The sequence below is a fragment of the Gopherus flavomarginatus genome, chromosome 4, assembly GCF_025201925.1.
Source record: "Gopherus flavomarginatus isolate rGopFla2 chromosome 4, rGopFla2.mat.asm, whole genome shotgun sequence".
Lineage (NCBI taxonomy): Eukaryota > Metazoa > Chordata > Testudines > Testudinidae > Gopherus > Gopherus flavomarginatus.
Genome location: NC_066620.1, coordinates 143,075,614 through 143,652,329, shown reverse-complemented (window position 1 = coordinate 143,652,329; position 576,716 = coordinate 143,075,614). Strand labels below are relative to the sequence as shown.

At 42.3% G+C, this 576,716-nt stretch overlaps 5 protein-coding genes across 15 annotated transcripts; 2 read left to right on the top strand and 3 right to left on the bottom strand.

Annotated features, from left to right (window-relative positions):
* Window positions 1–16,187: 16,187 nt before the first annotated feature.
* On the bottom strand, window positions 16,188–68,552 carry GPR63 (G protein-coupled receptor 63). The gene is made up of 3 exons (XM_050949311.1): window positions 68,454–68,552; window positions 27,566–27,682; window positions 16,188–18,736 (listed from the first exon to the last, which is right to left on the bottom strand). The coding sequence occupies exon 3, from the start codon at window positions 18,590–18,592 to the stop codon at window positions 17,333–17,335; it is 1,260 nt and encodes a 419-aa protein (XP_050805268.1). The 5' UTR covers window positions 18,593–18,736; window positions 27,566–27,682; window positions 68,454–68,552; the 3' UTR covers window positions 16,188–17,332.
* A 54,126-nt stretch (window positions 68,553–122,678) lies between these two features.
* NDUFAF4 (NADH:ubiquinone oxidoreductase complex assembly factor 4) lies at window positions 122,679–128,060 on the bottom strand. 2 transcript variants are annotated; one of them, XM_050949344.1, is made up of 3 exons: window positions 127,879–128,060; window positions 124,940–125,037; window positions 122,679–123,242 (listed from the first exon to the last, which is right to left on the bottom strand). In XM_050949344.1, exons 1-3 carry the CDS (start codon window positions 128,003–128,005, stop codon window positions 122,958–122,960), a joined length of 510 nt encoding a protein of 169 aa, XP_050805301.1. In that variant the 5' UTR covers window positions 128,006–128,060; the 3' UTR covers window positions 122,679–122,957. The 2 variants fall into 2 exon arrangements, with proteins under 2 accessions (XP_050805301.1, XP_050805303.1); XM_050949346.1 differs by lacking the exon at window positions 127,879–128,060 and adding an exon at window positions 126,556–127,568.
* A 42,706-nt stretch (window positions 128,061–170,766) lies between these two features.
* Window positions 170,767–393,858, top strand: KLHL32 (kelch like family member 32). Of its 10 annotated transcripts, XM_050949274.1 has the most exons (11): window positions 170,767–170,922; window positions 215,592–215,652; window positions 218,146–218,326; window positions 267,091–267,198; window positions 292,274–292,372; window positions 326,723–326,938; window positions 355,419–356,145; window positions 366,169–366,227; window positions 377,377–377,569; window positions 379,915–380,009; window positions 383,475–384,117. In XM_050949274.1, exons 2-11 carry the CDS (start codon window positions 215,630–215,632, stop codon window positions 383,634–383,636), a joined length of 1,863 nt encoding a protein of 620 aa, XP_050805231.1. In that variant the 5' UTR covers window positions 170,767–170,922; window positions 215,592–215,629; the 3' UTR covers window positions 383,637–384,117. The 10 variants fall into 10 exon arrangements, 8 of the variants coding, with proteins under 8 accessions (XP_050805231.1, XP_050805232.1, XP_050805233.1 ...); XM_050949275.1 differs by lacking the exon at window positions 292,274–292,372; XM_050949276.1 differs by lacking the exon at window positions 326,723–326,938.
* On the top strand, window positions 385,298–387,474 carry LOC127049057 (uncharacterized). The gene is made up of 2 exons (XM_050949327.1): window positions 385,298–385,963; window positions 386,584–387,474. The coding sequence occupies exons 1-2, from the start codon at window positions 385,408–385,410 to the stop codon at window positions 387,054–387,056; spliced, it is 1,029 nt and encodes a 342-aa protein (XP_050805284.1). The 5' UTR covers window positions 385,298–385,407; the 3' UTR covers window positions 387,057–387,474.
* Window positions 393,859–397,160: 3,302 nt separating the features above from the next.
* On the bottom strand, window positions 397,161–555,296 carry MMS22L (MMS22 like, DNA repair protein). The gene is made up of 25 exons (XM_050949231.1): window positions 555,074–555,296; window positions 552,412–552,602; window positions 550,986–551,111; window positions 547,060–547,112; window positions 529,934–530,021; window positions 529,644–529,821; window positions 528,236–528,329; window positions 520,927–521,057; window positions 519,128–519,241; window positions 516,133–516,312; window positions 499,394–499,456; window positions 494,492–494,611; window positions 493,828–494,054; window positions 489,549–490,058; window positions 432,570–432,760; window positions 426,737–426,887; window positions 421,956–422,098; window positions 421,015–421,157; window positions 420,669–420,828; window positions 418,005–418,174; window positions 409,008–409,219; window positions 404,317–404,483; window positions 403,124–403,220; window positions 401,961–402,128; window positions 397,161–397,740 (listed from the first exon to the last, which is right to left on the bottom strand). The coding sequence occupies exons 2-25, from the start codon at window positions 552,585–552,587 to the stop codon at window positions 397,659–397,661; spliced, it is 3,744 nt and encodes a 1,247-aa protein (XP_050805188.1). The 5' UTR covers window positions 552,588–552,602; window positions 555,074–555,296; the 3' UTR covers window positions 397,161–397,658.
* Between the last annotated feature and the right edge of the window lie 21,420 nt (window positions 555,297–576,716).

Genomic DNA, 576,716 nt, shown 5'->3' with positions numbered 1-576,716 from the left:
ACAAGCCTGCGAAAGCAAACATGTACTTGGTTATAGTGAATACAAGAAAATATTTACGTTGATTCATCAGGGAGACACTAGAGGCTATGAATTTGGATGCCTAAGTGCCACTTTAAGTGTCCAAGTCTAAAATTTAGATCTGAAACCTCTACTCAGCTAATACCTAACTCCATAGGCTTCTGAAGTCCATAGGCACCTAAGGGTATGTCTTCATTACCTGCTGGATCAGCGGGCAGCAATCAATCCAGCAGGGATCGATTTATCGCATCTAGTCTAGAAGTGATAAATCGATCCCCAAGCACTCTCCCATCGACTCCTGTACTCCAGCTCAGCAAGAGGTGCAGGCAGAGTCAATGGGGGAGCAGCAGCAGTCGACTCACCGCAGTGAAGACACCGTGGTAAGTAGATCTAAGTACGTTGACTTCAGCTACATTATTCATGTAGCTGAAGTTGCATAACTTAGATCAATCCCTCTCCCCATCCCGCCTGTACAGGGAGATACTGGCAAACCAGTAAAGTGCCTGAAACCACTATGGCTTATTGTTAAAAGCAACCTATTAAGCAGTCTCAGCTTGACCAAGGCAGTAGGGGAGGGGGGTTTGGGGTGCCACAGAAAGGGCAGCTTGACGCCGCATCCTTCCTGATAAGAATTGTGTTGAAGTTGCTGATACATGCATTTTAAAAGAGCAGGACGTGCCCCAGGAATGTCTATTGGGATCTCCAGGCTGCAAACTCTGGAAAAACCCACACCTGGTTAATCAATAATCAGAAGGAACCTCTTGCTTGACCATTGAAACTGCTTACTTAACAAGTTTTCTTTAAGGGACATGTCATTCTATTACTAATGTATAAATAAGGGGAAGAAGCTTGAGATAGTTGGACTCGTTTGGGCACTCTTTTTGGACTCTCCCTCTGGATACATTTTGTGGTCCCCACCAGCAGAAGGAAGATTTGGCCACCGGAAGCCTGCCGCTGTGTCACTCAAATGCCATACTCAGCTTTGGTAATTATCAAGGGTTGGGGGTGCTTTACTAACTTGTTGCGGACGTGTGTAAGTGCTTGAGACTAAGTAAAGTTTAGCTTTAAGTGAAAGCACCCTTGTGTTGTCCTGTTTGTGCCAGCTATCTATTGGTCAGACGGCCGTGTCTCCCCTGATTTATTTCCTGACACCACCTCGCACAGAGTAAAAGTTACCAAGAGCTTTGGGTTGAAAGAACCCCAAGTAACACCCCCAAGCGTAGACCAGGCCTGAGTTTCTGCCAGTAAAGTCCCTGAGGCACCTAAATTTCTGTCCACATGCATGTGCACAGCCACCTGTATCCTGACCCTGTTGAGGAGCGTGGTGCCCAGTTAGGGTGACCAGATGTCCCGATTTTATAGGACAGTCCTGATTTTGGGGTCTTTTTCTTATATAGGCTCCTATTATCCCACCACCCCCCATCCCAATTTTTCACATTTGCTGTCAGGTCACCCTATGCCCAGCTCCCAGTGGGATCCTCAAACGAGGTGCTCCCCCACCTATCTTGCCTACAGCCCCTGGTCCAGCAGGCATTCTCAGAGGCTACCTACTAGATTAGTGCCTGCACAAAATAAGGAGGCAGTAGCCACCTCTTTATACCAATAGCCCAAAGGTTAGAGGATTCACCCAGATGTGGAAGACTCAGGTTCAAATACCCACATGGCCCAGGGACTTTAACCCAGGTCTCCCACCTCTCAGAGAAGTGCACTAATCACCGGACTATGGAGTATGCTGGGCTCAGTCTCTTGCTTGTTGAAGCTTTTCCATTTTTATGCATTATTTAAATATTTATTGGGCCAGAGAGAGAACAAATGTGAGAGATTGACTCCACAGCCTGGTGGTTAGGGCATTCATGTGGCAAACTCAAGTTTAAGTCCCTGAACTATTGAAAATATAAGGGGAGAGAGGTCTGGTGGCATTGGCAGCTCCTTTTTCTCATTTTTTTAGGAGTATGGCATGACCTGGCTAAGGCTCCTAACTCCAGGAGAGGATTCACAGCTGAGGCCATGCTCTTTCTGCCTTACCATTGTCCAACTCATTACCTTATAAAGCATTTTGAGATACACTAGATATGAAAGACAACATAAAACCAGATTCTGTTATATATACATATACCCTACATTCTCTCCTAAACTACATTACATATAGTCTTCTGATGTGCACTTAGTTCAGCAGGACACAGTACTGGTCAAAGCACATGGTTTATGTGGAGGACCGATGAGTACTTAGATAAAATATTCCTGAATAGGAACACAGGGAAAAAGTTAAAATATGCTATCACTATGATGGTGTACTCCAGTTAAAGGAAAATAAATGTAAATCTCTTATTTATCAAAGCTTGTCATTAAGCAGCATTCCTGAATTCTGGAGAAGAAAAGTGATCCACAGCTCATGAATACATTATTAATCAAGCCTTGGTATTCAGAAGGTCATCCTAGTCTGTGTTATTTATTCAGACTCATCCTACAAGCATGCTTATTTTTCTTTCAGTCTTGTACAGTAATTTGCTAGTCAGCCAGCAATCAGGACAGTCTGGCTTTAGAGAACAGTGTGATTTAAAGCTGTTGAAATGGAATAGTAAAGGCTGCTTTTTTCCCCAGATAGCTTTGGAATGCTGCAAATCTGATTATGTGAATATGCTGTCACCACTCTGTTTGGGGCAAATTGTTAATATGCTGTCATTAGAATTATCATCATGAATATTCTCTTTCACAGCCTGCATGACAAGGGAATTCTCCCATAAAACAGATAATTAACAAATACATTGATTATATATTAGATCTGTAGGTACACAACATAGGTAATTGTAGGTAATATCCAATTGCACAACTAGAGGAGAAGCTACACCTTTGACTTCTCCACTTGCACTCTGCCCTAAAATCTTTTTCAGCTAGTACTACTTTTAACATCCCAAATCTTCTTCAGCTTTGAACAGTTGCCTTTATAACAAATAAAATAATAAATAATAGTAATAATAAAAGCCACAACAAGTATTTCCTTCTTTTCTCCAAAAATTACACTGGCCTGATACGGAGGACTGACCATATTTAGTTCTGGACCACAGGCACATTTCATGTCTGATCTATCAATATTCACCAGAACCGGAAAAAGTAGCAACATGCTATTGGATTTGATAGATTCCCTGCTTCCAATTAAATAGATAGAATTTGCTTCTAGCCCTGAAATGGCTTGAGGTATCAGACCTTAAAACTGGAGTACTAATATACATAGAGCTAGAAAAGGTATGTTATGTATTTTAATGGTATTTTAAGTTTTATTTACTTTTCATCTGCCTCTGAGATATAGACTAAACTGAACTCAAGGGGCCAAATCTACTGAATTATACCTAGGTACCTCCAGAGCAATATACTGAAATCAATTAATTTGTTCCAGATTTATACTGCTGTAAATGAGCAGAAAATGTCCCATTGTAGCTAAGAAATTCTGGCTTTATAAATGGAAATATACACAACAAAAACACCCAAATTTTTACACTTCTCTAAAATATTTCTAAAATCTTTTCCTATAGAGTAGGTGGCATACAGAGAACGAGTGACGCTGTGGGATGGGATCATCTGCATAAGTCATTTGTGGCATGGATGAAGCCAGGATTTTAAAACATCCAAAAACTGAGACTATATTTTCTCTATGGTGCTTTCAAAACATCCTTTAAAATTTCATATAATGTATTACATTTTAAAGGATGGTTTTGAAAACAAAACAAGCCTAGAGAAAAATTATTCTCTCAAATTCTAAAAAAGACTTCTCTATATGGGAAAACAGGCAAAAAAAACCAAACCCTTTACGCTACCGCATCCTATTAAGCACTCTCAGGGTATGTCTACACTAAGAAATTAGGTCAAATTTATAGAAGTCTTTTTTTAGAAATCATTTTTATACAGTCGATTGTGCATGTCCCCACACAAAATGCTCTAAGTGCATTAAGTCGGCGGACTGTGTCCACAGTACCGAGGCTAGCGTCAGCTTCCGGAGTGTTGAACTGTGGGTAGCTGTGAGTAGCTATTCCACAGTTCCCGCAGTCTCCACTGCCCATTGGAATTCTAGGTTGAGATCCCAATGCCTGATGGGGCAAAAAGCGTTGTGGGTGGTTCCGGGTACATGTCATCAGGCCCCCCTCTCCCTCCCTCCATGAAAGCAATGGCGGACAATGGTTTCGTGCCTTTTTTCCTGGGTTACCTGAGCAGATGCCATACCACAGCAAGCATGGTGCCTGCTCAGCTCACTGTCCCTGTACATCTCCTGCATTGGACTGCATTGCTACACAGCAGCAGCTGTGACGAAGTGGGCCTGTTCTTAATGTTTCCTCTGAATACTGTGGGTGCCTCAGTTTCCCCTATGCATTTCCTAAGTCTCCAGTGTGCATAAATGGCTGCCACTCTGTATCCTGGCAACAAATGGCTGGGGTCCTTCCCACTGCAAGGGAATAGCTAAAGGTGAACAAAGAGATCAGGTGACTTCCTGGACCGGGAAAGAGACAAAGACCAGAAAGGAGGGGCTGGAGGGGGTTTTCAGTTTGGAGCTGGCTGGGAAGTGAGTGCAGACGGGATTGTCTGGCTGGCTGGGCCCCAGAATGGACCCAACTGAGGGATCCCGTTCTCTGTACCTATAAGCTCTGTTTTAGACAGTGTTCCTGTCATCTAATCAACCTTTGTTTTACTGGCTGGCTAAGAGTCACATCTGACTGCAAAGTGGGGGTGCGTGCAGGACCCTATGGCTTCCCCAGGACCCTGCCTGGGCGGATTTGCTGTGGGAAGCACATGGAGGGGCATATGCTGAATGCTCCAAGGTCAGACCCAGAAAGGTGAAGCCATGTGAGCTTCTTGTCCTGAAGACAGTCTGTTCCAAGGGAGAGGAGGTTCCCCATAGTCCTGACTGGTATTGTGGGGAGCAGGTCCAGAGCATCACCTGGGGACTCCGTGACAGCAGCTCATTGCCTTTTGGCAGCAATGGTGCATTACAATTAGTAGCCATCATTGTCATACTCCTGGGTGCTCTTTTAGCCAACCTCAGTGAGGTCAGTCAGGGGTGCCTGGGCAGACATGGAAGTGACTCAGCCAGGTCATTTCCATTTTCTGCCGAGCAGCCAGGAGATGGTGATGGCTAGCAGTCATACTGCACTGTCTGCTGCCAGTCTAAGATGTAAAAGATAGATGGAGTGGATCAAAACAAGAAATTGACCCAATTTGTTTTGTGAAATCAAAGGCCTGCTAAACCCAGGGTTTTGAGTTCAATCCTTGAGGGGGCCATTCTGTGTGACAGTTGTTTGAGTTTCTCCTTCATGCAAAAATCAACAAAAGGGGTGGCTTAATTCCCTGTAAGCCATGTCATCAGTCGCCCCTCCCTCTGTCAGAGCAACAGTAGACAATTGTTTCGCATTTTTTCAGCGCAGAACCAGAAGCTGCAAAAGCAAAACCAGGCGAGAAGGCAATGGCAGCGCGGTGACGAGAGTGATAAGGACATAGACTTCTCACCAAGTATGGGCCGGGCAATGTGCCCCAGCAATGTGCACATCATGCTGATGAGCTCTGCATGGTCACCTGTACTGATGAGCTTGCCATTCTGGCCAAACAGGAAATGAAATTCAAAAGTTCATGGGCCTTTTCTTGTCTACCTGGCCAGTGCGTCCGAGTTGAGAGCGCTGTCCAGAGCGGTCACAATGGAGCACTCTGGGATAGCTCCCGGAGGCCAATACCGTCGAATTGTGTCCACTCTACCCCAAATTCGACCCAGCAAGGCCAATTTCAGCGCTAATCCCCTCGTTGAAGGTGGAGTAAAGAAATTGATTTAAAGAGCCCTTTAAGTCAAAAAAAAAAAGGGGGGGGGGTTTGTCGTGTGGACAGGTCCAGGCTTAAATCGATGTAAATTAAATCGATGTAGGCTTAAATCGATGCTGTTAAATTCGACCTAAAATCATAGTGTAGACCAGGCCTCAGATGTACAACAAAATCTTACTCAGACTTAAATGACTCATGTACCTATGAGCCATTTAAGTCTGAGTAAGATCTGTATAAGGCTTCAGATCCAGAAGCTTGTTTTTCAGGAGCTTAGTCTCATCTCTAGATTTTATATTATATTCACCGTTTCAAACATCATCGTGGATTTCAGGTTACTTTAGATCTAGTGCATGAACATACTCTGTAACTGATTATGGCAATTTACACTTGGAGTAATAAAAAGGGACAGGCAATATCACAGTTATTTTCAGCATGCCGAAGCCTACGTAACATGTTAACTGCTCTCTGATTAAATCCAACACACAATGTCAAAAGGAATGTCTCCTTCTACTTGCTTCTTTGAAGTCAACGGACGGAACCACTAAATTATGTAGATACTGTACATTTTTTAAAAATGAAGAAATTTTCCAGGTATTTGTGATCCAAACTTCTCTGCAACAGGATAACCAAAAGCAGATATTTAAATGATCTATAGCAGTATTTTAAAATTTTAATTGTGCCAGGACTGGACATATAATCTGTGTGGCCAATTAATCAGTGAGCATATCTTACAAGCTTTGGATCCTTTTAATTATGAAATAAGAAGAGGTAACAGACTGATGATACATTCAAGAAGAGAACTCCTGATTCTTAGTAGCTCAATAATTTTTGAAAAGTTAATGATATTTGGCATACATAATATATCCAGCAGATATAGAATGTGATCTTTAAATAGAAATGAGCTGTGAAATTCACACAGATGTAGATCTGAACTCCTCTAACGTTAGTAGGGATTCAGATGCAGTCATTTCCAGAAGTGACTAGTGATGCTGAGTGCCTCAGTTTTGACTGACTTTTCCCAATGTCAGAAACCGTAAAAGGGCCTGATTTTCACAGAATAGGTATGCTGCCCTTTCTGAGGACTGAGCCATAAAGTTTGGATCCAGGTCAGACCTGAACTTCCACAACATTTGGGCCTGTGGTTCAGGATCAAGCCTGCATCTATTATTATATTAAACAAAATATTGTTTGAAAGATCAACATATTGAAGCATATCTGAGAAGACAAGAAGTCAGTATTTCTGCTTTCAGAAGATAGGTATGTTTACACCAGCTGGAGTGCTAGGCTTGGCTTAACTTTATGCCACTATTAATGCCCTGTGGGTTTGAGTCTGGTTTTCTCAGCCTAGTCCTTATAACTGGTTTCCATATAAAACACACCACCCAGCCTGGAACAATTTGTCATAACTGGCAGGTGGTGCTCAAGAGGGGCCCAGTATCAAAGTAGCAGAGTGTTTCAGACATGGGTGTGTTTGAATTTGTTTGTTTGTTCTTTGCTTCAGAGGGGTCAGAAATATGGTAAGAGTCTAGCTTTTTTCCTTTGTTGAGAGCATGTTGTATGGGAAGATTTTTCAGGGACTTTTCAGCTGAACAAGGCAGTAGCCTAAGTGAGATCTGTCTCCTGCTGCTTAAGGGCATGACTGGATGTTAGACTGGGAGGAGGCATCATAGAACCAGGAGCTTTGATTACTCATTGATTCATCCCATCACTGGGCAACCACTAATTTGACAAATGTACTGAAGATTGCCTCACTCTCTCTGTCTCCAGAACATTCATGACTAGACTGTGATATGCTTGAATGTACTTATTATTCAAATTTGTCAGATCTGTCTTTTAGAATGTTTTACTGCCTGGCTTGATCATAGTCATCCAAAATGCATACTGGACAGCTTATCTGGCATTAATCACCTAAATCACATAGTATTTTTTTTTTACCTGATTGGATTACTATGTAAAACATTTCTGCCATGAATACTGAAATTCACATAATGCAAATTTGTGCCAGTAATCTGGACAGAGCTTGAATGTTTGCTCAAACTGAACACAAAAACAACACGGACAAGGTCAAAACAAGTCATGTAAAAATTCAAATATATATTCATAGGGAAACTTGGGGGAAGGGGGGCGCTTTTGTTTAGTTTTCTGCATGCTCACCTACTTCTAGTATCTAGGGTGGCCACTAGAACAAAGTCAAACAAAAAGTACACAAGTGTTAAAGGCTCTAGAAATTTTGTCATAATTCCAGTCATGATGCGTATATAAGGTTCCACTCTAACATAGGCCAGGTCTATACTGGCAAGCTTACAGCGGCACAGCTGTATCGATACAGCTGTGCTGCTGTAAGATCACTCATGTAACCGCTCTATGAAGACAGGAGAGAGTTCTCTCATCGACATAATTAAACCACCTCCAACAAGCGGTGGCAGTTATGTAGGCAGGAGAGTGTCTGCTGCCAACATAGCACTGTCCACACCGGCATGTCTGTCGGTGTAACTTATGTTGCTCAGAGGGATTTTTTTTCACACCCTTGAGTGACATAAGTTATACTGACAAAAGTGCCAGTGTACACTTAGCCATATTAAAACCAGACAGCAAAACCAATATGGAGAAGTGACATTATGCTTTACAGCCTAAGCAGCAAGCATTCCTGTATTCTATTCTAGTCTGTACAGATTCCTATACCATCCTCATCACCATAATATCTGTGTGTCTTCCAGCAGTTCATTAAGCGATGCAACTATTAGGTGGCATGTGTGGTTCGCTCTCCTCTGTGTGTGTGTTTAATGTAATGCTTTGCTTTGGGTTTTTTTTAAGTGTTTATGTTGCTATGTATTTATGTTAGAGAACACAAGGTCAAAGAAATGCACCTTGCACTTAGAGCAGAGATGGTGATGGTCCTTAGTTCCTGGAGGAGTTCATTTCACAGTATAAGACTGGCCTCCAAGAAGCCTCTCCTGAACAGATATGCTGTTTGTGATATTAGGTCTATCTAGGATGGCATTTTATCAATTATTTTCCCTGCTGCTTCTGGTACTGGAATTTTCTTTTACTTTTTGTATGTACTGTAGCTTCTATCCCTCAAGAGACACTCCACAGAATCTGTTGCTTAGTAATGGTATCCTTCATGGAAGATAGTTGAACTTCAAAGGCTAAAAACATCTCTTATTAGGCACAGGTTTCAAGGTAATGAATTCCTCTGAGAAAGTTGATTAAGAAAATCAGCCTTCCACAATCAACACCACTAAGACAGACCTTCAATTGTGCATACGAAGACACTGAAATTTCCTAGTGCCATTGTCAAGGTGAGCCAATGAATAGAAAAGAATCTCAAAAGTAAATTAAGAGGTATAAAGAAATGGCCTTTTAAAGACCATTACTAACCATATAATTAAATTTATTGTTGATTAAAGTTGAAACAGTAAGAATTAAAAATAATTCCTGCTATCTCAGAACAAAAAAATTGCCATACAAAAACAAGCCAGAGGTCTGTCCAATTCAGTGCCCTGTCTCCTACAATGGCAACATCAAGTATTTCTGAAGACATTATAGCTATAGGGAACCTACCGAATGGGGTGGTGATCTGTTAATTTTGACTACAATAGGATGCTAAGGGATGAGCTTGATTATGGTGTTTAGAAACATACAAAACTGTACAGTACAATAAAATTGATAGCCGGGCACCTAGATCTATGGACTAATGCCTCTTGGTTTTCAGAATCTGAAATAAATTACAAATGTTTATTCTAAAGACAAAAACAAAACAATGATCCAAAAATTTTACTCATAAAAAAAAAATCTGCAAAAAGCCTCACACCATTATGGTAATAATTGGGCTCTGAAGTTACTCAGTTGCATTAAAGGCTTCTCTACACAGAGGCACTCAGGAAAGTTAAGACCAATTAACTAATGGTGTGAAGTTAAAGAACATTAAACCTCCTATGTGGATGTTCTCATATTCAGAAGTAAAGTGGCCTTAGTTTAGGTCTGGTTTGCACTTAAAAATTAGGTTGACCTAGCTAAATTGCTCAGGGCTATGAAAAAAATTCACGTCAAGCACAGTAGTTAGGTTGACCTACCCCAGGTGCAGAGACAGCTCGATCAATGGAAAAACTCTTCTGTCAACTTAGCTACTGCCTCTAAAATAGATAGATTAACTACATTGATGGAAAAATCCCTTTCATTGATGTAAGAAGTATCTACACAACAGTTCTACAGTAGCACAGCTGTAGTCCTGCAGCTGTACTGTAGACAGGCCCTTAATACCAGAGGAAATTCTGGGATTAAACAAACTAAGGCCTGGTCTATACCTAAAATTTAGGTTGATGTTGCTACATCACTCAGGGCTGCAAAAAAATTTGTGCCTTGTGTGCTGTATTTAGGTCAAGCTAACTCTGATGTATACACAGCTAGATAAATGAAAGAAGTCTTCCATCATAGAACCATAATGTTGGAAGGGACCTCAGGAGGTCATCTAGTCCAACCTCCTGCTCAAAGCAGGACCTAATCTGCAACTAAATCATCCCAGCCAGGGCTTTGTCAAGCCTGACCTTAAAAACCTCTAACGAAGGAGATTCCACCACCTCCCTAGGTAACCCATTCCAGTGTTTCACCACCCTCCTAATGAAAAGATTTTTCCTAATATCCAACCTAAACCTCCCCCACTGCAACTTGAGACCATTACTCCATGTTCTATCATCTAGTACCACTGAGAACAGTCTAGATCCATCCTCCTTGAAACCTCCTTTCAAGTAGTTGAAAGCAGCTATTAAATACCCCCTAAATAATCCCAGTTCCCTCAGCCTCTCCTCATAAGTCATATGCTCCAGCCCCGTAATCATTTTTGTTGCCCTCTGCTGGACTCTTTCCAATTTGTCCACATCCTTCTTGTAGTGTGGGGCTTAAAACTGCACACACTACTCCAGATGAGACTTCAGCAATGCCAAATAGAGAAGAATGATCACATCCCTCAATCTGCTGGCAATGCTCCTACTTATACAGCCCAAAATGCCGTTAGCTTCTTGGCAACAAGGGCACACTGTTGACGCGTATCCAGCTTCTTGTCCACTGTAACCGCTAGGTCCTTTTCTGCAGAACTGCTGCCTAGCCACTCGGCCCGTAGTCTGTAACAGTGCATGGGATTCTTCCTTCGTAAGTGCAGGACTTTGCACTTGTCCTTGTTGAACCTCATCAGATTTCTTTTGGCCCAGTACTCTAATTTGTCTAGGTCCCTCTTTATCCTACCCCTACCCTCCAGCGTATCTACCACGCCTCCCAGACTAGTGTCATCTGCAAACTTGTTGAGGCTGCAATCCACGCCATCCTCCAGATCATTAATAAAGATATTGAACAAAACCAGCCCCAGGACCGACCCTTGGGGCACTCCGCTTGATACCGGCTGTCAACTAGACATGTAGCCATTGATCACAATCTGTTGAGCCCGACGATCTAGCCAGCTTTCTATCCATCTTATAGTCCATTCATCCAATCCATACTTTTTTAATTTGCTGGCAAAAATACTGTGGGAGACCGGATCAAAAGCTTTGCTAAAGTGAAGGAATAACATGTCCACTGCTTTCCCCTCATCCATAGAGCCAGTTATCTCATCATAGAAGGCAATTATGTTAGTCAGGCATGACTTGCCCGTGGTGAATCCATGCTGACTGTTCCTGATCGCTTCGCTCTCCTCAAAATTCTTCAAAATGGATTCCTTGAGGATCTGCTCCATGATTTTTCAGGGACTGAGGTGAGGATGACTGGTCTGTAGTTCTCCAGATATTCCTTCTTCCCCTTTTTAAAGATGGGCACTACATCAGCCTTTTTCCAGTCATCTGAAACCTCTCTGGATCGCCATGAGTTTTCAAAGATAATGGCCAACAGCTCTGCAATCACATCTGCCAACTCCTTTAGCACCCTCAGATACAGTGCATCCAGCCCCATGGACTTGTGCTCGTCCAGCTTTTCTAAATAGTCCTGAACCACTTCTTTCTCCACAGAGGGCTGGTCACCGCCTCCCCATGCTGTGCTGCCCAGTGCAGTAGAATGGGAACTGACCTTGTTCATGAAGACAGAGGTGAAAAAAACATTTTGTACATTAGCTTTTGCCACATTCTCTGTCACTAGGTTGCCTCCCTCATTCAGTAAGGAGCCCACATTTTCCTTGACTTTCTTCTTGTTCCTAACATACCTGAAGAAACCCTTCTTGTTACTCTTAATATCCCTTTCTAGCTACAACTCCAAGTGTGATTTAGCCTTCCTGATTTCACTCCTGCATGCCTGAGCAATATTATTATACTCTCCAGTCATTTGTCCAATCTTCCACTTCTTGTAAGCTTCTTTTTTGTGTTTAAGAATAGCAAGGATTTCACTGTTAAGCCAAGCTGGTCGCCTGCCATATTTACTATTCGTTCTACACATCGGGATGCTTTGTTCCTGCAACCTCAATAAGGATTCTTTAAAATACATCCAGCTCTCCTGGACACCTTTCCCTCCTATGTTATTCTTCCAGGGGATTCTGTCCATCAGTTCCCTGAGGGAGTCAAAGTCTGCTTTTCTGAAGTCCAGGGTCCGTATTCTGCTGCTCTCCTTTCTTCCTTGTGTTAGCATCCTGAACTCGACCATCTCATGGTCACTGCCTCTCAGGTTCCCATCCACTTTTGCTTCCCCTGTAATTCCTCCTGCTTTGTGAGCATCGGGTCAAGAACAGCTCTGCCCCTAGTTGGTTCCGCCATAATTTTTAAAAATTATTAGCAGAGGTGTAGTTCATTTGCTAACTCAAAATTCTGATAAAATCACAAGATGCTTATCATCCAATTCACCCCAATTCTTATTTCTACTACTGATGGAAATAATCATTTACAAATAGGCAGGAATTGAGTCATAAAGGTTGTTGTCGTGTGTGGAAATGAATCACTGTACCACTGCCTGTGGCATATGTTCTATTTATTCCACACCAAGTTGATTTTAATTACTCAGCCACAGCTAAAGGGCAGCACATCTACTTTATATGGAAATAAAGAAAGTTATGTATCCTCCTTTAGGCCTTCACTCTTTCCTTCATTAAAAATGCTAACATATGTTTCAGATATTTTGGCACCATCTCCATAGCAGTTTTAGCATTACTGCATTTTGTTGTACAATTACTGTAAAGGAAATAATGTTTTGGGATAAACAAAAATAACTACAAATATAGGAAAGTTTTTAATGGTGCAGACATCCGTCTTCATTATATGAATTATAAAGGAAGCTTTAAAAGTATTTGAAATGATAAAAAGCAGATATTAAAATTATAGACATTTTAACAGGCCTACATTTGAGTGTGAATATAACAATTTCTTAATGTCAAGGACTTTTCCCACATTGTTGAAGAATGTTCATGTTTATTTAGCTTTTTTGTTTTTGAGTTATTTTCATGGGTGTGATATGTACAGAAAATACAACACAATTCTACTTAACAATTTGTTTTTAAAACAATAAATTCAAGGTTTTTCCACATAGGTAAATTACTGCTGCTCAAAAAGATTAATCCAGTTCATAATGACAAAGTAGTGGCTCCAGGAAAAACTGACTTTTAAGAAATTCTTCACCATTTTCGCTGCAACAAATTTGTGTTCTTGGAGTTCTGCTTTCACATAAAAATAAACCAATAAATCTTTCAAGGAGGGAAATGTTGCATGACTTGAGAGTGAAAAATCTCTCACGTTCTTAGAAAGAACATTAAAATCTGGCAGTGTTTAAGCATAAAACCAAATAAAATAAATTATAAAAGTATCAGGCATAAAAGTGAAAATCAACAGAGGAAGAAAAGAGACACAGCATTTTCCTCTCTATATACCCAAATACCTTTACATAAGGTAGCAAAAACTATCCAAGAATATGCAACATCCCTTAAGAGTATAAAAATATCATTTTAGCAACAGATTTGTACACATGAAAGTTGTGAAAGCTTCATGCTTTGACTGAACAACACTGAGATAACTGCAAAGTAATAAAAATACATTCATCTTCATTTTCAATACCAAAGAATCTTCAACATATAATAGAAGGGAACACAGTTCAGTAATGAGTAAAAAAAAAAAAATCAATCATTTTTGGAGAGGAAGAATAATATTGTAATCTCCTAGAATTAAAAGGATCCAATTTATTTAAGATTTTAACCCCCCTCTCCCCAGCTAAAATTTCTCTTACACAATTGCGCTAACTTGTTTTATAGGATCATAGCCAACGAGAGTAAGCAGTTTATCAATCTTTATCTTGATCCTAAGAATTCAACTGAAATTAACAAGGCACTGCTCTGTAACAGCCAACTGAACACAATAAGCCAACTTGTTCTGAAAATAACACATTGGGGTAAACTGGTCTGATTTATATGCTGAGCAAGTCACCTTTACTTTCTTGTACTCCCTCTTGGTTAGCTGATTTGTATTTTCTGCTAACTTCCCAATCCCCAAAGCCTATTCAATGTGTATGTTTCACCCTCGCTTTAAGACACCTCTGAATTTGGCCCAATGCAGAGAGTTGACATTAACAGTTCAAGCATTGAGAAGAGAACATGCTCCAATGTGGGCTTAAACACTGCATTACCAAAACAAATCAAATTTTTGACAGATGCAATTTCTACTTCACAGTTTTCACAGATCAGAGATTACAAAATCCCCAAAAGGTCATATTCCCCCTTCAAGAAATCATTTAACCAACCTCACTGGATTACTCATCCTCTTTCCTACTTGAATTATATTTTTATTACATCCACTCACACCAGTTTTGTTCCTCTGGAAGACAGAGCAAAAATATCTGTTCCCGTCAGTGGCAGACTGTGTGTACTCCCATTATATGACTTACAGCACAATTTTTCTGTTTTCAGAGAGAAAAGGGGTGAATAGCTCTGAAATACAAAATTTATACCAAGCCCAGCCATAAACTGGAGACACAGATGCAAAATGAATTAGAAATAAAAGAGTTGTACTCTGAGAGGAACACAAAAAACAAGTTGTTTTGCTATAGAACTCCATTGCTGCCTGTCATCTGATCAGAGGATAATTGTTTCAATTATGCCACCAGAAGAATTAAATGTGGATATAAGAGCTGACTTCAAGGGACCTCTTTATTTTAACAACACCTTAGCCCTGGCGCCTTGGCTTGAAAGCCCACAGCCTTGTCAAATTGGCATTGAGTGGCAGTGCATTTACATGTTCAAAGCAAAATACTCTTTAAAAATGAAATAAAAATCAAGGCAAAGTTCCTCCTTTAATATGTTCAAATAACAAATACCCTTTTATCAATATTTTTAGGTGAAAGGAATAGAGATTACACCTCTACCTCAATATAACACTGTCCTTGGGAGCCACAAAAATCTTACCACGTTATAGGTGAAACCGTGTTATACTGAACTTGCTTTGATTCACCAGAGTGCGCAGCCCCGACCCCCGGAGCACTGCTTTACCGCGTTATATCCAAATTTGTGTTACATCGGGTGGCGTTATATTGAGGTAGCAGTATACGTTGAGAGTGGTTTTAGCCCTTCACTAAACAGTTTCATAAAATCTAATCCAGACATGCTCTCCAGATAGTGAGTAGTCCCTATGCATTCATACAGAACAAGAAGCTTCTTTGCACACACAAGCCTTATGCAGCATGCACGCACACACACGCTTTATGCAGCTCAGAAGGAGAAACTTGGAAGAACTGACACTGTTCTCTGGAGAGCACAGGGACTGCTTATTCCTGGAGAGCAGAATGCTGAAAAAGGGGGTAAGAAGGAAGTAGGGCGATGACTCTATCCCCTACTTGGAGCAGGGCTGGTGCAATCTGCTCCTTCAATTTGTAGCCAATGGGATTCTGTGTGGACGGAGCAGGCTGCACTCCTCCCATGCACAATGGGTGCTTTGGGGGATGCATCCACAGACAAGGGCAGTGCATGGAGCCCTCTGTGCCCCCTTTCCAGGGGCTTCAGGGACATGGTGCTGGCCACTTCCGGGAGAGGCACAGGGCCAGGGTAGGCAGGGAGCCTGCCCTGGCCCTGCTGTGTGCCACTGCCACCCCAGAGCTGGTCCAGGTAAGCAATGCCAGGTTGAAGCCCGCACCCTGAACCTCTCTTGCACACCACACCCCAACCATCTGCCTTGAGCCCCCTGCCTGCACCCCAACCCCCTGCCACACCCCAACCTCCACCACACTCTGAGCCCCCTCCCACACCCCACACCCCCGCTGCATCCCAATCCCCTGCCCTGAGCCCCCTCCCGCACCTTGCCTGCCCGGAGCCCCTTCCTGCACACCGCACCCCCGCCCACACCCTGCACTCCCTTCTGCACCCCATCCCTACATTCATGGCCCTGCATGCAATTTCCCCACCCAGATGTGGCCCTCAGGTCAAAGTTTGCCCACCCCTGCTTTAGATGAGGGTGTTTAATATTGCCCCAGTCCAAAACATGTTTCATGTCCTTTTTTTTTTTTTTGACCCAGAAACACTATTCCAATTTTCCTTTGGCCACAGACTCTCCCAGGCCTTGATCCTGCCCATTTAGAATGCATGGGTGCAGCATTCCACTCTCACACTCTCACTGACTTCCTTAGGGCTCTGAATGGGAAAATCTGTCTGCCCACCTGCTGTAAATCACAGGATCACAGCCATAATTTATAACTTTGACTTCTGGACAAAGCAATAGATTTTGGAGTTCCATAGCCACTAAAATATTAAAATGTGTGCAATGGTCAAAAAAGATCAATTTTTGCCTGGGCCCATTTCTCCAGAACTTATGTTAGCCTTATATTTTGGGCATGATATTTTATCTTTTCATTCTGCCTCCATTTCCTCATTCACCAGGATTAAGGAGTTAATATCCCATTAGGTTAATTTTCACAAATAATTTCTAGCAAAATCAGTAACTGTAATTTTAGATACACCAATGTAAATCTGCCCTCTAGAAACTAAACATATCTTTCATTAAACTACCACCATAAAGTTTAAAAACCTTCTCTACAGGCATCACAAACATTCTGAAAAACAGATTTTGTAGCAAGTTTTGTAAAGTGCACAAAATATTAATGGAAATATTTTTAAAAAGGTTCTAATGTCATCATCAAAACTCTTGAAATTTTGTTAAAATTAAATAGAAGTTACCTAAATGTGACTTTTTGGTTCTAATGTCTTGGTAGAAAGCAGCAACATTTTCAGAAAAATTACACCACCTAAACATACTGTACCATAGCAGCATAAAAAACCCTACAATTAGATGCAACTGCAGGCTTAATAAGCAGAAAACTGACAAAATATTAGAAATCTAATAAAAAGAAGTCTGGGTTTCCACTGAATCCTGGGAGGTAATATTTGTAATTTTGTTTACATTTTTTCTGACAGTAAACCCAGTTCTAATAAATCATGTTCTTCCTTAAAATTGAGTCAGATTTTGGAAAACATACTCGAGATATAAGATATGGCAGTTGAAGGAGCCATATTAAAATAAAACAATACATAAAAACAAATAATCCCAGAAAATAATCGTCATGTCAAATAGCTGCAATTTTACACAACCGACCGGTGCTCCCCACACACATAGATGGCACTTGGTCGAATGCGTCTTCTTGTGTGACCAGGAAACTGTGGCAAAAACTTGAAGTACTTGGGCATTAAATCTAAGCATGCATCATGAAATTTCTTAATCCTCCAGTAGTAAATCAACGGGTTCAGTGCAGACTTGAGGTAGCAGAGCCAAAGGAGCCAAGTGCTTATCTCAAAAAAGTTGTGCTTGTTGTAAAAGTGACTGTTGAATGTAGCAATAAGGCTGTAGGTGGTGAAGGGTGCCCAACAGACTATGAAAACAATGAACAAAATCAATATGGTTGTGAAGGCACGAGTTTTAAAGCTCATATCAATGTTCATTTGAAAAGGTCTCTGAAGGCTCATGAGACCAAGCTTGCTGGCCTGGCTGAGGCATATGCTGTCGGGATGGCTGTGGATACGAACTGCATTGTGGCGTACGGTATTGAGTATGCCCATAAAAGAGTATAGCATTACCATGAATGGAATAAAAAAAGAAATTAGTACAACTAGTATTACATACGCCTGGTAGCCAGGACTAGTGGTGTAGCCAAAAACACACTGAGGTGCTCTAGAAGGTATCTGCAGGTTTGGGTTCCCCACAGATAATGGAAAAGCCACAACAAAGGATGCAGCCCATGAAACAGCAATGAGAATCTTTGCACGGTAAGGATTCAGCTTATCTTGTCTCTGAACTATAATAAGGAATCTATCAATGCTAATAATGAGTAGGATGGCCACTCCCTCTATGACAAACAGCCAGAAAAACATGGCAGAAACTCTGCAGAAGATATCTCCAAAAATCCATCGCGTGGTAATGATGGTTATCAGAGCAAAAGGCATGTTCAGCACTGCAAGCAACATGTCTGCAAAAGCCAGGCTTGCTAAGAGAATGTTAATTGCAGATCGCATGGCAGCTTTCTGGTAGACCATGAGGCAGACAACAAAGTTTCCAAGAAAAGAAACCAACAGTATAAATATCATAGCAGCAGAAAGAATGATCTGGAGTGGCAGACTCAAGCTCTTGAAAACGTCCTTTGTTGGCAGGATAGCTGTAGGGTTCACTAGTAAAGTACTTATCTCAGTGGTGACCATGGCCCCTGAACTGTGATTCAATGGCTGTGTTGTGCCACTACGAAGCAAAAATTGAGGAGTGGTAAAATTCATATAGGCGTTTTCATAGACAATAAAAGTAGCATTCAATGTCCTAGAGTGGGCAGATGTGAACACTGCGGAGAAAACCATTGCTTCAGGAGGAATGAATTCAGAGCCAAGGTCCTCAAGGCATTTCAGCTTGTAAGGGTAGTATCATGTTCCTTGGCCATGGACCAAATCAGGATTACACAACTGAAAACAGCAGAGCTCCAACTTTCATGCCAATATTTATGCCTGAAAAAAACAAAAACAAACACAAACATAGGAATGAAACTTAAAATGAGCAGAAAAAAATTTGGTTCTTAGACATCACTAAAGGACCAATAATGTAATACGTTTGAGAATCCCTATCTTCTGATATTAACTGTCCGATAATTCTGTAATTGTTCTCCTCCTTCACCCACCTCCAGTCCTGGACTATTAATTTAAATGTTCTGAATGTGTTTTGGAATCTGAGTGAGTCCGACACTGCTAAGATTTCGAGCCTGAAGGGAGATGGAGCACCACACCCAGAAACAGTCTTTGGCTTAGTTTTATTTGGCATTGGTTTTAGGTACACTTTGAAGTCACAGTATAATGAGGAAGCATAAGTAAGAGACTATCCTACCTGCTCTGAAACACAGAGGGTCAAAAATGCAATCCCTTCCCAAAGCTGGAATTTATTAACAACGAAATGAACAATAATAAAAACAAATCATGAACAAGAAGCCCAAACTTTTATCCAGGCTAACGTTCTTAGTTGTCTAGGACCTCTCAGCCCTCAAGTCTGCTTCCTCCACTTCACATGCCCTCAGCAGGAGTAGCCTCCCTCCAGGCTCCATATTGCTGGCAGGTGTTGCAAGGCAAGGCCACTTTCAGCTTCTGCTTCCTCTGACAGATCTTTAACTTCTTCCTAGTCTGGTCCTGTATGGTGTTTGTTCACTCCCTCACAGGAAGGTACAGTCTTACCATGAACATAACTACACTGTTGATTCATGAGTTTAATTATTTCCCCTTACTGCTTGAAGGAGGAGGATTAATGTTTTATTTTTCCCTCCTACCTTTTACATTTCAGAGCCCTGCTGGTAGCTCAGGGAAAGCAGACTGTCCTAAACTACGTAGGGAGATTCTTGCAAAAATGCCAGATAAGCTAGTTACCTTGTTCTAGATTTCTTCTTCTCCTTACTCCTCGCCCTTCATTTTTATTTTATATTAACTCCTCTGCAACAAGCACTAATGATAATAATAAACTAAAGCACAAAAACAGTAGACCTACAGTGAGAAATTACCCAGCATTTATTGAAAGAAAAAGCCAATTTAGAAATCTTTCCTTTAATAGTCTTCCCCACCAACGTTAGAATTCTGTGTATAAACAACACCTAATAGGAATTTATCTCACTCTTTTCTGGTTCAGATAAACAATAATTTTGACAGTGTGGAGTATCAAAATCCTGTTTAGGAGACCCACAAAGGCCTATTACTCAATGAACACTGTAAGCAGTGAAGACAGAAAGTAGCATCAGTGTTCCGTAAGGAGTGATTTGAAAGGCAGCATAAAAACAACAAATAATTCATGATTCAGAACTGAAAATAAGGTCTTACAGGTAATGTCTGGTAGGCTTCTCTGGAGAGTGGGAACAGGAAGCCAGGGTGGATAACTAGGAAGGGAAGGAACCTAAGCCTCAGTATTCATTATGAGCAGCAAATGGAGGAAATCCTGCAGATATTCTGATAGAAAGTGAGGGACAGAACTCAGTATGAGGGTGCTGGTAGGCCCATCTCAAGCTTCAGTTCAGCAAGATACTTAAGCACATGCTTATCATTAAGCATTATCCCACTGAGGACAATGGGACTATTCGCATACTTAAAGTTAACCATCCAAATCTGCAGGATCAGGGCTTTAAACATCTTCATAACATCTAATCTAGTGCTGATGTTTTAAATTTAAATAGCCTTAGGTGTCCAGAAATTATAGCAAAGAATGTTTCACAAAATGCTAGACAGAAAACAAACTAATCAATCTAATGTGTTCTTGTTTAGAGGCAAGGGATTTAAAAATATATGGCTTTTATGATTCATTACCCTTTAACTACAGCAGAAAACAACTTGGGGGAAAAGTACGAACCACAAAGCTTATTTGACATATGCTATACCAACTCACAAGCATACATGCACTGTTTCTTCATTTCTATTTAAATCCCAGTAGCTAATATATGCAACCCAGAGAATGTGAAATTCACTCAGGCGCAGAGTACCAGTGAAAGGTTTTGTGCACCATTTAATCTGTTCTGACAGGCTGTGCTGGGGGACCTCTGAACCCTCTAGGTACTGGATCTGTGCAATTGGAGACAGAGGAAAAATGTTCCCTGGAGGAATTGCTATTCGTTGACGATGGGACATCAGAAAAACAGGCAACACAGAAGTTAGGCTGGGAGCAATTCAGCCACATGGACAGAGCAATGCACAGGGCTTAAAGCAGATTCATTTGTTCAATTTAATCTGCATTCAGCTTCACTCCTTGCAAATGAAACAGGTACGGAGGACAGGGTCTCCTCACGGATTCCAAATAACTTAGCATTGTGGATGAGCTCCTAGGTCCATGAGTCAAAACAGCCATATGGTGGTAGATGCTTTCCCAGCCCATTGGGATAGAATAGAGAGCAAGGAAGGGCTGAGCTTCAGCCCTCTGCCCTGTCTGTGAGTTGACGGAGTGGATAGGATTCCCTTCAGCCAACCCCACAGAGTTCCTCCCACAAAACCTGAGCCATCAGGCTTTTTGCACAGACAGCAAGTTGCAACAAAAAGATGTTTCAGTTGCTCTCTCCTCCCATCATCAAGCACACAATCTTTTCTATGATCCATCCTGTGTTTCCCTCCTCCAAAAAAAATTTGGAAATATAAACAGAGGTTGAAAAGAAAATCAGAAAGAACGGAGCTAAGAGGAGTTCACAGTGGTTTTGTTTCACTCTTCAGTTACTAGCTGCGAAGGCCAAATCCTACCGTTTGAAACTGAGACAGACGCATTGGATAGCAGTTATTGAACTAAGCATTAATGAGCCCATAGATTGAAGATAATCTAAATCGGCAAATTTGTTTCTGAGCAATGTGGAAAAGTATGACGCGGATACATTTTGGTCACTGTATTCTCATTTTTGGAACATGCACTCTCGTTGATTCTTTTCAAATGCAGAAAAGCTAGAGTCCAAATTACTTTTTCCTTTTCAATGCAGAAAATTACTGGGTACGCACATTTCCTTTGAAGCAAATTTCTCACTCAAATGCAACTTTCTTTATATAAAGCATAATAGACATAATTGTTTCTGATGCAGTGTAAACTCACAGCTAAATATCTCACAAATTTCATTCATCAAATATAATTATTGCTAGAACTTTGTTTGAATTTAGCAGATTTTTAAGCCAAGGGCAAAAATCTGTTTACAATTTGGAAAGTATACTCAACTGTCAAAGATTATGTCTCATATAGAAAGCCAATAACCATCAAAACCAGAACCTCCCTTATAGCCAAATGGTGGAGGATTTTTCTTTATACAGTACTTGTAAATACAGTATTACAGCAACAGTTGTGTTCAAGGCAGAGTAGGCTAGTCTACATTTGGCTGTTGCTCACATTTGCATTAAATTTAAAGTTTTCCTTTTTAATTTTACCTGTTTCTGTGCCAAATTCTAGCCACCTACCTTTGATTTTCTTCAAAAGCTTAAAAGTTGACAGGTGATTTAAATACATAGAAAGGAAGAACTTTAACATGCCCTTTTACATGGTCCCACTTGGGTTTTGCTTTGCTTTGTTTTTACAATTATCATGAATGGTTTATTTTAATTCACATTTGGTTGGGTTAAAGATGACCTGTAATGTTAATTTTTTTACCATGTTTATTATTACATAAGCCCTAAATAACCAGGGTAACCAATACATTTAGCACAAACAGGGATATACGTAGGTAGTACAGATTAGGGAAACATTTTTAAATACAAAACCAAAATGTTATAAATAATGTAACTCACTTTGTATCCTTTCTTTGACTCCCATATCTGTGTAAAGGGGGGCCTGGGAGATTTCTCTCACTACATAGGAGGGAGAGGATTTCTTCAATGCCTTAACATTCAATTCCCTGCTTCAGATAGAGCAAGAAGTGGGGCATAGAACCAAGGGGAATGGGCAATTTACTTGTTAACTTACCTGATTTTCCACTCGTAAGACAACTGAATTAGCTAGTTTCCAATCATGCAGACTTGCGTGTCCAGTATCACCAACAGAACCATTCATTCATCTCTTTTTCAAACACACCAAGATTGGGTAGGACCAAGGCTATGAACAGATTCCATCCACATCTGTTTTGATTCACCATTCCCATTTGAGCCTGTGAGGTGTTACCTGGTTGGTCTTATATACCATGTTATACCACTGTCTCCTTGGATATCCAGCTTCTGCCTCCATGCACTCTTCCATAGTGAACAGTTTTAAGCAGTCAGTATGGGGTCAATCTAACAACATAGCCAAATCATTGTAGTTTGCATCTTTTGATGACTCTAGTCTTGCATTATATTTTCAACCCTTTATGGATGTCATCATTTCTTAATCTACTTAGCCATGTCATACCTAGGATATGGCAAGGGAATCTTATTTCCAATGTTTGCAGCTTTTGCTCCAGACACTGTCAATACTCAAGTTACATAACCATAATGAAATGTGGGTACAATGAGTGTTGTATATAATCTGGTTTTAGTTGTTATGGATTTTACATTCCAAACATTTTTATTCAGTTACATGAATGGTCTCCTGGCAGTAGCTATCCGCTTGTCAATGTCATCTTCCTGGTAGTTGTCATATGTTATAATGGAATCCAAGTAGCAGAATCTGTCTACTTGTGAGAAGTCTACACCATTAATGACCAATTTAGTCAGTTTCTTGATTTCTGATTCCACTAATTTCACATTAGTTTGCTCTTTTGTTCATTCATTTTTAATCCCCATTCTCTGGCTTGTGTAGACAGGTTAATCTGAAGCTGAAAGCCAGTAACATTTGTTGCTATGCTCGGGATTGCAGTGCTTGTAACGCTAGGCCGTGATTGGTGCACATGATGCAAGAAGCGGCCTTAACATAATTGTATGTTGCTTTGCAGTGCTATTTTTGTTTTCACTTAATAGAATAAATATTGCTTTCAAACACACACAATTCTTTTATTAAAAAACAACAACCGGAGGAGAGAGTCAAATGAAAAAATTCATCAGCAGGGAGGGGGAGGGGGCATGGGGGAAGGGAAGTTCTCAAGTGGAGGAGGGGTCCCAGGACAGCTACAGATTTGTCTGTGTTCAGGGATCATGCTCAACCTTCTCCTTTGGAGTACTATGCACCCACTGCTGTACTTCAGCAGGGCCAAGTTGCGGAGGGATGAGTGTTGAGTGCAGTGGGAGTCCACACTGCGGGACTGTGAGGAGGGAGGAGTGGAATGCTGTGGGTACAGAGTGAAGCCAGGAGGTTGATAACAGTGTGTTGGTGGTGTGTGGAGGACGCATGGGAAAGAGTTTTGTGACAGTGGCTGCAGGGGAGGGTGAGCATGGAGCTGCTTGGTTTGAAGAACTAGTATCACCTAGAGTGTGTCCACTTGGCACTCTATAACTGTTAGAAGCCGCTCTGTGGCTTCTTTCTGGTGTGCTGAATTCTCCTTTCGGTCATTCTCATTGCTGTCCCGCCACTCCTTCAATTCCTGTTTCTCGGCAGCTGACTGCATCATAACCTCAAGCAGAAAGTCCTCCATAGCTCTTCTTGGATCTTTCTAATTCAGCGCATCCGTTCTGCTGCCGATAAGGGAGACTGGCCTCCCAAGGTCATTGCTGAAGTTTAAATGCAACATTTTACAGAAGCAATATTATTTGCAACACAGACAACAGTGATTCAGTGCTTTAAAAACACAGCCAGTCCTCACACACCTGTCACTAACTGGCTGACCCCAGGCAAGCACACATGAGCCACAAGACCCCCAAAATGGTGAGCAGCCGCAGGGGGAGGGCAAATCACTCTTCCCAGATCCTACTGTACGCTTGGCACATGGCTCTTGGGGAGAGCCAGCACCGTAGGGTTGGCCTGACAATCATTCCTGTTCCCACACTTTCCATAGGAGGGGATCATTATGGAAGATATTTTGCTGCTGAGAGTGAGCAGGGAATCAAGGGAGGGTCTTCTCCAAGCCTGTGGCTTCTACCCTGGCACCTATGCGGTTCGTCTGTGTGCGGCAATAGTCCCCCCACCACCCGTCACAGCAAATTGGTGCGGGAAAGTTACCGTTAATGGGGCAAGAAACAAAGCAGCTCTGCCGAGGAACCTGCAGCAGTGGATCTCTGAGGGAGATTCACGTGAAGTGAGGAAGTCAATCAACAGCCTGTTCCGCCGCTGAGACTAGGCATGTGGTTGGAGACAAGCCTGCTTCTGCAACCCTCCTGCAACCGCCAACAACTTGCTTCATCAATTCCCAAAAATCAGATCCACTTATCAGGGGCCTCCTCTCCTGTTTGCGCTTCGCCAAGATCCTATTGCTGTGACTGGCTAGGCTCCTCTGGAGTAGAAAAGAGCACCTGACTGCATGCATCTCTGGCCTCTGAGTCATCCTCTACCTCTGAGTCCCCTCCACACTTTGTCCAAGATTGCCTCCCCCTGGCTCAGTCCACTCTCAACTGGCACTTGAGTCAATGAAGTATCCATAGTGGTCTTCGCAGTGGAGGTGGGGTTGCCAATGAGGATCGCATCCAGCTCTTTGTAGAACCAGCAGTCCATGGGCGCTGCACTGGAGCAGCAGTTTGCCTCCCGCACCTTTTGGGAGGCATTCCACAGTTCCTTCACTTTTCCCCTACACTTCAATGTGTCCCAGTCACGGCCCTTTTCGATCAAACATTGTGAAATCTGTTCGTAGGTATCATAATTCCTATGGCTGGAGCGCAGCTGGGACTGCACAGCTTCCTCTCTCCAAATGCTGATGAGGTCCAGCAGCTCGGCAGTGCTCCAAGCGGAGGATCACCTGGTGCGTGGCGCAGACGTGGCCACCTGGAAAGATGCACTGAGACCACTACATGTATTATTGAGCAAACAGGAAGAGGACTTTCAAATTTGCAAAGGAATGTATGGGCTGGGGCTGATGGTTGGTCACGTAAGGGAAGAACAGTAGAGTTCAAACTGATGACCAGAGAGGTGAGAACAAGCATTGTGGGACACCTCCCGGAGGCCAATCACAGCACTGTAATCACCATGGTATCTACACTGGCACCACAGCACTGTAGCCCCTGCGCAGAAAGCTCTACGCCTCTCATCAAGGTGGCTTTTTTATAGCGCTGCAACTGCGTAGTTTCTGCACACTAAATGCCTTGGCAGCATGTTCACTTTGGGAGTTACAGCGCTCAAAGTTGCTTTAGTGCGCAGAAGCTTGCCAGTGTAGACGGGGCCTAAGGGAGCTAAACAAGATGTTTTCTAATGCCACATCTATACTACAGGGGCACAGTTAGGGTGCTCTAGCTATGCTGTCATAGTTTAGATCCTTACTAAAGTGACAGAAGGGATTTTTCCATTATTGTAGAAACTCCACCACCTGAATGATCGTAGAAAGATCAACTGAAGCATTTTTCCATCAACATAGCTATGTCTACACTGGGGCACAGGATGACAAAGACACAGCACTATGGCATGTGGATTTTTCACACCCCTGAGCACTGTAGCTACGTCAACCTTTTAGGTGTAGATCAGGCCTAACTGTAGAGCAAAAAATATTGGATTTAGTATGCATCCCTGTTTGACTTCAGTTTTCACTTCAAACCACTATGTCAGCTCACCGCTGACTTGCATTGCATGTCAAGCTATGCTATATAGAATCTGCAATATTTGAATCAACTTGCTTCTAAAATCGTGCCTAATCAGGTCTCTGAAAAACAGCCAGGCACTTGGTCCAGATGGTATCCACCTAAAGTGTTAAAACATGGCACAACAGGCGTAATCATGCTCCTTTGCAAACTATTTAACCTCATTTGGATGTAGGGTAAAGTCCCTGAAGGCTGGCAACGCTCAATCACTGTATTACTCTTTTAAACAGGTGACCCAACATATTGCAACAGCTACAGAGAAATATGTCTAATAAGTATTCCTAGCAAGGTATTCTGTTGAGTGATTCTCAACCAAATGCAAAAAAGAGCACAGGAAATCCCTTCTGATCCCTTCACTAGCTGGTTTTACGCCTGAACCTGGACTCTAGATAAGATATTTGTTTTTTATCAAATCTTGGAGAGATGCAGATTTCAACAAACCTCTGTCTGCACATTCATTGACTTAATGAAAGCATTTGACTTTGTAAACAGAGAGGATCTATGGAAAGCACTCAAGCTGTATGATTTTAGCAGAACTATTCATAAACAGTTTATTTAAAATTGAAGTATTTTTCTCTTTTCCTCTTAAAACTAGAACTATATATTTTAAAAGTGAAAAGTACTAAAGCAACAACCACCAATCTGGATTGAGCAATTAGTGACACTTAATTAAGGAGAATGCCTTCTGCCCTTAGTTCAGCTGATGGTTAATGGCCAAAAAGTGCTCAACATGGAAGTCATATTGCAAACCATGAACAGATATAAAAAGAAAAGAAAAATAGCATTTACTTAGTTCTTCAGAAAGAGCATGGTCTAGTCTTTAGATCACAAGAAAGGGCAACAGCATTCTGGGTTAAATGCTGGTGCTGCCACTGACTTGCTGTGCCCCAGTTTCCTCATTAGTAAAACAGTTATTATTCACCTGCTTCGCAGGGATGTTGTGAGGACTAGCTAGCATTTAGGACACCCTTCAATATCATCAAATGATAAGCACTAAAGAAGCGCAAAATAATGCTGAAAATCTGCAGTGCCAATGATGTTCCATGGTCTTTGCCTAATTGTTAGATTAACCAAGAGAAAGAGCCATTTCTAACTTCACAACTTCATTCTCAAATTTCCATTGCATTTGTATCCAGTGTACCTAAATTGTATATTTAAGTTTAGCATCCATTTACACCTGCAATAACACACACTTTCCTGACACAAAAATCCAAAACATACCAATCCAGGCAGGATCCCTTGAACAGAATAAGGAACAGTCTGAATAAGTCATCTTTCGGTGCTCTTTGTGAGGTTGCATGCGCTGATGTTCAGCAGAATCTTCCCTTTTCGAGCAGCCTGTTAAAAAATAAGTAAGTCAATACTACTGACACAGATATGACAAACACAAGCCTCTCTTGAGGCGACTGTATTTATCGTTATGAATGTTATCTGAATGTTTGAGCCAGCCTTGAAAGTATGAAAACTTCAAAGACCATTACATTGAGATGTGCCAGATGATACAGACCTGTAGAATATTCATAGCCTTTTGTATCAATACATGTTATATGTACTGTGTATTCCTGGTCACTGGGGGAATATGGAATCACTAGAGGGTGATTAATGCAAAATTCCAAGGCCGATTATGCAGCCTTTGAAGTCTGCATAATCGGCCTTGGATGAACCAGAAATGCCCCAGGGGAAGGGGCATTGACTGGTTTTTACCTATTTTCAGGAGGCTGGGAGACAACAGTTTTGGGGATACAAAGGCTAGGATTAAACAGACTAAGCAGTCTGCTTTCTGATCCCACAAATGGACATGACCTTTCAACCAAGGTAGCACCCTACTCTGCTGAAGGTTTAGAAAGACTGGAACCTGCCAGAGTCCACACAGGATTAATGGGCAAATCCTGGTACAATTAGTATGCATTGAGACCTTTTATTTTGTTTCATATGTTTTCTCTGTACGTTTTTGTTCTTAAGTAAATGTACTCTGCTAAGAAAGAGCTGGATAGTCACTTATAACCACTGCTAAGCCACTGTCATTGTCCTTGAAGAGAAAGCAAAGTCCAGAGGCTGAACATTAGTCAGACCTGCTTAGGGAGAATCTGAGTCCCTGCCCAGAGAGGGGACAGCTAGAGAACCGAAAGAGCATTCCTGGAGCCAGCCCTGGAGGTTGTCAAAGAGGCAGTTATTCTGAAACTGTAACAACTAAGTCCAAACATAAGGCAGAACATGGGCAGAAAGGCAGCAGTTTTCCCTCCAGTAAAACTGAAAAGATATTTTTTGTTGGATTGGAGTTAATATTCTGTTAAGTAGAACTTTTAGGCCCCAATTCTGCAAGGTACTTAAGCATATACCTAACTCTGAAGTCAACGGGACTACTCACGTGCTTAAAGTTAGGAACATGCTTAGAAACCTAACTGTGTTAAGGGCCTGATCCAAAGCCCTCTGAAAACAATGGAAAGAAACAGCATTTAAACACACAGGCTGCTGTGGAATTTCATAAGGAGGGTTAATGAAGTTCGCAGAAAGTAACAGACATCAACCCAACCTATTAGAGAAGTGAAAATGATTGAACAGCTGCAACAGGGGTCGGCAACCTCTGGCACGTGGCTTGCCAGGGTAAGCACCCTGGCAGGCTGGGCCAGTTTATTTATCTGCCGTGTCTGCAGGTTCGGTCGATTGCAGCTCCCACTGGCCACGGTTCACTGCTCCAGGCCAATGGGGGCTGCAGGAAGGGCAGCCAGCACATCCCTCGGCCCACAGCCCCCATTGGCCTGGAGCGGTGAACCATTGCCAGTGGGAGCTGCTATCAGCCGAACCTGCTGACACGACAAGTAAACAAACTGACCCGGCCCGCCAGGGTGCTTACCCTGTTGAGCTGCATGCCAGAGATTGCCGACCCCTGAGCTAAAATAATAGAAATGGCCCATCTAGTCACCACCACCACCCAGTCGTCAACAGGATATTGCTCTACTTTAACAAATATCTAATGTGACATCTGTCAAACAGGCTAGGCGGCCTGAGTATTACTTTTTCATATGGCTCTAGTGAATTCACACTATCCATTTTCAAATGAGCACTTTGGCAGATTCTTCTATTTATTCTCAAAGGAAAATGAGGGAGTATCAGCGAGCCTTGAAAGCTGAAACATCTTAATGCTTTTTGGCAGCTCCAATGATCTCCATTATTTACAAATATTTTGTATACATAAAAATCAAAGTACAAGATAAAATTGTTTATGGACACTTGTCTCTCTTTCTGGTTTTTAAAAGGCTGGAAAGGCTTTGACTTGTTTCACAATCACTCTGTCACAGTTTTCCCAAATGGTCAGAAGTCAGTACTAACGGATGTTATTTTGCAATCAGCTCAAAATTAACAATTTGTTTATTCCAATAAATAGGATAAGAGGGAATATTATTGTCATGTAGAAAAAACACACAGATAAAATGCAGTGCTAAGATTATGATAGGCATTCATCACTAAATCTGCTCCCCGTTTAACAAGATCAGCAACATAAACTGTTAATCTTTTCTCCCAGCCTCAGTGAAGCATCAGCTAAGGAAACAGGTTTGCCAGCAGGCAGAAAATAGTGCCAAGAACTTGGAAGGATTAAATTCAAATTCAACTTGTCAGATCTTCCCACAAGTAAGCATATTCTCTGAAATATTTTTTCATTTCTTCTCATTACTTGCATGCTAAGTAAAGATGCCATCAGTAAGAGCTGGTAGTGTTTTTAAACCCAACTAAAAAAGTAATCTAAAATATCTGTGACATCTATGAATAACTTTAACCTCAAGCTGCCAAGCAGGTAGATAAATATAAAGCATTTTTTAAAGAAATGAAAGTGAACCAGAATAGTCTGTACTGTGTCCAACTGGTATTCCCCATTATATGTATTGAGAAACTCTCTCAAATCAGTAGAATCCATCAACATGAAAAAAAGTTGTCCTGATTCAGCAATGAGTTCTGCATGGCTGGAACCCCATGCATACACAGAGCTGAGTCAATGGGGCTCTGTGCAGGCACACTTGTCTGCCCACACAAAGCAGCTTGCCTAACTTCGGCCACTGTATATTAAGGAAGGCACTCAAAGAAATTATAATACCACCCAAACTATTTTGATTTCAAGGTCAAAACCAATACCTTACTGCACCACGAATGAGTACTGCTTTGTGAGATACATCACTTCACTTCTCCTTGCTCTTCAGGATAGGGACTGTTCCTTAGGATATGTCTACACTTAAAATGTTACTGATAGCACTTCAGTGTAGACACTCAATGAAGCGATGGGAGGGGTTCTCTCATCAGTGTAATTAATCCACCTCCCAAGAGGCATTAGCTAGGTTGATACAAGACTATCTCCGGGGACTTGCACTGTCTACACCGAGGCTAGGTCGGCATAGCTATGTATCTCAGAGGTGTGGATTTTTCATAGCTATGCTGATGTAAGTTCCCAGTGCAGACCAGCCCTTAGTATGTGTTCATACAGTGTCTAGCACAAAGGGGCCCCAAACACAGATGAGGGCTTTAGACACCACTGTAATACAAATAATACATGCAAGTATTCAGAATCATCCATCATACAAGACATACCAGCATGCTAGTGACTCCCTCAAAAGGCTGCAAGAGCTTTTCAAATACTTTGAATACCTTAAACTGCACAATCAGGGTCAAATACACCTTCCATGCCCCAACTGAAAACCTGGTCTGCACGCTGAGAAGGTGGTAAGCATGGTTTAGGACAAGCCCACTCTAGATTGCAAAGCAGCTGCAGAGCTGTTCTGTTAAAACTACTTCAGCCTCTTGGCTGAGGTAGTTTACATGTCACCTATCACACTGCTTTGTGGCATGGGAGGATCAGAGGATCCATGCAGCACACTTTCGGCTGTGTCCACTGGGCAATGCCAAGCAGAGAGAACCTAGACCCAGGCTCCGTGCAAGGAAGGAGGTATCTCTCTTCCATGGTGCCCCTCTACATTTTTACCCATTTACATCTTCGAAATGTACCTATTCTGCTGCCAGGGAAGAGGGACCTGGCTGGATTTGTTCCTTAGTCATTAATGGTTTAACAAAACAATAGCAACTATCCATGAATGGAACTTAAAGCACACACACAGTTTGTCATTTTTATGAGGTGACAAATCATTACTGAAATGTCTTTACTTCCATTACTGACAGAGCTAGGCAAAATATGCCCACTTATCTCATTATTGCTTTCATAGATACTTGCCTGACTGTGAAAGAGTAAGAATTTGTGATTTGGCGGGGGGGGGAGGGGAGGGGGGAGGAAGCATTGAGGTAGAAATGAGGGTAGAATGAGTGGAAAAAATGTGACAATTTTGTATTCTTTACAAATTGTAGGCTAAGTATGTTACTCACATGGTATCTAGTTAGGATGACCAGACAGCAAATGTGAAAAATCGGGACAGGAGTGTAGGGTAATAGGAGCCTATATAAGAAAAAGACCCAAAAAATCGGGACTGTCCCTATAAAATCGGGACATTTGGTCACCCTATATCTAGTGACTGACTGAGCCTCCCAGCTGTGGCACAGAGTGTTTGCAAAAGCCTTTGGCAGTACCTTTACTAGCAAACTTTGCAGCCACAATGCTCCACCAGAGGTAACAACAGTGTTAACAAGTCTCAGCTGTTTTTATCACCATGTTGATGACTTTTTACCCATTTTATAGTTTTAATCCTTGTCTATTATTTAACTGATTTTCCTCCTATTGCCTATTTTTACTTTTGTTTTGTTTTAAATCTGCACCTGTTATTTTTTTCAATTTTATTCTTATTTATTTATACATTTCTCTGTTGATTTACACCCACCATATATTTTGATTTTAAGTCTTTATTAAAAGATCCCCGTTTCCTAGGCTACGGTTCTAACCTGATGGTAGTGTCCAGGTTTGGAGGTGCTGAGGTTGGAAGGCAATGCCCCAGCCCATGCCATTACCATTCTTACTGCAACCCTTACTGCAGCTAAAGTTCTGCTACTTCCTAGGACTTTTACCCAACCCCTACCTCCAAGGAAATAGATGTTAGGATTCCTGCCCCTTGTGAATACTGCAGGCCCTATAGCATTTGGGTCCAGAAAGTGGTTATGGCTAGGGTGGTTATGGCTAGCAAAGTAGCATAGGTAACTGTTTCAGCGATAGAAGAGTACAGCTCACAGATTGGAAAGTACCACTGAATCCTTCAGGATAAAAAGGGGACATATTAATATAAAGTTGGTTATTTATTTTGTATCAAATATATAGAATTTTTATTTTCAACTAATACAAAAATACTCTAGCAAGTCATTATTATTCACTTGAATTCCAACATTTACCTTCTGCTTAATTTGCTGAATTAATCTAGGATAATCTACCAAATCAGATACATACTGGGACATTAACCTATTTGTCTTAATGTAAAAAGGTAGAATCTAAATAAAACTAATAGGTGTTAAGCCAAGCTATCTAATTGTTTTGAATAACTTGTGAATATGTTTCACTTCTCAAACCAACTAATAAGAATTATTCTCTCAAGATAGTAAATTTTTAAAAAAAAATTGCACAAAAATGAATCCATTTTATGAGCAACAATTCCAAAGAAGTGTGCCCATACAGGAGGAGGGTTAAGGAGAGTTTCCATTTGCCTCACTGTCAGAAATGACCCTTACATACTGGCAGCTGGACAAAAACAAAACCAGTATAATACACAAAAAATGTCTATGCAGTCATGATTGGTGGGGTCTTAAAAGTTATGTTGTTCAATGAGTCTTGAACAACAATATGCAAGCAGAGAAAATAGGACAGAAGTTCCTAAGTAGTACCAAAAATGTATGTTTAAAGCAACAAATCACATGAACAGGTTAGAGAGTGGGGCTCAGACGGTCCCAGAAAGGCAAGATCCTTGCAGAACCTTCACATGAGGGGGATGGCATGGCGGGGGGGGATTCACATGGGAGCACACAAGGGGGTCAGAGACTGGCACAGACAGGCAGGGTGCCCCCAAGATCCTTGCACACATGGGGGGGCAGAGAGGGATCAAACTCCACTGGGGGAGCAGAGACTCATAGATCCCCAGCTTACATAACGGGAATAAAGGAAAGGAGCTCAGATACTCCAGCTAGGCAAACCCCCTCCAGAACCTGACTCACATGAGGGAGGCAGAGAAAAGGGGATGCTGGTGGCCTCGGATCATGGCACAGATAGAGGAAGGTAATATGGGCTAACAGGCACTCCTGTCCCTATTCTCCCCCTCCCTCATCCCCATGACCAGTCCCAGTGTTCCACACTCCCCTCTCACTCTCCATCGCCTGATACCGAAACCATTTCCGCCTACTCCTCCACCCCAAATCACCCTCCCCTCCCAGCCAGCATTTGCTTGTGTAGTTTATTTTCTTCTCAAAAAATAATCTCAGTGCTTTCTAAATATTCTGCTGTACCTAGGTTACATTTTCCCAAAATAAAAATCCCCCTTTGATAAAGACAGTTTGGAGCAATACACCTGGTTTTTCTAATTCAGATTTCCACCCTGGGGCAGATTTGAACTCATAGTGCTTGGTGTGGAGCTCAGATTCAAAGCACAACAAATCCTCACAGCCACTCAAGTCCTGTGACCTAGAGGTAGTTTCCCAGATAGGTAACCTCTCTTTCTGAACATGTTCGGTATAGTCTATTAGACATGCAAATAGGCGTGCAAGCCTTCTCAAGTGCCGAACAGGAGAAGCAAACTGCTTTTGAAATAACATTTTAATCTGATTTCCCCTCAAAGGCCTGGTGGGATCTATGTACTCTGTTTGGAGTAACCCTTGAGAGTCTGAGATGCTGGTGTGATGATTTGAGCATTGGTTTAATCTCTATCTGTGAGCAAAAATAAGCTTGACAAATTCTGGCAACCTAAGAAAAGTTGTTTATTTTGAGGGGCTGTGTCTTGGGAACCCCTTGGTCAAATGGCCCCAAATTAGGATCCCTAATAGAACTCTGGGCCCCCAGAAGGCACACCAAATTTCAAGGAAATCAAAGTAATCACGTACATTTTAGAGCACTTAAAAGAATATAGCTTTAAACAGAAAGCTGGTCTTAACTGTAACTATAGAAAGCTGCTGTTCTGCTCTGATAAACATCTACCAATATGAAACATTTAACATATTGCTGTAAATTGGGCAAAACATTATGCCCATTGGTTTCCGTAACTAAAGCCCTACCAAATTCACAGTCCATTTTGGTCAATTTCACAATCACAGGATTTTTAAAATAGTAAATTTCATGATTTCAGCTATTTAAATCTGAAATTTCATGGTGTTGTAATTGTTGGGGTCCTGACCCAAAAAGGAGTTCGAGGAGAGGAGGGTCACAAGGTTATTAAGGGGGAGGGTTGTGGTACTGCTACCCTTACTTCTGCGCTCCTGCTGGCAGCAACACTTTCTTCAAAGCTGGGCAACTAGAGAGCAGCGGCTCCTGGCTGGAAGCCCAGCTCTGAGGGCAGAGCCATTGTCAACAGCACTGCAGAAGTAAGGATGGCACGGTATGGTGCTGCCTCCCTTACTTCTGCACTGCTGCTGCCCGCAGAGCTAGGCCCTCAAGTCAGAAGCTGCCACTCTCCTTCTGCCTATCTCTGAAGACAGCAGTGCAGAAGTATGGGTGGTATGATATAGTATTGCCACCCTTACTTCCGCGCTGCAGCTGACCGAGTGCTACCTTCAGAGCTGGGTGTCCGACCAACAGCCACCGCTTTTCAGCCGCCCAGCACTGAAGGCAGTGCAGAAGTAAGGGTAACAATATCACAACGCCCCTAAAATAAACTTGTAACCCCCCTGCAACTCTCTTTTGGATCAGGACTCACAATTTGAGAAATGCTGGTTTCCTCAGTGAAATGTGTATAGTATACGTTAAAAGCACACAAGAGACCAGATTTCATGGGAGGAGACCAGATTTCACAATTTGTGATGCATTTTTCATGGCCATGAATTTGGTAGAGCCTTAGGTGTAACTGCCACTCTTCATTTAAGATAGCTGTAAGAAACAATTACACTCCTTCACGAAACAGTAGTAACCTCCACCCTAAACAAAGGTACATGCCACCACCCAAAACCAAGGCACATAGTGGCTGCTCAGGAATTTGAATGATGAGGGAGAGGGGTTTGGCTGAGTACTGCGTGTAGTAGAAGTTTGTGTGCGTAAGAGAAGCAGAAGAGAAACTCCTCAGAAGCCGAGACAGAAAGCAGCATGGAACACCAGATACAGCCTGAATAAGCACTGTGTGATGCTGGAAAAAGAGAGAGGAAGAGTTTTGAGGCTGGGTTCTGGCTGAAAGGGGGATTCGAATTGTGAGCAAAGAAACTATATCTCCTGTTTGTTTTCTCCTATGTTCAGGAGGAAAAGGTCTTTGTACAATTTCTATAAACAAGCAGAATTGTATCAAATATCAGACTTCATCAGCAATTTATCCTCCTAAAGAAAACAGCCTGCAGGGCTCCAAACTTTCTCAAATATCCCACCACATCTCCTTTAACTCTTACACAGATAAAACCAAAAGAATTTTCAGACTGCTTTCCAGAATATTAATTAAAATTCTGGAAAGGTCAGGATTACATAATTAGAAGCAGTTATATATTAACTCGAATTACTAACGTGTAAGAAAACATAAGATCATATTTCTCTCACTAATTCAAAAACGTTTCCCTCCAAGAGCTTAAAGATATTTCAGTTAACTCATTTTGCTAACATTAAAATGAGTTTTAAGTTAAGGAGAAGCTTATTTGGTTTTGAATTTAACAACTGCTTCTAAGGAGATAATTTCTACAATTTATTGGCTTCTTGTATCTGGTATAAATTATAAAACAGTAAAGCAATATATGGTGTCAGATTATGGGTGCTCATCATCTGCTGAGATATCTAGCCACAAATGACTCAAGTTGGACCCTCAATTTCAGTGGTTACTTGAAAGTTATGGCCAAGAACGACTGGAGAACAAGTGAAATGACATCACAAGAAACAAGGGCTTGGCTACACTAGAAACTCCGAAGTGCTGCCGCGGGAGCGCTCCCGCAGGAGAGCTGCACGTACTCCACCTCCCCGTAGGGATTAGCTTGCAGCGCTGGCACTGGGGCACTGTTTACACTGGCACTTTGCAGCGCTGTAACTTGCTGAGCTCAGGGGTGTGTTTTTTCACACTCCTGAGCGAGAAAGTTGCAGCACTGTAAAGCGCCAGTGTAGCCAAGGCCCAAGAGAGCAAACACATCATCTTTTGAGCAACTGAGAGGAGAGGGGAGTTTAAAATCTCTTTAAAACTCTATTTATGTTAAAACCTATTTTAAAATCAAATACATAAATTAACATTTTGGAAAAAGAAAGCTTTTGTTAAAGATATCTCCCACCCATTCAATGAAGATGTTATAGTTAATAATAATATGCATCCTGAGACCCCCAAAAGGACAGCCCTGCAGCAAAACCAGAAGTGACATCCTGATATTTCTTTTAAAAAAAAAAAAGCACAAATCCAATTACATACAGCTTTTTTGCAAGTCATCTTTAAAGGAAACTTGGATTTTTCAAAAAAGCAGCAAAGAATCCTGTGGCACCTTATAGACTAACAGACGTTTTGGAGCATGAGGTTTCGTGGGATGCACGACGAAGTGGGTATTCACCCACAAAAGCTCATGCTCCAAAATGTCTGTTAGTCTATAAGGTGCCACAGGATTCTTTCCTGTTTTTACAGATCCAGACTAACATGGCTACCCCTCTGATACTTGGATTTTCCAGTATGCTGCAGAACATATTTTTACTTTAGTTCAGTATGTCACCACTGTTTACCATTTCTGTGCCCCTCTAGAATTCCCATTATTTTCATTTTATGTCTTTTTTTATTCTCTAATTATTTTTTCTTTGTTTCAGTTAGACACACTTATCTAACTCTGGCCATAACAGAAGTCTAGCTGGTTACTAGCAATCCATACTTGTATAGCTGATCAAAACATTTTCAACGCAAACGGAGTTTTGTACAAACAAAAATAATTTGCAGGAACGTGTCTTTAAAAAAAAAAAAAGCCAAAGACAGTAGAAATTATTTGCTTTGACTTTCTCCTTACGTTTATATCAAAACTATTCATTTAGACCAGTGTTTCCCAAACTTGGGCTGCCGTTGTGTAGGGAAAGCACCCTGGTGGGCAGGGCTGGCTTGTTTACCTGCCGCGTCTGCAGGTCCGGCCGATCGCAGCTCCCACTGGCCACAGCTTGCCACTCCTGGAAGCAGCAGCCAGTACGTCCCTTGGCCCACGCCGCTTCCAGCAGCTCCCACTGGCCCGGAGCAGCAAACTGCGGCCAGTGGGAGCCGCAATCAGCCAGACCTGTGGAGTGGCAGGTAAACAAACCAGCCTGGCCCGCCAGGGGCTTTCCCTACACAACCGGCGTCCCAAGTTTGGGAAACACTGCTTTAGACTCATTTTGTGTTAAAATGTTTCATTTTGAGAATGTAAACATTGGGGGGAGGGATACTCAGTGGTTTGAGCGTTGGCCTGCTAAACCCAGGGTTGTGAGTTCAATCCTTGAGGGGGCCGGTTGGGGATTGGTCCTGCTTTGAGCAGGGGGTTGGACTAGATGATCTCCTGAGGTCCCTTCCAACCCTAATAATCTATGATTCTATGAAAAATGCTACATTTCAACCATAGATTTGTTTTAACTTTCTCTCTCCACACACACACACACACACACACACTTAATACAATAATGTTTTGAGGTTATCAAAATGAAAGTTTTAACTTATTAAGAAAACATTTAAATGTTTCCCAATTTTTTTCAGAATCTTTATTTCATGAGAAATTTTGTTCCAATCTGGAATGCAAACTAATGTTGAAGAGTCCAGAATCTCCTGCAGAATGGAAATTCCATCTTCCAACAAGTTCTACATACCTGAGACTCTTCTTCAAATCCTTCACTTCATATTTTAGTTCACGTATTGCCTTTGCTAGACCAGCCCCAATAATTTTTAATTCTTCAACAAACATTTTCAAATCTGCTCTTGAAATCTCTGCAGGAGCCTCCATTGCCAAGTCTCCCAGCTCCACAGGCCCAATCAGCACCATATTATTTGCCTGCTAAGAGAAGAGGCCTAGCTACCTTTCCCTGCTTCAGACAAATAAGATTTGTTAAGTCATTTCCCCTCACCCCCTTCAGTCCATCCATGGAGCATCTATACTCAGAATCAGATTCCCATCCTGCAAATATACATGTGTTGAAGCACGGGCACACTCCCCATGAAATCAAACGGTCAACTCATATACTTTAAGTTAAGCACATATATAAATATCTGCAAGATGGAGGCCTTAATGAGGTAGGTCTCAGCTAAAAGAAGGTGAGCCTTTCAAAAAGTGTTTTAAAAGCGCGTTTAGTATCATCTCTCTTTTTATACTGCCTTCTTACAACCTGGTCCGATTCAGTCACCAGTCTGTTGCAAGTGCACCTAATTGCTGGATCTCGTTCGCTTCCAAGCCAACTGGGTCTGAGCAGAGTCTAGTCATAATTTCTAGTTCTGGGTCTATAGGGCACACTCCCAGGTTCAGACCCCTTGACACTCTGCAAACCAACCACCCCAGACTCTGAAACCAGTGCCTTACAAGCAGAGCCTCCTGAGTCCACCAAGTCACTTACACACACTCCCCCAGAACTCCAACTAAGCAGTAATTCAGGGGTCGGCAACCTTTCAGAAGTGGTGTGCCAAGGCTTCGTTTATTCACTCTAATTTAACGTTTAACATGCCAGTAATACATTTTAACATTTTTAGAAGGTCTCTTTCTATAAGTCTATAATACATAACTAAACTATTATTGTATGTAAAGTAAATAAGGATTTTAAAAATGTTTAAGGAGCTTCATTTAAAATTAAATTAAAATGCAGAGCCTCCCGGACCGGTGGCCAGGACCCGGGCAGTGTGAGTGCCACTGAAAATCAGCTTGCATGCTGCCTTTGGCACGCGTGCCATAGGTTGCCTACCCCTGCAGTAATTCAAGCTGTTTGGGGACAACGTGTCAGGAAAGACAGGTACAGAAGCCTAGCCAAGGAGTTTATTTAACCACAAAGACTTTACTCTTAAAAGCATCCAAGAGTTACAGATCTTTGAAAAAAACAGACAACGGAGAGGAACCCTCCCCATGTTTGATCTCACCTCTTCGGTGAGTTGAGGCAGGGGCAGCCAACCTGAGCCTGAGAAGGAGCCAGAATTTACCAATGTACATTGCCAAAGAGCTACAGTAATACGTCAGCAGCCTCCCATCAGCTCTACGCCGCCCACCCACCAGCAGCTCCTCTAATCAGCGCCTCCCACTCCCTCCCCGCACTTCCCGATCAGCTGTTTCATGGCATGCAGGAGGCTCTGGGGGGAGGGGGGAAGAGGGAGGAGTGAGAGCATGGCAGGCTCAGGAGACGGGGTGGGAAGGGGTGGACGGGGCATGTGGCAGAGCCAGGAGTTGAGCAGTGAGCACCCTCCAGTACATTGGAAAGTTGGCGCCTGTAGCTCGAGCACCGGAATCCGCGCCTACACAACGAGCCGCATATTAACTTCTGAAGAGCCGCATGTGGCTCCAGAGCTACAGGTTGGCCACCCCTGGTCTGAGGTTTATCAGCCTTTCAGGCAAGGCAGTGTCCCTCCTGCCTTCTCCCTCTCCCTCTTCTGACATGCAATGATGCTCACAACAGCATGCTTTCTTAAGGACAGTCTCTCTCTCTCTCTCTCTCTGTCATCCTCTCCCCCAGCCATTCACATCACCATGCAGAAAAAATATTGTTCCATGGAGGTAGGCCAGTATTTGAGAGTCAATCTAAGTCAACGGCCTGAGATTGCAGATTTGATATCTTCCCAATGACAGTCCTTCAACAAGGTGTCAAAGTCCTTCCCTGGGCAGGGCTGCTGTCTGGAGTGTAGTTTGACAGGCTGTTATGAAGACCAAACAGTAACAAATTGTGATACAGCTTATCCCTCTATCATCCTCGCTAGTAGCTCTATCTCTTCCACACTTAATTACCTTAACTTCTCCTCCCACCCCAAAGGCATTTTTCCATAGGACCCTACCATTGTTTGGTTTTTATATCTTTACTCATCCATCAAACAGTTCTGATGATTCTTTTTATGGTAGATCTTTTATTGTAGTTTAACGTTTAATTTTATCATTTAATTGTAAACCGTAGAAAAGTGCCCCATGTACCTTTGTTGGCACAGTAAGGAATTCAAGTACCTTTAGTAAATATAAATGAGCAATAAAAACTAATGAAATGTAAAACCCAGGAAATTAATATTTCATGATTGTATCTATTTTATCTATCTGTCTACATGGGTTAAAAATACCAGCTCCGAATAGTCTGATATTCTGGGGACATTCAGCTACCACTACATTCATAGTCTGTTTCCTTAGCAACACTATACAAGCCATCTGGCTGCACACAGCTAAATTCTAATACCATATTTCATCTATATCACAAATAGGCTAGAAAGGCATTTATATTTTAAAGTGTGTAATCACTATGATAATTGAGTATGCTAATAAAACAAAAACGTTATTGGTATTCTTGGAGGTGGGGGGAAGAATTACACACACTGGCTTGATCAACTGGATGCCTCAGAGGATTGATAACAGGATACACAGTCTTTCACTGGGCTGCCTGAAAAATCCAGCTCCTCTCACTGCAATCAGCAGAGCTGCTCAAGATGATAGTCCCTTGGCTTGAAAGGGAGAGAGATGCTGGCAGGTCTTTTTCCAAGAAGGATTTTCAATTTTAGAACTTTTCCTTCATCTTCATCCTATAGAGCTGAGATTTTACAGCCTTCAGGATGCACTACAATGCTCATTTGTTTTCTTGGGCCTTTCTGGGCGAAGCAGTTGGAGGAAGTTGGAGTCTGGTGCTATATATGGTGAGCTATTAAATGTAATACAACTAACCAGGCTATAGACATGAGGTGGCTTGGCAGCAGAATTATTTATGGTAAGGATATTTCTCCTTCAGTTTTTTGGATTTGGGGGGTGTTTTTTTAAGATAACTGTACAGATACCTAGAGCTTGATTGGATAGACAACTTAAACAAACAAAGAAATAAATCCAGCCCAGGTCAGTATTGCCCATATATTGCTAAGAACTGATGTTTCTTAGCTAGTCTCTGTGAAATGAGTGAATGGATACAGTCCAGTTCCTGGTAGACAGGTTCAACATAGTAACTGCAGTGGAAACATCTCAGGGTAAAGAGAGAAGGTTTCCCTGCCCTCTTACAAGTTAGGCACAGTATATTTCCCTGCTCTCATAAACACTCTGAACTCACTGAGGTGAGTCAGTACTGAGTATTGCCAAAACTCTTTCAGATGACATCCGCCTTCACATCACAAACAACATTTGGAGTCTCAGGGCTGGTCTACACTACAGTTAGGTCATCTTAACTACATCTGTCAGGGGCGTAAAAAATTTCATGCCCTGTGTAATGTAATTAAGCTAACCTAAGCCCCAGCGTAGACACTGCAAGGCTGACAGAAGAATTCTTCTGTCGACCTAGCTACTGCCTCTCACGGCATGTCTACATTACAAACTTTTGGTGATGCAAGCTGCACCAATATAATGTCACCACAGTTAGTATATCACCTGCACATGTGATACTTGGCTCCCTGCACTGGTGCGATGTGTATTCACCAGAAGCACTTGTGTCGATGCGGTGTGGTACACGACGGGTAGGTATCCCAGAATGCAACTCACCACCATCCAGTGGACTTTTGGGGAAGTTTTGGCAATGAAAGCAGGAAGGCAGAAACGAGTAATGCTTGGCTGCCTGGGAGCAAGGAGTCAACTTCCAAGCATGCAACTTTCTCCATCTTGTAATGTCATCTATATCCCATAATTTTTGCACCTTAAAAAAAAAAACAAACTCTCTCAAACCCATCTGGCCCTCCTCGCTGTCCACCATCTCTGACAGAAACACAGCGTGTACAGGTCTGCACTATTGTCATGAGTGTTGCAAGCACAGGACGCACAATACTTCAGTATTTGTAGAGCCACAAGAACCACTGAATCAGAGGGGAACATTCTGATTTTGTGGAGGACAGACTGATGTGGGACACAGCGAGAGCCAATTCAAGTTGTTGATGCCATTCACAGAGCAGCTGCAGATGGTGAAGCATTGCTTCTCAGCCTGAGAAACAAGCACTAACTGGTGGGATCACATTTAATACAGATTTGGGATGACGAGCGGTGGCTGCAGAACTTTTGGATATGCAAGGCCATGCTCCTGGATCTCTATAGCAAGCTTGCACCAACCCTCCAGCACAGAGACATCAGAATTAGAGTTTCACTGTTTGTGGAGAAGCAATTGGCAATTGCACTCTGAAAGTTTGCAACACCAGACTGCTACCAGTCAGTGGGAAATAATTTTGAAGGTAGAAAATCCACTATGGGGGCCCTTGCGATGCCAGCCTGCAGGCCCATTAATCGTCTTCTGCTATGCAGGACTATGATTCTCAGCAATCTGAGATGGATGAATTTGCAGCAATGGATTTCCTGAACTGCAGTGGAGCAACAGACAGAACTCATATTCCTGTTTTGGCACCAGACCACCTTGTCACAGACGCTGACATTTTTAAGAACACAGGACTGTACAGAAAGTTACAAGCAGGAACTTTCTTTCCCCATTGGTGGATTATCACTGGTGATGCTGCAATGTCAACAGTGATTCTGGGGAACCAGCCTACCTAATTCAGGAAGCTGTATACCCGCCATCTTGACAGCATCAAGGAAAAATTAATCTATTGCCTCAGCAGATGCAGAATGATAGCTGATTGTGCTTTTGATAGATTGAAGGGAGGCTGGCATTGTTTACTCACAAGACTGGATCTGAGTGAAAAAAATCATCCCAGTGGTTATGCAGGTCACAGCAGGCTGCTAGAACAACAGCTGGGGGCTTGTCTACATCAGAAAGTTGCAGCGCTGGTGAGGGAGTTACAGCGCTGCAACTTAGGAGGTGTACACATCTGCAGGGCACCACCAGCGCTGCAACTCCCTGTTTGCAGCGCTGGCCGTACTCCCGTTTTGTCTCGGGTGTAGAGGATCCAGCGCTGGTGATCCAGCGCTGGTAATCAAATATAGACACTTACCAGCGCTTTTCTTGACCTCCGTGGAATAAGCAGGTATCCCAGCATACCTGAGGAAGCCTCTGGTAATCAAGCTGGTCTCCTTCCCCGGTTTGCTCTCGCGTTCCCCGAACCCCGAGCAAGCAGGTCTCCTTCCCTGAGGTTTGCTGGGTGGTTCCGGGAACGCGAGAGCAAACCGGGAAAGGAGACCAGCTTCACCGCGGTTTGCTCTCGCGTTCCCCGAACCCCGAGCAAGCAGGTCTCCTTCCCTGAGGTTTGCTGGGTGGTTCCGGGAACGCGAGAGCAAACCGGGAAAGGAGACCAGCTTCGCCGCGGTTTGCTCTCGCGTTCCCCGAACCCCGAGCAAGCAGGTCTCCTTCCCTGAGGTTTGCTGGGTGGTTCCGGGAACGCGAGAGCAAACCGGGAAAGGAGACCAGCTTTGCCGCGGTTTGCTCTCGCGTTCCCCGAACCCCGAGCAAGCAGGTCTCCTTCCCTGAGGTTTGCTGGGTGGTTCCGGGAACGCGAGAGCAAACCGGGAAAGGAGACCAGCTTCGCCGCGGTTTGCTCTCGCGTTTCCCGGAACCACCCTGCAAACCGCAGGGAAGGAGACCTGCTTGTTCGGGGAACGCGAGAGCAAACCGCGGCGAAGCTGGTCTCCTTTCCCGGGTTTGCTCTCGCGTTCCCCGAACCACCCAGCAAACCGCAGGGAAGGAGACCTGCTTGTTCGGGGGTTCGGGGAACGAGAGAGCAAACCGGGAAAGGAGACCAGCTTCGGCGCGGTTTGCTCTCGCGTTCCCCGAACCTCCCTTGAAGCCGCCCAACAGCGCTGCAGTGTGGCCACATCTAACACCACTTGCAGCGCTGGTTGCTGTAAGTGTGGCCACTCTGCAGCGCTGGCCCTATACAGCTGTACTAATACAGCTGTAACAACCAGCGCTGCAAAATTTTAGATGTAGACATGGCCTGGGAAGCAAAAGGGGAAATGTTGCAGCCAGGCTGGAGGGTGGAAGTTGAAAAGCTAGAAACAAGGGCTATTAGAAGAGCTCAATGCAGAGCTATCCAACTCAGGGAGGCTTTGAAAGAGCACTTCAATAGTGAGTCATAGTAATGCATTGTGATGTACTGTGTTCTACCTCGCCCTGCTGTTCTGGTGCCTATTAGCAACTATGAGGTGCTTGGTGCCCATGCATGAAAGTAACACTTTCAATGTACCTATTACTTTTGTGGCGCTTGCTGTACATTTATGATCATTACATTGTGTTTGTTACTGATCCTCTGAGTTGTGTCACACTGTATAATGAGGAAGCGGATGCTTTCAATACTGCTAGGCATTCTGCAGCATATTTTGGGAGCTAATAAAGATGAATTATTTTCCAAACAATAGAATCTTATTGACTGACAGAAATACTGTAAAAAATTCTGTGCAAGCTAAAAGCAAGTACATAAAAAACTTAATAAATTTATGAAACCAAGCATAAGAATATTGATTTCCATTTTGGCAACCGCTGCTCTCACAGGTCAGTGTACGTGAAATTGCGCTTGTCCCAAATGACCCCTAGTGTGGAACGGCAGGGATAGGGATGCACCCCCAGATTCCATTTGGAATGTTGAGGGGAGCATAGGGAGGTGCTATAATGGAGTTCTCCAGAGGCGGAAAAGGAAGATGAGTCCATGATTGTTAAACCTGTATGTCCACAAGAGTTTGCAGCAGCTGTGTTTGCTGCTGGAAAAGCTCCATTATGGAGTGGTGCATCTCCCTCTCCTCTTTCTGCTGAGAGTTTCACAAGTCTGCTCTTTTCTTCTCCATACAGTCTGCAATATTCACCCTCAAGGCCCTCTGCTCATGGTCTGATACAGCACTGGCTTGCAGGATCTCACTGAACTTGTCATCCCGAGTCCTCTTCTTTCTCCTCCTTAACTGGCTAAGGCATTGTGTGGGTGTGGAGCAGGAACCCCTCAAGGTCATAACAGCAGCAGCTATAGATGAAACACACAGGTATCACTGTAAGTATAGTCACAGTAGAAAGCAAAAGTAAAGATTTCAGAACTCCCTTGCCTTGCTCCCCTAAAGTTTTAAACAAGACATGCTTAAAGACACTTCTGCTTTGAAATGCTTGTGCACCACACCACTCACTGCACCAGCCATGGTTAGCATGCCCTGCCAGGGGCGAAGGAAACGAGAAAGGAATTGCTCGGTTGCATGAAGTCATGAGTAGAGAGAAATGGTACTCAATACTGGCACCATTTTCTACAGGTAGTGGTGATTTTAACTAATATCTCACTCCTGAAGGTGATAAAGGCACCAAGAATACAGCTGCTGCTGGCATCCCGAAACCACCAGGACCTATATGCCGTTAGCCTGTTGACTGCAATGGTGACTACCAAAGTCATTGTGGACTGGCACAGGAAAGCGTCCTACCGCGGAGAAAGAAATAGGCATGCCATCCGTAGAAACCTTCAGGAAAGGATTACAGAGTAACTCCATAAAAGTTTTATCAGGATCTCTGAGGGACATCCCTGCATACTTAAACAAACTGCTCCACATGACCCTCTGCCCCCACCTAACTCTACAGGGGAACAAAAAGCAGATAACAACGCTACCTGTCTAGTTATACTGCTACCTCTTCTAGTAGTAAATTAGTGAAAAGTCAATAGCTGTGTCCTGCTAAGTTGGGAGCATCATCAGAACTTCATTGTAATGGAAAATACATGTACACACTTACCCAACATTTGTTCCCCTGCATTGGTTCAGATGTGCTTTACTGGACTGTGATGGAGTCTCAAACCGGTCTTGTCTTGTAGCATAGCTGGACCAGCCCCCTACAGTCACATGCTCCCCAGTCTCCTCCTCCTCCTCCTCGTCCTATTTCAAGGCAAGGGCCTGTGACTCCAGCTCCTTGGAGGTATACACCATGCTCTGTGGAGTGCAGGTGGGGTCTCCGCCAACTATGGCATGCAGCTCTTTGTAAAAGCAGCTGGCCTGTGACTCAGTGCCAGATCGACTGTTGGCCTCCCAAGCCTTCTGATATGCCTGCCACAGCTCCTTCACTTTCACTTGGCACTGTTGCTGATTTCTGTTGTACTCCTTCTCCTGCATCTCCTGTGCAATCTGCTCATAGATGTCCACGTTTCTATGGCTGGTCCATAGCTGTGCCTGCACAGCCTCTTCTCACCACAGGCCCAGGAGATCTAATAGCTCCCCTCTACTCCAGGTCAGAGTGCATCTGAAGCGTGTAGCTGGCATGGTCAGTTGGGCAGTTGCAGACAACAGTGGAGAGCTGCTCAACAAGGGGGAGGGATAGCTCAGTGGTTTGAGCATTGGCCTGCTAAACCCAGAGTTGTGAGTTCAATTCTTGAGGGGGCCACTTAGGGAGCTGGGGCAAAAATTGGTCCTGCTAGTGAAGGCAGGGGGCTGGACTCAATGACCTTTCAAGATCCCTTTCAGTTCTAGGAGATTGGTATATCTCCAATTATTACCTAATATGCTCGGTAAGATGGACAATCAGAAAAAAGCCTTTCAAACATTTGAGAGCTTGTAAAGTGTGTGTAGGGGGCTGGGGGTGGGGGGAGAGAGAGAGGAAGCTTCCAGTCCTGGTCACTCCTGAGCTGTGGAGATCACAATTGTGACCAGAGTGGTCATTGTCAGGCATTGTGGGATAGCTGCCGAAGGACTTTGAGGGACATGGGTAATGCAGTGTCTGCACTTATGCTATGTCACCCTCATTACATCAGCCATGGCTCAGGGAGCTGGTGTAACTGTGTTGCCTTAAGAGAGTGCTTACATCAAGTGTAGAGATGCATACAGCTAGGCTGATGCAAGGCAGCTTACATTGATTTAACTTTTTAGTGGAGACCAGGCCTCAGAGAGGCGGATTTACTACAGCACTGTAATAAATGTCTGCACTGGAAACGCTGTAGTGTTTCTAGTCTAGACGTACCCCCAACAGATACTCCAAATTCAAGCCTGGTCTGTATTTAAAAGTTAGGTCAACATAGCTATGTCGATTAGGGGTGTGAAAAACCCACACCCATGCCCGACATAAGCTATACTGACCTAACTCCCAGTGTAGACGCAGTTATGTTGATGAAAGAATGCTTCTATTAATGTAGCTACCGTCATTTGAGGAACTGATGGTGTTCCATAACAGAGTGCATAAAAATCGATAAAATTAAAAAATGTTTTTTCAAATCAAACACAGGTTTGTTTAACTTTTTAAATAAACCTATTTAAAACTAAATTTGAAATTAGCATTCTATGTGGAGATCTAAATTTATTATAATCTATTAAAATTATTTAAACAAAAAAATTATAAACAGTACATATTTGTTGCCAAGGTTTAAAGAAAATCAAACCACTGAACTAGAAGAAGTCATTGACTTACCACCTGGAACCAGAGTTTTCTGACATGCCTAATCCATTTTTATAGCAACAGTCTCTTCTGCAGGTTCATAGAAAACGTTTTCTTCATTTCAGTTTATTCAACTAGTTCAGTTCAATGACTAGCTCATTCAAAGTTAAGAAACCAACTGGGAGTACGTGAGAGGATGAAAACTACCAGTTCTAAAATCTTGAAGGCCATTAGGATAGGAATCTATCAGTTCAACTGATTAACTACAGATAATATTTCCTTTAAGAAATCAATTTTCAATGCAAAACTTTTGATAAGCTTTTTTCCCCTTCTGCATCTAGCATATTTCATGTATTTTTAAATAAAAAGATCTAAAATGCTGTTTTAGTGCATTTTTGATTTCCATCCAAATAGAACTTGAAAAATCACAATTAAAAAATTAATGATCTAGTCAATAAGAAATAGATCATCCATCATTTTCTAATTAAAAATGTAAAAATTAAGAATCTGAATTAATGTAAATTAATTTATATAATTACGTAAATATATACATGTATAAATATGGCACAGTCTCCTGTTAGCAAAAAGAAGCACCAAACTTAGAACAAAGGCTATATTTAATTGCAAATCAACGTTTTTAATGATTATCAACCAATGAGGATCAACCTTTAAGAAAAGAACTAAAAAGTACAATTGAAAACACGACTGAGATTATTTAAATCAACGTTTCCTGCTTTCTGATTTAAGTCATGATCAGTGATGCTGCTATGCCAGCACAGTCTCCTTAGTGTAGAGAAACCCTCAGTGGTCCTGGAGGCCAAACTAACTTTTCAGCTCTAATGGTGAGCCCTTCAAATCAAAGTTGTGGCATCCTGGGGACGGAGGCTCCTCATTTCCACTAAATGTGTTGATTCTTCTCTGTGAACAGAGGGATTCCATCTCCTGGGCTGTTACTACATATACCTTTCTAAAGCACTTACTTCACACACACACACAATCCTCTGATGAGAGATTGAGTGCAAGCATGCGCTCGAGTGCATTCTTTAAAAGCTTCAAGGAGGATTTTTGGTTAATTTATTAAAATTATAAGTTAGAATAACTTATTTGTGTACTTACATAAACACCTTTTTTTTTTAAATATATAATACAAGAAGTTATAACAAACAATACCCAGGGCAGGACAATACAACTTAATAGCTTCCTAGTTAGACACACCTATATAAACACTGACTAACATACACACCAACTCTTGTCAATAACAATCTAAATCACAAACAGATTTTGGGAGAAAAACCTCAAAAGTGACAAATAATACTGAAGACTTTAAACCTAAATGATCTGATAGAATACAAGGCTCAATGGAATAAGGCTAAAGTACTAAATAAATCCTGATGTTCTGCAGGTTAAGCAACACAAAATTCAATTTTTCTATTTCAGAATCATTTTCAACACTTTTTTAAAAAGCATCTTTACAACTTTTTTGAGAAATCACATACTTTTTCACTATTATAAAAACAGAACCTTAGAGATGCTCAAAAAGGTGTGATTTTATGAAATATAGTAAATCCTAAAGCAATAAACTGTTCCAATAGTTTTTAGAGTTTATCCAATTCAGCTGTCGAAAGATATGATTTTTACAATCTTCATATAAAAATCTGCTTTTTTCTTTGTACATCTGTTGCATAAATTTTCTCTCTGGAATTTAAAGTAACTCAAATTGAGCACCCTAAACTAGTGGACACTTTTGACCTTAATTTCTCTGTACCTCAGCTTCTCATCATAAAATGTGGATAATACCACCTCCTGGCCTCACAGTAGTGTTCTGAGGATAAATTAATTAACGTTTGTAAAGTGTTATGATACTATAGTGATGAACATTATAGAAAATTAATGATGAAATGAATAATTCTGTCTTCGGCGCAGGGTTTGAATAGTGCGCAGCACATAAGGCATGGGACCACACACTGAGCAATGAGGAGAAAACAAAATACGGAGTAGCTGCTCATTAAGTGAACACTGCCCATCCTATGCACTGAATGAGGAAGGAATCCTGTGGAAAAGCAGCATGTAATCATGTAATTAAAGACTATCATCAGGGCCAGCCTAAGACCAAATGGCACCCTAGGAGCATCTTCAGCACCTGCCCCCCATCCCCAATTTGTTAAACTTTTGAATACCTTATTTTTTATTGCATTTGTAGCCCATTTCACAACTTGGATGCACAATTTGTATGCATGATTTATCCCTGTCATATAAGATGCTAACAACAAAAATAGCACCCCAAGCCCAATGCCCTCCAAGCACGGTACTCAGGCAGTCGCCTGCCCCTAAATCTGGCCCTGTGTATCATAATGCATAAGCATAAAGGAGCTGAATTAAGGTTGCAGAAGCAACTTTAATTCTGGCATTTTTCCTAACTTTTGTGTGCTTGACTTTGCAACCTTAATGTTCTTTTAACACAGTTTTGTATGTGTAACATTATAGGCTGGGCTGTTAGCACTGCTGATTATTGAGGTGGCCAGTTACTTCTCATTATAAAACCCTGTTTTCAATTGCTTTTAACTTTGTCAAAAAGAAAAACCCACAACCCAGACACACTCAATATTTCTGGGGAAATTTCAGTGAAAATAGTTCAGCCACTTCCCAGAAAAAGGCTAAGAAAAAATATGTTGTTTTGACCATATTACTCTTGGGGAAACTGCAAAATTCTGCATTGCGCAGTGGTGCAGAAATTAACATTGTGTACTCAGAATTTCCTTGCCCCCACAGAAATGGTCTGCAGTGCTTCTGGCTGCCACTAGGGACTACTGGACCCAGCAGAGCCCAGCTCACACATAGAAGACACTGCTGCGGCGGGGGGAGGAGTTAGAGGGTTCCTGGCAGCTGCAGTTCCCAGCACCTCTTGTGTGAAGGAGAAGGCAGTGCACAGGAAACTCCAGAGCTCCAGGCTGTTTCTCCCTTTGGATCCCTCGGTTCTAGGGGAGGAGGGGGGTGGGTGTGTGGGCTAGCGGAAACAGCTAGGCTCTGGGGGGAAGAGGGGATGCGAGTATCTGGGCTAGGGGGGGCCCCACAAGGCTGGTCTGTGGGGGGATGGGAGTTCAGGTGTATTGGCAGGGCTCTGTTGGGGAAGGGGTTGTGGGTGTCTGGCCCCCACAGCTGGACTCTAAGGGTGGGGAGAAAGGGGCAGAGAAACAGGAACTGGGTTGTCATAGAGGTTTCTTTAACTCTCTAGCCCTGGGTGAAATTTTGTGTGTGTCTGTATTGTTAAAGACATATTTGCTGACAGGTATTTTGAAATAAATTACCAAAATAATTGAAAATGGTGTGATTATGTACTATTATCGTAAATAAATTGTAAATAAAATTAGCAGAATTTTAAAATATTGTGCACAGAATTTTTCATTTTTTGGCACAGAATGCCCCAGGGGTACCATATTAAAAAATTCCATCAGCCTGTCCTTTGAAAAGTTCTCATGCCACCATGCTTTGAAGCAAGCATTTTAAACTTGGCAGGGGTTTGGCCTTTGCATCAGTGATGTGCCTTCTGCTCTCACCAAGAAAATCCACCCAGATTTAGCCAAGCAAAAAGCCTTTGGGGGTGGGGAAGGCGCCATTTGCACATGCTCGGTAGAGACTTCTTATATTTTAGCAGCTAAATTCTCAAGATTCCCTCCACACTGGCTATGCTTCAGCCCAGGACTGAGTAGAACTTTCCCTGAAATTATACCTCTGGGCTGCTATAGGCCCTGCTGGGTTTGGGCACCAGAACTGAGAGCAGGGAGCCAGTCTCTCCTGTGCTTTCAATGATCCCCCGATGATACCCAGGCAGCATGGAGGAGGATAATGCCTGATTTGAATGCTGAGGGGGCAGGGCCATAGCAACAAAGAACGTGGCCCCCTCCGAACATATGTCCGGGGCCCCTTACAATGCAGAAACTGGAATGCGGTATTTATTTTATACAATATACAGGGTTCATATTATGTATACATAGGCCTACAGTGTTCATGTATTCCGTATTTACGCAAAGCGCTTCTTTCGAGCCTTGTTCTCCGCAAATTGGTTAATCAATGTGTCATAGTCCAGAGATCCGGCAATCTTGTTTTCGACTGAGATAACTGCAAGCGCAGAAAGCCTGTCATCTGTCATGGTTGAGCATAGGATATTCTTGATCAGTTTCATTCTGCTGAAGCTCCTTTCAGCACCAGCGACAGTAACTGGTGTGGTCAGAAGAATTCTGATGCAAATGCAAAGATTCGGATATATCTCCTGAAGGCTGTTCTTGTATATGTACGTTAAAAAATTGTTTGCCGTGACAAGTCCTCTCTCTTTCTCGATGACATAAATAAAATGATTCAATTCCATTATGAGTTCATTGGCATCAATGTCTCCCATTTTTCTTTCAAAATTTTTGCTGTGATTCTCCGGTTCATTTTCTCTGTGACACTGCTTCAGGCCGATAGCGTTGTACAGAAATCCAAACAACTTATACCACTTCACGAGCTGGTCAAATCACGACAAAACAGAAGATATGGCCTGATCAGTGAGAACAAGAAAGAACTGCGATTTAAATTTTTCTTTGGCAGAAAGACAACTCGAATCATCAGCACATTCGTAATCAAACATTCTCTTCTTACGTTGCACCCTGGTTTCTGGAAACACCTGCTCAATACCCATATGCTCTGCTATTTCACGTGCATTTGTGACCACGGAGTTATAGCCTGTATTTCGATAGTCTTCCAAAAACTTCATTGTAGCACCGACTTCTGCCTGCAGTACGTCAATTGACACATCTGGTGAATTAATTTGCTGGTTTTATTGACGTGAAATAGTATATCGTACCACGTGTACACAGTCAGAACAAAAGGCCACGTAGTAACATGGTCTAAAAGCGCACTGGCTTCTGTTGCTGTATTGCCATCTTTCTTTTCGAGCACATATTCTCATAAAGATGACAAAGCATTGCACAATTCTTCAAGGTGATAACGCAATGGCTTCACAGCATCAATTCTCGACTCCCAACGAGTGTCCGATAACCCTTTAACAGATATTGGCATATGTTCTTGAAGTATATCCCAATGTGAAGGTGAAGAAGAAAAGATAACGTATATTCTGTTAATCAGACCGAAAAAGTCAACGGCATATTTCGACGACTTTGCTGCATCTGAGATCACAAGATTCCAAGTGTGAGCTCCACATGGTACATACAAGGCACGGTCATTTATTTCTAGCATGCGGGCTTGAACTCCTTTATTCTTTCCTCTCATATTTGCTCCGTTATCATAAGCTTGGCCTCTCATGTCAGAAATGTCTATTCCTAAATTGTTTGCCTTTTCAAGAAACGGTTCCAATAAGCCCTCGCCAGTTGTATCATGAACATTAAGAAAACCAACAAACACTTCACGAATATTGACACCGTCTTCACCGTTGCATTCAACAAATCATAACACCACAGACATCTGTTCTTCATGTGACACGTCGGGAGTACAGTCCAAAATAACTGAATAATATTTTGCTTTTTTAAGCTGCACTATGTTGGCCTCTTGAATGTTACTGGCAACAAGTTGAATCAGCTCGTTTTGGATCTGTGGACTGAGGTACTGAACATGTGTCTCTGCCTTCTTAATCCTCTGTAAAAGTTCACTGAGGACAGTATCATACTTTGCAAGCAATTCAAAAAGTTGCCATTTGAAGGATCGCCGAGCTTTTCATTACTTCCTCGAAATGTCAAGTTTCTTTCGGACAAGAAAATAACGACATCAACCATGCGTTTGACGACATTTCTCCAGAAAACTCTTCCTTTCAGAAAAGCCTGCAATTCGAGTTGGTCAATAGATGTACGGTTTACTATGCCTGACTGAAGGTCAAACCATTTCACCATACAGTCTTGATGACCTTTGCCTGTTTCATGCTGCTGAAGTCTTTTTGACAGTGCTTTCCAAGCAGATGTTCCACGACGTAGCGGTATGTCGCCAGTGCCAAATAATTTACAACAAAAACAAAAAATGGCATCTTTCTGAACTGAGTACATTAACCATGAACGTCTTATTTTCTCGCCATTTGCCATGGTTCGACAGAAATGAGTACTTGTGAACCTCCGTCTTTCCTCGTTAAATGGAAATTCGTAACTTTCATTCTGCTGCGGTGAGCCACGTGCAACAATGTCACACACTTGCCTGTCCGATATTATAGACGGCCAATCTCCTGGATCATCAGTCAGTGGTTCAGATTCAGATACTTCTTTCCCGGCAGCAGCTGGAATATCTATCACAGTTTGTTTGGTAGAACAAGTGGCTTCACCTTCAACCTCACTTGAAGCACTTCTGGATACGATTCATCGCTGCTAGCGCTGTCCATTTCATGTGCCTGTACCTGTACGTTGGATTGCAGCGCAAAATACGTTGACAACTTTGGAATTTTCTCAAGTTCCTTCTCGGCATCTTTTGCTGCCTTTCGTTTACTAGCTCCGCTCTTATACATTCTCTTAGACATCACAAAGCACGCTTCTGCGTTGGAAACGATAAAAAACTAAACAACTAAATTAATAACATTTATCCGCCGACCGCCATTATGAACACAAATACACATTCTTTGAATGGGTCCAACTAAAATTCGAAACTGACCGACAGACAACTGATGTAGCCAATAGCATTATGATGTATCATAATGACTGCACGGTTTTGTCAGTAAAACCAACATGGATTGTGCAATAGCATCAATAAATGTCACTTACCTAGTTATACCTTACATTTTTTTTGCCACTTTTAGGGGTGTCATAAACAGATAGCTAAGGGTTAATGTCTCTTTCACCTGAAGCACCTGACCAGAGGACCAATCAGGAAACCGGATTTTTTTCAACTCTGGGTGGAGGGAAGTTTGTGTCTGAGTCTTTTGTCTGTCTGCCTGCTTTCTCTGAGCTTTGGAGAAGCAGTTTCTACTTTCTAGTCTTCTGTTTCTAAGTGTAAGGACAAAGAGATCAGATAGTAAGTTATATGGTTTCTTTTCTTTGGTATTTGCATGAATATAAGTGCTGGAGTGCTTTGATTTGTATTCTTTTTGAATAAGGCTGTTTATTCAATATTCTTTTAAGCAATCAACCCTGTATTGTATCATCTTAATACAGAGAGACCATTTGTATGTATTTTTCTTTCTTTTTATATAAAGCTTTCTTTTAAGACCTGTTGGAGTTTTTCTTTACTTCAGGGAAATTGAGTCTGTACTCACCAGGGAATTGGTGGGAGGAAGAAATCAGGGGAGATCTGTGTGTTGGATTTGCTAGCCTGATTTTGCATTCCCTCTGGGGGAATAGGAAAGTGCTTTTGGTTTCCAGGATTGGGAACGGAGAGGGGGAATCACTCTGTGTAGTTTCACAGAGCTTGTGTCTGTGTATCTCTCCAGGAGCACCTGGAGGGGGGGGAAGGGAAAAAGGATTATTTCCCTTTGTTGTGAGACTCAAGGGATTTGGGTCTTGGGGTCCCAGGGAAGGTTTTTCAGGGGGACCAGAGTGCCCCAAAACACTCTAATTTTTTGGGTTGTGGCAACAGGTACCAGGTCCAAGCTGGTAACTAAGCTTGGAGATTTTCATGCTAACCCCCATATTTTGGACGCTAAGGTCCAAATCTGGGACTAAGGTTATGATATGAGTGGCAGTGGTGGGAGGATAGACAGAATCCAGAAGCCAGTAGGAATATTATATTTTTCTTTTCTCTGCTAAGGGCTTTTTAGCAGAGAGAAACAGTTTGGTTTTAAAAGGGAACCAGAGAGAATTTTTTTTCTGCTCTCTCTGGCAGTTTGTGGCTTGCATGTTAAGCAAGAAGCCATTACCAGACTGTTAAGGGTCTTTTGTCACACAATAGCACTCCCATTGAGAGTCAATACCAGCACTATATGCATGCAAATAAAGTGGTTTTTCAGGTTTACTTAACATTGAAAATTAGCTAAAGGCACTGTTGCTAGGCAGACTTCAGGAGGCAACAGAGATCCTGCAGTTCAGAAGATAAACACCGGAGGGCACCCCAACACAAGAAAACAGGAATCATGACTTTTAAGGCAAAAATTGAGGCCGAAGAACAAATCAAAGAAGCTGAACACAGGCGACAACTGGAAATAAAACAAAAAGAGATGGAGATGAAAGAAAGAGAAGAACAAATCAAACAGGCAGCACACAAAAGAAAACTAGAAGAAGAAGAGTTCGCCCACCGAAGGAAACAAGAAGAAGAAGTGTTGGCCCACCGCCGAGAAATGGAAAAACAACAAAAAGAAAATGAAGAGAAGGAAAAACAGAGAAAGCATGAACTGGACTTGGCAAAAGCTGGGCTGCATGTGCCAGCCAACCCTAACAACCCGGCGCCAATTATTGCTCCACAGCACAGGAAATTTCCCACTTACAAGGCAGGGGATGACACCGAGGCCTTCTTGGAAAATTTTGAAAGAGCCTGTCTTGGGTACAACATCCCCGAAGACCAGTACATGGTAGAATTGAGGTCACTGCTCAGTGGACCTTTAGCAGAGGTGGCAGCTGAAATGCCTAAGCAGCAAATGGTTTGAAAAAGTTTATAGTCATTCAAGGCCAGATACAGAATGGGGATAACCCCAGATCATGCCCGTCGGCGCTTCAGAACCCAAAAGTGGAAACCAGAGGTGTCATTTCCCAAACACACCTACTACATTGCAAAAAACTATGAGGCCTGGATAACAGGAAACAACGTTCAAACCTTGGAAGAACTGCACCTCCTCATACAAATGGAGCAGTTCTTGGATGGTGTTCCTGAAGACATCACACGGTACATACAAGATGGAAAACCCAAAGATATCGCTGAGGCGGGGGAGATTGGAGCCAAATGGATGGAACTGGCAGAAAGCAAGAAAGCTACTGTCAAGGGGAACGATTACCCCAGGGGGCACACAGACCATAAACCCTACAACCGAGGACAGCCAAAGACCCCACATACCACCCAAGTAAAGCCACAGATACCCTACCCTTCAACCTCACCAGTCTCCAGTAACTCACCTCGGCCCAGTGACCCATCAGATGGAAGATGCTTTAAGTGTAATGAACTGGGACATATCAAGGCCAACTGTCCCAAGAACACCATGCGAGTGCAATTCATTACACCACCATCACCCCAAAGATCCCCAGGCCCGGATGCCTCTCAAATACCCTTGGAGCGAAGGGAAAATTTGAGAGTGGGCGGAAAGAAGGTTACTGCGTGGAGAGACACGGGGGCACAAGTGTCAGCTATCCACCAATCCTTCGTTGACCCCAAATTCATCAACCCAAAGGCCAAAGTTACAATTTACCCCTTCATGTCACAAGCTGTAGACTTGCCTACAGCTCAACTGCCTGTCCAGTACAAAGGCTGGTCAGGAATGTGGACTTTTGCAGTCTATGACAATTATCCTATCCCCATGCTACTGGGGGAAGACTTGGCCAACCAGGTGAGGCGGGCCAAGAGAGTGGGAATGGTTACACGTAGCCAAACCAGGCAAGCTTCCAGACCCATTCCTGTTCCTGAGCCGTCCACAGAGGCCCCGTCTGTGTTACCAGAGACCCAGACAGAGGTAGTGGACCCGGATTCCATGCCAACCACTGAAACAGCCACAGCACCTCCAGTCCCAGGCCCGGAACTGGAACAGCAACCAGCACCAGCAAGTGCAACCCCATCTTCAAACTCAACGCCAGAGGGCACCAGCGAGCCAGAACTGGCAGAAGCCAAAGACAGCCATACCCAAAAGGCTCAGCCAGAGCCTGAAATACCCACAGGTGCACCAGCGGAGAGCGGTTCACCAGCAACGGAAACAAACCCATCACCTACATCGCTTCCAGAGGGACCAAGTCCACAGTCTGAGGAAGAACTGATGACCCCAGCCTCAAGGGAACAGTTCCAGGCTGAGCAGGAAGCGGATAACAGCCTTCAGAAAGCTTGGGCGGCGGCACGGAGCACCCCACCGCCTCTCAGCTCTTCTAATCGATCCCGGTTTGTTATAGACCAAGGACTTTTATACAAGGAAATTCTTTCTGGTGGACACCGGGAAGAATGGCAGCCGCAAAAACAGTTGGTGGTTCCAACTAAGTACCGGGGGAAGCTCTTAAGCTTAGCCCATGATCATCCCAGTGGCCATGCTGGGGTGAACAGAACCGAGGACCGGTTGGGGAAGTCCTTCCACTGGGAGGGGATGGGCAAGGACGTTGCCAAGTATGTCCGGTCTTGTGAGGTATGCCAAAGAGTGGGAAAGCCCCAAGACCAGGTCAAGGCCCCTCTCCAGCCACTCCCCATAATTGAGGTCCCATTTCAGCGAGTAGCTGTGGATATTCTGGGCCCTTTCCCAAAAAAGACGCCCAGAGGAAAGCAGTACGTACTGACTTTAGTGGACTTTGCTACCCGATGGCCGGAAGCAGTAGCTCTAGGCAACACCAGGGCTAACACTGTGTGCCTGGCCCTAACAGACATCTTTGCCAGGGTAGGTTGGCCCTCCGACATCCTTACAGATTCAGGGTCTAATTTCCTGGCAGGGACCATGGAAAAACTGTGGGAAACTCATGGGGTGAATCACTTGGTTGCCACCCCGTACCACCATCAAACCAATGGCCTGGTGGAAAGGTTCAATGGAACTTTGGGGGCCATGATACGAAAATTCATCAACGAATTCTCCAATAATTGGGACCTAGTGTTGCAGCAGTTGCTGTTTGCCTACAGGGCTGTACCACATCCCAGTTTAGGGTTTTCACCATTTGAACTTGTGTATGGTCACGAGGTTAAGGGACCATTACAGTTGGTGAAGCAGCAATGGGAGGGGTTTACGCCTTCTCCAGGAACTAACATTCTGGACTTTGTAAGCAATCTGCAAAGCACCCTCCGACACTCTTTAGCCCTTGCTAGAGAGAATCTAAAGGATGCTCAGGAAGAGCAAAAGGCCTGGTATGACAGACATTCCAGAGAACGTTCCTTCAAGGTAGGAGACCAGGTTATGGTCTTGAAGGCGCAACAGGCCCATAAGATGGAAGCATCATGGGAAGGGCCATTCACGGTCCAAGAGCGCCTGGGAACTGTAAATTACCTCATAGCATTTCCCAATTCCTCACTAAAGCCTAAAGTGTACCATGTTAATTCTCTCAAGCCTTTCTATTCCAGAGACTTACAGGTTTGTCAGTTTACAGTCCAGGAAGATGAGGCTGAGTGGCCTGACGGTGTCTACTACGACGGGAAAAAAGACGGTGGCGTGGAAGAGGTGAACCTCTCAACCACTCTGGAACGTCTGCAGCGGCAACAAATCAAGGAGCTGTGCACTAGCTTTGCCCCATTGTTCTCAGCCACCCCAGGACGGACTGAGCGGGCATACCACTCCATTGATACAGGTAATGCTCACCCAATCAGAACCCCACCCTACCGAGTGTCTCCTCATGCCCAAGCTGCTATAGAACGGGAGATCCAGAACATGCTACAGATGGGTATAATCCGCTCATCTACCAGTGCACGGGCATCTCCAGTGGTTCTGGTACCCAAACCAGATGGGGAAATACGCTTTTGCGTGGACTACCGTAAGCTAAATGCGGTAACTCGTCCGGACAACTATCCAATGCCACGCACCGATGAGCTATTGGAAAAGTTGGGACGTGCCCAGTTCATCTCTACAATAGACTTAACCAAGGGGTACTGGCAAGTACCACTAGATGAACCTGCCAAGGAGAGGTCAGCATTCGTCACCCATGCGGAGGTGTATGAATTCAATGTCCTTCCTTTCGGCCTTCGAAATGCACCCGCCACCTTCCAGAGGCTGGTAGATGGTCTACTAGCTGGACTGGGAGAATTTGCAGTTGCCTACCTCGATGATGTGGCCATTTTTTTCAGACTCCTGGCCCGAACACCTACTACACCTGGAAAAGGTCTTTGAGCCCATCAGGCAGGCAGGACTAACTGTTAAGGCCAAAAAGTGTCAAATAGGCCAAAACAGAGTGACTTACCTGGGGCACCAGGTGGGTCGAGGAACCATAAACCCCCTACAGGCCAAGGTGGATGCTATCCAAAAGTGGCCTGTCCCACGGTCCAAGAAGCAGGTCCAATCCTTCTTAGGCTTGGCCGGATACTACAGGCGATTTGTACCACACTACAGCCAAATCGCTGCCCCACTGACCGACCTGACCAAGCCAAATGCAGTTAAGTGGACTGATGAGTGTCAAAAGGCCTTTACCCAACTTAAGGCAACGCTCATGTCTGACCCTGTGCTCAGGGCCCCGGATTTTGACAAACCATTCCTAGTAACCACAGATGCATCTGAGCGTGGTATAGGAGCAGTGCTCATGCAGGAAGCAACAGATCACAACTTCCATCCTGTCGTGTTTCTCAGCAAGAAACTGTCGGAGAGGGAAAGTCACTGGTCAGTCAGTGAAAAGGAATGCTATGCCATTGTGTACGCCCTGGAAAAGCTACGCCCATATGTTTGGGGACGGCGGTTCCAACTACAAACTGACCATGCTGCACTACAGTGGCTTCATACTGCCAAGGGGAACAACAAGAAACTTCTTCGTTGGAGTTTAGCTCTCCAAGATTTTGATTTTGAAATTCAACACATCACAGGAGCTTCTAACAAAGTTGCTGATGCTCTCTCCCGTGAGAGTTTCCCAGAATTCAGTAGTTAAAAAGTGTTCTTAAAATGTAGAAGTCTGTTAGATGTATACTTAGTAGTATATGTAAAGGTGCATGTGTTGTATTAATCTGTTTATTTTCAAGTTCTAGAAGGAAATCGCCACCAGTGAGCTTCCCCACTGTCTGCAATTTGGGGGGCGTGTCATAAACAGATAGCTAAGGGTTAATGTCTCTTTCACCTGAAGCACCTGACCAGAGGACCAATCAGGAAACCGGATTTTTTTCAACTCTGGGTGGAGGGAAGTTTGTGTCTGAGTCTTTTGTCTGTCTGCCTGCTTTCTCTGAGCTTTGGAGAAGCAGTTTCTACTTTCTAGTCTTCTGTTTCTAAGTGTAAGGACAAAGAGATCAGATAGTAAGTTATATGGTTTCTTTTCTTTGGTATTTGCATGAATATAAGTGCTGGAGTGCTTTGATTTGTATTCTTTTTGAATAAGGCTGTTTATTCAATATTCTTTTAAGCAATCGACCCTGTATTGTATAATCTTAATACAGAGAGACCATTTGTATGTATTTTTCTTTCTTTTTATATAAAGCTTTCTTTTAAGACCTGTTGGAGTTTTTCTTTACTTCAGGGAAATTGAGTCTGTACTCACCAGGGAATTGGTGGGAGGAAGAAATCAGGGGAGATCTGTGTGTTGGATTTGCTAGCCTGATTTTGCATTCCCTCTGGGGGAATAGGAAAGTGCTTTTGGTTTCCAGGATTGGGAACGGAGAGGGGGAATCACTCTGTGTAGTTTCACAGAGCTTGTGTCTGTGTATCTCTCCAGGAGCACCTGGAGGGGGGGAAGGGAAAAAGGATTATTTCCCTTTGTTGTGAGACTCAAGGGATTTGGGTCTTGGGGTCCCAGGGAAGGTTTTTCAGGGGGACCAGAGTGCCCCAAAACACTCTAATTTTTTGGGTGGTGGCAGCAGGTACCAGGTCCAAGCTGGTAACTAAGCTTGGAGATTTTCATGCTAACCCCCATATTTTGGACGCTAAGGTCCAAATCTGGGACTTCCTTGCAGGGCCCCCTCCGGTCGGAGGGCGCTCGCTACACCTCTGTGAGGGGGAAACAGAGCCAGACCTACAAAGCAGACAGGGAGAATAAACAGAACAGCTAGAGAAGGGGTGAGGGGGTGAGGAAAGGACTAGGAGCGGGAGCTGTGGAGACATTGAGACTGGGCCTGAAGCCAGGAGGGGATATAAGCAGGTGTTTTGGGATAGAGACTGGGACCGACTAGGCAAGAAGGCTGGAAATGGGAGTTTCGGGTGAACTGTGATTGGCTGAGCAAGAAGACTGGGATGAGAACCCTGAGAAATCTGGGCCTGCATAGACAAGGAGAATGGTATTAGGACGAGGAGTCTGATCTGGGGAAGAGACAGGTTGGAGGGGACGAGGAGGAAGGGTCACACTTTGGGAGGAAAATGGGCAGAAAAGTTTGTACCCACTAGAGCACACTTCCCACCACAGCCTTGAATGGAACTCAAGATTTTGGAGTTTCACCATTCCTCTGCTGCCAACACATATCTGTGAAATCCACTTGTAGAATGACAATCTACTACTGCTATCAGTTAGTCTGTTAGCTTAAGTGGCACAAGTCTGCATGTGGTTAAAGGTTCAAACGCTACGGAAGTCAACTACGCAGGCGTCAATAGGACGCCACATGATCGAATTTTTGCTTTTTCAGTATGCGTTTTAGAAAGCCTAGGAATTACACACACAAAAACTAAGTTAAAAGAACACAAGCAACCTTAATTTTGGCATTTCCTAACATTTACATGCCTGACTTTGCAATCTTAATAATGTTTATTTTGACAGTTATGTGTGTGCTATCTATCTATATCTATATATCTAGATAGATAGATGACAACAAATTATACCCAATTCAGGAAGGTACTTAAAAAGTGCCATTGCAGTCAGTTGAACTACTCCCATACTTCAAATTAGGCATATGCTGAAATACCTTACTTAATCAGGGCCTTAGACAGTAAACGATGCTTCAGAAAAGAAAGGTGTTGAAACATTTGAATACTGAGACACATCATCTGCCTGTATCTTATGCAGAGGCGGATTTACCATGAAACAAACAGTGCAGTGGCATGGGGCCCCCAATGACAGGGGCCCCCAAAATGCAGAACAAATCTCGTCTGACAATCTGCCCCCAAGTCCCAAACGGCGGCACAGAAGGGCTCAGACAGGCAGGCTGCCTGCATTCCGTGGCCAGTGGCCTGCGCTACTCCTGGAAGCAGCAGGCTGCTGGCACGTCTCTGCGTATCCCTGGTGTGGGGGTGGGAACGCAGCGCCGTGCACTGCCCCCACCCCAAAAAGAGCACAGAGACCCGCTGCACCCCTTTCCCCAAGGGGCATGCAGAGACATGCCAGCAGCAGGGCTAAGGTGGCTCCCTGCCCATGCTCCCTCCTTCTGCGCCGCGCCGATCCCAAAAGCAGCTGGCATGTCCGTGCAGCCCCTGGGGGTAGGAAGGTATCTACATGGGTAGCCCCTGGAACTGCAGCCAATGGGAGCTGCAGAAGCAGCGTGCTGAGGCCCCATGCCTCCCCGCCTACAAGCTGCTGCCAGAGGGGTAAGCGCCACCCCCCAACTCCTTGCCCCAACCCAAAGCCTGCACCCAAACTTCCTCTCAGAGCCTGCACTCCTCACTCCCTCCTACACCCAACGCCCTGCCCCACCCTAGAGCCCACACCTAAACTCCCTCCCAGAGCCCAACCCCCATACCCCCTCCTGCACCCCCAATGCCCTGGCCCAATCAAGGTACCTCACTTTGTTTTCATTTACTTCCTATTACTTGTAATATAGGAGGAGGATGAAGAAAAAAAAAATGAAAAATGGGGACGGGGGGGCAGATAAAAGAGAATGTTCTTTTTCTTGGCTGGGTCCCAAGGGGGGCTGGCCCAAAACTGAAGTGGCACACAGGGCCCCACTAACTCTAGATCTGCCACTGATCTTATGAGGTTTCTTTCAAGTAAATTTACATGGAATGACTAAACTGGGGCTTCAGCTCAGAAACTGCTTTAAGCACTTGCTGTGTTCCAATGTGTAGTTAAAGTTAAGTGTGTACTTAAGTACTTTTCTGAACTGCAACCTAAGTGATTAAAAGCTTCATGTCCCTGCTCCTCTCCTTTCTACTAACGAAGTGTTATATAGTATTTCTCCCTCGTTATAAAAAGTTCTGTGGAATTAGGTTAGTCTTGGGGTCTTGACTTGTAATGTATAAAACATATGTGCTGTGTTTTATAATGTCACGAGACTTCCTTGTTGAATTATTTCCTACATTTAAAATATCACTGTAATTCATCCACGTTCTTCTCTATTCAGGTTCATCAATACATGAGAAAAGAACATAGCAAGTCTAAATTCTTATTCGTACTACCAATTTGGATGGTAGTTATAGCCCAGTGATTGGCAATCTTTGGCACGTGACCTTCCAGGGTAAGCACCCTGGCAGGCCGGGCCAGTTTGTTTACCTGCCGTGTCGGCAGGTTCAGCCGATCGTGGCTCTCCAGGCCAATGAGGGCAGTGGGAAGCCACGGCCAGCACATCCCTCGGCCCGCGCCGCTTCTCGCAGCCCCCATTGGCCTGGAGCGGCGAACCACGGCCAGTAGGAGCTGCGACTGGCTGAACCTGCGGATGCGGCAGGTAAACAAGCCGGCCCGGCTCACCAGGGTAAACGCCCTGGAGAGCCGTGTGCCAAAGGGTGCCAATCCCTGTTATAGGCCTTAGCACACAGACATAGAAACAACACATGCTTTTTAAAATATATTGCTTTCCTGAGGGGCATTGTAGCCAACTGGGTTCTAGTCCTGGCTCTGAGACTGGCTGGCTGGCTAACCATGGGCAAGTCACTTTACTTCTCTGTATTTCTGTTTTCCGATCTGTAAAATGAGGATAATGATACTGACTTCCTTTGTAAAGCACTTTGAGGTCTTCTGATGAAAAGTGCTATGTAAGAGGCTAGGACTATTATCTAGACACATCAAGATATCTTCCCTCACAATCCCCCCCACTCCAAAAAAAAACATAACATAACATACGGTACACACACACAGTGTAGAACCAAGATGAGACCAAGAATCCAAAAAACACCATAGATTTGAACTAAGAAGCAAGATACATATTTACAAAATTCCAGACTGATTTCACATGCCTAAGATTTGTTCATAATTATGATGGAAAAGGACACCAAGAAAGCTTCTTGGACCTCTGCCATGATAACTACTTTAAAATCAGCTTTGAGCCATTTAGCCCAAGCATTGTGTCATGCTAGTTGCTGCAGAGTAAATAAATTTCCCATTGAGTAAAAAAAACAAAAAACCACTGTTCTATTGAAAGTGTTCCTCCACTTAAATAAAAGGCCTTGGCATAAGAATATTGGCAGGCTCTGGGTTGGATTCTCATACCCTTACTCACATTGAATAACACCTTACTAGACCAGTGGGTCTGCCCCAGAAGCAAATTTGGAGTAGGAGGAGGAAGTTGTGCCAGCCCTTTCCTGACACATCTTACTTCCGCCTCTGCTGCACTGGCCAGTGCATAAGGTGAGGGCATGGGGGAATGGAGTCAAGCCTTTTCCCACTCCCTGCCTGACCCCATATGCAGAAGAGAAGAGTAGCATCACAGAGACAGCTGCTCTCCCCAACTCTCCTGTGTAACTTGATGTTGTGGGTAGCCAACACAAGGGAATGCGGGAGAAGCTTGGGTTTCCTTATGCCCCCTATGCAAGTGAATTAGGCCACTTATAATTGAGCCCACTGAGATCAATGGGACTACTCATTGAGCAAGGTGTTACTCAGCATAGATAAGGGTACCAGAACGTGGCCTGAAATGAGCAAAGGCAAAGTATGTTGGCAGACATTCTACCCAATTATGATATTTAATTGATCACACGATCTTTTGTTTATTCAAGACAGTGGAATGTAATATAGATTGGAATGAATACGTAAAACGTCTACCAGTGAAATAAGGCACTAAGAAGAATGTGATAATCCCTATATATACACATTTTAATGCCCTCATCATATCTACAGCACTTCAAAGCAGGACCAATGTCTTACATTGGATGTAAGAGACTCCTCCAGATTTCTTCCTACTACAGTAAGTAAAGTTATCTTCACACAAATGGTTACACAAGAGTAACATCTGTTTCGAACTTCAAAACTCCAAGCCTCTTCTACTGTTTCATCACTTAGGGCTAGTCTACAATACCAAATCTACCAATGCAGCTGCAACACTGTAGCACATCTCGTGAAGAGCTCTCCCATCAGCATAATAAAACCACATCCAAGAGAGGTGATAGCTATGTCAGCAGGAGAAACTGTCCTGCTGACATAGCATTGTCCACACCGGTACTTAGGTTGGTGCAACTTAAGTCACTTAGGGGTGGGGAAAGGATGACTTATTCACACGCGAGCAACATAAGTTATATCAACATAAGTGGTAGTGTGCACAAGCCCTTAGCATGCTATGCCTCCAAACATCATCTACTCTTACTATTAAAGGGAGATTTTCAGAGTGGCGCAGGAATGAAATGTGAAAACAGTGTGACCAGCCATTAACCTATGAAAAGTGTCAACGTCGCTTAATAGATGAGCAGGCAATGGGAAATGAGTATGCTCCTGTCAGTTTTGTCCTGCTTGGTTAAAGTTGTTTACGTGCAGTTTTTGCATATGATCCACTAATATTTTCATGATTCATATTATTTTCTCAATTTACAAAGGCAGCTATCCATTTGACACACACTGTAATAATAAGGACACTGTCTAATAACTTATGCATGTACGCTTGCATAAGCAAAGCATCTGGGTTTCTGATGTGGGATAGTATGAGTGCAAAAATTCAACTTCAGTTATGGAAACCAGTAAAAATTATTCAAAGAATAAAAAAAAACAACCCTCAATACTACTGGTCAGTGTCAAATCTGCTTCTGTAGACAGGTTCATTACGATGAAATATTTTAGTCTAATATGATTCTGGGAACTTGACAACATAAGTGTTAAACCTGACATCACTGACAGTAAAGAGAGTAGAATACTTTGCAAACATTGAAGCAAAAACACACTGGAGAGCTGGCAGTGCTTGGTTTTTCTCATTCAAGTAACTGCTTTTTTGAAAAACAGCTTTTAACAGATATCCAGAAATGGTCTATTTAATCTGGGAAATTGTCCCTCATATCAGATTCTCATTCTCTCTGCTATAAGATCAGCTATGTACCATATGTTCCTCACAATAGCAAAAAATGCATTGTACAAAATATATTTCCCAGTATTTAAACATTAATTCTTCAATAAAAATGAACAATTTTTGACAGTCCCCTCTCCCACCCACACAACTTGCTTGTCACATCTTCTGCCCCATTTTTTGCAAATGGAGATGTTGCTTATATCTTTATGCATATATATTCCTTTGTTTCATTCCATTTTCATGAGGAAACAATTATACCTTAATTGATTTGCCAAAAAATGTCTTTATGAAATGTTTCAGTAAGTAGAATTGTAGTGTGTCTTGTATTATTTGTCTTTGTACAGTCATGTATGAAAGATGCTATGCACAAAGTTGCATTGTATACACAAATCCCACAAATAAAATTGTTCTAACCTGATGGGACACTTTTTTGGCTAAGAGTCACTCTTCAATCAAAAATATATCAATGGGTGTATATTAGTATTTTTGTCTAATAAAAAACTTTGCATAATCAAGATCTTAGATACAAAACACCGCAGGTAACTACAGAAAGTCCAAAAATAACTAGATAGATAGTGTTGCAGTTCTCACAGTCCAAGAATTCACAAGTCAATATTCCTTTCTTAGGCAATAAATAACATGCATCCTCTGGTAGAAAGTATTTTGGACTTGAAATGGATTTAATATATTTTAAAGTAGAAACCTCAGTCCCTAGCCACCCAACTTAATTTGCATTTCTACAAAGTGACAATAAGACAATTCATGAGAGAGAGAACTGGAAGGAAAAATAGAGAAATATAGATACAGTATAGGCTATAAAATCAAACTGTAAAGAATCACTATTAAAAAGGTAAGGGAAGATAAGAGATGACATTCAACCCTTAAAATATCTACTATGAATGTAACTCCTAGAGGATAATAGGGAGCTTTCATGTTTGGATCACATACTGAACTACAGCTTTTATTTAGCAACCACTTTAAAGAACAAGCCCACAACTCAGGCAATAAAAGAAAAAACATGGACTGCGTGTTCTCAGCACCTCTGCAAAGAGGCCGAAGACCACTATAAAAGGCACATGTTTCATGGCCAAGTTCGAGCAGATATAAAATAATGCCAGAATTTAAGGCACCAGATGAGGAAAGACTTTTAAAAAAGAAGAAGAAATACAGATTTGTCTGGGGAAATAATTGTGAGAGAAACCTAAAGCGCCTACCTTATGGCTGACAAAACCTCTACTTTTTAGCACCTTTAGTTTTGGAAAGAAGAGTTAGTTTCTTTGGCTGAACTCCACAGCAGTGCAACTGCTGAAGACTGTTATAAAACCCTAGTAACCACTCTGCCTATTAATCAACGGCTTGATAAATGGCTCCTGGAATAAACCCTGAAGATGAAGCTGATTTTTCCCACCTGGACGGCTGGCTAGAGACTATTTTCAGCTTGAATTGGGCCTGACAGCCAGTTGCCCTGGGGCCCAGGAATGCAAGTACTCTTCAGGGTGCAGATTTCTAAAATGGCCTAGCTGCTTAGAGACAACAGCCTGAGTAAAAGGGCACCAGGTGCCATGGAGAAGCAGTGCGTTCCTAGCTCAGCCCTCATCAGAAACGAGAGAACTAGTCTAGTGAATGGATTTCCACGTCGGTGCCTCCGCACTGTAAGTTAAAGAAAAAAAATGCACCTGGGATAACTGTGCAGGGCTCTCCAGAAAAGGAAAAACCCCAGCACAATTCTGGGGTTCACCTCTCTCCCATTCAGATGATCCACTCCCCTGGCGCGCGCACAGAGCCCCCCTCCCTCCCCCCGAACCCCCAGCTGGAGCAATCCACTTGGTCTGAACAGCTGGCAGAAGGGTGTTTAGGAAGAGAACAAAGTCTCACCTCAGAACACACACCACGCCTTGCAGATCCCGGCAGAGCAGAAGCCAGGCCCGATCCGATGCCTCCTGGAACTTTCCTGACATAGCAGCAGCAGCTCGCTGCCCCCGACTGGAGAAAACAAAAGGTTCAAAGCTGGGAGCAGGAGGAGGAGGAGGCGGCAGCACAGGCAGCCCGCGAGGCGCATTGCTTGCAAGCTGGAGCTGCTGTCTCTTCCTCAGGGTAGCCCGACTGCGCCCCGCTCAGCGCAACCTTCCCCATTGCTTTGAGGATGGATCTGCTGCTGCTGCTGGACAAACAGACTCAACGCCCGGTCGGAGGAGGAAACGTTTCCCTGCCAGCCGCCTCCTTCACCTAACTGCTTCCCTGCAAGTGGCTGCCGGCCGTCCCGGTCTATGCAATGCTGCTGCTGCTGCTGCTGGGGCTGGCCCCGGACCGGGAGGGGAGGAGACTTCGCGCTCCGAGAACGTGCACCAGTGGCCGCGCGCTCCCGCCGAGCATCCCTTGGGCGGGCCAGGCTCGCCGCGCCGGGGCGGCCGCTCCAGGTATGTGGTAGCTGCCTGGCGCACCTTGCACCTGCTTTAGCAGTCGGCCCTGGCCCTGAGTGCAGGCGCGAGCGAGCGCAGAGCAGAGGCCCGCTGCAATGGAGCGAGGCTGGTGCTTCCCAAGGGAAAGTGCTCGCTGCCCACCAGGGCCTGCTCAGAGCCGGGGGGTGGGGGGACCTGCCCGCACCAATCCTGGACAGGGGGAACGTGCAATGGAAAGTCTAGTCTGCTCTTGCGCTGGGCATGTAAAGGAACAGTTTATACAAACCAACTGGGATTTAGCACCAACCTCTGCTATGGAAACACCGGGGGGTGAGGGGTGTCTGTGATCCCGCTTTTTATTTTGTTCCTATATTTGCATTAAGTTCTTGCTATTAAAGTGGATGTTTAAAACGGATGCACACATGACATTTCCCTTAGGGGAGACAGATGTTGCTGCAGACTATTTACAATAAATCATTTCCCTCCCATTGGCTTGGCACATACATATAAATATGTTCCATTTCTCTAATGTTGGATTTTCCCCCGAATCCTTAACTCTAATTATGAACAGAAACATGACTGTAGAAATAACACTTCCTCGCTCCATAGATATCTGCTCCCTTTGTGGATTGAGTCATATCTGCTGACCTTAGTGACTAAAATAAGTTTTTATTGCTTTTGACACCCCCATAATGCTAATACAACCAAGCGGAAGAGGGTTGGATTCAGTTCTGGCTCATGTATCATCAACAGAATTGTTAACGAAGTCTAACTGTAGAATCTTCAAGCAAGGTGCATATTAATAGCATCAGTAACACAATTCAGGCAAGGGATGAGCTTAGCTTTCAATAAATTTGATTACATTGTATCAAGTGTATTAATTTTATTTCAATTAATTGTATTTTCAGTTAAAATAATTTGTGGAAGACTAGTTATTTCTTTATGGGAGCAGTGTCAAGACTGGAAGGATATAATGCCACTATGAAAACTCTTAATTTATCAACAGTGTATTTGATCTCCCACTCAGAGAAAGCCAAACTTAAAACTCCAGAATGCCATTTTTACTCAGACAAAGTGAGTGAGGTAATATCTTGTTCTGGACCAACTTCTGGTGGTGAGAGAGACAAGCTTTCAAGGCACACAGAGCGCTTCATAGTCAGACTGCACTTTCACTATTACAAAGAAGGTAGTAGTTTATTCAGCATGTGTCTCTATTCAATCCCCAAGTATTGGGCAATAACCCAAAATGAGAGAGAGAAGAAAATGAAGATTACAGGAAGCTTCAGGTTCTCTCATTAATTTCTTGAACACAATACAGATAGTGGACATTATGACAAAAAGAAGTCAAGGCCCATGCTTTCAATAGTAGCTACAAATATGCATCCAACCTGGGTTAGGTTTTTTGTGGGGGATGGGAAGGAGGGATATTTTGTTTTTTAGATGTTGAGCACGTGTATCTTCCATTGAGTTCAGCTGGGGCTGTGTATGCTGAGCACTTTTGAAAATCAACTTTGGGCAGTCAGAAATGAAGGCACCGAAAATCAACGACTGCTTTAAAAAATTGTGATACAGCAAATCAGTGACTATCAAGATGGAAATTAACTCCCTGGCTATTCTTAAAACATTTCTTCAAAGCTTATCTTCACTGCTCAAGATTAGCATTCCCAGAGCATTCTGCATTTATTCACTAGTTTTACTGTATGCATACACAGTTTGTGCTTTTATTGAGAAACGCTTCAGTTGAACGTACCTGAATAATTAACTTATCAGGCCAGCATGGATAGTGGAGTTTCATCCCCGAGAAAAAGAATAAGTCTTGCCATGACCTTTATATTTTCAGTTCATCTGGACAGAATGCAGTGAGCACAGTGTTTTCTTCTTTGTCCCCTGAATTAATGCACCAGCTTCACCTCTCTTTCTTCTTTGTCTGAGGGAAGAGCTTTGTCATTCCATGGAACGCTGTACATTGTTGGATCACCCTTTGAGCAACACTGCTCTCTGGTGAATACAAGCAGTGCACTTCAAAAGAAGGTTTCCCTTCTCACATGCATCTTTAAACACTAATACAGCTGGTCTTCCCAACTGAGAGTTCAAAGTGCCTAAGGAAACCAACTGGTAGTTCATTAGTCTTTCAGAACTTTGCTTAGGAACACAAAAAGACTGTATTATGGCAACACTGCGGCCTCTGTAGGTAAGCTGGCTCTTCATTAGACCAAGTATGGGGAGGGAGAGGGAGGGGCTTCACTTGTCTATGCAGTCAAGACCCACAGAGCTGGTCAAGAAATGCACACAAATGAGCCTTTTGTCTCCCTCACCCTTTAATGGGCATTGAACCTTTTCCCCTTGATGCCCATTCTGACCACACAGAACAACTCCAAATAATGAGAAAAGGATTGTAGCAATAAATACTTATGGCATACTCAGGGGTGGCTCTAGGGATTTTGCCACCCCAAGCAAAGCAGGCACGCTCTCTGAAGCCGCAGGACCAGCGGACCCTACGCAGGCAAACCACCGGAGGCAGCCTGCCTGCCGCCCTTGGGGTGCCGGCAGAGCACCCCACGCAGCTTGCCGCCCCAAGCACGCATTTGGTGTGCTGAGGCCTGGATCCACCCCTGGGCATATTCATACTTAGCTAGTTCAGGAAGGGATTACCAGACTTCCCTGGAATCAGGAAAGTAGAAAGGCTAATCCTGTAAAACTGCCCAAGATAACATACCAAGTCTGGAGAGATGGCCCTTTGACAAATTAACAAGTAGCCAAAACTACAACGGTGGGTTACTCTCGGCCCACTGCTGGAGGAAAACTTGGGTTTTTAGGCTGGTATGCTAGGGAGAACACATCAAGTTTCCCTAACAAACAAACAAACAAAAAAAGGACTGTCATGAGTGGCTACATCTACAAGGAAGTATTTTTGAAAATCTCATTGCCCCAGCCTTAGTACAGGTCCTTCACGGGTAGAAGTGAAAGTAAAGACTGTCTGTTGGCATTTTCACTACTGTTTCTTGTAGCACGGCAGGTTTAGACAACACAGTGGTTCTCAACCAATTTACCATTGTGGGCTGCATTTGTGGCCCCCAATGTGTTATGTGGGTTGCATCCAATACCACCTCTGTGGTGCTGAGGATGTCACATGAGTCACATCTCTGTGCTGACTGGGCCCCCGCATGCAGCCTGTGGGTCGCAGGCTGAGAACCACTGATAACACAATGGTCAAACTGCTAGTGTCTTTCTACACAAGAATTCCCACCTTTGCTAGCATCTGTAGAGCTGCAGCAGTGCTAAAGCAATGGAGAGATTTTTAGGAAATATTTCAGTGTGGACAAAGTCCTGGAAGCAAGAGTAGCCCAATTTGTGGACTAGTATGATAGCAAAGACTGGTGTGTATTAATTGCTGATGCGTGGGAACAGGCAATGCTGATGGCAGGGACTTATTTTAGATTTGGTTCTTTGCAGAAGCATACCCCGACTGTTAAGATCTTTGTTTACCCTTTACCTGCTGTGGTGTTCAGTGTTTTTGAGAGCAGTGGGTAACCATCTAAAATGTCATTGGCCTGTCTTACTCACAGTGCATAATACACAATGATTAGCACAAGTACTATATAATTTATTTCTTCGACTACAACTGTCAGAATCCTTGAAGCAAATCACTACCCACAAACATGTTACATGAGAATATTTGTGTTGTGTTTAGACTTTTTGAATTATTTTGCTCACATGAATATTTCTCTTTCATCCACAACATTTTCAACCCCATCTAAGAGGTGTCTGTGGGAGGGTGGCTTTCAACACCTAAAGTACTATTCTGAGCCAAATCCTGTTCAGATTTCCCTCCTAACAGAGCTTAATACAATTTTTAAAAGATTTGCATGCTTCTTTTTAGGTATCTGCATAATGTGCAGCACAGGCCAAAGTTTAACATAGGGAAGATTGGGAGCAGAAATCACACCCTCCCAAAATCTCTTTATTAATGGTAATTGTCAAAATGTGCAACACAGTTGATGGAATAAGTCAATTTTATTTATATATAAGCCAAATAGCACTGGATTTGGGAAATGGGCATACCAGATGAGATGCTGCACAGATTTCAGGCAAGAGCACTTATTGTATTATGAAGCAATTATATAACATTAAATATTCAGAGTCCTTTATAAAGTACCATCATGTGCTAACCAGAAACAGGGCCTGATCTGAATACTTGGTCTGGATCTGAACCTCTTCCCCCAAATGCAGAAGTTTGGATCTGGGGAGCTTGGTTCTAGCACATCTCTAGTACCAAGATTTTATGATGTCCACCCTCTTAATGCCTGCTTCTTCACTGTAATAGAGGATTAAACTTGAAGACCATGAAAAAAAAGCAAACACTCACTGCAACAATTAGGGTTCCAGTCCAGCACATGCACAATTACATGGACTTCAGTGGGATGACTCATGCTTAAAATTATACACATGCTTAAGTTCTTTTGCTGAATCTAGGCCTAGGATGCATGCAACCATATGACATTAACTGAAGCAAGTGAAGAAAGACTAAATGAATAAGGGTTATGTTGAAAAAATAGACTGCTATTTTTGCAGTGGAAGCATATGACATTTCTCTGTTAACTGATGCAGAAGGCTAGTGAACTGGAGCTGAGCTTGAAATGTAGCATGAAAATCATTTCACACCTTCCAAAGTCATCCTGTGATGTGCTGTGAAGCTGCCTCTGCTATAATGCAAGCATCCCATTCCCATGTCATTTCCTCACAGTTTTAGTATTCTATCTCCCTTACTAGCAACAGAATAGAAGGTAAGAGATGGTGATCACACCTTCGGAAACCTGAGATTAAAAAGAAATGGTATTGACAAACAAATCTTTAAAAAAACATAAATCATGCCCAATCCTTTTTAAGAATAGAGAGGATAGAACAAAAGTAACTTTACTTCCCTTGCCCTTAGACTCAAATTTCCACTCTGTTGGATGTTCCTGAAAAAAGAGTGACAAAGCTGAAGATGATATATGAAATAATATTCTGCCATCTATCTGTGCAGGGAAGTCAATGGCACCAATGATGGTAAGATGGTGACAAGCCTGTCAGCTAGCACCCTCTCAAAAAGGCCACTCATAGTTGGTGCAGTATGGATCTGCTTGCCTTTGAAGTAGGCTATATGAAAGAAATCCTGTTGCATTTGTGTGCCATCTTCATCTCTTTAATCCGGGTGAAATTCAAGGTGCCCTTTGTGATCTAGGAAGCCTAAAGGGCCTGAACCTCAACTATGTCAAAGTCCATCTTCCACTTCTATGCCCTTTAATGATGATGCTTGATTTTAAGAGGACTTGGGAGCCTATCTGCATCTCCTGGTGCCTAAATACATATACAAATCTGTCCCTTTGTTTGTAAAGAGCCTAGTACAACAAGCTTCTGTTCTTGATCCCGTAAGACAAATAATGTATGACCACATTTTATTTGCAAAAGGTTGGTATTGCTATGGCACAAGACTGACTCTGGGAAAAGCAGAATGTTTGATATGATTTGAAAAAGCACTTTCACTCACTGAAGCAATCACAGCTTAGTAATCAACATATGCTTCCTGATGCAAGCTGTAATCTATTGTGCTAATACCCTCATTAAATTCTAGTCTCACCTTTTGACTAAAGTGATAGGTCTTTTAGTGCTTCCAAGCTTAAGATAATTTTAGAGGGGCCATCTAACAGTTCTGATAGTTCAGAGGTGGGAAAAAGAATAAAATATTACTTAACTAATAAAGATTGGAGAAAGGATATATTTTATCACAGACACACTGTCAAATCCTTCTCATTTTATTCATACAAGTCTTGGCTTCGCTGTTGATATATGATGATGGGATAAGCAGAAATAGAATTTAGATCCTCCTTTTCCAAAAGCACAGGCTGCTATCACTTGATCTGAAGGAGAATCTCCAAGTCTTAGTATAATACCAACAGACCTCGGTTGTTGGTGGGCAGGATTAAACCTGGGACTTCCAGAGCTCTGTGCATGAGCCTCTACTGCAGGGGTAGGCAACCTATGGCACATGTGCAGAAGGTGGCATGCAAGCTGATTTTCAGTGGCACTCACGCTGCCCGGGTCCTGGTCACCGGTCCGGGGGGCTCTGCATTTTAATTTAATTTTAAATGAAGCTTCTTAAACATTTTAAAAACTTAATTTACTTTACATACAACAAAAGTTTAGTTATGTATTATAGACTTATAGAAAGAGACCTTCTAACAACATTAAAATGTATTACTGGCACGCGAAACCTTAAATTAGAGTGAATAAATGAAGACTCGACACACCACTTCTGAAAGGTTGCCGGCCCCTGCTCTACTGCATGAGCTAAAAGCCAACTGCCTGTTAGCTAAGACTGTAGAGCAAACTCATTAATCTCTCTCTCTAGTGGTCTTGGTGCCACTAGATGGGACAGAACACCACACCCAGAAGGTTTGTGGGTTACATTAGCACCAGTGGGACCATTCACAGCCTAAGAGGAAGAGAATTTGGTCAATAGAGCTGAAATGCACAAAAATTGTTCCTATTTGTGGAAACACTTTTGGGGGGGGGGGGTTTGTGCTTGTAACTCTAGGAGCTGAATGATGGAACATTCTCCAGGAGGGGTTTTCAGCTAAGAAATGAGCTTCTATCCTTGGTCCTAAATAGTCAGGAATCATTGAACTTTCAAACATACTGCAATGCCTATCTGTTTGTCTGTGAATGGATGAATAGATTGGGTTGCATAGAAGTTGGAGTTTTTCTTAGGGAGTTGCTGCTGATTCTGTTTATTGGATTATTTAAAATAATGTCAAAGGCACCCAGTTTAACAGGAAGGTACCCTCTCATGTGTTGTAAATTGAAATAGATACATAAAATAAGATTATTCTTCTGAATGCTAATATTGGGGAAAATTATAAATCACTGAAAACAACTATTAGAAATAAACTGCCTTTTACTCTTAGTCATAGCTACAAACACTGGAACTGTGAGGCTATAGCGTATGTGTGTATTTAAATATGCAATATTGTATATATCTTTCCTGTATCCATGAAGTTCCAAACAATAGAAGCAGCATAAGGGCTGGCCCTATTGCTACAATTGGAGCAAATGCACATCCAAGGTGGAGTTTTGCACTAATACAGTAAAATATTCTGCATTATGGTTTTCAAGTGAGGAATGAACCTCCAGAGGTTCTTTTCTAATAAGTTGAAATGCTTACCTAAGGGCTTGCCTACACTGGCACTTTACAGCGCTGCAACTTTCTCACTCGTGGGTGGAGGGGGTAAAACAAAAAACAAAAAAAAATCAACCAACTACACACCCCTGAGCACTGCAAGTTTCAGTGCTGTAAAGTGGCAGTGTAGAAAGTGCACCTGCACTGGAAGCCACTCCCCTCATGGAATTTTTGTTATTGTTTTTTGGCAGTTTTTTTAATATCAGTGCTGCAACTACACAGCCATGTGCTTTAGCTTTGCTGATTAAGACATACCCTAAGGCTTCCAAGCCATGTGCTGGATAGCTTGTGTTTGAAACAAAGGAAGCACAGGCTGCATGGCAAGGGGCTATAAAAGGCAGCTGCATCTTCTCCATTTTGTCTTCAATCCTGCTTCTTACCTCTGGGAAGAACTTTGCTACAAACTGAAGCTCTGAATAAAGGCCTGAATGGCCCATCCAAGCTGTGTGGCCCATTCCACTAGTACTGTTAGGAACTTGATATATGGACTTTGAAGTCTTTGTATGTATGTGACTATTTTACTTTATCTCTTCTTGTTCTCTTTTTTCTTTATAATAAACCTTTAGTTTTAGACACTAAAGGATTGGCTGGCAGCATGGTATTTTGGGTAAAATCCAAACCTATACTAACCTGGTAATGTGGCTGACCCTTTGGGTCAGAAGAACATTGTGTATAGTGAGCAGAGTTTTAAAATAACTTCTCACTGTACTGGACCTAGGTGCTGACTGAGGGCCAGAGAACTGCAATGCAATAAAGGGGGCTGTGAGATTTTCTCCCCCTCCCTTCTTGATAACCAGTATGGGGAAATCAAAAGCACAGTTTGACTGGTTGTGGAGTTGAACTTCAGTGTTACCCACCAGTCTTGGAAGTAGCTACTCCCCCTTTTGCAGCCTGCCTTGACCTTGGTATTTCCAGTGAGGGCTACCCCAGGTACACAGGGTCACAGCCAGCACATCAAGACCACTGCAGAGACTTTAATCTCTTAATAGATATCAGATGTAGAAGAAGAGCACAGAGCTACCTATCGGTGTAAGAAGTGAAAGAGGGAGGCCCTTAAAGAAAAATTACATTTTGGTAAATATCTAAGTCATTCATCCAAATTCCCATAGGCTTTTACTAGTTTATATGGAGCAGAAATAGGAAGAGCAGGCTGTTCATAGCTCAAGATGGAATAGATCCATGATTATATGTACTGAGACTTTAGTAAACAGATCTTTCCAGGAATAATTTAGTTTCTTGCCTGCTAATCTAGCACATTAATAATAGGCTAATATGGATTAGCCCAATTCTCAATAGCACTTTCATATTACATTTGTCTGATAAAAAAAAAAAAGGACACCAAAACAAAACTCTTTTTTTAAATGCCTAATGTGGGGAGTATTAAGAAAACTAAATTTTGGCCCTTGTGCTAAAGTTGCCCTGTATTCTTTAGCATACTTTTACAAATGCCAGAGAGAGTAAATACTATTTAACAAAAATCTCTGCACCCTTGTTATTCAAAACCTTAGACAATGCTCCACATACTTACTATGATAAAGAAGCAAACAGTGTAATGAAATGGATCACTGAAACATTGACAGTTCACAAATATCCTCTCAGACTCCTTGATCTAACCAAACAAAATCAGTTAAGTGTTTATTTATAATTGCAGGCCAGCATTACAGTAAATTAGGCAAACAATTCACCATCAAGAATAATTTGTTCAGGGCCCTGTTCTGTGAACTGGAAAGTAAACATTAAAAATCAAAGTTTTTCCTCCAACCCTGAGCAAAGAATGATGGAGAAATAGTGCATCTTGAAGCAATGCTCATGCTCCAAAACGTCTGTTAGTCTGCAAGGTGCCACAGGACTCTCTGCTGCTTTGAATAAGCAGAATTTAACAAAAATATAAATTTGCTATATTAGTACTGGCTACAATTTTCGATTCAGTCTTAGAAAGCTATTACCCTATTTAGGAATCAAAAGCTGTGCATGGGATTAGTTGCTGTCTTTCACTAGAAACGGGGAGCTTGACTACAAATGTTTCTTGGGATCCTTATAGAAAGGTACTAATCAACTTTCTGACAACCGAGTTTTTCCAAGGAGACTTTTCAACTCATACACTTAGCGCTAGGTGCCATGGAAACACTGTAAGGAATCTACATACTTCAGAGGAAGGGGACAAATCTAGCCAATTGTGCAATTCTGTATATTGGTAGGAGGAAGGGAGCATACCTGTGATCCCGAGTCCTGAGTGTGATCACTTTACATCAAAGATCAGATACGACTATGGATTGGCCATAGTGCAATAGCCCCTCCACATGTAGTACTCCCATTGAAGTCAAATGGCATTCTTAATAAATTAATCCAAAATTATCATCTCCACTCAGAGTGGAGGAGATGCAAACACAGTGGATTCCTGACTGGGATAGGGGGTACAGAAAAAAAAAAGAAGCAGAGTTATTTCTGCAACATCTTTCCTCTGGGCCCTGTGATAACCTTTCTTCGGGCTGCGGCATACACATTCTGGGAGGAAGTGAAATGGGGCAGGAGGAAGGCAAGGGGTGCTCTTACACAGTGGCATCCCACATATGAATTATTATTGAAGTAGGGGGAGTTTTTTTATTTCATTCCTATAAAGGGCATTGACTCATTCTGTATGCACAGTGGCCACTCATGGGTGGTGTTTAGTATTATTTTTGTTACAGTAGCATCTAGAGGCTCCGTCTGAATCAGGGACCCACTGAGCTAGGCCCTCTACATACACATCATGAGACAATCCCTGATCTGAACATCTAACCATCTAGATAGACAAGACAAACAGGATAGGAGAAGGGAGGTATTCTTATATCCATTTTACCAATGGGGAACGGAGGTACAGAAAGATTACATGATTTGCCCCCCCCCCACAAAGAGCCCCAGGGGGTAGATGACAGAAGCCAGAACTGAATATAGATCTTGTGAATCCCAAGCCAGTACCTTAATTACATGACCATTGGCTCCTCTACAAAGCTATAGTAAAGCTTTCTGGGATCAACAAAGATAGAAAAAAGATGATTCATTGTTTTATTTCTTTAGCTGTGTTAACATGGAGGGAGAAGGGAAGGATCCCTTATGGACTGAAATTAAATGGCATTACCTTTATGTTTCACTTTGCTCATTAATTCTTGGCCACCCATCATCCACACACAAGAGTAATGCTTGCTAATGAGACTTGTGCATAGGGAAAATACACAGACAGTTAATAAGCTAGTCCTATAGTATACATTGTTCCCTTTGTAATCTCTGCTTTAAAAAATTGGCATTTCAGAAAAACTTTCCATTAAGAAGAATATGGTGCCATTTTTTGTTTGTTTTGTAAAGCGTCCAAGGAACAGCCTTTGTTTGAAAAGAAAGTACTTTATAACGCTGTTCCAGTCTCATGGAAGGTGAACCCTCCAGAAAAACAGTGCCAAGGAGGAGTCATTTTTGCAGTCTCTTTTGAGGAGGAGCACATTTAATGTCCTTGTGTGACAAGTGTAAAGGATTAGGACTAATGCGTGAACAGCAAAAAAAAAGAAAAAGAAAAAGAAAAAAAGTTCTTTATCTTCAAGGTCCAGCAAAGCTAGACAGAAATGCTTGTCATCACCAGGAAGTTAGCAATCTGCCATAGAAGCAATCTGCCATAGAGACTGAGACAGGATATACACTATAACTGAGCTCTTCCCCTCCCAGACAGTGCAGTCTTCTAAAGTGCTGTACCCTCCACTCCCACAAACACGTAGTCCAGAGGTTCCCAAACAGCTAAAGTAAGTAATGCAGTTCTCCTAACTACGCCTGTGTAAGTCCTACACCTCTTGTGGAGTTATGATGTTGGTGTAGTAGGGCACTTACATCGGCAAGACAAGGCTGTAGTGTGCACTCTGACATAATTAGGTTGATGTAAGTTTACATTGACCTACCCGTGTAGTGTAAACTAGGCATGTTTCCTTCAGGTAATAGTGAAGAAGTAATGGTTTGCAGCAGGATTGGGACAATACACATAAATGTATTTCTCAATGTTTATTTGCAATTTTTAGTATATTTACTTCAAAGTTGTGCCTACAGGATCATAGCATCTAGAAATGGAAAAGATCCTTTAGATCACAGAGTTCATCTCACTGCAATAGAAAATGTTTATGTCACAGTTTGACATAATAGCATCAGTGTGCTTAAGAGAAAGAGCAAGTCCCAGAGCAGTTTGTAGTATACAAAACAACTTCTACAGCCTCTAGTGTGTTTCTGCTCAATAGGGAGAATAGGCTGGAATTCACATTAGGATTATTGCTAATATTCTCTTTTCTGGAGTAAGACAGACTTTTGTTGGGCCTGTCATTTTTACAACAGTTTTCGTTTTGCAAATGACTTTCCATTCTTGTTCACAAGCAGTAATTATTACACAAGTTACTGTATGTATGTATTTAAAGAGCATCCCTAGGCTATGACACTCCCTTCCGATATTTCACACTTGCTGTCTGGTCACCCTAGTTGTACTGAATAAGGTGCATGAAGCCAACAAATATCTCCCATAGCAGTGCTACACTGAAATCCAGTAGAATTGCTATATGAAGCATTTTAGAGCTTGATAGAGCAGCATAATCTTCTATTCTGTGGCATTACTATATTCACAGACTCTAAGTACATAGATGGGGAACAGAAATTTAATAATAGAGGGCTCTTTATTCTAGTAGATAAAGATATAACAAGATCCAATGGCTGGAAGTTGAAGCTATACAAGTTCAGACTAGAAATAAAGTAAGGTGCAGAGTTTTAACAAAGAGAATAATTAGCCTTTGGAACAAGTTAACAAGAGTTGTCTGTGGTGCAGTCTCCATCACTGGGAATTCTTAAATCAAGAATAGATGTTTTTTTCTACAAGATTTGTTCTAGTTCAGACAGGAATTATTTCAGGGAAGTTCTATGGCCAGTATTATTCAGGAAGTCAGATAGATTATCACAATGTTCCCTTCTATCTTTATTAATCTAAGGATAAGAGAATTCAGTGCATTAACAAATTGCTGGAAACAAAAATTTATCCTGTAATAATTAATAGAAACTAAAAATTCATTTAGTTTTCATAGAAAGTTCCTTTCTAGATATTTTTGTGTTTTTAAATAAAAGTTTTATACAAATACAAGGTATTACTTTTATCAGAGGGATCCCATAGTGATATATAGACTATATTCAGGGATTGCTTAATTCACCATTGCTCCCCCATCAGAGGTACTACCCCTCCCTGACAACCCCATACACCCCATACTCCTAGGAGTAGCTCATCCACTTTGGTCCCCACTTGACACCCAGCTCTCACCTGCGGCTCCAAGTAGCTGTCAGTATGCGACAGTGGCCACACCCTGGAAACCGTCTCAACTGGCGGGCTAAACCAAGTGAGGGTAGCCAATGAGTCTGAGACCCTCGGGGAGTTACGGCCTGTCTACCCATTGCATGCAAAGGCTGGATCCGGCTGACTGAGGAAACCTGTTCAACGGTCAGGAAGGTGGTGACAGCAAGCGTTGTGGAACGCTTAAGACCACAACAAGACACGTAGGCGTCCTGGTCATCCACTGCACCCTGCCCTATCTCCAGCCATCTTGACTCTTGTCCTGCCACTGGATACAGATAGGAACTGGGAAGAGAGAGTGAGGCTGACATTGCACAACTCTCCCTCACTTTAATCCAATTCACGCGCAAGTCTCGACATCATATCATATCACATCATATCAAGTCCTGTGACGATGGGAAAGCGACGAAGCAGCAGGTGTGGATACACTGGGAGCTGTAGCCGTGGACCTGCACACAGGTGGCTCAGGTATAATGGTCGTTCCTCACTGACCGAAGCAGCAGTGGAGCTCGGCATCTTCCTGAGCAACTGAGCAGCCCTATTCAGGATCACACTGCTCACCTCGTAGAATGAAGAGGGGGCTAGAAAAATTGCCCTAAACATTGCCTGCTTCACCTTACCCTGGCCAGCATACCGCGGCTGCTGGGGATCCCACAAAAGCAGTCAAACAAAAACAAAACTTAGAGTGACACCAATCACCATTGGCACATGGAATGTGCGCACGCTACTGAACAACATCACGGCAGACAGACTGGAGAGAAGAACAGCACTTGTTGCCAGAGAGCTCGTACGCTACAACATTGACATTGCAGCCCTTAGTGAAACTCGCCTTGCTAATGAAGGACGGCTGTCCGAGTCAGGCGGAGGCTATATATTCTTCTGGAGTGGCCGCAGCAGTGATGAGTGTCGCAAATCTGGAGTTGGCTTCACCATCAAGAATCATCTTGTTTGGAAATTTGCCAGTCCCCCCAAGGGTGTGAATGACTGATTCATGACAATGCAGCTTCTGCTTCAAAAAGCAGAAGGAAAGGAAAACAAGCTACTCTGATCAGCGCATATGCTCCCACAATGACCAACCCAGAGGATGTGAAGGATAAATTCTACAAAGAACTAGATGCTCTGCTATCATCAGTGCACTGCACAGACAAGCTGATCCTGCTTGGCAATTTTAACGCAAGAGTCGGATGCGATGCCGCAGCCTGGGAAGGAGTCATTGGGAAAAATGGAGAGGGAAAATGTAACAGCAATGGCCTGTTACTGCTGAAAACTTGTGCAGCACATGACCTTCTGATCACCAATACGGTCTTCCACCTCCCTACCCGTAACAGGACCTCGTGGATGCATCCCCGTTCCAAGCGCAGGCATCTGATGACTATGTCATCATCAGGAGAAAGGACAGACAAGACGTCAGGGTTACAAAAGCTATGTGCGGCGCTGGCTGTTGGACGGATCATAGGCTCATAGTATCCAAATGAAGCTCCGTATCATGCCGAAGAGACGACCACAAGGCTGTAAGGCTCTCAAAAAGATCAACGTGTTGAAGCTGAAGAACAGCCGCATCACTGAAAATCTAGCAGAAGACCTAGAGAATGAGTTTGCTGATCTTCGTATTGAGGATGACGTTGAGAAAGACTGGGAGCGATTCTGCAACACTGTCCATACAGCTGCATCGAAGGTATTGGGGCCCTCCACACGCAGGCGGCAAGACTGGTTTGACGAAAATGATGCAGAAATCCAGGCCTTACTTGCTGAGAAGCACTGCCTGCATTGTGCATATCAAAATGATCCATCCTCAGTGGCAAAGAAGACCGCCTTTATCAATGCTCACAGAACAGTACAGAACCGACTGCGCAAAATGGGGGACTTGTGGCTGAGCGCCAAAGCAGATGAAATACAGGTGTATGCGGACAGGAACGATTATAAGCAGCTCTATGAAGTCCTCAACACACTCTATGGTCCACAGTCTTCTAGGAGCTTTCCCCTCCTGAAGTCTGATGGCACTGTGCTTCTTACAGAGAAGACACAGATTCTCCAGAGATGGGCTGAACATTTTGAAGCAGTTCTCAACTGCCCCTCAGTCATCAATGATGAGGCCATTGACAAGATGCCTCAGGTTGCAGTCAATGACTCCATGGATGCTTCACCAGAAGAGGACGAAGTGAAGAAAGCTATCAACCAGCTATCAAGTGGCAAAGCCCCAGGGTCAGATGCCATACCAGCAGAGGTGTACAAAGTCGGTGGACCCGTGCTGCTATGGAAACTCACTGAGTTGTTTCAGTCCTTCTGGAAGCAGGGATCCATTCCACAGGAATTTAGAGACGCATCCATCGTGCACCTCTATAAGAGGAAGGGCAATCGCCAGGTATGCAACAATCACTGTAGAATCTCGCTGCTCTCTACAGCGGGGAAAGTTCTTGCACAGGTTCTGTTGAACCGATTGATCACTCACCTGGAGCAGGGCTTACTGCCAGAATCACAGTGCGGCTTTCGCAAGGGATGTTGGACTATTGACATGATCTTCGCTGCGCGTCAGCTACAGGAGAAATGTCAAGAACAGAATCGTGAACTCTACATAACTTTTGTGGACCTCACGAAAGCATTTGACTCTGTCAGTCGCCAGGGCCTTGGAGGATCATGTCGAAATTCGGCTGTCCAGACAGATTCATACGAATGGTACATCAATTTCATCACGGTATGATGGCTCGTGTCCTGGATGACGGTGAAACATCTGAGGCGTTCCCAGTTACCAACGGTGTCAAGCAAGGGTGTGTTTTAGCACTCACTTTGTTCAGCATGATATTCTCTGCCATTCTGACTGATGCCTTTCAACACTGCACTGAAGGAGTAGGCCTGAAGTACAGAACTGACTGGAAACTATTCAATCTGAGGCGACTGCGTGCCATCACCAAGGTGAAGGAAACTGTACTTCGAGACTTTCTCTTTGCTGATGATTGTGCTCTGAATGCTAGTACAGAGCCAGAAATGCAAGCCAGTATGGACAAGTTTTCATCTGCATGCAACAACTTTGGTCTCACCATTAACATCAAGAAGACTGAGGTCATGCACCAGCCAGCTCCACACGCTCCGTACTGAGAACCATCCATCACTGTAAATGGACAGAGACTTCAGGCAGTGAACCACTTCACGTACCTGGGCAGTACCCGTTCCCAAGCAGTGTCAATCGATGATGAAGTAAACTGCCAAATTGCTAAAGCCAGCTCTGCATTTGGCCGATTGCACTCCAACGTCTGGGAACGTCAAGGGATCAGCCTACCAAAGAAGCTGAAGGTCTACCGAGCAGCGGTGCTTCCAACTCTGCTGTACACCTGCGAGACGTGGACCGTCTATCAGAGTCATGCACGAAGGCTCAATCACTTCCACATTTCCTGTCTGCGAAAGCTTCTAAAAATCAGATGGCAGGACAAAGTGCCCGATACTGAAGTCCTTACCAGCGCCAGTCTGCCGTCAGTTCACACACTGCTGATGGGAGCCAAACCAGATGGGCCAGACATGTCGTGAGAATGTCAGATGAGCGCATTCCTAAACAGCTCTTCTACGGAGAACTCACCCAGGGAAAGCGCTCCCATGGAGGACAAAAGAAGCAGTTCAAGGACACGCTGAAGACCTCTCTGAAGTCCCTCGAGATCAACACCGCCACATGGGAAACCCTCGCACTGAACCGTCCAGCATGGCGCAGCCTCATTCATACAGGCAGTAATATCTCTGAGGCAAAGCATACTGCTGAGGCTGAAAGAAAGCGTGAGTTACGGAAGTCCAGGGCTGCCCGCACATCATCGACAGTGCCATCACATGTCTGCCCGACATGTGACAGGACGTTCCACTCCCGAATCGGACTGATCAGTCATCTTCAGACGCACAGAGTCCGGTCATCGAACGAATGAGTTGTTGAGGTCTTCATCAACAATGATGGACGAACATCATCAATTCACCATTGAAATGCAAACACTTCTGGTGTGGAAATGAGGCAGCTATCCTCTGTCCACAGAAATACACCATTTGGGATGTGGTAGTGTAGGAAATACAAGGGCATTTCAGATAGCTGGAGAGTGAATACCTGTGCTGGACCCTAGCGCTACTTCCTCTTCCCCTACATGTTGAAGGAAACATCAATTTATACGCTGAACGAGCTCGTTAGGCTTGATTTAGGAAGTGGGGCAAGTGGGCCAAATAAAGAAATCAATTTAAAGTTATCCCAGGATACATTTTTCTGGAATTACAGAGACGGATGATACAGGTACTATCTTAAGATTTGGGAGACCTGCGTTCATTTCTTAGTTCTGCCATAGCCTCAACATGTGACCTGGAGCAAGTCACTCTGGCCCAGCAGCTCCACAAAGGTACTTGGGTACCTATACCTCACCCTTAGGTTCCTCCTGAAATCCTTCAAATCTCAAACCCTCTTGGCTCCTAAACTCAGTGCCTCAGTTTTCAGCAGGGCCAGCTCCAAGCACCAGCTCAGCAAGCAGGTGCTTGGGGTGGCCAACAGAAAGGGGCGGCATGTCCGGCTCTTTGGCGGCAATTCAGTGGCTGGCTGCTAAAGAATGAAGCAGCGTGGTAGAGCTGCCATCGATTGAAGTTCCCACCCACCCCCACTTGGGGCAGCAAAAACCCTGGAGCCAGCCCTGGTTTTCAGGGCAAAAGTTCCTTAGCCAGCTAAGTTTCTGCTTTTGGCCATGCTCATGGCTGCCTTACCCTAGGCATTTAGGTGCCTATCTCCCACCTAAGCCTCAGTGTGGTCCACAAACCAGGCGAAGATAAGCAGTCGAATGCCTATCTCCCATAAAGGTCCTGATCCAGTAGGTGGACTCCGAGCAAGTCCACCAGATCAAGTCCCATTCAGTTTGTGCTGTCAGAACAGCCAGGCAGCCTGTCAGGACTACCAGTAGCTTGGAGTATTCCTGACAAAGTATTGACATTGAGCAGACTGGAGTAGCTTCTTGCATTAGGAGCCTATATACTTGCCTTGGGGTCACCTGGTTAGACCTTTGCTTGTGGATTGGCTAAACCCTTAACATTGAAAAGTAATGACCTCAGATGACTGAGGCTCAGAGCATTCATTACAGCTGGATGGAGGTGGTGGTGGTTCCACTAACCACCTTCACACTTTTAGCCCAATGGTTAGTGCATTCACCTGGGAGATGAGAGACCAGGGTTCAATCCCCATTCAAAAAAGGGAGTAAGGATTTGAACAGGGAACTGCTACCTCTCAGCAGAGTTTTGGGACCATTGAGCTATAGGATATTCTCATGTGTCACCTTCAAGCTCTCCTGTTTATTCTGTGTAGGTTCTTACAACAGGCCCATATTTATGGCAACTGAGTACACTGCTTTAAGTTATACAGCTGGTATAGTGAAAAGCTGTTGCTAGTTTGAAAATACTTAGCTGAAGCTACTAGACATTTAGTCTAAACCTGTTATCCAAAACTCATATCAGCTCAGATCTGTGTTTACTTCAAAATCCATGTTAACTTTTAATCATTAACTGGTACAGGTTACATATAACTAACTACAAAACTGGATTACTTATTCACATTTCAATTTACCTAGCTCACCTTTGGGTGTTTTTGGGTGCTTGGCAGATTTACATTTTTATTTTGTAATTTTAACAGATAATGTTAATTTAAAGCATTTTTTTCTATTTTCATCTGTTTAAGCTTTCACAGTTGTTGGAAATTATGAGAGAGGTCATAATAATTCATGTTTTGAATGTCAACATATACTGTAATTAAATAAAGTTTATTACCATTAACACACAAGTTGTCAATATGTCAAAATATACAAAGCAAATATACTTAAATCAAACTATATGTTCTCAAGTAGCATTTTTTCCTACTTTGCCTATCTGTAAATTTTGATGATTATCGATGGAAATATTTTTTTCATTGGTTTGAGAGTGTAGCCAGTAAAATTGATATTTACCAATATAAATCTAATCCTTCCAAGCCTGTATATAAATAACTGTAGGCAGCTCTAGAACTATTAATTGGCTCACAGGGAAGATTGACACATGCTGAGTCATCATCACTTTAGTACATTCCTTTTTCTTGGAAATCTCTTCCAGCACTGTACTTCTTCATCCCTACTTGGATTCTCATAAGATCACATTTCAAAATGTTATAGCTACTTTAGTCAACACGCATAGCTTACATTAATTGGACATTCAACATTTCTTTCTGGTAAAAATACTGATCCAGGTGTTTGTACACTACAGAAGATTTTTCCTAAACACAAGTTCTGCTATGATAATTATCCCTTTTGCACTGTAATTTCCTTCCCACAACTCAAAAGTTGATTTATTCTCCATGTGTCCTTTGTTGTGGAATTAAAAGGTTAGTGGTTGCAAAAGACTTATTTCAAGCAGAGCTAATCTAAACAATTGCAAAAGTGTTTGTGTGCTCATGAACCATGAGCACAATCAAATTGTCAACGTTTGCCAACATATACTTACTACAAAGTTACCACAGCCCTCAGGACAGGAGCCATTTCTTACTACGTGTTTGCACAACACCAACACAATGAGACCCTAATCTTGGTGACATTCTAAAACCAATCCTGATACAAAAAATAATGTCCATTCAAAACCCTATTGACTTCAATGAAATAATTTAGTACACTGTTTATAGCTATATGGGAAGCTACATGTACTCCATGAATCTCACAGGGAGTATTATCATATTCTGAGAAAAGTTACTATGACTCTAGGTATCTGTGTTCTCACAGACACACTCTACAAGGTTATTTGTATAAAATATGCCTTGTAGGGCATATTTTGAAAACTAATAACACATGGGTCAATAATATCTTTGTGAAATGTATGTAATAATGCTGTGTGTGGAATTATGGATACTAAATGGTCCTTAAACCAGGCATGTCAGAGGAAATTGATGAACAGGTTTTCTCCAGACAAAGGAAAGCGGCCAACACCTCAAACCAGATGTGGTCAAATTCAGTGGACTATTCATTTGTATCAAAGGTTGCAAAAAAGAGGACATTTACATTCTAAAACTGCAGCAGGAAGTATCACCTGGGTGTACCCCATGGGACACCTTAATCAAGATGAAGGCAGCCCCCTGAAGGAGACTGGAGACTGAAACCTAGGGGATCAATTTGACCCTGAAACAAAGGCAGACTTTGAGATAAGGACACACAGAAAGACTTGGGATTATCCTTCACCTGAGGAGACAAGGAAAACTAACTTCTTGGATTCCGTGGAGATCCTGGCTAAGAGTTAGTCAGCTACTGCTTAGAGAGGAAACCACCTTGAACGGAGACAGTAGTTTGTTAAGGTCTTACCCATTGAAAGCATATTTTTATTTTTATTTGTTTGTAACTGTTTCTATCTCTATTCTTTCTACTTGGTATCACTTAACTGAGGTAAACACACTCTTCCCTTCAAATCCAGTACTGAGTTGCTTTATAATAATAATAAACAAAACAAGTTTATTAACAAAAGACATAAATTAAGTTAATAAGCTATCATGTATTCACTCTTTGAAAAAGCAGCAAAATAAATATATTTTTTGAATGTACAGTGCTTTGTGCTGTGCATTGCAGACACATCTCTGAGGAGTTCAGGGGCTGGAGTTCATAGATTATTACCTGCTAGGCAAGGTTTGGGCAGGGAGAGCCTTGAGAAGTTTGCTGGTGAAGAAGACAGACTGGTGTGGAAGGGGCCAGATGCACAGTCTAATCTCCAGCAAAACTAACTCTTGCTGGGGCAGAGAGATAGCACAGTGGCTCACAGCTCTGGATGTCCTCAGTAGAATGTTACAGTTATATTGGAACTAATAATGTTATTTGGGGACCGAAGTACTAATTGGTGTGATTATATGTGGCAGAATCTGACCAAAGGAAATAACACAAGGGGTTATTGTATTGCCTATTATTCACCTTCATATTTCATTCATTATAAACTCCCCCGTACCTCACATGAAGTTTCTGCAGAATTTCCCAGAAGAATACCACAGACAGGGGCGGTGCAACCATTTAGGCAACCTAGGCGGTCGCCTAGGGCACTAGGATTTGCGGGGCGCCATTTTGTTCGGCAGCAACCGCAGTGGCTGGATCTTCGGCCGCCCCGGTCGCCACCAGCATTTAGGCAGAAGGAGCTGCGGCAGGGGAGCGCGGGGAGGGCTGCCTGCAGCAAGGAAAGAAGGGGGTCAGCAAGCAGGGGAACTCCTCGCCCCAGCTCACCCTTGCCCCGCCTCCTCCCCCAGCAGGCCGTGGCTGCTTCACTTCTTCTGCCTCCCAGGCTTGCAGCGCCTAAGCTGATTGGTGCCGCAAGCCTGGAAGGCGGGAGAAGTGAAGCAGCCACAGCGTGCTCGAGGAGGAGGCGGGGCAGGGGTGAGCTGCTTCACTTCTCTCACCTCCCACACTTGTGGCACCAATCAGCTTAGGTGCCGCAAACCTGGGAGGTGGGAGAAGTGAAGCGGCAACACCGTGCTCAGGGTGCTCGTGCGCGGAGCAGGAGTGAGCTGGGGCAGGGGGGAGCCTCAGGGCGGAGGGTGGGGGGTGGGAGCTGCTACAAGGGGGGCACCTCAGGGTGGGGGGGGAGTTGAGCGGGGGAGCTGCCGGGGGGGCGCCTCAGGGGCGTGGAGGGGGGGAGAGCGCAAGGTGGAAGTTTCGCCTAGGACACGAAACATCCTTGCACCGGCCCTGACCACAGAATCCAAAATCAGGATCACAACACGTAAACCCAGCTTGTGAGCACAAGGGGGCCTTGCTAAAGGGCAACATTTGTCAAGAAGACCCAACTCAGCCTTTAATTTGCTTATGCAGTTTTGCAGCTGTTCATAGGCTCAAACTCAGAAGCCATTTACAAAAAAAGGTATATCTCCTCAAAATTTAACATATTTGATCCCAAAATCTGTAACGTCTGCAAATCAAATATTGTACTTGGCAGGAATCAGTGTTTACCTATTAAAACCCTGCAATTTTAGAAGGGGGCCATTTCTACATTTTAGGATTTTTCACCAAATATATCTTTATACAGAGTTCTGTCATCATTGTAGTTGGTTGAGATTTCAGGGTTGTTGGAAGTTTCAGGCAATTTATTCTAGTCTGCAAGCCAATTGTAGATTGCGGGTGATTAGAAGATATTGTCAGGCACTAAATCTGAAATGCACAATCCATCAGCTTTCACAGTGAGTCATCACCTGCAATTTTCAGAAGACTCAGCACATACCACTCAGCTCTCTTTAATAAAAGGAATCTTTGTAACAGCATTTATTTTTAAATTCCTTTGGGGAAAAACCCAAGAAGATTCTATGCCTGTGAAAGTATAAATCTCATGTAAGAAATCAAGTCATAACAATGTTCCCATGCATGTTAGTTTGCAATTCTTTTTTTTAAGCCATTTAAAGTGATTTAAGTAATGAATATAAAATTAAGCTTAATTGTTTCCTTTCTGAGAGGGCACTGTGTCTGCTTGGAAACCATGGTAACTAGGAATATGCTGGTACCTTGTTCCTGAGTAATAACATTCCATATAGAGTAGGTTTTGTGCCTAGCAACAAAGCTTTGCCAACTGAGTTTTTAAATAGCCCTTTCCTCCTTCCCCCAAGCCTTTCTTGTCCCATGCTATACATATGCACATTCTTGGCACCCTTATGACTTCACTAAAGTGCCTCCCAAGCATTCAATAAACAGCATAAAATACAATTTCACACAAAAGAAAGCAATGCATTCACATGGCCATAGCTTTGAAAGAATACAAAGCTCAAGTCCCCTTCCCTGTAGAGCTGTTGCGAAGCATGACTCATCCTTGGCCAACATATTGGATGTTCACTTTAATTAAGATATGTACTTCAAAAGATTGCTGCAGACATTTGCTGCTAATAGCAAATCACTCCCTGTCACATAACAGAGTAAAAATGATTTCAGTACATTATGCTGTACATTTAAGTCATTTTAGGACATGTGGACAAAAATTAATTAGGGAAATGCATTAACTTGCATCTATATTGTCTACCACATACATCATGTTGGCATTGAAAAGTGCAAAAGAAGCAAGTTGTGCCACCAAGTGTTTGTTACATATTTTCTAAACACTGAATAATTTTACATACAAATCTGCAAAATCCAGTAGATCAGACTGTAACAGGGTCAGGACTCACCTCCGCTGTCACCTCCTGCTGGTTGCTCCGAGAATTAGCTCATCAGCTGTGGAGCGCCGTCTGCGCCTGGGGTCTTGCCATTGTCTGCTCATTTGGGAACCGCCTTGCTCCCTGCTCAGCAGTGTCTGCTTCAGGACACTGCCCTCCAGCAGCACCCACTACTCCATTCTCACCCACTTCTGGTGGGAGGAGGGTTTAAACAGCAGTCCTCCAGCTTGCACAGGTCTCAGTAGCCAACCAAAACCCCAAAGTCTAGCCCCTCACCTAAGAGGCAAGTTGTAGTCTGTCTCAGCCGCACTCCTCTGTGGCCAGGTGCAGTGCAAGAGACGAAGGAGGAGGGAAGCCAGGCTCACCCGCTACTCTGGGTCCCAACCCAGGGACCCTCTAGCGGCAGCCTCTCTCTGCCATCCTTCTCTCCCTTCTTGTTAGCCTATCTTCCCTGGGCTACTTCCTCTTTGGCCCCGTGCACCTTCTCAACCCTTTTTGTTTGGAGGGGAGGGGGAGGAGAGAGGGCACAGCCTGGCAGGTACCTGGGCTGGCGCTCTCCTCTGCTCCCCCAAGCCTGCCCAACACTGCTCTGTCCAAGGTGCTACCTCCTTACCTCAGGAGCCAGTTCTCCTCCCTTGCTAGTCAGAGAGAGAGACTACCCTCTCTTTTGCTAGGCAGACTTTACATAGGGCCCAGCTCGTCCCTGATTGGCTGACTCTTTGCCACAGGACTTTGCTGATTGGCTGCTGGTCTGCGCAGACTCTCTGGCCTGTTCCAGCCCTTTTTCTCATGGAGTAGGGCAGCCACCCCATTACACAGACAAATCCAGATGAGAATCCAATTTGTGTGTATAAAAGACGGTTACTCACCTTTGTAACTGTTCTTCGAGATGTGTTGCTCATATCCATTCCAGTTAGGTGTGCGCGCACCACGTGCACGTTCGTCAGAAGACTTTTACCCTAGCAACACTCAGTGGGTCGGCTGGGCGCCCCCTAGAGTGGCGCCGCTATGGCACCGGATATATACTCCTGCCGACCCAGCCACCCCTCAGTTCCTTCTTACCGGCTACTCCGACAGTGGGGACGGAGCATGGGTTTGGAATGGATATGAGCAACACATCTCGAAGAACAACAGTTACAAAAGGTGAGTAACCGTCTTTTCTTCTTCAAGTGATTGCTCATATGCATTCCAGTTAGGTGATTCCCAAGCCTTACCTAGGCAGTGGGGTCGGAGCGAGATGTGGCAGAATGCAAAACTGCTGAGCCAAAGACTGCATCATCTCTAGATTGTTGAACCAGAGCATAATGTGAAGCAAAGGTGTGGACCGAGGACCAGGTAGCTGCGTGACATATATCCTGGATTGGTACATGAGCCAGGAAAGCAGCCGATGAAGCCTGAGCCCTGGTAGAATGTGTGGTCAGATGGCCTGAGGGAACATGGGCCAAGTCATAGCAAGTGCGGATGCACACCGTCGCCCAAGAGAAGATTCTCTGGGAGGAGACAGGTAGGCCCTTCATTCAGTCAGCCACTGCAACAAAGAGTTGGGGCGATTTACGAAAGGGCTTCATCCAATCAATATAAAATGCGAGCGCCCTATGGACATCTAGGGAGTGCAATTGTTGTTCCCGTCGAGATGAGTGTAGCTTCAGAAAGAAGACCGGAAGGAAGATGTCATGTTTGGTATGGAAGGCCAATACCACTTTAGGGAGGAACGCTGGGTGAGGTCACAACTGCACCTTGTCCTTTTGAAAGACAGTATACGGTGGGTCCACCGTGAGCGCTCGAAGCTTGGAGACTCGCGTGGCCGATGTAATGGCTACGAGGAAAACTGTCGTCCAGGACAGGTATAGCAGCGAGCAAGTTGCCAACGGCTCAAATGGTGGAGACATAAATCTGTTTAAGACTAGGTTGAGGTCCCAGGTAGGGGCAGGGCGGAGTACTTGGGGGTATAGGTGTTCCAGGCCCTTGAGAAATCTAGTAACTATAGGGTGCGAGACCTCAGAGTGGCCACTCTCCCCTGGGTGGAAGGTAGAGATAGCTGCCAAGTACACCCTCAGTGAAGATACCGCCAGGCCCTGCTACTTAAGAGACCAGAGGTAGTCTAAGATGGTAGGGATCGCAACCTCAGTGGGAGTAATATTCTGCGTTCCGTACCAGCAGGAGAAACACTTCCACTTGGCCAGATACGTTGACCGAGTCGAAGGCTTCCTGCTACCCAGGAGTACTTGTTGTACTGAAGCAGAGCAACACAACTCCGACTGGTTTAGCCACACAGCAGCCACGCCGTGAGGTGAAGGTCCTGCAGGTCTGGGTGGCGAAGACTGCCGTGGTCCTGCGTTATGAGGTCTGGGTGAAGTGGCAGGGTAATTGGGCTGACTATCGACAGGTCTAGCAGTGTGGTGTACCAGTGTTGCCTGGGCCACGCTGGAGCGATCATGATTAGGTGTGCTTTGTTCCTGCGGAGTTTTAGCAGGACCTTGTGAACCAGCGGGAATGGTGGGAAGGCATAGAGCAGCTGGTTCTTCCACGGCATTAGGAATGCGTCCGAGATCGACCCCAGTGAAAGACTTTGGCAGGAGCAGAACATCTGGCATTTCCTGTTTGCGCGGGAGGCGAACAGGTCTATGTGGGGAAATCCCCACTTCTAGAAGACCGAATGAATAACATCCGGGCGTACGGCCACTCGTGGCACAGGAAGGACCTGCTCAGTTGATCCGCTAGAGTGTTCTGAACCCCTGGGAGAAAGGACGCTACCGGATCTATCGAGTGGGCTATGCAAAAGTCCCAGAGTTGGATGGTCTCCTGACAAAGGGGGGGGAAGATCGGGTCCCTCCCTGTTTGTTTGTGTAATACATGGCCGTTGTGTTGTCTGTAAACACTGAGACACAACGGCCTTGTACATGTTGCTGGAACGCCTGGCACGCCAGACAGACTGCTTTCAGCTCTCGGACATTTATGTGAAGCGCCAGTTCCTGAGATGACCAGAGGCCTTGTGTACGAAGGTGTCCGAGGTGAGCACCCCAGCCAAGAGATGACGCGTCTGTCATCAGGGACATTGAGGGTTGAGGTGGATGGAACGGCAGCCCTGCACACACCAGGGAGGGAGTCAGCCACCAGTCTAGGGAGCCTAGAATGCTCGGGGGAATGGTGACTATCGTGTCTATTGGGTCCCTGCCCAGGCGGTATATGGAGTTGAGCCAAGTTTGCAGAGGACGGAGGCGGAGTTTGGCATATTTGGTCACAAATGTGCAGGCAGCCATGTGACCTAGGAGACCGAGACAAGTGCGAGCCGAGGTCGTCGGGAAATTCTGCAGACCTTGGATGATTGTTGCCATTGCCTGAAACCGCGGCTGTGGTAAGGAGGCCTTGGCTAGATTGGAGTCCAGGGTAGCTTCTATGAAGTCTAACCTCTGCGTGGGAACCAGAGTGGATTTCTCCATATTGATCATCAGGCCTAGACGTGTGAATAGGTCCCTGATGATGCCCACATGCTGGGTGACTTGTGTCTCGGAGGTTCCTCAGATTAGCCAATCGTCCAGATACAGAAATACGTGTATCCGACGTCGGCAGAGATATGTGGCGACTACGGCCATACACTTTGTAAATACCCTTGTGGCCGTAGAAAGGCCAACGGGCAGGACCGTAAACTGGAAGTGCTGATGGTTGGCTACGAAGCGAAGGTACCTCCTGTGCGGAGGAAAGATGGTGATGTGAAAGTATGCATCCTTCATATCGAGGGCAGCATACCAGTCTCCAGGATCCAAGGACGGGATAATGGTCCCCAGGGATACCATGCGGAACTTCAACTTTATCATAAACTTGTTGAGTCCTCGCAGGTCTAGGATAGGTCTGAAACCTCCCTTTGACTTGAGGATTAGGAAATAACGAGAGTAAAACCCATTGCCCCTTTTGTCCTTTGGTACTTCCTCTATCGCTCCCATGGCGAGGAACGTCCACACTTCTTGCAAGAGGAATTGCTCGTGAGAGGGGTTCCTGAAGAGGGACGAGGTTGGAGGGTGGAATGGTGGGGTTGAAACAAATTGGAGGTAGTATCCATATTTCACTGTGCGTAGGACCCAGAGATCTGAGGTTAACTGGGACCACGCTGGGAGGAAGTAGGAGAGACGGTTGGAGAAGGGAGGAAAAGGATCCTGGCCTGTAACTGGTATGCCGTCCTCAGGCACACCTTCAAAAGTTGGACTTTGGTCCCGCTGGTGGTTTCGAGGGACCTTGGTTTTGGCCCCCTTGGGGTCCTGACTGGCGTCTACGCCCACCTCATCCGCGCCGCCTGCCCAAGTCTTGTCTGTGTCTAGACACAAAGTACGGGTGGTGAGGCTGGGGACGGAAAGGCCTGTGTTGAGTCACCGGCGTATGCATGCCTAGAGAACGCATTATGACCTTATTGTCCTTCAGGCTTTGCAGTCTAGGGTCAGTCTTTTCCGAAAAAAGACCTTTGCCATCAAACGGCAGGTCCTGGATGGTATACTGCAGCTCCGGTGGGAGGTTGGAAACCTGCAGCCATGAAATGCGTCTCATGGCAACACCTGAGGTCAGAGTCCTGGCTGCTGAATCGGCTGCATCTAGCGAGGCCTGGAGGGAAGTTCTGGCCACCTTTTTCCCTTCCTCCAAGAAGGCAGTGAACTCTTGGCGGGAGTCTTGAGGGAGCAGCTCCGTAAACCTACCCATCTCCGCCCAGGTGTTGTAATTATAGCAGCTGAACAGGGCTTGTTGATTTGCCACCCGGAGCTGTAGGGCACCTTCCGAATATACTTTTCGGCTGAATAGGTCCATTTGCCTAGCCTTTTTCAACTTTGGGGCTGGCGCCTGTTGGCCATGGCGCTCCCTCTCATTCACGGACTGAATGACCAGTGAGCAGGGAGGAGGATGGACATACAAATACTCGTACCCCCTAGAGGGTACCATGTATTTACGCTCGACTCCCCTGGCCTCAGGAGGGATAGAGGCTGGGGATTGCCATATAGTGTCGGCATTAGCTTGGATGGTCCGGATAAATGGTAGAGCCACTCTGGTGGGGGTATCCGCTGACAGAATGCTCACTACCAGGTCTTCTACCTCTGGGACCTCCTCCACCTGGAGGTTCATATTGAGTGCTACCCTCCTGAGGAGGTCCTGATGAGCTCCAGGTCAATTGGAGGAGGGCCCGAGGAGGATGTTCCTGCCACCGCCTCATCTGGAGAAGAGGAGGAGGAGATGCCGGGGACGAGTGGGTCCTGTGTGGCCTCTTGCTCTTGGGCCACCTCCTGCTCCAATGGGACCGGGAGACTGGTGGGTGGACTGGTGCTTCCTCTGTACCAGCCAGAGGGGGACGGCTAGCTGTAGCCTCTGACCCTCGGTGCTCTGATGGGACAGAGCAAGATGGAACTACTGGAGCACCTTGGGCCTGGTGGTAGGCCCAAGGTGTCCAGAAGGACCACTGATGTGGGCCTTGGTCCTGGGTCTGGGCCTCCTGAAAGACTCCAGTGGGCACATCCGAATCGCGGTCTGGAGCATAATAGCTGTCCGTGTGGGACGACACTGAAGTGTGTCTGGATGGCCATGGAGGAGCGGAGAAGCCCTGGGCAGAGTTTCTATCCCTAGCGGACCTTGCTCTACTCAGCACCGGAGACTGGTACCGGAAGGCATACTGGTACCGGGAACGAGATCAGGACCTGTGACTGGAGCGGTGCCAGGAGGTCGACCAAGATCTCGAGGCTCGACGTCAGGAGTGGCTACAGGAGTCACGGTGCCTAGAGCGGTGCCAGGAGCCAGAACGGTGCCGAGAGTAGCGTGCCGGTGAACGGGATGCTGATCGGTGCCACGAGTGCAACCGGTACTGAGGAGGAGAACGGTGCTGGAAGTGTGAGCGGCGTCAGGAGCGGGAGCGCCATCTGGACCTAGAGCATCTGCGGGACCGTGATCTTGAATGGTGCCGGTCCACTGTGCTGACAGAGGGTGGTCTTATCAAGACCGGCTTGCCTATAGACTGTATTACCCGCACCAGCGGTGCTGGGGGTAGAGGCAGCGTCGACTCTGTCATGGCAATCAGATCCCTCGCAATTGAGAATGTCTCTGGCGTGGAAGGGATAGTGAGCTCTACCATGGCGCGCGCCGGGGACCTAACAGGCCCCGGACTTGACGGCCCTTGTGGGATCGGAATCAACGGTGCCTACGTTGTCGGTGCCGCGGCAGGTGTTGGCACCGGGCGATCCAACTTAGACGAGCTCTCTGGCTGCAGTGCAGGCGGCACAGAAGCAGCAGGAGTCTTAGTCTTTCTCGACCTTGGGGAGAGGGAGCGGCATGGTGCCGGCGACGGCCGGTGCCAAGGTGCCTTGGTAGTACTGGCATGGTCTGGTGCCGAGGAGGCGCTTCTGCCCGCTGATTGACCAGCGCTCGGTGCCAAAGGCGGAGGGGTGAGAGCCGCCTCCATGAGGAGCTGTTTAAGTCTGAAGTCCCGCTCCTTTTTTGTTCGTGGCTTGAAAGCCTTGCAAATGTGGCACTTAGTTGTCAGGTGCGATTCCCCGAGGCACTTCAGACAGGAGTCGTGTGGATCTCCTGTCGGCATTGGCTTGCATAGTTTGAAACCTGGTGAACCGGGCATGGGTCCCGGTACCGGGTGCGGGGAAGGGGCTAATCCCCAAACCCCTCTGAACTATATTACACTAACTATGCTATAAACAGATAAATTAAGTATAACTATATAAAAAGTTTACAACTATGTACACAGTAATGAACGAGAGAACTATGAGTAGCTAGGGAACTGGAGGTCAGCTAAGCCGCGCTCCACTGTTCCAATGACCGACACGGGCAGTAAGAAGGAACTGAGAGGTGGCTGGGTCGGCAGGGATATATATCCGGTGCCATAGCGGCGCCACTCCAGGGGGCGCCCAGCCGACCCACCAAGTGTTGCTAGGGTAAAAGTCTTTCGACGAACGTGTACGCAGCACGCACACACCTAACTGGAATGGATATGAGCAATCACTCAAATAAGAACCTTGGTAGATAAGAGATAAACAAAGCAGTACAGCTTTCATTCTGTTGATGATGCAGGCTAAAAAGCTGACTTTAAACTTACAAACAGATACCTTGTTCTGCAGAGCCAAGTGAGAAACATGAGCAATTCATGTCAGGCTTTTGTGTCACTCACGCGGGGTCTAACAAGCTAGCACATATACATAATAGTGCTGCATCCTGGTAGCTGAAAAATTGTGAGCTGCAAATAATCCACATGAAACATGCTCTTAGGGGACTGGTCAGTGAACAAGTAAAAAGATCATATCTATTCCCACAGGTAGCACAGGACACCTGATATGGGTAAATCCTCACCCTAGTTCTAAGCCAGTCCAATGGAGTTAAAATGTTAATGTTCATAATTTATTATTGCTATGTGTGAGACTATGATAGAGTCTGGGATGGATATTCTGGGGAATCCACAGTGTGTCATGAAGACTGAAGAGGTCTAGTAGCTGGGGTTCACAGAAAATACCACATTCTACTGTCTAGTCACCGAAGGGCAGGAAGGGGCGGTAGGCCCCCCGCCCAAAGATGACATACAGTACATCAGATGTCTTTGTGCAAATTGGGGGTGAGAGGCAAATGGAGTTGTTGGGCAAGGGCAGCCTAAACAGATTTTGAGATTCAAAAGATTTAATTAAGGCCTTAATAAGCATCCAGGCTTTAGGATGATTACCCAGACTGGTAATATGAGGTTCCCTGAACATGCTTACGGGACAAACACTTTCAAAGCACTTGATGTATAACTGCATCATCTAGTTAGCCACTGATTCATGCATTCATTCTCCCTCTCTCAAGTGTGATGCACAAAGCTAAATGAACTTTTCAAGTTATCTCACTTTTAAAAGGGTATCTGTATAATAATGCTCTCAGCTGGCAGAACAACATTTAAGATGACTTTTTCCATTCTGAAAGTGGGATTTTGCTATATGGTATCACTATGGTTAGCTCTTGCTGTGCTGCATTGGGTCAGCTGCAACATGAGTATTTTGTCAAATAAAATTCATATTATTTATATATGTAATATACATATAAAATGACAGACTTGTCCCAGTTAGCACAAAAGTGCCTGAAATTCACACAGAGGGGAACATTTTGTATGTGATTTGGACACATGCCAAGTCTGTTCAGGAAGCTTTCTGTGTTTATCCATTGGGTGTGAAAATAACATGATACAGCCTTGCTTTAGAGTCTTAGCCATTGTTGCTCCACCAGCATTTTTCCTGCAAGTATGGTTAATGTGTAGCCAGTATAAACTAAAGCTAATGTTTTCCTAATTCATTTTTCTTGATCTGATCCAAGAATGACTCTCTACCATTTGAATTTGCTCAGAACCCTGGAAACAAAGTTACTGAGGGAAACATTGGTTTCTGTTAGTATAAACAGCAGCAGATATTCAATTCTCTTAATTGGCTAAGACGGTTTTCACTGCTGACAATGGCATTCTTATGAATAAAGCATAAATATATATGATAAGACAAGGTATGTTTTAGCGGCTACACAACTCCAGCCTAGTTTTGCCAATCGAAAAAGTTGCACTCAAAAAAAAAAGGGTGTTCCAAGCTAGGAGGAGTTATAAGTGCTTTGGCGGATAGGATTAAAATTCAAAATTATTTGGACAAACTGGAGAAATGATCTGAAGTAAATACGATGAAATTCATAAGGACAAATGCAAAGTATTCCATTTAGGAAGGACCAATCAGTTGCACACGTACAAAATGGGAAATGACTGCCTAGGAAGGAGTACTGCGGAAAGGGATCTGAGGGTCATAGTGTACCACAAGCTAAATATGAGTCAACAGTGTAACACTATTGCAAAAAAAAAGTGAACATCATTCTGGGATGTATTAGCAGGAGTGTTCTAAGCAAGACCATTATCGTCATCATCATCATGTTGCTATTACGCCTCTGGCGTTTAGGGCAGTGACGAAGCTCCTCCACTCCTGTCTGTTTCTGTCAAGTCTTTCAATAGTTTCTCAGATGTGCCCCAGGTTTTTCAGCTTAGTTTCCACAGCTCTTCACCATGTTGTTTTTGGGCAGCCTCGTTTTCCCTTGCCTTCCCTTCTCTTGTGCATCTTATTGCTACTCTGATGATGGAATCAGTTTCCTTCAGAAGCACATGACTGTCATAACTTTCCTACTCAGATCTGAACCTTAGAGTTCAGAATATGAGAAGCTAGCATGAAACCTCCAAACTTAATTACCAGCTTGGATCTGATATCGCTGCCACCAGCCAGAAAATTCCAGTGTCTGGCTCACTCTGGTCTCCCCAAAACCTTCCCTGGGGGACCCCAAGACTCAGTGTCTCACCACAAAGGGAAATAACCCACTTCCCTTCCCCCTCTTTACCTCCTCCCAGATTTCCCCACCCTGGGTACTCTAGGATATTCCCTGCTTCAAGTCCTTGAAACACAAGTACCGAGAGATCAAATCTCTCTCTCCCCTCACCCAGAGAGTATGCAAAGTCAGGCTTAGTAAATCTAACACAAAGAGGTTTTCCCCCTCCCTTCGTTCCTTAGCCTTAACCAATGAAAAAACTCAAACAGGTCTTAAAAAGAAAGCTTTATATAAAAAGAAAGAAAGAGACATAAAAATGGTCTCTATATCAAGGTGACAATACACAGGGTCAATTGCTTAAAAGAAAAAATGAATGAACAGCCTTATCCAAAAAGAATACAATTTAAAACATTCCAGCAACTACACACATGTAAATACAAAAAAACAATATAAACCTATTGTTTTACTATTCTTGTACTTACAACTTGGAAACAGAAGCTTAGAAAGCCTGGAGATAGAGAGATCACTCTCAGAGCCGAGAGGGCCACCGAACCAAGACAAAGAACACCCACCCAAAAAACTTCCCTCCCTTGACATTTGAAAAATCTTGTTTTCTGATTGGTCCTCTGGTCAGGTGTTTGGTTCCCTTTGTTAACCCTTTACAGGTAAAAGAACATTAACCCTTAGCTATCTGTTTATGACAATGACCGATCCATCTCCAATGTCTCCTGGCAATGATGGTGTCAGATCCTCTTGGCTGCACTGTGTCAATAGATTTTGGTTTGAGATTGTTCTGGGCCAAAAGATACAGAGGATTTTTCTGAGGGAGATTGTATGGAATGAAAACAGTTTGGACATGTCATACTTTCTCATTCCCCAGCATTCTGCACTATAAGTAGTGTTGAAAGTATGCAGCTCTGATAAATCTTGAGCTTGGTTTTAGTGTTGTACCTTGATGATTTCCAGACTATATTTAAGCTCCTGAAGGTGTTCCTGGCTTTAGTGATTTTGTTCCAGATGACCTGGCTTGTTCCACCATCATGGCTCATGGTGCTACCCAAGTGTGCGAATGTTTCTACATTGGTGAGAACATAAACCTCTATCTGTACTGGTGATGGTGAGGCAATATTAAAGGTCATGATATGTGTCTTATTGCGGTTGATTTTCAGTCCAATTTGCTGTCTGAATGCATTGGGTCGAGTTGTTTTTTCTTGTACATGGTGTTGGGTATGTGATAGGAGAACAATATCATCTGCTAAGTCCAGTAAGCAAGACACAAGAAGTAATTCTTCCGCTGTACTCCGCGCTGATTAGACCTCAACTGGAGTATTGTGTCCAGTTCTGGGCACCACATTTCAGGAAAGATGTGGACAAATTGGAGTGAGTCCAGAGAAGAACAACAAAAATTATTAAAGATCTAGAAAACATGACCTATGAGGGAAAATTGAAAAAAATGGGTTTGTTTAGTCTGAACTGGGAGGGGACATGATAACAGTTTTCAAGTAAAAGTCTGTTACAAGGAGGAAGGAGAAAAATAGTTTTTCTTAATCTCTGAGGATAGGACAAGAAGTAATGGGCTTAAATTGCAGCAAAGGAGGCTTAGGTTGGACAGTAGGAAAAACTTCCTATCAGGGTTGTTAAGCACTGAAATAAATTGCCTAGGGAGGTTGTGGAGTCTCCATCATTGGATATTTTTGAGAGCAGGTTAGACAAACACCTGTCAGGAATGGTCTAGACAATAGTCCTGCCACGAGTGCAGAGGACTGAACTAGATGACCTCCTGAGGTCCCTTCCAGTTCCATGATTCTTAACTTGGGTTAGCTATCCCACATTAGCTAACTTGGATTCAAATATCATTGTGAAGATATGGCAACTCCGCAACACATTTAGCTGCTCAAGTCCACGAGCTCTATGAGCTTTAACTCAAGCGGCTTTTAAGTTAAAATACAAAGTTACCACGTCTTCACTGTTATTTTAACCTGAGTTAAGAATACACTTGGTTTTTGGCAGTGTAGATATATCCTTAGAGTCAAGAATCCCGCCTGCCAGAAAACAGTGCTGAAAGCAAGCAACTGGATCCATGATGGGAGAGTGGCAAGTTAAAATAGCCCCCACTTCATAACCACTGTGAAATACCCATCTCAACAGTGCAGCACAGGAGGCTGAAGCCTGAAGAATCTATAGGTAAAGCAAGAGTTTAATGTGGGTTCATTTTAGGTGTTTAAATTGAAATACAGCCATGAAAGTAGAGATCAGCTCAAACTGGAACCTCAGATGCATAGCACCACATGAGTTGATTATATGACCCTCACGCTCCTTTGGAGAGCTTAACCCCTATATCCCCACAGGACAGTCCCTCAGATAGTTATACCCTGCTGACCAACCCTGAGTGGGACTGATTATCAGTCTGACTATTGAAGAGGATACCTTGGCTTGGGTATTGACACTCCTGGAGAGATCAAGCATCCTTATGGGACAATTTGAGGGTTTCTTTCGAGCTATGGTAGTGATCTTTGATGACCTGAGTGATAAGTATACAGCTGAAACCACACTTCAGGTGTTGTGGCAGGGACATATTGACCAGCTGCTAAATCTGCAGGCCACTAAGAAACCCTCCAGTTTTGACTAATTCGTGCACTGCATTCATCAGTTGTGCTTGGCATCCACTGGCTCATTGCCCATGACTAGGGCCCTACCAAATTCGTGGCCATGAAAAACACATCACAGGCCATGAAATCTGGTCTCCCCCCATGAAATCTCATCTTTTGTGTGCTTTTACCCTATACTATACAGATTTCACCAGGAAGACCAGCATTTCTCAAACTGGGGGTCCTGACCTGAAAGGGAGTTGCAGGAGACTTGCAAGATTATTTTAGGGGGGGTCATAGTATTGCCACCCTTCTGCGCTGCCTTCAGAGCGGTGGCAGGTCCCCGTCAGCAGCAGTGCAGAAGTAAGGGTGGCAATACCATACCATGACGTCCTTACTTCTGGGCTGCTGCTGGCAGTGGCTCTGCCTTCAGAGCTGGACTCCCAGCCAGGAACTGTCACTCTCCAGCTGCCCAGCTCTGAAGGCAGCATTGCCACCAGCAACAGCGCAGAAATAAGGGTAGAGTACCACAACTCCTCTTCAATAACCTTGTGACCCCACCTCCAATTCCTTTTTTGGGTCAGGACCACTGCAATTACAACACTGTGAAATTTCAGATTTAAATAGTTGAAATAATGAAATTTATGATTTTTAAAATCCTATCACTTTGAAATTGACCAAAATGGACCATAAATTTGGTAAGGCCCTACCTATGAGCACATATCGGTAGCACTCCCCATTTTGCCAACAATACTGTTTCCCAAGACCCAAGGCCGGTGCAAGGATGTTTCGCACCCTAGTCGAAACTTCCACCTTGCGCCCCTCCCCGCACCCCCACCCTGAGGCGCACCCCCCCCAGGAGCTCAGCCCTCCGCCTTGAGGTGCCCCCTTGCATGCCCTGCCTCCTCCCTGAGCACGCTATCACCGCTTCACTTCTCCCACCTCCCAAGCTTGCAGCACCAATCAGCTTAGGCGCCGCAAGCCTGGGAGGCGGAAAAAGTGAAGCAGCTATGGCGTGCTCGGGGAGGAGGCGGGGCAGGGGTGAGCTGGGGCGGGGAGTTCCCCTGCGTGCCGCCCCCCCCTTACTTGCTGCAGGCAGCCCTCCCCATGCTCCCCTGCCCCAGCTCCCTCCACCTAAATGCTGGCAGCTGAAGATTTGGCCACCGCGGTCGCTGCCAAAGAAAATGGCGCCCCCCCCCAATCCCAGTGCTCTAGGTGACTGCCTAGGTCACCTAAATGGTTGCACTGGCCCTGCCAAGGCCTGACCCAGGACCAGCAATCCTTTGCAGCTTACTTGGTCCTCCAAAGAATTCAGAAACATGGAGAGAGGATCCAAACAGGACCCCCACATCCTCTGACATCCCCAGGGATTCATGTTGAATATCAGCACTATGCCAACATGTTTGTCAAAGAGAAGCTGCCATTGTATCATCTCAATGCAGATATGATTCCCCTTTGACCTCCAGCTGGAAGAAGAGGTTCCCTTCGGGCACATTTACTCGCTCTCCAAACTCTAACTACAGGCACTGTGGAGTTATCTCGAGGAAAACTTGCAGAAGGGGGGGGTTCATTCACCCTTTCAGATCCCCAACAGAGGGACATGGCAAAAAAAGCAGCTCTCTCTGGCTTTGTGTGGACTATTGAGCTCTTAACAAGATTACATTCTGAAACTGGTACCTCTTTCTGCTTATTTATGCACTGTTTGAAAGACTCTGTTCTGCCAAGGTCTTCACACAGTTGGATCTCCAAGGAGGTTATAACTAAGGCTAAGATTTAGTATTTTTGGTAAAAGTAATGGGCAGGTCACGGGCAATGAATAAAAATTCACAGCCCATGACTTGTCCATGACTTTTACCAAGAATATCCCTGACTAAATCTCTATTTCTGAGGCCCCGCTGCTCCAGGGACCTCTGGGGGGGCTACTGCTCGAGTGCTGGGGGTTGACTGCCCACGGCCACTGCTTCCTGGAGACCACTCTCCAGACAGCCTTTGGGCACCCCTGGGGCTGCTGCTCTAGGCATCCCGGGACCGCTGCTGCTCAGCCAGTCCCCAGGGCACCCCAAGGACTGCTACTCAGGCACTCCCCAGAGCCAGCCGCACTGGCCACTGCTCAGGCAGTCCCCGGAGCCAACTGCCTGGGGCCATTCGAGCAGCAGCCAGTGTGGCTGGCCCAAGGGTAGCACCCAGGACTGCTGCTCAGGTGCTTTCCAGAGCTGCCCTAAGGACCACTGCGCAGGTGGTCCCCAGGATCAGCCACTGCTCGCGTAGTCCCCAGAGCCAGTTGCCCGAGGCCACCCAAGCATCATTGCTCAGGAGTTCCCTGGGGCTGCCCCCAAGACCGCTGCTTGGGTGGTCTGTGAGACCAGCTCCACTGGCCACTGCTTGGGTGGTCCCCAGAGCCAGCTTCCCGGCTTCTGAGCAGTGGCCAGTGCAGCTGGCCCTAGGGACTACCGAAGTAGCTGTCCCCAGGTCACTCCAGCAATGGCTGGTGCAGGTGGCCTCACACCAACCACTGTGGTAGTCACAGAGGTCATGGAAAGTCACGGAATCCATGACTTCTGCGACCTCTGTAAAAGAATTGCAGCCTTACTCATAACCTGGTGAGGATCCAGGAAAGAGGTGAATGGAAGACCACATTCTGTGCCAGATATGGCCTTTTTGAATATTTGGTCATGCCATTTGAGTTGTGTAATACCCTGGTGACATTGCAGCATTTCATATTGACCTTTTTGGGGACATGCTCAACCAATTTGTTGTCATTTACCTGAATGACATCATCTTTTTCTCTGAAAGTCAGACCCTCCATAATTATCACATGTGCACTGTCTAGAAGAGGATCTGCCAACCACCTCTACGGAAATCTCAAGAAATTCTTTGATAAGGACACAATGGAATTTTTGAGATATATCATCTCGGCCAAAGGGACTCATCATAGATTCACATAAGGTGGCAGCAATAATCAGTTAGGTCACACCCCAGGATGTATGTGAAGTGCAGAGATTCCTGTGGTCCACCAATTTCTGCAGGTGATTTGTTAAAGGATTCTCTAACCTTTGCACCCATAACAGCACTCCTGCAAAAGGGGGCCCAGTTTGCCTGGTCCACTGAGGTTCAGTTAGCCTTTGATCAACTGCAAGGGGCATTCACCTCAGCACCCAGATTCACCCAGATCCCACTAAACCATTTATGATCAAAGCTGATGCCTCAAATTTCCCCATAATGCAACTTTATCTTAACATGTAGCCCTCAATTCTGCCCTCTCTCTTTTATTCTCGAAGGCTAACCATGGCAGAAAAAGCTTACAATATTTGAGACAAAGAGCTACTGGCTATCAAGGTGGTTGTCAAGGAGTGGCACCAACTTCTAGAAGGAGCCTGATTCCTGGTCCAAGTCTTGATGGATTCCAAGAACCTGGAGTACCTACAGATTGCTAGAAGCCTTAACCAACACCAGATCCACTGGTCCCTCTTCTTTGCTTCTTTTGATTTTGTAGTAACCTAATGCCCAGGGACAAGAAACAGATAGGCAGATGTGCTATCCTGCAAAGATGAATATCATGAACCTAATGAAGAGCCCTCTGCCAACATGCTCCAGGGGTCCAACTCTGTCAACAGAATGATTGACATAAGTCTGACATCTTCCATCCACTCTCTGATGATCCGTTCACAATGAAGATCCATCAGACCCTGAATGATGTTGGTACCTGACCTAATTTCAAGTATGATTACAGAACCACCTTGTCTATTGCAAGGACTGTATTTATTTCTAAAGGGACAACCAAGGCTTCGGGTATTCAAACTATGCCATGATTCATCACTTGCAGGCCATTTTGGCCAAGTCAAGACCTGGAATCTGGTCCTGAGTTGACATCAAGGATTATATAAGGTCCTGTGACTTCTGCACCTGTATCAAGAACCCACAATCAAAATCCCGAGGTCTCCTTTAGCCTTCGCCCACACCTATACAGCCTTGATCTACTATATCAATGGACATTATGGAAGAACTTCCATGCTCTCAGGTATACTCTGTAATCCTGGCTGCCATCAATCTCCTAAAAAATATGGCACACTTCATCCCATGCCATACTGTTTCTACTGCACAGGAGATGACTCAGTTCTTCCTGGAAAATGTCTTCTGCTAACACGGATTACCAGTGGGCATTATATCAGACCAGAGACCCCCGTTCATCTCCCTATTCTGGAAAAAATATCTCAAGTCTCCCTAGCATCGAGTCCCTTGTTGCATCCACTTAACATTCTCAGTCTAATGAGCAAACAGAGTCAATCAATTCTTGGAGCAGAATGTTTGCTGCTTTCTGTGCTGTTACCACAAGGACAACTGGCTTCCCCTGCTGAATTCACATATAACAATGCAATCCACATCTTGACCCAACATAACCCATTCTTTGCAAACTATGGCTTTCACCCAGACTTACCCACAAGTTCCCCAGTACTGGCCACTGCAGATTTAGGGTATGTCTACATCTACAATTTTGCAGTGCTGGTTGTTACAGCTGTATTAGTACAGCTGTATAGGGCCAGCGCTGCAAAGTGGCCATACTTACAGCAACCAGCGCTGCAAGTGGTGTTAGATGTGGCCACGCTGCAGCGCTGTTGCACACCGCGGGGAAGGAGACCTGCTTGGAGAGGGGGTCGGGGAACGCCAGAGCAAACCGCGGGGCTGGATACCTGCTTGGAGCGGGGGTCGGGGAACGCCAGAGCAAACCGCGGGGAAGGAGACCTGCTTGGAGGGGGGGGGTCGGGGAACGCCAGAGCAAACCACGGGGAAGGAGACCTGCTTGGAGGGGGGGGGTCGGGGAACGCCAGAGCAAACCACGGGGCTGGATACCTGCTTGGAGGGGGGGTCGGGGAACGCCAGAGCAAACCGCGGGGAAGGAGACCTGCTTGGAGGGGGGGTCGGGGAACGCCAGAGCAAACCGCGGGGCTGGATACCTGCTTGGAGAGGGGGGTCGGGGAACGCCAGAGCAAACCACGGGGAAGGAGACCTGCTTGGAGGGGGGGTCGGGGAACGCCAGAGCAAACCACGGGGCTGGATACCTGCTTGGAGGGGGGGGTCGGGGAACGCCAGAGCAAACCGCGGGGAAGGAGACCTGCTTGGAGGGGGGGTCGGGGAACGCCAGAGCACACCGCGGGGATACCTGCTTATTCCACGGAGGTCAACAAAAACGCTGGTGAGTGTCTACACCTGATGACCAGCGCTGGTGATCCAGCGCTGGATCCTCTACACCCGAGGCACGACCGGGTGTACGGCCAGCACTGCAAACAGGGAGTTGCAGCACTGGTAATGCCCTGCAGGTGTGTACACATCCTAAGTTGCAGCACTGTAACCCCCTCACCAGCGCTGCAACTTTGTAGTGTAGACAAGGCCTTAGCCTCCCACCTACACCAAGTGCACCGGGAGCTCAAAGAACTCTTGCAGTCTGCCAAAGAAGCCTATAAACACCATGTGGACCAAGACCATCAGGGCTGTCACCAATCTGAACAGAGAGACAAGCTGTCGTTCTCTTCCCAGAACCTTAAATCGAGCCACCCATCTGCCAAACTAAACTACCAATATGTAGTCCCCTTCAAGATTATAGAACGGGTGAACCCTGTGGCCTTCACGTTACAGCTGCCCAAATTCTTGAAGATCTACCCTGTCTTTCGCATCTCACTTCTAAAGCTTTACACTGAGAACCCATACCCAAACCACTCCAACTTGTCATTACTAACCACAACTGTCCATGGAAATATTACTGAAGAGCAATTACTATGAGGCAATGACATTGCACACAGTTTTCTGAATTACTGTTCATAAAAATGTACTCTTGTAAACAGTTTGAACTATGGATTCTCATTGTCATTTTTTGTCCCTCTTCCCGCCTCTAGCTGCATGTCAAAAAGGTGTCTTACAAAAAAATGACTTCCTCCAAATAGGAATTGTAATATAACAGGACAGAAGATGCATTTGTAAAAAGCATGTCCAAGAAAGCTCAAGATTAATTTAATACATTATAGTTTTTTATTCACAAATTTGCCTGCATCAGATCTTAGAAAAACAGAGCTATCCTGCAAGGAACAGAGGAATATACATTTAAAAAACTATTACATCTAATGCCTAATCAGAGAGGCTACAGGGATAAATACTCAATGCTTTATTTGAGTGTTTATCTAGGAATCCAGGCCTGTCTCCTTGCAATAGATAGGAAAATGGTTTGCTTTGGCTATATTTAACATATCCATACTTGTTTGTAAGCTGATTTCTCACACTATGTATACAGATACAATCATCCTTCTCCTGAGACCCTAATAAAAACAGCCTGTTGAAGCATTACATGATTTGCCAGGTAACAGCACAAAACCAGGGGAAGGTGCCGACCACAGAACTAGTTTTGCAAATAGGGAATAAAAAGCAGCATGTTCATATCTACAGGGAAAAGTTGGAGTGATTCCACAAAACATAAATGATCAACACTGCCTGAACCTTCTATATAGCATGGGACCCCATAGTACTCTAGCAGCAAGTCATTTCTTATGAAATGACATGAAATCTCAGCTGCAAAACTGCTTCTAGTTTTTGAGCATACTGGCCTAAACTCAACCAAGGAGTTAGGTGTTGTCCTCTCCAGCAGCCACTCCAGCACCAGAAACAGCTGGATCAGTCTCAGCCTTTGTTAGATTTTATCTGCAAAGTAATCAAAGCTCCTTGTAATAGGAAAAACTTGAATAAGGCACTGAGTGAAGGCAATTCAGATTAACTGAGCTGTCTTCTACTTGAAACAAGTCTTCCAGTCAGGGGCGGCTCCAGGCCCCAGCACGCCAAGCGCGTGCTTGGGGCGGCATGCCACGGGGAGCGCTCTGCCGGTCGCCGGGAAGGCAGCAGGCACCTCCGGTGCACCTCTCGCAGGCGTGCCTGCGGAGGGTCCGCTGGTCCCACGGCTTCGGTGGAGCATCCGCAGGCACGCCACCGGACCAGCGGACCCTGCGCAGGCATGTCTGCAGGAGGTCCACCGGAGCCGCAGGACCGGAGACCAGCAGAGCGCCCCCATGGTGTGCCGCTGTGCTTGGGGCGGCGAAATGGCTAGAGTCGCCCCTGCTTCCAGTCAAGATCTTGCAGACACTTTGGGGGAAGCAAAGAACCTCTCCTTTGACTCCTGTACAGAAATGGCATAATGCATTATAAAGAATTTTTGAATTTGACGTCAGAACAGCTCAAAATTTCTGTCATTTAAGACATTTTCCCTCCCACGTTTTTTGTGTCGGGTCATCTGTAAACTAAGGTGATCTGTGTGGCATAAGCCAAAGGAGAGGGCATCTGGGAGCCAATCTACCACTGGTTAAGGATAAGGATTATTATAACGAAAGGCCCCATATACCATGGGGCAAGCTGGACCTATACTCTATGGGAGTAACCCTAATTCTGTGGAGATTTTGATTAATTCAAATAGGAAAAGAAAGAATACAAGTACAGAAGCCCTATGAGATCTGTTAGTATTATATTGCATTTATCATGTTACCACATTTACAGTTTGTCTTAGATTTTCATTATTAAGTTCCAGCATTAACCACCCATTAAGACAAAAGGAGCAATTCACAGCTCTCAGAGCTATTGTTTCAGGCTGCCTCAGACTCAAGGAGCCATCACTGTATTGGTTTACACGCAGGTCACATTTGCAAGCTTTCTTTGTATCCATGAGGTCAAGAAACAGACTTTGATAACATGAAAGTTTAGGTTCTACCGCACAATTTTATGGCAAAAAAATGGATTCTGGCCAATTCCACAGCAGCAGCACTGCAGAAAGCACAAGGCCCTGAATACAGCAACCTAATGAGGGTCTGGTAGAGTGGTCTGTCAGAGAAACAATATTTGTCCTAAGGGTCTTTCAGAAGTTTTGCGGTTCCATTAGTGTTCAAGGGCTAGACAACTATTTATGTGGTGGGGACAATATATTACAAACAGATATTTATAATATGTCTGGAAAAAAACCCAGAAAACTTTTCTTCAACACTACTCCAAACTTTTAATCATCAGAGTATAGATTGGACTGCATTTCAAATAATTTCTCTAAGAACAAAGAAAAGTAAGTTTTTTTCAAAAGATACATTACATTGTGAATAAATGTACATCAGTCTGTTAAAAGATTCACCAGAATAGGCACATTTCACAAGCTCATACACTAATGGGAAGGAATTTTACAATATAAAAGATGTCAAAGTGTGTGCTTAAGTGAACTGATAAGAATTCACCTTTGTTAGGTGAGGACAGCAACTGCGAATTGTTCCCACATATGAAATCTTAACTGCTGACAGCTTATTGCAAAAGGCAGAAATATAATATAAACCAAGAGAACAGGAGTACTTGTGGCACCTTAGAGACTAACAAATTTATTTGAGCATAAGCTTTCGTGGGCTACAGCCCACTTCATTGGATGCACAGAATGGAACATATAGCAAGGAGATATATATACATACAGAGAACATGAAAAGGTGGGGGTTGGCCTACCCACTCTAAGAGGCTAATTAATTAAGATGAACTATAATCAGCAGGAGAAAAAAAAACTTTTGAAGTGATAATCAAGATAGCCCATTTCAGACACTTTGACAACAAGGTGTGAGGATATTTAACATGGGGAAATATCTATCTCCTTGTTGCTATATGTTCCATCCAATGAAGTGGGCTGTAGCCCACAAAAGCTTATGCTCAAATAAATTTGTAAGTCTCTAAGGTGCAACAAGTACTCCTGTTCTTTTTGCGGATACAGACTAACACAGTTGCTACTCTAAAACCAAGAGAGTGACATTATTGTGTGTTAGAAGACATCTTCTAGTCTTGTTTGCTTTAATTCATTGCTATTTAATGCACTTACTTACCATTTATCCCAGTTTCATTGTAGCTTTAAGTACACAGTAAATCAACTTCACCCATTGTACACAGTCAATTAAAAAATCTATAAAATAGTACCAGTGACCTGACAGATGGCATTCAGCAGCAAACTACCAGGGAAAATTAAGAGCATTCAATGCAGTTAGGGAATAGTGGATGGTAATGGCATTGACTACCTCCACAGAAATGTAAGATCTTTTGCAGAGAAAATTTGAGATCACTGTGACATTTCCTTATTTTCTTCCTTTTAAATGTATATGTGATGTTACACCCCATATTCTTTATGAAAATATGTTTATGATATGAATATGACACAACTGAGATGCACTTTAGCAAGATGGGTCTTGTAGGGTATCATTGGAAAGATTATAATTTACTGAATGCGATTATCCAATTTGCATGCCTGTACCATTTCTGTATCTGAAGTTAGGAATATTGACTATGGGCAGGTCTTCACTACCTGCTGGATCGGCGGGTAGAGATTGATCTATTGGGGATTGATTTATTGCATCTCATCTAGATGCGGATAAATCGATCCCTGAACGTGCTCCCCATCAACTCAGGATCTCCAGCTTGTGACAGGCGGAAGCGGCATCAACAGGGAAGCGGCAGCAGTCAACTCGCCACTGTCCTCACGGCCAGGTAAGTCGACCTAAGATACGCCAACTTCAGCTACACGAATAGTTATTCGTATAGCTGAAGTTGCGTATCTGAGGGCTGGTCTACAGTAGGGGGGGTATCGATCTAGGATACGCAACTTCAGCTACGTGAATAGCATAGCTGAAGTCAAAGTATCTTAGATCGATTTACCTCGAGTCCTCATGGAGTGGGATCGATGTCTTTGGCTCCCTGTGTCAACTCTGCTACCGCCGCTTGCTCCAGTGGAGTTCCGGAGTCGAGGGAGCGCGTTCGGGGATCGATATATTGCCTCTAGATGAGATGTGATATATCGATCCCTGAAAAATCGATCGCTACCCACCGATATCGTGGGTAGTCTGGATGTACCCTTAGGTCGAGCCTCCTCCCCCAGTGTAGACTAGAGCTTAGTATCTGTATTTCAGTTATGCTACTTTGGGTGATGCCCACTGCTAACAATTCAGGTACAATGATGGAAAAGCCAGACAGGGCTGATAGCCCATCAGTGAGGACAGTGGACTGTGAAAAGGCTTGGTCTTCCTGCCGATGCTCCATACAGTTACCAACTCCTGGTCACTGTGATACTACAGAGTCAGGTGGTCTTGTCACCTGATACTAAACATTACCTGGGAATTCTTTTAACTGGGGTGGGGGGTGGGGAATGTCAAGTTTGGGAAACAAAGGATTCCTACCTTATGTAAATTCTGTTTAAGGGTGGGGACGAAGGCAAACGGGACTCCTCCTCTCCATGGTCTATCTGCCCAAGAAGAAAGACTGCTAAAGCCACCTGAAAGGAAGGCAGGGTGGGGGGAATCCAGACTGAGACAGGGGTCCAGTCTGAAAAGAAATATAACTGGAACTCTAAACCACAGAAACTTTGCAACCTGCCTAAAATAACATTTAGGGTAAGAAATTACATTTTGTAACCTGTTTCTTAAGTTCCTTGAGCTTAGCTGGAATACTTTGTCTATTTGCTCAGTAATCTGCTTTGTTCTCTCTCTTATATTCACTTAAAATCCACCTTTGATAGTTAATAAACTTATTTCTTGTTTATAATAAAACCCAGTTTATGCAATTTCTAACTGGAGATGGGGAGAGGGAAGAAATGTGCACATCTCTCTTCACATTGAGAAAGAAAGTGGATTTTTATGATCTTGCACTGTGCAGATTTTTCTATACCAAGCAAGACAGTATTATTTTGGATTTATCTCCCAACAAGGGGTGTGCACGTGCGTGCTGGGGGAGTCCTCTCGCACAGAGCTGACTTCCAGTCTGTGTCTGCAGTGGGGTGTGCCCTACCTGTGTGTGTGTGCTGCAAGAGACCAGTGAGCCTAATTCAGCAAAGCAAGGAGAGTGAACCAAGGCTTACTGAACAGGAGAGGCTTAGTGAAATCCCAGTACATCAGGTAGCATCCCAGAAAGCGGGGTCCAAACTGTCACAGTATATATCTGTTTTGTTAGGAATTTATGGGAGGAATGTGTACAGTAGGCAAAATTTTCAAAAGCACCTAAGTCCCATTTTCAAAAGTGACTTTAGGCACTTTGGGGCAGATTTTTAACAGTAGTTAGGTACTTACTTCCCGTTGATTTCAATAGGAGTTAGAAGCATAAGTACTTTTGAGGATTTGAGACCTAAGAGCTTAAGTTTCATTAGAAGTCATCAGAACTTTCTCAGAAGTGCCTGTCACGCTTGACAATTTGGTTGAAACTATAGTAAAGAACACAATTTTCAGACACATAGATGAAGACAATATGTTAGGGAAGAATCAACGTGACTTTTGTAAAGGGAAATCATACTTTACCAATCTATTAGAATTCTCTGAGGGGGGTTAAAAAGCATATAGACACAGGTGATCCAGTTGATAATAGTGTACTTGGACTTTCAGAAAACCTTTTTGACAAGGTCCCACACCAAAGGCTCATAATCATAATAAGAAGTCATGGCATAAGAAGGAAGGTCCTCTCATAGATCAGTAACTGGTTAAAATATAGGAAACATAGGATAGGAATAAATCAGCAGTTTACGCAGTGGAGAGAGGTAAATAGCGGGAAGTGCCAATATGTACTGAGCCCAGTACTGTTCAACATACTCATAAATTATCTGGAAAAGGGGTGAACAGTGAGGTGGCCAAGTTTGCAGATGATACAAAATTACTCAAGATAATTAAGTCCTAAGCTGACTGCAAAGAGTTACAGACGGATCTCACAAACTGGGTCAATAGGCAACAAAATGGCAGATGAAATTCAATGTTGATAAATGCAAGTAATGTGCATTGGAAAACATAATCCCAAGTACACATACAAAATGATAGGGTCTAACTGAGATGTTATTGCTCAAGAAATATTGCTTGGAGTCATCTTGAACAGTTCTCTGAAAACATCCACTCAATGTGCAGTGGCAGTCAAAAAAAGCTAACAAAGTTAGAAATATTAGAAAAGGGATAGATAATAAGACAGAAAATATCATAATGTCACTATATAAATCCATAGTATGCCCATAACTTGAATACTGCATGCAGTTCTGGTTGTTCCATCTCTAAAAAGAGATACTGAAATGGAACAAGTACTGAAAAGGGCAACAAAAATTATTAGGTGTATGCAACAGCTTTCATGTGAAGAGAGGTTAAAGTCTACAACTGTTCATCTTAGAAAAGAGATGACTAAAGGGGCATATGATAGAGGTCTGTAAAATCATGAATGGTGTGGAGAAAGTGAATAAAGAAGCATTATTTACCACTTCACATGACACAAGAGCCAGGGGTCACCCAATGAAATTAATAGGAAGCAGTTTGAAAACAAACAAAAGGAAATACTTCTTCACACAACACAAAGTCAACCCGTGGAACTTCTTGCCAAGGGATGTTTTAAGGCCAAAACTATAACTGGGTTAAAAAAAGAATTAGATAAGTTCACGGAGGATAGGACCATCAATGGCTATTAGCCAAGATGGTTAGAGATGTAACCCCATGCTCTGGGTGTCCTTAAGCTTCTGACTGCCAGAAGCTGGGACTGGACTACAGGGATCATTCAAAATTGCCATTCTGATCATTCCCCTGAAGAACCTGGCACTGGCCACTATCAGAAGACAGGACACTGGACTAGATGGACCATTGGTCTGACCCAGTATGGCCATTCTTATGTTCTTACATATAAGGGGACTAAAGCTCTTAAGTCATGTATGTGTTTTTAAAAGTTTTACTGACAGACTAAAACTGGATTTCAATATATCTCACATCTTAAAAATTCATGTACATACCCACTAATGCAAAACTATGTGCTTTCTTGCTGGGTCCATACCACAGTGTTATCCTATTTTTATAATTTAGTCCCCATATACACTATAGAAACTACTCTGTTATAAAAATAGGTTTGAAACCTATTTTTCCTATATTCAGCTAACACAGCTTTGCCTCAAGCATGGATGGTGACATACCAATAGAAGGCCCTGTACTACCGTGGCTCCAGTCATGCCTCTCCAAAAGAACTCAGGGAGTGGTGATGGGTAACTCCTCCTCCTCTCTGAAGGCTCTCACCTGCAGGGTCCCACAGGGGATCCAAACTATTGTATCCTCACTTCTCTTTAATAGCTACATGAGATCACTGGGGGGAGAGAACAAGACACCATGGGCTTAACGGTCAACAGTATGCAGATAAGACTCAGCTATATATCTCATTCTCATTTTTGGTATTTGCTACCCGGTCATCTAAAGTTGCAGGATCAGGCCATTAATTAATATCAAACAAGACTCAGTAGAGTCACAATAATTTAAAAAACAAGCACAGTATATTCATTTTATGGAGCCTTATTCTCAGGAAAATAAGCAAGGAATAAGGTTTAGTTTAAAGAATATGTTATACCATCTCTGCAGTCTCTGCCTTCATCTGCCTCCATTGGTACAGCTATTATCCTGGAACTGAGGGGTGATACACCCCAGAATTTGATCAAGCTAATTGCAGCCATATTGTGTGCATTCAGCCACCATGAATGAATAAAATAGAATACCATATAGTTAAGGGTTAATTTGCTCAAGCAGGGCTTTGGGAGGCAAAGTCAAATACTAGCTGCAGGCTTGCAGTTTCTGCTAATCATAATGAAAGGAGGGGAGAAAAGAGTCAACACATTATGAGACTGAAAGAAAATAAGTGGGTGGAGACCTTGAGTTTGGGCACCTTTGATATAGAAGATTATGGCTAAGATTGTTAGGAATGTTTTGTTGATAAGTAGATGATTGAGCTATGAGTTTTGTAAAAATTAGTTATAAAACCACTAGATAATAGAGTATACTTTGGTGCAGTTCTCTGAAGCTATCCTAAGAGCCTTTTTCCTGACACCATGCTTCCCAGCAGAGAAGCGACTGGCCATCACTGACCTGCTGCTAATTATGTGATACCATCTCAGATTTTAGGTAATTAGCTGGGGTAGTCTAAACCTATTGCTTATGTCTGTGTGTGCTTAAATCTAATAAACTAGTTTTAGATAAGAGCATGCTTACTTGTCTCAATCTTTCATTGGCCAGAAGTGCTGTGTTCCCATTGATTTATTCCTGAGTTGGCTTGGAGTGAAACAATTGTTACAACTGCTTTGGTTTCTGAAAACCCTGGGTAACAGACATCTATAATCTACTGTGTTGCTGCTGCTGCTGTTTTGTCTTTTCTGGAGCACAGACCTATCTCATGTATGCACAGATCCCAGCTGTCAGGTGTTGCTGCTGGTGGTTTCCTTTTTTACTTGCAGTTATGAGTCCAGCTTTTGCCAGAACTGTTTGCAGCTCATCAAGATTTTTGGATTCCCTTTTCTTTCAGCTCAGAGATTCACCCCAGCTCACAAGTGCTGTTGCTTTCTATTGCATATACATTTAAAAGGGATCAATTCCAGCAAATACAAAAGCATCTCCCTCACCTTCTGACACTTCCTCACCCAGGGACATATTCTAATAAACTGTTATGTCTTCATGTCCAAGTTCCTATCTATACACCTCTACCCCGATATGACACTGTCCTCGGGAGCCAAAAAATCTTACCGTGTTATAGGTGAAACCACGTTATAGCGAACTTGCTTTGATCCACCAGAGTGTGCAGCCCAGCCCCCTCCCAGAGCAGTGCTTTACTGTGTTATATCCAAATTTGTGTTATATCAGGTCACGTTATATCGGGGTAGAGGTGTACTAGACAACTTTGCCCCCACCTCGCTAACACTGGGTCAGTTGACTCAGTCTTTTGTAATGATCATTGGGAGCGCTAGTGTAGCCAATCTACATTTTATCTTAAATCTCACAATATTTGGTGTTTTTCTTAAAGCATCCGCTTCTGGAGCCATGTGATTATATGAGAAATTGAGATTTCATGTTTTAAAAAGTAAGTTTCTAGCCCTCCTGGTTGCAGAGAAAAAAATTGAAAATGTGATGGTAAATAAGAACAACCCAAAATATACTTTAAAAAAAATCTACAATATTTAAGCCAATTTCATGACTGTTTTGGGTCTGCCTTATGATTTTTGAATGCTTGGGGGTTAGCAATAATGTAGGACTGAGGAGGAAAGCCCCCACACCTTTTCCCAGCCTGCACAGAAAGGGTGTGCTCCGCAGTATAAGAAAATACAGCAGGTTTGGAGACCAACCATCCTCTCTCTGTTTGAAGCTGCAAAGAATGCTTTCCTGCTTTATAGATCCGATACTGCTACCTCAGCACCAAATGTGAGGGACAACTCACTGTCATGAATGGCGAGACTGCATGTGAAGAGTTTAAGGGTATGTCCATGCTGTAAACACACTCGCAGCTGGCCCGTGCCAGCTGACTTGGGCTTCCGGAGCTTGGGCTGTAAAACTGCACTGAAGATATTTGGGCTCAGGCTGGAGACTGAGTTCTGGGACCCCACCACGTGTGAAGGTCCCTGAACTCAGGCTTGACTCCAAGCCCGAAAGTCTACACTGCAATTTTACAGCCACTCATCCTCAGCCCACAAGCCTGAATCAGCTGACACAGGCCAGCTGCAGGTGTTTAATTTCAATATAAACATACCTTAAGATATTCTACCACCTACATCTAATTATTACAAAAAAATAAATCCTTATGGACAGTTAAATTAACCAACTCACCAAAATTAAAAAAAAAGAACAAAAAAAAAAAAACGGGGCAGATTGGGAGCAGTCTGTAACCATTTAATAAATTGTATTGGGCAATGCATTTTCTGAGCCCCATTATGCATCTCCCATTGGACTCAAATGTACAGGTCTGCAGGGATAATCAAGTCATCTGTATCTTGAGACCAGAAAGGGGCTAGCTCTTACATGGGTGTATAGCAAGGGGCTCGGGAGAAAAGAGGACGCACACAGGCTTGTACAGTCTGCATAAAAGTCAGGCAAAGTTGTCGTTCCATAATGTAGGAAGCACAGAGGGTGCCTGGTGCTCCAACATGAACAGGGGTCAGGTTGGGCCACACCATCCCCCCACAATGCACACATACACAGGCCCAGTAGAGGGATTACGCTGCACTACATAAAGGGATGGAAGAGTGTGTTCGCTCCCTTGTCAGGGAGAGATTCTGTTTCAGAAAAGGAGAATGCCTGCTGGTGCTCCTGTAGGGAAATGCAGCTCTGCAGCACACCTGATGACCGTGCATGAAGGCACAATCTAGACCACAGCCTACTTCCCGAATGCCAGGCAGCCCAACGGAATATCCATGTCATGTCCAACCAAGAGGTCCAAGCACTATTCAGAGTTACGAAATCAGTGATAGCCCTTTGGAAAATTATAACTTAATATTCTCATACAGTAAACACTTACAGCTGTTGCATTAGCACTCAGTGTAATTTTCCTCTAGAATGAAACAGGGACAGCAGTCACACAAAGTCACAAAGCACACACACCATAATGGTCACATATTCCAAGCTGATACAATGGTGACAGATACAATTTGATTTGACAACATACCTGCACCACTTTGATTCTGATTTCAGTGAAAGACAGAAGACACCTGTTGGCCAAGAGCAGGGAACATGTTGCATAACTGGGACAGTAAGTGTGCAAATTTTCACATTTGGAGGGTTCCCAAAGTCAGCATGTGTTGCACCATCTCCCAGACCTGCCACAAATAAATACCTTTATGTTTTCAAAACATTAAACATGTAACTGAAGCAAGAAGGTAATGAAAAAAAATCTGTGCAGTCATGCTATCAGGACAGAGGATATAGAAGCAAAATGAGTTGAAAAAATATAAAAAAAAATATGTGGAGAACAAAATTATGCATAATTAGAAATATATGAATATGAAAATCAGAGAGAATTTACTAGAATCTGATCAAAAGGCAAGATAATATAAATAAGTGTAAGACAGTTTACTGCACTAAAAGCATACCAAACAGGTAAGGAAAATTAACTAAGATACTTAGGAAGCTAGAGGTCACCAAATGAAATGAATAGGCAGCAGGTTTAAACCAAACAAAAGTATTTTTCCACACAACACAGTCAACTTGTGGAACTCCTTGCCAGAGAATGTTATGAAGGCCAAGACTATAACAGGGTTCAAAAAAGAACTAGATAAGTTCATGGAGGATAGGTCCATCAATGGCTATTAGCCAGGCTGGACAGGGATCGTGTCCCTAGACTTTGTTTGCCAGAAGCTGGGAATAGGCGACAAGGGATAGATCACTTGATTACCTGTTCTGTTCATTCCCTCTGGGGCACCTGTCATTGGCCACTGTTGGAAGACAGGATACTGGGCTAGATGGACCTTTGGGCTGACCCAGTACTGCTGTTCTTAAGAACTGTATTAGATCACTGATGTTTGCTTAGTGCAAGTAGTGAAATATGTTTCATTATTCTAGCAAATACCACAAAACCACATTTAAAAGTGAAACTGGAAAGGAACTCCAGCGAGATTAAACTCTAAAACCTTTAGCACAGACATGAGGTACACATTCAGCGTAGGCCTGCTCATTGGGAATGTTGCCACAAAGTTTTAGAGATCATTAAGACAGAGGCAAAATACTTTTTTTGAATAATAACTCAACAGAAAAGCAGTCCTTTTATGGTATACTCTAGGGCAGCTAAACCTAAGACTGAAGACCAGCAGGCTCCTTTATGGATAGACAAACTGAGTTAATTTTGTATGGAACAGAGATATTACAATACCATGTGCATTAGAAATGGATAACCTATTTAAATGCACTGAGGTACTATGCAGAAAATGGTTTTGTTTAGAATCAGCTAGTAATGCAAGTAGAAAGGATTTTGTTGTGAAATGGCAACGCTAATGTTAGTCTTGCTAGGAATTTTACTTGATTTCTGAACTCAAGAAGCCTGTAGGAAAAAAAACAGGCACGTTTTTAAAAGAAGCCTATTCTAGACGTGTTTGTATCCCCTTCTTCAGAATTTACCTGATTTTAAGTTCTAAATGTATGGGTGGTTATTAATCCTAAAGGACAGTATCAGTATTTTAAGAAGGCCTTAGGCAGAAGTTGAGCTGTAAATTGGCAAGGTTTCTCCTTCCTCCTCCCAAACAGAAAAGATACTAAACATAAAGTTTAACATTGCTCACATTACCATGAAAGTCCATATTATTCAATCACCAATACAAGACAGTATTTTTGCATTTTGAATAGCTATAGTAACAAAAGGTTTACAATCTGCAACTAGCCTGCATCTAATTTACAGCACATAACATACTTGGCTAAGAGCACTGAAGGATGCAGTTTACTTTCAACATGATAATATAGTAGCATTACAGTAGTGGGCTCTATAGAAATTTCTAGCCACAAATTGGTTACCTGAATTTCTGTTTTTAGGCTACTATATAAAATATAAATATAAAATAAAACAGGTGGACCTCCATAGATATTTCTATTTATAGAAAAGAGGAACCAGCTGAATTTGAAAGCTACCTACTAAGCATGCATACATGAGATGAGCCACTGTATCACACAATGAAGATGCGGGAGCCAAGGAAAGCTGCAATAGGTTCAAATGCTGCCACTTTACACTGCTGTTTATAAACTGATTGATGAATGACTTACAAAGTTAGCCCCAACAGTGGAGCTAACTAGAATGGAATAGATGCAGCTAAGCTTAACAGCAACCATTATAGCTCCATGGTTTAAAGAAGGTGCAAAAGCAATTTCCCCCACACAATTCACCTTCTTTTGCTTTTAAGATCTTGACATGCTTAAAAATTCTATTTCCCCGGCAATTATCCTTCTTTGTGAAGCAAACACCCTCTTCCATCATTTTTTTAATTATAGGAAAAGGGGCTCTGTTGTATTGTATACCTCTACCTCGATATAACGTTGTCCTCGGGAACCAAAAAAATCTTACTGCGTTATAGGCGAAACTGCGTAATATTGAACTTGCTTTGATCCCCCGGAGTGCGCAGCCTCCCCACCCCGCGGAGCACTGCTTTACCACGTTATAGCCAAATTCATGTTATGTCGGGTCGCGTTATATCAAGATAGAGGTGCATGTACACCTGCAGACTAGTTGCATGAATAAGAATAGGTGCCATGATAAAGATTTCTGCAGAATCACTAGAAAACACTGGTTGAATGAAGTCCAAAGACAACACATTTCCATTTGACTTCTCAGTAAGAGGTGATATTTATTTTAAAATAAAACTGTTTCTGAAAACAACTGGAACAATTTAAGTGGATCATTTATTATCCTGAACAGATTTCACTGATTGTCTCCTTATTTGGCTTAAATGAGACAGGTTATGAACCAGAATATATCAAATACATTATTTTCACATGCAGCAGTCACACAGAGAATGCAGTCATTTAAATAAAGCATTTTTTTGCTACAAGAGGGCAACCTTTAAGAGCATGAGACCAAATTCCCACACAAACAGTGTATGAGAAGTGTCAAATGAAGACACCAGTGGATCAACCAAGATTTCAGCAATCACTTTAGGAAGGTTATAAAACTTTTCTGTCTTTGGGAGGAAAGATCTCCACAGCAAAAGGTATGAAGAATTCTAAGAGAGAGGTGACCTCCTTCAAGTCTATACTGTACTCCTTTGCTATTTTCTCTGCAGTCCATGTTTGTGGAGAAAGTTTATGATTATTGAGAAGAGTCAGAACCTCCACTATAGAAATTTTGCCTTTAGGAATGCTTGGAATATCTTGATCTCTTAAATGACCAAGTTTTGTAAGTCTGTATTCCTGCTGTTTACTTGGGATAATTCCACCTTCATCTTTTACCTAGTGTGGGAGGAGAAAAAAGTTCAAGTCAATCAGAGTTCTGTTCTGTCTGCGTACTACATATTTCTCGCCTATTTCTTTTAATTAAAACGAAAACTTTAATTACTATAACAGGCTCTCCAGTTTTTCCATTGTAAAGACTTTGATCCCCATGGATTTCCTCTCTTTCTTAGACCATAAGCCAGTGGTTTTCAATCTTTTTTCATTTATGGACCCTTAAAACATTTCAAATGGAAATGCAGACCCCTTTGGAAATCTTATCCTGTGGACCCCCAGGGGACCACAGACCACAGGCTGAAAATTACTACCATAGTCCAACACTACTATGTCCTCAAAGCACTGTGTTCTATATAGACCACAGTTTTGGAAACAGTTACCATGGCCAAATGTTCAGCACCTAAATCAATAGCTTAGTTTTCTGAATAGCTGAACATCCACCATTCCCACTGACATCAGTGGGAACTTCTGGTGCTCAGCACCTCTGAAATTCAGTTCACAGATATAGGTATTAATGTGAATGTAGATGCCTAATTTCAGGAACAGACATATGAAAGTTTTGTCCCATATATTTCTGAGCAGCACCAACTTCCACTGAAATCAGGTGTTCAGCACTTTGCAGAATTAGGTTTTTAGATTCTCTATTACCAAAATAAAATGGAGATAACATTATTTACATATTTCACAGGGACATTATCGGGGATACATTAATATTTCTAAAAAATTTTTTGTCTTAGATGGAAGGCGTCATAGAAATGCCAAATTTAAGATAGAGACAAAGTGGATGAGGTAATATCTTTTACTGGATCAACTTCTGTTGGTGAAAGAGACAAGCTCTCGGCCTCCACAGAGCTCTTCTCCAAGTCAGGATATTATCTCATCCACCTTGTCTCTCTCATATGGCGGTACTGGCCCCAATACCGCTATAAACAAAAAGTGAAAACAAGCATAAGAGAGGCCTAAGACTAACTTTTTTTAATCTAATGCCAATATGTTGAGCCTTGCATGCAGATCATACAGACAAATGCTGTTAGTTTATCCATTTCATGGGAAAAAATCTAGATAATTGTACAGGAAAATATAAATAAAACATCTTACCATTTCCTCACCCAAACAGATACAGGACCTCACTGAAAGGGACACCAACATTTTAAGTGATATTTTAATAATTTCTTTACTCTTGGTACTAGCCTCTTTGCTCTCCAGCAGAACTACAAACCCTCTCCCACACAAGTCCCAATTTCTTCTACCACCTATAGCATTAGGAATTCTCTCTCCTCTCTAACATCCTATTTTCCATCCCTTCCACAGACTGGCTGCTTAAACTTCTAGAAACCCAAATCTGTGAGTATACTTTGGGGGCTATGGCACAAGGAAGGTGCACACAGATGCAGTCTCTATGTGATAGAGGAACATGCCTGTATAGACAGCTTCAATTAGAGGTAGAAAAACTGGGAGCATAAAGAAAGGTTGATGGCACTCTTAAATAAGGATGTGACCTTGAAATTAGACTTCTATTACACAACAACTGAAATACAAAACAGCAATAAAAAAAGCTCAGTTTCATCTATTAACAACTAGTAAGCTACTAAGACAACAGACTTCATAAAGCCTATTCATCACATGAGCATTGGTATGTTGCTTTTGTCATCTGAAAGGTGCTTGCTGCTATACCCATTACAGAAAGAAGACATGCTCACTTGCACAGGTGGATCTCTGGAATCAACATAAATCTCTTTTAATAAGGCGAGAAGTTTGTCATCTTTTCTGCGAATTTCCTCTTGGATTTCTGGATCATCTAAGAAAAAAGATTTAAAGCAGAAAATAACTCGCCCCCGCTCATATTATTCATGGTTTATAATGCCTATGAGTAGGGCCATACCAAATTCATAATCCATTCTAGTCAATTTCACAGCCCATAGGATTTTAAAAATGGTAAATTTCATGATTTCAGATATTTAAATCTGAAATTTCATGGTGTTATAATTGTAGGGGTTCTGACCCAAAAAGGAGTTGTGGAGTTCACAAGGTTAATTGGGGGGAGGGGGTTGCAGCACTGCTACCCTTACTTCTGCGTTGCTGCCTTCAGAACTGGGCCTCTGGTCAGCAGCCACCACTGTCTGGCTGCACAGCTCTGAAGGCAGCAGGCGCAGAAATAAGGGTGGCATGGTATGGTATTGCTAACCTTCCTTCTGTGCTGCTGCTGGCGGGGTGCTGCCTTCAGAGCTGGGCACCTGGCCAAGAGCCACCACTCTCTGGCCACCCAGTTCTGAAGTCAGCACAGAAGTAAGGGTGGCGATACCATGACCCCCCTGAAATAACCTTGTGACGCCTCTTCAGCTTCTTTTGGGCCAGGACCCCCAATTTGAGAAACACTGATCTCCCCCATGAAATCTGTATAGTATAGGGTAAAAGCACACAAGAGACCAGATTTCATGGTCCATGATGCGTTTTTCATGGCTGTGAATTTGAAGGGCTTTAACCATGAGACATCACACAACTCAAGTGAAAATGAAAGCGTGTGAACGCTTCCAGGCAAATCTCATTTTTGCATTAGTTCTGATAGTCACAATACTTAATGTTGTCTCGTACACAGGAAAAGGAGAATCTATTATGGCTATTCAAGAAAAGAAATTGCAATACTAAGCAACAGTTAGGCCTGGTATACACCTAAAAATTATATCAATTTAGCTACATCGCTCAGGGCTGTAAAAAATGTCATGCCCTACATGATATAGTTAGTTAGGTCAACCTAACACTCAGTGTAGACACAGCTGGGAATTTTTCCAGTGACCTACCTACCACTTCTTGGAGAGGTGGATTAACTACATTGATGGAAAAAACTCTTCCATGGATGTAGGAAGCACCTATACTACAGTATTACAGTGGCAGTACCACAGTTGTGCCACTGTAGACATGCCGTTATTTTTCAGAGTGCTGTGCAAACTCTGAATCCATCACAACATGCCTGCCAGGTATTGCAATAGCAGTTGCCCTGTCACGGATAGTGAAACAGACACAGAAGTGACTTGGCCAAAGCAGAGTGAGGCAAAACCAGGCACTGGTCCTGTGCTTACCTTAATAGGGTCACCTACGCCAGTGGTTCTCAACATTACCAGACTACTGTACCTCTTTCAGGAGTCTGATTTGTCTTGCATAATCCCAAATTTCACTTAAAAACTACTTGCTTACAACATCAGACATAAAAATACAAAAAAAGTGTCACAGCACACTATTACTGAAAAATTGCTTACTTTCCTCATTTTTACCATATAATTACAAAACAAATGTATTGCAATATAAATATTGTACTTACGTTTCAGTGCACAATATATAGAGAGCAGCATACATAAGTCACTGTATGAAATTTTAGTTGCACTGACTTTGCTAGTTCTTTTTACATAGCTGTTGTAAAACTACCCAAGAGTTGCTGCCACACTGCCAGCTACAGAACAGCCCAGAAGTAAGGGCAAGCAAGACTGGGTTTCTATACAAAGCCACAAAACCCAGAAGTAAAGTAACAGGTTGCGAGGTGTGGACTACACCTCCCAGCATAGGCCCTGGACCAGCAGCATCCAGCCAAGCAACAGGGCTACATGGCAGATATTCGCAACAGGTAGCAGCTGGCAGATCCAGACCCCAGGAGGCACCCAGAGGGCAGTGGCTGGTGAAACTAAATGTCACTGGCTACACCAGCCCGCATCTGCTCCCATGTTGTGGATTCGCACACATCCTGCAGTAGGACTCTTCACACAACCCCCTCCTCCCTTTAACTGCCCCCCATACATCCCCTGCATCCCAGCCCCAGTAACCTCCCACCCCGATTCCACCCCCTGCAACCCTCGCACACACACCCATACCCTGCATCCCACCCCCAGTAACCCCCACCCATACCCTGCACCCCACCCTCTGTAACCTCCCCCCGCCCATATCCTGCATCCCACCCCGTAATTCCTCCCCACCCATACCCTGAATCCTCCCCCATAACCCCCCCTGCACCCATAGCCTGCATCCGACCCCCGTAACCCTCCCACACACACACCCATACCCTGCCTCCTGTCATCCCCCACCCATACCCTGCATCTTCCCCTGTAACCTACCCTGCATCCATATCTGCATCCCACCCCCCTGTAACCCTCACACACACACACTCTGCATCCCACCCCCACCCCCTGTAATCCCCCATTAGGGTGACCAGATGTCCCGATTTTATAGGGACAGTCCCGGTATTTGGGGCTTTATCTTATACAGGCACCTACTACCCCGCACCCCATCCCGATTTTTCACACTTGCTGTCTGATCAGCCTATCCCCCATAGCTTGCAACCCACCCCCTGCAGCCCCCCACCCACACACCCCAACACCTCGCCCCCCATAATCCCCCGCATCCCACCTCCCCATAACCCTCCCACACCCACACCCCGCACCCTCCTGCCCCGCCCGAAACGCCCAGGACACCACCACTCCTCCGCGCACGCGGGAAGGCGCGCACCCTACTGCCCCGTGAGCCCCCGCACGCGCAGCGTGTACCCACCGCCCCGTAACCCCCACGGTTCGCCCCGCCCCCGTAACCCCGCCCCCCACTCTCGCTCCCGAGGGCCCCGTGGCCTTGGGGCGCAGCGCCGGCCGCGGGCACTCACCAGGCAGCGGACCCGGCCTGGCGACGGCGTGCCGGGGGGCGGACGTGGGCTTGTTCTTGCTGATCTCGCGGCTGGCCCGGCTCTCCAGGTTGAAGTTGCGGAACGCGCGAGTCACCTTGGCACCCATCTCCTCTGCGCGGCACCGGCCCGCGCCGCGAGCAAGGCTTTGCCCGTCCCGCGAGCATGCGTAGAGAGCAGCCGGCCCGCCAGCGCCCCACCTAGCGGGCAGGAGGACACCCCGCAGGCGCTGGGAGCCGGAGCGGGGCGAGGCGGGGCTGAGTGCTCGGACTACAGGGTGCCAGGGGGCGGGGATCCCAGCACGGTCCCTGCCTGCGGAGGCAGGGAAGGCTGCTCAGTACAGGCTGCTGGCTGTGCAGTGTCCTGGCCTGTGGACCATCTCCCACCAGTATATTGTGCCTGGCACGTGGGCCACCAGTGATCAGGAGTCTGGTCCTTGGGCTAGTCACGGCATCACTTTGTGCCTCAGTTTCCCCATCTGTAAATTGATGAATAATGATGCTGCCTTGCCTTGTACTGATGAAAAGGCAGTGTGTGAGGCAAGGTCGGATTATAATTATGCTTAAGGAGTAGGAGACAAAAGCAGAAGCAGCTGGAGCCCAAAAAAGAAAGAATCTGGATGACCCCAACACCAGCTCACCTTAGTACACTACCACTTGTCACGTTTTAATTTTTCACTAGCTTATTTCTTTCCCTTCACTTTTTCGCCTACTGCACAGGGTACCAGGAGGTTAGGTTATGACATCTCAGCAGAGGTGCCTCTTTTCAGTTTATTATACCTATAAATACATTGTAAGTATGATGTCTCCAAGGATTCAATTAATTTTTAAAAATAAAAAAATGTTCTCCCGCAGCAGCAGTAACTGAGATATCCCTTGTTTCACATGGGGATACTAAAAATGCATGAGATTACATATATCATATATGTATATTCTATATGAAAACTCAAATGCATTTTTAATGTTTTGCAACTATAATAATGGATCTCTCCATTATTTGTGCTATGGGAGAACATCTTTCTTTAGGCCTCTAAACACTTATGCACGAGTAGTCCTATGTTAGTCAACAGGGCTCTTGTGTGGGTAAAATCACAAGTGTTCATAAGGGTGTGAGAGTCCTGTTCTTTTTCTAATTTTTAGCTATGCTGAAAACCCAAATCTCAGATTGAAGTCAATCAATGGAAGCTCTGGGTAGTCACATAATTGAGAAACTGACCATGTGTTTGGCCATGGAGTCACCTCTCTTGGGGTACAGTTGGAAATATCCTCAAGGTGGCAGACTGGGCTAGGGTTTCCAACTTCCAGAGTTTTAATCACCAGAATGTCCACTTTTTTTCAGCATCTTAATATTGGCCATGGTACAGCGTAAGAATAATCGTTTTACAGGTGATTTATAGATAAATTACTTTTTAATTATTTGATTTATAAATTGTGTCCATCATCTCAGCAGAAGTAATAAAACAGAGATAAAGAAGAGTCTATAATAACACCAGTGCTACCTGCATGTAAAATAATCCTAGTCAATGACAATCTCAATCAAACAGAAACATATTATGCAACCCTGAAGTTTGCCAAACTCTGGTTAATGATCTAGTTAAATCTTTATGTGCTGAATGATCCTGATAGCAAGTGTAAAATATTACATTTACTTTCCCTCCCCCCTCAAACCGCACACATTTTAGGCCTCCTCCAAAAGTTATGGCATCATGATATGACATATCTACCATGTACCCTGCTGAAGAGTGGAACCCCCATAGAGATTATAAAAGCAGCAAAGAATCCTGTGGCACCTTATAGACTAACAGACGTTTTGGAGCATGAGCTTTCGTGGGTGAATACCCACTTCCTCAGATATAGAGATTATATTTATTATTATTTATTCCAGTATCTACATTAATTCAAAATATCTTCCCTGTGCTTTTTGTCTGTGAGTTTCTTTATTTGGATAAAAGTACCACATAAGTATATTTCTGATGGTCTCTCTTCTTACTGTTATTCTGTGATTAGAAGTGTGTATTTTTTCTTTATCAGTGCATCACCGTTCTCTTCAACGATACTGTGACTATTTTAGAAGGAGATATGCTGTCCATTATGTGCCCTATGTTGGAGCTTTACAGAACAATTAATCATTACAGGATGGCAGTCTGTGGGCTAGCTTGTGTCACAGGCCTGACTAGGAACAGTGTAGAAGCACGATCCCTCTCCCAGATCCTCTGCGACCAGAAGAAATGCAGCATTTTCTCTCAGCACACCCATCCAATTCTACTGACCAGTGCATGTGGGGAGGTGTATGCATCAAACCTGTAGATTGTAGTACCTGAAGCACCTGACCACCACTGACCTAAACATTGCAACCAGCTTGGTTCCTATTGTGCAAGCACTGTAATGACACATAATAAATGACAGTCTTTTCCCCAAAAAATTTACAATCTGAAAGACAAGACATAACAGGTAGATAAGACAAACCAACAAGGTGGCAGAGGAGACAGATATAACAGGATGTGCATCTGGGATTACTGAGCTTCCTCTGGGGTCCTGGAGGAATCAGTCCCTGCATAGTCTTCCCCCAGTTCAAAGGCTGAGATTGTCCATATCATTACACAAGGAGAGGGATGGAAGGAGGCTCTTTGAACCCTCTTATGCTGCTAACCTTCCCTAAAGCCAGATCCTATCTGGCTCTATTTTAGGAACCACTGCACAGTACAGTATGTGTGACAATAGGGATGTAGGAATTGCCAGCCTGGATCAGACCAATGGTCTGTCCAGTTCAGCATCACTAGGCAGTTAGTGGCTGGCTTGGTTATGCCTTGAAGCACAAGGATTTCTATCTCATAAATGTTTATCCTATTTAATGTAACTGTAATGTTCTTGTTCATGTGAATGCCTTTTCTTAGTGTTCATAGATCCTTGATGGTATGATGTACATTACCATCCCTTAAGAAGTTATAAAAAATCCATTTTGCCTTTGGACTGAAGGCACTAACCTTAATTTGAAACTAAAGAATCTCCCTCTTGGCTCGAGGAACTGCTGGCTGCTGGGATCAGACTCAACACAGTGACGCTGTTTCTTTAAAACCTGATGTGACTAACACTATTATATTGGTTCGCAGCAGATGAACTTACCAAAAGGCAGCCAGTTCGTTAAAAATAAAGAGTGATGTCATTTTGTGTCTGTCATTTCCCATCACTAGGCATGATACCAGGCTGTATGTTTTGCTGACTTTAAAGGACCAGGACAACAAGGTTTTCATTCTAATTCTGGAATCTTTCATACTGACTGCAGCAAGCAAAAGATTTGAAATTTTTGAATTGCAGATGTTTTCATTAATTAATTAGGCATTTTATCAATGTAGCTGTATCATTGACAGGTAATATTAACCAGGAAATGGAAACCTTTACCCAACCACATACCAGCATTCATAGTTATTAAAAAGTTGTGACTATATTTTTTCCTTGTAACATAAAAACTGAGGGTATTCCATTTACCCTGTTTTGTACGTGTGCTTCATTGTTACTGAATCAGCAAGCTTATTTGAATTGTTCTGAGATATTTTTAGTAAACAATGTGACTCCTAGATATCTCACATACCAAAATGAAGAACACAAGCACATAGGAATTGCTGTGCTGGAACAGGCCAGTGGTCCATCTAGTCTGCTATTTTGTCTCCAACGGTTGCCAGCACCAGATGCTTCAGAGGAAGGTGCAAGAAACTTCACATTAGGCAGATGTGGGAACTCTGCCCCCCATACTTGGTCTCCTAATCCCTCCACATCTGAGAGACTTCTTGAAACTGCTCGGCAAGTGTAGGAAGTAGAATTGGTTGGAGAATGAAAAAACACTGGTGAACATTTTCTTTCCCATTTTTCATCAAAATGTTTGTTTGTTGAATTTTTCTGGCCAGCTCTGTAGCTGAATGGAAAATGGATAAAATATTTATTTTGTGAGTTAACCAGCACATTTTCTTTATTATTGGTTGATCTATTGTACATTCTCCTGTAGGAATATAGGCCCACATTAGATTTAGGTGAACTACGGAAGTTGAGGGCTTAGCATGAGCAACAGGCCCAAAATATGGGACCAAAAAGTATGAGATTATGAGAAACAACAGTTGTTGTGTTAAACGTGTTGTGACCCTTTGGAATACCAGTGTTATCTTATTGAAGGTTTGGCTGAAGTAATAGAAATAAAACATGTTACTTGGGTACTAGGTGCAGTATGTAATTGGCTATATAAGGAACCCTGCTGCGTCTAATGTGAGGGCACTATTTACAAACTAGCAGTTGCCAGATGCACAGTGGCCTGCCCGGCCCTGTGCTGCCAGCATGCCCCTTCCCCTCAGGGGAGGGCCTATGCCATGCCACACAGCCCCACCGCCCAACATCCCTCGACTCCCTATGGTCAGAGCCCCCTGGACCCACTATGCCCAGCGCCCCCCCAGACCCACCCACAAATGAACAGCACACTGCACAACACCATCCCTGCCCACAGCCTCACCACTACTGCCCAGCACCTCCCACAGAACCCCCACTCTCTAGTGCCCCAACATACACAGATCTTCCCTGCCCCTTTACAGCCAGCACCCCTCCAGGCTCCCCACAGACCCACTCCCCCAAGCTTTGCATCCCTGCTGCACTCACCAGCCCTGCTGGGAGGCGACTGTGTCTGCCGGGCTGAGCAGGAGTGACACGATCAGCCAAGCCAGACCTGCCCCAGCCAGGGTTCCTCAAGATGCACTTGCCTGGAGGGGCCCAGCCAAGCCCTCCACACTGTCTCCCCTTCCACCTGGCTGAGACTGGCCAGGCTTCTCCCTCAGTTCCAGGCAGCACAGCTCCAGGGAGATGGGGGTGGGGGGAGCAGAGACTGCCCGGAGCAGGAGGTGCACTGGGGTCCGGACAGGGAGCTGAGAGGAACAGGGGGGTGGGGCCAGGGAGCAGAGATAAGCCCTCAGCCAGCTGGCAGGCAGGCCGAGAGGAGCAAGTGGTGGGTGGGGGAGCCAGCGGGGTCTCGGGGTGCAGCGCAAGCCGAGCAGGCCAGGGCCCCTTCTGAGCATGGAGCCATTGGAGCCACTGGAGCCATTGTAAACCTGGCACTACCATACACACAGAAACTGAAAAAAATATTTCCATTGCTAATAATCAAAATTTACACATAGGAAAAAAAACCAAAAATGCTGCTGGAGAATTTATAATTGTTTGATTGAGGGATATTAAATTTATATATTTTTACATGTGATGTTGACAATTTGTGTTTTAACAATTATAAAGCTTTAACTTTTTGAATCTCAACATCTATGGTCATTAAATAATTATTGTCTGACTCTCCCATAATTTTCTGCAACTGTGAAAATTTAAAAAGATACAAACTCAGAAAAAGTGCTAAAAACCAAACAATCAAGTAACCAGTATAATTAATACTTAACCTAAAGATTGGGCAACAGATTCTTTTTCAACTATGTGTACTTCATCCTCTAGGAAAAGAAAACTCTTAAGGAAAAAGTACTTCTGAGTAGAGGCAAGTGAATAAAGGATTTTTTCTGTTCAAGTACCAAACTGAAAAATTCCTTAAATTTTTAGTTTTGAATCAAACTAAAATGGATTTTTTTTGTTTTCCTCGCCAAACAAAAAGCTGAAACTGAAATGAAATATTTTGGGTTTTGTTTTTTTTTAGTTTGTGTAATTTTGGTTTGGTTTTGGGTGTCTTTTGCCCTTTTATTGTTTTATATGAATCTAGCTAATTTTCTCCCCTGAAACTGCAGCAAAGAATCCTGTAGCATCTTATAGACTAACAGACATTTTGGAGCATGAGCTTTCGTGGGTGAATACCTACTTCTTCAGATGCATGCATCTGAAGAAGTGGGTATTCACCCACGAAAGCTCATGCTCCAAAATGTCTGTTAGTCTATAAGGTGCCACAGGATTCTTTGCTGCTTTTACAGATCCAGACTAACACGGCTACCCCTCTGATACTTGACTCCCCTGAAACTGTTCACCAAATTTGACTTCAATGTGTGCATTTTTCTGCAAATAAGCTATTTACGCCCCCCCCCCCAAATTGTGCGGCTCTACTTCTGAAGCTAATCTACAACTGAACCCTCAGGCAGCATGTGTTTTTAAGACACCTACATTACTCTTTCAAAATACTGAACTAAAATTAGCCCAATATCAGTTTAAATTGTCCACCTGTGTATTTCTATCTCCTCTCTTCTTCCACAGAGATTAAGGGAGTTCTGTCATGTAATTTTAGAAAAGAGTCTACATTTAAAGTTCTTCAGTTTGTTTTGAAATGAATAAGTCCAATTTCCACCACATGGCATATGCTGTATAACCATTTATTATGAGCGAGGAGCATTTCAGACTTCCAGGCTCTTTTTATAGTAGCATTTTCTGCCTGAACCAGCATTTTTGCAAGCTTTTGTGTTTTTACATTCACTATTGTGATTGTTATTTGACATTCTAATTTTTTATTTAAGCTCTGTGACAAATAAGGAACAAGGGCATTCTAGAAAGCAGAAAATTAGATGTTCAAGGGTAATACACTCTGCTGGTGCATCTTGGAAATGTGCATTATTAGATTTGCAAGAGGTATAGGGACATGTCTTCAGTAAAAAAAAAAATATGTTAAGAAAAAAACCCAACAACTCTGAGGCTCAAAGGCAGTAGGCAGATGAGATGGTGTGCTCTTTGAGGCACAGCATATACAGGTACAGACAGGGGAAAGGCAGAGCAAAGATGGTTTTAATCCATGTTTGTATCCCTGGAATTCTGGGCAGGTTGGTGGCTGGTGTGTCATGGGAACCTTCCTCTGATCAGCTCCACAACCTAGAATTGTTCTGAATGGTCATATTAGTGATTGCTCTGGCCCCAGCCCTGCCACCAACTCACTTCCCACACTGGGGCTAATTCCACGGAAAACAGCCTAAACTTTCCCTTCATCAGGACTATTCCTGCTCAGCCAAGGGGCTTATATGACCCTCTCTACACTGCCACAGCATCCCACAGGCGCTAGCCCAGGAAGGAATATCTTTCCCAACATCTTTAAGACAACTTGTCTATAAGCCCTTTTAAGCAAGAAGGTTCCAGTGATAATGTACTTGGGTATTTTGTTTAGTTGCTCAATTTGTTTACTATCAGAATATTTCAAGGTTTTTATTTTAAATTGAGACTTTTTTTGATCAATTTTCACCCACTTTGAATATTGAAGAGCATGTGATAAATCCATAAAATCAGGGAATAAGAAGAACCCAATCCTTCAAGGTGCTGAGCACCTTGTCCAGGGTGCTAAACTACCTCAGCCTCCATGTTGAAACAGACTATTTGCCTAGCTAGTTTAGTCTAATATTCTGGCTCAGACTGTGGCCAACAACCAGTGCTTCAGAGGAAAGAGAACACCTTCCACATCACCCCATCTCAGTTAACAGGGGCGGCTGTTAGTGTTTGGTTGTTCACTCTGGGGGCTCAGAGGGATCAGACGTGCAACCAGGTTTCTCTCCAATCTCTCCGATACAAGCTCTTATAAGTTCAAAATAGTGAGTACTAGGTAGATAAAGTGAGTTAGGCTTATGGTTGTTTTCTTTATTTGTAAATGTGTATTTGGTTGGAAGGAGTTCAAATGTGTATTTGGCTGAAAGGAGTTCAAATTGGTATTTTGATGAAAAGATTTTAATTTGTACTTGTATACTTAGGCTGGGAGGGTATTCCCAGTGTCTATAGATGAAAGACCCTGTACCTATTCCATTTTAAATTTACAAAGATAATTTTTACTGTTTTTTCTTTCTTTAATTAAAAGTTTTTCTTGTTTAAGAACCTGATTTTTTTTATTATTATTATTCTGGTGAGACCCCAGGGGACTGGGTCTGGATTCACCAGGGACTTGGTGGGGAGAAAGGAGGGAAGGGGAAGAGAAAGGTTAATTTTCTCTCTATGTTAGGATTACTTTCTCTCTCAGGGAGAGTCTGGGAGGGAGAGAGAGAAGGAGGAGGGGAGGTAAATTTTCCTCTCTGTTTAAAGATTCAGGGAGTTTGAATCACAGTCATCTTCCAGGGTAACCCAGAGAGGGGAAGCCTGGGAGAGGCAACGGTGAGGGAAAGGGTTTACTTTCCTTGTGTTAAGATCCAGAGGGTCTGGGTCTTGGGGGTCCCCGGGCAAGGTTTTGGGGGGACCGGAGTGTACCAGGCACTGGAATTCCTGGTTGGTGGCAGCACTACAAGTACTAAGCTGGTAACTGAGCTTAGAGGAATTCATGCTGGTACCCCATCTTTTGGACGCTAAGGTTCAGAGTGGGGAATTATACCATGACACTCAGCAATTAAGAACATTTTTTCTCCCTCCTCCTTGTAACAACCTTCTATGTACTTAAAGACTGTTATCATGTCCCCCCCTTAGTCTTCTCTTCTCCAGACTAAACAAACCCAATTTTTTTCAGTTTTCCCTCATAGGTCATGTTTTCTAGACCTTTAATCATTTTTGTTGCTCTGCTCTTGACTTTCTCCAATTTCTCCATATCTTTCCTAAAATGTGGTGCCCAGAACTTGACACAATACTCCAGTTGAGGCCTAATCAGCGCAGAGTAGAACTGAAGAATTACTTCACTGTAGGGCTGTCAAGTGATTAAAAAAATGAATCACAATCACGCGATTAATCGCACTGATAAACAATAATACAATACCATTTATTTTAAAAAAGTGGATGTTTTCTACATTTTCAAATATATTGATTTCAATTACAACACAGAATATAAAGTGTACAGAGCTCACTTTATATTTACTTTTGATTACAAGTATTTGCACTGTAAAAAAACAAAATAAATAGTATTTTTCAATTTATCTAATGCACGTAGTGTAGTGTAATCTCTTTATCATGAAAGTTGAACTTACAAATGGAGAATTATATAAAGAAAACTACATTAAAAAATAAAACAATTTCAAATTTTAGAGCCTGCATGTCCACTCAGTCCTACTTCTTGTTCAGCCAATCGCTCAGACAAACAAGTTTGTTTACATTTACAGGAGATAATGCTGCCCTCTTCTTGTTTAGAGTGTCACCTGAAGGTGAGAACAGGCATTCTCATAGCACTATTGTAGCCAGCGTCGCAAGATATTTATGTGCCAGATGCGCTAAAGGTTCATATGTCCCTTCATGTTTCAATCATCATTCCAGGGGACACGCATCCATGCTGATGACGAGTTTTGCTTGATAACAATCCAAAGCAGTGTGGACCGATGCATGTTCATTTTCATTATCTGAGTCAGATGCAACCAGCAGAAAGTTGATTTTCTCTTTTGGTGGTCAGGTTCTATAGTTTCTGCATCGGAGTGTTGCTCTTTTAAGACCTGAAAACATGCTCCACACCTCATCCCTCTCAGATTTTGGAAGGCACTTCAGATTCTTAAACCTTGGGTCAAGTGCCGTACTGTGTTTAGAAATCTCACATTGGTACCTTCTTTGTATTTTGTGAAATCTGCAGTGAAAGTGTTCTTAAAATGAACAACACATGCTGGGTCATCATCCGAGACTGCTATAACATGAAACATATGGCAGAATGCAGGTAAAACAAAGCAGGAGACATAAAATTCTCCCCCAAGGAGTTCAGTCACAAATTTAATTAACACTTTTTTTTAACTAATGTCATCAGCATGGAAGCATGTCCTCTGGAATGGTGGCCGAAGCATAAAGGGGCATATGAATGTTTAGCATATCTGGCATGTAAATACCTTGTATTGACGGCTACAAAAGTGTCATGCTGTCAAGGTTCCTTCCCCACTCTGAAGTTTAGGGTACAGATGTGGGGACCTGCATGGACACTTCTAAGCTTAATTACTAGCTTAGATCTGGTACACTGCCACCATCCAGAATCTCAGTGTCTGGAGCACTTTCTGTCCCCCTAAAACTTTCCTCTCCCTGGGTTGCCTTGAGGGACTTCACCAATTCCCTGGTGAACACAGATCCAAATCCCTTGGATCTTAAAACAAGGAAAAATTAACCATCCCCCTCCTTTCCCCCCACCAATCCCTGGTGAGTCCAGATCCAATCCCCTTGGATCTTAAAACAAGGAAAAATCAATCAGGTTCTTAAAAAGAAAGCTTTTAATTAAAGAAAGAAAAGTAAAAATCATCTCTGTAAAATCAGGATGGAAAATACTTTACAGGATAATCAGATTCATATAGCCCAGAGGAACCCCCTCTAGCCTTAGGTTCAAAGTTACAGCAAACAGAGGTAAAATCCTCTCAGCAAAAAAGGAACAGTTACAAGCTGAGAAAACAAAAATAAGACTAATACGCCTTGCCTGGCTATTACTTACAAGTTTGAAACATGAGAGACTGATTCAGAAAGATTTGGAGAGCCTGGATGTACGTCTAGTCCCTCTTAGTCCCAAGAGCGAACAACCTCCAAAACAAAGAGCACAAACAAAAGACTTCTCTCCACCAAGATCTGAAAGTATCTTGTCCCCCTATTGGTCCTCTGGTCACGTGTCAGCCAGGTTTACTGAGCTTCTTAACCTTTTACAGATGAAAAAGACATTAACCCTTAACTATCTGTTTATGACACATGCAAATACCTGTTCTCACTTTCTAGTAAATAAGAAGAGGGCAGCATTATCTTCTGCAAATGTAAACAAACTTGTTTGTCTTAGCAATTGGCTGAAGAAGAAGTAGGACTGAGTGGACTTGTAGACTCTGAAGTTTTACATTTTTTTTGTTAGTGCAGTTATGTAACAAAAAAATCTACATTTTTAAGTTGTGCTTTCATGACAAAGAGATTGCACCTCAGTACTTGTATGAAATGAATTGAAAAATACTATTTTTTGTTTATTATTTTTACAGTGTAAATATTGGTAATAAAAATAATATTCACATTGATTTCAAGTACAACACAGAATACAATATATGTGAAAATGTAGAAAAAATCCAGAATATTTAATACATTTCAGTCAGTAGTCTATTGTTTAACAGTGCAATTAAAACTGTGATTAATCATGATTAATTTTTTTAATCGCTATTAATTTTTTTAGTTAATCATGTGAGTTAACTGCGATTAATAGACAACCCTACTTCAATAATTATTCAGTATAATTCAATCTTAATTAATCAAATAATTCTTAATCAAATAATTCAATCTTTGTAATCAATATAAGGTTTAAAGATTTTCTGTGCAAATGACTGCAGTGTCTCTGTGCAGCCAGTCACACATTCATTTAGTGTCCATAAAGTAGGAAAACATAGGTACTACTATAAAAGTGTGGTCCAGTAATATAAGGTTCTATTCCCAGTTCTGCCATTGACCTGTGACCTTGGAAAAGTTGTGGCATCTGACTGCCTCGGTTTTCAAGTCTTTAAAATGGGAATAATACTTACTTTCCTTTAAAAAGCACTTTATGATTGTGGCTTTAAAGAGCTAAGCATTTATTACAACTAATGAATATTATTAATATTGACAACACAATTACTGATAGTAAAAAGTAGCTGTATTTTAGTATATTGAAATAAAAAAATTGTAGTTAAAATCATATTTGTCCACATTTACAAATATGCTCAATAGAAATACATCTCTACCCTGACATAATGCGACCCGATATAACACAAATTCGGATATAATGCAGTAAAGCAGTGTTCCGAAGGGCTGGGACTGAAAACTCTGGTGGATCAAAGCAAGTTTGATATAACTTTCACCTACAATGCGGTAAGATTTTTTGGCTCCCAAGGACAGCGTTATATCGAGGTAGAGGTGTATATACATATTTAAGTCTCAGTTAAATATCTAATAAATACATAAAATCCTATAATATTCTCATGCTCCAAAGGAGCTTTTAAGACTTTTTGGAGTAGCAGAACTTTATTGTCATTCAATGGGGATAGGGAATAAAAAGAGACCAAAGACTAAAAGTGTTTCTTGTCATCCATATATTCAGCTGTAAGGAATGGTCATGGGAGCACAGCTGCAATTTACTAGGGATCTGGTTCTATGTAGTAACAGTCGCCATGGTTTTATTGCATTGCCACATTCACCAGCTGTCCCTTAAACTAACAGCTACTTGCCTTTTTCATGAAATATGACTAAATACAGTGTGCCAAAAGAAATGTAAGTGTTGGAGAGATGCTGCAATATTGATGTTTTCACCCTAAAACCAAAATTATTTTCACTATTTGTTTTTAGTTCGTGTTTGTGCATAAATATTTGATATGTATGTTATACAAAAATGTATATGGAACTGTCCAACTTAATCCTATTAACTGTGGTTCACTGTGACTTTTGAGATATTGTATTTACTTAACGCTTCTGCAGGTGGCTGAAAAACCATTTGCATTTACTTATTCCATTCATATTCTCATTGCAGGCTTGGATATTTTACAAATCGTACATTTGCATGCTGGGCTCTCATGAAAATTGGAATCTGTTCTGTTGGGAGACAGTTCTATTTACATGTAAAGAAGCTGAATCTTTGTAACCAGAAAGGGGAAAAAAAATAAGAGAGTTCCCAATGAACTCTTTTAAAACTGGTTTACATAAAAGGACAGGTTTATTGAGCTGTGTGAAAAGACAATCATTTAATATAATGAAAAGGATCCAACAAATAAATATTAATCCCCAAATTTATACAAGACAGTTTGAGCCATATCATAGAAAGATGAAGCTAGTTTTTATTCACATGAAAATTAAATCCCTTTAGTCAGGATTATTAGTCTATTTTCTCACAGTGAAATTCATCCGTAGAGCAAAGAGCCAGCAAAAGGCCCAGTGTACCACTTAGAGCTCACATAGGGTCCCCACAGGGATTAGGCTAACAGGCAGAGTCTCCATGCTGTCCTTGTATAGGTAAAAGCAGAAGGAGAGAGGCTGTAGAGCCATATTTTTGTACATTAAATGTCCCTGGAATCCTGTGCACTTGTACAGAGTGTATGTGACTGCTGTACTGTCTGGAGTAGCAGATAACTGGGGACAGTGGTGAATGAGGGGTGAACAGCAACTCTACACCCTGACCTTGGAGGTGCAAGGGTGGATTTCACTTTTTCATCTGCTCCACATTCCATTTGCAGAGAGTCTAAATGTGCAAGCTCTACACAGGTGGAGTGAATTTCTAGGAAATCCTTTTGAAACATATTACAAAATGTTCTAGTTACAATCAGGGACAGACAGTCTAGATTCCTGCTTGATATTTTTGGATTTGTCCCAATTCACTGTATGGTCTCAGACAACCACGAGATCTTCAATGATCTAAAAATCAAAAAAGAGTCCTATAAGAAGTGGAAACTCGGTCAAATCACAAAGGATGAATATAAACAAATAACACAAGTATGTAGGGACAAAATTAGAAAGGCCAAGGAACAAAAGGAGAGAGACATAAAGGGTAACAAGAAAAAATTCTACAAATACGTTAGAAGCAAGAGGAAGATCAAGGACAGGGTATGCCCATTACTCAATGAGGGGGAAAAATAACAACAGAAAATGTGGAAATGGTAAAAGTGCTTAATGACTTCTTTGTTTCAGTTTTCACCGAGAAGGTTGGTGGTGATTGGATGTCTAACGTAGTGAATGCCAGTGAAAATGAAGTAGGATCAGAAGAGACTAAAATAGGAAAAGAACAAGTTAAAAATTACTTGGACAAATTAGATATCTTCAAGTCACCACGGCCTGATAAAATGCATCCTAGAATACTCAAGGAGCTGACTGAGAAGATATCTGAGCCATTAGCAACTATCTTTGAGAAGTCATGAGATGGGCGAGATTCCAGAAGACTGGAAAAGGGCAAATAAGTGCCAGTCTATAAAAAGGGGAATAAGGACAACCCAAGAAATTAAAGACCAGTCAGCTTAACTTCTGTACCTGGAAAGATAATGGAGCAATAATTAAGCACTTAATTTGCAAACATCTAGAAGTTAATAAGGTGGTAAGTAATGGCAAGGATTTGTCAAAAACAAATTGTGTCAAACCAACCTGATAGCTTTCTTTGACAGGGTAACAAGCCTTGTGGATGGGGGGAAGCAGTAGACATGGTATATCTTGAATTTACTAAAACTTTTGATGCTGTCTCACATGACCTTCTCATAAACAAATGAGGGAAATGCAACCTAGATGGAGTTACTATAAGGTGGGTGCAAACAAGGCCGGCTCCAGGGTTTTTGCCGCCCCAAGTGGTGGGAAACAAAAAAAAAAAGCCACGATTGGCGGTACTTCAGTGCCAGCTTCACCGTGTTGCTTTATTCTTCAGCGGCAATTTGGTGGCAGGTCCTTCCCTCCAAGAGGGACTGAGGGACCCGACACCGAAGTGCTGCCAAAGAGCTGGATGTACCACCCCTTTCCGTTGGCCGCCTCAAGCACCTGCTTGCTGCGCTGGTGCCTGGAGCCAGCCCTGGGTGCAAAACTGGTTGAAAAACCATTCCCAGAGAATAGTTATCCGTGCTTCACAGTCATGCTGGAAGAGCATAACGTTTGCAGACGATACCAAGGTGGGAGGGGTATCAGACTGGCAGGTGCTTTGGATACCAAGCTGGCAGGTGCTTTGGAGGATAGCATTAAAATTCAAAATGATTTGGATAAACTGGAGAAATGGTCTGAAGTAAATAGGATGAAATTCAATAAGGAGAAATGCAAAGTACTCCATTTAGGAAGGAACAATCAGTTGCACATATATAAAATGGGGAATGACTGCCTAGGAAGGAGTACTGTGGAAAGGGATCTGGGGGTCATAGTGGACCACAAGCTAAATATGAGTCAACAGTGTAAAGCTGTTGCAAAAAAAGCAAACATCGTTCTGGGATGTATTAGCAGGAGTGTTGTAAGCAAGACACGAGAAGTAATTTTGCTCTATTCCACTCTGATTAGGCTTCAACTGGAGTATTGTGTACAGTTCTGGGCACCACATTTAAGGAAGGATGTGGACAAATTGGAGAGAGTCCAGAGAAGAGCAACAATGATTAAAGGTCTAGAAAACATGACCTATGTTAGGAAGATTGAAAAAATTTTGTTTGTTTAATCTGGAAAAGAGAAGACTGAGAGGGGACAAGATAACAGTTTTCAAGCTCGTAAAAGGTTGTTACAAGGAGGAAGAAGAAAATCTGTTTTTCTTAACCTCAAAGGATAGGACAAGAAGCAATGGGCTTAAATTGCAGCAAGGGCGGTTTAGATTGGACATTAGGAAAAACTTCCTAACCGTCAGGGTAGTTAAGCACTGGAATAAATTGCCTAGGGAGATTGTGGCATCTCCATCACAGGAGATTTTTAAGAGAAGGTTAGACAAGCACCTATCAGGAATGGTCTAGATAATTAGGCCTGCCATGAGTGCAGGGACTGGGCTAGATGACCTCTCAAAGTCCCCTCCAGTTCTATGATTCTAAGTCAATTAATGTTTCTGTGCCTGGATTTCCCTCTCTATAAAATAGGTGCTGTCACGCTTAACTGTAAAGTACTAGGGGATCCTCAGATTAAATGTGCTATTTTAAATGCAAAATTTTTTTATTAGCAGTAATGTCTCTATTCCGAGCAGGAGGGAATCAAGTTACCTTCCATTTCTTTTTATTTCAACACGTGGTAGTTTTACCAATAAATTGGCAACAATATCCACAAATGACCAAGTTAACTGATAGTGAGTTACAATGGAAATCTTACAGATCTATTTATGACATCAAGTGAGTTCATAGCCTCCTAAAGGGTTGCCATGGCTTGGGGTAGAACTGAGGAAGAGCTCTCAGGCCCGATAATAAAGGTTCCAAATGACCAATACACAGCCTCTGACAACCAAACTCCTACCACTTGTCTTCTCATATTGGAGGTGTTCCAAAGAAAAAGTGGCGATGTGAGAGGCAATGACTGTCTGGCCCTTTAAAACCAGGCTGATTGGGGCAAATGGGATCCTTTAGCTATGGTAGGTACCTCACCTAGGAGACAGAAAACTCTTGATTTAAAATCGTCTTGAGATTAACTTTGAAAAACAGTTTGGGAAATCATCAGTGTAAATGACTGTTTAATGGCTGTCTGAACACAAGAGAAAGAGTCCAGGTTACTTGTGGTATTGGTATAACCCCACACCAAGGCTGCCCTGAGGAAGAGAAGGAAGAATATAGGCAAAGCCTGTTGCATCTAGCAGAAATGGCCAGACTCGAGGAATTACTGGTCAGCTTGGGAGATTTCAGCACTCACATGCTCAAGTTAGTCAGACTATGAGCAGATACTGGGAGCTCAGAATGCACAGGGCACTGCCCTGCTTGACGTGTGTTTAGGCAAATAGTGAGTGACTGCTGACACTTTTAAGAAAAGAGGACATCATAATACTGAAGCAGAGTAAGCAAACAGATTTCTTGCTCATCTGAATGAACCAGAAGAACAAGGTAAAGAATTGTAAGGTTATCTCTAACAAAACAGTCACACTCCAACACAAGCTATTAGAGGCAGCGTGAACTTTGCTCCAAGGAGACATGCATCAGGATGAGGAGACTGCATGGTGCAATTGCAGACAAGTTTAAGGAGATAGGCATGAAGTTTGAGTTTAGATACACAAATCGGAGCAGCAGAAGAGATGTGGTATATCTTCAATAATGTATTGATCTTGACCAAGAGCCTGAGGTGATATGTGGATACACTAAGCTGGGTAGACCACAATCTCTTAAAGAATGATGGTGAAATGAGGAGGTACAAAAAGCAGTAAGAAATACAGGAGAAGCCAGAAAGGTGGTGGAAAATAATCCTTCAGAAGAAGTGTTTGCCATCTGTAGAGCCTCCACTTGAGCAGCAAAGCAAAAAGTCAGAAGGGTTAGAAACCTAGCTTTAAACAAGCTATATAGAGTTGAACTGCCCTCAATTTGCAAAAAGGGAATACAGTATATGCCATCAGGCGGACAAGAAACAAAAAAGGCAGACTAAGTGAACATGCCGTTTGTAAAGTTAGCAGGGGACAGATTGCTTGTGACAGCAGTCATAGCACATAATCAATGGCAAGAATACAGCGGAGGTCTCCTCAATGAGAACTGTTCAGATGCCACACTAGCATCATGTGAACTGATAATCATGGATGTCAATGATCTGACAGAGGCAGATATCCAGGCAACACTGCTGAAGATGGCACATGGAAAAGCAGCAGGTCCAGATGAAGTCATGATGAAAATTATCAGAGCCTTCAGAGAAGTTGGTGTGCGCTGGCTCATGCAAATCCTGTATGAAGTTTGGAAAGAAGAAAAAATCCCAAAAGAATGGAGAAAGTCCATACCGGTTCCAATAAACAAAGAAAAAGATGACATATTTGACTGTTCAAAATATCCAAGAATTAAATTGCTGTCCCAGTGCATTAAGCTGTGAGAGAGAATCCTGATAGTCATATCCACTGAATAATGGAGCCCATTTAAGGAAGAGATTAATTTGGTTTTAGAAAAAGAAAAGAAACTAACAATGGCATACTTATCACTAGTCAGTTGGTAGAAAAGGAGCTGGAGGGAAACACTGAGAATGAATGGGTTTTCCCCAATTTGGAGAAAGCATTCCATAACGTAACTAGGCAACTGCTGGTGCCTCTACTATGATTCTGTGGGGGTACCACACAATTGTGTCCAGATGGCGATGGGTTTGTATTACAGTTCTATGACAAAAGCACAAACACTCTTTGGTGTAACTTAGGGTTTCGAGGTGACAGTTGTGCTCCACCAGAAATCAGTGCCTAGTAGATTAATATTCATAATTGTGATGGACTTTATAAGTAAGCAAATCCAAATGGAAGATGGCATGAAGTAGATGTAGGAAGACATATTGTGCTAATGATTGATAGTAAGGGAAATTTGGGCTAGGTATCTAGAACAGGGAATTTAACAATCTGTGACCTCAAAATGAGGGAAGAAAAGAGTGAATGACTCTTTTGGATGACTCATGCAAAGTGAATGACTCTGTGGATGACTCATGCAGAATTAGGGTTTCTGCATTTAAGTACCTTGGGTGCTGGTTAGCGGCAAATGGAGAAAAAGCCCTGCAAGCAAGGCTGCTGAGTATGGGGGTGTTACCCACTCAATTTAGGGCATCCCGCCTATATGGAACCGAGGGCTCAAGGCATGACCCAATCAATTTAGGCACTCCCACCCTTTCCCTTCCGAGGGCTCAGGATGTAAGCCACCTACCTTACCCAGAGAGCTCAGGAAGAAACCTGGTCAATTTAAGTACCCGCCCTTTCCTTTGGGGCTCAGGGCTCTATGGGTCTGCAGAACCTTTTCCCAGCGAAAAAGCCGTACACAGTTGTGCTCTAAACATCTATTTATTAGCAACACACACAGAATACATATACCAAGCAAATCTCTTATGCTCATCACTCCCAATATATGGACAAATTTCACCCAATGGCCAGTCAGGCAGCATTCATTCATCTGGTGGTTACCAGCAACGCCTCTGTACATCATGGGCATGCAGAGTGGTCAGAGGTCTAGCAGCTTGATGTTGCACTGCAGTCCGAAAATGGTTCCCAAAGAGAATTGTTTTTCATTTACATTATATAGGTAAAACTAGCTACCTCCTTCAAATTGACTAAACCTATCACATTATTCCACATTCCAAAATAACACTTTTAACCAATTACACACTGGCACCTATGTGCCCTCCTTCCTGCCCAAGTTGTTTATATTTTATCTTTCATGCCCAAATTGTAACTTAGTTGTGACCTTCTCTATTTGTCCAGATGGTCAGCATAAAACACTGGTCAGAGCTTATCTTACCATTTGTTGAGTCTCTTTCTATATCCTACCTAATTTCCCAGAGTCTTTACAACCTTGGTGTTTATAACTCTCGTTAGGGACATTCCTGAGGTATTGTGCTTTATCAGAAGCAGAACATTCCTTTTTTCAATTTTAGTGATAAACTCCCTGAGTTTCACCCAAGGCTGGTTTAACAGGGGGATGGAGGGGTGCTGATCAGGTCTCAGGCCTACAGGGGAAGTCTGGCACAAGACAAGTGGAGTGATTTATGATAAACTGATGCCCAGACTACTTAAAGGACAACTATACAAAACTATGGTAAGACCAGATCTTCTGTACAGATCAAAGACATGAGTGACCAAAGAGATGCACTTGAGAAGTCTTGAAATGAGATGTTTGAGGCCAGTGAGAGAGGTGACACTGCTGGATCACATGCAAAATAATGTCATCAGGAATGAGACCAAGATCTGCAGTATCAGAGAAAAGCTGAAAGAGAGGAGGCTGCGATGGTATGGATGTGTATGAAGGACAGATGAAGGGAGGCATTTGAGACAAGTGTTTGAGGATGGAGAACAAGAGGATGACCAAGAAAATGGTGGATGGATTGTATGTGGGAAGATGGAGTTGATATAGAGTGAGTGTTGGACCAGCAAGCCTGGAAAAGACTGATCTGGTGACCTGACCCCAACTATTTGCGAAAAGGGAAAGAAGAGAGATAATAATGAATGCTATTGTATTAAAAATCAAAGGAATTATTTGTGATTAGTCCATTAATTGTAATTATAACTTAAATCATAACTTAATATATCATTACTTTACGGGCAAGCAAATAAAGGACCAAAACTGAATTGAATACTTCAGCTAAGATACTGTTACAAGTGTTTAAATAGGTAAACACCTCTCATGAATCTTTCTAAGACTTGTACTCAATCCTAAGGGATCTTATTTGATGTCTCCAATATATTTGTGTATCTTCTGTATATATGGTAATGGCTGGTTTTGATTTGATAGAAACTAGCACATTCAGAGATCCACATAACTGGCCCTAATCAAAACTGGAAAAGAGCAAGATATTATAGAGCTGATCCTGCACAACGCATGGGGAAGAGAGAATGGTGCAAAGGTGGCCCCAGTTCTAGGGCCAGGCTGCCTCTACATTTTGCCAGCTACCAATACTCCCCAGGGGCAAGTTCAGTGCCTGAGGATTGCTGAGGGTAGAGATATGCCTGCCAGCCATTTGTGTGGATTCTAGGAGGGGAATGGTGTAGGAGCCTATCATAGGGCATGTCTGTCCTGTAGCACCTTCCACTGAGCAAGTGTGGCACTGCACATATCCCTTGCTTCAGTTTCCCTTCTCAAATAGCCAATAACTTCACTTCAGGCACTCTTGACACTTGACTTAATAATACCTCCAAGTGGGACTTGTTTATTACAAAATTCCATACAATAGGGAAAAACCGAACAAAAAGTTGCAAATAAATAAAAAGTGTTCCAGGCTTATTGTTCCTCTGAAGCCTGACCCCTAAGCTCTGTTCCCAGTCACCTCAGGGTTATCCCTCAGTCTTTGTTTCTCTTAATGGCAGGAGCCCAAGCGCGCTTCCTGAAGCTTGAGTAGTTCAAGCGATTATTGTCCTTCTTCTTATCAGGAGCCCCCAGGCCTCCTCCTAGAGTTGGGTTTCAATTTGTCTTCCTAAACTGGCCCACACTCAGTCCTCAGGCTCAGGGAGTTTGGCAGCCTTCTCTTGCTGGGATCTGCTCCCTGCTAACTCAGGATCCTGCAGAAGCCTTTTTACTCCTTCAGTGCCTACAGGCATCTGTCCTGCTATGAGGGAGGAGGCAGCTTTAATTTCTTCCAGTTCATTTCCAGTTGTTTGCCCTACCCTTTCTGTCCTGGTCCTGGGCCCTTAAAGAAACAGTAATGGAGTTTCCTCCCAAACATGTCTTCCTCCCAGGTATCTAGAGTTGGACCTTTAAACTCTTAAAGAGTCATTCCAGGAGGAGGGTTTTGAACAGCTGCCACATGGAGAAAGATTTAAAAGACTAGGACTGTTCAGCTTAGAAAAGAGACGACTAAGGGAGGGGGATATGCTAGAGGTTTATCAAATCATGACGGGTGTGGAGAAAGTGGAGGGAAGTTTTTTTTTTACCCCTTCACATAACACAAGAATGCAATGAAATTAATAGGGAGCAGGTTTAAAACTAACAGAAGGAAATACTTCTTCACACAACTCACAGTCAACCTGTGGAACTTGTTGACAGGGGATGCTGTGAAGGCCAACAGTATAACTGGGTCCAAAAAAGAATTAGATAAGTTCATGGAAGATAGGTCCATCAATGGCTATTAGCCAAGATGGTCAGGGATGCAACCCCATGCTCTGGATATCCCTAAACCTCAAACTGCCAGAAGTTGGAAGTGAATGACCGGGGATGGATCACTCAATAATTTCCCTGTTCTGTTAATTCGCTCTGAAGTGTCTGGCACTGGCCACTGTCAGAAGACAGGATAGTGAGCTAGATGGGCTACTGATTTGACCCAGTATGGTCATTCTTATGTTATTGTCTTTGCTGTAGTCTCACACTCACATCTTCCTGATAGAGAATGAATCTACTCTACACACAGGGGAAAATTAGAAATAATTCTTTCAAAGAGATTACCATAGCTCAGTGTTCTGAACCTGAGCACAGACTTTCTCTGATACAAATCCGTAGGTGCATTTCTTCCTTTGCCTATTATTCATAATAATCAGTTAAGTATTAATCCTGCTCTCACGGAAGTTAATGCAAAAACTTTCATTACTTCAGTGAGAGCTGGGTTGATTGGACAAGGTTGATTGAAATGAGGGATACTTAGATTGTAAGCTCTTTGAGGCAGGGGAGATCTTTTGGTTCTATCTTTGTACAGCACCTAGCACAATGGGGTCTAGGTCCAGCACTGAGACACCTAGGTGCTACAGCAATACAAATAATAAATAATAATAATGGTGGGAAGAATCCAGGGCTATGCAGGGTTTTGAATAAAAACCCAAGAGTTTTGGAAGAGAAATAAATTTTCATGCTTTGGGGCATAAACCAATGGGGGTTAGGAGGAAACTTTCCGTGTGGGCAGTTATCTCATAAATGTCTACTACAGGGGTTCTTTCACCTTTCTCTGGAGCAGCTGGTGCAGATCACTGTCAGAGATAGGGTACTGGACTAGAGGGACCACTGCTCTGATTAAGTATGGTAGTTCTTATGTTCCTAATTATAATGTTTAGCCTTCTATCCCTATTGTTATCACAGTGGAAAGTAGCTTTATTCCCACTTTGCCTTACTACCACGAAAAGGTAGTATTAGATTTGCCTTTGAGGTATGGTAAGATAAGACTGATTGATATTTAAATAGATTAACAGTAACAAGGCTCATAAATATTTCATTCATCCCAATGAGATTTGGCATACACCTAGTTCAAAATATTTTGTTAGTAGTCCTCCCTAATGTATCCACAGGATATCTAGCGTTTCATTAGTCTCTAGAGTGGAATACAAATCTGAAAGATATTGCTGCATTATTACCAATTATTTATTATTATTGATGTACAGTATGCAGCAAATGATTTATTCCCTAATACTACATAAGGTGCAGTACAACATTAGACTGAGCCTACTTCCATTGAAATCAAAGGGAGTTTTGTTGTGTCTTTGCTGTCTACATTAAGGATATGTGAACACTATATGAACACACGTTATTTCCATATAACCATGTTTACTAATATACAAGGCCTACCTATATATGCATACTGCTGCTCTAGCAGGGTTATATGGCTGCTGCAATAGAAGACAGGGAGGCTCACTAGAGGCTCTCAAACTATTTAAAGGGATGCTATCCAGTTCTTATAGACTCAGCAATTTATTGTCTATATAATAAGAATGGGATTAAGCTCTAAAGCCCCAATACTGCAACTTCTTCACATGGGCGGGCTTCAATGGGACTTCACACAGGCACAGCTTTATGCGCACAAGTTACAAGACCAGGGCCTAAGTTAACTCAGTTTTCTATGTACCATAGTAGAATGCAGAACAAGATTTCATGAGTAGTATCTCAAAACTCCTTTATTGCCTGTAACATCCTTCATGACTAGTATTATTAATGAAATGACAGCTGAATAGATTTAGTTTGAGTAGATTCTCAGAGTCACCCATATACTATATAAACAGGATCAAGGAGTCTGATTCTCCCACTGCAGGGTCGGACAATGAATGAAAATAGGAAATTTTCATAAATAAGATCATAGATAAAATAAGGAATATATTTACCCATATAGGTAGTTTTCATCTGAGATAGATATAATTTGAGAGTAAGTGTAGAAACATGTGCTAGAAGAAAATTGAATTGAAGTGGCTTATAAAATGTGAAAGATGACTACATCTCTGTAAAGCATATCACCAGTAGAATGAGGAGTATACTATAGTTAAATATTTGGCTTTACCATACAGAAAGGAGGGTCCAGTTGTTAGGATGCTAGGCCAGGACTTGAAAGACTCAAGTTCAATTTCCTACTTTACCAGAGGGTTCCTGTGTGATCTGGAGCCAGTAATCTAGTCGTTCTATGTTACAGTTCCCATCTGTAAAATGGGTAATAGCACTTCACTCCCTCACAGGGGTTGTTATCTCAAAGGGAAGCCAAGATAACTCTGAATGTGTAAAGTGGTGTAGGTATCAGAATAGAAACAAGCCCCTTTTTCTCAAAAGAGCAGGTTCGTCCTCTGCCATATCTGTCAACAGATCAATTTACCTGTTTGTTTTGAACCTTATCTCTTGTCAGTTATATTTATTGTGCAGATCTCCAGCCCCCCTCCCCTTTGTGGTGCACAATAAATATAACTGACAAGAGATAAGGTTCAAAACAAACAGGTAAATTTATTAGGGGACAGAATTACACAGATAGGGAAGGCATAAATGTAAATGACTAATAGCTATAACAAACAAACCCAGTGACGCAGCAGCTCTTCCCTGCGAGCATGAAGCTCAGGACCAAGAATAAAACTAAACCCACCCTGGCATTCAAGAAATATGACCTCCAACTTAGAAACCTTATTGCTTTCTCACTCAAGTCCCAGCACATCAGTGGTGGGGGTGAAGTCCAGGACCTCTACTCTGTAGGTAATTGAAACCCTTGGAGGAGGAACACTGGAGAGTCCCTTGATGGATGTCAGGACAGAAGAAGTGGACCAGGAACTCTCCGGATGGTGACATTCTCCAGGTGCAGGACAAGTAAGATGGTAACATGTCTTCTTCTTTTCTTTTCACTCCGGGAACGAATGTTGTTCTTCGCTGATGCACGAGGGCCACCAAGACCTGGAACTGCACACACAGTCGCTATGATGGACTGCCCCATCAGCCTGTGATCACAGTTCTTTTATAGAGTCTAGGGCACGAAAACATGGTACCATTTGTAGAAAGGCAGGAAACAGTCTGAGGTGATGGAACCTTGGGGATTGCCCAGTGGCAGGAAAAATCTGTTCAGTCCAGTTTTATTCAGACCAGGCTGACAGTGTACAGAAGGTCACAAGATGGAGTCACAAGATGACAGTTTTCAGACTCCATCTTGGAATGCCAGTGTTCTTAAAATCAGTGATCATTGGGTCTGATACTCACACATAATTTAATAAATCATGTGTAATGAACCAGAGAACATCACAACAGTCCATATCCAACAGGGTGTTGAAAGGATAAATACATTGAAATTAGGAGGACTATGACAACAGGGGCCACACATCTTTACAAGTACAAATACAGTACTGGATGAGACAGACTACTTTCCAGAGTTTCAGATTTCATTTTGAAAAAAAAGAGTAAATAAATCTCTAGCTTTCATGGTTATGAAGAAAATCTTGGAAATGTAACCTGACTGTATCCAATGCAGAGATGTCTGTCTGAGTTTGCAGAGAGCTTGAAACAATACCTCTCTCTCCACAGTCCTTTACTTTGGGAAATGTTGCTCAAAAGAAACTATCACAAAATTACAGAAGCAACCAATTAGACATACTCCAAATCTGAGCAGAAAACAAAACAATGAAGAGGAATTGTACTATGACACCAAACTATAACAAGACAAATTCTGACGTGAAGTCAATGGTGTCGCATTGGTATAAAAGAGAGCAGTACTGGTTCATCATAGAAAAAATTAATTAATTCCTCTGTTTATAACATTTTGTCACTATATGTTGATGTATAAAGAATTAGGTATTAGGTAGTGTGACCCTGATCCTGCAATAAGCTCCATGACAGCAGAACCCTGTGTCTGCATGGAGCTGAACTGGACCCTGCATAGATGCACGTATCCATCCATGCACAGCCTCACTGAAGTCAACTGGGCTCTGTGCAGTTGTAAGGGTACCCTGCATGGAGGTCCAGATCAGGCCCTATATTTGTAAGGGGCAGTCATAATGCACAATTGTCTTACACTGGAAATAACATGTTTTCCACAGAATAATGTATAATCAATTGCTGAATTCTTCTTTATGGGTTGCCTCCTTTTATATACTATAGCTGTACAAAAAGTCATGGTTGGCTGCTTTCTATCTAGTATATCCAGTAAGATAATTGGCAGGCATTCAAATCAGAGGTGGTGGTGGTTGTTCTGAAGATTCTGAAAAAAAACTCAGTAGAGCAGCATGTAATTCACTTTGGCATTTAGTAAATTATGCATTGGGTACTTGATTATGAAAATATTCCATGAACATATATCCCCCAAGACTCATCTGTCTTTTGAATCTGTGCTATAATGTAGTTACTGGGGGAATAAGAATTATACAATTAGCTACAGTGTTGGAAAAGTATATAGAGCAATGTCAAACAGTTCTCTGCAAGAGATCTTTCATGTGAAAATATGTAAATGCTAAGTTCACAGTGACAGAAATTCTAGCTGACCATTTTGGATGTCTACCCCAGCCCCAACTCATTGAATAGACATGGGGTTTGGTCCTTGAAACATGCTCATTCCCTTAGATCAGGGGTGGGAAAACTATGGCCCATGGGCCAGATCTGGCCACTCAAGGCTTTGGATCCAGGCCTTGGGATTGCCACCCCCATGGTGCTGCGGGCCCCATGCCACTGCCTTCAGGCACCATCCCCCATAGCTCCCATTGTCCAGGAATGGGGAACCGTGGCCAATGGGCGCTTCAGGGGAAGTCTAGCGCACGGAACACTGTGCCCCCCATCTCTCAGGGGCCACAAGGATGTGGTGCCGGCCACTTCCCAGAGTGGCACGGGGCCACGGCCAGGGCTAGGGCCAAGGCCAGAGCAGGCAGGCAGACAGGCAGGGAGCCTGCCCTGGCACTGATACACACTGCTGCCACCCCGGAGCTGCTCTAGGTAAGCGGCGTCAGGCTGGAGCCCGAACCCCTCCTGCACCCTGCACCCCAACTCCCTCCCCGCTGTACAGTGCACCCCTCCTGCACCCCAACTCCCTGCCCTGAGCCCCCTGCTGCACCCTGCACACCTCCTGCACCCCAACCCCCTGCCCTGAGCCCCCTGCTGCACCCCAACCCCTCCCTGTACCCCTGCCCTGAGCCCCTCCTGCTCTCCGCACCCCTCCTGCACTCCAACTCCCGCCCTGAGCTCCCTCATACACCCCACATCCCTCCTCTGCCCCAACGCCTTGCCCTGAGCCCCTTCCTGCACATCATACCCCCTCCCACATGCCACACTCCCTCCCACACCCCAACCCCCTGCCCTGAGTCCCCTCCTGCTCTCCGCACCCCTCCTGCACTCCAACCCCCTGCCCTGAGCTCCCTCATACACCCCACACCCCTCCTCTGCCCCAACCCCTTGCCCTGAGCCACTTCTTGCATGCCATACCCCCTCCCACACGCCACATTCCCTCCCGTACCCCAACCCCCTTTCCCAGCCCTGCATGCAATTTCCCCTCCAAGATGTGGCCCTTGTGTCAAAAAGTTTTCCCATCCCTGCCTTAGATCATTCCTTTAGATCTACTGGCACCAGAGCCAGGTACAGATCCCATAGGTTTCTGCAATGCTTAGCAGAATAGCTTTTAAGTGGTTTGTTGTAGCCCTCCAAGCTCAAAAAACAGGAATACATACACCTCTTCCCTTTGTATTACAGCACTTCCTTTAAATAAAAAGGCCTGCTACAGATGAACTAGACAGGACTTCACATTTAGTATAGATTTTCCTAACTAAGAGGATGTAGCTGAGAGAGGTGACAGGAAATAGTGTTTATTAGAAGACTTCTAAGACAAAGTGAAGTCAGTAAAATGGTCTCGTATAGCAAGCAACATGCAAACACAGGGTCAGATCCTCCATCTCCGGAGAAAAGTGGGGTCAATTTACACCCGCTGAAGATCTGGCCCACAAACTTTATTTATTTAAGACCAGATCCAAAGTAACAGAAAGATTCCTATTAGCTTGAATGGATTTTGAACCAGATACATTCATCTGAAAATTCTGGCTGACATGACTGGCTACAGTAAGTCTGAGGTAGAAGCCAGATCTGGTGATCCCTATCCTTGTGTATATAAAATAATATTTTCTTTCTTACATAAGTACTGAGGCCCAGATATTAAAACTATATTAGCAGCAAAATCTACCCACTGTATCAAAAGGCTACCAGGAAAAATGCTTCTGTGAAAGTACCTACAACAACAGGCTAGAACCTGCTCCCTCTTTTGTACTAATGTTAGCTGGCACCTCTTAATGTCCCATGGGCCTCATAGCTATGTAAGTGCAGAGCTGAGATTTATAATTTACTGCTCCTTTATTTTGTCAAAACAAGTAAAATAAATGCCTGTGCCCATGTGTGAAAACAGCCTCAGTTTCAAGTTCACCCAAGCACTACCTTAAGGCTGAAGAAGGGCCATGTTTTGGCAGCTGGTAATGCTGCCTTCTGTTGCAGCTAGAAAGAAATTACATAAAATCCAGTCTCCAAGTCCAGTCAGATTTTTAAAAACATTTTAAAAAATATGTCTCTATTAGTGGCATATATGCCTTATTGTATGTGTGCGTGCACACACACACACACACTCCCAAAGGTCTGACAGATATATTTGTAAGGATAATTTGTCCATCTCTTTAGCAGAAGCATACACTTTGTAAATGACATAACTAGAAATTCATTATTGTTCTTGAGAGGAAGTGAGAAATAAATAAATCTATTCCTTCTCTCTGTGAACAGTGCGTTGCCAGCTGTCTAGCTTCCAGTTTCCAATAACCATAGGACAATTTAACTCTTTAAATAAATTCTTAACTATGACTGGCTTTCAGTGAGCACATCCTGACAATCAATAAGTGGATTTTTTTTTGTAGTCAATCAGGCCAGGCCTCTAAAGGAGAGTACTCCAGTGGACAGTCTGAACATGGCTGTTATATACATGATACATTTGCTCTCTCCTTTAAGATCACTTTAGGTCACAGCTCACATGAGTGAACCATCTTTTCAAGCATACCCCCTCTCCATCATTAATAATCCCCTCAACCTTCCTGTCCTCAAATTGTGTGTTTTGTCAGTCCCTGTCTGTGTTGTTTAGATTGTAAGCACTTGGGGCAGGGATTGTGTCTTAGCTATACTAAAGTGCTGGGCAAATTTATCATGCCACGTAACAGGTTTGTTAATAATCAGTTTTAGGTACTTCTACAGCCCTAATTTTTGATGGTAAATGCATTTGAGCAACTCACAATCTTTAATGCATTTACCATCAAAACACCTCTGTGTGGTAGGGGGGTATTGTCCCTCTTTTACAGATGTGGAAGAAACGAACTCCACTCTCAGGTTGGAACCAACAAAATCAGAGACAGCTTTATTCAGGATATGCAGGGAAGAACACAGCTGATAGAGAGCATCTCTGCCTCAGTTTCTCCAAAGTACAAACAAAATCACACAAGCATTTATACTTCCTCATGAGGTGCATTCAGGGCCGCCCGGAGGGGAGCAAGTGGGGCAACTTGCCCTAGGCCCCGCAGGGGCCCCCACGAGAATGCTCCGGCTTCTCCTCTGCCTTTCTCCATCCTCCAGCGCCTCAGCGCACCGCGTCCAGGAGTGACCCTGGACAGAGCTAAAGCAGTGTGGCTCGGGCAGGGCCTGAGCTCCTCCCCGCTCAGAGCGCATGGTAAGGGGGCGGGGCTGTGAGCTCTGGGCCAACCGGCAGGAACTTAGGCCCTCCTGGAGCCATGCCACTGCAGTGCTGTCCAGGGCCGCTCCTGGACGCGGCTTGCTAAGACTCCAGGAGATGAGGGAGGAGGGGCTAAGCAGCATGGCAGGGGGTTGGGGTCGGGGGGGGGCTGTTGGCTAAGGGGCAGGGAGTCCTGGGGATAGTCAGGGCACAGGGAGGGGGCAGAGGTTCTGGGGGGTTGGTCAGGGGATGGGGAACGGGGGGTTGGATCGTGGGCATTCTAGGGGTCTGTCAGAACTCAGGGGGTTGATAGGGGTCAGAGCAGTCAGGGAATGGGGGGGTTGGTGGGAGGGTGGGGTCTCAGGTGGTGAGGGGACAAGGAGCAGGATGGGTTGGGGATTCTGAGGGGGGCAGTTGGGGGACAGGAAGTGGATGGGGGTCGAATAGGGGGCAGGGCCAGGCTGTTTAGGGAGGTGCAGCTTTCCCTACCCTAAAGCTCATTCAGCAATTTGGGTTAATTTAATTTTAGAACCCTATGTCCATTCACATGCATGTGCTATTTTGAGCATTTCAATTTTCACAACATATGCTCATCCCAGATTCTGGAACAAGCTCAAATGCTCAGTTCGTGGAGTATGTACATAAGCTATTCTAAAGACAAACCCACAGTAACCATCTCCAGTTTGTGAGGGATCTCGTGGAACCAGTCTCTAGGAAACAGATACATTAATGGAGGTTAAGTCCATTAATGGCTATTAGCCAGGATGGGTAAGGAATGGTGTCCCTAGTCTCTGTTTGTCAGAGGGTGGAGGTGGATGGCAGGAGAGAGATCACTTGATCATTACCTGTTAGGTTCACTCCCTTTGGGGCACTTGGCATTGGCCACTGTCGATAGACAGGATACTGAGCTGGATGGACCTTTGGTCTGACCCAGGATGGCCATTCTTACGTTCTTAGCTAAATGAACCCAAAGTTATGGAGATAGATATGAGTCAAGGAAGCCAGCAGGGTATCAGAAACCTGGAAAAATCTCTGACTGGATGGGTTCAGGCATTTGGTCACAAGCTGAGGTGGTTCAAAAGTTTTAGATTTTTTTTAAGCAGAATTTTTTTATTGTTTCTTTAAACAAACACAGCAAGCAGCAAATATTTGGCCACACACTTCTGAAACCCCAAACCATGTTTAGGTTTTGGCAGACTAATTTCAGCTTTTCAATTAAAAAAAACCACAATAAATTTTGAAGGAAAGCAGACATTGTCAGTGATTTTTTTTCTGCTTTTTAAAACCCTCTAGTTTTCGATCCAAAAAAAAGTTTTGACAGAAAATATCTGTCCAACCCTTTTAATGAGCTTTAGTGCCTTTTAGCACTAGCTGATCCTTAGAATCAGTGATACCTCATAAAGGTGACTTGAAAAGTTTTCTCAAAACTGGGTTTGTGCCGAGATGCGGAAGGCTTTTAAATGTTTATTTTTCCCCGGGCTGCCGGGGGGGGAGTGGCAAGTGGGACAATTTGCCTCTGGCCCCACAGGGGCCCCCATGAGAATATAGTATTCTATAGTATTACAACTTTTTTTTTATGGAAGAGGCCCCTGAAATTGCTTTGCCCCAGGCCCCCTGAATCCTCTGGGTGGCCCTGTGTGCATTAATTAAAAACATCTGCATTTTATTTAGGCTATTTGCTATCTATTCCAGTATTTTCTCACTTTCTCTTCTCAAACATTGTTATCTCAAGGCTAAGTCACACTGACTATTCTGCTGTTTTCCACTTGCTTCTGATGTGAGCCCTGCTTCTATGAGTCTCGCGATATTAGGCTAAGACTTGACAGAACAGTTGCTCTGTCTCTGACACTTAAATGGCTGCACTTAAACCCTCTCTTTCTTTCCCTGCTTCCTCACAGATGAGGAACCTGGGCCCAGAGAGGTGCTGCAAATTAAGGTGTCATTATAATGAGGATAAGCATACCCACACTCGCTATAATCTGGCTAGCCCAGGTAACAACGGTAGTGGAGACATGGTGGCATGGGGTGTCGATGCAGGGTAGCTGCCCTCCAGTAGTTTCCCCAGGAATTGAAATTGGGGGGGGGGCGGTTCGAATTTACGGCGGGGCAGGGGGAGGTTTCAGGACCAATGAGATATTTCAAAGAGATATGAATAAAGTAAATGTTTTGTTAGGATGATGCAAATTTAACATAAGAATAATGCAAGTTACACCAAAACACAACAGGTCTAGATTTCTACAAAAAATATAAATTAAAAAAAAAGTATTTAATTTAAATTGGCCTTTGAAAAGTAAGCCATCATGGGATAAGAGGGAAGTCCTCTCATGGATCAGTAACTGGTTAAAAGATGGGAAACAAAGGGTAGGAATAAATTATCAGTTTTCAGAATGGAGAGAGAGAAATAGTGGTATCCCTGAGGGGTCGGTACTGGGACCAGTACTCTTCAACATACTCATAAATGATCTGGAAAAATGGGTAAACAGTGAGGTGGCAAAATTTGCAGATGATACAAAACTATTCAAGATAGTTAAGTCCTAGGCAGACTGTGAAGAGTTACAGAGGGATCTCACAAAACTGGGTGACTGGGCAACAAAAATGGCAGATGAAATTCAATGTTGATAAATGCAAAGTAATGCACATTGGAAAACGATCTCAACTATACATACAAAATGAAGGAGTCTGAATTAGCTGTTAACACTCAAGAAAGAGATCTTGGAGTCATTGTGGACAGTTCTCTAAAAATATCCATTCAATGTGCAGCAGCAGTCAATGATTCCCAACATTCTGTTTTCTTTTTTTAAAAAGAACAGGAGTACTTGTGGCACCTTAGAGACTAACAAATTTATATGAGCATAAGCTTTCATGGGCTACAGTCCACTTCATTGGATGTAGCCCACAAAAGCTTATGCTCAAATAAATTTGTTAGTCTCTAAGATGCTACAAGTACTCCTGTTCTTTTGTGCATACAGACTAACATGGCTACTAATCTGAAACCTTTGCTTTTTTAAGAAAGGGATAGATAATAAGACAGAAAATATCATATTGCCTCTATATAAATCCATGGTACGTGTACACCTTGAATACTGTGTGCAGATCTGGTCACCCCATCCCCAAAAAGATATATTGGAAATGGAAAAGGGCAACTAAAATGATTAGGGGTATGAAACAGGAGGATAAATTAAAATGACTGGGAATTTTCAGCTTAGAAAAGAGATGACTAAGGGGGGATATGATAGAGATCTATAAAATCTTGACTGGTGTGAAGAAAGTGAATAAGGAAATGTTATTTAATCCTTCACATAACACGAGAACTACCAGTTACCCAATGAAATTAATAGGCAGCAGGTTTTTTTTTAAAAGGAAGTAACTTCTTCACACAACATAAAGTCAACCGGTGGAAGTGAAAACCAAAACTATAACAGGATTAAAAAAAGAACTAGATAAATTCCTGGAGAATAGGTCCATCAGTGGCTATTAGCCTGGATGAGGAGGGATTCAACACCATGCTCTGAGTGTTCCTAGCCTGCTTGCCGGAAGCTAGGAATGAGCAACAGGAAATGGATCACTTGATGATTACCTGTTCTGTTCATTCCCTCTGAAGCACCTGGCCTTGACCACTGTCGGAAGACAGGATACTGGGCTATATGCACCATTGGTCTGACCGAGTATGACCATTCTTATGTAAAAAATAATTATAATAATAAAAATGTTTAGTACAGAAACTCTCCAACATAATGACCTCTCAAGATAGCAACAATGTGAGATAACAACCCTGGCAAATAATGCATTTTAAAAATCTCGGCCTACTAGGAAACATAGACTTAGACTCATAGACTTTAAGGTCAGAAGGGACCATTAAGATCATCTAGTCTGACCTCCTGCACAACGCAGGCCACAGAATCTCACCCACCCACTCCTGTAACAAACCCCTAACCTATATCTGAGTTATTGAAGTCCTCAAATTGTGGTTTGAAGACCTTAAGCTGCAGAGAATCCTCCAGCAAGTGACCCGTGCCCCATGCTGCAGAGGAAGGCGAAAAATCTCCAGGGCCTCTGCCAGTCTTCCCTGGCAATCAGTTAAACCCTGAACATGTGGGCAAGACTCACCAGCCAGCACCCAGGAAAGAATTCTCTGTAGTAACTCAGATCCCACCCCATCTAAGGAATTATTTAAGCTTAGTACCAAGGTGGACACAAGAACAAATGGATATAAACTGGACACTAGGAAGTTTAGACTTGAAATTAGACGAAGGTTTCTAACCATTAGAGGAGTGAAGTTCTGGAACAGCCTTCCAAGGGGAACAGTGGGGGCAAAAGGCATATCTGGCTTTAAGACTAAGCTTGATAAGTTTATGGAAGGGATGGTATGATGGGATAGCCTAATTTGGGCAATTAATTTGGCAATTGATCTTTGATTATCAGCAGGTAAGTATGCCCAGTGGTCTGCGATGGGATGTTAGATGGGGTGAGATCTGAGTTATATTTATGTAAGTTTCCATTCCCAGTCACAAATCTAGCATTCTGGAGCAAAGTCATTAAAATATAGTCCAACAAACAAATGTTTCTTTAACGCGACCCTCACTTTTCCCTCCACTGCACCCACTCCCCAGTGTTGTCTTTGGTCAGTGGAGACTCAGAGTTCAGAGGAGTTTTCACGTGAGTTCACCTCTCAAGTGGAGGGAAGAAGGCACCTTGCTCGTTTCTCCAGCTACTTACTGTTCACTCTGGCCATGACTGTTCATTGTGTCACTGTTCACTCCACCACTCTGTTGCCAATGGCCCTGCGCAGTCACCTTCTGCTGCCACCTGCCACTGTGACCTCTGCGAGTTGGTCTCTTGAGGTTCCACAGCTCTCAGTGATTTTAGCTGAGCTCTCAGTGGGGAAACCTTGCTGCTAGTGCAGTCTAGGCCGTCTCTTCCACAGAAACACTGTCCCCACAGCAGGACTAAGCACTTAGACCTGATTTCAGCTGCAGTGGTCACTTAACAGAACAAAAGACTATCTATGGAGCCTAATCAGCTCTGTCTTTAAACAGTGGAGAGGGACAGGTCCCCACCCTCTCTCTTGATGCCCTCAATCAGCACAGGCTAAGTACAGTTCAACTGCCCTTTATTCATACAATAAGAACAACAACATTTCATTCCCTGACCCCCATCCCCCACATTCAAGTGATTTGTAACCCAACCCCAGCCAAAATCTACCACTTGGGCAACACAGCTTTGTTTGCTGGATACCTAGGTAGATTAGCTGTGAATGTAAATACAATCTGGTCCTGAAGCCTTTCCCTCCACCTCATCATTAGCTGTCAGAGAGAGCTCATTTAGACTTTGCTTACAAATCATCATTTGAAATTATTAGATTGGCCAACATCACAGAAATGAATTCACTGACATTGTCATAAAATACAACAGCTGTATAAGGAAGCTAGTCTAAGTTCATACTTTTCAAATCTATTATACTTTCAGATACACATATTTTATCATACACTGTATATGCTTTCAAAGTGTGTATTAATGTTTCAATTTCAATTCAGATTTCCAAACAGAAACTAAATTGGCATGTTTCAGAGTAGCAGTCATGTTAGTCTGTATCTGCAAAAAGAACAGGAGTACTTGTAGCACCTTAGAGGCTAACAAATGTATTTGAGCATAAGCTTTTGTGGGCCCACTTCATCGGATGCATAGAATGGAACTTCTAGTGAGGAGATATATGTACAGACAGAGAACATGAACAGGTGGGCGTTACCCAACCAACTCTAAGAGGCTAATTAATTAAGATGCACTATTGTCAGCAGGAGAAAAAAAAACTTTTGTAGTGATAATCAAGATAGCCCATTTAAGACAGTTTAACAGGTGTGAGGATACTTAACATGGGGAAATAGATTCAACGTGTGTAATGGCTCAGCCATTCCCAGTCTCTATTTAAGCCTAAATTGATTGTATCTAGTTCGCATATTAATTCAAGTTCAGCAGTTTCTAGTTGAAGTCTGTTTCTGAAGCTTTTCTGTTGCAAAATTGCCACCTTTAAATCTGTTACTGAGTGGCCAGAAAGGTTGAAGTGTTCTCCTACTGGTTTTTTAACATTATGATTCCTGATGTCAGGTTTGTGTCCATTTATTCTTTTGTGTAGAGACTGTCTGGTTTGGCTAATGTACATGGCAGAGAGGCATTGCTGGCACATGATGGCATATATCACACTGGTAGATGTGCAGGTGAACGAGCCCCTGATGGCATGGCTGATGTGATTAGGTCCTATTATGGTGTCACTTGAATAGATATGTGGACAGAGTTGGCATCGGGCTTTGTTGCAAAGATAGGTTCCTGGGTTAGTATTTTTGTTCTGTGGTGTGTGGTTGCTGGTGAGTATTTGCTTCAGGTTGGGGGGCTGTCTGTAAGCAAGGACAGGCCTGTATCCCAACATCTGGGAGAGTGACGGAGCATCTTTCAGGATATGTTGAAAATCTTTGAGGATGCGCTGGAGAGGTTTTAGCTGAGGCATGAAGGTAACGGCTAGTGGCATTCTGTTATTTTCTATGTTGAGCCTGTCTTGTAGTAGGTGACTTCTGAGTACTCTTCTGGCTTTGTCAATCTTTTTTTTTCACTTCAGCAGGTGGGTACTGTAGTTTTAAGAATGCTTGATAGAGATCTTGTAGGTGTTTGTCTCTTTCTGAGGGATTGGAGCAAATGTGGTTGTGCTGCAGGCACAGAGGGTGCCCGAGGCAAGCAACAGTGGTTCGTTGCCCAGAGTGCGTAGCACCAATAAACACACCAGGGTGGAGAAGCAAGCAAAGTTTATTTGAGACCTCAAAGCGGTGCTGGGAGACTTAGCATGCCTCAGATCCAGCACCCCTACACAAGCAGCTTTTCCCTTTTTATAAGTTTTTTTTCTCTTTCTTCTCCCCCTCCTCCTCCTCCTTCCCCTGTAGCAATTATGTAAGCGCAGGTGCATTAAGTAATCTTGGCCGCGGCAGCTCGTTAGTAAGTTTTCCTTCTGCAAGTTATCTTGTCCTTCTGCTAAAGGTGCACAGGCCTCATTATTTCTGCTTTAGACCAGTTAGAACTGTTGCAACTGATAACGGCTGTTACACCTGGCCTTTTAGGTCGATTAAAGTTCAAACATGGAGGGACTTTTGTCTGCTGAGGCCTAAAACCAGGAAGGCTCCATACCCTTGTGGCCTTCCACCCTCCCGAGTTATTTAGGGTTATGCTTAGTGACACCAACAATTCCCTCCTTTGAGAAGACTCAACAAACTTTTGGCTGAGTTTTCTCATACTCTGAGGACAAAAAGCGATTAAGCTCTAGGGAGCTGGAGTGCTTTACAACAAGCAAGCAAGAGGAGAGTAACGATACACAACACCACACCAGTGAGCAGGAGGCAAACAATGCCTTCCCTTAGTCCTCCCAGGTCGGGTAACCAGCCCCAGAGGGAATCAGAAATAGTGGGTTCCCTTTCCTGGGCTTTCCACAGTTCAAAAGCCTGTTTGGCTGACAGGATATGCTTGTTAATATCCTGTGCACTTTCTGGGACATAAGTACAGCATTCATCCCCTATAAGGGCGCACACTCTGCCCTAGGAAGCCACACTTCTACCCAGAAAGTGTCCAAGTATGTCTTCATGATCACAGATCAGATGGTATTCCTGATGCGTCTGTAAGGGCAGTGGGCCAAATCTGGTACTCAAGATCACTCCGAATGGCCATCAGCTGGTCATTCAGGAAATCCCGAATTCCTAAACATACTAGATCCCACTGCAATGCCTTCCCAGCCTCAGTTATATTCAATACCATCTTTCCTTGGTGTAGTACTATATTACATCTGTTATTTAACTATTCTTAGGTACTTTCAAAAGGCATTCCAATTAATAGCATACATTATTAGTCACTGGAATGGTTTCAATATGGGTAAAATTTCTAGTAGCAGAACAAACTCTTTGGGTACTTGTTATTTAAAATCCATTTAGAGAGAGCTATACATGCTGAAGGATTTATCCAAAACACAGGGCGCAGCCTGTAGAATAAACCCCAAAATTCAATTAATACCACATTCCCAAACATGGGTCCCACAAATGTCCTCCCGTCAGTGTATAATTCTTTGTTTCTTCACCAGGGTCAGTTCTTAACGTCCTTTCTAGTCAGGAACCCCTGGACTTTGGCAATTTTAGTGGAGTGAGTGTGCCTTCTTCTTTCCCAAAACAGTCATGGTGCAGCATCCTACAGGGGAGAGGTTACTAGCACATCACCCTGTAATGGTTTTGATTCTTCTAGAAAAATTCAAAGGCACAGTAGATCTGTCAGTGGACAAGGCAGAGGTTACTAGCACTTCACCTTGTACTTTTTCCCTACTGTCCAGAAGGCACAGTGGAGTTAGAAGGCGAAATAGGCTAATCATCAGTAGGAGAATTCTCCCGATGTGGAGGGGTCTTTTTGCAGTGAGAATCTTGGGTCCAAGCAGTCAGTCTTTGGCACTTCACAGTGGTGTTGGTAGGTAGCAGGACTTAATAAGGGCCTTTCCAGGGTGGAGCCAGAGCAGTCTTTCTTTGGTGGACCTTTACATCAATCCAGTTTCCTGGTTCCAAGGAGTGGCAGGGCTTCTAGGGTCTTTGGGTAGCGCTTCTTTACCTGTGAGAAAAGAAACCTAACACATTTCATTAGTGCCTGGCAGTGTTTTGCAAATCTCATAGCTGCATGGGCAAATCCAAGCCCTCCTTTTCCTGGCTGTCAGCCAAGTCTTGACTGTGAGCAGTGTCCTTGAGTGGAGTCAGTGTCTTATCTATAGCCTTCGCTTGCTAGCTAATCTATTTTTTCCAGTTAACTCATTTTGTTCTTTGTCCTTTTTCCCTTCTTGGCTTCTTTGAACCTGCAAAGGGAACTTCCACTTTTCACTTATACACTTTTTTCCCAACAATGAAGACATAAACATTGTCATTATACAGTACGTTAGTTTTATTATTTAATATATGCCACACACACCCTTTTACTAAAATAACCTTATTACAGAGCTTTGGAGCAACAAACCAGGACAAGCACACCCACTTTGAGAAGTTCACTCAATACAACCTCTAGTCCAATAGCCTCCCACCATCCCCAGCCCGCTGGCTAGAAATCTGAGGTAGCCAGAAAGATCCCATGTACAATATGGGGAGTGGGTAAACTTTTCATGTCTTTGCTTCCAAAGACTGTTGGTATGCAAATTTTAACAACAATTTTTGCAATTAACAACTTGGCCAATGAAGTTTCTTTTTCTTAAGGAAATGCATTAGACCTTAGTATATCATATTCTCCTGATTTATCCAAACACTTTGTATTCCAAGTTGAACAAAACAAGTATCTGCATTTTAATGTAACTTTTTTGTTTAATTTTAAAATAGACTATTCTATGAAAATATTAAACACAACAATTCCGGCCACAAGACAAACACCACAGGACAGAACACAGAACACAAAACATAATTCCTATTGTGCCAGTAAATGCATGGTACGTTAAATGCTGTTCAGCTGGCCTCAGTTTTCTCTGGTTATCTGAAAGACAAAAAAACAGAGGTCTACCCACCCCTTCTGGGCAGACAATCATCGCTTGAAATATACAAATACCCTTGTTGACTTCAGGCAAAACAGAGGAATTACCCCATATTTTCTTGTATTTGTTTCATAGGCAGCCCAGGTTTTCAATTACATAACACTGTATACATTCTTCAGCTAATTTAACTAAATTGTTCATAGCCAAATCAAACTTTCTTCTTTAGCATTTTTACAAAGTCCAACTGCTGTTTCCTCCAGCAACTACAGAGTTAACCTCTCACTCTCCCTTAAATCACTTGCTTGTCTCCCAACAGCCACTTTTATCAACTTAACTCACCATTCCAAGTAAGTCCTAGGTATTTGAAATCTCCATGCTTACACTTACTGACTCCTTCCTTCCACTACACCCTTAAAGTTTTCCAACCTGTTTTCCAATCTCTCTCTGTCTGTTGCCTGCCCGCCTGGGCCCGATCCTGCTTTTCTTGCTGAACCGTCCCTTCCATGGGCATCAACTTGTTCCACTACCAGTTTAGCTAGGAGGGTGGGATTCTCAACTAGCCCCCACCCCTCCTGGTCTCTTCCCATAAACGTTCTTACTCACAAGACTACCCGAGTCCTCCCTCATGAGGCTTGTCACCTGGACAAAAACACATGGCCCATATAATCCAAACCCCTTTAGAGGGTTTACCCAGAGACCCATCAATCTGTCTGCTGACACTTAAACAGAAAAGAGAATTACACAGAGCAGAGGAACTTATAGTCTAAGCCAGGCTTTCCCACTTCTATACACTGACCGCTACAGGGGACGAGACAGAAGGATCTCAATTTGACCCCACAGCTTCCTCGCATGCATGGCTTCCACTCCGAGGAGTTACGAATGAGAGGTTCAGTTCTACCCACAATCCTAATACCCAAATGAACAGAGCAGAAAAACAACAGTAACCGGTTAAACAGAACAGAACCAGAACCAGATAGCGTTTCCTTACCCTTTAGGGCTCGCTTTTACTCATGCAGTTCTCAACATATAACACCAATAGTACCAAGCGAAGCAAACATAAAATAACAAGGGTAAAACAAATAGATGGTGTAAATTCTGCAGGGCTCCACTCTTCTTAATTGCTCACCAAACTGTGATAAATTTCTGTTACCAATCTATCCCTTGTGTCAGGTGATCAGGCTGACACTACAGGATCATTGGGGGAAGATAAAGAAAACTCACCATATAACTGAATTTTAAACCTTCATTAATAAAATAATAAAACGACAACGGAGAGTGTTGGGAACGCTCCCTCATCACTCAGGAAAATATTAATGCCCCAATCCCTAAGCCCCTTTCATACTCACACACGTACGTCCAGACTGGCCACTTCTCTGAATAATGTTCAGAGAAGGGGGAGAGGTGGACGGGAGATTATCCTGTATACAGCTTGTCCAGAATTTCCAACATGCTTCCGCTCTTGGGAGGGCTGTTCTCTTACACCCTGGAATCTCCTGCAGCGTCTCTTTCAGAGATTCCAGTCCAGGTCGGCTGCCTGTGGCTTCTTTGGTGTCACCAAGCCACACCGGCTCCGGGGTCACAAAGGCACACTGTTGGATCTTACTGGACAGTTAAGCTTTGCAAACGTAATCTCAGTTCTGTAACTTATATTGCCTTTGGTTTGCCTCTGTCAATTTTCCTTTTTCCACAGCCAGCTGGGGCCGAAAGCAGTTTTTCTTTGTACTTAGCATAGTCTGCATTGATTCTTGACCTTGAACACAGAGCAACTTTCTTTTTATCCCTGAGCTGAGCTGAATTTCAAATTAACCCATTCCTTTCCTCAATAGACAAATTTGTTCACGCTGTGTCAAGGATTTTTGGTGATTAAACGCTCCTCTTAGATGTATGATCTTATCTAGATTGAAGTACCTTCTAGTGGGCATTGTTTAGGTGGATTTTCAAGTTATTGAAATATTCAAGTAAATATTCCAGTTCTCTAAATACCTGCAGGTTGTTGAACCATAATGTACATACATGTAATATGGGATGGTACCCTTAGGGGGTGAGGTGGAATGTTTAGACTGCCCCCCACCCATTTTGCACTTACACACACTGGGAGGGTGCCCTGTCCACACTAGCGGCTCATAAACTAAGGATTTTTCCCTACAGGGTACTCACACAGGAGAGGCTAACGAGGATGGCCACGACCCTCCTACATCTCCCTTCAGCAAAGAGCGTCGGCTAGTCTCTGGGAGACGGCGCCGCTTACTCTGATTGCATCCAGTGAGATGACCAGACTGTCAGTAGCCCACAAGGAAAGGAAAGGGGGAGGGAAGATGGGTACACACACTCCTAGAGCCAGGTAGCTTCCTCACCGGACGATGCCAGGCCGAGTCAGCCCACCATGAGTCGGACCTCCTAAAGATCCACTAGTTACCGGGCTTGCGTTAGAGTAGTCCTGGTCACGAGCTTTTGCTTCACAGGGTACTCTGGGCGTCTTCCGGTAGCAGTCACTCACACTGGCCCCTAGTACCATTCTGCATCTGATCTTGCTTTTTAGCTACAACAGGGAGAGAGTGCACTAGGACATAGGGTCTCCCCTTTCTAGACAGGTCCCTCCTTTGTCCCTGCACTATCCCTAAGCTGCTTTTGAATCCTTGCACTCCGCCAGACAGGGGGAAGAACAGGAGCTACGGTGGGGTATTTTTTACAAGAGCTCTCCATACAAACAGCTTCAGAAGCTACCCGTTCGCTGACAAAACAGGAGTAATTGGAGGATCGTGTTATAATTAAGTGATCCTTCCGGTGGCCACCTTTTCTTGTCCTCTAGTTGATATTGAGGCCAGTCAACTGTACAGAACTTTTTCAGTTTGCTTTTAGTTAGTGGATCTGATCCAAGCACTTCCCAATTCGCTAGAATGCATTCTAAGGGTGTACACCATGCCCTGCCTGTACTCTGTCCCTGCCCCATATCCTAGGGTGACACTGGGCATCCCCAGGTCCTAACAGGCAAAAATCCAGACCACTGGACTGTTCCTACCTTATCCAAGGGACTGGTTCCTCACCGTCGCCCTCAACTGCTTCTCCACTACTTGAGCGCGTTGCACCGTTGTGCCCTCTGGGATCAGTCGAACTGTATCTCCACTGAGGCCCCCGGTGAAGTCACCGGTGTGCACTGGGCGTTGGTCATCCCTGTGATCCATTGACCTCCAAGAGGGGTTCCGGGCAAGGCTAATTTTCGCCTCCGCCTACCCAGGGACGCCAAAACTGTTGCAGGCACAGAGGACGACCGAGGCAAGCAACAGTGGTTCGTTGCCCAGAGTGCGTAGCGCCAATAAACGCAACAGCGTGGAGAAGCAAGCAAAGTTTATTTGAGATCTCAAAGCGGTGCTGGGAGACTTAGCATGCCTCAGATCCAGCACCCCTACACAAGCGGCTTTTCCCTTTTTATAAGTTTTTTTTCCCTCTTTCTTCTTTCTTCCCCCCCCCTTCTCCCCCTGTAGGAATTACGTAAGCGCAGGTGCATTAAGTAATCTTGGCCGCGGCAGCTCATTAGTTAAGTTTTCCTTCTGCAAGTTATCTTGTCTTTCTGCTTAAGGTGCACAGGCCTCATTATTTCTGCTTTAGACCAGTTAGAACTGTTGCAACTGATAACGGCTGTTACACCTGGCCTTTTAGGTCGATTAAAGTTCAAACATGGAGGGACTTTTGTCTGCTGAGGCCTAAAACCAGGAAGGCTCCATACGCTTGTGGCCTTCCACCCTCCCGAGTTATTTAGGGTTATGCTTAGTGACACCAACAGTTGTATCTTAGAGCTTGGCTGTAGACAATGGATCGTGTGGTGTGTCCTGGATGGAAGTTGGAGGCATGTAGGTAAGTATAGCAGTCAGTAGATTTCCATTATACGGTGGTGTTTATGTGACCATCACTTATTAGCACAGTAGTGTCAAGGAAATGGACCGCTTGTGTGGATTGGTCTAGGCTGAGGTTGATGGTTGGATGGAAATTGTTGAAATCATGGTGGAATTCCTCAGGGGCTTCTTTTCCATGGGTCCAGATGACGAAGATGTCATCAGTGTAGCGCAAGTAGAGTAGGGGTGCTAGTGGATGAGAGCTAGGGAAGCGTTGTTCTAAATCAGCCATAAAAAAGTTGACCACGTGAGCACCCAGAGCAGTGCCACTGACTTGAAGGTATATATTGTCCACAAATGTGAAACAGTTGTGGGTGAGGACAAAGTCGCAAAGTTCAGCCACCAGGTTTGGCATGTAACTAGTTCACAAACCTGGGGGTGTGAGCCACTGGCCTATCCTTCCTCTCTGCCGCATGCAGCTCTAGCCAAGTCAAGGCAGCTGAAATGGGGGGGGAGGATGCTCGTGGGAGAGGGCAGGGGCCACAGCTGCTCAGTGGCTGGGGCACTGGAGCTCGCCTGCAAGCGAACGAGCCCGCCAGTCCTCCCGATGTCCTTGCCGAGCTCCTCCTCCCGCAGACGCGCTGCGCTGCCCGGCCTGTGCCGCTGCGCACTGGAGGGAGGAGGCCCGGGCCGCCGCCGCCGCCGCCTGCGGGGAGGAGGCAGAGGAGAAGCTCCTCCTGCCCAGCCGCTGCCGGCCCCTCAGTCCCGCTGTGGGTAGCCCGGTCGCCGCGGTTCCTTCGCTTCGCCTGGCTCCCAAAGGCACCGAGACCGCGGAGAGACTCCCGGCCGCCCGGCGCGTGAGAGACAGCGCCCGGCCAAGGCTGGTGCAGAGCCGCAGCTGCTGTGTGTCGCCGGGGAGGTGAGCGAGCCCTTTGTGCGCCAGCAGGTGCCTGCTGCTGTTACCTAATCAGGGGTCGCTGCCCCCGGGGCTGGGCAGTGGGGTTGCCGCGGGGTCGCAGGGCTGGCGGAGCGCAACCTGCAAGGGACGGGGGTCCAGCCTGCCTGGGGTGCGCCGTCCTCGCGCGAATCAATCACCCTCCACTTAGTTCTCCCAACCTGTCAGTGGAGTCCTGCGCCCACCCAGCCAGGGAGGGGTGTGGGGGGAAGCTTGGTTGCCAAGGAGACGCTTAAACAGTGACTGATGCTTTGGGTTTGTGTGTCTGGCGATGGTGTTGGCTGCATTGTAAGGTTGCAACAGCCAGAGTCTCGTTTTAGGGTAGTGTGTCTATGTGTGTGTGTGGTCGAAAACTAAGCCATCCTGGAGGCGAGGTGGAAGGGATTGCTTTTAGACCGCAGTACTTAAGCTGGGATCTGCACTGTTGAATGTATCCAGCACTTTCGTTCAAACATCGGGATTGCACGGCACCGGGAGTATAAAATGTGCTCTGAAATAAATCGAACGGGACTTTTCATGCGTTGTTCAGTGGCTTCTCTTTGCACTAATTACTATTGATGGATGAGTCAATATTTCTATTTTAATCTCCCTATCCCCTTTTACTAGCCTTGGAGGTTTATAACTTGTATACAAAAAGTTGCTCTGGTCTCAGTTGTGACACATTAGGCATTAGACAACTTTGTTTCTGAAACAAAACAAAAAGCCCTGTGTTTCTGCCTGTAAAATGCCATCCTCTTAAATGCCACAGCTGCTGCTGTTTGTATTCATGCTGGTATCTACTTAATTTAGGTACAAAAATAAGCTTTAGCCCACCAATTAAAAAAGGGGGATCTGAATTCTTTCCTAGCTGATACATGTTAAAGGAATGATTTTAAATTGCCAATACCATGGACTTCAATGAAACTACTTCTGTGCTTAAATAAATGGGGAGATATTTGCAGGATTGGTGCCTTACTTCCAGTTGCAGGACCAAATTTGGCCCTGGTTACGTTGAAAACAACCCTACTGGTTAAACCTGGGCAGCTCTACTGAAAGCCATGAGGTTGTTCAGGTGCAGCAATTTAAAGAATATAATGACTATGGGATTGCACAGGTGTAACTGAAGGCAGAGTTTAGCCTATGGAGTCTTTTAGTCTTGATGGATGAGCCAGTAAAAAACACAGCTTGGCTTTCAAGTTCCTAGCTGTATTTGTAGGGCTGGCATTTAAAACAACCAACCAAACTGCAACTCCTGTATACATGGAACAGATTTTGTATGAAGTAATTGAGAAACAATAAGCCTGGAATCCTATGTTGCTGCTTTTGAAAAATCACCATTCAGACTGAAGCCAGACTTCAAATATGGGTTGGGGTGGCTATGTTTGAAGGATGTTCTGACACACCCTGATGAAAAATATCAGCATTGTTGAGCTCAGGTATATTTGGTTTAAAGGTGTAAATTGCCAAAAGATTACAATATGGTTTGCTTTAGTATTGAGGGTGTTAATATGTGTGGGAATAACTTGAAAATTATTAATTTAGAAAGTAAATTCATGTTCTCATGAATGTGAATAGCAAAACTCCCCTTGAAATATAAGGGATCAGGATTGGACTCTTAAGACTTTATCCTGCTAGCTGTACCATGTGGGTGAATCACTTGCATTTGCAGAGTCTTGGGGTCAGCCCACATGGGGAAGCATACAGGATCAGGGCCTGCAGGGATTGTTCAAAAGTTGTTTTTCAGAAACATTTTTGTAAGGGTTTTTATTGTTTGGATCAGACTCTAAAGGAATCTAGTGATGACATACCAGGTAAATAATATGGTCACGACATAGTTTAAAATGCGGTATGTTGTTGTTTCATAGACCTTTTTGTTTTACCAAGTTTATAAATAATGAAAGAGAGTCTTATTTAGCATTGAAAAAATTCCAGAGAAACTTCTTCAGCCTATTGTCTATTTTTCAGCTGCTAAACAATTTGACAATGTTTGAAAAGCCCTTTGCAGATGCAGTATATTAAGTACTGTATTGTTACATTACATCAAAACCCCTCATTTTAGTGTGGCAGTAGTAAATATTATAGTTATGTCTGAGGAGATACTTTTCAGTATACACCTTTGTTCTCAGATATTTATAATGCTAATAAAAATATAATTTTGGGCTGAGATTTATCCTGCGTATTATCAGCAAAAAGCTAGTTTGTTTGTTTTTTCCTTTAATAGCAATGTTTGGTAAAATACCAGCTAGGCAGTTTTTAGGTTGAGAACCACTGCCCTACATGATACTTTTCTTCAGGAGTCTGATGTGCATTGCTTACCGTCAAGTTTCACCTCTCTTACTTACAAAATCAGACATAAAACTACAGATGCGTCACAGTACACTATTACTGAAAATGGCTTACTTTCTCATTTTTACCATATTATCATAAAATAACACAATTGGAACATAAATATTGTACTTACATTTCAGTATATAGAGCAGTATAAATGTCATTGTCTGTATGAAATTTTACTTTGTACTGCAATAGTGCTTTTTATGTAGATGGTTGTAAAACTAGGCAAATATCTAGATGAGTTGATATACCCCCCCAGAAGATGTCTGTGTACCCCACAGGGCTACCTGTACCACTGGTGGAGAACCACTGATATAGGGAAAACAGTACTTCTAATGTTTTCAAAATCTTTTTGTTTGTTTAGGCTTGGATATCTCAAAAACAGGTGAAGTTAAAAACCTTCAGCTTAGAATGTACATAGTCCTGAGGGAGGGAAAGTACTTTTAGCTTATGGAAGAAACTTGTTACAGAAATAATGGAGTTATGTATTTAAAACTTTTATGTACACCACACTTGGTTTCTTATTAATCAAACACATTAATTCATACCAAATGCCAGATAAAGTGCAGTTCTGATTGCCAAAAGGCCTTGAGGATGCCCCAGAACTTGAGATAATTGGAGGGTTGAATAATCATTGGAACCAGTACAGCAGGCTTTGTAGTCACAAACTTGAAATCAGTAACTGGACAATTAGAAGGTTTCAGGGAACTTGAGTAAACTTTGGCTAATCGGGACTTCAGTCAATCTGTGGAAGAGCCCGACAACTTCACTTGAGTGCACCTCAGTCATAGAAAGAATGACTGGCCAAGTTCAGAAGTAACGTAAGTGGTAACAACTCCAAAAGTCAGGGTGATTGCACGTTAGGTCTGAATTTGGCTCATGACTTGAATTTGAATGCAGGAAGAAAATAAAACACTGAGAGCCAGATTATGACTCATTCAGGTAGCTGAGATGTACAGAGAGAATTAAGAAGTTGATTGGTGACAGTGAAGAACATGAGGGAATTGTATTCAGATTCAGATTGCACATTACACTGTCACTGAAATCTACACTTATATCAGGGGACAAATTCTGTTAAAATTCTTATGAGTAAAAATGTTGGTTCAGTGGATACTTGCATGAGTAAAGTGAACAGGATTTGGCCTCAGATAATTCCCAGTTCAGTTGGAAATAGGATTCTTTTCTTACTGCTTTTATCTTTCATTTAGACTGTGTTGCTGAAGCTGCTGCTTAAAATCAGTTATCGATACTATGTAGCTTGTGACATTGACAAAGAGATGGTTGGTGTTTAATGTCAGTTTGAGATGAGCAGCTGCAACACAATGAAAAGGAATCTGCTTAATATGAAACCCATGGCACTGTAGCAGTGCTTTTAAATTGACTTTCCTGAGTGGAAGATGACTGACTTAAAGGCCAAGAATGGCAATAATGTATTGCTACCCTAGTACAGAGAATGTTGATTATAGCTGGACTAGAAATGAGAACTTGAAGGAAGTGAGAAATGAATTTAATTTAAACACTTAGGCTAGAATAGTTGACAGCTCTTTTGGCAGCAACTGACCAAGATTAAATGTCATCCACTATAATTATGCTTTCCTATTAGTAGATGTGTGACCATTGTTCCTTTATTTTATTTCTCTTAATACAGGAAATTTCCAATCCTTGACATTTCCAGTCTTTTCAGTTCTATATGGTTTTCATACCACACATGTCAGGTCACTGTGGTATCTGAGCACTGTTAACTCAATGATAAGTCATGGAAGATGGGTGAGATTCCAGAGGCCTGGAAAAGGGCAAATAGAGTGTCCATCTATAAAAAGGGGAATAAGGAAAAACCTGGGAAATTACAGACCAATCAGCTTAACTTCAGTACCTGGAAAGATAATGGAAGAAATAATTAAGCAATCAGTTTGCAGATATATAGAAGATAATGAAGTGATAAGTAACAGCATGGATTTGTCAAAGAAAAAATCATGTAAAACAAACCCAATACCTTTCTTTGACAGGGTAACAAGCTTTGTGGATGGGGGGGAAGTAGTAGATGTAGTATATTTTGACTTTAGTAAGGGTTTTAGTATTGTCTTGCATGACCTTCTCATAAACAAATTAGGGAAATACAACCTAGGTGGAGCTACTACAATGTGAGCGTATAACTCATTGGAAAACCATTCCCAGATAGTAGTTATCAGTGATTCACAGTCAAGCTGGAAGGGCATATCAAGTGGGGTCCCGCACGGATTAGTTTTGGGTCCGGTTGTGTTCAATATCTTCATCAAGGATTTAGATAATGGCATGGAGAGTACACTTATAAAGCTTGTGGATGATACCAAGCTGGGAAGGGTTGCAAGTGCTTTGGAGGATAGGATTAAAACAGAAAATGATCAGGCCAAACTGGAGAAATGCTATGAAGTAAATGGGATGAAATTCAATAAGGACAAATGCAGAGTACTCCACTTAAGAAGGAACAATCAGCTGCACAAACAGAAAATGGGAAGTGGCTGCCTAGGAAGGAGTACTGCAGAAAGAGATCAGGGGGTCATAGTGGATCACACAACAAACTATGAGTCGACAGTGAAACACTGTTGCAAAAAAAGCAAACATCATTCTGGGATGTATTAGCAGGAGTGTTGTAGGCAAAACACAAGACAGCCCTTTATTGAAGTAATTTTTCCGTTCTACTCTGCGCTGAGTAGGCCTAAACTAGAGTATTGTGTCCAGTTCTGGGCACATTTCAGGAAGGATGTGGACAAACTGTAGAAAGTCCAGAGAAGAGCAACAAAAATGATTGACCTACTGTTTACAAACAGGGAAGAATGGGGGCTGGGAGGGGAGAGAGTAGAAGTGGGTGGCAACCTAGGCAGCAGTGACCGTGAGATGGTTGAGCTCAGGATCCTGACAAAAGGAAGAAAGGAGAGTAGCAACATACAGACCCTAGACTTCAGAAAAACAGACTTTGACTACCTTAGGGAACTGATGGGCAGGATCCCTTGGGAAGCTAATATGAAGGGGCAAGGGGTCCAGGAGAGCTGGCTGTATTTTAAAGAAGCCTTATTGAGGGCACAGAAACAAACCATCCCAAAGTGCAGAAAGAATAGCAAATATGGCAGGTGACTAGCTTGGCTTAATAGTGAAATCTTTGGTAAGCTTAAACTCAAAAAGGATGCTTACAAGAAGTGGAAATTTGGACAGATGACTAAAGAGGAGCATAAAAATATTGCTTGTGCATGCAGGGGTGCAATCAGGAAGGCCAAGGCACAATTGGAGTTGCAACTAGCAAAGGATGTGAAGGGTAACAAGAAAGATTTCTGCAGGTATGTTAGCAACAAGAAGGTAATCAGGCAAACAGTGGGACCCTTACTGAATGAGGGAGGCAACATAATGACATGATGTGGAAAAAGCTGAAGTACTCAATGCTTTTTTTTGCCTCAGTCTTCACAGACAAGGTGAGCTCGCAGACTACTGCACTGGGCAACACAGTATGGGGAGCAGGTGAGCAGCCCTCAGTGGTGAAAGAACAAATTAAGGACTATTTAGAAAAGCTTTATGTGCACAAGTCCATGGGTCCAGATCTAATGCATCCAAGGGTGCTGAGGGAGTTGGCTGATGTGATTGCAGAGCCATTGGCCATTATCTTTGAAAACTCGTGGCGACTGGGAGAGGTCCTGGGCAATTGGAAAAAGGCAAATATAGTGCCTATATTTAAAAAAGGAAAGAAAGAGAACCTGGGGAACTACAGACCAGTCAGCCTCACTTCAATCCCCAGCAAAATAATGGAGCAGGTACTGAAGGAATCCATTTTGAAGCACTTGGAGGAAAGGAAGGTGATCAGGAACGGTCAACATGGATTCACCAAGAACAAGTCATGCCTGACCAACCTGATTGTCTTCTATGATGAAATAACTGGCTCTGTGGATATGGGGAAAGTGGTGGATGTGATATCTTGACTTTTGCAAAGCTTTTGATACGGTCTCCCACAGTATTCTTGCCAGCAAGTTAAAAAAGTATGGATTGGAAGAATGTACTATAAGGTGGATAGAGAGTGGCTAGATTGTCGGGCTCAAAGGGTAGTGATCAACGGCTCGATGTCTAGTTGGCAGCTGGTATCGAGCAGAGTGCCCCAGGGGTCAGTTTTGTCCAACATCTTTATTAATGATCTGGATGATGGGATGAATTGCACCATCAGCAAATTCACAGATGACACAAAGCTGGGGAAAGAGGTAGATATGCTGGAGGGTAAGGATAGGCTCCAGATTCACCTAGACCATTTGAAGGATTGGGCCAAAAGAAATCCTGAGGTTCAACAAGGACAAGTGCAGAGTCCTGCACTTAGGAAGAAAGAATCCCATGCACCGCTACAGGCAGGGGACCAACTGGCTAAGCAGCAGTTCTGCAGAAAAGGACATTGAGGTTACAGTGGATGAGGAGCTGGATATGAGTCAGCAGTGTGCACTTGTTGCCAAGAAGGCCAATGGTATATTGGGCTGTATTAGTAGGAACATTGCCATCAGATCGAGGGAAGTGATTTTCCCCCCTCTATTCAACACTGGTGAAGCCACACCTGGAGTGTTCCATCCAGATATGGTCCCCCACTACAGAAGGAATGTGAACAAATTGGAAAGAGTACAGCAGAGGGCAATGGAAATTATTAGGGGGCTGGGGCACATGATTTATGAGGAGAGGCTGAGGGAACTGGGGTTATTTAGTCTGCAGAAGAGAAGAGTGAGGGGGGATTTGATAGCAGCCTTCAACTACCTGAAGCGGGATTCCAAGGAGAATGGAGCTCGGCTGTTCTCAGTGGTGGCAGATGACAGAACAAGAAGCAATGGTCTCAAGTTGCAGTGGGGGAAATCTAGGTTGGATATTAAGAAACACTATTTCATTAGGAGGGTGGTGAAGCACTGGAATGGGTTACCTAGGGAGGTGGTGGAATTTCCATCTTTAGAGATTTTTAAGGCCTCGCTTGACAAAGCCTTGGCTTGGATGATTTAGTTGGTGTTGGTCCTGCTTTGAGCAGGGGATTGGACTAGATGACCTCCTGAGGTCTCTTCCAATCCTAATATTCTATGAAAGGTCTAGAAAACGTGACCTATGAGGGATGATTTAAAAAATTGGGTTTGTTTAGTCTAATGGGAAAAAAAGACGGAGGGAGGACATACGAGTTTTGAAGTACATAAAAGATTGTTACAAGGAGGAGGGAGAAAAATTGTTCTCTTTAACCTCTGAGGATAGGACAAGAAGCAATGGGCTTAAATTGCAGCAAGGGCAGTTTAGGTAGGATATTAGGATAAACTTCCTAACTGTCAGCACTGGAATAAATTTCCTAGAGAGATTATGGAATCTCAAGTATCAGAGGGGTAGCCGTGTTAGTCTGGATCTGTAAAAGCAGCAAAGAATCCCGTGGCACCTTATAGATTAACAGACATTTTGGAGCATGCGCTTTCGTGGATGAATACCCACTTCGTCAGATGCATGTAATCTGATGAAGTGGGTATTCACTCACGAAAGCTCATGCGCCAAAACGTCTGTTAGTCTATAAGGTGCCACAGGATTCTTTGCTGCTTTTATGGAATCTCAGTCACTGGAGATTTTTAAGAGCAGTTTAGACAAATACCTGTCAGGGATGCTCTATATAATACGTAGTCCTGCCTTGAATTCACGGCCCTGGACTAGAAGACCTCTCAAAGTCCCTTCTGTGATTCTAGGATTCTGTGATGATTTCCATGGAATCTCTGATTACTCCAGAACTGATTTAATGATCTATCACTTGTAATTATTATTTTATTCGCCCATATTTTCCTCTCCCAAATTCAGTGGGCATGATCACCCACTCCCAGGCTCTAGACATTTCGCTGCCCCAAGCACGGCGGCATGCTGCAGGGGGCGCTCTGCCAGTCACAGGTCCCGAGGCTGCAGTGGAGCTGCGGGACCAGCAGACCCTCCGCAGGCACGCCTGCGGGAGGTCCACTGGAGCCGTGGGACCAGAGGACCCTCCGCAGGCATGCTGCCGAAGGCTGCCTGTGTGCCGCCCTCCTGGCGACCAGCAGAGCGCCCCCCACAGCATGCCGCCCCAAGCACGCGCTTGGCGTGCTGGGGCCTGGAGCCGCCCCTGCCCATTCCCTTGAAAACACTCATAGGAAGGAGGCTTTGGGTTGGAAAACTCCAGGAGTTTTCCTCCAAATTCTTCCACCACAAGGCAGGGTTTCCTTCCCACAAAAGTAACATGTCTGGCTCCCAAGCCCCGTGGATCCCTTGAGATCCACATGAAACAGGATCGTGTGAGACATAGGGCTATTCACAAAGTAATCTCTGAGACAGTATAGCCCCAGGTTTTATAAAATCTGCTAAAGGATTTGGAAGTATATGCATTTTTGAAAAACTGTTGGTTCAAGGGACAACAATATTTCTTAATCACATATAATGGATTTTGCAATGTTTGTGAACAGGCTGATGTCCTTATTATGTCTAAAACATTTTTCATCAGTGTTCACTTTAGGTGAAATGAAGGTAAAAGGGCTGTTGCTTTACCAACTGAACCAGCATTGTACCTGGTTGACCCAGATATATGGAAGTAAAACCTGCATCTAGCAAATACTATAATGGTATTCAGTGTGTACCTTTTGAAGGTTTATATTCAGGATTCATTCTCTTGATGTGCTCTTTTTTTCTTTTTTTTTTTTTTTTTAATATAACAATTGTTTCCACAATCCATTAAGTTTCTAACTAGCAGTGTGGTTTTGATCACATTTCTTCCAGCCAATTCTGCTATGTTGTTTTTCTAAAACAGAACTAACATTTTAGTTCCCCTGTTGAAAGGTTTTTTTTTCTCAGAATGAACTGTATGTGCCTGTGATATGTTTCACAAAGAGATATTTTAAATCTGAATGACCTTCATTTTAGACTGAGAACAAAAGTGAAGCTTTCATGAGACTGCAGTGTCTGTTATAGCAAACACTGGGGATTGAACAGGGGATGTCCAAACGAAAAGCTTGAGCCTTTCCAGGAGGGCTGCCCAGAGGATTCAGGGGGCCTCGGCTCTTCAACAGCGGGGCACTTTGGCGGTGGGTCCCGGGGCAGAAGAACCCCTCGCTGCCAAATTGCAGCCGAAGATCCGGAGCGGAAGAAGCTCTGGGGGCCTGGGCCCTGTGAGAGTTTTCGGGGGCCCCCGGAGCGAGTGAAGGGCCCTGAAAGCTCTCGTGGAGGTCTGGGGAAAATTGCCCCACTTGCCCCCCTCTCTGGGCGGCCCTGCTTTCCAGTGTGAATTAAAAAAAACAACAACAAAAAGGCTCTCTAGCAGGGGTGGGCAAACTATGGCCCAGGGGAACATCCGGCCCTCCAGATGGCTTAAACTGGCCCTCAAACTCCTGCTGGGGAGTGGCGTCTGGGGCTTTCCCTGCTCCTACGCTCCAGCCAGGGAGTGGGGTCGGAGGCAGCTCCGCACGCGTATACTGAGGCTCCCGGAAGCAGTGGCATGTCCCTCCTCTGGTTCCTATGCTTAGGGGCAGCCGGGGGTTGCACATGCTGCCCCCGCCCCAAGCACCACCCCCACAGCTCCCATTGGCCGGGAGCTGCCACTAATGGGAGCTGCAGGGGCGGTGCCTGTGGACAAGGCAGTGCCCAGGAGCCGGAGTGGGGACATGCCGCTGCTTCCAGGAGCTGCTTCATGTAAGGGCCACCTGAAGCCTGCACCCCTGACCCCCCTCCCACACCCCAACCCCCCGCTCCAGCCCAGAGCCCCCTCCTGCACTCTGAATGTCTCATTTCCAGTCCTGCCCCAGAGCCCGCATCCCAGAGAGCCCTCACCACCCTGTGCCCCAACCCCGTGCCCCAGCCCTGATTCCCCCTCCTGCCTCTGAACCCCTTGGTTCCAGCTTGGAGCACCCTCCTACACCCGAAATCCCTCATCCCGAGCCTCACCCCAAAGCCCGCACCTTCAGCCTGAGCCTTTCCCCTCTCCCCCACTCCCCTGTTCCAGCCCAGAGCTCCCTCCTGCACCCTGAACTCCTCATTTCTGGCTCCACCCCAGAGCACCCACCCCAACCCCAATTTCATGAGCATTCCTGGCCACCTACAGTTTTCATACCAAGATGTGACCCTTGGGCTAAAAAGTTTGCCCACCCTTACTCTACAGCCAGGGACTACAATAGACTTTCATCGTCTGTGGGTTCAAGAGCATGCAGTGTTGTCTCTTACAGTGTGTGCTGAGTTCTGAGAATAAAATGGCTGCTGGATTCTGCTCACCAGGAAAGTGCTTAGAAGTTTAAAGGTGCTGTACACTTAAAACAAAAGGTATGTCATATTTTCAGAGCTACATACACCACATTCTCAAAGAGTTACTATTAGAAATGGGAAAGTTTAAGAGTTGCTGAACTTTAAATAATAATGGGCAGGATGCTCTCTGCTCACTTATGCAGGGAGAAGGGAACCATGAATCTATGTGGAAATGGGGTAAGGAATACAGCTGTATACCCTGCCCACTATGCCCCCTGAAACCCTTCTGCAGTCAGGGTGTGCACCTGCAAGGTGCTGAATGCTCTTGCACCAGTTGAACAAGGCAATTTAGCATGTGCTTAATTTTGAGCGCACACATGGACTTCAGTAAGACTGTGATCATGCTGAACTGTTTTGGTGGATCAGCATCAGAGTAGCTGCCACCTTTTAAGGTCAAGCCTCCTTACTGAACAACTGGGGATCCATGAGTCAGGAGGCAACTTGTCAAAGCCTGTGTGGCGTGCTCCTCTCATAACCTTTTGGATTTCCAATAGGTCTTTAAATCTGGAGCAGTGTGACTCTCTGAGCAGTGGCAGAAGTGGGAAAGGTGTTAAATAGGCCCTACAAATTATAGGGCTTTGGCTCTTCAACATTAGGGGCCAGACTCTCTTCTCACAGTTGTGCATTTCTGTTAGTTTTAATGACATTATACTACTGGTAAGCAAGAATTAGGCATTATTAGTTTCTACACCTTTGGCAATCATCATCTTTTAGCTCCTTTCCTTTGGTTGGTTTAGTTTTGTTGTTAACTAATATTATTTAAATTGCTTTTAGTTTTTCCTATAATTAATTTTGTATTTTGCTTTGAAAGTGTTGAGTTGTCATTTTAGTTTCTGGCCTATTTATTCTCCCATAATATAGACCAGAGGAGATAACTGCTAAAAAGAAATGTTATTAATATATTATCATGTGATGGGGCTTAAAAGCCCCCCACCACAAACAAGTTTTTAAAAAGGAAAAATTTCTGTAATAATGGAAACAGGAGCGTGTCTCTAAAGAAGGAAATGGGACAGAAGTGTATTCCAAATAAAGATGTGAAGGAGTGCTCCTCAAAATAAAAGGGGCAGAAGTGACTCTGAGAAGTTTTAAATGCAAAGTTGCTATATCAATTCTCAGTTTAGATTATTCTTCATACACACAATTTTGCAATACTCCAACCAAAGGAAACAATATTCCCTTCCCCAAAATTAACATGCAATAGGTTGATGCAGGAAAAAGTAACTAAACATTATTATTTGTAGTGTGGGGAGCCTCCATCAGGGATATAAGCTCCATTTAGTTAATCTGCCTACATGTTGCTGCATTCAGCTAATGATACCAGTCCATGTAGGTGAGTGGTAAAATGCTGCCAACATAATTGCTCTCTCCCATATACAAGATATAGTCCTTGTTTACTGGCTCATGTGCCCTTATCTTGCTGTTCTGGTCAGGTGGATGGGGGCTGACTGGAGGATGCAGGTCAGCCTCTCTGGATATGTGTACACTGCAATTAGACACCCACAGCTGGCTTATACCAGCTGACTCAGACTTGCAGGGCTCGGGCTAAGGGGCTGTTTAATTGCAGTGTAGATGCTTGGGCTCTGGCTGCTGCTTAAGCTCTTGGACCCTTTCCCCTAGCAAGGTCCTAGAGCCCAGGCTTCAGCTCAAGCCTGAATATCTGCACCACAAATAAACAGCCCCTCAGCCTGAGCCTCGCAAACCTGAGTCAGCTGGCATGGGCCAGCTACAAGTTAATTTCTGTATTGAAGTATTCTCTGAGTGAACATCCAAGATGTAGGCTCAGACTCTGCTCCATCTCTAGCAGCAGATCCACAAAATGGGAAGAAAAAAGGGCTTGAGAGCATGTGATTCTTTTCCTTGAATCAGTGGGGAAAAATGTTAAATTGGTGTATTTTGTTTACAAATGCTGTGTCATTGAATCAGAATAAACAAATGCTGTTACCACAATTCACAAAAAAGGTAAAAGATTTCCTAAATGGTGCTAGAGTTCCTGAGCAGCTTTTGTGTGGGAGAGATACCAAATGACAACAAATGTGGTTATGTAATGGACTCAAAATAAACAAAAGCTCAGCTGTTATTGGTAGTTTACAAAACCAAAAAGGGTTTGTGGCTAAAAAGGAACAAATTACCTTTTAAGTAGCTGAAAGCTGTTAGTTTGCCAGACATGGAGGACCAAGGACAAGGTTGGCCCATTACTTGATGAGGCGGGAAGGACAATAAAAGAAAACTCTGCAATGGCCAAAGTGTTAAATGTCTCTTCTCCCCCCCCCCTCAATTTTTACCAAAAAGGTTAGCAGTGAGTGGACAACTAACATAGTGAACATCACTGTGAAAGGGATAGAATCTGAGGTTAAAATAGGGAAAGAACAAGTTAAGATTTACTTTGACAAGTTAGATGTCTTCAAGTCGTTAGGGCCTGACGAAATGCAACTTAGTGGTCCGCAGACCACGGGTTGTAGACGACAACCTTTTTCCGGACCCCTTAGACATAGTCCACAGACCCCCAGTTGTAAACCACTGTCTTAGAATACTTAAGGAACTGGCTGACAAGAGTTCTGAGCCATTAGCGATTATCTTTGAGAAATCATGGAGGGTGGGAGAGATTCCGGCCTACTGGAAGAAGCCCATCTATAAAAAGCTATTAAGGACAATTGTAGACCAGTCATTTTAACTTTGGTACCAAGAAACATAGTGGAGCAAATAATCAAACTATCAAGTTGTAAGCTCATAGAAGATAAGATGCTGATAAGTAATAGTTAGCATGGATTTAGTCAACAAGAACAAATCTTCAAATCAACCTAATAGCCTTCTTTGACAGGGTAACAGGCCTTGTGGAGGGGTCGTGGAATGGTAGTTGTGATGTAGCTCAACTTTAAGTAAGGCTTTTGATACTATCTCACATGACTTCTCATACAAACTAGGGAAATGTAGCCTAGCTGTAAGGTGAGTGCACAGCTGGTTGGAAAACCATACTCAGAATAGTTACAAATGACAGGATCATAACCAGGGTGGGGCAAGTGGGGCAGCAACCCAGGGTGTAAAGCTGGGGGCTGCTAAAGAATGGGATGGAAAAATGATGAAAAGACAGTAGGGGGTAGCATCCTGCAGCAGGCATGGTATTGCCACACTTATTTCTGTGCTGCTGCTGGCAGTGGCGGTGCTGCCTTCAGAACTGGGCACCCAGCCTGCAGCCGCTGCTCTCCAGCTGCCCAGCTCTGAAAGACCCACTTCCATAATAGTAGGAGTGCATAAGAATTGAATAAACAATGCGAGAGTAGGTGGGAGTGGGTATTATGGGACGGGATGGGAGCAGGATTAAAAGAATAGTCCTGTGCAAGGCTCTAGTAAGGGGTGCAAATGTGCTTGCTCACTCCTCATGCTAAAATGTTTAGCTACTGCAGTCATAAATAGTTCAGAGTCGCTGGAAGGGCATATGGAGTGGGTCCCACAGGATCTGTCCTGGATCTGGGTCTGTTTTAATATCTTTGTAAATGATTTGGATAATGGCATAGAGTACACTTATAAAGCTAGCAGATGATACCACACTTGGAGTGGTTGTAGGCACTTTGGAGGACAGGATTAAAATTCAAAATGTTCTTGGCAAACTGGAGAAATGGACTGAAATAAATAGAATGAAATGAATATGGGTAAATGTGAAATTCTAGTCTTAAGAAGGAATAATCAATTACACAAATACAAAATGGGAAATGACTGCCTAAGAAGGAGTACGGCAGAAAAGGATCTGCAGGTTATAGTTGATCAGCTAAATATGAGTCAATAATGTAATAATGTTGCAAAAGAAGCAATCATCATTCTGGGATGTATTAACAGGAATGTTGTAAGCGAGACATGAGAAGTAATTCTTCCGCTCTACTCTGTGCTGATAAGGCCTCAACAGGAGTATTGTATTGAGTTTTGCACACCACACTTCAGGAGAGAGATGGACAAACTGGAGAAAGTCCAAAGAGCAATGAAAATGATGATGAAAGGTCTAGAAAACATGACCAACAATGAAAGATGGAAAAAATTGGGTTTGTTTAGTGTGGGGAAGAATAAACTGAAGGGGGACATAACGGTCTTCAAGTACTGAAAAGGTTGTTAAAAAGAGGCGGGGGATACATTCTTCTCCTTAACCACTGAGGACAGGACAAGAACTAATAGGATTACATTGCAGCAAGGGAGATTTAGGTTAAACATTAGTAAAAAAAAAAACTTTAAGGGTATTTAAGCACTGGAACAAATTACTTAGTGAGGTTGTAGAATCTTGTCATTGGAGATTTTAAAGAACAAATTAGACAAACACCTGTCAGGGATGGGTCTAGTCCTGCTTCAGTGCAGGGGACTGGACTAGATGATTTACTGATATCCCTTCCAGTCCAACATTTCTATGATTCTGTGAGACAAGGTTCAGTAATTTTTTTCATTTGCTCTCAGCTTCCAGAGGATACAAGGAAACTAAATGCAGTGATCCCAGCCAATTCCAGCCACAAAGAAAGATGAAAATCTGCTCAAATTACCCAAATTAATGCCACCAGAAATCTCCTGAACTTCCTACAAGGTATTGTCAAATAAAATTCCTTCCTTATGTTGAGGTGCTGCTGAACATGTTGTTAATAAGCCAGTGATACTTCAGTAATGCAAAAGTGAAGAGGTCTCCCCCCCCCCACTAACAAAATATTAAACACAAAGATGTTTCCTTATTTTAGTATTTAATTAAACTGGAAAAATCTTTCCATATTAAAAACTAGCTCTCTATTTTGCAAATTTCCTGGTCTGTTGCTGACTCGCAATTTTCGGTCTAATATTTCTTAATGAATAATTAGCAAACCATTCCCAGTGATGTAGCTGAAGAATGTATCTTTTTGCTTGAGAGTATTTTAAATAGTACTTACAAAGAAACTTGGCCGAAACCTGAAATCTTTACTCCATTTTTCATTAAATCAGTGGGAGTTTTGATTGATTAAAACCTATGACCCAGTTCATGTCTCTGAGATCAGTCATCTGTGTGGAACTATTTCTGTGCTTTTTGAGTCCCCGCAGAGGGCTTTCATACTGAGATCTGTATAGGGGCTAGGATGGACTAAGATGGAGAATGGCCATGCTCAGGCTGGAACTGGGAATGACCATATAGTCTCTTCACCAGCTCCATGGAGATCATGTCTGGAGTTTACTTTTCCTGCAGCGCCCTGCCATGTAGTGGAAACACCTTTTATGGATGAGTTCTCTTTGAAGGGCACAGATAGCCTTTGTAGCATGGCTCCACTGGAGCTGTGTGCCCAGGAAAATTGGAGGTGGGAGGGGCCATAGACCAAGTGGCCATTGGCTCCTGCAGATCCCTTGTGATTTGTGGGATAGGAGGCCAAAGTGCAAAGTATGTTGCAGGTGGGGGCAAAGCCCTCCACCCTTCTTGAAGAGTCTCTCATTTAGAAGACCATTGAAGAGCTCCTCCCACCCTCCCCTGTCATTTTCTTGGAAAGTTGCAATCCAGACCTGAGGATTTGGTCCTGTGTTTGTGGGACATGGATTCCTCCAGTGACCTCAGTTAAACACTGGGAAACTACTCACAATAATATTGCAGAGCCAGGCTTTAAGTGATCTCAGAAGGGCTAGCACTACTGCTGTAGCCTGGACATGGCATTTCATAACAGGACTATTGCTAAGGTTGTAAGAAAGTTGCAGGTTGCAGTTTTGTTGTGGAAACTGCAACTTTTCACACGTAACACAACTTTTTTACAGTTGCAGACGTAAGTGACGTTCCAACACCATGTACTAGTTGCAATGTCACCCACTTAAATTTGGCCCAGATCCCCCTCCATTGTTGTGGAGGGGAAACCAAGACAAATATGAGTGGGTGGCATTGCAACACCACTCAAGTTTGGATTTTAATTTTTTGTTATGGTGCTTGAACTGACCACACACAAATTGCAACTATAACAAACTGTAGCTGTGAACCAAAAAAATCACAACTTTCTTACAGCCTTAACTATTGGTTCATTTCAGGGGCCGGGAACACCTTTTAATAGGCAGTGTCAGAATCAGAATTGATGCAAGGTGAAATGACCAGGATTGGTCAATGGGATAGAGCTTTGATATACCACAATGACAAGAGATTTACAAATCACATTCAATAAATGGTTGTCTGACAGAATGAATTAGCCTTCTGTGAGGCAGGACAAGACAGACTGATGATGCAATAGTATTGGAAGTAGCACTCTGAGTGGCAGTATTGCTAAACTCAAGAATTACAAAATTGGAAGACAGTCCAGCATCAACCCAGGAGACTTGCATCCAACCTGAAATGTGTGCAAAACCTATTGTCAGCTCAGCTTGCAGATCTGCATTGGATACTTTGTATCACTGATTAACTTGAAACAGTTGCAGTCCTGTCAGCTGAGCAAATAGAATTTCAAGTCTACTGTCTGTTTTGTTATAGTACCCCCCTGACTGAATTGCAGTCCTGTGCTTCTTAGTGGTGTGGTGTATGTTGTTCAGGATGGAAAAAAAAATCTATAGCTCTGTGCTGACAATATTACATAGGATTGTGTGCAAGACATCTACTCCTATTCATAGACAAGTTGCTGTAGAGGGCATAATCTGTAACAGGTCATCCGATTCAAATGCAGGTTTTCTGTTGTGTGCCACTTACTATGGAGAAAAGTTAAATGCTGCTTAATTATTTGTTTAGTCCTTGCAATATGCTCATTCATCTATTATGTCCTTGGTTGCGTGCCTTTCCAGGACTAGTCGCTGGATTAATCTGTGAGAGTAAGAACTCTATGGAAATTTAATGTCATCCAGCACCACTACCACCAGATCTTTGCATAGCTGTACATACACTCTGGACACTGATGAATAGCTCTTCCATGTAGCATCCTCCTTCAGGTCTGGTTTAAGTGTGTGGGTTTCAATGTTGCCCCAAGCATTCAAAAATCATGAGTCAGGCCACAAATTATGAGAATAATAATAATAAAAGAAAGTATTTGAGGGGTTTTGGCTTCTGGTTTCAGAGCCTGAAGGTTACTCGTTGGTCATGTTTTCAGGCTTTTCCTCACAATCTTGAGGGTTGGAAGCTTACTTTTATTTTTCAAATGAAAGATGAAATTTTGACATAATTTGCCTCTAGGAGCTGGGATGTTAAGAAAACCACCAGAGACTTTGAGGAAAATCTTGACGGCACCACTAGTGTTTTAGTTACTGTTTAGATACTGAAAAAAATCTGACTTCTGTGATGGTGTAGTAGTGTAACCGAGAGTAGAGTTTGGCCCTGGAGTACTAATGTAATTTTTTTCATTTCTATTTTGTGGGAGGAATATATCATGTTACCAACAAATGATTAAAGAACTTTATAATAAACACAAAATCCAAATAGGCCCATTAGACACGGTAATATACAGAAGATGTAGCATCATTTTGGATAATGTTAGCAAGCAGTTTCCCTCTCTTCTCTGTTTTTACTTACTCACAGTTGCTTTAACTCTCCTGTTTTCTTATTTTTATTATCAACCTCTGGCAATTTGTAATTAACCTTTCCAGGTTAACTGGTGCAGACGGCACCTGTCAGTTAGCATTGTTCGGAATAAACCAGTCTAGCAATGTTTTGCATAAACCAGTCTCTGGATCAAATTGATGTAGAAGATGCTGTCAGTTAGACTCAGATCCCTTGACTCTAAAGTGTTTACACTCACTTACACTAGCATACAGCTTCTCAACATGTAAATTGCACCTCATACTTTGGTAAATTAAAGTAGTGGGCACCCAGCTTTGATTTTCACCTTTGCACGCTGGTGTGTGTGTGTGTTATAGTTTTGTTTCTCTGTTATGCCAGCCGCTATCTAAGCTTATTCAGACTCACCTCTGGAAGGGAGAAGGGAGCAAGCCCTAAGGAGAATGAACAGGTTACCCCAGGCATCCTGTTACCTGTGAGGGTCTGTGAAGAATTTAACTATAACAGAACATCACTAAATCATTCCAATGAATGAGAGATCTAGTGTGGATTATTGAATATTGTGAAATAGTGTATAACAAAGGCAATACAAAATCAAGTATAATGCAATTCAAAGGACCTGATTTAGAGCACAGTGAAGTCAGTGGAAAGACATAAGTGGGCTTTGAATCAGGCTCAAAATGTTGTCACTTAGTTTTATAGGCTGCACATACAGTTCTATGAATAGAGAAGGTTAACCTAAGGATCATATAAAGTCACTTACAACTTTCTCACCTAAAAACTGTAGAATAAACCAAAATTAATTTATGCACTAGTTAAAACTAACTTTAGAAAATACTTAATTGGTCTTAAACAAAACTCTTTAAATGATTACAAATGGCATAGTTCATTATGACAATTTATTTTTAACAAATTAATATTGTTAGCAAAGTTTATAAAGTATCTTGTTCTTGAAAAGTGCTATGCCTGTGCTAAACAGTGTTGTTTAATTGTTGTCTGTGAGATCATGACTTTGGTCTGGTCACCAAGTCCTCCCTGGAGAGGCATATCCTTTTTGAAATCACCATTTCCTTTCCAGGGGAATGTTGCTCACAGTTGTACGAAAGATCATAGCAGCTGGAATCAAATGCCTGACATTCAAATGCCTGTGGTTATTAAGATGGTTATCAGTGATCTTGCTGGCACCATGCAAGATCTAATTTTTAAAAAGAATTGAAAACCTCACCTGTGAGGTCTTTACAGATATACAGTGCCAATATCCAGTAAAAGGCATTACATTTAGCAGCATAGGGATCTGTTCAAATGGGATCTGTGAAATCTCTTACAAAATGCACACTTGCATGGAAATAGATTAAATAATGTAATCCTTCTGACTAGGAGCTTGCCCGGTCCTGCTTTGAAGAGCTAGGAACTTCCAAATGTAGAGCCAGAGCCTGACCCTGCTCACACTGACTTCACTGGCAGATTGTCTCAGCTAGAATGACAAGGCTAATGCCCTGTCCCCTCCTATAGTTAAAACTCAGAGGAAAAGGCTTGGGGAAGGAAATCTCCACAAGCTTGTCCTCCATAGAGTTTCTTCCAGGTCTCCTGCTGAGGAGAACCTCCTAGATCTTCTGGGATCTGCTTTGATCTTGGGCAACAGCGACCTGTTTGGAACCCTCCTGCCTCTTTGTCTGTGGGGCCTCCCACCAGCCCCTGGCTCCCTGGCAATGTGGCTGTAATAGAGCTGTGCTATCAGGCCATGGCTACACTGGCGCTTTACAGCGCTGCAGCTTTTGCGCTCAGGGGTGTGAAAAAACACCCCCCTGAGCGCTGCAAGATACAGCGCTGTAAAGCCTCAGTGTAATCAGTGCCGCAGCGCTGGGAGCGCGGCTCCCAGCGCTGCAAGCTACACCCGTAAGGGATGTGGTTTACGTGCAGCGCTGGGAGAGCTCTCTCCCAGCGCTGCCGCTCTGACTACACTCACACTTCAAAGCGCTGCCGTGGCAGCACTCCAAAATGTCAAGGGTAGCCATACCCTCCATTTCTTTCCTAGTTGCATCTGCTCATGAGACTCCCATCTTACTGGGTTGGGGAAAGGGGCACAGAAAGGTTAATGCTGCCTCAGGCTATATTTCCTTTATCTATTAAACTCCACCTCATCAGTTGGTGGATGAAATGCATTTCCCTGTCCTGCTCCCATCCTACCCTCACTTAGCTGGGCTTGCTCATTGCCTACCTGGCTCACCTACTCCCCTCATGTAGATCTTAACCCAGTAGATAGTCCTGCCTGAGTGTCCCAGCAACGTAATGGAGGTGCCTGAACCTCTCTGGTTCAGGAAGAGTGTTGTTATTGTACAGGAAGGGCCTTACTCTGCAGATAGGTCTATGGCTCACTTTTTATTGTGAGAGGAGACAATGGGAATATACGAACCCCACACTGACTAGGAAAGAGTGAATGAGCTCCAGTGGGCTCAGTCAGCTCCAGTCCACTGTAGTTGCAACAGATGTCATGTTTGGAGGAAGGGGTTAAAAGGGGAGAGAACAGCTCAGTGGGGAGCTGACTGGGAAGGACAGCATACCTCCAGTTGTCACCTCAGTAGCTGCAAGGGGTCCCCTGCCTAAAAGGGATGAGGTCAAATAAAAACACTTTTTTTGTTTCTTTGCACCCAAGGGCTCAGTAGTGGTTTGATCTGAGCCCAGGAGCAACGTGAGTCACAGAAGGGGAATGGGATATGATGAGTGCTGAGATCTCACCCCAGAATCTAACTTTATTTTTTTCATCAGCTGTAATAATTCTTTAAAATTTATATACAATTAGATGCTCACTCATCTGCACTTTACTACAATGCAAACTATATAATTTGCCCAGAAAAATGGTGGTCACTTTTCAGCAAATATATAATTGCTTAGTGTTATGGTGAGGTTTTGCATTAATAAGACTTCATTATTGTTTATAAAATATACTGTAGTACATTTACTAGCATATTATGAAGTATTTCCAAAAATAATTCTAATGACAACAACTGTGGAGAGAAATGAGTCGAGGGCTCAGTTCAGCTCCTATTGAAGTCAGTGAGTAAACTCCTATTGAATTAAATGAGAACAAGGCTTGGTCCAAAGCATATATTGTGATGCAGTACATCTGAATATATTACTGTGTTGGATTTTTTTTCTATGTTAATTCACAGCATTCAATAGTTTGCAATAGTTTTCCCTGTCAATAGTGTGACATCACAAGGCTTTATTCTACTCTCAGCAACTACTCTTTTCAAGGTGGTTCCTGAGTAAATCTCACAAAATTGTTTGACATATTCCCAACCACTTTATTGATACTTGGTAACTTAGTTACTTAGAACAGGCAGCTATAGTGTGTGTGGGTTTTAATCCCTTCGGTCTCTGAGCTTTTATCAGTGAACTTCTTCCAAAATTATCAGCTAAAATTTGAACTGTGTGGAAAAACACCTTCTTGGTCATTGGTCCATTAACAAACTGGTCAATTTTCCGTGATTAAAGATTATCTTTTAAAAAATATTTGGTAGCATGCATCTTCCATGCAAACCCCATCCAAATCACAATCACAATGAAATGCTTATAACTGGATACTTTCCAGGAAGAAAAATTCCTATTCTTGCACATGGGGTAGCCTTTTCAGCTTCAATGAAAATAAATTTGTTTCTGAACCCTTCTTAGGTAGGTAGCTTTGGGGTCAACAGTGATTATAGCCAGGGTTCTCAAAGGTGTCTAAGTTGGTATAGTACCAACTGAGAGGACTGGAACTAATGGGGTTCTATTTGATGCAGGATTTGAGGAGCCTGAATAATGGGTCTGCTGTATTGTTCTGCTATAGAACTTGCGTTTTTCAAAGGCTCCCTGTGAACTCCTGTGGGTAGCGGGAAAGAAGGGCATAGTGCGGCCATCGTGTTTTATGTCTACATGTATCCGCTAGTTATTACATAGACTATTGCAGGGCAGACTATTGCAGCAGTCATGGCTGTGGAATCCCTCTGCAGTTTTTGGAGTAGGAAGAATTTCCTTCAGCCAATACAAGATTTCCTTGGGTCACAGATACGTTGTTTAGGATGGGAGCTAGGGACAGGACTTGAACGCATTAACTCTGGCAGTTGTGTATAATGAATCTTAATGGCTACATTCCAACTTCAGTTTCATTTGTATAACCTCAATGTTACACAGATGAAATGTTTCTTTTTTTCTGATGAGCTGTCTTAAAAAGTTTAAATAGTAACTATTTATTTGAATTAATAGAAAAGAAGCTGTCTGGCAACAGAATATAATGTGGTATGGATACCATCTGTTTAAACAAATGTATGGTCTTAAACAATTTATTCATGCCTATGCTAGGTCTCTGTGTGCACAAAATACTTACCAAACCCTGTATTTTAAATTGGATTAGGATTAGTTTTGGATGGGAGTTTAACTAACCTTGACATTTGTTTAATACTCTACAAAAAGAAAAGCTAATAATAGCATTCTCTTGAGGGGAGAGAAGGGAGAAGTTGCTGTCCAATATTGTTTAATATAAATGTAAGGTCATATTACTAATTCAAAATATGACCTTTTCAATTCAAAATTATGTAAATATCAGCAGCTGTGTCCAGCATTTATTATATTGGAAGCTGTATAATCTGTCTTCACTTTGGTGCTTGTAGTCAAAGAATGATGTTCTTAGCACTTTTTAAATTGCAGAATATTAATCATACAAATTTGACTTCCTACAGGGCTCAATGTTTTCAATCTGAAGTGCCTAAGAAATGATTTATTTCATACTATTTGTTATAGCCTTCATTTTTCAAGGTATAATGTCGTCTATAACATTTGCCATGCACCAGGCCAATACAAAGTGAGAGGTGAATCTAAGGGCACGTCTACACTTACAGCAGGGTATAAAGCACAGACTCTGCACCCCAGCTAGCATGGGTATAAATAGCTGTGTAGACAGTGAGGCATTGCTTGAGCAAGTAGAATGGAGTAATCTACATGCCAGAACTCTAGAGTATATGCTATGCATGGCTCTCTACACACAAAGTGCATGACAATAGAGAATTAGGGTCCATGCCAGGATACTACTAATATGCATCAACTGTATTTCTGAGAGGCCATCCTCGGAAGTGAGGAAGGTTTCCATACCTATTTGTTAGGGTTTGATCTTTCTGCTGAGACTGCCAAATGTCACCTACTAACATGAGTCAAATTGGACTCTGTGAGTTGTGTAGATTTTTAAAAAAGTATCCATATCCAATTGCTAGGGCCCTACCAAGTCCATGGTCCATTTTGGTCAATTTCATGGTCATAGGGGTTTAAAAATTGTAAATTTAATCATTTCAGATATTTAAATCTGAAATTTCATGGTGTTGCAACTGTAGGGTTCTGACCCAAAAGAGGATAGTGGGGGGATCGCATGGTTATTATAGAGGGGTCATGATATTGCCTCCCTTACTCTTGTGCTACTGCTGGCCGTGGTGCTGCCTTCAGAGCTGGGTGACCAGAGAGCCGTGGCTGCTGGCTGTGAGCTCAGCTGTGAAGGCAGTGCCACCGCCAGGAGCAGCGCAAAAATAAGGGTGGCATGTTATGGTATTGCTACTTTTTACTTCTGCTCTGCTGAGGGTGGGGCGCTGACTTCACAGTGGAGCACCTGGCCAGCAGCCAGCGCTCTCTGGCCACCCAGCTCTGAAGGTAGCGCAGAAGGAAGGGTGGCAATATCACAACCCCCCTACAATAACGTTGCAACCCCCCATGACTCCCTTTGAGTCGAAGTCCCTCAATTTGAGAAATGCTCATCTCCCTGATGAAATCCGTATAGTATAGGGTAAAAGTACACAGAAGACCAGATTTCACCAGGGAGACTAGATTTCATGGTCTGTGATGTTTTTCATGGCCGTGAATTTGGTAGGGCCCTACCTATTACCAATCATCTGAGCCATCTAGTTCCCCTTAAGTCCTTTTTTTTTTAAATAGCCTTTTGATATGTAAAAAGCATTAATTCTGGGTCTTGTAGTTTTGTGAGAAGTGTACAGTATATTGAAATTTTGTGTGTGAAATAGGATTTGGCATGTTTTCTTAAGAAAGTAATCAAAAAAGCTTAAACTGGGTGGCTGAACATTTTTGAGAATTCTTTGCATTAAAGTGAGCTTCTTAAATCCTGTTGGCTGAGATGTGAGTCATACTCATGAGGTGGACCATGGGCTCCTTCAAATGATTCTTTTAAAATGTAACCTATGATTTCTGCTTTCTCTCACTCTCTCTGTTTTAAAGTCTAAAATATTAATCAATAGAAAGAAATTACATCAGCAGGTTTGACAGAGAGTGAAGACAATGGACAGTGTGAAAGACTTCCTAGAAAAACCATTTATTCTTGCTCCTGGGTAGTTAAACTAAAAATGGAAAATGACAGAAGAGGGGATGAACAGATTGAGATGAAATCCGGTTTTCCCATGCAATGCCTAAATAAAAGTCCTGGAAGGCATCTTTATGAGGAAAGAAACTTCCACCCCCATTTCCAATTCAAGAGCAGAATATGGAGCACAAGGGCAATCTGTCTGCAGCTACAATGATATAGGCTGTATCCCTACTATAAGAGTTGGTGGTCTAGAAATAGTTTGTGGCTCTATAGGGCTAGCTAGGGACTAAAGTAAGAGAATGCAGGGGGAGTGCAACCCCTACTAAAAGCAGAGAAGCTCCCTATTCCTCTCCCTGGCCTGGGGATTTTCCACTCCTCAACTGGTACACTGAGAGGGTTCCCCTTCATCTTTCAGTCTAGTTTGCTCACTTCCTCTGAACACTTTTATAACTCTTCCCCTGCCCTGTTGTGCTGGAGAGGTTGGTTTGGGGGTATACAAGGGGCTGCAGAATCCTCCTGCATACCTTCTTTGCTTCCTGCCCTCAATGTACTCCTGCATTTTGAGCCAGCTAGGGCCAAATCCTGCAGCCTCAAGTGATTATTGTGTAAATACATTTTAGATAATAGCTATTGGAAGTAATAATCCATATCAAAAGATTAATCCGGATGACAGAGATGAAAGTTCGTTTCCCCAAACAATAAAAGAATTACTGTTCCACAGAAGGCACTCTAAAATGTAATGCAGGGCTGGGAGAGAGTCCCATACAAACACAGGAATTACAGAAATCAGCAGATTGTAGATAGGACAATCGATATCCCAGCCAGAGTGACATAGGCTTCATGCCTCCTTAATCTGTAGCCCTGGCGCTTACAGCATTTGAATGATATTTTTTTGAGGGCTAAAATAGCAAATGCTGAAAATGAATACATTTCAGGTAAATTGCGAGTCCCAAAAGAAGGAAACTGCAGAATAGCAACTACTGAGGATGTGATGGTTGAACTTCTTGAGCTCAGAGATTTTGTAGATTCTAGATTCCAATGTCTCTGTTTTTGTTAGGTAGTAACTGCTACGCCCAAGCAATGTTAGGAAAGTGACACACATCTGTTCTGATCTTGTCATTGTTTTTGTTAGACTGAGAGTTGCAGTTTCACACCAATGGTGTGAGAAATGGTTCTTGCTGAGCAAATGGCTTCCTTCATGACAATATTCATTTCTTTTATAACGATTTCTTTTATAAGGGAGGCAATTATTGCTAGGTTGAATATCTGATGAAAAGTGTAACTACAGTAGAACATATCAATGTTGTCATCTTTATATATGGATGTAATGTATCCTGTAATAAGAAAATCTCAGACACTGCCTCACTCAGGGTCAGTGGCAACAAATTTGACCTTGATCCTTTCAACAATACTATGCCTGTTCTTGGAAAGTCCAGGTTTTGGAAAACAAACAATCATAAAATTTCAATTGCAAAAGTTTTTGATGAACAAATTTGTAGTAGTATTTTCCGGTTACCAGTATACTAGGTAAATGGTATTAGAAGTATTCTCTAGAAAATTTATACAAAAAAAATAAAATTGCTATTTGTACCAGTCTCTAGATCCTATAATATTTTACCAGTTTCTACCATAGCACAAAAAACTAAACAAATCATAATTGGGAAAAGAGTATAGGGAATGAGAGTGGAGAGAAATTCTTCTGGTGGAAAAATTCACTCTGGTGGGAAAATAATCAGCTTTCCCTTACTCTGCAGCATAATGTGTACATTGTGTAGTAGTAGTGCTTTCTTATACAATTTCTTGTACCAAATTCCTTTTATACTTTAAGAAGCCTCACATCTCAACATAAAAAAAAATCACTGCAATAGGCACTTCTAATTCAAAATAGAAATAAACTACTTCTCACCACATTTGCATCACCACATACAGGAGAAATACATATTATACACACAAAAGCTATGTTAAAAGAACATAATTGTTAGGTTGCAAAGTTAAGCATGCAAAAGTTAAAAATCCCAGAATTAAGGTTGCTGGTGCAACCTTACTTCAGCCCTCTTTGTGCACATTCATTAGCGTGCAGCCTTTTATTGCCTGTGCCCTTTCTGATAGAAAAATAGTATGTCATCATGTCATCTTAATTCTGGTATTTCCTAAATTTTGAGCACTTGGTTTTGCAACCTTAATATGGTGTGTGTGTCTGTGTGTGTGATTTCCTAGCCGTTTAAAAAAGCAAACTGAAAAAAAACAAATTCCATCATATGGCATCGTAACGAGACGCACATGGATATCAGCAATGTTGGAAACTTTAAATTCACCACCAATTGCTAAAGGAGTAAATTATATCAGTAGTAGGTTGTCATCTATGTGGGTCAGCACTACAGGGCAATGAGAGACACACTTTACCAGTGGGTTCATAGATAATTGCTAACAGTAGGGTAATGGTGAGATTCAGGAGTCCTGGTTTCCATTCCAGACTGTTGCTCAGATTCATCTGTCCATTTCCCCCTCAAACTTGACCCTCCAATATGTCCCTGTCTCAATCCTATCTCTTCCCCACCCGTCTCCTCATCCCAGGCCCATTCTCCTCACCAAGCTAATCCCAGTCTCCACTCCTCAGGCTTCTCATCTCAGTCTGACTCATTGTTCAACTAGTCCCAGGTTTTCCCCCTCCTGGCCTCCTTATCTGCTCCCTGAGCCCGTCCAACGTTCCTTATAAGCTCCCAGTCCTAATCTCCTGTCTCTCTCCTCCTTGCTCCTCAGATGATCTCAGCACTCCCTCTTCACCAGTCAATTGGCCCCTAGTCCTCTTATCCAGCTTCCTCACTGGCTTTCATTCCCAGCATCCCCTCTCCCTACTCCCAGTCTTGCTCACCATGACTCCAGACTCATTTTACCAATCTCCTTGTCCCAGTTTGCTTCTTTCCCTCTCTCAAGTCCAGTTTTTGTTCCCTCTGCATGCCCCCACTCCAAAAAAAAAATAAAAAAAAATAATTGATGAGCAACTAGCAGAAGACACACAAACTAGGGTGACCAGATGAGAGGAAGAAAATAGCAAGACACATGGGGCGCGGGGATCCCCCTGGTGGAGAAGAGAAAAAAAGAGTGCTGTCGGTACAGCGAAATATCGGGACAAATTGCGTCCTGACCAAAGATTGGACAAACACTTAAATAGCGGGACGGTCCCGATTTTAGCAGGATGTCTGGTCATCCTAACAAAAACAGACAGCAACAATTTAAAGTATATCAGAAGCCGGTTACCTGCCAAACAATTAGTGGGGCCACTGGATAATCAAGGTGATAAGGAGCACTCAAGGAAGACAAGGACATTGTGGAGAAGTTAAATGAATTCATTGCATTGTCTTCACTGCAGAGGATGTGAGGGAGATTTCCTACACCTGAGCCAGTCTTTTTAGGTGACAAATCTGAGGAACTGTCCCATAGTGAGATGTCAGTAGAGAAGGTTTTGAAATACTGTAGTAATAAGTCACCAGGATCAGATGGTATTCACCCAAGTGTCCTGAAGGAACTCAAATATGAAATTGCAGAACTGACAACTGCGGTATGTAACTTATCCCTTAAATCAGCCTCTGTACCAAATGACTGGAATGTAGCTAATGTAATGCTGATTTTTAAAAAATGCTTCAGAGATGATCCTGGCAATTACAAGCCAGTAAGCCTAACTCGGGGCTTGGCTACACTCGAAACTTTGAAGTGTGAGTGTGCTCCCAGCGCTGCACGTACTCCACCTCCTCATGGGGATTAGCTTGCAGCGCTGGGAGCCGCGCTCCCAGGGCTGCGGCACTGTTTACACTGGCGCTTTACAGCGCTGTATCTTGCAGTGCTCGGGGGTGTTTTTTCACACCCCTGAGTGAGAAAGTTGCAGCGCTGTAAAGTGCCAGTGTAGCCAAGGCCTAAGTATCAGGCCAATTGGTTGAAAAGAACAGAAAGATCAGACACACAGATGAACATGATATGTTCTTGATTGTTCCCCATGGCTTTTGTAATGGGAAATCACGTCTCACCAATCCATTGCAATTCTTTGAGGGGGTCAATATGCACATGGACAAGGGTGATCTAGTTGATACAGTGTACCTGGAGTTTCAGAAAGCCTTTGCAATGGCTCTTAATCCTATTAAGCAGTGATGAGATCAGAGGGAAGGTCCTCTCATAGATCAGTAACTAGTTAAAGGATACAAAACAAAGCATAGGAATAAATGGTCAGTTTTCACAATGAAAAGAGATAAATAGCAGGGTCCCCCAAGAATCTCTCCTGGGACCTGTCTAACATATTTATAGATTATCTGGAAAAAGGGGTTAACAGTGAAGTGGCAGAGTTTGCAAATACTCACTTACTCAAGATGGTTAAGTCCAAAGTTGACTGTGAAGAGTTACAGAGGGATCTCACAAATCTGGGTGACTGAGCCACAAAAGGGCACATGACATTCAATTTCACAAGTGCAAAGTAATGCACGTTGGAAAACATAATCCCAATTATACATATGAAATGATGATGTGTAAATTAGCTGATATCACTCAAGAAAGAGATCTTGGAGTGAAAATTTGATTGGGGTGTCCCTCCATATATAGGGAGAGGAAGTGTGGCCAAATGGTGCACACAGAATTAGCTTCTGCACAACAGAACCCATGGGAGTCTGCTGAGAACTTGACTCCTGGCAGCACTGGCTCATGCAATGGGTAAGTAAGAGAAAGGGCAGAACCCCAGGTCGAGGGACACACAGGTGATGAAGGAGGTGTGTGGGAGGGAGAGTGTGGGGGGACAGGAATCCCCCGCTCACATCCTCTAAAACATTTGAATTGGTGCTGTTGACATGTAGGAGCTATGAGGGAATGGAGCATGCTCAATTGTTCTGTGAGGTTGGAACATGGGCTGTGCAGGAGGTATGAAAGGCTTGAGCATGCTCTCTAAGGATAGAATCTTAGATTTTAACATCTGAAAATCTAAGAAAGTTTCGACTCAGTATGTGTGAACCTCAGTTTTTTCCCTGGAGGCTTATAACTTGGCTACATTTGGGTGGATTTTCATAGGGAGGGCGACAGAGACACCCACTGCTAAATTTCAAGTCTCTCTTCCAAACATGGAGTCACTAGATATTTCCAAAGAAGAAGTTACCAGAATTTGTTAGCATGGGCAAAACGATGTGTTTTGTTCTAGCCTTGTTCTCAGAAACAGCTGAACCATTTTAGCTGAAAATTTCCACAAATATTCAGCATGAAGCAGGTGTAACATTTCAACCCAAATGGTTAAAGTCTAGCAAAGTTACAAGCAGCTGAAAACCGAGTCTTACAATGGTATGGGTCAGGTAACCTTAACAGGTGGTGCGATCAGCCCCACCTGTAATATAGACTTAATGTATCAGAAACCTATTATGAATCTACTAACAAAAAGGTACCCAAAAAACCCCCCAAAAACCAAAAAATCCAATAACCCAACCCTGCATAAAGTACAGCTTCTTGTAGGACTCAGGGTCTAATGTTTAAAATAGGTAATCACATCTGGGTGGACTTACCTGAGTAAAAGTGCTCAGATATCACAGTCGTGGGGGCTATGCAGGTACTTGTACGGGTGTTTCTGCAAAGGTTATGTCAGAGTTTAGGATGCCTTGCTGTAATTTTCAGTATCTTTACCACCAACCATAGGTGAAAAGGAAAAACTAAACGTAGTGTTAGCTAACTTTTGCATTCAGTGGGACAGTCTTCTCCCTCCCTTGGAGGCTTTATTTTATTGATCATCTTTGATTCGTATCTTCTTCTAATCTGCTTGAATGGCTTCTACTCCAGTCAGTAAACTTTGGAAACTGTTGCACCCTGTAAATTGTCACTAGTAAGGTCTTATTTGAATTGTGGGGTGATTGTCAAATAATTGTGGCTGAGTTACGGAAAAGACATGGAAAATTGCAGAAAAGTAATAATGGACCTTTATTAATTGCAATAATTTGGAAAAGCCGGGGAAGACATATTTAAGAGAAATTTGCTGGAGCAATATAAACACAGCAGTCATAACTTAATACTTCAAACTTTTTTGATAGCCAGACATTTTCCTGCATCTATATTACAGTCATTAGTGCGTGGGGGTGACCAGCCTGAACCCCAGCCACTATCAGCGAGGATAAATGGGATTTTACTGAACTAATAGGGGAAAAAAGTGTGTTGCAAACCTCAAAATGTATACAAAATTGTGGACTGTGCAAAGTAAGCTAATTTAAAATCAAAATTGCAGTGGAAGTCTAATATTGCGTCAATATCAAATTATATAGGGGCTTAGTCATTACTTATTTTTGGATTACCATAGACCTAGAGCCCTAGTCATGGACCAGGATCCTGTTGTACTAGGCACTGTACAAACACACAACAAAAAGACAGTACCTGCCCCAAGGATCTTACAGTCTACGTATAGGACTAGACATGACAGATGGGGAATACAAGTAAATAATGAGACAGTGTTGGTCAGCATAATGGGCAGTGGTCTGTGCCCACCAAATACCTAACCATTGTCAAGTTTTTTTGTAGGGATCACAGTGAAGGAGAGTTTTGAGGCAGATAAAGGTGGATGGCTGAAGATGGATAACGAGGGCAGGGATTGGCAACCTTTGGCATGTGGACTGCCAGGATAAGCACCCTTGTGGGCCGGGCCAGTTTGTTTACCTGCCGTGTTGCAGGTTTGGCCGATCGTGGCTCCCACTGGCCACGGTTCACCGCTCCAGGCCAATGGGGGCTGTGAGAAGCTGCAGCCAGCACATCCCTCTGCCCATGCCACTTCCCGCAGCCCTCATTGGCTTGGAGCAGTGAACTGTGGCCAGTGAGAGCCACGACTGGGTGAACCTGTGGACGCGGGTGCCAAAGGTTGCCAATCCCTGGTGTAGGGCATCATGGGAGAAAGCACAAGAGATGCATATTTGAAAATCTAGCAATAGAGCAGTGGATGCTGGCATCATGGTCAATCAGAAGAAAACTTCAGTAGCTAATGAGAGATCATAGGTAGTGGGGGGAATTGACTGTAAAGGGCCTGTAAAGTGAATACAGGAAGATTGTTTGATGGGAGAAAGAAGTGGGAGTAGGGTGACCAGATCACAACTGTAAAATATCGGGACATGTTTGGGTGCCGGTGGCCCTGCCCACAGTCCACCTGCTCCTCCTAGGCTCCACCCCGACTCTGCCCAGGTTCCACCCCCTCCTCACTTGGTCCACCACCCACCCCTCCTCACCCCCTGGCCTGATGCATCTCTCCTCAATCTCCCACCCACCACTTGCCTCCTCTCCTCCCCTCCCACCTGCCACTTACCTCCTCACTCCGCTGCCAGAAACCCCCACTCCGAGAACCCTCGCTTGCTACTGGCTCCCCACTCGCCTACTCACCCCCCGCCACTCGCCTAGTCATCCCTCCTGCTCGCCTCCTTACCTGATTATTGGGACAAATGGCATCCCGATCATATATCAATTGGGACGCAGGACAAAGGGTTAAATTTCAGGACAGTCCCGATTTTATCAGGATATCTGGTCACCCTAAGTGGGAGTCGATGGAGATATTCAAAGTGGGGTGGGAAGGTGTCGTGGTCAGTGATGGACTAGCAGAATGATCTTTGTTCTGAGTGGCTGTGAGTGGGTGAGATTGCATTTATCAAGGCAAGAGAAAAGGATGTTGCAATAAGGAAGATGTGATAAGAGCTTTGGGAAGAATTTTAGCTGTGTGAATGGACAGGAAAGACCATGTCTTTAAGATAATATGCAACTGGCAAGATTTAGACATAACCTGGTGCAATGACCAATAGAAAGGTCTGAGTCAATAATGATGCCTGAGTGACATGTAGAATGATAATGTTTTCCACTGTGATCTAGAGAGGAGGATGCAGGGATGGGATGGGAGGTGAAAGATTAGGAGCTGTATTTTAGCAATGTTTAGTTTGAGAGTAGCATTTGGTGATAGGTATTTGCAGTTTGTTTGTTTTACTAAGAATTTACAATGTGCAGTGTCTCTGAATGCAGAAAGAATCAAATAGTAGGAAACCACTTTGCTTACAAGCACCAAAAATACTCTTTTCAGCCTGCACCTGACCAAAAAACCTCTCCCCAAGCTTCTTCCAGGATCAGACATGGATTTCAGCTGCTCCTTCTCTTTCCAGCTCTCCCAATTTTTTGTATGTTTTGCCTCCCCTGACCCTCTAGTGGAATCCCCTGCTAATGTGGTAGGTTTCTGGGCGGGCTATTAGGCCTTGTTTTAGATGTGACCCCCATAAGATAGTTATATGAAACACTTAAGTGAAGGGTGCTTTCACTCCTAATCTCTAAGAGGTTTGTGATCCAAGCAGTCACCATTGCCTCTCAGCATAACAGAAGTAAAAAAAAACAAACTTTTTTTTTCCCCAGTTTTACTCATAAGTGACTGTGAATCAGTACTTGAGCATAAAAAAAAAATACTAGTAGTAGCAGAGTTTGATCCTCCCACTTTCACTGCATGGGGTTTGTCTACAGGAGTGTCACTGGGTGGTCTCAAGAGCCCTCTCCAACCTCAGTCGCCTATCACAACTAATCCAGGCTTTATAATAGTATATTTACAGTCAGTAGCCAGCCTCCCTACTTGCTTCTGGGGCAGGGTATACTAGTAGCAGCTGCCAGTCCTGGCCTACTTCTGCCTTCCTTCATGCTCCCTACTCTCCTCCCAGCATTTCCTTCCTGTTTGTTTATATAATCCTACCTGCTGGGGCTATTTCCACCCAATTAGCCCCTCAGCTGTATCTCCACTCTGATAATTGGCCTCCTCTGCTGACTGTCTGCCTTTCAATAAGAGCTCAATTAATATAAACTGGTAGGGATTTGAGTGACAGGGTGCTGAATTAACTCCTCAGTCAGCACACCCTGTTACAAGCAGGATAAATGGATTTTTAACATGTTATATACCTGGTGAAGATGACTCCTAGTCCCCTCTGAGTTTCACCATAATTAGCCAATGTGTTAAAGGACATCTTGCCCTATGTACACTAGAATGTTAAAATGCCTTGGTGAGCATTTTTAAAAAAACACAACTTTTATCTTAGTCTAGACAAACTCTTGGTGATCCCTTGAAATAGAATCTTACAACATATTCTAGAGGAAGCCAAACATGTCATGTTTGATGTGAACAACTATATTTAATGAAGATGAGCTGAGCTAACATCATCAGACTCTTTCAATTCACACTACTGAAATGTGAGGCCAAGGTTTACTTTGACTTTTTAATGTGTAAAAACCTCAAATTGACTTGTTTTCAGTAGGATTTTACCTTGTTATTAAGTGTTAGCTAGCATGATAAGAATGTGCCTTTTCCTTAGTGAGGATGCATCTGTAGAGATCAGAGCAAACTCCCAGTTCAGGTAACTGCCAGATGTTTTGCTTTTGTATTTAGTCCAGGTAGAATGGAATCTTTGAAGTACACTCCATTCTGCCTCCTGGAGGTATGTACAGTCATGAGGTATGATTCTGCCACCCAGTGGCTATGCAAGGTCATTCCTAAACAGTGCACAGGCATGGAATAACAGCCACGGGCATTTACAGCCTCTTCTTTGATGGACTGATATATTTAAAATAAAAAAAAAACCTTTTTTTCTGAATACTGTGAATGGCAGAATTGCAGGGGTATTTTAAAATGCTTCGAGTGTGTCCCTCTGTCTCTCTTAAAGTATCCATTGAAATAAATACAATTCTGATACTGTAAAATTTAACTGTCTTTTTTTTTTTTGCTTCTGTGAGTAAAAAGAAGGGAGGAAAGTTTCAGATACCTCTACTTTGAAACCAAGATTCAGCTTTTATATACAGGGTCAATTTACTTTACTTGTAAGCAGCCGCTTGAAATACTCAGTTACACAAGGCTATCTAGCTAATAAGAAATTCAGTTGTTTGTTTGTGATTGTAAGACAGAGAACTTGAAAATACTATTTACATATCAAACAGCTGTATTGTAAATATAGTAGCGCCATACAATCTAAACACCAAGAAACCTGTCTTCATGTACTGTACTATGAATCCTGAGTGAATACGTCATATAAACATTTGCTATATTCTCTCAGCACTGCATATTTTTCTTGTATCATACATCACTGTAAATAAAAGCAATTGCATCATATGTTGCTGTAAAAAGTAATTGCTGTGGAATTTTAAGGTAATCAATTAATGTCTTGGAGGTTCATGGGTCTTAGAAAACAAGGCTGATTTAATGTACTACAGAAATCATCAGTGGTATGAATACACATCTTTTTTTACGGGAGCTGGTAGTGATCCCTGTATCTAATTTCTCTAACGTTTTCTTTTATAAAATATTATTGTGACATTTTACACTTTTAGAAGCTCTAGCCTCTCAATATTTGCAGCAGGCCTTTCAGATCTGTCAGGGAGAAAGACCTTGGGCCATAGAAGGGCCTTTTCTTTGTACAATTAAATTCTGATCAGATTTAGCTGAGTTATAAATAGTTAAAAATCATCATTTGCTTTCTTACACTTGCATTCCTCAGGAAAACTTTGGCAGCCTTACAAAATAACTAGACATGAGTATTCTAAAAAGCTGGCCCCATGCCAGCAGCAGAGAATTGTGAATGCCTGGGAGCTGCATGTGGGGGAGAGTTGCACTGGGAGAGTCTAGCCAATGCCGTATGCTCCCTCTCAGGGCTAGGCTCTTCCCCCCCCCCCCAAACTTCTGAGGAGGAAGGGGAAGAGCGAGAGAGGAGGGCCATGCCTGGCTCTCCTAACTATCTCTTGGACCCAGCAGTGTTTTTTCCCTACTCTAGCATAACAACCACCTCCTCCTACTGGGTGAGGTAATTAGTTTTATTGTTCAAGTGATAGCAGTGTGTGCAACAGCAGTGAAAGTTCAGAATTCAAACTCTGCTGATGCATGATGAGGAAATTGTTAGTTGCACATAATATAATTTATCTTTTTCCTTTAAAAAATTACAAGTCCCTAGAAATTACATACATTAAGAGAATATTACTTAGGTTGCAAAGTCAAGTTCTTGAAAGTTAAGAATGAGGTTTACAGTTGCCCTTGCAACCTTAATTCTGCACCCTTGTGCACATGCATCATAATATGCTATTTAATTATGTGATCACATACTATTTTTTTCCACAGGACCCCTGCCTCATTCATTGCACAGGTGGGCAGAGTAAAGGTAGCCTGGATAACCATATACCTGCATCTTCTTAACTTTGACTGCTTGACTTTTCAATTTAAATAACATTTTTCACTGAGGGTTTTTTGTACATAATATATTAATCAGCAGTACACGGTTGCCTTAAGTAGACAAATTCATACAAAACCATGTTATGTATTATTTGTGGTGATTTTGTCACATTTCCCACTATTAGGTCTCAGCAACTCCACTAAGCGCCTGGGGAAAGGGAGTCAATAGCTTGTCTGTTTAAAACAATCTCCACTCTCCTGCGGATTTACATTGCTCAGGTCTGGGTTTTAAATCACTGTATCTCTGAATTATCAAGGCCACTGCAAATAATTATGGCATGGCATGGCACAGTCAGAACTATAGTGGTACAGTCGAGAATAACCGTGGATTCATATTTATATGAAGTAAATACATTAAAGTTGTTGTTTGGAATAACTGTAGCCTGGTGAGCTTTGAGTTTATATTACATAGAAAAGCTCTACAAGCCTTCAGCCATCATTGATTCAGTTTCACGTACACAGATATACTTACTTGCTAGCCTGAGATAAAACAGATCGAATAGTGTTTTGAACAAAATATGGTATGTACACACTCAGGCACTTGAGCCCTGATCCTGATAACACTTATAAACATAAGTAGCTTATAGGTATAAATGGTCCCATTGCACTAACAACTGGGGAATTGTTATTTAGCTGAGGCAAAGCAACCAAAGAAATTTTGCAGTATACAAATTATATTTAGTTGTGAAGAAAGCTGAAAGAATAAGATTAGAAGGAAAAACAACAAAAATCAGATCCTGCTGGTACCAATGCTAATATTAAATCTTGGAATAAACAGAAATACATCCCCTCTTGTAAAGTATCCTGTGGAAGAGATGGAAATAAATGTAAACAAATTAGGCAAACATCAGTGCAGTTAGGCAATTCAAGTCCTATTGATTTCAGTACACTTGGATTCATTCTTTATAAGCACTGACTGTGGCTTTGGTGGTAAAAGTAATATGTTTATGCCAGATTTTTGCTGTTCTTACTCCACATTAACCTTGTTTAAAGGAAAATATTTTTTTTAATAAGAGCAGAAGGATTCAGCCCTTTGAGATTATTCTGGAAACATGAGTACATTTTGGATATCATAGTAATGTTTCTAAAGCTATGTTAATGGACCTTTTATACTTGAGAATAAATGTTGAGGGGTGGGAGACGAACCATTTAAAAGGATACTAGCAATTTAAAATTATAATTTGTAAACAAACAATTTTTTCACTCCATCAGTAATAGCAGGTTATTGCAAGTTAAAGCAATATTTAAAATCTTAAATCACAGTGATACAGCATGGGATGTCACAGGCAGCTTCCTGTGCTCACACAGAGCAGCATCAGCCTTAATCTTACCTCAGCGCCTGTAGTTACACCAAGAGGAAAAAAGTGTCAAAATATAACATCTTTTAAAAATCTTATCTGGAACTCAAAACACTAATATGTATTAATCATATGGTTTTCAGATGATTGTAGTTATAGAACAGACTTAAGGTTGTTTTGAGTACCTTGACTACACACTTTCATTTCTTTAACTTTTTTTTTAGTTTTGAATTTCCTGGGTTTACAATGATTTTTGGGAAAATTATAGCATCTCTTTCATGTTTTTTCCCCTAACCTAATGTTCTCCCAACCTTTTATCTCCATCTTTGGTTAGTTTTTGTTTGGGAATTTTAACACTGGCCTGTTTTATGCACTAACCACAATAATGAAGGAATAACAGAGAAAAAACAAAGTGTTAATTCAGTGTAACAGGAATAAGATAACTAATGTAACAATAGATTTAAAAGAGTCAAATCTCAAAGAAATTGCACATGGAACAGGACAAAGGCAAGGATTTTCCATAGATACTGTGTCTAACATCTAAATTTGAAGCTAGTGTTTTCCATTTGGCCTATTATTTTCCAGTCAATCTGTCCAACACAATGGAATATTCTCCTAGAGCATTGAGATTTAGGTCACATGATGACTTTTGGTTTAAGCGGAAAACTTTATCCCAGAACTCATAAACTAATCCTTTAAATGGATTTAGTAATTTGAGGCAGTTAAATAGAACAGACAATATTAAGTTTTCAACCTTTGTAATGCTTAGCATTTCCTTATGTGTCAAGGAATGTTAGGTTATGTAACAATGAGACGATATCAAATGCTAAAACTCATAATATAAGGGGTTTTGAAATTTGTAAGTATCAATGACGTCCAGGTTTTAAAAGTGTTAGTTTGGAATGCATGTTGAATAAAAGGATTGTACCTGAATTATAGAGAATAAACTCTACAAATTCTAGATTATATGCTAATCCAGGACAGTAAATTTGAGCTGAAAATACAAAGGTGTGTACATGTAGGCAGCTTTAAGGAGACAGTGTAAAGTAAATTCCAATCAAAACTTAATTTACCTTAAAATGTACTTAAGGCTATGGAGATTGTGTTCCTTTGATTCCAAATATCTTTCATAAATTTACTATTCAATTACCAATGATCATTATGCTCATAAAAATGCTTATAAGAAATCTGAAAAGATCAATTCAGCACATCTTTAGTGCTGACTCTGCAGTAGCCACTAACTAACACACAGTTTATTGTCTGGATTGTTCTGTTTTCTATAATATTGAAACCAAAGCAATATCATTAACAAAAATAAAAATCATAGGGCCAGATCCTCAGCTGGTGTTAATTGGTGTGGCTTCCTGGAAGTCAGTGGAACTCTACCAGCTTAAATAAGATGAAGATTTGGCCTTATGATATTTTTTAATTGCTTTCAAAGCATAGAAAAACATGAGCCTTTGATAAATGCAAAAGAACTATTGTGGAACTAAATGTTCTCAAACTATTACAATGTGGCAAGCAGTAAAGAATCTGATCTTCCCATTGTAGGAGCCCACACAAGGTTTATAGTTCAATCCTGAAGAACCAAATCCACTCCCAAGCAAACCTTTTAGTGTGTGGATGTGTGGTGTAGAGGAAAGAACCTCACTGTATCATTTAGATGTTCCTTTTTTCATGTTAATTAGAAACATACTTGTATATAAACAGCAGTTATTTTTCCTTTTTTTTAAGTATTTTTAATCTTGATACAATACTGATTAGAATAAGAGGCATATACTTCTATAATTTCATCCCTTACCGAATTTGTCTTGTAATAAAAGAACTGTAGAATATAAGAAAAGAGAGGAGAAAAAAGTTTTCATTCTTCATACATCGCTGTGCTCCCTTCTTTTCGTCAGTGAATTACATTAAACAGTAAACCATATCAGTTTTTCCCTATATGTTGTTTCCTAAATTACCAAAGTAGCATAGATCTCTTCTAGTTACTCTGTTACAAATTATTTTCCATTAATGTTCTGTATGCAAGGTCTAAATACCACTCTGTTTCACTTTTGCTAAACTTAAACTGTTCAAGCTGACATTTTTGGTGAGAGTGTCTGCTTCAGGCTGATTTTTTTTTTTTTGGGTGGGGGTGGGAGTAGGGAGAGGGCTTTTCAGCAAAAATAATTCAGCCATTTAAGAAAATGAGTTGAGGAAAATATTGTTTGCCTGTTTATAACAGAAATTTGTTACAACTGTATGAGTAGCTCTAACACCTGATGCTTTGGAGCAGGGAGGTTGCATTGGTGACAGGGATGTGATTTTTTGCTCTTCTTTTGAAAATTCACCCAGACTCAACCAAACTATAAACCTCTTCAGATCTCAGTTCCCACATGGACAGTAGAGCGGACAGAAAAATTGTTTGAAGATTCCATCTGTTCTGAGCATTCACCTGTGTGACAAGTAAACTGCGTGTGTGCCATCTGCACGGAGTGACTGAGCTTCTCCACAGCAGCACTGCAGGGGTTGAGCAGGTCTTTTCCTGCAATAGTTCTTGTGGGCTTCTGGGTGCCTCTGTGAGGCCAGGTACAAGAAGTGAGAGTAAAGAAACTGCCATTTATTCTCAGTTCTCCCTCTGCTAGCAGCCAGGCAATGTGGAGGAGTCCTGTGGAGAAGAAAAACAACAGTATGTGTTTGTGTAATTAAAGACTGTATCCTCATGCATGAGCATAAGGGTTTTGAAGCAAGGTTGCTCAGGCAATGTTATTCTGGCATTTCCTAATTCTGAGTGTTTGATTTTTGTGAACTTAACATTCTTTGAATGTTGTAGGGCTTTTTAAAATTTAATATAAATTTACTTGAATGTGAGACTAATTTCACATGCAAGGATACAGTTCAGTTCATTACATTCTTATGGCTAAATTAACATTCCAGGATGACCTGTAGTTTGGAATAAAGTACTGCCTTTAGGGCACTGCTCATCTTAAGGTGTGATGTGGTGCTGCATTGCCTCAGGGAGGCATGTATGCTACTTGACCTCTTTGTGAGTTGTGGCTTACTCTGCTTTGCTGTACCAGTCCAGTCTAGGCCTAGTGCATTGGGGAGGTATCGGAGGAGGCAGAGAGGTCCCCTATCCTCTTTATGCCACTGTACCTCACTAGGGGGTGGGAACAGCAATTCTGTCTGGTCTTTAGACAGCACATGCAACGTGGGAGGAAGAAGGGAGAAGACTTCTTTTGTCTTCCCTGCTCCCACTATATACATATGTACGGTCCAGGCAGAATCTGGCTCTTATAGACTCATAGACTCTAGGACTGGAAGGGACCTCGAGAGGTCATCGAGTCCAGTCCCCTGCCCTCATGGCAGGACCAAATACTGTCTAGACCATCCCTAATAGACATTTATCTAACCTACTCTTAAATATCTCCAGAGATGGAGATTCCACAACTTCCCTAGGCAATCTATTCCAGTGTTTAACTACCCTGACAGTTAGGAACTTTTTCCTAATGTCCAACCTAAATCTCCCTTGCTGCAGTTTAAGCCCATTGCTTCTTGTTCTATCATTGGAGGCTAAGGTGAACAAGTTTTCTCCCTCCTCCTGATGACGCCCTTTTAGATACCTGAAAACTGCTATCATGTCCCCTCTCAGTCTTCTCTTTTCCAAACTAAACAAACCCAATTCCTTCAGCCTTCCTTCATAGGTCATGTTCTCAAGACCTTTAATCATTCTTGTTGCTCTTCTCTGGACCCTCTCCAATTTCGCCACATCTTTCTTGAAATGCGGTGCCCAGAACTGGACACAATACTCCAATTGAGGCCTAACCAGCGCAGAGTAAAGCGGAAGAATGATTTCTCATGTCTTGTTTACAACACACCTGTTAATGCATCCCAGAATCATGTTTGCTTTTTTTGCAACAGTATAACACTGTTGACTCATATTAAGCTTGTGGTCTACTATGACCCCTAGATCTCTTTCTGCCATACTCCTTCCTAGACAGTCTCTTCCCATTCTGTATGTGTGAAACTGATTGTTCCTTCCTAGGTGGAGCACTTTACATTTATCTTTACTGAACTTCCTAAAGATAAATGCGAAGTGCTCCACCTTAGATAATGTATAATGAAGAAATCATAACCCAGGTGAACAGGAGCTATAATCAATGTGAGTTAGGGTCAGTGCTTAATTTGCAATGAAAGAGGTGCCAGGCCTCAAGAAATTAGGTGCTGGGGTTCAGCCAATTTGTTTACTTTCGTAACTGATGTGGCAAAGCCGGAGGTACCAGGGCTATGAACTGCTAAACCTGGAGATGCTGTGGTTCACCCCTGGCAAGCCTTGGCACAAATCAAGCAATGGTTAGGGGGCAGTATTAGGCCTGAAGTGAATGTAAGCAAACCGCTTTCTTCTGTGTTCTCTTGCTTAATTTCTTTGGTAACATCATAGATAGATGCTGGTGATATAAAAATCTATTGCCATGGAAGCATGTGATAACACAGATTGTGGCATCAGTGAATAAATCAGGCAGCAGGAAGAAGGTCTAATATCAGCGAAAGCTGATTTTACGCACGCGCGCGCACACGTGTCTGGGTAATTAACAGTGATAGAAAAGAAAAAAAATATGTCTTGATGAACTCCTGGGGGAATTCTGCACTAAGAAATTAAAAATTCTGCACACAATATTTTAAAATTCTGCAAAATTCTGCCCATTTTGTCAAAATAACACAATATAATCATGTTAGTTTCAATTATTTTGGTAATTTATTTCAAAATATCCATCAGCAACTATGTAGCAATACCGACAACAAAAAAGATTCAGGAAATGTTTTATGACAAATAGATTCCTTACTAGGCATATTAATACAAAACTCTGAGTCATGATTCATTTAAGCTGCAATACAGGAATGTATTTCCCACTGTGCATGTGCAGAATTCAGAAGCAGTGCAAAGGCTGGGGGCAGAGCCAGCTCTAGGTTTTTTGCCGCCCCAAGCAAAAAAAAAAAAAACCCTCCCCCATGGTTTTGTTTTGTTTTTTGTTTTTGGCTTTAATGTATGTTTGCACTTTGCAGATTTTTTTTGTTGTTGATATTCAAATGTAGGATCCAGTTTTGAAGGACTTTTTCACAATAGTCATTAGCATTGCATAAGTAATTTATTGTCGGCCATGTACTTGGATCCGATCCTATGTCAGTCTCTCTACCTTCCAATAATTGTTCTTCAGTTTTAGATTTGGATAACAGTTCTTCGTTTCTGGACTCTTCAGCTGAAGAATTAAATCTTTGGATTATGATTGTTCGTCTTTATCAGTTAAAAAAGATAATCTGTGGTCAGATTGTTCATCTTTATTAGTTGATAAAAATAATCTTTGGTTCAATTGGTCTTCATCAGTTCATGAAGAATCACTTTCAATGCATTGTTTAGAGCTTTCTCCTTGATTGTCGACTTTTTAAAAATACTTATTTAGAAAAACTATCTCATACTTCAAATCTTTTTTGCTTTTTCTCTCTTTGTTGGCAGTAGGCAGCACCAGAAAGTCATTTTCGTTTTTGTCCCAGCTTTTTAGCTCTATAACCACTGGCACTTACGCAACATAGAAATTGGCGCGAATGGTGCCGATAGGATGGCACAGTATACACAAGTAATCGTGATTCCTGATTTAATTAATCAATAACCATTAACGTTTACACATTTATGCACGTTCACATTATGAGTGAACATGTCATGACATGACACAATATTTTTTTCATGTACACTCCTATCGCACTGTTGGAGATTTTTTTGATTTTCACGTATTTTTTTTTTTGTACATTGGTGGATTTTTCCCCCAAAAAAAGGATGTCCGGAATGCTGCCCCTGGAAATGTGCCACCCCAAGCATGTGCTTGCTTTGCTGGTGCTTAGAGCTGGTCCTGTCTGGGGGGGACTCAGGGATAATGGAGGAGCTGAGGGAGAGAGAAGTAATTGCTGGGAAGGAGCCTGGGTGTGAAATTGGAGGGTTGTTGGATATGGGTGGAAGAAGTATGGAATGGGGTTTTTTGGACAGGGAGGGATTGTTAGGGATTCTCCACCATGAAGACCCTAACAGACCCGTAGCCTTTCTAATTGTCACCCACTCCTGCTTGTCCCCATATGTCCCTGCACCCCCATTCAGCTGCACCTTCCCCCCATGAGGCCCTGCACCCCCACCTTCCTGTTCCCATGTGGCCTGGCACCCCCACTCAGCCCATGTCCATCCCCATGTGTCCCTGTACCTCCACTCTCATTCAGCCCCTGTCCATGTCTGTGACCCCCTCCACAGCAGCCCCATGTGCCCCCACTGTCTGCATACACACCCCCGTATGCCATTCCTCCTGACTTGGCCTCATGAGAAGAGTGCTGTGAGGAAGGCAACTTCTTTTTCCCCCTGTTCACAGCTGGGGCTGGCCCAGGAGTGGCTGTTCTTTTCTGACACCACAGAGGTCCCTGGTGGCAAATGGTGTAACTGCAGCAACTTTCCTGCAGAGTGTATTTTCTGTGGGGAAAAAAGTTATGCATGACCCATGAATTCTGCACATGCACAGTGGTGCAGAATTCCCCCAGAAGTAGCTATTGGAAGAAGAACAATGTGCTATCTGTACTAGTTTGCCAAAGTTTGGAAGTGGTTCTCTATCTATTATAATGTACTTAGATGCCTCAGTTCAAGCTGTCATATAAATTATGTTTATTATAGTTACACCTCAAGGTGTTTTTAAAGTAATAGGTTGTCATATAGAGGATGGTGATCAGTTTTGTTCTCTCTGAGGGTAGGACAAGAGTAAGTAGTTTAGTTTACAGCGAGGGAGATCTAGGTTGGATATTAGAAAAGCTTTCCAGCTATAAATTTAGTTAAGCTCTGGAATTGGTTATCTAGGAAGTTGTGGAATCCCCATCATTGGAGGGTTTTAAGAACAGGCTAGACAAAACACCTGTCAAGGATGATTTAGGTAGACTCAGTCCTGCCTCATGTTGTTCCTTCCAACTCTACATGTCTATGATTCTGTGGATATAAATTGAAGAGCAGGATGAAGATTATATGTAGTCTACAAGTCAATAACATTCTCATCTCATCATATTTGTTTGGTTTATTTCTGTACAGGTTGGCGATAAGTGTTTTTGGGGTTTTTTTTGTTCGTGTGTGGGTTGTTTTTTTTTACTTTGACAGCCAATACTTCAGTGTTTTGTTATGGTAGAGTGAGTTAGTCAGTGAGCTTTTACAATCATAAATAACTAATTTGCAATTACACACATGGTGGGAGGTGGTGGAAAGTAATACCGCTCTGAATAGAGGGTAGTGCAGAGCCCCACTGACCTTGGGAGGACCTTTAGGATGGATTGAGTCTGTGGATGTGTAATCCATCCATAGCTGTCTAGTGCGCTGGGAGAATATGCACATTACACTATTCTAAGTGGCCCTGCCTGCCAGCCAACTCTGCAGGCTAGTATTGAGGGTCTGCATTGCCTCCCCACCTTGTTTGGGTAATATGCCTCCCTAGTGTCAGGGAAGGAGCATGCCTGTGACTGCAGTTGTCACTTGGGCTTATGTGGGAAGTGCTGGGAAAGAAAAGAGGGGAGGAAGTTGTCTCTAGGCCAGAGTCAATCTAGCCAATAATGTTTTGTGACAAGGATGGACAAAAAATGTTGCATTTGAGTTTGGCCTCCTAAAAGTTTTGACCTTTAAGGTTAAGGTTGCCTTTGCTTCAAATTTTAATATACTTTCTCTCTGTCTGTCTTAGCCATAATGTTTTCTTCTTCCTCCACAAGATTTTAAGTATTGAGATTCTGAAGAACAAACGTGAAGGATGCCATCTGAGAGGTGCCTCAGGTATGTACTTTAAAGCCATGCAGGATGTCATTGTCATTTAGCATGGTGTTTACTGAAGTATTAGTCAGCATTAACGAAAGCATTCATTTAACACCTGAATCTCCAAATTATAATCTGGAAAAGATTACTTTAAGTGTTGCTTTTGCCATTATCACTAACAACATGAAGCATGCATGAGACAGTAGTAATTTACTCGAACCCCACAATCCTCTTCAATTCCCTGTTGTTGTTTCTCTTTATGTCCTTAGGAATTTGGAATTTGTCTGTGGGCATTTGCACTGCCAGTGCATACCCAAAGTGTAGACAAAGACAACCCTGGAATCAATGAGATTTTGCACTGGTGCAGCCATAATGGTGGCTGTCTATTTGTTTGCTGTGATTGGGGCACTTTCCCAATGGCTGTCTATAAGGGGGCTGCAAATCATTTTTATTCATGCACTTCCTCTTCCTTCCCTTCCAAAGTTCTCATTTCTATTTTTCCTTATCCATCTGATGCATCAATCTGCTGTCTCTTGTTTATGCTTCTTACTGGCTACTTTACTTAAGCCAACACCAGAAGATTCCCTCACACGTGGGGGAGAATGAACTGCCTACCTCTACTATGCTTATGGCCACTTTGCACTCAGAGAATGGTACAAAATGGCACAGTGTTCCTGTGAATCAGTGCTCTCATGTTTATAACTTTCAGTTGAAACTGCCCACGATGAACATGAAGATGTATATACCATGCAACTATGTAAGTATGTGGTTGTAATCCGAAAAATTACTAAAAGTTGACATTGGTGCGTTACAAATATTTGCTCCCTCTGATTCCAACTCTGCTGAGTTTACGGACAAAATCAGTGTTTTGTTCCTGTTAGAAATGCCAAAGGAGGATGCACATGACCAAACTGTCTTCTATTGTTCCTCAAGCATCAGTAACAGAATTGCTGGTTTTGCTTTGGTTCTGGGTTCCTTATTGTTGGTGCTGAAGAATGAACCTGAAAAAACACAGTTGGATTTTGTTTTTCAGTTATCAAGTTGAACTTATAGCACTGACTGCTTAAAATAATAAATCTTTACTTGACTTAGTGAATTTGCTATGGAGTTACAGAAAGGAAATAAATGTAAAACAGCAAGAAATCGCTTTTACAGGATTGTTTGTTTTTCCTGACAACTGTATTTTATTGTATATAAATAGGATTCCACAAGCAGAATAGTCAGAAATTATTTTGCACTTGTTTCTTTGGTGTGCAACTGAATAAAGGATTAGCTCCTCAGCTGGTATAAATTCGTATATAATTCACATAATTTAGCCCAGCAGAGGATTTGGCCAGTTGTATGTGGATTTTTTTTCTTTCTCCATTCCATGTATTAATTTTTATATATATATGATGAGGTTGTCCTTTCAGTTTCCTGGAGTGAAGGAGACTTGGATCAGGCAGATTTAGGCAGGGAAGCACAGAAGCTCAGGGACTATCCGCTCCATGGCTTTGTCCAAACAGCAGGGATTTAGAGGAGATGCTTTTTGCAAAAGCACCTGTATTGGTTCCTATTACCATGTAAGAGTCACCTGAGCCCTTAACACACACCACCAAGTAGCCACCTGACAACTTTAAGTTACAGCCATTCTGAGTTGGGTTTAATGAAGCAACCTAAAGGTGAAAGTCTCTAGTCTATTATTAATTTCTCAGCCATCTAGCCCCTACTTATTTGTTTTAAAATATGCCCATATTTTAAAATGAAAATGTAGCAAAAGTTGATATCAGATGGCTAATTATTGGTTGAAACCACTTTTACAATATTACCAAGGAATAATGGAATACTAAGTTCTGTTGCTTTGACACCTTAAATTGCAGGTATTATCTGAAAAGTAATAGTAAAAAAAAATTGAATGTTCTGATATCACAGATCTGCTGCTTGTGAGGCTTCAGAATAATATCTGTTTTTTTTTAGTGACAATTTTAACTAATTGGAACTATTTTTACCTCCATTAGTTCAGCTAAACCAGCATAGCTAAGGAAAAATGAGTTCGAATCTCTTTTCTGGCTTGCACAGAATCAGCAGAATTCTTTACGAAGTGCTAGTAGTAGAAACTACTGTTGGTGATAATACGTGAGACAGACCATGTGTAGAGTTGGTTACATGAATGTTCAATATTCCTTTCCACTAATATATTAATTTAGGCCACTTTGGTTGTTTTTCTGTTCCCTGTGAGAAGATGATAAAGCCCTAAACTTTTGTTCTTCTCTTACTTAATACTTGTGTAAATCAGGACACTGAACCCAACTGTGGAGTAAAGGAGAAAAGAATCAGGGCCCTTGAGTTGTAAATCTAACACATTTTCTGTCCTAAATAAGACTAAACTATGTGAAACTTTTCCTGTGCTAAACATACCACATAAAGTGTCTCTCTGTCTGAGAAACCAGAAATGTTGATCAGCATTAATTACTGAGCCTCGGAGATGGGTCTTATATTTGTTGACAGAATCTCTTTGTTTCCTTCATTTTGCAGTATTCAAGAAACGCTGACAGGTCAGAGGCTTTGCCAATCCAGCTCACATAATGATGCTGTCTTGGCAGCTCTGAATCAACAAAGAAGTGATGGTATACTCTGTGACATCACCCTAATTGCAGAAGAACAGAAATTCCATGCCCATAAGGCAGTACTTGCAGCATGCAGTGATTATTTCCGAGTAAGTTTAACTCTGCATTTTCCTTCCCTTATAAAATCACTAAGAAATATGATGTAACTTCAAGTAAAAAAATGGTTGCAGGTTCCATGCTGAGCAAGTTACAATTTAAATCTAGGTCTTTGAAAAGGATGAGATTTATGTTTTTTGAAATGCACATACTGCACTTTAATTGCATATCACACTATTAAAATATCCATAATTTTTGTAAGTGTGAATATTTGCAATTTTTTTTCTAATTAGGAGTATAATTTAGTTTTTGTCTTTAATATGGAGTCTGGACTTTTTAAGAATGTTCTTTTAACAGAGGTATAGGGGTTTGTGTCTGTAATTTCCTAGGTTTTAAAAAAAGCAAACTGAAAAAGTGGGAATTCCGTTACGTGGCATCGTATTAGAACATAAGAGCTACCATACTGGGTCAGTATGGCCCATGTTGCCCAGGATCCTGTCTCTAACAGTGGCCCATAGCAGAGCTTCATGAGGGAGTGTAGAGAACAGGGCAATTATAGAGTGATCCACTCCTGTCTTCCATTCCTGGGTTCTAATAGTTAGAGGTTTAGGGTTGGCTCGAGCATGGAGTTGCATCTCTGAGGTCCATCAATGACTATTAGCCAAGATGCTATTTTCCATGAACTTATCTAATTCTCTTTTGAGGCTAGTTATACTTTTGGCCATTATAATTTCCCATGTCAATGAGTTCCAGAGGTTAGTTGTGAGTTGTGTGAAAAAGTACTTCCTCTTGTTTGTATTAAACTGCTGCTTATTAATTTCATCGGGTGACCCCTTTTTTTGGTATTGTGGATAACAACCCTCTATTCACTCCTTCCATGCCATTCATACTTTTATATAGTGGCGTTATGATATTTTGTGTCTTATTTGCTATTCCTTTGGTAATAATTCCTAACATTCTGTAAACTTTTTTTTTTTTTTTAACTACTGTTGTGCATTAAGGAGACATTTTCATAGAACTATCCATGGTGACTCCAAGATCGTCTTTGTATGGTAACAACTAATTTAGAACTCATCACTGTATATGTACAGGGATTGACAACCTTTGGCATGCAGCCCAGCAGGGTAAGCCCCCTGGTGGGCCAGGCTGGTTTGTCTACCGGCTGTTTCTGCAGATTCGGCCAGTTGTGGCTCCCACTGGCTGCGATTTGCCATCCCAGGCCAATGGAGCCTGCGGGAAGGGCAGCCAGCACGTCCCTCGGCCTGTGCCGCTTCCCGCAGCCCCCATTGGTCTGGGAGCTGCGGAACCCACAGACGTGGCAGGTAAACAAACCCAGGGGCTTACCTTGGCGGTCCGCAGGCCAAAGGTTCCCTATCCCTGAGTTAGTATTTTTTCCAATGTGCACTACTTTGCACTTAGCAAAGTTGAATTTCATCTGTCATTTTGTTGCCTGGTCTCACCTAGTTTTGTGAGACCCCTTAGAAACTCCTTGCAGTCTGTTTTGAACTTTAATATCTTGAATAATTTTGTGTCATCTGCAAACTTTGCCGCTTCACTGTTCACTCCCTTTTCCAGATGATTAATGAGCACTTTGATGCCTACATGGATCATCATGAAGGTTTGAACCTCTAGATCTACAGCAAAGACCTATGCCGCTTGCGCTAAAGGAGTAAATAATAGCAATAGTAGGTTGTCATCTTCTACATGAACCATCACTAAAGGGGGATATGACACTTTACCAGAGGGTTTCTCATATATTTGCTGACAGCAGTGGCATGTTGAGACTTGGGACATTTTTGAAGTTCCTTTCCAGCCTTTGTAGGGGAGTTTACACTACTGGACCACTTCTGCCTTGTTTGGATCACTTCTATCCTGCTCGTCTAGTCTGTCCCTGTCTCTTTCCTTCCCCTGGCTCCTTGTCCCAGCACTATTCTTCTCACCTAGCTAGTCTCAAACTCCCTGTCCCAGAAGGGCCGCCCAGAGGATTCAGGGGGCCCAGGGTCTTTGGCGTCGGGGGGGCCCCCGCTTCAGCAGTAATTTGGCAGCAGGAGGTCCTTACGCTCTGGGACCCGCCACTGAAGTGCCCCGAGGACCTGCGGCAGGCGCCCCCCCACAGCTGAAGTGCTATCAAACACCCGGCACTTCGGCAGTGGGTCCCGCTTCAGCGGTAATTCGGCAGTGGGGGGTCCTTCGCTCCGGAGCAGAAGGACCCTCTGCCGCCAAAGACCCAGAGTGGAAGAAGCTTCAGGGGCCTGGGCCCCACGAGAGTTTTCCGGGGTCCCTGGAGCGAGTGAAGGACCCTGCTCCAGGGGTTCCAAAAAACTCTTGTGGGGGCCCCAGCAGGGCCCAGGGCCTGGGGCAAATTGCCCCACTTGTCCTGCCCTCTGGGCGGCCCTGTGTCCCAGTCTTGTCACCATTCCCAGTCCTCTCTTTCCAGGTCCTCACCTGATTTCTCTCCTTTTCCTATTGCCAGACACCCCATTCATGTTCCTCATGCCCGCTGGTATGTTTCCCTTCTTATGCTCCATGTGCAATATCTACATCTCCCTCCTTCTCTGACTCTTTTACCCAGTCTCTTTGCCCAGCCAGTTTGTTCTTCAGTTGCTTGTCAGATCTCCCTTTCCTTGCCACACTGATTCCCAATCTCCTCACCCACTGCCAGACTGTGGTCCTAATCTCTCGCAACCCCCACAGGGTCCATGGCCCCTGTTTACTCCCCCCTAAGCCTGCTGCAAGTCCAGCTCTTGTCCACTCTTCATTCAAACCAAGCAGCTTCCTCCTCCATGCTCCCTCTGCGTAGCTGGGGGCTTATTCAAAGCACAGTTGAGACAGGCTCCCTGCTCACAGTTCAGGTGGTCACCCCCAGCATGTTCTGCAGCAGCCCGCAGTTGCAGGAAAAATCCTGCTCAGCCCCAGGCTGCAGCATGCACACTGTGGCTGGAATCTTCTGGGAATTTAGCTGTGAAGTTCTAGTAAGCCATTACTGAGCATGTGTGAACTGTGCTTCCTCCCCCCACCCCCAAAGGCTTAAAACTTGGCAACACTGGGTGGATTTTTATGGGGATTACCCCTCTGCCAAATTTAAAGCCCATGCTCCAAAGCATTGGAGTACTAGAGCTTTTCACAGAAAACATAAGAACAGCTGTACCGGGTCAGACCAAAGGTCCATCTATTCCAGTATCCTGTCTACCGACAGTGGCCAATGCCAGGTGTCCTGGAGGGAGTGAACCTAACAGGCAATGATCAACTGATCTCTCTCCTGCCATCCATCTCCATCCTCTGACAAACAGGCTAGGGACATCATTCCTTACCCATCCTGGCTAATAGCCATTTATGGACTTAACCACCATGAATTTATCCAATTTCCTTTTAAACGCTGTTATAGTCCTAGCCTTCACAACCTCCCTAGGTAAGGAGTTCCACAAGTTGCCTGTGTGCTGCATGAAGAACTACTTCCTTTTATTTGTTTTAAACCTGCTGCCTATTAATTTCATTTGGTGACTCCTAGTTCTTGTATTATGGGAATAAGTAAATAACTTTTCATTATCCACTTTCTCCACATCACTCATGATTTTATATCTCTATCATATCCCCCCCTTAGTCTACTCTTTTCCAAGCTGAAGAGTCCTAGCCTCTTTAATCTTTCCTCATATAGGACCCTCTCCAAACCCCTAATCATATTAGTTGCCAATTTTCTGAAACTTTTCTAGTGCCAGTAAATCTTTTTTGAGATTAGGCGACCACATCTGTATGCAATATTCGAGAAGTGTGCGTACCATGGATTTATATAAGGGCAATAATATATTCTCAGTCTTATACTCTATCCCCTTTTTAATGTTTCCTAACATCCTGTTCGCTTTTTTGACTGTCTCTGCACACTGCGTGGACATCTTCAGAGAACTGTCCACGATGACTCCAAGATCTTTTTCCTGACTCATTGTAGCTAAATTACCCCCTATCATATTGTATGTATAGTTGGGGTTACTTTTTCCAATGTGCATTACTTTACATTTATCCACATTAAATTTCATTTGCCATTTTGTTGCCCAATCACTTAGTTTTGTGAGATCTTTTTGAAGTTCTTCACAATCTGCTTTGGTCTTAACTATCTTGAGCAGTTTAGTATCATCTGCAAACTTTGCCACCTCACTGTTTACCCCTTTCTCCAGATCATTTATGAGTAAGTTGAATAGGCTTGGTCCTAGGACTGACCCTTGGGAACACCACTAGTTACCCCTCTCCATTCTGAGAATTTACCATTTATTCCTACCCTTTGTTTCCTATCTTTTAACCAGTTCTCAATCCATGAAAAGACCTTCCCTTTCATCCCATGACAGCTTAATTTACATAAGAGCCTTTGGTGAGGGACCTTGTCAAAGGCTTTCTGGAAATCTAAGTACACTACGTCCACTGGATCCCCCTTATCCACATGTTTGTTGACCCCTTCAAAGAACTCTAATAGATTAGTAAGATACGATTTCCCTTTACAGAAACCATGTTGATTATTGCTCAACAGTTTGTTTTTCTATGTGTCTGACAATTTTATTCTTAACTATTGTTTCGACTAATTTGCCCGGTACGGACGTTAGACTTACCGGTCTGTAATTGCCGGGATTACCTCTAGAACCCTTTTTAAATATTGGCATTACATTAGCTATGTACCAGTCATTGGGTACCGAAGTCGATTTAAAGGACAGGTTACAAACCTTAGTTAATAGTTCCGCAACTTCACATCTGAATTTTTTCAGAACTCTTGGGTGAATGCTCTGGTCCTGGTGACTTGTTTTTGTTGAGTTTATCAATTAATTCCAAAACCTCCTCTAGTGACACTTCAATCTGTGACAGTTCCTCAGCTTTGTCACTTACCCAAACCTGAACCGGCTTTTGTATCTCCCTAATGTCCTCAGCCATGAAAACTGAAGCAAAGAATCCATTTAGTTTCTCCGCAATGACTTTATCGTCTTCAAGCGCTCCTTTTGTATCTCGATTATCAAGGGGCCCCACTGGTTGTTTAGCAGGCTTCCTGCTTCTGGTATACTTAAAAAACATTTTATTACCTCTGGAATTTTTGGCTAGCTGTTCTTCAAACTCCTCTTTGATTTTTCTTATTACACTCTTGCACTTAATTTGGCAGTGTTTATGCTTCTTTCTATTTGCCTCCCTAGAATTTGACTTCCACTTTTTAAAGGAAGTCTTTTTATCTCTTGCTGCTTCTTTTACATGGTTGTTAAGCCATGGTGGCTCTTTTTTGGTTCTTTTACTGTGTTTTTTAAATTTGGGATATACATTGAAGTTGGGCCTCTATTATGGTGTCTTTAAAAAGCTCCCATGCAGCTTGCAGGGATTTCACTCTAGTCACTGTACCTTTTAACTTTTGTTTAACAAACTCTCTCATTTTTGCATAGTTCCTCCTTTTGAAATTAAATGCCACAGTGTTGGGATGTTCTTCCCACCACAGGGATGTTTAATGCTTTTGTATTATGGTCATTATTTCCAAGCGGTCCTGTTATATTTACCTCTTGGACCAACTCCTGTGCTCCACTCAGGATTAAATCTAGAGTTGCCTCTCCCCTTGTGGGTTCCCGTACCAGCTGCTCCATGAAGCAGTCATTTAAAGTATTGAGAAATTTTATCTCTGCATTTCGTCCTGAAGTGAAATGTTCCCGGTCAAAATGGGGATAGTTGAAATCCCCCACTATTATTGAGTTCTTAATTTTGACAGCCTCTCTAATTTCCCTTAGCATTTCATCATCACCATCACTGTCCTGGTCAGGTGGTCGATAATAGATCCCTAATGTTATATTTTTATTAGAGCATGAAATTTCTATCCATAGAGATTCTATGGAACATGTGGATTTGCTTAAGATTTTTACTTCATTTGATTCTACATTTTCTTTCACATATAGTGCCACTCCCCGCCCTGCATGACCTGTTCTGTCCTTCCGATATATTTTGTACCCCGGAATGATTGTGTACCATTGATTCCTCTCAGTCCACCAGGTTTCTGTGATGCCTATTATAGCCTCCTTTATTACAATGCACTCTAGTTCACCCATCTTATTATTTAGACTTCTAGCATTTGTGTACAAGCACTTTAAAAAAAGTCATCAGAATTTTTTAACATGGTACAATAACATATCTTCCCCATCCCTTGTTCTCAGAAACAGCTGAATGATTTTGGCTGAAACATTCAAAAAAATTTCAGCTTGACATAGACACCCAGCATAGAAAATTGCAGCCCAAATGATGAAAGTTGGGTGAAATTCAAAGCAATTGGAAAAACAGGTCTTTTTATTGGAAGTGTGCAACCTTAATTATAGGCATTGCTACCAGTTCCATTGCGCGCGCGCGCGCGTGTGTGTGTGAGAGTGTGATTCTAAACTTTATCTATAGATTGATTCTGAAATCTCATTAAGTAGTGAATCACCTTGACACTATTCTGAGACTAAAGGAGTAATTGCTTTAAAAGTCTGTTTTCAGTACCAAAATATAGTTGTTTAATTTTTTAGCTATAGTAGTTGTAGCATTAAATGCCTTTACAGTGACCTTTTCATTCCATTAATGTAATTATATGTTTTTAACACCCACGTATTGCTAGCTGTTCTGTATCCATAATTGTCTAAACAGGATCTTTTCCTCCTCTGGAACTTAATAACTTTTTTGTTAAATTTGAGGTTTAGCTTGCTATATACATAAAAGGAATGCTGTCAACTTCAAACCAGTTACTTTCACTATAATGACTACTAAATCAATTTAACTTCCAGTTTTTGAGTACATTTTCCCAATTTCTCTCCCTTAGTGCTGTCAGAGGGGACCTTCTACACTTAACGGGCGAGAACACTTCTGCCAGATATATGTACTATTCTTAAGTGTGAGTTGCTGATCCTGCTATGTTGCCTCTTGGCTATATGCAGGCAGGGCACCTGTTTCTCCTCTTCTTCCTGATGCACAGAGGGGCTTGATAGGGTTGCCAACTTTCAAATTGCAGAAAACCAAACACCTTGCCCCACTCCTTCCCCGAGGCCCCGCCCCCGCTCACTGCATTCCCCCTCACTCTGTTGCTCAGTCTCCCCCCACCCTTGCTCACTTTTACTAGGCTGAGGCACAGGGTTGGGGTGCAGGAGGAGATGAGAGCTCCGGCTGCGGGTACGGGCTCTGGAGTGGGACTGCGGATGGTGGGTTTGGGGTTCAGGAGGGAGATCAGGGCTGGGGTAGGGAGCTGGGTGTGTGGGAGGAGGCTCAGGGTTGGGGCAGGGGGTTGGAGTGCAAGGGAGGGTGCGGGCTCCAGGTGTTGCTGACTCAGGCGACTCCTAAGAAATAGCTAAGATATCCAGCTCCTAGGCAGAGGGGCAGCCAGGTGGCTCCACGCCTGGGAGCTATGGAGCTAGTGCTCGGGTGTGGGTGGGAGCAGTGCACAGAGCCCCCCGACTGCCCTTTGGCCTAGGAGCCAGATATGCCGGCCACTTCCCAGCTCTGTGTGGCTCCTGGATAGGGAGCCTGCCTGCGCTGCCAATTGGACTCTTAACGGCACATTCAGCAGTGCTAACTGGAGCCCCTAGGGTCCCTTTTTGACTAGGTGTTCTGGTTGAAAACCAGACACTTGAGAACCTTATAGGGCTAGGTTGTTGGGGCACCTGTGTCTGATTTCAAGGAGTGACTGGAATGAGGAGAGGGGCACTTTCCCCCTGCACTCTGATTCTGCTGCTGACAACTCAGTCTTCCCCTGACCCAGTCTGGTTGCTGCCTTCTGTTTTTTCAAAGGGAATAGGTGCTGTCTCTTTCCTCTTTTATAGCCAGATGTATTGCCACAGCCTCTCCTGGTCCCATGAAATGGCTGTAGAGCTCTTTCTTCTCCCAGCCTGATTTTTATTACTCTCCTTCTGAGTGGTTTGAGATTATGGAGGTATTTTCTCTTGCCTGCTGTCTGGAGCCCACAGTCTTGCAACGGGGAGGTGATAAGAGGGGTACATCTTGTTGCCTCCTGTCTCAGCTGAAAGGGCCTAGGGTAGGATGCATGCACCCGCTGCTGTTAAGTAGTCCCCAGATACTTTAAAGGGATCCAGGAAGAAAAGATGGGGACATGCTGCCTTCCACTTCCATGCAGCTCCCATTACTCCACAGCCTTATGAAGAAGTCCAGGGGATGGAGAATGGGGCTCCTGTTGATCCCGACTTCCACTTAGATGTCTGGGAATTTAATATTGGGGCTGCTCTTCTTTCTCAGTCGTTTGTTACTCTCCCATCCTTTGCAAGAGTTGTTGTGTAGTAGTCACATGGCTTCCCTCCCACCCAGCACACTCTCTCTTCTCTCATTCCCCACCCCCCTATGATGCCTGGCAACTCTCATGAAGAGTGGGCTGCAGCCTGCCTGCCCGCCCTGTGTTCTTCAGCAGTGTGAGAAGAACGGCTCCTTTCTTGCTTACTGATTGACCTTGAGATTGGGGCATTGTGACTCACCCTGTTTCCAGTTGGGTTACTTGGTGTTTGGTGAATTGTCATTGCAAATTTTTGCCTTGCTATCCTATGAAAAAAAAAGACAACAATTTTAAGATGGTTCCGATTATTAAAAGCTGCATACATCATTTTTAGTGATAAATACTGTGGGAGTGATTTAATGCAGCATTTAGTAATTTGACCTGCCTCAAAGTTGTTATAATTTAGTGGGACACGTTGTCCACACTTTTAATATCTGCTGAAAAAATGTACCACTTCTTTGCTGAAAATCAACCAAACAATAGCTGCGATTAGTAGACAAAAACTTCGTTAGGAAATTGTGGGGTGAGAAGATTGACGTTGCATGGGATGATAGTAAGTGAGAAAGGGAATAAATGCGGCATATCCAAACGTAGTGAATCAGCTTCCCCCTAACTGTCCCCCCCAAATAAAAAATCATGAGATTGGCTTAAAATCATTTTAAGCCAAAGTGTTTACATTTCTGAGCCTTTAGGCTTCATTGAGTCACGTTTACAGGTTTTCTCTTCAACTATGAGGGCTAGAAACTTAGCTTTCATTGCTTTAAAAAAGTGAGGTTCTCATGTAATTACAGGACTCCAGGAGCAGGGGCTCTAAGAAGAATGACAAATACCATGAAACTCACAATAAAAGCCCATTGGGTACTTCTCATTTACATGGACTCTTGAAGTTTTTCTTTGGCTTGTTTTTGAATTTTATAAAAGGGGTAGTACAGTATCTTGAAAGTGGGGTGCATGCTTTCTCTTATATCTGCATGAACTTTTGATGGCTCCAGTGCTGAAAATGTGTAATCCTGTAAGTGTTTTCCTGCAAGAGAGAGTAAGATAAGGGGTTCCTTTCTTAAAAATAACTTTTTAGCATACCATTATCTGCTAGTAAACTTAATCCTTGTGAATTGAAATACCACAAACAATAGCTGAGAATTGCTTCTTTTTCACATAAGTGACTCTACTTTTTGACCTTGATTATACTTCTTCACTGTGATCAAATTTTCCAATGATTTTGTCTATGGACTGATTTTTTGATATTGCTTTTAGAATGACCAATCTGATAGATCCCTTCAATAACCCAGCCTTAATTATAAGGGTACCTTGTAAGCAACTGAAATATAGGCATTGCTTATACTTTGCTTTATAGAAGGTTCTTGCAATCTTTTTTTGGACAGCCATAGCCCCTCCATTGTTTGCAGCAGGTCTCTGAAATTGGTCAGGGAGAGAGGGACCTGACTCTGACAGACTGACAATGTCCTGAATTAAGTTAAACCTTATTGAACTAGGTTTAATAACATCGGGGTCCATTGTATTAAAAATGCAATTGTTTGTGTTGCTGAGGGATTGTGAATGTGTGTTCATGGAAAATATAAATAGGAGAACAGCGGGGGGAGGTTAGGAAAACTCATGCAGGTTGGAACAGTTTCAGACAAACACCACACCCTAAAGAAATTTGAATATACTGGTTCAAACTGGAGTCGCCAGGGGCCAACAGACAAAGAAAGGAAATAGCCTGGTTTTAAACTGGCTCATGGCCTCTTTTCTGATCCACCAAATAGACAGGACTTCTGGTCCAAGATGGGCCCCTAATCTTTAGGGAAGAGTTGGAAGCACTAATAGCCAATCAGAACTCTTATCAGAGTAAAGTGTGTGTGTGTGGAGGAGGATGGACATCTGGCAAACTTAGTACAGATGTAGGTTCTTTTATTGTATTTAATTTGTTTTCACTGTAGTGTTTTTATCTTAAGAATAAAATAGGCTAGCATAAAAAGAGCTGTGCAGTATCTGTAACTGTGGGCAGTCAGACCATTAACAGTCTCTGAAAAGAGAAAAAACAGGTATGCTTTGGAAGCCGTGGCTTTTGGGAATAACACAGTGGAGGCAGGGAACTGTGCAGTCTAGAAACACCCCAGTCAGAAGGGAATGAGATGCAGGTTTCCACCCAGGAGAAGTAACGACCGGGGAGCTGGAAGCCTGAGAGTTGGTGGCCCTGTCTGGACCACTGAGGGGAAATATGTGTGCTCTGAACTGTGACACAGGCTGCAAGCTGGACAGCAAGGACCTCATCCAGAAAGATGCAGGGGTTGCTTTTGGACCAGGTGGAGGACTGGCAATGCAAGGTGTGGGGTTCAGTAGGGGAAGTCAGGTGTGGGAGAGCAAAGTGTGGTGACCCCTACTCTGTCCAATGGAAAGGAGCCAGCTGCCTCCTGTGTGAGGGAGATCTGCACCTTCAGCCTGGGCGGCCTTGTGTGGGGTGGGGACATAATGGCTGGGAGCTAGCTGCTGCCTCTTAACTGGAGCCCTTGGAACTGGGAGCTGCTCTCCTGCTGGTGCCTGAGTGTCTGACTAGTCCTACCCCGCAGGGTCTGTCACCAGGGTCCAGAGACCTTGGTAGCCTGAGGCCGGGGTCTGCCCCATCATCGTCTAACATGGCTGCAGGAGGTTCAGGGGGTGGGGATGGCAGCAGTGGGGGGGGGGGGCGCTTAGGGGTTTCCCACAGACTACTAAAGGAATAAAAAAGGGGTGGTGGCAGACTGAAGTTTTGCCTAAGGTGGCCGATTAGATTGTCTTGAGCAGTCTCTGGAAAATTGGTTAGTCAATGGATGTATATTGCATTGTAATTGTACTAACAAGCTATGCGATTTCCACTGAGAGATTCTTCTCTTCTCCAGGGTTCAGATATGGAGCATTGCTACTAAAAAGTATGACTTTACTAGCACACATTTGGATTGTTAGCAGCTGATTTTATAACCTAAGGGAGGCGGGTGTGTGTGTGTGTGTGTGTGTGTGTGTGTGTTTTAATAAAATGCTTCAGTTTCTCAGTCTGAACAACCCTCTTTCTTCTTCTTTTCCATTTGAATGGGTTTATAGTCAGACCACTGAATTACCTCAAAGACAAAAATCTTTCATGCAATCTAGATGATCAGGACAATCTGAATCAATAAGATCAGAATTTTAAAATGTCATTACTACTTGGATCTTTGATAGTGAGCATTTTCAATTCTTGTTTTAAATACTTTCAGTTCAAGATGAGCCAAATAGAACTAGATTTTCTCCTTTCTCCTGTAACTTTCATAGCTGCTTCATAAGTACCCCATTCTCTGAGAGAGTTTTGAGTCTCCTATTCCATTGCTGGCAGGAAGAGGTATTGTCCACTGATATCTTTCCATATATTCAGCACAGCTGGTTGTTTGTATTTTGTTACATGTACAATGTATCTTGCTAAGGCTGAACTTTGCTCTTCAGTGCCACTTACTTCTGCTGTATGTAGGGTTGCCAGGTGTCCTGTTTTCTACCGGAACACCCTAGGATGACCAGAGTCCTGAGTTTATAGGACAGTCCCGATTTTGGGGTCTTTTTCTTATATAGGCTCCTATTACCCCCACACCTCCCTCCCGATTTTTCATACTTGCTGTCTGGTCACCCTAGAACACCCTGTGAAAAAAACTCTGGTGGCTAAGGCTCCCTGCCTGCCCTAGTTCTGCATGGCTCACAGAAACAGCCGCCAGGACCTTGTGGCCCCTAGGCATGTGGACAGCCAGGGAGGCTCTGTGTGCTGCCCTTACCCCAAGTGCCTGCTCCACAGATCCCATTGGCCAGGAACTGCGACCAGTGGGAGCTGCGGAGGCAGCGCCTACAGGTGCAAGGGCAGTGTACAGAGCATCCCTGGCTGTCCATGCACCTAGGAGCTGCAGGGACCTGGCGGCCACTTCCTAGCAGTCATGGTAAGCACTTCTGGGCCCACACACTCTGAACCCCCTCCTGAACAATCCCCTACCCCAGTTCTGAGCCCCCTCCTGCATCCTAAACCCCTCATTCCTGGCCCCACCCCAGAGTCCACACCCCCAGCTGGAGTCCTCACCTCCCTCCCCTGCACTCCAACTTCCTGCCCCAGCCCATAACCACCTTCTTCACCACAAACCCATCATCCCCACCCCAGAGCCCTCACCCACCTCCCACACTCCTGCCCCCTGACCCAGCTCAGTGAAAGTGAGTGAGTATCGGGGAGAGCGAGTGACGGAGGTATGGAGCAAGTGGGGCCTTGGAAAAGGGGTGGAGCAGGAGTGTTTGATTTTGTGTGCTTAGAAAGTTGGCAACCCTAACTGTATGAAATAGTTACAGAGGATGTTAGAGAAACTGGCTCAGATTCACTCCAGTGTCTGTGCTACTGAAGGGACTTGGCAATGAAAAGTCCATTTGTCAGAAGGAAGATTGTGATGGGTGACACTACCTGTTTTCTCCTTTGTGCCCAAAACCTGCCAGGGAAGCCCCCAAAATGGTATTTTTATTGGCTGCGGAGAAAGTCATAGGATGCACACATTTAGTGAATCCATACTGCAGTCTCGACAAGTAGAGCTTTTATGGAGCATCTAGCAGAGATTAAAACTGTCCTTCTGTGTGGCTGGTAACACCAGAAACACTGTCTACTCTCTCTACCACCTTGAGTGAGTTCCCTGGGTATAGTGGCACTTGCTAGCTACAGCAAATAGTGCAAGCATATGTATGTATGTGTGTAGAGAGAGAGAGTGTGTATTTGAATAACATCAGTGTACCTGAAGGAATGAGATGAAATCACATTGTCTAAAAATCCAACAAACTTTAATGCCATCAGAACCCTAAAACAGCAGCACCTGCCTCCCCTAGAACTGGTGACATGCTGCCCCACCCACCTCAATAACACTTTATTTCAATTTCCTAGTCTCCCAACCTCTCTCACAACACACACACCTGTAACCCAACCCTGACATGAGGAAGGCCCATCGCAGAATGCATATGTTTTATCTGTCATGTTATTTATTATGCTATGTTGAAATTTTACACAAAATTTTCTTCTTTTAAGGAATACCACAGTAACTTCATGAACATCAACAGAGTGAACCTTAAAACACTGTCTACTTCATTTCAGTGAATTGGATTGGATTTGATTCCTGCTATCTGAAATGATGAGACTGTAGGTCTTCATCTAGAAGAAGGGTGATTGGGTTAGAATATACTCATCACATTGATTGTGAGCAATGAAATCACCACATTTGACTCTGCAAACAGCTTAGTGGAATGCTGCTAGATGAGTAGCATAATCTGCATCTGTAATACCTCAATATCTTAGCAGTGGCACATTTTCTCTTTTCCACTGTGTTACTCATCTGAACATAATTCTGAATTACCATGTGTGTGATCCTGATTATTTGAAATTAAACAGTTTTCAGAATCAGTAAAATACCTTATAATTACTATAAAAAGCAAGAGCAGTCTTCTTACACACATCAGTAGTAGAAAAGAATTAGACACTATTAACAAAGCAGTAGCTGCAGCCATCTCCACCACTCTGCTTCACATCTTCAAAGAAAAAAAAATCTAATGAAGTAAGTGAAAACTAACTAGTCGTGTCTGCAAGAAGTTCTGTGCAGGAGTGTCCCTAGCTCTTTTTTTCTGGCCAGTGCAAAAAACCCCCCAAAATAAATGGCTGAATGGTCATTAGCAGGGCAAAAAATGGACGACCAATCAGATTGTCGACCCCTGGAAGTTCGCATGTGAGTCAACCACACTGCTCACCCTAGAATCTACCCTGTAGCTGTCTTTCTGCATCCTGACATGGTAGTTCTCTTTTTAAAATGTGGCTGAGGAGCATTGATGGTTTTCCTTGTTCTGTGGGAGGAAGTTTTTACTTGTTCTTGGATGAATTGATCCTATATGACTGTTAATCCTGTACATTTTGACATCAAGTTCCAGAAGCACTAAATCATCCATATCCTGCATTTGTTAAAATCCAAACATTAAAGCAGTTATGAGCCAGCACATAGAGAAGGGAGGAGTTTTCAGTGCACCAGTCAAGGAGGCAGAACTCCCCTCTGCATCCAACAGAGGAGTGGGAGCTGTACTTTTCCTGCTTTCCCTTACTTAATCACTGTTAACTTTTTATTCTTTACATTTGACAAATGTCATCCTTGTGAATCCAATCTGTGATCTCGTTAAAAATACACAGTTGTTAAAAACCTTCTGTGAAAGTTTCCTTTTCTATGTAGTGCTGTTACATGGATCTCAAGGGCCAAAAGAGGTAAAGGCATATATCAATTCTTTCAACATTAAAACAGTGATACTTGGGAGTTTTTTTCTACAGAGGCATTTATTTTATTTGGTTCCTTGCCAAACATCCAAAATAATTCATTCTAAAGTTGGTAGTTTATTAGAAGAAGAAATTAAAACAAGCATTTATATTGAAACTAAAATGGAGTGATTATGCAAAACAGATTTAATTAGAAACTTTAAAATTTCTCTCTTTTTGGAGGCAAAGTATCAAAGTCCCTTACTTTTATTAACAACCATTCTTTTATGAAAAGGAAAGGGTTAATTTTACTCTGAGTCCTGATAAGTGAAGAGTATTCACTTCTGTTTCTAAAAGACAGACACAAGGTGGAGGAGAGAGAGGATAGAAAAGATAGAGGAATTACGGCTTTTGCTGATGTTCTTTGAACACTGGATGGCTGGTCAATTACAAATGGATGCTTTGGGTGTTAGGCTGACTATGACACATGTTGCTTGGACTCCAGTTCATATACTGGTCAGAGACATCGTCTGGTTGGATCCTTTCTCCTTAGACAGGACAGGATTGTGTTCATCTTATCTCTCTGGGCTGATGCAGTGCAGTTGATTTCAGGATTTGATGAAAAGCTGAGAGAGTAAGAGATAGGAGAAAGGAGTGGGAACAGAAAGTGAGCCAAAAGGAAGGCAGGCAGAACAAGATCTTTGCATTGCTGGCAATTAGGTATCCCTAGGACTGGCTCTAGGCACCAGCAAACCAAGCATGTGCTTGTGGCAGCACAATTCCAGGGGCGGCATTCCGGGAGGCTTTTTGTTTTTGGGTTTTTTTTGCTTGGGGCCGCAGAAAAGCTAGAGCCGGCCCTGCGTATTCCCACTGATGGGCTGAGTGTTGGATATCATGATGATATGTGATTTTCAGAACTCACAAGTGGAAAAACAATTCCTTGAACAAGAGCAAACCCTAGGGGCCTTCCTCTGAAGAAGAAAATCTTTCAGTCTAGTCTGCTCCTTCTGTCTTGGGCTGCATAGTTCATCACCTCAATATTTTGTCCATCAGTTAGGCCTAACGTCTGCCACACCAATTGAGAAGCCAGAAATTAATGGATTAGATCTTATGGTTTTACCATCATGATTTCAACAGTCCTTGAAACATATCAGCAGGTTCTTGTTGTTTGGACTAATCCCGTTTCTCTGTCTGGTTCTCTTGCACTTGTTCATAACATTCATTCTTCTTTGAGTGAATGCTTATATCCATTCCAGTTAGGTGTGCATGCCGTGCGTGCACGTTCGTCGGAAGACTTTTACCCTAGCAACTCCAGTGGGCCGGCAGGTCGCCCCCTAGAGTGGCGCCGGCATGGCGCTCGATATATACCCCTGCCGGCCCACCCGCTCCTCAGTTCCCTCTTACCGCCGTGTTGGTCGTTGGAACTGTGGAGCGCGGCATAGCTGTCCTCCACGTCCCTAGCTCTCCTTTGTTTCATTGTTCTCATAGTTGTAGATAGTTGTAATGGTAGTTGGACTTCTCGTTATTGTTAACTTTTAGTGCATAGCTGTATATACTTAGTTAGCGGGCTTGGGCTTTAGCCCTTTCCCGCACCCGGCTCTGGGCCCATGCCTGGTTCGCCGGGGTTCAAACAGTGCTCGGCCTGCAAGAATCCGATGCCAACGAGCGATCCCCACGATGCCTGTCTGAAGTGCCTGGGGGAATCGCACATTTCAGATAAGTGCCGCATCTGCAAGGCTTTTAAGCCTAGGACAAAGAAGGAGAGAGACCAGAGGTTAACTGTGGCCCCGACGCAGAGCGCCGGCTCCGCTCTGGCACCGGACCGCGCCGGCTCCAGAAAGACGCCCCGGCACCGACCTTCCCCGGCACTGGGACTCGATGCAAGGCCCTCGACGTCTGCCACTCCAACCTCACAGACTCGAGCGGAGCGCCCGGCATCTACCTCTGCCACGGCTCTGAGTGAGTCCATGCTGCCTCAACCCCCAGTGCGGGTTCTATCTAGAGGCAAGCCTACGACCATGCGAGCGCTGTCTCCGGACTCGCCCAGCCGGCACCGATCCCCATCGAGGTCCCCGCACCGTGGTCGTTCTCGCTCCAGGCGCCGCTCACAGTCCCGGCACTGCTCCCCACGGCGGTACCGGTCGTTCTCGCGGTGCCCGTCATCTTCCAGGCGGTCTCGCTACTCCTGGCACCGGTCTGGATCGAGTCGCCGCTACCGGCAACGAGACTCGAGAAGCCGTTCTCGTCGGCGGTCAGCACCCCGGTCCTGATCCTGGCACCGCACTGGCGGCAGGTCCCGATCCCAGCACCGCGCTGGTAGTAGGTCCCGGTCCCGGCACCGGTACGATTCCCGGTACCGCTCCCCGGCACCGAGGAGGCCTTCAACGTCGAGGCCAAGGAAGCCCTATCAGCCCCGTTTGGCCCCACTGTGGGCGTCCCGGTAGCCGTCTGTCTCATCGCAGGCAGACAGCATGTACGCTCTGGACGCGGACAGGCCTGCTGCCTTCTTCCAAGACTCCCCCCCCACAGGAACAGGGACCGCAACAATGGGGCTTCTGGACGCCCTGGGCGTACCATCAAACCCAGGGCTCTCAGTTCATTCCACCGCGACCAGCAACATCTGAGCGCCGGGCTCCGGAGACCTCGTTGTCTTGCCCTCCCCCTTCTCCGACGGGGGAAGACCAGCAGGACCCTGAGCTCCCTCCAGGATCAGAGGCGTTGGTACAGACTGAGCCCCCTGTGGACCCGCTCCTACTGGGAGTCTCCTCTTCATCCTCCCCCGATGAGGCAGTGGCGGGAACGTCATCCTCCAGTCCTCCCCCACTCGACCTCAGGGCGCACCAGGACCTCCTCAGGCGTGTAGTGCAGAACATGAACTTGCAGGCTGAGGAGGTCTCGGAAATCGAAGATCCTGTGGTGAGCATCCTCTCAGCGGATGCTCCCACCAGAGTCGCCCTTCGCTTCATTAGGACTATTCAAGCCAATGCCAATACCATCTGGCAGTCACCGGCTTCCATCCCCCCTGCTGCACGTGGGGTGGAACGCAAGTACATGGCACCTTCCAAAGGGTATGAGTGTCTGCATGTCCACCCGCCACCATGCTCCCTCGTCGTGCAGTCTGTGAACGAGAGGGAGCGCCATGGGCAGCAGGCCCCAGCACCAAAGTCCAAAGAGGCGAGGCGCATGGACCTGCTAGGCCGGAAGGTCTACTCAGCGGGCGCCCTCCAACTCCGGGTATCTAACCAACAGGCACTCCTTAGCCGCTATGCCTATAACTCCTGGGTAGCGCGGATAAGTTCAAGGAGTTGTTGCCTCAGGATGCGCGTCAAGAATTCGCTGCGATTCTTGATGAAGGCAAGAAGGTCGCGAGAACTTCATTGCAGGCATCCTTGGATGCAGCGGACTCGGCCGCCAGAACTCTGGCTTCTGGAGTTACCATGCGCCGCATCTCCTGGCCACAGGTTTCTGGCCTTCCTCCGGAGCTCCAATACACCATCCAGGATCTTCCATTTGAAGGTCAGGGCCTGTTTTCAGAGAAGACTGACCCCAGGCTGAAAAGCCTGAAAGACAATAGGGTCATCATACGCTCACTAGGGATGCATACTCCCGGGACACAGCGCAGGCCCTTCCGGCCTCAGCAGCAGCAGCGCTGGCCCTATCCCCAGCCCCGCCAGTGTCAAGACTTTAGCAGGCGCCGAAGCAGGAATGGCTGGCGCAGGCAATCGGGCAACCAAGAGGGGCAGAATCAGAACTCCTCTAAAGTCCCATCGGTCCCAAAACCTTCATTTTGAAGGTGCGCCCGAGGATGCTGTACCAGTTTCCTCCACGGATCCGTCCCCTCCGTTTTCCAACCGTCTTTCGTTCTTCCTCCCGGCGTGGACCCAAATAACATCCGACCGATGGGTCTTATGCCTGGTGCAAACGGGATACCGTCTACAATTTATTTTGCACCCTCCCTCCCGCCCCCCCCATCCCTCTTCAGGGACCCCTCTCACAAGCAAATCCTCCTTCGGGAGGTGCGGACATTCCTCGACAAAGGAGCCATAGAGGTGGTTCCAGAGAACAAAAAGGGCAAAGGGTTTTATTCCCGCTACTTTCTGATCCCCAAAGCCAAGGGAGGCCTCAGACCCATCCTCGACCTGCGGGAACTCAAATATGTGGTGAAGTTGAAGTTCCGCATGGTATCCTTCGGGACCATTATCCCATCTCTGGATCCTGGAGACTGGTACGTTGCCCTTGACATGCAGGACGCTTATTTTCATATAGCCATTTTCCCGCAACACAGACGTTTCCTTCGGTTCGTGATCGACCGCCACCATTATCAATTTGCGGTCCTCCCGTTTGGCCTCTCCACGGCCCCGAGGGTATTCACGAAATGCATGGCTGTCGTCGTCGCCCATCTTCAATGCAGTCGCATACACGTATTCCCCTACCTTGACGACTGGCTGATTCGAGGCACGTCAGAACCACAGGTCCTCAACTATGTCTGCACGGTCAGCAGACTCTTTGGAGATTTGGGCCTTATCCTCAATGTGGGCAAGTCCACTCTGCTTCCCACGCAGAGGATAGAGTTCATTGGAGCCATTCTGGACTCCACCTTGGCCAGGGCCGTTCTGCCGCTGTCCAGGTTTCAGACGCTGTCGGCCATCATTCGGCGTCTACAGGCGGCTCCCTTGACCTCTATAAGGACATGCCTAACCCTCTTAGGCCACATGGCAGCCTGCACCTTCGTTACGGGTTATGCGCGGCTTCGCATGAGGCCCCTCCAGTCCTGGCTTATCAGCCAATACCGTCCGGCCAGGCATCTGCTGGACGCGGTTATCACCGTCCCCCAGGAGGTATTGGATTCCCTGCGGTGGTGTGTGTGGGGCTCCCATTTCATCCGCCCCAGCCCTCGGTGTCCATAACAACGGATGCCTCAGATCTGGGTTGGGGGGCCCACCTCGGAACCCTGAGGACACAGGGCCAGTGGTCTCCTCAGGAGGTGGCCCTCCACATCAACATACGGGAGTTGAGAGCGGTCCGCCTTGCTTGCCAAGCGTTCTCCCATCAGCTTCAAGGTCGCTGTGTCTCGGTATTCACCGACAACACGACGACCATGTTCTATATCAACAAGCAGGGCGGCACGAGATCCTCTCCTCTATGTCAGGAGGTGATGCGGCTCTGGGACTTTTGTATAGCCCACTCCATTCACCTCATGGCATCCTTTCTTCCCGGAGTACGGAACACACTGACAGACCATTTGAGCAGATCCTTCCTTTCGCATGAATGGTCCCTTCGCCCGGACATCGCCCGCCCACTCTTCCAGAGGTGGGGGTGTCCCCGGATGGATCTCTTTGCATCCAGAGGGAACAGGAAATGCCAGATGTTCTGCTCCTTTCAAGGCCGGGAACCAGGGTCGGTAACGGATGCCTCTTATTCCATGGACAACGCACCTGTTCTACGCGTTCCCTCCGTTCCCGCTTGTCCACAAGGTCCTTCTGAAGGTGCGCAGGGACAGGGCCCGCTTGATTATGATAGCTCCAGTGTGTCCCAGGCAACATTGGTATCCGATGTTGCTGGACCTGTCTCTAGCCGACCCAGTCCCCCTGCCCCTTCACCTGGACCTGATCACCCGGGACCACGGCAGGCTCTGTCACGCGGACCTCCAGTCTCTGCACCTCACGGCGTGGCTCCTGCGTGGCTGACCAGGTCTGAGCTACGGTGCTCTACCCCGGTATGTCAAGTACTCCTGGGCAGCAGGAGACCTTCCACTAGAGCGACGTACTTGGCCAAGTGGAAGTGTTTCTCCTGTTGGTGCACGGAGAGGGGTTTCCTCCCAGCTGAGGTCTCAATCGCCAATATTCTAGATTTACATCTGGTCCCTCAAGCAGCAGGGCCTGGCGGTATCGTCCCTTCGGGTTCACCTGGCAGCTATCTCCACCTTTCACCCGGGGAGGGAGATGGCCGTTTGGTTTTCTCTCACCCTATGGTGACCAGATTCCTAAAAGGATTAGAACGTCTCTACCCCCAGGTTCGACCCCCTGCCCCTACCTGGGATCTCAACCTGGTTCTGACTCGGCTCATGGGCCCGCCATTTGAGCTGTTAGCAACTTGCTCCCTGCTCAATCTCTCCTGGAAGACTGCCTTCCTGGTGGCCATCACCTCAGCCAGATGGGTGTCGGAACTCCGGGCCCTCACGGTAGATCCCCTGTATACGGTCTTCCATAAAGACAAGGTGCAGCTGAGGCCACACTCTGCCTTTCTCCCCAAGGTGGTCTCAGCCTTTCATGTCAACCAGGAGATCTTTCTCCCTGTCTTTTTCCCAAAGCCCCATTCGTCCCGCAGGGAGCAACAGCTCCACTCGCTTGATGTCCGCCGGGCACTCGCATTTTATGCAGAAAGGACCAAACTGTTCCGCAAATCCCCTCAGCTCTTCCTGGCGGTAGCAGACCGAATCAAAGGGCTACCCATTTCCTCACAGAGGATCTCCTCGTGGGTGATGTCCTGTATCAGGACCTGTTATGACTTGGCCCACATCCCTACGGGCCATGTGACTGCGCACTCCACCAGGGCGCAAGCATCATTGATGGCTTTCCTCGCCCACGTGCCCATCCAGGAGATCTGTAGGGCGGCGACCTGGTCCTCCGTCCATACCTTCGCTTCCCATTATGTCCTGGTCCAGCAGTCCAGAGATGACGCGGCCTTCGGCTCTGCAGTGCTCCATGCCGTGACTTCTCACTCCGACCCCATCGCCTGGGTAAGGCTTGGGATTCACCTAACTGGAATGGATATGAGCAATCACTTGAAGAAGAAAAGAGGGTTACTCACCTTTGTAACTGTTGTTCTTCGAGATGTGTTGCTCATATCCATTCCACACCCGCCCTCCTTCCCCACTGTCGGAGTAGCCGGCAAGAAGGAACTGAGGAGCGGGTCGGCCGGCAGGGGTATATATCGAGTGCCATGCCGGCGCCACTCTAGGGGGCGACCTGCCGGCCCACTGGAGTTGCTAGGGTAAAAGTCTTCCGACGAACGTGCACGCATGGTGTGCACACCTAACTGGAATGGATATGAGCAACACATCTCGAAGAACAACAGTTACAAAGGTGAGTAACCGTCTTTTATTGAGAACAACTTGACCATGGTTAATTTCCATGCTGGCAAAAAAATCTTATATCGATATCTTATGAACATGCACATTGTTTTCACATATGAGCTTACAACTGGGGTAAATTTTTAGGCCTAATAATCACAAGAGCACTTAGGAAAAATCCTTACAACATACGTTTGCAAACTTTCCCATAGCATGGACCACATTTTAAAACAGATTGTTTTGTGGACCACCTGCTCTCCTATTTGCAATTGAACAGGCCACCCCTCTTCACATTCACTATTTCATAATATATCTGTGGCAATTACAGCAACTGCTTACTTGGAAAAGTAATACTGAAAAATATTATATTTTAGCTCCATTGATATCAATTTAGCATCTGGAAACAAGGAATAGGAGGCGGCATCAATATGCTTATGCAGTGCTGAGCACGCTCAACTCCTATTGAAGTTATGGCCAGTTTTTCAAAGCTATTTCTGAAATGAATGAATGAATGAATGAAGTGTCTGGGCACTTTTGATAATCCCGCTAGGTGCCTTACTGCATTTTTAGGCACCTAATCACCTTTAAAAATCTGGCTTTGAGGGCCTGAAGTCAATGTAAGTCTTTGGGTATGGCTACACTTGCAGCCATACAGCGCTGCCGTGGGAGCGCTCCCGTGGCAGCACTTTGAAGTGCGAGTGTGGTCGCGGCGCCAGCGCTGGGAGAGAGCTCTCCCAGTGCTGCACGTACTCCACCTCCCCGTGGGGATTAGTTTACAGTGCTGGGAGCCGTGCTTACACTGGCGCTTTGCAGCGCTGTAACTTGCTGCGCTCAGGAGTGTGTTTTTTTTCACACCCCTGAGCGAGGAAGTTGCAGCGCTGTAAGGTGCCAGTGTAGCCAAGGCCTTTCTGTTGATTTCAACTGGAATTGGATCAGGCCTATAGTTTGAATGTTAGCTATAAAGAACAAATGACAAATGAGCATGGTCAAGTTTAGTGTGCTAACTAAGAATGAAGAAATTATTTAGAGAGCCACTTATTCTGGAGGAAATTACATAAAAAGGACAGCAGCTCAGTTGCTACTGGCATGATGAGAACTGGGATGACCTTTAATTTAGCACAAGCATGACATTTGCTAGAGTATTTGGTTTTTTTAATTCGGATGTTAGGCTGTAATTAGTATCTTAGAGTTTCTTGGTAAAGGAAATGAAAGACAAAAGAAAAGTGCTCAGTGAGCAGATTTCACACTTGGTCCTATTTATTAAACTATAGCTGAACCAATATGACAATATAAATTAAGGGTACTTCTGTTAGTAAGATTTGCTAAGATTAAAACTACTCAATGTAGTTAGTTACAACCATCTTAAAATGGACTATTAAAAGTACATCCTGTTTGGATTCTCAAATACTATATCAGTGTCACACTGAGGTTACAAGCGTCGAAGGTAATTGATGTATTCTATCATAGGCCACTACTTTTGGATTTGAATGTGTAATGGGATTTGTTACCACTATAAATTGGCTTCATAGAAGAATAATTATAATATCTAAAATTTAAAGCTCTTGGTACCAGAAAAAAGGATTTTACAGTACTGCAAATGAAGGTAGTGCTATGCAGTGAGATGATTAAATTCTTCATCTTTTCACATTGAACTTTCCCTGAATAGGCTGAGAAAATGGAGAAAGTGACCTGAGCAAGTAAATGTTGTTAGTTTTGAAAATCCATGAAGGTTATTGGAGAAGCACAGGTTGACTTAAAACAAAAAAATCAAATATCCCTTGAAAACAAATGAATTTTAACCACATTAAAAGAATTGAACCAATATGTATATAGCATTTTAACCTTTGAAATAAAGAGGATATCATTGTAGCTATGACACTTGAAGTACTGAATAATCAGTTGCTGTGAGTGTTTTTAGGTTAGTTTTAAGTACTTCATGGAGTATTGGTCTTGGTTTACACTAGGCCGTGTGTGGGGAGGAAAAGCCACACCCCGGACCAACATAGCTATGCTGACATAACTTTCGGTGTACGTAGAGGTATGTCAATGGAAGAATGCTTCTGTCCATGTAGCTAGAGTCATTGGGGGTGGGGTGTTCTTATACCAACAGAAAAAGCCTCTTAGTATGGGTGGTGTCTACGCTATGGGCTATGGTGCTGACATAGCTATGGTCATTGTAGTGTCTCTAGTGTAGACATGCCCTTAGAGAAGTTTCTATAGGTATATCTATGCTGCAGAATTGTGTTATAGCCCAAACCTCTCTACCGTACACACTGAAAAATCTTAAATGTATGTTTAGGTGAGCTCAGGCTCTTTGGACCTGCACTGGGGTGCTCTGTGGAGGGGTTTGGCACAATGAGTGTGTTGAGCTGGGAGCTGCACCCCTACACATTCGCTTTACAATGTGAAGGTATCAAAACCACATTTACTTTCATTTGTGTTTAAATAGTCCTCCATGGCCATTCCTACAATTTCCTGTATTTATCTTCCGGCCCTTCCACCTACTCACTTTCCATTTACCCTCTATGAACTGAAAGAGTTTTAATTATCTTATTCTCAGAGCCAGCACATGACCAAAGATCTGTAGGAATTCAGGAGAGTTTCTCAAAACGCATGAAGGCTAAATAATCAGAAATCCCCTCCAGTGGCCAGTCCCACAATTAATTCTAAATGGCTCCTGGGACCAGGCTGAGCTAGCCTTGATTGAAGCTGAGATCTAGGACCTTAATTATTTTGAATATCTGTAGATGTTTTCTGTTGTATAGCTTCTTACATCATACACAGAGAGTAACTTCTATCTGAGACAATTTTAGCACAGCCCCTAATTGGTACCCTTTCACCAGATGGAGCTACTTGCTTGTGTATCACAGTGGTCTAAATCACACTTTCATTATGTGGATGGGACACAAGTATTCTGAGTGGAATTTGCCCCACCAGAATTCTAATGAACCTCCTTCCCTTCCCGCTGCACTCACTTAAATGGAGTGTCTAATGTGATTATGCAGGATAATGGATGTGATAGTCCTTCCCTTTCCTCCAGCATATCCTAGCTGTGCTCCTGTCTGACCAATCCTGGTTCTATAATGTAGGTTTAACTGTGCTTCACATGCCTTAGGACAGGATATTTGTGGTCTTCAAGGTGATGCATGTGCTTAGTTTTCAAAAGTCAGTCCCCAAAAGAGCTAAGACCAATGAAAGGTGTTATAGCAGTTTGTCAACATGCTTTTGAAACCAGCAAGAACAGTTTTAAGATCCTGCTACTTATAAATGAAGGAGACTTCGTGCTCAAGAGCTAGTACAATCAGATATAGCTATTATTCCCATTTCATTTTTAAGCTTGGTTTTAATACCACTTGATAACATTGTCAGAAGGACATTGGGCTTATCCATTGGGAAACACAGAGCTAGGTTAGGCCAAAATTTTCAAATATGATTCATGCTTTGTGATGCCCAGTTGGAGATAATGTGAAGGGGCCTGGTCTTTTAGACAGTGTGGACCCCTATCCTCTGAAAATCAGGCCCATTGAAAAAGCTTAGGCTTCTTGGGGGAGGAAGTCTTTTGTTGCTGTGTTAGTACAGTGTCTAACATAATGGAGCCCTAATGATTGGGGTCCATATGTGCTATCACCATAAAAATAAAAAGTTGGGCACCTAGAAATTGAACCATCAAAATAACTAATACATTTTGAAATCTTGGCCCTAATATATTGTAGATTTTAACACCCACCTCCATCTGTGGAAACAAAACTGTAATGTCAACAAAACACAGAATTAGCTTTAGAACAATTTCAGCATTTTTCTCTTCTGAAGGATGCTACTGAAAAGTGTTGATAGCAAATCTAGTGTCTTTCTGTTAGCCATTTTATGTTAAAAAATTGCTGTAAAATTAAAACCGAAAAAAGGGAGATAATACAAGGAACTAAACTGAGGGCTTTCCTCCTCAGCATAGGCAAATATTGATAAAATATTAATCTCAAGCTAATTTTAGACTGTTAGGACAATTCATTTATATGTCATCACAAAGCTAACCTAACTTTGGAAGAACTATAGCAATCTCCTGTGCTCTTACATTTTCTGCTCTCTACTAACAGTTACACTACACAAGGTTCCAATTTGTGTGTCCTTCTCACTGAGTTATACATTTTAAATACTGAAATATATTTCAAGATGCTATTTTAATTAAAAATAAAATCCTTATGGTAAATATTTTTGGGTATTTCAGTTGTAGATTGGCACCTCCTACTGGAAAATAGAACTGTGACAAGGTGGGCTAGAGGCCTTGCAGGAGGCCTTGTGGTCCTCTCTCACCCTGCCCCCAAAAAGAGCAGAGGAGAAGTCCTTTTGGAGGCCTAGAGTGGCTGCAGAGAAGCAACCAGAGGGGCTGCTGGGATGGCCAATATAAGGGGCCATAAGGGCCATATAAAAGGAAGCAGCAGAGGCAGAGTAGTCAGTTGCTGCCTGGAGCTTGAAAAGGAAAACCCTGGTGCCTGGCTGGAAGAGCAGCAGGACCATGGACAGCTTACTGCAGGCAGTACTGAATCCAGGGAAGGCTGCTGAAGATGAGGTGCCTGGCTGGATGGAAGAGCAGCAGGACCATGGACAGGTCAGTGGAGGTGGACTGAGCCCAGAACCTAGCCAGACCAGTCAAGGGTACCGTGATGGACCCTGCTGGTTTGGTTGAAAACTGAGCCAACGGGGGGCTGCCGAGAAGACATCAAATGAGGATATAGAGATGGGCCCCTATTGGGCTATTATAAAGGGTAGTGCCTCCAGGGGGAAGCCTTGGTGCTATGGCCCCATACCAAGGTCGTGAGAAAAAACTAGAGACTGTACACTCGGAAAGGGGGTAGGGCAGTGTGTGTGACTCAGCTGAGGGCTGAGTCACTGAAGACCTACCAAACAACTATTGGCTGTGGGGGCACTTGAAAGAGGCTGGTGCCATCCCATTGTAAAAATTGAAAGAAAAGCAGGCTTTCACCTGACCAAAAAGTAGGGAGCGCGTGAGAGGGAATGCCAATTACAGGAATGGAATTTCCAAACCAAACATTCTGTTTCTATAGTTTCTTTTACCGTGATCATCACTATAATATCCAAGGACATTAAGCAACCAGGACTATGCATCTTTCAGGTATTGTTTGTTCTCTCATCATCTCCCCTGAGGGGGGAGCATGTACAGTGGGGTGTGTGTCTTGTTTTGGTAGTTTTTTTTCTAATTATTTATTAAATAAATATATGCATTGCTCTGTGTTTACATTAGAGAAGGCAAGGTTAAAGAAATGTGCCTTTCACTCAGAGAGGAAAGTAATGAAGTTTGTGATGGTCTTTAGTTCTTGGCGGAGTTAATTCCCCAGTCTTGGACTACTGCCAGAAAAGGTTCTCTTCCCCCATACAGATGAGCTTTACTCTCATTATTGAGAGTTTCATTGTGCCAGAGGAGTGAAGGTGTTGGATCCTGTCTTTCAGATATCCTCAGACCAGGTGGTGGAGTGCTTTGAAGATAAGGACCAAGACCATGAACTTGATGTGAAATTCTGTGGGAAGCCAGCATGGGGAGTGGAAGACAGTTATAATGTGCTAATGGCCACTAGGATGGGATGGAGTCTCATAACTAACCAAAGATGGTAGAAAACACTATTTGCAGCCATTGCAATGTATGAGCGCTGCGTCCGTAAAGAATCCAAGAGTACTTCTGGACACAGACTCTCTTGACTAATTGTGGATATGAACCTTCAATCAAAGAAGACTCACTGTGTCGGCAAACTCCTCTGCCCACCCGCATCACTTCTGTCTTGCTTGGGTTCAGCTTTAGCTAACTCTTCTCCATCCATAAGCTGATCTCAGCCAACCACTGAGCCTTCCTGGTGATAGTGATGTAGTCAGATGTGGTAAAAGATATTTCATCCACATATTGCTGGCACTTGAGTCCATCTTGTCTGACCAGGTCACCTAGTGGTTGTATCTAGATGGTTAAAAGGACTGGACAAAGAATTGATCCTTGTGGAACGCCACAAAGTGAAGGGTCTAGTAGTGATGAGAGTGACAGGAAGGACTAAAGCCATTTGAGCATTTTACCCTGAACTCTTGCCACTTCTTTCAGGCAAGACAGCAGTACGTCAACAGCATCGAGCACTGCAGAGTGGTCCAGGAGGATGGAAATGGATGTCTGTCCTGTATCTGTTGACAGGAGCAGATCACCCATCAGTGCCACTGAAGTGGTTTCAGTTCAGTGTTCTGGCCTGAATCCAGATTGTGCTGGGTTTAGAATGTTGGCTTCAGCTAGATGATCTTCTAGTTGGCCATTTGCTAGTTTCTTTATGAGCTTCCTCAGGAATGGAAGGTTAACACTGAATAATGGTTAGCTAGCACTGAAGTTTTCAGGGTTTCTTCAGCGTTGGTTGGACTATTTCAGGGATCGGCAACCTTTGGCACATGGTCCACCAGGGTAAGCTCCCTGGTGGGCCAGGCCAATTTGTTTACCTGCCATGTCCACAGGTTCGGCAGATTGTGGCTCCCACTGGCTGAGATTCGTCGCTCCAGGGCAATGGGGGCTGCAGGAAGCAGTGCGGGCTGAGGGATGCTGGCCGTCCTTCCTGCAGCCCCCATTGGTCTGGAGCGATGAACCACGGCCAGTGGGAGCCACAATCTGTTGGACCTGTGGACGTAGCAGGTAAACAAACTGGCCTGGCCCACCAGGGAGCTTACCCTGGTGGACCATGTGCCAAAAGTTGCTGATCCCTGGACTATTGCGTGTTTTGAAGTAGGAAGGGAAAACTCTGAATGAGGCATTGGCTATTTTGGTCAGGGGTGGCACAAGGTGTTCATGACTCTCTTTCACAATCCAGGAAGGGCATGGGTTGGGTTCTCAAGTCTTGGGTTGGGACTCCTTTACAGTGTCTTCCAGAGTGTATGTACTGAATTTTGCGAATGCAGCTGGGCTATTGGTTCGTAGGTGCAGGTGGAGTGAATCCATGCTATTTTTGAGAAGGCTTCCTGAATGTGCATGATCTTTTCAGCAAAGTAAGATGTGAGTTCTATGCAGCGCTTGGTGCTTGGCCCTCATGCAGGTTCTAGGCATTCAGGATTAATGAAGCAATTTACCACTCTGGATAACTATTTGGCATTTGGCAGCTTCAGTGAAGGCTGTAATATAACCTCAGCATAGGCTTTGAAGAATTTACATTTCATCCTGTCTGAATCAGCCTCTGTTTTCCACCCCTCTCTCTTCTGGCATATGGTGTCAGAAAATCAAGGAGATATGGGTGTGTGATGGGGAGGAAGGGTCTGTTTGGGGGAGCTAGTGTGTCGATGGCCAAGGCCAGTGCAGAATGGTGATGCATCACCAGGACCTCAATTCCTCAATCGGTAGGTGGAGTGCTCTTGTCCTTTAGCAGGCTTTGGAATTTTTTAGAGTCCATGAGTCTTCATGGTCAAATCAGTATCACTGGTCTTCCTTGTTCCCTGAGTACTGGAAGGTCACTTACCTCCTCAATGAGGTCCAAGACAGTGGCTGAGCTGCAATGACCTCTAGATATCTAGGCCAAAGATCAGGTCCAAGTTATGAGTGTGATGGGGTTTATAAGCCCCACACTGGCATAGAAGGGGTTAAGGAACAGTTCTGGGCCCCACTCCGACTGCACCTGCAAAGCCTGGTACAGTAGGAGGAAGGATTTAAGAGAGCCATAGAGCTCAGAAAGTGGTGGAATAGCAGCTAGGATAGGGACAGAACTGTTCTGAGAGTACCTGAGTAAGGGCACAAGAGTCCTTGATGCAGGGAAGAGGGGGAAGGGGTCTGCAAGTGGCAGGTACCCCATGCCTGAGAGGAGTGACCAGCTTGTCCTTAAGGATTTAATAACCCCTCTCTCTATTTTTTTTCTTGTATTGTTTGTGCGACTGACCATACCCTGGACTGAGAAAGGAAGTGGCAAGAAGTTGCCCAGGTCGACAGCCTCTTCATAGTGCTTCCACTTACAAGGTCAGATTCCAGTAGAGAGAGAGAGGGTCAAGGCTCCTCCACCAGCCAAAATATTGACTGTATGAACCAAAAAATGGGGAGAGGAAAATAAGGAACAGATTCAGATTCATTACTCTGGGAGGGAGAAAGACAATAACAAAAGATGTGGAAATGGCAGATGTGCAAAATAACCTTTTTATTTCAATTTTCATGAAAAAAGGTTAGTAGCAATTAGAGGTCTAACATAGTGAATACCAGTGAAGATGAGGTAGGCTCAGAGGCTAAAACAGGGAAAGAACAAGTTAAAAATTACTTCGATGTCTTCAAGTCACCAGAGCTTGATGAAATGAATCCTGGAATACTTAAGGAGTTGACTGAGAAGATATGACACATTAGCGATTATCTTTGAAAAGTCATAGAAGACAGAAGAGATTCCAGGGGACTGGAAAGTGCCAATCCATAAAAAGGGAAATAAGGACAATCATAGGGAATTACAGACCAGTCAGTTTCTCCTCAGAACCCAGAAAGATAATGGAGCAAATGATTAAGCAATCGGTTTGCAAACACCTAGAAGACAATAAGGTAATAAGTAACAATCAGCATGGATTTGTCAAGAACAAATCATGTGAAATTAACCTGATAGCTTTCTTTGACAGCGTAACAAGCCTTGTGGATTGTGGGGAGTGGTAGATGAGGTATATCTTGAGTTCAGTAGTGCTTTTGATGCTGTCATTTATGACCTTCTCCTAAACAAACTATAGTAGCTCCATCTAGATTGTATTTACCTAAGGTGGGTGCAAAACTGGTGGGAAAACCATTCCCAGAGAGTAGTTATCAGTGGTTCATTGTCAAACTAGAAGTGCATATCAAGTGGGGTCCCACAAGGATCAGTTCTGTTCAATATCTTCATCAATGATTTAGATAATGGCGTGGAGAGCACATTTAAAAATTTGCAGATGATACCAAGCTGGAAGGGGGGTTGCAAGTGCTTTGAAGGATAGGATTAAAATTCAAAATGATCTGGATAAACTGGAGCAGTGGTCTGAAGTAAAGAGGATGAAATAAGGACAAATGCAAAGGAAGGAACAATCAGTGGCAGACAGAAAATGGGGAATGACTGCCTAGAAAGGAGTACTGCAGAAAGGGATCTGGGGTCATAATAGATCACAAGCTAAATATGAATCAATAATGTAAAATTGTTGCAAAAAAAAAAAAGCAAACCTCATTCTGATATTTATTAGCAGGAGTGTGTTTGTAAGCAAGAACAAGCAGTAATTCTTCCACTGTACTCTACTCTGATTAGGCCTCAATTGGAATATTGTGTCCAGTTCTGGGTGCCACATTTCAGGAAGGATGCGGACAAACTGGAGAAGCTCTTCTCTAGACTAACTGAAATAATTAATTAAAGGTCTAGAAAACATGACCTGTGAGGGGAGACTGAAAACATTGGGTTTGTTTAGTCTGGAGAAGAGATGGCTGAGCAGGGACATAACAGTTTTCAAGTACATAAAAGGTTGTTACAAGGAGGAGGGAGGAAAATTGTTATTCTTAACCTCTGAGGATAGGACAAGAAGCGATGGGCTTAAATTGCTGCAAGGGCGGTTTAGGTTGGGCATTAGGAAAAACTTCCTAACTGTCAGGATAGTTAAGCACTGGAATAAGTTACCTAGAGAGGTGGTGGAATCTCCCATCATAGGAAATTTTTAAGAGCAGGTTAGACAAACCTGTCAGGAATGGTCTAGATCAGGGATCAGCAACCTTTGGCGCACGGCTCGCCAGGGTAAGCACCCTGGAGGGCCAGGCTAGTTTGTTTCTCTGCCATGTCCGAAAGGTTCGGCAGATTGCGGCTCCCACTGGCCGTGGTTCACTGCTTAAGCCAATGGGGGCTGCGGAAAGTGGCGGCCAGCACATCCCTTGGCCCGTGCCTGGAGTGGCAAACCAAGGCCAATGGGAGCCGCGATCGGCCGAACCTGTGGACGCGGCAGGTAAACAAAATGGCCTGGCCCTCCAGGGTGTTTACCCTGATGGGCCGCGGGTCAAAGGTTGCCAATCCCTAGTCTAGATAATACTTAGTCCTGCCATGAGTGCAGGGAACTAAACTAGATGACCTCTCTAGGTCCCTTCCAGCTCTGTGATTCTTAGCTTGTATAAATTGGTGTATCTCAGGGGTTCTGAAACTTGGTTTGCAGCTTGTTAAGGGTAAGCCCCTGGTGGGCCACGAGATGCTTTGTTTACTGCTTCCTGCAGCTCCCATTGGCAGCGACTGGCAAACCACAGCCAATGGGAACTGCGAGTGGCTGTACCTGTGGACGCTCAGGTAAACAAAGTGTATCACGGCCCGCCAGGGGCTTATCCTGAACAAGCCAGGTTTGGGAACCCCTGGTGTAGCGTTATTGAAGTTATGTGAATTATACTATCTGAGGATCTGGTTAATTATTTTAAAGAACGTGCTATGAACATTCTGCTGGGAATGAAATCCTTGTTAAATATCTCTGCTTGTAGGTAGTTGGGAAAAATATCTTTTTGCTCCCTGCTTTTGAAAAAAAACAAACTCCCAATAACTCTTTAAATTGGTGATGAAATGCAACAAAGTGCATTTAGGTTACAGAATTGATCTGATATAATTGTAAGTGATATGTAACCCATTGCCAACTATTGATTGTATGATACATAAAAAGCAACATAAGGTGTTTTAGAATTAGGTAAACTGATTATAATCAGAGATTTGAATGCAGTATTTTAAATAACATATTTCACTCCTCCATCTTCATTGTACATCTGTTTACTTTTGTGAAATATAACTCCCCTTAAACTATGTCTGATATTTGACCTTTTGTTACCCATTTCCCAGGCCTTCTATTTGGTTTTGGGGAAAAGGGTTAAAAAAATTCACGGGGCAGATTTATTACTCTATGAATGATTGACATGTAATGTTGGAATTTTATGTTGAACTTGTTCAGAAGAGTCATGTCACATAACAAATCTCTCTAAATGAGTTTTCATGCAACAAATATTAAGTGTTTTTTGGCATGTAATAGAGGATATTGTTGGAGTGGTTGGGGAAAACAGGAATAGAACAAGGCAAAATGTGCAAAACCTGCATAGTTATGAAAGAGAGAACTTACCCCAACTTTCATAAGGAAAAAAGAAACAGATGCTCAAGTTAAATTGGCCTCTAGATAGGTTTAAATTCTGCATCTAGCATTTACACAGTAGATCAATCAAACTGATATGGGCCTTGTCAGCTCTATCAAGTTAATATTTTGGCTATGATTAACTGCTTTTGAGCAGTTTTTTCCCTATTATAAAAGTTGGTGCGAGCACAAAAAAAGGGCTTATGTTAAGGAAGGTTAGTAAGTAAATAGAAATATCTGAAGGATTATTTAAAAGTAATATATCAAAGAAATTGAAATGTGTATATACTAATAGTAATTGTTATTACTATGGTAATGCCAAAGGTCACGACCAAAACTTAACCACATTATGCTAGATCATCTACATAAACAGAATTACAGATATGTGTACACATGGACAAAAGCTCTGTGGCACAGTCATGACTGGCGCAGATCAGCTCAGGCTGTGTAGACATTCAGGCTTAGGCTCCACCCTCACAGAGTCCTAGAGCTCAGGCTCCAGCGTGAGCCCAAATGTCCACACAACAATTTTTTAACCCTGCAGCCCAAGCCCTGCTAGCCCGTGAGCTGTGAATTTTTTATCACTGTATGGACATACCCTAAGAGATCATTCTTGTTCAGGGAGTTAAAATTCATCTAGATCAGATAGACATGAGGGGAGAAAGAAACTTTACTTTCAGAGAGACAAAGGTCCCAGTTTAGCAAGGGATTTAAGTATTGTGACAAAATTCCTCCTCTACCTTGGTGGGTCCTGCGCTTATTGGCAGATTTGCTCACCTCGGTGATCTCCCCCACAGTCTGGATCAACTTCTCCTGTGTCTGATCAGGAGTTGGGAGGTGTGGGGGGAACCCAGGCCTGCCCTCTACTCCGGGTTCCAGCCCAGGGCCCTATGGATTTGCAGCTGTCTATAGTGCCTCTTGTAACAGCTGTGTGACAGCTACACCTCCCTGGGCTACTTCCCCCAAGGCCTCCTCCAAACACCTTCTTTATCCTCACCATAGGACCTTCCTCCTGGTGTCTGATAACGCTTGTACTCCTTAGTCCTCCAGCAGCACACCCTCTCAGTCTCAGCTCCTTGTATCTCTTGCTCCCAGCTCCTCACACGCAGTTCCTCTCCTGTGGTTCCTCCCCATCTGACTGGAGAGAGCTCCTTTTAAAACCCAGGTGCCCTGATTAGCCTGCCTTGATTGGCTGCTGGTGTTCGAATCAGCCTGTCTGCCTTAATTGGTTCTAGAAAGTTCTTGACTACTCTAGTGCAGATCCTGCTCTGGTCACTCAGGGAACAGAAAACTACTCACACAGTGACCAGTATATTTGTCCTCTACCAAACTCCTATACCCTACTGGCCTGGGTCTGTCACAGTATGTATGTAGTCTCTTTGAAGTTAATGGAAGTACTCATGTGCCTAAAGTTAAGCACAGGCTTAACTATCTTACTGCATCAGGTCTTAAAGAGACTTAAAAATAATAATATTTGGAGATATACCTATCTCATAGAACTGGAAGGGACCCTGAAAGGTCATCCAGTCCTGCCCCCTGCCTTCACTAGCAGGACCAAGTGCTGATTTTTGCCCCAGATCCCTAAGTGGCCCCCTCAAGGATTGAACTTGTAACCTGGCTTTAGGAGGCCAATGCTCAAACCACTGAGCTATCCCTCCCTCTCCTCCTTGTCTGATCCCACACCTGATGTGGGCAGAGGGGAGGATTGAAGCAAGATCTTCTGAGTCCCAGTTTAGCACTTATTTTGTTAGATCATACAAACTATGAACTACCTAAAACAGAGAGGGGAGTAAAACTGAAGGGGAACACCGGAGCATAGAGATAAATGTACGTACTGTGGAAAGCAAGCATGAACAAAACATAATACTTACAAAATGAAGGTACTTAATGTATTAAATAAAAAAGACCAGTCTAGGTAGTCACTGTGGAAGTGTGGAGGATAGTTAACAAATCTACAGGACTGATTCTGCTCGCCTAAAAAAAGTTATAAAAACTACTTTCCACAGTATGTCATTTTACAATCTAAATGAAGGAAAAGCTTGGCAAGGTAGGGAATTGTGAGTAACAGTTAACTTGCTAGAAAGTCAGAACAGATGTACAGTTGTTCTGTGCACCAGAATGTTTTTGGTGGTGTTTGATTATAGTAACCAGTTATGAAGATCTCTCATGTTCTTGGGATAACTTCTGTAAATTACAGAGTAAAAAGTATGCAGTGTTATTGAAAGCTTGTCTTTCTCATCAACAGAAGTTGGTCCAATAAAAGATATATATATATGTATTGGTTAACTTGTGCCAGTGAAGACAGAGAACCTTTCTGCTTAGATGGCTTTGGCCAGGATGTATGTGTGTTATAGAGTATACTGTGATATTGTTTTGCTGGAAAAATAGGAGACACAGTTTTCGACAGAGAACTTATCCTCTCTGAAAATAGAGAAGTTGAGCATCAGGGCTGACATATTAGGTTCATATCTTCCTGTTGGATATTCACTTTTTTTGTGCGTTATAGTGAAAGACCTGGAGAAAGCATCCACATTCACATCATACCAACTTTCCATTCTCTCTGTCTCTGTTGATTATGAGGTAAAAGTTCTGAAATACACTTCAAGACCGTAGGTGTCAGGTTTCTGGCCTTCCAGACAAGGATAACACTGGAGATTGAGGGCAGGTTGGGTGACATTTGTCACAGCAGGATAAAAGTGGCAATCAGCATCAAAGATGTGGGAGTGGAGTAAAGTGACTTAAATTGTCTCATAGGTGGGGTTGAGCGGAACAACAGAATTGGCCTTAATTCAAAGCATATTAATGCCAATGGAGTGAAATACAGAAAACTATACTTTTTTTTTTATTTATTAGTAGTATCATAGCACCCAGGAACCCTAGTCATATTCCAGTAGTGACCAGAAGCCCCTGTTCTGGGCTCTAGATGGACACATAGTAACAGATAGTCCTTGCCATGAAGAGTTAGGATTATTATCCTCATTTTGCAGATGGAGAAGTGAGGCACAAAGGTTAGTTGATTTTCCCAGGGTCAGACAGGGAGTCTGTGGGAGAGTTGGGAACTGAATGCAGGTCTCCTGAATCCCAGTCTTATGCCTTAATTACAGAGAGGACTTGTGGTTAACATGCATATATTTTGATGGTGGTGAATGCATATATTTTGATGGTGGTGATGCCATTGAAAATGTCTCACTTGCAGAGTCATCCAACTAGTCAGTGTTGATCTCTTCTACTTGAATAGACAAAATTGCATTCACTGGCACATTTTTATCTTGAAGAATGCAAAGAAACTCATTTTCAGTAGTTCTTGTGATAAGGCTGAATCATTCATATCTTGCTGCTTAAGAACTATAGTCAAAATTTGTATTTTTATTTTCTGTTCCTGTTACTTCAGTTCATTCAATCACTTGTTTCTTTACACTTCCTTCAACTTGAGGCATGTTGAGTCACATACATTCACTGATGTTTGATCGGTTCTAATCACCAATCCTGTTTGCAGTATTGATCAGCAGCTTTCACATTTACTACAGTTAGAAGGAGAAGCAGCCACCAACTGAAAATGGAAAATAAGACAAGTGAGTCAGCATTGTAGAGAGAGCCATGTTATCAGTTGCCTTTCCCACTTTCTATGTTCTAGAAAATGTAATCCTCCCCTAAAAGGGTCACAGTTCCAACCACTCCTCTCTCTTCAATGTTTAATGACGGTTGATTATACGTATTAGCTATTCCCTCTCTCTCCAATCACCAATGATTCTACTTATTTCCCTTTAGGCTTCCACACAATTCTAATGCTATATTACCTACTGGGAAATATAACCAGTTTGTTGATCTTATCATTTTCCTGATAATATTTTAGAATAAAGTTTTAAACAAGGATTTAAATAAAAACATTTGATTCTAAGTATCAAAAATCTTTCAAAAATGTTATGTCCTTGTAAATATTTAGAGTGACATAGAAGTTAAAAAATGAAAACTCACGGGAAAAAAAGCCTGGTAAAACCCATTAAAAAGTAAATAGGTGTTTTTTTTCTAAATTTTTTTTTCACAACCCTAATTTAGTGGACTAGATGCAGGTTTGTATGTGGGTTTTTTTTTAAACCTGTCCATTTGATCTTATATTGATTTTAACAATCCTCTGAGCCAGTGTACATGCCCTAATTCTATTCATCATCTTAAAAAAGAACTGACTTACATAGAATTAGCCCACACATTTGGCTGATGCAAACTGCTGCATAAATTGATAGTCAATTTAATCAGTTGGTGATGATTTAGTATCTGATATGCAAGACACAGCTGAGAGAGTAATGTATACAAACAGGGGTGAACCTGATATTATCACAGACTTTGGACATCTGCTGCTTTGATTCTTTTGAATGAATATGCGGAAAAGTAATTCTAAGGCAGATCGGTATGTGGCATCCCATCACTTATGGCAGTGAATGAAATTGTATCTTCTGGGCACTTGGACATTGATTTCTTGTTTCTGCTTCCCTGGACTGTTTTAATACCTGCAGATTTTGAAAGAGTCTGTTAAATGTGGTTGCAAAAGCTGCCTTCTGTTTGCTTGCATTGATCAAATCAATGGGCCAAAATGTCCACTGCTTTGTATCTCATGTTGTGGCTTATACCTGTGCAAAGTGTTGCTAAACATTACTTTTCTGATTTGGTAGCATTTAATCCATTTTATGCTCCCTTTGTATATTTGTAAGTTGCTACATAAGGTAAGGCACTGGAAAATTAGGCCTAAAGTCTGTCCAGATGGATGTTCTGCTGTATGTAGGTTCTTATATCTGCTCCATCAGTGTGATACCTGTGCTCCTTATCACCTTTGTACAGCTCTATATACAATTCTAAGCTCTGATCTTACTTTCCATTCTGCACATTGGGGGGGAAGAGGAGGAGGTTGATGTGCGAAGATCTGTTTGGCTGCAGTGCTGAGGGCAGAGAAAGGAAGCTGCACACTACATCTTCATGTGTTATGCTGTGTACTAATCACCAGCCCTAGATTGGTCAAGTTGCTTGAGGTCAGATTTTCAAGTGTCTACTAATTTTGAATGCATCAACATTTAGGTGGCAGTTATGGCTCGATCGTGGCAACTTCCAATATTTTGGGCTTGATTTTCAGAGGTGCTGGGCACCCACCACTCCCAGTGGAGTCAACAGCAATTGTAGGTGTTCGCGATCTTTGAAAATACCCTAGTTTGTGCACCCAGAAACCGAGAACCACAATTATGGAAGACCTCTGAAAATTGAGGCTTTTACCCCCTTAGTACTTCAGTTTCTTCATGGGTGGCTTGTGACTCCCGCATTTGGGGAGCCTGGGTGTGAACCCTGGAAGCTTCCTAGAATTGGAAAGGGCCACTGGCTCCCAGACCATGGCCCCACCCCCTGCTCTGCCCTGAGGCTTGCTTCCACTCATCTCCCCCCCCCCCGAGTCCCCTGCTGCCCACTCCTCTCAGCCCCCTCCAACCCCCCCACTCTTCAGTGTCCCCACTTGCGCCCCTTCACCCACCCAATCTCCAAGGCCCACCAGCCCACAGCTTCTGAGCGGGCTGTGGGGGGGGGGGGGGTTGGGGGAGGAGGATGTGCAGAGATGCAAGCGGCAGGTGGTAGAGATTCGGGAGGAGGAAGCAGCATGAGGGCAGGACCTCGGGGGGGGGAAGAGGCGGAGTAGGGGCGGGAAGAGGAGCAGCATGGGTGGGGCCACAGGGGAAAAGGATGAATGGGAATGGGGCCTTGGGGTGCAGCATAATTGGGGCTACTGTGTGGGCACTCTTTCAGTGGCGGTGCTCCAAAGGTGGCAGACTGGCATGCCTCCAGAGGGAGGCGTGCCACATTCTGTTTTGGGAGGCTTAGCCTCCCCTGGATTCTTACACCTACAATCCATGAGTTTCTCAATCTGTAAAATGGGGATTAGACAGTCTCTGTATACATAGATGAGGTGTATGTTTAATTAGCCATTGTTTTACAGGTCTTTGGACATTACATAATCACTGAGCATTATATGTATGTACAGATCTAGGAATTGCATAAGGCATTTTTTTAAAAAGTTGCTATAATTTATTCCTCCTTAACTACATCATTTTGTGAACATAAATAAATAATAAATGGCAGCTAAAAGGAAAGAACCATTGAAAACTGACTGAATTACTGTTAATTATTTAATCAAAATTATCAGATTAAATTTTTTTTAACAATTTTTCTAATCTCAATCTCCAACACAGAACACTTAATTGTAGCCGATACTTTAAGAACAGGAAAAACTGTAATGGAAATATAATTTTTCTGCTGATACATCTAAGTGGTTTCCCCCCAGAAATGGACACTCATGTTTTTAGACTGCTCTTAAAATTCAGTGTTGCTCTTGAGAGAAGTATACTAGATGAATAGAAAATCCTGTTTGTTGCTTTATTTCAGATTCCTTTGCTGGCATAAAGGCTTTTGCAATACATTTTCTTGAAGAAAATTTGCATTTGTAGAAAGGTGTGAAGTTTGCCACTCTCATATAGAATTATTTAAAATGGCTCTTGATAGTATGCCTTATCAGAAGGTGTGTCAAACAGATAAGTAAGAGTTAATAGAACAGAAGTACTTCATACCTCTTTTGCCTGTAAAGGGTTAACAAGATCAGTGAGCCTAGCTGTCACCAGACCAGAGGACCAATCAGGGGACAGGATACTTTCAAATCTTGAGGGAGGGAGGTTTTTGTGTGTGCTGTTAGTTTTTGGTGGTTGTTCTCTCTGGGTTCTAAGAGTGATCAGACGTGCAACCAGGTTTCTCTCCAATCTCCCTGATACAGGTTCTTATAGATTCAAAATAATAAGTACTAGGTGATAAGGTGAGTTAGGCTTGTTTGTTTTCTTTATTTGCAAATGTGTATTTGGCTGGAAGGAGTTCAAATGTGTATTTGGCTGAAAGGATTTTAATTTGTACTTGTATACTTAGGCTGGGAGGGTATTCCCAGTGTCTATAGCTGAAAGACCCTGTAACACATTCCATCTTAAATTTACAAAGATAATTTTTACTGTTTTTTTTTCTTTCTTTAATTAAAAGCTTTTCTTGTTTAAGAACCTGATTGGTTTTTTATTCTGGTGTGAGATCCCAGGGGACGGGGTCTGAATTCACCAGGGAATTGGTGGGGAGAAAGGTTAATTTCTCTCTGTGTTAGGATTACTCTCTCTCTGAGGGAGAGTCTGGGAGGGGGAGAGAGAAGGAGGGGGGAAGGTGAATTTTCCTCTGTTTTCAGATTCAAGGAGTTTGAATCACAGTAATCTTCCAGGGTAACCCAGGGAGGGGAAGCCTGGGAGAGGCAACGGTGAGGGAAAAGGTTTACTTTCCTTGTGTTAAGATCCAGAGGGACTGGGTCTTGGGGGTCCCCGGGCAGGTTTTGGGGGGACCAGAGTGTACCAGACACTAGAATTCCTGGTTGGTGGCAGCGCTACAAGTACTAAGCTGGCAATTGAGCTTACAGGAATTCATGCTGGTACCCCATCTTTTGGACGCTAAAGTTCAGAGTGGGGAATTGTACCATGACAGAAGGATTATGTCCTTTCTTTCTTTTTCCTATTTGAGAATAATCATTTTCTCTTTCCTGTTCCCTGTTCCCTATCTGGTTAAATTCCGAGCTCAAATTGAGAAAGAAGGAAGGATGGATTTTTCTGTGCTCTTTTTAGAGCAGATGCAATTTTATCTATTTGTTTTTAAAGTAGGTACCAACAAGCCTGTAAAAAGTGAATGAAATGCTTGAATAGTATGAATTTTCATTGTTAGTGTGAAAGCAGATGTATAACATATTATGGGTGGGAGCTGGAAGTTACTGCAAATTGAGACAAGTTGGAAAAATGTTTATCTTGCACTTGAGTTTTGCTGTGCAGTATTTCAAACCTTTCAATAATATTTTACTGTCACCCTCGCTATACAAATTTCCTTCAATAAAAATAGTCCACCGGGCAGCTGTCTCCTAGCTGTATTTCCTAAATAGGTATGTCTTATCTGGAACAAGATAATATCTGCAAGCAGATTGCTGACTTTTTTTGAACAGTAACAAGGGGGGTGGGGAGGCGGTGCATCAAAAATGTCTGGTGAGGCACATAGCTGCTAAAAATGCTCTGACCTCTGGTGAAACCACTTGTGAATGAAGACCTGTTTTAATAACTGGATTTTTTTTCTCTCTCCACATTCTGGCCATTGGTTGCTACTTTCTTTTCTTTCAGGATTTATTTTTTGTTTGGGTAAACAAACTATGACCCTGCTCAGCAAAGACAAACAAACACCTAATTTTATGCAGTATTAAAACACTCATTGACTGAGTGGAAATGAAGGGGATAACAGAACAGTGACTGAAAAGAAGAAACTGAGAGGACCCAGCTGGGTCCAGAAAAGCCTCATTTAGGTGGAAGAGAGGGGCATTCTCCAATGTTTTTTGTGCAAGCAAAGTCTGATAAATGATTTTATAGATTTTACTTTAACTTCATTCACTTTTTAAAAAGACTTTGTATACATATATTCAGATCAAATATGATACAGTTGACTATGAGCTGAGTAAATTTAAGGCAGGTTTTGACAATTGTCTAAATATTTAGTATTTAGTTTATATCTTTTCTGTTACTGTGCATTGAGCTGAGATGTCATCCCCACTCCCTTTTAATTGTACTATGGGGAAAATAAACTGAGATACTAGCGCTACATAAAAACACTATTGATAGACTTACTTAATCTCACAAAACCGAAAACTTCAGGGGTGCTTCCAATATCTGATTTTGACAGTTCATGTTTAACTCACTCCCTAAGTATTGCAAAAGTTTCAAAACAGAATATTATGATCCTTAAGGGATTCCTAAGGACCATCACAAACCTCACCACTTTCTATACCAATGCAAGGAGTTCTTTTTTGACCTTGCCTTCTCCAAGATAAACAACAGCATGTAGCTTTTAAAAGGCAAAATGAAAGCGCCACCGAACCAAAACACTCCACTGTACACACAGTTCTCACCCTGGAGAGAGTATGAGAGAACAAAACACATGTGACAGATGTCAGTCATGTTGTTTAATGCACTGCTAGAAGACATTCAGACACTAGTGATGAGATACTGTAATGAGAGTGGTGTAAGACTCTAGCTCTAAAGCTCAGCAGATCTGGGATCTGCACCAGTTCTGCACAGAAGAAATGGTTGTGGGTCTGAAGGTGAGCTGGAGGCTGCTTGTTAATATTCCTATGCAGTCCACATTTATGTTGACCCAGTGGCAATGAACCCCTACACATAGGATGCATGGAACACACTCCTTATTCCAATCCAGGGCTGAAGTAGCAGCCATGGTGTGGCTCTGAAACTGCTCTGCCCCTGTCTGAGTCAGATGACAATTACTGCTTACTATTCCCTACACCTCTAATCTCATGTACATCAATATACATAGTCTGTTGATACTATAATTGTTCTGAGTCTGGGGAAGGGACTTCAGCCAAAAAGTTTAAGCTTGTTTAGTTGTACTTATTTTTCATGTCTTTTTTGCAACAGTATTTCTAATAATCATTTCAGATACTTTTATTTAAAGAACATAGGAATTTTCTAACTGCATCAGGCAAGTTGTCCATCTAGTCTAGCATCCTGCATCTGACAATGACCAGCACTAGAGCTGCAGAGGAAGGTGCAAAGAATGTCCTAATCCTAGTAGTTGGAAACTGACTACAGCCCTGAAAGATGAGATATTAACCACTTCCATCATGTATGTTAGCATTGGCTATTATAACTCTGGATATTCTTGTTATCTAGAATCCCTGTATGACATTCCCCCAGGGTACAATCTGGGGGACCACTGAACTGCTGTGTCACCTCAATTCTCCAGACAAGGGTGTCTCTTACACTGCTCTGCTACTGAAAAGCAGTCTCTCCAGGCTCTGCTCACACAGCAAAGTTACATGAGTGCTCTCCCAGCCAGATACAGGGCAACACTAGCATATTCCTCAGTTCCAGCCTTTCACTGCAGAAATGTACATCTTATACTGTTCATGCCCCCCCCCAAACAGTGTAAACTCATTAAAGTCATTCCATCAAACAGTAATGATTATGCAACATCTTTTGTTAACCTGAATAGAGATTCCCCAGACATTTCAACCAAAACCACACTGGATTTGATAAATAAATAAAGAAGTTTCTTAACTAAAGAAAGATAGATTTTAAATGACTATAAGTGTTTAAGGCATAAAAGACAAAATTGGTTACCAAAGAAATAAAGAATAAAACTACAATCTAATTCCTAAACTTTACCAAGCTAAATAAGATTAGAAAGCAAAAAGGATTCTCTCACCCAAAAGCTTACAGCAATCCATGTTAGGACTACTCTCTCTAGTTCAATGATGTTTCTTTGTTTGGAAGACTATCTTGCTTCCTGAGTAGAGGTGGGGGAGGAGAGGTAATGGGTCAGCCATTGTCTCTTATTTTTATATCCACCTCCTCTCTTTGAGGATTACCCATTGCTGGGGTGCAGACAATCGGTGTGTGGCCTACGTGAGATTTGAAGCATCTTCCATGTGGATTGTGTATTTCTTGTTCATACTTTGTGTATGTGAGGGATGATATTCAGATCTTTGATTTAAAGTACCCTCTGACAGTGAATGGTTGCCTCAGTAGTTAATAGTTTTCTAACTGTGGTCAGTCCTTTGATGATACTGGGGAGCTAGTCTGTGAACGTTCCCCAGAATTACAACGTTTCAGTAACAAACATATGCCAAAATCTTTTAACTCCATATACAATATTGGTACACACATTTTAACAGGATAATGATGCTCAGCAGATTGAGTTTTCAAATGATACCTCACAATGCATACTTAGTGCAAAACATGCCATAACCACATACAAGTGGTGAACATGGGGTATAGGGTATCACACCCTATAAAATCCCTTTCTGACTCTTATTGGCCTCAACAGCATCTTGTCACAGTGAGTTCCACAGTTCAGTGGTTCATTGCATGAAAAAATATTTCCTTGCATCAGCTTTTGAATTTGCCATTTTTTAATTTCATTGAACGTCCCCTTGTTTTTGTGTTAGGAGACAGGGAGAACAGAAGTTTCCCATGTCACTTTTCCAAACCATTTATTATTTTATCTACGTTTATCCTGTCCTTTCTTTTTCATTTCCTCTCTAAGGTAAACAATCCAGATCATTTCAATCTCTCTTCAGATGAGAATTTTTCCCTGCCCCTATTCATATTTGTCACCCTTCTCTGAACTCCCTCTAGTACTGTGATCTTCTTTTTGAGATGGGGATGATCAGCACTGTACACAGTATTCTAAAGGAGGCTGCACCATTGTTATATATAAAGGCATATAATATGGAGAATATTTACCATACTATTCTTTACGCAACCTTGCATTCCTCATGCAATCTTTTCTTTTTTGTCAACAGCAACAAGTTCTTATATTTATTGCTATATTTGAAACAGTGTAGTCACTGGCAACACACTCTGATGGGATATTGACTCTGTAGTGAGCTTAAGTAGAGGGGGAATGTGGGCTGTGGGAAAATAGGTTCATCCCTCTCCCCCCAAATACAAAATATCTGTAACTGGAGCAAAATCCTTCTTTCATCAAAGTCAATGGGAGTTTTGCTATTGATTTTAGTGAGACCAGGATTTGGCCTTAGTAGGAAAGTACAGATAATCATCCAAGTAAATTGTATCTGGTATAAATAATTGCTTCTTTTTTACCAATACAACAATATATCCTTTATGTAACTTCAGAATAGTTTGTTAAAGTGTTTGCACTGGTGTTTCTGAGCTTTGAAATATACTTTAATAATAATAGGGAACTTCTGGAAACTTCCTTACAACTTCAGGCCAGATCCTCAGCTGGAATAAACCAGCATAGTTACATCCAAGCCAGTGCAGCTAATGCCGACTACAGTGGGTGAAGATCTAGCTCTTCATATCTTAAATGATTTCCATATTGTTGCTGTTACTTTTCTGATCCACAGTTCCACAATTCATACTAAGTCAACAGGTAGTCAGCACTGCAACAATACCTGGTGCTAGGATGGTAACTTACTATTTATAATAAATAACAGTTGATGCACAAATCATTTTCCACCATATCATTAGCAATAATGCGGATTTGCACATGCATAACCACTTTTGAATAGCACCCTTTTCCTGCTTGCATTGAGGCAGAATAAACTCTGTAACTGTGCTTTAGTTTCAATTAAAACATATTGATAATACAGAATTTAATCAAATGACATGTATATCATTTGAATATATGAAAATATAAATACTTGGTTGTGGTGTAGTGTTTGGAATGTGAATTCTTTCTTTGATGAAGTGCAGAATTTTAGCAAAATAACATCAGAACCCTGCTAGCCATGACATTTCTGAGCAGCACTTGGTGGTGGTCTTTTTTTTTTCTTTTTAAGATTAATCAACTAAGGCCCTACATTTAAGAAAAAAATAAGTGATTTATGAGTCAGCCAAGGTCTGAGAATAATTAGGATAAAACAGTAAGGAGATAAGTTTGTTCTGTTGAAATTATCTTCTAATGTCTTCTGACAATTGTAGGATAGGGTCTAATAGGTGTTTGCTTTCTGACTGTAGAAAATAACAAAACTTAATAATCATATTTTGTGTATAACAAAACTCACTGCTTTTGAATGAGAGGGTATTTATAAATTACCAGTTCAACATACTTTATTTAGAGATCTGGTGTGGGGCACCACACAGCTCCGTGCAATTATTTCCAAAAGGAGTGATGGTTCTTTTGAGTCATTTGCTATATTCAACAGGTTATGGACTGACATTTAAAATGACTTCACTACATGGCATCCTGCACCCCATTACAGAATGCTTTTCATCATTTTGGTTAGAGTGCTTTTCATGCTGTGTGAAATCACTCCCTACGAACAGGTTTGCCATTCATATGTTTGGAAACTGCTACCTTTTTAGTTTTAATGTTTACAGTAACTCAGTTTATGGCCGGGGCGGGGGAGCAAGAGATCTGCAGCTAGCCAGGTGAGCTACATATTTTAATATTACATATTGTAGCTATAAAGTGCAGTTCTGACAACACTGTAGGTAAGAGAGTACCAATAGGTCAGACTGAAGGAAAAAGACAGGCCAAGTGGAGAAGAAGTGGTGGGATGTCATAAATGAAGACATGCCAGCATGTGGTATGACAGAGAACATGGCACTGAACAGAGCGTGTTGGAGGGAGAGCGTTCATAATGCAGATTTTGTGTTATGTGATTAATGCAAGGAAGAAGATTGTAGCTATAACCAGCTCAAGGGTGAGAAATATTGTTGAAAGCCAGAATGAAATAACCATCCTGGCATACCATATACAAATAAATGACAACTGGTATTTTGGGTGACATGCGTGGTAATTAATAAACTACAGTTTTTACTGAGCTTTACAAGTCATTGAATTTTTCAGTTCTGATTTCTTTTCAGTTGGGTAAACTTAGAATGACTATTTCTTACTGTGTTAATGTGATACCTGGTTTAACTCATTATATTCTATTATACTGCCAGTTAGGGAAAACCTTGATAAAATTTCAATTGAAATACAAATTGCAGAAGAGAAGAATCAGTACCTTGATAAATGACATGTTTGCTTAAATTGGATCACTGCCAGGGAACAAATTAATTTCAGAACAGTTCATTTCAGTGGCAATCAGAACAATGCTTTTGGAAGTGGACACAAATATTTGGGTGCTTCAGTTTTTGTACTGAAACTCCTCTGTCCCAACGGAGATACCATGCACCAGGTTTTAGAGGTGCTGAGCTCTTGCGTCTACCATTGATTTTAGTGGTGGTGTAGTGATGTAAAGGGCTATAGAGTTGGGACCTGTAGACCCACTGATGGGGGTGGAAAATTCATGTAGCCCCATGACTGGCCCCTCTGAATCCTGCCCTAGTGTTTCTCTCACACTAGCTACACTAGCATTTGGATTGCAATGACCCCTGCTCAGCAGCATGTGGAAGGGAGAGAGGCTATAGGAGAGCTCAGAATGAGCCCTAACAAAAAGCTATTTTTTGGGTATCTGAGGGTCTGGAGGCTAGTTATGGGGAGATGTTAGCTAGGATGGTAGGCTCAGGAGCTCCTTGACCTCTTCAATAACTCCTTGGCTGTCACTCAGACAAGAAGAGCTCACCCTTCACACCAAGTGCCTCCCATCATGCCACTCCCACTGCCATATATGATTGACATGTGCAACCTGGAAATTGGCTCCAGTTTTGCCATTGACTTCAATAGACTCCAAGGGTGAAATCCTGATCCTATCTCAAGGAGAAGGTGTGGGCCTGGGTGGCTCTCTGCAGTAGCTGATAAGTGAATGTTTCTACTTCAATATTCAATTAGTGGTCTGTGGCTTCAGTCACATCCCTAGCCACACCATTCAGATGGCCATTACGAGGCAGATTGCAGTTTATTTAACAATCCAAAATGATGCTGCATAAACATAACTGCCATACTGGAGTAAGACTAGTGGTCCACCTAACCCAGTATCTTGTCTTCAACAGTGGCCAGTAACAGAGCTTCAGGAGGAATGTACAGAATGGGGCAGTTAGAGTGATCCACTTATCTTCCCCTCCCAGCTTCTTGGATCTTGGCTAATAGCCATTGATGGACATGAATAAAGGCATATTACATGGATCAGGCTTGGGGAAGGGAAGATAGTATGAATTGGAGCAAATAATGTGTTACACAAGGGCTGATTGTTGCCCTCACTTATGTACAAGCCAAAGTTAATGAGATTTAGGCATATGTATTTGAAGGTAGAACTAGGGCCTAATAAAAATATTTTTTTATTAATTATCACAACATTTGAAATGTCTGTTAGTGTCTTTGGAAGCCTGAAAATATTCATAAAGTGGGGAAGGGAACCCCACTCTTTAAGGGAGGAAAATACTTTCAAAACAGCAAATTACAGTTTCTAATTTAAGAGAAAGTTCACACTGTTTTAAGGGAAGGGATTGACACTCTCTACAACTCAGTGCCATTCTGTGCAAATATTAGAATTTAATTTTAAAATCTAAAGATTGAAAATGAGCTCAAGTACCAAATCATGTTGGGAGAGAATGATCTTAAACGAAATAGGCCATGCAAGTTTGGCCTGTCAAGTCTAGCATCTTTTCTCAGTCAGCAGGCTATGCCTCGAAGGAAAGTGGGAGAGAAAGGAATGTGCCCTGGTCAATTCTGCAGTACTGTCCAGCAGCCAGCTACATACTTTGCAAAGTATTTCTTTTTATTTGCCTTAAGTTTGTCACTATTGACAAATAAGTGAATTTATTGGCGCATTCCATTTTCTGGGAAGGGTAAAAATGAGGCCTAACAAGTCTGCATCCATACATATGTGGTCTTGCTCTTAATGTACTTGAATGTTTTGTGTACCTTAATATCAGTAGATGACTGTTCTTCATGTTACCTCTTTGCCTTTTTTATTTCTAGTTGCGTGGCATTCTTTTGTGTTGTTTGGGTAGGATTACCACTTTTTAAAAAGAGGTTTTAAATGTCTTAATAAACTAATTTACTTATTCAAATAATCATGGAGGATTTACTTTGCCCTTTTTTAATCTTTAAATATTTTATAGACCTATAATTTACTGTTCTTAGTGGTGGTTGATTAGAATGATTTTTCAGGGTCCAATCTGCCCACTTTCATTGAATAGTACCATACTATGTGAGTGGTCCCATTGGTTTCAGTGGAATTACTTGCATAGTAAAGTATTATTCGTAAAGCTTTCAGAATTGTATCTTGATGGATTAGTTGCAGTTTTCCTCTTCAGGGATATGTCTGTACACTTCTTTATCAGTGAAACAGCTCAGTTGCTAACCTACTTACTGAGGGGGAGTCAAAGGAAACCGTAATAACGAAAACTTTATATAGATCTTATCAGTGCTTAATTTATGCCAAGGCTGAGCCCCGGCAACTCTAGGCTTGGCAGTTCATAGCTCTGGCACATCTGGGCTTGCTGCATCAGTTATAAATGTAAAAAAAAATTGCTTGAGCCCTGGCACCTCAATAGTAGTCATGGTGCTATGGAGGTGTTTTACCTGGAGAATAGCAAGGGGTGGTTAGGTAGCAGAAATCAACAGTGTTCATCTGAAACGTCTCATGTTTCTCCCTCAATCTAATTTTTAATGTCTGCAAATGTTTCTTTTCTCTTCTTAGGCAATGTTCAGTCTCTGTATGGTTGAAAGTGGAGCTGATGAGGTGAATTTGCATGGTGTCACAAGCCTAGGTTTAAAGCAGGCTCTGGACTTTGCATACACTGGACAGGTATTGTACAATTCTTCAAATTCAAACACCTAAATAAAAAAATAAAATCATTCTTGCTACTATAGAAACTAACGCTAAATGTCACCTATACACATTTAAATTTTATATTATTAATCTTTTGCACTTGCAAAGTATGAAGTGTTTGGGCCTGTCAATACAAAAATTAATGGACTTTACTTTGGAGTGGATATTATTTTCTGGATAAATCCATATAAAAAGGAAAAATCTCTTTATCCTAGTAGTTCTGAAATCATAGAATCACAAAAATGTAGGGCTAGAAGGGATCTCAAGAGGTCATCTAGTCTAGCCACCTGCACTGAGGCAGAACCAACTATGCCTAGACCATTGTGGCAGGGTTTTGTCTAACCCAGCAGTTCTCAAACTGTGGGTTGGGACTTCAAAGTGGGTCGCAATCCCTTTGAATGAGGGCTGGATTAGACTTGCTGGGGCTCAGGTTGCAGGGCTCAGGTTGCAGGCCCCCTGCCTGAAGCTGAAGACCTTGAGCTTCAGCTTTGGCCCCCCTGCCCACAGTGGTGAGGGTCTGTATTTGGCCCCCCTCCACCCAGGGCAGTGAGGCTTGGGCGGGCTCAGGCTTCGGTCCTCCCTCCTGGGGTCATGAAGTAATTTTGTTGTTGGAAGGGGGTCGCGGTGCCATGAAGTTTGAGAACGCCTGGACTAACCTCTTCTTAAAAACCTCCAGTGATGGGGATTCCACAACTTCCCTTAGAAGCCTGTTCCAGAACTTATCTACCCTTATCCTCAAAGTTTTTCCTTATAACTAACCTAAATCTCCCTCATTGCAGATTAAGCCTATTACTTGTTGTCCCCCCTTCAGTGGACATGTAGAATAATTGATCACCATTTTCTTTATAACAGCCCTTAACATATATGAAGACTATTATCTGAAGACTATCACTCTTCTTTTCTTAAGACTAAAAGTGCCCAGGTTTTTTAACCTTTCCTCATAGGTCAGGTTTTCTAAACCTTTTATCATATTTGTTGTTCTCTGGACTCTCTCTCAAGTTTATTCACATGTTTCTTAAAGTGTCGTACCTATGACTGGACACAGTACTCTACCTGAGGCCTCAACAGTGCCAAATAGAGCAGGATAATTATGACACTCCTGTTAATACACCCCAGAATATTAGTCTTTTTTCACTGCTGAAGCACATTGCTGGCTCATACTTAATTTGTGATCCACTACAGCTCCCAGATCTTTCTTCAGCAGTATTACTGCCTAGCCAGTTATTCCCCATTTTTGTATTTGTGTGCCCTAAATATTTGTCTACTCTAAGTGTACACTTATCTTGACTGAATTTCATCTTGTTGATTTCACACCAGTGCTCCAATTTGTCAAGGTCATTTTGAATTCTAATTCTGTCCTCCAAAGTACTTGCAACCCCTCTCAGTTTAATGTCCTCTACAAATTTCATAAGCATCCTCTCTGCTCCATTGTCCAAATCATTAATGAAAATGTAGAAAAATACTGGACCTAGGACTGACTGGATACGTCACCTCACTACATACCTCCTCCGGTTTACTGCAAACCATCAATAACTACTCTGTCAACTAGTCTTTCAACCAGTTGTGGACCCACTTTATAGTAGATCTATCTAGAATACATATGCCTAGTTTACTTATGAGAATGTGATGTGGAATTGTGTCAGAAACCTTACCAAAATCAAGATGTATCATATCTATTGCTTTCCCTCATCCACTAAGCCAGTAACACTGTCAAAGAAAGAAATTAGGTTGGTTTGGGATGATTTGTTCTTGACAAATCCTTGTTTGCTATTATTTATTACACTGTTTTCCTCTCTGTTCTTACAAACTGATTGTTCTATAATTTGTTCCAAAATCTTTCAAGGTATCAAAGTTAAATTGATTGGTCTTTAATTCCCTGGTTTGCCTCTCCCCACCCCATACCTTTTTTTTAAAGATAGGTATTGTGTTTGCCCTTCTTCATTCCTCTAGGATCTTGGACGTCCTCCATGAGTTCTTAAAGATAATCACCAACAGTTATGAGATTGCTTCAGTTAGTTCCTTAAGTACCCTAGGGTGAATTTCATTAGGATCTACGACTAGATTACATCTAACTTTCAAAATTTTCTTTAACCTGTTATTTCCCTATTCTGGCGTGCATCCCTTCCCTCTTGTTAAGCATCTGGTCACCATTTACTTTACTAATGAAGATAGACGTAAAATAGGCATTAAACACTGCCTTCTTGATCTTTGATTATTAGCTCTCCTTTCCCACTCAGTAGAAGACCTACATTTTCCTTTCTTTGGCTCAGATGTATTTATGGAACCTCTTCTTATTGGCTTTTATATCCCTTTGTTAGGTGTAACTCATTTTGTGCCTTAGCCTTTGTAAGTTTGCCCCTCATACTTGTGCTATTCATTTGTATTAACAGTTAGTCTATGTTTCCACTTTTGTAGGATTCCTTTTAGAGTTTCAGGTATTAAAGAGGTCTTAATGGAGCCATATTGGCTTCAGGTTATTCTATCTTTACTTTACATTGGGATAGTTTGCTGGTGTGCCTTTAATATTAACTCTTTGAGAAACTATCAGCACTCCTGAGCTCCTTTATCATTTAGATTTTCCCACCATGAGACCCTTCGTACCAATTATCTGAGTTTAAGGTCATCTTTATTGAAATCCAGTAGATATGATATATCTTGATATTAATAAGGCTTTTGAGACAGTCTTACATGACATTCTCATAAGCAAATTATGGAAATATGGTCTAGATTAATTTATATAAGGTGGTTGCATCACTTTTTGTCATGATGGCCTGAGCCAGTGATGGTCTATGGAGCACTTGGTGGTGGTCTGCAGAAAGCTGGCTGATCACATGCTTTTAATTTTCACTGTATCCATCTGCTATATACTATTAAAAGAAATGGAAAAAAATACACTAAAGACTTTACTAATAATAAATCTTCCTGGAAGCACCTGTAGATGACTCTGATGTTAAGTTCACCAATCATGGCGGGGGTGATCCCTGAGACAATCTCTCTGTTAAGATATGGTTCACACTCTGAAAAGGTTGAGAGCCTTGATCTATCTGAAATGACTTTTTATGGTACTAAAACTCCATTTAATGTTGATGGAAACAGGATGATACCACCTAAAAGTATCAGGATAAAAACAAACTTCTTCTGAATGTAGAAAGGTGATAATAAAACAAACAGCTATGTCCAAGACCCATGACCTTCAGTAGTTAACCTATAAATTAAAGTTTCTAATCAGTGCTTCTGCAAATGACATTTCTGTCTCTGAAAGTTACTGGAAGACATTTTTGTCTGCTCCCTAATTGCTAAGAATACTCAGTTTTTAATCCAGTTACTTTGGATTTGTTACTGTTTCATTTTTAAAAAACTAGTTTTAAAATATCATGTGACATTCCAAGTCTTAGGGTATGTCTACACTAGGTCTGGAAGGTGTATATTTCACTTTGAGGAAATATACCCGCTCTAGTTCTAATTGAGCTAATGTGCTAAAAATATATGGGCAGTGGCCCTAAATACAATCCTGCCCTAGACTGTAGGTACATACTCAGGGCAGCTAGCCCCTCATGCTGCCACGGCTACATTTTCATATACAGTGGGATAACTAGATCAGAATTAGTGCAAGTAGGACTCCTTCAGCTAGAATTTACAGCTCCAGTGTAGACATTCCCTTAGACTGGAATCTTTTAGTATGTTTCTGAGCGTGCTGGGCATGATTATTATTCTCTTTCAGCAGCACAAATTTGATTTAAATTATGTTACTCCTGATTTCAATGGAGAATTAGATCCTTTGTCCCCCCCGCCTCCTTTTATAAATTAAATATGCCCATTTTTTAAAATCTAATCTCACAAACTCTGTCACTTGCATTGTTCATCTTTGTGCTGTCCAATTTTCCGTTTTACTTTAAATGTGGAGACCAAAGCTGCACCAACTCTAAACTGTTAGGTCCATGCACAAGAAACTGTTTCAAAAATGTATATGTTGTTTGTTCTTGCAGACATCAGGAATATATAAACTGTTGAATTTTCTCTTATTAATGGAAACTTTGGCTAACCAGAGTATTGCTGGAAATATTGTTTATTTAGTAGATAGATCCCATGGTGAACATTTCGCTGTTTAATTTTGAAAAAAGAATCGGTTGCCATTTCATTACTGCACAAGGTTGTAAAAATCTAATTAATATATCTGCTTCCAAAATGTGATTTATATACCCATAATTTCTGTATAAAGAAATAATTAAAGAAAGAAAGAAAAAGTTAATTCTGAAGGCAGGAAATCTGTTTGAACTGATTTTAACAAAGTTGTTTTCTTTGTCACCAAGCCAAGTGGCACAGACAACAAAGAAGTAAACAATTTAATTTTGGTTTTATAGACTAACTCTTAAAATTCCATTTTTCTGTTAGTTTGAAGAATATAGAAATTCTTCAAAGAAGTTTTCCCTCTGCCCCCCCCCCCACACACAAATATAAAAAAAGAAGGGTAGCAATTCAGCCATTGTTCAGCAGTGCCTTTTGCTGTATGTATCCTGAAAGCATGTCATCCATACTCATTTTGTTCTTTCTAGTGCTACTAGTGAAGAATGTATTTGATATGACAGTAAAAATATGCCAACCCAGAGGAGAAAGTATGATTTAATGATTAAAACTTTCTTGTTAAGGAATCAGGATTTCCATTTAATGAAGCTTATTTTCAAAATTATCCTTCAAAGCATTTAAAGTGTCCAATTTTAGACATATCATGCCTTATTTTCATAGCGGCTAAGTACCTCCAACTGCAGATGAAGTCAGTAAAGGCTGTAGATGCTTACTTTCCCTGAAAGCAGGGCCTTTGCTGTCTAAACTGGGATACCTCAAAATTACCAGGCACTGCTGAAAATCTGGCTCTAAACTTTTTTGTGCCTGAGTTTTCCCATTTATTAAATGGAGATAGGTGAGTATTACTATCTCTGAATGGTATTCAGAATCTTCACTAACTAATGTTCATAAATCATTTTGAGAACCTCAGATGAAAGCATCTATATAAGTGCAAAACATTATTTTTATTATTCTGAAATATACTGATATTATAATTTATTAAATTGTGCCAGTGATTAAAAGATACCAGCATACTTTCCTTCATTTTTTAGTAAGATCTACAAGCGCTTCCCCAGGGTGACATAATGTCTACAATCCTCTGTGGAAAAATAGGTGCCTTCCAGTTTACAGCCTCGATCCTGCAAACTCTTACTCTTGTGAGCTATTTTACATATATGAGCTGGCCTGTTAAATTAACTGGTACTATTCACATGCATGAAAGTGTTTGCAGGATTGGGGCCCATGTGCTCCTCTCTGTATCAGATCTACCAATTGCTAATATGAAAGTGTAAACAAATAAAAAGTGCCATTGAAGAATAGTATTAATCATAGTTTCATAAATATAGCTCAGACAGTGATATGCAGACTCCGAACTACAGAGACAGTATGATGTTTCCGTAATGTGTTTTTAATGCCTTCCATTATGAACTGATCTTTATTAATAGATTCAAAGGACGACTGTGATCATCTAGTATCACCCACTGTATAACACAGGTCAGCGAACTTCCCCAAAATAATTCCTAGAGCGTATCTTTTAGAAAAGCTTCCAATCTTTATTTAAAAATCAACAGTGATGGAGAATCCACTACATCTTTTGGTAAATTGTTCCAATGATTGATTACTTTCACTATTAAAAAATTGCGACTATATTTTCAGTCTGAATTTCAACTTCCAGACATTGGATCATGTTTTAAGTTTCTCTGCTAGATTGCAACAGCAGGTCACCCCTTAATCTACTTGGTGTTAAGCTAAATAGATTTGAACTCACTGATTCCATCACTAGAGGGCATATTTTCAAATCCTTTTTAATGCAAAGTCATTCTCATGGCTGTTCTCTAAATCCTCTTCAATTTATCAGGATCTCTCCTGAACTGTGAACATCAGAACTGGTCACAGAGTTCCAGCAGCAGTTGCACCAGTGCCAAATATAGAGGTGAAAAAACGTGTCTCTTCACACTTGAGATTCCCTTGTTTATACATCCCTGCATTGCATTAGCTCTTTTGGCCACAGCATCACATTGGGAGCTCCTGTTTAGATGATTACAACCTCCAAATCATTTTCAGAGTCACTGCTTCCCAGGATAAAGTCCCCCATCCTGTAACTATGGCCTAGATTCTTTGTTCCTAGATGAATACATATACATTTAGCGGCGTATATTTGTTTGTGTCCACTGTACCAACAATCTAAGATTGCTCTGTATTAGTCACCTGTCCTCTTCATTATTTGTGTCCATCTGCAAACTTTATCAGGTTGTTGATAAAAATGTTAAATAGCATAAGGCCAAGAACAGATCCTTGTGGGACTCCAATAGATTTCCCATTTACTACTACATTTTGAGACCTATCAGTTAGCCAGCTTTTAACCCATTTTAATGTGTGCCATATTAATTTTATATTGTTCTAGATTTTTTGACCAAAATGTCAGGCAGCACCAAGTAAAATGCCTTGTAGACATCTAAGCGTATGTCTACACTACGGGATTATTCCGATTTTACAGAAACCGATATTTGGAAACAGATTGTATAAAGTCAAGTGCACGCAGCTACACTAAGCACATTAATTTGGCGGTGTGCGTCCATGTACTAAGGCTAGTGTCGATTTCCAGAGCGTTGCACTGTGGGTAGCTATCCCATAGTTCCCGCAGTCTCCCCCGCCCATTGGAATTCTGGGTTGAGATCACAATGCATAATGGGGCAAAAACAGTGTCACGGGTGATTCTGGGTAAATGTCGTTAGTCAAGCCTCCCTCCGTGAAAGCAACGGCAGACAATCATTTCATGTCCTTTTCCCTGGATTGCCCTGGCAGATGCCATAGCAAAGCAACCATGGAGCCCATTCAGCCTTTTTTCACTGTCACCGTATGCCTACTGGATGCTGCTGACAGACGTGGTACTGCAGTGCTACACAGCAGTATCCCCTTGCCTTTGCAAGTTAGCAGAGATGGTCACCAGTCCTATTGTACCGTCTGCCGCTTTGCAAGTTGGCAATGACGGTTACCAGTCATATTGTACCATCTGCTGCTGTCATGGGTACTCCTGGCTGGCCTTGGTGAAGTGCATGGACAAAAATGAGTGACTCCCCAGGTCATTCCCTTCTTTATGTTTTGTCTAAAGGTAGAGTCAGTCCTGCCTAGAATATCAGGCAAGCCTACTAAAGAACCAGAGAGGCAAACAGCCGTTCCGGGTCAGAGCCCCAGACATGCCCACAGAAACGAGCTGCATGCCATTCTAGGGATGCTCCTGCAACAACCCCTCCCATTGCTTCCCTCCTCCCACACCCCTCCGGGGCTACCATGGTAGTTATCCCCCCGTTTGTGTGATGAAGTAATAAAGAATGCATGAATAAGAGACACTGAATTTATTGAGATAAAATGGCAGGGGAGGCAGCCTCCAGCAGCTATGATATTCCAGGCAGGACTGAATCTCCAGGAGACAAAGCTTAAAGAAGGGAATGACCGGGAGTCATTCCCATTTTTGCCCAGGTGCCCCCAGCCAACCTCACCGAGGCCAGCCAGGAGTACTCACGGGATGATGACAGATACCAGTCCTATTGTACCATCTGCCATCAGGAAGGGAAGGCAATGGGATGCTGCTGTGTAACGTTGCAGCACCGCATCTGCCAGCAGCATCCAGTAGACATACGGTGACATTGAAAAAAGGTGAGAAACTATTTTTTTCCCTTTTCTTTCATGGGGGGTTGGGGTGAGAGATTGACGATATATACCCTGAACCACCCGCGACAATATTTTTGATCCTTCAGGCATTGGGAGTTCAGCCAAGAATGCAAATGGTTTTCGGAGACTGCGGGAACTATGGGATAGCTAGAGTCCTCAGTCCCCACTCCCTCCCTCCGTGAGCATCCATTTGATTCTTTGGCTTTCCGTTACACTTGTCACGCAGCACTGTGTTGAGTCCCTGCTGTGGCCTCTGTCTATCATAGCCTTGGAGATTTTTTTCAAATGCTTTGGCATTTCGTCTTTTGGAACGGAATTCTGATAGAACAGATTCATCTCCCCATACAGAGATCAGCTTCAGTATCTCCCATACAGTCCATGCTGGAGCTCTTTTTTGATTCTGGGACTGCATGGTCACCTGTGCAGATTGGCGCTCCACGCTGTGCAAACAGGAAATGAAATTCAAAAGTTCATGGGGCTTTTCCTGTCTACCTGGCCAGTGCATTGGAGTTCAGATTGCTGTCCAGAGTGGTCACAATGGTGATAGCGCCTGGAGGCCAATACCGTTGAATTGCAGCCACACTAACCCTAATCTGAAATGGCAGTACCGATTTCAGCGCTACTCCCCTCATCGGGGAGGAGTACAGATATCATTAAGAGTCCTTTATATCGATATAAAGGGCTTCGTTGTGTGGACGGGTGCAGAGTTAATTCGGTTTAACGCTGCTAAATTGATATAAACTCGTAGTGTAGATGAGGCCATAGTGTATTACATCAACACTGGTACCTGTTATCAACCAAACAGATATCAAGTTAGTTTGACAGGGTCTGTTTTTCTTAAGCTCATGTTGATTGACATTAATTACCCATCTTTTATTCTATATTAATCACTCCTCCATTATCTCGTCCAGGATCAATGTCAGACCAACAGGCCTATAATTACCCAGATCATCTCATTTACCTCTTTTAAAATTTTCCTAATGTTCCTAATGTACTTTAAAAACTTCTTGTTGTCCTTAACTCTTCTGGGTATAGATTTCTCTTTGTGTACCTTTGCTGAGCATAGCTTTCTCTTTGTGTCTCCTTGTTTCCTTTTTATCAATTTTCTAGAATTCCTAAATTCTGATTTATGATCAACTTTCACTTCCATTTATTTTGCGTATTTTTTTTAGAGCTGCCTTCAGTACCCCTCTAAACCAGGTTGTTTTTTTAAAATAACATGGCATTCCTCAATTTTGGCATTTTGGGGGGATATCTATAAAAGTACTTCTAAACAATTCTCAGTTATTATTCACATTTTTCTGATTAAATTCTTCCTCACAGCTGATTTGGCTCACAATTGTTTTCAGCTTTGTGAAATTGGCCCTTTCAAAGCACTAGCTGTGAGGGCCTGTCTCTGTCTATATTTATCTATTACTGGTCTGGTTTTTATTCTACTTGCAAATTATAAATGTGGCGAAGTCAGGATCCCAGGTACATAAGCTACCATTAATTTTAAGTTCAGTGATCAGTTTCTCTTTTCTGTCAGACCAGGTTTAATGTAGAATTTCCCTGTGTTGATTGCAACCCTTGAATTAGGAAATTCTCATGTAAAGTGTGAAACCACAGTGCTTATGAGGTGACTCAAAATGTTGGGAGTCTTGTTGCTAAGTTGATGGTAAGGATTGGGGAAGTTATTTGAGTATTTTTTGTAATGGAAAATATTACTCTGCATACCAACCCCCCCAGTAACTTCTCATTACAATCATTGGGATGGTCAAGTGGATAATCTTTCACAAAAAAAAAAAAGTTAAAGGATTGTATGCCAATAAAACCAGAAATTAATATAGAAAGAACAATGTGACATTCTGGGGATCTCCTAGACCAGTAAGGGGTACCATCAGCATCTACCCTGTAACTTTGGATGCCTTTATGCTTTATGTCTTTGGTACAGAGCCCTGACACCAGTTACCTGCACACAAGCACAAGGTCTCACCCTGGCTTCCACCAGCCTTGTTATTCATTGCAGGGTGACACCAACAGCCCTTCTAGTCCCAAGTCTCCCCAAATCTATTCACCCTGAGTTCTTAACTACCAGACACTCTGACTTCCCTGAACTCGCTCTGGTTCATCATCACCAAAGGCATGGAACCAGACCTCCAGATACCAGCTTACTTTGATACACACACTCCACAGAATTTGCAAACCAGAGACCGGCTCTGGGTAAAAATAAACAAAAGGTTTACTTAGTAGAAAAACCACAGATTCAAAGATAAAATAGTACAGAAAAGCAAATATTTTCTGTATAACTTGTATATGAACATAAAAATGCAACCTCATACAGTCGTCATCTTTACAGAGTTTGTCAATTTGACCGACTCTTCTAGTACATGCATAGTGCTATGCACAGAGTGCAACATAGGCATTGCTATAAAAGATCCACAGGCCACACCCTTCCCATGGATTCTTTCTATATGCAATCTGACTATATGAAATCTCCTTTTGAAAATCATCAGAGGAAAATCAAGGGATTTTGTCAATAAAGAAGAGTATGTAGACTGAAAGAAACTCGGCATTCCTGTAAATAATTTTGGCTCTGATGCAGCAAACCCCACAACCAGGGGCTTGAGTCCCACTGATTCCAACAAAAGCTAAAGTACTTTGCTGAATTGGGGTTTTTATCCCCACAGAGTACATTATCTCACACATTTTTAATATATGATAATCAATAATAATACTTTGCACTGAAATAGCCCCTTACATCTGAGGAACTTAAAGCATATTATAGAAATGGTTAACCATTATTCTTATTTTACTGCAGCAATGGTGCAGAAACTGAAACACAGGTCACACAACAAGTCAGTGGCATAGTAAGGATTAGTGCCAAGCTCTCCCGACTAAGTTCTGTGTTCCAATGCTTAGGCTACGTCTAAGGGATGTGATTCTTAGCTCTTGTAGACATACTCATGCTAGCTCTCATCTGAGCTGGCATGTAAGTAGTGTAGCATGGGCAGCGGCAGTGGCAGCGTGGCCTAGTCACCCTGAATACAAACGCACTTGAATCTCGTGATACCGTGGTGACTAGCTTGTGTTGCTTCTGCTTCTGCTCGTGCTACACTACTATTTTTAGCATGCTAGCTCAGATGAGAACTAGCCTGAGTATGTTTACTCAAGCTGGGAATCCCTAGTTCAGAGTGTAGATATAGCTGTTAGGTAAAGCTTAACAGATTGTTCTGGACTTTTACAACCAGTGTGGGTTTTTTCTCTTTCCCGATGTTGTAAAGATGCTGCTACATTACCAAAAAAATTAGCAGTCTCTTTGGGTTTTAAAATTTTTCTAAACCAACAAAGCATTTGACATTGAGAAGAATGAGTGAGACCATGCTAATCACAGGGATCTCCTATACCATTTTGTATCTGTGTCTGTCTTAATGTTGAGAGTTTGATTCATGGGTCAAGACTCTAGCTGGGACTTGCTTTCCAGCCTGCCTGGGATTAGAACAGCCTTACAATGTGTGTGTATAAAGGATGTTTTAGAAAGCAATGGGCTGGACTTTTCAGAAGTTCTAGATATCTGAAGTCCCTATTACTGGAGTTCAGTGTTCAGAACTTCTGAAATTCAGACCCAATATGTACATTTTTTTTAAATCAGCATTTATATTAGAACTCTTTTCCATTTCTGAAAGCCAAATGGGAACCTGTATCTACTTTATGAATAAAGGAAAAAATCATTTTAAAATTATTTTTGGTTAGCGTATTTTTTACCACAAAAAACTATTTGTCTTCGAAACACTCACCTGAATGAATATATTATGTTAGCTGTCTCTGTAAGTTTTTATCTTATTCAATCAATATTGCAGTAAGAGAAATTCAAAGTTCTTTTTAGCCATTAAGTAGGAAAATGGAAGGAATCTTACCATTTGAAAATTAAGATTAAAATCAGTCTCTCTTATTAGGTGTGTTGTTCACAGCTTCCTGACAAATTCTATTTCTGAAATGAGCTCTTGTGAAATGAGTTGTCGGTTTCTTTCACATGTTTAGGTTGCAGTCAGTGTTGTCTTAAAACTCTACTAAAAGTAAGGGCATTCACCCGTGATGTGGCTTTCAGCTTTTTTGGTTACACAAATTGTGTATGTGGCTCTGTGACCGGTCTCTGACAGCACTTCAGCAAACCAGGAAAACAGAATTCATATTTCAGTGGGAGTGCCATCTTGTGGTTGGAAAATCCTTTCATTACTGAAATATCACACACAAAACAACTGTTTGATAAAACGTTATCCTGAAGCTCAGTTTTCAACTTGCTCCCTTGTAGTTAGGTGCTCCAGCTTAATTTATTCTAGCAGAGTCTGCAGAGTAGTGGGAATCCTACCAAATAACAAACAAGTGACACTCACAGCAACTAGTACCGTTAATGATTGCAATTACAGCAGCATGTTTGACCTCTGCCCCAAAAGCTACCCCTTGATGTTGACAATCTATCCAGCTATCAACCAGTATTTAATCATTGATTTTCAGTTAAAATTATTGAAAATGTCTTGGAGGTGACAACTCTGAGAGTATCTTGATACCTCTGACTTTCCTGATCTTTGTTAATTTGGGTCTTGACCTGGGCACATCGCTGAGAAAGAACTCGTTGGCAAGATCCATGTAGCTATTAACTAGTTCTATCAGCTGCCTTTGATACCAGGGATCACGAGGTGTTTATTAAATTGCTTTTAGTCCCTGACAGAAGTAGATGGAACTGTCCTCAGATGCCTTTGTTCCTTTTTCTCAAGGAGATCCCAGAGAGTAGCCCCTGCAGAGTTCTGTCCTATCACCCCTCTTACTCACTGTGTATGAGAGACCATTGGGAGAGTTAGTAAGGAGACAGAGCTGAAGTGCTTTCAATATTGTAGTTTCACTCAGCTTTGTGTATCATTCTTGCATTTCCCAGACTGGACAATCTATTTTAGTGTTTCCATGATCTTGGAACATGGATGGGAGTGTATTGGTTGACACTCAATCCAGAGAGGACTGAGGTGACTATAATGGGTAGAGAAAAAGTCACTAAAACATTTGGCTGAGGTTATATCAGGCTTCCTTCCCAAAGTTGAGGATCTGTGTCTACCACTTGTTACCAAAGCTTGTAAATTGGGAGTCTGGTTAGAGTCCTAGCTTCTTTTTGACTATCAGTGGTGAGTGGCATGGCTTTTTTTCCGTCTATGTCTGGTCAGGAGATTGCATCCTCTTCTCTCATTATTATTTTATTATTGTGGTCGCGCTGAAGAGCCCCAGTCATGGACCAGGGCCTCATTGTGGTAGGTGCTGTACAAACACAGAACAAAAAGATGATTCCTGCTCCAAAGAACTTTCACTCTACATAAACATTCTCTGATGTGGACTTGTCCCATGATTCATGTCTGTCAGCTCTATATTAGACATGTGCAAGACATAACAACCTGGGTAGTGTTCCATGGCCAGGGAGTGTATAAAGCTTGGAGTAAACCAAGTCTGTTGGCTTGGTTTGCTTTTTCTGTCCTTTGCTGTTCTTTCTTTCTAATCAAATCTGACGCTGGGGTGTTCTGGGGGGTTTAAAAAAGTATCACAGATGGCCCTGACTTTGGTCATCCTGTCACTGTTCGCTTATGACAATAGGAGAGAAGATGAAGTTGGAACTCACCTTTACTTCACCAGCCCTCTAACCTGACAAATGATTCTGCCTGCCCTTTAGCTTGAGGTTAACAATCATCGCCTGCCTAGCACCTCACTGCAAAAGAAGCACTTGTTTTATTTCTCTTGTCTCCTCTCTTATCTATTTGATTGTGTTCAGCTTGGGATATGAAGAACTGTGTAAGCAAACTTAAACTACCTTGGTTGAGCCCCAGTTATTATTTTCACCACTTACTAAAGGAAAACCAGGTTTTCAAGCTTGTTGGGACAGGGACTATCTTTTAATTTGTTTGCATAGTGCCCAGTGCTGTGGGGCTCTGATTCTTCATGGTGCCTCTGGATACTACTTTAATACAAACAATGATTATCAGAGTCTCATGTATCCGTGGTTATGGAATTTGTCATAGAATTCAGCCCTGGTGGCAGAACTGTGCTCCAGAAACTCAGCTTTAGTTTAAAATAAAATGTTTCTAGCCCGCATAGTTGCAGAGTAAACCTCAAAACCAAGAACTGACTGTAAACCAATGCAGTGTCATCTTCCCACATTACTGACAGCCCAAAACAGTAGCCCTGAGAGGTGTGACTGCCCTGCTCACTTTAACCAGGGCCTTGTGAACACCTCAATTCTGTGACTGTGTAAGTTAGTATTTCCCCAAGATGCTACAGGATTCAGCATTCTGCTGCAGACAAGTGTCCAACCTTTTGTTTTCTGTCTCCGTACTATGCCTGGGCTACCCCACTGCTGTTCCTTACTCTACATATTTCCCAACAAAGCAAAGTTACTTGGATTATAACACATGCTCCTTGCTATGCCCCAGGTAGCTAGGCAGTGGTGGAGGCTGTTGGGGAGTGCGGGCTGGAGGCCAGTTTGTAACTGAGGAGCAAGGGGATCTGGAGACATAACCTGGCAAATTTTATCTATCTGGAGAACAGTGAAGCACTTGAGGGCTGGGAGCTGGGAAGATAAGCTGCTGAAACTGGCTACAAGCTCTCCCTTTCCATCAGACATAAGGGAGAAGGAGATTGAGATTGGTTGCTTGGACCGCATCCTAGGAGACGAAGCCTGGAGAGCATAATGACAAAATCCATTCTCAAAAATAATCATGGTAAAAAATAATCAACAAATATTCTGTCAGTGAGTATTTTCAACTATGAGACATAGCTCTTTGAGTCTGTGGGTGGAGGGATGGGGGGAAAAAAGTTGTTGCTTGCTGAGAGAATAAAATGTCTCAGAATTTGGTCCCAATGTACTACTGAGTGGCACAACTCCCAACTTAACTCCCCCTGTTCGTTCCACCTGGCTATGCCACTGCTCTCATCTCCAGGATCCCCTGATGGCCTCCACAAGGGCACCCCGCTTGATCTCAGACCTTTAGCCATGATCTCTTTGAGGGCAGGATCCACAGATCCTCTCCATCCAAAGCAGGGACTAGGTTTCAGATTCCTGCAATTCACTGTGATCACCTCAGAAAATATGACTTTAGTCAACACCCACAGTTCTGTTCTCTCAGGGACAATGACAAGGTAAATCAGCAACCAGCAAGCACTCATAAAGCAGAGTACTATTTATTCAGAACACAAGCATTTCAAAGAAACCATATCTTAAAAACAATAAACAGCTTACATTCATGCCTAGCTTACTAATGGTCACCCGTCTTCCATATCTAGACTCTAGTTTAAAGGGTTTTTTTGTTCCTTTTCTGTCTCTGGTCAGACTCCTCTGAGTTCTTGGATCAAGTGCAAGTGACCATCTCCCAAGTCTGGGTGGTCACTTTATACAGTTTCAAGTCCTTTATTCATTATTTGAACCAGGTCAAACCAGTTTGGATGCTGTTTCCCCAGGGGAATGAAGCTTCAAAACATTTGTTACCTGCATTGTTTCAGAATTGCGTGAATTTGCATTAATTACCCCCATTGACTTTAATTCCTGCAGGAAACATTCTGTCTCAGACCCATTTAGCCAGGAATAGCTGGCCAGCCCTTAAAGATACATGTAACCTATATAAAATCAACACAAAAGTCTTTGACTATTCCAGGATTCCATAGTATTGGACCTTTCATATAGAGTACCTGGGACTCTCATAATAATTTTGAACTCACCATTTTCCCTACGTGCTTAAGTTAATAAAATAATATCACAAGTGTGATGATTGAGTTAAGTCTTAGACCTTGAAAAAGAACCCTGAGTTTAGAGCTAGCTGTAGAAGTGACACCTAAGAAACAGAAGATGGGCAAGATAATTCATTTATTGGTCAACTTCTGTTGATAAAAGAGACAAGCTTTCGAGTTCTGGGCCTGAAGAAGAGCTCTGTGTTGCTCTAAACTTTGTCCTTTTTACCAAGAGAAGTTGATCCAATAAAAAGATATTACTTCACCCACCTTATCTCTCTACTATCCTGTGATCAACACGGCTACAATAACACTGCAAACAGAGGTACACAAATACCTTCTTTTGGTGATGCACATAAGGCCAGATCCTCAACTGGTGTAAATTAGTCAATGGAAATTCTGCAAATTTACATCAGCTGAGGTTCTGCCCTGCTGTGTTTAATTATGCCTCATAATTCTAGATTTTCTTTAATAGTTCACTTTTTAGTTTTCAGCCCAATATTTTAATTAGTTTTGTGGGTGTGAATTCAATCAAAGATTACTGGTTTTGCACTAGTGTAACTCCATTGACTTCAGTAGAACTATTTGTAGTTTACAGCAATGTGAGAGGAGAACTAGACCCGCTGCACACACATGTAGGTGTACTATAAGCATTTACCGCCAAAGAGTCAGCTGGACATGAACTGCTAATGTTATTTCAGGTTTAATAGCACCTCAGGGAACCAGGAAAACAGTCTCCAGAAGACCCTTAAAAGTGATCTATTAACTTTTTTTAATAGGTCTGAAACTTTGGCATGAGGTGCTGCCTGACCTAAGTGAAAAGGGTAAGGAAGGCTTTCCAGCACACTCTTAAATTTATCTTAAGGCATTTTTCCTCTTCTGTGATGGTGCTGCCCGTGGGAGCCAGCTGAGGTCACTCAATTAGGGTGAACTGCAAACAAAACGGTGCAGGCAAACCCCAAAAGCTGGTGGATATTTCAATACTTAGATTTACCAAGCCAGCACAAAATACGTGCTTATAGTCAATTCTTATTGACTAAACTAAAATTTATTAAAAAAGAAAAGAATGTTGGTTAAAAGATCAATATACATACAGACTTGAATTCAATTCTTGAGGTTCAGATACATAGCCGAGATGAGCTTATAGTTGCCAAACGTCCTTTTAGATATAGTCCATGGGTTATAGTCCAATGTCCGTATTCAGGGTGACTCCAGTCAGTGACTGGGGATCTCAATCCTTATGGTTTAAGGTTTCCCCCTCTTGAAACCCAAAGCAGATCTGAGAAGAAGGATCGTGTCCCAGGGTTCTTATACATTTCCAGCAGCTTTTTAGCCTGAGAAAACAGTAGGCTTAACTCTCTCCTTCTCCCAAACATCCTGGCAATTAGTACAGAGTAATTTATCAGTTAAACAGTTTAGATACTGGTTACCACAACCTTCAAAGAGACATATTGACAATAATACTATTTCCCTCAAGTGTCTTCCTAAATACTAATACTTCTTTTTTGATCTTTGAATCAAAGCTATAACAATAGACAAGACTTGTTTGCTTATATCACAAGACCTGAGCAAACATCTACCCTTCTATCTCTAACAATGCAGACATGCATTTCAAAGCTCTATTCATTTACATATCTTTCTAACCAGTCTTTAAAGTTTGGCCATGGGTCAGGTCAGTCTGTGAGTTAATTAACTCTTTCTGGCCCTGTCATATTTCAATGAGATATTATATCACACTCATCATGTCACATCTTCTTTGTAGATTGTCCTCCTTTCTGTTGTGAGACACCCCCGCATCCAGTCTGCTGGTGATGTCACATCCAGCATAGGTCATTTAATATTGTAACATATATCTAAATGAGCATAAAATAAGAATCCAGAACAATTTGTTTAGCGTGCAGTACTGGAATAAACCAGACTTCTCTTAGCTCTGTTGGCAGCCTCTGGTCTTCAATAGTTGATCTGTTATCTTAGCAGAGGGCATGTTGAATTATTACATGGTGTGGGAAGCTTGTAAGCACTGAGAAATTTGTATGCTAAGGCCTGGCAAACATAGTTATGCTAATCAGGATATTTTAAAAACCTTTATGCTGTTTTGGAGAGTATCAGTCATCTAATTATAAAATTGTCACTGGCTTTTTGCAGATCATCTTTAAATTTTAATTCATTTAACCCTCTCTTACTACATCTACAGGATGCTATAAAATGGATTGATACAGTTTTACAATATATTCATGCATCAGAGGAACCACAAGTACAAATGTATCTTTGTCCACAAGATTGTAATCTATTTGGGGCACTGGTTCAGTTTATTTTGAGCCTTTTACAGCATCAGGCACATGGCTGGCATGCAATAAATAATGTGGCATCAGCTCAGATGACAGGACTCCTTCAGTTTAAACCAGGATTGAATAATAAACATTGCAAGGTCTACGTCTCTTAGACCAGTGTTTCCCAAACTTACAACACTTGCGTACCCCTTTTGAGACATTTGTCTTACCGGCATACCCCTTCTCTGATGAAGATAATTTTGGGGGAGGAGGGAGGGTGGTAGCCACATTTTTATAACACGCTCCTAATTCGTTTCATTCTGGATTAAATGTTTATTTAGAAATAAATACAAAATTATAGTACATTTGAAACAAAACTTTTAATAGAAATAAGTAACATATAGAAATAGTACTAGAAATAATTAAAATAACAGAAGTGAATCAGCAGTCTGGCAGAACAGTGTGTGTGTGTGTGTGTGTGTGTATATATATGTGTGTGTGTGTGTGTGTGTGTGTATGAGGAATTCGTATCATTCTGAAAATAAAACATGCTGGTTTGGTTAGGTTAGTGAAGAAAGCACTAGTTTTAATATTTACTATTTCTGTATGGAAAATTTTTCAGTACAAACCAAACTATTCAGTGTGAGGGATGGAACTGCTTTTGACCAGACACTATCGCAGGGATATCTAGCTTGATGTTTGTGATCTTAAGACGAAGATGGGGCTCCACGTCAATAAGACAATTTTGTTTTTTTTGTTTCGATGCTAACCAGCACAGTCAATCTGATCTCGCACAAATACAAGGTGGGAAAAGGCATACTTGACTGCTTTTTCCGATAGAGCTGGATATTCAGAGCTAACCCCCCCACCAACAAAATGACGTCAGTGTATTTTGCTCTAATTTTGTATTCAGGAAGTTATCTGAAACCAGCTCCAAGAGCTGCTGGTCTTCTGAAGCAGAGAGGTTATTTGGAAATGTTTGAACATTGATGATAAAAGGGTTCCTTATCCATACAAAGGTGCCGTCCGGTTCAGGGAAATACTTACGAAGATCTTTCTGCAAGCTTTCCAAATGCTGCTTCATGGTTTGCAACACATCACTATCAAGTTCATTAGTCAAGTTTATTACTAAGTCATGAAGAGATGAACAGGAATCCAGTTCACGATGACTAAGACATTTATGCCACAGTTTCAATTTTACGACCATGGTGCTCACTTTGTCTTGAACATGGAATATGGATATAAGTTTCCCTTGCAAGGATAGATTGAGGTGGTTTAAATGAGCAAAGATATCAGCAATATATGCTAGTTTGCATAGCCATTTTCAGTCATGTATACTGTTTCTCAGGTTAAGGTTTCATCTAAAAAAACTTGCAGTTCTTCTCGCAGCTCAAACAGGCGATTCAGAACTTTTTCCATGCGAAAGCCAACGCACTTCAGTGTGAAATAGGAGTTGTGTGCAATCACTGCCCATCTCATCACAAGGCTGAGAAACAAGCCGGGCGTTCAGAGGGCGGCCTTTCACAAAATTGATTATTTTCACAGCTTCATACAGTACTTGCTTTAGATCTGCCTGCATGTTCTGGGTGGCGAGTGCTTCCCTGTGAATGCAACGAGTCGATTTTGCTTCTGGCACAACAGCTTGAATACATGCAACAACTCCTTTCTTTGAACCAATCATGGCTCTGGCACCATCCGTGCTTATTCCAACACAACAAGTCCAATCCAAGTCGCTGTTTTTGATAAAGTCATCAATAATTTTAAAAAGAGCTTCTCCAGTTGTATGTGTTGGCAGAGGTTGGCAGAACAAAATCTCATCGTGGCCTTCATTATTCAGCTCGTATCTGACATACAACAAAAGATTAGCTAAATTCACAACATCAGTGGATTCATCCGCTTGCAGTGCATAGTAGTGACTCTTTTGTACTCTTGACAATAATTGCTGCTTTACATTTTTGGCCATATCTGTGATGAACAGTGTTGTTTGAGAGGGGAACACAATCTATAGCTTTGCCTCCAGTCATCACTTATTATAGATTATTAGGGTTGGAAGGTACCTCAGGGGATCATCTAGTCCAACCCCCTCCCTAAAGCAGGACCAATCCCCAAATGGCCCCCTCAAGGATTGAACTCACAACTCTCGGTTTAGCAGGCCAATGCTCAAACCACTGAGCTATCCCTCCCCTCACTTGCACCATTACTTTGGCTGCGGGTTTTACTAATGTCTCGCCAATCACTTCAGCAGCTCCGGACTTTGCAATTAAGTACGCCACACTATATGAAGCTTCCAAAGCTTTCATGTTTACATCTCCTGTCACATTATGAGTTGTTTTCTGGAACTCTGGAGATCTTTGCACCTATTTTTAAAGAATTCTATAGGTTTTCTCTCATATTCTTTGTTTGCTATCGAAATGGTGTTTTAGGTTGGATGGTTTCATATGGGACTCTCACAAATGAAAGTAACAAATCACACGTAGTGAAACTGGCTCCACCTCATTGCCAGTCCATGAAAATCCCAGTTAAAGATATTCAAAATATTTGTGGGCTTTTTACATTTTCTTTGCAGCTGATACGTTCAATAAACTTTCAGATGTTTCACATGGTTCACTAATTTTGTCATCACAATTGTCTGATGTAGCCATATCACTGCATTTTTCAGCATAATTATCACTAACATTTGTATTTCCTTCATAATTTTCTTTTGTACATTTCAAACTTCCTGTTTTTAGCCAGCAATCCATTGTAGAAACAAAAAGAGAATTTTGTATATTAATACATGTCTGGTATGTACTTGCCAGGAGTAATTATTCACTTTTATCTTTTATCCATCAGTATGACTGCACATTCCACAAAGGCACATGTATTGCCTGAGCCGTGGTAACGCTGCATGCATGGTTTGTGTCGGCATGCCAGCTGATTTTTACTGGCATGCTGCTGCCAGCTGGGGTCCCAGCCACTGGCCCGGCTCAGTCTGCTGCTGGCCTGGGCAAACAGGACCACCATCTGGCAGTGGGCTGAGCGGGACCGGTGGCAGGGCCTCTGGCTGGCAGGAGCCGGTGGACGGAATCCCGGGCTGGCAGCGGGCTGAGCGGCTCAGCCCGCCACGGGTCTAGGGTTCTGTCCGCCAGCCCCACTCAGCCTGCTGCCGGCCCCTTGCCACCTGAGGTCCCGGCTGCTGGCCCGGCTCAGCCCACTGCCGGCCTGGGTAAACGGGACCCCCGACCAGCAGTGGGCTGAGCGAGACTGGCGGACGGAACTCTGGGCTGGTAGCAGGCTGAGCTGCTCAGCCTGCCATGGGTCTGGGGTCCCGGCCGGCAGCCCTGATCAGCCCACTGCCGGCCTGGGTGAATGGAAACCCCGACCAGCAGTGGGCTGAGTGAGACCGGTGGACGGAACCCTGGGCCGGTAGCAGGCTGAGCTGCTCAGCCCGCTGTGGTTCTGGGGTCCCGGCCGCCGGCCCCGCTTAGCCCACTGCCGGCCTGGGTGAATGGGACCCCTGGCCGGCAGCAGGCTGAGCGGGGCCAGTGGCTGGGACCCGGCTGGCAGGAGCCAGTGGACGGAACCCCAGACTGGCAGCGGCCTGAGGCACTCAGCCCACCGTGGCTCTGGGATTCTGTCCGCTGGCCCCACTCAGCCCCACTGCCAGCTCCTTGCCAGCTGGGGTGAACAGGCCGCATACCCCTTGAAATCCTTTCACGCACCATCAGGGGTACACATACCACACTTTGGGAAACACTGTCTTAGACCCTAAAGAATGGAAATGATTTGTATGGCAGTCTGACCCTGAGTTCTCATGTGAACAAATTTGACAAGTGCTATAGAACATATATTTTTAATATACCTAACAATTGACAGATTCCTATAACTAAAGTCCTCTCCAACTTTTCCTTGTGCCACATACCATCATGAGTGGAAACCTAATTAGCATCAACTAAAAGCCTGGAACAGATTGGGCCTTAGTCTTCTTTACAGTAAGACCACTTTAAATGACGTTCCCATTCTAATGGGGTAAAGGCTCCTTAAAGTGAGAATATATGTAATTTACACCCACTTGAAGGATCAGTTAATCTGCCGGAGTGGTGTAAAGATTCTTGTTTACACCAAGGTCCTTAAGACCCTTACCTCCAGTTTTTACAGCATACAATGGCTGAAAGAACGTGCAATTAATGTTAGTGCTGAGGACTTGTCTTTCTTCTGGTGACAGCCTCCAGTGTCTCCCCTCCTGCTTTTTTGCTTCTGGCTGCATTTCAATGGGAGGCCCAAAGACAGAACTGCAGGGAAAGCTAGCAGGGTGGCTTGAAGGAAAAAATAGCTGAAGGCTTCAGCTTCCTGCACAGCAGTAAGAGAGTGGCCCCTTGTGGTGCAAAGCCAAAATTGCAAAGGGAACAATCTGTCAATTCTAGGTTCCAGGTTACAATGAAGAATGCCAAACAAAATAAAAGGTTTCAGAGTGGTAGCCATGTTAATCTGTATTAGCAAAAAGAACAAGGAGTACTTGGTCCTCCTCATTTTTCTTAAATGGAATACAAACATTCAAGGAATGTGGTATCTATTATCTACTGTTGATTATTTGAGGGCCCGTGCACCATTCTTCTTGGATTAATATTAGTTTTGGTAATTTGTAATGTGATTCCTGGAAAAAATGAGATTCCCCAATAACACTTATGTACAAATACTAAAAATTTCTGGTCTCCTGAGGGAGGCATGGTCTAATGATTTGACCACAAGAGTGTGAGGTCTCAATTGAGGCCATATGGTTCTGTCAGTTGCATCCAGCCAACTTCTCAGTGAAATCAGCAGGAGTTTCATGTGAACAATGGACAGGATAATCAGGTCCTTGGTTTCTCATCCCTTTTCTGACACCCCCTTAGTGGCACTTTGACTCTGTGCTTCCATTTCCCTATTCATAAAATGGGGACAATACTAAGAATTTGATAATGTGTTTAAAGTGCTTTGAAAATGAATTGTATATGAGTTCTGGGTTTGCTGGATATGTAACATTCTGCTTACCTTGCAAAGTGTTCCTGTTTTTTATTTTATTTTGGCAGGTATCTGAGGAAGGGATGGAATTGGGGGTGCATTTGTTTATTATGGTAATGTGTTAGATTACAATTGTATGAAGGTGGGTAATGGCTTGTAATAGTTCATTGTGTGCTTATTGATTATTATGTTTTAAATATTGGAAAGGATATACAGAGAATGGAATGGGTTTCCATGTGTAGGTATAAAAAAACCTCTAAATAAATAGTACTGACTGCTATGTTTAATTATGGAATATAACCTGTTCATTCTATTGGTTTTATTCACCCATAGCTATGGTTAAACTAAGTTTATGTGCAATTCTATAATTTAGAAAAATAACATTGTAGCCACAGTTAGCTTTCTTTAGATCCAAATTAACCACTGTTTTTCCTCAGCCATGTTAATAAGAAATGTCAGAAGTAAAACTTACAATGAACAGCCTTATGCAAGGAGGCACAAAGTATATTGCACATACTGATTGGGTATATTGCAATCCGTAGCACATAGTTTATTATAGCACTTGATAGTGGAGTCTTCTGTAGTACTTCTGTAAGGACAAAGTTTTTTTCAAAAATAAATTGTATTGTATGTAATTTTCTGCAGCTGAATTCAATAAAGCTTAGGACAGTTATATTTTAGCTGGGTGTGATTTTTCCTGTAATTTTTCAATTACAAACAAACAAATGAAATATGCTGCCTAAAATTTCCCTGAATACACTAGGAAGGCACCAATTCTCATCAATACACTGCCAAAATTTTAATTAAGGGCTCCCTCAAAAGATTTCCAGAGCAGCTGGTGATTACACTTGATATTCCCTAAGTAAAGTATTCACCAACTGCCATCCACTAATTTCACTCTCTTCTCCCCACAACCACCTCCAAGAGCCCTGTCAATCATGCCAGTGCACAGCCATTATCCTTTTATCTCCACTCCCCTTTTTCCACCATATTTCCCCCTCACTAGCACCCAGAGGCGGCTCTGTTTTTTGCCCCCCCCGAAGCACAGCAGTCAGGCGGCCTTGCATGGCACGCCTGCGGGTGGCCCGCAGGTCACACTGATTCGGCGGCATTTCTGTGAGTGGTCTGCCACCCTCACAGCGACCGGCAGGCCGCCCCCCACGGCTTGCTGTCCTGGGCATGCGCTTGCTGCGCTGGTGCCTGGAGCCACCCCTGCTAGCACCACATGAAGAATCCTTTAGATGGCTTGTCTATCTGGAAATTGTTCCACATTGCAGCAGCAGCAGGGCTGTCAGGTGGGTTTCCTGAAACCTCTGACTAGTTGGTTGGGTGAATCCCTCTAAAGATGGACTGGTTTGTTGTTGGGGAATGGGTCCCCTTTGATTCTTGAGGTGGATGTGTATGCCCTGACTGCCGATGGCCTTTCCTGTCTGGTGTGAAGAGTCTGGTAGAAAAGTGGGGAGGTGATGGCAATGGTGGATGGGGGAGCGACATCTCCAGGTTGTCTCCTACAGGCTGTTCATACTCTACAGGCAGGCAGTGATGAGGAGAGTGGCTGGAGGACTTTCACCGAGTGCAGCAGCAGCACCTTGGCCATGACCCTTTTCCTTCTCTTCTTCATGCACTGCTGGAATGATCAGTATCAGGGAGAGGTGCAGCATCTGGATAATGCTTCCACCAGACTCTCCTAATAGGCCTGGTGGAAGACACAAAATGGAATTCCTTCTTGAAACCACTGTTGCACATGTGGCAATGGCAGTCGCATCTGGAAAGCAGCACCTGACTGAGCAAGCAGCTTAGTCCTGGGTTCAGGAAAGGCTAAGAATTCTAACTGGCAGAGCCGCCTTAGCATTTTTGTGTGTGGTTGGCAAACAGCTTTCTGCTCCCTTAATGTAACTTACCTCTGTTCACAATGATCACACCGCTCTGAGAAAGGCTGGCCTGAGGATTTTGGTGGGCATTTGTTTTAAGGTGTTTGTGTGGCTTTGCAAAAAATAAAATAAAATTGTGTATTCAATATATAATATGCCTTTCACAGTAGAGAGTCATAGTAAGTGCGTTAGTCAAAAGCCTCTTTAAGAACAATTTAAGAAATCTGTTTCACTGACTAAATATCCCCCTGAATATTCTCACTGAATTTTTTAAACTATAGCCCAAAACCTTCAAATACTTAGACATATACTAAATTTTATTCACGTGAGAAGTCCTATTGCCTTCAAAGTCTAAAAGTTAGAAAGTCCTAAAATGTTAGCTTCCTTTCTTTCCATATTTTCCCTGTTCTTAGGCTAGTTCTTTACAACAGATTATTCATTTTTTCTTTTTACATATAGATTCTGTTGGAGCCAGGAGTAATCCAGGATGTGCTAGCAGCTGGTAGTCACCTGCAGCTGTTGGAGCTCCTTAGTTTATGTTCTCACTATCTCATCCAGGTAAGGCTCCTATACCTAATTAACTGACCATTTCCCTTTGACTGCAGACCTTATTTCCAAGGTTAAATCCCATAATTTTGAGTTACATATAGGAAATGTTACGGATTAGGATAATACTAGTTCAGTTTGTGGTCAGCGTGGTCTAGTAGGGTTCTGGACTGGAAGTCAAGAGACCTGAATCCTTTCTGTACCACAGATCTCCGGTGAGTTTGAGCTAGACATTGCTCTGTCTCTGCATCCATCCTTTGTCTGTCTTGTCTATTTAACTTTAGAGAGAGAGGATGGTTTAGTGGTTAGGGTGCTAGTCTAGGTCCTGGGAGATGTGGGTCCAAGTCCCTGTTCTGCCACAGACTTCCTATGTGACCTAGTGCAAGTCATTCACTCTCTCTGTGTCTCAGTTCTCCTCTGTAAAATGCAGATAATAGCACTTTCCTACCTCATATAAGTGCCATAGATATCTAGATATAGATTGTAAGCCCTTTGGGATAGGGACTATCACTGTTTGTACAATGCGGCCTCATTACTGACTGGCCCCATGCACCCCTCTAGTATTAATAATGGTACCAATATTTTGAGGCAACAAAATAAATGTTTGTTTATCTGGATTGGCTAAATGAAACAGATTATGATGGTAGCAAGAGCAGCAGTTTTAAATCATCAATGTGGCAATGGCATACATTATTAAAAGCAGCAATTTCACTTGATTTTTCCCCCCCTTTCTTTGTAGTGTTTTTATATTTTATCCACAATCAGACACTTTGAGACAGGGTCAATGGCTCATAATATATGGTGTTGTTAATTTGTCTAGCAAGTGTAAGTCAATCAGGAAACCAAGGTAAATGGTAAAGTAGTCTGGCATTCAGTGAGTGTACAGAATGGTTGTACATTATTCTTAGAGAATGAAAGGGATGTGTAACAGGAAAGGCAGTTAATCAGACAGTGTAAAGAAAGGGGCCGGAGTGGTTTGGCATGGGGCCCACAATCTACTTTACCTTAGTCCCTCTACTTAGTTGCTTTTCCTGCTGCACCATCTTAATATTTCTCGCATACACCCAATTCATTGTCCATTGCAGTCAATGGAAAGACTCTCATTGGTTTCAGTGGGCTTTGGATTAGGTCCTTGATGTGTAACACAAAGGACTCAGTGCTATATTGCTGTGCTCACCCAAAAAAAAAATTTGAAGATGTCCATGCAAGCAGCCTGTCAAATGAATAATAATGATGAGCCTGATATTGCAAAAATCCCACTGAATAAGGACTGCCGGACTGGAACCAACAGGCAAATTATTCTCTCACTTAGGGCCTAATCCAGATCCCACTGAAGTCAAAGGGAGTCTTTCCTCTGACTAGAGTGGGAGTAGGATCAAGCAGTTAGTTGCACCTATCTTAATCAAGAGTAGTTGGAGTTACCCTCACTTACACCTGTTTTACAAACAGTGTAAAATCATGATTTTCATGACCCAGGCTCAAAGTTTCTAAAGGATTAGAAAAAAATTCTTTCCTCTGACAGTGCTGATATATTTCTATTCAATAATTTGGGTCAGGCTCAGCTGGTGTAAATCAGCACAGCTTCATGGAAATCAATGTAGCTACACCAGTTCACACTAACTCAGTATTTGGCCCTTGGTTTATTATGTTTATTTACTAAATTCAGGTTCTGCCAAGAGATCTGTACAGGAAGATCTATACCACTCAGTTAGCATCAGAATTCACCAGCATTAATTCCTTTTCAGGATAGTGTCCATTCATATAAAGCTATCTACAAGTGTCACATCTAATATTAAAAACCTCTTTCTATACATTGACAAAATACATTTTATAACAATGTAGAGAGAATTCCCAATGTCCAAATTAAAGCTATCAGATGCCTATTTAAAGTCCACATGACACCGATTAATTTAAAAAATACATAGACCTTTATACTACCACCAAAAAAATTAAGAAAAAGGCCCAGATTTTTAGGAGTTGCTACGATCAGCATTGCAATCCCTAACTGATTTAGGAGCCTGTATGATTTTCAAAGATGATTTAGGCACTTAGGAGCCAAAAGCTCATTGATAGTCAATGGGATTCAGGCTCCTACATGCATGAATTTCTTTTGAAAATGAGATTTAGGCTCCTGAATCAGTTAGGCTTTGCAATGTATAACAACACTTAAATATCTTTAAAAATTTGAGCCTTAGTTAACCATGGCCACTTTAAAAACTGCTACACGTAGGACCCAGGAAGTCTCTCCAGGTATGACTCCACTCACTGTGATGCAAATGGTAGGGGATGAGGAGTGGAATAATCCCTTCCCACACTTGTCTTTTTCTAATATTGCTGTCGGATCCCTGGGTGCTGCACTTTTTCTCGGTTTACCATGGCATTGGATTTCTTTCTTTCTTTTTGTTTTGAATTGTTGAGATACTGAGCTTTAGCTCAGCATAGCCTGAGGAAGTACGTTATATGGAACGTATCCAGTTTATTATTGCTGTGTGATGCTGATGCAGAGGTTTTGCTTATTAGGATTTTCTGTAATTTTTGGGTTGGGTGTAGCACAACTTTCTTGAGTGTGTTTTTAATAATAGCTTTCCTTGTTTCTCCCTAGATATTTTTAAATTTTTGCCAACACGAGCATTCAAGATTAACTGTCTGACTCCATTCCTTCCACCTGAATATGAGCCCAATTGAACCCCCATAGATGTCAGTAGGAGTTTCTCTGTTGATTTCAGTGGGAATTAGACTGGGCCATTGTTTTTCTCCAAATGGAAGCAAATTTTCTTTGGAGACACAAAGAAAAACGTTATTCTGATTCTCTTTTCACTTACTCTAATACAAATCAGAAAAAATTCTATAACGCTCAGTGGAAATAAACCAGTGTAAGACCAATGTGAGTGAGAGGAGAATTTGGCCCCAAGTTCACTGCAATTAGTTTTCTGCAAGATATATTAGATTCATTTGACTCCAGTGTAGATGCCATTTCTCTTAGAATGACTAATTTAGAACAAGTTATTGAATCTGTTGATAAATCTCACAAAGATTTCTGTAACAAATTGCTTGAATTACAAACACAAGTCAAGAGCATGAAATCACTAATACGAATTTCTGATTAAAGATAATGTTATATGAAACAGAATAAACTTAAGACCCTGGGACAGTTCTTCAAAATTATGTAATGGCCATATCTTTGAAATTTCTGGTAACACTGTGGAATCAAGCAGTATGATCTTTCTGGTTCACTGAATGCACTTTTCTATTTCTATGTTTCACATATTACCACCAAATCCTCTTTTACTCCTAACGTGGATTCCATGTTTTTATCTGGAAAAATCTTGGTTAATTTAAGATCAACAACTGATTGTGAAAGAAGTGTGAATTAAGTTTAGAAGTCTAAAGGGAACATAGTTTTAAATGATAAAGTTTATATTTTTGCCTAATATGGGAACAAAAGAATTCAGTCAAAAATGAAGGAAGTTCCTTGTTTTAAGGCCAGAATTCCATATTCTCTTGACTTTTGCATAGATAAGAACATAAGAATGGCTATACTGGGTCTGACCAATTGCCCATCTGGTCCAGAATCCTGTCTTCTGACTGTGGTCAGTGCCAGATGTGTCAGAGGGAATGAACAGAACAGAGCAGCTAATCTAGTGATCCATCCCCTGTTATTCAGTCCCAGTTTCTGGCAGTCAGAGGTTTAGGGACACCAGCACATGGGGTTGTGTCCTGGACCATATTGGCTAATAGTCAGTGATGAACCTGTCTTCCATGAACTTATCTAATTCTTTTGAACCCAGTTATATTTTTGGCTTTCATAACATCTCCTGCCAATTGACTGTGTGTGGTGTGAAGAAGTACTTCCTTTATGTTAGTCTTAAACCTGCTGCCTCTTAATTTCATTGGGTGATCTCTGGTTCTTGTGTTTATGTTAAGAGGTCAATAACACTTCCCTACTCACTTTCTTGACACCATTCATGATTTTATAGACCTCTATCATATCGCCCCTTAGTCATCTCTTTCTAAACTGAACGGTCCCAGTCTTTTGACACCCTCAGAGAATCCTAATAGATTAGTGAGGCATGATTTCAGTTTATAAAAGCCATGTTGACTCTTCCTCAATATATTTTGTTCATTTACATGTCTCATAAATCTGTTTTTTACTATAGTTTCAATGAATTTGCCTGGTACTGAAGTTAGGCTTACTGGCCTGTAATTGCCAGGATCACTTCTGGAGCCTTTTAAAAAAAATCTGCATTACATTAGCTATCTTTCAGTCATCTGATACAGAGGCTGATTTAAGCAATATGTTACACTTGGTCTGAGCCAGAGGCCCGAGAAGCAGTTAGTAGTTGAGCAATTTCCCATTTGAATTCCATCAGAACTTTTGGGTGACTACCGTCTGATCCTGGTGATCTTTACTGTTTAATTTAATTTACTGTTTAATTTATCAGTTTGTTCCAAAACTTCCTCTATTGAAACCTCAATCTGGGAGAGTTCCTCAGGTTTGTCAGCTAAAAAGAATGGCTCTCAGGTGTGGGACTCTCCCTCACATCCCCTGCATTGAAGCCCAATGCAAAGAATTGATTTAGCTTCTATGCAATGGCCCTTTCTTCCTTGAGTGCTCCTTTAGCACCTTTCTCTTTTAGTGGCCCCAATGATTGTGTGGCAGGCTTCCTGGTTCTGATGTACTCAAATATTTTGTTAGTTTTTGCACCTTTTGGCTATTTGCTCCTCAAATTCTTTTTTCTCCTGCTTATTTTATACTTTTACATTTGACTCGCCAGAATTTATGCTCTTTTCTAATTTCCTCAGGAGAATTTGACTTCCAGTGTTTAAAGAATGGCCTTTTGCCCCTTACCACCTCTTTTACTCTGTTGTTTTGCCATGGTGGCTCTTTCTGGGGAGCGGGGGAGGGTCCTCTTACTTTTTGGGGGGGTATACATTTAGTTTTTGTCTCTATTGTGGAGTTTTTTAATTGTTTCAATGCAGCAAGCAGGCATTTCACTCTAGTGACTGTTCCTTTTAATTTCAATTTAGCTAACTTCTTCATTTTTATGTAGTTCCTCTTTTTGAAGTTAAATGCCACTGTGGTGCATTTCTTTGGTATTTCTCCCTACAAGGATGTTAAGTTTAATTGTGTTATGGTTGCTGTTACTCAGTAATTCAGCAATATTCACCTGTTGGATCAGTTCCTATGCTCCACTTAGGACTAAATTAACAATTGCTTTTTCCCTTGTGAGTTGTTGTATCTGCATCCTGTACTGAGGTGACAGGTTCCCAGTGAATATAGGGATAGTTGAACTCTCTCATTATTATTGGATGTTCTGCTTTTGTAGCCTCTCAAATCTCTCTGAGCATTTACAGTCACCCTCACCATCCTGGTTGCATGGTTGATAGTAAATTCCTACTGCTATTCTCTTATTATTCAAGCATAGAAGAGAGATTCTGAGAGATTCTGTGGTACAGTTTAGTTCATTTAAGATTTTAACTATATTTGACTCTGTGCTTTCTTTCACAGATAGTCCCAGTCCCCCACCAGCATGACCTACTCTGTCATTCCTATATGTTTAGTACCCTGGTATTATTGTGTCCCATTGATTATCATAATTCCACGAAGTTTCTGTGATGCTGTCATAAACAGATACTTATTATATCAATATCCTTATTTAATATCAGACACTCAAGTTCACCCATCTTATTATTTAGACTTTTATAGCATTTGTATATAAGCACTTATAAAATTTGTCAATATTTAATTGCCTGCCTTCGTGTGATGTAACTGAATGGGGCTCTTTTTTTGTTAGACTGTTTCTCTTCAGTCTCTACCTGAACTTTATCAACTTCTGTCCTCTCCTCTTTGCTGGGCTATAGAGTCTCCTCTTTAGTAAATACTCCCCTAAGGGATGTGTCTGTCTGAACCATGTGCTCCTCCACACCTATAGGCTTTCACCCAGCTCTTAATTTAAAAACTTCTCTACTCATCAGTGTTGTATATTGCACTACCTCAGCTCCCCCTTCAACAGACCTTTCTCTGACAGCGCCCTATGCCTTTTTCTTTTCTTTCCGGAACACAGTTCTATTTGTCTAATCTATCTCGGTACTTGCAACCCCCATCATTGTAATATCTGATTGCTTCCTAAGTATCGGGGGGAAATATGGATAGCTCAGTGGTTTGAGCATTGGCCTGCTAAACCCAGGCTTGTGAATTCAGTCTTCATAGGGAGCTATTTAGGGAACTAGGGTAAAAATCTGTCTGAGGATTGGTCCTGCTTTGAGCAGTGTTTGGACTAGGTGACCTCCCAAGGTCTCTTCCGACCCTGATATTCTATGATTCTATTTGAAAGTCGAAATAACAATAGAAATCTCTCTCAGCCATCCCAGCCATCAGAAGAAATAGTCTGATTAGTTTATAGTTTTTATTGTTGCTTTTGTGTGTGAGAGTTGGCAAATTACTGAGGGAAAGCTAAGCTGAAGAGATGAGTTTTGTATTTAGACCTGAAGGTGGTGAAGTTCATGCTCTCCATAGTCTAGATCCCGATCCTGTGAGATTTCTGCCTCCTGGACTCACAAATCTTTGTGTCTTGCCCAGCCCATACTGGTTGACAATTTTTGCTGGGATTTCCCAAGGAAATTCAATGGGATTTGGGTGCTAAATCTTATAGGTTCCTTTAAAAATCTCAGCCTTTGTGGTCCCAGTGGAAAATAGATCCAATAGCTTTGGAGTAGCTAAGGGAAATATTACAGAGGTCTTTGAATTATCTGGGCACAGATTTTAAACTGGACTCTGTATTCAATGGGAATTCACTGCAGAGAATAGAGTACTGGGTGATGTGCTCACTTTGTTGCTAAGCTGATGGGTCACTGCATTTTGCATCTGTTTAATATCTCATCAGGTATGTGGCTTCATTCTTAGATATAAACTGCAATAATAAAGTTTGGAGGCTGTCATAACCTTAGTCCCAGATTTGGACCTTAGCGTCCAAAATATGGGGGTTAGCATGAAAACCTCCAAGCTTAGTTACCAGCTTGGACCTGGTACTTGCTGCCACCACCCAAAAAATTAGAGTGTTTTGGGGCACTCTGGTCCCCCTGAAAAACCTTCCCTGGGGACCCCAAGACCCAAATCCCTTGAGTCTCAAAACAGAGGGAAATAATCCTTTTTCCCTTCCCCCCTCCAGGTGCTCCTGGAGAGATACACAGACACAAGCCCTGTGAATCCAAACAGAGTGACTCCCCCTCTCTGTTCCCAATCCTGGAAACAAAAAGTACTTTCCTATTCCCCCAGAGGGAATGCAAAATCAGGCTAGCAAATCCAACACACAGATCTCCCCTGATTTCTTCCTCCCACCAATTCCCTGGTGAGTACAGACTCAATTTCCCTGAAGTAAAGAAAAACTCCAACAGGTCTAAAAAGAAAGCTTTATATAAAAAAAAGAAAGAAAAATACATACAAATGGTCTCTCTGTATTAAGATGACACAATACAGGGTCAATTGCTTAAAAGAATATTGAATAAACAGCCTTATTCAAAAAGAATACAAATCAAAGCACTCCAGCACTTATATTCATGCAAATATCAAAGAAAAGAAACCATATAACTTACTAGCTGATCTCTTTGTCCTTACACTTAGAAACAGAAGACTAGAAAGTAGAAACTACTTCTCCAAAGCTCAGAGAAAGCAGGCAGACAGACAAAGACTCAGACACAAACTTCCCTCCACCCAGAGTTGAAAAAATCCGGTTTCCTGATTGGTCCTCTGGTCAGGTGCTTCAGGTGGAAGAGACATTAACCCTTAGCTATCTGTTTATGACACGCCCCCCAAATTGCAGACAGTGGGGAAGCTCACTGGCGGCGATTTCCTTCTAGAACTTGAAAATAAACAGATTAATACAACACATGCACCTTTACATATACCACTAAGTATATAACTAACAGACTTCTACATTTTAAGAACACTTTTTAACTACTGAATTCTGGGAAACTCTCTCGGGAGAGTGCATCAGCAACTTTGTTAGAAGCTCCTGTGATGTGTTGAATTTCAAAATCAAAATCTTGGAGAGCTAAACTCCAACGAAGAAGTTTCTTGTTGTTCCCCTTGGCAGTATGAAGCCACTTTAGTGCAGCATAGTCAGTTTGTAGTTGGAACCGCCGTCCCCAAACATATGGGCGTAGCTTTTCCAGGGCGTACACAATGGCATAGCATTCCTTTTCACTGACTGACCAGTGACTTTCCCTCTCAGACAGTTTCTTGCTGAGAAACACGACAGGATGGAAGTTGTGATCTGTTGCTTCCTGCATGAGCACTGCTCCTATACCACGCTCAGATGCATCTGTGGTTACTAGGAATGGTTTGTCAAAATCCGGGGCCCTGAGCACAGGGTCAGACATGAGCGTTGCCTTAAGTTGGGTAAAGGCCTTTTGACACTCATCAGTCCACTTAACGGCATTTGGCTGGGTCTTTTTGGTCAGGTCGGTCAATGGGGCAGCGATTTGGCTGTAGTGTGGTACAAATCGCCTGTAGTATCCGGCCAAGCCTAAGAAGGATTGGACCTGCTTCTTGGACCGTGGGACAGGCCACTTTTGGATAGCATCCACATTGGCCTGTAGGGGGTTTATGGTTCCTCGACCCACCTGGTGCCCCAGGTAAGTCACTCTGTTTTGGCCTATTTGACACTTTTTGGCCTTAACAGTTAGTCCTGCCTGCCTGATGCGCTCAAAGACCTTTTCCAGGTGTAGTAGGTGTTCGGGCCAGGAGTCTGAAAAAATGGCCACATCATCGAGGTAGGCAACTGCAAATTCTCCCAGTCCAGCTAGTAGACCATCTACCAGCCTCTGGAAGGTGGCGGGTGCATTTCGAAGGCCGAAAGGAAGGACATTGAATTCATACACCCCCGCATGGGTGACGAATGCTGACCTCTCCTTGGCAGGTTCATCTAGCGGTACTTGCCAGTACCCCTTGGTTAAGTCTATTGTAGAGATGAACTGGGCACGTCCCAACTTTTCCAATAGCTCATCGGTACGTGGCATTGGATAGTTGTCCGGACGAGTTACAGCATTTAGCGTACGGTAGTCCACGCAAAAGCGTATTTCCCCATCTGGTTTGGGTACCAGAACCACTGGAGATGCCCATGCACTGGTAGATGAGCGGATTATACCCATCTGTAGCATGTTCTGGATCTCCCGTTCTATAGCAGCTTGGGCATGAGGAGACACTTGGTAGGGTGGGGTTCTGATTGGGTGAGCATTACCTATCAATGGAGTGGTATGCCCGTTCAGTCCGTCCTGGGGTGGCTGAGAACAATGGGGCGAAGCTAGTGCACAGCTCCTTGATTTGTTGCCGCTGCAGACGTTCTAGGGTGGTTGAGAGGTTCACCTCTTCCACGCCACCGTCTTTTTTCCCGTCGTAGTAGACACCGTCAGGCCACTCAGCATCATCTCCCTGGACTGTAAACTGACAAACCTGTAAGTCTCTGGAATAGAAAGGCTTGAGAGAATTAACATGGTACACTTTAGGCTTTAGTGAGGAATTGGGAAATGCTATGAGGTAGTTTACAGCTCCCAGGCGCTCTTGGACCGTGAATGGCCCTTCCCATGATGCTTCCATCTTATGGGCCTGTTGCGCCTTCAAGACCATAACCTGGTCTCCTACCTTGAAGGAACGTTCTCTGGCATGTCTGTCATACCAGGCCTTTTGCTCTTCCTGAGCATTCTTTAGGTTCTCTCTAGCAAGGGCTAAAGAGTGTCGGAGGGTGCTTTGTAGGTTGCTTACAAAGTCCAGAATGTTAGTTCCTGGAGAAGGCGTAAACCCCTCCCATTGCTGCTTCACCAACTGTAATGGCCCCTTAACCTCGTGACCATACACAAGTTCAAACGGTGAAAACCCTAAACTGGGATGTGGTACAGCCCTGTAGGCAAACAGCAACTGCTGCAACACTAGGTCCCAATTATTGGAGAATTCGTTGATGAATTTTCGTATCCTGGCCCCCAAAGTTCCATTGAACCTTTCCACCAGGCCATTGGTTTGATGGTGGTACGGGGTGGCAACCAAGTGATTCACCCCATGAGTTTCCCACAGTTTTTCCATGGTCCCTGCCAGGAAATTAGACCCTGAATCTGTAAGGATGTCAGAGGGCCAACCTACCCTGGCAAAGATGTCTGTTAGGGCCAGGCACACAGTGTTAGCCCTGGTGTTGCCTAGAGCGACTGCTTCTGGCCATCGGGTAGCAAAGTCCACTAAAGTCAGTACGTACTGCTTTCCTCTGGGCGTCTTTTTTGGGAAAGAGCCCAGAATATCCACAGCTACTCGCTGAAATGGGACCTCAATTATGGGGAGTGGCTGGAGAGGGGCCTTGACCTGGTCTTGAGGCTTTCCCACTCTTTGGCATACCTCACAAGACCGGACATACTTGGCAACGTCCTTGCCCATCCCTCCCAGTGGAAGGACTTCCCCAACCGGTCCTTGGTTCTGTTCACCCCAGCATGGCCACTGGGATGATCATGGGCTAAGCTTAAGAGCTTCCCCCGGTACTTAGTTGGAACCACCAACTGTTTTTGCGGCTGCCATTCTTCCCGGTGTCCACCAGAAAGAACTTCCTTGTATAAAAGTCCTTGGTCTATAACAAACCGGGATCAATTAGAAGAGCTGAGAGGCGGTGAGGTGCTCCGTGCCGCCGCCCACGCTTTCTGAAGGCTGTCATCCGCTTCCTGCTCAGCCTGGAACTGTTCCCTTGAGGCTGGGGTCACCAGTTCTTCCTCAGACTGTGGACTTGGGCTTGGTCCCTCTGGAAGCGATGTAGGTGATGGGGTTGTTTCCGTTGCTGGTGAACCACTCTCCGCTGGTGCACCTGAGGGTATTTCAGGCTCTGGCTGAGCCTTTTGGGTATGGCTGTCTTGTGCTTCTGCCAGTTCTGGCTCGCTGGCGCCCTCTGGCGTTGAGTTTGAAGATGTGGTTGCACTTGCTGGTGCTGGTTGCTGTTCTAGTTCCGGGCCTGGGACTGGAGATGCTGTGGCTGTTTCAGTGGTAGGCATGGAATCCGGGTCCATTACCTCTGTCTGGGTCTCTGGTAACACAGACGGGGCCTCTGTGGACGGCTCAGGAACAGGAATGGGTCTGGAAGCTTGCCTGGTTTGGCTACGGGTAACCATTCCCACTCTCTTGGCCCGCCTCACCTGGTTGGCCAAGTCTTCCCCCAGTAGCATGGGGATAGGATAATTGTCATAGACTGCAAAAGTCCACATTCCTGACCAGCCTTTGTACTGGACAGGCAGTTGAGCTGTAGGCAAGTCTACAGCTTGTGACATGAAGGGGTAAATTGTAACTTTGGCCTTTGGGTTGATGAATTTGGGGTCAACGAAGGATTGGTGGATAGCCGACACTTGTGCCCCCGTGTCTCTCCACGCAGTAACCTTCTTTCCGCCCACTCTCAAATTTTCCCTTCGCTCCAAGGGTATTTGAGAGGCATCCGGGCCTGGGGATCTTTGGTGTGATGGTGGTGTAATGAATTGCACTCGCATGGTGTTCTTGGGACAGTTGGCCTTGATATGTCCCAGTTCATTACACTTAAAGCATCTTCCATCTGATGGGTCACTGGGCCGAAGTGAGTTACTGGAGACTGGTGAGGAGGAAGGGTAGGGTGTCTGTGGCTTTACTTGGGTGGTATGTGGGGTCTTTGGCTGTCCTCGGTTGTAGGGTTTATGGTCTGTGTACCCCCTGGGGTAATCGTTCCCCTTGACAGTAGCTTTCTTGCTTTCTGCCAGTTCCATCCATTTGGCTCCAATCTCCCCCGCCTCAGCGAGATCTTTGGGTTTTCCATCTTGTATGTACCGTGTGATGTCTTGAGGAACACCATCCAAGAACTGCTCCATTTGTATGAGGAGGTGCAGTTCTTCCAAGGTTTGAACGTTGTTTCCTGTTATCCAGGCCTCATAGTTTTTTGCAATGTAGTAGGCGTGTTTGGGAAATGACACCTCTGGTTTCCACTTTTGGGTTCTGAAGCGCCGACGGGCATGATCTGTGGTTATCCCCATTCGGTATCTGGCCTTGGTTTGAAAAAGTTTATAGTCATTCATTTGCTGCTTAGGCATTTCAGCTGCCACCTCTGCTAAAGGTCCACTGAGCTGTGACCTCAATTCTACCATGTACTGGTCTTCGGGGATGTTGTACCCAAGACAGGCTCTTTCAAAATTTTCCAAGAAGGCCTCGGTGTCATCACCTGCCTTGTAGGTGGGAAATTTCCTGTGCTGTGGAGCAATAATTGGCGCCGGGTTGTTAGGGTTGGCTGGCACATGCAGCCCAGCTTTTGCCAACTCCAGTTCATGTTTTCTCTGTTTTTCCTTCTCTTCATTCTCTTTTTGTTGTTTTTCCATTTCTTTTTGGTGTTTTTCCATGTCTCGGCGGTGGGCCGCCTCTTCTTCTGCTTGTCTCCTTCGGTAGGCCACCTCTTCTTCTTCTAGTTTTCTTTTGTGTGCTGCCTCTTTGGCTTGTTCTTCTCTTTCTTTCATCTCCATCTCTTTTTGTTTTATTTCCAGTTGTCGCCTGTGTTCAGCTTCTTTGATTTGTTCTTCGGCCTCAATTTTTGCCTTAGAAGTCATGGTTCTTTTTTTCTTGGGTTGGGGTGCCCTCCGGGGGTTATCTTCTGAACTGCAGGTTCTCTGTTGCCTCCTGAAGTCTGCCTAGCAACAGTGCCTTTAGCTAATCTTCAATGTTAAGTAAACCTGAAAAACCACTTTATTTGCGTATATATAGTGCTGGTACTTGCCTCCTAATGGGAGGGCTATTGTGTGACAAAAGACCCTTAACAGTCTCTTAATGGCTTCTTGCTTATTATGCAAGCCACAAACTGCCAGAGAGAGCAGAAAAAAAAATTCTCTCTGGTTCCCTTTTAAAACCAAACTGTTTCTCTCTGCTAAAAAGCCCTTAGCAGAGAAAAGAAAAATATAATATTCCTACTGGCTTCTGGATTCTGTCTATATCCCACCTGCTGCCACTCATGTCATAACCTTAGTCCCAGAATTGTACCTTAGCGTCCAAAATATGGGGGTTAGCATGAAAACCTCCAAGCTTAGTTACCAGCTTGGACCTGGTACTTGCTGCCACCACCCAAAAAATTAGAGTGTTTTGGGGCACTCTGGTCCCCCTGAAAAACCTTCCCTGGGGACCCCAAGACCCAAATCCCTTGAGTCTCAAAACAGAGGGAAATAATCCTTTTTCCCTTCCCCCCTCCAGGTGCTCCTGGAGAGATACACAGACACAAGCCCTGTGAATCCAAACAGAGTGACTCCCCCTCTCTGTTCCCAATCCTGGAAACAAAAAGTACTTTCCTATTCCCCCAGAGGGAATGCAAAATCAGGCTAGCAAATCCAACACACAGATCTCCCCTGATTTCTTCCTCCCACCAATTCCCTGGTGAGTACAGACTCAATTTCCCTGAAGTAAAGAAAAACTCCAACAGGTCTAAAAAGAAAGCTTTATATAAAAAAAAGAAAGAAAAATACATACAAATGGTCTCTCTGTATTAAGATGACACAATACAGGGTCAATTGCTTAAAAGAATATTGAATAAACAGCCTTATTCAAAAAGAATACAAATCAAAGCACTCCAGCACTTATATTCATGCAAATATCAAAGAAAAGAAACCATATAACTTACTAGCTGATCTCTTTGTCCTTACACTTAGAAACAGAAGACTAGAAAGTAGAAACTACTTCTCTAAAGCTCAGAGAAAGCAGGCAGGCAGACAAAGACTCAGACACAAACTTCCCTCCACCCAGAGTTGAAAAAATCCGGTTTCCTGATTGGTCCTCTGGTCAGGTGCTTCAGGTGGAAGAGACATTAACCCTTAGCTATCTGTTTATGACAGAGGCCACAAATGCTCACTGTGGCTAGGTCTATGTCTGAGAAGATGGGGTTCAGTCTTGTAGCCAGTTGTAGATGGAAGTTGGTGTTTTTTTCTGCCATGACTATTTAGGCCTCTAATAGGAGTGAGGAGCCCAAAAGAACTTCCAAGCTGCAAACTATTTGAACAGTGTGAGGGCATATGTCCTTAATGATGAGGAATGCTTATTGAGAAGACAAGTTCTTCAGCTCTTCTTATCAGTATCAACTCACTCTGCCTCACTTCAGCTTTAGCCAACTGCTCATCAGCCAGGTGCTGATTTCAGCCAGGCAGTGATAAAGCTGAGAAATGACACATAGGGGATGTATAGCTAGGTGACTTCTCCATACTGTGGCACTTGAGTCTATGCTGTCTCACTAGCTCTCCCACTGGCTTCATATAGATGTTGAATAATATGGGGAAGAGGAGAGAGCCTTGTGGATCTCTGTAGATCTGGGCTTTGTTTCAGGCTCAGAGGAAGCACATGATAGAAGTCATTTCACAGTATTAAAATTCCCCCAGGTCAGGAATATCACCAAATAATCACCAAAATAAACTGCTGCAGAAATGTTCAGCAGGATGAGTATGAATATATTTATCTTGCCTATGTACTGGGAGAGAAGTGCTGTCTCTGTACCATACCTAAGCTAAAACCTAACTGATGGCAATCCAAGTACTGGCAAATAAGAGGTGGCACTAGAACTTTTTTGCTAGCTTTTGATTACCTTGGTAGAGAAGGGAAGTTAGACATTGGACAGTAATTTGGACTGTTGCATGTTTTAGAACATGTGATTCATTCTCCTCATCTGAGAAGGTATTGACAGTCCTTATACGTAGGGATCCCAAGTGTTTTCTGCTCTTTTTATATCCAGGAAGGGCAGAAGTTCTAGTCACAGGCGGTGGCCCTGATTGCCATTCATGCTGCCTTGATTGTTGGAATTTTTGATATATTCCCCTCTAAGAAGGTAAAACTGATGCCAAAACTTACTTTTGGTTTTAACTGCGTGGAATTGTCCAAGGACATGTCTACGCTAATTGGTAGATCAGCACAGCTGCAATTGATGCAGTGAGTGTCGATTTAGCAGGTATGGTGAAGACCTGCTTACTCGATGGGAGAGCACTCTCCCATTGATTTGTGTACCTCACCTCTCCAAGAAGTGTAAGGGAAGTTGATGAGAGACACTCTCCCATCGACACAGTGCATTGTAGCCACCACAGTAGGTGGATCTAACTACGTCAACTTCAGTTACGTTATTCATGTAACTGAACTTGCATAAGCTAGATTGATTTACCATGGCAGTTTAGACCAGCCCCAGGCAAGAGCATGTAATGTTTATCTCTCTCGTTGGTCTCTCTAGGTGTTTATACCAAATTTGTCATCATGGAGTATGAGCATCTTACAAGTGACCTGTCTATTTCCTTCCACTGACTCTCAACTATTTACATTTATTTATATATTTTTAAATTATATATTTTCTGTTTTTTTTTCAAATGGAAAGGGCTACAATGAAATCTGCTTGTGTATGAAAAAAGAGGTTGTTTTTTTTGTTCGTCTTGTGATTCAGGGCCAGAGTTTGGTAAGGTATTAAATCTCCCTTATCCCACCCCCTCCATCTGGAGTTGTGCCCGTAGCATGCTCCCAACCTACACTGAGATACACTCCTAAAAAAATACATTAATTCTTACACCAGAGATTGAGAGCATCACCTCTATATTGCTAGCAGCCCAAACTCATGTGGGAATTTAGCTTCTGGGTTTTTCATATAGAGCAAATTAAACTCCTGGAAAAAAAATCTGAAGGTCACCAAGCAACCAAGACATATTTAGTATGACTGAGTTTTAAAAAAATCCATGTATATTACAAAGTGATGCTGTATAAAAGATCCATCACCATAAAGGCTAAGCACACTAGCTTTCTCCAGTGGAAGGAATGAATGACCCTTTTCAATGTCTAGAATACATCACAACCCAGTTTAAAGTTCCCCTGTTTTCACCATTATGCAGTCAGTGGCTGCTGTGCTGAACCAGCAGTTCTGGAAAGAATATTATATTCTGTCAGTTATTGAGTGGAAGAGCTACCAACAGAAGAACTCATTTACTAGGGCAGGAACAAGGAGCCCAAAGACAGCATTAGAAAGTAAGATCTGCTGTGTCTCTGTCTATGCAGCTAAGTACTTAAACTGGGAGACTAAGGGTACATCTACACTACCCACCGGATCAGCGGGTAGCGATCGATCTATCGGGGATCAATTTATTGTGTGTAGTGTAGATGTGATAAATCGATCCCCAATCGCTCTCCTGTCAACTGCTGTACTCTAGCTTGGCGAGAGGCGGAAGCAAAGTTGACAGGGGAGCCACAGCCATCGATCCAGCACTGCAAAGACACAAAGTAAGTAATTTTATTTTGATCTAAGATAGGTCGACTTCAGCTACGCTATTCTCGTAGCTGAAGTTGCATATCTTAAGGCTGGTCTACACTGGGAGGGAGGGATCAATCTAAGATACGCAACTTCAGCTACATGAATAGCGTAGCTGAAGTCGAAGTATCTTAGATTGAGTTCCCTACCGTCCTCACGGTGCGGGATCGACGTCCGCGGCTCCCCATGTTGACTCCGCTACCGCCGTTCGTGTTGGTGGAGTTCCGGAGTCGACAGGAGCGCGTTCGGGGATCAATATATCGCGTCTAGATGAAATGCGATATATCGATCCTCGAGAAATCGATTTCTTCCTCCCCCCCACCGTAGACCAGGCCTAAGGGAGGACTGATGATATTGTGCCCCCCTTCCATTCACCTCACTTCCTCTTCCCTTTCTCAACTGCTAGCAGTAGGGAAAAAGGACTCTGACATACAGGGCCAGCTTTAGAGCAATTCAGCCATTTCCTTGGAATCGGTCCCTGCACCCCTAAGAGGGCTCCTCAGCGTCCTGAAGGAGCTGCTGCCAAAGTCCCGCCACTGTCTTCGGCAGCAGCTCAATTGCTGCCATGGAGGACTGTCCCTCTGCTGAAATGCTGTCAAAGGCACCAGCAGCCGATTGAGCTGCCGCCGAAGTCCTATCACTGTCGTCGGCAGCTCAATCGTTGCCGCTATCTTTGGCTGCATTTTGGTGGCAGAACCTTCCTCTGCGGCAGCGATTGAGCTGCTGCCAAAGACAGTGATGGGACTTCAGCGGAAGCTCCTTCGAATCAGGCCCCGCTGTGCCTAAAGCTGGCCCTGCTGACATACCCATATGATCAGAGTCCTGTTTTGATGTGTTACCACACTGCCAGTTACCTATGTGAGGTGCTCATGGTGGTAGACAAACTACCCCAAGAGCATTAACCCCCACGCACAAGGATGTAACTCAGATTTACCTGAGAGGTGCAGGGACATTCAGTTTACTCTTCCTTGCATTGTCAGGCTTCCTGTGCCCCAAATGGGAGGGCTGGCAATATTGTCACTGCCTTCCCTCAGAGGTTTCCATCAGGAAGAAGGAACAATTTTGGTTTGTGCCTTTCACTTGATAGGAGGAAATGCACTGAATTAATGCTGTCCTGACTGTCCTTGCCACATCCTCTTTCTAACCACAGCCACCCCTTGGAGGATTTCTGCCTTTGGGACCCTTCATGGGCCTTTATGTGGGTGTAAACCTCGACTGAATTGAGGCCCTGAATATTTAGAGTCATCACATTCAATTCTTGTTTTCTTTTATCACCATCTGACCAACACCAAGGCTTCACAGTACGTGTCTTTAGCTGTTACATTCTCCTTACCAAAAGGGGCAATTACACATACACATGCAAATCATGTTACTTATAATTACATAATATCTCTACATTTACCAACCAGTCTCACAATGTACATCCAGGTGCATTGATCTGATAGGAAAAATCATTTGGCTGTATGACAAAAAAAACAACCCTGAGATGGTAAATGACTGAACTTATTTTAAAATATCCAAGTGGGTGCTGTCAGTACCCACTTCTTGGCAGCAGGTGGCAGTGTAAGTCCATCACTGTTGAGTAGATGAATTAAAGCAAAAATCAGAAAAAAATGAAAAGAAAAATTCTTTATTTTGTTCCATATTAGTCTTCTGACCTAATCAGTAAAAAAGTCATTATTCACACAACGCTGGGCAATATGCATTGTAATTTTTAACAAATAATAGGAAACTGTTAATGTTTTCACAGGAAATACAGTTCTGTCTTGTGCAGTAATGGTCATTTATCACTGCACTTTGTGAAATCACTCATTTGTTCTAATTTGAATGTAAATGACTCTAAGGTTTTACAAATAAGGTGACAGACTCACATAAATGTAATTGCAGGGTTCATCTCTCTCTTTTTATATATCACTCATTAAGTTATGAATTAAATACATCGTATTAAACCAGGGGCATGTCCAATGATGATATTGTAATGGCAAATTACTCTATGCTATTAGAGGTGTATTTTTTATTCATGGACATTAATTTGTCATTAAGCGGCATTAGTTTAGCACTTTTATGTGGAAGACGTGACCTGAAAGAGGAGACTTACTGCTGTAATATGAGAGACCAGGAATACAAGTGCTAGATCTATGGAGCTTTTTACCTCCTGTAAGGAAACAGAGGGACATTTTTATATCAAAAGAAACTTAAATAAATAATTTGTCCTGTTGTTATTGAACACTGTAGCAAAGATATTTCTGAAAAATTGAAGGACTTTGGTTTTACAGTCTTTACTAGTATGGAAAAGCTACAAATCTACCAAAATAGTTGCTATAAATCATTTGTAAACCTAGGAACTTGAAGGGAATGTGGGTCTGAAGAAGCTAATGAATGAGTTGGAGTCAAATTTCATCTCTGAAGTATCAGATGGTTGTTAGTTGTCCCCTGTTTCATTTATTTACACTAAATTGGTTAAAACAGAAAGATAAATTCTTATTTTTTCCATTATGAAGTAGATGACTAAGCTTTGCATCCTATATTCTTTTGTATTTTTGAAGCAAAGTTATTATTACGTTCAATTAGAAGATTTCAAAGGTTGAGCAGAAACGAAATCTTTGTCAAGAATATTTACTGAAAAATAAGTGGCAACTGCATCCTTGAAACAGTTGCACAAATGCGAATGTTTGGCTCAGTATAAGACAGACATTAAAAACCACCTTCTACATCTTATGCTGCTTTCACAGTCTAATTAATAGAGAGGACCATGGGAAAATGGTGGTCTGTTTATTGATTTGAAGAAATGGACCCAAACGACACAAAACTCGATCAGGATTTAAACACTTAAGATCTGGGAATATTTGGATTTGGGGATTTTGATTTCGACCAAAATGGTCTGGACTCTAAACTTGAAACCCTTGTGTATTTGGTGCCTTTGCATTATATAATGTATTTTCTGATGCTTTAATTGTTGCTGTTTGTTTTTTAACTGTGCATTGCCGTAAGTGGTTAAAGGAAAGGGGGTGCTTTTATAAATAAAAATGACAAGATGCTAAGGCCAAAATGTTCAAATGTAAATGCAGAAATAGAGACCCCAAAAATAAATGTCTAGTTTTGAAGTTTCATTGTAAATATATACCAAATAATGTGTCGTCTACATTTAAACATTTAATTTCATGAGAGAGAAGAAGAGGAGAAAACTCTTAACTAGAAAGGCCAGTGCTGACCGTTTTCCATGGCTCTGCATTAGTAATGGTAAATGTCACAGTGTCTTATCACAATCCATCATATGTAGTATGTATAGACATAGACAGTGCTACGTACTGTCCACAATTACATAGCAATAGAATTTGCCTTGGGACACCATTTCTTGCATCAGATCTGTGTTCCAGAATGTAAACTTCTACTTAAAAAAGAATAAGTTCTATCCAGCCTGGTAGTGAAGAAAACTTGAAGACCAGAACACAATGTAAATCTATGCAGTCTGCTCTTCCCGAGTCTTCAACCAATGTGGAACAATAGCTTTGTGATGTGTAAACTGTCCCCATTCATCTTAATGGGTTTCTAATGGTCAGATTTAAAGATGACAATTTAAATATCAATATTAACGATTTCATTACAGATTATTTTAGCAGAAACAGACAGCTAATATGTTTATCCCACAATCCAAAACTGTCTCCTGTACCACCTAGATGCCCAAAGCCCTGGCTGTCCCCCATTTTCAAACTAATTAATTCAAAACCTTTCTTATTAATTTGAATGAAGCATAAAGCTGCTGTAGAATTTCCCATCTGCTGCACCAGAGTGTTGCAGAACCTGTGGACCATGTCACAGAATTTAGGTCTAACTTGCTGTGGAGTACATGTGGCCTTGGATGTAGAAAGATGTGTACCTCTGCTCTGTTTTATAGAACTAAGTCTGCTCTTAACCTAAGTATTTCTAAATTGACACATTTTGCATTTGCATTTGGTTACAATACATACAACAGTTATGACATTTGAACTGTTGACGTCAAAGAATGGGGAGGTAGGAGGTCTAAAGCAGAAGGAAAAAACTTATGAAATTCTCTCCACATATTGTGTGTATACTTTGTGTGTATGATTTGTATATGTTCTTTGGAGCAGAGAGACAGTGGTAACAAGCTATTCACTAAATTTCTAAAATATGAGACAAAGTATTTCAGGAGGAGATTTTCCAAGTAACTAGGGGAAGTGAGGTGTCTAACAACTATTCGTGCCTTGAAAATCTCCCCCTTAGTTACTTGCAACCCTATCTAATCTAATTATGTATTTATAAGATCCTGATCATTATAATATCTAAACATTTCTGCCCAGTGTGAAGGAAATGTTGTAGCTACCCCAAATACATGCATATGAGGTCTCAGTCCTGAAAACACTTTATTCACGAAACTCCTATTGGCTTCAAAAGGAGTTCTGTGTATGAAGGGCTAGGAGGCTTGGGCCCGCAGTACACACTTCAAAAGCAGTATTAATGTGTTTTTCTGTTCTGGCACTCCAGCCTCCACAATACCGGCACAAATTATTTCTGCTGGGAGCAGGAGCAATCTGTTCAGGGAGTTGAGTGGAGGTTTAATTACTGGATTGAGGTATCTGTATATAAATATGTGGTGCATGCTCCTCTGAACATTAGATTATTATCATTATTTACCATGTGTATTGTGGCTGCGCACAGTGGCCCTGGTAAGGACCAGGGTTCCACTGGGCAATGTGCTATACAAACAGATAAGACTATCCAGCCCCTGACCAGAATTTATAGACTCAGTAGACGAACAAACAAATGAAGGCTGTAGAAAAGGGATTAAACCATATAAACAAGCGAACAGAGTAATGGCAAGGGTCATGTTGTATTAGTCCCACCTTCTTTAAAAATACATATAATCTGTCTCAGCCTGCCACTGTATCAAGACATTGGTAAGGCTTTTAGAGATGGTTGAAATATTCCAAATTTTGAAATTTCAACAAAATAGTTCATCAAAATCGTGACAAAAAGGGACTAATTTTTCACTCAAATTTTTGGGAAAGAAATCCCATTTTCAACCAACTCTAGTCTTTTAAAAAGTATACCTGTTATGCCTAGCCTAATTTCTGTTGTGAGGATAAAATCCAATGACTGTGAGGTGCTCAGATACCACAGTGGTGGGGGCCACTTAGGTTCCTAAATAGATATATAGTTACCCAAATGAATTAACAGAGTGCATTTTGTGACTCAATATCCTTGCTTTTTTATTGTTCGTTCATTTAGGGCCAAATCCTGATAGGGGTTCAGTTTCTTCATGACCCATGAACTTCAATAAGAGCTGATGGCACTCAGCACCATGTAGCTTCAAGCCCTTACTCGCTATTTCACAATAGGTCTCCCACAGTCCAACCTTGTGAGGTGCTGACACAAAGGCCCACTCACCTACTAAATTTTAAATTCTTCCTTCAAAATATGGGGGTGGTAGAGCTTCTCAAAGAAATGGCTGCCAAAATTTTTTAACTTTGGCAAAACAATGTATTTTTCCCTAGCATCAGTCTCAGTAACACACAACTGTTTTGGCTGAAATTAAAGAAAATATAAACCTGGAGAAATTCAGCCTAGGTGGTTAAATTTAGGGGAAAAAATGAGCAATTGAAATGGGGCCTTGTCATAAACAGATAGCTAAGGGTTAATGTCTCTTACACTTGGAAAGAGGTAACCTGAAGCACCTAACCAGAGGACCAATCAGGAAACCAGACTTTTTCAGGTCTGGGTGGAGGGAAGTTTGTGTCTGAGTTCTTTGTCTTGTACCTATCTCCCTCTCGGCTATGGGAAGGATTTCTCTATTTCCTGCTTTCTAATCTTCTGTTTCCCAGTTGTAAGTACAAAAGATCAGATAGTGATTTATATGTTTTTTTTGTATTTTACATGTGTGTAGTTGCTGGAGTGTTTTGAATTGTATTCTTTTTGAATAAGGCTGTTTATTCATATTCCTTTTAAGCAATTGACCCTGTATTTGTCACCTTAATACAGAGAGACCATTTTTAAGTATTTTTCTTTCTTTTTACATAAAGCTTTCTTTTTAAGACCTGTTGGAGTTTTTCTTTAGTGGGGAACTCCAGGGAATTGAGTCTGTGCTCACCAGGGAATTGGTGGGAGGAAGAAGTCAGGGGGAAATCTGTGTGTGTTAGATTTACTAGCCTGACTTTGCATTCCCTCTGGGTGAGGGGGGAAGAGAGATTAGCTCTCGGTACTTCTGTTTTCCAAGGCTGGAAACGGGGAGGGTGGAATCCCTCTGTTTAGATTCACGGAGTTTGCTTCTGTTTATCTCTCCAGGAACCCAGGGAGGGAATACCTGGAAGGGAGAAGGGAGGGGAAATGGTTTATTCCCCTTTGTTGTGAGACTCAAGGAATTTGGGTCTTGGGGTCCCCAGGGAAGGTTTTTGGGGGAACCAGAGTGCCCGAAAACACTCTAATTTTTTGGGTGGTGGCAGCTTTACCAGGTCCAAGCTGGTAACTAAGCTTGGAAGTTTTCATGCTAACCCCCATATTTTGGACGCTAAGGTCCAAATCTGGGACTAGGTTTATGACAGGCCTTATAATGGAAAGTGTAAGGAGACCTTAATATTAGATTGTGCTATCAATCAGTAGTAAAGACTTCAAATAGTGTTATATAAACACTCATAAATTTCTGATGAATCTTTCCTCTTGACATGAAACTTTCTGTGCACGATTTCAGTTTAAACGTACTTTCTTCCTTCAAAAAATTAAGGAAACTGTCTTCAGTTTTTTATTTCCAAGAAGGGGAAAAAATTCTAATAAATAAATACTTCTAACCATATTTTTAAGACACAATTCCTGCAAAAACAACTGAAATTTTAAGTTTTGCATGTAAATTGCCAATGAGTACTAGGGCCTTTGCTGCGCTGTTAACTGAAAAGCTGCAAAATAAGACATAAGCAGCTGAAAAATCATTTCAGAGCATGTGGCACATTTTAAAACTGATCTTAATAAGTCCCCATGCTCATTTGTAACATCTCAGATTCATTTTGCCCTCTCCGTCAGGCACAGGCACTCCTACTGTGCCTCACAGAGGAGCAAAATTCCCCAGACATTCTGCACCTCAGTTGTGGTTATATTCTACAAAGTGACTGAAAATATGGTTTTATAGCATTCCATATTTATTGACTCTTCAGAGGCTTCTATCAAAATTCTTTATTTTATAGGTGGTAAATGTTTTTTTTTTCTAACTGCCAACTTGTAAAGTCAGCTTGGGATCTGAAAGTCAAAATTTGTTCTCTCTGGCTCTGACACTAGTAATAAAGATGCTGTAACTGGCAGTCAGCTAACAAAATTGTTGATGCTAAATGTGCCAAAATAGGATTCAGCTCTCTCCCATCACTGTATTGGCTCTGCCAGGCAATAGGAGTAAAAAATAGTAAAAAAAACAAAACAAAAAAACAAACTTATTTAAGGCCCATAAATAATACTTGCCAGGGTAAAGAGTAGGGACCAAATCATCCCACATGCTATATCCTCAGAGAAGTGGGAGACTCCAAGTTTTGTAAAATCTTTAAGGTCTTTAAACCTCCAGAAACACACTCTTTGGGTTTAGGGATTTCCAGAGCCTGGGACTGTGAGTGTGAGAAGGGGCGGGCAATGGAAGAGTTGGCCTCTGCTATAGCACTCACTTTGTTCCCACAGGATTTTCCTTGTGCAAAGTAATGCTAACATTGTCTCTGTTATGTGAAACTTCCCAGCTGAGGAGGTTTTGTGCCAGCCACATGTGGGATTCCCAGGACAGCCCAACTCACTTTGAAATTAAAGAAATGTAAACAGGAATTGAAAACACTGCATAAATGTCTTGTGGCTGCTTTAACATTGCTGTACAAACTTTGTTTTTCTATTATGTGATGTGCTAAAATGTTGAACTGTGCCATCTTAATGTTGCATTCTTATTATTTTTCTAAAATAGGGATATGTAATGTACAACAAAAATGAAAGGATATCTCTGTAGTCATGATCGTTTAAAAGGTCAGACACCTTCATCTTGAAAATTTACACACCTATTTGTTGTTACAAGTAACCACGGACATATTATTATATCTGAGAGAGATTTTTTTTTTTTTTTTTTGTCAGTTGGTTTATGTTGTACATTTGGTGGCACTTTGTGTATAGTCAGTTTCACTGTTTTGGTGGTCAGTTACATTTTCAGTCTTATGGACTAAGATGATAACATCACTTTCATAACCTGTCCTTGTGGAGATCACAGACCCTCTTTTCCCCCTGCTCTGAAAGAGAACATTTGCTAGCAACAGCTACAACAAAGCTGAAACTGAAAAGGCAGCAGACACTGTGTGAAAGAAAATAGAGAAGGAGGGAAATGAGTGGGCCTGAGCCTATTTGATGTTGCTGATCTTGGGCCTAACTCAGAACATCCTTCAGAACATCAGCAGGGATTCAGATCAACTTAACACTTTTAAAAAATAGGAATTAAAAAACCTCGGATATGCTATGGAAAGCATGTTCTAAATTTAATAAATAGAATTTTGTAAAATTAGTCAATTAAAAGAAAATAGTGGGATAGTGCCCCTTAAATCTACAAGGATATGTGTCTACATTCAGCCACTGATCAGTTACCATTCGTCTACTCTGATTCTGCAAATATTACTTCCATGCATCAGTGGACTACTCCGATGCTCAATATGAGCAAGAGTTTCAGAATGAGGCCTAAAGCCCTAATCTTGTAAAGATTTATGCATATACATAAGTTTAAGTTCATAAGTACTAGCATGGATTTCAAGCTTGAAGCGTCTCGTTAAAGTTAAGCACTTGAGTGGGATCAGAGCCTTAGTTGTTAATAATGCACTGTGTGTGAAATGGCAGAATTTGGCTCCTCTTCTGTAATTATTTTATTTTAAAAGGATAAACTATCCACTAGATTTCTCACTGTAGTACAGTACCTAATGTATTTTTGCCTCGTTACAGATTTCTCGTTGTTTTAAATAGTTTTTGTTATTTCTATTTTGACTTATACCAGAATTAAATTTAACCATTCATCTACATTTTATTTATTTATTTTATTTTATTTTATTTTACTTAACATTTATATTACTATAGCGCCCAGATGCCCCAATCAAGATCAAGAGTCCATTGTGCTAGGTGCTGTTCATAGAATTACAGAGACAGAGCCCCTGCCCCTAAGGGCTTACACTCTTAGAAGGCATGTTTTTGCTTTCAGGCATTGGTTGTCATCTCATTTTGCAGAGGGGAAATAATACAAAGCTATCTGTTTCTGTGGCACCAATGTGGGTAGTCACATAATACCTTGATTTATAACTGTGTTGTAATCCAAATAGGAAGCAGGTGGAGTCACAACTGTGTATGATGCCTTGGATATTAATGGCTTGGCTCAGCAATGGAATTTCTAAAGCTGTATACACTTTTTCTGTAATTATGCATTCATTAAAAGATTTTATACCCAGCAGAATAAAGTAAATATTTTTTGATCTCTGTAGTGTGCTCCCAGACTGTAGATTTGCACAGCAGGGTCTTGATAATCTGAATAAATTGTATTTCCCCAAGGAGTTTATCTTTCAAATAAGGTCATAAAGAAATGCAGTCTCTCCCCTTAGTTCTCCTTGTGATTTTTCTGCTATTTATAAAGCAGAGCACAGGACTAGAAGTATATTGTACTCTAGCGTGCACTTGGTTATGATTAACTCTAATTTATCAATCTATTACTTATATCCTTTTCTGTGGCTTGCACAATACAATTATTCTTAAAAGTATGAATTAAATAAAGATCGATTTGAAATAACTTGAAATAGAATATTTCTAAATGTTCTTTCTCCTTTTTTACTCTCTTCTGTATCCTCTATTAAAACGCTGTTAGTATCATGTAGTCTACTGTAAACGTTTAATATTGTCTTTCTATTAGGACATATTTGTCTGAAAAATTGATTTTTCTTATATTCCCCCTAAACTTAAGATTTTAAATGTGAGCTCATTATTCAATTGTTTTGGCATCCAAACGGTTGATATTAATAACATAGAAGCCCCGTAAGATGCTTAACATGGAATGATGGATTCACTCACTACTAAAAAGAGCAGTTTGGAAACAAAACAAAACAAAAAAAAACCAAAAAAAAAAACACCACCCTCTTCAGTAAAGTGCAGGGAGCTGAATGCATAGCACCAGATACACAAGTTCATTTTGGAGGTAGACATTGACTAACATTTTGACTAATTTATTTAATGAGGTACATGTTCGGTATGGAATATACCAACCATTTATACTGTAACTCAGTAATAAGAACTATATACTCTTAGTCTGAATGTGGGTTAGCAAAGTAACATAGATCACATTAGCAAAACATTGGATCTCTTTCTTTCCCTGCCACTCTTCTTTAATTCTTCATGTGCTCTCTTTTAGTTTGTTTTTCAGATCTCCATAAAAAGACATAACACATATAGCCTTTGTACAATGTACATTCATTTTTACATAATTTATTTATGCCTGATGCTTTCAATTATGTGTTAAATACTTTTTTTATTAAAAATGTCATTTTAATGAATAGTACTAGAGGACAGTATACTGTAATACAAATGTATAATATTTATTTTAAGAAATAAGTCTTTTAAACTTATGTAATTGCTATTTCAAAACAGTACTTGTCATTTAATTGTAAATCAAACAAAACCCATTGGAGGTGAATGCAATCAGAACTAGCTTATGCTAATCCCAACAGAATTGAATGGGTAGCCCATTTCAGAGAATGCCCACTTCATTGATTTGTTAATCTGAAGGTTTTCATCTAGTTAAGAATTTAGTTTGGAAATGTATTCAGAGGAAGCAGATGTATTGATTGTGATTCTATTTTACTATATATATTTGTGTGTGTGTGTGTGTATACACAGTGTGTGTGTGTACACACACAGATTCTGATACAAAAAATGAAACATTGGGAAGAGGCTTCTATATTCTGCCATAGTCATATGTTTGTTAAAGCTTTATCACTGATTGGGAGATGGATTATCTGATCCGTAATATACATCTCACAATCTCAGCATGACACTTTTGCCCTCAGCAGGATAGCAATGTGCAATACCGGTATAATTTTGATTTGAGCAAATGATTGGTATGACAATTGGATGATTTTCTTTTGAGAGAGCTGATAAACCAGCTTCCATGGTTGTGAAGTTCAAACCTAAAAGCCAAATCTGACCTTCTGGAGTCAAAAGTGAGTATTTCTGTTTAGAGCAGGGGTTCTCAGACTGGGGGTCTGGACCCCTCAGGGGGTCACGAGGTTATTACATGGAGGGTCACGAGCTGTCAGCCTCCACCTCAAACCCCTCTTTGCGTCCAGCATTTATAATGGTGTAAAAGGGGTCCCCAATACAAAAGTCTGAGAACTCCTGGTTTAGAGGCCCAATCTTTTTAAATATATTGATAGCCTTCTAAACTAGCAACCCCCCGGAAGGTGATTAATTTTAGCTTCTGTGTCAAGCTGACCTGTTCTGAGAAAGAGTCAGCATTCTGTTGAACCCAACAGTTAAAAATTAACAAAATACTCAGATCAGTATCTGCAAGTTGTTGAGCCCCTCAGTTTATGCTCAGTCTAGGGATGATGACTCTTGACTACAGCTGGTTCAAAATTTTCCATTGAAACTTTTTTCCCCTCCTCCCATGGAAAATGCCTTTTGGACAAAATGGAAATTTCACCACAAAAATTCAATTGCATTCTCAAATCCCCTGTCCCCAAACAAATTCCCACTGTGCTACCCTCCCCCTCTATTTCAGGGACTCTCTGCAACCCTCCTCCATACCCACCTTGCCAGCAGCTCTCTGTGAACTCCCATTGCTCCCTTGCCCCTACCATTCTTATTTCTTTTGTTTCTGTTTGGGAGAGAAGTCATACAGAGTGTCATCATTTTAAACTGTTTTAGAACTATGGGCTGAGATGGGAGTATTATTATGCTGGAAGGTGTTAATAGCTGCCATCAAACCGGTTCTTTGATCAGTAGATAGTTACAGAGCTGGTTGAAGGTTATGATTCTGCTTACGCAGATACAAGGGACTCTGTGTGTATCCTATTTTCCTTTTCCTATTTTCAGCAGAATTAATAAAGTTCTGCCTGTTGATTCCTACAACATTCCCTGAAATTTTGGAATTGATCGGCATTCAAAAATTATGTTTCAGACAGAGCAATACCATCAAGTTGAGTGCAAGGCCTTGCTCTTTTCAGCAAATAAATAATATCCTGACCAGCATTACTCATGACATCTAAGGTCCAGAAGGCTGTATCTTCTGCACCTGGGGTTTATTTCAAAACTCATTGAAATCAATAGGAGACTTTCCATTGATTCTGTTGTGTGTTTGATCAGGCTCACCTTTCTTTGGTAGACAGTTAATCTTCAGGTCACAAGGCTTTGATCTTATTCTCCTTATTGCTGACCTCCAAAAATGAAGTTATCCATTACAGAAGAACTCAGTTTATTTAAGTTCATGTCTCTTAAATTTCTTTTTGGATGATTGACATTCCATCACTCAGGGAAGACAGCATTCCAGTGGCTCAGAACATCCCTTTCTGTAGCAAAGTCGACTAAACAAGGTTGCAAGTGCAAAACTCTGTGAAGTTCAGTTTGACATACATTGCTTGCACCCTTGCCTCAATGCATGGAGATGCCAATCTCGCAGACAAGGTGGAGCAGGGCCTACAGTACTATCTGTGATCTGCAGAGATGCATTTCCCAGAGCTGGCACATATAGCAAATGTGTCTCACATAGAATCCAGGTTCTTAACCCCCATCAGCCTAGACACCTCCTGTACCAAATTGCCATTGGCTCCCCAGCTGTGGCTGTATAATCTTACTCCTCTCCCTTTTAAGTCAACTACCGTGGTAAGAGGTGACCATATAAAAACCTAGAAAGTAGAAACCATGGGGAGGGGTAGCTCAGTTGTTTGAGTATTGGCCTGCGAAACACAGAGTTCACTCCTTGAGGGGGCCACTTAGGGATCTGGGGCAAAAATCAGTACTTGGTCCTGCTAGTAAAGGCAGGGGGCTGGACTCAATGACCTTTCAAGGTCCCTTCCAGTTCTAGGAGATAGGATATCTCTATTATTTTTTTTTCTGTTGGATAATTCATATGCTTGAAATTCATCACATATGTAAGTGGTTGCAGGATCAGGGCTTAAATCCCAGCCTTCTTTGGCTGGCCTGGGCCAATTGACCCAGGGTATGTCTACACTGCAATTAAAAACTGGTGGCTGGCCTGTGCCAGGTTACTCAGACACGGGCTGCGGGGCTTTTTAATTGCAGTGTAGACCTTCGGACTTGGGTTGGAGCTCGGGCTTTAGGATCCTGCTAGATAAGAGGGTCCCAGAGCTCAGGCTGCAGCCGAGGCCCAGACATCTACACTGCAGTTAAATACCCCCTCAGTCCAAGCCCTGTGAGCCGGAGTCACCTGACACAGGCTAGTCACCGTTATTTAATTGCCTTGTAGACATACCCCTCTCCATACCCCATCAGACTCATGGGGCTGTGGGGCAAAAAAATAGCAGTGTAGACCTTGTGAGGTCTCAGAGTCTGGGCTCCAGCCCAAACCCAGATGTCTACTCTGCAATTTTTAGTCCTGTTAGCCAGTATTTTATTGCAGTGTAGACATGCCCTTTGTTATGTTGCCAGCTCTCTCAATTTTAGCACAACTTTTGTGCTATTTAGCCTTTTCTTTAAGCCCCTGCTCCTGAAGTCATCTGATTATTTGAGCATCTCAGCTTTCATTTAAAAAGCAAAAGTAATTTTTAACCCTTTATGATTGCAGGCAAAAGCTTGTAAATGTTAACCCTCCATGCTCAAAACCAGAAAGCAAATAAAAACAACCCCAGATGTTGGTGGTTGTTTTTTTTTAAATTTCATGATTTTGGGAAACTGGCTTATGATTTCTGAATGTGTAGGCTTGTCAATACTGTCTTTGGAATATAAGTTTTCTTTCTATTCATCTCCACATTTTAAAGAAAACCAAGAATGACTAAATATTTGCAAGATATTTATATACATACAGGTCATTTTAAAAAAAATAAATGGAAACAGAACTCCTAGTACTCCCTGTAGGTCAGCAATTGCCAGCAGTTGGTATCTGAGAGAGCACAACCTTTCCCTATGCCTAGAATAGGGAATAGCTGCCAGACCTGAGATGCCAGACCTGAAATACCACACTGTGATAACATGCTAGCAAATATGGATATTTTCAGTGGTGACTACTGTAGTTTCTAAAATGTTTTTGTCAGTTGTTTATTAATTAGCAATCAAATAACATTCTATATATCTGTCAAAATGAAATTTATATCAAAATTAAATTTTTCTTTTAAATTACATTAAAAATCCAAATATTTAATTAATAGAATTTTTTTACTGTAAAATCCAAAGATTTTCTATAATGCCATAGTCTATTTGTAATGAGTATATGAGTTGACTTGGGGAGCAGGAGTGCAAAAAATTGTCAACCCTTGCCCTGTTTCCCCATGATTGTGAGCAAAATCATTTCATGTAGGAAACAAGAAATGCCAGGAGTTTCAGCTTGCAGAATTCCTGTCCTAGTCTACTGTAGTGGGGGAGGATTTGTTCTCACCTCATCTGTCTCATTACGGAGAGGTGGGACATCCTATGATCTACCAGAAAACCTGTGGCTCTTGAGACTAGATCAGGTGCTGAGTGCTTATTGTGAATATACATATACCTCAGCTCCTGATTCTTTAAAAAATAAGGAAGAGATTCTGTATAGAATGTAGCATCTTAAATAGAATTTAATACACAGCCCCAAACTGGAAGATATGTTGGGGGGGGGGTCATGTTGCAATGGGAGCCTCACAAGGAATTTGGTTATCCTGGAGTAGCAGTTCTACCATCGATCAATAAGAAAACCATTGAATTCACTGACCAAGCAGACTTTATCCCATGGGTAGCACCCAGAATCTTCTGGAGATTCTCTTCTCCCTTTCCCATCTTCCTTTTGGTTCACTCCATGTGCCAGCAGAGCAGCAAATAGACATTTACAAGATCTCTTGTCAGTTTCATTTGGCTCTGCCAGTCCATCCAGCAGAGCAGCCAAGTGTAATTCAGGTAATTTAGTCTTTTCCTCTTTTCTGCTCTCCTTCCTGTGCTAACTAAGCAGCAAAGTGAAACTGACAAGAATTCTTGTAATTTTCGCATAAGGACTGGCACAATGAGGGGGCTGATAGCAGGGAGCAGAGCAGTAAATTGTAGGAGAAAACCAGGGATAAGGGGTTGGGGGGGGGGGGAACAGGAACAAAGAGCAAGAACAGAGAAAAGCCGACAAAACTCTATGAATTTTATTTAGGGTCCTTTGTCACTCTGATGTCTCAAATAATATATATTTGTTCTTGCTGACCCTGCTCTATATAATATAACTTCTTGAGTTTCTGCTATGCTGTCCTGAGGAAGCTGAGGTGTATGGCCATACTGAGAATGAAGGAATCACTGTTTAACCCAAGGAGCTGTGGGAAAATCCCAGGATTCTAGGTTCTCTTTCTGGTCTGCATGATCCTTTGTGTTGCTTTCTTGCCTCCTCTTTCCCATGGCAGCATAGTTATTGAGGAGATATATACCATTGTCTCTTTTACATGATTAGTCCCTTCTGTGTGTGGAATAGATGTTTCTGGGGGAGGAGTTAATGCTACAACAGACAGCATTAACTCCTATGTGGATTTCTGTCTGCATATCCACATGTTTTAGAGATGAGTGACCCTTGTAAAGCTCCCTGACTCTATCGCTCTCCAAAACCCACAAAGATCCAGCAACACACTGGTTTTTGTAGGTGGCCTTTCTCAGAGTTGGGAAGGATACGGTGAAGTCTCTGCTCACTCTCCCTTGTCCCTAAGTGTTTATTCCAGGAGTTTGTCTTATTCTCCTCCACATTGTGTACTGGGCAGGACCATTTGAACCATTATTATTCAGAGATAGTCTGTATAGTTTTGATTCCCGTATTGCTCAGCTGATAAGAATAGGAATGGGAAGGAGAGTGAGAGAGTGTTATGATGATTGTGCTTACAAATTTTCCCTAATTGAGAGATTAACTGTCAAAAATCTGTACGTTTATAACGTCAGAATAACCTATAATAACAAATGTTGATGGAAATAATGCTAGAAAACCAGACTGAGAAATTGGATTACTTTAAACTCAAAAGTCCATCTTGATATAATCCAAAAAACGTTGAAATTATGCTTGTTAAAAACAGATGATATAGAGCCGGAAGTTAACGAACCAAAATTGGTGTGTTGGATAGTGGGCCTATATTGGTGGACAAAATAATGAGGGGATGGGTTACTCCCCTTACCATACCCTTTGTAGCTTTTTAAAGACTGAGATTTTGGAGGTAAAGAAAGAACAGATGGAGGCTACTGGACCAAGCTTCACTGGCATGGCTGCCATCCCCAGTACCTTCTGGGGTCCCAGACCTTCTTTGGCTTAATCTTGAGGGATGTCCTTACCAGCTCAGGCCAGAGAGAGTTGGTGATGTCATTTAGATCATTCTATCAACTCCAGCTGAATTCCAAACTGTACCTTGGATGAAATGGGATCGGTCTTTAACAACAGCAACAGCAGCTCCAGTTCATCTCAACTAACTTATTTTCTTTTCTTCAAAAGGGCAGTTTTGGATCTTAATGACAACAGGAACAACAGCAGCTTTAGCCCATCTCAGCCGGCTTCTTTTCTTTTCCCCAAAAGGACAGTTATTACCATCTTTAATGCGCTCTAAGAGACTGTGGAATGAGGGGTTTTTCCTTCTAAAAACTCTACCAAGTTGCCTTGTTTAATATTTTACATTTCAGATGCTTTAACTGTTTTTCCTTCTTTTCTGTATTGTTAATGAAAGGTTCAAAGGATTTTTAATGGTGTGTTTGCCATGTTCTGAGCACTCTGTACATCAAACCCCAGACCCAGTTTAACGTTATTTAATGTTGGATAGTGACTAGATTCTGTTAGACCTTTATAGACCTTTTGGCTTATATATTCCATCTAAATTAATTACCACAAGGATTTGTTCCACATATTCTGAGTCTCATGATACATTGAGATGTGGTGTTGAGTTATTGTTTAAAAACTTTTGTTCCACTGCTGTTTACCTTTAATTGTCAGACATGTTTGCACTTCAGGCTACATTTTCTAAAGTCCTGCCTCCCTTTTTATGGGTGCAAAGTGTGCCTGCAAAATGGTACCTGCAATTGATTGTGGGTACAAATATTAACAGTCAGGTGACTAGTTACTTTGTTGTTTATTTTCTAGATTCTTTTACTTAATTTGTGGTAGTGCCCAGTATTAGGTGCTCTCCTAACATAGATGAAAACATGACCTTGATCTTGAAAAGCGTGAGATCTAAAATGATGTAAATTTCCCAAATTGTAGAAATTGCAGCAATGTGCCAGGCTGAAAATGTGGGCCTTTAACTGGGGGATATGTTGATATCTGGATAGAAAGTACTTTTGCTTTGGTTTAGCTCAGCTTTTGTCAGTGTTCATTTTTCTGCTTCTAGAGGAAGAAGCGGCAAATCAGGATATTGTTGGTGCAGGAGGTGAAGGGAAATCTGTTTTAATTCACTGATATCTGAAATGGAAACATAATTTCAGCATAGAAAACAGAAGTCCTCAGTGAAACTAGAAATCCTATTTATGAAAGTGCTTGCAGTTCTCTTTTCAAGATAGATGAAATAATTAACAATAAATAATGAACAAACAATTGTTCTGTAACAAAGCTCTTTAATTAATGGAAATATGTATTTTTAAAACCTATCTGAATTCTGCCAGCTCTTGTAAGACACTATGAAACACATTGGCTTTTTTGTTGGTCCACATACAAGTGCATGTCTTACAGTTTCTGTAGATGCATGCATAAATCAGGCAATTTCAACACGAATGATTTCTGAATACCCTCTACTTTTCACAGTTGCCCAATTTGCACATGCAATTGCAGTATTTGCTCATGCTTTTTTCACACCTGTCAGACCATGATTCTCAATCTAAAGTCACATTTCCCCCCATTTCTCTTTTACCTTTTTTTCTGAGACACATTTTTTGTTTTGCTTTACCCACCCAGGAATTAAATAGCTTTAATTACTTGGACCTGTATAAGCTCGCTGACCTCTTTAACCTCGCTTTGCTGGAGAAGGCAGTGGTTGATTTCTTAGTTAAACACCTCTCTGAGCTGTTGAGGAGTCACCCGGAGGAAGTCCTGACTCTCCCATACTGTCTCCTTCGAGAGGTCCTGAAGAGCGACCGACTCACTTCCCTTAGCGAAGAGCAAATCTGGCAGGTAAGGAAATCAGTTAGTGTAATGTGTGACACTGTTTAAAACCAGGGAAAACTGTTGTGCTGGAGACACTAAAATGATTAAAGGCTCAGGGAAACAATAGGGGGAAAACTTGATTTTGGTAATAATAATAATATATAATATAAATAATAATATAGGATCTGCTCTTTTCTAATACAATTAGTTAATTTGGAAGAAGACTTTTTGTTGGTTGACTTATGTGGCCTATTATGTTAACGGGGAAAAAAATGACAATGTTGTGGCATAATACTGAATATGGTTTAATAGCTTTTAATGCTAAAGAAACAAACAGCCACATACCTATAATATGTTTTGCTACAAAAAAAAAAATCTGTGAAACAATCCCACTGTAAATCTGTGTAGCTCCAGAATATAATGGAAGTAAACATCTGTAATAGTCATTACAGGAACACTGCTGTTTGTTTCTTATTTGCTGTCATGTAGTATGGGAGAAAGGCAGGGCAAGGTAGGAATTTGTTCAATATATCTGTTTTGGAGAATACTTTTTATCTTATAAAAAGGGAGGTACTTTTGGGCTAATGGACATGACAAGCAATCAGAAGACCTGAGTATTATTCATGGCTCTCTTAATAAGCTACTTATCTGCTGGGTGATGTTGGATAAATCACTTCATCGCTCTTTGCCTTGGTTTCCCCATCTGTGAAATGGGGGGTATGTACTTAACCTTACTTTTTAAGGTGTTTTGAGATCTGCAGATGAGCAGTGCTATGTAAGAACAAAGTTATTCAAACTACCAAGGCAGAGTGGAGATAAAGTTTAATCCTTTATTCTAGTTGCTACCATAGAGATTTATTTCTCAGATTTTGAGGGTAGAATATGCAATCTTTTCCAAAGCTGCTATTTCCATTAAAATTGAAATATAAACTTGGACTCCTGCCTACCCATCTTTGAGAGATCCCCTGGTGCTGTACTCCTTTATAAAGGGGATACTCTGGACTCCTAGCCCTCCTTGCCTTGCTCAATAAAGCAGTTTTGATGAGTGAGGTTGTGGGGGTATGGCCCATTTGCTTTCATTATCACTTCACTGCAAGATGAAAGTGCTTTGCAAAGTGCTTTGAGATATCTTAGATAAGAGAGATGCTGCAGAAAGCCAAGCTGCATAAAATAGCATGCTGGCACTGGTCAGTGTGTTATGGCAGGTGTTCTCCCCATGTTTGCCATTTCCAGTCTGGTAAGTGGGAGTTCTTAGGTCTCTGGTACTGTGACCTTGGCCTTGCCCTGTGGGACAAATCTGGGAAAGATTTTCTCAATGGCCTCTGTGGCAGTAGGGTGGACACTCCATGTAGCAAATATGACAGTCTATGTCAGTGTTGCAGGTCACACTGCAGATACTGCTGTGTACAGCAATGATAATGTGCTTCTTTTTGAGTGACAACAAACTCTACACTGTCCATTTAAGTATTATCATAATTGCCTCTCTAAAGGTTGCTAATGCTGTTATGTAGAATGTTTTAAACTAGTTTTCTGCTGCAGGCAGAAAAAAGTATATTTTATTTCTGGTTCTCCAGAATGAATTAAAAGACACACATAAATATTTACCAATTTAAGCATTCAGCAGGCAATAAGAAACTGTTTTTTGCTTTATTTTAGTAAATAAATAATTCCCTCATAGTCAATCCAATAGAGGAAAATCAAATCAGACCAGCTATATTGCCTCAAGTGTAGTTAAGTTCATCATTTTTGCTAAGGTTATAGTGGTAATGCAATATGCCATGGAAGAATCTAATATTCAGCCCAGGGTGAAGATTGGGTATGCCAGAGGATTAGTGTCAGGGTGCTTTATAGAAGTGAAACTTGATGGACAGGCTGGAGACAGATCTACAGAATCTCATTAAATTGCTGAATTGTTCATTACTGAGAACTCTCCCTGTAATAAAGTGCTCATTGACTTTGACAAATCCCTATCCCATGTCTTGCAGAAGAACAGCAGAGCAGGAGGTGTTGGGGAAGCAAGAGGAAATTGGCACAAAGTGGGGCAGATAATAGAAAAGCTGATGAGGGATACTACTATTTGATGAATGTGTCCTACCTGTAACTAGTGTAGCATCCCAAAAACACACAGATGCACACACTTTATAACAACATTGATTCAACATGTCCCCAAGGCAACTTCACCAGTGGACCTCACATGAAATTTCAACCACAAATTAAAGCTACCCTCCCAGGGCAGGGTCCTTGGAGAGAATCACAGTGTCCCAAGGGCACTACTTTCAGTGATGCAGCAAGGTTTAAATTCACAGCATCCACTGGGTGAATCAAGCCCAATGTACATAAAGATTAAGACAGTTAAAAGAAAAATATAGAAATCTGGCTTTGGGATAACTGATGTAGTTTTGCTGTAGATGAAAGCTAAAATCTAATGTAGCTCATGTGTGGTACATGCTAGATTTTTGTTAGGTTGTTGGTTGTGGATTCCCCAGTTGATTGAATGTTGTGAACTACATCCTTAAGCAAGACATATTTTGGAAAGCATAATAGTAATATTGGCTTTTAACACACATCAAAATATGACTAATATTTAGTAAGATTCTACAGTACTATGATGATAATTCTCTTAGATTGTCTTGGAAAGAAGCCAAGATTTTGTGAAGGATATAGTGGATAAAGTTAGTAGTAGTGCACTCCTTAGTAAAGAGTGCACTGTGATTAACAAAAAAATCTTATGAGCCTCATTTTCCCAGCCTAAATTGGGCTCTCCTTTGTAGAGGCAACTACAAGGAATACAGAAATACTATTTTTTACAATGTGAACAACTCTGAACTTTTCTAACTTTCTATGTGCTAAAATATTAAGTATAGTGATTAGGAGGAGCAGGAAGAAATACAGTTTCTTCTAAACAAATGAGTAGAGTAGAGGATGGCTTTAGTTTCTGAAAACATAAGTGTAAGAAGGGGACATTGGCATTAATGTTTTGGAATCTATATTTTATTGATTTTTCCATATAGATTGTTGCATTCAATTACTATGTGGGATGTTTAAATACTACTTTGATAGATCATTGCAGGTGTGTGTGATTCATGGCTTATGTGCTCCATTAAAGTGTGTGTCATAATGCATCCGAGTGGGAAGAGAGAATTAAATAGAAATACAGAAAAGACAAGGAAAAATCCCAGGAAAGTTAAAACAAAAGTATGTAATTCTTTGATCTTGTCCTTCTCTTGTCATATGTTTGACTGAGATGATCAACAATGATATTTATTCACAACTTGTTGTAAATGCTTTCCAGATGAGGATATAAATATCTAGATTATCATTAGGTGGCAAGTCAATTTTCTCATAATTGGCTATTTCTAAAAGGGCTCATTGGCTCTACTTCAAGGAAGCAGCTGATTTCTTTCCTTTGATAATTTAAAAGGTAACCAACCTTATACAGTAATACATGTTCCCAGAGAAATCTAGTACCAGAGGGCTTCTTGCTGGAAACATAGGGTGGTAATATGCTAAATTTAAAGGCTATTTAACCAATAAACTGATGTTACACTTAATATTGCTATACATAAGAATCAGCTATCATCTTAATTCAGAATTTTGAATTTCAAGGGATCAGAAGTTCACTGTTCATAGGATCATAATAATAGCTAGAGATGGAAATCTCTCTTAGGTCACTGAACCCCGCAGTAGTAGTAGTAACGTTAGTCCTTCAATTTAGCAAATGATACTACACCGGTACTACATTTGATCTTAATCAAAAAGCTAACTTTGAATTGCATTGGACTGAAAGTGAGTATACCAGAGATTTAACACAGATTTGTTTTTTCCCTCTTTTACTTATATGGAGGGTTGTAAAATGGCTTTTTAAAGTTAATTTTGGGACGAGATCAATAGCCATTTTAGATACTTTTTTTTTGTGAGGTTAAGGTTAAAAAGATTATTTTTAAAATTTTACAGGAAGGTCCAGAACTTTCTTATCCAGCCATCATCCATCTATCAGTAGATATAGATATTAGAGCTGGTAATAAAAACTTAGTCAAAACAGCATTCTATTAGAAAATCCTGTTTTGACAAAACCAAATTTTTTTTGCAACACCATTTTGACATTTTTGGTATATGTCCCTGCCTGCAGGTATGTGGGATCTTGGGGAGCAATTACCACACAGGTGGGGTGCCAATTAATTTCTTTATTAAAGGAAAAAGGAAGTGGTGGGAATTTAACAATGAAATACGATGGGATGGGGTGTATAGGGTGTTTACAATAGACAATGATGGGGGAGTTCTTCTTATTGAACAGTGTAGGGAGTTCTAACAGTGGGGTACAGTAAGTGGGGTTCAGCACAATGGGGTACAGTACAGTCAATAAGCGTATCAAAAAGAAATGCAAAATAAAATGGTAGCTTCTATATAAAAATGGTCAACAATCTTAGATAGAATGTATTAAGTGGTTAGTGGCCTTATACACAATGTAACACAATGATATCAATGCAAATACAAAGTATATTAGAAAAGTGGAAGCAACCAATGGGGTGTTATAATTACAAGTAAAATGTGAATATAAGTGAATTTATGCAATGTAATGATATAAAAGAAAAGTAATGACTTAATTTATGAGGCTAGGATAGCAGATAATCTGTCAAGGAACAGGAGGGGGGAGGGGAGTGAATGATTAGTGGCAACTGATGAGAGGAGAATGCGGCTGGAAGCAGCGAGAGACTCTGAAGCCCTGCAGGGTAAGGACAATGGAGCAGTGTGATGGTGATCTTCGGTAGGGGAGGGGCAGCGGAGAAGTGTAAAGAAGGGCTAGAGAGAGGTTTAAGCAACAAGCGGACACCAAAAACAAAGGTATAAAAAACGGCAAAGGGTTTGGGAAGTTTCACAGGGGGAGAAGCAGCAAGGGGTTAGGGGAGTTCGGAGGGTGATGCGGGGGGGGCAGCAAGGAGTTGGGAAGTTCGGAGAGAGTGCAGATGCGGGGGAAAAAGCAGCAAAGGGTTTGGGAAGTTTATACGGGGGAGAAGCAGCAAGGAGTTGGGAGGTTCGGAGAGAGTGCAGATGCGGAGGGAAAAGCAGCAAAGGGTTTGGGAAGTTTATACAGGGGGAGAAGCAGCAAGGAGTTGGGAGGTTCGGAGGGTGATGCAGACGCGGGGTGGAGGCAGCAAGGAGTTATAACAGGGAGACACAGAGAAGCACACAGAGGGGGAGATTGGAGCGGGGGAAAAACGGACACGTATTCAAGCGGCAAAAAACTTGTCTATAGACACGGAGAAGTACACAGTGGGGGAGATTGGAGCGGGGGAAAAACGGGCACGGGAAAGTTCAGGGAGAGATCGGGACAGCGGGGAGACGAATTCAAGCAGAAAAAACCTTATCTATCTTAACCAACGACTAGGCAAAACAACAAATATCACAATTCTAAGCAAAACTATAACAAGCAACTATACGGAGCAACAAAACAGTAAACTATAACAAGGCAGGTGAATTTACAAGCTCTACAATCTTAACAAACTATGACTTATTAAATTAAAGAAACAAAACCTATGGTGCACCTTATGCTATGGGGAAGTCACAGAGGGCAGAGTGGTATGTGCCCAGGATACAGCTCCCAAGGAAGCCAAGGGATGGTGGCTGAAGCCAAGGGATACAGCTGAAAGCAGGGAGCCCCGAGGCAAAGCCCACAGGAGCAGAGCTTAGCAGCGGCACAAACTTATTTTTAGCAGCAAAGCGCTGCAGAGTTTGAGAGGTTTTAAGACACAGACCAAGGTTTAGCTTGAGTCTGTGTGCTGGGGAAACAGAGCCAGCAGCTAAAATAATAAAAGTATGGAAAGTTTCACAGAGGGATTCTTACCAGTCCCCAAGGCAGCAGCAAAGGCAGAAGCAGCAAGAACACCAGAAGGCTCAGTACAGTCTCAATAATCAGGAGATCTCTCAGGTAGCAATTCATTCTTCGTGGGGGGAGTTTTCAAAAACGGGGGTATGCTCAAAAAATAAAACGAGAGTGGAGAAAGGACCCCCCATAACTCCTGGCTGATCAGACCAGGCAGCAATGCAGGAACCTTTCTGATGTTGGTTTCAAAAATGTCTGTTTTTAAAGGCAAACTCAGGCAGTTTCCCGCCAGTAATCCTGATAGGCTCCCTCTGTCACAGGGGAGGAGGCACAAGGAAAAACCAGGCAGGTGAGCACAGAAACATGTCTGGGCAGAGTCCTGTGCAATAGGTGACTCAAAAGCACATGAGGCCTATGACTCATGCCCAGGATCTTAAAAACACAATAGGTCTTGCAGCTCTGGACATTGCCTGGCCTACACCGAGCCCAGGTTCAACGAGGTGATAACAGAACTAACCCTTTGAACAGGGCAGTGGTCCCACTTAGCACGCAGCACAAGTGGCCATCCCTTTGAGAAGGGCAATGGCTCTTGTTAAACAACTCAAGGGGCCTTCCCTTTGAGAAGGGCAGTGGTCCTGGTAAGCAACTTAACAGCCAGGGAAGGGCGGCCACAGGAGGAGAACAAAAACAAAATGGAGTATGGGGACAGCTGTAAGAAACAAAATGGAACAGACAGTATAAAAAGTGTCAATTTTTCATTTCAAATGACTTTTTATTTAAAAATGTACACACATATAAATTAGGGCTGTCACATGATTAAAACAATTGTGAATAATCACACAATCACGCTGCTAAGCAATAATAGAAAACCATTTATTTAAATATTTTTGGATGTTTTCTACATTTTCAAATATTTTGATTTCAATTGCAACACAGAATACAAATTGTACAGTGCTCACTTTATATTTTTTATTTCAAATATTTGCATTGTAAAAAAACAAAGGAAATAGTATTTTTCAATTCACCTAATACAAGTACTGTAGTGCAATCTCCTTATCTTGAAAGTTAAATTTACAAATGTACAATTTATATTAAAAAAAAACTGCATTCAAAAATAAAACAGTGTAAAACTTTAGAGCTAGAAAGTCCACTCAGTCCTACCTCTTTTGCAGCCAATCGCTCAGACGAACAAGTTTCTTTACATTTGCAGGAGATAATGCTGCCCACTTCTTGTTTACAATGTCGTCTGAGAGTGAGAACAAGCATTCACATGGCACTGTTGTTGCCAGAGTCGCACGATATTTATGTGCCAGATGCACTAAAGATGTATATGGCCCTTCATGCTTCAATCACCATTCCAGAGGACATACAGTAATTTTTAACTAGGAGTGACATTTCTCAGGGGCTTAGATGTGATTTGACAAGATGGGACCTAAACCTTGGCAGTTAGGTGGTACCATAAACCAAATAATAAATAACGGTACAGAAGAGGAAGTAAATGTGGAAGGAAGTAGTGCAGTGTCTAAATAATACACTGACCTTTTACCTCTGGAGAAATGCTGTCTTCGGCAATGTGTGAAATTGTGCCTGGTTGCCTAATGCTAGTCCATAGTTGGTATTTACCTCAACAGTAAACCACCACAATTAAACATGATTGCTAGCCTCTCCTTAGGAGAGGTCCATGACTGTAAAAGCAGGACTGGTGCATGTCTGAGGGCCAAGATGTATTTAAAAAATTAGCCCATTGTCTTTGCGTGTTATGTCTGGTTTACACCAGTGGTTTTAATGCCTCATTTTCGTAAGCACCTACTTCACGTAAAAATAAGAACCAAGACGAAGAACAACTCAGGGGCTGTAATACAAAATAAAACATACTGATTCTGAGTCTCACTTGCATTGGTGTAAATCAGGAATAACTCCGCTGTAGTCAGTGCAGTTATATTGATGTTAAACTGTTGTGAGATCAGATCAAGACCACTTTGGAGGGTTGATTTTGTTATTCCTAATCTATTCCTGGTAGACGAATATCTAAACTGACTTGGAATATCTACCAATGATGGTGTTTCTAACAGTCTTTCTGACTGTTTATTCCATTGCCTAACTGACTGTATAGTTGCATAACTTTTCCTACTAACGTACATTTTTCCTAATACAGTTTATGTACCATTTCTTCTTGTCTTAAAATCACTGACCAACAAGGAATATTGATCCCTGTCCTCTTCATAACATTCCATTACATATGTGTGGAGTTATCTCCCCTCATTCACCTTAGCAGTAGACTTTGTTTTCTTAATCTTGTCATTAGTTGACAATAAGATCTTGTGTTACTTTCTTCTGAACTTTTTCCATATTTGGCTGTTTTTAACATGAAAATTTCTTAGTGCTGCTGTAAACCTATGTATACAGAAATTTTTTATTTTACATTAAAAAGCAGTGATTCATGAAAGGCATCTCTGTGTTCTATGCTTCTAAATTTCATTTTGATACATGTCAATACCACTCCATGATTTTTTGCTGCAGGTGTAAGCAATAAAGAAATTACTGGAGTGCATTACTTTTGTCTCAATGTCCTGCAATAATATTGCCCCACCTAATTTATCTTGGATTAACTGTAGAATTGCATAGAGCATCACACTGGTAGGTGGGAGGGCTGCTGTGCCTGCAGCGCCTGAATTTAGGTCATCTCTGCAGCTAAGTAGGGAACACAGGATTCAGTTTAAAAACAAAGTGCAGAAAGACGACACCATGGCGCGCACTCAGCAAGATGGTTTCTGTATGTTGCATTTGCATTCGTCTATTTTCATGAAGTCTAACTGTCATAAACAGATAAAAAAAGTTAATAGCATAGTAGTACTTTATATCTCTTTGACTGTAAAGGGTTAACAAGTTCAGTAAGCCTGGCTGTCACCTGACCAGAGGATCAATCAGGGGACAGGATACTTTCAAATCTTGAGGGAGGGAAGTTTCTGTGTGTGCTGTTAGTTTTGATTGTTGTTCACTCTGGGGGCTCAGAGGGACTAGACGTGCAACCAGGTTTCTCTCCAATCTCTCCAATACAGGCTCTTATAAGTTCAGACTAGTGAGTACTAGGTAGATAAAGCAAGTTAGGCTTATGTTTGTTTTCTTTATTTGCAAATGTGCATTTGGCTGGAAGGAGTTTTAAATGTGTATTTGGCTGAAAGGAGTTCAAATTGGTATTTTGCTGAAAAGATTTTAATTTGTACTTGTATACTTAGGCTGGGAGGGTGTTCCCAGTGCCTATAGCTGAAAGACCCTGTACCTATTACATTTTAAATTTACAAAGATAATTTTTACTGTTTTTTCTCTCTTTAATTAAAAGTTTCTTGTTTAAGAACCTGATTGTTTTTTTTTTTTATTCTGGTGAGACCCCAGGGGACTGGATCTAGATTCACCAGGGAATTGGTGGGGAGAGAGGCTGATTTTTCTGTGTGCCAGGATTACTTTCTCTCTCAGGGAGAATCTGGGAGGGAGAGAGAGAAGGAGGGAGGAAGGTGAATTGTCCTCTGTTTTGTGATTCAGGGAGTTTGAATCTCACAGTGATCTTCCAGGGTAACCCAGGGAGGGGAAGCCTGGGAGAGGCAATGGTGGGGGAAAGGGTTTACTTTCCTTGTGTTGAGATCCAGAGGGTCTGGGTCTTGGGGGTCCCCGGGCAAGGTTTTGGGGGGACCAGAGTGTACCAGGCACTGGAATTCCTGGTTGGTGGCAGCGCTACAGGTTCTAAGCTGGGATTGAGCTTAGAGGAATTCATGCTGGTACCTCATCTCTTGGATGCTAAGGTTCAGAGTGGGGAATTATACCATGACATGGTAGGCAGCGTGTGGGATCAGAAGTCAAAAAGCCAGTGAGGTTTTTATTTCTCTCCCTGCTAGCTATCTGCAGGCAGACTGAGAGGTTTGGGTTTAGAAGCAAAAGCCAGTAGGATATTTTGTTTCTCTTTCCCTGCTAGCTGTGTGTAAAGCAGGCTAGAGGAGATTGTGTTAAAAGCAAAGTCTGCAGGTTTTTTGGTCTCTTCCTTCTGAGTACTCTGAAGGCAGAGGCACTAGGGTTTAACAAGGATCTTTGTTAAACAAAGGGACTCCAATTGTGAGTGACCATTACCAGCAAAATACATTTGCAAATGAATGTTTTTTTTTCTTTCTAACTCTGTTGGGAATAGCTAGGTAGAAGGAGTTTAAAAAAAACAAACAAAAAAAAGACTCTGTTGCTAAGCAACCCTAAGGAGGCAACAGAGAAGCAGCATTTCAGGCAGTAAACAGCAGAGGGTGCTCCAACACAAGAAAGCAGAAACCATGACTACCAAAGACACTCTGAAACAGGAACGAGCAAAACTGGAGGCAGAGGCACAAATCAAAGACGCAGACCACAAGCGAGACATGGAAAAGAAACAAAAAGAACTAGAAATAAAACAAAAAGAGATGGAGCTGAAATAAAAAGAAATGGAGCTAAGAGAAAGAGAGGCGGCCCACAGAAGACAGACAGAACTCCAGAGGGAGGCCCACCAGCAGGCCCGGGAATTAGAACAGGCTAAGCAGAAGAACGCAGCCGATCCTAGCAACCGTTCGCCAGTTATTGTTCCACATCCCAAGAAATTTCCCACCTACAAGGCAGGTGATGACACTGAGGCCTTCCTAGAAAATTTTGAAAGGACCTGCCATGGGTACAGCATCTCTGAGGACCAGTACATGATAGAGCTGAGGCCACTGCTCAGTGGACCCCTAGCAGAGGTGGCGGCTGAAATGCCTAAGGAGAACATGAACGATTATAAACTTTTTCAAACCAAGGCCAGAATCAGAATGGGGCTAACACCTGAGCATGCCCGTCGGAGGTTCAGAGCCCTAAGGTGGAAACCAGAGGTGTCATTCACCCGACACGCCTATCACATTGGAAAGAATTATAATGCCTGGTTATCAGGAGCCAATGTTAACTCTCTGGATGACATGCACTTCCTAATACAATTGGAACAGTTCTTAGAGGGTGTTCCTGAAGAAATAGAAAGGTACATCCTAGATGGGAAGCCCAAAACTGTAACTGAGGCGGGGGAGATTGGAGCCAGATGGGTGGAAGTGGCAGAAAAGAAAAAAGCTATTATCAAGGGGAGCGAATATCACAGGGGTCACACCGACAATAAACCCTATACCCGAGGACAACCCAAGACCCCACCTACAACCCAAGGAAAGCCGCCGACTCCCTATTCTCTCACCTCACTAATCTCCAGTAACCCACCTCGGCCCAGTGACCAGTCAGCTAGGCGATGCTTTAAGTGTAATGAACTGGGACATATAAAGGCCAACTGTCCCAGGAACCCCAACTGAGTGCAGTTCATTATATCTCCATCACTCCAAAGATCCCCAGGCCCAGATGCCTCTCAAATATCCTCGGAGCGAAGGGAAATTTTGAGAGGCGGAAAGAAGGTTATCGCGTGGAGAGACACGGGGGCACAAGTGTCAGCTATCCACCAATCCTTGGTGGACCCCAAATTCATCAACCCAAAGGCCCAAGTGACAATTTACCCCTTCATGTCACAAGCGATAAACTTGCCTACAGCTAAACTGCCTGTCCAGTACAAAGGCTGGTCAGGAATGTGGACTTTTGCAGTCTATAACAATTATCACATCCTCATGCTACTGGGGGAAGACTTGGCCAACCAGGTAAAGCGGGCAAAGAGGGTGGGAATGGTTACACGCAGCCAAGCCAGGCAAGCTTCCAGACCCATCCCTGTTCCTGAGCCGTCCACAGGGGCCCTGTCTGTGTTACCAGAGACCCAGACAGAGGTAGTGGACCCGGATTCCCTGCCAACGACTGCAACAGCCACAGTACTTCCAGTCCCAGACCCGGACCTGGAAACGCAACCAGCACCAGAACTATTGCCAGCACTGACGCCAGCGCTTGCAAACACGTCTTCAACCCCAACGCCAGAGGGCGCCAGCGAGCCTGAACTGGCAGAAGCAGCAAACAACCAGACCCAAGAGGCTCAGCCAGAGCCTGAAATACCACCTGGTGCACCAGCGGAGAGCTGTTCACCAGCCACAAAAACAACCCCATCACCAACATCGCTTCCCGAAGGACCAAGCCGAAGTCCACAGTCTGAGGAGGAACTGGTGTCTCCAACCTCCAGGAAACAGTTCCAGACTGAGCAGGAAGCAGATGACAGCCTTCAAAAAACTTGGGCGGCGGCACGGAGCACCTCACCGCCTCTCAGTTCTTCTAACAGATCTCGGTTTGTTATAGAACAAGGACTTTTATATAGGGAGACTTTTTCTGTGGACACCGGGAAGACTGGCATCCACAAAAACAGTTGGTGGTTCCAACTAAGTACCGGGGGAAGCTCTTAAGCTTAGCCCATGATCATCCCAGTGGCCATGCTGGGGTGAACAGAACCGAAGACAGGTTGGGGAAGTCCTTCCACTGGGAGGGGATGGGCAAGGATGTTGCCAAGTATGTCCAGTCTTGTGAGGTGTGCCAAAGAGTGGGAAAGCCCCAAGACCAGGTCAAGGCCCCTCTCCAGCCACTCCCCATAATTGAGGTCCCATTTCAGCGAGTAACTGTGGATATTCTGGGTCCTTTCCCAAAAAAGACCCCCAGAGGAAAGCAGTACATACTGACTTTCTTGGACTTTGCTACCCGATGGCCAGAAGCAGGAGCTCTAGGCAACACCAGCGCTAAAACTGTGTGCCAGGCCCTAATAGACATTTTTGCCAGGGTAGGTTGGCCCTCCGATATCCTTACGGATTCAGGGACAAATTTCCTGGCAGGGACCATGAAAGAACTGTGGGAAACTCATGGGGTGAATCACTTAGTTGCCACCCCGTACCACCATCAAACCAATGGCCTGGTGAAAAGGTTTAATGGAACTTTGGGGGCCATGATACGTAAATTCGTGAATGAACACTCCAATGACTGGGATCTAGTGTTGCAGCAGTTGCTCTTTGCTTACAGGGCTGTACCACATCCCAGTTTAGGGTTCTCACCGTTTGAGCTTGTGTATGGCCACGAGGTTAAGGGGCCATTACAGTTGGTGAAGCAGCAATGGGAGGGGTTTACGCCTTCTCCAGGGACTAATATTCTGGACTTTGTAAGCAACCTACAAAGCACCTTCCGACACTCTTTAGCCCTTGCTAAAGAAAACCTAAAGGATGCTCAAAAGGAGCAAAAGGCCTGGTATGATAAACATACCAGAGAGCATTCCTTCAAGGTAGAAGACCAGGTTATGGTCCTAAAGGCGCAACAGGCCCATAAAATGGAAGCATCATGGGAAGGGCCGTTCACGGTCCAAGAGCGCCTAGGAGCTGTTAACTACCTCATAGCATTTCCCAATTCCTCCCTAGAGCCCCGAGTGTACCACGTTAATTCTCTCAAGTCCTTTTATTACAGAGACTTACAGGTTTGTCAGTTCACAGCCCAGGGAGGAGATGACGCTGAGTGGCCTGACGGTGTCTACGACAAAGGGAGAAGTAACGGTGGCATGGGAGAGGTAACCCTCTCCACAACCCGAAAACGTCTGCAGTGGCAACAGATCAAAAAGTTAATGCACTCTCCTCTGAAAGTTCCCTAACATCAACTGGTTAAAAATTGTCCTTGCAATGTAAAAAATCTTGTAGTTTTACATAGTTAGTGGCATATGTAAGGATGTGTGTGTTTATTGATCTGTTTATTTTAAAGTTCTAGGGAGAAATCACTGCCAGTGTACTTCCACACTGTCAGCGATTTGGGGGGCATGTCATAAACAGATAAAAAAAGTTAATAGCACAGTAGTACTTTATATCTCTTTGACTGTAAAGGGTTAACAAGTTCAGTAAGCCTGGCTGTCACCTGACCAGAGGACCAATCAGAGGACAGGATACTTTCAAATCTTGAGGGAGGGAAGTTTCTGTGTGTGCTGTTAGTTTTGGTTGTTGTTCACTCTGGGGGCTCAGAGGGACTAGACGTGCAACCAGGTTTCTCTCCAATCTCTCCAATACAGGCTCTTATAAGTTCAGACTAGTGAGTACTAGGTAGATAAAGCAAGTTAGGCTTATGTTTGTTTTCTTTATTTGCAAATGTGCATTTGGCTGGAAGGAGTTTTAAATGTGTATTTGGTTGGAAGAAGTTCAAATTGGTATTTTGCTGAAAAGATTTTAATTTGTACTTGTATACTTAGGCTGGGAGGGTATTCCCAGTGTCTATAGCTGAAAGACCCTGTACCTATTACATTTTAAATTTACAAAGATAATTTTTACTGTTTTTTCTCTCTTTAATTAAAAGTTTCTTCTTTAAGAACCTGATTGTTTTTGTTTGTTTTTTAATTCTGGTGAGACCCCAGGGGACTTGGTCTAGATTCACCAGGGAATTGGTGGGGAGAAAGGAGGGAAGAGTGAGAGAGAGGCTGATTTTTCTCTGTGCCAGGATTACTTTCTCTCTCAGGGAGAATCTGGGAGGGAGAGAGAGAAGGAGGGAGGAAGGTGAATTGTCCTCTCTGTTTTGTGATTCAAGGAGTTTGAATCACACAGTGATCTTCCAGGGTAACCCAGGGAGGGGAAGCCTGGGAGAGGCAATGGTGGGGGAAAGGGTTTACTTTCCTTGTGTTGAGATCCAGAGGGTCTAGGTTTGGGGGTCCCCGGGCAAGGTTTTGGGGGGACCAGAGTGTACCAGGCACTGGAATTCCTGGTTGGTGGCAGCGCTACAGGTTCTAAGCTGGGATTGAGTTTAGAGGAATTCATGCTGGTACTTCATCTCTTGGACGCTAAGGTTCAGAGTGGGGAATTTATACCATGACACTAACACACAAGATTAACTGAAGTATAATTGTATGTATCCATGTACAGGTGTATATTTAAGTAAAAGGAAGAGTTCTTGGTCATTAGTGTCGTGCTGCTATTAAAGCTACAAGATGAGGAACAGTATATGTATAGGTTTGATTTTAATCTATTTATTGTATGCAGTGATAACATACCTACCAGAGGACATCTAACTATAAGTACAAAAAGTAAAAGCTGTAATCATAACACATGCCTAAGCAAGGGTGGCCACTCAAAACAGTTGTCCTCACAGTGCTTAACATCATCCCCCTGCCCATACACATAGTTATAATAAACCTTTGCTAGTTAAAAACCTGATTAAACAGATGAGTTCTGAACTATTTCTTGGAAGTTGCCTAACTCAGGCTGTGGGAGTGGATTTCAATGGGAAAAAACTCTACCAATAAGAGGCCTCTATACAGAATGCCCAGCTAAACCATTTCAGTAAATGTATCACTAAGGATGGGCAGCAAAAGCATTCCTGCAGCTTGTACCTGTGAGATAGAACAGAGGGTGGAAGAGAGCTGGATTCCGGGCCATTTAAAGCTTTGCAAATTAACTACACCTTATGGAAATTTTATGACTGGTCACATTGGGTAAGATGTTCAAAAAAATCTTATGCCTGGATCCTGAAAAGCATTTAGGCAGCCAACTCTGATGATTTCAATGGGAGTTAGGCACCTAAATACCTTTTGAGGATATGTTCCTAAGTCCCATTTAAAAAATAACTTAAGCTTTTAGGAGCCTACGTCTCATTGGACAACAATGGAAATTAGGCTCTTAAGTGTCTAAGTCACTTTTAAAAATGTCACTAATGTTCCTAAGTCACTAAGGTGATTTTGAAAATTTTACCCATTACTTTAATTCATTACATATTTTTTTTTATCTGAAGACCATCATGTGGCGATTGACGATTCAGCCAGAGTAAACAGAAGTGGCAACATTTTGGCAGAAGGTCAGTTGATTAAAATGTGAAGTGCTCTATGCTTGAAGATGATAAGTGAACAGCATCTAATGTACTCACTTGTTCTTCTCTGTAGCTAAATCAAAAAGAATCAGAGTTGAGCAGTAAGTCCTAAAAGATATTTTTTATTGCTGTTGCACTGTCCTCTGAGGCGCATTCTTGGCAGAATTCAAGGAAAACAAAAAACAAATTGGCTGCTGACGTGAAAATGCATAAATGTTATTACAGTTAACTTTACTGGGCCCATCCTTGTTAAGAGTAGGCTCTTGCAGTGCTTAGAGATGTAGTGCCAGTCTTGCTAGCTCCTAATGTGCTCTGAGTGGACTTCTGCAATCAGATGTCTGATAACGAAGATATTGAAGTGGAGAGGTGGAAATAGACAAACTCAGGAAGCATCAGGGTAGGAAATCCAAAGGGGCAGAGTTATGGACTTTTTAGCAAAGAGCTTAAGAGTTGGGTTTTTAAAAAACGAATCAGGGGGAAAACCCCATTCCTCTTGCAGTTAATGTATTTGTGATGTGACTGGGAAAAGCTGCCTAGTTATTTCAAGGTATTAAAAAGAGAATTCACGTGTTGTGCTTGCAAAAAGTATGCACACATCTTCTACTTACAAAAGACATGCATTTGGATGACAGAAGCCATATTTACACATGTCATTCTAAGGTGCTGCATGTTCCTTCTTCCGTTTTGTGGACACAACACTGCCACACACTTTTGGAGTAATAGCCCTAATGTTTTTATAGCAATATGGCAACATAGAATATATATAACCTAGTGACAAATATTCATTTTAATTGTATGGTTTTGCATAGGGCCTGAGATGGTAATATATAAACCATTATGGAAAAGTCCTGTAGATTTGTGGGACCAGCCTATAAAATTTCATAGAAAATTATATAGCAGCAATAGATTTCTAAAGGATGGTTCAAAAACCTATAGAAAAATGTAATGATTACATTCTATAGGTATTTAGATTAATTTTTATATAATCTTATGGCATTTCTCTAGAATTTTTTCCTGCCTAATAAATTCTATAACACTTATAACACAAACCTGTAACACTTAATCGAAAGTTACAGTGCATTTCTCTGACATCGTAACCTAAATCATTACTTAAATATCCAATGCAAATCTGAAGCCTAGTCTAATCTAAACTTTACAGAAAAAGCTATTATCATTATTTCATTCCCCCCCCACACCTAAAATTGATCTAATGCAGTTGCTAACTTCAGTCTCCTAGATTGGGATCAAACAACAATGGAGAGTCGTGGCTAGACAAATCTATTTGTGAACCCAGAGATGTTTGTTCATTACTAGCTTTTAGAATCTGTTCACCAAATAATTGTTTATAGTGGGTAGTTGCTTATAATTTTTAACCTGCTCTTTTCTGTGGATGGACCTATTCCAAATGACACAGCAAGGTGCCTGGCCTTTGGTCCTCTTTTCTTTCTTTCTTTTTTTTATGTTCCCATATGCTCTGGTAGATTGTCACTTGCTGTAATTTTGCACTCTTATTTCTCTGTGATAATCTTGTATAAAGAAAAGGGTCTATTGATTGCAGCAGCAAGTATAGGCTTTCCACTGCCATCAGTCCCAACTAATTTATTTTATTTATCTTTTAAAATTTCCAGATGTGCTCATTCCAGAAGCACAGGACTAACAGTTGTGTATCAAAGCTGTTTGCTCCAGGGGGAACCCACTAATATAAATTATCTTCAAGCAAGGCAGCTGGTTGTAGCAATGGAATTTTATCACTAGGGAGCCCTAGTGCTCCACCACAGCACAAAGGTTTGGGGGAGGAAGAGGGTGTGAGGAGCCTGTTCCTAGAGCCTCAGCACAGATCTTTCAAAAGGGACAGGTCATTGCATCAACAACATGCACCAAATGGTGGAGCTAACTAGCTGTCCAGTGGGAATTATGCTGCACCCTCTGAAACTAGCAATTTTTCCTTCCCATCAAAATATAGGCTATTTTTGCCCTGGTGCTCCAATTTGCTCAAGGAGGAATCCTGACTCTTCCTGGTAATATGATGCCCTAAAGGCACAAATGAACCTCATATGGTAATGTCTGGTCAAATGTAGTGATCTGATTTGGCCCATTTTATGCAGAGACAAAACAGCCCGGTATCAAAATTTTAGCAGGCTTTATTTTGTGGCTTGACATTTTACAGAATGTTAGCTGGGTTTCTACTGGGAAGGTTATGGTACAAGAGTGTAAAAGCCAAGAGATCTTGATTATATACTCAGATGTGCCACTGATTTCTTTTGTCATTTCACTTAATCTCCTTTTATCTCAGTTTTTCTATCTGTAAACAAGTATTTCAGAGGAATGCTGTAATTTATTAATTCCTATAAATTGCTCTGAGAACCTTAGAAGAAAGGTGCTATGTAATCTTAAAATAATACCAGTAATGTTTTGGGCCTAGTCCCCTGGAAGTAATGATAATCTAGATGAGTGGGATTTACTCTCCATTCTACTCTTTCCCCTCCCTCCTTCCCCCCCGGTTGTGTCTATCAAGATAATTCATGAAAAGCAAAACATTATGTAGAGAGATATAGTGTCTGCATAGCTATGGTTGCAGCCTGTGTTCTGTAATAAGGCTGACTTTTAAGTACTATCTCCCGCTTGTAACAGATCTTCAAGTTTGCAGAATGATATGGTTAATGATGAAGCAGAATTTTTTTTCTCCTGAAAATACAAAGGAAATTAAGCACTTTTTTTTACATTCCTTCCTCTGAAAAAGTGCTGCCTTTTTGCAATATTTGTGAAGTTCTTTTTCTTGTCCCCATGTTCTGTAAGTAAACCACAACTTTATGAACTCTACGTTTATGGAATTCTTACATTTAAAATGCCTTTACATCTCCTAGCCAGATGGTAGGCTAGTATATGCCTCTGCTTTTACAGAATTCTTATGTAAATGTCACCTGAGACTCATAACATTAAAGTTTGACTCTATCTAGAAAACAGAGTTTAGTTTTAACACAGGATTCACTTGATTGGTATGTCTGTCTATACTTGGGTCTAGGTTAATTTGCAAGAAATATAAAAAACAGAAATAGTAAAATAAATGTTATCAGATAAAATTTTCAGAAGCGCTTACGTAACTTTTTACCCATTATTCCTAATTAAATGAATGTCCATCATTAGATTGCATTTTTATAAAGTTCTAAAATATTCTGCAGCGCTTCAAGATGTTTTAGAAAATGCCTAGCGATTACACAAGTATTGTGTAAACCAATGGGCCTGAGAAAGGGCCTGCACAGTTGTCATTTAAGGAAGGACAGATGGTCTTACAGTTAAGGCACTGGCTTGGGTTTGATCCAACCCAGGTCCAGGTTTGATCACTGGCTCCAGGTTTGATCACTGGCTCTGCTATAGACATCTTGTGTGATTTTTGGGCACTTCAGGGCCTCAGTTCCTTATTCTCAGCATTGAGCTATTAATACTTCCCTAGTTCAGTGGTGTTGTAAGGATAAGTGCATTATAGTTTGTGAGGCATAGTGATCCACCACTGATAGAACTGCCCAGGTAGCCCCAAAAGTTGTTTCTTGTGTGCCCATATTTGAACTGCAGCCTGGAGCATATGATCTGCCAGACCTCAGTTCTAGGATATGTATTCTCTCATTCTTCGGGGTGAAGGCTGTATAGGACAATGCGTCTGACTAGCCCCACAAAGAAATCAAGCAATTAAGAGTGATGAATGGTGCCCTAAAGCTTAAACATTTTAGGCAAATATATCTTATTAACACGTGAGAATAAGTAAGAAATCATTTTAATACATTGTGATTCACTTTAACACAATTAGTTCTGATTAATTCAATTGCTATTAATATAGCAGTATTATGTACCTCTAACTAAATTACATTGTAATTTATCATTTATGCTACCAGACTGCAAAACCAGCCAGTCAGAATGCTGAATGACTGAATGTTATTCGGTGCTGAAAGTTAAAAACAAAATTTCAACCATCATAAACTAGCTAATTCATGAAATAAAGTATGCTTTTAGGTTGCTGTATTCTGTAGTTGTCATCGTTAAGGCCAATAGAGCCCAGACCAGGAATACACCAGCCATGTTCATGATATCTGAGACATGAAAGTCTGTGTTTAGCTGAGTAAGGAAGTCTCCCAAGAAACTTCCCAGTAGCAAATTGCAGGGCTTCCAGAAGCAGGAAGATGTCACGTGAATGAGGTATCTACCTCCTGTTCTCCACCACTTTTGAGACCGAGGCTCATCTACCCCACTTTCTGATCATGTGTGGGCAAGGAGCCTAGCTTGTCAGGCTCCACAACTCTTGAACGTGGGTCTGTGGGGGATCCTGGGAGTCCTCACACTCCAGTCCTCCACCCAACAGCTCACAGACAGCAGCTGGAACTGGGGTTCAAGAAGCCCAACTTGGACACAAGCCCCTTCCCCTACGCTCTGGTTGGGAGCACTCCAAGGCTTTTGATTGGTCTGCAGCCTCTATTTAAGCCCAAGGAGGAATCAGGAATTTGTCTTGTACAGCTGGGCTTCTCCCTGCCATGGATTGCTGGTCCGATGTTTACCTGTTCCTGTCTTCCGATCTTGATCTGATATCTTGACAAGTCCTGAGGCTTGGTAACTAACCTCCTGGTGCCTATCCTCTGGTTCCATCGTCTGGTCCTGATCTCACAGTATTCTGACTCAACCTGATTCCTGATCCCTGGACCATTGACCTGTGGCCGATGTAGGATGGCCACCTTTTCAAAAGGCAAAAGTGGGTCACATGCAGGAGCCATGCCCCATCTGTGGTCCTTCCCCTTGTTCTTCCTCTTCCACCTGAGGCCCCACTCAGAAGCCTCAGCTGGGCTGTGATAAGAGCCTCCCAGGGAGCCCGGAGCATTGTGGGGAGCCCCCGACCATCCACCTGCCCTGGGCGGGGGGCTGGGGTGCCCAAGAGCAGCCGCTGACTCCTGTCCCCACCCCATGTAAGGTGACAGGTTACTACCCCTTTCTGCCTAACAGTACCAAGCTTAGTCACAGACTTCCATGACGATATTCCCAAGAGGCCACTCGACCTATATGTTAATTGTGCCAAGTAGCTTAGGCATGGCAGGGAGTGGGGATGTACAGTGGTTAAAGATTGAAAGAGGAGGAAGCTGGTGCTCTCACCTATGCTAGCCAAGAAGGAGGGGGAGCAGAGAGGATGGGGATCTCCCAATTCCCCTCCTCCCCACAATACCTTTTGCTTTAACTCTGGTCCTGGAATGCCTAATCCATTCCCTCTCATCTTGGATCCATAGCACTTCAGCGTCTGTGTTTATTTTTGGAGCCATTACACAACCTGAGGGTAGTGAGCTTCTTTGATTAAAAAAAAAAGCGCACACATTTTAGGAATGCAGGAATTGCCATGGTCCATCTATTCCAATACCTGTGTCCACAGTAGCCAGTACCAGATGGTTCAGAGGAAAAATGTCATAGATGTGTGATAATCTGCCCCCTCATCCTGATCCCTAACAGGCAAGGATTGTTTTAAATCTTGAAGCATGAGGTTTAATATCCATTTGATGCACAGGTGTACTGCCCACAGCCCCAGGTTTTCCAAAGAAAAATACATTGTTGTCAGTCATAGACTTCACTACAGAAAAAGGAAATACGAACAAATTAAAATGGAATCCTCTTTGCCACCAGCTCAGTTAGAGTCCTTTATTATGTGGGTGCTTATGGCGGTTTCCTCATTAACTTGGTTAATGTGTGTTATTTCTGCTTATAACCCAATCCATTCAAAGAATTAAATCTTTCATTAGCCAGCACGTACATAATGGACAGGAAACATTACAAAATTATTTAAAGTCTTTTGCATTAGCATCAGCCTCCTCCCTCCTCCCCCACTTCAGACAAACATTAATCTTTGCTGCTAAGCTTCCTTTTGTTTTGCAGCACTGAGCTGCATGTTGATATATGGAAGTGGGGCCTGATTGGTGAGAGAACATCTGATGCTGGCCACAAACAACACAATGGGGAAGAAAGGATCTACCACTCTCCACTTGAAATACCTGCTCTATTCAGCTGTACAAAGAGATTCCCTTTGATTTGTAATGCTTTCCTTTCAATAGCCATTGGCATTATGGAAAACCTTGTGGCTGGAGTGCAGAGCTGGGAGAGAACTGGGGCTGCAGAGCTGGAGCTTTACAATCTTTCCAATTTTAATTAAAGTGGGCCAAAATTAGCTTTTAAAATTTGTAAGGCGCTCAGATCCCAGACTGATGTGTGTGGTAATGACAACTAAACAAATAGGTTCATTTTCCATCCCTATAGAACTTGCACCTGAATCAACTGCAGCCTGCCAGAAGTTTGTGTATTGATACACTGAGCACAGTAACTGATTTCCACTTTGATCTCAAAAAACAGACTCTGATTCTGTTATTCACTCTGAGGGGAAAAAGATTATTAATGTGACATTCTTTAAAGTTTTTTGTGGAAAGGAGAGCAATAATGCAATAAATGTATTGGTTAAGAGAAAACATTTGCAGGAGATCTTTGCCCATCATTTTTTATCTGCTTTCATCATGAAGAATGTTAGCTGTGATAAACTGTTCTGCTAATCAAACAGTGCTGAAAGGTTAGGTCATTGGAAGGCTTTAGTCATTTTGTGCTTTTCAAGAGCAAATTTGTTAAAATTATGCTGAATACCCACTTAAAGCCTCTGTTGAAAACCCTACCTGTGTTTTATAACTCTGCACTGTCAGAACTCATAATAAGTCAAACATTCTTTCAGAGGTACTCATAAGAGAGGGAAAAAAACCCTGTAAATTTAAGAGTAATTTCAGATTGTAAATGAAAAAGAGAGGCACGACTGTTCATTTGCACCAATCATGCCTTCCTTTCATCTGCTCTGATTAGGCCTGGTGCGGTTTCATCAAACTACTCCATCACTGAGCTGTCACTCCAGCCGTCTGTTGATTGAAAACAATCAGGGCTCTGATGGCACAATTATTCTGACCCTTTAACTAGAGGCTGCTGTGATAATGAAAGGTTGATTATGATAGTTTGTGCCTCTTTCAGTTTGCCAAGAAGGTTAATTTGGGCATCAGACGGATGTTTAATGGGCGCTTGCTGGCTACACTGAGGTAAATGAGAACGTGCAGTCTTCGATATTGCACGGATATAGTTTGGCTGTCAATCATTGTCATTTTGAGTTTGTGCCTCACACTCTGGAAATCACATTTTATTTCTTCTTTGGGATTTAATTTATTCTGTGCCCTGAGGAAGTTCTTTCACTCTCTGACCTTCACAGTAGCTTTCTCTGTCTTTTTTTCCCCTCCCCTCAAATAGAGCCCAAAGGCACAACACATCCAGACGAACATTTTTTCTTTCATTTTCTCTTAAAAACCCTGGAAACTTTAAAATTACTGTTTAGCGCTCACCTTGAATAAAAGTAAATGTTTGTTAATTCTGATTTGTAAAATAAGAATGTGCAAATGAAAGTGAAGTTTGCTTGCTTCCTAATGCAGCGTCACAAATGGGGTTGCTTATATATACACACATTCATAAAACTGACAAACAGCAGTTTAAAAATATCTGTGAAAAGGGGCATATTGTATACACATACACAGATTAATGTAGTGTAAATGTGATCTCAGTACCATCCGACAACTTCTTGAATCAGAAAGTCTCCCTCTTTTCAGAGTTGAGGGGCAGGAGACATTTCACTGCAAATTCAAAGATTATTAATATTTACCAATTTCAGACTGAGAGAATCCTATGCATAATTTTGTAGTTGTTTGGTTCATGGCGTAAAAGAGATGCAAATACATAATAATTTTGATTGTTCTACATGCAGCTCATTACAATTTATTTTTATGCACATTTTTCTAATAAAAAAGATGACAGAAGAAAAAAGATTTTATATATTTAGCCATGTGGTTTCTGGATCTGAGTCACTCGCTTTTGATATTGCTAACAAATATGAAGTAGTACTTGCAGGGCACAGTTTCAAGGGAGTATCTGGACATTCAGTCATAAGACTACTGTTAACTCCAGAGGTGCTGACTTTTGCCTTCCAGGTGAGTGCACCACCACAGCTGTGCCCTGAGGCCCCCCCCCCGAGGCCCCGCCTCACCTCTTTTCACTCCTGCTCTGCCCCCTCCCCGAGTTTACCCTGCTCTCATGCCACCTCTTCCTGCCCCTGCTCCGCCCCCTCCCCAGCTGCTCCTACCCGCCACCAAACAGCTGATTGACAGGGCCAGCCGAGCAGCTGATGGGTGGAGTTGGCACCTATGGTTAACTCTGTCCCATGACCTGAAGAAGAGCTCTGAGTAAGCTTGAAAGCTTGTGTCTCACCAACAGAAGTTGGTCCACTAAAATAAATCACTTCACCCACCTTGTGTCTCTAATATCCTGGGGACCAACAACTGCAAGCAACCCTGTTCCATGTCTGTTTTTTAAAATGTTCATATGTAAGCCTAGCCTTGAGAAGCTCATGGGATTTGGTACTTTTTTCCAAAAGCAAGATTTGGGTTGGCTCCATTTGTTTTTATAAATATGCACTAATGGTCCACCCAGAGTCCACTGGAATCAAAGAGTCCTTCCATTTTCTTCTGTGGGCATTGGATCAGACCCCTAATAAACAGTTGGTTCATTGGTGCTCGTTCTTGGGCTTGCAAGCCCCCTAGGTGTCGAGGTCACAGTTACAATGCCCTTTCCATATTTCTACAAGGGAGAGGGTCCCAGCCAGATGGGAAAGCAGTTTCATGGAAGAAAGGAGTAAGGAAAAGGTTAAGAACCCTTGAATTACCTTAACTCCAATTAGAGACCAGATCACACTTGCAAATTTTGTTCTGGAGGAATATTTTACAGCCAACACACCCATTTTCACTATAGTAGGTGCCCATAGAAATGCAGGCTTGTTGGTTGGAAAACAACCAACCAGATAAAGCACTAAAGTTATAAACCCCAAATTCCATTATTTTGACACCGATCATAAATAGATGATGAATGTTAGTGAGTTCTCTTTCTATAAAGAGTGCATTGTTTTCATTACTCATTTTGTCTCATCAATATCAATAGGTCTAAAACAGTGTCCCAAGTGCTTATGGTAATTATGACTTTCTTTTGGCTTGTCTGTTCCAAAAGACAGTGAGATGTAGAGAGGTTGTTCAGAAAAAAATCAGTGTGAAAAAAATCTCTGCTTCTTTTTTCTTTCCACACTATATGTTATAGACTGAACTGAAAAAATCTATTGACATTTATTTTTAATGTCCTGTTTTGTTTTCAACATCTGAGGCCTGGTTCTGATCTAAAACTGTCACATAATTGTCTGCAGTGATATGAATGGGTCGTTCAGGGCTGGAAGGATTTGATGAGACAGTGGAAAGCGAATGGCTGGGACATTAACATCTAGAGGCCAGTGGTCAAGAGAAGATTTTCCCCCACTCTCATCAAGGAACCTGAGCAAAGGCCAGAAACTGGAGAACAAAGGGGAAAGGTGTCTGGTGTCTTTGTTAAGAGCTGAGCTCACAGAGTCACACACAGCTCTCACCTGGAGGTGACAGAGAGACAGAGAGGGACAGCTAAGGTGGATTCCACAGCAGCTTGACTGGGTGAAGCCCTGGCATTGACCAGGATGGACTATGTCTGGACTTTTCCCTTTCTGTGCACTGCTAACCTAAGGACTTCCCGGTGCTGTATTCCAGTAGACTAATAAAGCTTACTCTGTGTTGGAAAGGCTGCCTGATGTCACTGCAAATACTTGCTGAGGTGCACTGATCTCCGAAGAGGGTGAAAGTCTGTGACCAGGAGTCTGTCTCAGTTGGACTTGTGGAGGGAAACCAGAGTGCTTTAGCCCTGAGGCTAAGTCTTTGAGGCATTAAACCTTGGGACCTACCTTTGTTGCAACCAGGTACTGCACATCCTAAAGCCAGCTCTGTGATAGCCTTGTAAAACCAGGCACTCTGCTCTTCAGCAATTTTCACTATTACAGGGAGGGCATTGCATGTGCTGTGAATGTATACGGTGAATGGCATATTTAGTGAATTTTGTGGCTTTTATAAAAACAAGCTTATGCAAATATCATTTTCCAAGACACTGAAATTAACATAGCCGTCATCATTACCAGTGGCAAGACAAGGGAATGAAAACAAACAAGTCTACAGCATTTGGCCGCCTTGCTGCATACTTACTTAGCTACCTGGAAAAGGCCCAGCGAGGGATCATAATATTAATATATGCTAGTTGCAAATGTAGGCCTTGGATCACTGTATTGGCCATGCTGTGCTCAGCACAAGCTGAGGTGGGGGAGCTGGGCATAGGCAAATCGGACATTAAATCCTGTCATGTATGCTGTATGTGCAGTGTACATATTAATAGGATTTCACACATTTTTAGAGAAATATTTACATTTTCAGTGGACAGTACACAATTCCAACAAAGCCTTTATACTGCCCCACAAAATCATGTATATTTTCACTGTAGGTACCACAGAAGCCGCTTTTAAATGAAGTGCTTTTGCCATAGTTCATGCAGCAGGCTGAGTGCCTCATAATGGAGATTTCAGTTCCTTGTGCTGCAGCTCAATAACTCTTCAAATATCCAGATACCATGGTCACAGTCACAGAGTGTGGGTGTGCGTGCGCACAAACACGTGGCATGCCACGGAAAAAATCTAAAGGGAGAAATAGGATGAGATTCTAAATAATTAACAGACATTAGATTACAGATTACAAAGAAATACATTTTGAATGTGAACTATAAGGGCTTTTTGCCTACCCTAGACCAGGTATAAGAGATCTCTCTGTTTCTACAGTTGGTGACATCACTGTTACCTAAAGTAGAGCTGAGAGCTGGGTTCCTTATACAACTAGAAACTAATGGAAACAACTTTTAAACTCAAGTTATGGCAGCTAAACAGAAGAGGACGTTTGTCAAGGATTTTCCCCCACTTTGAACTTTAGTGTCCAAAAAGTGGGGACCTGCATGGACCCTTCTAAGCTTAATTCCTAGCTTAGATCTGATAACGCTACCACCAGCCAAAAATATAGTGTTTGGCACACTTCCTGGCCCTCCAAAACCTTCCCTGGGGAACCCAAGACCCAAACCCCTTGGATCTGAACACAGAGAGAAATTAGCCTTCCCCTTCTTTTTCCCCCCAGACTTTCCCCTCCCTGGGTTACCCTGAGAGGCTACACTGATCCAAACTCCTTAGATCTTAAAACAAAGAGGAATTACCCTTCCCCCTCCCTTCTTTCCCCCCACCAATCCCTGGTGAGTTCAGACCCAATCCCCTTGGGTCTTAAAACAAGGAAAAAAATCAATCAGGTTCTTAAAAAAGAAAGCTTTTTAATTAAAGAAAGAAAAAGTAAAAATTATCTCTGTAAAATCAGGATGGAAAATGCTTACAGGGTTCTCAGATTCATATAGCCTAGAGGGACTCTCCCTCCACCCCCCCAGCCTGAGATTCAAAGTTACAGCAAACAGAGGTAAAAATCCTTCCAGCAAAAGGAAAAGCATTCACAAGTTGAAAGAAAACAAACATAAGACTAATCCGCCTTGCCTGGCTACTTACAAGTTTGAAACATGAAAGACTGATTCAGAAAGATTTGGAGAATCTGGTTGTACGTCTCGTCCCTCTTTTTCCCAAGAGCGAACAACGAACAAAACAAAAAGCACAAACAAAGACTTCCCTCCACCAAGATTTGAAAGTATCTTGTCCCTCCATTTGGTCCTCTGGTCAGGTGTCAGCCAGGTTCACTGAGCTGCTTAACCCTTTACAGGTAAAAGAGACATTAACCCTTAACCTTCTGTTGAAGATGCCAATCTATTAAGCTCAAGTTATGGCAGCTAAGCAGAAGAGGACGTTACTTTAGTATACTGGCCAGTTGGGGATTTCAGATCATGAGCAGTTTTACATTTATTTTAATTTAGCTGCTTGACTATTCGACAAGCTATGTTATATGCACATTGGAACCACCCAGGACCTGTACATCACTGACATGCTGCAGTCCATTTTTGCTGTTCTGCTTCATTGTGGCACTAGAATGACAAATACCACCGCATTCCGCAGCTATTAGAGAATTCAGTAGTGAAGGGGTTAAAGCATTAACATTAATTTTTAATAAGAGGAAGTTTTAGTTTTCTAGCTTTGTTTATTCTCTTAACTTAAACTCCAGTTCATTATCCCAGACTAACATGCCTACCTATTTTTTTCAATAAAACATTTGTTTTTTATTTGAGCAGGCAAAGGGGTGGGGGATTGGCAATTTTATTTTTTAAGGTAAAGAATACCTGAGGCTGAAAGGCATTGTTGTTACCCTGACTAATCTGAATTTTGTCCTCTGAGCATTGTGTGTGGGTGTATACACATTAATATTATGGTTTAAAAAATCAGAAAGGAAGAAACTTGATGCATGGTATACTTACCTAATTTTTTTTCCTCCAGTATTTTGTTATAAACAGGAATGAAGGGGGGTGAGGAGGGGGAAAAGCCTTTTCTTAAATCACCATACTGTAATCTTCCAGATTTTTCCCCCCATCAAGTGTATCCTGTGGTTTTCAATGGTCAAATAGTTTCTGTTTATTATATTTCTCCAGGAGCTTGATTCCGATGTTGACAGAGATTACTTGTCCCTTATGAGCTCCTAAAGCATTGCTAACTGCTAACATTTCTTGTTAATTTTGTGTAGCAACCCCCTGATGTTGTAGAGGGAGAACAGGTTATTTACTACATAGCAGTATGATGATCATATATTAATACAGTAGATAATCATTTTCTTTTCATGTAAATAGCAGATGAAATTTGAGAATGCATCTCATATATTGATATCTATGTACTCATACATTGCTCTATGAGTGTAATAATTCAAATGTATAGTTCCTTTTGGAATGTGAACACTGTGTTAGAAAAACTCCATCATGACATTAATATAGATAATTACTTTCTGTGTTTGTGTTTTTTTCCCTACTTTTTAGCTAGCTGTGAGGTGGTTGGAACACAACTGTCGCTATCAGTACATGGATGAACTTCTCCAGTATGTCCGCTTTGGCCTTATGGATGTGGATACACTACATACTGTAGCCCTTTCTCATCCTCTTGTCCAAGCTAGTGAAACGGCAACAGCACTTATTAATGAGGCCTTGACATACCACCAGAGCATCTATGCACAGCCAGTTTGGCAGACCAGACAGACGAAACCTCGCTTCCAGTCGGACACTCTTTACATTATCGGTGGGAAAAAACGTGAGATCTGTAAAGTAAAAGAACTCCGGTACTTCAATCCAGTAGATCAGGAGAATGTTCATATAGCAGGGATTGCAAACTGGAGTGAATTGGCTCCCATGCCTGTTGGGAGAAGTCACCACTGTGTAGCTGTCATGGGAGACTTTCTCTTTGTAGCTGGTGGAGAGGGTGAACATGTCACAGGTCGCACTTGTGCAGTAAGGACTGCCTGTCGGTATGACCCCCGTAGTAACTCTTGGGCTGAGTTAGCTCCAATGAAGAACTGCCGGGAACATTTTGTATTGGGAGCTGTGGATGAGAACCTCTATGCAGTAGGGGGACGGAATGAACTGCGTCAAGTTTTGCCTACAGTCGAGCGGTATTGTCCCAAGAAGAACAAGTGGGCCTTTGTTCAGTCCTTTGACAGATCCCTTTCATGTCATGCAGGATCTGTGGTGGATGGACTTCTTTGGATATCAGGTAGAAAACGTTTCACACAATTTGAGGTACTAATCAAATACCAAATTATTGTCATGAATTAAACCAATAAGTTTACTTTGGTTTACATGTCTGGAAAGGTCGGACTGAGCCTTTATTTTAGAACAGTGATACTCAAACTGACCCTCCCAAGCTGCAAGAGGCTCTTTACTGTGTTTCCTGTGGCTCTTTGCAGCACATGATATTAAAACACTGTGTGCCTGAATTATTAACCAATCGGGTATTTTTACTACGTTATTAACCAATTGTAGTTGATAAAATAATGATATTTGGTCAGTCATTTTGTTCTGAGAATAATGTATATACTATATAATATGAATAAATGAAACAATGAATTCACACTACGGTGTCTCTTTTGGGTGATGTTGATTGCTAATTTGGCACCTGAACCACTGAAATCTGAGTGTCACTGTTTTAGAATAATTTAATGTGGATACATAAAACCACTGGATAATGAGAGAAGCAGTAGAATGCTCATACAAGTATCAGAAGAGTAGCCATGTTAGTCTGTATCCACACAAACAATGAGGAGTATAAATCTGTTAGTCTTTAAGGTGCCACCAGAATGCTCATACAGTACTTTTTTCTTTATTAAATATGTCCTGCTTCAAAGTTGCATACCATATGTGGTACCTCCAGTCACGATTTATAAATCACAGTAATCAAAATGAGAATCTATTTGCTGACAGATACAAGATTAAAAATGCTGCATATTCACTTAAAAAAAACAAAAAAACAAAAAAAACCAACCTCTGTATCCATGCTGTGATCAAGTGTCAGTAAACAGGATAACCTGGATAATTATAGGCGTGTCAGTCTGACACTGATCCCAGGCAAGATAATGGAGCTGCTTCTACAGGACTAGATTAATAAAGAATCAAAGGAGATTAATATAATTAATTCCTAGCAACATGAGTTTATGGAACATAGAGCCTGTCCAACTACTTTGATATTATTTTTTTTTGACGAGTTACAAGTTTGGTTGATAAAGGCGGTAATGTTGATGTAAAATATACTTCGTCATCCATAAGGTGTTTGAATTGGTATTGCATAACATTTTGATTTAAAAAAAACAAAAAAAAAACTAGAACAATATAAAGGTAATATGGCGCACATTAAATAGATATCAGGAGTCACCATCAAGCGGGTGTGTTTCCAGCAGGATCTCACAGGGATCTGTTCTTGGCCCTATGCTATTTAACATTTTTATCAACCATCTGGTAGAAAACGTAAAATAATCGATTAAAGTTTGCAAATGACACCAAATTTGGGGGAGTGGTAAATAATGAAGAGGACAGATCATTGAAACAGAGTAATGTAGATTGCTTGGTAAGCTGGGCAAAAGCAAACTATGTGTGTTTTAATACAGGCAAATGTATACATATAGGAACAAACAATATGGAACATATTTACAGGATGGGGGATACTATACTGGGGAGCTGTGACTGAAAAAGATTTAAGGGTTGTGGTGTATAATCTATTGAACATGAGTTCCCAGTGCGATGCTGTGGCCAAAACAGCTAATGCAATCTTTCTATGCATAAACAGGGAAATCTTGCATAGGAGTAAAGAGGTTATTTTACCCCTGTCTTTGGCACTGATTTGCCCAGTGCTGGAATACTGTGTCCAGTTTGGGTGCCCATAATTCAAGAAGGATGTTGAAAACTGGGGAGGGTTCAGAGAAGATCCATGACTGCCTTGTAGTGACAGACTCAAGAAGCTCAGCCTATTTAGCTTAACAAAGAAAAGGGGTGAGTTGAATACAGTCTAAAAGTACCTACATGGGAAACAGATATTTAATAATGGGCTCTTCAGTCTAGCAGAGAAAGGTGTAACATGATCTGATGGTTGGAAGTTGAAGCTAGCCAAATTCAGACTGGAGATAAGGTGTAAACTTTTAACAGTGAGAGCAATTACCTACTGGAACAATTTCCCAAAGGTTGTGGTGAATTCTCCATCATTCACAATTTTAAAATCAAGATTGGATGTTTTTCTGAAAGATCTGCTCTAGGAATTATTTTGGGGAAGTTCTATGCCCTGTGTTATAGAGGAGGTCAGACTAGATCACAGTGGTCCCTGCTTGCCTGGGAATCTATGAATCTCAATTTTATGATCCAAACTGATGAAAGTGAAACATTTCAATTTTCAAACTAGCACACCATTCTTAACTTGGTCCAATATACATTATTTTATCCATTCACAGTGGTGTGAGTTAAGGACGAAGTGTAATCAACTTCCATATTGATTTTCCTGACATTAGTTACTTTGCAAATTTAAGCGTGTTTACATAGGCTTTCTGAAAAATATTGCTATTTATTAAGAAATAGGTCATGGAAGGTTATAAACTGTGTAATATTCAGGGAAGTCAAGAATAAGCTGTTCCAGTTTTCACATAAGGCATCCATTTATTGCCATCCTTCACCCTAGAAGTGTATGTATTATAGAGTGCTCTGAGATCTGGAGAGAAGGTGCTCTGTGAATGCAGCATTATGTTATGTATTTATGTCTCAATCCTGCAGTTTAACCCTCTTGGGCAAGTCAATGAGGTCAACTGTGTGGGTGCAGCAGTCTGCCTACATAGACCATAATGTCAAAGGCCCCCATCCTGCATTAAGAAAGAAAGAAAAAACATGGGAAGCAGTTATAGCAGGTGACCAGTATATGTACATAGATACTCATGAACATCATATATAAAGGGTCTGGAGATAGAGGCATCATAGGATGTCAGAGATCATGAAAGAACAGTGTGCAGCGCTTAATAGTGCAACATCTTACTGTTGTAAGTTACAAACTACCTGACCTCTGTCTGCCAATTGTGATTTATATGTATTAAGCCCTGGTGCGGTTCCAGACATAGTATCAGTATAGGCAGGTATGACATGCTCCCTCTCCGCCCTTAGACATTTCTCCCCACAGTTTGTTTCTGTTGGCTTCCAAAACTGGCCACACTAGGTTTAGTGGGAGAATACGTGTACCCAGGCTTGTGTAGAAATAGAGCTAGACCCATTTGAAGGTGTACCTTACCCGTTGCATACAACAGTGAATATCCAATTCAGAATTTAGCTGAACATTGGAGCAGTTAAAAGCAATGTTTAAGCCATCAGGATATACAAAAGGAAAATAGATAATTACGCTGAAGCATTTTGAAGACAGTTAATGTGCCCAATAGACTGGATTAAATATGTATTTATATCTTTCAATAAAATCCTTATTTATTTAATGTACCAATGTAGTAGAGTGTTTAAATATATGTGTAAAATACATTAATCAGACTGTAGAATAGCCTTCCAAGAAATCTGGTGGATGCCTCATTGCTTGAGTAATTGAAAATTGGACAGAGCAACAGAAAATATACGGGATCAGATCACGCCATCTGAATTTGATATTGGTATCGGTAGAGTTTCTGCTGCAAAATGGATGGTACAGTAAGGAGCAAGGTACTGGCAGTAGGATGAACTAGATAGGTCTTCTCTTTTATATCTAATTTCTATCTTTGAGATTTGCTAGATTATGACATTTTATTATGAATTACTAAAGCATATGATACAAATCCATTTAGTATTGTATTGATCTGTGTTATGGACAGGCAAGGTAAGTGGGACATGTACATTGAAAATATTAGTATTTTTAAAGGTAGCGTATAGATACTATCCATAACTTTAGTCAGTTTTCTATCATTAATTAATCTCTCAGGGCCAGATAATAGTGCTCGCTGCGTAGATGCAGAAGGAGTGGGAGGATAATGCAGAGAACATATTTTGCTATTCCAAAATATTAGTACTCACTGTTTGAAAAATCTACTTTCCAATAGTCAGTAGCAAGCTTTCAGAGCAAGTGCAATCAGCTACTGCAGAATGGCCAAAAACTTCAAATGTAGGTGCCTAAAACTAGGTGATTAAGTAAGTTGTCTGGTTTTCAGAGATGCTAAGTAGCCGCTTCTCCTGTTCACTTCTATGGGAGTTGTGGGTGTTCAGCATCTGTGGAAATCAGGCCATTTCTATTTAGTTGCCTGGGTATCTAACTCCATACATAACTTCAGGCACAAAAGCCCAGATCTCCAGGATATTTAGGTGCCTAACTCCCATGGGAGTCACCTTTAAATATATGGGCCTAAATTTGAAAATTTTGGCTAGCATAAGCTTTTCTTAAAAATTACATTAAAATAAACATTAGTGATGCTTATGTATCTAGACCCTATGATTGCCAATAGAATCTTTCAAACATGAACAAGAGTGCAAACCATTGTAGTTCTGTTTACTTGTCTTGCAGACAGGGCACTTCGGTGCCTTTGTTGCTGCCCGTTGCCTTTCCAGGTGCAACTGATTGAAATCTGAGCAGAGACTTCCAGGATTTCATTGCTACTATTCAAAACCTTGGTCAATTTTTTTCTGCTGCTTTAGGGAAAAATATGAGCAGCAGCTAGGGTTGCCTACTTTCTAATCGCACAAAACTAAACATCTTGCCCCACCCCCTGTCCTGAGGCCCTGCCCTTTTTCCTGGGCCCCACCCCCTGTTCATTCCATCCTCCCCCCTCCTTCAATTGCTTGCTGTCCCCCAACCTCACTCACTTTCCCTGGGTTGGGGCAGGGGGTTGGGGGCTGCCTCTGTGGGTGCGGGCTCTTGCGTGGGGTCGGGGATAAGTGGTTTGGAGTGTGAGAGGGGCTCCGGGCTGGGGCCAAGGGGTTTGGAGTGTGAGAGGGGCTCCGGGCTGGGGCCAAGTGGTTTGGAGTGCAGGAGGGGGCTCTGGGCTGGGGCCAAGGGGTTCAGCATGCAGGGAGGGGTGAGGGCTCTGAATGAGGGGTGTGGACTCTTGGGAGGAGCCAGGGACGAGGAGTTTGGGGTACAGGAGGGAGCTTAGAGCTGGGGCAGGGAGTTGGGGTGTGGGAGGGAGTGCAGGCTCCAGGAGTGAGTTTGGGTATGGGGGGGGGGGGCTCAGGGCTGGGGAAGGGAGTTTGGGTGCAGGAGGGGATTGGAGTGTGACTCTGGCCAGGAGGTGCTTACCTCAAGTGGTTCCCAGAAGCGGCCAGCATGTTTGACTCCTAGGCGGAGGGGCCAGGGGGATCTGCGCACTGCAGGCGCTACCCCCACAGCTCCCATTGGCCACGGTTCCTGGCACACAACTGGAAGAGAAGAGAGTGATTTCTTCCTGAAAATAGTGGAGTGTACCCTGGGGTACATTTTATGAATATTGTATATTCCATGTACTTGCTGGAATAAATGCACATGGGACCTCTTTGCCAACATGGGGTTTTACACCTCTCCCGGACAACTCAGATTCACATACAATGAGTTTGTGATACTTTCTCTGGGACTTTATTGTATTACATTCCCCGTCATGTGATGGTTTTTGCACCTAGGACATATTTATTATAGATAATATTCTGCACTTGGGATCTGATTTTACAAGCCTTGTTAAGGCAAAAAAACAAAAACCCACACACATTTCTATGAGGCTTGCTTGAGTAAGGGCTGCAGGATGAAGTTATTCAATACAATTTACAAATCATTTCATGGTCTACAGGGGAACGAAGTGTCTTCCCCATGTAGGCTAAGTCAGTGAAAGAGTGAGGGAAAGTAGTTCTGTGGCAAGCCTCTTGCCTTCTCCAGAAACTTGTTTGTGTAGGTGGGCACCTGAGATCTGAATTGTGTGGTTAGGATTTTTGGGTGGATTGAGCTGAGAAGTACCTGCTGTATTGCACCACTTCTCTGGCAGGCCTGGCTTGGATTTCCACTTCGAAATCTGCGCAGGAGTTAGACAATATTGATGAGTGCAGTATAAGGACCTTGACAGGTTTATGGCATTAATGCTGGTTGGACCCCCACCCTTTCACCTTCTATCACCTTCAGAAGGAAGATCTGGGCATTGTGCTGTCATGGAGAGGCCCCTAGGGAGGAAGGCCTCTCCTCACTGAAGCTTTGGGTCCCAAAATCAAATCACTTCTGTCACAGTGCAAAGAATTTAATGTACTATTATTATTTAGTGTCTGATATTTGGGAAATGCTGGCTGGACTTCCCAAACTGTAAATTTTGTAGTGATTTACACTCAGACTTTCTTTTCACATAAGCCAGCTACTACAGCATAATTGCTATGGCTTGACACTTGAATTTAATATGAATTTTGTTTTTAAATGCATCTCTATAGAGATATTATCACTTGTGCATCCCTGTATCTTGGGGAGAATAATGCAGAAAAGTTTTAAGAAATTCAATTTTTTATGAGGGAAAGCAGCTATCCTTGTTGGTACCATTTAAACTTTTATTTCTCCCTATTGTGTATTTTTAAGAGACATTTTCTTTTTATCCCTTTCCCTACCCCTTCCTTTTTGCCTTGAGTATTTTTAAAGCAGTAGTTCAAGAGGACACTTTCAGACTTGTTAAACTGGAATTTTGGCAGAAAATTTAAAATTTTCACTATAGCACTTCAAAGTTAGGAGAAACTTGGTTTTGAAAACTGATGCTGATATAAGATGGCATATTTAATGACAGATGTATCTAAAGAAAGCTGTTAAAATGCAGATTATCCCCCTGGGGAGGGGAGATCAAAACTGCCAATCTATAAAATATACTTGTTAGGGGAAGGCATGGAATCTATCTATGCAAGCACTTTGATTGCAAGGGACAGTGTAGCAGCATGTGGCATCATAACCTAAGAGCAGACAAATCAGCTTGATGACTTTCAAAGCCAAGAATACTGCTGGAGGCAAGGGTACTCCAGTCTAGAAGAAATTAAAACATATAGAGACTGTTATTAATTCCATATCTATTTTTGTGTAGTCAAATCTGTATGCAAATCCTTAGCATCTCATTTTGGCAGATTAATCTAAAAGTGAAGAGCAGCATGTGAAAGGAATGTAATGATAAAACACCACTGATGAGTAGTATTGCAGGAAAAAATGTAGGCTGTGTACAGTACTTGGTATGAGGGGCTTTTTATGGGTAACAGAAATGGTTTTAATTTCTTTGATTATTTAGTATCAGAGGGGTAGCCATGTTAGTCTGGATCTGTAAAAGCAGCAAAGAATCCTGTGCCACAGGATTCTTTGCTGCTTTTTTGATTATTTATGAATTATTTTACTAGGAAGCAACCCCTACACAAAACAAAACAGTTTTCAGGCTTTTCTTTCCTAGGAGTAACTTGGTAAGAGGCCCAGCATCATGTTTCTGATATACCTCCTGTAGTTTAACATTTAGAGGGAATCAGCACAATAACTGATTTTTATGTTTCAAAATAGTAATCTGACATCTCATTTCTAGATATTACTGTACAGGAGAAAAGAAATATGCAGAAGAAATTGAATTACAAAACAAAGATTAGGAAAAAAGATCATTGTGTAGCTATATGTACAGTTGACAGTATATAAGGATGTATAACAACACAGAGCTACATAATGTATCCTGAGGTTAGGAAGGGGAATAATCAGAATTTGCCTATGCATATTGTTGCATATGTAATCTACGGAGGTTGTGACAGTAAATAGCAACATCGTAGCAGGGTGGAAATATTTTGAAAGAACACCTTGTGTCTGGCTTGTCTGTTTAGATTGCAAACTCTTCAGAGCAAGGACCACATGTTACTACATGCATATACAGTGCCTAACACAATGGGATTGGCACCTCAAAACATGGCTATAATATAAATAATCGGTGTTATCACCAAGCAGTTAAAGGGCTATTTGTTTTAACAGATTTGTCCTTAGTTTCTTCTAGATGTGTAAAAATGTCTGGAACTGCAAGACATTGAATGGGAGGCTTTTCCTGTTAACTGGTTGTATTACTGACATTGCAGGATGTAGCTTGCTTTTTAACATGACCAGGTGTAATATTGTTGCGGTCTGTATTCCAGACCATAGGACATGGTATAATAAATATTGACTTTTGCTTAGGTGAATTTCAAGATTTATTAACCCAGGAGATTAAAAAATAATCACGGCAGAGTGCAATGAAATCTTGAGGTTAACCAAATTATGGAGACAATATAGATGTTTCAAAGTTTCTAAGTATCTATGTACAAAATATCTGGAAATTGCTCTATTTTGGACATTACCTTTTTAAGTATTACATTTAAAAAATTTAAAGAGAAGGTGAGGTTAGAGGTCAAGAGGAAATATGATTATAGCTTTCTGATCAGCAGCCCAAAAGCAGATCTTGGTAAATGATTTTTTTTAAAGGTAACAGTGAGCTCTGCCCATAGGAAGACACATGGTCAGATCCTGGGCCCCATTAAGATAACTTTGTGTCACCGGAGTGCTACAAAGAGCAATTGAGGATTACTCCTGCATGGGAGAATTCTCTGGACAGGTCTCCTGGCCACTATCTCAACCGTAGAGTCATTTCAGGGGTTGGCTGGGGACTAGAGGAGGCAGAGCTGAAGCACAATGCGCGATTGGCCCCTTGGGACTAGTTTAGCCAACATAAATTAGAGGAAGTCTGTGACTGCTGTGACTTGCACTGAAGGCTGATCTACCCCACCCTCCCACTAAGCCAAAAATCAGTTTAGAGATGACTTTGTCTTCTCCATGCTCTGCACAGTTGAGGATTGTCACTGACACAAAGAATTCCTAAGGCTCTGATGCTGCAATCTAGTCTTCCTGGTGTTCCAATGATGTGAGTGTGTGCAAGGCTTCACCTGTGTGGATCAGATTATAGCATCGGGACCTATGAGGACAGACATTTAAAACTAAGAGAGCACAGGGTGATCATATATCAAATCATTAATGTGAAGCATCAATTTGGGTCAAATAAACTATCCTGGGCATTTTGAAGGTGCCTTTCATCTTTGTTTGTAAATTATAATGATAGCTAAGCAGCCAGGATGCAGTATTTGGGTATGCTTCTTGGCAATGGTTAATGGTGTTTCAGACTTAACCATTGTTGAAGGAGCCCACAGCATACATATGCTAGTTATTTTCATAGCTACTTCCATGAACAAAATATTCTCTTCATATATACAAATCGCATTTTGTTTTTCTTTCAGAATTATGTGTGAAAGTGATTGTTGTTCTAAGATTCAGCACAATGTTTCTAAATGAAAATGATGCCCATAGTGCCATTCCTGTTTGGTTAGAGCTCTAATCCCCACCTCCGACTCCTAAATTTTCTCCTTTCCTGTGGTTTCCTCCATAGGTCCTCTCTTCTCTTTGACTGCCTCTTAGATTGCATACTCTTTGGAGCAGGGACAGTCTAGTCATTTTACCTCTCTGTGCCTCGTTTTTCCCATCTGTAAAATGGGGATGATATTGATCTCTTTCATAAAGCACTTTGAGATCTATTGACTAAAAGTGCTATATAAATGCTAGGGATTATTATTATTATTAATTATTAATCTTTGTGCCTTGAACGGAGTTGAGCATATAGAATCACAGAAATGTAGGGCTGGGAGGGACCTTGAGAGGGCATCTAGTTCAGCCCCCGGCACTGAGGCAGGACCAGGTAAACCTGGGTCACCCATGCCAGGTGATTGTTTAACAAACCTATTCTTGTCTAAGCCTCCAGTGATTCCATAAACTCCCATGGAAACCTATTCCAGAATTTAACTATCCTTATAGTTAGAAAGATTGTTCTAATATCTAACCTAAATCTCCCTTGCTGCAGATTAAGCTGATTACTCCTTGTCCTGCTTTCAGTGGACATGGAGAACAATTGAACCATGATCTTTATAATAGTCCTTAGCACATTTGAAGACTGGTCAGTGTACTAAACAAATATTATTGTTGTACCATGTTTTAGCCCAAGGTATTAGCTTTACAGAGAGAGATCAATTGTTTTGTTTGTTTTTGTTTTGCCTTGTATTCTGCAACATGGATCAGCTGTGCTAGTTATTAACTACATCAAAAGGTCTAACTGTATGAAAGTAAAACTGGTAATAAGTAATATAATTATGTCGTAGATTTAATACTGTGGTATATAAAAATTATAGTCCTAAATGTGATTGATTTGCTTTACTAAGATCTTGGGCCTTTTTGGTACTCATGAAACTATTTTAACCCATGTAAAATCTCTTGTAGGAGGAGTAACAAATACTGCACAATACCAGAACAGGCTAATGGTCTATGATCCTAAGCAGGTGAGTTTCTGTATTGTAGGTTTTGCTTATATGTTTAAATGAACAAGGTATATAACAAATGTATTTTAAAGAATACTGGCGATCAAAAATACTGCCAATTCAAACTGCTAGTATTTTGTACCTGCTTTTCCCTGTTGTAGATGAGTGTGACTGTACAGAGTAAGGGTACATTTACGCTACGAGATTAGTCGGATTTACATAAACTGGTTTTGTAAAACAGATTGTATAAAGTCGAGTGCATGAGGCCACACTAAGCACATTAATTCGGTGGTGTGCGTCCATGGTCCGAGGCTAGCGTCGATTTCCGGAGCGTTGCACTGTGGGTAGCTATTCCATAGCTATCCCATAGTTCCCACAGTCTCCCCCGCCCCTTGGAATTCTGGGTTGAGATCCCAGTGCCTGATGGGGCAAAAATCATTGTCGTGGGTGGTTCTGGGTAAATGTCGTCACTCATTCCTTCCTCCGGGAAAACAACGGCAGACAATCATTTCGTGCCCTTTTTCCCTGGATTGCCCTGGCAGACACCATAGCACAGCAACCATGGAGCCCGTTCAGCTTTTTTTTCACTGTCACCATATGTGTACTGGATGCCGCTGACAAGAGGCGTTACTGCAGCACTACACAGCAGAATTGATTTGCTTTTGCATGATAGCAGAGACGGTTATCAGTCGTTCTGTACCGTCTGCTGCCATTGTAAATTGGCAGTAAGATGATGGTTATCTGTCGTTCTGTACTGTGTGCTGCTATCATGGGTGCCCCTGGCTGAGGTCGGCCGGGGGCGCAAAGGCAAAAATGGGAATGGCTCCCTGAGTCAATCCCTCCTTAATGGTATCTAAAAATAAGAGTCAGTCCTGCCTAGAATATGGGGCAAGTGTGCTAGAGAATCAGTGTATCAGAGAGCACAGCTGTTCCATGTCAGATCCCGCAGAAATGACGAGCTGCATGCCATTCACGGGGGTTGCCCCTGCAACCACCCCACCCGATACTTCCTCCTCCCCAACCTTCCTGGGATACCGTGGCAGTATCCCCCCCCATTTCTGTCACGAAATTATAAAGAATGCAGGAATAAGAAACAGTGACTTGTTAGTGAGATAAAATCAGTGGGAGGCAGCCTCCCGCTGCTATGACAGTCCAGGCAGAACATTAAGCGGTGCGGGGGAGAGGAGCCCAGCATCCCGCTGCTATGACAGTCCAGGCAGAACATTAAGCGGTGCGGGGGAGAGGAGCCCAGCATCCCACTGCTATGATAGTGCCGGCAGGACAGAATCTTTTCTTTACACAGGAAAGGGAGGGGGCTGATGGAGCTCAGCCCCCAGCTGCTATGATGAGGACGGTTACCAGCTGTTCTGTACCATCTACTGGGAATGACCAGGAATCATTCCTATTTTTACCCAGGCGCCCCCGGCCAGCCTCACCTGAGGCCAGCCAGGAGCACTCACGGGCTGATGGTGACGACGGATAGCAGTCATATTGTACCGTCTGCCACCGGGGAGGGGAGAGGAGCGGATACTGCTCTTCACTGCTGCAGCATCGTGTCTACCACCAGCATTCAGTAGACATAGGGTGACACTGAAAAAAGTCAAGAAACAATTTCTTTCTCTTTTCTTTCACGTGGTGGGAGGAGGGAGTAAATTGACGAGCTATACCCTGAACCACGCCAGACAATGTGTTTGAACCTACAGGCACTGGCAGCTCAGCCAAGAATGCAAATAGTTTTCGGAGACTGCTGTGGACTGTGGGATAGCTGGAGTCCTCAGTACCCTCTCCCTCCCTCCATGAGCGTCCATTTGATTCTTTGGCTTTCCGTTACGCTTGTCACGCAGCACTGTGTAGCCTGGAGATTTTTTTCAAACTCTTTGGCATTTTGTCTCCCCATACAGCGATCAGATCCAGTATCTCCCGTATGGTCCATGCTGGAGCTCTTTTTGGATTTGGGACTGCATCGCCACCCGTGCTAATCAGAGCTCCATGCTGGGCAAACAGGAAATGTAATTCAAAAGTTCGCGGGGCTTTTCCTGTTTACCTGGCCACTGCATCCGAGTTCAGATTGCTGTCCAGAGCGGTCACAGTGGTGCACTGTGGGATACCGCCCGGAGGCCAATACCATCGATTTGCTGCCACACTAACCCTAATCCGATATGGTAATACCAATTTTAGCGCTACTCCTCTCATTGGGGAGGAGTACAGAAACCGATTTAAAGAGCCCTTTATATCGATATAAAGGGCCTCGTACTGTGCACGGGTGTGCCGTTAAATCGGTTTAACGCTGCTAAAATCGGTTTAAACGCGTAGTGTAGACCAGGCCTAAGAGAGGATAAGGGCCACTGTTAAAAAAAAATAATACTCCTTAACTGGGTTACTAGAAGCATCTTAGATTAGCAAGACTGAAAACATGTTAAAACTCTGCTGTATTTATCACCATTTATTCTGCTTCTTTGCTTTTTGCAAACCACTAGCCTTGGACAATGCAAATAAACTAGTCGGTTTCACATACTGGTTCCCCAGTGGTAGCCCAGTTTTGCGATATTTGTGCTCCACATGCTGCAAGGAAATGTGTAAAACCAAACAAAAGTGTGTTCATGAACATGAAACTGTTTCTATTAATGTTAGGGTTTGTAAAATTTTCATTTACCACAAAAACATAATTTTGGACCTACACTGGCCATCAGTGATCTGTTAAATTGATTTATTACAAAACAGTTGATTAAAATAGATATTGTAAAAAAAAAAAAAAGAAAAAAGAAAAAGAAAGAAAGAAATCTGACCATTTTTGATATTGCTAGTGTGCCTATCACTTTATTATCTGAGCACCAAAAATATCTTTTAGGAATGTGGTCATACATTATGTATGTGTTTTGATTAGGTTAAAATTCTCCAGTAACAACTTCAGAGCGCTGGGACATGGTAATATGTCCTTTCCTCCTGTATTAGGGAAACAAACACCCTAATCCTAGTCACATCAGCATGCGTGGACTCTTATGTCCCTGTAGAAGGATATTGACTTCTGATTACTGGATAGGGGCCTTGAGTTTCATATTTAAAGCCAAATTCTACCAACAGATATTTGTGTGTGACTCCCACTGATTTTATGGGGAACATTATGTCTGTATCCAAGACCAGAATTTGGCTATAGGAATCAGTTAATTTCTTTTAAAGGGCACAATATTATTGTTGTTATTGATTATGCAAACAGAGGTTCTGTTATAAATCTGTGCCCATAGTGATCACAGGCTACAGTCTTATCTTGCTTGTGATTTGGGCATTATACTTCTATACACTGCCTCCTTTTTGTGTTGTGTATGCTTTGCCTAGATTTCTTAGTTGCTCAGGTAGTCTCAGCAGATGCATACTAAAATATCTGTGGTTTGGCTACTTCAGCATAAATTGCTAATTGCAGGAGGGCAAGTATGAAACACAAACAGTTAAAGAGGAAGAATGTGTTAGCATTCTTTAAATGAGGTCTGCTTCATGTTTGTACACACATGCTCTTTTTAAAAATTCTGCTGGCATATTGTTTACGGTGGGTACTGGAAAACATCACATCTGCTTGCATCTTGCACAGAATCTCAATAACTCTATCATTCAGCAATAGTGCTTGTTTCTGTGGTAGGCCTTTGTGGAGAGTCGATAATGCCTGCCATCTGCCACAGAGCACACAGCTACCTGCCAACAAGCAGGCTGGGGTGACCTCTGCTTCCTCACCACTGATTAGTATTCACATGCTGGCTTATTAGGAATGACCCCACCAGGCCCCTCTGTTTCTTTGCCTTTGCAGTGCTTGGCGGCTCACCTGGCAGGCACTGCAGTGGAGGAAGCTAAAGATATAATCAGGGGATGCAGGCAGGCTTTGCAAAGCAGATGGTGTCTATAGTCTTGTGTCAAGGGACTGAACTGCTAATGCAAAAATTAATTCCTAATATTCAAATATTATATATTGTAATGTATAGCTATATACTGTGGAGGCCACTGTCAGAGGCTATTGAGTTACCAAGTTAAAGTGTATTTAATATAAGACTTTTTGTAGCAGATTGTTTTACTGTTAAAGGTAACTGGAGCAATTGTTCTTCTTCAAGTGCTTGCTCATATCCATTCCAGTTAGGTGTGTGCGCGCCGCATGCACGTTCGTCGGAAGATTTTTATCCTAGCAACACTTGGTGGGTCGGCTGGGCACCCCCTGGAGTGGCGCCGGATATATACCCCTGCCGACCCAGCCACCCTTCAGTTCCTTCTTACTGCCCATGTCGGTCGATGGAACAGTGGAGTGTGGTTTTACTGACCTCCACCTCCCTAGCTACTCATAGTTCTCTAGTTATTTTGTTGTGTATATAGTTCAAAGTTATATAGTTATAGTTAATTTTAATTGTTCATAGTTAGTGTATAGTTAAGAGGGGTTTGGGGATTAGCCCCTTCCCCGCACCCGGTGCCGGGGCCCATGCCCGGTTCACCGGGTTTCAAACAGTGCTCGGCCTGTCATAAGCTGATGCCAACAGGCGATCCACACGACTCCTGCCTTAAGTGCCTCGGGGAATCTCACCTGACAGATAAGTGTCGCATTTGCAAGGCTTTTAAGCCGAGAACAAAAAAGGAGCAGGACTTTCGGCTAAAGCAGCTCATCATGGAGGCGGCTCTTACCCCTCCCCCTTTGGCACCGAGCACTGGTCAATCGGTGGGCAGAAGCACCTCCTGGGCACCGGACCGCGCCGGTACTGCCAAGGCCTCTCAGCACCGGCCGTCGCCGGCACCGAAGTCGACTCGGCACCGCTTCCTCTCCCTGAGGTCGAGAAAGCCTAAGGCTCCTCCTGCTTCCGTGCCACCTGTACCGCAGCCAGAGAGCTCGTCTAAGTCAGATCGCCCGGCACCAACACCTGGCGCGGCACCGACGAAGTCGGCACTGTCGATTCTGGTCCCACGAGGGTCGTCGAGTCTGGTGCCTGTCAGCTCCCCAGTGCGAGCCGTGGTTGAGCTTTACTATTCCATCCACGCCAGAGACATTCTCAAAGGCGAGGGATCTGATTGCCATGACAGAGTCGACGCTGCCTCAACCCCCAGCACCGCCGGTGCGGGTAATACAGTCTATCGGCAAGCCGGCCTTGATAAGACCATCCTCTGTCGGCACAGCAGAGCGGCACCGTTCACGATCACGGTCCCGCAGACGTTCCAGGTCCCGTCGGCGCTCCCGCTCCTGACGCCGCTCGCCGTCCCGGTACTGTTCCCCTCCTCGCTACCGGTCGCACTCGCGGCACCGGTCGGTATCCTGTTCGCCAGCCCGCTACTCTCGGCACCGTTCCAGCTCCTGGCACTGCTCCAGGCACCGTGACTCCCGTAGCTGCTCTCGACGTCGAGCCTCGAGATCTCAGTCGACCTCCCGGCACTGCTCCGGTCACAGGTCCCAATCTCGTTCCCAGTAACGGTATGCCTCCCAGTACCGGTCACCGGTGCCGAGTAGAGCAAGGTCCGCTAGAGACAGAGACTCTGCCCAGGGCTTTTCAGCACCACCATGGCCATCCAGACACGCATCAGTGTCCTCTCATGCGGACAGCTCTTATGCTCAGTGATTCTGATGTGCCCACCAGAGTCTTCCAAGAGACCCAGGCCCAGGCCCAAGGACCCCACCAGTGGTCTTTCTGGACACCTTGGGTGTACCACCAGGCCCAAGGCGTACCAGTAGTTCCATCCCGCTCTCTCATCAGAGCACTGAGTGCCAGAGGTGACGGTTAGCCACCCCCCTCCGACTGCTGCGGAGGAAGCCCCCGTTCACCCACCGGACTCCCAGGTTCCACTGGAGCAGGAGGTCGCTCAGGAGCAACAGGCCACACAGGACCCACTCGTCGCTGGCATCTCCTCTTCCTCTTCTCCAGATAAGAGGGTGGCAGGAACATCCTCCTCAGGCCCTCCTCCAATCGACCTGTGAGCCCATCAGGACCTCCTAAGGAGGGTAGCACTCAATATGAACCTCCAGGTGGAGGAGGTCCCAGAGGTAGAGGACCCGGTAATGGACATTCTATCGGTGGATGCCCCCACTAGAGTGGTCGTACTGTTTATTCGGACCGTCCTGGAGAATGCCAATACTATATGGCAGTCCCCAGCCTCTATCCCTCCTGCGGCCAGGGGAGTCGAGCGTAAATATATGGTGCCCTCTAAAGGGTACAAGTATTTGCATGTCCATTCTCCTCCCTGCTCACTAGTCGTCCAGTCCGTTAATGAGAGGGAATGCCACGGCCAGCAGGTGCCAGCCCCGAAATCGAAGGAGGCTAGGCGAATGGACCTACTCGGCTGCAAGGTGTACTCGGCAGGGGCCCTACAGCTTTGGGTGGCAAATCAACAGGCCTTGCTTAGCCGCTATAATTATAACACCTGGGTGGCGGTGGGTAAGTTTACGGAGCTTCTCCCTCAAGACTCCTGCCAAGAGTTCGCTGCCCTCTTGGAGGAAGGGAAAAAAGGTGGCCAGAACTTCCCACCAGGCCTCGTTGGATGCAGCAGACTCAGCAGCCAGGACTCTGGCCTCGGGTGTTGCCATGAGGCGCATCTCATGGCTTCAGGTTTCAAACCTCCCACCGGAGCTGCAGTATACCATTCAGGACTTGCCATTTGATGGTAAAGGCCTCTTCTCAGAGAAGACTGACCACAGGCTGCAAAGCCTGAAGGACAACAGGGTCATAATGTGCTCTCTCGGCATGCATATGCCGGTGACCCAACGCAGGTCTTTCCATCCTCAGCCTCACCACCCATACTCTGTGCCTAGACAAAGACAGGACTTTGGCAGGCGGCGCGGCCGAGGTGGTTGCAGACGACTGTCAGGACCCCAAGGTGGCCAAAATCAAGGTCCCTCAAATCCACCACTGGGACCAAAGACGAACTTTTGAAGGTGCACCCGAGGGCAGCGTACCAGTTCCAGGCCAGGATCCCTCTCCTCTCTTCTCCAACCGTCTCTCCTACTTCCTCCCAGCGTGGTCCCAGTTAACTTCAGATCGCTGGGTCCTACGCACGGTGGAGTATGGGTACCACTTCCAATTTATTTCAACTCTGCCCTCCAACCTTGTCTCTCTTCAGGGACCCCTCTCACGAGCAATTCCTCTTACAAGAGGTGCAGACACTCCTCGCCATAGGAGCTATAGAGGAGGTACCGATGGATGAAAGGGGCAAGGGGTTTTACTCCCGTTATTTCCTAATCCCCAAGTCGAAGGGAGGTCTCAGATCTATCCTAGACCTGTGAGGACTCAACCAGTTTATGATAAAGTTGAAGTTCCGCATGGTATTCCTGTATCAGAGGGGTAGCCGTGTTAGTCTGATCTGTAAAAGCAGCAAAGAATCCTGATATTCCTGGGGACCATTATCCCGTCCTTGGATCCCGGAGACTGTTATGCTGCCCTCGATATGAAGGACACGTACTTTCATATCGCCATCTTTCCTCCACACAGGAGATCCCTCCGCTTTGTAGCCAACCGTCAGCACTTCCAGTTTACGGTCCTGCCGGTCGGCCTTTCTGCAGCCCCAAGGGTATTTACAAAGTGTATGGCTGTAGTCGCTGCCTACCTCCGCCGACGTTGGATACACGTTTTTCCGTATCTGGATGATTGGCTCATCCGAGGGGCCTCCGAGACACAAGTCACTCAGCATGTGGGCATCGTCAAGGACCTATTCACACGTCTAGGCCTGATGATCAATATAGAAAAATCCACACTGGTTCCCACGCAGAGGTTAGACTTCATAGGAGCTATCCTGGACTCCCATCTAGCTAGAGCCTGCTTACCACAGCTGCGGTTTCAGGCGATGGCCACAATCAACCGAGGTCTACAGAATTTCCCGACGACCTCGGCTCGCACTTGTCTCGGTCTCCTGGGTCACATGGCTGCCTGCACGTTTGTAACCAAACACGCCAGGCTCCACCTCCATCCTCTCCAAGTTTTGCTCAACTCGGTATACCGCCTGGGCAGGGACCCAATAGACACGATAGTCACCATTCCCCCGAGCACCCTAGGCTCCCTAAAATGGTGGCTATCTCCCTCCCTGGTATGTGCAGGGATGCCGTTCCATCCGTCCCAACCCTCAATGTCCCTGACGACGGACACGTCATCTCTCGGCTGGGGTGGTCACCTCGGTCACCTTCGTACTCAAGGCCTTTGGTCTTCTCAGGAGCTGGCATTACACATAAATGTCTGAGAACTGAGAGCAGTCCGCCTGGCGTGCCAGGCATTCCAGCAACAGTTGCGAGGCCGTTGTGTCTCAGTGTTTACAGACAACACAACGGCCATGTACTACTTAAACGAACAGGGAGGGACACGGTCCTCCCCCCTTTGTCAGGAGGCCATCCAACTCTGGGACTTTTGCATAGCCCACTCGATAGATCTGGTAGCATCCTTTCTCCCAGGCGTTCGGAACACTCTGGCGGATCGACTCAGCAGGTCTTTCTTGTCTCATGAGTGGTCGATCCGTCCGGACGTTATGCATTCTCTTTTCCAGAAGTGGAGATTTCCCCACATAGACCTGTTCGCTTCCCACGAGAACAGGAAATTCCAGATGTTCTGCTCCTTCCAAGGTCTCTCCCCAGGATCGATCTCAAACACTTTCCTGATGCCGTGGAAGAGCCAGCTCCTTTATGCCTTCCCACCGTTCCCGCTGGTTCACAAGGTCCTGCTGAAACTCTGCAGGGACAGAGCGCGCATCATCATGATCGCTCCAGCGTGGCCCAAGCACCACTGGTACACCACGTTGCTCGACCTGTCGATAGCCAACCCAATTACCCTGCCACTCCACCCAGACCTCATAACTCAGGACCACGGCAGGCTTCGCCACCCAGACCTGCAGGCTCTTCACCTCACAGCGTGGCTGGTGCGTGGCTAAACCAGTCAGAGTTACGTTGCTCTGAATCAGTACGACAAGTTCTCCTGGGTAGCAGGAAGTCTTCCACCCGGTCAACGTACCTGGCCAAGTGGAAGCATTTCTCCTGCTGGTGCGAAACGCTTAATCTTACTCCCACTGAGGTCTCGATCCCCTCTATTTTGGACTACCTCTGGTCTCTCAAACAGCAGGGCCTAGCAGTATCATCACTGAGGGTACACTTGGCAGCCATCTCTACCTTCCACCCAGGCAAAGGTGGTCGTTCCGTGTTCTCACACCCTATGGTTTCGAGGTTCCTCAAGGGCTTGGAGCGCTTATACCCTCAAGTACGCCGCCTAGCCCCGACCTGGGACCTCAACCTGGTTTTAACCAGACTTATGTCTCCCCCATTCGAGCCGTTAGCAACCTGCTCGCTACTATACCTGTCTTGGAAGACAGTTTTCCTCGTAGCCATTACATCGACCAGACGAGTCTCCGAGCTTAGGGCTCTTACGGTGGATCCGCCGTACACTGTGTTCTACAAGGACAAGGTGCAGTTGCAACCACACCTGGCATTCCTCCCTAAGGTGGTTTTGGCCTTTCATGTTAACCAGGACATCTTTCTCCCGGTCTTCTTCCCGAAGCCACACTCAACGCGATGGGAGCAACAATTACACTCCCTGGACAGCCGTAGAGTATTCGCATTTTATATTGAGCGGACAAAACCGTTTCGTAAAACGCCCCAACTCTTTGTCGCGGTAGCAGAGCGAATGAAAGGCCTTCCTGTTTCCTCTCAGAGGATCTCATCTTGGGTGACAGCGTGCATCTGCACTTGTTATGATTTGGCTCATATTTCCCCAAGCTACATCACCGCGCATTCTAACAGAGCTCAGGCTTCATCTGCCGCCTTCCTGGCTCGTGTACCTATCCAGGAGATATGTCGCGCAGCTACCTGGTCCTCGATCCACACCTTTGCTTCGCATTATGCTTTGGTTCAGCAGTCAAGAGATGATGCAGCCTTTGGCTCATCAGTTTTGCATTCTGCCACATCTCACTCTGACCCCACCGCCTAGGTAAGGCTTGGGAATCACCTAACTGGAATGGATATGAGCAAGCACTCGAAGAAGAGAAGACGGTTACTCACCTTTGTAACTGTTGTTCTCCGAGATGTGTTGCTCATATCCATTCCAAACCCACCCTCCTTCCCCACTGTCGGAGTAGCCGGCAAGAAGGAACTGAGGGGCGGTTGGGTCGGCAGGGTTATATATCCGGCGTCATGGCGGCGCCACTCCAGGGGGTGCCCAGCCGACCCACTGAGTGTTGCTAGGGTAATAATCTTCCGACATCATGCACGCGGCGCGCGCACACCTAACTGGAATGGATATGAGCAACACATCTCGAAGAACAACAGTTACAAAGGTGAGTAACTGTCTTTTTTCTGACTCTTAAAGTTTCATGTCTTTTTACTCTTAAAAAAGTAGTAAAACTCCTGAAGTTTAATGGTTAATACAGATTCAAAAACATTTTTCTTATATAAATGAGTAAATCAAAATATGGAGGAATAAAGAAAACCAAATGGAATGCACAAATACTTTGGTAAAATGCTACAAGATTTTTTTCCCCCCAGCCTTTGCTTCTTAAAGATAAAAACCAAATAAATTACTGAATGAAGGGCAGAACGCGCCCCTTCCCCCGCTTCTAGCCCTGATATAGCTTACTGTTCCAGTTTTCAATGCTATATACAGAAGAGAGATCTAATACTTTCTTACTGAAACACATCAGCACTGCTTGTTTTTTAATAGTGACATGAGAGAGCAACGTCTGAAACCTTTAGTCTTTCAGAAATTTTATCATGACACTTTCCGCACAGATACAATATAATATTAAAATAAGCGTAACAGATGAAAATTATAATTGTAATCTACACTCTTGCTTGGAATCTATCCCTTGATTAAAATCTGTCCATGAGTAATTCAGATTTACCATATGTCATGAAATAAGATTTTTTCAATATATTCTAACATAAAGGATCAAGGGAGAGCAGATGAAAAAGTTAATGTTTTGGGGGATGGTGGAAATACTGTGTTGTATCCATGAGAGAAGAGTCCTTGGCTCACCTGAAGATAAATATTAAAATACAGAGCTACAAAGATTGGACACCCACACCATAGCTGGCAATCAGTTGACCTGCTGTTCTAAGTAACATTCAAATTTAGCAATATATTTACGCAAGATTTGTGGCTAGGAAGAGGGATATGTGACACTCGGAGCACTTGCAAGTCTCCAAGGACTGCTGAGCCTAAGACCAGTTTTTCTTTGTTTACACTTCTAGAACAAGTGGATAAGCCGAAGCCCCATGTTACAGAGGAGAGTGTACCATTCCATGGCTGCTGTCCAAAGGAGGCTTTATGTTTTAGGCGGGAATGACTTGGACTACAATAATGATCGGATTCTTGTACGCCACATAGACTCTTATAACATAGACACCGACCAATGGACGCGCTGCAGCTTCAACATGTTGACGGGCAAGTCTTTTTCATGAAATGTACAATGAAAGCAGTGTTGTGGGAGGCTTTTTGTTTTATTTTATGAGCCTAATTCTTCTCCCATACAGCACTTTTACAATGGTGGACCTCCACTGACTTCAATGGAATCACTCCTGATTTAGGAACCGATGCTGAGCCCATTGATGTCAACTGGAGTCATTCTCTTGCTGCTCTAAGAGAGAAGAGAATCAGGCACAAAACATTAAAGAAGAGTGTTCTTTTGGAGCATAGCAGGCTACATTTTCAAAACGATGCAACTAAAAGGGTTTAGTTAAAAAATGAAAAAAATAAAATGATTAAATCTTATTTCCCTTTTCACTAGGTGCTTAATTGCACCAGTGGAAATATCTCACTTTTTTGAGTACACGAAGGCAATTAAATTATACTTTGCACTTCTTGAAAATGCAGTTTTATATGGGCTGCTGCTGGTGGTGGTGGTGGTGGTGGTGGTGGTGGTGGTTAGAGTATTTATGGAGATGCATAACTGTCCCATCCTTATTACTATACAGTAGTGTCTTAACAGGATGCCAGAAAGGAGTTTATTTATTAGAATTAAATCAAATCAGAGATGAGTAGATTAGCATGGACGGCAGCTAGATTTGAAAACTTCCTCATGAGTAGCTTGAGGGAGCATTGCAGTAACAGCTAGCAAAGCAGGACACCTCATTTACCTGCGCTACACACATAACATGACTGTCTGATATGCCCCTCAGAAATACTATTGACTATAAGCAGTGGGGAGAGACTGCCAACGTTGTACCAGGAAAGTAATGTGTCCCAGGAGTAAACCAGTGGCAGCTGCCTCGGGAGCCGCATTGAAAGAGGCATCTCCAGAACCTTACTGCAGGAATGCTGAGGTCATTCAGTCATTGGCCTGTCTTGAACAGATGCAGAGTTTCTGGTCACCCAAATGCTGATTCTTGCATCTTCTCAATCAGCTGTAAGAGTCCTAGAATCTTGCTCGGTTGTTGCTCAGAATCCTTTGTATAGGTACCACAGCAACTTCCTTGATGCAGCCCAGAAAATGAGGCAATGGATTCAGGAGCTAAAGGCTGAACAGCAGCGAGAACAGAGAACAGGGAGTTTGCTGAGCAGGTGAAGTTGCGGGAAGGGAGTCATACACAGTGGTCACCAAATCCCATCTTCAGTTAAGTTGCTTTAAGGGCCAGCCTGATGTCAACACCATTCTTTAAGTATTACTTTGAGGCTGCTACTTCTGGAAGCAAAGACATAGATATTACACGTCTGGCTTTTGGGTCAGGGAATCAAAATGTCAGACTTAACTGAGTTAATCTATCTCCTGTTGATAGATACCTGGAACTGGTAAAATAGGGGAGGGACTAAACTTTGTTTTAAATTAAGTTTCCTTTCCATCCTTCTCTCCCCCCTCTGTGCCTTTAAAGGTGCAGGGTTGACAGCCTCTGGCAAAGAAACACTTAGTTCTTGCACAGAATAGGCAGCACAACAGAAGCAGTGGCAATGCGGGCTTATTTGTCTGAGCACCTCTGAAGTCAACAGGATCAGTAACAGGGCCTGTGCTTCAAACCTGAGCTTGAAGGAATGGTTCCAAGGATGAGGGTACTTTTTCCTCTCTGTGCCTTTAGTGCTCAGCCTCTCTGTTAAGACTGCCACTAAGGATTCCACTTATAGCTGTGCTAGGTGATGGAACACAGAGTTTTAAACAGTGTTTACATTTTTCTAAAATGTCATTAACATGCGTGGATTCCTTAAACAGGCTTTTGCTATTTAAAATAAAATTGAGATTTGTAGAACAACTTCTGCTTTTAGCTGTACGCATCTAACTCCGTAGAATTCAAGAGATCTGCACAGGTGCCAGTTTGGCTTCATTGCTCTAACAGTGTATCCTGTTAGAGTAGTATGTTTATATTATGTTATATTAAACATATGGAATACACACACACAAACACGTATAGTTGTAGATACATTCACACGAGGCTTATTTCCTACTTCAGAGATGTATTAGTATCTACTATTTCTTACGCTACTGAAAAGAATGTTTTTAAAATATATTTTTCTTTAATACACTTCAAACTTTGTAGTATGTTCCCTAGTCAAGTGTAACTAACCTGGCTTGCAGTGTGTGGTTTTTGGCATCATCTCTGTCCTCCAGGATAGCACTCAAATTGCATTCCTGGGGATAGCACATAAGCCCTTCTCTCCACTTTAACTGCCAGGAATTGGTAGTTCTGAAACTGTCATGTTACAGCAAATCCATGTGCATCTCATGAATGAAATCTCCAACTTTTGATGCTAACAGAGTTAATTAAAAGATGCAAGTGCTTTCGATTTCCTCTTTGCTTTAGGTCAGAATGAATCTGGCGTTGCTGTCCACAATGGAAGAATATATTTAGTTGGCGGCTATTCTATTTGGACAAATGAGCCTTTGGCATGTATCCAGGTGAGAGATTTAGGTTCCTTTTTGAAGTCTCTTCAAGTGTTTCTGCAAGGGTACTTTTTGCATAGCTGTTATCAAAAAGCAAAGTTTATTTGAAGTGGCGAGAGAGATTAGGGATGATACTTATGCTGTCACTGAATCTCTAAAACATACCTTGGAAATATTGTGCATATTAACAGATTTCCAGGTTAGTAATTAGATTTACTACTTCTGTATTAAATTTTCTGGGACTGTGGACTGGGTAGTTCCTCTCTAGACAAGATTTGGGTTTAAAAAAAACAAACAAAAAACAAGCATATTTCCAGGTGCCATGACACTTAAAGTGTCTAAATGGAGGGGGAATGTCCTATTAATTTTTCAGCCCTCTCATTTTCCATAAAGAGGCCAGAAATAACCAGCAATTGATCTAGATCAAAATTTGGGCTAGAACACCGCAACCTGCCTTAGTTGTGCATGTGCTCTTTACTTTGGAGCATGTTTAAAAGTACTGCTAATAGCTTTGCCATTGGTACCAGGTTCTCCAGTAAAGTCTTCTGCTGCACTAGAGTCCATCATAACAGCAGCTGCCCTCTTGATCCATGACTCTTCATAGATCCCCAAAACTGTAAATAATCTGTGAAAGTGGGATTATAGAATCACAGAAGTATAGTACTGGAAGGAACCTCAGGAGGTCATCTAGGCAGGACCAAGTATACCTACACCATCCCAGACAGGTGTTTGTCTAAACTGTTTTTAAAAAACCTCCACTGATGGGGATCCCATCTCTTCTGGAAGCCTATGCCAGTATTTAACTATCCTTATAGCTAAAAAGCTTTCCTAATATCTAACCGAAATCTCCTTTACATCCTCTCTCTAACAGCCCTTAATTTAAAACTTTGAAGCACTTGAAACTTGTCAGGACCCTCTCAGTCGTCTTTTCTCAAGACTAAACATGCCCAGTTATTCTAACCCTTTTGTCATTTGTTGCTCTCCCCTTGACTCTCCAAATTGCCCACATCTTTTCTAAAATGTGGCACCTAGAACTGACCCAGTACTCCAGCTGAGGCCTCACCAGTGCTGAGCAGACCAGGATGGTTCCTTTCCATGTCTTACACAACATGCCCCATGTCATACTACTCTCCTGTTAATACACCCCAGAATGATATTCACTGTTTTTCACAACTGCATCACATTGTTGGCTCATCCAGTAACTCCCAGATCCTTTTTTAGAAATATTAATGCTTAACCAGTTATTCCCCAGTTGTATTTATGCATTTGATTTTTCCTTCCTAAGTGTAATACTTTGAATTTGCCTTTATTGAATTTCATCTTGTTGATTTTGGACCAATTATCCAATTTATAAAGATCATTTTGAAGTCTAATACTGTCTGCCAACCCTCTCAGCCTGGTGGTATCCACAAATTTTGTAAGTGTGATCTCCATTTCATTACCCAAGTCATTAATGAAAAAATTAAAAAGTACCACACCCAGATTAGGCCCCTGTGGGACTCCACTAAATACATCCTTACAGTCTGACAGTGAATCATTGTTAATTACTATTTTAGTACGTTTTTTCTACCAGTTTTGCACCCACCTTATAGTAATTTCATCTAGACTACAATTCTCTACTTATGAGAATGTCAGGTTGGACTGTTCCAAAATCAAAATACATAATGTCTACAACATCCTGGCCTCTAGGCCAATAACCCTGTCAAGGAAGGGAAGTAGCTTGGATTGGCATAATTTATCTTCACCCAGACACATTCAGTTGGTCTGTCAGTCACCTCCTTCTGGACCTCAGAACAAGTGTGTAGATTCTTGATGTATAATGCAACACCTCCTCCCTTTTTCCCCTGCCTGTCCTTTGTGAACAAACTATACCCCTTTATAACAGTATTCTAGTCATGCGATTTATCCTACCAAGTTTCAGTGATGCCACTTAAGATGTAATTTCTTATGTACTAATATTTCCAGGTCTTCCCCATATTCCTTGTATTTGTGTATAGACATCTAAAATGTGGAACAGTTCCCCCACTGTTTTCTCTCTTGTTGCTTCTGTGACGCTAATGTGATTTTCTATTCCCCAACATCTAACAAGGTCATTTTATTTTATACACACAGCCCCCCACCTACCTGTGGATATAAATTGGCCTCTGCGGAACCACAGTGCTCTCCTGGGAACCACAGCAGTGAAAGGAGCAGAACATGGGGCCGCTGTTCCCAGGAGCCAGCTCCTCCAGCACGGCTGTATGGTCCCCAGCCCCGCCCACTGGGGCGGGCACCGGGCTCATCAGCAGCTGTCCCTGGTCGCACTCTTGTGTTCAAGTGGCATGCCTGCCCCCAGACAGGAGATGCAGACAATTGTGTGGAAGGGATGGGGGCAGAGCTGGGGGCGGGGCTGTTGGCAATACAGCCATGCTGGAAGAGCTGCCAGCGCTGGCTCCTGGGAGTGGTGGCCCCATGTTCTGCTCTTTTCCCTGCTGCAGTTGTATGGATACTGATTTATAACTGCGGATATTCACATACATGGATATAAATTTGTATCCGCACAGGGCTCTATATATACTTACCTCTGAGCTTTAGGTGAATTATTTTCATTTTTCTGAGTGATGCAGTGCCCCAGTTGTAGAACCATCCGTGATGATAAGTTGAGTGGGGTAACATATTTAATACTTTGTCAATTTTAAATGGAAAATTAATGCACAATGGCTTGGATAGGAACACTGTACAGTACATAAAATGTAACAAACGGTACTATATCAAGTTGGGAAACGTACTAACAAACACTTGCTTATAATCTGTGGGACCTTTTGAGTATTATTTCATCTCTGTTCAAATACTACTTGATGGCAAGTGAAAATGCATTTTGGGTCCTGCTTTTGAGTGGACCTTTCCCTACATCACAGAACCATCTCAGAACTGACAGTCTGTCCAACAGAGACCCAGACCTACAAGAAAAAAAAATATAACAAATAAGAAAGCGCTTTGGCAGAGCTGTAAGTGTTGACTACATATGCACTCAGTTGCTGGCACACTGCCTAGCTTTAACCAGCACTATGAGCCCTTCTATTTTCAAATTCAGCATGCTGTTCCCTCTTTCTGAAGAAAGACACTTTTCTCTGTATGTCTTCATTTACTCTGTCATTCAGCCAGCCCTGAGTTCCCTTGCATCTCAAAATACTATTTTGACAAATGATTCATATTTTGTAGTAATGGTTTAGCATCTCTGTGCACAGTTCTACATGTGCAACCATGCAAGTGTACAGCTAGTAAGTGGGATCAAATTTTACTATTTGCTATTAAGTGATGGTTAGGATAAGGTTTGGGTGATATGGACATTAATACATCAGTTGATCCCTAAATAAAATCCACTGGGCTGAAATTGCCTTTCCTTGGGATTAATAAGTGTATACAATATGTGCCAGCAGATTTGTTTCCTATTTTTTCTGTGATCCTTGAAATATTATTTTCAGCATTTTGGTCCTGCAGGTGCTGGATGTTAGCAAGGAAGGGAAAGAAGAAGTATTCTACGGGCCTACACTTCCTTTTGCTTCTAATGGAATAGCAGCATGCTTCCTTCCAGCTCCCTATTTCACATGCCCCAACCTCCAGACTTTACAAGTGCCTCACCACAGGATTGGCACTATGTGAGAAAAAGAATGCACCATCCATAAAAGCAAAAGGGGGGGAAAAGCGCTGCATACAGCAATTTCACTTTTGGATCAATTAAGCATGAACTGTTTCTTCATCTTCTACATATTTGTCTTAAAGTCAAATAACAGACAAAAAAAATGAACTTTTTTTTTCACTAAAGGCTCCACCACACAGTCTGCAGTTTCCCTCTGCCCCAAACTAGGAACATACACTTCATACCAACCCATTTGCCATTTTCTCTGGGTGACAACTTGTTACTTGCCTCTATTTAAAATCTTTGAAAGGCATTCTGAGTGCACTCAGCATCTTGCCTGGCCTGTTGTTCCTTGGGGTCTGCACATTAAATGGATTGCCAGTGGCACTGTTCAAAGACAATATAATACAATGTTTATAAGCTCAACAAGGACAATATTCTATTATGCTAAATTATTCAACTTCCTAGGTACCTGTGGCAAAAAAGGATAAATGCATTGACCATCAGTTCCTAACTTTCATTTAACAAAACTTATTGGAAGTTTAGATAGTGTGAAACATAATAAAGCAAAAAAACCAAAAAACAAACAAAAAAAAATCAACCCTAAATATATTATAGGCATCTACCAAGGAACTGATTTTTTTTTTGCATCTCACCTGAAGTACAGAAGGACTGAGGTTTCAGTGGCTATTACTGTGCAACACTGTACTGAACCTGCTTGTTAAAGAAATTGATATACAAAAGCATCTTTCTTTATTTACCAAGGTCTACTTTTAAATGTTATCTTCTATCAGATGATCAATTCTTCCTGACACCTTCAATCTTTTAATGGTTGGAAATAACCTCTTCACTATATAATTAAAATGCACCATTTACTTAATATTTTGAATAGCCAGTTTGTAAAGGGTTACCATATTTACTATTTACAATTCTCAATGAACAGTCTCATTTAGTCCAACATATGGTACCACAAATCACTGGCCTCCAGAGGCTAAATCGGTGTATAATAAAGTCAATATTTTATTTATTCTTTCAATGTATATAGTGTCTCCATGCAATACTCCAGGTATATTTACAATTTATAATAATAAAACCAAGCCATTATATTCTGCTTTTCTCTGGCTATTGTGACCCCTACCCTTTTTTTTGATGTTTTTGCCATTTATTTGCATATATCTGACAACATGGGTATTTGTAAATATTAACCAAGAAGAATACTATTAAACCTCTCAGTTGATGACCTAAAGGCACAGTGCATTTCTCTGCTCTATGTACTTATAGGTCCTGCACCACCATAATATTTGAACAGATCTCAGACCATAGAATTACTGCTGCTATTCATGGGAATTTCAAATTCAGAATAGCATCTAGGAATACCCAGTGCATTTCAGGAGAGGAGCATTTTGCTCTTAGTCCATCGAGAGCTGTTACTGAGGCCAGGTCCAGACTAGAGCTTTAAATCGATTTTAAGAGCTCTAAATCGATTTAAAGCTGTAACCGTCCACACTACAGAGTGCATAAAATCGATTTTAAGGGTCCCTAAAATCGATTTTGGAACTCCATCTAAACGAGAGGAGTAACCCCAAAATCGATTTTTTAAAATCGATTTTATGATAGTGTGGACGGACATCGAAGTTAATGGCCTCCGGGACGTATCCCACAGTGCTCTCTAGTGGCTGCTCTACACAGGTAAAGGTACTCTTCTGCTGGCCAGGTAAACAGGAAAAGCCCCGGGAACTTTGAAATTCCATTTCCTGCTTGCACAGCGTGGAGCTCTCAGCAGCAGAGAGTAGAATGCAGTCTCCTGAAAATAGGAAAAGAGCTCCAGCATGGAGCACACAGGAGTTACTCGATCTGATAGCTGTATGGGGAGAAGAGTCAGTGCTTTCAGAACTGCGCTCGAGCAGACGAAATGAGAAAACCTTTGAAAAAATTTCTAATGCCATGCGGGAGAGGGGACATACCAGGGACTCGTTACAGTGCCGAGTGAAAGTGAAAGAGCTCAGACAGGCGTATCAGAAGACCAAAGCAGCAAAGGGCAGGTCAGGCTCTGCCCCCAAAACATGCCGGTTCTACGACGAGCTTAACGCAATATTGGGGAACAGCGCAACGACGAACCCCCCCTTGTCTGTGGATTCAGAGGTGGGCGTCGTGATTCCTGCCACTACGGAAGATTTATTTGATGGCGATGATCAGTATGATGAGGACCAAGAGGAGGAGGCTCCAGCAGAGAGCACAGAGCATTTTATCCCCCCAAACAGCCAGGATCTTTTCCTCACCCTTACTGAGGTTCCCTGCCAGCCATCTCAAGGCAGTACTCCAGAAAATGAAGCTGAGGGACCGTCCTCTGGTGAGTGTAATTTCTTTTAATAAAAGCTTCGGTTTAATGTAAGCCTTTTTTACTGGGTGCTTCAAATCACTACCTGTACTTAGAGTCACTGACCAAGTAGATTAAAAACCTTTCCTAAAACAGTGACCCATGAGGTGGTTTTTAGAAAAGTCTCCATTGTAACAGGGCGGATTCATCCTGCTTGTTCGGGGAACGCGAGAGCAAACCGGGGAAGGAGACCAGCTTCGCCGCGGTTTGCTCTCGCGTTCCCCGAACCACCCAGCAAAGCGCAGGGAAGGAGACCTGATTGTTCGGGGAACGCGAGAGCAAACCGGGGAAGGAGACCAGCTTGATTACCAGTACAATCTACTACAGGGATTACTAGCCATTATTAACTTACCATTTTCTCCGGACACGGTCTGTGTGCTCCCCTGACCTGCGTCTGAGCAGAAATCTCTGTCCTCAGCCACAAGCAATAAGTATTAAAGGAATCCTAAGGCGACCTTGTGGTAAAGTAACATGTTCAAGGTTCAGTAACAGGCACAGGTCAGTGAGGAGAAACACTGTATGCATTGTTGTGTGAAATGTGTCTCTTATGATTCTTTTATCACTCTTTCCAATCCCCACCCCCCCACACACAGCTGCACATTTCTCCAGCCTCCCTCTCGCTTCTCCTCTACATGGGGGGGGTATCATAAGAAGACTGAGGAAAAGGAGGACGCGTGAGGACATGTTCACCAAAATTATGGCAGTAACCCGTACAGAGAGAGCTCAGCAGGGGGACTGGAAACAATTGGTCGCAAAGTACAGGGAGGCTGCCAGTCAACGCGAAGACAGGAGGGACGCCAAAAATGATGTCAGGTGGCAGGAAGATCAGCGCTGGCGAGCAGCAACTCTGGATCTTCTTCGTGATCAGACTGACATCCTCCACGATATGCTGCAAGAGCTCCGTGGTTTCAGAATGCCCCTACAGCCCGTGTATAACCTCCCTCAGTACTCACCCTGTCCCACACCTTCCAGAACCAGGCATGTAAGAACGCGTGGGGGAAGGCTCTCTGCACCAGCCCCCTCCACCACTGCGGACACTCCAACCAGAAGGCTTTCATTAAATTGAAAAGCCCTTTGTGTCCTGTTTTTTCCCTCCTCTAATGATCCAAACTTCTCCCATGGCACCTTTGCCTATTTTTACTCTCAGGTCATGCTATTAAGGCAGTGTGACTGTAGTTTGGTAATGAAGTAAAGCAAGCAGCTTTGGAAAGCTGCACGGAAGCTAGTTATCAGCATCAGGATTTGACAATTGGGGATATGGGTAATAAAGGGAAAACAAAGAAAGCAGCCATACCGTAACCTGGTCCATGAGAATTCTTGTTCTGTCTTCTCTGATGCACTTTCTTCTTTCCAACCTCCCTCCCCCTTCCTCCAAACCTCCCTCGCTCCGTCCCCCATAGAACGCTGAGTTATGAAATTTCATGCACAGTATTGTAACAACAAGCATGATGCTTGATTGATGAAAGGGTCTGATTTTAAATAAAGAACACAATTCTTGTAACAAATAGTAGTAACTTTATTTTCAATAAAAAAGCAGTTAAGGAAGGTTGCAGGTACAGTGCCTAGCAGCAGACGGAAGCAGCTAATGGTGGAGGTAGGTAATAATTGGGAAATACAGAATTATATGTTTTCCAATGGACAGCTCTCGCAAGTAACCTAAGCAAGCAATTGAGGAATGCTGCAGGCAAAGTATCTTGCAGCAGCAACACCGCATAGACGGGGAGGGCAGCAATCAATTGAAAGGAAAATCAGCATTCAAACTGTACCCTGGCCCATGAGGAAGCTACTTTTCAGTGCTTCTCTGATGCGCACAGCATCCTGGTGAGATCTTCTAATTGCCCTGGTGTCTGGCTGCGCATAATCAGCGGCCAGGTGGTTTACCTCAGTCTCCCACCCTGCTATAAAGGCCTCCCCCTTGCTCTCACAGAGATTGTGGAGCACACAGCAAGCAGCAATGACAAAGGGGATATTGGTTTGGCTAAGATCTGAGCGAGTAAGAAGCGTTCGCCATCTCGCCTTAAGCCTGCCAAATGCACATTCTACCACCATTCTGCACTTGCTCAGCCTGTAATTAAACAACTCCTGAGCACTGTCAAGGCTCCCTGTGTATGGCTTCATTAGCCAGGGCATCAAGGGGTAGGCTGGGTCCCCAAGGATAACTATAGGCATTTGGACATCTCCAACTGTTATTCTCTGGTCAGGGAAGTAGGTCCCTTGCTGCAGCCGTTTAAACAGTGTAGTGCTCCTGAAGACACGTGCGTCGTGAACCTTCCTGGCCATCCCACGTGGATGTTGGTGAAACGTCCCTTGTGATCCACCAGGGCTTGCAGAACCATCGAAAAGTACCCCTTGCGGTTTATGTACTGGGCACCCTGGTGTTCCGATGCCAAAATAGGGATATGGGTTCCATCTATGGCCCCCCCACAGTTAGGGAATCCCATTGCAGCAAAGCCATCCACAATGGCCTGCACGTTTCCCAGAGTCACAACCTTTCGAAGCAGCAGCTTAATGATTGCTTTGGATACTTCCAGCACAGCAGCCCCCACAGTAGATTTGCCCACTCCAAATTGATTACCGACTGACCGGTAGCTGTCTGGCGTTGCAAGCTTCCATATGGCTATTGCCACTCGCTTTTCCACTGTGAGGGCTGGTCTCATCCTGGTATTATGCCGCTTCAGGACAGGAGAAAGCGAGTCAGAAAGTTCAAAGAAAGTGCTCTTACGCATGCGAAACTTCCGCAGCCACTGCGAATCATCCCACACCTGCAGGACTATGCGGTCCCACCAGTCAGTGCTTGTTTCCCGTGCCCAAAAGCGGCGCGGAACGGGTAGAACCTCACCCATAACCGTCAGGAGCTCCAACGTGCAGGGGCCTGGGGTGTCAGAAAACTCGTTCTCCAGTTCGTCATCGCTGTCGTCCCCGCATTCAAGCATTCTCTCTTGCATTTCTGCATCATGGGTCAGCAGTGATAGAACGAGAATGCGTGAATTATTTACAGTATTCGCGATCAAGGACAAGAGCAGACCTGGATCCATGCTTGCTGCAAAATAGCGTTTCCCTCACTGCAGCCAGTAAAAACAGCGCGAACTGACTGTGTGCCGTTTACAGGAGGGGGGGGGGAAGCTGTACCCAGAACCACCCAGGACGGAGACTTTGATCCCATCATGCACTGGGCTAGTAACCCATAATTCCAAAGGGCAGGGACCCGTGCAGGAACTGTGGGATAGGTACCCAGAGTGCAACGCTCAAGCAAAAGATGGACGCCAGGGAAAATGGACGCTCAACATCGATGTAAATACCTCTAGTGTGGATGCACAAAATCGATTTTATAAAACCTGCTTTATAAAATCGATTTTAAGCACATCGATTTTAGGCTGTAGTCTGGACGTGGGCTATGTCAAATAAATTTGATCATACAGATGGTAACTCTTTTCAGGGCTACTGTTAGTGATAAAAGGAAGTTCCACTTATACCATCTGATTCTTCTTCTTGGAGTTGGCCTTAGGAAACTTTACCTTTTCAATCTGTTAGCATAGATTTTATATAAAAAATTGTTTTGTCAATTGTCCTAGACAACTTAAAGATAGACAGGGTAGAAGAGATCTAACTGCATATTTGTCACCTGGAATGATTATCTGAGCACTGACAATACTTTCTTTCCACGAAGACTCAGCTGTGAAGAAGTTTAGATCAAGGTATTGCTTCCCCCCGGCCCCCCCCCCCAATTGTATGCAGAACTGCATGGCTCATGGGTCTGAACGGTCACTGAATTTTTTATTTTGATTTTCTCTGCTCTCCTACACACCAGCATCCAGAGGCATTTCTTAGTTTCTCAATACAGAACAGTAATTCTTGAAAACTTACCTCGACTTTAGAAAGTAATCTATAAGGTCTAGGCCTTGCTTTGTATTTGGGATGCCCAGGACCAAGTTATTTGTATTTTCCAGCAGCCTCAAGTGTTTTATTGTCTAGGGAGTGTGGCCTGAGTGATCAGAGGAAGGATCTGAGAGTCAGGGCCCCCAGCTTCTTGTATCAGTTCTGCATATGAGTGAGTCATCAACCTCTAAGCTGGAAAAGGTGTATATAATACTACCCATTTCACTGGTGTTGGGAGAACTTATTGAAGTTTGTAAAGCACTCAGACAGAAGTTCCCAGGATAGTTTCTGCATTTACACATCAAGTTTTCTTGTTTTGGTATTTTAATTTTTGTAAACCCGAGTCCACTCACCAGTCCCCCATATGGCCAGCTAGCCATAGCTGTGAAGTTATAGTTAAATGGTTTCTTTCGGAAGGACAGAGGATTACCATTTATTTAACTGGCCATTTATCCCTGGCAGCAGCCTGTGTAGAAAGTTTCAGGAACTTGGAGTGGCATTAGTTTCCTTATGCAGAGCGGCATGTGCCGTACAGCTCAAGGACCAACAGGCAGTAGAGTATATGGCAAGAAAAAGTTATCACATTTGCTTTGATCTTTCAACACTTTTACTGTTCTGTGTCCTCATCAATTGTCTATCCTGGTGAATAGAAGTTTTAAACAGCTGTGCAACTGCATTAAATTAGTTGTATGGTTCCAGAGCCTGAGGACATAGCCCATGCTGCAATTAGTGTCAGGATTCTGCTCTGGCTTCTAATCATCAGACTCCAGCGATCACAGACATCTTTCATGTTGACCACTTACCTTCTGCATGCTGTGCTATTTGCCCCTTCAGTTATAGAACATATAGACTTATACCCGATTCCAAGGGGAAGGAGGAATTCTACTTTTCGGTGCCTAAAGTTAGGGAGTGCCATTTATCTTTTACCAGGTGAGAGATTATGCAAAAAGACTCTCCCTGGTGCCAGCGGGGTATACTGTGCTTCCAGGCAGATTGGGGGTGAGCAAGTGAAGGTTTGGAGAAGGCAGCTTTGACTAGCAGCTGGGGTTCTGTAGGAGTCCTGCTGGCAGAGGCTGTGCAGTGGATGCAATTGAATCAGCACGTGTCCCCAACTAGTGCCGCCCATTTCTGAGGCTGGATGGGCTGCAGGATCCTTTGTGTTGGTGGGTGCCTTCCATAGGCCCAGTCTCCACAGAGATTTCAGTGGTGTGAAATTTATCAAATCTTCTGCCAGTGCAAATCTTGGAGTGAATCAAACCCAGCATCTGTTCCTGCCAAGTAACCAGCTTTGACACTGTGGTCGAATAGAAGATCTGTCCAATTGCTATTTTTTGACAGAGTCTTAAGTTGTCACTTTACTTTTTGACCAGAAAAGGAAAAGAATGTTTTCCACATGGCCAGTCTACTCTAGGAGTGAGAAGAAAACTGTGATAAAGCTGATGGTAACATAATTTGCTTGGGCTTCCAACTGGAGAAAAGTGTGGAGTAATGGACAAGATCTCAAGCAATAACTCATTCAAGCCTCTTCACCATCGTAATAAGGGGAAATAGCGGTAAGACTGAATAATTCAGTGGGTCTATAAATTGTTGGGATAGAGGCCACGTGGGTACTGCTCTTTTTCTTATTTTTATTGACTAAATCTGCTAGCATCTGGAAACAGATCTTTGAGCCACAAGATCTTGAGCTGTAATGAATCGTCTAATACTTATATCTCTCTCCTGTGCTCTACTTTTTAGGTCACACCCATAGAGAGTAATATTTACCTTTTATAGAAGACATTTAGTCCCAAAGGATATGGAGGTGTTTTATCAGTTGTACATATAGGCACATCACCAGCCACTGAAATGCAGCCATCTTGTGTGGCTTATCTGATTCCCGAGTATAGTGCTAAGACACTGGTTTGACATAGACGAAAGAACACAGATAACATCAACTTTACTTTCTACAGCATCTTCATTTTCCCTTGAGCATTTCACATCCAAGCACTGACCAAAGGAATATTGAGATGTTATGGCCCAGTTGTCAGTATGAAGAAAATATTGTAAAATATGTATTTTTTTTTAATCCCAGTATATCTATTGTATGCTGTATATTCATGGTTTATTAGCTTTCAGGTAGAGTACCTGGACCTGAGATAGAATTACAAAAGTTTGTGCTGTTTTGCCTTGAAGTTTGCCTAGAGTTCTTTTTTTCCCCTACTAACATAGAAATTTAGTACATCAGTTGCAGAATCAGGAAGAAATAGATAATTGAATGTGCACACAAGCAGAAACACCATAGGCAGAATGTGGAACAAATGCGAAAAAGGCGGCATCTGTTTACTGAAAATTAGAATGTAGAATAAATTAAGAGGGCAAGGTTAAAATACTTCCTCTGCAGTCAAGAGTTTGCAGGGAAGGAGGACTTGGCAGGCAGTTTAAGAATGTAGATTATGTAAGGGGATAATATTTTGTTTCTGGGAAAATTACTTAGATTTTTTTCAAAATAATTTTTGAAAGAAAAGGAATGTCAGTATTCAATAGTATTTTCAGTAAAGATTATCTTGTTGTAATGCAAAGATGCTGGCTTTTCTATAATGCCAGAACTCAAAAAAAATAATATATAAAGAAATCAGGATACCTTCTGCAGGAGCACTGCTTGTTTAAGGCATTATTTAGCAACATCACACTGCCTATACGAAATAGAAGTTGCATCATCTCAGTTTTTCTTCATGTCCACCTCTCTCCCATAATTCCTTAGTGAATTTAAGTTGCTTGTATTTTTTTAATGTACTGCATATTTGCCCTTCCAATTTAACCATTTTCTGATAAAATAAATATGTACCTTTAAGACCTAAGTGTATAAATAATATCAACTGTGAAATATAAGCCTGTATGGATGTCTAATGTACAGAACTAGCTGTGCCAGGTTTTGATGTTGCTTGCAAAACTCATCACATGGGCTAAGATGATAATTTTATATTAACCTTTTTACCTAAACAGATATGAAGGAAATCAATTTAAAACTGATAAATATGGGGTATTCAGTTGGTACTAGGATAACTTACTTATACAGTAAAAAGCAGCAAAGAATCCTGTGGCACCTTATAGACTAACAGAGGTTTTGGAGCATGAGCTTTCGTAGGTGAATACATCTGACATGCATCTGACGAAGTAGGTATTCACCTACGAAAGCTCATGCTCCAAAACCTCTGTTAGTCTATAAGGTGCCACAGGATTCTTTGCTGCTTTTACAGATCCAGACTAACACGGCTACCCCTCTGACACTTTACTTTATACAGTGATGTCCTGCTCCGATGTAAGAGGCAAGCTCTTCCAGGAACTACACTGTAGGACTTAACAAGTTGGTCTAGAAAACTTAGTGAATTTTGGCCCCAATCCTGTAACCCCTTTGATGTGGGCAAATTCCTGTACCTGTAACAAGACCATATAGATCAAGATACAGAATTAGGGTCTTTTAGTTAACAGCTGCTTTTCATTTGTGTAGTGGCAGACCACCACCTTCAAAAGGTTTTGTTTTATAAGTAGCTCAAAGAAGTTTTTTGAGACAAAACTCACTTCTGTGTATTCTAAAACAATCTAACTCCGCTATGACATGCCGACACCACACTGGGTTTTTATCTTCAGTGTATTTTTGTAACCATTTCTAACAGAATGGCTGATTACATCACATTTTAAATACAATAGCTGCTAAAAATAATTAAGATAAATTATGATTAAATGTAGTTCCTAAAAAACTTCCCAACATATCTAATTTTCAGAAGCTACAGAAGAGGGAAAAAGATGACTGCAGTAATGCCTATTATCCATTTCTTGAGGGAAATATGGCAATTCCATTTAAATGGAGAGTTATGAAAGTTTTCATAAATGACAATGTAAGTAGTGTATGTTACTGGAAGCTCATGTTCTGTATAATTATACCAAATACTGTACAGATCTTTATTCTTTGCATGTGTGCACTGCCTTATTCCATCATAAAAGGGTAAAATTTGCTGTCTTATGAGTTATTTCATCTAGGAAATGCCCCCTCACTTCATTTTTTGTCAGTGAAAATGGAAGCGAGGCATAATTTAATATATCTTGTTCTTGCTTTCCACTAACAATACAAAAATGTGAAATTCTTACAAAATAGATGGACATTTCCATGGGAATAATGGAAGATAGTGTGAATTTTTAACAATGCTTTTTCCTTTTCTTATTCTTTTAGATACTCATTTTAGGGTTAAAAAAGAAAAAAAAGGAATCTGCAGTTTGGCATGGCATATTGGACAGTTGTTCTATACCAAAGTGTGATGGATCAGAGATCAGAATCCTGAATTCAGTAATAGAGGAAATATATTAAAAAGGTATTTTATTTGTATCCAGTTCTCAGTGCTGTGTGTCCCAGTGAGGAAAGCCTGCCTCATATACACACACAGTAACAGTACTGAAGCAGATATCAGAGTAGAAGAAAGATGTATAAATGAGGCTTTTGTTACACTGACAGCAGAACTCCTAATTTTTTTTTATGAGGGTGGGGGAGGGAAATGACATTTAATGAGCCGCTGTAGAAGTTTTGAAAACTTTACCAGAAATTTAATATTTGATCAAAATACCATTGAATATTGCAATGATGTGATTACAATCATTGCTGGTGAATAATGTCATAAATGTCTTAGAAAGTCACCGGCTCACATATTCATCAAATGAGCTGGACAAAGCATACACCCGTAAGTCTTGTTGAAGTCCATTAGCAATCCTAGCTACAGTCTTACTCTCTGGGTTTTCTTCTTGATTATGGAAATAAGTCACAAAAGCTATAAAACGCCTAAGCGCAATATTGCTCTAACAATGTACTACAAAACATGGAGACCATTTCTGCTATTGTGTTTTTTGGAGCAGCACTGCTCTATTACTATACAAATGAGGCTCCCCCAGAGGAAACCTGCAAAGGGCCAAATCGCAAGAATGGAGCAAAGCTGGCATAAAAGGACTTAGTACTCCATTTCAAAATAGTGCAGGCTGAACAGAATCTACAGTCCCTTGCAGGCAGGATGCCTGAAGAGCTGGGTAAAACACCTGCTACTATAAACGGGGAGGAGATACAAATGTGGCCCATTGCTCTCCTTGCATGGGGTTTTGGCTCAGCTGATCCACAAATGTACAAATCAGTTGGGAAGATCCAGGCCCAACCAAAATCCCTCTTGCTCTGCAGCTAGCCACAGAGACTCTCTTGAGATCTTCTCCAGGGAACAGAAAAGGATCTCTACCTTGTCTGGGGTCTTCTCTGCAAATGGCCTCCCCACCCCCCGTACAACTGATCAGCAGGTTTTGTGCCTTCTGCAGGTGCACAGTGCTCCCATGCTGTGGCTGTAGTAGCTTATAATGAAGGGTTTATTTAAAAATATTTAAACTGAAAACTGATGTTTAAAAGGAAGAACTTTTGCTTTTAAAGTGTTCAAATGTGTTGTTAAAAGAAGTGTAAAAGGGTTAAATATACACCTCTACCTCGGTATAACACTGTCCTTGGGAGCCAAAAAATCTTACTGTGTTATAAGTAGAACTGTGTTATACTGAACTTGCTTTGATCCACTGGAGCGTGCAGCCCCACCCCCCGGAGCACTGTTTTACCACATTATATCCGAATTCATGTTATAGCGGGTGGCATTATATCGAGGTAGCGGTGTATTTTGTATACACTCATGCAATATTCAGTACCTTAAAGGGTCTTTACACCTATAACTTAAACAGACATACACAATAGACGGCTGGTTTTAGACTTACTTTAATTTTCCTTCAATGTATTTTAATTCAGCAGCCTTTTTGCTAGTGAAATATTTGGGTGGGGTGTTTTGAGGTATACTAGACAAGCCACCCTACCCCATAATACTCTGCAAAAGCCTTGCTCTCTTTATTATCAAGACTATCAGTCAATCTGTCCCTCTCCACACCAAATAATTAACTACTGTCAAGCAGGCAATCTGGTATAGTTTAAGTGAGATCATGCAAAATGCTTTATTTCTGTTTGCATTAACTTTGACAGAGAAGAACAATAATTTCCAAACTAGCGTCTCATGCACCAAGAGCTACGTCACATTTTTATAAAGCATCGTTGCTTTTTTAGAAACTTTACAGATAGTATCCACTCTACCTTTAAAAAAACCGCACTGAACACACCATTAAATAATTTGTTACAATACCTGCTCTACCTATTCTTTAAAAGTCAAAGGATTTATTTTCAGGAGGTAATACTACAGTCAGACATCTGTTCTGCTACCTACTGTGTGATAAAACTCAGATTTCGAAGGCATCTCTATTAATCTCATTTGGAGAGTTTTCTTAAAGGGAAAAAAAAAAGCTTTTTAGAAGCACAGGCCTCTTGAGATGAATAAGACTCCTTCCAGGTGCAGAAGCTTACAGCACAAGTTCAATAAGTCACTTTCATAATGAAAAGAACCTCCATGTTCTGCACTATTAAGTAGCCTAAAGAGGCTTTTAGTTACTACATTATCTGACGTAACAATAGCTGATTTAGGGAAAAGATTATCTGTTTCTACTTGATAGGAGCACTGTAACAAAACAGATGCTGCTCTGAACAAGCTGCTGTAGTTACACACAAAAATAGTCTCTTCTCCTCCCCCATTAACTCTGTAAAGTTAAGGCTGAATAACTTTAAAGGTAGATAACCACTTCAGTGGTGGTGTCAGAAGGTACACACACACCACTTCCCACGCCACAGGAATAACTCTTAGGAATTCGTGTTAATGAGTCCAGTGAAAGATGTGAATTCTACAGAATCTGAAATAAAGGTTCCTTAACTTTAATTCTATTCAGAGAAAAGTTGGGATGGTCTGGAGGAAGGATCAAGAGATTATCAAGGACACAGTGAGATGTTTGAGAAATTCATCTAGCCAGACTCACCCAGCGTTAAACACAGTCCGAACTAACTACAGATTTTGAAATCCGTTCTTCTAAGTGCATCAGCCTTCTCGCTCTCTCCCTTTATCCTTTGTCTAAGTTAAACTATCTAATGAAATTCACATCAAATTTTGTGGCTTTAACTAGATTTTTAATTTAGTTCATTTTAAATCCAGGATAAGAGGAAGAATAGGAAATTACCACTTCAGTCAGAATGGGAGATCTCAGGAACCTGAGACTTGCTTGCTTCCTCCCTCCCCCCAGGACAACAGAGATGAGGAATCTGAAAGACCCGAAAGGTTTCAATACAAGAGCAAGGTTAAAACACCTCTTCTCTATTCTGTGCAACACATACACAAGCCTTTCTATTAACGTAAGATAGCCTCACCCTGACCCAGCTTTCACCGAGCTCAGAATACTGACATGAGGTGCCTTTGTGTGCTCACTATGAAAGCCTGCTGCCTGACCCCCAGAGTTCTACACATCACACTTACTTCTGATCTACAAAACACTTTCCCATTAAAAATTTAGAAATTAAAATTTTGTTCAAAACACACAATGTCAGTGGGACCTGTGCTGAGGCACTTAGGCTCTATTGAAAATCCCACACACTGTCTTGTATCTTGTGAATTTTAGATGGATGTTTCTAAAATTTAATGAATTTGCAGTATCTTTCAGTCATCAACTGAAAGACAAAATATTTGAATACTCTTCATATTTCTGGCAATAGTCAAAACGCTACCAGTGCTATTGGAAAAACAGCTAAACTTTTAAAAAGCATTAAATAGATTCTATTTGTAAAGATAAACAACTTTGATAGTGCATTACAATAACAGTACAGGCAGTAACAGTGTGCAAACATTTTAGGGGGAGAGAATTAATCACCAATACATTGTTAACTTGTCTCATTTTCCAGTTTTAGTATCTCATTTTGACCAGTTGCTGTAAGGCGAGATAACAGTCTTTTGTAGGCTTCTCTGTTAAAAACAAAAGCATATAATATATATGTTAAACAATTTCATAGGACTGAAGAGTAAAAAAATACATAGCTTTCATGCAAGCTTTTCATGTAAAGTGAGGTAAAACCAGAACTTTTTCCTGCCTCACTCTGCAATTGCTTTGTTTACCATGAATTTTTAGCGAAGTTTGGCTGAGGAGCAAACAAGGATCAAAGGGCACCTAAGAACATAAGAACCACCATACTGGGCCAGACCAATGGTCCATCCAGCCCAGTATCCTGTCTTCCGACAGCGGCCAATGCCAGGTGCCTCAGAGGGAATGAACAGAACAGGTAATCATCAAGTGATCCATCCCCTGTCGCCCATTCCCAGCTTCTGGCAAAAAGAGGCTACGGACACCATCCCTGTCGATCCTGGCTAATAGCCATGAATGGACCTATCCTCCATGAATTTATCCAGTTCTTTTTTGAACCCTGTTATAGTCATGGCCTTCACAACATCCTCTGGCAAAGAGTTCCACAGGTTAACTGTGCGTTGTGTGAAGAAATACTCCTTTAGTTAGTTTGGCACATAGTAAATGGAATATCTTCAAGCTCTAAGTAAACTTTCCTCCTAAGCTAGACACGTCTTTATTTTAAATTGTGTATTTACTTGTCTAGCTGAGGCTCAAAACCAGAATCATGTACAGAGCTCACTATGTTACCACATATTTAATTTTTGTTTACGATATTTTCTATGTAGCTCATGGAGTGGTGGTAGTTCCAAAACAGCACACTATGACAGGCCGCTACAATGAGCTTAGAAAGAAGGTTAAAAATATCACCATGTCATTAGTTTATTATCCCCTAAGACATTTATGTAAAGAACAGATATGAAATATTTCTGTATTTTTCTTCACAAAATATCCTTCTCAAGCATTTCAATTCTACAAATAGGTTGCATGTATCTGCTGTGATTTTCATGTTAAACATTTGATAGTGTCATTACCAGTGGAATTTCTTGGCATTGGTTCTGATTTACATGGGATCTGAACAAATATAGTAAGCATACATAGAATAATGCAAAATTATATACACAGATATTTATGCTTAGAGCAGGGGTTGGCAACCTCTGGCACACGGCTCGCCAGGGTAAGCACCCTGGCGGGCCAGGCCAGTTTGTTTCCCTGCCTCATCCACAGGTTCAGCCGATCACAGCTCCCACTGGCGTGGTTCACTGCTTCAGGCCAGTGGGAGCCACGATAAGCCGAACCTGCCGACATGGCAGGTAAACAAACTGGCCTGGCCCACCAGGGTGCTTACCCTGGCGAGCTGCGTGCCAGAGGTTGCCAACCCCTGGCTTAGAGGATCTAGATCTGAGAAAGAAAGCTTTTTACTAGGATGACTGTATTTTCATGGATAAGGCTATGATTATGTTATGGAAGTCACGGAATCCGTGACTTCCAGTGACCTCCGTGACATTGGGGGCCCTCTCAGCTGACCAGCCACCCTGTAGTGTAAAAAACTGCTATCTGACTGAATGTGCTACTTAGAGTGCACTGAGCATGCTCACAAACATCTGCTGAAGCCAGCAGCAGGGGACTCCTGCAGCAGCCCAGCTTCCGTAGACTGCCGCTGGCACTGGTAGGGACCCCTGACCTCCCCGTGAGCAGCCGGTGTCTACCTCCCTCCCCCCCCACCCCGGGCAGAGGCATACTAGAGTTGCTCAGCGGCCTCTGGAAGGGGCCCCCACACAGCTCCCCAGCCACCATCGCTGGCAGGGAGACCCTGCAGCTCACAGCTGCTGCAGGCGGGGGAAGGGGAAGGTTGCTGGACCCTCTTCCCTTCCCATTTTGTCAGGTACAGGTCACAGCTTCCATGATTTTTTGTTTCTTACCTGTGACATGTCCCTGACTTTTACTAAAAATATCCATGACAAAATCATAAACTTATTCATGAACCACCTTGGGTGGACAGGGAAGCACTTTATTAATAAACTTGTATTTATAAAGTTTTTAACGCATTTATAGAGAAAACATTGTGGAGAACATAACACCAGATCTTAGAGTATGTATTATGAGGTTATTACTAAAGAAAACTTGACAGTTTGGTAATCCCCTAGTATAGTCTTGAGGAAGTTCAAACAAACTGTCTTTTTACACTCTGTTAGCAAATGGATGAGCTTTGCTTTATTGACAATATAAAAAATGTTATATAAAAGTGTCTACAGACTACATGATCAAAAGGAAGAACTCAGGAAATCTGAAAATCCTTCTATGAATAGTGGAATAGCAGCAGTCCAACACAGCATGTACTTATTTAAAATAGAAGCTACTATTTTTTTGTGGAGGGCAAGAGGGGCTTTAAAAGGAGAGAGACTCAATAAAAAGCATGGCATATTTTATTTTATATTTAACTCCTTTCATTTGTACTCTCTGCTGAAAATAAAACATGTAGCATGGACAATGACTGAAAAAAATGCTTAGACAATATACATATTTTATGAGTTGGAGTTGGAGTTTGTATGACTGTATAAAATACAAAATGAATATAATATTTATAGCCCCAATCCTGCAAAGAGTAACACGCTTGCTTAACTTTACACATTGTGGGTAAAACTCATACCTCACTGAAATCAATGGCAAAACTTGCAAAGGCTTCAGTGGAGCCAGGATTTCACCCTTTCGGTAGCCCTGGCCCCACTCAGCAAGGAACTTAATTAACAACATAACTTTAAGCACGGCTAGAGACTAAGACTACATCTACACTACAGCACTTGCAGCTGTGTCACTGTAACGCTTGTGGTGGAGATGCTCTCCTATCAGCTAAACTCCTGCCTCCATGAGAGGTGGTAGCTACGTTGGCGGGAGAAGCTCTCCCAGGATTCTCCCCCAGACATAGTATTGTCCATACCTGCGCTTAGGTCAGTATAACTTACAGCACTCAGGGGTGTGGATTATTCACACCCCTTAGTGACGTAAGGTACAATCATATGCCTAAGTACCCAGCTGAATAGGAAACACCAATAGTAAATTACATATTTGATCCTTAACTAGATAAAAACCAATAAATGTGAGAATAATTGGGACCTATGAGAGTTAATATTTTACATGGTTAAACGCTGTACTCATGTTGGAACAAACGTTACACATTTCAATGTGCATATTACTCAATTAAAAAAACTACTGACATTAAGTATATTCAGTATTTTTCCTCCCTTTAAATTTTAACCTCCAGCCCTCTCCTTTCTGTATGAAGGGAATGAAAAGGAACACATTACCTTATTACAGAAAAGTACTGCTCCCCCATTATGTTGTTCTTACTTCGGTAGAAAAAAAAATATCTGAACACCAATCTCTTACTAGTGCTTAGGACCACAGCATGCATTCTATTTTCTTGACTAATAAAAGTGAGACAAATTATACTTTTATGCATGAGAAGATGGAATCGTTCCTCCTCATTTAGAATCCTCTAAGTGAGCATCTTCCTTAATATATGTATCCTGCATGACTGTATCCACTTTACAAGACTGATTTCTTGACCCTTTCTCTCATGCTCCACTGGGAAATCATACATTACAATGAACCAGAACTTCACCAGTAAAGTATATTTTGGTATCATCTTTTTGTTTTAATTTTAGTATTTTCAGTTTATATTATATAAAATTAAAATGACTCAGAGAGGATTTTTTGAAAGCTCTGAAATCACCAGCTTTTATTCATTTTTATTTTATACTGTGTACAGAAACTCTTAAAATTAATCCATGGATATGTCTTATGCCAAGGCTGAATCAGATATTTACACTAAAACTGCAGTATAAATCCTTAAAAATAGGGATTTATAGCACAACTAAGGAACTAAATCGACTGTAAGCTCTTTGGAGCAGGAACTGACTTTCTATGTTGTGTTTGTATTGCATGTAGTATAAAGAGGTCCTGGTCCATGAGTGGGCTCCTAAGTGCTAATGTAATATCAATAACCATTATTTATTTACATGGAAGCCAGCAGGCTCTGCATTAAATTACTGTGTGTGTTTTTGTAAGCTTGGTGTCAAAACATCCCAGAAAGCATTTCACAATTCTAAGTTATCTGTATGTGCTAAAGTTCTTATTTAAAAAAAAAAAAAAAAAGTAAATTTCTGGCTGAACGTACTTACACATCAGTTACATGAAATCTGTGCTGCAGTCTAAAGTTGCCATCCATCAAGAGAATACACCTCTGTTGTTCACTAACAAAAAGCAATAATAATACAAAATGTACCTTTGTGCAGTGTTTCTGCCAAGCCCTTGTTTGTGCTCTGAATCCTTCAGGGACTGTGTGATTGTTGGAATCAGACTGATAACTAGGGGCTGATCCAAGACTGCCACTACTTCCAGGATGCTGTAAACCTGATGATCATATACTGTGGTATAGTCCTGGATAAATTGCCTGAAGGAGAAACAGGGGCACTTCATGCAAGGTCAAAACTAGATATAGAGAATGTGCAAAGGAACAACCACCAAAAGAGTCTGATCAGCAGAACCATCTTGAATGCATGGAAGTTTTCATTTTATACAAAATACTTTAGGGGCTGCATTTTTAAAGGCTAATGCTACAGGATCACCCTGTACATGCACATATTTTTACCAGTGAAACTTAAAAGCCCAGAGATCCCGCAAGCTGCTCCCTGTGGTCTGACCCCTTCATCCAGGGCACTCTGCCCTGAAGCAGGCGTCTTCTTGCGTGGAGGAGCTTGCAGGATCAGGGCTTAAATAAAATGGTGAGGTGAGGGGGCATGCAAAATCAGACATAAATGCCCCCTGAAAAAGTTGCATTTTGTAGCATGTGGGCAGAGCCCTACTGATTTCAACGGGACTGTCCACACAGCTGTCGGCCTGCACACCATAAAATACAGGATCAGGGTCTATGTTTGCAACATTTCTTTGGGCACTGGGCTCATGCAGTTTGTTCACTGTATGTACATGGGAGTGGGAATCATGGGCAATACAATCAAGTTTTGTAAAAAGCTCAATTTTCACAGTGAAAAATCTGAATGTCACAAATTAGAAATTTCAGTAATAAAAAATGTAAAAGCAAAAAAGGTCAGATGTGCCTTTTAATTTAGGTATATGCCCTTTGGCAATTTGGCCCCTGACATCATGCTTCACCATTTGCCCAAGGAGTTTCTCCCATTATGGTTGCAATACATCCCTCTGTTGTTTGCCTTTCAAAACAGTATGGAATCCACAGGAAAATTTGTTTTTTTTTTTCTTTCACTTTTTAGCCAACCAGTATTTTAAACCACTGCCAAGAACGCAATAATTTAAGTACCATAAACAAGTAACAGGGCCTTAGATTAGGGATAATTAGTTATTTAAAAAAATACGTTTGCAGTCAAATGCTTTGCAATAGCTGCACTGCCAGTTGGCGCATTTTCTGGTTACCTAAACACAGAAGTCAGTAGGGTGGCAGGTTCTCTTCCCAGCCCTGCTTGGCAGCCTTCTACCATATACTGCAGAATCTCACTAGAGAGTTTTTTAACTGTTAAAAAAAAAAAAATCACATGATTCTCAGGTTAAGTTGGCTATAAAGAACAGAAAGAATCACAGGCTTATTCAATAGAAAAGGGGTTTTTCTTTCTGAGGCCCCTCCAACATGCTGTAAAAACTCCATGTCCCACAACAACTGTTTTTCTCCATATAAAAGCATTAAGGGGTCGGAAGCACGGAAATTGCCTGGGGGCTCATGCCACAAGGGGCACCACGAAACTAAGTTGCTCAGGCTTCAGCCCCAGGTGCTGGAACCCAGGGCCTCAGGCTTCAGTCCTGCATGGTAGGTCTTCAGCTTTCTGCCTTGAACCCTAGTGAGTCTAACACCAGCCATGTTTGGCAGATCCCCTGAAACCAGCTTGTGGCCCCCCCAGGATCCGTGGTTGAGAACCACTGTAATAGAACTCTTACCTCCCCACTGTTATGACTGAAATACACAGATTTTAAACACTGTCTTTTTAAAAAGGGGGAAATGTATATTTTAAGCATTGTCCCCTAAAGAGGTACTCTCTCCATGGAAATGGAGGTATAGATTTCAGTTTGGGTTTTGTTTGTAGTCTTTAGATCATTCCCACTCTGAATGAGAAGGAAGCAGTCAGGCCAGTCTACCCTGCTCAGAACTAAGACCAGGAACTATCAACTATCACCAACAGTACGATGGTCTTCTTTCTCTCACTCTCTCTCTTTCCCTCCCTTGCCCTCCCCCCCACCCCAAAAAAAGTACTCAATATATTAATAATTCCTTCCACCCCAATTTATTTAGGATAATACTCATTTGTAAAGCTGATTTTCTTCTTTTATAAATTTGGAGCTGTGTTCAACCCTGGATTATGTTGGGTTTCTGGTCTCGGCAGAAAGTCATCCTACAGAGGGTCATGGCAGTACAAAACTTAGCCAGCTCATGCTTCAAGTGGGGGTGGCGGGGGCTAACGCTGGCTAACGCAATTGCAAATTGAATGGTACTGGTTGGGAATGTGCCATTACCACTCTCTGCAGTGTAATAAACCTACCTACTTGGATGAAAAGTGCTCAGTAAGTATAAAATATTACATATGTACAAGCATATTTAAAGTTAACAAGCATCTCACCTTGTGTTTCATTAACTAACACCATGCATTTCAACACAGCAGGGAGAAGCAACTCAATGTCACATACTTCAGTGCTCTTTGTTCTTTGAAATACTTGAAGGATGAAAGCCAGAACTGAGGCCAGGCGAGGAGGAGGGGAGTTACCTTTGAACTGGAGGTAGTTTTCCCTGGAACAAAATAAAGCTCAATCTATAACTTATTTTTTCATTAAGCAATAGTACAACATATAAAATATTACATCCTTTAAATAGAGTATTGCTGTATATCACCAGGAGGGCCATTAGTAGATTTCTGTCATTATGTAAGATCAGCTACTGGCTTCTCTTTGTCTTAGTCTTAGAAATGATTCACAATTAGGGAGACCAGATGTCACAGTTTTAAAGGGACAGTCCTGATATTTGGGACTGTGTCTTATATAGGTGCTTATTACCCTCCACCTCATCCCAGTTTTTCACGCTTGCTATCTGGTCATCCTACTCACAATTCAGCAGAGCAGCACAAAGTAGGGGCTTGCAACTCACCTACGGTTGTGCTAACCCAGAAATGGCAGTTATCACAATTATGGTCAAATGCTCAAATATGTCTACAAAAGTTGAATCCACACAAAAAACGGACAACTTTTGATTGTGCAAAACCCAATGATACACATGCAAATGGCTACTTATAAGCAGTAATACCCAAGGACATATCCTTAAATGCATAAGCTCTTTTCAAACCCACACCATATTTGACCCTTTGCATTTATACGCTCTGGGCAAACTTCTCCTCAGATCCCCATTTGAGATATCCACTCCAATGGTCTGTTCTCCTTAAACATACAGAACTCTTATTTTGTACGTTGACTTTTTCCTTTGTTTCCAGGAAACATCTATCACATTTCCAAGGACAAAGTATCTGGAACAGCGTGACCTTGAAAATAGGCCTCCAAAATATTTTAAGAATTCTTAGTCACTTATTTTATTTCTTACATGCTTTCTGGTTGACTAAAACCCTAAGAACTTTAACTATTCACAGCCAATATGGTTTGAAGTTATATTAACACAGTTGCTACTACTTCGCCTTTGCAAACATTATATTGTAAAGGGACAGACAACCTCTACCTCTGCTCAGCCGGAATAAATACAGCAGGCTCAAATATAAAATTGGTCACAAAGACAAATGGTAACTGACACCCTAGGGCAGGAATGAATTTTGACATCAAGCACATTTTAAGTGTTCCAACTTGATGACTTTGGTTATCGTTTTTCACCAAGAAGATGCAAGAATCTGAACCATAGTTAGTCTGAAATTAGGAATGAGTTTATTGAAATATAAAGACAACCCTTTGATTTTATGAGCTCAAGAGAAAATATATGTAGTACAATAACATAACATTGCATTTACTCATCAGGTAATACAATAACTTATGGAGCATGCAAAATAACTTTCCAGATATCTAACACTAGCTTAAAAAAAATATTACCCATGGAGAATAAGGCCTGGTTTACATTGGTATAGCCATGTCTCTCAGGGATATGAAAAATCCACATCTGAGAAACGTAGCTATATCAACATAACCGCCAGTCTAGACAGCACTAGAATTCTTCCCTTAACCTAGCTACCACTTCTTGGGGAGGTGGAGTACCTGCACTGAGAGGCGAACCCCTGTCAGTGGAGGCAGTGTCTACACTGCACCGCTGGAGCATGTTAAGTGTAGACATGCCCCAAGTGTAGACATGCAGTTAAGTGCAACATTACAAAAACTTCCAGTGAAACTGAGTACAAGGCATTACAGTACACACTCCTCTGGATCTGTCAGCCTGTGCAACGTTAATTTACCCCTCCCCCGGTGTATGCATTATGATACAGTGTTTAATTACATAATCACATACTACTATTCTTCCAGCCCCTGTTCCCATCCCCGTTGGCTCACAGTCAATCTTACTCCCCAGGCTTCTCAACTTGTCTCAAGCCTCGTCTACACTAGGAAATTAGGTCAGTATAACTATGTTGCTCCACACACCTGAACAATGCAGTTAAACTGGCCTAACTATCCAGTGTAGACAGCACTAGGTTGACAGAAGAATTCTCCCAGCAACCTACCTACCTACCCTCCTTCTGGGAAGGTGGATTACCTACGCTGATGGGAGAACTCCTTCATCTTCACTGAAGCGCTACAGCCAACCAGCTGTAGCAATGCTGCTGAAATGGTTTACATGTAGCAAGCCCTTAGTCGACCTTGCTCCAACTCTTCCCTTTCTCGTCTCAGCTAGAGCTGGTCAGGAATTTTTCAATGAAATGGGTTAAATCACAAAATGCTGATTCCTTAAAACCAAAACTTTTAGCGGGAACCTATCAGTTTTGACAAAACTTTTGTTGGGAATGTTGTTTCTTAGGTGCAGGATGGAATTTCTGGTCAAAACCAGAGAAAGAGTGTTCTACCACAGAATAACTAACAGTCCAGTGGTTAGAGAACTCAGGAGTGTAGGAGACCCAGGTTCAAGTAATTGCTCTGTCTGATTGAGAACATGGACTTACACTTGGTTCTCCCACATCACAGGTGAGTGCCCTAACCACCAGGCTATTGAGCATTCTGGGGTGGAAGGTGGGGGTCTCTCTCTGTTTTTTTCCGCCAATAAATAAATTTAAAAAATGGAAAGATCTCTGTTTTGGAACAGGAAAATTTTTGAAATCTCAAAAATGTTAATAGGCCTGGAAAATTGTTTCCCACCCACCCCTATTCCCAGTCTCCACTCTCCCTGGTTCCTTGCCCAACCAGTCCTAGACGCTCCCTGGGTCTGATCTCAACTCCTCAACCCACCAGCTCCCAGTCTCCATCTCTCCTACCTGCCTCCCAGTTTCTTTGTCCAGTAAACCCCCGTCTTCCCTACCTGACCCCATTGTTCCAGTTTCCCCTCTCCTATCATCCTTCTTTTTCTCTCTCTCGCAGCAAAGCTCCTTGTTCCAATCTATTCCCTATGCCTCCCGTCTGGCTCTTGTCCTCTCTGCTATAGAATAAACCAGCTTTTTCCTCCATGCTGTCTGAGCCAGTGGGAAAGTACTGAGAACACAAGAGAGACAGGATCTCTGTTCCAAGTTCCAGTGTCCATAAGTAGCCCAGACCAACAATCACAAGGAAAGTCATGCTCTGCCCCAGGATGGATGGAATCTTTGGGGAATTTAGCTGTGAAGCTCTAGCAAGTTTCTACTGAGCATGTGTGAACTCTGATTTTCCAATGGCTAATAATTTAGCCAAATTTGGGGGGATTTTTCCTGACAAAAAAGCCGCCCTAGTGCCAAAGTTCAAGCCCTGGCTCAAAGTATAGAGGCATTAGAGCATCTCAAAGAAAAGGTCACCAGAATTTTTTAAAATGGGCAAGCCAATGTATTTTTCCCTAGCCCTGTTCTCGCGTTTGTCTGAAATTTTCCAGATATATTTAACCTGAGGCAAAAAACCCAGCATGTAAAATTTCAGCCCAAAAGTTAAAAATTTGGCAAACTTATAAGCAACTGAAAACAGGGTCTTATAATGGGAAGTGTCAAACAACCTTAATAATAGGCAATGCTAGTAGACCTATCTATAATAATAAATAATAGATTATAACACCACACCTTCACTAAACACTTATAAAGTGCTTCTCATTGGTAGATCTGAAAGCACTTTACAGAGGTGGGTGGAAATATTATGCCAACATTACCTATTAAGTAACTGAGGCACTGAGTGGTGAAGTGATTTGCCCACAGTAAGAGTCAACAGCAGTGCTCTAAGTAGACCCTGATCTTCTGCCTCCCAGTCCAGTGCCCTATCAGTGAGCCAGACTGTCACATTAATTAGAGGTTACAATACAGTATCAAGTTTCTCAAGGATTTGATTGAGGGGAGTAGGCAGTACGTTTATTTGGTGTTTGGGGAAGAGTTCTTTAAGATAGTTTTGTGGTGTTTTAATTGTTAAATTCAAGCTGCTGTGCATATGCTCAGAGGCTAAGAAGGGTAAATTTTAAATGAATAAATAATGGCCCCAGTGTAAGACATTTGCCTTCTCTTCTGTTCTTTATCGTGTCTGCTCCCAGTTAACAAGGTCCAAGATCTCTGATGAACTATTCAACTGAGTCCTGAACCAAGGTTCATTTCAGAGTCTCTATTCTCCCTGCTGTTTTCCAGCCTGCACATTCAGTAATAGACCAAAAATAAAAATATTTGCACGGCTTTATCTTTTTCCCACTTCAACCTCATTTAAAATAAAACTGAAATAAACCAACATAATAATGTACAGTATTTGGCATGAGAGCTCTTTTCACACAGAAGTCACTAAAAATGTAAATCCTGTAGACATTCATACAGCTCTTGTTTATTCATCTAACAAAAACAAACAAAAAAAGACATGCCACTGAAAATTATACTCTTAGCTGGTCTGTATAATCTGTGTTCTCATTACACTTATCCTCATCTCCCCCACCATCAACCACCTTCTGATGTTTGCTACAGCTAACTATTGCATCTTGACATAATTTAGATTAAAAGCTCTCTGGAGCAGGGACTGTCTCTTATGTGTTGTACAACGCACGGCACATGGGGCCCAGATACAGACTGAAGACTGTGTGTGCACTTCAATATAAACAATAATAATAATACCATTGTCCCCCCATGGATTATTTGGGAGGAAGTTAAGTCTAGGTGTCTACAAACTGGCTTAGTCCTTCTTCAGGCCTTACTTTATGACATGCGCAGTGGTCTTCCGCAGATGTAAGGTCTGTGGGATGGTAATAGAATTGCATAATGCCAGCAGCATGGGATGCTGTCCAATTCCTGGAGAAGATGGTGAAGGAGGGAGAAAGCGCCCAAAATACTGCTGAATAACGCTTCCTAGCAGTTGGTTCAAATAGGCACCTTGAGTTTGGGACTGACAGCATATAAAGGACAAGCCCTGTGGAAAGTAAAAAATATTAACAAGCATAAATATAAATAAGTGTCCAACATTCCCCTTCTAACTGCAACAATTTCTGATACCTAAAGCTGTGTGTGAGCTATTGCATGCAGAATGGTAATTGTGGCTCACACGTTCACTGCATAACTGCATCTAATGAAGTGGGTTTTAGCCCATGAAAGCTTATGCCCAAGTAAATTTGTTAGTCTCTAAGATGCCACAAGGACTCCTCGTTGTTTTTGCTGATGCAGACAAACACGGCTACCAGTCTGAAACCTGCATAACTAGGGAATCTCATTGCTTGGTAAAGCACGTTGTGATACTGGAGTATGAAAGGCACCAAGTGAAGTTAAATATTGTTCCTATTAATGACATAACAGAAAAAGTAACTCTTAGAATAAAGATCTGATAGGAGAGTTTTGGGGTATGACATGAAACAAGTTTGTTTGAGTTAGACACCAGCTATACTGGATTTTTGGGTAGGGTGGTTGTTGTACCAGTTTAAGGCAATGCTTCCTTCAGTGCAACTTATCGTGAGTACATCACACCTTTCTGCTTTGCACTGGTGCAGGCTATCTATTCGTATACCTACAATGTTTAATTACACTGATGCAGGTACCCCTAATCTGGACAAGTCCTTACAAGTGAAAACAAACAGCGGAGAGAAGGGAACATCAATGGAAAACCAATTCTGAGAGAGGCCTCCGATCACTACTGTAATAGTGAATTTATATTTGCTGCAGGATGGCCAAAGTTCTGTTTTCCTACAATTTTGAGTTTCCTTGTGAGACAGTCCTTCAGGATAGGATTATAGCAAGGACTGTGCTGTCACTTCTTCCTATAGTGCTTCTACAGCAAGCAAGTGTAAATGACACCATCCTAGCTGGTGATGCACTTTACACAGGGAAGGACCTGGTCATTTTCTCCTAATGGGGGCACTAAGGTTGATGAAATAGGGCTGCAAAGGTGTTTTTCCTTACCTGTTGTTCTACCCAAATGATCATGCTGATTCTATAACAGTTCTATAAAAGTGTACCCGTATCTTATACCAACTCAAGAAGATGCAGACTGAAACTGACCAGGATCACATCAATTTCACTTTGCCCTGGCAATAAGCCAGCTGTAAATTTGACTGCTAAAATTATATCAGTGGCAGAGGCATATGTGAGAATGAAGAAAATATTGTATACAATCCAAGTTTATATAGGGGTAGAGCCAAATTCACAGCAGCAGTGTTCTGGTCCATAGTCTAGATAAGTTTTAATATTTTTCAGCTTCCAAAATCTGCTCTATGTTATTTTTGGCACAGCATATTCTTTAAATATGATTTTATATTTAAAATTTTGCAGACAGTTGGTCACAAATAGTGAAAACTGAAAAATGTTGAAATTTCAAAGTTGTTTTTATTTCAATGTCACTCATTTTTTTTCAATTGAGTTTAAACAAAACTTATTGAAATATTATTGACCAAAATCCAAAACAAAAAAAATGGTAAATGATGTCTTGATTATTATTTTTTAATACAAAAATGAGACAATTCAATGTCAACAACTTTTGGTGAAAATGTTTAATTTTTGAACACGACCATTTTTCTCAATGAAAAATTAGACCAGCTCTAATTTTGGATGTAAAATATACACACCCCCCCACACAAAAATTAAAAGCAGAAAAAAGAAATTAAAAGTCATTTCAGTGGCAGGTATCAGAACAAAGTTAGCTCCCTAAAGAAGCTCACGACGGTGGTGTCAAGAGACTATGCAATAATTCATTATTGCTTCTTTTCTTGCTGCCTCTTTCCTCGTGGTGGTTTATTTTACAGAGTAAGGTGAAAAATCATTAGACATATGTAAGAAAAATTGTAGCAGTGTAAAGCCTGCTACAGATTGCTTTTTTACATTGGTCATGTTGTAACCAAAACCCATTAAAAAACACAGTGAATAAACTAGGCAGCAAATGTCTGCCCAATGAGTGAGCTGAATAATGTTTTTAGTGAAATTAATATATACATGTAGCTGTGAAAAAAAAAATCCCGTACCTGTGCAATAGGTTTCTGTGAGAGTAGGTCCATCCCAATGGGTCCTCCTCCCTTCACTGGTGACTGACAGGAAGAAGGATGAGTCAGAGGGGGAAAGAAGATAGCCCTATCCAGTCACAAAGTGTCATAATGGAGAGTGCACTCAGAAACCAGAAACTTCCTTGGAATTCACACTAATAGGTTGATCAAACAAACCGGGAGGCTTCTTGACGTTTTCTGGAATTGAGAGTTATTTTTCTGGAGAACAGATGTTTTGATTTCATTCTCAGGGAAGAGAGAAATCCAGAAACTCAAAAACCAAGGAGCTTAAGGACCTGTCTGACAGATAGCTTTTGCCTGAGGATAGCCCAAATACCACTGAAAGAATGTTTTAAGTGCATCTTATGTGAAATACATGCAGGTTGTTACTGAAGCTTATTTATTATGGTCTTGTATCTTCTCATGAGATGCTGCACTAGATGTACATGGAAGATTGCTTCTTGTGGCACAGCTGTTAATAAGACTTAAGAGATTCCATATTGAAATTCTTTATTCCAAAAACTAGCGCAGTTATCTGCAATCTAAGATTACTCTCAAGTCTCCGGAATGCTTCAACACTAGAAACAGGAGAGAAAAGACATTCATCTAGCTGAGTGGAGGGACAGGAAGAACACCACATAACTTGGGAGTATAGGATACACTTGTTTACAGCTTCTCCTTTCCACAGGCGGAAGAAATAATAATATTAACAACATTAACTATTATTATTAAAGGATTAGATGAGGGAACGCTCCTTGAGCTTAAGAGAAACAAGGCAAATTCTCAGAGCAGCCAGGTGAAAAGACAAGAATAATCCACTTGGCTGATAGTATGTTTTCTTATTCTTAGGAAATGAGTAATTCTGCTTCTAAACATATTTAACCATCCTAACGAAGACAATACCAAAAAGTGTGCGTTTACTGACTGACAGGGATGGAAGCGATTGTTCTGAAGTTCAGTGACATGTTCACTGGCTAAAAATTTAACAAAAAATGTTGACAAAGTTGAAGTAGCTTCACTGATTCTAGGTCATCAGTAGCCAAAAAATATGATTTAAGTTATTTTTCATTTTTCTTTAATTATTTTATGAAAAGATAGAGCTATCTATCTTGACACCCAAACAAAAAGAACTCTGGTGACAAAAGATTTATTTAGAATTGTGCTGAAGCCTCTCATTCCTGAATCAAATACCTTCCTAAAGATGCTTCCATTTTCCTGTTTGATGGATCAGATAAAGCTACCTCTTCAAAGACATATGATTTTGTAGTTCACCCAGTAATATGGGAGTCTATTTTTAGAAAGGCACTCAGACCAGTCTTCTCCTTAGGGGAGAGTATTATATGCTTTTTGGCAGAGGAAATTTATCACCTCCTGAGTGGGTCTTCCCTCTCACGGACCTTTACTTTAGATTGGAAATAGTGCGAAAACACCTTTCTTTTTGTGAGCATCAGGAAAAAACACTTCTCTGTGGTAGCAGAATCCTCAGTCAAGTCTAGGGCGCTGATCTCATTAGGTGGCTCATGTCTCCTTCTTTAAAGCGCCTCACTGAAGAGTCATCAGACCCCGAAGAGGATGCTGAATTAATTTCTCCTGCCTCCTCAAACCTTCTGAGAGAGAAGCTTTGATTTTTTTTCCCACACAAAGGCATGTCAGAATTGTTGTGCAATATAGGGCTCTTTGTTTGGTGACAAAGAGTACTTCTTGCTCTTATAGTGTTTAGAGAAGACAGGATCTCCATGGAGGCCAAGATAGAGAGTTGATGCAGTAGCATCAGAGACTTTGACTTCACTGAGGTATTTGGCAGCTCCATATCCTAAGTGGCGAAGTGAATTGAGCAAAAGCTCTGTCAGGTCACTTGGAGAAACATTCATGCCACCAGTGGCCTACGAAGCATATACAAGAATGGGTACTATCTTCTTTTGGTAGATCCTGTCAGAAGTTAGCTGGGAACCTGCCCACTTGTGTGAAGGAGAGGACGAACCTACATTGCTAGACTGCAGCTGATTGGGTTTGGGACTGGGGGTTTGACCTCATCCATTTCAGACACACAGACCTTCTTTATACAGCAGATAGGCATTACAAAGAATGTTGATAAAGGCTGCCTTATTTTTCTCCACTTTTATCATGTTTTTCAGGCATCTTCTGAAGAAAGAAAAAAAAAGGTCTCCTGAGGAGATGTGCATGCCAGCATCATCTCCTCGCTTAAGCAGAGTGGCAATAGATTTCTGTGTGCACTAACAGCAGGGACACTTTGTGCCAGGAAATGCTTCTTTCTTCTGATTGATTCATCCATCTATCTGTCAATCACCTATGAAGAGAGAAAGACCTTTTAGTATGGACTGCTGGTACTATTCACTGCAGAAACACCGAACTGTCTAATGATGACATATAATGTCAGTCCTGCTGATGGAATAAATCTATTCACCAATTAATGTTGTATAGTGCCTATTAAACACATGCTATAATTCACAAAATGCGGTACTGAACTTCTTCAGATCTCTGACAGTACAGTACAGTACAGATGAAGGCTTTGAAGGCTTTCCCTTGAGAGATGCTGAGCATGTTCAGTTCCATTAAAGACAACAGAAGCTGCGCATGCACAGTGCCTTTCAGGATGAAGCTCTTATAACACTTCTGTATTTAAATAGAAATAATACTGATAATTTGAACAGAGGACACTATGGGCCCCATATATATATATATATATATATATATATATATTCATTCCACATACACACATCATATTCTGTAAGACATTTACACCACTAAATTTGGAAATAATAGTTTTAGTGCACAAACATTGTTACCTTCATCACTGTTGGCAAATTATACCAACGCTCCTCCAAATCATTTTCTAAATCCATTTTATCAGCAATCAGAACGATTTTCGGATTCCCAGTAATAAACGTCAGCAATTCACTAGTACATAAAACCATCTACAACGTTTCCAAAGGAATAAAATGCCTAATGTTGGATGTTATATGCCTTGCCTCCTCATCTCACAATTAAAAACAGTGCCATAAAAACTTTAAAATGGCCATCCATTCATTTGTTTGGTGCCTTACTTTCTAATGTCTGACATTTAACCACTCTGCACACAACTTTGACAACAAATCCTATCAAATTATTAACTACAGCATTTCCTAGATCATCAGCTGTCACAAGAATAGTCTGTACAATGGTAGAAGAAACAACCTTCCTTCAGCACCTCTTAAGAAAAGAAAAATTACCAGTTTGAAACTGTGGAGTGATGCCAGGGCCTCAGCAAGCCTGAGAAGGCTGGATTAATTAGGGAACACTAAAAAATCTCTAGTAAGTATCCTGAATGTAGTGGAGAATGGATCCTGGGTATCAGGAACCCCTCAAGATGTGTACATGTTACTTAGGGCTTTCTGAACCCAAATCTATTGGTAACTATCTTTTCTTCAGCTCCTCTTCTGACGAACGGTTGGTACAAACGCAAGTGCTTTTGCCCCCAATCCCTTTTTATTGAGTCCAAAGCACACATCTAAAATAGCAACAATTTAGAACAACCCAGATACAGTTACCAAAAGTCTGAGATGGTGTTGAGTGGTCAATGGTAGGTTTCTGATGGCCAGCCTTCCTCCTAGCTGCTGGGGAGTTGAGTGTCAGCGTCCCAGCTCGTAGAAAACCTCTCTGAACTTCTCCAACTCATGCACTCGGACACATGTTTTAATAGGTTGCGCAGAACAAAGTGCATAACTCAGTAACCCCTTGTAAACTAAAAATTTTCCTAACATCAGCAAGCAGCTCCTAGTATCATATCAACAAAAACTCATAATTGGGAACACCCCTACCCCAAGTCAGCTATCCACATTTTCACCCACTCTCATGGTTCCTCCAATTTCTACCCTTATCAGCAAAACTGCATCTGCAGCTATTTTATATGCTTATACAAAGCTCAAATTATTCCTGACTATATGGTGTTCTCGCTTCCAGTTAATGGTGGCTAAGTGGACAAAATGGGTGTGGGGGTGTCAAATCAATTTCTCTCATACATAAGTTCTTTAGCTCACATTTATTTAAGCAGCTAACTAAAATAAAATAAAATAAATGGAGTAAGTGTAATTGAGACAAACCAACAAAACACACTATGGCCAATCTTAATGCAGTTCTTAATTTATGCACGTGGCATTCAGGCATATGCAATGGGCACCCTAGATATACCTGATATTTATTTTTGTCTCTTTAAAACACACCTACAGTTTGGGGTAGAACATATCACAGTGATCATAATGAACTCCCACAATAATACTTACCTGAGATACTAATAAACCACACCTATTCATGCTGTAGCCCTCAAAGTACTCACAACACAGAAAATCAAAAGAAAAAAAGGAGGGGTGGAGAAAGAGAGGAGCTTTGCCATATCCCTAAAAGAGCTGGGCTTTGCCAGTTTAAGTTAGGGAAGTTCCAGAGTTGAGGGCCCCTTAGGAAGACAGCCAGGTCACTAGCCCCCTTCTCTTTAAATCAGGGCCCTGTTGCCTTGAGTAATTTGCCAGTTGCAACTCCAATTGTATCACATGGGGAGCGTAATGGTTTGGCAAATCTGTCTACATACAAACTTAGGAATTCCGGTGGATTTTATGAAATTCATTGTATTTGGAATCAGCCACTTGTTACCAGCACTAGTGGCACATCTCTCCCAGACCAGTAACAATGGAGAGTCATCAGCATGCATAGCCACAAAGAGTTAGAGCACCTTAGAAACAATGGGATGGTTCAAGCCTACGGAAACTGGTTTTCCTTAGATTGTCTGTAGAGGAATGGAAAATCCCCAGAAGGAGAACAAAAAAATCAGGCATTAGGACTGGCTGTTAAAAACTCAGATGCTGCGCATACAACCGGACGTGGTTTCTGGTTTAGAGGGAATCTTTTGACTGCCAGACCAGCTCAAACTTGCTTACAGGAGTCAACAAGGAGAATGCATGACCAGGGAGAGAAGACTGAGTCAGATGAGTCAAGTCCAGGGACTCCTGAAGGGACTGGCTACAAACCCAAAGACATCTTGGAGTAGTGAGCGGGCAAAGGAAGGAAGGGTTTTGAATGCAGGTTTTTTGCATGGATCTGTAAGTCTCTAGGCTTCCTCTATGAATACAGCATGTGTACTTTGCAAAGCCTCATTGTCATGTGCCCCGGAAAGGCTAAACTTTAAACTGGACTATCCACTATGGTAGAGATCTGGGATAAGGTGTGCTTAAGCTACTGTGGAGATTGGGGGGGGGGGGGGAGGGCAGCACTGGTCTTGCAACCTAGGGCAAGTGGATTGTGGGGTCCCACGTTCATAAATGGGTACTAGCAGAAAGTCAGCATTCAAGGAGTGAGGCTAGAGGACAGAGACAATGCCTGGAGTCTGACCAATTTCAGGGCAGGGTGCTCAAAAGCTCAAGGATCCAGTAGATAGGTCCACACTCAGCAGCACAGGGAGTGTCCTGCAGGGGGAGCTCAATAAGGACTGTGTCAGGGAGCGAAACCAGGGAGCACTGCTTAATTTGTAATGAAAGAGGTGCCGGGGCTCTGGCAATTTTTTTTACATTTGTAACTGATACAGTAAGCCCAGGGGTGCTGGGGTTCAGCGCTGGTACAAATTAAGCACTGCCAGGGAGCTAGGACCCAACCATCTAGGACTTTATAGAAAACCATTATCTGAAAACTACACCCAGAAGCCTATTGGTGTTCAGCACAGACTACAGAGCACCAGTATAATATACTCTATGGATGAAATATCACTTAGCAAGCAGGCAGCCACATTCTATAGTAATATCAGCTTAAAGATGGTCACAAGGTGTAGACAGCATCTCAAAATTCCCACAAACCAGCAAAGAACTAAGACATATACTGCTATGTCACTATATAGTCACATTAATTTTACTATGACATGCCATCAATCACAATATGACTTTTGGATAAAGGAAGAAAGCTGTGGGATGTCTACAATGTCACCACAACCTCTGAATTTAATTACTGCCTTGTATTACTTAGTTGCTTTTAAGGACAGTAGCAAGAAGTTTATGCTCAAAGTTAGGTTTTGAGGGACTGTAAAAAAGCATTTTACAAAAATATGCACATTTAATTATTTATTTTAAAAACAGGTCTTTTCTCTCCTTTACCCCATTTTAAACAACCTCCTGCACTTCCAATAAACCTTACAGCATTTTGAGAATAAATGAGAATGTGCAGAGGGTCAGAGGGAAACAGACTACAACCAATACTGGAACCAATGACTGGACCAAATCCACTGTCAAACTACTGAGATAACAACAGGGTATTCTAAGAAAGTACACAAATACAACAAACAGTAAAAAAATAAACATTTAAAATGATCTAACTCTTAGTAAACTAGAATGTTAAGGTATATTTAATAAGGTATATTTTCAAATACATGTTTGCTTTCTAATCTCAACCAGTGTCCCTTTATCCATTATGCTTATTTGATCTGCTGTGTCAAAAGTCCTCATTTCACAAGCCAGTGTTGGCAAGAGGTCAGCTAAATCTTCTCTATACACAATGATCAGGCATCCTCCATCATTGCTACACGTACTCAGGGAGATGTGAACCAACTGGGGTGGCTTTTTTTCCCCCCTCTCCACAAGAGGAAAAATGCTACTGCTGCCTGTGCTTGATTTAAATGAGATCAAAGGCATTTTTGTAGAAAAAAATTCCATTGCTGTTCAAGAAGTTGCTTGCAGATAAAGGAATTCAGATATTTACCTGAAGATAAAGAGGAAGATTTTCCCGAATGGCAGACAGCATAACGGCAGGCAGCTCTTTGTCTTGCTGAAACACGACAAGTGGCAATAGCAAGCTATCTATGATGCGGAACAAAAGCTGCTGTGCTTTGGAAGTTGCCAGTATTGCTGCCCAGAACTTTACAAGGCCTCCTATTGAAGAATAGTCAAGAAACCCAAAAAAGTAAATTACAAGCAGACAAAAAAAAATTCCAAACAGGCAATCTGTTGTTACATTATCCACAGGTAACCATAGCAACCCAGTTGTCTCATTTTCAAGTACAGTCCAGCCTGCTTAGTGAACCTGGATCCAATGAAAGTCCATTTACAGTACAGCAAAATGGAAGTCCCAAATTGTTTCAACACATAATAACATACAAATTGTAATTTCAATTACAGTGAAGTTGGCTACAACATAAAAGGGGGCCATCTTATTATACCTCTGTGCTCTAAGTGTTCCACTATTTAACCACTGTATTTGGCATATTTGTACACTAAATCTGCCTCTCCCACACATGCCATAATATGGGTTCCCAAACTTTTTCAGTGTGAATCACATCTTCAACAGACAGATTGCCTTTAGCTTCCATTCACAAGTGCATAACAGCCCTATGGCAATAAGAACATTGTTTACATGAAAGAGCAATATTAGGAAAATATTTTATATATATTTTAACTCCCTTTAATGCAATTTACCAGCTGAAAACAAAAAGAAGCCGGCTCCACATAACCAGGTGCCTCTCCATAGACTGCTGGTGGTCCATAGTTTGAAAACTTCCATGCTATATAAGAGCAGCACTTCTTACCTCTTTTCAACACCTTTGTGTACTGATTTTCACAGTTCCCTGTCCTTAGTTTACTGACTGTAAAAGGTTGTTAATGTAAAAATACCTTGACATCCAGGAACAGCTTCATTAAAGCTGAAGTGCAGTTCTTATTGAGGAAATGGCTGCGTACTCAGCAGCATTTTATTACTCGAAGTACAGTACAACTAATATAAACAGTCTAATAAAACAGATTCTTGCCCATGCAAAGCAGCTCTGATCAACTGAGCACAGTTAGAGTGTATATCCAATTATAAACAAGAAAAGATTTCCTATGTCACAAAATATGGGGGCATCCCAAGGAAATATGTTCAAGACTGAATAAAACACAGAAGAGATCAAAAATAGTCTTTTACAAGACGTTATTAACATAAAAGTCAACCCATTACCATCTCTAAAAACAACGAACAACAATAGTCATCTTGGGGAGTGAAAGAGAAAACAGTGATCAATCATAATGAAACACAGTGATCACTTGGCAATATTTCTAATAATGCTTTCTAGTGCCCAGTTTTCTTCCAACTAGCATATACAAATATTTCGAAGAAGCATAATCACTCTGACCCAGAGTTCTATGCCCATTATCACTGACACTATGTATTCGGTGGCATACGGCAATGCAGTTTAGAGACATGTATGACGTCCATACTTGAGAGGATTCCAGATTTATCTGGAAAGCATCTTACTGTGTGACTGCAGTTTTACAAGCTCACAGCAGGTGAAGAAATGTCTGAGATGACTTTAACTGAGAGAACAAAACCATAACTCCCATTTCACTACTTTTTTACTGAAGGAAAAGGACAATTTCTTGTATCGAGTGGTACAATTTCAGATTCTGATAATATCACCCTTTCCTATGGGAAAGGAAAGAGGAAAAAATTACCCTTTAGTCACTTTATTATATAAAAATGGTTCTGGCATCTGGATACTTAACACCGCTCATTTGGTTGATAGCTTATGTACCAGAATATACAGATCTGGGAATCAGAAAATGAAAACATTTACCCATCAATAATTCTGTTAAATCAGATATACATTCAGCATTCTACTCAAATATTAGTTTTGCTTACTTCATTAAACAATTCTCACTGTTTTAAAGAGGGTGCTTGCACTACACATATAGATGCGCACACAGCCCTCTTTATTTTTTATTTAAAGGTAGGTAGGTCTTGGGTCAGATTCTGGCACCTTTATTCATAGGTAATACCACTTTATTCTTTGAGCAGTCTCATCGGTTTTAATGGCAATACTCAAGGAGTAAGGAACTATTCAGTATGGATAAGGCTCCCAGAATATGGCCTTTAATAATGTGCACACAGGATCAAAGAGAAGAGTGCCAAAGTAATGCTCATTTAATTGATTATTTACATAGTCAGACGCACTACCATAGCATTATAGCAAAGATACTGCAGATTAAAAAAATCCCATTCTGTTGCCATTTTTCCTTGTTTTGTTCCAGTAAAGATTTTCAGTGCACAAAAAATATTAAAACCTCATGATTTCAAATGAAAGCTAAACTTTGTTGTATTCACAGCACATCTATAGAGGAAGGATTATTTTTTGGAGGAGAAAAAATGTTGTTTCAGAGGACCAAGATAAAAAGGAGAGAAAGATGAAAGAGAAAATTAGGAATTTTGCTTTTTAATAGTTTTCTGATCTTTAATCTTTTAAACATTAGGAAAATAGATTATTAAAAAGTCCACACAAAAAGTTGTTCATTGGTGCTGTGTTGAGTCACAATATTTTACTCATTCCATACACAAAACTATTTCCTGTGCTACTGAATTATGAAATAAGATGATGCACAGTTGCAAAATAATTACCTATAATCGAGTAAGTGAGCTGCAGGCCTTCAGCAGGTCCTTTCTTCTGCAAATAAGGTTTTACATATTTTACCACGTCACCCAGATATTCCAAAGTCTTTGTTACCATGGCAGATTTCTCAGCTACCGTCTGAAGGCCGCTGTAAGTTACACCAACAGCCTGAGAACACAAAGAAAGTTAAATAGATCAGACTCTGTTGGATTTTGTTTGTTTTTGTTAAGTACTGTGCTGAAGCTTGGCTAAATACTTTATTTAAAAAAAAAAAAAAAAAGCACATTCAAGTTTTGGTTTTACATTGCACATTGTAACTGTCCTGTGCAACCACGTTTATAAGAGGTACAGTACCTTAATGAATTGAACAAGAGCATTCTTAGGGTCTTGCTTGAAGACTGACTCATCAAAATGTGCCTTTGAGAAGATGTTTTCTATTTCTGAGAGTTTAAAAACCAACCTTGTCATTTCAGTCAGCTGCTCCACATAAACTTTCCCTGTTTGTTATAAAGGAAATATAACTGAGAACACAGTATACTTTGCTAGTCAACTCCACCTATGGTTGAGTTTTCTATTTATCTGTTAACAAAATCATGAAGTAAAACATGATTCAGAAGTCTTTAAAATATGAAGATTCCATAAGTTAAGGTTTCTTACTAGACAAAAGGCTTGTTTCTAAACGAGGCAAGTATCCATCCAACACTGGGTGAGAGTAATGAGTATTAGGAGTAATCCAAGCCCCTTCACTCTACTGTTAGCCTTCCCAGAAATTTACAGAATATACATGAACAATATTTTATAGAAGATTTGCCCAATAGATAATTAGAAGTGCAGTATTCTAAATACGTCTGAATAAATACCATTCAGCACACAAGGATGAAGCAGCCAAGAAAGCAAAATATCCAATCTAAAATGGGAAAGAATTATTCATAATTGAATGTTTTTCTTTTTAGGGAGTTCACAGCATGATTCCTGGTTATTTACTTCAGATTTTCACTTTTTTCAGAGCAGTTCTTCATGGGGGAAAAAATAGCTTGTCTCCTTGGGAGCAAGTTTTTGTTCTTTGCTTCCAAGGAAACAGCTCTTTTATCTTTGTTTGTGATAAATTTGTCATATATAGAACACGCAAAACATTGAGAAATAGCACAAGCCGTGTAAAGCAGCACATTCTGTAATTAGGTAAAAGTAAAGAAATACAAACAAAAATATATTTGTAGTTAGTTGAAAATATATGCCATTTTTGCTATATAGAATCGTTACAGCAATTGAAACACTAGGGAAACGTGAACACTTACCAACTGTTCTCTCAGCATCTGTCCTGCTCAATGTACCAGCAGGCTGATCAATGTACATTTGTAAAATGCATCGAAACCAAGAACGTACTGACAAGGCTTCATAGGATGTATGTCCCATACCAGAAAAAGCTTCAGACAATGTGCTGCACAGATACAGTGGTGGGGGGAAAGGAAATAAGTAAAGAGCTGGAAAAAAGCCTCATTTTACTTTAGTTTTATAGAGAATGTTTTTAGCAACCTTATTTATAACTATATACAAACATAAAACAGAGAGAGGGCCAAACTTGGCATTCCTTTAAATACATGCAACCTACAGAATTTTGCCCAGAGTTTACAGATGCCCAGATACAGGTGATGTGCTATATTCACTGGTGCCATATGTGGCGATATAATTTACAGGTCAGATGTAAGACACAAAACTGATGTATAGAAAATCTGTAGTTTTTTGTTTTTCAATCCAGCAATGGGAGTCTCTCTCTGCTTGGAAGAGAGGTGATTTGTTTCAGCAAAAAAGACTATGACCAATCAAAAACAGTGAGGGAGAAAAACCTCACTAAAGCAATCTAGAGATGTCACAAATGACTGTGAAGTGACTATCAAGGGAGTATAAAAGGAACTATCCTCCTCTATAAACACAAAGAGGGCCAGATTCTCCCCTAGCTTACACCACAACAAATTAGGACTAATTACACCAGAGCCAGTGCAGCTATACTTGTGTACAAAACAGTGTAAGAGAGAAGAAAAATCAAGTGCACAAGTCCATGGCAGCACACTTCCCAGATATTTCCAGCAGCCAAGTCCCACTTAGACCCCCAACATCATTTGAAAATATTCTGTCGGACCAAACATCATTTCAACACTGAATATATACTTTAAGTATTATGAAATTGGCACCATTTTACAATATTTAAATGTGTGATGCAATTTATACTCTTGGGGGAATTCTGCACCAAAAAGTTAAAAATTCTGCACACAATATTTGAAAATTCTACAAAATTCTGAAAATTTTATTTGTCAAAACACTACATAATCACACCAGTTTCAATTATTTTGGTAATTTATTTCAAAATACCTGTCAGCAAGTATGTCTGTAACAATACAGACACACACAAAAACTCCCCCAGTACTAGAGGGTTACAAGAAATCTGTATGACAACCCAGTCCCTGTTTCTCTGCCCCTTCCCGCCCCACAGAGCCCAGCCATATGCCCCAGCCCAGACATCAGTCCCCTCACTCCCAGAAACCAGCCATGCCTTCCCAGCTGACACCCATTCTTCCCTCCCAGAAGCCAGCTGTGCTCCCCCCCCCCCCCCGCCCAGGCCAGACACCAGCCCCCTTCTTTCCAGAACCTAGCTGTGGCCCCCCAGCCCAGATACCTGCCCCTCCCTCCCAAAACTCAGCCGTGACCCCCCGAACCCAGACACCCATCCCCCTACCACCCATGGATCCAGAAGGAGAAACAGCCTGTTGCTGGGTCCTAGCCAGGCTTATGTAAAGTTTCTTGCACAGCTCTGTCTCCTTCCCTCAGAGTGTGCAGGGAACTGCAGTGGCTAGGAACACTGTACTATCCCCCGCCGCAGTGTCATCTATGTGTGAGCTGGGCTCTGCTGGGTCCAGCACCCCTAGTGCCAGCCAGCAGCACTGCAGTCCACTTTTGTGGGGGGAAATGAAATTATGCACAAAAAACCATTAAGTTCTGCAAAATTCGGCATTGTGCACTAGCACAGATTTCCCCCAGGAGTACCTGTTGTGGAGGCAGACAGAGGGGGCATTATGGCAACTCTAGTGGCAGATGAAGCAGATTCATGTGACTCCTAATCAGTGGGTATCATGCCAGGTAGGTGTTGGGTGAGTGCCTGGCTGACCGACTTTGCCAAAGAGCTCAATCACACTAGTTGGTGCTGCAATGCCCTCCTCTGATGTTCCATAGCCTTACGGACTTTTCTCATATATCTAATGAGTTCCTGCTGCTCTTCTGCCCAAGCAGCATGTGCCTGTCTAACTGTACTTAATTGCAGTAGGAACTCCCGGCTGCAGGAGAAAACATCTCCTCTGCATATTTCAATTGCACTGGGGAGGAGATTAGATAAACACCTGTCAGGAATAGTCTTGATAATACTTAGTCCTGCCAGAAGTGCAGGCGACTGGACTAGATGACCTCTCAAGGTCCCTTCCAGTCCTATGATTCATCAAGTTGTGTATACATGAATTTATGACAGTTACTCTTATCTTGTCCCTCTTCCCTCTTCTCCAACCTACTGTTGTGAAACCCATGTAATACTGTCTTAAAAATTGTATCGTTAATTTTCTAGAACAAGAGTGCCTACTATGACCCCAATCTTGCAAAGACATGCTTAACTTCATGAGTTGTGAAGAGCCCAATTTAAATCAATGGGTTTAAAGTTAAGCAAGTGTCTTACTGAAGAGCATGATATATGTACAGTGCCAAATGCTGATCTTGACTGACAGTTTGCTCAGATGCCCATAATTTGTGTGCAGAACCTTTATAATTGGTGATAAAACATCATGTAGAAAGAATCCAGTTTTGATCTCAGAGACCAGGCTGAGTTTGCTGGGCTGATAGAAAAAAAATCATCTTTTTGCTTGTAAATTTAGCTCATTTGATGTAAAAATCATTAACAGACCATAATCATGAGGCACCAGGTTGCCAATGCTTAGATCAGAGATTGGCAACCTTTGGCACACGGCCCACCAGGGGTAAGCACCCTGGCAGGCCAGGTCAGTTTGTTTACCTGCCGTGTCCGCAGGTTCAGCTGATCGCGGCTCCCACTGGCTGCGGTTCGTCGCTCCAGGCCAATGGGGGCTGCAGGAAGCGGCAGACAGCACATCCCTCAGCACGCTCCGCTTCCTACAGCCCCCATTGGCCTGGAGCGGTGAATTGTGGCCAGTGGGAGCTGCAATCAGCTGAACCTGCAGACACGGCAGGTAAACAAACTGACCTGGCCTGCCAGGGTGCTTACCCCTGGTGGGCCGCGTGCCAAAAATTGCCAATCCCTGATCTAAGCATTGGCAACCTGGCGCCTCATCATTATGGTCTGTTAATGTAAACAAACTGGTAGACAAACTGATGCAGCCCACGGGCCACATGCCAAAGGTTGCCAATCCCTGGCTTAGATACTTCAGTGACTTGTGCTATAAAATTGTCTACAGTAAGTAAACAAACATATGAAGCATATGATCAAAAATTCTGCCTTGTTTATCTATATAAATTAAAGGGTTGATATATTAAGAATATCGATTCCTACCAAACAAAGGCCCTATCTTTGGTACTTATCACTCCCATCATCCTTGTATCTGAGCACCTTGCAATATACCTCTGCGGAAAGTACTATTATCCCCATTTGACAGGGAGGGAACCTAAGCATAGAGAGACTAGCTGACTCATACAAAGTCACAGGAAAGCAGAGGAGGGAATTGATCCTGGGTCTAAGTTCCAGGCTAGCACTCTAACCACTGGACCATCCTTCTCCTCTCTCTTTGAACACTGCCTGTCTGCCATAAGCACTGCATGCCACATAAGTAGCCACATTTGCTCCTTGTCTCTGCCAGCAAGATTTTGCAACACTTCTAGCTGTTCCAGTGCTCATATCTACTCTGAGATTTACTCCTCTCTTATTTTGAAGCACAACTGAATCATAACCTGGGTTTACTCTGGATAATAACTAACATGTGGTTTAATTTCTTCACCTCCAATGCTAAATACAGCCCAGCGCAGAGAGTGAAAGAGAGATGCCCCTCCCCCCTCAAAATGAAGACTCTGATTCAGTGAATGTTTATGTACATGCTTAACTTTATGCAGACTCATTTAAGTCAATGGAACTACCCACACCCATACATTTAAGCATGATCATGTCTGTAGGATTGGGGCAAAAATCTGTTAAATAAATCTTAGGATTCTACTCAACGTGCTCATTCTTACAGTCTCAGACACTAGTATTGTGTGAAAACGAGTATGAGATTGCCAGATGAAAAAGGTCCACAAGTCCAATTTTATTATTTTGGATATTATTGATACTATACTGCACCCCTCCCTAAATATTTTTCTTATAATAGAAACCTAAATATTTAATTATGTCTCTTGAATTTAATATTAAGCACCTATTGTAAGATCTCTGTTGCAATATCATAAAAAGTCCGTTGGAATATTAAGACTCAGGCTTAAAACCTGTCAGCATGAATGAAAGGGGATAAACAGATGTTGGAATTATCAAGTCATAACATTCGACATATTAAAATTCAACAATGGGTGCTACTGCTTTACCTCTTAAATGGTAGGGATGGTAACAATAGTAGAAGAGGAGGAATAGTCAATATGCAACTAAATAAAGTACAATACTGCGTGGGTCAAGGCATTACATTTAGCTGCAGTGTAATAGCCTTCAGAAGAGTATTGATACAGAGTTATTGTCTAGATCCCAGTTTTCCAATACCTCTTAGCAACAACAGTTTTTCCATGTGGAAAAAAAAGTGACTTGCTGCATGAAAGAAAAATTAACTTTGCAATTTAAATGTCTACCTGTCAGCATTCATTATCCAAAGCCATAAGAAAAAAGCTTTAGAAAATAAAGGAGGACAAAACTATAATACATTCAAGGAACCTAGAACTTAGAGAATTGCCAAAGGTCTATAACAAAGAAACGAGACCACTCGAAGAGAAGCACTGCTTTTTAAAATAACATTTTCCTTTAGCCCGATGAGTGAATGAGCGGCCTTTGTATGCTAGAAAGGATCCGAAAGAACAAGAAGTTTAAATTGTTCACCTGTTTTGTATTAGATGACTGAGATATCTTGATACCAGCTGGGGACACACCATATCATCCCATCCAAACAATTGCATCATTGCTAAAAGAGGCTGTGGTTGGAGATCTGATGGAGCTGTACAGGGCATGTCCAAAGCTAACATAGTAAAACCTGATTTTCAACAGAGAAAAAGGAGGGGCACAGTGTTAAGTCTCTCCAAATATTTAAAATATATTCCTGCTCTGCTAACAAACAGAGGCTGCTATTAGTTATTATTTGTTTCTGTCACTTTCACAGGCCACAATCATGACTGGGAACCCATCATGCTAGACACCGTTTAAACACATATGAAGATGCAGTCCCTGTCCTGAGGAGCTTACAGTCCATGACAACACACAAGATACAAAATTTAGCAGACTGATACAATCAAATACACACCTTTTAAAAATACATTTCCTTCCCCCCACCCCCATGCACGAGTACATTTTTTGTCCTATAACAATTTTTAAAACACTTTCTTCCTCCAGGAATGAATTCTGGAGGATTAAACTATATTTTGAAAGGTAAGGGATCTGTAGAATTGTGTTTCTTGCTATGTTTAGAATAAACTTTTGACTTTTGTAAATGAGAGTTCCGGGTGGGGGGAAGAAGGGGGAAAGAGGGGAGTGTAAATACAGTGCTAATGACAAAGTTACTTTTGAACTGAACAATCCCATGTAGGCCAACACAACATCTTCAGATCTAGAAAACTGTAAAATGAATACTTGCCACAGAATTTTTTTGAGAGACATAAAGTGGGTGAGGTAATATCTTTTATTGAACCAACTGTTGTTGGTAAGAGAGAGAAGCTTTCAAGCTACAATTTAGATGTCACAATTTTTCTCTCATCAGCAGCAGTTGGTCCAATAAAAGAAATTACCTCACCCATCTTGTCTCTCTGATATCCTGGAACCAATACAGCTATAACAACACTGCATACAGAATTTTTTAATGAGACATAACCATGCTCTTTAAACTGGTGAGCCACCATGGAACCTACATCCAACACTAACAATAAAAAAAAATATTCTCATAGCTCATTCTTTATGCCATGGATAACACATACATTTCAAGGCAGGCAGGAGACATATCGTGGAATGCTGATATGTTATTAGACTAAACGAAATCGGCAACAGGAAAGGAGGTTTGGAAGACTGATCTTTATTTTTTGATAAAATGTAAGGTGCTCACCAGCTCCCAGCTTCCGAGCACATTAATAAATTAACAGTATATTTTGAACTACATGTATCCAGAAACTGATTTTTGACTAGCTGAAGTACAGAATAAGTCAATTCTCAGAAACAATACCAACGCAGCTATTTGAATTAATGGAACATGGCTAGGTCTGTGGTCTTACTACAAGTCCTCAGTAAGGGTCAGTGTGTAGTTTTGCCACCCCAGAAACAGGCTAAGGACCTTTTGTAAACCACAGTCATAATATGGTGCCTAGTTCACCTCTTACCCCAGGGAAGGAAGTAATCATGCCAACCCTATATACTTAGCACAGATTACTTTCCCCACCATGGTGGTTCAGCAGTGTTGGCCAGTGCTGGGGGTAAAACTTGAGAAACTGAGTCAGAAGTCCTCCCAATTTAAGCTTAATCAATTTTTGCTTTCATTTATACCATTTCAGAAATAAATCTCACTAAGGGTATCTCTACACTAGGAAATTAGGTCAATTTCATAGAAGCCGATTTTTTAGAAATCAATTTTATACAGTCTCATTAAGTCGGCGGTGTGCGTCCACAGTACTGAGGCTAGCGTCAACTTTCGAAGCACTGCACTGTGGGTAGCTATCCCACAGTTCCTGCAGTCTCTGCCGCCCATTGGAATTCTGGGTTGAGCTCCCAATGCCTGATGGGGCAAAAACATTGTCGCAGGTGGTTTGGGTACATGTCATCAGGCCCCCTCCCTCCCTCCATGAAAACAATGGCAAACAATCGTTTCTCGACTTTTTTCTTGGATTACCCGTGCAGACGACATACTATGGAGCCCGCTCAGCTCACCATCACCGTACGTCTCCTGGGTGCTGCTGACAGATGCAGTACTGCAGTGCTACACAGCAACAGCTCCTTGCCTTCACAGCACAGACAGTGCAGTATGACTGCTAGCTGTCATCGTCATCTCCTGGGTGCTCCTGGCTGACCCCGATGAGATCGGTCGGGGTGCCTGGGCAGACATGGGTGCTCCTGGCAGACCTCGGTGAGGTCGGTCAGGGGCGCCTGGACATAAATGGGAGTGACTCCAGGTCATTCTTTTCTTTAAGTTTCATCTCATGGAGATTCAGTCCTGCCTGGAATATCATACGAGCTGGAGGCTTCTGCCTCAGGCTGCTCTCCCAGCTGGTAGCACCACGCGGTCGCACTTACCCCAGCCTACCCTTGCTCCTATGCTTATGAAGCCTGGACAGTAGTAAGGAGCAGTTCAACTATAGGCTGAGCAAGTGCAGAATGGTGGTAGAATGTGTGTTTGGATGTTTAAAAGTGTGCTGGCGCAGTTTACTGACTCAGTTAAACCTCAGCAAAACCAATATTCCCATCGTTATTACTGCTTGCTGTGTGCTCCACAATATCTGTGAGAGTAAGGGGGAGATGTTTATGGTGGGGTGGGAGGTTCAGACAAATCGCCTGGCTGCTGATTACGCTCAGCCAGACACCAGGGTGGTTAGAAGAGTAGAGCAGGGCATGCTGCACATCAGAGAAGCTTTGAAAACTAGTTTCATGACTGGCCAGGCTATGGTGTGAAAATTCTGTTTGCTTCTCCTTGATGAAAACCCTCCCCCTTGGTTCACACTACTTCTCTGTAAGCCAACCGCCCTCCTCTCCCACCTTTGATCACCACTTCCACAGGCAATAAAGTCATTGTTCTTTCAAATTCATGCATTCTTTATTAATTCATCACACAAATGGGGAGATAACTGCCAAGGTAGCCCGGGAGAGGTGAAGGAGGAGGAAAGCACCGGGTGGGGCAGTGGAGGAGGGAAGGACAAGGCCACACTGCACTTCAAAACATTGAATGCCAGCTTTCTGTTGCTTGGGCAGTCCTCTGGGGTGGAGAGGAGTTCTGATAGCATGGATTCCTCTTCCCATACAGCGATCAGATCCAGTACCTCCCATTCGGTCCATGCTGGAGCTCTTTTGCAATTCTGGGACTCCATGGTCACCTCTGCTGATGAGATCTGCACAGTCACCTCTGAGCTCGCCACACTGGCCAAACAGGAAATGATATTCAAAAGTTCGCGGGGTTTTTCCTGTCTACCTGGCCAGTGCATCTGAGTTGAGAGTGCTGTCCAGAGCTGTCACAATGGAGCACCCTGGGATAGCTCCCGGTGGCCTATACCATTGAATTGTGTCCACACTATCTCAAATTCGACCCAGCAAGGTCGATTTCAGCGCTAATCCTCTCATCGGGGAGGAGTACAGAAATCCATTTTAAGACATTTAAGTTGACAAAAATGGCTTCGTCATGTGGATAGGTGCAGGGTTAAATCGATCTAACGCGTCTAAATTCAACCTAAATGCGTAGTGTAGACTAGGGCTCAGTGTCTGGACATACATTTATGCCATCCAGATAACAACAGACGAGACAGAATTGGTAAATAGGCTCAAGTTGCCACATTCTGGAGCACTGGGAGGTTCTTCCACCTTCCATGATAGTTGTCACCTACTCTGATCCCTTGGTCTGGTCCTTCAGACCTGTTCTTCAGTTTCTGGTCTGGTGTTTCTCCAGTTTGGGTCCACGTTCGCTTGATCTTTTATACATTTCTACACTACAGAGTCCTTAATCTTTATCCAATTGGCTTTAAGCACATGAACCTTATAGATTTTAAGTAATGAGTACATTACGCATGTGCAAGCTTCAGTTACCCAACTTTAGTATTTTTCCTGCTGGTTTTGCAGTTTCTGGGTGATGTTGTTTTGTGTCACCTTGCCTTGTGTCTTTTTTGTTTCTAGGTTTTTATTTATCATTACTTGTTTGTGTATCTATTACTTACAACTCCTAATATAACATGTTGATTCTGTTCTGCTGGCAATAACATTTTAAGCAGATTAGAAATTCTATGTAAAAGAAGAATTGGCAAAACTACACTCATGCCACCAAAACCTTGGCTTAAGAGATACCTCATCTGTACTCATTCACTGCACATAATTACAAGTCATTAAAATATAGCTATCAAAGCTCTTAATCTTACCATTAACAATTCTTCATTTTATATTTCAATGTTACAAGTTAGTATATGTTATTCTGTGCTACCTCTAATCTATTAGAAAGGGAGAGGAGATACAGAAAACATTAGGATTCTTTAATGTTCACATATCTTCAATCAAAGCTCAGATTTACTTGCACATCATTACAAAGAAACTTCATTAGAAATTTCCTGCGAATGCATCCTGAGGGGTGATTCCATTTTAGGGGCCTTAATATTTAGTTGTTTTAATGGTTTTCCAACACCAGTATACTCAGAGAGAGGGGAAGGGGGCAGCATGGTTAAAGCTGCCACTTCCTGTCCCTGGATGTCCACTTCCCACTCACTTGAATAGGAGGGGGAGTAGCAGTGCTGTGGAGGCTGTTCTTTCTCCAACGTGTTGCAACCGTCAATCCAAGTAGCTCGTGCAGTGGGGTAAGGAGCTGCATTCCTCCACATTGATCCCCTATATCAGTGCATAACACAGGTCACAACTGTATCTACACTCAGCACTCTAAGCAGATTTCTAATAGAGGTTGGTTCTCTCATTATTTCATTTTATGACGATGATGATGATGATGAAGGAGAATGGATCTTGCTTTGGTTTTGTATTGCCATTTTCTATAAATGGCTCAGCGGTTGGAGATCATTACTCTTTCACAATAGTCTCTCTCGTTACCATTAACTCTCTTAACTATTGTAGCACTACTCCAGGTCAAGGGTCTCTTAGCATTTCCGTTACTGACCTAGTCCTTTAAGCTTATAAATGTAGTTCTTAATTCACATCATGGTGAAAAAAATAAGACTCCATTTCGATCTGGACTTTTCAGATTCAGGACATCATCATAGCTAGAGATCAGCCCCATCAAACTGAAATATAGTATTACATTAAAATTTCAGCAAAAATAATACGGCATCTAAATGCAATAAGCCAGATCCTCAGCTGCCACAAATCAGCGTAGCTCCAGGGAAGCCAAAGATCTGATCCAGCATTCTTACTATTCACTGATACACTATCCATCTGTCTGGATTCGGAGTGGTATTTGCAAGATAAAATTCTAGCAACCCAACAGCTTCCAATACAAAATGACCAGTCAGAACAGTCCAATGTAATGTCAGAACATATATGAAAGTAAAAATGCTACAAAAAGTGAAAATGAAATTTACCTTTTAAAAAATATCTACATAGATGTCAAAACATGATACCAAAATGTAAATTATGTTAAACCATTAGCAATACTGAAAAAAAACAAGATGAGACAAACTTTCATGTAGAGCAATGGAATAGATATAATGTAATGAACTATAAATCATTATCCTTATTTAGATTACAGCAAACATTACAAATATAATTTAAGCTGTCAATGATGCAAAAAATCAAAGAGTCCTATAGATTCAAACCACTCCAGTATTATAGATCTGCATCCTATCAACAGAGACAGCATTTCATTTTTTGTTGTTGTTGTCAAAATATTTAGCACCATTATCACAGAGCCTTCTCTCTACATTTAGGTAGATTTGAGCTATTACACATGAGCAGGAATATGCCAAAATGTTAAAATGAATACAAGTTTGCATCCAGGGAAATAGCAAAGGAGGCAATAGAAAAAAGGAGGGTCATTGCTGACCTGCAGCTGTATCTGCAAGCTGTGGAGGAGGCAGTGTCTGTGACATCCTTTGGCTCTTCAAGAAGGGAAAAAAATTTCTCCAGAGAGCACTGGCAACAGGAAGGTGGTGCTCTTTAGCCACTAATGGAAGTTGTGTGTTTGGGCCTGTTTTCCCTAGCTGAGGTCCCTGGATCATACGTTTGTGCACACTCCTAGGGAGAAACAAAAACAACATTAACATGCAATAAATGAAAAAACAGATTTCTTCACAGTTTCTTTAAACTGTGCAGTCTGAGAACTGAAGGATCATTTTGTATAATTAAAACCTTTATGCAAGACATTATGCATACTAGTTATTTGATGGATGAATGATGGCATATTAAGCACCATAAAGTTAATGTTAATTACTAATGTCAACCATTAATTATATGCTTTTTAATATGTCAGATCAAAATGAGAAATATGCCGCTTTAAAATGAACATTTGCATTTTGCTGGCAAGACAAGTGAGACTTGCTTACAATCCAAAGTCAGGCACCTTTTTTTTTTTTTAATTGTCTGTAAGAGTGTAAGTGCTGGGTGTGTACATAAAAAGAGTAAATAATGAAAAATGCTTTTTCTTAATTGCAAGACTTAGTATTAAAGTTTACTTTTTAATTTGGGAAACCTCAGTAGATGCATGGTTGGACAAGAGCAAATATTCATGTTTTCCTGATGCACTGTAGACAATTAGGTTTGACAGCAGTGCCCATAGCTTTGTTAGTACAATAAGGACAAAAAAGTTACAACTACCCCACAACTCCCATCTCTTCGTGAGACAATGTGGCATAAATTCAATAATGTACTTAATTTTCTTTGATTCTTCTAGTACCATTCCTGCTACTTAATCTAATTTGGAAGTTGTGACTTTCTAGAGGTTTAACAGAGATATGTCTGCAGGGAATCAATGTTCTCAGAGAAATGGTGAGGGGGCAGCATTAATAAATTTGTCTGGTAGACTAGGATAGGAGGCATTACTGCAGTGGGCTGATCAACTAAATAACATGCTTATTAAAAACAATCTGCAGGAACACACTATCATTCCTGTTCCTATTTATCTTCTGGTCAACTCAATTGCAGCATTATTACATTTGCTTTATTAAATTCTATAAACAGCACTGTAAAGTCAGAGTCAAGATATTTATAAGATAATAGCATAGAGTTCCCCCCTGGGAAATGTGAAAGAATTATACAACTCATGACACTCATTAGGTCGTCTGGAATGAAATAATTTTAAATAAAGAACACACAGGCAGCGAGGTCTACTCTTAGCATGGTTGGTATTAGAAGTGTTTATCATTTCACCAAATTAGTATCCAAAAATTCTCCCAAACAGATAATTTTAACACATAAAGCAGACTAGCTGTCAAAGATAACAGATACATTATGGCTATCCGGAGGCAGCTATTAGTTTCAATGGGATACACACAGGGAATTTAGTCCCACTACTTTTTGATTGGTTACACTTAACACACTTATAATATAGGTTGTATAATGTAGTATAAGGCATCAAATATTTTGTTGAGAGGGACATGGTCCACACATGAGTAGGAGCCAGAAATTCCTGAATTCTAAGCTCACCTCTAGCATTTATTCCCTCTGTTGCCTTAGACAAGTAACTTGACCTTTGTGAACTTCAGTATCTGATCCATGGAATTGGGGTGGTAATATTTATCTCCACTTTCAAAGGATGCTATGAAGACTAATCAATGCTTGTAAAAAATACGCTTAGAAGATGAAAATTCTATTCAGTATAACAGTTGAGTAATCCATTTAAAGAAATAATCTCCAAGTTAACATGCATAAAAAGGTGCTTCTTTGGGATTTTCTCTGACACACACAACAGGTACAGCAACAACAGAAGTTAAAAAAACAGGTATGTAACAATTTGGGCTTATAGTAATATGGCTGAGTTAACTCTGAGCAGAAAAAAGGGAAAAGGGCTAACAGAATGAGTTAAAAAAATAAATGGAATTAATGGCTAAAAAAATCAGAATGGTTCTGTTTGTTTTAATAAAGGGAGGGAGAATTCCTTTTAGTACAGCAAATAAAATAACAAGGACCAAATTCTGTCCTTAGTCACATCTGTACGAACCTACTGATTGGTCCAAAGTCCTTCTCCTCTCCTCCAAATTGCCTCTCCAAAGAAACAGTGTTTGCATCTCCTTTAGCCATCTATGCCTAATGGAAGGATGTTCAGACTTCCAAAGTAAGGTAATATATTGCTGTGTCAGGAGAAGGGCAACATGCACTAAACACACACTTGCAACGAGGTAAATTATTAGAGTCAATAGGGCCTCAATATGTGCTAGCAGGGGTTCTCAAATTGGGGGTTGGGACCCCTCAGGGGGTCACGAGATTATTACATGGGAGGCGCAAGTTGTCAGCTTCCACTTCAAGCCCTGCTTTGATTCCAGCATTTATAATGGTGTTAAATATATTAAAAAGTGTTTTTAATTTATAAGGGGGGAGGTCGCATTCAGAGGCTTTCTATGTGAAAGAGGTAGCCAGTACAAAAAAGTTTGAGACCACTGTGCTTGAGTCAAAGTTCAGTCAGCCACCACCACCAATAAACAAACCAATTTATTGCAATAACAGCCACGCTTTTCATTTAGCAGTCTCGACAAATGAGCTCACTAGAAATCTGCTCCACTGCTGAGATCATATATGTTTTGTTTGCCATAGGTAAAATGGTCCTAATAGTTTCTGGAACCATTCGCCATCTCATTACAACAGTAAATAAATGCTTGGGTTTTTCTTTTGTTTTCATAATGCATTTTGTATTTTCGCTAAAACAAAGTGTTCTTCTGTTTACTAATAGACAAAATAAAATCTGGCTTTAGAAAAGCCGGGAACATTTGTTACTCCTGTTCACAGCCTGGAGGTTGTGCTGGATAATCATATAGCAGCAGTGTTCAGGAACACCTTTTACTGTTTGTGCCTGAACAGGAGATTGCAGCCATTTCTTTCAGGTTTGGTCCTTGCCACCAGGATCTGTCTCTTTGTCCCCTCCAGACTAGATTACTGCAAGGCACTCTAATTAGAGCTATACTTTGGGTCAATACAGAAATGTAAACAGGTGCAGAATGCCAGATTGCCTATTAAATGGAGGTGCATGTCTCTGGTGCTCCGTGATCTGCCCTAGCTGAATGTAGTGTTTATTTTGATCTATAAAGGCTTGGGACCCTGCAACTTGAGAGGCTGCCTTACTGTCTGGATATGATCAGCAGAGGCATTTGTGTTGTATCCCTCTTGATTTAAAAGAAATGAGACCAGTGGTAGAGCATTCTTTGTGAGAGGTCCTCAGCTCTGAAATAGGCTCCCCTCCCACAAGCCCCAGGTTTGAAATAGTCTAAATCCAGTAAGAGAAATGAGAAATTTTTAGGAATAAAAATAATCATTCACATTCACAGGAATGCTAAGGAGACATTTAACAGCTGAGCAAAGGTGTATACAGCAGTTTTAAATTACCTAAAGTCAATACATCCTTACAAACAAACATTAAAACCAACCCTGCCCGTACCTGGTTTCTACTGGAGAAGATAAAGGATTCGGACTAAGTATTGAGATATGTTAAAGGTAACAACCTGGTTAATCCTGTATTAAGGACAGCTTAACCTGAGGAAGAAACAGAAGATCTGCCCCCAAAATAGGACTTTCCTCCAGGATCTATGTAGATACAAGGGAAACTAGGGAGCCCAACTCTATCTACAAATGACTTCTGCCCTGCATGGTATCTAGCCCCTCTGCTCTTTCTGTACTGTATCACAGCCCTAGGTACTATGCTGACAGGGACCCAAATCCCCTCAAATAGAGAGGGGCATACCAGCATTGGAGGGGGGAGAGGTGGTTTAGATATTGCTAACAAGGTCAGCATGAACATACAACCATCCCACAGGGCAGGAGAAAAGAAACCACCATTTTCTGTGGCTCCCCCATCACACAGATCCTGCTTTCTGTGTGTGGGCAGCACTACCTATGTTCTGCACTCTCCGGCCAAGGCCTACTGCTGCGCTTACATAAGCAGATTGTACAATATATTCTGTAATCTGAATGAAATCCAGGAAATGTTGCTCAAAAACTGCCCAGTAACGTTTTTAGGTTGAGGGGTTTTAAAAAAAAAAGGGGGTGGGGGGGGCAGAACCAGCATCCTTGGACAAAACTAGAAAGACTGAGTTGGGAGACATCTATATTTCTAAGACAACAAATGCCCTCGATGCCTAGAATTTCAAATACTAATATCAGTTCTTTCAAAAAAGGCCAGAAGCAGTCAAATGAAACAAAGCATCTCTACAGCAAGACTGACAGCTTTGTATGGGTAATAATAGAGGCCTTATAAGAACATAAGAACGGCCATACCGGGTCAGACCAAAGGTCCATCTAGCCCAGTATCTGTCTACCGACAGTGGCCAATGCCAGGTGCCCCAGAGGGAGTGAACCTAACAGGCAATGATCAAGTGATCTCTCTCCTGCCATCCATCTCCATCCTCTGACGAACAGAGGCTAGGGACACCTTCTTTACTCATCCTGGCTAATAGCCATTTATGGACTTAACCACCATGAATTTATCCAGTTCCCTTTTAAACATCGTTATAGTCCTAGCCTTCAAAACCTCCTCAGGTAAGGAGTTCCACAAGTTGACTGTGCACTGCGTGAAGAAGAACTTCCTTTTATTTGTTTTAAACCTGCTGCCTATTAATTTCATTTGGTGACCCTTAGTTCTTGTATTATGGGAATAAGTAAATAACTTTTCCTTATCCACTTTCTCCACATCACTCATGATTTTATCTCTCTCTATCATATCCCTCCTTAATCTCCTCTTTTCCAAGCTGAAGAGTCCTAGCCTCTTTAATCTTTCCTCCTATGGGACCCTCTCCAAACCCCTAATCATTTTAGTTGCCCTTTTCTGAATCTTTTCTAGTGCTAGAATATCTTTTTTGAGGTGAGAAGACCACATTTGTATGCAGTATTCAAGATGTGGGCATACCATGGATTTATATAAGGGCAATAATATATTCTCAGTCTTATACTCTATCCCCTTTTTAATGTTTCCTAACATCCTGTTCGCTTTTTTGACCGCCTCTGCACACTGCGTGGACATCTTCAGAGAACTACCCACGATGACACCAAGATTTTTTTTTCCTGACTCGTTGTAGCTAAATTAGCCCCCATTATACTGTATGTATAGTTGAGGTTATTTTTTCCAATGTGCATCACTTTACATTTATCCACATTAAATTTCATTTGCCATGTTTGTTGCCCAATCACTTAGTTTTGTGAGATCTTTTTGAACTTCTTCACAGTCTGCTTTGGTCTTAACTATCTTGAGCAGTTTAGTATCATCTGCAAACTCTGCCACCTGTTTACCCCTTTCTCCAGATCATTTATGAATAAATTGAACAGGATTGGTCCTAAGACTGACCCTTAGGAAACACCACTAGTTACCCCTCTCCATTCTGAGAATTTACCATTTATTCCTACCCTTTGTTCCCTGTCTTTTAACCAGTTCTCAGTCCGTGAAAGGACCTTCCCTTTTATCCCACGACAGCTTAATTTACGTAAGAGCCTTTGGTGAGGGACCTTGTCAAAGGCTTTCTGGAAATCTAAGTACACTATGTCCACTGGATCCCCCTTGTCCACGTTTGTTGACCCCTTCAAAGAACTCTAATAGATTAATAAGACACGATTTTCCTTTACAGAAACCATGTTGACTATTGCTCAACAGTTTATGCTTTTTTATGTGTCTGACAATTTTATTTTTAACTATTGTTTCGATTAATTTGCCCAGTACCAACGTTAGACTTACCGGTCTGTAATTGCCAGGCTCTACCTCTAGAGCCCTTTTTAAATATTGGCGTTACATTAGCTAACTTCCAGTCATTGGGTACCGAAGCAGATTTAAAGGACAGGTTACAAACCTTAGTTAATAGGTTTCACAACTTCACATCTGAGTTCTTTCAGAATTCTTGGGTGAATGCCATCTGGTCCCGGTGACTTGTTAATGTTGAGTTTATCAGTTAATTCCAAAACCTCCTCTAGTGACATTTCAATCTGTGACAGTTCCTCAGATTTGTCGCCTGCAAAAGCCGGCTCAGGTTTGGGAATCTCCCTAACATCCTCAGCCATGAAGACTGAAGCAAAGAATCCATTTAGTTTCTCCGCAATGACTTTATCGTCTTTAAGCGCTCCTTTTGTATTTCAATCGTTAAGGGGCACCACTAGTTGTTTAGCAGGCTTCCTGCCTCTGATGTACTTAAAAAATATTTGACCACCACCTTTGGAGTTTTTGGCTAGCCGTTCTTCAAACTCCTCTTTGGCTTTTCTTATTACACTCTTGCACTTAAGTTGGCAGTGTTTGTGCTCCTTTCTATTTGCCTCACTAGGATTTGACTTCCACTTTTTAAAGGAAGTCTTTATCTCTCACTGCTTCTTTTACATGGTTGTTAAGCCACAGTGGCTCTTTTTTTAGTTCTTTTACTGTGTTTCTTAATTTGGGGTATATATTGAAGTTGAGCCTCTATTATGGTGTCTTTAAAAAGGGCCTATGCAACTTGCAGGGATTTCACTTTAGTCACTGTACCTTTAAACTTTTGTTTAACTAACCCCCTCATTTTTGTATAGTTCCCCCTTTTGAAATTAAATGCCAGTGTTGGGCTGCTGAGGTGTTCTTCCCACCACAAGGATGTTGAATGCTATTGTATTATGGTCACTATTTCCAAGCGGTCCTGCTATAGTTACCTCTTGGACCAGCTCCTGCGCTCCACTCAGGATTAAATCTAGAGTTGGTTCTCCCCTTGTGGGTTCCCGTACCAGCTGCTCCATGAAGCAGTCATTTAAAGTATCAAGAAATTTTATCTCTGCATTTCGTCCTGAAGTGAAATGTTCCCAGTCAATATGGGGATAATTGAAATCCCCCACTATTATTGGGTTCTTAATTTTGACAGCCTCTCTAATTTCCCTTAGCATTTCATCATCATTATTACTGTCCAGGTTAGGTGGTCGATAATAGATCCCTAATGTTATAGTTTTATTAGAGCATGAAATTTCTATCCACAGAGATTCCATGGAACATGTGGATTCGCTTAAGATGTTTACTTCATTTGAATCTACATTTTCTTTCACATATAATGCCACTCCTCCACCTGCACGACCTGTTCTGTCCTTTCGATATATTTTGTACCCCGGAATGATTGTGTCCCATTGATTGCTCTCAGTTCACCAGGTTTCTGTGATGCCTATTATATCAATATCCTCCTTTATCACAAGGCACTCTAATTCACCCATCTTATTATTTCGACTTCTAGCATTTGTGTACAAGCACTTTAAAAACTTGTCCCTGTTTATTTGTCTGCCCTTCTCTGATGTGCCAGATTCTTTTTTATGTGACTGTTTATCATCTGATCTGGCCCTTACATTATCCTCTTCCATCCTCTGCTCCTGACTATAACCTGGAGATTTTCTATTATCAGACTCTCCCCTAAGAGAAGTCTGTGTCCGATCCAGATGCTCCTCTGCAACAGTCGCCTTTCCCCCATCTCCTAGTTTAAAAACTGCTCTACAACCTTTTTAATGTTTAGTGCCAGCAGTCTGGTTCCACTTTGGTTTAGGTGGAGCCCATATCTCCTGTACAGGCTCCCCCTATCCCAGAAGTTTACCCAGTTCCTAATGAACGTAAACCCCTCCTCTCTACACCATCGTCTCATCCATGCATTGAGACTCTGAAAATCTGCCTGCCTACCTGGCCCTGCGCGTGAAACTGGGAGCATTTCTGAGAATACCACCATAGAGGTCCTGGATTTCAGTCTCTTCCCTAGCAGTCTAAATTTGGCTTCCAGGACCTCTCTCCTACCCTTCCCTATGTCACTGGTACCTATATGTACCACGACCACCAGCTCCTCCCCAGCACTACACATAAGTCTGTCTAGATGCCTCGAGAGATCCGCAACCTTCGCAACAGGCAGGCAAGTCACCATACGGTTCTCCTGGTCATCACAAACCCAGCTATCTACGTTTCTAATGATCGAATCTCCCATTACTAACACTTGCCTTTTCCTAGAAACTGGAGTTCCCTCCCCCGGAGAGGTAACCTCAGTGTGAGAGGCAACCCCAGCACCATCTGGAAGGAGGGTCCCAACTATGGGAAGGTTTCCGTCTGCTCCCATTGACTGATCTGCTTCCTTGGGCCTTTCTTCCTTCTCAACAGTGCAGGGGCTGTTTGACCAGAGGTGGGACAATTCTACAGTGTCCCAGAAAGCCTCATTAACATACCTCTCTGCCTCTGTTAGCTCCTCCAGTTCTGCCACCCTGGCCTCCAAAGTCTGTACATGGTCTCTGAGGGCCAGGAGCTCCTTGCACTAACTGCACACATACACCACCCACCCACAGGGCAGGTAATCATACATGCTACATGCAGTGCAATAAACTGGATAGCCCCCACTCTGATGCTGGGCTTCTGCCTGCATTGTTTCCTTGTTAATGGAGGGGTGGTTTACAGGAAGAGGTTTTGAAATGTGGTTTGGATTATAGGTTTTATGGGGGACTACAGGGGAACAGAAAGGACTGACAAGGAACCCCCGCTGCCTTCCCACTCCCCTTCCAAACTCCCTGGAGAAACTCCCTGTTAGCAGCCCCTGTTCGCAAAACTCCCTGGTTGCTCGTGCGTGCCTTTATAAAGCCCTGGCCTGAGTGAATGCCCCACCCACTGATTAAGGCTCAACCAATTACCAGAGGCTTCGAGCTTTCAAACCTTCCTTTGAAGCTCACGGCCTCCAACTGCCAGCCACAGCACACGGTCCTTCAAACAACCCAACAAACAAACAAACTGACAAACACAAGCTCAGCACACAGCATGTAATCCCCAAACACAAACAAACACACACTACAGACAGTCACTTACCCCACAGATGCTGTATTTGCTCCTCCTTCACCTGGAGAACTCCCTTGCGAAACTCCCTGTTAGCAGCTGATAGGCCTTGTGTCCTATGAGGCACAGTAGCCTAAATAATGAAGCACTCCTCCCTCTCCTGCTCCAAGTCTTCCCCTCAGTGCCCCCAGTACAGTATATTCACTACACTCTCTCTTATTCAGTCATTTTGAAGGCAAATTCAATGTATTTTACATTGGTCCAAATCTTTGGTTTTCAATACCAGTATTGACAAATAACTGCATCACAGAAGTTGTTGGAGGAAAACTGAGATTTTGAGGGGGGGAGGTGAGGAGTCTTTTGACACCTGGACTCAGAAAACTGGGGGAGCTGGTTCTGAATTTTTGGCTCCTGGGTGAATTGAGAAGTTTTGATTTGGGGGAAGAGGCTTTACATTGCCTCTTTTGGGCATGGGCAGAGGGGACTACAAATCTGGAAGTGTGGGGGGAGGGCAGCTATTAGGTTTTCTCCTCTGCACCCTGCCAGAAAATCTGCCACTACATCAACAACGATAGGAAAGAGTATTACTCTGATGTTTCTGCTAAATGACCAGGAGTGAAATATTTGTCAAAGTTGGCATTATTTAAAGTAGCATCTTTGAGCATCAGTGTTAACAATCCGTTGATATGGATGAGGCAAGTGCCTTAAAAAAAAAGAAAATGTAGATTATGGAGTACAATTACATAGTAAATCCAAAACAAAGGGCAATCATTCAGCAATTTATGCAGCCACAAAAATCTTGGCTGCATAATCATACTATATACACAAACCTTTGGTAACAATGCACTTGAAGCTTGTACAGTATTGCATTTATAACAAGAGCAAAATTCTAAGATCTTTGTTAGAAAGGATAGTCTATAAATTCCATTCAATGAGATAACAGATCTGATCACTGAACAGTATTCTAGAATTTAGTTAAGATTATTCATCCACGTTTACCTTTTTCAAACATCACAAACATCAACACTCCTATGCCCTTTTTTCTTTAAGAATTATTGTTTCTTACATAGTTTGGATCATGAACAAGTCTTCTACAGAAGTCACAAAAGTTCCTTATTTTTGGCAGAATGATTTAAGTCTTCAGTGGCTATGTTTTCATTCAGCATACAACAAAGACAAATATTTTCAAATGAAGACACCCTCCACTGGACTCTGAAATGACTTCTAAAATCATCTACGTCTTTTGTTATATTGCTCATGCTTGTCTTGGATTTTCCCTTAAAAAAAAAAAAAGAAAAGAAAAGAAAAGACAAGACAACCAACCCCTTCAGAGATTACTGATGGTGGAATTCTGGGCCAAAAAAATTAAAAATTCTGCACACACAAAAAAAAATGGCGCGCACAATATTTTAAAATTCTGCAAAATGTATTTGTCAAAATAACACAATGTAATCACACCAGTTTCAATTATTTTTGGTCATTTATTTCAAAAGACCTGTCAGCAAGCATGTCTGTAACAATTCAGATGACAAAAAAAGGTCTAGGAATGTTTTTTGACAAATAGATTCCTTACTAGGCATATTAATACAGAACTCTGAGTAATAATTCTTGTAAACTACAATACAGAACTGTATTTCCCACACTCCTGCAGAAGCATGCAAAGGCTTGGGGGAGTCAGGGGTAACGGAGGAGCTCAGGGAGAGGGAAGTAATTGCTGCGAAGGAGCCTGGCTGTGAACTTGCAGGGTTGTTGGGTATGGGTGGGAAAAGTATGGAACAGGTTTTGGGGGGGGGGGGCAGTGGGGAGGGATTGTTAGGGAGCTTCCCCCATGCAGACCCTGGCTGACCCCTAGCCTCTTCCATTCAATTAGGCACATCAGCCCGCCCCCATGTGTCTCTGTGCCCTCACCCTGCCACTCCCCTGTCCTTATGTTCCTGTACCACCTCCCACCGTTCCCATGTGTCTCTGTGCTGAGGGATGCTGGAACAATTTTCATAGTGGGGGTGCTGAGAGCCATTGAATCAAAGTGTAAACCCTATATATAATGGAAACCACTTCAAGCAAGGGGGTGTGGCAGCACCCCCAGCAGGCCTAGTTCCCAGCATCAATGTCTGTGCCCTCACCCAGCCACTCCCCTATCCCTATGTAGCTCTGCACCTCCCTCCCCCATGGCCCTGTGCCTCCACTCCCTTTCAGCCTCTGCACCAGTTTGTCCTCCCCCATTAGCCCTTATGAGCCCGTCTGACCTCCCCTAGCATCCTATGATGTCTGTCTCTCCCTAGCTCCTGTCTCCTGACCTGGCCACAAGTGCTGTGAAGAAGGCAGGCTTTCTCTTCCCTAGCTGGCTGTGAGCTGCAGCTTTGTTCTATTGCCACAGCGCCTTGGGTGGACAAAAGGTGGAACCGCAGAAGTTATTTTCTGCTGGGGGCTGCTGCTGTTCTTGCACCACAGTACCCTCTGATAGGCAAAAGGCAGAACTGCAGCAACATTTTGGCAGAAGCTTTTTTCTGTGCAAAAAAATTAGAAGTCTGAGAGGCTTATTAATTATGCACATGCGCAGTAGCACTGAATTCCCCCGAAAGTAAGAGACAGAAATTCAAGGCAGCAGCTACAAGCAAGTCTTCATAACTGCTCTGCAAGCTGTATACCTTTCAATAGGAAGAGGGTCTTAAAAAACAAGTATAAAAAACAAATAAATGGTATACAGGAAGCAACTAGATCCCACCTGTAAGTCCTAACTAGGCACCTATACCATTGGTTACACATACAATACTTAAGACATTTAGGTACACCTATTCCTTAAGCACAAAAATTCCTAGCACATGCAGAGCACACCCCTTTGAAATTCACTTGAGCATGGACGCCTAATATAGGCATCTAGCTAATTGCCTATCAGATCAGTTAGATAAGACAAGTATAGAAAACTCCACTATGGATTCCAGACTCAACCCTCCTTTTGAGCTGGATGTCTGACACTTGTGTTGAGTGGCAAAGAGGTCTATTGTGGGATTGTTCCGGCCCATGAAGATGTCTGCAAGTATCTTACTCATTGTTCAAGAGAAAGTGCCTGATGAGACTGTCCACTAGTGTGTTCTGCAGTCCAGGTAAGTGTATTGCCACTAGGTACATTTGATGGATGATGTGCCAGTTCCAGAGCTTGACTGCTTCCTGGAAGAGTGAGGAGGATCTGATTTCACCTTGTTTGTTGATGTAAAACATGGTGGTCATGTTGTTGGTCATTATGTGCCCCGACTGTCCTGAGATCCAATGGAGAAAGGATCTGCAGGTCTTCCAAGTTTCAGGCATTGATGTGAATTCTCCTCTCTCATGTGGGCCATAGGCCTGTGTTATTGGTTCATCCATATGCGCGCCCTATCTTTGTAAAAATGCATCCGTGACTATCATCCTGGAAGGTAGAGATGCTCTGAATGGGTCCCCTCCTTCCATCATCTCAGGGAGGATAAGACCAAGGGTGGGATGATAAGGGGCATGTCCAAGTGACATTTGGAAGGTGTGTAGACCAACTTCAACCAACGTACAAGAATGAGAGGTGAAGTCTGGCGTGCCACTCTATGAACATGCAAGAGGCCTTATGACCTAGAAGGGGCAACATTACCTCACATCAGTGTTTGGGTTTTTTCTAGCTGAATAATTAGGGAGATGAATCTGTCCTGAGGGAGATAAGCCTCAGATCTGGAGGAATCCAGGATCTAACCTCATGAAAAGGTCAAGTATAACATGCACAGCTTCTGAGATCTGATCAGATTTTCCCCACACCAGACAACTGTCCAGGTAAGGGTATATGCGGACACAGTGTCTTCTCAAGTGATCTGCCACTACTGATAGCACTTTGGTGAATATCTCTGGTGCTGTAGAAAGTCCAAAAGGCAGCACCCAGTATTGGGAATGGTTCTGTTCCACCGTACATCTCAGATACTTCCCATGTGGTGAAATGATGGAAAAGAAGAAGTACGCATCTTGAAGGTCGAGAGATGCAAACCAGTTGCCCAACTTCAGTCAGAGTTATCAATCCTAAAGTGATCTAGAATTTTAATTTGCAAATGAAAGTACAGACATTCTGCAAGGCTAGGGTGGGCCGTCAACCTCTTTTTTTTCTTCATAAATAGAAAACAGTTGCTGTAGAAACCCTCTCTAAGGTGGAAGGACCTCTTCTAACGCTTCTTTCTCAGAACAAGAGACTCTCGACACAGATCCTCATGAAAAGAGACAGGGAAAGAGGATAAGGAGTAAGCATCCATGGACCATTAGTTGTTGGTGATAAGAGACCAAGTGTGCCTGAAGTGAGCTAAACGATTTCCGAAGATGATATCTATTTCTGGACTCAATGGAGGCAGGACACAACCTTGGCTGTCACATCAAAATGCGTGCTTCTGGGACTAGGAAGACTGGGAAGTTTGTGGCAGAGTAGTGGGCAGTCTTCTCCTGTGGAAACACTGTCATTTCCTGGGTGGTTCCAAAGACCCTTCGTGCAAAAGAGAGGCTGGATTGGTTTCTGTGAGCGACACTGCTGTTTCATTTACTTCCTTTTAGAAGCTGGCTTGTGGGCTCTGAGGGAATGCAAGGTGGCTCACGAGTCCTTTTTCAGAGTGTGCAGAGACTCATCAGCTTCAGAGATGAACAATAGGCTCCTTCAAAGGGTAAGTCCTCCACTGTGTCTAGACTTCCCTGGGGAAACCTGATCCCTGAAGCCACAATGCCCCATGCCTGACTACAGCCATTGCCATTGTTCTGGTAGCCATATCTACTGCATTCAGCACTGACTGGAGATTTGTTCTGGCCTTCACTGACTAGCGACATGAAGTTCTAATGAGTGTCACTGGGAAGTCTGCCTGCAAAAGCAAACAGTCTCTCACAAATCCAGGCTAATATTGCCTGATAATTGGCTATGCAGATCTGTAAGCTCTGCCTGAATAAATCTAGTCTCTTTCGCTCTCTCTCTTTTGGTATGGATTGGAGTTGTTTTGCCTTTTTGTTCACCGCAGTGACCACAACGGTAGAAGAATTCTGCAGCCTTAGGAGACACCTGATATTTTATATTTGCCAAACAAAGAAATACTTGGTGCCAAGGCAGCTGTCTGCCATAGGGTACCAGCAGGATCCATATAGTTAATTGGGTGGGTTGGAGTATGTCTATCAGAAAGAAAACATAAAATCGTCACTGATAAAGTTTACAGATGACATAAAAAGGGGGGAGTGGCAAATAATGAAGAAGATAGGTCCCTGATTCAGAGTGATCTGGATCACTTGGTAAACTGGGTGCAAGCAAATGAGTGTTTTAACGTGGTTATATGTAAACATATATATCTAGGAACAACAATTGCAGGCCATAATTATGGATGGGGAGACTCTATCTTGGAAGCAGTGACAGATGGGAGGTTGTGGTGGATAATCAGCTGAACGTGAGTTCCCAATGCAACTCTGTGGCCAAAAGGGCTACTGCAACCTGGGATGCACAAGCAAGAGAATCTCGAGTAGGAATAGGAAGGTTATTTTTCCTTTGTATTCGGCTCTGGTGCAACTTTTGCTGGAATACTGTGGTCCAGTTCTGGTGCCCACAATTAAAAAAGAGTGTTGATAAATTGGAGAAGGATCAGAGAAGAGCCACAAGAATGATGAAGAGGTAGAAAAGCTGTCACAGTGATAGATTCAAGGATCTCAATCTATTTAGCTTAACAAAGAGAAAGGTATAACACAAATCAATGGCTAGAAGATGAAGCCAGAGAAATTCACACTAGAAAGATGGCAAAGTTATTGACAATGAGTAATTAACCATTGGAAAAATTTACCTAGGCTCAGGCTGGATTTTTCATCACTAACCATTTTAAAATCAAGATTGGATGTTCTTTTGAAAAAAGACAGGCTATAGGAATTATTTTAGGGGAAATTCTGTGGCCTGTGTTATAGAGGAGCTCAGAGTAGATAGGGGTCGTCAACCTCTGGCACGTGGCTCGCCAGGGTAAGCACCCTGGTGGGCCAGGCCAGTTTGTTTACCTGCCTCGTCTGCAGGTTCAGCGATCGCGGCTCCCACTGGCCGTGGTTCGGTTCTCCAGGTCAACGGGGGCTGCAGGAAATGGCGCAGGCCGAGGGATGTGCTGGTCCTGGCTTCCTGCCGCCCCATTGGCCTTGAGCGGCCAACTGTGGCCAGTGGGAGCTGTGATCAGCCAAACCTGCCGATGCAGCATGTAAACTGGCTTGGTCCGCCACCGTGCTTACCCTGGTGAGCCGTATGCCAGAGGTTGCCAACCCCTGGAGTAGATGATCACAATGGCCCCTTCTGGCTTTGGAATCTACATGTTTGTGTGTCTGATCTTGCAGCTCCTCAATATGGATTTGAAGGGCATCAACCATTCTTATTAATAGCTCCTGGATGCTCTGATAATCATCCACTATGGCCTCACTGGGAAATGAAGAGGAAAGGATTCTCCAGGCCAGAAATGCAGCCTCTAGTGCAGGGATCAGCAACCTTTGGCACATGGTTTGCCAGAGTAAGGACCCTGGCGGGTCGGCCCAGTTTGTTTATCTGCCGCGTCCGCAGGTTCGACCGATCACAGCTCCCACTGGCCACTGTTCGTCATCGCAGGTCAATGGGGACCGCGGGAAGCATCAGCCAGCACATCCCTCAGCCCATGCCACTTCCCGCAGCCCCCATTGGCCAGGAGCAGTTAACCGCGGCCAGTGGGAGCTGCGATCAGCTGAACCTGCAGGCATGGCAGGTAAACAAACTGGCCTGGTTGCCGATCTCTGCTCTAGTGCATGCTCTCTCATTACTGTTGTAGTCTCCAGATACACAGTTCTGTAGAGGAAGCAGCCTTCTGGTGGTGGTGGCGTCCCTAGGTCCAAAGTTGCTCTGAGTCAACCAGGGACCCGAGGAAGACCACATGAGCATTGGTGGGTAACAGCCTGGTCAGAGGATAAAGAACCATGAGCCAGATTCTGTGGGACTCAATATCGTTCTCATGAAGAGTATGTGGATCCTATATAAAATGTCGAGGGCTGCAATAACAGTCCTAGTGACGATGTATGTTGCTGCAGTAAAATCTTTTCATCCTCCAATTCTGAAGATGAATCCAAAGAGAATGCACAGCTTGGACCCACGGTCAGTGCTGTGAGTTAGGGGAGGATGGTGCCTCACTACTAGACATTGTTGGTGCCAACTGCAGTGCTGAAGTCAACAGCAAAGAGAATTGAGGCTCTGGGTGAATCTGCAGGTCCACTGGTGTCAAATATCTAAATGGTACCATGTGGGGTGTCACAGGTGGTTGCACAGGATCCAGGTGGCACAGCAATCTCCACCACCGTGATTTAGCACTACCCCAGCTAGCTTGGCTCCAGTGCCGGAATGGTTGGTACCAGGGCCCTTGAAGTAGTTGGCACTGGGTTTTTTCCCAATGTTCCAGTTTTCAGTACCAGGTGTTTTGATGCTGTATAGCTGGAACTAGTATGAGACTGATGTTCAGCGGGGAACCGTTCTGGACCATGATGTGTCAGGTGTTGTTTAGTGCCACAGAAGGGTCTTCTTATAGAAAACCCTAGTGGATCACCTGTCCTGGAACTTCTAGCTTCTTGAGGTCTATCTGAGGACACCACTGTCATCGTAGTCATGATTCAAGTTGGTGTTCTCAAAAAACCCTCACTTGCACTCTGCGGCTCAGAAGGAGGGGTCTAGTAGCCTAGCTTGGAATTGGTTTCATCGACTTGGTCATCAGGAAGACCTGAAGGTCTAGCTCAGGAGCAGAAGGACATGCAGAGTGCACATTTACTGAGAACATGCCATTATCCCAGACAATAGAAGCATTTCAAATGTGCACCTGATGCTGAGATAGCTTCTTTGTAAGAGGGGCAGCATTTAAACCCAGGTGAACAGGATGGCACCATACCAACCGTTAAATTCTAACAACTGAAGGTCGTTAGCTAACAAAGTACTAAAACTACTAATTATTTTACGAGACTAAAGGTAAAAATCTGTTAAAGAAGCTATAAAGTAGGTTGACAGTCTCTCAGACTGTTGGGCTCAATCCCAAAGTTGTAAGGCAGAGAAAGGAACTGAATGGCAACAGGTGCATCTCTCATACCCCCTTGCAAAGGTGCATGAAGACTGAAGAGCATATGTGCACTCTACAGATACTGTTGGCCAAAAGACTCCAATCTCTAGTGCATGAGGTACATGTGCACCATCAGCAAATGTGCATATGGACAATTGCTCAATGGAACAGTTTTTACAGAGTAAATTCACTATATCTAGTGAAATTTCTCCAAACACATCAAAAGTACTTCTCACTATCAAAGCAATGAGCACAGTATAAATGTTTGTATTTGTGTGTGTTTACCTATATATACTGTTTAGTTTGTATGCTGTTTGGGGCATGGTATAGCTCTTGTCTTATCTGACCTACAACAATGGGACTCTGATCCTGATTGCAGCCTCCAGCTACTACCATAATACAAATAAGAATTAATCTCTCAGGAAGTCAGAAGTTCAAAAATTAAGCTGGTTTTGAGTTCTCCAAATACAAAGTTTCTTAATATGTGAGAAATGGGTTTTCCATGCTCTCATAATCAAAAAACCACACAGAATTTTGCCAAATCTTTAGAGAAATAAAAAGTTGGATTTCAAGATAGTAGCATGAAAAACTGCAGCCCCAAAATATTTTTCCCCCTTCAAAAAAATAGAAATGCTTGAAAAGAGGGGTTTATAATGAATGTGTCAGTATCAACTGAGCTATAATGATAGCATTTCTACCACAGTGCTGTAATGCAGACATATTTTATCATTATTTTTTGAGTTCTGCTTGTACAGACATTAATGCTCCTCCATCAGCTTAATATTTATTACAACATCTTTCGGTGTTCTTCCAACAGTTTTGTCTGCTTCAATAATCAAAAATAAACTGCATGCTGAAACGTTTACTACAAAAAGGAGGGAAGGGGGAAATGTGGGAGGGGAAAACACTCAGAACAGCAAGCCAGTTTTTGTTAAATGCTTCCATAACTCACCCATTTCTGCACAGGCATTCTATAACAGAAAGGGCTGTACCCCATAATTACAGACGACACTGTGTTACAGCACGTATTCATCAGAGGCTTCTGCAATACCTAGGCAAAACACTGTGATGGCGGGACAGATTGAGATGTTTTAAATTTGGGATTTTATGTCTTTAAATGGACATAATGAAGACAACTGATTTGATTCAATTTAAAGGTGTGCACGTTGTACAAGCCAAACGAGTTGCCTGCTCCACTAGCTTTATTATTGTTGGTTGTCAGTGTACTAAAACTTGGAAAAGTCCTCCAAGAATGGAGCTGGCAGGCAAGCAGATGGTGTAAAGCTCAGGAGCACAGACCTGAACCACTGCAGCACTCTGGGTTGGAAAACAAGTTGCCAAGATGAAAAGCTGGGATTTTAGCCATGTTGCAAACCCTTGATTTAGGGATTCTTTTGAGAGAGAGCGAGACAGCGCAGCGTCAGATTTTATGCCTGTCAATTGTGACAACCTCTTTGTAAGTCACAGCCTGTGGAATGCTTTTTAAAAAAAGTACTCTTAAGCCAACCTCAGTTTTCCACATGCAAACCTGGAGACAATGTTAGAGGCTATGCTGGGAATTTTGCCTCTATCTATTCTCTAATGCAGGTTATGCATTCAATTTTTCTTAATTGTAAAAATATTTGTACTACTGAAATAAAAAGCTAACAGAACACTTCAGGTCTCCCAACAGATGAGTTAATCTCTCAGTGGAAGCACCTTAGGTACTCTCCCTGAACACAGCATGGATCCAAATGGTACTACTATAATTTTTTTAATAGATCATATAAATGTTCTGATCTCAATATAAGAGTACAGTATACTCCTGTTTTTAGTGGCCGTTGACACAACAGACCCAACAGATAATAAACCTCTAATGTGACATTTTATACAAGCAGAGTAATTAAGTGTATTAAAAATCCTTTATCTCCTCCTATCAAGGAAGAAGGCCTATGGGTATCCAAATTTCTCATTTAAATTCAGCCTAGGGTCACCTATCTAAGTTAAATAATATCAATACAGAAATGCTTTATACTCAAAGACATGTTCACTGCTTAAACATATTCAACAAATTATGCAAATTAAACAGAGCTGGTAGAAGATACAAATATCCTAAACCATTTAACTATTTGTGAGATTTGACTATACCCATTTTTTCCAGAACAAGTTCCAAGGCTGTAACCAAGGTTCAGCTTAAAGGAACTTTGTATTGGTAAATACAATGCAGCTATAGTAATATTTTCTCACTAAGTTACCTTACTGGATTATGTGCATTGGTATATATGATACAGGTTCTCAGCAATTAAAAGGAAAAATCAATCTAAACATCAATAACTTGTATCAGTACATAATTACAATATCCACAGTTGCAAAAGGTGTCAAGTATCAGAGGGGTAGCCGTGTTAGTCTGGATCTGTAAAAGCAGCAAAGAATCCTGTGGCACCTTATAGACTAACAGACGTTTTGGAACATGAGCTTTCATGGGTGAATACCCACTTCCTCAGATGCATCTGAGGAAGTGGGTATTCACCCACGAAAGCTCATGCTCCAAAACGTCTGTTAGTCTATAAGGTGCCACAGGATTCTTTGCTGCAGTTGCAAAAGGAGATCTTTTGTTATTTTTCTTCCTTTTAATAAATAGAAGCAATTTAAATGTTAAGAAATCTCAATTTTTTTACTTGTATATTGCTTGCACAAGTAATCCCAATAGTTACATTACTATTATTACTACATTGCATTGATATCTCCCATTTTAACATAAAATCAAAAAGCCCTCGAACAGTGATACCCTTTTAAAGAAAAGTTTTCCAAGTTCAATGACATTTTTAAAATATTCAGTTGGATCAACTGTTTTTCCCCATTTATAAAATGCAGCTGCCTATGTAGTAAGAAATAGAAAACACTCCCTATTCAAATTGTAGCTGATTAGTCGCAACAAATGATTGTACAACGTATGTGGTGATATACAGTTTGGCCTGTACTCCACTGGATAAGTATGACTACAGAAATGTGGCTTCCCTTTGCCTGAAAAGCACAATGAAAGCTGAGACGGTGGCAGACTTGTTTTCATCTCTAAAACCTCCATTAGGAAGAAATCTAGCACTTTTTTCAAAAGCATGAAGCCTTCAGAAAGACAAGCCAAGAGTCTGAGGTGGCCAAGAGAGGATAGATGCCCTTCTCATGGAGGTATCCAGACCACTCTGGATGCCATAACAAAGTCCTCAGAGAAGTCAGCTTGCAGTCTAATTTAGGATATTCACAGCAATAAGGCAGATTTTACCTAAATATGTTAGGATCGATCTTTTGCAGGTGCTGGTAGTGGTTTTGATTGTTATGTCAGCCTGACTACCTGAGAGCCACTGGAGAGCTGCAATGGAAAGTTTAGGGAACAAACTGAATTGGGAAAGGTCAAATCACAAAGAGCAATAACTGATGTTTGTGGAGATAACTACTCTGTCCACATCCCTGTTTAAAGGATCATTAGTTGGCTTGCCTTGGGCAAGCACCATCAAGTCCATACCGGAGTGCGCCATCCAGGTGTTCAGGATGGAAGAGTTCAGTTTGTTAAACTTCCACACAACTTCTGGATATAACTAAGGCGACAACCAGGGTGCTACAGCCTGTTTTGCCCATTCTGGGTATGGAGGGGTGATTAGACAAATCTTTCTCCACGAGTCCTACACTTTCTTGTCTATTGCATGGATCCTATGGTCCTTGATCATGAGACACACTAAGTAGTTCCACGCCTCAGGAGATAGCCATCTGGGGTTCTCTGAGGAGAAAGTAATAGGTTGTAGAAAAGGTGGGTGCTTGATGGGCGGGGTATCATTCAGAACTAAACCCACCTATCTTTCAGGTGTATCCTGCTGGCAGCCACATGTTCAGTCCCACGTATTTTCACATGTATGTCCCCCATATTTTCCATGGCAGCTCTCCAATGGCTCTCAGGTAGTCAAGTTGACAATAACAATCACAACCCACCACCAGTACAGTAAGGCACTACAGTGATGTGATTTCTAAGGCGCATTAATGTGCGTGCACTTACTGGTCCCTGTAGATTCTGCTCGTGTGCACTAAATGTTCCCTAGTGCACTTTAACATAGTGCGGTTTGAAAAAGTACTACATTAAAGTGCACTAGGGAACATTCAGTGCACACCAGCAGGGGCTACAGGGACTAATTAATGTGCAACACACTGGTGCCCTTTAGAAATCACACCCCCATACTGTGCATTAATCTCCCTGTGACAACACTGTGTGTGTTCACTAATAGTTTAAAAACTAACACAGAACACCCAACAAATTTATTTTGCTCAAAAGGTGAAATGAAGATATACACAAGATTAGAAACCCCACCCCTCACACACACACCCCCGTAAAACATGGGGGTATGGAGAAGGAAAACATTCAGAGTTACAGAATATTGCTTAGCTCTTCGTTCCTTAATCTAAGCTCTTTCACAATTTACAGACCTGGGATAGCTACTTATATTGTTCAATAACAGAAAATGTCTCTCTTCAGTATAACCTGATTTGTAAGACTTACCTTGCCTCCTGCCAAAACCTTCTCCCAAGACTCACTTTGCCACAATGCCTAAAAGAAAATCAGCCAATCTGTGTTCCATCCTGCAAAGTACTGAGCAATTTTTCCAAATCCAGACAAACATTTAGGGCTTCATCCTGCACCATTCAAGTCAATAGGAGTTTTACCATTGACGTGAATGGGAGTGGAATCAATCACTATAGTATGTGCGTAAGTGATCTGTTAGATCAAGCCAGACCTCCCAACACCCTTCAGGATCATAAATCTTTCAAACAGCAACAGGAAAGAGGAAGATTATAAAAGTGGAAAATATAATTTTCAGGCAGAACTATACAGTACCTGAAAATACTTACTTTTTTAAATCCATATTTTTAAAAAATATTGACTCAATTTTAAGTTGATGAAATCTAGAGCTGACCATTTTTTTAATTCATAAAAAAAAATTCAATATTCCTAAATTGTTTCCATTTCACAGGGTTTGAAACAGGCTCATTTTTAATTTTTTCTATTTTTTTCACAACATTTTACAAATCAAAATATATCAACACAATCAGTGAATAAAACATTACATAATAATTTCAGTATTTTTAATTTTGATTAAAGTTCTAATTAAAAATGCCATGACAGTGCTCCAAAAAAAGTCCATTTTTCATTAAATACTTCTGGGATTTTTTGATGTAAAACTGTTGCTTAAAAATTTTAAGACGCTCTAATGCAGGGGTTCTCAAACTGGGGGTTGGGACCCTCAGAGGGTCGGCGAGATTATTACATGGGGGGGTCGCGAGCTATCAGTCTCCACCCCAAACCCTGCTATGCCGCCAGCATTTATAATAGTGTTAAATATATAAAAAAAAGTGTTTTTAATTTATAAGGGGAGTTTGCACTCAGAGGCTTGCTATGTGAAAGGGGTCACTAGAAATTTTTTTTTTTGAGAACCACCGCTCTAATGGACTCTCGCTAACAACCTCTGAAGACATCTTTAGCCCAATTTTATTTCCCAAATATTTTAATCCCCACAATTTTAATCTGCAGCGTGGTGTGGGAAGGCTTAAAGGAAAAGACACTAAAAATAGCTCAAACGTATCTATATTCAATTTTGTATACACAATAGTAACTCATAGTTTAATATCTGGTAAGGAGGGATGAAATCCATTATGTAAGCCAGAACAGCAGATCATCATCTGCATACAAGGCAATCTTCCTTCACTGCTATTTCTATTCATTACGAGATTGGAACACACACCAAAGCAAACAATGAAAGAGGAGAGAAAAAAATCCTATGAGATATTCCTAAATAGGGAGATAAAATAGATGGATGTCAGAAGATACAAAACTTGAATACATGATAACCAGGTATCTTGTTTCCAAATTTTCAGCAAGCATGATATTGCAACTTTCCTGGTAAATCTGTTTTATTCTTTATGGAGTGAGACAGCTACTGTATTAAAGGATTTTGCTCATGTAATAAATCTTCTTTTTAGTGAGTAAGATTACATTAGGCACAAAATACCCCTACTCAGATTGTTCCCAACATCTGAATTGTTCCCCATACAGACAGTAGAGCTAATTTTCTGTCATTCAGGAAAAATTCTAGGCTTGCTAAACTTTTACTATCATCACCTCTGAAACACAGTAAAAATCGCTGTTAGAACCAATAGTTTATTAGATCAAAGCCACCATCAACAGTGTCGACTCTGCCTGGTTGTGTTAACAAGAAAATGTTTTACGAGTTCCACCACTGGGCATCAATTTAACTTCTAGCACCAGCAATGCTGTAAAACCATGAACGTAATTTATTTGGTGACCTGCATGTGTGGGAAGCAATATCTAGGCGCAACTTCTCACAGTCTGACAAAATGCTTTGATTTGCACCATTCAGATGATTGAACAAAGAGAGTTTAAGCAATCACCAACAATAGCTTTTATCTCCAAACGCACTAAAAATTTATTACTATATGAGTGCAACTTATTGCTTTAGAACCAGTTTTGATAAAATAGAAGAGATTGGATAAATATTACATTTTCAACTTGTACACATCTTGTCCATTAGGTTTAAACATTGGAAAAGCTTCATGTTTAAGATAAATATCATTTTTAGTTGATTCCACCACACACAAGAGTCACAATGTCTCCATGGTAACCTTTTTGCTTACACATAGTTTACAATACATGTTCATTCCCAGTTAAGTGAAGTCTATAGAAAATAGTCATTTAAGGCTCCTCAACTCTTTATTTTCTTTTCCTCAGTGCTTAATGCACTTAGAAACATTTATTATGCCTCCCTTATATATTTGATAAGTGTATCCCCTAATCCATCCCACTGTGTCGTGACAGGACTGATTTAATTATTCCTAAACCGCCTCTAATATACTGGTATCTAGTCTAGCCCTGCAGATCTCTGGTGATAGCGATTCAATAACTTACCTTGGCAGCTTGTTCTAATGTTTAGATGTTCTTACTGCTACGCAGAATTTCCTAGTGTTTAGCTTATCATTTCTGCTCTACTTAAATTTTTCCTCATCAGTAATATGGCATACACTTCCAGAAAGGTTCTTTTTTTAAAAATCTGTAACACACAATATGCATGTGTCTTCAAATGGGGGCGGGCGGGAGAGGAGAGGAGGGTTTTCTTTAAGATGATGAATTTGCAGCATATGATTTTCCCCCACTTCATCACTTGTTCGAGGAGGAAACTGCTGATTGAATCATCATCCGGTGGCATACTGAAGCAATACATAACTGGCACCAGTAAAAACCAGTGCATTCCTCTCATCTGCCTCTGATTTTCTTTTTCTGTACTAAGCATCCTTTGACCTACTACATTTCATTTGTCTGCAGCATGCTACAAAATTTGCTTTGCAATATGATGCAGTGGAATAAGGGCTGCTATTCTAAAACAACTTTGTCCAATATTTAAAGTGCAAAGCTTTTTGCTCTACAGCTGCTAAACAAGATTTAAAAGATCTTGCAAGACATACAGAGTTAAATGTTTAAGCTGTTTTTCTTATCTTGTTCTTCAAAATTCAAAACTAGAAAATCCCTTGAGTGGAAAGTCAAAGAAAGGCTGCCATCCCTTCTAGGGTTAACAGATGCTTTTGTAAGATTTTAGGTCAGATTAACCTTTTGCTCACAATAGTGCTGGTTATTGGTTTTATTTTTACAGTCTTTAACTCAGGTAAAAAATCAATATGAAGCGAGACAAAGGGCTCTAGAGGCCCTGGCTACACAGCCTTTGGTTTGGCTCATGCACAGTCCAACAACATGCTGAGGCTGGGAAGGATTAGCCTGCTTGTGTTGAGTAAACCGATGATACTCAATAAACAGTTTCTGTTGTAAACCCCTTAGGACGTGCAAAGCCACACTAGTTGGCATTAGACCAGATAAGCTGCCGAACCAGCTGTAATCTCATTTAGACCTGAGCTGATCCTCCTGTCCTTTCATTCCACAGGATCAAAGCAAACCATTGAGGAGGCAGCTGTATTATAGCAGCCCTTCTTGCTGGATGCAGCAAACATTTCCTAAATTCCTCTCCTTGAAGCAAGTCTGCACGTAATCTACCCAGAGCCAGGACAATCAATTGATTTCTGAATTCATTAGCCTTATTATTACAGGACTGTTTTCTCTTTATGGAGAAGTAGTTTTTGCTAGCCAACTTTGCAAAAACAGCGGTTAGAGCTGACCATTGCTTTCTGGCAGTGCCTTTGCATTTTTGCTGTGCCACAGCATGAAAGTGATTTAAATCACTTTACTTTTTTTTTTTTTTTTTTTTTTTTTTAAGATAAGGAATAAAACCAACTCCCATATATTCAAGTAGGAAGCACTGAAATATACTAAATTCTTCTGGCCATAATTGCTGGCTTCCAGCTCAAATGTTTCCATGCATCAGTAACACTTCTTAGTGTATGCACAACATGCCTCAGGTGGCATGTGCTTTCTGGACTCAGTGACAGCAGATAATAGCGAAAGCAGAGATTATATCGCTGTACTAGCTTCATCATAAACTGACTAAAATTAAAGAAGTTACAGAGGGAAAATGTTTCTACCCACCTTGTGCCGTGTGTGTTGCCAGGAATTAAAAATAAGAATTCTTTCCATCAATAAGGTGCTGTATAACACAACTTCATGAGTATAGCCCTGCGTGGATATAAAATTTGTATCTGCATTTGATCCACAAAAATGGTCAGTGGATATCCACCTCTGCATCTGTGGATGAGGATATCTGTGGATATACAGTGGATATACATGGATTTGCAGGGCTCTGTTCTTGAGCACAAAACCACAAAAGCAACTGCTGCCTTTAACTTCTCTTCCTCTTAAAATGATCAAAAACCCAAATTATAGATCAGTAGTCTTGATTTCTATTCACTCTGGAGTTTTGCTCTTTGCAACTATTAGCTAAAATTCTTTTTTTAAAAACTCATAAGCTTTAGAGCAGCAGGCTAAAAGAATCATTCAGAAAGTGGAGCAGATGATAAATTTCATCACAATGAATCTCATTATGTAACAAACTTAAATATACACATAAAAGGAAGAGCACATATAATTTAGAAACTAGGTCAGAGTAGGGGACAATTAGGACAGGACTGGAAAAAAAAGTCCTTTTCCCAAGCACTACTTTTTAAAATGTAAACACGCAGAATGAGATTCTTCTGGTGAAGTCTGTTTGCACTGCACTGTTGACATAAATTGGCCCCAAACACAAGCAAAAGGGCCCAAGGCGAACCACTCAGCACATAGTTCATGCAGAGTTGGCATAGGGTCTGTTAATGTCACTCCTTCCTGCTGCAGATGTAACAGGAGGGATCCCTTGGGGAGGGATAGCTCAGTGGTTTGAGCACTGGCCTGCTAAACCCAGAGGTGTGAGTTCAATCCTTGAGGGGGCCACTTAGGGATCTAGGGCAAAATCTGTACTTGATCCTGCTAGTGAAGGCAGGGGGCTGGACTCAATGACCTTTCAGGGTCCCTTCCAGCTCTTTGAGATATAAATGGAGATATGCCTATCTCCAGGGAAAAGAGGTGTCATCAGCAAAAAGGGAAGCAGGCCAGGCAGTCCTCTACTCTGTACTAAAAATTGAGGATTTTTGCCTCTTGTGGCTTTTTGCAGCCCTCCCAAAATTAGATAAGCCCTCACACACTGATGTAACCCAGTGCAGGAGGACTGGCCATGCCAAGACCAGCATGGGGATTATGGAACCTCAGAAGCAGGGGTGTTGGAACAATTTTTCTAGTGGGGGTGCTGATGATGGAAACCATGCATTTGGTGTTTGTTATTACTACCTCAAACCAGAGGTGTAGCAGCACCCCCAGCATCCCTAGTTCCAGCACCACTGCTCAAAAGTGAGTTTTAGGGACATAATGGCCATAACGGAAAGACCAATGGTCCATGTAGCCCAGTAGCCTGTCTTCGCACAGTGGTCAGTGCCAGATTCTTCAGAGGGAATAAACAGTAAAGGGCAATAAAACGAATGTTCCATCCCATTGTCCAGTCCCAACTTCTGGCAGTCAGAGGTTTAGGAACACCCAGAGCATGGGGTTGCATTCTTGTCCATCTTGGCTAATGGCTATTGATGGACCTATCCTCCATGAATTTATCTAATTCTTTTTTCAACCCAGTTACGCTTTTGGCATTTACAATATCCCCAGCAACCAGTTCCACAGACTGACTCTGCATGATGCAAAGTACTTGCTTATGTTTGTGTTAAACCTGCTTCCCATTAATTTTTTGGGGTGAGCCCTGGTTCTTGTTTTACGTGAAGAGGTAAATAACACTTCCTTATTTACTCTGTCCATGCTATTCACAATTTTATAAACCTCTATCGTATCTCCCCCTCACTTGTCTCTTTTCTAAGCTGAACGATCCCAGTCTTCTGAATCTCCCCATCTATGCAAGCTGTTCCATACCCATAAACATTTTTGTTGCCCTTTTCTGTATCTTCTAATTCTAATATATCTCTTTTGATATGGGGAGACCAAAACTGCACAAAGTATTCAAGGTATGGGAGTACCATGGATTTACATAGTGGCATTATGATATATTCTGACTTATTATCTACCCCTTTCCTAATGCTTGCTAACATTCTCTTAGCTGTTTTGATTGCCGCTGCACCTTGAGCAGATGTTTTCATAGAACTATCCATGATGACTCCAACATCTCTTCCTTGAGAAGTAACACCTAATTTAGACTCCATAGTTTTGTATGTATTGTTGGAAGTATGTTGTCCAATGTGCCTTACTTTGCATTTATCAACATAAAATCTCATCTGCCATTTTGTTGCCCAATCATCCAATTTTGTGAGATCCCTTTTTAACACTCACAGTCTGCTTTCGACTTAACTATCTTGAATAATTTTGCATTGCTTGTAAACTTTTCCACCTTACTGTTTACTCCCTTTTCTCTCAATCATTTATCAATATATTAAACAGAAAAGTCTAGTACAGATCCTTGAGGGATCCTGCTATTTATCTCTCTCCGTTCTGAAAGCTAACAGTTAATTCCTACCCTTTGTTTTCGATCTTTTAATCAGTTTCTGATCTTTACTGACCTTTCCTCTTATTCTATGATTTCTTAGTTTGCTTAAGAGCCTTTGGTGAGGGAGCCTGTCAAAGGCCTTTGAAAGTCCAAGTACACTATAGCCACTGGATCACCCTTGTCCAAGTGTTTTCTTTCACCCTCAGAGAAATTTAATAGACTGGTGAGGCATAAATTCCTTTTACAAAAGATGTGTTGATTCTTTTCCAAAAATATTGTGTTCATCTATGTATATGATAATTCCATTCTTTACTATGGTTTCAATCAATTGGCCTGGTACTGAAGTTAGGCTTACCAGCATGTCACTGCCAGGATCACCTCTGGAGCCTTTAAAAAAAAAAAAAAAAATCAATCATGTCACACTAGCTATCCACCAGTCATCTGCTGCAGAGGCTGATTTAATTGCTAGGTTATATACCACATTTGGCAGTTTTGCAATAGCATAGCTGTGTTCCTTCAGAACTCTTGGATGAATACCATCTGCTCCTGGTGACTTACTACTGTTTAATTTATCAATTTGTTCCAAAGCCTCCTCTAATGATACCTCAATCTGGGACGGTTCCTCAGATCTGTCACCTAAAAATCGTGGGTGAAGCATGGGAATCTCTCTCACATCTTCTGCCGTGAAGATGACTGCAATGAATTCATTTAGCTTCTCTGCAATGGCCTTGTCTTATGTGAGTGCTCCTTTAGCACCTCGATTATCCAGTGGCCCCAATGATTGTTCCTCCTTCTGATATACTTAAAAAAAAAATTGCTATCAGTTTTTGTATTAGCTTTTGCTAGTTGCTCTTCAAGTCTTTTTTGGCCTGCCTAATTATACTTTATGCCAGCTTTTCACACCTGACCTATGATATGTTCCGATTAATTGTACCTCGGTACCTGTCCATTAGTGCGTTCTATAAGAATACCAGAGTAACTGTTCCTATACCAAATACCTAATAAAGTCCTAATAACCTCTAATGTTTAACACTAGTTAATTATTTACAGCAATAGAGTTATAAAACACAGACATTTAGCACCAAATTACTTTTGAAACTAAGCTGAAGTTTTTCTACTGTATTGCAGGGACAGCTAAAAATAAGGTGAGCAAAGGTCTTTGCACCTATCAACTATGGGTGTATAACAGAAACAACCATACATCTCTCGTTCACTCACTTGCAAAACCTCACTTGCAAAACTGTGCTCATTAGTTAATGATTCACCTTTCTCCAATTCACTCTTCAGACATAAAGGGGTCCCATTTAACATAATCATTTAATAACAGCAAAGTGATGGGTATTGGAACCCTAATTCTTCTAATATTTGCAAAATCCAGCTCTTTGTAATAATAACAACATCATGATAGCAAACTGTAAAACTGTGTAATTATACTTTAATTGTATTGTGAGGCATGCATTAATCAGGAAGTTTAAGTACCAAGGATGGAATTATAATAATTCTGTAAAACAAATTTAAGCTAGCTAAGTAGGTCAGAACCACCAGCATGCAACAGGAGACCTCTGGGAATTTATCAGTTAATGGCTATTTATGTGCAAATGAGTGCCCTCCAACCCTCCAAAATCCTGTGTAGCTGAAGGGTATTTCTGTTAACCAGGAGCACGCTTAACTGCTGAGGCATAAATTAAACCATTTATTGGAATGATTTTAATTCTTCCTCCCCCCACTCCCTCCATCCTCACTAGCTGCACAATTTACAATATTAATTTACATGGAGATAGGACTGCTGAAGACTTTTCAGAAATTCTCTCTCTCTCTTTAAACAGGGTAGAGAGAGAGAGAGAGAGAAAAAAACTTTCAGTAAAAGATATTAGGGTGTTCTTAAATCTTCACATCTTCCAAAGGGTGGCTTGAGCTGTTAGATATTCCAGACATTTAGTATCATAGTAATACAGTGGAAACTCTTTCATAACAAACTCTAATGAAATGGAATTCTGTGTTATGTCCTCATGTTCTAATCTTACAGAAGACAATGACGCTCAAGGAGGACAGCATCAACTACATTTTCTGTCATAATGTTGCTACTGTACATACATCAAAGGGTTCTGATACAGAAGGGGGAGGGGGTTTCCCTCCTTTCTTTGCTGCAGGAAAACAACTCCTCCATTTATGGTTTGACTTTAATTTTAAAAAGCTAGTAATTTTTGATGTCTTAGAAAAACCAGATAGATGCCTTTAGAAAATAAAGAATCAGAGCAAAAATATATTACATGTTTCACTGTAGCATCAAATGTGGACAATTTACAGCCAATATAAATTATTGCTGAATCCATATAATCATGACAACAGTAATTTAATACAGCAGGGGGGTGCAAGAGTGCTAGCTGAAGATTCTCTATTATGCTTTTAATTTATTTATTTATTTGAATTTTGGAAGCAATAGCCGTGTATCCGGAAATAATAGATAGTACAACTTTGATTATCTTAACATCAATTAATCAAAACTCCCTGGTATCTAAACCAGGGTCACATTGCCCCAGTGTCTAATAACTACACAGAAAATTCCTTACATTTTCTAAATATATTCAATGTCCCTTTGACAATCGGTTGATCACGGCTGGGCTACAGTTGATTATTTTATGAGAAACAATCTGACTCCCATCCTTGCATCAAAACATAAAACACAACCAACCAAAAGTCGAGCCATTGCAGAAGAGACTGCAAATGTACTGTTGCAGTGTGAGTTAGCACAATTCTATTCCTACAAAATTGCTCCAAAATAATTTTCATTAAAATATCTTACTTTTTATATAACATGTACATCTTTGAAACCACTGTAAACATCAACTACTTAAAGTATTCCGGGTCAAGAAGGTAAAGAGCAATGAGACATATTTGTTAAGGGCAATGAGGCAAATATTTGCTCTTCCTTGCTTTGCTGACTTTTCCTAACTGCAATAAGAACACAAAAACAATGAGAGAACTGTATCCTAGCAAACATGGCATATTCTTCTCTTCCTCTGCTGCTGAGAAATAAGTTGCATACATCCCAGGTTGCAGTAAGTACTACTGCAGAGTGTGCAACGGCTGTGTAGTCACTGAATTGTGTGTGTTATCTTCAGGACCGGCGCTAGGGTTTCTTGCTCCCTAGGCGCACGGCCATTTCGCCGCCCCCCGCGCTGATCCCGTGGCTCTGGTGAAGCTGCCGCAGTCATTCCTGCGGAGGGTCCGTTGGTCCGTGGTTCCGGTGGAGCTGCCGCAGGCATGCCTGCAGGAGGTCCACCGGAGCCGCGCGAGCAGCCGACCGTCCGCAGGCATGACTGTGGCAGCTCCACCGGAGCCGCGGACCAGCGGACCCTCCGCAGGCATGCTTGCGGCAGGTCAACCGGACCCGCCTGCCGCCTCCCCGGCAAAATGCCACCCCCTAAATAACCCTGGTGCCCTAGGCGATTGCCTGGGCTGCCTAAATGATAGCGCTGGCCCTGGTTATCTTAATATAAAAATAACACACACACACACACAAAACTAAAAAGTGCTATTTCATAACAAATTTCCAGGCATCCTCTCTAAGCTGAAGAATCCATTCCATTGTGCTGAAATCATGAAAATTACATGTGTAAAACGATTTGATAAAAGTTCACTCATATAAGTTAAAGAGAATTATCGAAAGTTGTATTATCAGATTCTGTGCCTGGCTCATGGTTACCTCTGCATTCTCTATAGTGAGGAGCTGTAGTCTTGATTATATTTGTACATTCTAGTCATTGGCAGGGTCTCAGCACTGCCCTAGGGCTTTAATTAACCCTGATTAGAGATAAGCAAGACTTCTGGCTGTGAAAAAGTAAGAGAAGAATAGGCAGCACTTTCAGTCTGTTAGAAAACTAAATGAAACAAAATCTTTTTTTCCCTCCCTACTTGCTCCTCCTCAAAACAATATTGGAAAGAGACCCACGCAACATGAGAATTGTGCAAAACTACCCATTGCTGAAGGTATCGCGTCTGAGAAGATGAGATGCTCTTCCATACTAGGTTTATCTCTCTAAAATTTCTCATCATACCTACTACTGGTGACAGCAAAAGCAAGAGCACTCGTGACACCAAGGCATCAGAAGTCGATGGCATTTCAAGCACCCTGTTGTTTAGATGTGCTCTGAGCATAGACTTTGAGCAGCTGCCTAGAACCCTGTTTATACTAGTGCTTCCAATGTTCCACCTCTTGTGTAAAGGAATTACTGGTAGCAAAACCTCCCCATGTTAAGTACCCCTAAACTGAATGAGATAGAAATTCATTTCACCTAAGAACAGATTCCTTTCTATGCATATGGACAAGGCTTTATCTACACTGGCATTTTCCTTGAAATCTCCCACCACTGCACTTCCACTGGTGTTAGTGATAGTAGGAGCTTTGGACCTTGTCCACATGAGAAAGCTGTACCAGTCTGGTACATGCATCTGACGAAGTGGGTATTCACCCATGAAAGCTCATGCTCCAATATGTCTGTTAGTGTATAAGGTGTCACAGGACTCTTTGCTGCTTTTACAGTCTGGAAACTAATTTATTCAACTGTGCAATCCCCTTGAATGAACACTCTTATTTAAGAGTGCCTTATATAAATCTGTTACAAACTTAAGCTAAATAGACATAAGATGCTCTTGTGGAAGCAGGAAAAAAACGGGGGTTTAATTGCAGCCATTTAAGTGTCAAAGATAGATCAACTGTCTGTTAAGTCTTAGCCTAATATTGCAAGACCTGTAGAAGCAGGGCTCATGTCAGAAGCGAGCGAAAAACAGTAAAATAGTTAGTGTAATCTAGCCTTAAAATAATATTTTTTTAAAAAAGTAAAAAAAAAACCAAAATAAATAGCAAATAACCTAAATAAAATGCAAGTTTTTAATTAATGCATGTCACAAAAAAGTATCAATGCTTGTGTCATTTTGCTTGTACTTTAAAAAAACTAAAGCAAAAATGCTCTGTCAGCTGTGTTCTTCCCTTCCAATTGCATGTCCTAAATAAAGCTGTTTCTAATTTTGTTGCTTCCAACCTGGGAGTAAAGTTCGTTTCTTCCATACTCTTAAACTGAAAAAGAGTATCTATATCTATCTATCTATACACACACACGCTACGCTAATTCAGTTAAATTGGTACATTTTTCTCTCATAGAAAAGACTTAAGGTTAGACAGGGACCAAGCAACATATGGCATTTTTACCTCTTTTTGATCGTAACTTATGCCAAGCAGGATTACACAGCATGATCATAAAAATTCTTGCACCCTGACTACATTAGCATTCCTCAGAAAAGCCCTAATCTGGTATTTTAAAAGTAGTTTCTCATTAACATTTTAAGACCTACACACAAAGATACATATAACACAGAAAGTGCTCTCCAATAATACCTACTTGGTTGTATATATAGCACACACTTTTCACACTTTACGGAACCTAAGAAAAAGCTATGTAAATAACTTCTCACACACACACACACACACACACACACACACTTTACTGTCAGATATAAAGCAGAAGTCAAAACATTCTATAAATCAAATTCCAGTCTCAGATATGTTCTCTCCACATACATGCATTAATTTCCCATTTCACTAAGGCTTCTTTTCTGTAAATATCAGGTCCAGATACAGGTAGCATATTGCACATGGAGCACCTCTGCTGCCCAATGGCTAGAATCTCAAAGTACCCATAAATACAAAATATGAATTTATACAAGAACAGCGGCGAACAGTGGTGGCTAACAGTGGTAGTTTGCCTGGGAGTTCACCTGGGGAGAGCCCACTGAGACTTTCATCTTGCAGCCTTCTGTGAGTTGCTGCAACAGCTGAGAAGCTCTTAGAAGGAAGAAATTATGGAGGGTGAGCATTCAGCTGTTATAACCTGCGCATGTTGTGCCATGTTTGTCTTTCTTCCACATGACAGAAGCGACTTTGTCTGTACAAAGTGCAAACTGGTCTCCATATTGGAAGAGAAGGTTTGAGGTCTGAAGAAACAAGTATCGACCCTGCATTGCATAAGGGAAAATGAAGATTTCCTGGACAGACATCAGGATATGCTTCTACAGGCACAAGGTTCTGAAGAATCAGAGCAAGCTGCACAGAGGGGACAGAGGGATGGTGAAGAAATTTGGCAGCATGTGACCTCCAAAAGAAGAAAGAAGAGCATCCATGTACTAGCAATGGAGACACAGGTAAGCAATAGTTTTCATGTTCTCTCCACAGGTACAAATGCGGAGAGTGAACTAGATGATACATCTGAGGGAAGGGAGCAGAAGGATACTTCACTGATTGGAAGGCATGAGATGCAATGTCCTAGGGATGGGAGTTCCATGACCACTTCTCCCAAGAGAAGGAGGCAGGTGGCGGTGGTCGGGGACTCCCTCCTCAGGGGGACAGAGTAATCTATCTGCCACCCCGACCGAGAAAACCGAGAGGTCTGCTGCTTGCCAAGAGCTAGGATTCACAATGTGATGGAGAGATTGCCGAGACTCATCAGGCCCTCAGATCACTACCCTTTCCTGCTTCTCCACGTGGGCACCAATGATGCTGCCAAGAATGATCTTGAGCGGATCACTGCAGACTACATGGCTCTAAGAAGAAGGATAAAGGAGTTTCAGGTGCAAGTGGTGTTCTCGACGATCCTTCCTATGCAAGGAAAAGGCCCTGGTAGAGACTATTGAATTGTGGAAATCAACGAATGGCTACACAGGTGGTATCAGAAAGAAGGCTTTGGATTCTTCGACTATGGGATGGTGTTCCAAGAAGAAGGAGTGCTAGGCAGAGACAGTCTCCACCTAACAAAGAGAGGGAAAAGCATCTTCGCAAGCAGGCTGGCTAACCTAGCAAGGAGGGCTTTAAAATAGGTTCACTGTGGGAAGGAGACCAAAGCTCTGAGGTAAGTGGGAAATGGGATACTGGAAGCACAAGCAGGAGAGTGCAAGAGGGGAGGACGCTCTCTCAGACTGAGAAAGTGGGACAATTAGCAAGTTATCTTAAGGGCCTATACACAAATGTAAGAAGCCTGAAAAACAAGCAGGAAGAACTGGAAGTCCTGGAACAGTCAAGGAACTATGATGTAATTAGTATAACAGAGACCTGGTGGGATAACTCACATGACTGAGTACTGAAGCACTGTCATGGATGGATATAAACTGTTCAGGAAGGACAGGCAGGGCAGAAAAAGTGGGGGAGTTGCATTGTATGTAAGAGAGCAGTATGACTGCTCAGAACTCCAGTATGAAACTGCAGAAAAACCTGAGACTCTCTGGATTAAGTTTAGAAGTGTGAGCAACAAGGGGGATGTCGTGGTGGGAGTCTGCTATAGACCACCAGACCAGGGGAATGAGGTGGACGAGGCTTTCTTCCGGCAACTAGCAGAGTTGCTAGATCACAGGCCCTGGTTCTCATGGGAGACTTTAATCACCCTGATATCTGCTGGGTGAGCAATACAGCGGTGCACAGACAATCTAGGAAATGTAGGGGACAATTTCCTGGTGCAAGTGCTGGAGAAACCAACTATGGGCAGAGATCTTCTAGACTTGCTGCTCACAAACAAAGAAGAGTTAGTAGGGGAAGCAAAAGTGGATGGGAACCTGGGAGATAGTCGAGTTCAGGATCATGACACAAAGAAGAAAGGAGAGCAGCAGAATATTGACCCTGGACTTCAGAAAAGCAGACTTTGACTCCCTCAGGGAACTGATGGGCAGGATCCCCTGGGAGAATAACATGAGGGGGAAAGGAGTCCAGGAGAGCTGGCTGTATTTTAAAGAATCCTTATTAAGGTTGCAGGAAAAAAAAAAATCCCGTTGTGTAGAAAGAATAGTAAATATGGCAGGCGACCTGCTTGGCTTAACAGTTATATCCTTGCTGATCTTAAACTCAAAGAAGAAGCTTACAAGAAGTGGAAGATTGGACAAATGACCAGGGAGGAGTATAAAAATATTGCTCAGGCATGCAGGAGTGAAATCAGGAAGGCCAAAACACAGTTGGAGTTGCAGCTAGCAAGAGATGTTAAGAGTAACTAGAAGGGTTTCTTCAGGTATGTTAGCAACAAGAAGAAAGTCAAGGAAAGTGTAGGCCCCTTACTTAATGAGAGAGGCAACCTAGTGACAGAGGATGTGGAAAAAGCTAATGTACTCAATGCTTTTTTTGCCTCTGTCTTCACAAACAAGGTCAGCTCCCAGACTGCTGCACTGGGCAGCACAGTATGGGGAGGAGATGACCAGCCCTCTGTGGAGAAAGAAGTGGTTCGGGACTATTCAGAAAAACTGGATGAGCACAAGTCCATGGGGCCGGATGCACTGCATCCAAGGGTGCTAAAGGAGTTGGCGGATGTGATTGCAGAACCATTGGCAGTTATCTTTGAAAACTCACGGTGATTGGGGGAGGTCCTGGATGACTGGAAAAAGGCTAATGTAGTTCAAATCTTTAAAAAAGGGAAGGAGGAGGATCCGGGGAACTACAGGCCAGTCAGCCTCACCTCAGTCCCTGGAAAAATCATGGAGCAGGTCCTCAAGGAATCAATTCTGAAGCACTTAGAGGAGAGGAAAGTGATCAGGAACAGTCAGCATGGATTCACCACGGGCAAGTCATGCCTGACTAACCTAATTGCCTTTTATGAGGAGATAACCGAGTCTGCGGATGAGGGGATAGCAGTGGATGTATTATTCCTTGACTTTAGCAAAGCTTTTGATACAGTCTCCCACAGTATTCTTGCCAGCAAGTTAAAGAAGTATGGGCTGGATGATTGGACTATAAGGTGGATAGAAAGCTGGCTAGATTGTCGGGCTCAATGGGTAGTGATCAATGGCTCCATGTCTAGTTAGCAACTGGTTTCAAGGGGAGAGCCCCAAAGGTTGGTCCTGGGGCTGGTTTTGTTCAATATCTTCGTTAATGATATGGAAGATAGCATGGACTGCACTCTCAGCAAGTTTGCAGATGACACTAAACTGGGAGGCGTGGTAGATACGCTGGAGAGTAGGGATAGGATACAGAGGGACCTAGACAAATTAGAGAATTGGGCCAAAAGAAACCTGATGAGGTTCAACAAAGACAAGTGCAGAGTCCTGCACTTAGGACAGAAGAATCTCATTCATGGTTACAGACTAGGGACTGAATGGCTAGGAAGCAGTTCTGCAGAAAAGGACCTAGGGGTTACAGTGGACGAGAAACTGGATATGAGTCAACAGTGTGCTCTTGTTGCCTAGAAGGCTAACGGCATTTTGGACTGTATAAGTAGGGGCACTGCCAGCAGATCAAGGGATGTGATCATTCCCCTCTATTCGACGTTGGTGAGGCCTCATCTGGAGTACTGTGTTCGGTTTTGGGTCCCACACTAGGAGGAGGATGTGGAAAAATTGGAAAGAGTCCAGCAGAGGGCAACAAAACTGATTGGGGGCTGGAGCACATGATTTATGAGTAAAGGCTGAGGGAACTGGGATTGTTTAGTGTGCAGAAGAGCAGAATGAGGGGGGATTTGATAGCTGCTTTCAACTACCTCAAAGGAGATTCCAAAGAGGATGGATCTAGACTGTTCTCAGTGATACCAGATGACAGAACAAGGAGTAATGGTCTCAAGTTGCAGTGAGGGAGGTTTAGGTTGGATATTAGGAAAAACTTTTTCACTAGGAGGGTGGTGAAGCACTGGAATGGCTTACCTAGGGAGCTGGTAGAATCTCCTTCTTTAGAGGTTTTTAAGGTCAGGCTTGACAAAGCCCTGGCTGGGATGATTTAGTTAGGAATTGGTCCTGCTTTGAGCAGGGGGTTGGACTAGATGACCTCCTGAGGTCCCTTCTAACCCTGATATTCTATAATTTTATGACTGTATATTGTAGCTGTAGACACTTCATCAAGTGTGTACTGCTAAAACTACATTTCAATACAACTTTTAGAATATTATTACACATTTTCACCTGTTAAAACTAGTCATTCCAAAATAATTTTTAATCTTAAATAAGACAAAATATAAAGCCATTGCAGAGAAACTAAATAAATTATTTGCATTGGTCTTTATGGCTGAGGATGTGAGGAAGATTTTCAAACCTAAGCCATTCTTTTTAGGTGACAAATCTGAGCAATTGTCCCAGATTGAGATGTCATTAGAGGAGGTTTGGGAACAAACTGATAAACTAAACAGTAAAAAGTCACCAGGACCAGCTGGTATTTACCTAAGAGTTCTGAAGGAACTCAAATGTGAAATTGCAGAACTACAAACTGTAGTCTGTAATCTATTATTTAAATAATAATACCAAATGTCTGGAGGATGTACCAAATGTCTGGAGGATAGCTAATGTGATGCCAATTTTTAAGAAGAGCTCCAGAGGTGATCCTGTCAATTACAGGCTGGTAAGCCTGACTTCAGCACCGAGAAAACTGGTTGAAACTATAGTAAAGAACAAAACTGTCAGACACATGGATGAACACAATTTGTTGTGGAAGAGTCAACATAGTTTTTATAAAGGGGAAATCATACCTCACCAATCTACTAGAATTCTTTGAGGAGGTCAACAAGCATGTAGAAAAGGGGGATCCAGAGGATATAGTTTTCTTAGATTTTCAGAAAGCCTTTGACAAGGTCCCTCACCAAAGGCTCTTATGGATTGGTAACTGGTTAAAAGATAGGAAACAAAAGGATAAGAATAAATGATCAGTTTTCAGAATGGAGAGAGGTAATTAGTGATGTCCCCCAGGGTTCTATATGGCTCTTATGGATTGGTAACAGGTTAAAAGATAGGAAACAAAAGGATAAGAATAAATGGTCAGTTTTCAGAATGGAGAGAGGTAAATAGTGATGTTCCCCAGGGTTCTATATTGTGCCCATTCCTATTCAACATATTCATAAATGATCTGGAAGAAGGGGTCAACAGTGAGGTGGCAAAATTTTCAGATGATACAAAACTACTCAAGATAGTCAAGTCCCAGGCAGACTCCGAAGAGCTACAAAAGCGTCCTCATAACTGGGTGACTTGGCAACAAAATGGCGGATGAAATTCAGTGTTGATAAATGCAAAGTAATGTACACTGGAAAACATAATCCCAACTATACATACAAAATGATGGGATCTAAATTATCTGTTACCACTCAAGAAAGAAATCTTGGGAGTCACTGTGAATAGTTCTCTGAAAACATCCACTGAAAAAAAGCTAACAGAATTTTGGGAATCATTAAGAAAGGGATCAACAATAAGACAGAAAATATCGTATTGCCTCTATATAAATCCATGGTATGCCCACATCTGGAATACTGTGTGCAGATGTGGTCGCTCCATCTCAAAAGAGATATACTGAAATTGGAAAAAGTTCACAAAAGAGCAACAAAAATGATTAGAGGTATGGAACGGCTGCTATATAAGGAGAGATTAATAAGACTGGGACTTTTCAGCTTGGAAAAGAGACGACTAAGGGGGGATATGATTGAGGTCTATACAATCATGACTAGTATGGAGAAAGTAAATAAGGAAGTGTTATTTCCTCCTTCTCATAACACAACAACTAAGGGGCACCAATGAAAGTAATAGGCAGCAGATTTAAAAGAAACAAAAGGAAGTATTTTTTCACACAATGCACAGTCAACCAGTGGAACTCTTTGTCAGAGGATGTTGTGAAGGCCAAGGCTATAAAAGGATTAAAAAAAACACCTAGATAAGTTCACGGAGCCTATTAGCCAGGATGGACAGGGATGGTGCCCCTAGCTTCAGATGGATCACCTGATGATTACCTGTTCTGTTCATTCACTTTGGGGCACCTGGCATTGGCCACTGTCAGAAGACAGGATACTGGACTAGATGGATCTTTGGTCTATCTCAGTATGGCCATTCTTATGTTCTTAAAGTAAAATACTTAACATAAATAAAGAGCAGTCTTGTCTTCTTTTTTAGAATTTTAAGAATATGTTTTCACTAGGGCTGTCAATTAAGCACAGTTAATTCACGCGATTAACTCAAAAATTAATCATGATTAATTGCACTTATAACAATGGAGTACCAATTGAAATTTATTAAATATTTTTGAATGTTTTTCTATAATATTCAATATTGATTTCAATTACAACACAGAATACAAAGTGCACAGTGCTCACTTTATATTATTATTTTTATTACAAATACAGTACATGCACTGTAAAAATGATAAACATTTTTCAATTCACCTGCAATCTCTTTATCGTGAAAGTATAACTTACAAATGCAGATTTTTTTTGGTTACATAACTGCACTCAAAAACAACACAGTGTAAAACTTTAGAGCCTACAAGTCCACTCAGTCCTACTTCTTATTCTGCCAATCACTAAGAGAAACAAGTTTGTTTACATTGATGGGAGATACTACTGCCTGCTTCTTATTTACAATGTCACCAGAAAGTGAGAACAGGCGTTTGCACAGCAGTTCTGTAGCTGGCGATGAAAGGTATTTACATACCAGATATGCTGAACGTTGGTATGACCCTTCATTCTTTGACAACCATTCCAGAGGACATGCTTCCATACTGAAGATGCTCATTAAAAAAATAATGCGTCAATTAAATTTGTGACTGTACTCCTTGGCGAGGTGGGGAGAACTGCATGTCTCCTGCTCTGTTTTACCCCTGCTCTGCATATATTTCATGTTATGCAATCTCAGATGATGACCCAGCACATGTTCGTTTTAAGAACACTTTCACAGCAGATTTGACAAAATGCAAAGAAGGTACCGATGCAAGATTTCTAAAAATAGCTACAGCACTCAACCCAAGGTTTAAGAATCTGGAGTGCTGTCCAAAATCTGAGAGAGACAAGGTGTGAGCATGCTTCAAAAAAAAGTCTTAAAAGAGTAACATTCTGATGCGGAAACTACAGAACCCAAACCACCAAAAAACAAAATCAATCTTCTGCTGGTGGCATCTGACTCAGATGATAAAAATGAACATGCATCAGTCGGCAATGCTTTGGATCGCTATCCATCAGCATGGATGCAAGTCCTCTGGAATGGTGGTTGAAGCATAAAGGGACATATGAATCTTTAGCGCATCTGGCACGTAAATATCTTCCTACAACACCAGCTACAACAGTGTCATGTGAACACCTGTTCTCACTTTCAGGTGACATTGTAAACAAGAAGCAGGCAGCATTATCTCCTGCAAATTGTAACCAAGAAGTAGGACTGAGTGGACTTGTAAGCTCTAAAGTTTTACAGTTTTATTTTTGAATGCAGTTTTTTTTAACATAATTCTACCTGTGTAAGTTCAACTTTCATGATAAAGAGACTGCACTACAGTACTAGTATGAGGTGAATTGAAATTGTTTTTGTTTTTTACAGTGAAAATATTTGTAATAAAAAATAAATAGTGAACACTGTACACTTTATATTTTGTGTTATAATTTAAATTACTATATTTGAAAATGTAGTAAACATCCACAAATATTTAAAATAAATGGTATTCTATTGTTGTTTAACAGCACGATTAATCGTGATTAATTTTTTTAATCGCTTGATAGCCCTAGTTTTCACATCGCTCAGAAGATCCAAGTTAAATGGTTCCTTATCACAATTTTCCTTCTCAAACATATGGACTCACACTGGTTTGTTGTACGTTTTCTCATGCATGCTAGGCTTCTGGCACTATTTTTTGTTTTTCTGATTAGTATTTTTTTTTTAAGGTGAACAGAAATTAATAGACCAATGCTGCAAGCTGCTTAATGTCTCAGAACTCTTCAGAGGATATTTCAATGCAAGCAGCAGCATCCCAAGGGAGGAAAGCCAGAAGGTATATCCACAGGTAGCAATGAAGAGAGAGATTTCATTCAGATTTCTGCTTCATATCACCTAGTTCACAGGTTTCATGATCCAACCAAATTACTTTTCTGAGTAAGGCAGCTTTTGTCATAGGAGTTAGAGGTGAGGGAGGTCAGTGTCAGTAGTACAGGGTTTTAGGGAACTGATGCTGGTACAGATTGGCAGAAAATGAAGGAAATGGGAGGACAAGTTTGCAGCCTCTACTAATCTCCAAAAAAACAATGCAAGAAAAAAAAAATCCTTATTGAACCATTGACAATCATTCACAATTGTGTGAGGTTAAAACCCTTGTTTCACTCAGCTCTATTTGTGGGTTGTTTGCCTGCTAGTCACTTTTCCTCCATTACAGACAAGCAAGTTCACTTGCTCTTTTGTATTTGTGCAGATTTTTCTCTTTAAAAGATCACATTTTCTTTAAATATGCAGATACAAATTAGTATTTCTCTCCAGAGATGATATCCTTCCAAAGAGATTTTTTTTTGGAGGGGGTGGGGGCGTGCAGAAAAGAATACGAGGGAAGCATTTTATAGCAAGTGAAGGGTAAAGCTCAATACTGTAGATGTGTGTATTCTCAAGGTACAGAACTTGAGAGCTGCTGTCCAAAAATAAGTGTTCACTATTTTATCTATCAAATCTTTGTTACATACATGTGTAGAGCATAAACATGAATACACAAATCCACATCAGTATACATACTCCCTTCCTATTTTGGGGTGTTAAAAAGTTGGGAATATCTTCATGGCTTTTCAACTCTTCTTCTAACCCTCTATCAAAACTACCAGTAAGAGGCAGCATTGATTCTGGCAGCAGTGGCTCTGCACTGCAGAGTAGTTACGAGCTAGCTTCATTCTTCTGTCATTATATAAGCAAGATGACACTGTTCTCTAATCCAGCCAAAGCTGATAAGTACCATCAACCTGTCACTTCCTACATTTCAAATTCTAACATTGCAGCATCAAAGAGTTTTTACATTTCGATTTCTTTTGCTGGCGGCGGTCGGTAGCCTCTCATTCTCCCACGGTGTTCTAATGCAGCATTTGCACACCAGGGTTACTCCCAGCCTGAATAGCAGGTCATCACCTACTCACTGAGCTCATCTGTGGCCCATGTGCTAGGCAATTTAGATCCAATCAGCCCTTATTTAGCTCAAGAGTAATGAGCAGCATAGTGACACAGACTTAAGCCTGACCCTCAGGACACTGCTCATCAAGCAGTAAAACTGTGACAAAATCATTCATCTTCCACCCGCTGGCAAGAAATAATACTCGCACTCACTGTATTACTTTTCAAGATATAAAAAAAAAAAAAAAAAAAAAGTCCTGAATTTTCATGATGTGAGACATTAATTTGCAGAAAGCTGAATTCCCTTAAACCCTCCTGTTGCTATGAGCTCACCAGGGGGAAATAGGCCTTAGGAGACTGAAATGGAATAAAGAAAATTGCTTCAGCTTTCTTTTTATTTTAAATAAGCCTTAAATCTGACAACAGATATCCTAAAGAGAGAAGAAATATATATCTCGTAAGGTAAAGAAGAAACAATCAAAATTAAGAGATTTAAATGCTACTTGCATTTAATATTTTTATTAGCAAAAATAGTTCTTTAACAACCCCAACAAAAAAGAATCTTTTAAAAAAAAAAAAGCTTTTTTCCATGCCACCTGCAAAGAATGAAAGAGGAAGAAGAGAAAGAAAATTTCATTTGGGGAAAATACAGGTTCAAAAGCGAAATGCTTCAACCAGAAAATAAATCTGCGTTGATGTTCTTCAGGGAGTACATAGTTTTCTCAACAACTATTGGGTTCTAAGCAACAGATGCTCAGGGCACCTGAAAATGATTTTGCACGTTTTGAGTGTTTTTTTAGCAAATGTATTTGGTGGATTTTATTCTTTCACAACAGTAAATCTTGTATTGCTGACATGTAGGCTACACACAAGCTTCTGTGAATTAATTTTTACTAAAGTGAATGGATCAGATGGAAGGCTTTTTGAATTTGTAGCACTTGGTAAAGAAAAGCATGTTTTCCATCGGGGGCAGGGGGTGGGGGAGGAAGCTCAGTGGTTTGAGCATTGGCCTGCTCAAGGGTCGAGTTAAGGGGGCCATTTAGGGATTTGGGGATTGATCCTGCTTTGAGCAGGAGGTTGGACTAGATGACCTCCTGAGGTCCCTTCCAACCCTAATAATCCATGATTCTATAATTAATGTTAGATAGCACGTCTGATTTTCCTTCACTTCAAATATTTACCATCATTGGCATTACTTGGCTATCAACAATCAGCAGCTAGGAAAAAAGCAACTAACAGATTCTCTGACTCCAGCAGTCTTTTCAGTTTATTTTAAAAATAATTCCAGGGAAGATGCTCTTCCATTACTGCACTAAAAACTAGCTAATATGAACTGGATTTTAAGCAGCAGCTCTCTCATGATCTTCATCTACTCATTCAGAAGATGGATGCTAAATATTGGAAATAAATACTTATGAGATCCTAAAGTAAAGCTAGATAAAACAAGAGTTAAAAACAAGAATTTTCCATATACCAAACAGTGGGTATATAGCTGCAATGCACTATATGAATCTCTTAAGCGATATTATATTCTGTACCTTATTTCATTCATGTGTATAATTACTCTGAGAGCTAAAGACATTCAATCAAAACTTCAACTTGCGCCAGAGTTATCTTTGAGGAGCGCAACACAAGAGGGCAGACCTAAGTATGCAATTTTATTTTGGAATCGAAATGTTTCACTCAAAATAACTCACATACAACACCTAAAAAACTTCAAGCCCAGGCAAAGCAAAAAGAGTGAGAAATGAAATTCATTTTTAATAACCAGATCCACGCCTTGAAGTAGCATACTGACATTGAAAGTAGCCATGGCTAACTTATCTACACGGAGTGTTTCCAGAGCAATCTGCTAAACATTTATTAGAAAGTATTTAGAAACAACACACCTTTTAGACATCCTCTGATTTCTAAAATATCAACTTGTTCAATTCCAGTGCTCTGAGGCATTTAGTCACTGAACTTTCTTTCTTGTAAGTTAATAAAAAATAACTTAGATTTGAATGAATACAATCAGTTAACTGCAGAAACACTAGGTTTTGTTGTATTTTTTTAAGCCACTGGCAAAGTTAATAAAAGAATGAGAACATAACCTTTTATACCCTCAGTTCTGCTGTGTTGCTTCATCATCATTTGTGCCTACAAACTACACACCTGCCGTCATACACCAGTTGGTTATTGTTATGTATTGCAGTAGCACATCTGATATCATGGCCTCGTTGTGCTACATGCACTGTACAAACACACAGTAAAGGGCAGCCCTTGCCCGGAAGAGTTTATACTCTAAAAAGCATGACAGACAAAGGAAGGATTGCTATTTCCATTTTCCACATAGGTAACGGAGACACAGAGAGATATTAAAATTATTTCTTCAAGGTCACTCAGGAAGTTTGGCAGAGCTGGACGCTGACCCCACATCACCTGCATTCCAATCCTGTCTTTAATCACAAGGTTAGCTCTTTCTCCCTGGCTATTAGAACACCACAATCAAAAGTTCTAATGGTATTCCTGAGAGACAGTGTGCTAGGGTGAAGCCCAATCTCATTCTAAAACTGGCGAGGGTCTTTTCTCACTACAATTTTCGAAAGTTCAGCATTAGAAAAATATATTTTACCAAGACTACCACCAAAAAAACTCTGGGGGAGGGAATACTTTTCTATTCTCCTCAAGAACCTATCTGCTGACTTATATGATTACAGGGAGAAGGGAGAGACGTTCCCCCATTGGCTCAGAATGCTTCCGACAGGGCATTTGGATAGCAAAGCACAACACAAAAACCTCACAAATGAGTATATAATTCCATAGCAAAAACATGCTGGATTACCCATTCCCATTGTGAATTTCTCATTCAACCTCAAGGGCTATGGTACACTACAATATAACTGATTGCACAGATTTGTTATTTTGGCTATAGTCCAACTAGTAAGGCAACTTTAATTAAAGAGACAGACATCTGTACCTGACTGGTACTCATACAGCAGTAAACAGATTAAGACAGAAAAGCACGCAGCTAAAGCCTTATCGGTCCTTAATACATTACATAACTTGAGCACTGTTTCAGGGCGTACAGAACTGTGCATCACTGTGAATTAGCACACTGACCAGTAACTTCTGTATTAATACTGCTCAATTTTACCTAAAGCTTTAAAAAGAGATCTGGGTGGTCTCAGCAAAGCCCACAATGAACCATTGATCACAGCGAACCAACCACCCATAGTTGCTTAAATTAGATAGAGAAAAACAGATATTTTGTATACATCCTTCATTAAGAGTTTCCTTCACTGCTGCAGTGTCTCCTGTTTTGAATAATGTTTTGATGGCTGTTTAATTAAAAAACAAAAATCACAGTTGAAATAACTTTTAGGGCTTACATTCTGAAGGAGGTAACAAAGGCTCATACCTGAGACCTGCTTTTTTGCATGCATGCAGAAATGTGTGCACACAATTACTTGATCTGTATGCACCACTTTCTCCCACATGCACCTTTAAAAAAAAAAAAAAGTCAGAATTTGGCTTAAACCTCCAAAAAATACTGATATCCCAAAACCAGAAAACAGTGCATTACAGTGTAAATCTCTCCACCATTTTTCCATATTATGTTGGATCACACCAGTTTGTTTTGTTATCCTCTACCTCAGAGTTTTCCCTACTAGCGCAGGGGGACCCAGGAAGAGTGTTCAGTGTGGGTAGGTTAAGCCACAGGACTCAGATCAACCCATACACAAACTCAAAGGGAGCAAAAGTGATGACTCATGGCTAGCAAAACAGCAGGTCACTCCTTGAAAGCCACCCACCTCCCCTTCCTGCTCCTGTTGTGGCACACAATGAAGGTGGCTGCATAAGCATTTCATCTGTACAGGGCTGCAGACTCAGGCAGCAGTTCCTCCATCCTGCACTTCTCTGGTTCCATATTTTAGTACTGCTTTGTGTGGTAGCAGGCACTCTCAGCATAATGCAACCTCCTAATGAGTGTGGGAAAGGTGAGGTGTATCAGAGCTATTAGGAAGAGAAGCAGGGGAGAGAAGGAGGGTGTGGGAGAGAACACACACACAAGGACAGAGACAAAAAGAGAATGGACAGAACAAAGGAGGATGGTGAAAATGGGATAAATATATAGTGTGACATAAAATGGGAGACAAAATTTCTAATCTTGTGCATTGTCAAGATGCCATGATGACATTCTATTTTTAGAATGTCATTATTATCTTAATAATATACAGGCCAAGATTCATCCCAGTTTAAGCTAGCTTTTTGTTATAAACCAGGTCACCGGTCCCACAACAGAAAAGTCTGCTGAGCAGGGGATGGCTGTGGTGGTGCAAGTCTCAATCCTTCATCCTATAAGGGCCCAGTGCTGCCTGAAAAACAGGTGGCACTAGCCCAGGAAGTGGTGTTGCCAATGGGAATACTGGCTGCCCTCCAGTCCAAAGCCATGCAAACGAAAACCCGTCTTGTGAGATGTCAGTAGAAATTGTGATTCAAGTTTACACAGGTTATATGGTATCTAGGATATTGACAAGGCATCTACCAGTCACACCCAATAGTTGTGGGAAAGGGACAACTGTACATGTATGTGCAAGAGCTTATAGTGCCATACTAGACTAGCCTATGAAATTTGTGCACTGAGGGTATGGCTACACTTGCAGCTGTACAGCGCTGGGAGTTAAACCTGTCTTCGTACAGCTGAGTAGGGAAAGTGCTGCAGTCTGTCCACACTGACAGTGCACTGTTGTGGCCACATTTGCAGCATCTGCAGCAGCATTGGGAGCGGTGCATTATGGGCAGCTATCCCAGCGTTCAAGTGGCTGCAACATGCTTTTCAAAAGGGGGGGGTGGATTGTGACAGGGAGCGTGGGGGGGGGGAGAGAGAGTGGATTTTTGGGCCAATACTGTGTCAGCTCCCTGCCTTGCAAGTTCTGATCCCACTTAAAAGGATTGTGGGAAACTTCCGAAGGTCAGTCGCTGCGTACGAAGATTATTCTCTGTTTACATTGGCGCCCCAGTGCAGCACCAGCGCAATACTCTTTATTCCTCTCGGGGAGGTGGAGTACAAGCAGCATTGTAACCATGGAGATACAGCGCTGTATGTGCTTTGCCAGTGTGGACGGGGAGTGAGTTACAGCGCTATAAAGCCACCAACAGCTCTGTAACTCTCAAGTGTAGCCAAGACCTGAGATTTTCTGTAACATTTCTGATTCCTGCCACCCTACCAGAGCACTAGAAATTGGCATACACATTTTCAAATCATGTAAAATTATAAAGAATCACGTGGATTACATATTATTTTATTTGGTTGGTGATTATTCTCAAGGCTACTTTGGGAATTAGTAGCAACAGTCTCTTATTCTAAGCAAAGAGTATTAGAATTCAGCATTTGTATTACAATAGGACAAGCACTGTTGTATCATAAACACACATCTCAGTTGTTACATGAGGCACAAAGTAAAACACAAAGATGAGATATATGAGAATACAATGCTCACCCTGAAGTCATGCATTTTAACCAAGGAGATAAAATTTTATCAAATAAAGAAATTTTAAATTATTTAAAATTCTTCTACTACATATGTCAGTGGAGGGCTTCTGTCACCAGAACGTGTTCCTTGTGCGTGGACACCAGAGCACAAGTTCAGTAAGTTTTAGGCCTCTAACTCACTCTGTTCTTTATTTTAACAACAGGGAATGAAGTTCTGTCAGATCCTGTTTTAAAGACTATTTCCTCGTGGCTTTTTTTTGTTTTGTTTTGTTTTTTTAATGATGCAGGGCACTTGGATGTGTTGAGTTGGTGGGCACCATTATGAATATAAACATGCATGCTGCATGGGATTTACTTTTTTTTTTTTTTTTTTTTTTTTTTTTTAAAAGGATATTTTTGCAGGGTCTAAACTGGTTGACAGTGTTGTAGGGAAAAAAAGGGAAAAGGTTAATGTTTGTGACCTGAAGAAGAGCTCTGTGCATCTTAAAAGCATGTCTCTTTCACCAACAGACGCTGGTCCAACAGAAGATATTACCTCACCCACCTTGTCTCTCTAATATTTGCGTTAGGTATGGAATATCCCAAATACATACAAGAAGGCTTCATCAGTACATTTTTAATTTAACGTACTCTACTTTTTTTTAAACCTATATTAATTACAGCCTCACAATCCCACCCCACATCCCACAAACAATACCAAGTTCTTGTTCTGTGAGATGCACTCATGGACCAGGACCCCTTTGTGCTAGGTGCTGAACTAACAAGTGTTCTGCCTACAGCATCCTAATCACCTCTGATCAAAAATTAATTATTAACAAAAACAGCCATTCCCCTCCACACACACTGCTCATATTTAATACTCTTAAATGCAAAAAAAAGATAGAAGAAATATTGAATTATGTGGAAGAGCCTGCCACTTTAATACTATCTTCCACAGATAGAAAACTCTAGTGCTCCTATTACTTTTCTAGTGGACAGCACAATATGGAAAAGCCTGCAAAGCTTCAATTAAAAAAAAAAAAGATTAAAGAGGCAGTAGTGCAAAAAAGGGGTATTTGCTTTCCCACTCCTATTTAAGAAAAAAAGAAAATGAGCACTCTTACAGGACCTTGTATACAAGGTTTAGCCTAGAGCAAATTTTCATAGCTCATACAAACCCTTAAAAATAAAGGTTTATAATGGAAATGCTGACAGACCCTCAACCACAGCAGCATGAATGGCCATAATTAAAGCACAGCTTTGGGCTACACCCCACTCTGCAAATGAAAGATTGTCAGTTTTACAGTTTTACAAGTAAAAGTAATTGGGAAACCAGAAATGTGATTCCAAAAATGCAATGAGGTAAGTTGAAGGGGATTTGCTAAAACTATTTGACATTCTAAGCTTTAAATAGTGAGGCATTTGCTTAACATAACCAAGTCACTATTTTCATAATGCTACTTAATCAGCAATAAAGAATGCTCCTGTGAGCCATCATCTTGGGTTAGCAGAAAGTGGCATATGAAGTTATTATTTCCTAACAGCCTAGAGGGAGCCGCTTCTCTCTTTAATCAGTGATCTCACTTCCTTCCTACCTGTAAATTCTCTGTCATACAGTTATAAAACTATGACACAGTACAGTGTACAGAAAAATTACATTTATGCAAGGTCTGCTATCTTATTCCCACCTGGATTTTAAAACAGGAGCGATTGCTACAGTGAGTCATTTCATTCTTTTCAAAGTCAGAGATGCAGCTAAGAATGAGTATCATCAATCTGGTTAACCTCTGCTTGGCATACAGAGATACAAAGAAATATAGTGGTAGAGTATTCAGACTGGACTAAGTAATTACCATTTAGTTTTTAATGTTATTTTCCTTCCATGAATGGAAGGATGCTAATCTACCTTATTTATTTTTAGGGCACCTATTAGTATAGGAGAGAAGCTCCATCAATATTTTACATTTCTCTTGCACCTTCCACCTGAGGATATCAAAATGATTTACAAACATTAACGAAGCAACATCCCTGTGAAGTAGCTAAGTAGGTATCATCAACCTCATTTTATATATGGAGAAACTGAAGCACAGGAGGACTGGGGGCAAGACACTGATACCCTTTCTTATGTGGTGAAGTACCTTATTCCTCAAGTACTCCAATGATTTCCATGAGATTGCCTGAAGAATGACCATTCCACATCTTAAGCAGGGAGGCAGTTGTCCGGATTGCCAGGGGAAAGGGTATACCTCTTTAAGAAGTAGAGGACGCAACTCCCCAAGTGACCTGACTAGAAGGGTGGAGAGAATAGGTAGGGGGGTAAGCCGTGTAGGAAAAGCCTCTCTCATATCCAGACCAACTGGAGCAGCACCCATCCTCACAGCCTTGGAAATGGCCTGGTGAAAGACCAGGTTTGGTCAGGATCCGCTGGTGGCACTGCACTAGCCACTCCTTTCTCAGCAACTGGAAAGGATTTTCTCCATTGCCAGATTGGCCAAGGCAAAGCAGGAGTAAGAGGTTCATCTTCCTCACAGAGGGTAGTTTTCTCTTTTCGTTAATATACACAATATTTTTGAAGTCTCTAATGTATTCCAATATATAAGCTCAGTTGAACAGAAATGAGAAAACCTTTCTAATAAATCAACTGCACTTTATCTTTTTCCAAAGGCTGCCTGAAAGGCAGTTGACTTTGGATTTATAAGCTATTGACAGCTGCAGGCAAACTATCTAGACAGTAACAAAGTACCCCAGCTAAACAGAGATCTTACATGCAGGTCAATTTTTTCTCACTATTCATAATGTGCATTTCTCACTGCCCCTCCTCCACAAATCTCAACCTCAAAGGTCTCATGTAGTGGCAGATCAATAACTGTCTTATTACGGCTTGCAGTGGAATTATGGGGGAAATGTTTTTTCAGGCCTCCTAAAGCAGTTTTGGCTTTAAACTGCAGGACTACCTCCAAAATAAATTAGTAGACAGAAATGTTTATTGCAGGAAGGGCAATTTCAATGTTGGAAACTACACCAATAAATCAAAGCAAAATTGATTATTTAGTGATAAAATAGGATTTCCTTCTTTCCATCACACACTTCTTGACTCCATTTTGTGTGTTTTATTCCTAACTAGGTACTTATCTGGTGAATTGTTGCATGAACGCATAGGTGAAAAAACATGACCGGAAAATTAGAGCACAGTGTGCAATATATAATTAAATATTACTAATTGAATAGAGATTATAATTTTAAAAGGGGTCAAAACCCAGAGAACTTCGGTTTTACTCACAATGCTGTCCAAGAAAATGGAAAATAAATAATTTGGCCTACAGTGGCATCAAGTCAGAGCAAAGAAAAATATCTGGGATCTCAAACCTCAGGACTGAAACAGCAGAGAAAGATTTTCTAAACAGAGATTTGTGGATTGAAATTCAGAATTTAATATGTAATTCACAATCTTGCAGAGTCACCTCTTCAGTTTTTTACTGTTTTATAGAGAAGTTAATACATTATAGACTCACAGACTTTTAATGCCAGCAGGGACCATCATGATCATCTAGTCTAACCTTCTGTACATTGCAGGCACAGAACCTCACCCATCCAGTTTTGTAATAGACCCATAACCTCTGGCTCAGTTACTGAAGTCCTCAAATCATGATTTAAAACCTTCAAGTTCCAGAGAATCCACCATTAACACTAATTTAAACCATCAAGTGACCCATGCCCCATGCTGTAAAGGAAGGCAAAAACTGCCCAGGGGTCTCTGCCAATCTGACTCGGGGGAAAATTCCTTCCCAACCCCAAATATGGTGATCAGTTAGACCCTGAGCATGTGGGCAAGACCCATCATCCAAATACGTGGCAAAGAATTTTCTGTATTAAGTCAGGAGCCCTCCCTAACTAGTGTCCCATCACCAGCCATTTGAGATATTTGCTGTTAGCAGTTGCAGATCAGCTACATGCCACTGTAGGTAGACTCATCATACCATACCTTCCATAAACTTACCTAGCGCAGTCTTGAAACCAGTTAGGTTTTGTTCTCCCACTGCTCCCCTTGGAAGGCTGTTCCAGAATTTCACTCCTCTGATAGTTAGAAACCTTCATCTGAATTTCAAGCCTAAATTTGTTCTTGTGTTGACGTTGGTGCTTAACTTAAATAATTCCTCTTCCTCCCTAGAATTTATCCCTCTGATGTATTTATAGAGAGCAAGCCTCTTTTGGAGGTTTTCCACCTCCCCTCTACCAGGTGAGGATTGTTCTCCACAGCCGGGGAGATTCTGGTTTTGTGGTTTTGTCCATTTTGCTGTTTGATGGCTTTGGAAAGCTCCCAGTGCTCCCAGGAGGAATGGATTAGTAGGGATAACTGCAGGTTAGTCTAAAGAAGCCAAGCTCTTTGAATCTCCTCTAATAAAGTAGGTTTTCCATTCCTTGGATCATCCTAGTAGCCCTTCTCAGCACCTGTAACATCTTTCTTAAACATGGGAGACCAGAATTGCACAAAGTATTCCAGATGAGGTCTCACCAGAGTCTTGTATAATGGTACCAACATTTCCCAGTCTCTACTGAAAATACCTCTCCTGATGCATCCTAGGACTGCATTAGCCTTTTTCATAGCCGCATCACATTGGTGGCTCACAGTCATCCTGTTATCAACAAATATACCCAAGCCTTTCACTTCCTTTGTCACTTCCAACTCGTATGTTCCCAGCTTATAGCAAAAAATTCTGTTGTTAGGCCCTAAATGCATGACCTTGCCTTTTGCAATATTAAATTTCATACCTTTCCTATTACTCCAGTTTACAAGATCATCCAGATCATCTTATAGACTCATAGACTCTAGGACTGGAAGGGACCTCGAGAGGTCATCGAGTCCAGTCCCCTGCCCTCATGGCAGGATCAAATACTTTCTAGACCATCCCTAATAGTCATTTATCTAACCTACTCTTAAATATCTCCAGAGATGGAGATTCCACAACTTCCCTAGGCAATCTATTCCAGTGTTTAACTATCCTGACAGTTAGGAACTTTTTCCTAATGTCCAACCTAAATCTCCCTTGCTGCAGTTTAAGCCCATTGCTTCTTGTCCTATCATTGGAGGCTAAGGTGAACAAGTTTTCTCCCTCCTCCTGATGACACCCTTTTAGATACCTGAAAACTGCTATCATGTCCCCTCTCAGTCTTCTCTTTTCCAAACTAAACAAACCCAATTCCTTCAGCCTTCCTTCATAGGTCATGTTCTCAAGACCTTTAATCATTCTTGTTGCTCTTCTCTGGACCCTCTCCAATTTCTCCACATCTTTCTTGAAATGCGGTGCCCAGAACTGGACACAATACTCCAGCTGAGGCCTAACCAGCGCAGAGTAAAGCGGAAGAATGACTTCTCGTGTCTTGTTTACAACACACCTGTTAATGCATCCCAGAATCATGTTTGCTTTTTTTGCAACAGTATCACACTGTTGACTCATATTAAGCTTGTGGTCCACTATGACCCCTAGATCTCTTTCTGCCATATTCCTTCCTAGACAGTCTCCTCCCATTCTGTATGTGTGAAACTGATTGTTCCTTCCTAAGTGGAGCACTTTGCATTTATCTTTATTGAACTTCATCCTGTTTACCTCAGACCATTTCTCCAATTTGTCCAGATAATTTTGAATTTTGACCCTGTCCTCCAAAGCAGTTGCAATCCCTCCCAGTTTGGTATCGTCCGCAAACTTAATAAGTGTACTTTCTATGCCAACATCTAAATCGTTGATGAAGATATTGGACAGAGCCAGTCCCAAAACAGACCCCTGCGGAACCCCACTTGTTATACCTTTCCAGCAGGATTGGAAGCCATTAATAACTACTCTCTGAGTACGGTTATCCAGCCAGTTATGCACCCACCTTATAGTAGCCCCATCTAAATTGTACTTTCCTAGTTTATCCATAAGAATATCATGCGAGACCGTATCAATTGCCTTACTAAAGTCTAGGTATATCGCATCCACCGCTTCTCCCTTATCCACAAGGCTTGTTATCCTATCAAAGAACGCTATCAGATTAGTTTGACACGATTTGTTCTTTACAAATCCATGCTGGCTATTCCCTATCACCTTACCACCTTCCAAGTGTTTGCAGATGATTTCTTTAATTATCTGCTCCATTATCTTCCCTGGCACAGAAGTTAAACTAACTGGTCTGTAGTTTCCTGGGTTGTTTTTATTTCCCTTTTTATAGATGGGCACGATATTTGCCCCCTTCCAGTCTTCTGGAATCTCCCCCGTCTCCCATGATTTCCCAAAGATAATAGCTAGAGGCTCAGATACCTCCTCTATTAACTCCTTGAGTATTCTAGGATGCATTTCATCAGGCCCTGGTGACTTGCAGGCATCTAACTTTTCTAAGTGATTTTTTACTTGCTCTTTTTTTATTTTATCTTCTAAACCTACCCTCTTCCCGTAAGCATTCACTATATTAGACATTCCTTCAGACTTCTCAGTGAAGACCGAAACAAAGAAGTCATTAAGCATCTCTGCCATTTCCAAGTCTCCTGTTACTGTTTCCCCCTCCTCACTGAGCAGTGATATCTTGTATGATATTCTGGTCTTCCTCTATATTGGCAATATGACCAAACTTTGTGTCATCACGAATTTTATTAGCATACTCCCAACTTTTTGTGACAATGTTGGTAATAAAAACGTTAAATAAGATTCGTCCCAAGATCAATTCCTGAGGAACTCCATTAGTAACCTCCCTCCAGCCTGACAGTTCACCTCTCAGTATGACCCATTGTAGTCTCCCATTTAACCAGTTCCTAATCTACCTTTCAATTCTCATAGTAATCCCATCTTCTTCAATTTAACTAATAATTTCCCATGTGGAACCGTATCAAATGCCTTACTGAAATCCAGGTAGATTAGACCTGCTGAGTTTCCTTTCTCTAAAAAAAAAAAAAAATTTCAGTTGACTTCTCAAAGAAGATCAAGCTGTCTGGCACGATCTACCTGTTGTAAAACCATGCTGTATTTTATCTTAATTACTGCTCACCTCTATGTCCTTAACTACTTTCTCTTTCAAAATTTATTCCAAGACCTTGCATACAGTTGACGTCAAACTAACATGCCTGTAGTTTCCTGGATCTCTTTTTTCTCTTTCCTTAAAAATAGGAACTATATTAGCAATTCTCCAGTTATAGAGTTTACAGATTCATTAAAAATCCTTGCTATTGAGCGTGCAATTTAATGTGCCAGTTCCTTTAATATTCTTAAATGGATGGAGATTATTTGGACCCCCAATTTAGATCCAATAAGCTGTCTGAGTTTGACTTTCACCTCAGATGTGGTCATTTTTATCTTCATATTGTCACTCTCATTAGCCACCCTGCCACTACCACTAAGCTCTTCATTAGCCTGATTAAAAATGGAGGCAAAGTATTTGTTCAGGAGTTAGGCCATGCCCAGATTTTCTTTAAACTCTACCCTATCCTCAGTGGTTAGTGGTCCCACTTCTTTCCTGGTTTTCTTTTTATCTGACTATAGAACCTTTCACTATAGAAATTCCCTTTGCAAGGTCCAACTCTGCTTGACTTTTGGCAGTTGTCACTTAAACCTTATACTTTCTCACCTCCAAGAGGTAGCTTTCCTTGCTGATCTACCCCATCTTCCATTCCTTGTAGGCCTTCTGCTTTCTCTCAATCACCTGGTTGAGATGCTTGCTCATGCAAGTTGGTCTGCAACCCTTCCCTACAATTTTTTTCCCCTGGCTTGGGATGCAACCTTCAGATAGTTTCTGCAACTTTGACTTAAAGTAATTCCAAGCATCCTCCACATTCAGATCCTTGAGTTCTTTGGCTCTAACTAATTCCCTATGCGGCTATGAAAAAGGCTAATGCAGTCCTAGGATGCATCAGAAGAGGTATTTTCAGTAGAGACTGGGAAATGTTGGTACCATTATACAAGACTCTGGTGAGACCTCATCTGGAGTACTTTGTGCAATTCTGGTCTCCCATGTTTAAGAAAGATGTTACAGGTGCTGAGAAGGGCTACTAGGATGATCCAAGGAATGGAAAACCTACTTTATTAGAGGAGATTCAAAGAGCTTGGCTTCTTTAGACTAACCTGCAGTTATCCCTACTAATCCATTCCTCCTGGGAGCACTGGGAGCTTTCCAAAGCCATCAAACAGCAAAACGGACAAAACCACAAAACCAGAATCTCCCCGGCTGTGTAGAACAATCCTCACCTGGTAGAGGGGAGGTGGAAAACGTGACCAAAAGAGGCTTGCTCTCTATAAATACATCAGAGGGATAAATTCCAGGGAGGAAGAGGAATTATTTAAGTTAAGCACCAACGTCAACACAAGAACAAATAGATATAAATGGGCCATCAACAAATTTAGGCTTGAAATTCAGATGAAGGTTTCTAACTATCAGAGGAGTGAAATTCTGGAACAGCCTTCCAAGGGGAGCAGTGGGAGCACAAAACATAACTGGTTTCAAGACTGTGCTAGGTATCTAATTCCCTTAATTTTTTTAAGTTAGTCCTTTAGAAATCAAGAACCCTAGTTGCAGATCTATTTTTTATTATTCTTCCATTTAGTTTAAACTGAATTAGCTTATGATCACTCGAACCAAGGTTGTTCCCTACAACCAGTTGTTCTATGAGGTCCTCAATACTCACCAACACCAAATCTAAAATGGCTTCACCTCTTATTGGTTCACCAACCACAATTTAGTGACAAACACAAAGCAAGATACCAGTCTGTGTTCATGATTTATCTGAATAACTTACCTGAGCCTGGACACAACAACCTGCAGGAAGTTTAGGACCATGTTGAGTTCAGTTCCTCGACAAGCCGGCAGCAGCATACTAAATCCATCGTTCAACAACTTTTCCTGGGAAAGGTTCAAGTAGCAGCTGGTCTCAAACACTTCTTGAACACCATCAATATAAGTGGAGAGTGGTGTCCAGAGATTTTGTTTGTGCGTGTGGTCATTCTTAGTTACCAAAAACTCCTTTGCCTTTTCACAGAAAGCATGTGAAAGTTTCTCAGCTAGAACGCTGATGTCCATGTTCTTCTCAATATACATCAAAAGGAAGGCAAAGTAGCCTCTCCAAATGAGAGCTCTCTGAGATGTGCTGATGGAGGTTGGGCTAAGAAAATCCAGGAGATCCAACACCCGACTTGCAATGTCCTCTGTCTCTGCAACAGCCGCTAACACAAGGAAAAGATTAAAGAAGTTCTGCAGCCCCACCTCTGTCAGCTCTCGCATTCTTTTCTGATGGAACTTGGAATAAATTCTACATATTAAAAAAAAAAAATACAAAAATGTTTAAAGTACGTTAAAGCATATTTCTTTCCATCTCCTTGAAGAGCTGTTTTAGTCCCATTTTACACCTTTACTCTAGCTCCACACACTTACTTTAAGCAATTCTTCTCTATTTTTAAATTTTTCTTCTCTCCCCCATCCTTTTAATCTTTTTTAACCTGAAACAAGTGTGATGGGGCAAGGCCAGATGGCTACAGTAAAGTAGTGAGGAACAGGTATGTTAGCCCCAGACTAAACAAATCTCTAGGACCATGGTAACCAAATGGCAGTTGCTCCAGGTTAATCAAGACACCTGGGGCCAATTAAGATCTTTCTAGAAGGCAGTGGAGATAGCTATATTGATTGGGACACCTGAAGCCAATCAAGGGCTGCCTGGAACTAGTTAAAAGCCTCCCAGTTAGTCAGTGAGATTTGCATGTGAGGAACTGGGAGCAAGAGGCACAAGGACTTGAGAGTGAACTGCAGGAGGATTGAGGAATACAAACATTATCAGACACCAGGAGGATGGTGAGGATAAAGAAGGTGTTTGGAGGAGGCCATGGGGAAGTAGCCAGGGAGTTGTAGCTGCCATGCAGCTGTTACAGGAGGCACCATATAGGAGCCCTGGGCTGGAACCCGGAGTAGAGGGCGGGCCCAGGTTCCCCCCAAACCTGCTAACTACTGATCAGACACAGGAGGAGCTGACCTAGACTGTGGGTTCCACCAGAGGGGAAGATCACTGAGATGAGCAAATCCGCCAATAAGCGCAGGACCCACCAAGGTAGAGGAGGAACTTTGTCACACAAGCTAATTCCTTCTCTTCTTTTTCCCAATCCAGGGTGCATGCCAAGGGATTTCCAACCCATGGTGAAACCTAACCTTTCTTCCCATGTCAACTACTGTTGATGCAAGTGCCTCACCTCTAGCTGAAAGATTAGGAGATTAGCCAGCATTTCTGGAACAAAGCTTTGGCTCAGATGGTTTCCTTCCTACCTTTCCCCCTTTCAGAACTGAAGACATCACCATCAACTTAAGCTGGTACAGAACGAGCAACCTGCATATTAAGTGGGGCCTCTCAGTTGCAGCATGTGTTACTAGTGCTCCAGGTTCTGCACTGGATACACTCACTGGTTTCCAGGTGGAGTTTAAGATGTCTGTTTTGACTTATAAAGCCCACAATGGCTTGAGAACACTGTACATGAGAAAATACCTCTTCTCCTACGCTATACTGCCACAGCTGTGATAAGACCTTTGTGCTTCATCCCCTTGTGATAAAAGGGGTGGGAGGAGGATTCGGGAGCTGTTGACACAGCATTCCCCACTGACCACCCTTATTCTTCAGAATGTTCACCTCTTCTCCCCAAAAGTCTGGAATCGCTCAAACACACTCATTTGTGTAAACTGCCACACCCTTCCTGTTTGAGAGGGCACTGACAGAGGGCGGAGGCACTTGAGAGTGCAATTTCCATTTAGTGGGAAAGTGTGATGGGGGGCTTTAAGCTACATTGGTCACATAACTGGTCGTCAAGTGATGTGTGGCAAGGTAGCAAGAAGAAATGCTGCTACTTTGCATATCCGGTATTTATGTATTCTTAATGTATGAAAGAACGCCCAAGCTTTCACATGGGTGCCCTTTAACGTGGAGACTGTTAGACTGAACTCTAAAGAAATTTTACCGTATTTTTAATATTTTTCTTAAGATATGAGGGAACAAAGGACTCAGCATGGTGTGTCCAAATTTTTACTGTGTGGGGTTAAAAAATATGGTATACTCTTCTGTCATAGACAGATGGTAAAGGGGAATGTCTCTTGTACCCGTAAAGGGTTAACTAGCTCAGTGAACCTGGAACACCTGACCAGAGGACCAATCAGGAGACAAGATACTTTCAAATCTCGGTGGAGGGAAGCCTTTGTTTGTTTTGTTTTTTTTTTTTGGGGGGGGGGTTGCTTTGTTCTCTCTGGGGGCTAGGAGAGGCCAGACATGCATCCAGGTTCCTTCAATCTTTCTGAAAAAGACCCTTCTGCTAAATTTAGTAAGTACTAGTTAGAAAGGCGGTTTAGTCTTTTGATTATTTTCTTTATTGCAAATGTGTATTTTGCTAGAAGGATTGTACTTCTGTTTGCTGCAACTTGTATTGTGCTGGGGGGGGGAGGATTCTGTCTATTCTCTATAAGCTGAAAGACCCTGTAACATTTTTTCATCTTGATTTTACAGAGACAATTTTTACTTTTTTTCTTTATTAAAAACTTTTCTTTTTAAGAACCTGATTGATTTTTTTTTTTATTTCTTGTGTAAGACCCAAGGGGAGGGGGTCTGCACTCACCAGGGAATTGGTGGGAGAAAGGAGAGAAGGGGGGGAAGGTGAATTTCCTGTTTTAAGATTCAAGGAGTTGAATCACAGGGATCTCCCAGTGTTACCCAGGGAGGGGAGAATCTGGGAGGAAGAAAGGAGGGGGAAATGGCTTATTTCCCTTTGTTGCGAGACCCAAGGGGTTTTGGGTCTTGGGGTCCCCAGGGAAGGGTTTGGGGGCCAGAAAGTGCCCCAAAACACTATATTTTTGGGTGGTGGCAGCTCTATCATTTCTAAGCTAGTAATTAAGCTTAGAGGGGTTCATGCAGGTACCCCATCTTTTGGACGCTAAGGTTCAGAGTGGGGATACTACCTTGACATCTTCACCCTCCATTTATGACCAGTTCTACACATAATAGTTAACTCCCATAAACACTAATTTCCTCCTATCCTTTTACCTGGAAAAATAGTTAGAAATGGTGTTGAGGTTTTAAAATCTAGCTACCAAAAATTATAGCAAATCCCATTAATGTTGTTTAGTAGTAAATTACTACTGACAAGCATTTATGCTTTTCATGCACCAATTAATGCTTAGTTAGCTGCCGAAAACAGAGTTCATCTCAAAATCATAGCTGTTAAAATTTTGTTACTTGTATAATTGACTTATTCAAGGTAGAAATGATGAATGCTGGTTGAGCACACTTGCATATGATGTTGATTATCTATTATTATTCCCCCTCTTAAGTTAAGGAATTAAAAATCAAGTTAAAATAAGAGAAATATTAAGTATAATTTCTTTTCAATAAAACAAACTGGCTAATTAAAATAGCTAAATAAAACAAGACACTGATTCAGCAAACTTGGTCATGGGAGCATTTTTTAAAAACCTCTAAACTTTTTTTGAATATAACAAGAGAAAACAGAAATGTGATATGTATAACTTTGTATTGTGATAAACAAGGTAACTTTCCTTTCTGGTAATAAATGTACTGCATTCCAATAAAATCTTAATAAAGATATTGCAAAAATACCCAGAACTTAATCTAATAGTTTGCTACAGCCAAGAACAATACTGATCGATTTAGTTGTGGTCCAAAGTGAAAATCTACATGTTTACAGGTTAAACCATTGTAAATGCAAGTCATTTGAAAATGTATAGCACATTCACTGATCAGCAGAAGTTGTTCTTCTTAAAATACAAGATTTGCAAGTTCATCACACACGCATATTAAATTAGAAAAACTAATTTTCAGTTAACTATTTTTCATATGTCTTTGTACACAGCCTAATTATTCCTTTATAGTTATTGCTCTATTTCAAAACTCACAAAGTAAGAAAACTAAAACCTCACAAAAAAAGGAAACTTCAAATGTGGAAAAGTTGAAATTGCTATGAAGAAAAGAAAGAAAGAAAAGGTTATTATTGGAACTACTGGTATATGGCACCTGCCAAGTTAAAAGATTACCATACCTTCCTTTAATTTGTTTCCAGGGATGGGTTACATTGCTCTCCATTGCTTCTTTCATCATTTGTGCCAAAATACAGAGAAAAATTAGGTAACTGTTGCTGGACTTATACAGGTCAGGGCTCTGCTGGTCAGAACAGCAGCTTTTCACCAATTCGAGCATAGACAAAGGAGTTTTACTAACACTTGCTAGACCCTTCAGACCAAGCCACGGAATGGTGAAGGAACTATTCTGGAAGAAAAATAAAGTAAAGGCAGGAAATAACGTTAAGTGCTAAATAACTATGTAAATTCCTTCATATAAACAACAAAAGGCCATCTTCATATCACTACTGCCACCCAGAACAAAACGCACTGCACTGTGTACAGAACTGCTTTAGGAAATTTCACTTTTCTCAGCCCTGAGCACAAACGATAATGGAGTTTAACGCATCCCCAAAGTTCCCCCATGACATGAGCAATATCTAGAAATTGAGATTTTCAGAAAGAATATTTTTTGTTACATGGTAGCAATTTATGGGGCATTTCAACCCATGCTGAGCTAAAACAGATTAGAACTTTTTTTCACAAATGTGATTGTTATTTCAAGTGGTTCAGAGCATAAAGTAATTTCTCAGATAGAGGGGTGCACACTTGTAACTCTCGTTTTTCACATATACATCTACTAACCAGATTCTTGCAGTAATACTCCCAGAGTATGGTGACAGTAGGTAGATTCAAGTCCCAGAAGCTACACAGAGTCAAACAGCACTGAAGATGCATTCGTATCTGTTCCTCTAACACAGCAGCCTTATAAGAAAGAAAAAAAAAAAGTTAAAAAAAAAATCATCTAGATTACAAATAACTTCAAGACTTCCAGACTGCTGACAACTTCTTGTATAAATATTATTTCTAGTTATATACTATTATGAGCAGTGAGCTAGAAAATAATGTCTGACAAATACAGCAACAAAGAGTCCTGTGGCACCTTATAGACTAACAAATGTATTGGTGCATGAGCTTTCGTGGGTGAATTCCCATTTCGTCAGAAGCATGTGGTGGAAATTTCCAGAGCCAGGTATAAATATGCAGGCCAGAATCAGTCTGGAGATAAAGAGGTCAGTTCAATCGGGGAGAAGTATAAGAATATACTACAGCTGAGGACTTCCCAATTTTTGTTTTTTCATTTAATATAATTTTACACATTGATAATCTCCGTAAAAGAAGACCCTGAGAATAAATCTAATCTGAAAACTAAGATTCTTCAACTATAACAGTTTCACTCTCCTTTAGACAGAGGAGACATTGGAAAGTGGGTATCTTGCATATAATGTCAAGAATTACAACAGGCCAAGGTATTAGTTTCTCTAGACATCAATCAAGTTGCAGGACTTGTTATACCAAGGACTTTAGGAAGAAAATAAATAGTGTCCATTCTTAGAGCCATAATTTTGCCCACAGGATTATATCTGGGACCTAGCTTTAAAATTCAACAAAAAACAACATTGTGCTCTTCTTTGATTTCAGACCTTCATTATCCCAGTGTCTAATATTACATTAGAACAGCTTTCTACTACAGGATATACATTGTAGATTTTATCTCAAATATAACATGAAACTGTCCTCCAGACTTTATATATCACTGGGTATCATGCACTCTCCATTTAGGATTACTTTTTTTGTTTAATATGAACTCCTGTGCTGCTGGTTATAATCAGAACTTACGAGGGGTTCAAAACCAGATATAATCAAAATGATGATACTATCTAAACATCTCCCCCCATCTTTCATATGTAACTAGTCTTCTTAGCTTATAAACTCTTGATAGTAGGGAGCATGTCTTCTTTGGCATTAATACAGCACTAACTACCTGGGGACCACCATGCTGAGATAAGCCCTGCAGGAATATAAATATTAAATAATATTAATGCCCAACCTCCCAGATATATGTACCACATGAATAGGATCTCATCACTTCTTATCTCTATACTGCCAACAGATGAATGGTTCAACTCTATTGAGTTCTTAAAGATTATTTTTTGCAGCTGCTATTGTAGTTCTCAGGAGTTCTCTGAAGGATGGGTATGTCATCATAACCATTGTGAAATATATGTACGGATAAAAATTTAAGAAGTTATGTATCTATACTGAAAATTACATTCTTAAAGCCTTGGCGCTAAGGCAGGTTACCCACAGGTGACATGCCTTGGACGTGGTCCTTTCAGGCAGAGGGTAACAGATGGTCTATTCATTTGTTGGTTGTCTGCTTCCCAATACAGGCCTATTTGCATACTGAGCCAGGCGCCATTCAAAAGGTTATCTGTGCTACAAGAGAGAAAATTTACAGAAACAAAACAAAACAGCAAAGAGATGTCTTGTTTATGAATGAAGACAAGTAAAGACTTGTATATCTTTGGGGGGCAAAGGAACACACTGGGTCGTTTGCCTGTCTCATTAAAGGAGGATCATAGTTATAAAGCGCTGCAAGGACTTTGAGTGATCATCAAACGACAAGACATGAGAATGCCTAGTTTATTAAGTCCAGGCTCTAGAATGCATGCTATGATTTTATTTCATATGTAATCATTTGTTCCAATACATCTACCTGCTATTACCTGCTATTACTTGAATCTCTATGCTTTGTTAAATATAGCGTATGTTTATAAGGAAACCAAGTACATCTAAGTGCTGCGCGTTAAGTGGAGAGGCAATCTGAGGCAGAACTGGTGAACTAGGCTATACTGTTTCTTTGGAAGCAAATCCGTGAATATTGCAAGTGTCCAGTAGACCAGGGGCTGGACACAGAGACATGCAGAAGGCTCGAGGGTTGTGGTGTGCCAAGCACTAACCTGCAGGGGCTGGTGGAGCCTAGAGTGGAGTGGAGCCTTGTGTTGCCAGTGGCCGGCAGAGTTAGGAAGCTGACCCACGTCAGGAACAGACAGGCTTCCTCATGCTAAGGGTGAAGTGCCTCACAACTCTTGATATCCCCAGTCAGTGTTACACCAACGAAGTGGAGTAATTTGAGGCCAGGCCTGAGCAGTTAATTCCAATTGCTTTATCTTACCATTTTCACAAACAACACTATCCACCCTTCCAGCACCTGTTCCTCCATTTTATTCTGCTCCCTTGATCTGCCATCCTGCTGCACTTCTCTCCTTCCCATACCTACATTATCTAGTCCTTGTGACAGTTATTTTAAATATACCAGAGGATAACTCAAAAGATAAACGCAAGGTGGCCATTGGAAGCCTGGGACAGCAATAGTGAAGACATACATGTCACAGAGTCTGTTGATGAAAAAACCTACTTTATAGGTATTATTTTTATTGGGTTTTGTTTTTTTTTACTGATTCCACACACACACAATATTGAACAATCCCATAGAAGTATTTTCTACACAAAGCTAGCAGCCATTTAATATTAAGTAATGAACCACTTAAACAGAAAATGATCCAGCTGTCATCTTAGACCATTGTCGGTGACCTGAACATATCCCTAAACCATTCTGCAGCTTGGAAGATGGAGTTTTCCTTCTGATGGAAGAATTAGGATTTAGTGTTTTAGAACAATGATCCCCAAAGAGCCTCTTACGGTGTCATTATTAACCTTGTTTAAAAAAAAAAAACAAAACCCACGACTTATATCTGATGGTGGAACCCCAGCTATTTGGAATTCTAAACTGTCTTTCATTCAAAATTTGTTTAACTAGCACATAAAAAGTTTCTTCTACTTTACCTGCATTTTTCTTTAAAAATAAAATCCTACAAAACGCATTCACAACAGAATAAGAACATTTTGTACAAGATGTCAATAAAACTAGCATTGTCTTCTTTGCCTTCAAAAATGCTGGTATAAAAAGACAGAGCAGAGGAAAATGGTTAATAAGATAATACCAAATGTTAAGCATCTAATTCCCATCACAAATTTCTCTAATTTCTCTCACAGTCTTCTGAAATCCTTGATGCATCTATAATGTACATCTTGTACTACACCCTTGATATGGATGCAGTTACGCACACTTTGAAATGTTCAATAAACCATGAAAATAAGAGAGTTAGTTTAGTATTCTGCCAAATGACTTCTCTACACAAAAACAGGTACATGAACATAACTTTCTCACAGCTGCTGCAGGATTACAGATTAAAACCACAGATACTAACATGAATTGAAATACAATTTACAATTTAAATTAAGGTTTGAGGATAAACTTCCTTTGTCGATGTGAAAGTCAATTTTTACAACATATGACCCATTTTTATATTGACTACATTTACATATTCAAGTGTTTAAACAAAATCCAGACAGTACATTCGCACCCTGCACACATGCCTTGGATAGATGTTAAAACAAAGGTAAACCTCTAATAGATTTTCACAGTAGGACACAATTAACAAAAAAAAAAAAAAAGAGAGTCCTCTTAGATAAGATTGGTCTTCATTCAGCAGCCCTGTTATCATACTCTAGGACCTCTCTCCAACATTAAACTGTGCTAACAGTAACTGTTTTTAAATACAAACGTGGTTGTTGATACCCTGCCATCTCTAAGCAAAGTAGTTCATTGTTTTTTCCCCCTCCAAGAGTTGTTCAAGCAAAACTTTGCAGCACTGCCTGATTATAATCTACAGCATAATATCTAGCGCCATTAAAATATATTTCTCTTTTTCTTTTCAGCGGTCAGGAGAACTACATTAGAGCTGTGCTAGCAACAACTGTATTTGTGAGAAACACTACACCCCTTATTATGGCTTCAATCATAGTGTAGAGAAGGCCCAAATGAAAAACCACCTTCCTCTTTCAACCGTATCATATTTCGACATGTTTTTCTCTCAAGTGGGATCAAAAGGGAAATAATCAGCAGGTTTATTCTTATTGCTTAGTATGCAGATAGTCTTACACACATAGAATTATTTTTGTAGCTGTTGTTACAGAAATTACGGTTTGTACCACACAACTGGAGAAGACATATATAGAGCTGCAATGTAACATGTTTAAAAATTTGAAGAACAGCATATTTAAAAGCTCTTTAAAAGGAGGTCAATTCTGACCTCTGGGCCATGAAGCAATGCATTAACAGCTCTGCAGAAAAAAAAAATGATAAAGTATGAAATGAATGCTCAGAAACTAGAACCTTATCAGGAAGAGTTGATTCAAGCCTGTAAGACAAATTGCTCAGCAAGGCAAGTCACCTTCCTGCTGTGATGAGGATATAGCTGAATTTTCAATGCAGTGACTATCTCTCCCATCATGTCTCCTCAACTTGATAGCCTTACATTCAGTGTACAGTTTACATTTTCTAAGCATCCAGCTCTTATTCTGAATACATCTTGTCAAAGTAGCCACATGCACTTCCAGGATAATTATCTTTTCCCTTTATCTGACAATTTAACATCAAGCACAACCACTTTAAAGTAAGTGTAGTCGCTAACAAGAAGCCAACTGTACACTGTCTTAGTTCAGCTACATCAAGGATGTTCATACAATCAAAATAAAGAAACTAAATTCCAAAGACAAAACTTGTTGGTTGGATACTTTGCTTCATGTGCTTTTCAAAAATCACCCCAAACGCTATTCTTTATTCCTCCCTGTACTTACTTGAGCATCAGTGGACCTTTTCAGCAGTTCTTCCACAAAATGCCAGTTGGATTCTACTTGTTTCTGGAAAGGAATGGTTGTCAATGTTAAATATCGGTTTTTCATAGTAGACATTATATAATATTGTAAAACACGGAAACAAGAGTACAAGAGATTTCCTGAAATTTTCCACTTCCTGAAAGCATTTTGCAATAGTTGTTTAAGAGTCCCTTTGCATTTATGTATTCAATTGATATTTCCCCCAACTTTAGGCTATTTTCACTCTCAAAAATAAAATTAAAAAAAATGTGTCTTTATTTCTGTCTTTATAGTGTAAGTGTTACTCTAACCTTGTCAGGAGATTGTATTTTATTTCTATGCATAGTTCTCAGACAGTCACCAAAAACTGGTAAAGAAACAAAATGTTTATACTATTTGTACATCAGTCCCTCTAGTGACAGCTTCCACGTGTAATAAATCTGTATTACAGTTTCTCAAAAGTAACAAAAAGATCAGCAGCCCTCTAAAATGGAAAGGAGAGAAGCAAAGTACAGACTCATTCTTCTCTTTCTTTGCAAATCTTTCACTAACTCATTTTACCTAGGTCAAACAACTGTTTAATGCTAATAAGTGTCAGTCAGTACCAACTTGGTCCAGAGTATAATCTGTTGTCTAGACAAAGTCTAGCTCAAAAGATTGTAGGGTAAATCAAGCAAGGACCATAATTCATCACCTTCATGTCTGACAAGATTGATGGTTGTTTCAAATGGGCATTCAGATCACTTCTACAAAGCAGAAGTATTGAATGGAAAAAAAAGTTCAGACTAAAGACAGTAAAGTTGTTTAAATATCTGGTTATGTAAGGTGTGGAAGAAAAGGGAGACATGTTTTTGTAACCAAGAACATCTGCCAATAAAAATGTACATATAGATTTCTACCACAAACTTGATTACTTAAAGCCCTGATAATCTCTTACTTCCTTTATCTGTTCTACAATATCCACACAGAGGTTCTATGTAACCTTATTTTCCCATTACTTTTCTCTTCTTCACTCCTCTGTTGAATCCTGTCTTTATCTAAATTATAAACTCTTTGGCACAGATGACCTTTATAAATTTGCACAGAGTCCGGTATAATGGACCTATGATTGGGGTTTCCAAATGTAAGACAAAAAATAACTATCCTCTCCTACTTCACATGACTATGGTTCAGTTCAGTGCCTATCCCAGCTAAGAGAGAATTTTAAACACTAACATGTAAAAAGATATACTGCTGTCTACTTTTCAACACTAGTGTCATTTGACAGTTTAGCAGATATCACACTTTTGCATGACAAAAAAACTGTTCAAAGGAACTGCTGATGGAGGTGCTGGTTCTTCACAAATTAATACTAGAGGTCAGAAGTGAACAAAGGATGGGCCTGCAGGAGAGGAGGACAAGGACAAATGAACACAGAACAGAAAGGAACAGCAAAGGGGAAACATACTCCCATTTTGAAAGGTAAAGACATGTCATTCTGTTAGGAAGAAGAGTAGGTAAAATGGGCATATATTAAGGCATGAGGACAGTAAATTTGCTTAGGAATGAGGACAGTAAATTTATTGCCTGAAGTAAGAGAGAAGCAATAGACCTATTAGGATATATCTACACTGGAACAAAGGTAAGTTTAATTTTAAAGGCTTTTCATAGAATATTAAATAAAAATATTAATAAATGTTTCCACTTCATATTTGGCTCTTATATTTTAGACTTTGGTATTATTTTGAACACCAAATAGAGAAAATTGGAAAAGTAAAATTTTGGTTTCATGAACCTCAGAGAGTAAGCTAGTTGAGAATTTTCCTGCAAAACAGATTTTTACCAGAAGATGCTGACTTGTCAACACTGAAATGTTTCACAGAAACAGTTTCAATGAACTTCCAAAAAAACACAGGCAGGGGTCATTGCAAACCTGCCTGGTTTCCTGCCAGCTCACCTGCAGGTTGTTGCGGGGCGCAGGCTTCCAAGGTCCATGGCTCCAGGGCAGTGTTGCCTCAGAATCTAGGACCTCAGGACTTCCAGGGTCCACAACTCTTGGACACTCTACCATGCAAACTGCCCCAGGGCAGGAGATCTCAGGGCTTAAAGGCTCCCTGCTGCAAAGACAGAGAAACTGGCAGCCCTGAGTATTCCAGTTCAAGCTGGGATTGGCTCCTGATTCCTCAGCAGGGAACCTGGAAGCCCTGATAAGCCTAGCTTAGGCAGAGGCTCTCGGGGCTCCTACTCTGGAACCTGGGAGCCCTGGCTCCCAACTGGGTGGATTGAATTAAATCACCAATTTTAACCACGATTTCAATCAGCAAGCAAGAAAACTTGGTTAACCCATCAATTTTAGTCATGGTTTGCATTTCTACTTTAGACTTATTTTTCTATAGAAAGGTTGATTCTCATTGGCTTGTACTTGTTCAAACATGTTGATCTGCAATTAAATATTAGCCTATAGCATAAATTTGGTCCTCCTTTTTGCTTACCAGGAAGATACAATGTAGTGTATCTATATATATTTATTTAAGCAATTATATAGCTTAATTTACACATACTCAGTTTCTTAATTTTTCATCGTGTTAGAAAATGGTCAATGATGCATTTCTTATTTACTATACTATTAATTTTTACTTGTGATTATTTGTCAAGCCCTATTTGGATGGAAATTTAAAGTTAAACAAATAGCATTTTTATTATTAATTAAGACTACCTTAAATGTGATGGATACACATGAAAAAAAAAGTTTAAATACAAAACATGCTTTGATAAAACTAACATTTATTAAACAAAGTAAGAATTGTCCATAATTAATGAATTAAACTGATTCTTCCTGGTCATCAAGTCCATCAAGATTTTAGAACTAGCAGATCTCATTCTTTCATACTTCATTTTTATTCATAAACTGGTACAGAAAAACAAGCTCTTACTTTTTCTACTCCCAACAGGTTTCTTAACTTCAAATGAACAAGTCATTGAATTGAACTAACTGAATAAACTGAAATGAAGAAAATATTCCCTCAGCACTTGCAGCAGAGGCTACTGCTGTCAAAAGCTGGTTTAGCACTTTAATGCCTGGTTGCAGAGGCTTAGCAAGTAACTTCCATCATTCAGTGGTTTGACTTTCTTTAAAATTTAGTAGCAAATATGTACTGCTTAATATTATTTATATAATTTAAATTATTTTAATAGATTACAATATAACATAGCTTGCCAATTTATTTTAAATACGTTTTAAAAATATTTTAAACAAAAAAACCATTTTTTTATTATTGGTTTTTATCTACCCTAGTTACCAAGCTCCAGGTTTCTGGCTCAATTTTCAGAACCATACATTCTGATTATTGTTATGCAAAAAAAAACTGTTATTCCAAACCAGAATTAAATTTTGTTCAGAATTTCCCCAAAAGTGGAAATTCCAGCTTTCAGCCAGCTCTAGTAAACCCATCAAGATGTCTGTCCAGCCCAGATTCACAGACAGTATATCAGAAGCAGCACAGCTAGCGTCCCATAGCCAAAGTTCACACCATAAATATATAAGGCTTCTTAAAACCAGTGTCCAAATAACAGTTGGGCGGGGGGAAAGGGGCAGGAGAGATTGGAAGACTTCTTACAGCCAAAATCAAAAACAGGAAAATCACCAGGTCTCCTTTACACTACTTCCAGGAGAAATCTAGGGTGAAATCCAAGGCCTCCGTAGAAACTGATGCTAAAATTCTCACTGAATTCAATGTTTAAGTTTTCACTCTTAGTTGGCCTGGTCTACATTATGCGTTTAAACTGAATTTAGCAGCGTTAAACCGATTTAACCCTGCACCCGTCCACACAACGAGGCCCTTTATATCAATATAAAGGGCTCTTTAAACTGATTTCTGTACTCCTCCCCGAGAGGAGCAGCGCTGAAATCGGTATTGACATGTCGGATTAGGGTTAGTGTGGCCACAAATCGACTGTATTGGCCTCCGGGCGGTATCCCACAGTGCACCATTGTGACCGCTCTGGAAAGCGATCTGAACTCGGATGCACTGGCCAGGTAGACAGGAAAAGCCCAGCAAACTTTTGAATTTCATTTCCTGTTTGCCCAGCATGGAGCTCTGATCAGCATGGGTGGCGATGCAGTCCCAAATCCAAAAAGAGCTCCAGTATGGACCGTATGGGAGATACTGGATCTGATCGCTGTGTGGGGAGACAAATCTGTTCTATCACAGCTCCGTTACAAAAGATGAAATGAGAAAGCATTTGAAAAAATCTCCAGGCTATGATAGACAGAGGCCACAGCACAGTGCTGTGTGACAAGCGTAACGGAAAGCCAAAGAATCAAATGGACGCTCAGGGAGGGAGGGAGGGGGTACTGAGGACTCCAGCTACCCCACAGTCCCCGCAGTCTCCAAAAAGAATTTGCATTCTTGGCTGAGCTCCCAATGCCTGAAGGGTCAAAAACATTTTCCCAGGTGTTTCAGGGTATATGTTGTCAATTTACACCCTTCCCCCCTCCCCGAAAGAAAAGGGAAAAAAAAATTACTCGTCTTTTTTCAATGTCACCCTAAGTATACTGCACGCTGCTGGTAGATGGGGTGCTGCAGCGCTGAACACCAGCATCCCCTTTCCGGTGGCAGACGGTACAATATGACTGCTATCCAACGTCATCATCAGCCCGTGAGTGCTCCTGGCTGGCCTCAGGTGAGATCGGCCGGAGGCACCTGGGTAAAAATGGGAATGACTCCCGGTCATTCTCGGTAGATGGTACAGAATGGCTGGTAACCGTCTTCATCATAGCAACTGGAGGCTGAGCTCCATCAGCCCCTCCCCTTTCATGTCTAAAGAAAACATTCTGTACTGCCTGGACTATCATAGCACTGGGAGGCTACGCTCCTTTCCCACCCCCCCCAACCCTTTAATGTCCTGCCTGGACTATCATAGCGGCTGGAGGCTTCCTCCCCCTCATTTTATCTCACTAAAAAGTCAGTGTTTCTTATTCCTGCATTCTTTATTACTTATCACACAAATGGAACGGTAGCCCAGGAGGGTTGGGGGAGGAGGGAAGCAATGGGTGGAGTTGTTGCAGGGGCACCCCCTAGAATGGCATGCAGCACATCATTTCTGCGGGATCACTGGGGCTCCGACACGGAGCGGCTGTGCCATCTGGTTCTCTAGTACACTTGCCCCACATTCTAGGCAGGACTGACTCTATTTTTAGACAAAACATAAAGAAGGGAATGACCCGAGGAGTCATTTCCATTTTTGTCCATGCGCCCCTGGCCGACCTCAGCGAGGCCAGCCAGGAGCACCCATGACAGTAGCAGAAGGTACAGAACGACTGATAACCGTCATCTCATCGCTAATTTACAATGGCATAGCAGACAGTGCAATAGGGATGGTAACCGTCTCTGCTACCTTGCAAAGGCAAATGAATGCTGCTGTGTAGCACTGCAGTACCGCCTCTGTCAGCAGCATCCAGTACACATACAGTGACAGTGACAAAAGGCAAAACGGGCTCCATGGTTGCCATGCTATGGTGTCTGCCAGGGCAATCCAGGGAAAAAGGGCGCGAAATGATTGTCTGCCGTTGCTTTCACGGAGGAAGGATTGACGACATTTACCCAGAATCACCCACGGCACTGTTTTTGCATTGGGATCTCAACCCAGAATTCCAATGGGCGAGGGAGACTGCGGGAACTACGGTATAGCTACGGGATAGCTACCCACAGTGCAACGCTCCGGAAATTGACGCTAGCCTCGGTACATGGACGCACACCACCAAATTAAAGTGCTTAGTGTGGCTGTGTGCACTCAACTTTATACGATCTGTTTTACAAAACCAGTTTATGTAAATCGGAATAATCCTGTAGTGTAGACATACCCTAAGTCAATCCAAACTCAGAGGGAGAATGACATCCAAAAACCCAACACATTCCCTCTTATGGTCTCAATTTTCTCTGCTCATTAAGAGAACTCATCTCATCTGAATTCAGCTAAATGTCCCGCCCCCCCCCATTGCATTCCTCTGTTATCTTGGCAGTGAGGGGAGACAACTGTTTAAAACCCATCCCTGCCAGCCAATACGTAGTTTCTACACACCTCATTTCAAACCCAGTGGCTCCCAAGCCAAAAAGATTAGTCCTGAGACTGGCAGAGTCCAGTAACCATCAACCATACCCATCGTGTAAGCATTCATCATGCAGCTTAAAGCCAAAACTTCAGCTGCAACCTTTGGAGTCCATCGGCAGCAGCTTTTCCAGGTGTAGACAAAAGCGCTCTCCTCTCCTAGCTTACCTGGCAGAGCTGTGCTAAGTTTCTCTGCTGGAAGTCACTCTTTTCATATCTTATACAGCAGTCACTTCAGACAATTCAAAGGCAAAAATCTCCAGCCCCAAGTAATTCTGACTATATTTCCATAGCCATAGCAGTATTAAAACTGACCCCTGCAATGTTCAAAAGTGACGATTTTTCTCTCCAAGCCCTATTTGGTTTTTAAATGTATGAAAGTACTTTTCAGAATAATGTGGCGTGGTCTGTGTTTCAGTTAGAGAAAATACAAAAATAGGTGGACTGTGCACCCCTCCTCACTCTGAGAAATGAAGACTGGATAGTTCCCTATATGGGCAACAGAGGAAATGGACACAATTTTCCTGTTTAAATCTACATCAGGGGTTGGCAACCTATGGCACACGTGCCAAAGATGACATATGAACCAATTTTTAATGGCATGCTGCTGCCTGCCGGGATCCCAGCTGCAGGCCCCGCTCAGCCCGCTGCCGAACCCAGGACTCTGGCAGGCAGCGGTGTGCCATTAAAAATCCTGCCCAGCCCAGGCTGCTCTTCTCTGCTCCCGGCCCACCACTTTCTCCTGCAGGGCCAGGGTGCAGAAGGCCTGGTCTACACTAAAAAAATTATATTGGTTTAACTCCGTTAGTCAGGTGTGTGAAGCACCCACACTCCTGAGCGGTGTTGTTAAACCAGCCTAAGTCCCCATGCAGACAGTGCTAGGTCGATGGAAGAATTTTTAAGGTAAAAATGTCAAAGGTGGACCTTTCTGGCAGTGGATTCATTTATTGTCCATTAATCATTAGCAGTTCTCTGCCTTCCTGCAGAGGAGTAACCCCTCAGGACTGAATTAATGTTTTGTACCTGTGTAGCAGACAACTGATAGTATTCAAATAGAGCTACTCACAATGTTTTTTTTGTGTGTGTTCTTTTTTTAATCTGGAATCTCGCACATTCTTCACATTGATCATGAAATTAATCTAATTAAAGATTATTATGATGCATTTGCACAAGGGGGGCAAGTTAAGCTTCCACAAGCAAACTTAATCCTCACACTTGCTAACTTTTGAGTGCTTGACTTTGCAACCTTAACGTTCTTTTACAGTAGTTTTTATGGGTGTAGTATATACTGTGTGCCTGGGTCTTACATGTAATGCCTGAGATGAATGTAAATCTTACTTACTTATTAAATCATCATTAAAGTAATGAAAGATTCAGACAAAATTATAATACTCCTAGAAGATTCTAAAATATTCAGTCTGCTTTCGAGGACGGATGCATTGAGGTCTTCTTAAACCACTATGCAAAAATCAAGTGCTCACATCCTGAACTCAAACCTTTGCTTCATGAGTTGAATTGTCTTGATTTACTAATGAATAACCCCTGTGCTCTCTCCCACAAACCAGCTCCTGAAATAATGGTGATCGTTTCTAGATTCTAAAGGGAGCTGTGTCTAATCTTTGGCCAAAGGGAAGGAATACATGCTTTGGGTTTGTAAACTGGGAAAGATATTTAGAGAGAAAGACGATCTTAGTTCATCTCACTGCTTCACTTTGACTGTGACATTTGTTAACAACAAGGCTGGAAGAAGCCCAAGAAAATATACCTAATTTTCCTTGTCTGACAAAATGTCTTCAACATGAGGGTACTCTGGTCGTATCATCCTTCCCCTCTCTCCTATGTCCTAACTGCACCAATTGACTAATCCTACACTTTGGACAACCCCCATTTTCCCAAGTACCCATACCTTTTGTCTCCTTTAAAATTGTCCTTAAATCCTACTTCTCCTGTGGAGCCTTCCTTTGTTGTTTTTTATTATTTGCATTTTGGTAGTGTCCAGTAGAGCTGGCCAGGAAACATTGTTCTTGTCCCAAAAGTTTTTGAGATTTCCAAAAAATTTCCTACCCATAATTGGACAAAAGTTCAAAATTTCAAATTTTTGCAAACCAAAAATCTGAAAAATAATTTGCATCAGGTCAATTGAAACATTTCATTTCAATAATTTGTAAAAATTTTGTTTATATTTTGTCTTTTTTTAATTTATTTTACTATAAATTAAATTTCAAAGCAAAGTCATTTGGAATTGAAAACGAGAACTTTTTCATTTTTGAAAACGTAAAAACAGGATGTTTTGACAATCTAAAATGTTTTTTTAAAAAGGTTTCAAAATGGGAAGTTTGGGTACGTCTACACTACGGGATTATTCCAATTTTACATAAACCAGTTTTGTAAAACAGATTGTATAAAGTCGAGTGCACGTGGCCACACTAAGCACATTAATTCGGTGGTGTGCGTCCATGGTCTGAGGCTAGCGTCGATTTCTGGAGCGTTGCACTGTGGGTAGCTATCCCGTAGCCATCCCATAGTTCCCGCAGTCTCCCCCGCCCATTGGAATTCTGGGCTGAGACCCCAGTGCATGATGGTGCAAAAACAGTGTCGTGGGTGATTCTGGGTAAATGTCGTCACTCATTCCTTCCTCCGTGAAAGCAACGGCAGACAATCATTTCACGTCCTTTTTCCCTGGATTGCCCTGGCAGACGCCATAGCATGGCAACCATGGAGCCTGTTTTGCCTTTTGTCACTGTCATCGTATGTGTACTGGATGCCGCTGACAGAGGCGGTACTGCAGCGCTACACAGCAGCATTCATTTGCCTTTGCAAGACAACAGAGATGGTTCTCAGTTGTTCTGTACTGTCTGCCATGCCATTGTATATTGGCGATGAGATGACGGTTATCAGTCGTTCTGTACCGTCTGCTGCTGTCATGGGTGCCCCTGGCTGAGGTCAGCCAGGGGCGCAAAGACAAAAATGGGAATGACTCCCTGAGTCAATCCCTCCTTTATGTTGTATCTAAAAATAGAGTCAGTCCTGCCTAGAATATGGGGCAAGTGTACTATAGAACCAGAAACCACAGCCGCTCCGTGTCAGATCCCGCAGAAATGATGAGCTACATGCCATTCTAGGGGGTATCCCTGCAACAACTCCACCTGTTGCTTCTCTGCTCCCCCAACCCTTCTGGGCTACCACTGCAGTGTCTCCCCATCTGTGTGATGAAGTAATAAAAAATGCAGGAATAAGAAACACTGACTTTTTAGTGAGATAAAATGAGGGGGAGGAAGCCTCCAGCTGCTATGATAGTCCAGGCAGGACATTAAACAGTGCGGGGGAGAGGAGCGCAGCATCCCGCTGCTATGATAGTCCAGGCAGTACAGAATCTTTTCTTTACACATGAAAGGGAGGGGGCTGATGGAACTCAGCCCCCAGTTGCTATGATGCAGACGGTTACCAGCCATTCTGTACCATCTACTGGGAATGACTGGGAGTCATTCCTGTTTTTACCCAGGCGCCCCCGGCCAACCTCACCTGAGGCCAGCCAGGAGCACTCACGGGCTGATGATGACGACAGATAGCAGCCATATTGTACCGTCTGCCACCGGGGAGGGGAGGGGAGAGGATATTGCTGTTCACTGCCGCAGCATCGCGTCTACCAGCAGCATTCAGTAGACATAGGGTGACACTGAAAAAAGTCAAGAAACGATTTTTTTCCCTTTTCTTTCACAGGGGTGGAGGTGTGGTAAATTGACAAGCTATACCCTGAACCACCCCGGACAATGTGTTTGACCCTACAAGCATTGGAAGCTCAGCCAAGAATGCAAATACTTTTCGGAGACTGCTGGGGACTGTGGGATGGAAATGAAATTCAAAAGTTTGCGGGGCTTTTCCTGTCTACCTGGCCCGTGCATCTGAGTTCTGACTGCTGTCCAGAGCGGTCACAATGGTGCATTGTGGGATACCACCCAGAGGCCAATACAGTCGATTTGCGGCCACACTAACCCTAATCCGATATGGTAATACCGATTTCAGTGCTACTCCTCTCATCGGGGAGGAGTACAAAAACCGGTTTAAAGAGCCCTTTATATTGATATAAAAGGCCTCGTTGTGTGGACGGGTGCAGCGTTAAATCGGTTTAACGCTGCTAAAATCGGTTTAAACGCGTAATGTAGACCAGGTCTTTGTTAAAACTGCCTCTTTTCTGCAAATGATTTTGGTTTAGGTGAATTGGTTTTTCCAACAAAAAAAAATGTTTTCAGTCAAAAATGTCTCTCCAGCTTTAATGCTGAGAGGCCTCATTGAAGACTGATGCCCTGTTCTATCTGTCTAGGTACTTATATGGCCTCCATATAACTTTAGTGTCTCAGCCCTCACACTCTTTAATATGTTCATCCTCACAATGGCCCACTATGAGTTAGGGAAGCGCAATTGTTCCCATTGAATAGATGGGGAGCTGAGGCACACCGACACTGGTGAAGTAGAAAATTGAATCCTGGTCTCCTGTATCCCATGTTAGTGCTAAGTGATGGACTATCTGTCCCTCTTTTTGGGCTTGGCACCATAGATAGAAGTAATAAGTCCATGCCCCCAAACAAATTATAATATAAATAGACAAGATAAAAGATAAGAGAAAGGAAGTATTCTTATCTTTATTTTATGGCTAGGGAACTGAGGCAGAGAGAGAGAGAGAGAAAGGTCAAAGAGGAAGTCTGTGGCAGAGCCATGTTATGACACCATCTTTTCTAAGTCCTGTCCAATACCTTAATCATAAGACTGTCCTACATACTTCCATCTTGGTATTTGCAATCTTCTGTGTGTTGGGACTATTATCTTGTGCATCAGATTTTTCTGAGTTTGGCTGTAATCTTCTCCACAGATCTCACCTTTTAGTTACCTTACAGAGTTCTGTGTATGCTTACAAAGTTCTGTAAGCAATTACAACATTTTGTCACAAACCACAGGAGCTCAGTTTCAGAGTGGTAGCTGTGAGTGCTAATTTCTCTCTTTTTGAATTACAGCCTGGAATCTTCCTTGAAAATAAGGGGCTGAAGCAGGGGTCCCCAGTGCAGTGCCTGCGGGTGCCATGGCACCTGCTGGGGCATCTAAGTTTGCCCGCGTACTGCTCAGCGGACAAGCATCCGCCAAAATGCCGTCGACAAGCTGCGTCATCCAGATGCATCGCCTCCGAAATGCCGCTGATTTTCGGCGCTATTTTGGCAGTGACGCCTCTGGATGACGCTACTTGCTGGCATTTTGGCGGTGACGCCTATTGACGTTGTCGCTTGTTGGTGGAATTTCGGTGAATGCTCGTCTGCCGCCACGGTCCTCCGTGGCTTGTCTGGTGTCTGCCAGACGAAAAAGGTTGGGGACCACTGGGCTGAAGTAATCACTGATGTAAGCTTGTTGAAATCAGTGGAGTTATACCAGGAAGGAATTTAGCTTACTTTTGTTGGTTAACAGTTAGCTGTGATAGAGGACTCTATTATACGTGTTCTTTCTCTTATTAAACTGTGATCAAAGGTGGGAGGATGATGTATAATAATGATGGTTATTCATATGGTCCTTAGCGGAAATTGCCTCTAGTCCTGTGTCATCTGAGGAAGAGTTTCAGTTTTTTAATATGGACTGCTTTGGCCTTGAGGTTAATATGAAAGCTTTTAAAATTCTAAATAGGGTTCAGACATAGTTCTTTTTTTCTTTAGCTTGTACAACATAGTCATTTCATACATGTAGATCAGGGGTCGGCAAACTTTCAGAAGTGGTATGCCGAGTCTTCATTTATTCACTTCAATTTAAGATTCTGCATGCCAGTAATACATTTTAACATGTTTTAGAAGGTCTCTCTCTGTAAGTCTATATATTATATAATTAAACTATTGTTGTATGTAAAGTAAACAAGGTTTTAAAAATGTTTAAGAAGCTTAATTTAAAATTAAATTAAAATGCTGATCTTACGCTGCCGGTCCGCTCAGCCTGCTGCCGGCCTGGCATTCCATTCACCTAGGCTGGCAGCAGGCTGAGCGGGGCCTGCGGCCGGGACCTCTGTTAGCAAGGGGCCGGCAGCCAGAATCCCAGACCGGCAGCGGGCTGAGCAGGACTCTAGGCTGGGACCCCAGGCCGGCAATAGGGGGCTAGCCCACTGCCGGTATGAGGTGCCATCTGCTGGCTCCTGCCAGCCAGGGTCCCCGCCCCGCTCAGCCCGCTGCCGGTCTGGAGTCTTGGCCCTGCCCACAGAGTGGGTACCCTGGTTTTAGCCCATTCTCTTCCTCTCTCTCTCCACTGAGATGAGGGTGGGAGTGCAATGATCTGGGGGAGGGCTGGGGGTGAAGGAGCAGGCTGGGGGTTGAGGTATAGGGTGTGGCCAGGAGCTAGAATGAGGGAGGGGGCTCAGGGTTGGGGCAGGAGGTTTGGGTGTGGAGTGCTTACCTGGGCAGCTCCCATTTGGTGTGAGGGGTGCAGGTGGGAATGTTGGTGTGTGTGTGCAGGTGCTTCCGTTTGGTGTTCAGGTAAGAGTGGGGATGTGGGAGGTGCAAGAGTCAGGGTATGGGTTGTGGGGGGGGCTGGGTATGTGTGGGGAGTGCAGGAGTCAGAGCAGGGGGATAGGAGTGTGTGAGGAGTGTGCAGGAATCAGGGCAGAGAGCTGGGGGTGGGGTTCAGGAGTCAGGGCAGGGGCTGGGGAGGTGGCCTGGAGTGGTGGCGATGCTCCCAGCCCCCTGCCTTGAGTGGCTCACGGCAGGGAGCTGGAGGGGGTATGCCATGATTACATCCTCCTTCCACAATGGTCTTTTAGTGCAGACGGGGGGAAAACAAAAAACAAAAAAGCTGTGATCTGCGGCACTTAGGCTGCTCTACCGCCCCGGCTTCATTCTTCGTCGGCGAAGGTCCGAGAAGGACCCGCCGCTGAATTGCCGCCGAAGACCCTGCCCTGCCCCAGAGCCCCTGAATCCTCTGGGCGGCCCTGAGATGTTGGATCTGTTTGGCTTGTCTCTCAGTCCAGAGAGGCAACAAAGAGATCAACAAACAAATCCTTCCACCCAGATTTGAAAGTAGCTTCTTTCCTCATTGGTCTTTCTGGTCAGGTGCCAACTAGATTATTCAAACTGTTTAACCCCTTACAGGTAAGGGAATTCAGTACAGCTGCCAAGGAGAGATTTTATGCTACTCTTTCCTCTATATTTATGACAGTGCTGCAGTGGCACAGCTGTGCCGCTATAGTGTTTTTAAGTGTAGACAAGCCCTTAGCATGAGGTGAACTGATTCCACCCTGCGAGGTAAAGGCATGAGTCTGTCATTTAAAAGGTGTGCACAAGAAAAGACTGAGTGGCAAGTCAAAGCTACAGTTCACCTTGGAACCATAACAACTGCATACCGTAGAACCTCAGAGTTACAGAAACTTCCGTAACTCTGAGATGTTTGTAACACTGAACAAAGCACAGTTCAGGCTCCAGATCCAGCAGCTGACACTACAGGCCAGGCTTCAGCAGCAGTTGAACTGCCTACTGAGCCCCGGCATGAGCTTGTAAGCTTGTCCCCCTCCTGGCAAGTGTGTGTGTGTGTATGAAAACAGTGTGTCCCCCTCCCAGGGATGGAGGGTGGGAGGAAATCAGTGCATCCCCCTCCCAGCGGGGTGTGGGTGAGAGAGAAAGCGCTGCTCCTGCTCTGCTGGCTAGCTCTGGCTGCCTTGGGCTGGTAGTCCCAGCGCCTTGCTGTAAATGGCTGCCCTGCACATGGGGTGGGGAGGTGGAGACAGGCAGCCTGCCCAGATGTGCCTACTTTTAAGATGCAATACAGGCACAGTACAATATTTGCTTCTTTTTTCCCCACTCTGGTCTCTGCTGCTATATGATTGGTTACTTCCGGTTTCACTTGGTGTCCGGTTGACTGGTCAGTCCGTAACTCTGGTGTTCATGTCTTTGAGTTTCTACTGTACTATATTTTCCACAGGAATTCAGTGTACAGAATGGATGGTGCTTTCTTAATGAGCAGCTATTCACTATTTAGTTATCTCCTCACTGTTCCACGTGTGGTACCATGCCTTATTTACTGTGCTATTCAAAACTAGCTCTGAAGACAGAATTATTAATTATCTCATGGGCTTTTCTGTGCCACTTATCACTATGCCATCTGAATGCTTCACAAACAAATTCAATTATTTTCACAACACCTCAGTGAGATTTGGGGAAGGAGGATATCCCCATTTTACAGATGGCACAGTGAGATTAAAGTCCAAAGGTATCCAATTTGAGACACCCAAGACCTGATTTTTCAGAGTACTTAACATTATATACTACTCAATATGGTCAAAGTACAGCTCCCATTGACTTCAGCTACGAATGCTAAGCACTTTTCTGTAAATCAGACCCCTTGGTCTCAATTGGGCACTCAGAAAGTAAGGAATACACAATTAGCAGCCACTTGTGAAAAGTTTAAATGACTTGCTTAACATCACAGAGGAACTCTGTGGTAGAGGCAGAGATAGCATCCAGTTCTGTAGGGCAGCATTCAACTGCCCTAGCCAAGAGAACATTCTTGCTCTTCATGAAATACACTGCCTCATTTACTGCACACCTTTTGACTTTCACAACAAATGAAGCAGGGATTCTAAAGACAACTACTTCTTTCAACTTTAAACCTGGCATTTCATAGTATTTGTTTGCTTGGTTCTGCAATTTCAATGTTCCTTTAACATAATTTGTGTTTATGTAATTTCCTAGGTTTTAAAAAAGCAATCTGAAAAAAAAATAGAAATTCCATCATGTGGCATCATATTGACACCCATATGGTTCACCAGCAGGGTTGGAACCTTTAGAACCATGGCACAGACCTCTGCCATTTGAGGTAACTGATAGTAGTAGTAGGTTATCATCTTCTATGTGGACCAACATTAGACAAGCCTCTTTGTCTCAGTCTCCTTGCCCAGCCAGTCCCAGTCTTCCACTGGCTCCTTGTCCCAGTCTCCCCCCAAATACCAGTCCTAATTTCCCTCTCCTCCCCACCCCAGCTTCCACTCTCACCCTCCAAATTCCTTATCCCAATCCATTCTACCCCACTCACCCCTGACAACCCCTTTGCATTGGAGCCACATTGGAGCATCCCATGCTGTCTGGACTTCAGCAGAGGGGTCGCTGGGAGCACAGGAATGAAAGGTTCCCTGCTTTCAGTTCCACTCCTGCCCAGGGCAGCTGGGAGCAACCATTACAGGGAAAGTTCAATTCCATCTCTGTAGCCCTGGGCTGGAGGGAGCATGCTCAGTTGCTTTGTGGGCATGCACAGTCTGATCAGCACCAGGACCATAACCGGTAGACACATATTCTTCAGAGATTTTAGCTGCTATAGTCTTAAAAGACTCCACTGAGCATATGCTGGCCACACGCAGGTGGATTTTTACAGGGACAACAAAAGGCATTCTCCTAACACAAACTTCCACATTTCAAGCCCCTGCTCAAAAGCACCAGGGCACTAGAGTTCTCCAAAGAAAAGGCTGCCAATTATTTTTTATTATTGCAAAACATATTTTTTCCCAGCCTCAGGCTCAGAAACAGCTTAATTGTTTTAGTGAAATTTTCAAAAAAACAAAACAAAACAAAACAAACAAACCACAAAACAGTAATAAAAACCCCCACCAAAAAACCTCATCCTGTGGCAGATATCTGGCATGGGAAACTTCAGCCCAAATGGGTAAAGTTTGGCAAAAAGTCATACATAATTGAAAACAGGATCTTCTAATGGGAAGTGTCAAGCAATCTTAACAATATGCAGTTTGTTTAATAGTACACAGCAACACTACATAACAGTTTAGAACAGGAAATTAAGAAAAATATTAATGCAATTTAAACTGAAAGTGAAATTACATAGACAGAATGTAATCAGCCAGACTGGAATTCAGTGAGAGCACAACATTAACACCTTTAAACTCTTATGACAAGTGGCATTAACGACTGAGTGCAGTCAATGCCTCAGCTTTACACCTCATTTAAAGAATAGAAAACCTACATGATGCTAGCCTCCAATGCAGCTAATCATTCTAATATGTTCTCAAAACTCCAAAGCGCTGCCGTGGGAGCGCTCCCGCGGCAGCGCTTTGAAGTGTGAGTGTGGTCGCGGCGCCAGTGCTGGGAGAGAGCTCTCCCAGCGCTGCAGGTACTCCACCTCCCCGTGGGGATTAGCTTACAGCACTGGGAGCCGCAGTCCCAGCGCTGGGGCAGTTAACACTGGCGCTTTACAGCGCTGTAACTTGCTGCACTCGGGGGTGTTTTTTCACATCCCTGAGCGAGAAAGTTGCAGCGCTGTAAAGCGCCAGTGTAGCCAAGGCCTTACTGAAGCAGTGAACTCAATGAAGCAGCTATGCTGAAGGCAGACAGTCTTAAAACATATGCTACAGCAATAAGTATATGAACTGCTAACTAGCAGGACTTTCTAGTTCCCTTACTTGGGTTACTGACCGAATCTATGTTTTTTAGATCCATATGCTCAGGCCTCATGGAATAGACTGTAAACAGTACACCTTAAAATCATAAACCTTTAAAGGAACTTTGTAATGTAGACATCGAAAATTACTGTAACATTACTACTGTACCACCAAATACGTGCATGAGATTACAGGTCTAAATAAAATGTTAAAATATTACAAAATACAAACCTACCTTTTCCTCTACATTTCCGTTACGGTCAAACTGGTAAAGTGATGCCAGATGAGTAATAATCCACCAGCTAAAACTTAATGGATCTTTGCACTGCACTGGCTCAAAAACAGACATCCCTTCTGCAGTACCGGGTCTTTCAAAGACCTTCTTTAGGAGTTTATTCACCCAGCTCCAAAAAGACTGCAGAGAACAGAGAAAGCCAACCAGGGCTGCGTTAAATGACTTTGTACAATAGATTAACTAATAACCTAAGTCTATGTTAAAGGGATGCCTCTCATTACTATCCTGTTTACTTATTAAGATTGTCCTTTTGGTATTAAAGGAAAAAACAAGCTGATAGTCATTAAAAAAAATACTGAATAACCAGTAAGTGGTGCCAGGGAAAACCTAGAGCCATTTTAGGATTTTATTCTTCAGAAGGCAAATGGAAAACAAGGGCAGTGACAGGATGTCCATTGGTCATCATGAGAGAACACATCCCTAGAATTTTTACAGGCTAGCTCAAAAGCACATAGAACAGAGGTCTAGAAGATGGTGTATTCTATCATCCTCAAAAGAATGAAGAAAACAGAATCATCTTGCACTGGTGTGCACTGTAGTTGACCTGTCTAATAGAAAAACTGAACTACTTAAACCCTCATAGTAAAAAACAGTTTATGAAAATATTCTTAAAAAAAAAGTCTCAGAATATACAAAATATATCAAATGGAACAGGAACTTTAGACACAACCTAGTTCTCAAAATGGGTAACAATTTACCTGCACCTCATATAGAAGATAAATAATTATATGAAATGATATTAGCAAGGGAGAGATCCAGTAAGAGAGAACAAGGCCTACACATTTATTTATTTTAATTAAAGGAGCTAGCCTGACCTTTTTATATTTATTATGATCTTGCGTTAAAGGCACTGGATGAGGACTCAGGAGATCTTTTTACAGTCTCCAGCTCTGCCACAGCCCAGCACAATGGGAACGAAGGATTGTCCAGCGGTTAGCACATTAGCCTGAGAAGTGGCAGTCTCACATTCAATTCCTTGTTCCATCACAGACTTCCTTTGTGACCTGGAGCAAGACACTTAATCACAGAATCGCAGAACTATAGGGCTGGCAGGGACCTCAAGAAGTCATCAAGACCAGCCCACTGAGCTGAGGCCATAGCAAGTAAACTCAGACCATCCCTCACAGGTGTTTGTCTAGCCCACTCTTAAAACCTCTAGTGATGGAGATTCAACAACTTTCCTTGGAAGCCTATTCCAGAGCTTTACTGCCCTTATAGTTAGAAGCTTTTCCTACTATCTGACCTAAATCTCCCTTGCTGCAGATTAAGCCCATTACTTCTTGTCCTACCTTTAGTGGACATGGAGAATAATTGATCATTGTCCTCTTTATTATTTCATAACTTATCAGGTCCCCCCGTCTTCTTTTCTCAAAACTAAAACATGCCTACGGTGTTTTTTTTTTGTTTTTTTTTTAATATTTCCTTATACAGGTAGGTCAGGTTTTCTAAACCTTTTATCATTTTCGTTGCTCTCCTCTGTACACTCTCCAATTTGTACACATCTTTTCTAAAGTGGGGCACTCACAACTGGGTACAGTCAGGGCTGGCTCCAGGCCCCAGCACGCCAAGCGCGTGCTTGGGGCGGCATGCTGCGAGCGGCAGAGCGCTCCCCGCAGCATGCCGCTGTGCTTGGGGCGGCGAAATGGCTAGAGCCGGTCCTGGGCACAGTACTGCAGCTAAGGCCTCACCAGTGTTGAGTAAAGTGGGACAATTACCTCTCTTGTCTTACATACAAACACTCCTTTTAATATACCCCAGAATGATATTAGCCTTTTTCGCAACTGCAACACATTGACCACTCATACTCAATTTGTGGTCCACTATACTGACCAGCTGGTTAGTAATTCTCTATTTTGTAGTTGTGCGTTTGATTTTTCCTTTCTAAGTGAAGTACTTTTACTTGTCTTTACTGAATTACAGCTTGCTGAATTCATACCTATTTGTAACGGTCATTTTGAATTCTAATTCTGTACTCTAAAGTGCTTGCAAACTCTGCCAGCTTGGTGTTATCCTCAAATGTTAAGAATACTCTCCATTCCTTTACTCAAATCATGCACATGTGCCATTTCTAAAAATGGGAATAACACTCCTCTGTTCAATCACCTTTTGTCTTGTCTAATTAGATTATAAGATCTTCAGGGCATAGGCTTTGTTATGCTCAGCATTTGTACAGCACCTGGCATAATGGCACCCTGATCCTGACTGACTTGTAGATGCCACTGTAGCACAAATAATTAATAATAACAAAATTTTCACCAAACAGACTTTTTTATGTCTGCTCACATTAAAAAGTCTGAACACTCTACCATGAAGCTGTTTGATGATATTTAGACTAAATACGCATTACTGCAGTGCAAAACCCCTTTGAAAGAAGAACAGTGCTTTGGATTTTACGAAGATTGGCAGCTTTCAAAAGAGTTTTTCTAGTGTCTTTTAATAAATATTCAGGGAAAGATTGTAGCTGGGCCTTTCCATGCAAAACTGCCTAATGGGTGTGTGTGTACGTGCATGTGTGTCAGTGTCAATTAAGCAAGGACTACTTCCCTTCTCTTGCGGTCCCTCTCCCACCTCAATACAGAGTAACAGCCTCAATTGCCTTGCTTTTCTGAAAACAGGGACTGTTCCCTATCAGTGCCCTGAGCCACAAGAAAACTACCAGTGACAAAGCTCGAATCAGGACACAACAAACTCTCAAGTGTGGGGGCTAAGGTGGCATAGCTGGCACATTTGTCTCTTGTACGTCAAGGAGCATAATCTCTCCTAAAGCTCCTGATGGGGCAGTGCAACTGTGCATCACGGTGGATGTGAACTAGTGCATTCATGGCACAATCTGGTGCTTAATTTGGTAACTGACCAATCACTATTTGAATGTTCTGGATATAAACACTTTCCTATATTTTCCTCATGCTGTGCATGCAGCAATGTTCCCACTTACCTCTGTATGAGACCCTTTATTTCTGTGGTCCAGCAGATGAATAAGCAGAACCCATAATTCCTTAATGCAGCTACAGGGGTAGTGGTGACTAGTTAGAGCCTCCGATGGTCTAACCTGGTGAAGATAATATGAAGTCCATTCACTCACAGAGTAGCAGGGTATTTGAAGTTGCATTTTACATACTAATATTTCCATTCTTTGTTGCAACAATTTAGAATTTATACACAATTACAGAGGATTCTTGTGAAGCACAATTCACTATTCCATTAACATCTAAAATAAATCATGCACACAACAAAGGAACCATTATCTACCAATGTACAGTAGAAGTAGCATTACTGTTAAGCTTTTACCGAACCAGTTTCAGATGATTTTTCAAAAAATATTTAATAAGTGAAAGGGATGTTCTAAGTACTAATGAAAAGAGATAGCACTAAATACCAATTAATTGTGTACTAGTGAAAGAGAGAGAAAATGATTGATTAGATTCACTTGATGTTCCTGGGAAGAGAAGAAAAAGGTTCCAAATGATTTAATATTTATTAATTTTTAACATGCACATTTCTTAATGGTTATGCGTAATACTAACAGAATAGAATTTGTTTATGAGAGTTTTTATTCATGGGAGTATGTTACAATGCCTCAATGTCCCTACAATATTTCACATACCAGTATTTTGGTAGTCCGGCAATAAGACAATATTTTAACATGCTCCAAAGAGCACATTTTGAGTCATGTGTATTATCTGATTATTACTTTTTGTTTAGAGAAATTCTCTTCCGACTGATGTTTAATATGTAAAGCAGTCTTGTGGTGAGTTACCTTTCAGTCTCTCACACTCTGAATAGAGAAACAGCGATGTGTGTGTGTGCCTAGAGCAGAATCCACTGTGACAATATATCAAAGAAGAATGTGAGATTACTCTACTGGCTGGTATATAGCACAATTAGACTTCCTAGTTTAGATCTGCTAATGACAGGAGGCTGTGAAGAAAAGTCAGCGCACCAATGTTTAAAAAAATAAAATAAAGAGGTTACACAAAAAGGGAACATTACACTGCAGCTTGGCACATGCTGCTTGGGTACACAGAAAAGCACTAGCTCTGATTAACTAGTGCGATAAAAATAGCAGCGTAGCCAGGGGTAACATGAGCTAGCTGCGTAAGTACACACCCAAAAGGTCTGGGCCACTTTGTACTCAGGTGGCAAGTGCGAGTTCCTGCTCCTGCTCCCTTGGCTATACTGCTATTTTCAGCATCCTAGCTTGAACACAGTTAGCGTTTGTCTGTCTACCCAAAGTTTCCTTTGGCAAACGTAAAGAAGCTGTAACAGAAAGCTGAAGTTGTTGAAATAGGAGTGGTGTAAATATAAACTGTAATATGACATTGTAAGTAAGTGCTCAGTTAGCTTACTGCCAAGGTCGTAGTCACTCTCTTTTTTTGTTCATTTTGAGAGAGTTTGGAAAGATATTTTCTGCATCTACAGCTCATATTTGGAATGAAACCCAGCACATTCAACTTATTAAATGTGGCGCACACTTCAGTTCTGTACACAGTGCAATTCAAAATTACTCTCCCATTCAATTGCCAGATGGTCATGAATAAATACAACACAATATGAGTTTCTAATAAATAACACTCTTTAAAAATTGGGAATATTAAACCTAAGGCAAAATTTTAAAACATCAACAGCAGGGGACTATGTTTTCCTATGCAACTGTACAGCACCTAGCACAAAGCAGCCCTGATTATGATTGCGGCTTTCAGAGGCTTTTGCATAAAAGAAGTAAAATAATAATACCTTTGTATATTTGTTGATTGACAAGTTTATCAAATCACAGAAGAGGTTTCCACAGTGTACTTCAAATAAACTGATATTGGTTAAATTTTCTCCTGTTAGATTCATAAATCGGTGAGCATACACAATTTGTCCTAAAACACAACAAAAGATCAGATCTCCTTAATACTTGGGCTTGATTTATGGACACAAAGACAACAATTCCTATTCACTGTATTTGGGTCAACAAACAATTCTGAGAGGAATATCATTTTTGTTTACAAGCAGAAGAATTATTTGAGGAAAGTTTTCCCATTCCAAATTAATCCCTGTAGTCTTCTCCATTTCATAGAAGTTTGATATTATTCGGGCTGACAATAGGATGGTTGGCATTATATAGTTACTTGGCTGGCACAATCCCTGCAGTCACTACAATGCAGTAAAGTTTCTTCATTTGCAAAACTTTCTCAGTAACAAATGCCTCTGTGTGACAAATCTGAAGAATCAACCCAGATTGAGATGTCATTACAGAAGGTTTAGGAACAAATTGATAAATTGTACAGTAATAACTCACCAGGACCAGATGGTATTCACCCAAAAGTTCTGAAGTTACTCAAATATGAAATGGAGGAACTAACTGTGGTATGTAACCTATTACTTAAATCATCTTCTATACCAGGTGACTGGAGGATAACTAATGCGACGCCGAATTTTTAAAAAGTCTCCAGAGGCTATCCCGGCAATTACAGGTCAGTAAGCATAACTTCCGTACCAGGTAAACTGGTTGAAACAAGAGTGAAGAACGGAATTATCAGACATACAGATGAACATGATTTGTTGGGAAAGAGTCAAGATGGTTTTTGTGAAGAGAAATCATGCCTCACCTATCTATCAGAATTCTTTGAGAGGGTCAACAAATGTGATCCAATCAATACAGTGTACTTAGACTTTCAGAAAGCCTTTGACAAAGTCCCTTACCAAAGGCTATTAAGCAAAGTAAGCTTCATGGGATAAGAGGGAAGATCTTCTAATGGATCAATAATAAGTTAAAAGATAGGAAATATAGGCATAAATGGCCAGTTTTTACAATAGATAGAGGGAAATAGTGGTGTCCTCCAGGGGTCTGTACTGGGACTACTATTGTTCAACATATCCAAAAATGAACTGGGAAAACAAACAGCAAGGTGGCAAAATTTGCAGATGATACAAAACCAATCAAGATAGTTAAGTCCCAGGCAGACTGCAAAGAGCTACAAAAGGATCTCTCAAAACTGAGTGAGTGGGCAACAAAATGGCAGATGAAATTCAATGTTGATAAATGCAAAGTAATGCACATTGGAAAACATAATCCCAACTATAAGTACAAAATGATGGGGTCTAAATTAGCTGTTAGGACTCAAGAAAGATCTTGGAGTCATTGTGGATAGTTCTCTGAAAACATCCACTCAATGTGCATCAACAATCAAAAAAGTTAACAGAATGTTAGGATTCATTAAGAAGGGGATAGATAATATGACAGAAAATATCATATTACCTCTATATAAATCCATGGTACGCCCACATCTTGAATACTGAGTGCAGATGTGGTCGCCTCATTTCAAAAAAGATATATTAGAATTAGAAAAGGCACAGAAATGGGAATCAAAAATTACTAGGCGTATGGAACAGCTTCCATAAGAGGAGAGGTTAAAAAGACTGGGACTTTTCAGTTTTGAAAAAAGAGACAACTAAGAAGGGATATGACAGATGTCTTGACTGGTGTGAAGAAAATGAACAAGGAAACGTTATTTACTCAGTCACATAACACAAGAACTAGGGGTCACCCAGTGAAATTAATAGAGAGCAGGTTTAAAACACACAAAAGGAAGTACAGTAACTCCTCCCTTAACGCTGTAGTTATGTTCCTGAAAATGTGACTTTATGCCAAACGATGTTAAGTGAATCCAATTTCCCCATACGAATGAATGTAAATAGGGAGAGTTAGGTTCCAGGGACATTTTTTTTGCCAGACAAAAGACATTATATACATATACAGTATAAGTTTTAAACAATTTTAAATAAACAGTTTAATATCATACACAGCAATAAATGATTGTGAAGCTTGGTTGAGGTGGTGGAGTAAGAGGGTGGAATATTTCCCAGGGAATGCCTTGCTGCTGAATGATGAACTAGCACTCGGCTGAGCCCTCAAGGGTTAATACACTGCTGTTAATGTAGTCTAACACTCTACAAGGCAGCATGGAGGAAGGAAACAATAGATGCTGGGCAGTAGCTGCAAACACTTCCCTGAAAAAACTGAACATGATGATGAGCCCACACTATCCAGCTGGAGCGCACCACTCCCTCCTCCTGAAAGCACATGCACAACTGCACAACCTGACTTTCAAAAGTGCTGGGGGGGGGTGCATGCATGAGTGAGAGAGAGGTGTGTATTGTCCCTTTAAGTTTGCTAACCCCACTTCAAGTACGTTGCCTTTTAAGCAGATGAGCCAGTTCAGACAGGAAGCAAGAGCTTCCAGCAAGCTCACCCTGCCCCTTCTGTCCCCTCCTCTGTTTGGTGGAGAGGGGGTACAGACTGGGGGAGGAGGAGCAGGAGCAGGGGATATCCTGATACCAGCCCCCCTCCCGCCCACCCACGCCCCAAGCAAACAGGAAGCTCTGGGAAGCAGTTCGAAGGCAGAGGGCAGGGCTGGGCAGGAGCAGGAAGGCTGAACTGCTGCTGGGAAGCTGCCGAGCTACATACCCTACAGGGAATTTAGGGGAGATGGGGGAGCTGCCGGCCCCCTTGGTTCTAATCCCCCCAAAGAGGGGCTGCTCATCCAGAGAATCCTGCAAGCAGTGGACAAAGCAGCTGCCAAACGATGTTATAAGGGAGCACTGCGCAACTTTAAACAAGCTTGTTCCCTAACAGATCAACAACATAACAACAAAACAACATTAACACAGACAACATTAAGTGAGGAGTTACTGTACTTTACACAACACACAGTCAACCTGTGTAACGCGTTGCTAAGGGATGCTGTGAAGACCAAAACTATAACAGGGCTCAAAAAGGAACTAGTTAAGATCATGAAGGATAGGTCCATCAATGGCTATAAGCCAGGATGGTCAAAGATGCAACCCCATGCTCTGACTGCCCCTAGCTTCTGTTTGCCAGAAGCTGAGAGTAGACAAGGGAGGATGGATCACGCAATGATTGCCTGCTCTGCTCATTCCCTTTGAAGCCCCTGGCAGAACACAGGATATTGGGCTAGCTGGACCATTCGTCTTACGGCTGTTCTTATGTGTGTTCTAAAATCGTTACATGTTTTACAGGCCCATGAACTGACCACAAACAATTTTATCATTGGAAGGGAGATCTAGCACTGTCCTTAAAATGTGCTTGTGTAAAATGCTGGCATGACACTATGCCAAGTAGAACATATGGAGACAGTTACACAGATAACTAAGGAAAGAGTATTGGGTGCCATAACCTTGGACACCTCATAAGGCTTTATCTTACAAGGCCTCCACCTGCTGAGCTCCCACTGACATCAGTGGAAGAGAAGTCTTGCAGAATTGAGCCCATTTTATTCTTGAAGACTGAAGCTAATAACTGACTTGTGTGGAGTCAGGGTTTCACCTAAGTTGCTTCAGAGAGACCAAAAAAAAAAAAGACAAGAGCCTAGGAGTGCTACAAGGCATAGAGGATGAAAGGCCCAGTAAAGTTAATGCATATACTATAGTCTCATTGAATTTTAATGCTAAAACAGAAGCCTCCCAATGTGCAGAGGGTGTATGGATTTCCACCCAGAATCTGAACAACAATTAACAGCTCTGAAGTATAAAAAGGCTCTTTAAATTGCTTCCTGAAGGAAAAAAAAAAAAATTCATAGCAACATCAATTTCAAGAAACCCAAAATTCAAATTTTTCCCCACCAAATCCACTCATTTACTTTTTTTTTTAAATCATGGAAAAATGCTTAACTTCACCAGCAAATCACAGTGCTTTCATTATTCCCCATACCTCTATCTCTGCTTATATGCATTCTTTCTGTTTAAATTATAAGCTCTGTGGGGAAGGGACCTTGCCTTCCATGCCCTGCAAACCGTTGGTTTTATATAAAAAAAATAAAATAACGGTTTGGAAAGAGGTCTCAAAAGACAAACACTTAACCCCCAACCCTCTCACACATCATCATCTCTCTCTGTTCATTACAAAACTTTGTGGATCCCGTATACACAAGATTCTTTACTCCTGGGGGAATTCTGCGCCAAAAATGTAAAAATTTTATGCACAATATTTTAAAATTCTGCATATTTCATTGGTCAAAATAATACAAGATAATCAAACCAGTTTCAATTATTTTGGGTCATTTATTTCAAAATACCTGTCAGCAAGCATGTCTGTAACAAGACAGACAACAAAAAAGGATTCAGAAAATTTTTTCTTTTGACAAATAGATTCCTTACTGGACATATTAATACAGGACTCTTGAGTAATAATCCCTTTGAACTACAATACAGAACTGTATTTCCCATGCCCCTCAGAAACAGTGCAAAGGCTTGGGAGGAGTCCGGGATAACGGAGGAGCTGAGGGAGGTGGAAGTAAATTGCTGGGAAGAGACCTGGGTGAGAACTTGGAGGTTTGTTGGATATGGGTGGGAAAAGTATGGAACAGATATTTTTGCGGGACGGGGAGGGATTGTTAGGGAGCTTCTTACATGCAGACCCTGGCTGACCCCTAGCCTCTCCCATTCAGTCAGGCATATCTGCCCCTGTCCCCATGTGTCCCTGCACCCCATGTGTCCTTCACTCCCTGTCCATGTGTCCCTCCACCCCCACTCGGACACCCACTCCCTCCATCCCTATGTGGCCCTGCATCCCTCCCCATGTGGCTCTGTGTCCTAACCCAGCCACTTCCCGGTCTGTGTCTCTGTACCCTCTCCCCCGTCTCCACTTGTCTCTGCGTGCCCTCACCCAGACACCCTCTGTCTCTATGTAGCTCTACACTCCCTCCCCATCACCATGTGGCCCTGCACCTCCCTCCCCCCCGTGATCCTTTGTCTCCACTCCCATTCAGCCTCTACCCCAGTCTGTCCTCCTGCACTAGCCCCTAAGAGCCCCTGCCTGACACACCACACTGTCTGTCTACCCATAGACCCCCATCTCCTGACTTGGCCTGACAGGCACTACAAAGAAGGTACTACAGCCTCTCTCTTGTCCCTTGCTGGCAGGGAGCTGCTGTTCTTGCACCACAGTGCCCTCTGGTGGGCAAAAGGCAGAACGGCAGCAATATTTCAGCAGAAGCTTTTTTCTGCACAAAAAAATAAAATATGCATATATCATTAATTATGCATGCAGGCAGTAGCACAGAATTCGCACAGAAATACAAGATTTTTTTTGGATACTGAATCCATAACTAAACTGCTGAACAAAATCAAAGATGAATATTTTGGAGGACTCGCAACACTGCGGGTAAGTGACCAAGCATGAGTACTGCTCTTAGTGACATAATGAGGCATTTTGTTATTAATTTAAAGAGAAGCTGCATTGGGCCTCAAGTAACTGAGCAATCAAGGGTTTAAAATTTTTTGTACACATTAAAAAAAAACCAAAAGCAAGTAATATAAATGTTTAGAAATTCATTGCTTGAGGGCAGCTAATATCAAAGTTAAGCTTACTGAATTCAGGTGAACATACACTTTATAACTGTTTTTGCTGAAAACTCTTTACTATGCAACATCCTACTACAATAGATTTTGTACAGTTATATAATGTATTAGCTATGGGCGAATTTCTGCTACCTTTTCTCATGTTGATCAACACCTTATTCCATGAGGGGGTCCTATTTAGGTCAAGTTGAATTTCAGCTGAAAGGTCAATGGGATCCCGTATGGAGTAAGATTTTACAAAATCTGCCCCTTATATGTTTTAGTATATCTTTCTTATAGGATGTTGTGAAGATTAGTTAATGTAAAGTGCTATATGAATGTCAAATTATATTATTACTCCAACTTGTATGTGGCAGTTAAATATTACTGTAGTTCTTGGACAAGTATGTATCTGCCTTTCCATAACACTGTATTATGAAGGGAAACTTAACAGAAAGTCTTGTTGGCCTCCTTCACACCACCCCCACAACAGCAAATGAATTACTTAAACGGGAGCTGGCTCTCATATACCTCAATGTCTAGATTAGTACAATTTTTGTAATGCCCATATGTACCAGTCTTGGACCATTATTTAGAAGCTCCATTATTTAGAAGGGGATTTCAATGCAATGTGACACAACACTTCCAGAAAGCGGAAAGAAATAGTACTCTAGAATTATTTTTTGTGCTTGACTTGGCTGACATACAAAATGAACAATATATAAATAATCCTCACTATGCAACTCATATTGCCCTCCTTTGTATTTCAACCATTTTTCTCTAGCAAGCTGAATTGCTTTGAAGCTGGTCTCCTCGACTGCATTCCCTGACCTTTTAGTTTAGTTGCTACCATAACAGTTTCAGTCTACTCCTTGCACTGTAAAGCCACTGAAACTCCCTCCCCCCCACATATTGGTTTGCCCTTTCCTCACTATATTTTCACACACTCCTTTGGCCAGGGTCTCTCTCTTCTCCCAATACCTCCTCAGTGGTCGCCTGTGGACAAAAATGTGGATTTATTTATTTTTTTTAAATCAATCACAAAATCTCAAGAATTCTGATAAATGAAGCACAGACATGTTGCTTGGAACGGATGAGGAAGTGTCCTCTTTTAAAAATCATGGCCTCAACATAACATGAACGTGTTTCTCTATGGTCTTCTCTTCAAATCTGTACCAGCCATGCCTGGATACCCTTTCTACCCAGTTCACATCAAATTATTGCGTGCTGTTCATCACCTTTTGATTTTTGCAAGCAACATTCAAAGGGTGCATTTTTTTAAATTAAACTTGAGTCATTTGAAGTTTCAAGAGAAAATAGTTTGGTGGATCAGTCTAATCCCAGTAGCACAAATCCACAATACAATTAGATTTAATTGTCAACTTTCATTAGGACGGATCAACCCCGGATCAGTAACTGTATTGTACATCCAGATTAAGATGCACTAGCCAAAGCATGTGGGAAAACTTGGAAATAACCTGCCCTCACCACTCTTGATTTTAGCCAATGTCTCTAAAAGCAATTAAAAAGAAAAACAATTAAGGAAATGCAGAAACTAATCCCCAAAGAAAGTAAAATAATTTGGACAACTTCAGATCAGAAACATATATAACCCGGGAGGAAGAAGGGAGAGGGGAGAAAAACTAAATCACTAAAAATATGCAAAGCACAAACATGCACCACAAACAGATGGACTTACGCAGCATCTTCTCGCTTAGGACATGAAGAATTTCCAGCACTAGCCAATGGATATCCAAGTGGAGATGCAGTAAATGCCACGATGGAGGAAACAGCTGTGATAAAAGACATTTTTTTTTTAATTTCATATTTCCTAAGCGAAGCCTGGATCCTATACTAAGAACCACGAGGACAGGCAGGCTCCTATGACCATGTGGAGTCCCACTGATGGCAAGTATCACATTAAATGATGTGCTCCAAAGCAAAAGAGAAAATGTTCTTCCTCACACACTTAGTCTTCTGTTTACACGTTCACAAAATCTTTAATCTAACCCACAATCCAACTAACCAGAACATCTTAGTACAAGGTGAACAGGTGAAGCACCACCAAATCCCCATGTGCCCTTCTAGCATACACATTATTAGACAGCAGAAAACTGGTAAATGGACCATAATAAAGATTAACTTTTTCATTCAGAGGCAAGAGCGCTAACCACTTTAACCTCTGAGATCCCAGAGCTACTCAAAGTGCAATGACAGGCTTCAGAGGAGCCGCCGTGTTAGGCTGTATCGGCAAAAAGAACAGGAGTACTTGTGGCACCTTAGAGACTAACAAATTTATTTGAGCATAAGCTTTCGTGGGCTACAGCCCACTTCATCAGACGTAGCCCACGAAAGCTTATGCTCAAATAAATTTGTTAAGTCTCTAAGGTGCCACAAGTACTTCTGTTCTTTTTTCAAAGTGTAACGCATCCATCCCTAGAAACAGAGAACATCAGTTCTTGACTCAGAGTGAATGGCAGGAATCTAAATGTCACTCCTTACCATTAGTACTATCCTTCACTGTAATGATTTGCATAGCGCTCTAATCATGGTATCCCTTTTAAACAAAATAAAAAATATTCCCTACCCCAAATGGAAAAATCTTACAACCGTATACTGCTCTAGTCTATTAAATGTTCTAGAAAGAGAAATAGAGTTATTGCAGTTTTCTCCCGCACAAAGATGCTCTTTTCCTGTTTTAGACAAGTTTCAGAATTTGTCTTTATAAAAGTGCCTCTTCTAGTTGGGAACTCCAGAGTTCTCATTGTCATCATGGAGAAACACAATGAATTTTTGAAAAAACAAACAACAGCACTATGACAAGCCGATTGCTCAAGCCTATTTATTCACCTCTAAATGTAATTCCATTTTATCTCCATAATGCCAATAAGGATTCTAAAAGGGAAATATTGTACAAAGAAAATGCAAGGTCTAATACACCCAATGTCAAAAAATAACTTATGTGTTTGAGCCATATGGGATGACACTTAACTAATAAGTGCATGAGATGCATTCCCATTTTTTAAACAAAACTAATTTTTATTCATCATAATTTGAAAGAGTCAAATCTGGACTGTTGTATGATGTATTAAAAAGATAAGCCAAACCTTTGCCTGATGTTGAATGGTAAATGCTCCCAGGATACTACTTGGAAGTTCATACAGATGTCCAATATGTAAGGTCAAGGCATGAAGCTCCTCAACCAGCACAGAAGGGAGCTGGACTTCCAGTTCTTCATATGGATGAAGTAGCTCGTCATCCTCTGTTTTGTGTGATTCCAGGTATCTGAATGAACAGCACATCAATATATAATTAAAAGGTGCATAACAGATGGTTATTCAAAACTAAACACACACAATAAGTTAACTAGATATTGAAATTGCATATGTAATCTCACCTGAAGATGAATACCTTCACATAATGCAGAAATATAATACACTCATGTCTGATGTTGCCTGCTTCAGAGTGTAGGTTTGCAGCCTGACCTGAAAACAGAAAATTAACAAGTTAGAGGCATAAAGATTTCTTTTGAAAGAAATGATTTATAACACTAATGATACTGTAGTGATCAAAAATATTTCACAATAAGTTCCAAGAGCAATTCTGTTTAAACAATATCATTCAACTGTAAATAAAATGTCATATTACTATTTTTCTCTGCTAAGTATCCTCCACGCAAACTATCACAAAACACGGTCCAGTTAAAGGTAAAAGAAAGAGAAAATGCTATACATAGTTCAGTATAGTGGGAAACATTCATATTATCCTCACTTGTTTTCCCTGACACAGTAGAAAAACAGAAAAGCACAACTTTAGAATCTGTGACGATGTAAGCAAGCATTGTTATGGATTAGTTTTAGTTTTAATAAGGAGGGATGGAAGAATGGAAAAACACCATCGTCAGACAAATTCCTAGGTACACTATGTGGACACTAAAGCCCGAAAGCATTTTTAAAAGCTACATTTCAGCTGCATAGGACAGGGAGGGAGGATAAGGTTTTGGCAGCACAGCAGAGACCACATTTACAAGAACTTCACATGATACTAGTAAAATATTTCTGGGAAATTTACACTAACATATACAAAAATTTGGAAGATCTGGGAGCTAATATACAGCAGGTTATTAAAATGTCCAGACTGACACATAAAAAAAGAGATGTACTAGCTGGTCCAATAACAGAGAAGAAACAGATAATTTCAACATTAAAATCAGGGAAGAGTCCTAGATCTGATGGAGACACCTCTGAATTCTATAACATGTTTAAAACACAGATAACGCCCTTGTTACTAAGTGCATTTCTGTATTCTGAACTGATTCACCAAACCAAGCTGGCTTCATAGATGGAAGAAGTCCCTGAAATAATACAAAAAATGGTTACCTACCTTTCGTAACTGTTATTCTTCGAGATGTGTTACTCATGTCCATTCCATTTCAGGTGTGTGCATCCCCACATGCACAGTTGTTGGAGGTTTTTGTCTTAGCGGCATTCATAGGGTCAGCTGTTGTGCCCCCTTTGAGCGCCGCGCTCGTGTGTCGGTATATTAGGTGCCACCGACCCTACACCCTCTCAGTTCCTTCTTGCCGGCAATTCTGACAGAGTGGAAGAAGGGTAGGTAATGGAATGGACATGAGCAACACATCACGAAGAACAACAATTATGAAAAGTAGGTAACCATTTTTTCTTCAAGTGTTTGCTCATGCTGATTCCGTTAGGTGACTCACACGCTGTGTCTGTGAAGGTGAGTTTGGAGTTCACAGTCTGGCGACTTATAGTACTGAAGTACCCTACTGAAGCCAGTGTAATCCTTGGCCTGCTGGGTAAGCGCGTAGTGGGACGTGAATGTATGGACGGATGACCAAGCGGTCGCCCTGCAGATGTCCTTGATAGGAAATTGGGACAGAAAGGCTGCCGAAGACGCCTGGTCAAGTGGGCAGTTACATTCACCAGGGGTTGCACAATAAGGGTCGCCTGATCACAGCAGAAGTGAATGCAGGTGGTGATCCAAGATGAAATTCTTTGTGCAGACACTGGGCAACCTTTCATCCTGCCGGCTACCGTGATGAACAATTGTGTTGACTTGCAGAATGGCTTGGTCCTTTCAATGTAGAAGACTAACACCCTCCTGACATCTAGGGAATACAGCCTATGCACCTCCTCCAATTTATGCGGCTCTGGAAAAAAGACAGGTAAGAAAATGTCCTGGCTCATATGAATCTGGGAGACCATCTTGGGCATGAAAGTTGGATGTGGTCTCAGCTGGACCTTGGTTCCGAGATGAGTGCCCTAATCTCTGAGATCGGGTAGGCAGATGTTACTGCAACCAGGAATGCAACCTTTCAGGACAGGAGAAAAGAAAGCAGGAAGCCAAAGGGAGGGGGTCCAGTGTGCCGTGACAGCACCGGATTCAGGTACCACAAAGGAACATGCGGGTAGAGGCGCTCAAGGCCCTTGAGGAATCTGGCAGTCATGTCCTGGGCAAAAGCCAACCTCCTCGCAAGTGGCAGATGGAAGACCAAGACAGCTGCCAAGTGAACCTTGATAGAGGAAAAGGACAGGCCTTGGAGTTTGAGATGCAGAATTAACTGCATCAAGGCTCGTGCAGGCCAAATGCCTTTATCCGAGGTCCAGCAGGCGAACCGCTTCCATTTGGCCAGGTAGATTGCTCTGGTGGAGAGTTGTCTATTGCCCAACAGGTCCTGTTGGACATCGGCCAAGCACTGCTGCTCCTGCTCATTTAACCATGCAGCAGCCTACCTGTTAGGTGCAGCACCTGCAGGTTCATATGCAGAAAACTACCGTGATTTTGGGATAGAAGGTCAGGCTGGAGCGGTAGCTGGAACGGAGTGGACACTGAGAGGTCCAGCAACGTGTTGAACCACTGCTGGCGCAGCCAAGCCAGCGCTATGAGGATCACCCTCGACCTGTCCTGCTTGATTTTCACAAGGACCCTGGAGAGTAATGGCACCGAAGGGAAGGCATACATCAGAGCCCCCAACCATGGGAACAAAAAGTGTCTGACGTCTAACTACTATAAACATTTACAAGGTCCTAAGGGTCAAAGTTGGAAGAGATGAAGCCGCTAGCCCTTGCTATGTAAGGAAAGGCACTTCGATTGACCACCACAGGCGGTAAGAAAGAACTGAGAGAGTGCAGGGCTGGTGGTGCCTGATATACAGACACATGAGTGCGGCATTAAAGGGGTTGGCCAGCCAGCCCTATGGATACCGCTAAGGCAAAAACCTCTGACAACCATGCACGTGAGAGCATGCGCAACTAGAATGCAATTGACACGAGCAAGCACAAAGCAGCAAGCAAGAAGAAGAAGAAGAAAACTTTTCCATGTGGTACAGCACTCCAGAAGCACTAAAGAGGTCTGCATTCTAACTATGAACTGTCTCAGTAGAATGAATATTTCTTTTTAGAATGTTAGAGAAATATGTTTTGAGGGACACTTGCAGAAGTAGATCAAAACAATCTATAAAAATCCTGTGACATGCAGCTGGGGGAAAATATTGAGCCAATACCATTACACAGAATAAGAGAGGATGTCCCTTACACCCTTCTTACGTGATTTAATTATCAAAGCACTAGCACAAATTTCAGGGACGCCATGTTCAAGGAATAAGTGAATAGATAGAACAGGAAACAAAAAGTTTCATTATATGCTGACAACCTTATGCTTTTTACGCAAGTTATAAATAAAAATTGGCTAGTATAAAAGAAATAATTGAAGCTTTGGGTCAGGAATTGGGGTACAGACTAAACTACTCTAAAGCCTAGTCTACACAAGAAAATGAAGTTGGCTTAAATACAACACTCAAGAGTGTGAGAAATCCACATCTTTCAGCAGCATAGTTAAACCAACCCCATCACCAGCGTAGACAGCACTAGGTTGATGGAGGAACTCTTCCATTGACCTAGCTACTGCCCCTTGGGGAGAGGGATTAATTAGGCCAGCAGAACAACCCCTCCCGTTGGTGTAGGTAGCGTCCACACTGAAACACTACAGCAGCACAGATGCAGCATTTCAAGTGTAGACAAGTCCTTAATACTATGTCTTGCATCCAAAAGATTCTTAAAAGATGACAAATGCTTAACAAAAGTAGTGGATAATAAAATTAGATATTTGGACATTAGAATCAGACCTAAATGGGGAAGTTGTTTAAATTAAATACTGAGCCCCAGTAATGAAAATTATTTGCAATAATTGAGGCAGGAGGAGATTACTACTTATTGAAATTGTCAAAAAAGGGATAAAAACAAGTAAAAATATTAGTTTACTTTAGAAAGGAAAACAATGCAACAGAAATACTGAAGTAATCAAGATGCTTTGATATGAACACAATAATCTTGTACTTACAGGAACAATAAATAGTCAAGAAGAGCATACACATAGGACAATAACTGAACTACATTCCCCATTCCACCTCTAACTTTCCATATTTCCTAGCTTCCCCTTCATCCCCCAAAAATAGTCAGCTTCCCCATAAAGGTTTTAAAAATTAATATGAATGATTAAATATACATATATCATGTTACAGTTGTATTTGTATAATTTGAAAGAAGGGGAAAGGGGAATGATAGAAACAGGTAAAATTAATAAGCAACATGCTGTTAAATATTGTTAATTTTGTTTGACACTGTAACTGAAGTATGTGATGGGGTGTACCTGGCCTATGCAGCCCCCTATGGGAGGCCCAAAAGTCCTACTACACCCCTCCCCACAAAGCAGCAAAATGACAAGAAAGGAGCAGTGAAAGTGAGTTCTCTAGGCATGCCTAAAGAGACCTCACAGAAGCATGCAATCGAAGCCCAGCAGGCTCATATAAAAGGAGCTGCAGGGTTTCAGCAGGTCAGTTCCTCGCTAGGACCAGAGGGGTGAGGAAAGGAGTGCCCTTCTGGCCAAAGGGGTATGAGGGATAGCTAGAGTTTAGTTCTGGCTGTGCTTCCTTAAGCTAGGTTTGCGGGGGGAGAGAGAGAGAGAGAGAGAGAGAGAGAGAGAGTGCGCGAGCAGGGATCCAAGAACATTAACCCTGCTATAAGAGTGAAACTAAAAGGGGCCAGGTAGGAAGAGGCCCAGAGATGAAACACCAATGAACTGAAAATCAAGCAGGGTGCAGCTGCTGTTTATAGTGTCCGTGCATTGGAATCCAGAGTAGTGGGCAGGTCTGGATTCCCCCACCAGCCGTAGTGGCATAAACCCCAAGAAGGGGACAGGAGTTATTTGAGAGCCCGAACAAGACTGAATTAAATGGGCCCAGAGCACAGGCTGAAGACACTAGTGAGGACAAACAGGACTGTTCATTTATTGGGCTCTACTATCCTAGAAGAGGCTCATTTGGATGTTATGACTTGGCTGGAGGGCCAAGCCACCGAAGATCCACCAGTGTTGACCAGCAGCCTGGAGGGAGAGCAGGCTTGATTTTCAGTTCATTGGTGTTTCATCTCTGGGCCTCTTCCTACCTGGCCCCTTTTAGTTTCACTCTTATAGCAGGGTTAATGTTCTTGGATCCCTGCTCGCGCACTCTCTCTCTCTCTCTCTCTCCCCCCGCAAACCTAGCGAGAAAGACTGCAGTACCAAACCCATCTTAAGTGGCGAGGAGTACTCGCCACTTAAGAGGCGAGTACTCCTATTACAAAATGTTTTACTGTAAGTGATTTGAAATATCAAAAACGCAAAAACGTAAAAGGAAAAAAGGAAGGAAAAACAGAGCTCAGGAACAGGTTTGCAGAGTTGGAAAATGAAGAAGGGGCACAGCAGGTGTTTGCTGAAGGTGAGAGGGCAAGGAAGAAAAGAAGAGCAGCTAGTCCTGTAGGAAGAGGCGAAGAGTCAATGGAGACAACACCAAATATGAGCCCCAGGAGGATACAGGATGGGTTGAGGAGGATTGCAAGGGACAATAGAAATCGAGAGGACTTGCAGCCAGAGGGAACAGGGAACAGACCAGAGAATCGTACTGGCACCAGGAAAAGGCAGGTCTACATGATTGAGGACTCCTTACTGAGAAGGATAGACATGCCTGTAAGTAGAGCTGATCCAGAGAACAGAAGGATGTGCTGTCTGTCGGGTGCTAAAATACGGGATGTGGACCTGAGGCTGAAAAGGGTCCTAAGGGGAGCAGGAAAGAATCCGCTGATTGTCCTTCATGTGGGAACGAATGATACGGCTAGATTCTCGCTGGAACATATCAAGGGAGACTATGCCAGACTAAGGAAGACGCTTAAGGAAATCGAGGATCAGGTGATCTTCAGTGGGATTCTGCCTGTTCCTAGAGAAGGGCAACAAAGGTCTGACAAGATCATGGCAATTAACAGATGGCTCAGACAGTGGTGCTATAAGGAGGACTTTGGGATGTATGGCCACTGGGAGGCATTCATGGACAGCGGACTGTTCTCTCGGGATTGTAATAACCTTAGTCCCAGATTTGGACCTTAGCGTCCAAAATATGGGGGTTAGCATGAAAACCTCCAAGCTTAGTTACCAGCTTGGACCTGGTACCTGCTGCCACCACCCAAAAAATTAGAGTGTTTTGGGGCACTCTGGTCCCTCTGAAAAACCTTCCCTGGGGACCCCAAGACCCAAATCCCTTGAGTCTCACAACAAAGGGAAATAATCCTTTTTCCCTTCCCCCCTCCAGGTGCTCCTGGAGAGATACACAGACACAAGCTCTGTGAAACTACACAGAGAGACTCCCCCTCTCTGTTCCCAATCCTGAAAACAAAAAGTACTTTCCTATTCCCCCAGAGGGAATGCAAAATCAGGCTAGCGATCCAACACACAAATCTCCCCTTGATTTCTTCCTCCCACCAATTCCCTGGTGAGTACAGACTCAATTTCCCTGAAGTAAAGAAAAACTCCAACAGGTCTTAAAAGAAAGCTTTATATAAAAAGAAAGAAAAATAAGTACAAATGTTCTCTCTGTATTAAGATGATACAACACAGGGTCAATTGCTTAAAAGAATATTGAATAAACAGCCTTATTCCAAAAGAATACAAATCAAAGCACTCCAGCACTTATATTCATGCAAATACCAAAGAAAAGAAACCATATAACTTACTATCTGATCTCTTTGTCCTTACACTTAGAAACAGAAGACTAGAAAGTAGAACTACTTCTCCAAAGCTCAGAGAAAGCAGGCAGCCAGAAAACAAAGACTCAGACACTCAATTCCCTCCACCCAAAGTTGAAAAAATCCGGTTTCCTGATTGGTCCTCTGGTCAGGTGCTTCAGGTGAAAGAGACATTAACCCTTAGCTATCTGTTTATGACACGCCCCCCAAATTGCAGACAGTGGGGAAGCTCACTGGCGGCGATTTCCTTCTAGAACTTGAAAATAAACAGATTAATACAACACATACACCTTTACCTATACTCCTAAGTATATAACTAACAGACTTCTACATTTTAAGAACACTTTTTAACTACTGAATTCTGGGAAACTCTCACGGGAGAGTGCATCAGCTACTTTGTTAGAAGCTCCTGTGATGTGTTGAATTTCAAAATCAAAATCTTGGAGAGCTAAACTCCAACGAAGAAGTTTTTTGTTGTTCCCCTTGGCAGTATGAAGCCACTTTAGTGCAGCATGGTCAGTTTGTAGTTGGAACCGCCGTCCCCAAACATATGGGCGTAGCTTTTCCAGGGCGTACACAATGGCATAGCATTCCTTTTCACTGACCGACCAGTGACTTTCCCTCTCAGACAGTTTCTTGCTGAGAAACACGACAGGATGGAAGTTGTGATCTGTTGCTTCCTGCATGAGCATCGCTCCTATACCACGCTCAGATGCATCTGTGGTTACTAGGAATGGCTTGTCAAAGTCCGGGGCCCTGAGCACAGGGTCAGACATGAACGTTGCCTTAAGTTGGGTAAAGGCCTTTTGACACTCATCAGTCCACTTAACTGCATTTGGCTGGGTCTTTTTGGTCAGGTCGGTCAGTGGGGCAGCGATTTGGCTGTAGTGTGGTACAAATCGCCTGTAGTATCCGGCCAAGCCTAAGAAGGATTGGACCTGTTTCTTTGACCTTGGGACAGGCCACTTTTGGATAGCATCCACCTTGGCCTGTAGGGGGTTTATGGTTCCTCGACCCACCTGGTGCCCCAGGTAAGTCACTCTGTTTTGGCCTATTTGACACTTTTTGGCCTTAACAGTTAGTTCGGCCTGCCTGATGCGCTCAAAGACCTTTTCCAGGTGTAGTAGGTGTTCGGGCCAGGAGTCAGAAAAAATGGCCACATCATCGAGGTAGGCAACTGCAAATTCTCCCAGTCCAGCTAGTAGACCATCTACCAGCCTTTGGAAGGTGGCGGGTGCATTACGAAGGCCGAAAGGAAGGACATTGAATTCATACACCCCCGCATGGGTGACGAATGCTGACCTCTTCTTGGCAGGTTCATCTAGCGGTACTTGCCAGTACCCCTTGGTTAAGTCTATTGTAGAGATGAACTGGGCACGTCCCTACTTTTTCTATAGCTCATCGGTACGTGGCATTGGATAGTTGTTCGGACGAGTTACAGCATTTAGCTTACGGTAGTCCACGCAAAAGCGTATTTCCCCATCTGGTTTGGGTACCAGAACCACTGGAGATGCCCATGCACTGGTAGATGGGCGGATTATACCCATCTGTAGCATGTTCTGGATCTCCCGTTCTATAGCAGCTTGGGCATGAGGAGACACTCGGTAAGGTGGGGTTCTGATTGGGTGAGCATTACCTGTATCAATGGAGTGGTATGCCCGTTCAGTCCGTTCTGGGGTGGCTGAGAACAATGGGGCGAAGCTAGTGCACAGCTCCTTGATTTGTTGCCGCTGCAGACGTTCCAGGGTGGTTGAGAGGTTTACCTCTTCCACGCCACCGTCTTTTTTCCCGTCGTAGTAGACACCGTCAGGCCACTCAGCGTTCTCTCCCTGGACTGTAAACTGACAAACCTGTAAGTCTCTGGAATAGAAAGGCTTGAGAGAATTAACATGGTACACTTTAGGCTTTAGTGAGGAATTGGGAAATGCTATGAGGTAGTTTACAGCTCCCAGGCGCTCTTGGACCGTGAATGGCCCTTCCCATGATGCTTCCATCTTATGGGCCTGTTGCGCCTTCAAGACCATAACCTGGTCTCCTACCTTGAAGGACCGATTTCTGGCATGTCTGTTATACCAGGCCTTTTGCTCTTCTTGAGCATCCTTTCGGTTCTCTTTAGCAAGGGCTAAAGAGTGTCGGAGGGTGCTTTGTAGGTTGCTTACAAAGTCCAGAATGTTAGTTCCTGGAGAAGGCGTAAACCCCTCCCATTGCTGCTTCACCAACTGTAATGGCCCCTTAACCTCGTGACCATACACAAGTTCAAATGGTGAAAACCCTAAACTGGGATGTGGTACAGCCCTGTAGGCAAACAGCAACTGCTGCAACACTAGATTTCAATTATTGGAGAATTCGTTGATGAATTTTCGTATCATGGCCCCCAAAGTTTCATTGAACCTTTCCACCAGGCCATTGGTTTGATGGTGGTACGGGGTGGCAACCAAGTGATTCACCCCATGAGTTTTCCACAGTTTTTCCATGGTCCCTGCCAGGAAATTAGACCCTGAATCTGTAAGGATGTCAGAGGGCCAACCTACCCTGGCAAAGATGTCTGTTAGGGCCAGGCACACAGTGTTAGCTCTGGTGTTGCCTAGAGCTACTGCTTCCGGCCATCGGGTAGCAAAGTCCACTAAAGTCAGTACGTACTGCTTTCCTCTGGGCGTCTTTTTTGGGAAAGGGCCCAGAATATTCACAGCTACTTGCTGAAATGGGACCTCAATTATGGGGAGTGGCTGGAGAGGGGCCTTGACCTGGTCTTGAGGCTTACCCACTCTTTGGCATACCTCACAAGACCGGACATACTTGGCAACGTCCTTGCCCATCCCCTCCCAGTGGAAGGACTTCCCCAACCGGTCCTTGGTTCTGTTCACCCCAGCATGGCCACTGGGATGATCATGGGCTAAGCTTAAGAGCTTCCCCCGGTACTTAGTTGGAACCACCAACTGTTTTTGCGGCTGCCATTCTTCCTGGTGTCCACCAGAAAGAATTTCCTTGTACAAAAGTCCTTGGTTTATAACAAACCGGGATCGATTAGAAGAGCTGAGAGGCGGTGGGGTGCTCCGTGCCGCCGCCCAAGCTTTCTGAAGGCTGTCATCCGCTTCCTGCTCAGCCTGGAACTGTTCCCTTGAGGCTGGGGTCACCAGTTCTTCCTTAGACTGTGGACTTGGGCTTGGTCCCTCTGGAAGCGATGTAGGTGATGGGGTTGTTTCCGTTGCTGGTGAACCGCTCTCCGCTGGTGCACCTGAGGGTATTTCAGGCTCTGGCTGAGCCTTTTGGGTATGGCTGTCTGTTGCTTCTGCCAGTTTTGGCTCGCTGGCGCCCTCTGGCGTTGAGTTTGAAGATGTAGTTGCACTTGCTGGTGCTGGTTGCTGTTCCAGTTCCGGGCCTGGGACTGGAGATGCTGTGGCTGTTTCAGTGGTAGGCATGGAATCCGGGTCCTCTACCTCTGTCTGGGTCTCTGGTAACACAGACGGGGCCTCTGTGGACGGTTCAGGAACAGGAATGGGTCTGGAAGCTTGCCTGGTTTGGCTACGTGTAACCATTCCCACTCTCTTGGCCCGCCTCACCTGGTTGGCCAAGTTTTCCCCCAGTAGCATGGGGATAGGATAATTGTCATAGACTGCAAAAGTCCACATTCCTGACCAGCCTTTGTACTGGACAGGCAGTTGAGCTGTAGGCAAGTCTACAGCTTGTGACATGAAGGGGTAAATTGTAACTTTGGCCTTTGGGTTGATGAATTTGGGGTCAACGAAGGATTGGTGGATAGCTGACACTTGTGCCCCCGTGTCTCTCCATGCAGTAACCTTCTTTCCGCCCACTCTCAAATTTTCCCTTCGCTCCAAGGGTATTTGAGAGACATCCGGGCCTGGGGATCTTTGGTGTGATGGTGGTGTAATGAATTGCACTCGCATGGTGTTCTTGGGACACTTGGCCTTGATATGTCCCAGTTTATTACACTTAAATCATCTTCCATCTGATGGGTTACTGGGCCGAGGTGAGTTACTGGAGACTGGTGAGGTTGAAGGGTAGGGTATCTGTGGCTTTACTTGGGTGGTATGTGGGGTCTTTGGCTGTCCTCGGTTGTAGGGTTTATGGTCTGTGTGCCCCCTGGGGTAATCGTTCCCCTTGACAGTAGCTTTCTTGCTTTTTGCCAGTTCCATTCATTTGGCTCCAATCTCCCCCGCCTCAGCGATATTCTTGGGGTTTCCATCTTGTATGTACCGCGTGATGTCTTCAGGAACACCATCCAAGAACTGCTCCATTTGTATGAGGAGGTTCAGTTCTTCCAAGGTTTGAATGTTGTTTCCTGTTAGCCAGGCCTCATAGTTTTTTGCAATGTAGTAGGCGTGTTTGGGAAATGACACCTCTGGTCCCTCTGAAAAACCTTCCCTGGGGACCCCAAGACCCAAATCCCTTGAGTCTCACAACAAAGGGAAATAATCCTTTTTCCCTTCCCCCCTCCAGGTGCTCCTGGAGAGATACACAGACACAAGCTCTGTGAAACTACACAGAGAGACTCCCCCTCTCTGTTCCCAATCCTGAAAACAAAAAGTACTTTCCTATTCCCCCAGAGGGAATGCAAAATCAGGCTAGCGATCCAACACACAAATCTCCCCTTGATTTCTTCCTCCCACCAATTCCCTGGTGAGTACAGACTCAATTTCCCTAAAGTAAAGAAAAACTCCAACAGGTCTTAAAAGAAAGCTTTATATAAAAAGAAAGAAAAATAAGTACAAATGTTCTCTCTGTATTAAGATGATACAACACAGGGTCAATTGCTTAAAAGAATATTGAATAAACAGCCTTATTCCAAAAGAATACAAATCAAAGCACTCCAGCACTTATATTCATGCAAATACCAAAGAAAAGAAACCATATAACTTACTATCTGATCTCTTTGTCCTTACACTTAGAAACAGAAGACTAGAAAGTAGAACTACTTCTCCAAAGCTCAGAGAAAGCAGGCAGCCAGAAAACAAAGACTCAGACACTCAATTCCCTCCACCCAAAGTTGAAAAAATCCGGTTTCCTGATTGGTCCTCTGGTCAGGTGCTTCAGGTGAAAGAGACATTAACCCTTAGCTATCTGTTTATGACAGGGATGGACTTCATTAGGGAGAGAAATAGACTTCTAGGATGGAGGCTGGCACAACTGATTAAGAGAGCTTTAAACTAGGAATTTGGGGGAGAGAGTTGGGAGATGTCCAGGTAATCTCCATGCCGGAATTCAACATTGAGAAGGAAGAAAAAGTAAGAAAGGATACAGCCGTGGGTAGGAGAATGGACATAAGGAGGAAGGGTAGTGTAGATATCAGTCTAATAGGTGATACTGGTGGTAGAATATCTGTGCCTAATCAGGTAAAGAATGCGAGTGAAGCCAAACAGCAAAAACTAAGATGTTTGTACACTAATGAGAGAAGCCTAGGTAACAAAATGGAGGAACTAGAGCTACTGGTGCAGGAAGTGAAACTGGGTATTATAGAGATAACAGAAACATGGTGGAATAGTAGTCATGACTGGAGTACACCTATTAAAGGGTATATGCTGCTTAGGAAAGACAGAAACAAAGACAAAGGTGATGGAGCAGCATTGTATATCAATGATAATGTAAACTGTAAAGAAATAAGAAGTGATGGAATGGATAAGACAGAGTCTGGGCAAAAATCACACTGGGAAAGAAAGCTACTAGAGCCTCCCCTGAGATAGTGCTTCGGGTGTGCTACAGACCGCCGGGATCTGATTTGGCTATGGATAGAGACCTCTATAAATGTTTTTAATGAAGTAAACACTAATGGGAATTGTGTGATCATGGGAGACTAACTTCCCAGATATAGACTGGAGGACAAGTGCTAGTAATAATAATAGGGCTCAGATTTTTCTGGATGCGATAGCTGATGGGTTCCTTCACCAAATAATTGAAGAACCAACATGAGAGGATGCCATTTTAGATTTGGTTTTAGTGAGTAGTGAGGACCTCATAGAAGAAAAGGTTGTAGGAGACAACCTTGGTTTGAGTGATCATGAGTTAATTCAGTTCAAACTAGATGGAAGGATAAACAGAAATAGATCTGAGACTAGAGTTTTTTTTATTTCAAAAGGGCTAACTTCAAAGAATTAAGGAAATTAGTTAGGGAAGTGGACTGGACTGAAGAACTTGTGGATCTAAATGGCGGAGGAGGCCTGGAATTACTTCAAGTCAAAGTTGTAGAAACTATCAGAACCCTGCATCCCAAGACAGGGGAAAAAATTCATAGGCAGGAGTTGCAGACCAAGCTGGACGAGCAAGCATCTCAGAGAGGTGATTAGGAAAGAGCAGGAAGCCTATAAGGAGTGGAAGATGGGAGAGATTAGCAAGGAAAGCTACCTTATTGAGGTCAGAACATGTAGGGATAAAGTGAGAAAGGCCAAAAGCCATGTACAGTTGGACCTTGCAAAGGGAATTAAAACCAACAGTAAAAGGTTCTATAGCCATATAAATAAGAAGAAAACAAAGAAAGAAGAAGTGGGACCGCTAAACACTAAGGATGGAATGGAGGTTAAGGATAATCTAGGCATGGCCCAATATCTAAACATATACTTTGCCTCAGTCTTTAATGAGGCTAATGAGGAGCTTAGGGATAATGGTGATGACAAATGGGAATGAGGATATGGAGGTAGATATTACCACATCTGAGGTAAAAGCCAAACTCGAACAGCTTATTGGGACGAAATCGGAGGGCCCAGATAATCTTCATCCAAGAATATCAAAGGAACTGGCACATGAAATTGCAAGCCCATTAGCAAGAATTTTTAATGAATCAGTAAATGCAGGAGTTGTACCGTATGACTGGAGAATTGCTAACACAGTTCCTGTTTTTAAGAAAGGGAAAAAAAAGTGATCTGAGTAACTATAGGCCTGTTAGTTTGACATCAGTAGTATGCAAGGTCTTGGAAAAAATTTTGAAGGAGAAAGCAGTCAAGGACATTGAGGTCAATGGTAATTGGGACAAAATACAACATGGTTTTACAAAAGATAAATCGTGCCACACCAACCTGATGTCCTCCTTTGAGAAGATAACAGATTTTTTAGAAAAGGAAACACAGTGGAGCTAATTTACCTCGATTTCAGTAAGGCATTTGACACGGTTCCACCTGGGGAATTATTAGTTATATTGGAAAAGATGGGGATCAATATGAAAATTGAAAGGTGGATAAGGAACTGCTTAAAGGGGAGACTACAACGGGTCGTACTGAAAGGCGAACTGTCAGGCTGAAAGGAGGTTACTAGTGGAGTTCCTCAGGGATCGGTTTTGGGATCAGTCTTATTTAATCTTTTTATTACTGACCTTGGCACAAAAAGTGGGATTGTGCTAATAAAGTTTGCAGATGACACAAAGCTGGGAGGTATTGCTAACACAGAGAAGGACTGGGATACCATACAGGAAGATCTGGATGACCTTGTAAACTGGAGTAATAGTAATAGGATGAAATTTAATAGTGAAAAGTGCAAAGTCATACATTTAGGGAATAACAACAAGAATTTTGGTTATAAATTGGGGACACACCAGTTGGAAGTAACAGAGGAGAAGGACTTCGGAGTATTGGTTGATCAAAGGATGACTATGAGCCACCAATATGATATGGCCGTTAAAAAAGCTAATGTGGTTTTAGGATTCATCAGGCAAGGTATTTCAGTAGAAATAAGGAGGCGTTACTACCGTTAAACAATGCATTGGTGTGACCTCATCTGGAATACTGTGTGCAGTTCTGGTCTCCATGTTTAAGAAGGATGAATTCAAACTGGAACAGGTACAGAGAAGGGCTACTAGGATGATCCAAAGAATGGAAAACCTATCTTATGAAAGGAGACTGAAAGACCTTGGCTCGTTTAGCCTAACCAAAAGAAGGCTATGGGGAGATATGATTGCTGTTTATAAATATATCAGAGGGATAAATACCAGGGAGGGAGAGGAATTATTTAAGCTTAGTACCAATGTGGACACAAGAACAAATCGATATAAACTGGACACTAGGAAGTTTAGACTTGAAATTAGATAAAGGTTTCTAACCATTAGAGGAGTGAAGTTCTGGAACAGCCTTCTAAGGGGAGTAGTGGGGGCAAAAGACATATCTGGCTTCAAGACTAAGCTTGATAAGTTTATGGAGGGGATGGTATGATGAGATAGCCTAAGTTTGGCAATTAATTGATCTTTGATTATTAGCAGGTAAATATGCCCAATGGTCTGTGATGTGATGTTAGACAGGGTGGGATGTGAGTTACTACAGAGAATTCTTTCCTGGGTGCTGGCTAGTGAGTCTTGCCCACATGCTCAGGGTTTAGCTGATCGCCATATTTGGGGTTGGGAAGAAATTTTCCTCCAGGGCAGATTGGCAGAGGCCCTGGAGGTTTTTCGCCTTCCTCTGCAGCATGGGACACGGGTCACTTGCTGGAGGATCCTCTGCACCTTGAGGTCTTTAAACCATGATTTGAGGACTTCAATAACTCAGAGATAGGTTAGGGGATTGTTACAGGAGTGGGTGGGTGAGATTCTGTGGCCTGAAATGTGCAGGAGGTCAGATTAGATGACCATAATGGTCCCTTCTGACCTTCAGGCTATGAATCTTTACACACCCATCACACCTCAGAGATATTTGCAGCGAGTCTCCAAAGCCTACTGGGGCTAGAGGGAGAAATGATGGGCAATATGGGTTGGCCAAGTGTACATGTACAACCCATCCACAGGGCCCAAATCAAATTTGGGGGATGATGGAAGAAGCTGGTTTGGCCCATTCCTCCCTCAAATACTTTGTATTTAGTGGCTGTGGCCTAGTTGCATGTGCACTCTGGCCAAGTGGGGCAGAGGATTAATCCCTCAGCTTTGCAATTATTTTCAGTAGAGCAAATTGTTTGCTTTTACTCAGACTTTGCTCCATTTTCCAGCATTAGGTCTGGTAATAATATTTATGATACCTTTGAACAAAGGATACCCAAATGCTTTACAAACATCTGCATCGTGTCTCTCTCCTACAGACTGCATGCATCTCAGGGCCTGAACCATTTCTTCAGTCAACCTTAGCACTTCAACAGAACAGTCCTGCACGTATTTCTTACATGAATGAAACCATTATTATACCAAAGACTGTAAAAGAAGGAAGTGCATTAGCAGTTGCATGAAGTTAAGGCTTTTCCAGAAGCAGGTAACATTACAGAAGTTACATATGACTCACTGGAAGAGGAAATAGCAGCAACAGTGCCACAGAATTTAGGCTAAGTCTATGCAGAAGTACATGGTGCCTCACCTAAAGAAGACATAGTTTGATTTTTGGCAAACATTTCTTACTATTTTGTTAACTATTTTACTTTATTATATTTTGCTACCTTGATATCTGACAAAGGGAATAAGATAAAATAAAGAGCCTCAAACAGATGCTTAAATTTAAAAAATAAATTATTTCTTCTTGGTCCATAAACAACATATAGAAGATTAACTGGAATTTAAAATAAAATCCTTTCCAGGCTGAGACCTTAAAGGTAAAATCTCAGCCAAAACTACACTTTTATGAGAAATCAACTATCCCTTGAAACAAGATGTTTATAAAAGAAGCAAGACGACAAGCTCAGATCTACAACTATAATGGAACAGCTGACTGACTGGATCATCAATTAAATTAAACACTGGTATGACAATCTCAAACAAAAAGCACAGATATTTATTTGTGCCTTTATAATAACTATTTCCAAGTAGCAACAGGATAGACAGCGTATTTCTGAGCAATTACTTCAGTTCTCAACTTGCTAAGTAATTTGGCCTTCAAACTCACAATAAGCCTAAGGCTGTAATAATCCTTCAGAAACGTACTTCTAATGCCTTAGTATTTAATTCAAATTAACTGTTTTGTAGTTCTGCCATTTCATTGATTTTGTTGCAAGGACAAATGAAGTCCATAAATAATGTCTAACCTAAGCAAATATAACAACTTGTTTATATGTAAGCCAAGAGGATATGGAAAAATGCTATCTTAACTAAAATAATCATTGAGAGCTTGAATTAACTTTTTATTTTTAATTCAAAGAATTAACGGTTCACCAAGCCCTGCACTAAGGGTGAAATCCTGGCCTTGTTGAAGTCAATGACAAAAATCCCATGGTCTTGAAGGCGGTTAAGATTTCACCCAAGGCATTTCCTATATAATCAACATACAGTTAGGCTGGTACTGAAGTGAGTCACGACACTTCTGCTAAGAACATCTTTCTTCCCACTTGCTTTAGCCTACCACAGCAATAATGTCAGAAATATGTACAGCCAGAGAATTAAGATATTGCAGGTTTATGCTAATACATATTATTAATGTTCGGGGCTTCTAGGTGCTACTACAATAAAATCAGGACTCAAGCCTTGTAGTGCTAGACTCTTTACACTCATATAATAAAAAGACCGTCTTCTACCCCAATATAAATGAAAATATGTCAAACTTACCAAAGTCTGATGAACTCATCTGTACTAGGTTTTCCAATTTGTGTATGTGTTGCCTAATTAAAAAGATACCACAAAACTAAGTATTATATAGTTAAAGGATATTTCCCAAACATTTATTTTATAGTGCTGTAAATTTCCAGAATGTTTTTCAAAACACAAAATAAGAAACAGACTCTTCCCAGAAAAGCTTACAAGAACATAAACTGGGCATCAGGTCACTCAGGAGAGGCTACGGAGACATCGAATACGAGGGATCATCATAAGGAAAATGCAATGCTGTTCCAAGCATGGCAGGGAGGGCACCAAGAAAAAAGGCCAGGAGGAGATAAAATAATGGCTAAAGCAAGAAGTATGTAGGGCTGGAGCAGGCAGATATGAGAATAGAGATGTAGGAGGGGCAAGACTAGGCAGGATTCTGAAGGTGAAGAATTTGATGTGGAATAAGACAGAATCTACTGAAGGGATTTTGGGGGAGGATACATGAATGGAGTGACAAAGACGACTTTAGCAGCATTTATAACAAAGTGGAGAAGTCAGAGAAGAGAAAGCCAAAAAAAAGGATCAGACAAGAGATAAGCAAGGTAGCTTAAGTGATTTATTTAGATTCATAAAATGTACTACTCAGTCTCTTAATTTGTGTCCAAAAGCAAACAACAAAAGTCAGCTCAACAGACTCTCCTCATATCATCTACCCCCAAACACTCCTCAACACCCCCATCTTGCCCCAATATAAATTTGGGAGAACAGACAAGTCATGCAGCCTACACTTTAAGGCCACCAATTCCAAGCTCTGGCAAACAAGTGGGGCAGAAATGATTTATAGAATAGGAGACCCCCTCATGGAGATTGTCCAGCCAGCAGCCCACTCCTTATCTAAAGTAGAGTGATGACTATTATTAATCTAGGGTACTTTAATTAATAGTAACAGCCACAGTATTCGGTAAGGGGAGATTGTCTCTAAGGTAGGAAGAGCTCAATAATTCATGGTTTTTGTAGGTGAACACCAATAACTTCACTTAGAAATCTGTTTGACAGATACTGCAAATCACAGCACAGGTGCAACGTAACCCAGCAGGAAGTGCCAACTAATAATAATGCTGCTACATTCTGCACTAGGTGTAATTTTCAGACTGCTTTCAAGTGTAGCCCCCATGTAGAGTGTATGGCAGTAATTTGGACATGAGAAAGTCATATATGACCATGGTGAGGTCATGAAAGAAAAGGCTGCAACCTTTTTGTCAAGTGCAAATTTTAAAAACCCTAGGAAATGTCCAGCTGTCCTGCAAGGATCCAATAAGCCCCAGTTGGAAGCCTGTACAAGGAGAGTTGAGCATACTCTTACAAGTGGGGACACCGAAATAGAATGGTTGGAACTTTTCTCCACATTGTACAAAAGCCACTTCAGTCATTTGGGTTGAGCTTCAGCCAGCTATATCTCATCCACACTACAAACTCTATTAGACACTGGATAAGTTTTTTCAACCACATCCATTGCATGGGACAAGATGGAAGCACTGGGTGATTTCAACATAGAGGAGTACCAAAGTTGGAAGTTCGATAAGTGGAGAGAGCAGAAAGCAAAAGGAGTCAAATATAAAGTAATAGTTTAAAAAAGAAAACATTAAATCAATATAGTGCAGAGGAGGAGTGAGCCCGGGGGGCAGAAGAGGAGGAGAGGAGTCAATTAGACTCAGGCTTTGTCTACACTAGAGGTTTTGATGGTAAAACTTGTGTGTGTGTGCGCACGCGCACAGAGGACACCGTGAATGACATAAGTTTCACTGACAAAGGCACCAGTGTGGACAGAACTATATTGGTGGGAGATGTCCTGCCGACATACTCCCAAGAAGTGGTGGTAGCTGTTTTAATTATGCTGATGGGAGAGCTCTCTCGCTCCTCCATAAAGCAGCTACGCAGGAGACCTTAAAGCAGTGCAGATGCAGTGGTACAGCTGCGCCGCTGTAAGGTCTGTAGTGTAGATATAGCCTCAGGTCACAAAAAAAGAAAGCAATGGAGTAGTGGTGAAAGAGAACAAATGGTATTGAGAGAGGGAAAGACTGCTGTTGGGGAAAATGTAAAGAGAGTGACAGAGATTCTAACTGGGAGTTGGTAGAGGCATCAAACGAACAGAAATGAATAATAATTATATTGGCTTGATTAATATAGTATATTTCATCCAGAAAGACAAGTGCCTTACACTTCAGCTACAAAGTCCGTACAAGGCTCACTTCACCCACAACTGAAATAATCTTTGTTGTGAAATGTGGAATCACCTTACCACTAAACAAATCTTTAGGGCAGGATGGAATGAACACAGCCATATCCAACACTAAACACAAGGGTAATGTATCTAGCAAAATGTAATTACCAAAACTGGATTTGGGCCAGGACACCAGTGTTTAATGTCCATATTCTTATAAAAGCACAAGAGGAAGTTTCATGGCCACAAATATTAAGGAACTGTTTTATATCTCATTTGAAAGATACGTTCTTTTTTTTTTATGCACACAAAAAACATACAGAATACAATTTTAAGCAAATGTTATTAGTGAAAATAACTGGCTAAGCAGAGTTCACATATTAGAGCCCCATTCCCTACAAAACTGCTTCTGTAGATGAAGAGTTAGCTAAAGCTATGCTTATCTTGTGGGCTCAGATGCCACACAAACTACATTCTATGCTGAAGAAATGCTTCCCCATCAGAAGCAGCCTTAGAAAGCCACCTAGCCCTGCTGCTTTCCCCAGGGCGAACTCTGTGACTCCACTAGCCTGATTACTATATGACAATTGGATTCTAGAGAATGACACCCATGATGGCAATTAATGTGCTTAGTGCCTCCCTATCATCCTACATGATTATCTGAGTCTAGAGAGCATGTCTTTTGTGAGGGGGGTTAGGAAGATCAGTTACATGGATAGAAAACACTTCTGTGACCAAACAGGGTCAATTTTTGGCACAGAATGAATCAGGTAGAATGCTGAAAAGAGATACACAGAGATTTAATTAACTAATCAAAGCCATTAACGAGATAGCCTGCCATCTTTTTTCCCTATGTGGAAAAAAAAAAACTATAGTAAAGTCAAAGCTTATATCAAAGAAGCAGAGCCAATGTATTTTTAAAAAAATCATTTTTCCCCCCCATTTTTCAGGATCTGTGCCATTATGTTACAAAGACCAGAACCTATTAATGACATGTTCCACGACACGCCCATGGTTATACTCTCAAGGTACAGTAGAATTCACTGTAATCAAGGGAGTGAGGGGATGTATGACAGATGTTTGAAGTATCATACAAAACAACCCAGTCCACCCTCCATGTGTTTTATATCCTGAGGATTAACAGTAGCAAAGAGGATTATCAATGATCTGTATGTTTGCACTGACCAGATTAAACATCTGCACTGAATAAATCAAACACAGAGTAGCTGTATCCAACGAGATTGCTGACACTATCCTAATCCAAACAAGCGAAGAAAATGCCACGTCCAACATTTACAGTTTTTGATTTATAGCATCCACGTTTATGTGCACATACAAAAAAGTTCATTTAGTCTATTTAATTAAAGCAAAACCTGATACAGTTTAGGGATGGACTCTGACACTAGACAAGTATTAGTGTACATTATGAATTAAGCAAAAATTGTTGTAACATCTCATGCGCCATGCTGCTTAGAAATTCAACATCTAGTCACATTACACTCCAATTCTAATCCATAGTTCGCTAGTGTATAGTTAATCAATTTTAGTTACTCTACCAGTAGGTCACCTGCCGCTCACTGGATTGCACTGGTCATATAATATCGTGTTTACCACACTAAGATATTTTGTCTATGACTTTCATATGTAGAAACCCCCAAAGTTTATTAAGCAACACAGTATAATTAAATATTGGAAACGGGCCAATGAGGTAATAAGAATATCATACCTAAGTAAACCAAAGAGAAGTCTACAGGACTCAACTAACGCAATTTCAGTAACCCAATGAAAGCCAAATATTTCCACTGTATCTTCTTCATAGTCAGTTGGAGAAGGATCCAGTCTCAGCAAAAGCCTGAAAAAGAAAGCAAGCACCATTCACAGATTCTTCTATATTATAAAGGATACAGTACCTACAGATGACTTGTGTATCAGTGTTATTTTATCAATATATCTGTAGTGTACACGCTATAGACAGGAAGTTCCAACAGTGCTCTCCAAGGAAAGGCTATTAAACCTTTTATAAGGATACAATATCAAGTATATAAAATAGGGCTCCTAGCTCCAACAGCATAAAAGCATCTCTCTGTCATAAACTACAATAAATTTTAGACACAAAGAAAAACTAGCCCATCATTCTAAAGCATCTTTCACCCTTACAGCAGAGCCTGCTTGAGGCACAATATACAGCTTGTTTTTAATACAATGAAGGAGACTGCTACATTACCTAAGGCGCTCCACTGCAATGTATGTCAGTTGCAATACTGATCCACCTGAATGGTGGTCCAGCATGTCTAATAATTATCTCTAGAATGAGCATTTATTCTTCTACGTGGACTTACTAGTACTTATAAGTAACCCTTTGGACATAGATACAGAACATAATCTTCAACAGCTGAAATAATCACATCCACATAGTTTGTGGTTTCATAACAAATTACTCTAACTCTAGACCAAGAAAATCATTTTATCTAAACATTCAAGTGCTCTACAGACTTCAGGGTTTACTTCAGCCACCTATGGTTGATTCTGCCTCATTACTGCACACAGTTTAAAGAAAAGCAAGAAACAGCATTTCTAGTTTAACTGTAAAGAAAACATAGTGACACTATGTTTGGCTACAGATTCAGTACTCAGAGGGAAAAACAGCACCTACTGAGTTACCAGTGCTAATTCCTGCAACACCTATATATTCCTAGGTAAGGACCAAAACACTATTTATTTATGAGATCACAGCCTAGGATAGTATGATCATTATTTTATTGCCATTGTGCTAAGCACCCCGGTTGTTCTAGGTACTGAATACCTCCATGGGTGTTCCTAAGAACTTACAGTCTAACTAGACAAGGCAGACAAAGGAATTATCATCCTCATTTTACAAATGGGGAATAGATGGGCAAATAAAGATGAAGTGATTTGCCCAAGGTCACACAAGAAGTCTGTGGCAGAGCTAGGAATTGAATATTTTAATCATAAACTCAAAAACTGAGTATTTTAATCATAAAACCACCCTTCTTCCCTGGTATGAGTGGCAAGCTTATCTGAGGGACGCAAATGGTTGAAGAAAACAAATTTAAAGACGCTGGCAGCTGCTGAAAGAAGCAACTGAAACATTCCAAAAGTATAACATATGTTTATATTCAATATAAACATACCTCTTAAGAGACCCACTTGCTAGATGAGACTCTACAGAAAAGTTTCTCCCTCCATCTCGATTGTCTAAAGCGCAGGAAAAACAAGGGGGTCTGGAGTTCTCCTTTTCCACTTCCATAGCCATCTCTAAGCTTTCAGTGAGGTATGGGGGTGTGAGGGAAATAGCGAAATCATCCATTGTTTACACTTGTTCCTGAAAACATATTTTAAAAACCAAATAAAATTTAGTTTTCTGAAGATGGGTTTCCTGTAGCTACATTTTCCCTACTGAATGAAAAAATGTAATTGAGTTAAAGACTCCCCTGTTACCCATGACCTACAATAAAAGAGCATTGCAGCTCAAGTGCACGCTAAATAGCAATAAATCTGCAGACTGAATCACTGCTCTAATATTAATTATGCAACTATGTAACTCACATGTTGATAAAGTGAGTAAAATTACCATATGATTAATTCAGATTTAGCTAAGGCTGCAAGAAAGCTTGTATTTAAAATCTGTTTACCAAAAAGTCAGAAAGTGAAAAGGGAGAGAACAAAAGCAAGAAGACTAATGTTCACTAAACAAGGGCATATGTCTAAAAGAAAACTTTCTAACTGACTTAAAAAAACAATCAGAAAAGTAATGTTTTAAACAGTAACCTGAAAGTGCAGGTTATAGAGCTCTACCATAATTATATCTATTCTAAGTTCAACCATGGTTTCAGTTTGGTTGCTGACACTTCTTAGTAATGTTTTTACATGATCTAACTCACTCTGCAGTATTGTTTAGTCTCAAGTCAATATAATCAAGTATTCATTGCTTAAACATATCTTCAACCTTTTATGCCTGGCTTTGAACTTCCCCATGAATTATTAAGCATATTCATTGTAATTTTGCAAATCACAGTGAACACAGAAGTACATCTTAACAGGCTGACTCAAATTAAAGGGATCACTTCATCCACTCCTGAACTAACCCTGATTATAAATACAGTAGGACATGATCACAGAAGGAATCCCTTAAGGAGAAAAAGGGCAATGACTTCTGGACAGCACATTTTAATTTAACTCCAGAGATGGATTAGGGACAGATCTTCATAGTTACCATTCATATACAATTATGTGCATTTCTCACCTGCAGTATTGCTGAACATTTGAATCAATGATTGATCTGAGATTTTACTAACTTCCCTTGCAAGCTCTTAGTGAAGAAATACTGCCTTTAAAATGCAAAACTTCTATTTAGATTGTTACAGTAAGCATTTGAAAAAAAAATCAGATATCTAGTGCCAGAGATGCAAACAAGAGGACAATAAAAAAAGATGATTTTAGGGTCAATGTCTTAGGAAGGAAAGTAGCCCCAGCTGCCGAAAAACATGTGGCAGTTCCTGCCACCGAACACAGGGCCTCTATCCTTTGTATCAGAATCTAGCTGCTATGTATATGATAATTGGAAGTTTCTCCTCCCTATGCCTCTCCACAAAGAGAGAAGGAACCACTTTCTTCCTTCCAAACTGTTGGAAACCAGTTTCTCTTGCTTAACGTACCCTCCCTCTTAGGCATCCTCTGCCCCAACATTTTGGAGTCCTTCTCCCATTCTGCTGCTTATTGGTTTTCCAGTCAAATGAACGTGACTGACATGATTATGATCCATTTTGGTGTTACTAAGAGGGTGCTGAATAGCCCCAGTGCAACAGACACAAGACTTTCATTACTACTTCCTAGGAATTTGTCTGGCTGCAGAGGCAGGCAATACAATATTGCATCAGGTCACATTTGAAAAGTTTTCTTCACGACCATATAAGCTTGTTAAGTTAGGCGCTCACACTTGCCAGAGAAAGCTTCCTAATCATTACTTCTGTGGGGCTTTCTCAAACCCTGATGGGGCATATAAACTAGGGCCACACAAAAACTTCACATAAAGCACATGCACTTGCAATAATACATGTCAGGCAAAGGATGCAGTCACTTGAAGCAACACACTGGGCAGAGGAAAGTGCACTACCGAAAATATATCCTAGGCACTGGGCAGAGGGGAGTGCACGGGGGATAACATATGCTGGGCACAGACAGCAGTCAGTGCAAGCCATGCACTGGGCAGCTGGGAGTGCACTGGGAATAACCCAGGCTGGGCACAAACGCAGTCAGTGTAGGCCATACAGTAAGCAGAGTCGAGGGTGCTGGGGACAACCTATGGTGCTGCAGTCATTGCAGGCCATGCAGTGGACAGAAGGGAGGGCGCCTCAGTCAGTGCAGGCCCTGCAGGGGGCAGGAGGGAGGGTGCTGGGGACAACCTATGGTGCTGCAGTCACTGCAAGCCAGGCAGTGGGCAGAATGGAGGGCGCTGGGGACAACCTATGTTGGTGCAGTCAGTGTAAGCCATGCAGGGGACAGAAGGGAGGGCGCCTCAGTCAGTGTAAGCCATGCAGGGGGCAGAAGGGCGGGCGCTGGGGATAACCTATAGTGCTGCAGTCAGTGTAGGCCCTGCAAGGGGCAGGAGGGAGGGCGCCGGGGATAACCCATGGTGCTGCAGTCACTGCAAGTCATGCCCCGAGGGTCCCCACTAGGCACCTGGCGCGCAGGGAAGGGCCAATCGGGCACAGGGCGAGAGAAGGGGAGAAGCACGCGCCGGGGAAGGTCCGGGGGCACGCGCTGGGCGCTCGGAGCAGGGCACGCGCTACCTACTTGTCTCTGAATTTTTGCCTCTTCTCCTTCCGAACCCCGATACTTTTCCGTACGTCCCGCGCACAACAACTATCCAGCTACTGCGCGTGCTCGAGGGCAGGAGCTCCAGCCACGGTCCCTGCTCATTGGACAGGACCCCTGTGTGACTCCGCCCACTCTGTCTCCTTAAGGCGCTCGCGCTCTCACAACCTCGCTTCCGCCTGCGGCCCGCCAGACTGAAAGAGACAAACCCCTGGCAGGGGCCATCTGCAAATTACACCCCTGGGCCGCAGGCTGTGTGCCGCCTGCAGAGGGGAGCAGCCATGCGAACCACGCCCGCCCAACGCACGCTGCCCTCTCCCGGGCTCTGCTCCCTCCTCAGGGTTCTGCACCATTCCCCCCCAGCATTGCTACACACACACACACTCTCTCTCTGCCAGCTCCACCCCAGGCCTTTGCACCATTCCCCACCAGCAACCCCCTCAGCATTCTGCCCTGTCATTCCTGCCATAGGGCTCTGTGCTCATCCCCACTAGTCAGTGCCCCAGTCACCCCCCACCCATCTGCCTAACAGTCAACATTCACCCATTTCCTCCCAGCCACCAAAACCTGTATTTCAGAATACCCTCTCCTAGCTAGAGTTCACCTTTCCTGCATTCATTCATCCATCAGGCTGTGCTGCACACACACTTAGGTTCTTTATTCCATATCAGTCCCACCACACATTCTGGGCCAGGCCCTCATCATCAACCACTCCCAGCAACCTCCCACTTTTCCTGACAGACAGACACCCACCCAACCATCTCCCCTATGCCCAGGGCTTACATTCAGCCGGAGCTGTATGAAGTGGAGCACTGGTAAATTTCCTGGAGATTTTTATAGGTGTTGAGGCATGGGGGGTTCTGGGAAATACTCTATGAGAATTTAAGCCCTGCCCATTCCACACACGCCTGGCAGCCATTCCTTGCACCCTCCATGCCTATCTCCCTCTTCCAGTCGCCTTTCACAAGTTCTCTATCAGCCACACATGCATTCCCTGCCAGCTACCCATTTAAATCCCCACATTCCTTGCTGTCCACCTTTCCTCTTCCTGGTCACACACCTGCACCCCACTCCCTGCCAGCCACCTGTATATTTCCTTCTAGGTGCACACACATACATACACTACACTTCTTTTCACCGATCCAACCACACCCTTCCTAGTCATTTCCCACAATACCTGCCACAGTTTCCTTCCTGTGACCCCACTCATTTCTCTCCCATCCATCCAACCCCAAATTCCTTGCCAACTGCCCATCATATTCCCTCAGTCTCCCATCCAGACAGCTTCTCATTCCCACCCAGCCAACCTACCATTTTGTGCTGACAGACACCCATCTAAATTCTGCTTCCTGCAGATCCTTCCCTGAACCACCGCCACACACACTGTTGCCCCCACCAATTGCACCTAAGCTCCGCTCCTACACTTTACTTGCCCAAAACCCACCCCCTTACTAGCCACCCTCCACCCATTCTCACTCACCATCCATTCTATGTACATTCCCATGATAGCTGCCTTGCCAGGAAGCAATATTCTCCGCCATTCACCCACTCTCCTCCCGTTCCCCATCAACCATCTCCCTCCTTCCCCCCATTTCTCATTATTCCCAAATGCCCATTCCTTCCTCCCCTCCCCTCTCCTTACATTTCAGTTCATCACTCTACCATTCTCATTCTTCTCCCAGCCAAACTAGTGCCTCCTGCCATACATCCCTACTAACCCACAGGTCTTGTTACCCCTTCTCATGTTACCACTGAAATCCTTCCACCCAGTCTACCTTTCCCACCAGCCAATAGTCTGCACAATAGTCCCAAAGTCCCCAACCCTTTCCCATGCCAGCCAAAATTAATCTTTTCCTGTCCCTTCTGTATCCGTATCAGCCCCCCTCTCGGCTCCCCACTCCTCTCTGTCAACCTCCCAGTGCATAGCAGGAACACAAGTTCTCAGCCAAAAGGCACAAAAGTGCCTGACTATCATAACCTTAGTCCCAGATTTGGACCTTAGCGTCCAAAATATGGGGGTTAGCATGAAAACCTCCAAGCTTAGTTACCAGCTTGGACCTGGTACCTGCTGCCACCACCCAAAAAATTAGAGTGTTTTGGGGCACTCTGGTCCCCTTGAAAAACCTTCCCTGGGGACCCCAAGACCCAAATCCCTTGAGTCTCAAAACAGAGGGAAATAATCCTTTTTCCCTTCCCCCCTCCAGGTGCTCCTGGAGAGATACACAGACACAAGCTCTGTGAATCCAAACAGAGTGATTCCCCCTCTCTGTTCCCAATCCTGGAAACAAAAAGTACTTTCCTATTCCCCCAGAGGGAATGCAAAATCAGGCTAGCAATCCAACACACAGATCTCCCCTTGATTTCTTCCTCCCACCAATTCCCTGGTGAGTACAGACTCAATTTCCCTGAAGTAAAGAAAAACTCCAACAGGTCTTAAAAGAAAGCTTTATATAAAAAGAAAGAAAAATACATACAAATGTTTTCTCTGTATTAAGATGATACAACACAGGGTCAATTGCTTAAAAGAATATTGAATAAACAGCCTTATTCAAAAAGAATACAAATCAAAGCACTCCAGCACTTATATTCATGCAAATACCAAAGAAAAGAAACCATAGAACTTACTATCTGATCTCTTTGTCCTTACACTTAGAAACAGAAGACTAGAAAGTAGAAACTACTTCTCCAAAGCTCAGAGAAAGCAGGCAGACAGACAAAAGACTCAGACACACAATTCCCTCCACCCAAAGTTGAAAAAATCCGATTTCCTGATTGGTCCTCTGGTCAGGTGCTTCAGGTGAAAGAGACATTAACCCTTAGCTATCTGTTTATGACACTGACAAATACAACATCCAGGTCAGATCCTGCCATTGTTATGAATTGAAAACTCTTGATTACTCAGTGATTATGGTGCCCTCTGCAAAAGCCTTAAAATCCTCTAAGCTCCGTGCGTGACTCAGCTTTATTAAGGTTAACATTGTGCAGTTTGTAACCGATTATTCATTTATATAATTATTGTATTATTATGGATTGTCTTGGTAATTACAAAACACTCTTTCTGGCTTTTCTACGTAAATTACTAGAAGCGCATGAAACTTTTGTTCCCAACCAGAAAGTTGTAAAAAAGTTCTGCTGTTGCTGCTACAGCTGGTGGGGTTATTGCTGTGAAAGCCTCTGTGGTGACTAAAAAGCTACTTTTACTCTTGGGTTTGCAATAATCTCTTTTTTTCTTCTCTAAATTCTTGTCTAATTAAAAAAAACAGTACATCATAGTTAAATAAAACTGTACCCAGGATAACCCTGATTTCCATATGCAGATTTATCTGCACTGACAGCCCCGTCTCCCTCAGTCTCCCTGTGTTTTCTCTCTCTTTCTCTCCATACACTGTGCCTGTCTGGTTTTCAGGGCACCTTTATTTTTTTATTTCTCTTGCAAGCACAAGCTAAAATATCTAAACGAAGATGCAAGGTGGTTGCAGCAATCACTGTCTTTAGGGGGGAAAAGCTCATAATTGCAATGCCATCTTTTCACTCGTGCTCGGTGATTAAACTTCCCCAGGATGGAGCTGGAAAAGGAGCTGGAAATGAAATGAGGATTGGGGAAGATCACATTGCTACAGCTGCAGCCAGCGGTGGCCACTGCCAGACGTGACCGGATTTCTGGGGTCCTTGACATTAAAAAGCAACGTGAGAAAATATTCGGAGACAAAAGCTGCAGCCTAAATGATAATTTTCTTTATTTAACATGGCAGCAGGAGCCGTGCGTGGGGAGGATCAACATGCTGCATGTTCAGTTGGACTTCTCTCCCTGTCTCCCTTCGAGGATGAAAGGAGATAATATAATCTATCCTGTGCCAAACAGGGACCCGAGGTAAGAATCTTGTTTTAGTAATCACGTCTCCTAAACTTTCTTTTGAAATTGGATATATTTTAAACCAATAAGAGGGAAAAATGTGTTGTATCTGTGTTTAAAGAAACCCAGAAAAAAAGTTAATGTATACCATATTCGTAGTCCGTTTGGAAGGATTACTTTGTCAATTATTTCTGTGCTGTTTGTTCGATATTTGTTTCCGAAGCAGACTACCGGAGTGACATCATGGTTTACAGCTGGTGCTAAAACTGATCTACAAAGTCTTAAAAAACCAACAACTTTGCAATAAGAAATTGAGCTACAACTGCATGTACTGTCTTTTTCGATTGCATCCCAAATACTAGAACTCTTATTAAAGTATAGTGGTTTTTTTATTTTAACAGAGACGCAATGAATGCTGCATAATTAAGTATAGTATTTAATTTGGCTGTTGTGCAGCAAAAGAATAAGGTAATATTTTTTATTGTACTAATCAAACTCAAGATGTTCTCTGTGTTAATTGGGTTAAAAATTGCAGTACTTATTAGAAATTCTAATTTCACAATGCAGCACTGACAATAAGCTCAGCCAGTGAATTATTCACATCTTTAATTTGCTCACTTAATGACAGTGTTCTGTAATCATAGTGCAGAGACTGCTTCCTATGCATTATGTATGATGTTCAAGACTTAAATGCAGGACATTATGAAGCTCTCAGTGGCTCAATAATTAGTTTTCCACCAGCAGGACTTAGATATTCACAGATAAAAGTCTACAGTCAGATAATGTTAAGGTTGTGACACATACTAACAAAAGCAGAGGAGTTCAAATTTAAGGCTGAAACTATGTTCCTTTCTCATCCATTGTGCTTAGGAGGCTTAAAAATAACATGTGATAGTATATTACAATATGTGCAGCAATACTTAGGTTCCAGGGAACAAGTTAAAAGAGTTAAGATAAACTTTGAATTTCCTTGCTTTTGGCAGTTTGTGACTTACATTTTTTTCCCATCATTTTTTTATACATATGGTTTTTAAAATAAACTTTGTTGTGAAGAGGAGACGTAATTTACACATCAGATAGCAACAATGTATAGGAGAACAGAGTGATTAAATATATTTTAATGATTTTATAATTGATGTTGGACCCAGAAGTTTGCAACTAAATCAAGCTATTATGGTTTAACAAGTAACTGTTTTGTTATATGTACACTGCTCCCTTGATATACGCCACCCGATATAACACGGTAAAGCAGTCCTGGGTGGGGGGAGGGCTGTGCACTCCAGTCGATCAAAGGGAGTTCAATATAACACTGTTTCACCTACAACGCTGTAAGATTTCTTGGCTCCCAAGGACAGTGTTATATCAAGGTAGAGGTGTACTAACTTTGAGAGCAGTTACCAATTACCAGCATGGCTGCGGTGACATTTTTTTCAGTCTTCAGAATCTATAGTATATACCTATTTTGGAATGCATATTGATTTAGAAAACTGCATGTTATTCACTTAAAAATATCAACTCTAAAAGTGCTGTTATGGCTCAGAGTGCAAATCTTCCCTTTCTGTGTTTATCATTGACTTTGTATTATGTGAGGCTCAGTGATTTAACTGTGGGGAGTATGCATGGTTACATCATATCCTTACATCTCACGTTGCTGGTTGTAAAATGGGATGATGATAAGGGAAGTTGAGAAAAAGTTAAGAATTACTGTAACTTTTTTGTCATATTCAGGCACTGGTCAGGTTGACTGCTATGAATTTGTGCTAAAAGTGTCTTATAAAATTTTATATGGAAAAAAACTCACTGGGCACATTTGTCATTTTTAAAATCTCAGTATCTTATTTGGAGCTGAGAGTGTTACATATTAATTAGTGTTAAAATTATTCCTAACTTCAGAGACATTACTCAGGAGAGTAAATTTACTTACATGCTTAAGTGTTTGCAGGTTGGGTGCTAAGATTTTTATGATGACTACCAAGTTTAATATAGATATAAAAACTATCAAAGATTTCAAATTAGTATTCAGATATAGACAAAGACTTAATAATTTTAGGTACATCTAGAATTTAAAACAAAATATTTGAAAATCAGCTTCTTCTTTACTTCCCTGCCAAGCCCTAAGTTCAGAATTCAGTTTGTCCCTTCAATAGCTGATAGGGTTCCCTGAATCATTTTAGGGCTTGATCCTGAAATAACCTAATAACTCCCTAAGGCTACTGCGTATAGCAGACGTAGATCTATTTGCTACAGCCAATAGTACGCACTATGTCCTGGATCCACAAAGGAACTTAGGCACCTAAACCTGGGCTTTAAATGCCTAAAACTCAGTTTTAGTATCCACTATAATCCATGTAACTCCTGCTGAACCCTGTAGGCCCCTTCACTCACTCAGCACCTAAGTTTTCAGAGTAAAAGCTCCCTTTGTGCCTAAGTTTCTGCTTCTGAGCATGCACTCTGCTGCCTCACTCGTGGTTTCTGGAGTCCTTGGACCAGGGGGCTGGAGCCTGGGTCTCCTACCTCCCAGGATGGGTGCCCTAACTACTTGACTATAGAGTCATTGTCTTTCTCCCTCTCTCCCCCCCTCTTCCTGGCCCAATGACTTTTTAAGTATTTATACACAGTGAAACAATTTTAACAGGAGAAAGTGAGGGAGCCTCACATCAGAGTGTCCCATAGCTCAGTGGTTAGAGCACTCTGCTGAAAGACGGGTATTACCCCTCTAAATTCTTTCTCTTGCTCTGCCTGAGGGGGAAATTGAATTCATATCTCCCAAGTGAGTGCTCTAACCACTGGGCTAAAATGACATCATTTTGCATAGGATATGGCAGGTGCTTAATTCATTCTTACAAGAAATGACTAAGCTGCCTGACTCCAGGAGAGGGGTTCCCAGTTGTGCATCACTACCAGAGGTAGGTGCCTCCTAGACTTAGCCACCTATCTTTGTGAGAGTGGTCAGGCTTAGGAACCACCTCTCTCCTTGGCATCTCCCATTAGCTAGTTTAAGCAGCTCTCCCGTAGTGTTCTGGCTTTTGTGGGTTGCATTCTAAATTATATAGGGAGTCTGGGCGCTTAACTCAGCCTTTGTAGATCCCACTGTTTCAATGACTTTCTAGATGTCTAAAAGTTAGGTATTATGACACCTAAATCTCTTTGTGGATCAGGACCTTAGTGTTTGCAGGATTGTGCCTTTTCTTTTCAACAGTTACTGAGGAAACACAAAATCCTAACTGCAGAAATTGTGAGAAAATTCACCAGCTCTGCAGAAGAATAATTATATCAGAATAAAATCATTTTATTCCAGGGTAGAGTCAATGGTCAACTGACCAGTCTAGTTCTGCTGGTTAGTTTCCCCACATAGACAAATTCAAAGTTTTTTATTTTAAAAAAAGTTAGTTTCCTAGACCTTGTCTTTTGAAGGAAAGCTTGGAAATGTGACCTGAGTATAACTGATGCAGTGATGTTTGCCAGCTCAGGCATACACCCTGAAAGAGCTCTGAGTGATACTCAAGGCATCTCAATGTGATGTTAACCCAATGACCCACCCAACCAGCAACACTCCAGCAGAGGACTCTATGTTATAGGTGCAAAAGAGTACAGTGGATCCATCCCACCCACCAGACATATGGACTCCAGCTGTGAGGTATATACTTGGGAGTGATAAGCCTGCTTCCACCCAGCCTCTTCAGGAGAGCGAGGGGACCTCATGTACTCCTGAGGAGAGGGGGGCCCTAATAATACTTTTGCAGAACAGAATGGGGCTCTAGACCTATTTTTCTGCTTCTTTGGGAAGGGAGGATCCCATGCCACTGGTTCCTCCAAGTGGGGGCAAAGTTGAGGGGGCATGTCATGTGTCTAGGGCCCAGCATTGCCTTAATTTGGCCTCTAGGACATGGCAATTGCATAAAAGACATTCGATAACATTTTAATACTAATGACAAGATCAGAAGATTGTAGTCATAATACATTCAAATGGGTGATATTTTCTGATCTTGTTTATATTGATCCAAGTTCAAGGAGCATTATGAGTAAAATTTTGTGAAGAGGAATGGTGGCTTATGCAACCCTGAAAGCCTTCTCTTAATTTGGGCCTGAAGCTTTTCATGTGCATAGATCCCATTGAAACCGGAGAAATAGTGCATGTGGAAGGACTATGAGGACTGAGCCTAACATAGTTTCAGAAATTATATTCAAGTACATATGCCAGAATGCCTCACTTCAGAATTATTACTTTTGCTTGATAAGTTGAGAATAAGGGGCAACTAAAAGGAACTAAAATATTCAGAGTGAAAAAGAAATTGAACATTGATGGTGATTTGTGTTCCAAAGAAATTGGTTCTCCACCAAAAGGTACATATGTATAGAACAATTATAATCAGGTTACCTGGTGGAAATCACAGATGGGACCATATTTATGCTTCCCAATATTTTACTAGAGTTGCTTGGGAAAACAGAGTAAATAAATTCAAATATACAGTAAAATTCCACATAGTTAATCCAATATTTATTTAGATTTAATATAGTGTCTATCCAAACCGAAGACAGTGTGTACTTTAAAACACAACACTGATAAATATTCTTATTACAAATAAAAAAGAATCATCGCCAAGTCAAGCAAGATTTAATAGACCATATAGAGCTCAAACATAATGTGCCCATAAAAATATAAATCTATTAAATCTTTATGACTCTTATACATATTTTATAGTAGGCCAGAAAAAAACAGAGTAAGAATATTTAATAGCACACAAAAACTTCGTTAACTGAAGAATCTGATTATGTCACCCCTCTCTTTGCATCCCTCCACTGGTTCCTTCTTCTTTGTTATATCAATTATGAGCTACCTGTTTTGTCAAGGCCCTTCACAGCCTATCTTCACTCCTAGTACCTTCTGTCATTCACTGTTGAGATGTTGATGCCCGGCTTCCATGATTCCAATCTCTATTGTCCACTTGCTAAATTTTCAAACAAGCACTGTGTCCATCTCTGCTTGAGAGGAGCGCTCCATAAACATCCACAAAGCTACCTCATTGTCTTCCTTCAAATCATTTGTTAAAACTTTTCTTTACCAGGATACCTACAAAAAACTTGATAACAGTTAGACTGCTGGTGTATTGAGACCACGGCACATCATGATGACCAATATTGTTTCATTGTTTCCTCGTTCTACTCCATCTGTCTGTATCTGTCTTTTGTCTCTTGTTTTATACTTACATTACAACGGCTGCCACCATGTCATAACATATTCCCAGATTTGGACCTTAGCATCCAAAATATGGGTGTTAGCATGAAAACCTTCAAGCTTAGTTACCAGCATGGACCTGGTAAAGCTGCCACCACCCAAAAAATTAGAGTGTTTTGGGGCACTCTGGTCCCCCCAGAAACCTTCCCTGGGGACCCCAAGACCCAAATTCCTTGAGTCTCACAACAAAGGGGAATAAACTATTTCCCTTCCCCCCTCCAGGTGTTCCCTCCCTGGGTTCCTGGAGAGATATACAGAAGCAAGCTCCATGAATCTAAACAGAGGGATTCCACCCTCCCTATTTCCAGTCCTGGAAACACAAGTACTTCCCTCTTCACCCAGAGGGTATGCAAAGTCAGGCTTGTAAATCTAACACACACAGATTTCCCCCTGACTTCTTCCTCCCACCAATTCCCTGGTGAGCTACAGACTCAATTCCCTGGAGTTCCCCACTAAAGAAAAACTCCAACAGGTCTTAAAAAGAAAGCTTTATGTAAAAAGAAAGAAAAATACATAAAAATGGTCTCTCTGTATTAAGGTGACAAATACAGGGTTAATTGCTTAAAAGAAATATGAATAAACAGCCTTATTCAAAAGAACACAATTTAAAACACTCCAGCAACTACACACATGTAAATACAAAATAAAAAAAAACATATAAATTACTATCTTATCTTTTGTACTTACAACTGGGAAACAGAAGATTAGAAAAGCAAGAGGCAGAAAAATCCTCTCATAGCCGAGAGAGTACAGGCAGAAGACAAGAACAAAGAACTCACACACAAACTTCCCTCCACCCAATTTGAAAAAGTCTTGTTTCCTGATTGGTCCTCTGGTCAGGTGTTTCAGGTTACTCCTTTCCAGGTAAAAGAACATTAACCCTTAGCTATCTGTTTATGACAACATTGTAAGCTCTTTGGGGCAGGGATCATCTTCTTGGTCTGACTTTTGTACAGTGTCTAGCACAGTGGGGTTCAGGTCCATGACTACATGTCCTAGGTGCAATGGTAATAGTAATAGTAATAATAATACTCAAGTGTATTTCATATTAGATGTGATGAGGTTAACCAGGGTCATTGGGAGCCTGTGCCCAGTTCAGCCACTGGAAGGGGTGGTTGGCATAAATGGAGATCAAATCTATTTGAGGATGAGCTGGGCCTTCATAAATGAAGGAGACCCAGGTAATGGGAAGGAGCGTCGGGGAGGAGAACCAGGTGAGAGTAGCGAGGAGTTTCCTCTTTTGGGCTAAAGGCAGAGAGAAACCTGGGCTGGGGAGGTGTTGAACTGAAGTTTGAGGGAAGTTGTGATGGAGGTTGAAAAGAGAAGAAGGTTCCTGTGGGAACTAAAAGGAGCAGATTAGGTTCCAGTGGGAGGCCATGAAGTAGAGTCTGTAAGAAGTAAGGAGAAACTGAACCTGAAAGCAAGGAGAGATCCTGGAGGAATACAGCAGGCATAGGATTCACAGGTGGAGGGCCTGGACAGTGGAACACTGTAGGGCACTTGCTTGCAGGAGCCTGATGTGAAGGGTGTGGTTGGCAGTAGGAGGTCCATGGAGGCAACAGCAAGGAGTCTGGTAGAGCAGATCATAGCAACTGGTTATAGGGTCTCTGGACTGAAACCCAGAATAGCTGGGGGTCCTGGGTTCCCCCACCAGCCCCTGGAAAAGTGTGAAGCTTCCGAGAAGGGAATAAGGGCAGCTGAAAGCCCTGAGAGAAGAGGCATGAAGACTATAGGACACAAAGTTGGTGCTGAAGACCTTTTATAAGGACTTTGGGGCTTTATTTGCTGGACTTACAATGTCATTCAAGAATGGGTGAGGCTAAACTTTGACCTGGCTGGAGGGCCAAGATGCAAGATGAGGCAGATCAGAATGACCATCAATAGGGGGGTCTAGAGTGCTCCGAACATCTATGCCAGGCCCAGCCAGAAGGGGGTACTCCACTGGTGAGTTCAGCCTCCTGCACGGCGCTATCACTAAAGCCCAAGAAAACCACCAGTAAAGGCAGCATTAGCATCTCCTACGAACCTCAGCTCACATACTTTAATACCTAGCCCTTTTAATACCTAAAAACACTGACAGACTCCACAGCGTTTTGTGACATTTTGCTTTTCTTTTAAAAAATGTGGGGTTAGTGTTGGGCAGGGGTACTGAGGAATCAGTATTAGCAGATATAAGGGAGAGAGAATGGGGGAATAGGAGAGCAGCAAGTTTTGACCCCCTTGTATTTTTCTCCAATGTTGCCTAGTGTCTCCACTTTCTCTGCCCAACACTCCCCCTCAAAGGAATGCAGGCTGTGGTGAGTGGGATTTTTTTTTTGATGGGGAGAGTCTGGCCATAGGACATTTCAAAGCTCCAGTGGGTGCATGCACAGAGGGGATTTAGGCTCTGGTTGGGGGTTCTGGTAAGGTAGGGCTGACGGAGAAGCAGACTGAAGTCAGCTGTCTGTACAAGAGACTGGCTGGGGAATGGGGGTTTTTCTTCCAGAAGGAGTGATGGCTAAGGGTATTGAGAAGGAAGTGGTTATGGTGGGGTAGCAGGGTTCTGAAAGAGACTGAGGAGGAGTAACCCAGGGCTCTGATGGAGACACCTGAAAGTGAAAGGAGCTGCCAGGGAGTAAAATGTAGGTCTCTGGTAGGGTTGAGAGCACTGGAGTGGGGTAGGGGGCTAGCTGACAGGAGATGGATGTGGGCTATCTATTGGAGGGCAATGGAAGATATAGGGATCTGGATAGAGGGGACGTGGGAGACCGGCTGAAGAGATGGCGTGTGAGCTTTCGGTGTAAACTGTGTACTGTGGTGCAGGGTATAAATTACAGGCTGCTTTTGAGTGTGTTATGGCTGGGAGAGGTGTGTCAGGGGTCTGCTCAGGAGGGTAGGAGATAAGCAAAACCTTGATGGGGTAAGGTGTTTGATTCATGGAGTGTTGAGGGATGTAGATATTCTAGGGTGCAGTCTGTGTTCTGGTTGTGGGCTGAGGATGTCTGGCTAAAGATATTTGGTAGGAATCTGGTGTGTGGCTCTGACAGAGGGAATGGGGTTTGGTGGAAGGGGCTTGGAACCAAAGGGGAGGAAGGAATGGAGGAGAACACGTAGCATAACTTTCCAGCCTAACACCAAGCTAAGGAGAGACTCTCAATGTGACTAAATTCCAGTATAGAATTTCCAGTGGAGAAAAAAAAAATTAAGTTATTTTACTATCCCATAAAAAGTCTCTGCTTAGCTATGACTGGGAAGATGTGCTGCTGAGGGTGTTTGGATGGGGATGGTAAGAGGTGTGAAAGTAGAGAAAGAACTGACAGGGATTTGTAGGGGATCTTAATGCATGACAGTTTGTTAGCAAGAGTCAGGCAAGCTGTAACCCTAATAACGCGAGATTTGTAAAAGTGAGGATAGTGTGAGGCAAGTGGAAAAAAACTGTGTGAAAAGTTGTTGTGACCTTGTACCGATAACGAAGTATGTAGACTGGCGTCTAAACAGAAGTGAGAAAAATAAGATATCAGGATGGCCTATGTATAAACAAAATGCAGCTGTTGTAATTGTTATTGTTATTATTGTATGTAACAAATGTAAAAATGTTATTATTGTATGTAACAAAAAGTATAAATACTTGCTGTAATTGTTTACCTGTTGAGAGACCTGTCTGGGACTGGGGCAACCCTGTGTCCTAGTGCATTCTCTCCTTGCTGTAGCTGCTAAACAAAATAAAATATTGAAAGTGAAGTGGCCTGTTAAGACCCCTTCAGTCACAGGGAGGGAAGGGATGTGTGTGGAAAACAGCTGCTGCAGGGGGGAGGGGGCGGAAGTGTTGTTAGTGTATGATAGATTGTTGTAACACTTTCAAAATAGGAGCCTGGGAGCTTAAATTCATAAATTTGCTAGACACTAAAAATCATGGACTGAATAGACACACTGGATTTATGGTTTATTACAGGGCTAGCCTTACAGGTGTGTGACATGGGCGACCATCCAGGGCACCGCGGTCAGAGGGCGGGGGGCACTGTCTGAGTGCCAGAAGCTGCGTGCCTGGGCTGCTGGAGTGGGGTGAGTGAAGGCAAGCCCAGGGCTGGAGCCACTGACCAGTCAGGCAGGAGGCGATTGATGCCTTCCAGAGCTGCAAACCTGGTGGTGAGGCACAGTCAGTGGGGCTCATCCCTGTGGAACCAGCAGGGCCAACCCTTGGATCCCCTCTTCCTGCAAACACGGGCAGTAGCCACGCAGCTGCTCTCCTCCTGCTAGGTGGGCTCAGAAACTCCTCCCCGTGCACTCCGGCTGGGCTCTGGGGCCAGGCGCTGGTCCTCGCTCCCTGTACCCCATGCTGCTGTTTTCAAATTCAAAGAAAGGACGCCAAAATACAAGTTCATCCAGGGCACCATTTTCCCTAAGTCTGGCCCTGGCTTATTATAATCATCTATAACTCTCTAGCAAACCCCCTCCTCCCCAGCTACTTCACCCCTCCTTTCCTCCCTATGATAGGAAGGGTGTTAATGGGCCACTTCACCTTGAACAGTCTATTGAAATATGAATTAACTACTTATGCTAAACGTATTATATGGAGTCAAGCTAAAGGTATCCAGGAGGCAGGAAAGAGAAAGACCAATTGAGAATACAATCATCATTGTCCAGAAGCATGAAAAGCCAAAAGAAAAATGCCCAGCCTGTGGGCAACAGTGCAAGATGTGTGAGAAACAGAACCATTTCATGTCCTAATGCCACAGCTACCTGAAGAAAAATAAAGCAGCAGTACATGCAGTGATTGAGGACATAGAGACTACCAATGAAGAGGAGGATGTCTGCAGCCTGCAGGGTAACTTCAGCAGATCCAAAGATTCTTAATAGTGTGCATTCAATTCAATCATTCAATTGCCGTATTTGCAACTATGCATAGGCACCGACTCCAGGGATGCTTCAGGGCTGGAACACCATGGAAAAAAAAGGTTGGTGCTCAGCACTCACCAGCCACAGCTGTTTGGCATAATTGCCAATCAGCTGCTTGACTGCACCCCCAATCAGCTGATTGGGGTCGGAGCTGTTTGGTGGCTTGGGGAGGAGCTTAATGGAGGCAGAGAGCAGTGATCGGCGGGCAGTCAAGGGCTGCGAGAAGGGGGTGGAGTGGGAGCAGGATGAGGCACAGAGAGGGAGGAACTTTGGGGGAAGAGGTGGAGTAGGGGTAAAGCACCCCTGGAGAAAATGAAAAGTCGGCACCTATGCAACTATGCTATTGAATCAATGACCAATTCAATTCCATCTGGATTGTGGAGCCAGCTGCAATGTAATCCCAGCAATACTGATAAACAGCAATATTAGTCTGGAGAAATGTGACCAAGTGCTGGTGATATACAATAAAACCATTCTGGGATTAGTGGGCAAATGGAACTGTCAATGAGAAACCTGAAAAATAAAATATGGTATTGCCCGGGGTTTATAATAGTGTATACAATAATTGAAATATAAGGCTAGAAGGAACCTCAAGAAGTCATCTAGTCTAGCCTCCAGTGCTGAGGCAGGACCAAGGATACCTAGACCTAGCATCTTCTTAAAATCCTCCAATGATTGGAGATTCTACAACGTCTCTTGGAAGCCTATTCCAGAATTTAACTACTCTTATAGTTTTCCTAGTATCTAACCTAAATCTCCCTACAGTTCATCCAATTACTTCTTACCCTCCCTTCGACGGACATGGAGAAAAATTGATCACCTCCCTCTTTAAAACAATGCTTAACATATTTGAAGGCTGTTATTAAGTTCCCACCCCTGCCTTCTTTTCTCAAGACTAAACATGCACATTTTTTTAAACCTTTCTTCATGGGTCAGTTTTTTCTAAATCTTTTATCATTGTGGTTGCTCTCTCCGATTTATCCACATCTTTCCAAAAACATGGTGCTCAAAACTGGACACAGCAGACACCTTATCAGAGCTTAATAGTGTGGGACAATTACCTTTTGTGTCTTATGTTTGACAATCCAGTTAATACACCCCAGAATGATATTAGCCTTTTTCACAACTGCGTCACGTTGTGGACTCATATTCAGTTTGTGATCCACTATATTCCCCAGATCCCTTTCAGCAGTACTACCACCTAGACAGTTATTCCCCATTTTGTAGTTATGCATTTGATTGTTCCTTCCTAAATGAAGTAATTTGCATGTGTCCTTATTGAATTTCATCTTGTTGATTTCAGAACAATTCTCCCATTTGCCAAAGTCACTTTGAATTTGAATCTTTTCCTCCAGAGTGTTAGTGCACCCTCCAAGTTTGGTGTCATCTGCAAAATTTTATAAGCATACTCTCCACTCCAATAGCCAAGTTATTAATGAAAATAGTGAATAGTGCTGGACCCAGGATAGACCCCTCTGGGACCCCACTAGATATGTCCTCCCAGTCTTACGGTGAGCCATAGACAACGACTCTTGGAGTATGATATTTCAATCAGTTATGCACCCATCTTAGAATAATTTCATCTGGACCACATTTCCCTAGTTTGCTTTTGGGAATGTCATGTGAGACTCTGTCAAAAGTCTTATTAAAATCCAGATATATCAAGCCTACGTTTCCCCTCCCCCATCCACTAGGCCAGTAACACTGTCAAAGAAGGAAATTAGGTTGGTTTGCCATGATTCAGTGATACACAGAAGTACCACTTGCTTTTGGGTAGCAGGGCCATGGAAGTCATGTATCTGATTGCAGTACACCACAATAGCTTCTTTGTGAGAAAGAATAGAGAACAGTCACCGTGGGTCCATTTCAGCATTCTGGCAGAATATTTGTGAAAAACATCCTGGGATGGACAACTACAGGGCAAGCTGAAGGTAGCAAGAAACTCCCACATGCAGCCTGTGAGATTTCTGAAACACAGAGTTCCATTACTCTTGGTGGAGCCACTGAAGAAGAAACTGGTAAGCCTGCAAAGAAGAGGCACCCTTAAACCTGTTACAACAAGCACACAGTAGATCAATAGCTTAGTAGTGGTGAGAGAATCTGCAGCTAAACTGAGGCTCTGCATTGAAAATAAGTCACTACTGTTACCAGCAACTGAGAACATCCTACCCAATCTATCCACAGCAAAAGTGTTTGTCAGGAAAGGATTCTGGCATATTGAGCTAGATGAGCCATCCAGCCACCTAACAACTGTTTAGCAGGAACTGCTGGCTATGAATGCCTATAGACATCAACTCAGCACTAGAGGTGTTTCAGTGTAAACTGAACCAGGCACCAGGAGGACTTCCAGGTATCAACTGTAGCTGTTGACCTTCTTGCAGGAAGAGGAGATGACAAAGAAGAGGCAATTCAGGGCCATGATACCAAGCTGAAACAACTTTTTAAACCAGTGCCAGGAGTGGGATATTAAGCTGAATACAGACAAGCTGAAGCTGCACAGAACTGAAGTCCCCACATCAGACACCTGCTGACCTCTGCAGGACACCAAGAAACTGAGAGCCATTCAGGCAATGCCCAGACCAAAGGAAGTGAAATGATTTATAGGAATGACCGACTTTTTTTCCAGATTCTGTGCACACCTGTGGAAGCCTCTGAACCCTTGAGACAATCAATACACAATGATGAGGTGTAGAAATGGTTAGTGACCCAAGAACAAGCATTTGAAAGAGTAAATAACATAAAAAACGAGGTACCAGTCCTTAAGCACTACAGCCATGCAGAGCAGTTGGAGCAACAGTGTGATGCCTAGAGGTCTATGAGTGATACTTATACAAAACTAGCAGCCCACGCCATTTTCTAGTAGAGCCACGAGAGACACAGAAAGGGGATGTGCTGAAATAGAAAAGGAGCTACTGGCTGTGCTCTTTGGAATGGAATGAGTCCATCAATTCACTTCTGGGCACAAGAAAAATAAGGTACTGCCCATCATAGGTACAGACTCCATGGGTGCATTAGGGCTAGAGCACCCATGGAAAAAAATAGTGGGTGCTGAGCACCCACTAGCAGCTCCACAGATCAGCGCCTCCCCCTACCATCCTCCTCCCCTTCCCCAGCATCTCCCACCTGCCGGTGATCAGTGGCATGTAGGAGGCACTGGTGGGAGGAGGGGGGAGCAGAAGCAGGAGGAGGCAGGGGAAGGGATGGGAAGAGGCAGGATGGAGGCAGAACAGGAGTGGGAAGAGGCGGGGTAGGGGTGGAGTCTTGGGGGAAGGGGTGGAATGGGGGCAGGGACTGGGGCAGAGCGGAGGTCGAGCACCCCCTGGGAACTGTGGAAATCAGTGCATATGCTGCCCATGATCTAAAGTGGTTCCTGGCATATAGAGTCTGCTGATGTGGGTAAGAGGCAAATTGCCTGAGTTTCCTAAAGTTCTCTTTACTTTTATTTTTGAGTGGCTCTACTCCGATCTGAAGAAACTCTACATTCCAGTGCCTGTTTTTGGATGGTATGATGCATGCTCAGGGCTCGATTAACACATGGCTTTAGGGGCTGGAGCCCAATGCCTCAGGCTAAGAGGGCCCCCGCAAAAGTAAATGCATAATTATATTACAGTTTAGTGGTCACCAACCCATCGATTGTGATTGACTGTTTGATCCTGAAGACTCTGCCAGATGATCGTGATCTCTAGACCACTAAAAGTCCAGTGACGCAGCAGGGCCTGCCTGCCATAGCCCCACACCACTCCTGGAAGCAGCCAGTTGCTGGCACATCTCTGCGGCCCCTGGCGGGGGGAGAGGCGGCTCTGCATGCTACCTCTACCCCCAGCACCGTCCCTGCATCTCCCATTGGCCAGGAACCAGCCATTGGGGAGCGGCAGGGGTAGCACTTGCTGGTGCAGGCAGCGCATAGAGGCACACTGTCCCCCTGCTGCCGTGGGCGTGCACAGACATGGCAGCAGCCGGCTGCTTCTGGGGGCAGTGTGGGGCTATAGCAGGCATGCAGGCAACCTGCCTGAGCCCTGCTGCTCCGCCGGTCAGGAGCCACCTGTGGTAAGTGCCTCCTGGCTGGAGCCTGCACCTTGCACCCTCTCCTGCACCCCAACCTTCTGCCCCAGGTCAGAATCCCCTCCTGCACTCCAACTCCCTCCCAGAGCCCATACCCCTCACCCTCTCTTTCACCCAACACACTGCCCCAGCCTGGAGCCCGCTCCTGCACCCAAACTTCCTTCCAGAAAGAAAGTAATATAACAGCTGTTCTAAGGTAAGAAGTAGGCTATTTTGAATTAACTATATTCTGCATGTTTTAAGACTGAAATGTAACCACAGAACAGCTTTATATTAATTAAAAGGCAAATTTAGTATAGCCTCAATGCCATAATTGTGATCATTTTGTTTTTAATTAGGAAAAAGACTTGTACACAGAGACGTCAAAAAATCTAATAGCCCTGGGCCCACAGGAGAGTTAATCCGGCTCTGTGCACGCTGAACCATCTTTAAGGCAGGCGGCCTGTGACCAGTAGGAAGCCACTTCACTGCTTGGAAAAGAGGGACAGGAAAAACCAACAACCCACCAACTAAACTGTTGCTCAGGATTCCAGGTACCTCCATAGAACATACAGGTTATGCTACTAAATATACCACATATTTTGTCATTTGTTGCTGATAGCAATAAAGTAGAAGATATAGAAGCAGTTGCAATGGAGGTCCAACAAATGATTTAGGCTAAGATCTTCAAAACTGATTAGTTACTTTAGTTTCCTCAATTTCAGAGAACTAAGTTTAAGATACCTGAAAGGGGACTGGTTTTCCAAAAGCAGTAAACACATATGCTCTGGAAATCAGCCCTTTTATGGTATCTGAAGGGCACCCAAATACCTAGTCACTTTTGAATATTTTGATCTTCCTATCTACTGGTCACTTCAATGCCTATTCAGATGCCTACAGGAAGGTGTGGAGAGTTTAAATTAAATGTGGCAGATAATCTTTAAAATTAATGATCTAGTCTCTGGTGAGGTGCTGTGTATTCCAGCATAACTTTCTGCAAAAATTGAACACTCAACTTTAGTATTTCTGAAAGCAAGACACTGGAATCAGCCAGAAATGTTGTGTGAAATCCTGACTCCATTGAAGTCTTGAGACTGTTATCAAGATGTGGATTTTCACATACTTTATTACTAGTTGAAAAGCCAAGGAATGTCAATCATTTAACTGATTTAAGATTGTTATTAACTTGTCTTTAGGCCAGTACAAACATTAAAAGACTGTTAATTAAGTTGCAGTGCAAGACTTGTTTCCACACAAGCCTCATAGGATAGTTTTCAGTTTAAATTCTACATTAAGTTCGTTACATTACCTATAGGAACAGCAGTATTTTTTACTCAAGTCCTATTTAATACTTATTATGACTTTGTTCTTTTCATGGTACCTAACTTAATGAGATGTAAACTAAAAAATGCCATGTGATGTTGGTTTTCTAATATCTGAGTTTGGGGTTTTGAAGTCCCACCTTCCAGAAGATTGCAAAGGCAATTGTAACACCGAGAGACCCCTGTCATCGGCAGATGGGATTGAATTTGGGCCTCTGGAACCAAATGCATGAGCCTCTATCATATGAGCGAAAAGCTATATAGCTGTAAATTAAGGCTGTAGAGCAAACTCATTCATCTCTCTCTCTCTCTCTCTAAGTGGTCTCAGTGCCACTAGATGGGACAGAACACCACAGCCAGGAGGCTCACAGCTAACAAGGCTCACAGCATTGTTGAGGGGCAAATCTGCTGGACCCTACATCTTTTAAAAGAGTGTAGAGTGGTTGGCTGTTTCAGAGGAGGAGTAAAACCACTCCCTGCCAGAATCCATGTGAGTCACCCTCTCGTGGAAAACTATGAAGGCAAATTCAAGTCCAGAACATATGCAAAATCTCAGTCTAGTGAAGCAATTATCTTTATGATTCCTGTCATGTTACCTGCAGCATGGATAACTCCCTAGCACAAATGTTTTCAGTCTGACACAGTAGCAAGACAAATGTTTCCACAAGAAATTTCTCCAAACATTTTTTGGGAGGGGGGTGCATTTGGCAGAACAATAATATAAAAAGAGAACAAAATGTTATTGCTAAAATGTTACCACTCAAAACACCATTATGGGTATAGCTACATGTCGTGATTTATGATGGTCAGTTCTGCCTCTGCGTGTCAACCTGCAGAACTGTCAGGTCAGAAAATCATCTTCCAACTGGTTCTTTCTCTGGTATTAAAACACACCTTTCTTTCAAGTTAGGCAGAAAGAGTTTTATCTGGACAGGTAGAAGTCCCCTATAGGCTGAAATGTTCAAAAGATGCTCCTGAAATAGTTGCACAAAACATATGCAATTACACTTTCAAAATACTCAGTCACAATCTCAATTGGTTGCACATTACCATATAATGTCCAAACAAGAGAATAATTTTAAGTGAGCAAATCTAGAGCATGACTATCTGTGAAAGAATGCAAATGATTTTCAGCACAGGACACAAATGTTATTCTTAAATGTAATGAATATATGTGTTTATTTTAAGGAATTGGAGGCCCAATGCATGTGAAAATGTAGTTTTCTCTAGTTGCATAAAGTTTTCCCATTGCACTTGTTAAAACAGTTTTCCTCCCACCCCCCATAAACCTTTGCATATCTGAGTCCCTAATCGCATGCCTATTCTGAGGTCTTTGAAAATCTCAGTATGTCTTCTAGCTTTAGCCGCAGACACTATATAGGGTTGTTGTCTGATAGGCTTATTAGGAATGTAATGAGCTAGGATCTATTGTGGACAGGACTCCAATAAGAATCATATGAGGTCAGTGTTACTTTGTAAATTAATTCAGCAATTCTTCCTGCTTCTTGTTCATAAAAATCTCATTCTAAAAATCAGTTCAGTTACCAGGATCTTCGCTACCATGGCTGCCAGAAGAAGGTTATTACCCCTACCTCCCTTTCTAGCCCTAGAGACCTCCACTCCACTGTCTGTCCTACTGCCTGGTTCCCTCCCACTCTTGGCTTCTTTCCTCTACATTTACTGGTATCTAGTATTCACTACTTTATCCATTACTCAAATAATTGTCTTTTAAATGGATTTTTCAGCTGCCTAGTTCAAAGTAATCCATTCCCTTCCCAAGATTCTTCTGCAATTGCAAAAAACAATATACTGTACCTTCAGCAATTATTGCCAATCAGACAAATTTGCATGTTGCTAAATCATCAGTTTGATTTTTTTAATGCTTTAGTATCCTCAGTTAACATAGTGTCATCTTGATTAATTGTTATCTCTTTGTCATCAGTTTTTCTCATTTCATTCTAGAAAACTAAAGCAAATGGAATATATCTAGATGCATAGGAGCTAAATAGTAAAAAGCTGACAGTTTGTAATTTTATTAGAATCATTTTGGTAACAACTCCTCTGATACCTATTATATGTGCTCATGAATAGCCACTATACCAACACAAAACATCTGCTAGTCAGGATGAATTTGAACTCCCTCTGATCTGGTAAGAATTGAAGAATAATTTACCCAGCCATAATTGAAATCCACATGTAGTCCTGATCCAACAAAGATGATGAGATTTCATGTGGGCCCAGAAGTCCATACTAGAGGATCCAGTGCAAGATCAAGATTTTATGTATTCAAGTACT

Bases quoted from the DNA above. Each gene is read 5' to 3' on its own strand.
- GPR63 (XM_050949311.1), bottom strand. From the start codon at position 18,592: ATGGTTTTCTCCGCAGTGTTCACATCTGCCCACTCTAGGACATTGAAT.
- MMS22L (XM_050949231.1), bottom strand. From the start codon at position 552,587: ATGGATGATTTCGCTATTTCCCTCACACCCCCATACCTCACTGAAAGC. The intron at 529,822-529,933 runs GTGAGATTACAT...CTGTTCATTCAG, and splicing joins GTGAAGGTATTCATCTTCAG to ATACCTGGAATCACACAAAA. The intron at 490,059-493,827 runs GTATGGTAATCT...TTTAATATGTAG, and splicing joins TGGAAACAAATTAAAGGAAG to AATTTATTCCAAGTTCCATC.
- KLHL32 (XM_050949281.1), top strand. From the start codon at position 215,630: ATGCCATCTGAGAGGTGCCTCAG. The intron at 218,327-267,090 runs GTAAGTTTAACT...TTCTCTTCTTAG, and splicing joins CATGCAGTGATTATTTCCGA to GCAATGTTCAGTCTCTGTAT. The intron at 377,570-379,914 runs GCAAGTCTTTTT...TCTTTGCTTTAG, and splicing joins CAGCTTCAACATGTTGACGG to GTCAGAATGAATCTGGCGTT.
- NDUFAF4 (XM_050949344.1), bottom strand. From the start codon at position 128,005: ATGGGTGCCAAGGTGACTCGCGCGTTCCGCAACTTCAACCTGGAGAGC. The intron at 125,038-127,878 runs GTGAGTGCCCGC...CTTTTTTCTTAG, and splicing joins CAGGCCGGGTCCGCTGCCTG to ATGATCCAGAAATCCAAGAG. The intron at 123,243-124,939 runs GTGAGCATGTCT...CTCCCACACTAG, and splicing joins CCAGAGATCCACCTGTGCAA to GTAAAAGATGAAGGTGGAAT.
- LOC127049057 (XM_050949327.1), top strand. From the start codon at position 385,408: ATGCAGTCTCCTGAAAATAGGAAAAGAGCTCCAGCATGGAGCACACAG. The intron at 385,964-386,583 runs GTGAGTGTAATT...CCCCACACACAG, and splicing joins AGCTGAGGGACCGTCCTCTG to CTGCACATTTCTCCAGCCTC.